This window comes from Sus scrofa, chromosome 5, assembly GCF_054392235.1.
Source record: "Sus scrofa isolate SSC_HxYL_T2T_F1_AM1 chromosome 5, Sscrofa_HxYL_maternal_Yorkshire_Landrace_v2.0, whole genome shotgun sequence".
NCBI lineage: Eukaryota > Metazoa > Chordata > Mammalia > Artiodactyla > Suidae > Sus > Sus scrofa.
The window spans coordinates 26,320,565-26,832,513 of NC_139387.1; the positions used below are offsets into that span (position 1 = coordinate 26,320,565).

The 511,949-nt window shown below is 48.3% G+C and overlaps 21 protein-coding genes and 2 long non-coding RNA genes across 209 annotated transcripts; 14 read left to right on the plus strand and 9 right to left on the minus strand.

Annotated features, from left to right (window-relative positions):
* Nucleotides 1–9,412: 9,412 nt before the first annotated feature.
* LRP1 (LDL receptor related protein 1) lies at nt 9,413–92,196 on the plus strand. Its single transcript, XM_084956113.1, has 89 exons — nt 9,413–9,811; nt 18,234–18,356; nt 21,110–21,247; nt 23,260–23,379; nt 26,008–26,136; nt 26,245–26,508; nt 35,857–36,019; nt 36,111–36,333; nt 37,322–37,511; nt 37,948–38,091; nt 39,282–39,518; nt 40,723–40,903; nt 41,735–41,957; nt 43,033–43,234; nt 43,585–43,710; nt 46,497–46,637; nt 46,737–46,862; nt 47,252–47,368; nt 47,807–47,887; nt 49,519–49,686; nt 53,580–53,762; nt 54,172–54,372; nt 55,733–55,978; nt 56,187–56,384; nt 57,778–57,982; nt 58,156–58,320; nt 58,774–59,018; nt 59,245–59,376; nt 59,872–60,099; nt 60,330–60,504; nt 60,590–60,684; nt 60,944–61,093; nt 61,217–61,357; nt 61,631–61,765; nt 63,546–63,677; nt 63,921–64,055; nt 64,243–64,372; nt 64,498–64,624; nt 65,239–65,390; nt 65,474–65,598; nt 65,888–66,265; nt 67,564–67,753; nt 71,101–71,305; nt 71,671–71,863; nt 72,520–72,645; nt 72,852–72,980; nt 73,239–73,358; nt 73,568–73,681; nt 73,980–74,129; nt 74,207–74,329; nt 74,660–74,776; nt 74,918–75,046; nt 75,299–75,421; nt 75,503–75,643; nt 75,750–75,940; nt 76,738–76,921; nt 77,073–77,158; nt 77,329–77,448; nt 77,865–78,052; nt 78,179–78,384; nt 78,900–79,088; nt 79,672–79,820; nt 80,241–80,334; nt 80,456–80,572; nt 80,797–80,916; nt 81,278–81,400; nt 81,534–81,659; nt 82,286–82,402; nt 83,103–83,209; nt 83,314–83,446; nt 84,108–84,227; nt 84,340–84,462; nt 84,799–84,939; nt 85,024–85,158; nt 85,236–85,355; nt 86,336–86,604; nt 87,040–87,218; nt 87,723–87,829; nt 88,019–88,135; nt 89,169–89,345; nt 89,489–89,629; nt 89,743–89,916; nt 90,123–90,284; nt 90,699–90,873; nt 90,981–91,082; nt 91,234–91,298; nt 91,402–91,492; nt 91,591–91,735; nt 91,899–92,196. The coding sequence occupies exons 1-89, from the start codon at nt 9,745–9,747 to the stop codon at nt 92,037–92,039; spliced, it is 13,635 nt and encodes a 4,544-aa protein (XP_084812239.1). The 5' UTR covers nt 9,413–9,744; the 3' UTR covers nt 92,040–92,196.
* A 4,345-nt stretch (nt 92,197–96,541) lies between these two features.
* Nucleotides 96,542–106,890, plus strand: NXPH4 (neurexophilin 4). 3 transcript variants are annotated; one of them, XR_014803424.1, is made up of 5 exons: nt 96,542–96,768; nt 104,417–104,735; nt 105,208–105,431; nt 106,025–106,115; nt 106,795–106,890. XR_014803424.1 is itself a non-coding variant. In XM_003355482.4 (2 exons), exons 1-2 carry the CDS (start codon nt 96,709–96,711, stop codon nt 105,278–105,280), a joined length of 924 nt encoding a protein of 307 aa, XP_003355530.2. In that variant the 5' UTR covers nt 96,542–96,708; the 3' UTR covers nt 105,281–105,966. The 3 variants fall into 3 exon arrangements, 1 of the variants encoding a protein (XP_003355530.2); XR_014803423.1 differs by having other exon boundaries at nt 104,417–105,431; XM_003355482.4 differs by lacking the exons at nt 106,025–106,115; nt 106,795–106,890 and having other exon boundaries at nt 104,417–105,966.
* Nucleotides 106,891–108,331: 1,441 nt separating this feature from the next.
* SHMT2 (serine hydroxymethyltransferase 2) lies at nt 108,332–113,949 on the plus strand. Of its 12 annotated transcripts, none has more exons than XM_084956180.1 (13): nt 108,332–108,440; nt 109,056–109,304; nt 109,404–109,601; nt 110,843–110,922; nt 111,100–111,300; nt 111,581–111,662; nt 111,754–111,876; nt 112,004–112,143; nt 112,453–112,618; nt 112,824–112,923; nt 113,006–113,161; nt 113,242–113,349; nt 113,462–113,949. In XM_084956180.1, exons 3-13 carry the CDS (start codon nt 109,434–109,436, stop codon nt 113,587–113,589), a joined length of 1,452 nt encoding a protein of 483 aa, XP_084812306.1. In that variant the 5' UTR covers nt 108,332–108,440; nt 109,056–109,304; nt 109,404–109,433; the 3' UTR covers nt 113,590–113,949. The 12 variants fall into 12 exon arrangements, with proteins under 12 accessions (XP_084812306.1, XP_084812307.1, XP_020947486.2 ...); XM_084956181.1 differs by having other exon boundaries at nt 113,242–113,333; XM_021091827.2 differs by lacking the exon at nt 109,056–109,304 and having other exon boundaries at nt 108,332–108,479.
* Nucleotides 113,950–114,111: 162 nt separating this feature from the next.
* On the minus strand, nt 114,112–122,525 carry NDUFA4L2 (NDUFA4 mitochondrial complex associated like 2). 4 transcript variants are annotated; one of them, XM_085024492.1, is made up of 5 exons: nt 122,401–122,525; nt 116,413–116,554; nt 115,793–115,881; nt 114,963–115,023; nt 114,112–114,845 (listed from the first exon to the last, which is right to left on the minus strand). In XM_085024492.1, the coding sequence occupies exons 2-5, from the start codon at nt 116,533–116,535 to the stop codon at nt 114,789–114,791; spliced, it is 330 nt and encodes a 109-aa protein (XP_084880618.1). In that variant the 5' UTR covers nt 116,536–116,554; nt 122,401–122,525; the 3' UTR covers nt 114,112–114,788. The 4 variants fall into 4 exon arrangements, with proteins under 4 accessions (XP_084880618.1, XP_084880620.1, XP_084880619.1 ...); XM_085024494.1 differs by lacking the exon at nt 122,401–122,525 and adding an exon at nt 122,091–122,171; XM_085024493.1 differs by lacking the exon at nt 122,401–122,525 and adding an exon at nt 116,633–116,741.
* Nucleotides 122,526–122,635: 110 nt separating this feature from the next.
* Nucleotides 122,636–129,828, minus strand: STAC3 (SH3 and cysteine rich domain 3). 3 transcript variants are annotated; one of them, XM_021091828.2, is made up of 12 exons: nt 129,631–129,828; nt 128,577–128,643; nt 128,031–128,298; nt 127,691–127,788; nt 127,404–127,476; nt 126,022–126,119; nt 124,335–124,401; nt 124,097–124,146; nt 123,720–123,805; nt 123,483–123,534; nt 123,257–123,394; nt 122,636–123,084 (listed from the first exon to the last, which is right to left on the minus strand). In XM_021091828.2, exons 2-12 carry the CDS (start codon nt 128,640–128,642, stop codon nt 122,986–122,988), a joined length of 1,095 nt encoding a protein of 364 aa, XP_020947487.2. In that variant the 5' UTR covers nt 128,643; nt 129,631–129,828; the 3' UTR covers nt 122,636–122,985. The 3 variants fall into 3 exon arrangements, with proteins under 3 accessions (XP_020947487.2, XP_020947488.2, XP_013853105.3); XM_021091829.2 differs by having other exon boundaries at nt 128,577–128,741; XM_013997651.3 differs by lacking the exon at nt 128,577–128,643.
* A 2,438-nt stretch (nt 129,829–132,266) lies between these two features.
* Nucleotides 132,267–286,961, minus strand: R3HDM2 (R3H domain containing 2). 50 transcript variants are annotated; one of them, XM_021091836.2, is made up of 29 exons: nt 286,635–286,660; nt 261,391–261,508; nt 245,697–245,754; nt 227,641–227,769; nt 178,511–178,710; nt 175,939–175,962; nt 173,119–173,160; nt 171,024–171,110; nt 170,386–170,512; nt 168,890–168,968; nt 168,167–168,226; nt 167,446–167,586; nt 166,915–167,023; nt 164,103–164,198; nt 161,173–161,204; nt 161,022–161,075; nt 156,202–156,434; nt 153,856–154,022; nt 149,175–149,276; nt 146,390–146,632; nt 145,915–146,041; nt 145,517–145,677; nt 144,605–144,759; nt 143,399–143,499; nt 137,897–138,066; nt 136,004–136,151; nt 134,622–134,719; nt 134,188–134,272; nt 132,267–133,301 (listed from the first exon to the last, which is right to left on the minus strand). In XM_021091836.2, the coding sequence occupies exons 5-29, from the start codon at nt 178,673–178,675 to the stop codon at nt 132,961–132,963; spliced, it is 3,147 nt and encodes a 1,048-aa protein (XP_020947495.2). In that variant the 5' UTR covers nt 178,676–178,710; nt 227,641–227,769; nt 245,697–245,754; nt 261,391–261,508; nt 286,635–286,660; the 3' UTR covers nt 132,267–132,960. The 50 variants fall into 50 exon arrangements, with proteins under 50 accessions (XP_020947495.2, XP_020947492.2, XP_020947493.2 ...); XM_021091833.2 differs by lacking the exon at nt 261,391–261,508; XM_021091834.2 differs by lacking the exon at nt 227,641–227,769.
* On the plus strand, nt 272,072–282,797 carry LOC146403288 (uncharacterized). 3 transcript variants are annotated; one of them, XR_014803427.1, is made up of 3 exons: nt 274,557–276,181; nt 276,486–277,910; nt 280,091–282,797. It is a non-coding gene; the product is annotated as an uncharacterized LOC146403288 (long non-coding RNA). The 3 variants fall into 3 exon arrangements; XR_014803426.1 differs by having other exon boundaries at nt 276,486–279,621; nt 280,230–282,226; XR_014803425.1 differs by lacking the exon at nt 280,091–282,797 and having other exon boundaries at nt 272,072–276,181; nt 276,486–279,673.
* Nucleotides 286,962–291,038: 4,077 nt separating the features above from the next.
* INHBC (inhibin subunit beta C) lies at nt 291,039–301,470 on the plus strand. The gene is made up of 2 exons (XM_003355493.6): nt 291,039–291,640; nt 299,609–301,470. Exons 1-2 carry the CDS (start codon nt 291,322–291,324, stop codon nt 300,352–300,354), a joined length of 1,065 nt encoding a protein of 354 aa, XP_003355541.3. The 5' UTR covers nt 291,039–291,321; the 3' UTR covers nt 300,355–301,470.
* ARHGAP9 (Rho GTPase activating protein 9) lies at nt 300,320–384,243 on the minus strand. Of its 13 annotated transcripts, none has more exons than XM_084956169.1 (19): nt 332,770–333,814; nt 327,362–327,695; nt 326,868–327,088; nt 325,703–325,927; nt 325,398–325,511; nt 325,096–325,200; nt 324,800–324,861; nt 324,573–324,663; nt 324,267–324,362; nt 324,031–324,129; nt 323,644–323,788; nt 323,442–323,549; nt 323,007–323,105; nt 322,751–322,828; nt 322,570–322,623; nt 322,184–322,318; nt 321,729–321,834; nt 320,392–320,585; nt 300,320–300,413 (listed from the first exon to the last, which is right to left on the minus strand). In XM_084956169.1, the coding sequence occupies exons 1-18, from the start codon at nt 332,965–332,967 to the stop codon at nt 320,414–320,416; spliced, it is 2,442 nt and encodes an 813-aa protein (XP_084812295.1). In that variant the 5' UTR covers nt 332,968–333,814; the 3' UTR covers nt 300,320–300,413; nt 320,392–320,413. The 13 variants fall into 13 exon arrangements, with proteins under 13 accessions (XP_084812295.1, XP_084812302.1, XP_084812303.1 ...); XM_084956176.1 differs by lacking the exons at nt 300,320–300,413; nt 332,770–333,814 and adding exons at nt 317,276–317,611; nt 334,540–334,732; XM_084956177.1 differs by lacking the exons at nt 300,320–300,413; nt 332,770–333,814 and adding exons at nt 317,276–317,611; nt 328,781–328,956 and having other exon boundaries at nt 327,362–327,562.
* INHBE (inhibin subunit beta E) lies at nt 303,852–307,047 on the plus strand. Its single transcript, XM_003126320.5, has 2 exons — nt 303,852–305,812; nt 306,044–307,047. The coding sequence occupies exons 1-2, from the start codon at nt 305,515–305,517 to the stop codon at nt 306,799–306,801; spliced, it is 1,056 nt and encodes a 351-aa protein (XP_003126368.3). The 5' UTR covers nt 303,852–305,514; the 3' UTR covers nt 306,802–307,047.
* Nucleotides 309,048–320,142, plus strand: GLI1 (GLI family zinc finger 1). Of its 31 annotated transcripts, none has more exons than XM_085024690.1 (14): nt 309,215–309,455; nt 309,675–309,824; nt 311,898–312,312; nt 312,642–312,768; nt 313,000–313,092; nt 313,353–313,548; nt 313,785–313,929; nt 314,253–314,342; nt 314,434–314,571; nt 314,884–315,033; nt 315,910–316,074; nt 316,554–316,784; nt 317,518–317,785; nt 318,200–320,142. In XM_085024690.1, the coding sequence occupies exons 4-14, from the start codon at nt 312,669–312,671 to the stop codon at nt 319,942–319,944; spliced, it is 3,321 nt and encodes a 1,106-aa protein (XP_084880816.1). In that variant the 5' UTR covers nt 309,215–309,455; nt 309,675–309,824; nt 311,898–312,312; nt 312,642–312,668; the 3' UTR covers nt 319,945–320,142.
* Nucleotides 333,958–358,229, plus strand: MARS1 (methionyl-tRNA synthetase 1). Of its 2 annotated transcripts, XM_021091866.2 has the most exons (22): nt 333,958–334,107; nt 334,940–335,030; nt 335,177–335,255; nt 335,339–335,473; nt 336,078–336,153; nt 336,663–336,835; nt 337,018–337,124; nt 342,592–342,708; nt 342,849–343,052; nt 344,344–344,545; nt 348,080–348,154; nt 354,013–354,183; nt 354,481–354,576; nt 354,707–354,824; nt 355,479–355,692; nt 356,361–356,492; nt 356,601–356,705; nt 356,794–356,980; nt 357,509–357,580; nt 357,709–357,732; nt 357,822–357,914; nt 358,006–358,229. In XM_021091866.2, exons 1-22 carry the CDS (start codon nt 333,999–334,001, stop codon nt 358,150–358,152), a joined length of 2,727 nt encoding a protein of 908 aa, XP_020947525.2. In that variant the 5' UTR covers nt 333,958–333,998; the 3' UTR covers nt 358,153–358,229. The 2 variants fall into 2 exon arrangements, with proteins under 2 accessions (XP_020947525.2, XP_020947526.2); XM_021091867.2 differs by lacking the exon at nt 357,709–357,732.
* LOC146403289 (DDIT3 upstream open reading frame protein) lies at nt 358,163–362,547 on the minus strand. Its single transcript, XM_084956189.1, has 4 exons — nt 362,454–362,547; nt 359,729–359,776; nt 358,855–359,009; nt 358,163–358,752 (listed from the first exon to the last, which is right to left on the minus strand). Exons 1-2 carry the CDS (start codon nt 362,514–362,516, stop codon nt 359,735–359,737), a joined length of 105 nt encoding a protein of 34 aa, XP_084812315.1. The 5' UTR covers nt 362,517–362,547; the 3' UTR covers nt 358,163–358,752; nt 358,855–359,009; nt 359,729–359,734.
* DDIT3 (DNA damage inducible transcript 3) lies at nt 358,304–359,739 on the minus strand. Its single transcript, NM_001144845.1, has 3 exons — nt 359,729–359,739; nt 358,855–359,009; nt 358,304–358,752 (listed from the first exon to the last, which is right to left on the minus strand). Exons 2-3 carry the CDS (start codon nt 358,987–358,989, stop codon nt 358,384–358,386), a joined length of 504 nt encoding a protein of 167 aa, NP_001138317.1. The 5' UTR covers nt 358,990–359,009; nt 359,729–359,739; the 3' UTR covers nt 358,304–358,383.
* Nucleotides 362,749–371,856, plus strand: MBD6 (methyl-CpG binding domain protein 6). 44 transcript variants are annotated; one of them, XR_014803415.1, is made up of 15 exons: nt 362,749–362,778; nt 365,820–365,883; nt 366,064–366,200; nt 366,494–366,596; nt 366,721–366,883; nt 367,111–368,160; nt 368,336–368,997; nt 369,279–369,432; nt 369,608–369,777; nt 369,885–370,298; nt 370,404–370,456; nt 370,677–370,740; nt 370,885–371,054; nt 371,320–371,383; nt 371,642–371,856. XR_014803415.1 is itself a non-coding variant. In XM_084956151.1 (13 exons), exons 3-13 carry the CDS (start codon nt 366,088–366,090, stop codon nt 370,957–370,959), a joined length of 3,039 nt encoding a protein of 1,012 aa, XP_084812277.1. In that variant the 5' UTR covers nt 362,749–362,778; nt 365,820–365,892; nt 366,064–366,087; the 3' UTR covers nt 370,960–371,856. The 44 variants fall into 44 exon arrangements, 24 of the variants coding, with proteins under 24 accessions (XP_084812277.1, XP_084812289.1, XP_084812271.1 ...); XR_014803398.1 differs by lacking the exon at nt 362,749–362,778 and adding an exon at nt 364,500–364,799 and having other exon boundaries at nt 369,605–369,777; nt 370,389–370,456; XR_014803406.1 differs by lacking the exon at nt 362,749–362,778 and adding an exon at nt 364,500–364,799 and having other exon boundaries at nt 369,605–369,777.
* On the minus strand, nt 372,011–387,046 carry DCTN2 (dynactin subunit 2). 2 transcript variants are annotated; one of them, NM_001444492.1, is made up of 15 exons: nt 386,873–387,046; nt 385,919–385,987; nt 379,945–379,950; nt 377,051–377,147; nt 376,827–376,888; nt 376,388–376,486; nt 375,957–376,117; nt 375,615–375,765; nt 375,226–375,291; nt 374,671–374,709; nt 374,414–374,491; nt 374,252–374,323; nt 373,939–374,041; nt 373,731–373,822; nt 372,011–372,467 (listed from the first exon to the last, which is right to left on the minus strand). In NM_001444492.1, exons 1-15 carry the CDS (start codon nt 386,906–386,908, stop codon nt 372,381–372,383), a joined length of 1,218 nt encoding a protein of 405 aa, NP_001431421.1. In that variant the 5' UTR covers nt 386,909–387,046; the 3' UTR covers nt 372,011–372,380. The 2 variants fall into 2 exon arrangements, with proteins under 2 accessions (NP_001431421.1, NP_001431420.1); NM_001444491.1 differs by lacking the exon at nt 379,945–379,950.
* Nucleotides 387,047–389,627: 2,581 nt separating this feature from the next.
* Nucleotides 389,628–424,715, plus strand: KIF5A (kinesin family member 5A). 5 transcript variants are annotated; one of them, XM_021091860.2, is made up of 30 exons: nt 389,628–389,991; nt 404,655–404,742; nt 404,837–404,910; nt 405,531–405,635; nt 405,886–405,934; nt 406,352–406,407; nt 406,625–406,712; nt 407,123–407,247; nt 407,735–407,839; nt 408,019–408,167; nt 408,489–408,637; nt 408,892–409,067; nt 410,679–410,747; nt 411,099–411,305; nt 411,605–411,751; nt 412,836–413,024; nt 413,377–413,494; nt 413,863–413,927; nt 414,036–414,145; nt 414,537–414,638; nt 415,134–415,194; nt 415,465–415,536; nt 415,706–415,810; nt 416,352–416,372; nt 419,303–419,519; nt 419,754–419,907; nt 420,225–420,307; nt 420,717–420,744; nt 421,252–421,366; nt 422,468–424,715. In XM_021091860.2, the coding sequence occupies exons 1-29, from the start codon at nt 389,863–389,865 to the stop codon at nt 421,328–421,330; spliced, it is 3,120 nt and encodes a 1,039-aa protein (XP_020947519.1). In that variant the 5' UTR covers nt 389,628–389,862; the 3' UTR covers nt 421,331–421,366; nt 422,468–424,715. The 5 variants fall into 5 exon arrangements, 4 of the variants coding, with proteins under 4 accessions (XP_020947519.1, XP_020947520.1, XP_020947523.1 ...); XM_021091861.2 differs by having other exon boundaries at nt 414,039–414,145; XM_021091864.2 differs by lacking the exon at nt 416,352–416,372.
* Nucleotides 424,716–427,070: 2,355 nt separating this feature from the next.
* Nucleotides 427,071–439,774, plus strand: PIP4K2C (phosphatidylinositol-5-phosphate 4-kinase type 2 gamma). Of its 2 annotated transcripts, XM_021091878.2 has the most exons (11): nt 427,071–427,323; nt 430,026–430,123; nt 431,071–431,167; nt 431,727–431,870; nt 435,422–435,568; nt 435,764–435,802; nt 436,680–436,793; nt 437,155–437,422; nt 437,616–437,719; nt 437,896–437,995; nt 438,299–439,774. In XM_021091878.2, the coding sequence occupies exons 1-10, from the start codon at nt 427,150–427,152 to the stop codon at nt 437,974–437,976; spliced, it is 1,266 nt and encodes a 421-aa protein (XP_020947537.1). In that variant the 5' UTR covers nt 427,071–427,149; the 3' UTR covers nt 437,977–437,995; nt 438,299–439,774. The 2 variants fall into 2 exon arrangements, with proteins under 2 accessions (XP_020947537.1, XP_020947536.1); XM_021091877.2 differs by having other exon boundaries at nt 437,896–439,774.
* Nucleotides 439,775–441,160: 1,386 nt separating this feature from the next.
* On the plus strand, nt 441,161–446,156 carry DTX3 (deltex E3 ubiquitin ligase 3). 7 transcript variants are annotated; one of them, XM_084956214.1, is made up of 6 exons: nt 441,161–442,153; nt 442,543–442,603; nt 442,794–442,872; nt 443,222–443,970; nt 444,889–445,106; nt 445,442–446,156. In XM_084956214.1, coding segments are annotated over exons 3-6 (1,044 nt in total). In that variant the 5' UTR covers nt 441,161–442,153; nt 442,543–442,603; nt 442,794–442,871; the 3' UTR covers nt 445,518–446,156. The 7 variants fall into 7 exon arrangements, with proteins under 7 accessions (XP_084812340.1, XP_084812342.1, XP_084812339.1 ...); XM_084956216.1 differs by having other exon boundaries at nt 441,161–441,195; nt 442,543–442,699; XM_084956213.1 differs by having other exon boundaries at nt 441,161–441,195; nt 442,543–442,699; nt 443,241–443,970.
* Nucleotides 446,157–446,542: 386 nt separating this feature from the next.
* On the plus strand, nt 446,543–453,572 carry ARHGEF25 (Rho guanine nucleotide exchange factor 25). Of its 8 annotated transcripts, XM_003126313.6 has the most exons (16): nt 446,543–446,678; nt 446,965–447,088; nt 449,337–449,551; nt 449,674–449,769; nt 449,849–449,925; nt 450,091–450,157; nt 450,347–450,450; nt 450,629–450,698; nt 450,817–450,906; nt 451,004–451,096; nt 451,267–451,317; nt 451,507–451,584; nt 451,745–451,945; nt 452,085–452,265; nt 452,593–452,804; nt 453,114–453,572. In XM_003126313.6, the coding sequence occupies exons 1-16, from the start codon at nt 446,580–446,582 to the stop codon at nt 453,222–453,224; spliced, it is 1,869 nt and encodes a 622-aa protein (XP_003126361.1). In that variant the 5' UTR covers nt 446,543–446,579; the 3' UTR covers nt 453,225–453,572. The 8 variants fall into 8 exon arrangements, with proteins under 8 accessions (XP_003126361.1, XP_084812335.1, XP_005663989.1 ...); XM_084956209.1 differs by lacking the exon at nt 449,674–449,769 and having other exon boundaries at nt 449,832–449,925; XM_005663932.4 differs by lacking the exon at nt 449,674–449,769.
* Nucleotides 453,065–455,626, minus strand: LOC146403290 (uncharacterized). The gene is made up of 2 exons (XR_014803436.1): nt 455,520–455,626; nt 453,065–454,143 (listed from the first exon to the last, which is right to left on the minus strand). It is a non-coding gene; the product is annotated as an uncharacterized LOC146403290 (long non-coding RNA).
* SLC26A10 (solute carrier family 26 member 10) lies at nt 455,416–462,309 on the plus strand. Of its 11 annotated transcripts, none has more exons than XR_014803431.1 (18): nt 455,416–455,770; nt 456,255–456,365; nt 457,103–457,260; nt 457,451–457,615; nt 457,867–458,019; nt 458,728–458,810; nt 458,954–459,101; nt 459,216–459,329; nt 460,013–460,090; nt 460,159–460,274; nt 460,660–460,766; nt 460,877–460,946; nt 461,020–461,136; nt 461,277–461,310; nt 461,390–461,472; nt 461,564–461,618; nt 461,734–461,840; nt 462,150–462,296. XR_014803431.1 is itself a non-coding variant. In XM_084956195.1 (18 exons), the coding sequence occupies exons 1-18, from the start codon at nt 455,425–455,427 to the stop codon at nt 462,186–462,188; spliced, it is 2,055 nt and encodes a 684-aa protein (XP_084812321.1). In that variant the 5' UTR covers nt 455,416–455,424; the 3' UTR covers nt 462,189–462,308. The 11 variants fall into 11 exon arrangements, 9 of the variants coding, with proteins under 9 accessions (XP_084812321.1, XP_084812320.1, XP_084812322.1 ...); XM_084956195.1 differs by having other exon boundaries at nt 460,179–460,274; nt 461,029–461,136; nt 462,150–462,308; XM_084956194.1 differs by having other exon boundaries at nt 460,179–460,274; nt 462,150–462,307.
* Nucleotides 462,310–462,397: 88 nt separating this feature from the next.
* On the minus strand, nt 462,398–469,760 carry B4GALNT1 (beta-1,4-N-acetyl-galactosaminyltransferase 1). 3 transcript variants are annotated; one of them, XM_021091871.2, is made up of 12 exons: nt 469,612–469,760; nt 469,349–469,442; nt 468,525–468,743; nt 467,831–467,995; nt 467,594–467,700; nt 467,099–467,139; nt 466,767–466,947; nt 465,140–465,238; nt 464,812–465,002; nt 464,199–464,339; nt 463,705–463,945; nt 462,398–463,114 (listed from the first exon to the last, which is right to left on the minus strand). In XM_021091871.2, exons 3-12 carry the CDS (start codon nt 468,740–468,742, stop codon nt 462,897–462,899), a joined length of 1,602 nt encoding a protein of 533 aa, XP_020947530.2. In that variant the 5' UTR covers nt 468,743; nt 469,349–469,442; nt 469,612–469,760; the 3' UTR covers nt 462,398–462,896. The 3 variants fall into 3 exon arrangements, with proteins under 3 accessions (XP_020947530.2, XP_084812329.1, XP_084812330.1); XM_084956203.1 differs by having other exon boundaries at nt 469,185–469,442; XM_084956204.1 differs by lacking the exons at nt 469,349–469,442; nt 469,612–469,760 and adding an exon at nt 469,130–469,261.
* Nucleotides 469,761–511,949: the final 42,189 nt, after the last annotated feature.

Genomic DNA, 511,949 nt, shown 5'->3' on the forward strand with positions numbered 1-511,949 from the left:
GCCAATTATGGTATTTCCATTGTCTTGGACAGTAGGACTTGAGGGGGATCTTGAGGAAGATCTTTTTTTTCCCCCAATGTCAAGCCCATATGTGATGACTGTTGCAACTGTAAGGAAAGAGACCATCAACCACTGAGGATAGAGGGGTGGGGGGATGTGTTGAGGGTTTGAGATGCTATAAAATTGGGTTATAATGATTGTTGTATAACTATAAATGTAATAGCATTCATTGAGTAATAAAAAAACAAAACAAAACACTATGGATAGAGCAGTGTATAAACAGGTAGAAAACTCTTGATGAATCAACCAGCCCTGGATCTGTTCCAGAACTCTTTGTTCGATCTACTATTTTATTTTATTTTATTTTTGCTTTTTAGGGCTGCACCTGTGGCATATGGAAGTTCCCAGGCAAGGGGTCGAACCAGAGCTGTAGCTGCCAGCCTATGCCACAGCCACAGCAACTCAGGATCCTAGCCTCCTATGTGACCTAAACCACAGCTCACGGCAACACTGGATCCTTAACCCACTGAGAAAGGGCAGGGATCGAACCCGAATCCTCATGGATACTAGTCGGGTTTGTTAACCACTGAGCCACGACAGGAACTCCCTCGATCTACTTTAATTGGGTCTTCTGTTACTTGCTGCCAGATGCATCCCTAACTGAGACCAATGGAGCCACATTGGCTGTGAGAAATGGAGAGCACAGATCAGGCCGATCCATGTTCTACCACCACCTGACTTGTCCATTGGGAGAATAAGTGATAATCTGTTTTTTAAAAAAGAGTGTCCTCAGGGAAGAGCCAGGTTTCAGACAAGTGAAAGGGGCAAGGATAATCTGAGCCGAGCGTGGCTCGGGGCTTTGTGCAAAAAGGGGCATGGGAAGAGAGTGCAAGGGTGGTCAGGAAGAGGAAGCACTAGACCGAGTGGAGAAGGGTGGACGCCCATTGAGGCCTGCCAAGGATGACAGGATGTGAGCAATAGCAGAGTCAGCTGATCTCAAGATTCCAAAAGAACCTCTGTGGCTGTCAGGGGCTTACTGTGGCCAACAGACCTTCACCTCATAGAAGGACAAGTAGCAGCCCTGGTGGGTGGGCAAAATCAGGCATCTCTGCATGGAAACAGCTGTAGTCAGCATTGAGCCTCTGCAAGGAAATTCCAGCCCTCTAACCAGCACTCTAATTGCTGTCTTCCCTCTCTCTCTCTCTCTCTGTCTCTCTTCCCCTTCCCTAGTGCAGCCAAGCTCCTTGGGAACATCGTTCACATTCAGTGTCTTTCGTTCCACATCAACTCAGTACACGACCAGCTGGCTACTGCCCGCACCAGTCCAATGAGACTGTTCTGGCCTATGTCACACATGCTCTCCTAGAATGATGGCCTGTCCCTGTCCTTTTCTTGCTGGACTGCTCAGCAGTATTCAACACTGTTAGCCACTCTTGAATAAGCTCTTCCCCCATTGGTTTCCATGGCCCCTCTCTCCTGATCTTCCTCGTATCTGTTTTCTCCGTCTTCTGTCTTCACAGAAGATTCCCCTTTCCCATGTGATCTCATCCACACCCCAAACTGCAGCATCCCAGGGGCAAAGCAATATAATAATAGTGGTTAAAACCATGGCCTCTGGGGCACCTGGGTTCAAATCCTTACCCTACAACCTGGATGCAGTATGATATCCAGACCTTTATCAAGGTATAGTCCATTATCCTAGAATATAAGGTATAGGTCATTAACCTCATCCTTTGGGGGAGCCACTGTTTGTACTTGTTTTGTTTGTTCTGGAATTCGTATGACTGGAATAAAACAGGGTGTGCTGGGTGTGCTTTTACGCGTGGCTTCTTTTGCTCACCATGTTTTGAGATTGTGTTGTGTGTATCCATAGTGTGTCTATTTTTATTACTCAGCAGTATCTCATCATACAGATATACCACAGTTTATCTTTTTTTTTTTTTCTTTTTAGGGCCATACCTGAGGCATATGGAAGTTCCCAAGCCAGGGTTCAAATCAGAGCTGCAGCTGTTGCCCTACACCACAGCAACACTGGATCTTTAGCCCACTGAGTGAGGCCAGGATTGAAACCACATCCTCATGGATAATGGTGGGTTCGTAATCTGCTGAGCCACAATGGGAACTGCCTGTGTGTGTGTGTGTGTGTGTGTGTGTGTGTGTGTGTGTGTGATAGATATCTGGGCCATAGCCAATTTTTGGCAATTATGAAGAAAACTGCTATGAACGTTCTTCAAGTGTTTGTGTGACCACGTGTTTTCATTTCTATTGAATAAACAACTAGGGGTATAATTGCTGGGTCGTAGGATAGATATGTGCTTAGCTGTATAAGAACTGCAACAGGGAGTTCCCACTGTGGTGCAGTGGGATCGGTGGCATCTCTGGAGCCCTGGGATGTAGGTTTGATCCTGAGCACAGCAGGTTAAGGATCTGGCGTTGTGGTGTCCTGGCTTGTAGGGCAGCCAAAAAAAAAAAGGAGTTCCCACTGTGACTTGGTGGGTTAAGAATCTGACTAGTATCCAGGACGATGTGTGTTTGATCTCTGGCCTTGCTCAGTGGGTTAAGGATCTGGTGTTGGTGTGAGCTGCAACGTAGGTCACAGATGTAGCATAGGCTGACAGCTGCAGCTCCAATTCCAACCCTAGCTTGGTAACTTCCATATGCCTTGGGTGTGGCCCTAAAAAGACAAAAAAAAAGAAGAAAAGAAACTGCTACATATTGTTCCAAATCGATAGTACATTTTACACTCTGAACACTGTATGAGGGTTCCAGCAGCTCTACATTTTCACTAGCATTTGGTATTATCAGTTTTTAAAAGTTTAACCGTTTTGGCAAGTGTGGGGTTTTAATTTGCATTTTCTTGGTGACTAAAGATATTGAGCACTTTTCATATGTTTATTGGCCATTCATATATGTTCTTTTGTGAACTATCTCTTCAAATCTTTTGTCCATTTTTAAAAGTGGGTGTCTTTTGTTTTTGTTTTTGTTTTTGTCTTTTTTTTTGCTATTTCTTGGGCCGCTCCCGCGGCATATGGAGGTTCCCAGGCTAGGGGATGAATTGAAGCTACAGCTGCCAGCCTACACCACAGCCATAGCAACTTGGGATCCGAGCCGTCTTTGACCTACACCACAGCTCAGGGCAATGCCAGATCCTTAACCCACTAGTGAGGCCAGGGATCAAACCTGCATTCTCATGGATACTAGTTGGATTTGTTAACCACTGAGCCACAATGGGAAGTCCTTTTGCTGTTTTTTTTTGTTTTGTTTTTTTTTTTGCCGCCCTGTAGCATATAGAGTTCCTAGGCCAGGGATCAGATCCCAGTCACAGCTGTGACCCACGCCACAGCTGTAGCCTCACCAGATCCTTTAACTCACTGTGCCAAGCCAAGGATCAAACCTGCATCCTGGAGCTTCAGAGATACATCTGATCCCTGTTGTGTCACATGGGCAAGAAACTCTTTAATGGTGTCTTTTGATGAGCCAAAGTTTTCAATTTTGATGGTTTTTTGTTTTTTGTTTGTTTTTTGCCATACCTGCAGCATGCAGAAGTTCCCAAGGCAAGGTTCAAACCCTTGATATAGTAGCAACCCAAGCCAGAACAGTGACAATGCCATCTGCTGAGCCACTAGGGAACTCTTAACTTTGGTGTTTCTTTTATCATTTTTTTCCTTTTATGGTTATCATTTTCTATGACATAAGAAATTTTTACCTATTTCCAATTCATGAAGATATTCTGTGTTTTCACCTAAAAGCTTTATCATTTTACTTTTTTGTTGTTGTTGTTGTTGCTATTTCTTGGGCCTCGGCTCCCGTGGCATATGGAGGTTCCCAGGCTAGGGGTTGAATCGGAGCTGTAGCCACCGGCCACCGGCCTACGCCAGAGCCACAGCAACGCGGGATCCGAGCCGCGTCTGCAACCTAGACCACAGCTCACGGCAACGCCGGATCGTTAACCCACTGAGCAAGGGCAGGGACCGAACCCGCAACCTCATGGTTCCTAGTCGGATTCGTTAACCACTGCGCCACGACGGGAACTCCTATCATTTTACTTTTATAGCTAGGTCTATGAGCCACCTTGAATTAATTTTTGCACATGGTGTGAGGTAGCGATCACTCTCACTCACTTCTCTCATATGGACATTCAGTTGTTTGAGCACCATTTGTTGAAAAGATATTCCTTTCCCTAATAGATTGCTTTAAATTTTTTTTTCTTTTTAAGGCTGCACCTGTGGCATATATAAATTCCTATGACCTACACCACAGCTCATGGCCATAGCCATAGCAACACTGGATCCAAGCCGCACCTGTGACCTACCACACAGCTTGCAGCAACTTAACCCACCGAGCAAGGCCAGGGAATGAATCTGCATCCTCATGGACACTATGTCAGGTCCTTAACCTGCTGAGCCACAACAGGAACTCCCCCAGTGTATTGCTTTGACATCTTTGTCAAAATTAACTGACCTTTAAGTGTGAGTCTATTTCTGGCTCTCTATTCTACTCCATGGATCTGTCAATCCTTATGCCAGTACCATAGTGTCTTTCTTGATTACAGTAGCTTACAAGCCTATTGTTTTTTGTTTTTTGGGGTTTTTTTGGTCTTTTTAGGGCTGAACCCATGGCATATGCAAGTTTCCAGACTAGGAGTTGAACTGGAGCTATAGCTGCTGGTGTATACCGCAGCCACAGCAACGCCAGATCCAAACTGCATCTATGACCTACACCACAGCTCATGGCCACACCAGATCTTTAACCCACTGAACAAGGCCAGGGATTGAACCCATGTCGAATTCATTACCGCTGAGCCATAATGGGAACTCCTATAGCTTATAAGTCTTGAAGTCAAGCAGTATGAGTCCTCTGGCACTGGGAATTTGTTATTGTTGTTAGCAGTGGGATTGTAAAACCTCCCCAGGTGATTCCAATGTGCGGCCAAACTCTGAGCACTTGAGAACATTCTAATGTGAGCCACCGTTTCTATATCTAGCTTTCCCCATCACTATCCTCTAGGCCAACATGATTAATTAGTATACTTGATCCTACTTTCTTAGTCTGGAATCCTCTCCCTCTTCAGCTCTATGGCTAATGCATTTATCAATTCCTCATCTGGCTCCCCACTACTTCTAGAAAAAATTCTAAGTCCTTAGTGTGACTAAAATCACGCTTTGTGGTTAGGCTCTCTGAAACTTCATCCATTATCTTCCCCTGTAAGTACCTTAAATTTCAGTCATTCCATTTTTGCCATTCCTCAAATGTTTTAAACATCTTCATGCCTCCATGCCTTTGCCTGTCCTCCAGCCTAAAACACACTTTCCTTCTGTCATTGTTTGTCATCTCCTTCCTCTCTTTCAACGCTGTAGACTTGTATCATCTATCCTGCCCTGCTTTGACCCTCTTATCTAGAATTCGTATCCTGCCCTGGTTCCCATAGCCCTCTGTGCCATGTGCCTTTATCATAGGCATTAAGGTACTTCGTTGTAATTGTCAGTGATCTAGTCGCACAATCCCACTAACCTGTATGCTTCTTGAAGGCTGAGACTGTGTGCTTCCATCTCTTGTCCCTAGTGCCTACCAATGTAACAGACACACATGAGGTACCTAACAAATGTTTGCTAAGTGAACCAGGCTCCTACCTGCACTGTGAAGTGGGGCAGATCCCTTAATTTTTCTGAGCCTGTATTTCTGTACCTACAAACTGGAAATAACATCTTTGCCACCAAGTGGTTGTAAGACTTAAGTGAGCTAATCCATGTCAAATCCACTGCATGGACTTGGTACGTGGTAAATACTCAATAAATCTTAGTTCCAGGAGTTCCCATCATGGCTCAGCAGTAATGAATCCCACTAGTATCCATGAGGACGTGGGTTCGATCCCTGACCTCGCTCAGTAGGATCTGGCGTTGCCGTGACCTCTGGTATAGGTCACAGATGTGGCTCAGATCCTGGTTTGCTGTGGCTGTAGTGTAGGCCGGCAGCTACAGCTCTGATTTGACCCCTAGCCTGGGAACGTCCCTATGCCATGGGTGAGGCCTTAAAAAAAAAAAAAAAAAAAGGTCTTGATTTTCTCCCTAACTTCCACCAGACAGCTCAGATACCTTTCCTATTTATACTTCTTTAGATGACCACTAGGTGGTGTCAGTCTCTGGCCCAACATTCAACCCCAGAGCTGGCCTCTTCAATACCCCATCTCAAGGCCTAGTAACAGTCTGATAGGAAAGGAAGATATTTAATAATTTGCTGGGAGATCCAAAAAAAGGAGATATCCTATCCACCAACCTCTTTGCCCACTGTCATCATTCTTGAAAGCCCAATCACGGATTGCACAGAATTGCTCCCAGATTTCTCATATTTGATTATAATCCCAACCTAAGCATTTAAAGGTAGAAAAATCTTCTTAAGAAGTGGGAAGAGAAGAAGCTGAAGCATAGAGGAACTGCATAATGGGTGCTGTAGGAGAAATATGGAGAAGATGCTTATAGTCACATGCTGTTCAACAGTAATTATCATTGTCTCCTCTATCAGTGTGGACACCTCTGTCCTAACACTCTTGTCACCTTACCCATCAAACAATCCAGAGTCCTGACACTGGGTGGATACAGAGAAGTAAGAGACATGATCCCTGCACTTAGGGAGTTTATAGTCTGATGGTGGACGTAGAACCCACAAAATTAAGTGCTAAATTCTAGCTACTGAGCCTATCAGGAGATGGCCAGGGGAGAGGGCAGAGTAAGAATAACAGGAGAGCCTTGCTGATGAGGGCAGGAAGGAACTGAGAGAAAAGTATAATTAAAGGCTCAGGTGGAAAAATGCATTCTCTCATCTTACAGAGACAACCTCAGCACTTCACACATTGGAAATAGCCCAAGTGCCCAACAATCCTAGGAGACTGTGGAGTATCCAAGAAAGGAGATTCCAAGTAGCCCAAATAACGAGTGAGCTAGATGTGTGTGTACAACATGGAAAGGAATCAGTATGAATTAACTGAAGAAAGCAAGTTACAGAACAGTATATACCGTATGAGTTCATCTGTATTTTCAAAAGGTGTTTATTTATATTTGTTTATCATTTTTTAAAAAAGCCTCTTGGAAGGAGACCTGAGGAACTCTTAGTTGTGGTTATTCTGAGGGTGGGACTGAAGAATGGGAGTGTGGAGAGTGGCAAGTTGACCTTTCACCTTGTACCTGCCTCGTACTCTTTTTTTTGCCATTTTTTTACAATATAAAGTTAACACAAATAAATACACATTTGCATTCAAGAGACAGTAGGGCTTGGGAGGTAGCAAGTGAGAAGTGATCATGATTTGCTAGCTGAGGCCAGATATTGGAAGGTCAGGACCGAGAGAAGAGTTCACGTTGGATTCCGTTGCCTAGAGACGCCCAGTAGAGGTTCACCAGCCAGGAAGAGACACAGGGAAAGCAATTTTAGCAAGGTTCACCTGCAGACAATAGGCAGCAGGAACAGGAATGGGACTACCCCTCACAACCCTCTCAGGCTATGCATGGTCACTCCAGCTAGCTTTTTCCTTTCAAAGCTGCCCGAAGTCTTTTTCAATCTGACTTCACTTGGATGACAATATGAGGAGGGGATTCCAGGGAGAAGAAGCAACCTAGTAGGCATTCATTAAAAACATATAGTGAGTCCCTGCAATGTGACCACCTCTGTTACCCCATGAGTCCTGGAATGAAAGGCTAAGACCCCACCCCTCCCCAGAGAAACCCTCAGGGGCAGTGGAAATGGAAGAACTCTGAGCTCCATTTCAAAGGGGAAAAAAATGACAAATCTCAAGCACAGGCTTTGCAGGACTGGCTATAGGAAAGGCCCAGCTGGCAAAAAGTCTGAGGTTTCCAGCCTGGGAGAGTCTACAGGCAGGTGGCCTTGGCCCTGAGCAAAGCCAGCCTGGTGGAAGTTGTAGTTTGGAGGAAAGGTCTAGCTTCTTCTGGATTCCTCTCTTGCTCTCACTGCCATCAACAAACACTCCACGCTGCTCTGCTTTCTGCCAAGGCCAGACTGGAGTGAGGATTTGGGGCCTTTTCTTGAATTTTAAAAGGGAGAAGGGTGGTGCAACCCTCCCTCATTTCAAACGTCAGTTTCCGGCAGCCGACGTTGCCTGCCTTCTCCCTGAACTCTGACTTCGTCGACACCAGAAAGTCAGACATCCATGGTACAGCCTCAAAACACCACCCAGAAGGGGGCAGTGGCCAGAGGCACATTCGCCGGGCTCTGGGAACCGCCCGGCGCTCAGTGGACTCAAAGCAGCATTCCCATAGGGACTTAGGCCAGGACAAAGGTCTGGCACTCTGCAGACACCTCCTTAGAACTCAAGGCCTGGAGACAGAGGTCTAGAGTCCCTCATCTTATTCCAAATCCCTGCTGCTTGGAATCTAAAACCCCGACTTGGTAGGAAGCCAGTCAGAAGGTATAAAAAACAAAACACCAAACAAAAAAATAAATGAGCCCAGACCTCTTGGGGCTAAGAGGGGTGGCCCTTCCTCAACCCCACCCGCTAGTGACTCACCTCCCTCCAAACCAGGGACTGCCCCTCCCGCGCCCGGTGCCAGGAGAGCAGGGCGGGGCGGGTACTAAGGTGGGCTCCATCCCCAAGCCCTAGGCGAGCGGACAAGCTCCGGCGTGTCCCCGCGGGTGTCCCTGTTTACTCCAAGCCCTAGAGCGAGGTGAGGGCGGGACTTCTCGGCCCCTCCCCCAACCCGCCCCCCTCCGCCGCAGGCCCCAATCCTGGTCCCGGTCTTACAAAGTCTCCAAATCAAAGCTCAGCCTCTCCCCGTATCTTCCCAGCGGACTGGCGGCCCCCGCCCCCACCCCGGGCAGCGGAGGCACAGTCGGGCTTTCTCGTGGAGCTCGGGCCTCGACCCAGACCTCTGGGTCTTGGATCCCCAGACCGGGCCTGATCCTAGGGCAAGACACCGAGTTTCAAAGAGAAGCCGCTCAGGGCTCCTCGCCCCCTGTTCAACCCCCCTCGCCTCTTCAGTTCTGCAGCGCAAGGGACCAAGCCCCAGTCAAGGAAAAAGGCGCTCCAGGCCCAAAACTAGCCAGCAGGGCCGGGACCCCCGCTCTAGGACCGCTAGCCAGAGATCCAAATCTGGTCGCCTCTCTGACTCCCCCTCCCCAGGGCAGCGCGCCAAATCAGCGCATGCGCACTCACAGGACTGCCGCGTAGCTCTTCCCCCCCCCCCTTTTTCTTTCCCCGCCCCTTCTCTCCCTCCCTCCTCTCCTGGTCCCCTCCCTCTCCCCCCTCAGCCCGCCCCGCGACACCTCAGTCCGGGTAACAGTGGTGCGAGCTCCAGGCCCGTGCACTGAGGAGGCGGAAACCAGGGGAGCCCCCAGAGCTCCATCAGGCCCCTTCCAAAGGCTCCCCCACCCGGTCCACGCCCCCCACCCCCCTACCCCGCCTCCTCCCAATTGTGCATTTTTGCAGCCGGAGGCGGCTCGGAGATGGGGCTGTGAGCTTCGCCCGGGGAGAGGGGGAAAAGAGGAACGAGGAGAACAGCAGGGGGTGAAGGGTTTGGATTGGGGGGCTGGGGGTGCAGCTGGTCTGCAAGCCCTTCCCAAGGGGGCTCCGAACTTACCTCGTCACCCACGCCCCTGGTGCGCTGTGCTGAAGGATAGGATAAGAATAGAGGAGGAGAAGGGAGGAAGGAGGAAAAAGGGGGACCCCCCAATTGGGGGGGGCGACGGCGAGAAGTAACAGGACCAGAGGGGAGAGGGCTGCTGCTTGCATCAGCCCACACCATGCTGACCCCGCCGCCGCTGCTGTTGCTGCCCCTGCTCTCAGCTCTGGTCGCTGCCGCTATCGATGGTGAGTGAGATCCCGCGGCCCCCTTGGACCCCTGGGGACACCCACTCCCCAGCCCCCACTCCAGCGTTCGGAGGGGAAGGGAGACGCGGGAGGGGGTGCCTTTTGTTATCCTAGTCCAGCTGACACAGCAGCGGCCCAACTGGGGGTGGGGATGGGGGGGTCCAATTTGGAGAATGGGGGCCCTGAACAAATGATGCTTCAGGGACCCCCCAGCCCAAACAAAGACCAGAGGCCTAGGAAGGGAGAAGAGGGATCCCCTTTTTCTGATCCTGGGATCTAGAGGCCTTCTCTTCCTATCTCTGGTCGGGGAGGGCCTGCGCCTCTTCTACGTCCTCCACCCCCCAACCCCCCATCTGAATTGTAAAGGAATCCGGATTTACAATGTACTGGTTGCAAAAGGGGGCGGGGGTCCTTTTGCAGTGCCCTCTGAATCTGAAAGGGGGAGCCAGGTCAGGGGTGCCCTGCTGAGAGCAGACAGGCCCTGGAGAAGGCTGTGGGTGGGGAGAGGGAGGGCCAAGAGAAGGCCCCCTGCTTGGGTGTGGAATCTGGGCCCTTGGAGACCAGGCTAGGAGGCCTGGGTCCAGGATCCAGCAGGCTGCCAGCCTGGGTTCCGCGGAAATGGGCACTTCCCCTTCTCAGGGCCTCTGTCAGTAGCCTGGCAAGGGCCGTGTTGGGGGGCATAGGGTGGGGGCAGACGAAGCTGTATGACTTTGAATTTCTCAATTCCTGGGAGCTTTGAGATGAAAAATGTCAGATGTCATCCTTGGGGAAGGGGGCTGGAGAATGGCCTGGAATGCTGAGGTGGGAGGGTAGAGGAAGGTTGCCTGCTCCCTGACTTCTGGCTTGATCACATTTTGGAATGGAAGGAGAGTTGGAGGTTGGAGGGGGGTTATGTCTATGCCTATGCCCCCACCCCCTCACCCCCTCATTCTCTGCTCCTTTGGTAAATGTGTTTATTTCTCTCCACTATTTTCCCTCCTACACACACAGACACACACACACAGACACACACACACACACACACACACACACACCACTTTGTATACTGCAGTTAGGCTTGGGCCAGAACTGTGTCCTTTCGGTGAAGTGGGGTGCCCCCTTCCCTCTTTCTGTGTCAGCTATTTTCCCGCTTACTTGTGAGTCACTGGTTCAAGTCTTGCTCAAGCTTTGAGCTGGGGTCATGGAGTTGAGTTGGGCTGGGTCCCTGATTTGAGAAGGGGTGGGATCCCATCCCTTCCCGACATTTAGTCCTCTCATCCCGGGGAAAATCTGGGCCCAATATCACCCTGCACCCCTCCTCCATCTTCTAAATTTTGCCAGGTTGGGATTGGGAAAGTTTTTCTCTGAAACCAGATTATCTCTCTCTCTTCCCCACCCCCCAGCTTGCTTCAGCTAGGGGAGGGAGGTTAGGGGGTCAGGTAGTAGCTGTGCCCAGAAAGACACTATATTCAGTGGCCCTCAATCATGCCATCTTGGGGACCCTGTCCACTTGTCCCCACACACCTCAGTTATCTGCCCAAGAGGAGGAAGGAGGCTCTGCCCCGAATATCCTTCAGATCAGCCCTTGCCCATGACTTCCTCCGTTATTCAGGTTGTTTCCTCTTGTTCTCAGCCCTGTGAAGTGGGAGAGGGAACTGAGGCAGAGATTTGGGTGCAGCAGCTTCTGGGAGAGATAGTGAAAAAATTTTAAGAGTGAAAGTGTGAGCCATCAAACGTTGGAGGTAAATGGAGTTAGAAGGGAGAGGAGGTCTCTGAAAGCAGAAGAGGTCCCCAGCCCTGTCAGGAATGGCCCAGGGAGCTTCATCCCTAGGGCTGTAAAGTGGGGTTTACCCACCAAGTTGGGGGGCAGGCGGTGAGTGGAAGAGAGAGACTGGGCATGTTCTCCTTAACTGTCTCCCAGCCTTCCTTAAGTTTGCACCCAGTCCACAGCTGTAACCCCAAGTCAAACCAAACTCTACCCAAAGTCCCAGGGAGAGGACCCCTCCCCCCAAACACATCAATGTTCTCCCCTTAGCAATGGGAATGGGAATCGGTGGTTCTACCCTATTCTAGGGGGTGGAAAAGGGCACCTGCCCAGACCTGTATGGCCAGTGTTGTCCAGGACAGCCTAGGGATTCCTGTATCCCCACCCTTGCCCTCATGGCCAGGCCCCACAGACACAGAACTTTCTCCTCCGCTTTCCAGAGAAGGACACTTCCTGGCTCCAGCTTCCCTGACTCAGTGTCTAACCTTCTGCAGACCTTGCTGCTTTCCCTCCAAGGGAGCAACCCTGGGGTCCTCCTCCACCACCCCTGCCTTCTCTGCTAAGCCCGAACCCAACCCGCAGCATGCCCTGCTCTTTGGGGAGCATTGTCACTCCCTGCTAGTAAACAGAACAGGGTATGCTTGCTACCTGGGAGGATGGAGGAACAGATGGAACGGGGGACGGGAAGAGGGGTTACGGAGGTCCCTGCTGAGACGAGGGACATTTTGTAGTAGAGAGGGCTGGCTGCCTCCCTCTCTCTTACCCATCTCCACATACCCGCCCAAGCCATGTATCACCAGTGATCAGACAAACTGGACAGCTGAAATGAGTTCTGAGGCTGAGTTGTTTGCCTCCTGGCTCTCCAAGGGGTGGTTCCAAACTCCTTTCTCCTCTGGTCAGACTCAGACCCTGAACATCTCCCCTTACCCTCATCTTTCAAAGCAGGACATGCAGGACATTGATTTAGGGATTGGAGGGGTATTTTGATGTTTGTGGCTGCTTCTCAAGACTTCCTTTTCTCCCAATCCTGCTCTCTCTTCCTCCATTTCCTCTACTTTTTTTCTTTTTTTTTTTTGCCCCCCAGCCACTCCCCATCACTGGGCCTCTTTAAGGATGTCAGCTGGGGCCCTGGTCAGAGCCAGATCCTGTCCAAATTCTCTCAACTCTTCCAAACTCTTTACTTTCCTTTGGGAAGCCCTTCCTTACCAAGTCTAACTTTCTTTCCTCCTGCTGTTGTCTTGGCCTTTGCATATCAAACCCCCAAGCCTCAGGTTATTCCCCTCATTAGTCTCCTCTTGGGATCCCCCCACCCCATCACCCCATGAACTCTCCAGCATTCGAGTCCTCCAGCTCTGGATGGGGGCGCGTTGCCCTTGGGGAATCTGGTTGCAGTTGAATGGGACCCTGCAAGGGTCCCTGACCTGGTAGAGCTGGGTGCTGAGTGCTAGTGTTTGGAGAACCTAGGGCCCTGTGTTCAGTCCCACATTTCAGCCCAGTGAGCAGGATCCTGCATTGTTTGGAGAAGGAAGCAGTTAGCTCCGGATTGCTTCCGGTACATTGGCCCCAGGCCCCAGTGTAAAATCTGCCTGGGAAAGAGGTGAGGGACCATGAGAGCAGGCATTTGTCCCTCTTGCATCCCCACAGGAGGTGAGAATCTTTCTGATGCCTGGACTTGGCCAGTTGAAGAGCTCCAGTCTTCCCTCCTCCCACCCTCCCAATTCCGTGGGAGGCAGTGACCCCTATTCTGAGTCTCCCTTGGGTCAGACTCTGCTAGGGCAGGGACTCTGTCTGCCCAAGTCAAGATATATGCTTCTCCCACCCTGAGTCTCAGGGATATTATTCTTTGGGTTCATCCCAAGACAGCTGTGTCATAATCTTGGCAACCTCTGGGCTCAAACCCCTTCCTGGTTTTTTGCCTGTCTGTCTGTAATGGGTGCGTGCTGTCTTGGCCTAGCAGAACCTCCGTCTCTCCTCCTGGTTCATCTGTCTTATCTCATCCTTCTGCGGCATCCTCTGTCCTGTCTCTCTCAGTCTCTGTCTCTTGCTTTGCCTCTGTCTGTCTCCATTCACCTCCACCCAGGCCTCTGTGTATCCTGGAAGCTACCTGGGAGCAGAGGTCTCTCTTCTGCACTTTCCCATGTGCTTGCTCTGTTGGAGTTACTCTTCCCCTCCCTGGCCAGACTCAGAATATCCAGTTCGGCTGTGGAAGTTCTCTCCCCACTTTTCTCCAAGTTCCTCCCTCTCCTTTCCCCTCCACTAATTTTGGGGATGGATTTTTGGAGAGAATGTTTCTGGAAGAAAGGGAACTTGATACCCTTTGTGGGTTGAGTAAGAAGGGGAATGCAGAAATTTCAGAAAGAAGGAGGGAGGTTAGACTCCTAGCAGAACTTCCTCATAACCTGAGAACTGGAGAAAGCTGTGGGGAATGGATCAGGAGCTTAGAGCTTTTACTTCTGCTGTGCCTAAGCCCTGTGTGTGTGTTGAGGGGTAGGTGGAGAGGGCTTCTGAAGGCCTGGTGAGAGATATGCCGACCTCTGGAGGCATTGGAGGGGTCTGAATTTTACTTGCGGGGGAAGGAAAAAATGATAGGGAGGTCACCAGTCAGGCTAATGTCCTGCTGAGTCAATATTGACTCAGGACAGAGCGGGAGACCCTTCCCCTCCCCTGGCAATCCAAGCCATCCCGTCTGTCTGTCCAGGCCGCAAAGCAGAGGCCCAGACTCAGGAATGACAAAAATGTGTCTGAGCCTCACTGAGCTGCGGGAAGGAGCCACCGGGTAACACCCAAAATACATAAAATTCAGTGAAAAGCTCTCGGTTTGGGTCTGGGAGGCCCCTGCTGCCCCACCCCCGTATGTTTGAAAGTTTAGATTCCTGCAGGCTCTGCCCCCTACCCCCTGGCCACCCCCTGGCTCCTCTGTTCCCTGAGATATATCATGTGGTTCCTTTTAGAAAACATCCCCCGGTATATAGCCCATCATCTCTCCCACTGCTGAGTCTGCTCTTGAAAAGGACCTAGTTGGGGGGGCGATTCTCTTTCATGCTTCCCCTGCCTCAGGTCTCCTGGGTCTTTAGAAGTCTCACCTCTCCTCCTCTCCCTCTCTGCTCCCAGGGGGATCAGTGGATGGGTTTTACTCCTCCAGAAGACCCCTCAAGGTCTGTCACCCTCTCTTCGCAGGTCAGGCACTCTTGCTGCCCTTCCCTACCCCACCCCCAAGTCCCAGAATGGGACAGGACGACAGCCAAGGCTCAAGCAGGGCAGTGGGGTCCTTGTTGTGTCTGGATGCGCAACCAACCCTACACCTCCTGTTCTGGCTCCAGCTTGGTGGCCCTGGGGGCCATGGCTGGGCCGGGTGCCTGGGTTTGAGGGGGGGCAGGGGTGTTGGCCAGAGTTAGCATGGCGGTCACATTCATCTCCAGGCAAAGCTGAGAACAGACGGCCCCTGTGTCCTGGCCTTCTCTCTGCAACCTCGCTCACTCTCCCTCTATAGTCCTCTCCTCCTTCTTCTCCCTCCTCGCTTCCCTCTTCTGTCCTGTCCCTTTCCGGCTCATCTCCTCCGCCCTCTCTCCTCCTCTCTGGGGAGCCCTGAAGGCCACTACCACCTCCTGCAACCCGTCTCCCCACTCCCAGCTCAAGGACCAAATATCCTCCCTTGCCGTTTTCCTTCTTCATCCTTCTTCATCTGGCTCCATCATCGTGGTCAGTGAGAAACCACCTGTTCAGTTACTAATCTCTCTGTGCCTCAGTTTTCTCATCTGTATGATGGGGATTGCAACTGTACCCATGTCACAGGGTTTGAGCATCTAAGGGGGTTAATATGTCCGAAGCGTTTCAGCCCAGTGGCTGACACAGAGTGGCCATGTGGAAAAGCATTAGCTCATATCCTTGGGCAGCCCCAAGTCTCACAACAGGCAGGAGGCAGAGGAGGCCATTCGTCGCCCCTGAACTTAGGGCCACTTTGTCTCCTCGTCTAAGGCCACAAAGGTGGGTTTTCTGGGTACTGGCATCTGGCATGGAAGCCTCCGCTGAGGGGAGTGGGGTTGGCTGCCGGCTCTAAGCGGATTACAACTTTCCTACCCCACGCCTGCTGCAGCTCCGCCACCTCAGATGAGGCTGCCCTTGGCTGTGTAGACTGCCCCAAAGTAGGTTATTTGTTTCTTCCCTCCTCTCTCCTCCTGCAGGCAATTGAAGACAGCCTAGGGCTTTCTCCACTTGGCAGAAGGGACGTTCTTTCTGATCCTTGTGCTGCCCTGGCCCGTGGGAGGGGTGCACCCCTGCCTCTCTGCCCTGGGCCCAAAAGGATGCTGCTGTGGGACAGGGTCCCTGAGGGCTCCTCTTCCTTTTGCTCCCATCCCCCACTCCCTCCCTCTGCAAGAGCACATCTGGTTTGTGAATCTCTCTCATTCCAGCTTTCGGAGTTTGCCAGCTGCTGTTTCCTCTGCCGAGAGTTCAGGCCAAAAATGGGGGTGGGGGACAGCAGGGGTTTGGGGAGGGGACAACATGAGGGCCAAAGGAAGAGGGGATCGTGGCTGGGACACGGAATGGAGGAGAGGTCGGAGTGACCAACCAGTGACCTTGGCCACGGCTGTGAGCTCAACCCCGGGGAGGAGTGGGGGTGTGGACTAAGTCCAGGTGGGGGTGGCGGTGACATGGGGGCCTTTCTGGGCTCCAAACAGCCCATCTGCCTCTGAGTCCTATTCCAGTCTCCTCTACTCCCCCCCCCCAGCCGGTCTCGGCTGGCCAGGGGAAGAGGACCGGTCTCCGGCATGCTAACTAGGCTGGCGGGCTGTTTCCCCGGGAAGACCTCACAGCTGGCCCAGTGGGGCAATGAACTCAGCATTATCCACCTCCTCAAGGGGCCTTTATTCCCTGCTCAGGGTGGGGGGTAGGGGAGGGAGACTCGGGGCTGGGGGGCCCAGCCAGGCCATCCTTGATGTGTTTCCTGAACTCAGCTCTCATCCTGGCCAGGGGCCTGAGTGCAGTCCCGTCTGCCAGAGATGGGGGTTAGGGGGGAGGCTGTCTTCTCCGTGTGGCTCCCCTCCGACTCCGTCCCTCCCAGCTCAGAGCCCTGACACACTTTCCTTCTGCTCTGTCCCAGCTCTGAGCTCACTCTGCCCTGCATTCACGGTGGTTGTGCACAGCTGCCTTCCCAGGCTGGCTCCTGAGGGACCCTCTCGCTCCCCCCTGGCACCCTAGTGCCCAGTGCAGTGCCTGGCACAGAGCTGCTCTCCCCTGCACGACGGCTGAGAGAAATGGGAAGAGGGCTGGGAGACTGGGTGAGGGTGAAGAAGGGGGCCTTTTCTTCCCCTGGAAGACATGCTGATGGGACGTGGAGGAACAACCCCTGAGAACTTTTCCGTGGGAATGGGGAGACTGGTGGGGACTGGCTGGTTAGAAGCTGAGAGTCAGCTCAACCGGTGTGAGCACTGGTTGTGTCACTTGCCTGCTGGGCGACCGCACCCTCTCGGAGGCTCGGTTTCCTCATCTAGGAAATGGTGGTATTAGTAGCACCTACTTTGTCGTATTGTGGAGAGGATTAAGTGATACATGGAAAGAACTGGTTTACCACATTTCCCGGCCCACTCTGAGGTAACGAGGAGAGTTAGTGTTACCGTCATAATTCCTCCTTGGAGGATGATGTAAGAGAATAGGGTGGGAGCCAAGGGAAGTTGCTGGGGCAAAGGAAAGAGGTCCTGGATATAGGAACTTTGCCAGTCTGCTGGGCTCAACCAGCTCCTATAGGGAGTTCCCACTGTGGCAGAGAGGGTTAAGAACCAGACTAGTATCCATGAGGTTGTAGGTTCAACCCCTGGCCTCACTCAGTGGGTTAAGGATCCAGCATTGCCATGAGCTGTGGTGTAGGCCTCAGATGCAGCTCCAGTCTGATGTTGCTGTGAGTGTGGTGTCGGCCGGCAGCTGCAGCTCTGATTCAGTCCCCAGCCTGGAAACTTCCATATGCAGTGGGTGCAGCCAAAAAAAGACCCAGCTCCTATAGGTCACCCCAGCCATCCCCCTGCCTCATACCAACTCCATCATCCTGAGCAATCTTAGGTGCCTCTTCCCTCCGAGGGCATGAGCTGAAAGTCTAACCAAAGGGAGGCTGTGTCTTTATAGAGAACGGAGGTAGAGACGGGGCTCCTCTGTGGACACCACCTCCAGACCACCACTGGGCCAAGGGCACCCCAAACATCCTTGGTTGTTGGGAGTTGGAGATGATAAGTTCCAGGACCAGGAGTGTCCCAGAGATTAGAAAAGACCAGCTTTGGACTTCTAGTGGGATGGAGAGGCAGATAAAGACAAAACATGTCACAGGCCTAAACACCCCATCACTCTCAGCCAGCAAAGTGAGGGGTGCTGTTGTTTGACCAGAGTAACAGAACAGCAAGGGCTTTGACCCCGAGGATCAGGCAGGGGCACGCTGAACAAGCAGCCTTTGGGACTGAGGGGTGGGGGGGGGCAGTAAAATGTGCTCTCTGCATCTGCCTCCCCCATCACAGGTACGCAGGAACGTTCCAGGAGTGACCCTCAGCCACCTGCTCCGCAGCACGTGGACTGTGGCTCAGAGTCTGAGCCAGATGGGGACTGATACTGGGGAAAGAGGAGTCCCTAGAAGGCTTTATGGCATCAAGCTGGCCTCCATCCTCCCTTCACGCCCCTGTTTTCTTCCCTTGCCTCTAGTCCCTAAGACCTGCAGCCCTAAGCAGTTTGCCTGCAGAGACCAGATCACCTGTATCTCGAAAGGCTGGCGGTGTGATGGTGAGAGGGACTGCCCGGATGGATCTGATGAGGCTCCTGAGATTTGTAAGTACCTTTTCTGGATCCCTTCTCACACCCCTGATTGACCGCTTTCCCTTTTGGCCCAGGCAGTTTGCGTTGAGGACGGCTGAGCTCCAGCCTGGGGTGGACCTTGCTCTGTGACTGTTTGTCCATGACACAGCTAAACCGTCCTCTCGCACTCTTCAAAGAGCCCGGCATGGTGCTTGGTGTGCCCAGAAATGGGCTCCCTCAGCTGCTCTACCCTCAAGTCTGCCTGAGACTGTTCTCTGGGCTGACAGCTTTGCTGGAAGGGGAGGGTCCAACCTCTCTTTCCTCTGGGCTCAGCTCGTCCCCCTTCTTCCCACCTCTGAGCCTCCTGATCCTTGATGAGGGCCCCTAGGTCTCGCTGGGTCCCCTTCCTGTCCTCAGGGTCCCAGGCCAAAGGCCACTGGTTCTTGCTCAGTCTCTGTACCAGAAGCCCCGCCCCTGCGCATCCCCCCCCAGTAAGTGGCGTAATCAGAGGCAGCTGTTTAAACTGGGAGAAAGGTCCCCACCCAGCCTTTACCCTGCCAGCAGGGGGTGGAGGACTTGCTGGCGGGATCCTCGAGTCCTGGGCAGCTGGCCGTCTCTACCTTCAGCATCTCCTTTGCTGGGCTAATCTGGGCCGGGGTCCGGGGGACCCTGCCTTCCCAAGTCTGTATCTGTTCCCTCTCTGGGTTTATTCCGTCCCAGCCCCAGCCCCACACCCTCACCCATAATTATCAGGGATAATTTTAGGGCTGGAAAGGGAGCCACCAGTTCTCTCTGCCTCACCCCCATACCCTGCCCTGGAGGTGTGGAGGCGAGGGATATTCCCTAAGTGTCTCTACGGTGGGGTTGCTCAGCCTCGAGTGTCTTCTTGTCTGATGCCATCTTTACGCCCCACATTTCTGACCCTGATGCTTTGAAGTTTTCTTGTAGCCACATTCAAAAAAGTAAATACAATCAGGTGAAAATAATTTTAACTTTATTTTACCCAATGTATGCAGAATATTATCATTCCACTGTATTATTCATATACATTATTAATGAAATTTTTTTGCATTCTTTTTTTGTGGCCATGACATTAAGTCTTCAAAAGTCAGGTGACGAAAGCCAGGCACAAAGGCCAGCTCTGGCTCTTTGCACCCATCCTTCCTTTACTTTGATGCACACTCCACCTTATACACATCCCCACGCTGTCCCCACTCATATACACTCCTGGACCCATCAATCTCACACTCAGCCACTCCGGGGCACTGACTCACTCCCCCCAGCCCTCCTGGACATACACAGACAAGGGCAGATGCTAGCACAGACACGTCCTCACAACAGCACAGAGTCAACACTCTGAAACGGGGATGCAGAAACACCACCTGCCCTTGGACCCTCACACACCAACCCGGACTCGCCCCCCAAAGGACATGGAAATGCACATACTGAGGCCAGAAGCACCAGCACACGTGGAGACTCATAGATTCACCCTCACTCCACACCGCTCCACGGTGAACACTGCCCTCCCCTGTGCACGTGGACTCCTCCCAGGCGGAGGCGGGCAGGTGCATTCACACACAGACACTCGCTCACGCCCTGTCCCGGCTTGGGAGCCAATGGGCATTGGTCTGTCTCCCAACCTACAGGTCAGCCGGCGCCCTAGCTCACCTGGCCTCCTTAGAATCCCCTGAGGAGCTCTACCCTGCCCTCCCCCTAGCCCATCCTCTTGAGCAAGAATGGAATTACCAGAGATAACACCAACAGGCCACAACCTTTGACCCTTCCCAAACCCGTCCATCAGGCAGGCGGTTCTGGGGCTGGGGGTTGAGAATAGCACATCCAATAGAAATATAATGCAAGGCATGTATACAATTTTGAAGTTTTCTTGTAGCCACATTCAAAAAAGTAAATACAATCAGGTGAAAATAATTTTAACTTTATTTTACCCAATGTATGCAAAATATTATCATTTCACTATATTATTCATATACAAGCATTAATGAAATTTTTTTGCATTCTTTTTTTGTGGCCATGGCATTAAGTCTAAAAGACAGTGTGCATTTTATGCTTAGAGTTGGAACTGGTCACACTTCAAGTGCTCCATAGCCACATACGGCTTGTGCTGCACATGGGATTGTGCAGTTCTAAAATCCTTGGTCCCCCTCTCACCCTCAGGCTCTGTGATCTGGGGAGCTTTGGGAAGGAAGGGTCCTTTGTCTCCTGAATGTAGAATGTAGAGGCGATGGGGTCCACAGCATGGAGCATTTGGGGAGTGGACCCTGCTGAAACCTCGTTCTCCCCTCCACCTGGCGGCTCCCAGGTGGCTCCTGTTGGGGATGGTATAGAAGAGCTTGATGGAGTTCCCATTGCAGTGCAGCAGAAACGAATCCGACTAGGAACCATGAGGTTGCGGGTTCGATCCCTGCCCTTGCTCAGTGGGTTAAGGATCCAGCATTGCCGTGAGATGTGGTACAGGTTGCAGACATGGCTTGGATCCTGTGTTGCTGTGGCTGTGGCATAGGCCGGCAGCTGTAGCTCCGATTCAACCCCTAGCCTGAGAACCTACATGTGCTGCAGGCGTGGCCCTAAAAAGCAAAAAAAAAAAAAAAAAAGAAAGAAAGAAAAGCTTGAGGTGAAGCGTCTAACCAGCCCTGACGTCTCCTGAGACTAAAAAGTACAGTAGCCTGAAACCCCAGTCTCAGTTCCTCAGCACCCCCCTGCAGTGAACAGCTGGTCACATGGTCTCTGTGGCCAGTGTGGTCACCATGGCCTTCATCTGTCTGCAGGTCCACAGAGTAAGACCCAGCGGTGTCAGCCGAATGAGCACAATTGCCTGGGCACCGAGCTATGTATTCTCATGTCCCGCCTCTGCAACGGGATCCAGGACTGCGCTGATGGGTCAGATGAGGGGCCCCACTGCCGAGGTAAGGCCTTTTCTATCGCTCCTATCTCAGCCCGGACGCAGAGAGTTCTCAGCAGGGCAGCTGACGGAGGGTGTTCCGGGCTGAGGCCTTGTCCTGCTCCCCCGTGGCCCAGGCACTTCTCTGGCTGTGTGTGTGCTTGGACGAGTTACTAGCCCTCTCCAGACCCTACCTTCCCACCTGTGAAATGAGAGTTTTATCGTAGATCAATGTTTTCATGCTTTTTATCTTTATAAATAGCAAGGCCCCTTTTTCAAATGGTGTCTTCCATGGAATCAGCATATGAAGAGCAGATACTGTGATTGAAGTGGGGGCTGGGGGTCTGGAGTTTCAATCCCCTGCCTCCCCGGCCAGGGCCCTGAGGGCATCCCCCAACAGTGCAGATCTTTGAGATTCTCTGAAGCTTCTTGATGGGAAGATGGTGCAGGATAAGGCGGGAACTTTAGGATGATGGCTCAGACTTCCTTCCCACCTGCAGCTCAGGTCATCAGCTCTGCACTTCTTCTCCCGAGAGCCCGCATGGTCCAGGGAAAGTCTGGATCACACATGAGCGATGGAGGAGATGCTGTGGGGGGGCGTCAGGAAATAGTAGCCTCTACCTTCTACTGCCCTCCAGCTCTGGCCTGGAGCAGGAGGCTGGCCTTGTGAGGCCCTGAGCAAGCCCCTGGGGGCGGGGCAGTCTTCTGGGGGTGGGGACTGCATCCTGTGCTTGTAACGCGTGTCAGAAAACATCTGCCTGTGAGAGGAGACACATCTGGATCCTGTTCACTGAGGGCAGGGAGTGTGGAGCAAGGGAGTTTGTGGAAGATTTTTATCCTTTCCTTTGGTTGATTCCACATGTTTTTGTCTGAAGCTCCTGGAATGGGATGCAGAGTGTGGGCCTAGGGGCTGACTTCAATTACCAGGCACGTCCCATCTTATCGGGTGGTGCATGCTCAAGTCTGCTAGCTTTTGAATAGCTGGTCAGTAGCAAAAACAACCAAGAACCTCAAAAACCTAGGGTTTGAACTTCCTCCTCTGATGTTACAGAAGTTGGACCTCGCCATCCTCCTACTGCATATCCAGGAGAGAAATTCCTTTCTAGATTTTCCAGGACAAACACCATATCCCCCCCTTTGTGGGGGCTGGATGGGCAGCACATTTGGGCTCTCGGGCGGAGGTGGGGAGGAGAAGGAATAACCAGGGCCTCGCCCCCCCATCCCAGCTCCTCCTGGCAGGCTTAGTGCCTATAAACGTCTTAGCATCTCAGGCAGCGCTCCCTCCTGGGGGGGGCAGGGGGAGCAGGGGTGTGAGGCAGCTGGACAAAGGGGTCTTTGTGGCCAGGCCGCCTGGCCCCACGCAAGGCCATTAATTGGGTCGCTGATCTGGGGGGGCAGCTGCTCTCCCACCTCTTCCCCCTCCCATCTCATTCCCTTCTGTCTCCCCTGTGGAAGTGGGTCAGTGGCAGGAGGAAGATTAGAGAAGGATCCTGGGGGAGCCAGTTTTGCTCCTCCTCCTCCTCTCCTGTACCTGGACCTTGGGCCTTCTCTCTGAGGCCTTTAGGGCTCGAGGCGTGGGTGGCAGGGGTGCTTCCAGATCAGAGCTGGGGTCCTGTACAAAAGACTTAATTCCATGCCCACTCCTCACCCTCAGCGCCAAAGCCAGCATTGCAATCCCCAGGTAGTGCAGGCAAGGGGCATATGAAGGGGATAAGAATCGCTGTCCCCTCTCCCTGTTGACTCCAACAAACTACCAGAGCTCCTCTCCATGGGGACAGAGGGAGTCCAGGGCAGCTAGAGCAGGGAGATGTAGGTTCTAAGCCATAACTGGTAATGTGACCTTGGACCTGTCTTATACCTTCCCTTGGTCTGTTTCTTCACTTGCAAAATATAACAGATGCTTCCTAAGTCCCTTCATCTCCAACACTGCAGGCCTCGTAAATGCTTTCTGAAGGGGTGGCAGAAATTGGGGGAGGGTTGCAGCCTTAGTATGGCTGCCAGGTCTCAGGGTCTGAGTGTGTATCTGCCGCTACACAGAGCAACGAGGACAGTGTTCTCATCTGGGCTGCCAGCACCACTGTGTTCCCACACTCAACGGGCCCACCTGCTATTGCAACAATAGCTTTCAACTGCAGGCGGATGGCAAGACCTGTAAAGGTAAATGCACACGTGCGCGCACTGGGGGTGAGCGGGTGGCCCTGGCTGGGAAGGAGAAAACAATGGAAGGAGCAGGACGGGAGGTGGGGCCACGTGCCTGACAGCCTCAGGGCTTGACTGTGTGCTCTAACCACTCGCTTCCACCAGACTTTTAAAAATTCAGGAGTTCCCGTTGTGGTACAGTGGTTAACGAATCCGACTAGGAACCATGAGGTTGCGGGTTCGATCCCTGTCCTTGCTCAGTGGGTTAACGATCCGACATTGCTGTGAGCTGTGGTGTAGGTTACAGACGTGGCTTGGATCCTGCATTGCTATGTCTCTGGCATAGGCTGGCAGCTACAGCTCCGATTAGACCCCTAGCCTGGGAACCTCCATATGCAGCGGGAGCGGCCCAAGAAATGGCAAAATGACAAAAACAAACAAAACAAAACAAAACCAAAAAACCCACATTTATTTAAAAAAAAAATTCATTTTGGCAGTTCCCGCTATGGCGCAGTGGGTTAAGAATCCAACTTCAGCAGCTGAGGTTGCAGGTTCAATCCCTGGTCCCGTGCAGTGGCTTAAAGGATCTGGTGTTGGAGTTCCCGTCATGGCTCAGCAGAAACGAACTGGACTAGTATCCATGACGATGCAGGTTCGATCCCTGGCCTTGCTCAGTGGGTTAAGGATCCAGTGTTGCCGCATGCCGTGGTGTAGATTATAGACACGGCTCAGGTCTGGCGTTGCTGTGGCTGTGGTGTAGGCCAGTGGCCACAGCTCGGATTCAACCCCTAACCTGGAAACCTCTATATGCCGCAGGTGAGGCCCTAAAAAGACAAAATAATAATAATGATAAAGGATCTGGTGTTGCCACAGCTGCAGTGTAGGTCACAGCTGTGACTTGGATTCAATCCCTGGCCTGGAAACTTCCACATGCCTCGGATGCAGCCATAAAGTGTTTGTGTGTGTGTGTGTGTATGTGTGTGTGTGTGTGTCATATGTGAGTTTTCCTATAAAGAAAAGTAAAGCATTATAGTTAAAACAAAAGTCTCCTTTGACAAATCCTCTTCAATTCTGATCCTTTTCCCATCTCTCTGGAGGTCAACTCTGTTGCGAGTTTGCCATCTCTGTGCAGGCCTTTTTCCGTCCATGTATACACGTACTCACAAAGAATCTAATTGAAAGTACTGTTAATGTGCTTGTGCCTTTTTTTTTTTTTGGCCAAGCCTGCGGCATGTGGAAGTTCCTGGGCCAGGGATCAAACCTATGCCACAACAGTGACCCAAGTTGCTGCAGTGACAACACTGGGAACTCCCATATGGGCTTTTTTTTTTTTTTTGCATAAATATTACACTATACTTTTTTTTTTTTTCTCAATTTTTTCACCCTGTATGTTCTGGAAATTTTTCCAAGTTACTGTGTAAAAGATCTACCTCATTCTTTTAAAAACCACTGTGAAGTGTGACTATTACCAGAGTTTACTTGGCCATCTCTGTTTTGATGAGTAAGATATTCCCAGTTTCTCTCTGTTACAAACAATACAAACTTTTCTGTTTTAAATTTACCTCCTTTGGGTCTTTGCACAAATGTCACCTTCTCAAGGAGGCCACCCCCACTGCCTGCATTCTCTGTCCCCTTTCTCTGCTTAATTTTTTTCCATAGCATCAGCCACTTTCTATTGCACTATCACCTCAAACACATAATGTACCTTTTTGTTTTCTTTATTTTTGTAATAATTATATTTCATTTATTATCAGAATTTAAGTTTCATGAACGTAGTAATTTGAATCTGATATATCTCCTTAGCCTAGGACAGTACCTGGCACATGGTGGATACTCAAGAAATCTTTTTTTTTTTTTTTTTGGCCTTTTTAGGGTCATACCCACAGCTAGGGAAGTTCCCAGGCTAGGGGTCAAATCAGAGCTGCAAGTGCTGGCCTATACCCCAGCCACAGCAATGCAGCATTCAAACTACATCTGTGACCTACACCAGAGCTCATGGCAATACAGGATCCTTAACCCACTGAGCGAGGCCAGGGATGAAACCTACATCCTCATGGATACTAGTTGGGTTGTTACTGCTGAGCCACGATGGGAACTCCAGATATTCAAGAAATCTTTTCTGAATGAATGGATGATATGCACATGTATGACTATTTCTTTAGGGTAGATTCCAAGTCTGGACTAGCTAGGTGACTAAGTTTGCAGAATTCTTTTTTTTTTTTTTTTTTTTTTTTTTTTGTCTTTTTAGGGCCGTACCTGCGGCATATGGCAGTTCCCAGGCTAGGGGTAGAATTAGAACTGTAGCCGCCAGCCTACACCACAGCCATAGCAACGCCGGGTCTGAGCTGAATCTGTGACCTACGCCACAGCTTAACACCAACCCATTAAGCGAGGCCAGGGATCAATCCTTAACCCATTAAGCGAGGCCAGGGATCAAACCTGCATCCTCATGGATGCTAGTCAGATTTGGTTCCACTGAACCACGACAGGAACACCCTACGTTTGCACAATTCTTGTAATAGATTCTGCCAAATTGTCCTCCAAAGTAGCTGTCGGGATGGACATACTCCTGGTGGTGTCTGAGGGCGCTCCCTGCCCTGCCCTCGGCGTGCTGGAAATGACCACGCTTTCACCTTTTCCCGGCAGACTTTGACGAGTGCTCGGTGTATGGCACCTGCAGCCAGCTGTGCACAAACACAGACGGGTCCTTCACGTGCGGCTGTGTGGAAGGGTACCTGCTGCAGCCAGACAACCGCTCCTGCAAGGCCAAGAATGGTAGGCCCACCTACAGCTAGGCACCCTCAGTGTTGTTCCCTGATGGGGAGTGGCTGGAGAGGTCCCAGGGCCACTTACTGCGTTGACCCTTCTCTCCTCCATCTCCAGAGCCAGTAGACCGGCCCCCCGTGCTGCTGATTGCCAATTCCCAGAATATCCTGGCTACGTACCTGAGTGGGGCCCAGGTCTCTACCATCACGCCCACCAGCACTCGGCAGACCACGGCCATGGACTTCAGCTATGCCAACGAGACTGTGTGCTGGGTGCACGTTGGGGACAGTGCTGCCCAGACACAGCTCAAGTGTGCCCGCATGCCCGGCCTGAAGGGCTTCGTGGATGAGCACACCATCAACATTTCCCTCAGCCTGCACCGTGAGTCACCTGCCCCAGCTCGAAGAGCAGGGGAGGGCAGGGGAGATGGGCAAGACGGAGCCTGTCTGGGACAGAGACAGGGGGATAGACGGGAAGACCCCTGACCAGGGCAGGAACCTATACAGAAGCCCCTGGCTGAGGCCGAGGCAGGGGGCTGCACGTGATGACACTTGTTTGGAGCCGGGGCCGAGTCACAGCTGTGCTTCCTCCCCTCTCTCTGGGCTGAGTCTCTTACGGCTCCTGCAATTTTAGCCCAGGGCAGAGGAAGGCCTCCCAGGAGAAGCGCCCAAGGGGGCAATGACTGGTCAACCTCCAGAGGCCAGGGACTGTCCCTTTTCAGAGAGAGGAGTGTTGATTAGTCTGCAGAGGGGCTTTCCCACACAGCTAAGTTGTGGCTGAGCGCAAAGGAGCTGGGCTGGGTCCCTCTCCACGTCCATCATTTCCCTTGGGGGCATCGCCAGGATGGCCTCCCTGCTGCAGCATGGCTGTGGGGTCCTGAGGCTGTTTCTAGGGGGCTCTGTGGCAGGAATGAGCCCGGAGGCAGGGCCATGAGTGCTGGGGCCATGTTCTAAGGCATCCCGGATGTTCCCCTTCAGGCTCCCTTCCCAGGCAGCACTGTGCCGTCTCGGGTGGAAGATGGGGTGTCATTGAAGAAGGGGCCACCAGGGCATAGATCCAGTGCCTGGAGCAGTCCTGCTCATCTCATATACTACATAAACAAACGAAACATCCAGCATCATCACATTTCCAGGAAATGCACCACAGGGCTGAGGGGGAAGATTTGGCCTGTGGTTGATCTGACCCTTGGGAGAGAGGGTAACTTGATCTGTGACCTTGAGTAAACCATAACGCCCCCGTCTCTGCTTGGGTTTCCTAATCTGCCTAATGGGTTTGAGCTTGTCAGGTCAGTCGAGATCAGATAAATTGAAGTCAAAGCCAGAAGTAACTAGAGGACCGTGCACACGAAGTTTAGGGTGTGAACCTGGAGCCCATTTAGAAGATCTCTAAGTTCCTTCACTAGGTCCCTCTATGGTCTTCCCCACAGGAGACAAAAATCCCAGGAGGACACAAGTGGAGCAGGGGTTCCTCGGAGAGCCCCCGCCCTCTACATCCTCCTCATGTGGTCCACACCTCAGCTGCAGCCCCTCCAGTGCATCCCGGTGGGGTCCTTGGGCTGTTGGTGACCAAGGCTCAAGATCTGTGTTAGACCCGGCCTCCTTGGAGGGCTGGGCTGGGAGCTGCCACCCCTGGCTGGCTGAGCTCTTGAGGGGCAGGCAGCTCAGGGAACCTCATGTCAGGTAGGGTAGGATCCGGGCAAGACCCCAAGAAACAGCTGCCCTCTCTCTGTGCCTTGTCGACAGCCCCACCCAACAGGCCTATCTGGGCAAATAGCTCTAGCCAGTCCCTCCCTGGCCCTGCCTCAGGGCCAGATGGGCTGATGGGCTTGTGGGTAGGCGGTTGATGGGGTGCCCTGATGGGAACCTTCTCCACTTTTGCTCTGCCCTGGCCCCTTTCCTGCCTCCCTCCCTAGGAGAAGCAGGAAATAACCTCAGGCGGGTACCCCTCCCTTGGCAAACAGAGCCTTGCCTTCCAGTCTGCTAGATTCTCTGGGCCCCTCTGGGGCAGAGTCCAGGAGGCCAGGAGAGACCAGAAGATTCTGGGGAGAAATGCTGGTGGGGTGAATGAATGAGTTCCTCTTGCTCCAGCCTCTGTCCTTTCCTCCTGCCCTGCCCCCACCCCACACCCCATGCCGCCTGAATGTCTGGCTGTCACCCTGAGGATGGTTGTTTTGCTCTCATCCCACAAACTAATTATGGGCCCTGAGCTGAGGACATCGGATGTGTCTCTCCCTAGCACCCTCCCCCATCCCCAGTTCATCCCCCTTCCCAGGAGAGGCTGAATGGTGTGAAGCATGGCTGGTCCCAGGCGCTCACCTGAGCAGTGGGCTGCCGGCCTGTAATTAGCTCCCCCAGGGGCACCGAGAAGAAAGGCTGCTGCTTCTTCTGCTTTCTCTCTGCCCTCTGGGGGAGCCCTGCCTTCAGTCATGCCACTCTTGGCTGACCCTGACCTCCATCGGACCCCTGGGCTGAGCCCCACTCAGGAGGGCAGGGTCTGACAAGGGGGAGGTGCTGGAGTCCCCAGCCGAGAGGCTGAGAGAAGCCCGCCTGCTGGTGTGGGAAGAAGGGGGAGCCTGCCCTGGAGAAAACTCTGGCAACAGAAATAGAATAGAAAGAAGGAAGGCGGCCAGGAAATGAGCCTGTTTCACATGGGTCCTGAGGCACATGTGAGTAGACCTGCCCTGAGTCCTGAGCCCCCAGAGGGCCCCTCCCAGGCCCCGAGGTGGTCAGTGCAGCTTCAAGGAAAGGCTCTGGGGAACAGGATCGAAGTCCTCCCTTTTCCTGTCTTGGGCCCAGTGCCTTCCTTCTGTCTCTACTGCAGAGTTGGGGGATACTCCTTAACCAGCATTTGTATTCACAGATAGGTATATTTGCGCCCGTGCGCGCCTGCTTTCCTCTCGTAACCAGGCTGAGGCTGCCAGTCCTTCCTCCCCCAGCCTTGTCTCTCATTGGCCTGATTGGGGAGTGGTCCTGGAACTCATCCTCACCTCTACGCCCTCCTGCGTTGTAAGCACAGTGTAATTTGAGGATGCCTTCCCCTCTGCCGTGGTCCAGCGGGACGGGAGGTCACTGAGGACTCTGATCCCATGACTGGAGAACATGACGGGGAGAGACCCACCCCTCAGGGTTTGCTTCTGCTTTCCCAGAGCAGGGAGGTCTTGATTTTAGGTCCTAGGTGGACGTGTATGTTTTATTTTGTTTTCTCTTTTTAGGGCTGCACCCATGGCATATGGAGGTTCCCAGGCTAGGGGTGGAATCAGAGCTGTAGCTACTGGCCTACACTGCAGCCCACAGCAATGCCAGATCCGAGCCGTGTCTGCAACCTACACTGCAGTTCATGGCAACACCAGACCCTTAACCCACTGAGCAAGGCCAGGGATGGACCCTGTATCCTCATGGATGCTAGTCAGATTCGTTTCTGCTGAGCCAGATGGGAACTCCATGGACGTGCTTTTTTTTTTTTTTTTTTATTATCATAGGTATGTTTTTATTTAATACCCATTAGGAAACTCCTGTAGCTAGCATATCAAATCTATGATTTCATAGATTGTCTAAGATGCAATAAAATAAGAAAAGTGGATTGAAAGAAATAGACTAATGATAGAGCAAGCTGCGCTCGAACGACATGGCGCGTGTTTTGAAAGTGATAGAAGACCAAAGTCCTAGAAACTGAGGCCCAGAGGGGTCGACAGGCCTGGCCTGCCCAGCCCACCCCCTTCCTCTGACCACCCTTTCAAGGAACCTCAGGCCCTATCCAACCCCCTGCAACCCCACCCCACCCCGGCAGGACTGGAGGTCAAGTCTGTGAACCCCAGCCCAGCCCAGGCCAGCCCTGCCTTGCCCAGGTTTCACTCCTTGGACGAGTCCTCCCTGATCTTTGAGGAGGTTTCCCCTACAGGGAAAGAATGAGCACAGATTGTAGGAGTGGGACCCTGGGAAGGTGTGTGTGGTGTGTGTGTGTGTGTGTGTGTGTGTGTGTGTGTGTGTGTGTGTGTGTGTGTGTGTGGTGAGGGGAGGGTCTGAGGTTGCAAATAGAGGCCTTGAAGGAAATGATGTTTGCTGAAGTCACTTCATTCTGGCTTATGTAGGAGGGGATGCTGTGGAGGGCTTGTGGGGGTTCTGGGGGTCCTCCCCTGTACCATGCTGCATGGGCACGGAGGATGTGGGCGAGAAGGCCCAGACAAGGCCACCGAGGCTGCAGGCAGCAAGGTTGCGAAATGGGTCCCTAAGTCCAGCTGGCCAGCTTCACTTTTCCCTCCCTCTTTGTGTGTGTGTGTGTGTGTGTGTGTGTGTGTGTTTAAAATCACAACAGGAAACAGGGCAGTGATTTGTGTAGAGAAGGGGCAGAGAGAGGGAGTAGCTCCTGGATCCAATGAACAAGCTTCCACGCTGGAGGGGAGCTGGCCTCCCTCTGAGCTGGGCACCCAGGCCCTCTCAGCTTCCACCCCAGCCGAGGGAGCACTTCCAGTGTCACATATGAAAACCAGCACCCGCCACCCCCTGCTTCTTGGGCCTTTCTCATCTGCTGGGGGTCAGAATATTGGGGGCTCCCCCCAGCCCACTCTTCCACTTTGCGCCCCGCCCCCCCCCGGGCCCATCCTGGTGCTTTTGCTTCCCTTTCCCAGTCCGGGTTTCCTAATCATTTAACAGCCCTTCTCTCCTCTTCCTGGCCAGGCCAGCCCTGTGTCTCCCGGCACAGCTCCAGCCCAGTCCTCTCCTCCCCCGCTGTCTCCTTGAAGTTGCCTCTCCACCCAGCCTGCTCCCAGCAACCCCCTCCCTGTTTTCAAGCCAAAGGAAGTAACTGAAGCAAGAGAGATGTGTTTTAGAGCCCAGCACGGATTTCTCAATAGTGGGAAGACCCTGGTTCTGATTCTGAATCAGAACTGCAGAGTCCAAGCATTCCATCCCCGGGACCCAGGACTGAAAGCCCGTGTGGACCTGGGCCAGGCAGGGGAGGGGAGCAGGGCAGGAAGGGGGCCCTGGGACAGAGTGACGCGATGTGGCTGAGCCCTGGACCTGCTGGTGGAATAAGAGGAGCTGAAGTCAGGACCCAGTGGGAAACAGGAGTGTGAGGACATGCCATTTTAGCAGAGCTTCTGCAGGCCTACCCGGTGGTCTCCTCCCTACCTGTGGAGGCTCCGGGCTCCCAAGCATCTCCCCTGGCCCTTGGGTGACGTCCCAAAGCAGCTTTGACAAGCGGGAAGATTGCCTGAGACATCTTGTCCCACTGTCTTGGGTGTCCCCAGGCCAGAGAAGGAGGATCCTGGCAGTAGAAGGGAAGGGAAAAAGTGATGTCCCAGCCCTAGGACAACAGAGCGGGCACTCGGTGCTCACCAAATATTTGTTGAATGAATCAGTACGTGTATGTCGGCGCTGGGGACAAAAATGAAAGACCGTGCCCTGCCTTCAAAATATTCGTAGTCAGGTCAGCAGGCTGTGATAAAAGGAACTACTGGGGCTTATGGAAGCCTGTAATATAGAAATCTTCCTTCTGGGGACCTGAACAGAGTCTTGAAGAGTAGTAGGTGTTAGCCCTGAACTGCTTACCTGGAGGGCCCGCCTTTAGTCGGGAGGCCACAGGCTGCAGGGAAGGATGGGGATGAGCGGAGGGAGGCGCCCTTGAAGGTGTGAGCAACAGCTCCCATTGCGGAGTGTTTGTTTTGTGCCGTGTCCTGTGCTCAGTGCTGTCAATGCACCAGCCCACTTTACAGATAAGCAAACGGACACTCAGACATTAACTTGCCCATAACGCCACCGTTGGAGGGTGGCAGAAGCAGGATTCAAACCCAGGCTGTCAGTGTCTGAGGCCGGTTGGGCCCTGGGCAGAGCTGAGTGATGGGAGAGGCAGGGGAATTTTCTGGAACAAGGGCAAGAGCTTGGTGTGTTCGCTGGGGATGTGGGTAAGGTAGAAATGGGATTCTCCTTCCTCCTCCGGGGCCCTTCTACCCTATCTTGTCTTCTTGGGGTATGTGGACGAATATTTCCTCAAAGCATAGCAACTCTCTTCCTGCCCCAGAATTATTTTAGGAAGAGCGGCCAGAGTCCTGCGGCTAAAACTAGGGTCTTCTTAAGAATGGGGTGGGGGCTGTTTTTGGAAAAGCAGCCACTATTTAGGGAAATGCTTCTTGAATGATGTGAAAGATGGAGAAGTTGAGAAAAGCTGGAGCTGTGGGGAGGTCAGAGTGCTGAGCCTCGGGTGGGGGTGCAGGGAGGGCTCAGCAGTTACAGACACACACCCCAGGTCTATTCTGGGGCCTGGAACTGAAAGTCCCTTTGCGACATCACAGACAGGCTGTGGTCTATCCCCTGTCTCATTGCCCTCCCAGCGTCCTAGCCTCCTCCTCTGTGCTGAGAGTCCCCCGTCTTCAGGATTCACCTCTGCAGGGTGCCGTGATGGGGGTCAGTCCTAAGAAGACTGGGCCACAAGGGGACACCTCTGGGTGTGTGGGATCAGAAGGCTCAGGTCCTCTGGGCTGAAGCCCAGGACATCACTTTACCCCACTCCATGCCCTGGGACAGAGGGCAGTGGCCCAGGCGCCAGGAGGGAGCTGCCCTCGCCCAGTCTGAGCCCGTCTCACTCCACTCGGAGTGGTGAAAGTAGCCAAGCGTGTGTGTGCGTGTGTTTGTGTGTGCGCGCGCGTGCACGCACGCACGCGTGTCTGTGGTGGGGCGAGCAGAGGAATCTGGACCTTAGGAGGGAGGAGAATAATGTGGTGGAGGGGGTTGGATAACAAAGGATTTTTGCTTTTGCAACTAATAGTCTCCAGCTGCAAAAATACCAAAGGGGAGGCCAGGCCGGGCTGGGGACTCCAGTTCTTGCCAACTCCTCACCGGCCTGCTGAGTGGGGCCCTGCCTGGCCTTTGGGAGGTGGAAGGGGAGACCAGCCAAGGGTAAATGTCTGAAAGCGGGGATGGGTCCCTCTGCCTTTCTTCCTGGAACTGGCAGGGAACCCAGGCCACGGGGGAGGCTCAAAGGTGCTGAGGCTGGAGGGGAGGCTGTGGAGCTGCACCTGGGATGGGGCCACGGCGTCCCCTCGGGTTTCTTCTTCCTCCCCTCCGGCTGAGGGAAGGGTGGATGGGGGAGCAGGGGCAGGGTGTTACCAGCCTGGGGCTGGGCAATGACTCAGGAAAAAGCCTCGGGAGGTTGGCTAGAAGGATGCAGCTGCACCAGCTGGTGCTGGGAAGACAGCTCCAAATGATGAGGTTCACCTACATGCCAGCAGCCCCCAGACCCCCACCGTGCCCCCCGAGTCAAGGGCACGCAGCCCTGTTTGCCTTTCAACCACCCTGCCGGCTGCCTGGGCCCGAGCAGTTTCCGCACCCCCCATCCCCCACCTTGGGACTTTGGTTTCCTCTGGACGCGGGCCCAGCAGCATTCATTTTCCTCTGTTTTCTCTGTGGTAACTGTGGGGTAATTTGCTCACCCGACCCCTGCCCTGGGCCCTCTTCTTCCCCGGGCCTGGGCCCCATGCTCTCAGGCCACTCCACCCCCCTCTCTGACCCTGTCAGGGCAGGACGGTACCAGGGCCCAGAGGAAAGAGTGGCTGGGTTTGGAGGATGCACCCCCAAACCTCTCAGGGGGAACACCTCATCCCTGTGACCCCTTTCTCCAGTCATCTTGGGGTGGGGTTCCACAGGAGGGACCTGAAGAGGAAACTAGTCTGATGAGAGCCTCAAATTGGCTCTTTCCCTTCCTCCCGCAGCCTAAGTCCTGTGACTGTGAGTCAGTGTCAGGGCCTGGCCAAGTTCCTTGGGAACGACATTCCTGTTCCCTTTGCCCCCTGCCCCCACCCATTGTTAGGGAACAGCCCTGGTATCCCTTTGGGGAAAGGGGAGGGGAAGGAAGGGTTGAGCAGAACGACTCGTCATTATACCTGTAGCTGTGTGGGGGTAGAAGAATCCTTTCCAGGTTGAGTGTGGTGGGGGTGGGGAGAGGTTCGGTAAGAAGGAAAAAAAAAAAAAAGGTTTCAGCCAAAGGCAGGTGGTCCAAAGATTCCTTCACCTGTTGGGGAAATCGGTGGAAGTGATGTGTAAGGCAGGGGTTCCAGGGAGTCCCTGTCTTGGAAATTTCCCAGCTTACGAGAGGCCTCCCCTCTGAGGGTGGTTGGAGCCTGAGGGTGGTAGTTGGAGCGGGCAGTGGGTCCTGGAGAGGAGTGCCCCACCCACCCCAGGAGGCCCACAGGGGTCTGGTCCCAGACTGCTTCCTGTGCCTCCTAGACTTCCTGCTGCTCTTGCTTCCCACCTCCCCACCCCCGACACACATCTTTTTGCCCTCTCCCATCTCCTCCAGCGACGGTGTCGACCAAGTGTGGGTGCCTTGTCTACATCTTCCTCCCCCCCCCCACCCTTCTAGAAGGTCCCCCTCTTTCTAAGCCCTGCCTCCTTTTCCTTCAGCCCTCCTCCCATGCGCTCTCTCCTCTAGCCCCATAGCTGCTTCTCTGCTTCTGGGACAGGAGGAAATTGAGCAATAGAGACATTGAAGAAAAGGGAATGAGAGTGAGTCCAGGAAGTTTGACCCCTGTCACTGGTTCCAACCTTTTGCTACCATGAACCTTCCCTTTTCCATCCCTATGGGCCCCCTATTTGGACCTTCTTTTCTTTCAGATTGAGCTCATTGATCGATGCCCTGCTTTTCCATTTTTAAAAGTCATGCAACACGTACAGCTTCCAATCATTGCACCTGGCTAGCATGAGATAACTCGACTTACCATACAAAGCTGATGAAAGTCCAGCTGAAAGAAGAAATGTGTGATGTTTTATTAGCTTGAGTACTCTTATCACAAGTAAAAGCAGATTAAAAAGGAGTTCCTGTTGTGGCTCTGTGGTTAACGAATCTGGCTAGCATCCATGAGGATGAAGGTTGGATCCCTGGCCTCACTCAGTGGGTTAAGGATCCAGCGCTGCCATGAGCTGTGGTGTAGGTCGCAGACGCAGCTCGGATCCCATGTTGCTGTGGCTGCGGCTGTGGCTGTGACCAGCAGCTACAGCTCCCATTCGACCCCTAGCCTGGGAACCTCCATAAGCCATGGGTGCAGGCCTAAAAAGATAGAAAATAGGAGTTCCCGTCGCGGCGCAGTGGTTAACGAATCCAACTAGGAATCATGAGGTTGCGGGTTCGATCCCTGTCCTTGCTCAGTGGGTTAAGGATCCGGCGTTGCTGTGAGCTGTGGTGTAGGTTGCAGACTCGGCTCGGATCTGGCGTTGCTGTGGCTCTGGCGTAGACCGGTGACTACAGCTCCGATTCGACCCCTAGCCTGGGAACCTCCATATGCCGCGGGAAGCAGCCCTCGAAAAGGCAAAAAGACAAAAAAAAAAAAAAAAAGACAAAAAATAAAAAGAAGCAGATTTAAAAAATTCTGGAATGAGCTATCAGACCTGTCCCTGCTGCGTTTTGGAACCCCAGGAAGATGGTCCCAACCAGCCAATGCTTACCCAATACCCCTGTGTCCCCCCGCCTGAGCTCAGCATGGGGAGCAGGGCTGGGTGGGAGAACACTCAGGGCTTCTCTTTGGGGAGACCACATTGATGAGAGGTGGCCAAGAGCACAAGGCAAAATGTGCCACTGCCAGTTGCTCCTGGGGGAGCTCAGGGAGGAGAGACAGCTGTGGCCTGGGGGGTGAAGGAGGGCACCCTGGAGGAGGTGGGTATCCCGCGGTGGGCTCTGCACCAGCAGAGTGGGAGTGTCTGTGGGAGGACCTCCACCTACAGCTCTTTCATGTGCACTCTCCAGACGTGGAGCAGATGGCCATCGACTGGCTGACGGGCAACTTCTACTTTGTGGATGACATCGATGATAGGATTTTTGTCTGCAACCGAAACGGGGACACGTGTGTCACTTTGCTAGACCTGGAGCTCTACAACCCCAAGGGCATTGCCCTGGACCCTGCCATGGGGTGAGAGGGGTTGGCAGGGAGAGGCAGAGGCTGTGGTAGAAGGAAGGGTGCCCCGTGTCCAGCCTTCACGTGACCTGCCATCTGCCCACAGGAAGGTGTTCTTCACTGACTATGGGCAGATCCCAAAGGTGGAGCGCTGCGACATGGATGGGCAGAACCGCACCAAGCTGGTCGACAGCAAGATTGTGTTTCCTCATGGCATCACGCTGGACCTGGTCAGCCGCCTCGTCTACTGGGCCGATGCCTACCTGGACTACATTGAGGTGGTGGACTACGAGGGCAAGGGCCGGCAGACCATCATCCAGGGCATCCTGGTGAGGAGGAAGTCTTGGCAGGGGAACCTCCAGGCCCCCCAGTAGGGGCGGGACAATGTGGAAGTGTGGTCACCCCAACCCTCTGGCGGGGAGGGGGTGAATGCGAGTGCTTGGGGGGGAAGGACAGGATATGACATCCACTCTGATGGCCACAGTCATTTTAGAGGCATCTTTTACTTCCCTTTTCTCATTTGATCCTGACAGCAGCCTCCAGAAATGAGCAGGAAGGTGGCTCAGTTTCCTTTTGGCCAGTGAAAATGGCAGGGTTCAGGAGGTTAAGTGGTTTGCCTGAGATTACACAGCTGAGAAATAGCACTCTAACCTAGCCTAGCAGCCCTTCCCGCTCAGAGGTGGCATTTCTGTTCTGGGATAACTGGGGTGACCATCCATCCTGGTTTGCCTGGGACTGTCCTAGTGTCAGCCCTTACAGTCCCTTGGCAGATCCCTTAGTCCTGGACAAACTGGGAGGGTTGGTTACCTTAGCTACATTATTCAGGTAGTAGGAGATGTTACAGGGCTTGCTCGGGGCCAGTCTGCCCTCTCAACCCTCCCAAAAGCTGGGAGCTGGAGGTGGGCTAAGAATGTTCTCTGTGGACAGAGGGTAGGCCCTAACGCCAGTTCAGTGCAGAATTATCCCATCACCTCCTGTGTGCCTGATTCTGGGAGGGACGTAGATCCTGCCCTCGAGGGGTTTGGGCAGAATGGGCATCACGAGGGGTTTGGGCAGAATGGGCATCACCAGACACTGGCTAACAGCCAGAAATGGAATGTGGACATTGAGACCGTTGTCGTCGTCTCCCGTTAGAAGAGCCCGGAAGCCCTTCAAGGAGGTGCTCTGTGAAGGATGGGTGGGATTTGACAGGGGAGTCCAGGCGGAGGAGATGGGAGGGAGGCTGTGGAATGAGTCTGGGCGAGAGGCTGGGGGGCTCTCCCGGGGCAGAGGGAGGATTCCTTTCTCCTCTCACGCTCTCCTGCCCACCCACGTCAGATCGAGCATCTCTACGGCCTGACCGTGTTTGAGAACTACCTCTACGCCACCAACTCGGACAACGCCAACGCCCAGCAGAAGACGAGCGTGATCCGTGTGAACCGCTTCAACAGCACCGACTACCAGGTCGTCACGCGTGTGGACAAGGGAGGGGCTCTGCACATCTACCACCAGCGGCGTCAGCCCCGAGGTGAACGGGGCCCCGGGGACTCTCCTGTGGGAACCCCCGATTCTCTCCTGTCATGACGGCGTCTCCCAGCGACCTACTCCAGGCTGCTTCCCCTGACGACTCCTTCCTACCCCTTAACCTCCAGATCCCACCCCCAGGGAGCCCCTTACTCGGGGCTCGATCACCCCTTCCAGTGCCCTGGCTGCTCTAGAGTAGAAGCACCTGGCTGTGGGCAACAGCGTGACTTTCCCCTGACCACAGAAGTCCCCACCCAAGAGTCTGAAGCACAGTGGTGTTGGTGGCAGAGGACTCCTCCATCCTGTGGCTTTCAAATCCTCAAAAGGGACATCAGACCCAAAGACCGCAGCTGGGGGAGTGTGGGCAGACTTCAGGAAGCCTTCTTAAGGCCTGCACGGGGGCTTCGAGGGGTCCTGACCTGCTCTCCACTCTGCCCCAGTGAGGAGCCATGCCTGCGAGAATGACCAGTATGGGAAGCCCGGCGGCTGCTCTGACATCTGCCTGCTGGCCAACAGCCACAAGGCTCGGACCTGCCGTTGCCGCTCCGGCTTCAGCCTGGGCAGTGATGGGAAGTCGTGCAAGAGTGAGTGACAGGGATGGGCTGCTGTGCCTGTTGGGCTGAGTGGGCGGGGGTCCAGGTCTGCCTCCCATAGCCTGGCTACTTCTGTCTGAGATGCAGGAAGATGGAGGAATTTAGCCAAAGGTCTCCGCTAGTGAGGAGCAGGTGACTGGAACTCACATCCAAGAGCAGGGCTTTGCCACTACCCACTCAGGCTCCATAGAAGACTGTCAGCTGGTGCCTTTGTTCCTTCATCCCTCCATTCACTCAGCAAGTGTCTACTGCATGCACTGTGTGTCCGCATTGTCTTGCGGTGAGAATTCAGCAGTGAATAAGATAAATGTTATCTCTGGCCTCATGGAGCTTAGAGTCTGGCAGGGGAGGCAGACAGACCCATAAAAATAACTTTGGGTGGTGGTAGCTGTTAGGAAGAAAATAAAGTAGAGCAGAGGGTTAACGAGGACCATGAGGGCTCCCGTCTAGACAGCGGACAGGTGAAATTAGAGCCAAGCACTCTGTGAAGTGAGGAAGTGAATCAGGTGTCATGTACCTGAAGAAAGAGCATTCTGGCAGAGGGCATCTTCAGTGCCAAGGCGCAGCGGCCGGTGTGAGCTTGCTGCTGGAGAACCGTGCGGATGCGGGAGGCTGAGCCGTGTGAGGGGAGATAAGGAAGGAGGCTGGGTTGTATTCTAACTGGGATGAGAAGCCCTTGGTGACTTTACAGATTCAATTCACCTTTGTACAGAAGCTTATGCTGGCTGCTGGCTGGAGGATGGGCCATGGGGAAGTGGCAGGAGGCTATTTCTGCGGCGTAGGCAAGAAGTGATGTGGCTTAGACTAGGATGATAGCAGAGGAAGTGGTCAAAAGTGATCAGATTCCAACATATTTCGGCCACGAACTTTTACTCAACAGTGGGCACTTACTGAAAACATGCTACTTGCTGCTTTTGTCCCATTTCCCACCCCTAGAGTGCGTAGGGAAGCCCCTCAGGGTGTTGTTCCCTGGACCTTACGTGTTCATGTGTCTGTCCATGTGATTCAGACCCTCTTCCCCCACATCCCCTGACCCAGTACTGCCAGGGCATTGGCTAGGTGGTGGTGATGTGTGTGTGTGTGTGTGTGTGTGTGTGTGTGTGTGCGCGTGAGCACTCTCTCCTTCTCACACACACATGTGTCTGACATCGTGCCCCCCTTCTTGTGCCTGCCCTACCTAGAGCCGGAGCACGAGCTATTCCTCGTGTACGGCAAGGGCCGGCCAGGCATCATCCGGGGCATGGACATGGGGGCCAAGGTCCCAGATGAGCACATGATCCCCATCGAGAACCTCATGAACCCCCGAGCCCTGGACTTCCATGCTGAGACTGGCTTCATCTACTTCGCCGACACCACCAGCTACCTCATTGGCCGCCAGAAGATCGATGGCACTGAGCGGGAGACCATCCTGAAGGATGGTGAGGACCCCACAGTGAGATGTGTGCGGACTGGGCACCAGAGGGATGTGCCCACCTGGGGTGGGAAGAGATCCGGGGCCTGGACATCTTTCTCTCAGTGCCCTCCCAGCATGGAGAGCCACTTGCTGACTGGCTGGCTGGGCTGGTTGGCATGGAGATGAGGGGATAGACAGATTGACCCCTGGGTGACCCCCTTCTTGGCTGAGCCGAAAAGAGGCAGGAGGATGGATGGGTTAGGCAGCGTGGGCTGTCCTTGCCAGCCCTTGGGAAAATGCAGGGTCTCTCTGCCATTGGCTCCGAGCCCTGGAGCTGCACACAGCACACAGCCAGGGAGAGGCCTGAGGCTCTGAATCAAGCCGGCGCACCGGCACATGTGCCGCCAGACCTCACGGCCGCCAAGAGCTGCATGGGTACACGTCCTGAGAAAACTGTCTTGTGCACTGAAACCAGTTTTTCCCTCTGAGCTGCCCAGGCAGGTCAACAGTGTATTGTCTTCGGAATATCCACCAGTGTGGAGGCCGTGAGCCCCTGGGTGTTGCACCACCCATGTGGCGTGTTAGGAACTCCCAACCTGCACTCTAGCCCCCATAATCAGGCTTCCCAACCAATCAGTCTGGCTGATGCTGGTTACCACCCCTTGTCCTGCTCCCCATCCACCACCGTGGCTTAGAGAACCCCAGCAGTCAGCAATCATGAGACTTTAGGGAAATCAAAAGTAACTCCTCATCAGGAAAATATTGGGGTTCCCTATACCAGGAAATTGCTATTTAAGCTCAGGATGAAGCCTCTGGCTAAGTGAAAAATCACTTCCTAATTTACTCATTTTGTTAACTCAGGATTTTCAAGCCTGGGATGTGGCGTCACACTTGGACACAGAGCCACACGCTATTACTTCAGCTCCCCCATCCTCAGCTCAGGCCCCAACGTGCCCTTTTTAGGAGCTCACGTGTGTCACTTAGGTTTACTTGCTGCCATGTGCAGTTTTGAGAGATTGTGCCTCAACACAGATGTGGCAACACAAACCACCTCCCTGGCTCCTTCCTCCAACTTCCCGTCCCATTCCACCCACCATCCAGGGCCCAGGAGGCTCCCTCTACTCCCCACTGGCCAAGTGCCCCAGGGTGCAGGTATCCCAACGGTCAGAGGCAAGTAGTTTTGAGCCTCCTTAGGGGCTCTCTCTCATTACCCCCTTCGCTCCCCGCAGGCATCCACAATGTGGAGGGCGTGGCTGTGGACTGGATGGGGGACAATTTGTACTGGACGGATGATGGGCCCAAGAAGACCATCAGCGTGGCCAGGCTGGAGAAAGCTGCTCAGACCCGCAAGACCTTAATCGAGGGCAAAATGACACACCCCAGGGCCATTGTGGTAGATCCGCTCAATGGGTGAGTCTTCCCAGGACCTTGGGGTGGGAGGAGCTGGGGACTGTGTGGCCCCAGGACTGAGGAGTTGAGACCAAGAGTGGACAGGGGAGGAAAGCTGAAGTGGGAGGCTCGGGCAAGGATCCAGCTGGGAAGGGGAAAGGGGCCCCCATCTTCAGGGCAGTGGGAGCTATGCCCTCAGAGCACTCTGGTCCTGTTAGCCCCATCTCAGAGCCCTCCCCTGAGTTACCTTGCCTTATCAGCCCTGAGGTCCTGCGGGGTCTGCCTGCAGCCCGTTTGACCTCACCCTCTGTACTTGGAAGTTCTGTCCCCACTGCCTGATGTCCTTTCCGCAAACCAGCACCCCAGCTCTTCCCGCCTCAGGGCTTTTTCTCTTGGCATTTTTCTGCCTGGGACTCCCAAGGATTTGCGTGGCTCCTTCTCAGCATTCACAGCTCAGCTCAGATGCCACCTCTTCGAAGAGGCCTTCCCCACTGGCTGCCCACTCACTTTCCATCCCTTCCTCCAGCTCCAGGTCCTTCCTGACCTTTACCGCTCTCTGATGGGTGTGACCCTCTTGATGGACGTGTTTCTGCCTGTCTACCTGGCTGGGGATGTGAGACAGACAAAAGAGCGAGGCCGTGGCTGCCTTGTTCAGAATGTGCCCAGCTCTGTAGGGACTCAACAAGAGTCAAATAGAGGAATGAGTGGCTGGATGAAATGTGCGGGTCAGAGTGAGCAGGGCAGGAAGACCCCCCGTGAGGGGCTCTAGAACAGCCCACCTGGATGGGGTTATAGGGGAGGATGCTGGTGGCAGGGGTGGCCCAGGGGGTGCTGACCAGCCGCTGTCCACAGGTGGATGTACTGGACTGACTGGGAGGAGGACCCCAAGGACAGTCGGCGAGGGCGGCTGGAGAGGGCCTGGATGGACGGCTCACACCGAGACATCTTTGTCACCTCCAAGACAGTGCTTTGGCCCAATGGGCTGAGCCTGGACATCCCAGCGGGGCGCCTCTACTGGGTGGATGCCTTCTATGACCGCATCGAGACCATCCTGCTTAATGGCACAGACCGGAAGGTGGGCAGGCGTGCTGGTGTTCCCGTGTGCATTGCTGGACCATGTTTGTGTGCAGATGAGGCTCTGTGTGTCTGAATGTGTGGGCATCTGTGTGCATCCAGGCCTTTGTGCTTCGTGTGTGTTTACCTGTGAGCCTGTGGGTGTGTCCCCCTGTGTGCCCGTCTTGCCTTGTTTGAGGATTGCTCCTATCAGAGCATCTCTGTTGACTGCATGTGGTCTGCAGGCGTCACCGCCCATGTGCACACCTGAGCATACACATGGTTGTGCACATGCACACAGCACACGCCGGCGTGTGCCTCCACCATGTGCTTCTGTATAGGTGCGAGGTGCCTAGAGATGGTACGTGTATGCACGCTTATCTTTTGGGTGGCTTCGTGCTTCATTCCTGAACCATGTGTGTGTCTAGGCCTTTATGGTGTGGCCTCTGACCATCTCTATAGTCGTCTTTCTTCCCCTGTTGCATCCCAGCCCTTGTACAGCAACACTAGACAGCTTTTAAGTCCAGTACACATCACAGGGGCTGCCCTCTGCGCTGCTGCTCATGCAGATCTTTCTGCCTCCACCCAGTTCCTCACCTGTCACACTGCTCAGGGGCCACTTCCTCTGGGATGTCGTCTCCAGACCCCTCTGCTTCCCTGGATGACTGTGTGTGCCTTTCCTGAGGCAGTGGGCATCTCCTGTGCAGGGACCATGTCTTCCATTTCTTAGTGCTACCTTAGTAGATCCTGGCAAATGTTTGTTGGATGAAGAAACAAATGGATGGATTCTGGCTGTTTGCTCCCTGCTCTGGGTGTGCGCATGCATGCACACATGCCTATGTTGGAGGGATATGAATGAACATGAATCAACCTAGGAGAGAAGTGTGGGCAAGCTCCCCATCAGCATCCTGTTGGGTTCAGGGTCTGGCACTTCACTATGTGCCAGGCTTTTACCCTCAGGGTTTCCCAGGATGATGGGGGAGAGAAGTCCTATAGCCGAGCCATGGATATGAGTGTACAAAAGAGTGACCCCCTGGGCTCCCCTGAGGCACCCCACTTGTCTCCCGGCTGCTTAGTAACCTCCCCTCCATTCCTAGATTGTGTACGAGGGTCCTGAGCTGAACCACGCCTTTGGCCTGTGTCACCATGGCAACTACCTCTTCTGGACTGAGTACCGGAGTGGTAGTGTCTACCGCTTGGAACGGGGCACAGGAGGTGCGCCCCCCATCGTGACCCTTCTGCGCAGCGAGCGACCCCCCATCTTTGAGATCCGCATGTATGATGCCCAGCAGCAGCAAGGTACCCTTGGGGCTGGGGCTGAAGTTGGGGTGGGACCTGGAAGGGGGGCTGAGGCTCCTGCAGAGGCTGAAGGCACTCCTCAGGGATCCTAGGCACTGACTTTTGAGGCTCTCAAAAAGGGAGGCTCTCACCCCAATTTGACCTTCTGTGTTTCCCATTTCCCCTTCCCACACCATGCCTGCATCTACTTTTCTTCAACTTCTGCATATTTCCTCTTTCTGTCTCCTCCTTTTAATGCATCTCCTCCCCTGGCCGCTCATCTGCCCTCTCTGGCCTTTCCTGACCCTGCTATAACCCATCCCCTGTCCTCCCCCTCTTTCCTCCTCCCACTTGTGGTCCCTGCTTCACAGTGGGTACCAACAAATGCCGGGTGAACAATGGCGGCTGCAGCAGCCTGTGCTTGGCCACCCCTGGAAGCCGCCAGTGTGCCTGCGCCGAGGACCAGGTGTTGGACAAAGACGGTGTCACTTGCTTGGGTACGAGGGGCCCAGCTGGGGTGGGAGGTGGGGGAGCAGACCCCAGCAGGAGGGAGCCACAGGGTCCCCATCGGAGATGAAGGAGGCAAAGAGAGCCCTGTGGGGACAATGGGAGGTGAGGGATGACAGACGGCTTGGAGGCTGGCAGGTGTTTAGGGATGACTGGGGGGGCGGGAGGTTTGGAAGGGCATGATGACTGGGGAAACTGAGTGACAAGCAGAACAGCTATGGAAAGAGAAAAATATTAACTTGTTATGTTTAATTAATTAATAAACATTACATTTATTTTCCCATTATTAAAGTAATGCAAAAATAGTTCAAAATATTGGAAATTACAGGAGAGGAAAAAAGGCCCATCTCACCAACAAGCATGACTATATTGTTAGCATTGTGGTAAACAAACACCATCCTTTTTTCCTTAGGTGGGTTTTTACACGGCTGGAATCATACTGTATATAAATGTTTTCTGCCCCTTTTGGCTCATATACACCACAGATTTTCTGCGTGTTGGTATTTCATTATTTTAAATAGCCCTTTTCTTTTTTTGGTTGTGCCCAAGGCATGCAAAATTTCCTAGACTAAGGATTGAACCTGAGCCATAGCAGTGACCCATGCCAAAGCAGTGCAATACCAAGTCCTTAACCATTAGGCCACCAGGGAACTCCAAGTAACCACATTTTTTAATAAAAATGGGTCATGCTCATTGTAAATATAAACAAACAGTGTAGAAAACTACAAAGGGATAAAAGAGAAAAATACAAAGGACAAAGGACAAATCACCCCATATTCCACAGGTACTATTGTTACCATTTTGGGGAACAGTCTCACAATTTCTCTGTATGTTTACTTGTATTAAGTGGAATCATGCTGCACATGCTGTTCTGTTCTGTGCTTTTGTCACTGGACAGTGTGTCATTACTACATAAGCAGTCTTTCTAATTGTGAAAAAAATATATTTCATTTGGTCAACATCCCATAATTTACTCAACCATTTCTCTACTGTTGCGTGTTTGTGTTATTTCCAGTTTTTTGTTATAATCACTGTCAGCATTTATTGAGCACAGACTATGTCCTAGGCATGGTTATACGCACTCCCCTTGCAGTAACTTATTTTCTCCTTAGAGTATTGAATCCTGTAGGGAAGGTATTTTTATTATCCCCAATTTAGAGATGAAGAAACTGGAACCTGAAGTTAAAGCAGAGGTTTGAACCCACAAAGTCAGACCCAGGGTCTGTTTCTTAATCACCTGCTGTGCTGTTTCCCATATTTTCATGCCTTCCTGTATTCTGGATGGTTTCCTTGGGATAGAATCCCAGAAGTGAAAATGGGTCAGTGGGCCATAGCATATAGCTAAGAGTGAGGGACTGAGGCCAGGTGCAGGGCAGGAGCGTTGGTGGAGAGGAGCTTATGGAGCTGTGGGCCCAGTGTAATGCAAAGGGTCATTGACACGGATGTGGAAATCACCAAGAATTGAAGAGGGAATGATTTTGGAGAAAGTGACAGTGAAACAGGAGCTGAAAACCTTTAAGGAAGATGAGGGAGTTCTCTTGCGGCTCAGCAGGTTAAGGATCCGGCATTGTCACAGCAGTGGCCCAGGTCACTGTTATGAGGCAAGTTCGATCCCTGTCCTGGGAACTTCCGCATGCCACCAGTGCAACCAAAAAAAAAAAAAAAAAAAAAAGAGAGAGAGAATGATGAGGAGTGGTCTGGGGCTGGTAGAAATAGAGGTTCACGTGGTCTAGTAATGTGAAAGTCACAGATTTTTCAGAGGACAGAGGGAGAATGATCTGGAAGCAGAGATGAGGAGCAAGGTGGACACATACAGTCTCCAGGTCCAGTGTTCCTTGGGACCCACAGGATTAGGGGGTGAGAGATGGGTCAGAAAGGTGGTGCTCAGAGCTGTGGTCCAAGGCCAGGGATTGACATGGGCATCTTGGGCTTCCGGAGCTCACCCTGTGCAAAGACAGACAAGGGATGCAGTGATTGTACTGCTGATAGCCGAAGGCAGATAGTCACGGTGAGATGTGGAGTCATGGTGAGATGTGGTGAGATGTGGAGTCACGGTGAGATGTGGTGAGATGTGGAGTCATGGTGAGATGTGGTGAGATGTGGAGTCATGGTGAGATGTGGTGAGATGTGGAGTCATGGTGAGATGTGGTGAGATGTGGAGTCATGGTGAGATGTGGTGAGATGTGGAGTCATGGTGAGATGTGGTGAGATGTGGAGTCATGGTGAGATGTGGTGAGATGTGGAGTCATGGTGAGATGTGGTGAGATGTGGAGTCATGGTGAGATGTGGTGAGATGTGGAGTCATGGTGAGATGTGGAGTTCGTGGAGCCTGCAGAGTTCTGGCACCTGTTTCCCTCCTGTTAGTAGAGTTGATGCATAAAAAGTCCAGGGACCAGGGCAAGACCCAGAGGCCCTGGAGACAACTTCCACGGGGCACTTCATGGAGATGGCAGGGAGGGGCAAGGGGCATTCTGCTTGGTGGGGACAAAAGGATAGTGGGGCTCTAGGCTCTCTTTATTCTCACACCACATCGAAGTCCTGGAAGCAGGAGAGCAAACATCATCCTTGTGGCTTGAGAGAGACTTGCAGTTTCCATCCAGATAATTTGTTCACGAAGAACAGTGCACTAGAAAAAATTATTTTATGTATATTATTTTAAAATCATGAAAAATAAAACTAAATAAAATCATAAACCAAGCAAACAAAGGACAGGGGGCTCCGCACCTGTCCATGACCTGCGTCTGACCTTCCCCTCACACCCCTGTGGTGCCCACAGCAAACCCATCCTACGTGCCCCCACCCCAGTGCCAGCCGGGCGAGTTCGCCTGCTCTAACAGCCGCTGCATCCAGGAGCGCTGGAAGTGCGACGGGGATAACGACTGCCTGGACAACAGCGATGAGGCCCCCGCTCTCTGCCGTGAGTCCCCACCACATGGGGTGGGACAGCTGGCCTGGGGGTAGCGGCCCGGGAGCTGGGGGCCCCTCCCTCCGGCTGACCATGACCTGTCCCTCCCAGATCAGCACACCTGCCCCTCTGACCGCTTCAAGTGTGAGAACAACCGTTGCATCCCCAACCGCTGGCTCTGTGATGGGGACAACGACTGTGGGAACAGTGAAGATGAGTCCAATGCCACGTGTTCAGGTGTGGAGGGTGTGGCCAGGGGACCCCCCAGTTACTGGGGCAGAGGAGACAGAGGGGCCCCAGGGAGAGAAGGGAGCTCGAGGTACCCAGGGCAGAGGGGAGGGGCCTGAGCAGATTGGACAGGAGGACAGGGGTGACTGGGAGGCCCATTGTCCACAGGGGACAGAGCACAGCCCAGGGTTGGGGATGACAAACGAACGAGTGGATCCTCTGCTTGGAGGACACCAGAAGCCCCTTGAGAGATGGGGTGAAGTGTCCCGTGTGAGACCGCTAAGAGAAATGGCTTTGAGACTCTTGGGAGGACTTCAGAAAGGCAGAGAATAATAGGGAAGAAAACAGTTTAAAGTGGGGACTAGACTGTGAACACTCACTCACATCCCTGTCCCCAGCTCGCACCTGCCCACCCAACCAGTTCTCCTGTGCCAGTGGTCGCTGCATCCCCATCTCCTGGACGTGCGATCTGGATGACGACTGTGGGGATCGCTCTGATGAGTCAGCCTCGTGTGGTGAGCGGGACAGCGGGAAGGCCAAGCTGGCCCGGGAAGGGAGGGCTCACGAGGACACGCCCGGAGTCAGGGATGCTGGAGAGACCCTGCAACTTAGTACCTGGGTGGCCTTGAGCCAGTCACTTCATCTCTGTGGGCCCCTGTGAGTTTCATCTGCAAAGTGGGGATAATAGTACCCACATCACACCACTGATGTGGGGGGGCGGTCAGTGAGATCATGAACAGAAAGCACTCAGCACGTTCGGTAACCAGTTGCTCGAAAAGGGTGTTTCGAGGGGTGGGGGTGATTCAGGTCAAGGCACCTCCACTTAGCCTTCCCTCCGCCATCTGGCTGGGCTGAGGGCTGCTGGTTTGGGGAGGAACCCTTTCCCACCTGCTCGGTGCTATGATGCTGTGTAATCTGGAGGACCCTGCTTGACTACCCTTTCTCCCTGACAGCTTATCCCACCTGCTTCCCCCTGACTCAGTTTACCTGCAACAATGGCAGATGTATCAACATCAACTGGAGATGTGACAATGGTAAGAGGCGATTTCCCTTTACCTGCCCCAATTCCTAGGAAAGCTAGAAGCTGCAGCCAGACTCTGGGGGGAGGGGGTGAAGGGGTTTTAGAATCAAGCCAGGGCCTCCCTCCAGTTCACTGAAGCCCCGCTGGGGTGGCTGGGAGAAATGAGGATGAGCCAGAAATGCCGTGGGGGAACCAGGATGGACCGAGGGGAGACCCCACCCATCTCCCGCAAGCGCCATTCCTCCCCAGGCAGGGCCTGAGCTACCCATCCTCTGGCAGGGGCTCAGGGGCCGCGGAGAGAGGAGCCAGAGGGGCCAGAGGGGCAGAGCCCGGAGCGCCCCTGCCCAGCTCCCTTCTCTCTGCACACCCCATCTCCTGGGGTCCTTGCTGCACCCTCTAGGCTCCGGCTCCAGGCTCCAGAGCCCCCCTGGAGGTCAGCCCCGGACCAGGTGATGCCAGCCCAGAACCACGAGGGCTGGTGGACCTTTGTGTGTGTGCCGTCTTGGGGCTCTGGTTGTGTCCAGTGTGGTGTTGTGACGTGTTGCAGCAGGGGGCTCGAGCCCTGGCTAACGTGTGTGAAGATGTATTGGGTCAGCGCCAGGTTGCCCCTCATCTTTGCCGTGTCTCGTGTGCCAATGGTTGCTCTGGCGGTTTCTGTGTTTCAGAGAAGGATTGTGGGGACGGCTCTGATGAAAAGACCTGTCCTGAGCCTGCCGGTCAGTGCATAGAAGCACATGCACCATCACCCCTAGAGCCCTGGCTGGCCTCGGGCCGCCTCCCAGGACCCCCAGGCAGCTCCCCTCCCCAAAGCTCCTAGGATGTGAGGGAAAAGCAAAAGAGAAAAGAGAGAGAGGAGATGACAGAGGGAGAAAGAGAACAACGGAAGGGAAAGCAGAGAGGGCAGAGGGCGCCTCTCCCAGGAGGGATGACAGAGAGGCGGGGACAGGAAGACCAGGACATGGGGGGAGGAGAGCCTTAGAGAAGCAAAGCCAGCTGGAAAAGGCAAGAACACAGCCCAAAGGGGACAGCCAGACCCGTCTTCTCCAAAAGGGTCCAGAACGTGTAAAGTCTGGTAGCCCCGACCCACCTGGCCTAGAAAGCAGGACTTTCACTCAGTCACCCTCCAAGACCTTCCAGAAGTGGTCCCTGGCCTTCCTGGTTGTAGGCAGTGCCCCACGTGAGCCAGGCACTGAGATGCTCAGAGTGGGGCCTGATTAAGCCATTCCCCGCCCCCCGCCTGCCCCCGCCAGCAGAAGGGCCTCACCTCCACTCCAGCCACCCCTGTTCCTCCAAAACCAGAGGAATCCCGCCTTTACCCCAAAGCAAGCAGACCCCTCTCCCCAGACCCTGCCAAAAGAGGAAAGGAATGAGTCCTGTCCCTGCCCTCCCCCCCCACTTCCGGGACTCAGGGAAGGGCCCTCCCGGTGCCGCCTGCCTCTCCCTGCCCACCCCCGCCCGTGGGCCATGGTGCATGCTGCAGTCTATGCAGTTTCTGTGTCTTTTCTGTTTGTTATTTTCTCAGTGGGGGGTTGGGGTGGGTCAAGAGTGGGAATGGGGTGGTGGGAGCGGGGGCCCCGTGCTGGGGTCACAGAGAAGGCTGCTTGCTGACTCCCTGCTCGCCTCTTCCCTCTTGCCTCCCCCTAGACAATGACTGTGGGGACAATAGCGACGAGGCTGGCTGCAGCCACTCTTGCTCTAGCACCCAGTTCAAGTGCAACAGCGGGCGCTGCATCCCCGAGCACTGGACCTGCGACGGGGACAACGACTGTGGGGACTACAGCGATGAAACACACGCCAACTGCACCAACCAGGGTGGGTGCCTGGGGACCAGCGGGGTGGGGGCCAGACCATCCACCATCCATCCATCCTCCCCGCTATGTGTTGCCGCCATCTGGGAACCAGAGATAACCCAGACGTGGCTCTTATCCTTCAGGAGTTTCCAGTCCTGTGGGAGAGGGAGGTTGTCGACATATCACTGTCACACACTGTTAAGATCTTGGGCTTCGCCATTGGGTGGCCTTGAGTTTGAGCTCCAGCTCTGCAACTTACTATCTGGGTGGCCTTGAGCAAGTTACTCAATCTCTGTGGGTCCCTGTGAGTTTCATCTGCAGGTGGAGATAATAACAGCAGCGGCAGCGTCACAGTGAGGTGATCATGTTGAGGTGGGGGCTCGGTGAGATGCACGGAAGGCACGCAGCCTGTGTTTCACAGCTGGTAGCTTGAAAAAGGGATGCTCAGAGGGGTTGGGGTGACTGAGCGCAGTGGAGGCCAAAGGACAGAGGGGCTGGCTCTGTGGCATTGCCAGTGCCCAGGGCTCTGGGACCTAGAGAGGGGCCCCCAGAGGCTGGGCTTACTGGGAAGCACAGACCCTCTCGAGAGATGCTGGTTTCTCAGCCCTGGCCGATGGTTACCATGGGAGAATGCAGACCGGGGACTGGCCAATCAGAAATGCAGATTTTTTTTTTTTTTTTTTTTTTTTTTTGTCTTTTTGCTATTTCTTTGGGCCGCTCACCACGGCATATGGAGGTTCCCAGGCTAGGGGTCCAATCAGAGCTGTAGCCACCAGCCTACGCCAGAGCCACAGCAACGCGGGATCCGAGCCGCATCTGCAACCTACACCACAGCTCACAGCAACGCCGGATCGTTAACCCACTGAGCAAGGGCAGGGACCGAACCCGAAACCTCATGTCATGGTTCCTAGTCGGATTCGTTAACCACTGCGCTACGACGGGAACTCCCAGAAATGCAGATTTTTATGTGAAATCTCCAGGGTTTTTTTGTTTTGTTTTGTTTTTGTTTTGCTCTTTAGGGCCACACCTGTGGCATATGGAGGTTCCCAGGCTAGGGGTTGAATAGGAGCTACAGCTGCCGGCCTACACCATAGCAACATCAGATCTGAGCCATGTCTGCCACCTATACCACAGCTCATGGCAACGCAGGATCCTTAACCCACTGAGCAAGGCCAGGGATCAAACCCACTACCTCATGGTTCCTAGTTGGATTTGTTTCCAATGGGCCATGACGGGAACTCTGAAATCTCCGTTTTAAAGCATTGGTATATTAGTTTCCTGGAAATGCTGTAACAAAGTACCACAAATGAAGTGGATTAAATAGCAGAAATGTTCACGGTTCTGGAGGCTAGAAGTCCAAGACCAAAATGTCGGCAGGGTTGGTTCCTTTTGAGGGTTATGAGGGAGAATCTAGTCCAGGCCTCTCCCCGAGCTTCTGGTGTCTGCTGGCAGTCTTTGGCATTCCTTGGCCTGTACCCGCTTCACCCCAATCTCTGTCTTCATCTTCACATGAAGACATTCTTGCTGGGTGCCTGTCTGTCACTGTGTCCACATTTCCTATTTATTTTATTTTATTGTCTTTTATTGTCCTTTTGTCTTTTCTAGGGCCGCACCCACGGCATATGGAGGTTCCCAGGCTAGGAGTCGAATCAGAGCTGCAGCCGCCAGCCTGTGCCACAGCCACAACGTCAGATCTGAGCCACATCTGCGACATACACCACAGCTCACGGCAACACCGGATCCTTAACCCACTGAGCAAGGCCAGGAATCGAATCCACAACCTCCACAACCTCATGGTTCCTAGTCCGATTTGTTAACCACTGAGCCACAATGGAAACTCCCAGATTTCCTCTTTATATAAGCACGCTCCTGTTGGATCAGGGCCCACCCTAATGACCTCATCTTAAATTGATCATCTGCAAAGAAAGACCTATTTCCAAATAAAGTGGTGGTCGCAGGTACCATGAGGTAGGACTTCAGCATCTTGGTGAGCACAAATCAACCCATAACAACTGGCAGATGATTTGAAAAGTATAAAAACAACACAGACCAAAATCTCTGTGCAGGCCTCATCTGGCCCCTGACCAAGCTTTTAGAATTAAGGTTCATGTAATGGGAACAGTACTCAAAGCATGGAGTACCCACTGTGGGCCCAGCACTGAGAGGGAGGGTGGGGAGGGTCACCCAAGGCCCAGGAAATAGGAACCGAGTCTCAGGGGCTGGGGGAGTGGGACAAGTGCTAGTGCCTTGGGATTCTGAGAAGGGGACTTCTGGAGGCTTGTGGTGGGAAGAGCTGTCTGCCCCTCATGGGCGCAGTGAACTTGAACACGTTCAAGTTGCTTCCTCCTCTGAGCCTGGGCTTCCTCCTCTGTGAAGCGAGAGGAGGTGCGTCCGGGCCCGGCACGTGGGAGCAGGGATGTTATGATGGGTGACAGTGGTTAACTATGCTTGGGAGCTGGAATGGTCTGGAACCATTCAGGAGGAGGTGGGATTTGAATCCCTGATGAGGGATTAGGCTGTGGTTTAATGGACAAGGGAGAGGATCTTCAGACGGGGGTGGGAGTGTGGCCTGAAGAACCCAGCAGTAAGACCTAGAGGGTGAAACCAAGCACTCCTGCTGGGGCCAGCAGGGCCGGGTGAGAACCTTCCAACTGAAGGGGAGAGCGGGAAGGAGGCAGGGCCTCCGGGTCAGGGGGTGGGGGGCAGATTGCAATAGCAACTGAAAGCAGGTTAGGCACTGGGACCCTTAGATCTCAAAGCTGGAAGGTGATAAGATGTAGGAAATGTTTTCAGAAGACAGTCTTGGAAGGAGATTAGATTGGAAAGAAGTTTAGGGGCCCTGAGGGAGGAGAATCAGCTTGGTGGCTGCTGCTGAATTCCAGGCACTAGACAAGAGCATGGACCATGTCAATGGCAGGGCTCGTGGGGGAGCAGGGCATGCAGGGGAGTGTGGGTATACAGGGGGGCTTGTGCACAGTCATCTGTGTCTCCCAGGTGCGGCTCCTGCTTCTTCCCCAGCCTCCTGAGTCAGATCTCAGCACAGCAGCCAGAGTGATGCTGCAGAATATAAGTCAAATCCCTCCCTGGCCCTGCCCTCAAGCCTGCCCTGGCTCCCTGTGTGCTTAGAATCGACGCCAAGCCCTGCTCCATGGCCTGCAGGGCTCCCACAACCTCTCTGACCTGCATTCCTGCCACTCATCTCCTCCTTCACTCTACTCCAGCTATGCAGCCCTAAATATGCCCTGGACATTTTTTTTGAACATGCCCTGCATGGTCCCATCTCTGAGACTTTGCACTAGCAGTTCCCTCTGCCAGGTAATCTCACAGCTCATGTCATTCAGGCCTCTGCTCAACATCGGCTTAGGGGCCTTCCCTGGCTGTCTTAGCTAAGTGGCATCCCATCTTCCCTGGCCTTGATCTGGCTTTGTCTGCATGTACTTGAGTGCTACCTGCAGTTCTATTCTGGATTTTTATGTCATGTCTTCATTGTTTCTCTTCCCCACTAGAACTTCAGCTCCATAAGGGTAAGGACTTTTTCTTGTTCATACTGGCACCCAGAGCAGTGCCTGGCACACAGTAGGTGCACAGTAAGTGTTTGTGGAGTGAATGGAACGGAGGCTAGGCCAAGGTGGGGACATTTGAACTTTGGTCTAGCAAACTGCTTCTCTAACGGAGCTCTTGTGTGTAAAATAATATTAGACAAGCTGATTTCCGGAATCCTGGGAGGTGTAATTGCCCTGATTCTGAGTTAGTGCTTTCGAGGAGGTCAGCAGGACTCAGAGAACTCTCCAGCCCTGGCTCAGCTCCTAGCCCCAGGCTAGGCTTAGCAGGAGGGGGCTAGGAAGGTAGAGATGAGAGTGGCTGACCTGGAGCCCTTAACGACCCCCCCCATGACCCCTACCTTTCCCCCCCCAGCCACAAGGCCTCCTGGCGGCTGCCACAATGATGAGTTCCAGTGCCGGCTGGATGGTCTGTGCATCCCCCTGCGGTGGCGCTGCGATGGGGACACTGATTGCATGGACTCCAGTGATGAGAAGAGCTGTGAGGGAGTGACCCACGTCTGTGACCCTAATGTCAAGTTTGGCTGCAAGGACTCCGGTAAAGAAAAGGAAAGGGAAACAACATGGACAGGAGGAGACTGTACTGAGAGCAGAGCCGGGGCGAGGGAGTCACTGTCCCGTGAGGGGTGGGGTGGGGACACTGAGGCAGAAGGCTGCACAGAAAAAGCCTGTGCCTGACGCCTGGGGGGAGAAGGTATTGAAGGGGCCAGGCCTGCAGGAAGGGCCCTGGGAGCCCAAACACTCATCAGCGTTGAGCTTTAGCACCTCCTGCAGATTCCTGCCTCCTTTGTTGTCCAAGTGAGTTTGATAGAAAAAGCCTCAAGGTTCCTAGCGGACCCTAAGGCATTGTAGTCGTGACCCCTATTAGAGAAGCCCCATGGGGCTGGGAAGGACACAGAGAGCCCCATGACCCGGGCCTGGCCCCTGATACCCTGCCCGTCCCCCAGCTCGGTGCATCAGCAAAGCATGGGTGTGTGACGGTGACAGCGACTGTGAGGATAACTCGGACGAGGAGAACTGTGAGTCTCTGGCCTGCCGGCCACCCTCGCACCCCTGCGCCAACAACACCTCAGTCTGCCTGCCCCCTGACAAGCTGTGTGACGGCAACGACGACTGTGGAGACGGCTCGGATGAGGGCGAGCTCTGCGGTGAGGCCCCCGCCAGGGAGCGGGCTGGGGGGCTGGATGAGGAGTCCGAGCCGGGCTAGGGCGGTAGAACAGGACATGCTCCGAGGGGAGAGACTAGGAAATAGGACAGGGCAGCTCTGGGTTGCGGGGAGGTCTGTGTGGTCAGTGCAGGCTCCTTATCCTTCGAGGGAGCAAGGAGGCGGGGGGAGGGGTGTGCATGCAAGATCAAAAGAATAGGGGTCAGGGAGGGCCACATGGTGTGACTTGGGGATGAGGAGCAGAGCAGAGCCACCTTATCTCCCCTGAGCCAGGCAGAGCGTCATTGGCTTCTTTGGAGGAGAGGAGTGGGAGATAAGGGCCTGCCCTGGGAAAGGCTGACGGGTCATCGGTCAGGGCTGGCAGGTCCCAGGGTGTGTCAGGGGCAGGACATTCCCTACTACACCCCAACCCACATCACCCACATCAGGAGAGACTGAGGGAAGAGGACCCTCCCAGAGAGAGACAAAAAGCTGGGGCTCAAGGGGCAGGAAGGGAGTTCCCATGTGGCTCAGTGGGTTACAAACCTGACTAGGATCCCTGAGGTTTCGGGTGCGATCCCTGGCCTCGCTCAGTGGGTTAAGGATCCGACATTGCCTTGAGCTGTGGTGTAAGTCACAGATGTGGCTTGGATCCCACATTGCTGTGGCTGTGATGTAGGCCAACAGCTGCAGCTCCAATTCAATCCCTAGCCTAGGAACTTCCATATGCTGCAGATGTGGCCCTAAAAAAGGAAAGGAAAGAAAGAAAACAAAAACAAAAACAAAAAATGAAGGGGCAGAGGGAGTTCCTGTTGTGACTCAGCAGGTTAGGAATCTGACTAGTATCCATGAGGATGCAGGTTAGATCCCTAGCCTCCTCGCTCAGTGGGTTACGGATCCTGTGTTGCCTTAAGCTGTGGTATGGGTCTCAGACATGGCTCAGATCCCATGTTGCTGCGGCTGTGGCATAGGCCAGAAGCTGCAGCTCCAATTCAACCCCTGGCCTGGAACTTCCATATGCTGCAGGTTCAGCCCTAAAAAGCAAAAAATAAAATAAAATAAAATAAAATAAAAATAAAGAAGAAGGGGCAGGGAAATAGAGGCCAGAGAGAGATTGGGCCGTGATGTGGGTGTGCTCCTCGGGGGAAGGAGAGGGTTGATCCCACGTGGTGCGTGCTGGGATCCCAACTCTGGTCCCGAGGGAACCTGGGAAGCAGTAGGGCAGAGGAATGGAAAGAAGGATGCCACAGGCAGGGTGCCAGGGTTCTGTCTCTGCTGCTGGGGACTGGGGCCCAGCCAGGCCGTGTGGTCTGCCTCCTTCCGGATCCTGACCCCGAAACTGTCCACTGCTCTCCACCCCCCAGACCAGTGCTCCCTGAATAACGGTGGCTGCAGCCACAACTGCTCGGTGGCACCTGGCGAAGGCATTGTGTGCTCGTGCCCTCTGGGCATGGAGCTGGGGCCTGACAACCATACCTGCCAGATCCAGAGCTACTGTGCCAAGCACCTCAAGTGCAGCCAGAAGTGCGACCAGAACAAGTTTAGCGTGAAGTGCTCCTGCTACGAGGGCTGGGTGCTGGAGCCTGATGGCGAGAGCTGCCGCAGCCTGGGTGAGATGCGGGTCAGGGGTGGCCGGGCAGCCAGGCAGGCTGGGGCAGGCCCCTGAGCAGCAGCGAGCTGGGCTTGGGTGGCCAAATGCCAGAGGCTGAGATTTCCATCCAGGCCCAGTGCCAGGGCCCACAGAGACCCTGCCTGCCCCCGGGCAGGGCGGCTCCAATGCAACGGGCCCCTTGTGACTCCTGTCACACCCCTCCCCAGACCCCTTCAAGCCGTTTATCATCTTCTCCAACCGCCATGAGATCCGTCGCATTGACCTTCACAAAGGGGACTACAGCGTCCTGGTGCCGGGGCTGCGCAACACCATCGCCCTGGACTTCCACCTCAGCCAGAGCGCCCTCTACTGGACCGACGTGGTGGAGGACAAGATCTACCGCGGGAAGCTGCTGGACAACGGAGGTGACTGCCCCCTGCCTGGGACTGACGCCAGGCGCAGCGCACCCAGACGGGGCCCTTGGGCGCTCCGAACCAGGGGACCAGATGCAGGCTGCCCAGAGCAGAGGCCCTTAGCTCCCCTATCCCCCACACTCTCGTTAATTGGGTTAGATTTTGCTGTGGGTCTCGGTGCCTGACGCCCCATAATTATCGTCAGCAGAGCTGCCAGCCTGATAATTAACAAAATGATCAGCCTTTCTTTGGAACGGCCAGAATTGCAGGCTTGCAAGAAAAAAGCCATTTAGGGGTGGGGTACCTGAATCCTGCCTTCTGTCCCAAGGCTGCCTCACCCATCACAGACTTCCTTGGATTAATAATAACACACGCTCCTGAGTGTGCACCTGCCACACACACTGGACCTGGGAGATGGCAGGGAGCTAGGCCAAATATCTGCCCTCATGGAGCTTACACACCAGTGGGAACTTCAGATATAAATACAGGACAGACTGTGATGAGGGGAGTGCCGTGGATAAAGAGAAAGGGGTCAGGAGTTCCTGTTGTGGCAGCGGAAACGAATCCGACTAGGAACCGTAAGGTTTCAGGTTCGATCCCTGGCCTCACTCAGTAGGTTAAGGATCTGGCATTGCTGTGAGCTGTGGTGTGGGTCGCAGACGCGGCTTGGATGCTGTATTGCTGTTGCTGTGGTGTAGGCCAGCAGCTGTAGCTCCGATTCAACACCTAGCCTGGGAACTTCCATGTGTTGCGGGTACAGCCCTAAAAAGCAAAAAAAAAAAAAAAAAAAAGAGAGAGAGAGAGAGAAAGGGGTCAGTCAGGAGAATGAGGGTAACATTTAATTTGAATGGTCAAGGAAGGCTCCCTGAGAAGCCAACATCTGAGCAAAGACTTGAAAAAAGCACATTTGACTAAAGGAGTTGGTATTTGTAGTAGAGAAAATCTGAAACTATCTCAAATGTCTATTAACAGGGAAGGCCAAGTAGACTGATAATATTCACACCACCTAACAGTTTCTAAAGTAATTTTATACGTATGCATATATATAGAGAGAGTGAGGGAGTGTTACAGTAGAAAAGGCTCTGGGACTGTCTGTGGAATGACTGTCTATCTGCCTCATATTGAGTCTAGGTCTGCCTCCCAAGACTCTCACCCTCTGCTATGACCTACTCCCGGGGGTTACTCTCAGAGAGTTGCAGGCAAAAACCCCTTCCTCTGGGGTTCTGGAAGCCAGGCTTCAGCTTGATCTCCTGGGGCAGGGGGCCTGGGTAAGGAGAGTGGGGGTTCTCTGGACACACCAGAGATATTGGTAGAGGGTTGAGGGTGAGTTATCCAGGGTTCCTAGAATAGCGTGAGGACACCCCACCCCAGGTGATTCTAATCTCCTGTGACCTCTCGTCTCCAGCCCTGACCAGTTTTGAGGTGGTGATTCAGTACGGCCTGGCCACACCCGAGGGCCTGGCTGTAGACTGGATTGCAGGCAACATCTACTGGGTGGAGAGTAACCTGGACCAGATCGAGGTAGCCAAGCTGGATGGGACCCTTAGGACCACCCTGCTGGCCGGTGACATTGAGCACCCAAGGGCAATCGCACTGGATCCCCGGGATGGGTGAGGACCCCACCCAGCCCTCTTCTGGCCCCACCAGCCCCCTGAAGCCTCGTTCACCCAGCCCAGGCATACCTTTCTCCTCCATGCTCTCTGCACCCTTCACCAAGGATCCTACCGCAACCTCTCCCCCAGACCCCCAATTTGGCCCTCCTGACCCCCTCCCTACTCCCCAGGATCCTGTTTTGGACGGACTGGGATGCCAGCCTGCCCCGCATCGAGGCGGCCTCCATGAGTGGGGCCGGGCGCCGCACCATCCACCGGGAGACGGGCTCCGGGGGCTGGCCCAACGGGCTCACCGTGGACTACCTGGAGAAGCGCATCCTCTGGATCGACGCCAGGTCAGTGCCTTGCATCCCACCTGGGAGGCCACCACCCTCCTCTCCCCCTCAGGGATGGAAGGCAAGGGTCCCAGGACTTGGCAGCCATGAGGGGGAGTGGAGCCAGAACCATGGGCCAAGGAGTGCCGGCCGAGGGCTGGAGCACAGTGCCGTCCTTGCTCACACATCTGGGGGCCCAGGGGAAGGGGAGGCTTTTTCTAGCTGATCTCCTCAAAGCAGTGCCTTTTTCTAACTTTTACCGCAGCCCTGGGTGCTGACAGGGTCCCTGGGGAGACACGAGCTGGAAGACTCTGGGAATTGGGGGCAGAGTTGGGATCCCGCATGGTTCTTGCACTGCGGGCACCACGCCGTGGGCTGGGGGGTGGGGGGCATGGAGGGTGGGAGCCCCAGGGCACACGCCCCAAGGGCTGAGACGCCCGTCAGCTCCTCACTCTGCCCCGACTCCGCTCTCAGGTCAGACGCCATTTACTCAGCCCGTTACGACGGCTCCGGTCACATGGAGGTGCTTCGGGGACACGAGTTCCTGTCACACCCGTTTGCAGTGACACTGTATGGCGGCGAGGTGTACTGGACGGACTGGCGGACAAACACGCTGGCCAAGGCCAACAAGTGGACCGGCCACAATGTCACCGTGGTACAGAGGACCAACACCCAGCCCTTTGACCTGCAGGTGTACCACCCCTCTCGCCAGCCCATGGGTAAGGGGCCAGGACTCAGCCCACAGCCTCTGTAGAAGCCCCCGAGGGGGCAGGGGTCTGTGCTGGGACGGCAGGTGGCCAGCCTGCTGACAGAGGCGGGTCTGGCAGCAGACATAGCAGGCGGCGCTGGAACGGGGTTGGGGGGGTGGCGAGGGGGTGGGCTGGGTGAGCAAGGCCAGGTAGGGCGGGTCACCAATGGTCTTGCTTTTCCTCTCTCCCCGCCCAGCTCCCAATCCCTGTGAGGCCAATGGAGGCCGGGGCCCCTGCTCCCACCTGTGTCTCATCAACTATAACCGGACCGTCTCCTGCGCCTGCCCGCACCTCATGAAGCTCCACAAGGACAACACCACCTGCTATGGTAGGAGGCCCCGCCCAGCGCCAGGGGGAAACCGAGGCTGAAGGGGACCCAGTCAGGTACCCAAGCTCTGGGTTGTAAGTGAAGGTAGACAGTCCCAGGTGTTCCCGTCGTGGCTCAGTGTGTCGAGAACCTGACTAGTATCCGTGAGGTTGCAGGTTCGATCCCTGGCCTCGCTCAGTGGGTTAAGGATCTGGTGTTGCCGGGAGCTGTGGTGGAGGTCGCAGACGCAGCTCGGATCCCGCGTGGTTGTGGCTGTGGCGTAGGCCAGCAGCTGTAGCTCTAATTGGACTCCTAGCCTGGGAACTTCCATATGCCACAGGTGTGGCCCTAAAAAGAAAAAAAAAAAAAGGTAGACTGTCCCCCACGGGAGGGGCCTAACAGGAGAGGTTCCAGCAGGAAAGTGCCAGAAGCACACGGAAGGAACCAGGGGAATCTGGGTAGGGGGGACACATGGAGGCAGGGGGCTGCCCTCAATGACCTGCCCCGTGCCCGCAGAGTTTAAGAAGTTCCTGCTGTACGCACGTCAGATGGAGATCCGGGGTGTGGACCTGGACGCCCCCTACTACAACTACATCATCTCCTTCACGGTGCCCGATATTGACAACGTCACCGTGCTGGACTACGACGCCCGCGAGCAGCGCGTTTACTGGTCCGACGTGCGGACACAGGCCATCAAGCGGGCCTTCATCAACGGCACGGGCGTGGAGACAGTCGTCTCTGCAGGTTCTGTCCTGGCCCTGGCCCTCCCCCTCCACTGGGCGTGGGTACCGCCCACTCAGCCCTGGTTGCAGCCCACATGCCCTGGTCCCCTCGGTCCTGCTCTCCCTTCTCCAAATCCTTTTCCTGGTGTCCTGTCCCCTGTTCCCCCAGAAATCCAGCCAGCCCCCTCCCCTCAAGCCCCCTGATCTATGTCCTGCAAACACCCAACCGCAACTCCCCACCGTGTCCCCCAGACTTGCCAAATGCCCACGGGCTGGCTGTCGATTGGGTGTCCCGAAACCTGTACTGGACGAGCTACGACACCAACAAGAAGCAGATCAACGTGGCCCGGCTGGATGGCTCTTTCAAGAACGCTGTGGTGCAGGGCCTGGAGCAGCCCCACGGCCTGGTGGTCCACCCCCTGCGCGGGTCCGTCCAGGGCTCTGGGTGGGGAGCATGGGGCATGGGGCGGGGGAAGAAGAGGACTTCCTGACACCCACCCACCGCCCCATAGGAAGCTCTACTGGACAGACGGTGACAACATCAGCATGGCCAACATGGACGGCAGCAACCGCACCCTGCTCTTCAGTGGCCAGAGGGGCCCCGTGGGTACGAACTTGCCCTGCTGCCCTGCCTCCCTTCCTTCCCTAATTCCTCCACCGGGAGATGCTCTCAGGGTTCCCACAGTTGCCCCGCTGTCTCCCCAAACTTCCAGCTTCGTACATGTTCTCCCCACCCTCCTCCCAGGCTACACAGCCCTCACACACACTCTGTGTCCATCCCCGGAGATGAGAGGCCCAGCTGGGTCAGGTCCCTGGCCCCCAGCCCCGGGGCCAGGCTCTCTGGCCATGACACTACCCTCTTCCAGGCCTGGCTATCGACTTCCCGGAAAGCAAACTCTACTGGATCAGCTCCAAGAATCACACCATCAACCGCTGCAACCTGGACGGGAGTGGGCTGGAGGTCATCGATGCCATGTGGAGCCAGCTGGGCAAGGCCACCGCCCTGGCCATCATGGGTGAGGGCCACCGGATGGGAACAGGGGTGGGAGCGGAGCGGGCAGGGGCCCAACTGGCAGGGGAGACAGGGCTGGCCTAGGGAGGGGCCTCGCCCAGGCTCTCATCCCCTCCTTCCAACCCAGGGGACAAGCTGTGGTGGGCAGATCAGGTGTCGGAGAAGATGGGCACCTGCAACAAGGCTGACGGCTCAGGGTCCGTGGTCCTGAGGAACAGCACCACCCTGGTCATGCACATGAAGGTCTATGATGAGAGCATCCAGCTGGGTGAGCAGGGCTGAGGGCCAGGGACGGTGGGCCAGGGTGACAGGGGTCGGGGCTGTGGCCAGGAGGGGCTGCAGGAGCCATGGGCAATTGAGCGGGAGTGGACACAGGTGAGGCTCTGCCCACCACCCTGCAAGACAGAAGACCTGAGAGCTGGGTTGGGTGGTCCAGGTGAAGGGGTGACCATCCTGTCCCCAGGCAGCACAAGCCTGACCCCGAGGCCCTGAGGAGGACCACTAACCCTTCCCCTCGGCCTTCCCCCACCCCCGCCCCCAGACCACGAGGGCACCAACCCCTGCAGTGTCAATAACGGCGACTGCTCCCAGCTCTGCCTGCCCACGTCGGAGACCACCCGCTCCTGCATGTGCACCGCCGGCTACAGCCTCCGGAGTGGCCAGCAGGCCTGCGAGGGTCAGTGCCCCTGCCTCTCCTCCCCGCCTTGGCCCCAGCCCCCAACCCCAACCCATGCTTCTCTACGGCCCACTTTCCTCCTCTCACCTTGGGGGCGGGACTGCACTCCTGGTGTGTTAAATGCCTCCAGTTAGATGCGTAACAGTGCCTGCCGCTGGTTGCTGTGGGGAAGCCAGGGGCAGAAGTCCCTGTCCCTGTATCTGCAGCCTTAACCAGAGGGGAGGAGGGCCAACATGAAGCGGCTCTGACTTCAGTAACATTTTGGAGAAAGAGACATCGGAGCTGGGTTTTCTACGGCATGTAGGGTGTGAGTGTGGTTCAAAGGAGTTAAGGGGCAGATGATCTGCAAGGCGAGGGGTCCAGAGCCCCAGGAGGGGGCCAACCAGGTGGTGGGCAGGGCGTGGGAGTCAGGGGTGAAGGTGTGGGGTGGGCGGGGCTCCCCCAGTTCTCAGCCCGGAGAGTCTGGAAAGTGGTGTTTGGGGCAGATTAACCTGGCGGCAGAGAGCCGGCTGGCGAGGAAGAAGAGAAACCAAGGCAGTTAGACCAGTCAGGAGACTATTAGCGTAATCCCAGTGTTAGGAGATGGGGCCGAGGCTGGGGCTTAGCAGCTGGATTGGAGAGAAGGGATGAAACTCAGAGACATTTCACAAGAACTTGCTGACTGATTTACAAGCTTGCCCCAGGACAGCATTTCCCAAAGTGCACTCCTGGGAACCTCCCTCTTTGATGTGGTAGATGTTACAGAAAGAAACGCTGGGTTGAGCAAAGTTTAAGTGGTTTTTTGCGGCAGAACTTCTCAGAGCCTTGAATATGCTCATCTGCCCTGGAATTTTTCAAGGGAAGACTTCAGAGTTTGGGGTCTGCCCAGACCCACTCAACCAAGAATCCCTTTTATCAGGGAACCTGAGCAACCAGGAGCTATTTAGGGATTCATTTGGGGGCATGCTATATGAAAGCATAGAGGCAAGGGAGGATTCTGGGGTGCGTGGATAGTGATGCTGCCTAAGAAATGGGACACCTGGGTAGGAGGTTGGCTCAGGAGAGGGATGTTGGAGACAGGGTATGGCACAGACCAGACGGACAAGAACCAAGAGGAAACTAAGGTGGAAATCTAGATTTGGGAGTCATCTAGTCCTATTGTTTGGTCTGAACCTCCCCCAGATTCTTCTTTTGGGGGGTACAGTGTTGTGTGGAGTGAGGCCAAACTGGACAGCAGAATGGAGAGAAAGCCAGGTCTCTGCTGCCCTCTTGTGGCCATTAGAGGTCTCTCAAGTGGTTTCCCAGAGCTGTGGTCTCCTTTCCTCTCTTCCAGACTGGTGAGCTTGCCCAGGCTCCAGCCCCTAGGTCCCACACTAGGGTGTGTACATGTGTTGGGGGGGAGGTTATTCTGTCTGGGGGAAGATACCAAAAGGAAAGCAGAGGAGTTCCCACTGTGGCTTAAGAGCCCAACATAATGTCTGTGAGGACATGGGTTCAATCCCTGGCCCAGCTCAGTGGGCTAAGGATACAGTGTTGCCGCAAGTTGCAGCATAGGTTGCAGATGCAGCTCAGATCTGGTGTGGCTGTGACTGTGGCTGTGACGTAGGCGGGCAGCTGCAGCTCTGATTCTACCCCTAGCCTGGGAACTTCCATATGCCAAAGGTATGGCCGTAAAAAGAAAAGAAAAGGAAAAAAAAAAAAAAAAAGAGAGAGAAGCAGAGGAAAATGGGTTTGAAGGTAACAGAAGCCAAGCTTAAGGGGTGTCATTGAGGCCCATGCTGGAAGTGTCTTTGTGTTTCAGGTGTGGGCTCCTTTCTCCTGTACTCTGTGCACGAGGGAATCCGGGGGATACCCCTGGATCCCAATGACAAGTCTGATGCCCTGGTCCCAGTGTCGGGGACCTCCCTGGCTGTCGGCATTGACTTCCATGCTGGTGAGCTCTTTGGTAGCAGGAGGGAGTGGGACGTGACCTGGGGGTGGGGGTGCTCTGGGGGTCCAGTTAGAGGCTGCTTGACCACAGCTGGAGGGGCTGGCACTTAGCTCCTCCCCACTCCCCTTCCAAGCCCCTGGTCCCCCCAGCTCTCAGTCACCTCTATCCTGACCACCTCGGGATTTTGACCCCCCACCTTGCCCCCTGCCTTGTTGAGCGTCCTTATGTTGGCTGCTCCACCTCCAGAAAATGACACCATTTACTGGGTGGACATGGGCCTAAGCACCATCAGCCGGGCTAAGCGAGACCAGACATGGCGTGAGGACGTGGTGACCAATGGCATTGGCCGAGTGGAGGGCATCGCAGTGGACTGGATCGCAGGTGAGCCGTGGGGAGGGGGTCAGGGCTGAGGTGAGGCAGAAGATGGGGACGCAGGGTCTCAGAAGGAGGGGTCTGAGAAGGGGCAGGAACAGATCGGCGAGAAGCAGGGGTATTGGGGAGCCGGAGGGAACCAGGTACACACGTTCCTCCCTACCTGAACCCTGAGCCCCGCCTATTCCCTCCTCAGGCAACATCTACTGGACGGACCAGGGCTTTGACGTCATCGAGGTTGCCCGGCTCAATGGCTCTTTCCGCTATGTGGTCATCTCCCAGGGTCTGGATAAGCCCCGGGCTATCACCGTCCACCCGGAGAAGGGGTGAGGAACTGGGCAGGCTGGCCAGTCCCCACTCCTGGCTCTGGTCTGGCCCTGTGGCTCTGGCCACAGGTCCTCTCTCCTCCATGTTCTAGAGACTGACCCCCCTCTTCCACCTGCACCCGCAGGTACTTGTTCTGGACTGAGTGGGGCCAGTATCCGCGTATAGAGAGGTCTCGGCTTGATGGCACCGAGCGAGTTGTGCTGGTTAACGTCAGCATCAGCTGGCCCAACGGCATCTCGGTGGACTATGAGGTTTGAACTCGGGCTTGGCCCTGGGGCTGAGGGGGTGGACCCGTGCTCTGGGGGGCAACTCCCCTTACCCTGTGCCCTGCTCCCTATGCTGAGCCCCTGATGGTGGGAAGATATGGAACCAAGCAGTCATGCCCAGTCACCAACCCAGAGTAGGATTCCACCACCCAGAGATGGAGTGGTGGGGGGCGGTCACTCAGAAGTGGAGGGAGGAATTCCTGTCGTGGCTCCGCGGGAACAAATCTGATTAGCATCCATGACGACACTGGTTCGCCTGGCCTCGCTCAGTGGGTTAAGGATCCGGCGTTGCCGTGAGCTGTGGTGTAGGTCGCAGACACGGCTTGGATCCTGCGCTGCTGCGCCTGAGGTATAGGCCAGCAGCTACAGCTCTGACTTGACCCCTAGCCTGGGAACCTCCATATGCAGCAGGTATGGCTGCAAACTCCCCCACCCCCAAAAAAAGTGAAGTGGAGGGAAGCCTAGAGGTCAGCAGATCAGGTCAGAGGGCGGGAGGATATGGAGGAAGGAGGGGAAACAGCAAGAGGCAGGAGTGAGCGGGACACGCCTGCTGTCCAAACTTGGGGGCCAGCGGTGAGACGGGTACCTCTGGCCCGCAGGATGGGAAGCTGTACTGGTGCGACGCCCGAACAGACAAGATTGAGCGGATTGACCTGGAGACGGGAGAGGACCGCGAGGTGGTTCTGTCCAGCAACAACATGGACATGTTCTCGGTGTCTGTGTTTGAAGAGTTCATCTACTGGAGTGACAGGTGGGCCTGGTCCTGGCCTTCTCCTGGGCTGTCTGTCCCCGTCCCCGCCTTCCGGCTGACGCCAGGCCCTTCTCTTCCCCCAGGACGCACGCCAATGGCTCCATCAAGCGTGGGAGCAAGGACAATGCCACCGACTCCGTGCCCCTGCGGACTGGCATCGGCGTCCAACTCAAAGACATCAAAGTCTTCAACCGGGACCGGCAGAAAGGTGAGGCCGGGGCGCTGGGCAGGGCTGGAGAGGCCAGAGGGCCCCCGTGGGAGCCCAGAGTGAGGGGACAGGGCGAGAAGTTAGACCCCGGGGCACCATCCTGGGTCCCAGAAGCCCAAGGGTGGCAAGGAGGGGCTGAGGAGTTGAGCGCAGGGGCCTGGAGGGTTGTCTGAACTGGGGGTACCAAGACGGGGCAGGGCACCAAGCAGTTTCCACCTCAGCGGAGGTGACAGAGACACCAAGGTGGGCCTGCCCTCCTTAACCTCCACCTTCCCCGTGCCCCCTGCAGGCACCAACGTGTGTGCAGTGGCCAATGGCGGGTGCCAGCAGCTGTGCCTGTACCGGGGCGGCGGGCAGCGGGCCTGCGCCTGCGCCCACGGGATGCTGGCTGAAGACGGGGCCACGTGCCGCGAGTATGCGGGCTACCTGCTCTACTCGGAGCGCACCATCCTCAAGAGCATCCACCTGTCGGACGAGCGCAACCTCAACGCTCCGGTGCAGCCCTTCGAGGACCCCGAGCACATGAAGAACGTCATCGCTCTGGCCTTCGACTACCGAGCAGGCACCTCCCCGGGCACCCCCAACCGCATCTTCTTCAGCGACATCCACTTTGGGAACATCCAGCAGATCAATGACGATGGCTCGAGCAGGACCACCATTGTGGAGAGTGAGCCCAGACTCCGACTCCTCCGAGGAAGCGGGGGTCGGGGTGGGGATGGTCACATTCAGGGTGGAGGAGCCTCAGACACCCGCCACCCACCCCTGCCCCAGATCTGAATCCCGCCTGCCTCGGTGTCCCTGACAGATGGCTGGTGACTCACACTGCAGCCATTGTAGTTGCTTGAAAGTTTCTCCTCCTTTGGAGCCAGAGGTATCCCCTCTACTCTTAGTTCTGCTCCCAGGCTGCACAAAATGAGCCGAAGCTCTCTGCGTGTCTGGTGCTCACAGAACAGGCTGCAGAGATGGGGCAGGTTCAAGCCCAGGATTTCGGTCACTTGGGCACGTTTTCTCTGCTCTCTAAGCCTCAGATTCCTTATCTGCATAAAGGGACAGGATCACCTGAGATGGTGGTGGGAAAATTTAGTTCAGCCCAGGACACATCACTCACTGTCCATGAAGGGTGGTGGGTGTTTGAGCTGTCATCCTGGGACAGTTGTTTGGCTCTTGGAAAACGGCTGTTTTGTTGCAGTAGTTTGCTCTTCTCAGGGCTGGATGCCCTGGGTCCTTTGGTTCATTTGTTTATGCGTTCATCACTCCTGTCCTTAAAGACCTGCCAGGCATGGAACTAGGTGCTGGGCATACAGTGCTTCTAAAACCAGACCTGTCCTTTCCACCTCCTTGGCCATTTTCTGCTCCACGGAATCCAGTCCACATGTCTGTCTAAAAATGCAGAGTCCAGAGCTACACTTGACACCCTGTAATTGTAGCCTGATCAGGAGAGGCTGCCAGAAAGGTCTCTTCCTTCGGGCTATTGTTCAGGCCACAATACTTCTGTTAACGCAGGCTTCTGGCAACCACATCGCCAGACAGCTTGAAGCCACTGAAACACCTGAGTCTGTTCTATTAAACTAAGTTCTGCTGCGTCTCTTTCATCGTGCACTTAGTTCTTTAACCTGAGCTTAAGATCTCTACCCAACAATCTGGTTCAAGGTCTTTTTGCGTTGGAAGCTCCCCAGTATAGCCCACGTGGGATCTGATTTACTGAAATCCAGTTTGCACCCAACTTGGCAGAACTCTAGCTCCAGAGAAGTGTGGCCACAGCATAAAGCCAACCTCCTGTGGTGGGGAGACACAGGCACAGGAGTTAGGGGAACGGACTATGGATCGTTTGGGTGGGAAACTGAAGTCTAGGAGGGATTGGGCACCAGCCCCACATATGCGGGAAGAATTGGGTGACCCAGGCCATCCCCCTGGCTCTGTCCTCTGGCCCTGTCCTAACGGGTCATTGCTCCTGTTTGCTTGCAGATGTGGGCTCCGTGGAAGGCTTGGCCTATCACCGCGGCTGGGACACTCTCTACTGGACAAGCTACACGACATCCACCATCACCCGCCACACAGTGGACCAGACCCGCCCAGGGGCCTTCGAGCGAGAGACGGTCATCACCATGTCTGGAGACGACCACCCCCGGGCCTTTGTGTTGGACGAGTGCCAGAAGTGAGCTGCGGGCTCGGGGCATGGGGAGGAATGGGCCACAGGGTGCTAGAAACCACCTCCTGGGAGACTGGGCCAGGGGTTCCAGGAGCACGAGAGCCTGGCTCTAATCCAAGCTCAGTCAGTTCCTTGCTGTGTGACCTTGGACCAGCTGCATGACCTCTCTGAGTTTCAGTTTCCTCATCAGTCATATGAGGACACTCACATTTCAGGTGGCTCATCAAGGGGAGGATGAGGGGGCTATGGAGGACCCTCTGGCTTGATGGTTAATTGACTCATTCATTGGCGAGCCATGTTCAAGGCACCTAGTAGGTCCTCTGTATTTCTGGGACTCCAAGCTTCAGGCAAAGATTGTTCCACCTGCCTAGGAAGAGAAAGGACTGGTGGAAAACACCGACGACCCACACAGGGCTGGACCAGGAGGTGTCACGAGGGTGGTGGGTTGGCATGGGGTCTGGAAGTGGAAAGGCCAGGGAAGGGCAGCCCGGACTGGGCTGAGCAAGCGCCAGCGGGGGAGGACTCCAGATGGGAAAGGACGGTGAGGGGCCTCCCCAACACCCAGGCCAGTCGAAGTTTCCATGGGCGGGGCAGGCTGAGGACGCCCAGGAGGCTGGGCTGAGGTTGCAAAGGGAGAATTTGGGAGGAAACCCCCTGAAGGGGTGCACATCCCTGACCTCCACGCTCTGCTCTTCTGCTGGGGCAGCACCTGTCCCCACCGTGAGGTCTCCCACCCTCACCTTAGCACTCCCAGCCCACATGCAAGTAAAACTTTTTTCCCCTGGATTCAGCAGCGCTTGGAATGTTTTCCCAAAGCTTTACTAGGAAACTAAGGGGCAAACAAAACCCAAAAACGGGAATTCCTATTGTGGCTCAGCAGAAACGAATCTGACTGGCATCCATGAGGACGCAGGTTTGATCCCTGGCCTCACTTAGTGGGTTAAGGATCTGGCATTGCTGTGAGCTGTGCTGTAGGTCACAGACACGGCTCGGATCCTTTGTGGCTGTGGCGCAGGGTGACAGCTGCAGCTCCGATTTGACCCCTAGCCTGGGAACCTCCATATGCTGCAGGTGCGGCCCTAAAAGGACAAAAGACAAAAACAAAAAAAACAAAAAAACAAAAAAAAACGAAAGCAGCTACTTGGAAACTGTGAGTGTACTAAACCTAGATTCCTCCCCTGATGCAACCCACATCCGGCCCCAGCTCAGCCTGCCTGGCCCACTGACCACTGAAGGGCCCTTCCTGCCCCAGTCCTGTCCTACATGTACTCAGCTCATGCTAGAGATCCCTCTGTGACCCTCAGTGACTTCACCTGCCTGGGGCTGGCCAGAGGCTCATGTGGAGGGGCTGGGCCTGGGGCTCTGGAAGGGCCACGTTCTGAGCCCCCCTGCCTGCCTCCCACTGTTGATCCAGAGGTGACCGGGCAATGCAGCTTCAGAAGCTCCACCAGGTTCCTTTTGCTCTGAGCCCAGGGGATTCAGTCCCTCTCTCAGCAAAGGACTTTTGATAACCAGCCGTGTGCTGAGCATCCAGTAGGGCTCGGGGTGGACGTCGGCCCTGTGTTGGCATATTTGATTCTTGCCCTGACGAGGCTGCAGGCAGCTCCATGAGTGGGTGACGGGGACCTGATCTGGGGGCTGGAAGTCGGGGAGCATGTCCTCAAGGAGTCTGGAGGAGGACTGGGGAACCGAAGCCAGGCAGGGCACAGGAGAAAGAGCTGAGCTGTCTGGGAGAGGCTGTCCCTTGGCCAGAAGGAGTGAGCGCTTTGGAGAAACTGGAGGGAACCAGTGTGGACCCAGAGGGGTCGGGGCCTTCCGCTGGCCCAGCTAGAAGATCACTGCCTGCCCCTCAGGAAAGCCTCCCCTCCCCACCCTTCCCCACAGCCTCTTCCTGGGGAGCAGTTTTACCCAGCTTGGGATCCGCTTTGCACAGTGACAGCACAGATCGTTCTGCCACGTGTAGCAGTTTGTCATGATAGGAGGAGAGTCGTGACAGCCTCCCCACCCGCCCAAAGTGTGCTGGGCTGTACCTGAGGGTGTGGGCGTCCCTGGTGGGAAGGAAGATAACTCTGGCAACGGCCCTAGGACACCCAGTTTCTCTGTGGAGGCCGGAGGGAGGCGGCTCCATCCACTCCCATCCTGATTCCAGGGCCCCCAGAACCCCGTCCCTCCCCCATGAGGCCCTTAGCACCAGAGCCTTCTGCTCAGGGGCACAGGAGCAGCCAGCACCTCACTGAGCTTAGAGGCAGGATGGAGAGACTGGGGGAGGGGGTGTTAAAAATGAGGCCTGGAGGAGTGTGAGGAGACACGTCCAGCTGCTGAGCACAGCCACGTGGCCAGAGCAGCAGAGGGAGGAGGGGCACAGAGGCTGGGAGGCTGAGAGCAGGTCCTGTGAGGGAACTGAAAAGGGGTCTGGCTTTGGTGTGGCTCGGTGCTTCTCAAACTCCAGGGCGCGAGGGTGGCCTGGGGAGCACTGGAAAGTCGGATTCCCCAGCCTCACCCCTACCCTAACGGCGGGTGACTCTTCAGGGTGGAAGCCCCAGAGATTGCCATCCAATGGGGGTGTCTGAGGACCGCACTGTCAGCCCAGTGTAGGGCTTGAGCAGCCCTGCGGTCTACCACACTCGTCTCTGGGGCCTCACCACCCCCCAGGAAGCACTGTGTTGGGGGGGGTGCCACTTCCGCCACGTCCTTTAGCGAGAGGCAGCCAAGGCTCAGAGGCCGAGAGGCTCCTTCAGTGTCAGAGCTAGTGAGGGGCAGCAGAGCAGGGGCTCAGATCCCAATATACGAAGGCCTTAAACCACGGAGAGGGTGACTCTTGGGAACTCGATGATAGAATCCACGCATCCCCAGGACCTAGGACACACTGGACTCTCAACATCAGTTTCCTGGATGTCAGAAGGGAGCAGTTAAGAAAAAAATAACAGAAATCCCCACATAGCACTACAGCTGTCCTTTAATCCTAAGCTCCTCTAGTGTCATCCTGCCTTCAAAGAGCAGGAAACAGGCCCAGGGGGGTTAAGTAACTTGCTAAGGTTCCTGGCTAATAAATGCTGGAGCCCTAGAGCCTGAGTCACCCGGCTACACTGTCTCAGAAAACTCAGGTGGCCATTTCACAGGCACTGAGAAACGCTTGTGTGTGCACATGCGTGTGGGCACACACATGCACACACACACAGAGGCAGTCCTGTGTGGCAGCGGTTCCCAGTCACCAGGGCCGTGTTGGCCTTGGTGGCTCTGAGGTTGCCTGCAGTGCTGGGTTCTGGTTCGCAGCCTGGCCGACCCCTGTGCACGTCCTCGTGGCAGGCTCCCTGGCTTTGGGTCCTGACCTCCGCGGCCCTGTCTTCCCCCAGCCTGATGTTCTGGACCAACTGGAATGAGCAGCACCCCAGCATCATGCGGGCAGCCCTGTCGGGAGCTAATGTCCTGACTCTCATCGAGAAGGACATCCGCACCCCCAACGGCCTGGCCATCGACCACCGGGCAGAGAAGCTCTACTTCTCCGATGCCACCCTGGACAAGATCGAGCGGTGCGAGTATGACGGCTCCCATCGCTACGTGAGTCTCCGGGCCAGACGGGATGGGAGGCACCAGGGGGCCAGCGTCAGGGGACGGCCAGGCAGTCGGGTCAGGGCTGCCCAGGCACAGGGAGGAGAAAGGGAGGCCGCCTGGCGTGGTGGGAAGAGCCAGGAGGACAATGAGGAGTCCTAGCCAGGCCCTGACGTCACCGCTCCACCATCCTCGGCCTTCCGTGCTTGGCTCCCTCAGTAGTTAAATGAGGGAGGTGATGAGAGGCCTTTGCAGATCCTATCCCTTTGGTGACTGTGCTGAGGGAGCCGGCCCGGCCCCTGGAGCCAGGTGCGGGGGGGGGGTGGAGGCAGGCGAGGGCGAGCGCCTTGACAGGGCTGATGCTGCCTCCTCAGGTGATCCTGAAGTCAGAGCCGGTGCACCCCTTCGGGCTGGCAGTGTACGGGGAGCACATCTTCTGGACTGACTGGGTGCGGCGGGCCGTGCAGCGGGCCAACAAGTACGTGGGCAGCGACATGAAGCTGCTGCGTGTGGACATCCCCCAGCAGCCCATGGGCATCATCGCCGTGGCCAATGACACCAACAGCTGTGAGTGGGGCCACTGCCACCAGCCTTGCTCCCCTGCCCATCATGCCAGCATGAACACACACACACAAGACCCTGGGCCTGCTCCCCCAGGGCCTCCATGTGCACAGACACACACTTGTACACACCAGCACCCTCAAGAAACTCCTTCCAAAACAGCTCACACTCCTCTACTCCAGCTCCCCCAAGACATCTGCATGCTGGCACACAAACACACACATCCAACTGGCTTCATCCACATCTTTGAATGCTCCCAGCACATGCTCCAATCATTCCTCCCACCCAGAACCGCACATACCCAGCGGAACCTGATCTCACACCCATTCCAGGCTGTGCCCCCTCCACCCTCTGTGTGCACAGTACAGACACACTCCCACCCCGGGTCTGGTGACCAGGGGTCCCCCCCACAGATCTGCAGCTTTCCCAGCCTCCCACACCCTCCTCACACACACCTGGGGCCCCCAAGCCTCCCACTTAAGAGCACACACATCCTCGACCCCAGATCCACCCCAAACGCTCCCACCAGGCCCTCCCACAGCAGCCCCCACCCCAGCCATGAGCCACCGTGTCACAGCTGGTGCCAGGAAGCTCGGGGGTGGGCATTGTGCGTGTGCCCAGCAGAGAACGCTCTTAGCCATGGCCTTGCCTCCCTGCTGCAGGCGAACTCTCCCCTTGCCGCATCAACAATGGGGGCTGCCAGGACCTGTGTCTGCTCACCCACCAAGGCCATGTCAACTGCTCCTGCCGAGGGGGCCGCATCCTTCAGGAGGACCTCACCTGCCAGGGTGAGAGAGAGAGGAGGGAGGAGGGCACCAGCGGGGGACCCCAGGCACAGACGGGCACCGTCTCTTCCCAGACTTTCCAACAGCCCCATCCCCGAAGCCTTTCATTGAGCAGAAATAGGATGACCTCAGTTCCTGCAGGGAGAGGGATCTGGGTGCTTGAGGCCCCAGCACCCTGGCTCCTGCAGCACCTCCACCTTCCTCCCCAGCGGTGAATTCCTCGTGCCGAGCACAAGATGAGTTTGAGTGTGCCAACGGCGAGTGCATCAATTTCAGCCTGACATGTGACGGCGTCTCCCACTGCAAGGACAAGTCTGACGAGAAGCCGTCCTACTGCAGTAAGGACCACCCCCCCAGGCTCCCACCTCCTGAGTCACCAGTCTCAGCCCCCAGCAGGGTGGGGCATGGGAGTGAGGAGCAAAAGCCGGGGCCTGGAGGAGTTTGGGGAACTTATGAAGGGTGGAGCCATCTTAAGCCCGGTGCCAGGCCTGTAGCAGGGGCTCAGTTGTGTCGAGGGAGCGAAGGCACGAGGTCTCATCAGAGGCAGCCCCTCCCCTGTAGCTGCTGCTGACTGTGGCCTGCTCCCCGATCCACAGACACACGCCGCTGCAAGAAGACCTTCCGCCAGTGCAACAACGGGCGCTGTGTGTCCAACATGCTGTGGTGCAACGGGGCAGATGACTGCGGGGATGGCTCTGATGAGATTCCCTGCAACAGTGAGTGGGACTGGTGTAGGGCCTCAGACCCCCCATACCACCCCCACCCTGGCTCTAAGCTTTGGTCCCCAGACCCCGGGGAGTCTGGTTCAGGGTACGTTATGATGGGCCCAGGCAGACAATTTGGGCCAGGAGCTCTGGCCTGGGCCCATCTGGCCCCACGGGAAGGACCCCACCTGATGGCCCCCGGCGGGGGGGTGCTGTTCTAGAGACGGCCTGCAGTGTGGGCGAATTCCGCTGCCGGGACGGCACCTGCATCGGGAACTCCAGCCGCTGCAACCAGTTTGTGGACTGTGAGGATGCCTCGGACGAGATGAACTGCAGTGAGCGATGCCCTATCCTGGTGCCTTGTCGTCTCGGCTCCCCTCCCCTCCACCCACGGTCCTCACTGCCTTCCCCCTGGCTCACAAGCAGCCTCAGTCCCCTCCCAGCCTGCCTCAGACCTGGGCTCCCCTGGGACTCGGAGGGGGCAGGGAGTAGAAGATGTGGACAGAGCCCCCCAGCAAAGGACACGGTTCAACTTTCTAAAACCCAAGGGTCCATGTGAGCCAGCAGCTCCGAGGGAGGGTGTTTAATGGGAAGCGGGTATCACCCCTCATCCCTGCCCCCGTCCCTCACCAGGCGCCACCGACTGCAGCAGCTACTTCCGCCTGGGGGTGAAGGGTGTGCGCTTCCAGCCCTGTGAGCGGACGTCCCTCTGCTACGCGCCCAGCTGGGTTTGTGATGGCGCCAACGACTGTGGGGACTACAGCGACGAGCGCGACTGCCCAGGTCTGGTCAGCAGGCAGGTGTGCAGTGGGCAGTGGACCCCCGAGGTGGCTGTGCCCTCACGCCTCCCTCTCCCCCAGGTGTGAAGCGTCCCAGGTGCCCCCTCAACTACTTTGCCTGCCCCAGTGGGCGCTGCATCCCCATGAGCTGGACGTGTGACAAGGAGGATGACTGTGAACATGGCGAGGATGAGACCCACTGCAGTGAGTGATCCCAGCCCCGCTCACCCAAGCTGTGGGGGGTGAGGGTACCTGTGGAGGGGTGGGGGCTTCATCAAGACCCTGTCCAGACCCCACTGCTTGGTTCCCTCCCAGGAAATGCCCTCCTGGAAGAAAGGATCCTAGGGCCTCATTCTTTGCCCCCCTCTCAGACCTGCAGGCTCAGAGAGAGGGCCATCTTTCTAGCTCCTGCTGAGCTCCCCCTCACATACATGTGCCATGGGTGTCTCTCCCATTTGTCTTGTGGCATCTACCTGCCAAGCTGCATGACCCATCTTCCCTCCCCCACCTAACTGTGGCTTCCCACCGCCCCAGACAAGTTCTGCTCAGAGGCCCAGTTTGAGTGCCAGAACCATCGTTGCATCTCCAAGCAGTGGCTGTGTGATGGCAGTGATGACTGCGGAGACGGCTCAGACGAGGCAGCTCACTGCGGTGAGGGGTCCCCAGCATCAGGTTGGGGAGATGGCCCCGGGAGGGACAGTACCCCCCCAACCCAGGGACAGCACAGCAGTGGGGACATCACCCAGCGGCCAGGCCCTGCATCTCTCAGTGGCTCCCTGTTGCCCCCTACAGAAGGCAAGACCTGTGGCCCCAACTCCTTCTCCTGCCCGGGCACCCACATGTGTGTCCCTGAGCGCTGGCTCTGTGACGGTGACAAGGACTGTGCTGACGGCGCAGATGAGAGCATCACAGCCGGCTGCTGTGAGCATCAGGGACCCCGAGGAGCGGGGTGGGCAGCACCTGGTCACAGTCTCACGTTGCAGAAGGGGAAACCAAGGTCAAGGAGAGGAAGTGTGTCCATGGGGGCCGCTCTGGTGGTCGGTAGCAGATCCCTACCTACAGCTCAGGGCTCCAGAGATCTGCCAGTTCCACCACTCAGACCCCAGGAAGGTCGGGGATAACAGTCAGCAGCCTGTTGGCGGGGCTGAGGGCCGTGTCCGCCTCTGTCCACAGTGTACAACAACACCTGTGATGACCGCGAGTTCATGTGTCAGAACCGCCAGTGCATCCCCAAGCATTTCATGTGTGACCACGACCGTGACTGCGCCGACGGTTCTGACGAGTCCCCCGAGTGTGGTGAGCCCGGGACCGTGGTGGGAGGCGGACCCTGCCCTCCGTTCACAGGCCGCCAGCCTTACCTGCCCCCTCCAACCTCAGAGTACCCGACCTGCGGCCCCAATGAGTTCCGATGCGCCAACGGCCGCTGCTTGAGCTCCCGCCAGTGGGAGTGTGATGGTGAAAATGACTGCCATGACCAGAGTGACGAGGCCCCCAAGAACCCGCATTGCACCAGCCCAGGTAGATCCCACGGATGGCACCCCTCCCCTCCCTTGGCCCCTGTCTCCGTCCCCCAGCCCCCAGACTGCCTGGGACCGACTGACCTGCCACCTCCTCCCCTCCCTAGAGCACAAGTGCAACGCCTCCTCGCAGTTCCTGTGCAGCAGCGGGCGCTGTGTGGCCGAGGCACTGCTGTGCAACGGCCAGGATGACTGCGGTGATGGCTCAGATGAGCGCGGCTGCCACGTCAATGAGTGTCTCAGCCACAAGCTCAGCGGCTGCAGCCAGGACTGCGAGGACCTCAAGATCGGCTTTAAGGTATGCCGTGCCCTGGGTGGGCGCCTCCACACCCCCAAACCTGGCAGGGGCCCTACCTATTTATTCTTTCCTCCAACAAGGGCTAATTGCTCTCCTGCTCTGCCAGACAGTGTTCTGGACACTGGGGACACAGCTTTGGACGCAACAGAAATCTCTGCTCGGTTGGTTCGGCGGGTAGAGCCAGCCGGCAGATGAGGTCAGGGGCCTAAGAGAAGGAGGGGCGTGCAGATGTGCAGCGGGCAGCAGATGCACAGGTCTTCAGTTCAAGGGAGAGGCCAGACGGGGGAGAGGGCCTGGAGCCATCACCATAGAGACGGCATTTAAGCCATGAGCCTGGATAAGATGCCCCAGCAGGCGAGTGTAGATGGAAAAGAGGACTGTGTGAGGCCCGAGCCCTGGGCTCAGTCACACCGAGGACAGGGAGGTGAGGGGGAAGCAGCAGAGGAGCCTGAGCAGGGCCCGCCGCAGGGACGGGAGGACAGCCAAGTGAAGAGGAGAGCGTGTTGGAGGAGGAGGAGGCGATCAACTCTCAAGTCATGCTCACGGTCACATAAGAGGAGGCCTGAGCATTGACTCGAGATGCAGAGACGTGGAGATCGCTGGGGTCTCACGATAGTGGCGGGGTGAGGACCTGTTTGCTGCCTACCTCCCCTGGCAAGGCTGGGCCTCCGCGTCAGAGCCAGCCACCCCGGGTGGAGGGAGCCAGAGCCCCAAGACAGCTTCTGACCCCAAGTCTCGAGGGTGGGAGGCCTGCAGACCCCTGCCTGGTGCCCACCCAAGGCTCCCTGTGCCCACAGTGCCGCTGCCGCCCTGGCTTCCGCCTGAAGGACGACGGCCGGACATGCGCCGACGTGGACGAGTGCAGCACCACCTTCCCCTGCAGCCAGCGCTGCATCAACACCCACGGCAGCTACAAGTGTCTGTGTGTGGAGGGCTACGCCCCCCGCGGCGGCGACCCCCACAGCTGCAAGGCTGTGACTGGTGAGACGGGTGCTTGGAGGGTGTGCAATTGGCCGAGGCAGCCGGCGGCTGTGGTGGGAGGGCCGGGAGAGCAGAGCCGAAAATAGGCTGGGGACCGAGGGTGCCAGAGGGTGCCCCAGCCAGCAGCTCAGCCAGCACCCTCTGTCTCCAGATGAGGAGCCATTTCTGATCTTCGCCAACCGCTACTACCTGCGCAAGCTCAACCTGGACGGCTCCAACTACACGCTGCTTAAGCAGGTGCAGTGCTGGCCCTCCCCACCAGCACCCCCAGGCCCACAGCTGCTTCCCTCACCCAGTTTGGCCCCTTGCTCTCCACTCTCAGGCCCATGCCATCACCCCCCACTGACGTCTCCAGCCATCCACAACCTGACTCTTTGGTCACCCCTGTGCTCACCCCCCAAATCCAGGGCCTAAACAACGCTGTCGCCTTGGACTTTGACTACCGAGAGCAGATGATTTACTGGACAGATGTGACAACCCAGGGCAGCATGATCCGCAGGATGCACCTTAACGGGAGCAACGTGCAGGTGAGGCTGGGGCAGCGTCCCTCCCAGAAGCCCCCTCTGTTTCGAGGCCGTCTGGCCGTCTCCCCACCCACCCCACTGAATTATGCCTTCTCCCCCTTCCCCCCTGAGTCACTGCACGACTCTGCTCGTCCTCGCTTCTCTCTCCCCGAAACCCAGGGAGGGCTAATGTCTAGGAGATTCCTCTCGCTCTTTCTCTAATTAGCAGCGAGTCCCCCTTATGTCTGACCGCCCTTAGACCTGAGCTTCTGGGCACTGTGGGGTTTGGGGTGTGGTCTCTCTCCTCTAGAGACCCCTTTCCTCGAGCCTGGGCTGACAGCACGACTGGGGCTGGGCCTTTTCCCTCCACTGTCCTCCCAGAGAGGTGACAGTCCTGTCCCAGGTCACCCAGGACCCTTTCTCCCTGCCCCCGTCCTCAGGTGCTGCACCGGACGGGCCTCAGCAACCCCGACGGGCTGGCTGTGGACTGGGTTGGTGGCAACCTGTACTGGTGTGACAAAGGCCGGGACACCATCGAAGTGTCCAAACTCAACGGGGCCTATCGCACAGTGCTGGTCAGCTCCGGCCTCCGTGAGCCCAGGGCTCTGGTTGTGGATGTGCAGAATGGGTATGTGGGCCTGGAGGGTTGGGGGAGCCCCTAAAGCAGCTGGTACACTCGGGTGTCCAGGCCCAGCCTTCCTGAAGGCTCCTGGTGGGACCTGTCACTGGATCTCCCTGCCCACCCACCTGCCAGGTACCTGTACTGGACAGACTGGGGGGACCACTCACTGATCGGCCGGATCGGCATGGATGGGTCTGGCCGCAGTGTCATCGTGGACACCAAGATCACGTGGCCCAACGGCCTGACACTGGACTATGTCACCGAGCGCATCTACTGGGCTGACGCCCGTGAGGACTACATTGAGTTTGCCAGCCTGGATGGCTCCAACCGTCACGTCGGTCAGTGCGCCAGTGAAGCTGCCTGGGCACAGCAGACCTGGTGGGGTTGGGGGTCTGAGGCTACAGGGGATCAGGCCTTTGGGGCAAGAGTGGGGTTAAAAGCCAGAGGGCTTGATCTGAGGACCCCACCCGCCCGCCAAGGGTCAAGGGGTCTAGGGACCTGCCCAGGCATGAGGCCACCCCATGCGGCCTCAGGAAAGAGAGAGGGGCACCTTCTCATGCCCAGATCCCAGTGACTGGCCCCGAGGAGGGTGGGAGGGGGAGGACAGGCTGGTACCCAGCACTCCCTCATTTCCTGACAGCAGTGGGTATTTTGGAGGAAGAACCTGCTGTCCAACAGGCCTGGGTTTGAGTTCCAGCTCTGCCACTTACCAGCTGTGTGGCCCGGGGCTGGGGTGCGGCTAGTGCCCACCTCACAGGGTTGCTGTGGAGTTAAGGAGACTTAGCAAAGGAGGTGCCCGGTACACCACTGGGTGCTAACTGGCTGCTGGGTCTGTCCCCACCCCCGGCCACAGTGCTGAGCCAGGATATCCCACACATCTTCGCCCTGACCCTGTTTGAGGACTATGTCTACTGGACCGACTGGGAGACCAAGTCCATCAACCGAGCCCACAAGACCACGGGCACCAACAAGACTCTCCTCATCAGCACGCTGCACCGGCCCATGGACCTGCACGTCTTCCACGCCCTGCGCCAGCCCGATGGTAAGCAGCTGAGGAGTGAGAGTGGCCATTGGTGAGCCAGGCACGAGGGACCCCTGGGCTGGGCTGGGGCCCCACAGTCTCAGCGGGGATTCCTGCCCACCTCTTCTGCAGCACTGACCGGGCAGTGTTATAGATGCCAGGAGATTCAGGAGGCTGTAGACAGGCTATGATCTGGCTCTCAGGAGCCCAGCTGGGGTCCAGCCCTGGGGTCTTGTAGCAGGGAAGCCCTGAGGCTGGTCCAGCAGGGCAGGTCTGGGTAGAGACCACCGAGGCCAGACCCCGAAGGCAAGCAGACCAGAGCTGAGGGAAGGCTCAGGGGAAGCTGTGCGTGGGCTTCAGGCAGGGCCTGATCCTGGGACCTTGAGAAAGTCCTCTCCCGTCTCCAGCTTCAGCTCCCTCCCGAAAGAGCAGGGTTTGGATCCATCCCACTTCCATTCAAGATCGATGGGCTAGGCAGCCTTTGAAAGGCCAGAAAACGTATTTCCAGCGAGGGCTGCCCTTGCTCCGGACCCTGGCAGCTCAGGGGGCAGTGGTCCATAAACTGAGCCAGTCAGCCGCCGTTTAACCGCTTTTCCCCTGGCAGTACCCAATCACCCCTGCAAGGTCAACAACGGCGGCTGCAGCAACCTGTGCCTGCTGTCTCCTGGGGGTGGCCACAAGTGTGCCTGTCCCACCAACTTCTACCTGGGCGGTGATGGGCGCAACTGTGTGTCCAACTGCACAGCCAGCCAGGTGAGGCTCTTCCCCTAGACCCCGTTCACCACGCCTCGTTCCCCGACCCCCGCACACCAGTACCCCCACTCCTCCTCTAATGTCCTCATGCATCTGGTTTTCCCACGCTAACACCCCCACATTTCTTGCCTACCTCTTGTCTCCCCACAGCAATACTTTTACACCCGTCACCTCACACAAACACCCCCACACCCTAACCCTGAGCCCTCCCCCACCAATCCCTCCAATCCCAACCTCCGCACAGATACCCCCTGGCCTGGCCTTCCTACACTCGCCACATCCCAACCTTCCATCCAGCCCATCCTCCCCCCAAGACACCCGACCCCACTGCTTCTTTGAAACATCCCAGCCCCCTCAAAAGAAAACCTCCTGAGTTCCCCGGACCCCCACCAACCCCTCTTGCCCCCACCTGCCCTCCAGTTTGTGTGCAAGAACGACAAGTGCATCCCCTTCTGGTGGAAGTGTGACACGGAGGACGACTGCGGGGACCACTCGGACGAGCCCCCGGACTGTCGTGAGTGCCCCAGCAGGGTGGCCAGAGGGTCCTGCATCAGGTCCGAGCCTCCTGACTCCCAGGCCCCGCATGGGCGTGCCCACCCCCAGCCCTGCTGACCCTGAGCCTCCCCTCCCGGCAGCCGAGTTCAAGTGCCGCCCCGGACAGTTCCAGTGCTCGACAGGCATCTGCACGAACCCTGCCTTCATCTGCGACGGGGACAATGACTGCCAGGACAACAGTGACGAGGCCAACTGCGGTAAACGGCTGCCTTCCCACCCCGCCTTGTCCCTCCCTAGGATTTGGGGGTTTGGTAACTGCTCCAAGGGCAAGGGAACTCAGCTGTGGCCGCCACCGCCTCTCCAGGCTGGACCCCTGCTGCTCCAGCCCTGAGCCCGCCCTCTCCCACTGAGGAGGTGGCCCGCCCTGCCTGAGTCCTCCATCCACCATAACTTACCCCCCCTCCTCCTCCCACTCCCACAGACATCCACGTCTGCTTGCCCAGTCAGTTCAAGTGCACCAACACCAACCGCTGTATTCCTGGCATCTTCCGCTGCAACGGGCAGGACAACTGCGGAGACGGGGAGGATGAGAGGGACTGCCGTGAGTGCCTGGGGTGGTGGTGGGGAATGGGGTGGTGGGAAAACGGGCACAGAAACACAATTCACATTGAAATCTACCCCCGCTTCTTCGAGGGGCCATGCTGCTCTCAAGTAATGTTATTAGATGAGCCACATAAATTATATGGGGTGTGACTTGGTTTGCTCATAAAATCATCATGCACATCATAGAGTTGTGCGGATCCAGAAGACTAAAAGCACCAACATTAAACTGTCCCTTCCAAGAAATTGCTGGCAGGACCAAGACCAGGGCCAGGGCATAGACGAGAGGGGAAAAATGATGACCTTCCCCCTATGGTGGGAGGCAAAATGGGCAGGTCTTCATTCTCTCCCCAACCCTGCAGCCGAGGTGACCTGTGCCCCCAACCAGTTCCAGTGCTCCATTACCAAGCGCTGCATCCCCCGAGTCTGGGTCTGTGACCGAGACAACGACTGCGTGGACGGCAGTGATGAGCCTGCCAACTGCAGTGAGTCACCCGGAGCCCACCCTCCCTGCAGTGTCTGCTACTCCCACCTCCCCAACGTGTGGCGGCTCCCACCCAGACCCCACCCTCACCGCTCATTCCTCCCCATCGTCACCACTGGGCCACCCCCTTGCAGCCCAGATGACCTGCGGAGTGGATGAGTTCCGATGCAAGGACTCGGGCCGCTGTATCCCGGCACGCTGGAAGTGTGACGGAGAGGACGACTGTGGGGACGGCTCGGATGAGCCTAAAGAGGAGTGTGGTGAGCTCCCAGCCCCGCTCCAGGGAACAGCACCTGGTGGGGAGGGCCAGCCTGCACCCAGCACCTCCAATCTAGTTCCTGTCCCTGTCCCTGCCTCCACCCTCACCTGTACCCGTGCAGACTCTTCTCCCCACACCTGATGGGATCTGTGATCCCCTCCAAAAAGCAGCTCTCCCAGTCTCCTGTCCTTCCTGCCCCAATAGCTCCATAGACGCCACATCTCAGAACACAGCCTGGGGAGTCCCATTGTGGCTCAGCAGGTTACCCAACATGGTGTCACTGAGGATGTGGGTTCAATCCCTGGCCTCAGTCAGAGGGTTAAGGATCGGGCCTTGCCACAAAATGGGCATAGGTCGCAGATGTGGCTCAGATCCCATCTGGGGCTGTGGCATGAGCTGGCAGCTGCAGCTCCCACTCAACCCCTAGCCTGGGAACTTCCATATGCCGCGGGTGTGGCCATTAAAAAAAAAAAAAGAAAAAAGAACACAGCCCAGCCTCCCACTGCAACCTCTGTCAGGCAAGAATGCCCACTGTTCTGCTCCTGGCCATACTGACCACACCTGTCCGAGACTTTGATGTGTGTCCCCTCCCTGTCCCTGACCACCCCTCAACCTGGCCTCTTCTAGATGAGCGCACCTGTGAGCCCTACCAGTTCCGCTGCAAGAACAACCGCTGTGTGCCCGGCCGCTGGCAGTGCGATTACGACAATGACTGTGGGGACAACTCTGATGAGGAGAGCTGCAGTATGTCCCCTACCCTGCCCCATTCGGCCCAACAGGCGCCCTTCCCCGGGAGACCTTGGACACCTCCCTGCTCAGCGCCCCTGCCCCTCCCGCCACCAGGCTGCACTAGGGCAGGTGGCCATCTCCCAGGACTGGGGGTCAGGAGGCCCCTCCCTCCTCACCCCACCCCACCCCACTCCATGTTGTGTATTTGAGTTTGTGCCATTTCACCTCATCTCATGTTTCTCTCCATTTTCACACTGTCCTCTCGGGGTTGCAGAGGTAGGTGTCTCTGATGTGCCCGTGCTCCTACCACATTCCCCTGCCGCTGCCCCAGAGCCCACCTGTCCCCGTGCGGTGCCAGCCCATCGTCCTTTACTGGCCTCTCCCTAAATCCTGGTGCTTGTCTTAATGGTCTTGTCCCTCCCCTGCCCTCCCCACACACAGTCTGCCCTGAGGGCAGGGCCAGGGACCATGCCCTCTCTTGTGTGTCTGCCCCAGAGGGATAAGTGGGAGCACCCTCTGTGACCAGCTGGTCCCATGAGGGCAGCCAGTTGGCTTGCCTGGGATTGGTGAAGCTTCTTGGTCATTATGCCAGTCACCTGTGGCCTTCAGGGACACAGGGAAGGGTGACATTGCTCTGCAAGGACTAGAGATGCCCTGAAGGGCAGAGTCCCTAAGCCCACCCTCCTGGGCCTGTCTCTCCCCTATCTTCCCCCAGCCCCTCGGCCCTGCTCTGAGAGTGAGTTCTCCTGTGCCAATGGTCGCTGCATCGCCGGGCGCTGGAAATGCGATGGGGATCATGACTGCGCAGACGGCTCAGATGAGGTGGGCGGGGAGACCAGAAGGAGGGAGAGATGGCATCCAAAGAGTTGGGGCAGAGCCACAGGGGCCCTCAGATCTGACCAGGATGCCTGCTTCTGTGCCCACAGAAAGACTGCACCCCCCGCTGTGACATGGACCAGTTCCAGTGCAAGAGCGGCCACTGCATCCCCCTGCGCTGGCGCTGTGATGCAGATGCTGACTGCATGGACGGCAGTGATGAGGAAGCCTGCAGCACTGGTGGTGAGCCCCTCCACTTTGGCTCCTCAGCCCTCCCACCGTGTCCCACAGTAGCACTTAGTCAAGGTGCCACTTGCATTGAAATCCAGCAGAAACCTGTGGACTATGTGCATCCAGGCCTCACCCCACAAGTTCCCATAGCTGTCAGCTGCTCTGAGAGGCAAAGTCCCTGCCCACTTTCCTTTCCTGAGACAAGGAGGCAGCACCTACCGCTGGCCTGGGCTCAACAGCCCAGAGGGGGCAGTGGGAAACCCAAGTGAGAGAAGGTTGGGGCTTGGAGCAGAGACCCCAACAGTGAGGGCAGACATCCTGGCTCTGCGCAAGTGGCTGAGGCCAGGGCCTGCAGCCTAGGTCTCCTGACTCCCAGCCCAGTGCTCCTCCTCTGTCCCTGCCACTGAACTACAGCAGACGGGGGAGCCCTGCCACACCACCCGATAAAGAAGGCCTACTGGACCACTCTGGACACTTCCCCCAGAAAGGCCTCTTCTCCCCTAAATACCAAAGGATCAGTTTCTGCCCAGCTACCGGCCAGTAGCAAGTTAGGAAACCTGGGTTCAGTCTGGTGGGACCTCTGCCCATGGAGGGAGGGATCTGGGCAAGAGCCCACCCCCAGCAGCCTGGGGCCGAGGGCTGATCCTTTACTCTCTGCTCCCCCTGCGCCCAGTGCGGACCTGCCCCCTGGACGAATTCCAGTGCAACAACACCCTGTGCAAGCCGCTGGCATGGAAGTGCGATGGAGAGGATGACTGCGGGGACAACTCAGATGAGAACCCAGAGGAATGCGGTGAGGCTCCGGTCAGGGCGGGCCGGGGGCGGGGCTCTCACGATCCAGGGTGGGCGGTGGGCCGCCGCCCCGCCCCCTAAGCGGATTCTCTCTCCTCCTCCCTCCCCCGCAGCCCGTTTTGTATGCCCTCCAAACCGGCCCTTCCGTTGCAAGAACGACCGCGTCTGCCTGTGGATCGGGCGCCAGTGCGATGGCACCGACAACTGCGGAGATGGGACTGATGAGGAGGACTGTGGTGAGCAGGGGCCCAGTGGAGGGGAGCCTAGGGCGCCTCCAGGCGGGGTGCTCTACACGGGGTGGGGCAATTAGGTGCGGTGTCTGGTGAGCAGATTCACCTGGGAAAGGGGAGGAGCCACTGCCAGGAGCCTGGCGGCCCTGCCTGGGAGGGAGAGAAGCCCGCTGCGGAAGGCCTGGAGGTGGAAACTGAGAATGAGAATGTGTAATCAGCTTCCCCTGAAGCTTAACAGCCAGGCTTGTGACCCCGTCTACCCATGGCTGACTGGAGGGTCCCAGTGGGAAGAAGGGGCAGAGTGGTAAATAACTCAGGACCTGAAGCCCCGCCCTCCCCCAGAGCCGCCCACGGCCCAGAGCCCCCACTGCAAAGACAAGAAGGAGTTTCTGTGCCGGAACCAGCGCTGCCTCTCCTCCTCGCTGCGCTGCAACATGTTCGATGACTGCGGCGACGGCTCTGACGAGGAGGACTGCAGCATCGGTGAGATGACGTTGGGGGGTGGGGGGCAGGGCTCGACCGGGAGGGCGGGGAGCGGAAGCCCAGGCTTAGACTCAGTCCTCGCAGACCCCAAGCTGACCAGCTGCGCCACCAATGCCAGCATCTGTGGGGATGAGGCACGCTGCGTGCGCACGGAGAAAGCCGCATACTGTGCCTGCCGCTCCGGCTTCCACACGGTGCCCGGCCAGCCCGGATGCCAAGGTAGGACGGCAGGCCCAGCGGGGCGGGCAGAAACCCCAGCCTCGAGACCCGCCATGACCCATCCATGTCACCCCCAGACATCAACGAGTGCCTGCGCTTCGGCACCTGCTCTCAGCTCTGCAACAACACCAAGGGCGGCCACCTGTGCAGCTGCGCTCGGAACTTCATGAAGACGCACAACACCTGCAAGGCAGAAGGTAGGAGGAGGGGGCGGGCTTATAACGGCGGGATATGAAACCAGGACCTGGAACGCGGGGGTATTCCTCCATGCAGCCTTGCCCAAGCCTGAAATCCTAGACCCGCAGTACACAGTGCTGGCAGTCGTGCGGGGGCTGCAGGTCCCAGGGCTGAGGCAGTTTGGGGAGGGGGAAGCACGCAGATGCGCATCCCTACACTTCCCCTGATATGTACCCCACCTGCACAGTCCCATTATTTTTTCAGCTTTTCTGAGATACAGAACTGTCAGGTAGTTAAATGCATACCAGGTGATGACTTGATGTAAGTACACTTTATGAAAGGATCCCCCCATCGAATTAATTAACACATCCATCACTTCACATATTTACTTTTTTTTTTTTTTTTTGGTGTGAACATGTATACATTCTGCTCCCTCGTATGCTTTGACATACAGTTGCACCTTCCTTGTGCCTGCATACACACCCCCCACACACACATCCATGCACACACAGGAACATGTATATACACACACAAGCCCACCACGCATGCCCAAGTGCACTGAGATGCCCACGCACATCTGCACCCTCCATGGCCGTGTTCACACACACCCACATGTGTGTGCGCCCATATCAGATGATTTGGAGCAGAGCACATGGTGATGCCCGCCAGAGGCCACAAGGAGGCAGAAGTCCTGAGGCTGAAAGAGAAGAGACTGCTTTCTAGAGTAGCAGCTTAGATCAGATCAGCTCCGGAGAGAGGGAAGTTTTGAGGGCTGAGGCTGGAGCCCTCAAGACCGGCTAGGGGCAGGATGAGCAAAGGCTTCTGGCTAGGGCAGATGGTTCCATAGGAGAGAAGACACTGTCAGTGTGAAAGGGACTGGCCTGGGTGGGAGCACATCTCTGGGTGGCTCCTCCCAGCACTGGGCCCAACAACCCCAGCCCCGCCTTTCACACACACCCCCGCCCCCACCCCGCCAACATCCGGTCTCTTATCCCTCCAGGCTCTGAGTATCAGGTCCTGTACATCGCTGACGACAATGAGATCCGCAGCCTGTTCCCCAGTCACCCCCATTCAGCGTACGAGCAGGCCTTCCAGGGTGACGAGAGCGTCCGCATCGATGCCATGGATGTCCACGTCAAGGCTGGCCGCGTCTACTGGACCAACTGGCACACAGGCACCATCTCCTTCCGCAGCCTGCCACCTGCTGCGCCTCCTACCACTTCCAATCGGCATCGGCGACAGATTGACCGGGGTGTCACCCACCTCAATGTGAGCACCTGGCATGGGGTGGGGTCCACACACAGGCACCGATTGGGCAGGAAGAGCAGACGGTTCAGAGCAGAGTTGGCTGAGGACAGTGGAAGGGCAGAGAGTAAGACTGGAGGATTACATCACAAGGCACAGACTGCAGATAGACAGTAGCACCGTCGTCAGTAGGTGGCTCTGTCACATCACAGCCAAGGCTGCAGGGCATGGTGAATACCGGGCCTTCAGCTTCAGAGCCATGTTCAGTGCCTGATTGTCACTGCTGGCCCACTGTGTCCATCTTTTCAGCCTCTTTAGCCTCTTTGGGCCTCACTTTATTCCTCAGTAAAGCAGGGCAGTGATATCTGGCAGGGACAGGCTGGCGAGTGTGGGGGGCTGGATAATGGGCAGGAAGACGAAAGGTGGTAGCCTCTGAAACTGTGACGCCCCCCCATTCAGATTTCAGGGCTCAAGATGCCAAGAGGCATCGCCATTGACTGGGTGGCTGGGAACGTGTACTGGACTGACTCGGGCCGAGATGTGATCGAGGTGGCACAGATGAAGGGCGAGAACCGCAAGACACTCATCTCCGGCATGATTGACGAACCCCACGCCATTGTGGTGGATCCGCTGAGGGGGTGGGCAGGGGTCCTGGGGGGAGGTGTCTGGGCCAGGGCTGTGAATCTCCTGGGATTGGGGGCAGGTGCCCAGCATCTTCCATTAGCATCTTCCATTAGCATCTTCCAGCATGTCCTTCCCCTCTCAGACCAGCCTGAGATCAGAGTCCTCCAAAGGCCTCCAGGTCTTCCAAGCCGCACCCAGCGCTGGCCCTCCCTGACGCTGCCTGGAGTCCCACGGGCCTGCTCGGGTGGGGCCTGACCTCCGCTTGGCTGGCTGTCATGGGGAGCCAGGTTCTGGGCTTCTCCTTTGCTCCAGGGGGCAGCTCTGCTACTTAAATGACTCCAGATCAGCACATTGTGGTTTTAGAGTAAAAGCTCTTTAACCTGGGCAGGGAGCTGAGTCCCCCTGATTCTCTCTGGTGGGAGTGGACAGGATACTCTCTTCTCAATACCCAGCAGTCCCCCTGTGCCCACCTTTGGGAGCCCAGGCCCTACCCACACTCACTCCTTCTCTCTCCCCAGCACCATGTACTGGTCAGATTGGGGGAACCACCCCAAGATTGAAACAGCAGCGATGGATGGGACCCTTCGGGAGACACTGGTACAGGACAACATCCAGTGGCCCACAGGTCCGTGCAGCAGGGGATGGGGGTGTGGGAGGGGAAGGGGCTTGGACTGGGATGGGACAGATGGTTGGGGAGGCTTTTCCCAGAAGAGGTGATTGGGAGCAGTCATGGGAACAATGGTGGCTGCCCCAAATGCGGAGATTGCCCTGGGGCAGGCAGGCTGGGCCCTCACAGTGCTGTTTGCTCCCCCAGGCCTGGCCGTGGATTACCACAATGAACGACTGTACTGGGCAGATGCCAAGCTCTCGGTCATCGGCAGCATCCGGCTCAACGGCACAGACCCCATCGTGGCTGCTGACAGCAAACGAGGTCAGCATCCACCAGCAGCCTCAGCTAGCCCTGACCTTACCCCGGTCTCTGTCTTCCCCTCTGAGCCCCAGGCCTCCCTCAGCACCTGCCAGCCTCCTCAGCCTGGCCCCCAACAATCTTTTTTGTTTTGTTTTTTGTTTTTTCGTCCTTTTAGGGCCGCACCTGCAGCATGTGGGGGTTCCCAGGCCAGGAGTCGAATCAGAGCTGTAGCCGCCGGCCTACACCACAGCCACAGCAATGCCAGATCTGAGCCTGGTCTGCAACCTGCACCACAGCTCACGGCAACGCTAGATCCTTAACCCACTGAGCAAGGCCAGGGATCGAACCTGCAACCTCATGGTTCCTGGTCAGATTCATTTCTGCTGCGCCATGAAGGGAACTCCTATGACCCCCAACAATCTTGCAGTGCCCTTCAGGCCTCTCCCAGCACCAGCCCTGCAGGCCTGAGGCCCACTCTGACCTTCTGGGCCACTTTTCCATTCATTCCATGTTTTTTTGTATTTTTTTTTTTGGTCTTTTGGTCTTAGGGCTAGGCATGGCACATGGAGGTTCCCAGGCTAGGGGTCCAATCAGTTATAGCCACCGGCCTGCGTCAGAGCCACAGCAATGTGGGACCTGAGCCGCATCTGTGACCTACACCACAGCTCACAGCAACACCAGATCCTTAACCCACTGAGCGAGGCCAGGGATCAAACCTGCGTCCTCATGGATACTAGTCAGGTTCACTAACCGCTGAGCCATGACAGGAACTCCCTCCATTCATTCATTCTGACAATGAGTATTGAGCTGCATGGAGGCAACACAGGTGATAATAGGAACTTATTAGCAAATATGGGGAAAGGGGGCAGAAGTTGATCCTGACCCCAGAAGTCCAGGGCTGATGGGACGTTCTGCCAGCAGCGGCCACTGGAGGAGGAACAGGTTGAGGAGCGTTTGCTTTGGAACATGTTGAGTTAGAGGTACCTGGGAGCCATGTGGCCCAGTGTCCTGGAGACTGTGACCAGGGCCTGAGTCCCCTCTGACTCCTCCCCAGGCCTCAGTCACCCCTTCAGCATCGATGTCTTTGAGGATTACATCTATGGCGTCACCTACATCAATAATCGTGTCTTCAAGATCCATAAGTTTGGACACAGCCCCTTGATCAACCTGACAGGGGGCCTGAGCCATGCCTCCGACGTGGTGCTGTACCACCAACACAAGCAGCCGGAAGGTGGGCGGAAATGGAGCACCCAGGCTGGGCCAGGGAAGGCCCGGGGCTCTGTGTCTCCAAGCTGCTGCCTCAAGTCCTGGCGGGCAGGGGAAGTTCTGGGTCCATGAGTCTCAGCATCCTCCCACCCCTGCCCTCACCTGCAGTGACCAATCCCTGTGACCGCAAGAAGTGCGAGTGGCTCTGCCTGCTGAGCCCCAGTGGGCCTGTCTGCACCTGTCCCAATGGGAAGCGACTGGACAATGGCACCTGTGTGGCTGTGCCCTCGCCAACACTCCCACCAGATGGTATGCCCATGCCCCTCCCTGGTCCCCCATCCCGTGTCCAGAGCCCTCTTTCCTGCAGCCCCTGAATTCCCCCCCACCCCCTTGGCTCTGCCCCCTGATAATCCTTCCTGCAGCTCCGCGGCCTGGAACCTGTAACCTGCAGTGCTTCAATGGTGGCAGCTGCTTCCTCAACGCGCGGAGGCAGCCCAAGTGCCGCTGCCAGCCCCGCTACACAGGCGACAAGTGTGAGCTGGACCAGTGCTGGGAATACTGTCGCAACGGGGGCACTTGCGCTGCCTCCCCCTCCGGTATGGCCTTCAGTTCTCCTGCCAGGACTATTCCTGGCTCCTGGACCCCAGCCCCTGCCCTGCCTTACTTCACCTCTGCCCGCCCCCGTGCCTCTTGCCCACAACCCCATTCTCTGCCAACTGCCTCCCACCCTGTCCTATCCCCCTGCAGTAGGGCCGGGCGGCTCAGTGGGCCACAGTCCCGCTCACACATCCTCTCCCACCAGGCATGCCCACGTGCCGGTGCCCCACGGGCTTTACGGGCCCCAAATGCACCCAGCAGGTGTGTGCGGGCCACTGTGCCAACAACAGCACCTGCACCGTCAACCAGGGCAACCAGCCCCAGTGCCGATGCCTCCCTGGCTTCCTGGGTGACCGCTGCCAGTACCGTGAGTGAGCCATCCCTGGGCCCTGGGGGAGGGGATGATGGAGCTGGGGGACCTGAGAACCTAGGGTGGTGGTCACAGGGGTGAGTTCTAGGGAGAGAGGCCATTCACAGCTCAGCCAGGCCTAGGTTACTGGAGCTGGGCCGTGGAGTAGTGAGGTAGTGCCCCCGCCGCCGCCCCAGGTAGTGAGCCCTCTGGCATCAGGGCTATTCAAGCAAAAGCAGTGCGCTGTCAGGATGCTCAGACACATCTTTGTACCCTGGAGCCTATGACGTGGGGGGGCAGCGGGCTTAGGAGGTAGGAGTCACCCAAAAGTCCCAGGGGTTCCCCAGGTGTCTAGCCACACCAGCAACCTCTGGAGGACACTCATGAAGGTGGGGCCTAACACACCTCCTCTCCTGCCTCCCGCAACCACAGGGCAGTGCTCTGGCTACTGTGAGAACTTTGGCACGTGCCAAATGGCTGCTGACGGCTCCCGGCAGTGCCGCTGCACCGCCTACTTCGAGGGGGCCAGGTGCGAGGTGAACAAGTGTAGCCGCTGTCTCGACGGGGCCTGTGTGGTCAACAAGCAGAGTGGGGACGTCACCTGCAAGTGAGTGGGGCCCACCCCGCCAGGCCCTGCCCTGCCCCACCCGCCCCTTCCCCAGCACCTCAGACACCCTCCTCGAGCCCTGCCCAGCCTCTCACTCCCTCCTGCAGCTGCTCTGATGGCCGGGTGGCCCCCAGCTGTCTGACCTGTGTTGGCCACTGCAGCAATGGCGGATCCTGCACCATGAACAGCAAAATGATGCCTGAGTGCCAGTGAGTTGGGCCTGTGCCTCCATGAGGCCTAGACCTTCCCTCCCTCCCCCCCCAGTCTGACCAGACCATTAGGATCCTGTGGTCCCTCCTGGTTTCCCTGCCAGCCACGGCTGTGGTCCCACCTATTCAGCTCTGCCCCTCCTGTCTGCAGGTGCCCACCCCACATGGCAGGACCTCGGTGTGAAGAACAAGTAGTCAGCCCACAGCAGCCTGGACGTAGGTGGCAGGGGGTGGGGACGCAGGGCTGCTGGGACCCGGGACAGAGGGCCTTGTGTTTCCCAGGCTCTCGGGACTGAGCTTCCCACCTCCTTCCCTCTAGATATGGCCTCCATCCTAATCCCTCTGCTGTTGCTGCTACTAATGCTGCTGGTAGCCGGAGTGGTATTCTGGTACAAGCGGCGAGTCCGAGGGTGAGTTATGGGCAGTCTGGGAGATTGTGGCCATGATTTTACTGCCCTAGCCTTACCCCCCTAGAATCCCTGCCCCCAATGGTCCCGCCTCTCCCCAGGGCTAAAGGCTTCCAGCACCAGCGGATGACCAATGGGGCCATGAACGTGGAGATTGGGAACCCCACCTACAAGATGTACGAAGGCGGGGAGCCTGATGATGTAGGGGGCCTACTGGATCCTGAATTTGCCCTGGACCCTGACAAGGTGGGCTGAGAGGACAGAGGAGGAGGCTTCCAGGACAAGGGACCAGGGGCCGTGGGTGGGCTGACCGAGCGTATTGGGTTGGATGATGGAATGTAGGTGGGGATGGGGTGGGGTGCCCGGGCCGCAGGTGCCAGCCCCACCTGAACCCTCTGTCACCTTGCAGCCCACCAACTTCACCAACCCCGTGTACGCCACACTCTACATGGGTGGTCACGGTAGCCGCCACTCCCTGGCCAGCACGGACGAGAAGCGAGAACTCCTGGGCCGGGGCCCTGAGGACGAGATAGGGGACCCCTTGGCATAGGGTTCTGCGCAATCGGACTTCCCCAGAGAGCCTCCTGCCTGCCCTGCCAGAGAAGTCCTTCAACGAACCCTCTCCTGCCCAGCCAACCCCTCCCCGGCCCCGCCGGGATGTATAAATGTAAAAATGAAGGAATTACTTTTTATATGTGAGCAAGCGAGCAAGCGAGCACAGTATTATCTCTTTCCGTTCTCCTTCCTGCCTGCTCCTCAGCAACCCCCCCCCATGCTGCCTTCCAGGAGGGGGGGCAGGGAGGGAGTTCTGCAACTTACAGGTACGAGGGGCCCCGCCTCCCACCTTCCCACCAAAACTGCACCCCCACTGGGAGAGCTGGTGGTGCTGCTTCCCCCACCCCTGTACAAGACACTTTGTCAAGGCTCTCCCCTCTCATCCCCCCACCCCTGCCTCCAGCTCCCTAAGGGCTGATTCTGGGATTCTGGGGGGGATGAGCCCTTTGCTGCCCCTGTCTGGAAAATTTGGCTCTGGCTGAGGTAGGAAGAAAAGGATGGAGATTTTTAGTTCCCTGTCGGGGAAGCCATCCCATGCCCCTGCCCCTACTCTAGGGGCACCTCTGAGATGGCCAGGCTCAGTATCCCAGACAGGCCCTCCCCCTCCCCAGTGCCCCCACCATGGCTCCCAGGACTGGAGACTTTCTTTGGTAAAACAGTCCCCCAGGCTCCCCTCCCCTGGGGACTAGGAGGAAGTGGGGCACACCAAGGAAGGGCAAGCAAGCGGGCAGCCCCGTTTTGGGGATGTGAACGTTTTAATAATTTTTGCTGAATTCCTTTACAACTAAATAACACAGATATTGTTATAAATAAAATTAAAAAAAAAAAAAAAGAAAAAAGAAAGAAAAAAAAAAGCCACTTGTGTCTACCTATGAGTGTGAGACTCTGGGAGCTGGGCTGTGCTTGCCCGCTCTAACCACCAGAGGGAGCCGTGCTCTGGGCTGGAGGCAAGCTTGAGCATCTGGTCTTTAGTACCCTTCTGGAGCTCCCTCCCCCTTCATTCTGCTGTGGCAGGGAAGGGGTAGCACTGGACTTGACCAGGAAGACCTGCTTCTCCTGGCTGTGTGAACTTGAACCAGTGACTTCATCTCTCTGGGTCATATGTTCTCTGGCTCTAAGACACTACAAGATCTATTTGTCACCTTTATGGGACAACACCGCCACCCCTTCCCAAAAATGATCTCCCACAGTGAGAAATCTCACAACCCTGGGGGTGTGAAAGCCTTTCTGATCCTTCAGGGTGGTCCCATACAGCCCTGTCTACACTTGGTTTTCTCTCAAAGCACTAACACCTCGTATGTCCTGGAGACTAATCAATCAGATGCCAGCAGTAAGAACGCTAGATTTGGGAAAAGGGAGACCCAATGGGGTGAAGGAAAGCTGGGAAGACCAGTCTGCCAGGCCCCTAGGGCCACCCGCAGACCTAGCTCACATCCCATGGGTTGACTGGAAAGGACTGCTACGCCAAAGGGTCTCCCTGGGTCTACTTCAACCCTGCCCAGAGGGGAACTTCTTAAGGTCACACCGCTTTCCACTGCCCAAGAGTGAGAGAGGGTTAGAGCCCCACTCTCCCCACAATAGCAAATATGCTCAGAGAGGGTGACTCTAAATGTCTGAAGAACCCCCTTCCCAGGAGTTCCCATTGGAGCTCAGCAGTAATGGACATGACTAGTATCCATGAGGACTCGGGTTCGACCCCTGGTCCCACTCAGTGGGTTAAGGGTCCCGCATTAAGTGGGTTAAGGAGCTGCAGTGTAGGTCACACATGTGGCTTGGATCCCTCATTGCTGTGGCTGTGGTGTAGATGGGCAGCTGCAGCTCCAATTCCACCCTTAGCCTGGGGAACCTCCATAAGCCGCGGGTTCAGCCCTAAAAAGACAAGAAAAGAACCCCTTTCCAAATCCCAAAGGGGGAGCACTGCCTTTTATTCCTCCTCCCTCCCTGGTTCAACTTCCTCAATCTATATTCCTCCTTTCTTGAGGAAGCTATGGGTCTCAGCACGTCTATAAACAAGAACCCTCTCCTTCACTCATAGTGCTGAGAGCCCACCTCCAGTCTCAGCTTCCAAGCCAGTTCTGTGATTCTCCACTGCCTCTTGGGCTCCCTAGGGCCCCAGGGCACAACGACCCCCGGCTGGGGAAAGAGGGCGTCCTTGTTGATCGCTTAGAGGGAGGATTGTGTCTTCATCTGTCCACCAGGTGGCGCAGGCACTCCTGCAGCTCAGTTCATCCTGAAACCCAGCACAGCCCCCTCCCCAATGCACACTAATTATGCACCTGCGGGCGGACCCCAACCCAGCCTTTCACTTCCTTCCCTTGGGCTATTCTACCACACCCCCTCTACCCTCCGCCAGCCGGCTCCTCTCCCTCCCCCAGCGCCTGCCTGCTCCCCACCACCAGCAGCCCCACCCCCTCACTCTCTCCCTCTGCCAGCCGTGCATCTGGCGCCCCCGGGGAGCCACTGATTCTCTGCCTGTCGCCTCAAGATCCTGGGCAGAGCGAGAGGGGCCCCCAGCTGCAGCTTGGAACACACACCCCTCCAGTCAGTATCTTCCTTCTGCCCGCTAGGATGGCCGGGAGAGGGTCTACCCGGAGACAATCCTCAAAAACTCTCCACCTGGCAAGGATGGCAGAGAGTCCTAAGACAGAGATGGGGAAGAAAGAGGGGGCAGAACCAGAGGCTGATACAGACAGAATGAGAGACAGACACAGAGATGGAAACAGGGAGGGGTAGGGGTGTGTGTGTAGAGGGAGAGAGCTGTGACCTGACACTAGCAAGAGGAGGAGAAATGGGGTGGGTCAGGACTCCAGAAGATCCAGACTCTTGATGAGCTTCTGTCCTGGGTCCCCTGTGTCTGAGTGTGCCCACCCACTACCACTTCAGCAACCCCTGTGCTCAGCGCCCAGACTCAGGATTCTGGATGGAGCCCTGAGGCCTTGAGCCTAGCCGTTCCTGCCCCTTCCTGCCTTCCTCTCTGCCCCACCTACACCAAGGTTCCTGCCTACCGACTTCTGTCTATCTTTCTGGGTGTCTCTGTATCCACCTCATCTTCTCAGCATTCCTGATCCTTGTTTTTGTGTCTGTAACATCCCTCTATTTGTCTGTTTGTATGTGCCTGGGCTTGTCTCTTGGACTGCCAGTGCCAGCGACCACCTACATGTGTGTCCATCTCTGTGGATGCTTACCTCTCTGCCAAGGCAAGAAAGGTGGGGTTGGCTCTGAGTACCTGGCTGGGCATGCTTGTCTCTTGGTGCAAGTGTGCATTAGTCTCACACTGAGTGTGTCCATCTGCGTGAATCAGCTCTCTAGGCATGTGTGTGTGTGTGTGTGCACGTGTGTATGGATCCGGTCTCTATGTGACTGTGTTTCACTCCCCCTGAAGGCTCACCTCTATGGTGTGGCCTGCCCCTCTGAATGCACCTGCATGCATGCCTGGGGGTGTGTGTCGGTGTCTCCAGATACGCGGATATGCGTCTGTCTCTCTATCTCTTTGCTTGTCCCTATCTCTCGCTGTCTAAGTGTCGGTCATACCACAACCTCAGCCACAGCCTCAGTGCATAGCAACAGCTGACAGCTGAAGACTCCCCGGGCAGGAGAGAGAGACTAGGGGGAGGAGGGAGCCTATGAAGACACAGCCAAGAAGATAGGGACAGAGACAAGGACAGAGACAGAGAAGGAAGGGGACAGGGATGGAGAGGAGCTGATGATGAAAGATGGGACACCAGGAGGAAAGGGATGGAGATTGCACCAAGGGGCCGGCGCTGAGGGGGACTTCCTGCCCAATGTCTCCCACGTAGGAATGCTCTGGGATGTGCCCGGAGTCAGCTGTCGGGGGCGAGGGGCAAAGGTGAACAGCCTGGTCTAGCGGAGGGGTCCTGAGACTGCGGAGGTGCCTCGAGGGCGGGGGTGGGGGCGGCGGGCGCCGTTTGTCAGCCCTATTGACAGACGTGATGGGGTTTCCGTCCGTGATCAATGATTCTCATCTCCGGGCCGAATGAGCCGCGGGGCGCCCATCCATCCCCGTCAGCGCTGCGCGCCGGCAGTCGCCCGAGGCCCCGCCCGCCCTCACCTTGGCCCCTGCCCTGCTCCTGCCCCGCTCCTGCCCCGGGACCCTCCTGGGCCCGAGCATCGAAAGGACTCGGGGCTCTGAGAGACCCTGGTCTTGTTGGGCCGCTGAGACTCGCCAGGCTCCTGCTTCGCCGTGCCCGGCTTCGGGGACACGGTGCTGGAGCCCCGAGCCCCACGCCAGGCCCTATTCCTCCGCGGTGCACAGACCCAGCCTCTCGGGTACACTGTTCCTGAGCCCCTCGATCCTCTCCTCTTCGCACCTGGGCGGGGGCGTGTCTGGGGCGTGTCGGGGTGAAAGTCACCTTCGGTGCCCCCAGCTGGGCGGGAGGGGGCGCGCGGGGCGCGGTCGGGATTGGAGCGCCGCGGAGCCCCGCCCCCCCGCCCGCCCGAGTCCGACCCAACTTTCTCCCCCGCCCGCGCCCCGCCCCCAGCGCGGCGCTCCGCTCCTCTCCCCGCTCAGTCCGCGGGCCGTGCCGCCTGCTCCCGCCGCTCCGGCAGCCACCCCGCGGCGCGCCCGCCGGGGTCCCCTTGCTCTCAGGTCTGGCTCCTGCCTGCCCGGGACCCGCCCCGCCCGCCCTGCCCGGCCGCTCGGGAAGATGCGGCTGCTGCTGCCGGAATGGCTCTTCTTGCTCTTTGGCCCGTGGCTCCTGAGGAAGGTAAGGGCAGCCCGGCGGTAGCTCGAGTGCGGGGGTCCAGGACACAGAGGTCCCGGCGTGCTAGGGGCTCTGCGTGCCCGCCCCGTCCCCCGCGCGGAGCATCCCAACTTTGCCCGGCGTGGGGAACGCGGACAGACAGACTCCCGATTCAGGACAGGCGCTCTCCCAGCTCAAGTTGGCTGAGGGTCGGGGAGGGTGCTAGGGTGGAGGCCCGGCTCGGATCGCGCTCCGGGAGCGGCGGGGGAGGGGACGAAGCTCGACCCGCGAGTGCGCCAGACGGAGCGGGAGTGCGAGACAGACAGACAAGCCAGCAGGGTGTCAGCCTTGCCGTCTTTCCGCGCCAACCTCGCTCTCCTTCCTCGCTGTCTGTCCTTCCACCTCTCCACCCCCACCTTCCCCTTTCAATCCTCTGCTCTTGTCACAATGCCAGGTGGGCACTGTGGTGTTGTTCTGAGCATACACGGGCCGAACACACGCGCGCACACACGGACTCACACAGATACCGCCGAACTTGGCTACAATCTCCCATCACATTTCCCGCGGAGACACCATCTCCCCTGCACAACCTCACAGACACACCCCTCTCTCGCGCCTGGCGGGAAGGGGGTGGGGGCTGTCTGGAAAGAGAGTCTTTCCTCCCGTCCTCTCCTCACCCCCTCCTCCCTAAGCTGCCTCTTTCCCTGAGGCTCCAAGGCGAAGACACAGAGGCTAAGGGGGCCCAGACTTCATCTGCCTCCCTCCCGACTTGCAGGCTTCAACTCCTGTACACTGTGTGCTCATATGTGCTGCTGTGGAGTGTGTGGGTCAAAGCGTGCACCTGTGTGTGCCTGTGACCGGGGCAGCCAGGCCTGTGTGTCTAGTGCTGGGGTCCAAGGTGTGGGTACACTGGTGAGGCGTGTGGTGGTGACTCAGAAGGGGTGAGTGCAAGTGCAACCATCTGTTTGTGCCCCACTGTGAGTCCCACAATGGGGGCCTGGGCCCTAGACCCTTGTCTTCTTCCACCAGGTCCCCTGCCCCTGACTTTCCTGTTTCCAACATCCCAACTGTGACCTACCCAGTTTTGAGGCAGACAGGTGGCTCCCTAAACCCCTACTCCCTGAACCCCCAGCCCCAGCGCCTGCAGAGTCTAGAAGGGGTGTAGTTCTCCCCCACACACACTTGGCCCCCCACCTGCTCAGCCAGATTGCACTCAGCAGCTCCAGCAGGGCAAGGGCTGCCCTAGGGAAGCTGGCGATGGAGAGCCCTGATTCTCCCAAAGCCTCTTGGTGACCTTGAGGGGCTGGAAGGTGGGCCAAAGAGCCCCCTCCACAAAAACTGCGTCCACTGGCAGGAGCTTCTTTTGGACCTGCTGCCCATAGAGCACTGCAGGAGGGGGTCTGTGCCCCACAACCCACCCAGGTGTGAAGGCCCAGGGGAGAGGAGGTGGGGATGGATGGTACGCCCCTGCCCCTCCTTTCTCATTCCTCCCCACCCTCCTCTCCATTCTCCCCATCAAATAAACTCCCCTGTGGACAGATCTGGTTTAATTTCCTTTGCCCCCTGAAGGGGAATGAAACATCTGGTGGAGACTTGAGGGAGAGTAAGCGTGAGGATGTGAATGATGGGGACCTATCTGAGTGTGCCAGACCTGCAGCTGTGGGCCTCCGCGTTGGCGTCCGTGGGGGAGAGGGTATCTGCCATTCGGTCCAGCTTGTGTGCATTTGAGCAGGTGTGTTTATGTGTCTGTACAGACTATGTGTGTGTGAATATGTGTAATTGTGTGGGAGAGCATGTGTCTGAGTACCTGTCTGTGCTTGTGTGCACACGTGAGTATGGTGTGTGCCATATGTGTACACCTTTCGGTGTGTCTCTGGTGCACATCTGTGTGTTGCGTTGCATGTGTTGTCTGTATGTGGGTCTCTGGAGCTTGTGAGTGGATATCTGCATTCCTGTCATTCTGAGCGCATTCGAGTGTGGATATGGGATTGTGAGCCTTAGGATGTGTTCGTGTATGTGTATCTGAGGGTGGCTTGTGTGTGCTCAGGGCTGTCTCAGTGCCAGAGCTGGCACTGGGTTGACACTGGGTAAAGAGGCTGGTGGGGGACAGTTTACAGAGAAACCCTAATCGTCCAGCGCTAACAACCCTGCCTTCTCCCATCCTGCTAACCTGCCCCTCATCCAGGAGCTCTCTCCCTCTTTGCACCAGCTCCCTGCCTGCTATGGGGCCTGGGGCTCCTGGCTTCCGTTGCCCCTGGGACTCTGGTCCAGGACTTCTTCAGGATCTTTCGGGATCTTTCTAACACCGTCTCTGACTCTTCTTCCCCACCCCTTGCCAAAGCAGCTGCCTACTGGGAGAAGCAGCAGGCGATCAATAGTCACTAATCACTAATCACTAATTACTAATTAGCTGGGGGAGGGCAGGGGCGGGGCCCTCTGGGGCCTTCCAGCTCTCTCCTGCCTCGGGGAAGGATTAGGCCAAATCGAGTCTCTCTGGGCTGGCTAGCCACCTCCTTGCCTCCCTATCCACCTCTAGCCCCCTAGCTAATCTCTGGCTGGGCCACTTAGACACGTGCAGGCTGGGCCAGGGCCCAGAGCTGTCTGCGGGGATTTGGGGGTAATCAGGGGCTGCAGCTGGGCCAAGGGCAACGGGCTGGCTGGACGAGGTGGGGGTGGGCGCGATGTGATAGCTCCCTTGGCCAGATCCCATGAGTATGGGAGGGGTACCTAATGGAAAGAATTTAGATGGTCTTGGGTTTGGGGGGGGGGGTGGCGGCGGAGCTGGAGGTCCCGGACAGGGTGACTGGGGAAGAGAGGAAGTAACTGGGGGACAGAAACAAGGTAAAGAAGGGTCACTGGGGTCAGAGACAGAGTCATTGGAAAGGGGTGAAATATATGTTCAGAAAGACCAGGTAAATGGAGGGGGCATCAGGGGTCAGAGATGAAGACACTGAGGAGGAGGTGCGGAACTTGGGCCGAGCCCTAGAACTCCACATGGACGGGGTCCTGGGTGGGGGGACCGGGTAACCGAGAGAGGGCAGGGTCGGTCCTGGGGGATGGGTCCCAGGGCTCAAGGGTGGCTGGGCGCAGTGGGGTTTCGCGGGGCTTGGGGTGGGAACAAGCTGCGGGGCCGGGGATGGGGAGCAGGGAGCGCTGCCTTGAGCTCTGGAAATTGGCGAGTCTCCCCTTCTCCCTCGCCTACCCCTCCTCCACCTCCACCCCGCCCACTCCCCCTCCGGCTCCGGCTTCGGGAAATTACATCCCAGCTCCGCGGCTCCCACCCACCCCCCCACCGCGCCCCGGAGCCCGCGCCTTTATAGGCACATTTATTGCAATAATAAAGTGAGGCGCGGGGCGGGGGGCGGGGGGTGGCCGTTCCCGGGGGGACCGCGCCGGCTCTAGGAAGCAGGGAAATAAAATAAAATAAAATAAAATCAAAATTCAGATAACGGTGAGCCTTGCGCTGCAGGCCACAAGCAGGGGGGCAGGCGGGACTGAGGGGGGAGGGGGCGCCCGGCCCAAGGGCAGAGCCCGCCCCACCAGCGGTCCCCGCCCCCTCACGCTATGGCTCTGGTAGGGTCTAGAAGGAGGTATCTTTGCCTCCACCTGCCTGGGTCCCTCCTGTAGCCTCATCGTGCCGGTCTTCTGCCTTTTCCTGACTTGTCTCCCATACCTGCCCTCAGCTCCAGTCTCTCTATCCCTGTCTCTCATCTCCTACCTTGTCCCCCATTTCCTGTTCCAATTCTCCATCCCCATCCCCCGGGCCTCTGCATCCCTCAGCATCCCTGTTTCTGCCCAATAATCATTTCCCATCCTCCATTTCTGTTCCCACCCTCATCTGGCTCCCATCCCCATCTCCCAGTCCCTATCCCACTCTCATTCTTGACTCTCCCCAGTACCCATCCACCATCCACCATCCCTGACCTCCCCCTCCCTATTTTAATTCCCATCCTCTTCCGTTTTCTCATCTTCATTCTCCTGGCCCCTGGCCCATCTGCATCCCAGTCTCTGTCCAATGCCTGTCCACCATTTCTGATTTCCTCTTCATCTCGGTTCCCGTGCCCATCCTTCTTCCATCCCTATCTCTGCACCATATACCTGTCTGCTGAGTCCCCAGTCCCAGTCCCCCTCCATCTCTGTCCCAGTCCTCACCCCAGCCTGTCCTGTCCACTTCATTTCTATCCCTGGTTCTCAGCCAGATCCTGGCTATTCCACCCACCCTGACTGCGGTACCCCCGCCTCTTTCTAGGTGCAAGGGCTCAGTATGCTATTGCCTCCCCTTCCCCAAACCAGGCCTGGAACACCCCTCCATTCCCAACCTCAGGGCGCCTTCCCCTCCCCCGGTTGGTCAGAATCCCAAGCGGCCCCGCCTGACCCACACAGCAGGAGAGAAGCCACCGACAGGTCCGGAGGCCTGGGGGAGGTGCGCCCTGCAATGCGGCTGGGGGGGCCAACAGCCTGATCTTCCCCCCATTCCCAGCGGTTCCATCCCAAAAGACCCCCCCACCCCACCCCCAGTGGAGTTCAGCAGCAAAAGGCAGCCTCAACTCCCCTCCAATGCGTGGGCTTGCTGCCTTGGGGGCAAAGCACTCCTGGCTCAGCTCCCGCCCTGCTAGGGCCTGGAGGCGCCTGGTGAAGCGCACCCCCCACCCTCACCCCCCCACGTCTTCCTGCTGCCGCCACCGCACCTCCACCCCCCCAGCCGACAGCCAGGCTAGCCTCTCCCCTCCGCAAATGTCACTGCGCCCAATTAGCTTAATTAAACCGACTCTGGAGGGAAGGGGACCCCTCCTCGGACAACACCCTGCTCCCACTCTCATTCGTAGAGGGGGAGGGACAGCACCAGAGATTCTGGGCAAAGAGGGGCTCCCTTATCACCTTGTTTTCCCCTCCCTCCCACCCCCACCCACTGGGGGTGGAGACAGAAGATCTGAAGGGTAGAGGGAAAGAGACACAGAAAGACAAACAGAAACAAGGAGAAAACCAGCATCACAGAGAAAATTAGAGTGAGGAAGAGACAGAGACAAAAAGAGAGAGGGAGAGGGAGAGATGGAAAAACAGTGAGAGGGAGAGCGAGAGAGGGAGAGCAGGCGTGCGAGCAAGGAAGCCAGAGGGAGGATTTTATTTTATTTTATTCCATGTTCCCATTTCTCGGCTCGTTTCCTCGCAGACTCTGGCCCCTCCCTGACCGAGATCCCCCGCCAAGGTCGCTTCGACTGCCCCCCCAACTCTTCCCTTTTATCTTGGCTGTCTCCAGCGGCAGTTGGGGGGTGCAGGTGCCCAAAGCCCAGGGATTTGCCAGGATCAGAGAAGCGCAGACAGCAATTTGTCTGGGATCAGAGGGGGGGCACCCGGCACCCCTCACCACCCAGCCAAACCTCCTTCCCTCTCCCAGCCCCTGCCTTGGAGGAGTTGCAAGACTGAAGCCATTCTTGAGTCTTGGGCTGAGTGCTGGACCTGGGGTGCGGCTGGGGTGTGCTGGGAGGGGGTGGCTCAGAGGGACTGATGGATGTCCCTAGAAGGAGCTAGTTGTTAGGCCCAGAGGGATGAGAAGATTAGGTGTCAGAGTTCAAATGACTCCCCCCAACCATTCTTCAACTTGCCCTGGAAGCTTCACACCCTCCACCCTCCCATGCCCTCTCTAGGGCTCAGGCCCTGCCCTCTCTAAGCCCACCTCCTGGGGCCTTGATCCTCCCTCCTGAGAGGCCCTTTCCTCATCCCCTAGTGGCCTAGGACCCTTCCCCTCAGCCCTTCTCAGGCCCAGCCTCTGAGTGTTAGCTGCCAGCTCCAGCTTGTCTGTCTGAGTCAATCACTCTTGCCGCCCCCGCCCCCCTCACCTGAGCTGGGAGGAGAGATGGACGGGGGGAGGAATGAGGGGGGCAATAAATATGTATGATGAGCGGGTGGCGGCAGCATTAATAACTCGAGATCTCAGTGCTTCGGGGATGGGGACCTGGCAGTGGAGATTCTAGCCCAGCTGCTTGACTCTGCTGTTCCTGTCCCCCTGTGGACACATGGTATATGCAAACAGAGGGGGACCCCATACCACCTGGCCTCCTTACCTACCCAAAGCTCATCCTGCAGGCCAGCGTGGGGCTCCCCACTGGGGACCATTCATACACAACTCACACATAGGCATCCCCCAGGGGAACACAATGACACCACACTTGTTATATCATTGTGGACACACTGACAGACAACTTTGAGAAAGAGCTTGGTACATGGACAGAGGATGACAGGAGCTCACACAGGAAAATTGTCACCCTCAGAGAATCACACACAGCTACCCTCAGATATACAGCCAGCCCAGGTATACAACAACACCAGCCCCAGAGGCAACTACCACGAACCAAAATACAGTCTCACCTCAGATCAATACACACAGACAGAGCCAGCCCTGGCTCATCTACAACCCAGGCACTTATTCATAGCCACCACCGACTGATACAACAGACATTCAGCCACCAGAAGCAGGCAGACACACGTACGTGCACAGCCTCCTTGTACTGATACACAGGGGCATGTAAATACACACAGACAGGCACACACACACAGCCAGCACATACACAACACCATGCACAGCCACCCCAGGCTGACGCATACACAACCCATCATCATCGGTTGAGACTTGGGTGTGGGTGTGCACACACACATACACATAGTCATCACTCCAGGCAGAAAGACACACACATACAGGCTAACAGAAACCCAACCACCCCAGACTGATACGTGCAGTATGCACAGAACTCCCTCTCCCCAGTCCGAACCCACATGCAGTAAGGGCCACACTGAACCTCACGGCTAGCACAGTCTGACTGACACACTCTGACACGCACGGCTCCTCTCCCTCCCTCTCCACTCGCTGGAGCGGCATCTCCATATTTCTTCCGCTGCTCTCGCACGCGTCTCCTTCACTCCTGGCCACCCCCCCGCAACCCCCGCCCCGGATAATTGATGGCCCGGGCCTGGCCCGGCCGCTCCAGCCTCTCGATCCATCTTGTACTCGCGCCCGCGCTGTCTCCCAGATCGGCTGCCACCTGAGACACACGCAGACGGGTGGGGGCAGGCGGGGGCCATCCTCTGGCCCCCTCCCAGCCCAGGGAAGGGCCACCAGGCAGCCTCCCCCACAGCAGGAGCGCTGGAGGCGGAGAGGGGTGCCCAGTAGCCCACAAGACTCAACCCAGGGCCCAGACTCTCCATTGCTCTCCTTAGCTCCATGGGTTCGGTCTGCCTTGCTTCTCCAGCAAGGGAGTAGAGGCTGAGACCCGAGTCGGAGGTCTCACTCTTTCTTGATACTGGACATTGGCAGTGGTCACCGCCTCCCTTGCCTGAGCCCAGCTTCTCCCTGGTCCATTGCTCCCAACCAAGCGTGAAGTCCTCAGCTCCACTCTCTATTCATAACCATGTTGGCTTTGGCCGTTTTGGCTTTCTCAGCCCTCAGTGGAGTTCTGTGAGAACACAAGGAATCTAAGCGTCATTTCCTAGATGTAGAAACTGAGACTGAGACCATACAGCTTGAAAGGGCTGCAGTCTCACTCCAGTGCTCAGTCCCTGAGGCACTGCCGCAGACAGCCGGATTCTATTTGGTCTCCTAGCGGCTGTGGATGGGGACCTGCGTGGCCTTGGTGGGGTGAGACAACCCCAGCGTCTCTTCCTCTTTCTTCGTCCACAGGCCGCCAGTGTCCAGCTACCAGAGTCCAGGAGGCCGCAGTACCTGGAACTTCGCCCTGCCGAGGCCGCAGGGGGCGCCCCTGGCCATCAGCTCCCGGCACCGCCGCGGTCCACCGATGGCCTGGGAACCGCCCGCGCCTGGAGCTGGGCCTGGCCGGCTAATCACACTGGGGTACTAGCCCGGGTGGGGACGGCAGGGGCGCCCGCGCAGCGCACCAAGAGAAAGCCGTCTATCAAAGCGGCCCGCGCCAAAAAGATCTTTGGCTGGGGAGACTTCTACTTCCGGGTGCACACTCTCAAGTTCTCCCTGCTGGTGACCGGTAAGATCGTGGACCATGTGAACGGTACCTTCAGCGTGTATTTCCGCCACAACTCGTCCAGCCTGGGCAATCTCAGCGTCAGTATCGTGCCGCCCTCCAAGCGTGTCGAGTTCGGGGGTGTCTGGCTTCCAGGGCCCGCCCCCCACCCTCTGCAGTCTACACTGGCCCTGGAGGGGGTGCTCCCTGGGCTGGGGCCCCCGCTGGGGATAACGGCCGCAGGGCCTGGGCTAGGCGGCACCCTCGGGGGCGCGCTGGCGGGTCCGCTTGGGGGCGCTCTGGGAGTACCCGGGGCCAAAGAGTCACGCGCTTTCAATTGCCACGTGGAGTATGAGAAGACAAACCGCGCGCGCAAGCATCGCCCGTGCCTGTACGACCCATCGCAGGTGTGCTTCACCGAGCATACGCAGAGCCAGGCCGCCTGGCTCTGTGCCAAGCCCTTCAAAGTCATCTGTATTTTCGTCTCCTTCCTCAGCTTTGACTACAAACTGGTGCAGAAGGTGTGCCCAGACTATAACTTCCAGAGCGAGCACCCTTACTTTGGATAGCGCGCCCCGCCCTCGCCAGGGTCTTGAACTTCCCGCGAAATCCCGGACTCCCTAAGTGGGACCCTTCCCAGTGCCCCGCAGCTCCTGTGGCCGCGTCCACCCCTTCCACTCTGGGACGGAGAGGAACAGCCCTCCTGGGGACTATCAGCCGGTATGGGTCCCCTTTTCCTCAAGGGGAGTGCCCACAGGGCTGGGTATAGCCCATGCCTACAGCCTGAAGTGGAGGAGCAAGAGCGCAGCCCTAGAATAGGCGGGGCTTGGAGGCGGTCCCAGCGTCCGCAATAGGTTCCTTACTACGCCCCTGGCGCTGGGCTGGATACTCCCTTTGCCCGCGGCTTTAATAACGCCTGGCCTGGCATCCTCATCCCATACTGACTTCCTTATCCGCAGACGCTTGTCCTCCACCCTGTGCCCACGTAAAGACCGTAAAGGTCTAGAAACCTCGGGCTGTTCTATCCCCTTCTGCCTGCCATATGCCTGGCCCCCTTTCCCGCAAACCTCAGTAAGTAGAGCAGCGGATGCAGAACTCCTGGGCATAGACTAGGGCCCCAGCCCTCTGCCCACCTCTCTCTGGTCCCTGCTGTCCTGCTCCACCTTTCTGGCTGCTTCCTCTCTGTGATTTTTTTTTTTTTTTTCTACACCAAAACAGACGGGAAAGGGAACAAAATAAAGTGAAATCCAATACACATCTGTGTGAGACTTTTGTTGGGAAGGGTAATAGTGGTGCGGGTTTATGTTTGGCAGAGACCTGGCCAGGACCACCTCCCTTGGCGGCTCTGGGGACACTGAGGCAAATATTGTGGAAGCTAGCACGTCGGAGGTCATCCAAGGCCAGGTCAGATACAGAAGAGGGCGACGCCTGGGGTAGGAGCCCTGCTTGAGATGGGGATTTTCCTTCCAGAGCTGGGCTACGTGAATCTGCCGGAAATGGGATGGAGATTAGACCTGAAAGGGGACCACCTGCGGACTATTTGGGATTATTTGGGGGAGGAGATATAGGGCCTTGATTGGGATGGTAAAGCAGGGACGACGTAGGCAGAGCGCTGACAACCTGCTAAGGTCTGCGGGGCTGGGGGGAGGCGGCAGGTGTTGGGGGGGGGAGGGGAAACCGTGTTTGCGGCATCTGGAGTCATCGATCTTCCTTTTCCTTCCTAATTTCGTGGGCGCTGAGTTTGCATACGGGTGGGGGAGGGAGGGAGGCCTGAGACTAGGGAGTGGGGGAAGGGACGGGCGCGAGTTTGGAGAGCCGGGCCGCTTCGCTGCTGCCTGCCGCCAGCAAACGCAAACAAGGCCCCCTTCAGCCAGCTGCCCACCCTCCCCACCCCCGCCGCCAGCTCCCTCCTGTAGACGCGGCTGCTAATTTTATCCGCCCCCAACCCTGGCCCGGGCGTTAATTGGCTGAGGCTTCATTAGCAGTTCTCAAGCTCAGCCGCTCCCCTCCCCTCGGGACCCCTGACGGGGGCGAGGGAGGAGGTACCGACAAGCTGAGGCACGGAACGACACCTCTTCTTCAGCCTTCCTTCGTCTTGAGTCCTGGGTCAAGGTATGACTAGGAGAGAGCGGTTCTCCAGAGGATTGCCCACTGGCTCCAGCGGGAAACTGAGTCAGAGGTGAGTCTCGCGCAGACATGCCTGGGAGTGAAAAGTCAGTAAAGGGAAAATAACTATGTGATGGACGGATGGATGAATGGATGGATGAATAAAAGGATCAAGTTAGCCCATCTGGGCCTCAGTTTCCTCATTTGAAAAGCAAAAATAAAATAGCGTGTTCTGGAGATTAAATGAGACTTTGCAAGTGAACACGCTTTGTGATGGCTTGTCCTCCCCCTCTTCCTCTGACTCACAAACCTGCCTCCTTCACTGTCATCCACTCCTCCCCCTTTCATTGGACATCTGCACATCTGGGAGCAGAGTGAGGTGCCCCTGCCTGTAATTGCACTTGTTGTTCTCCTCTTGATGTCCCAGGAGTCAGTGGTCTATTTTGATATCTCCAGAGCTATGGCATGCCTAGCATGGGGAAGGAGCTCAATATGTCTGCCGAATGAATGAATGTGTAATATTGCTATGTAAGGCAATGATTCTCAAAGTCACTGCTTATTAGAATCACTAAGGAGAGGTTTTGTTGTGTGTCAGCGTGAGTGGGCACCACTTTTTAAGATCTGTTGACTTAGAACCTCTGAGGAAAGGCTCCGCACTCATCTGTTTCTGTCAGTTTCCCAGCCAGTTCTCTGAAAATAACTCCCAGAGGGATAGATGAGTTCTCCTGCCCCCAAAGGATGAGTCCAGGTGAGGTCAGGCAAAAAGGAAGATCCCTTCCAGCTCCAAGGATCTATGGCCCCAGGATACAAAGAGAGGTCACTGATTGCTGGAGTATAAAGAGTGAACAGGTTACAAAATTCAACAAGTGCAAAGACAGGAGGGGGCAACTTATTCAGCTTCTGGATGTCTCAGGAAAGGAGGAGATGGCCGCAGAGGAGGCAGGTTTGAGTTTGAGGGGGGATGATCCATCCCAGAGCGTGTTTACAAACAAAGTCTTATTTAATCTCTGCCACATGTTATCTTATTATTGATTTACATGTGAGGAAACTGAGGCTCAAATAGGCTAATTTTCTAGTTAATCCCAGAGCTGGAACTTGAACTCAGGTCTCTCATCCTTCCAAACCAGGGTGCTTTCCAGTGCACCAGGGCTCTCTAGCTTGTGTAGGTGTCTTTGTATTTCAGAGAGAGCCTAATAACACTAGGTACACTCAGTGGACACCCAATAAATTGTTGCCGTCTCTCTCGAACAAGAGACAGAAAAACAAAACAAAAAAACAAACAAAAAAAAAACAACCCTGAAGAGCTTCAGGACAATGAGGAGATGGGGCGGCACTGGATCACTTTTCTTTCAGGCAAGAGGCTCTGACGCTGGAGCTGCAGACGGGTAATGAAACTGAAGAAGAGGGGAGAAAACTACAATTCCCGAAAGACCATAAGGGACTACATTACGCATGCGCAGACCCCGCCCTAACTCTGGCATCCTGGTAACTTCTCGCGCTTGCGCTCTCGGACTAGTCTGCTCCGGAACCCTTGTTCTCCTTCGCTAGAGTTGGTGCCGGGACCTCTTGCGACCCTCGTCTCGTGTTATGATGCTGCCCTTCCCTTTTCTTTGGGCGACTAGGGTAAGAATGGGGGCCCGGAGACTGCGTGATCAGTAGAAAGTAAGCTTCCCTCCTATCCTTGTTCCCAATCACAAACTTGATGTTCTCTTGGCTTTTAAATGCACGTGGTCTGGGTTCTTGGGGAGCAGAGAGCAGACGTGCAACTAGGGGGTCCCTGGGACGCTCCGTGGGAGCAGGGTGATTGGACCCCTTCCCCATTCCAGGAACCAGAGGCCCCAGGGCCTCGCGACCGCCCATTTGACGTGGCATTAGGGAGAACCGCGCCAGATGTCCCCGGGACCCGGTGCTGGCCAACGAGCAGGGTTCCTGGCTTGGACTGGCGAGCTGAGTCTTTCCTAACAGTTCTGGGTGTGCAGATGATGCAACTGGGATCCCATGCTTGCATCAGGGGTCCTACAGCTCTGTGGGTTGGAAGGAGGTGGAAAGAATGGGAAGTGCAAAAGACAAAATCATGGATTTTGGCTTCCCTGCCAGCTGTCTCCCCCAGCCCTCATATACACCTGATAAAGGTCTGCTCCTCCACCTCCATTGCTCCGGAAACCACCTGTACAGTCTGTTGCCGTAACCTTGCCAGCTTAGTGGTCTCCTCACTGACTGGGGTATCACTTTATAAAGGCTCTGCAGGAAGACTGCATTCCTGTGGGTGGGGACTGCCCCTGAGTTCCAGAGGCTTCTAGAGGAAGAACTTTGCCCTGAGGCTTTGCAGAGTGGCTCCTGAGCAGAGGTGGAGGGAGATTCTGAGGTGAAGTGAATGGACCGAATCAGAACCACACTTTGGACATTGATCTCTACCTTGGCTCTGGAACTGGCTTTTGAGAAGGTGGAGGTGGTGAGAGCTGGAACAGACAGACAGCTGGCTGCTGGGTATGGATGGCGCCTGAGAGCCTGATAATCATGGCCGAGGGCTGTTGACCGTTTTTTGTCTGGGCACTTTTTATTTGACCCTGGCTTTTCCTCCCCTAGCCTCTGTGGAGATGTGGTCAGCTGGTCAAGATGGCCATAAGGAGCCAGCACAGCGAGGCGGCCCAGACCCAGACTGGAGAAGCAACCAAGGGCTGGTCAGGCCAGGAGAGTCTATCAGACAGTGACCCTGAGATGTGGGAGCTGCTGCGGAGAGAGAAGGACAGGCAGTGTCGTGGCCTGGAGCTCATTGCCTCAGAGGTGGGGCCTGGGGAGAGGGGCCAGGGCTTGGGCCACCATGGATGCTGGAAGTAACAGATCATCTTCTTGCCATTTCTCCAGATCTCCCTTTCAGACTTAGGGCCTTCCTGCTGGGTATTGTCTCCCTCTGTTGCTAACCTCTGAAGTAAAGACAGGGCCAATCTAGGTTATGGGATGGGGGCATTAGAAAGCTTCTAGAGTGGAGCTCCCACTGTGGTGCAGCAGGATTGGGGAGGTCTTGGAAACTCCTGGGATGCGGGTTCGAGTGACGGTCCAGCACAGTGGGTTAGGGATCCAATGTTGCTGCAGCTGCGGCTTAGGTCTCGACTGTGGCTCTGATCCCTGGTCCTGGAGCTCCATATACCAGCGGCGTAGCCAAAAATGACTAAAAAAAGAGAAAGCTGGAGTTCTTATCGTGGCACAGCAGAAAGGAATCCGACTAGGAACCATGTGGTTTCGGGTTTGATCCCTGGCCTTACTCAATGGGTTAAACATCCGGCATTGTCGTGAGCTGTGGTATAAGTCGCAGGTGCGGCTCGGATCCTGAGTTGCTGTGGCTATGTGTAGGCCAGCAGCTGTAGCTCCTATTGAACCCCTAGCCTGGGAACCTCCATATGCCACAGGTGTGGGCCTAAAAAGAAAAAAAAAAAAAGAGAGAGAGAAAGCTTCCAGAGCTTGAGTTCCTGTTCTGGCTCAGTGGTTACAGAACTGACTAGCCTCCATGAGGATGTGGGTTCAATTCCTGGCTTCACTCAGTGTGTTAAGGATCCAGTGTTGCCATGAGCTACAGAGAGGGTTGTAGACGCGTCTTGGACCCCGTATTGCTGTGGCTGTGGCGTAGTAGGCTGGCAGCCACAGCTGATTCAACTCCTAGCCTGGGAACTCCCATATGCTTCTTGTGAGACCCTAAAAAGAAAAACAAAACACAACAAAACCCTCCAGAGCCTTCTGGGGCTCCTACAGTTTAGTCTGGTCCCTCTTCCATCTCAAGAGGAACGAGAAGCCTGGAAGCACAGGTTCAAGGACACAGATGGCTTTACCGGGGACACCTATCACAGCAGCTGGGTTTCTGAGGATGTTGCTGTGATCCTACCCCAGGCCTGGCAAGGAACCCTAAATGAACAGAGATTTCTATAGAACCTGGCTCTTCCCTGCAGCCTGGGGCTTTGGCAGGATGGGGCTGTGGGGGTCCAGGGAAGGGGGCTCAGTACCTCCTGACATTGCCCCCTCCCCTACCCCAGAACTTCTGCAGCCGAGCTGCGCTGGAGGCCCTGGGGTCCTGTCTGAACAACAAGTACTCGGAGGGTTATCCTGGCAAGAGGTGAGGGCTGGGCACCAGAAGACTGGAGGACAGCCTCAGGGATGGTGCCCCCAGCGGGGGACACCTGCCTGTACCCTCCCAGTGTGTATAGAGGAGTGGCCTTCCCAGTCCTTTGCTGCTGGTCCAGGGGGATGGTGGAACCCTTTCTCTGTGCCCTGATAAACTCCTCCATTGCAGATACTATGGAGGAGCCGAGGTAGTGGATGAAATCGAGCTGCTGTGCCAGCGCCGGGCCTTGGAGGCCTTTGACCTGGATCCTGCTCAGTGGGGAGTCAATGTGCAGCCCTACTCGGGGTCCCCAGCCAATCTGGCTGCCTACACAGCCCTTCTGCAGCCTCACGACCGAATCATGGGGCTGGACCTGCCCGATGGGGGCCAGTGAGTGTGGATGGGGTGGTGATGGGCCTGTGGGAGAAGAGTAATTTATGGAGCACCTATCATGGGTTAAAAGCCAAAGAAAGAAACTGCAGGTTACAGTGGACGAGGATGTTAGGTCCCCAGGAACTGGTGCCCAGCACAGTAGACAGAGCAGTGAGGGTGGAGCCTGCTGGGAGCAGGGCTCCCTGGCCCCATGCCTTTCAAGCAGGTCAGGAACGGGATGGTTAAGTCTGGGAATTATTCTAGTCTGAACCTGCTGCTTCCTCTCCTCTCCGCCCAGTCTCACCCATGGCTACATGACCGATGTCAAGCGGATCTCAGCCACATCCATCTTCTTTGAGTCTATGCCCTATAAGCTGAATGTGAGTGAGCACTCTCGGGTGCAGGGAGGGTGCTGTGAGAAGTTGCCCTGCTTTCTTCTTAGGCCTTTAACCTTTTTGTCTGTCTGCGTAGCCCAAAACTGGCCTCATTGACTATGACCAGCTGGCACTCACTGCTCGGCTCTTCCGGCCGCGACTCATCATAGCTGGAACGAGTGCCTATGCACGCCTCATCGACTATGCCCGCATGAGAGAGGTTGGTGGAGGGCTGGGGTCCTGGCCCCTCCCTGGGGGGAGGCGGGGAGATTTTGGAGGAGGGGCGGCCTTGGGGGGGGCCTGTCTGGGCCCTCTCCAGACGGAGGTTTGTCTCTGTACCTGCCCAGGTGTGTGATGAGGTCAAGGCACACCTGCTGGCAGACATGGCCCACATTAGTGGCCTCGTGGCTGCCAAGGTGATCCCCTCACCTTTTGAGCATGCGGATGTTGTCACCACCACCACTCACAAGACCCTTCGAGGGGCCAGGTCAGGCTTCCCTGTCAGGCCTTGCCTCTCCCTGCCTTCATACCCCATTCTCTGGCACTGTTGGGCTAGATCTGAGGGGAATTCATTCCTACTGGAAGTTTCCTGTCTATGACAGTTTTCCTTCTCTTGGCCATGGTGGCAGTTCCTCAACAGGGGGTTTGAGGGTGGAGGCGAAGACTGCTTCCCTTGACCCCACAAGTGTGCTGGGCTCTGAGAGCCTGTAGGGGTGGGCCCCCAGCCTCCTCTGCTCTCCCTATCCCCTTGTCCTTTCTTTTCAGCTTAGTTTCTGACCACCTATGTCCTGCACAGGTCAGGACTCATCTTCTACCGGAAGGGTGTGCGGACTGTGGACCCCAAGACTGGCCGGGAGATCCCTTACACGTTTGAGGACCGAATCAACTTTGCTGTGTTCCCATCCCTGCAGGGGGGCCCCCACAACCATGCCATCGCTGCAGTGGCTGTGGCCTTAAAGCAGGTTGGGAGCCTATGCCTACTCTGGTGGGGTGGAGGGGGACAGGGCCTGGCACCTCAGACCTGGTGCCTTGCTGACTGAAGTTGGAGCTTGATGGGAGGGAGGTGCTGGGATGGGTGGGGCGGGGAGGAAGTCACAACTCAGCTGGGGGGCAGAGGGGCAGAAGGGGCAGAGCTGAAGGTGACATTGTCGCCCATCTCATCTTCAGGCCTGCACCCCCATGTTCCGGGAGTACTCCCTGCAGGTTCTGAAGAACGCTCGGGCCATGGCTGATGCCCTGCTAGAGCGAGGCTACTCGCTGGTGTCTGGTGAGCCAGGGGATGGTTGAATCTCTGTCGCCTCAGGCAGAGGCCCAGGACTCACCACCTCCTGCATCCTGTCTCCCCTTAGGCGGCACTGACAACCACTTAGTGCTGGTAGACCTGCGGCCCAAGGGCCTGGATGGAGCTCGAGTTGAGCGGGTGCTAGAACTTGTGTCCATCACGGCCAACAAGAACACCTGTCCTGGAGATCGAAGTGCCATCACTCCTGGGGGCCTGCGGCTGGGTGAGACCTGGCCTTCCAGGAGGGAAGGGTGACTGCTAGGTAGGCTCGGGCTGGGCTGATCCTCTCTGCCTCTCTCCCAGGGACCCCAGCCTTGACGTCACGCCAGTTCCGTGAGGATGACTTCCGAAAAGTTGTGGCCTTTATAGACGAAGGCGTCAGCATCGGCTTGGAGGTGAAGAGCAAGACCAGTGAGTGGGCCAGACCTCCCCTGCCCCCAGCCAGCTGCCATGCCCAACCCCAGCTGATCTAATGGTCTTCTCCGGGGCTCTAACCACGTTTTTCCCCCTCACCCATCTCTAGCTAAACTCCAGGATTTCAAATCCTTCCTGCTCAAAGACCCAGAAACGTGCCGTCGGCTGGCTGACCTCAGGCAACGGGTGGAGCAGTTTGCCAGGGCCTTCCCCATGCCTGGCTTTGAGGAACACTGAAGGCACCTGAGAAATGAGCCCCACAGAGTGACATTCATTCCTCCTCCCCCTACCTGGATAAGGGTGGGGGTTTTACTGCTTATCTTCCAATTTTTTGCTGGAGGAGGGGAAGGCCTCCCACCTCGGGAAAGGGCCAAGTGTAGTTCTCTGTCCCAGAATCTGTAGCTGAGAAGCTTTCTTCTTGTAACAAGACTTAGAAGGAAAAGGCTGGGAAGCTTTCTGCCCTAACCTCTCCCACTATTTCAGTGTTACAGACTCCCTGCCCTTTCTTGGGGAGGGGGGAGTCCCCCTTCGTGAGCCAGAGGAAGGGGTGGGTATACCACCTCCTTTCTGTTTTTATCTAATAAAATGTTAACCTACCCTGAGCTTCTGTTACTGTGGGAGGGGTACCCTGGGCCAGGGGGTGATTTCCTCGCTCCCCTCCCACCACCACCACCACCACCAGGACCCCCCGGGGCTGCAGCCTCCTCTCTCTGTCTCTGATCAGAGCCGACACCAGACGTGATTAGCAGGCGCAGCAAATTCAATTTGTTAAATGAAATTGTATTTTGCCCACGGCTGCTTCTGTTTGATCCCGGGGGACAGAGGGGAGCAGGGGAGGGGTGGGGAAGGCAGAGAGAAGCCCAGGTGTGTGGCGGGAGCGGGGGCTGGTGGGGGGGACACTGGCATGGGAGGCAGTGGGCTGGGGCACTGGGAGGAGGGAGCCGTACCTTCCTGGGTGTCTCATCCCAAGCTGGCGGGGCTGTCAACAACCAGCAAGCCAGGGCAGCACCGCCCCTGGGCTGGCACCCAGAGCCTGGGCTAATGTGGGGCCTGCCACGTCATTTGGCACTCAGGCCCCCACTTGCTCGCGGCTCTCACGTAGGCCACGCTCAACACGTAGCATGTACCACACCCTGTGAGGCCCGGGTAGCGGGGACTGGCTGGCATGGGACTTTTGGGTCGACTAGGCTGCTGCCTGCCCTCCGAACTCCCCCTCCCCCTCCTGAGACTCAGCTGAGGGTCAGAGGCCCTTCCGGTGCTGGGAACAGGGGAAGAGGAGGGGGGTGGAGCTACTCCCCTCCTCGTGGGAACCCGGCCTGTGTAAGCAGAGGTTGGACAGGGTGGCTGGAGTGGCGCTCTGGGGTTGGGAGTGGGGAGTGGAAGAAATGAGTAGACTGGCTGGTGGTGGTTTACATCGACTTGCACTGCAGCCAGGCTTAGAAGTCTGGCCGGTCCTTCTTCAGCTTCTTATAGTCAGTGGAAACTGCAAGGAACTATGGGAGAGAAAGGGGGAATTGCACTCAAAGCCCCAGGCCGCCCTTTGCTGGGCCGGGATTAGGAGATGAGTGATGAGTGGATGGAGGTGCAACCCTAAAGCCACCTGGAGGTACCTTGTATTGGTCGTTGGGGCTCAGGCGGTTCCAGGGCTCTGGGTTGTTCTTTCTGTCCCAGCTGCAGAGAGGGAGGGAGAGGGTTAGGGTTTCCTCTTTGGGAGCTAGGACTCTGGAGCCTGAGGGGACATAAGGGTCTGTGCGTCCCCCCTACCCCCTTCCTCCCAGGGGTGGGGCCCATTAGCAGGCACTGACAAGACAAGAAGGCTGTCACCATTGTCAGGCGTGGGGCCAGATGACAGACTCGACAACCCAGCCCAGGGACTCCTGCCTGCTCCGTGCCACCCTAGGTTAGCCCTGCAGAGCAGAGAGGTGGGAATCTGAAATCCTGAGGCACTGGGGTTTCAGTGATGCCAGACAATGCCCTGGGTGCTCCTGCCTGTGCACTGGAGGGCCCTCCATCTCGCTGCCGGCGCCTTTAGCGGGGCTTGGGGTCTCCTGCTGCCCTGACCCCAAAGGCGTCCCCAGCAGCTCATGGGGCCACACACCCCCCCCCAACGCTTGGGCGACAAGAGAGGTACCCTAAGGCCACCAGCAGCCGACTGATCGGCGTCGCCATGGCAACAAGGCCGGGGATCCGTGGAGTTCCAAAGCGGGGCCAGTCTCGACTCACTGAGGAGCAAACGATCAGTCGGGCGGCCCGAGGGGAAGCCGGGCCCTGCCAGGTCAGGAGTGAGCTCCAGTCCCAAGATGCCACTTGTGGCCTGGGGACCCCTGCCAGAATCACTCATTCCCACCGTTCCTGAGAGGCCTGTGTGTTGCTATCCCATCTTAACCCCCCATCCCCACCCCCCCAGGACCTCACTGCAAGGTCCAAGCCCGGCCTTTACCAGACGTCGGGGCTGCGTAGGGCGAGTCGCAGCAAGTAGAGCGCAGCGCTGCCCATGCCCAGGCCAATGAAGCCAATCATCGGGATGAGCTGCAGGAAGACAGAGGCAACTTTCAGGGGCAGCTCCCTCCCAATCGCCCTGTGAAAGCTTTTCTGCTGGGGCTGGCGCTCCTGCTCCCTCCCTTTTGGGAGAGGGGACTTGCAACCTCCCACATCACATTTCCTGCCACAGCCTCCCTCATCCAGTCTGTCTGAGGTGGATTCAAGAGACACAGGGCATATTGCAGAGGTGGACTGAGGGGCACGTTGAAGAGAGAATAGGACATAGGGGCAACTGGGCAAGAGGCAGGATACTGGGAGATTTGGGGGCCGCTGGGGCAGCCAGAGAGTTAGAAGGTAGAATCATGGCTCCTGGGACAAAAACTCACCCCGGGATGTCTCTTGATCTGCCGATAGAAGCGGGCTCCAAGGGTCGTTCCTGCCATTTCTCCTCTCCAGTGTCTGGTCCTCTCCAGCTCTCCAGAGGCCCTGCTCCCTTTTTCCTCCTGGGGTCCCGCCCTACTCTGGGGAGGGGTCAGCCCAGCCCAGCTTTGCCCAACCCAGCAGCTTCATCATACTTACCACGCCCCCCACCTCTACCGCAGTTCCAGGCTTCTCCAGGAGGAGAATTATTTGGGAGCTGAGGGATTTCTGCTCATCCACTCTCCACTCCAGGGGGTTGAACCCTGGCCCGTGGGACACCATTATCCTTTGGGCTTTGGACCTGTCCAAGGGAGAGGCCTCTCAGACTCTGACTCAGGGACAAATTTAGGGGCATCCAAAAGTGGGAGAAGGGACTCACCATGGGACAATCTGCAGACAGACCTCCAACAAAGTGCAGGTGTGGGTGTGGCATGTTCACAGGTCGGACCAGAAGGGGCCAGGGATGAGTGACGGCATCTGTAATGCTTCCCTGACATCCTTTGAGCCTCCCAGGAAGCAAGTCTTAGGGGCCCTGGTTCTGTCTCCCTCAACCGTATACTAGGGAAAGGAGGGGAACAGAGGTGCCAACAGCACTAAAGCTGCTCAGCCTCTCTAGTCCTGGATGATTTCTCCCAGTTGTGTTGTTGTTAGCTTTTAAAAGTGTTTGGCGGCCAGGAGAACCGGGCATTATTCTAAACCTGGCTCAGGAAAGAATAAGTCAGTTGGCCAAGTTTGGGGACTTGAGAGACTTTCTTGCCTACCTCGGGTAGCCATCCAAGGAGGTCACTTGATGCCTGTGGCTGAGATGGAGAGAAAGAGAATGGAGTGAAGGAAATAGGAAAAGATAGAGAAGATGTTGAAAGAGGAAAGAGAACAAGACACAGAGTGACTGCCTCCCTTTGCTGGACAACTTGGGTGTATGCTAGGTTGTCAGCGTAAGAAAGTACACTGCCACCATCTTTGGGGACCTGGGGCCCTAGGGATCCAGCAGCTGTGCCCTAACCACCTCTCACTAACCTCCACCTTCACCTTCACACTCACTCTCTCTCACACACACACACACACACACCCTGCCACTGCCCTGGCAGCCCATCCTATAGAGCAGAGTCTCCCACTTCTCACAGACAGAGCCCCAGGCAGGGGCAAGCGGTGCACCCATTGCTGGGCCCATCAGAGTACAGGGAAGGAGGGGTCCCTTCCTGGGGGCCCTCTTCCTTTCCTTTTCTCTGATACCTCCCCGCCTCCTGAGCTGACAAGCATGGCTGTAATTAGGCTGCGGGGTCCTGAGCTCTCCGAGCTCTCCGCCTCCCTCCGGCGGATAATGAGATAAAGTGTCAGAGACACAGTGAGAACAAAGAGACAGAGACTCAGTGCTTACGTGTATAGGGGGCGGGGGACGGGGACTGATGGGATGTCAGAACCTGGAGCCAAGCAGAGCCCGGCCCTCCCTGAGCAACTGCACCTCAGGGCCGGGTCAGGGACTGGGGTGTCCTGTCACTTATGTCCCCTAGCCCTCCAGTCTCTGGGACTAAAAATCAGTCTTGAGGGGCTGCACAGCTGGGCTGCAAGCTGGCTCTTGAGGCACAGCTGGGGTGTCAGGATGCCAACGGGAAGTCTGGCCCTTTTGCTTCTTGGGCTCTTGCTATCCTTCTGGTGCCCTTTCCTGTGAGTTCCAGGGACCTGGGCCTAGGGCATTCCAGACCCCTCCACCCCACTTCTTTTCTAGAGCCTGCCTTGGGCCTCCACCCCTGCTTTTCTACTTTCTTATACATTATTGCTTCTGCTCTTGCCTCTCCAGGGCTCCCTGACCCCCTCACTTGCTTCTGGAACATGTCTCTGACCCCCTTGACTGTGACCCTATTTCTAAACGCCCTCCCATCTCTGGATAGTGGTCTCTGGGGCACAGAACTCCTTGGGTTCCAGATTCCATTTCTTCCCACCTCCCTACACTTTCCCATGAGAAGGACTCAGGCCACGCTGATCAAGCCGGCAGAAGTCATTAGCTGCGGATTAGGCGTGGCCTGGGGCGGGCTGGGGGTCCCGCTGGGAATCGTACTCTGAACCGAAACAGCATAGGGCACTAATCCTCAGTCTGAGAGCTGAACGTCAAAAGCAGCTGGACTCGAGCAGAGGAGCTTGCCGCGGGGCCGCTGGGCGGCGGGGGGCCGCGGGCGCCCCCTGGGGGCGGAGCTACTCTCAAGCACTTAGGGGCGATGCCTCCAGCGCCCCCTATCGGGAAGCGCCGGCCCCGCGCCCTGCGGCTTTTGCAAAGGTAAGTTAGCTCCAGGAGCGCGGGACCCGCCCGCCTGCCGCTCCAGCCACTCCCCTCGCCAAGGCAGTGGGTTCCAAAGCCTCCACTCTACTGAAGTGAGGTGGGGCAGAGTGGAGGGAAGGAGAGGGGACGCGGAAGCTCCCACTTCTCCAGCTATGAGCATCCCAGGTTCAAGCGGGTTCCTGTCTCCGGCTGTGAGGCCCCAGACGCAGTGGGGCTCGGTCTCCGCTCTGAGACTGCTCTCTGCCCTCTGACTCTGCCTGCCCCTGCCTCTGACTGCCTTTTTTACTGCCTCTTCTTCAGGCCCTGTTTATCACTGTATCTTTGTGTCTTTATCTCTGTGTCTCTCTGTTCTTTCTCATTTTGTCTGTCTCTCCCTCTGCAGCTCTCTTTATCTGGCTTTGTCTCCCTAAGTATGTTTCTCTGTGCCTCCTTGCATTTGTCTCTCCTTACCTCTACCTCTCTCTACCTCGCTGAGTCTCTCTTTACAAACGCCTCTGTCACTGTCTTTATCTCTGGCTCCCCCCTCCCATTCCCTGGTTCTATTCCAATTCTCTGGCTTACTGTCCCTGGGGGTCTGCAGCAGTCCAACAGGACAGCCTTGGGGACATCTCAGGGCACAGCCTAGAGTCCCCTCCCCGTCACCTCCACATGCCCATCACCTTGGCGCGGCCTCTGTCTTCCCCCTGCAGCAGTGGGGCGCGGAGGGGGCACCCGGGAGGGAAGACACAGTGCCCAGAATCTGCTCGGGAGCCCCAGGGCCCCTGACCCCCTCTGCAGCTATTAAGGGCGCCGGGTCCCGAGGCTCCGAGATGATCAAGATTGCATCAGCCAGACAGTTTTGGAGCTGAGAGCCGCGCGGCGAGCGAACCAGCGAGACAAAGACGCCCGCGCCATCTGTTTATGCAAAGCGCTCTCCGCTTGGGACCCCGGCGTCCCCGCGCCTGGCCCGGTTCGGGGCACAGGGTCATGAGTCCGCTACTGCTGGGCGCTCCCGCCGCGCTGTGCCCCCCCTCCCTACTTCCTAGCACCCAGAGGGGCCGCAGGGCCAGGAGAACGGAGGAGGGCGGGGTGGGGGGGTGTTGATGTGATTGGAGCGGACGCGGCTGTTTCTTCAATAATGGATGGAGATGATGCGGACGGCGGAGCCAAGCCCGCCCGGAGAGGAGAGAGGAATAGAAATGGGGAGAGGAAGGGGTGGGGGCGGGAGACTCACCCTGGCGAGCGCGCATTTGTGAGAGCGCGTGTATATACACACACACACACACACACACGAGCGTGCGTGCGTCACACTGTCATTCAAATACACGCCGCCGCGCGGCTCACACCCAGGCACACACCCACGCACTGTCACCGAGACACACACCTGCAGGCAGAGACGCCAGAGCAACACACACTCACCAGAGGCTTTTCCTGATTCTTACACATACACAGTCTTGCAGGAAGAGGCACACGGAAATGCCCACACTCGGGGCACACAGAGGGGTGAAGAATGCACAGACACGTAAACACATCAAAGCACATATGTACATCTGACACCCAGGGACTAAGACAGAAAAACAAAAATCTTAGAGGTTGGGGGTGGGGGCAGAATGGGGACAAGATACATACATACTTACTGGCACAGACATACACCAACACACACACCGCACTTGGGATTCTGACAGATACACCTTACACATTCAGGGCACAGGCATAGACACAGACACACACACACACTACACACAAAGGGCATAGACACCCATAATCAGCAGAGACCTCCCTCCTACCCTTGCACATTCAGAGGATTGCACACATATGCTGGAGAAGAGTGGCAGAAAGAACTCTGGGATCCTGAAGCAGGCCTTGTTAATCTAGCCATATAATGAGGTCCTGATGATAGGAGAAGCCTGGGGCTGTGGATACTACAAATTTCCTTCCTTGGCCCCCAGGGCTGGTGGTGTGTACCTTGGGCCACTCTGGCCACAGCGGACCCTGCCAGCCTCAACCTGGGTAGCTGGGGAAGAGGTGGGAGAGCCGTAGATATTGGCAGTTGCACAGGGAGACTCCCAGAATCCCCAACACAGCTAGAAGGCAGGTTCACCCCTGGTGCTGCCCAATCTTCTGACTCTAAGGAAGGAGCACTTTCTTTGCTAAGAGCCCAGTAGGCACTGGGGGAAGGATATGATGCAGGTTGCATCCTGGACCCTAGTAATCTGGCCCCTCCTTCAGACTGTTTTCAATTCAGTCAGCTCTTTGGCCCAGACTTATGACCTTTGCAGCATGAGGCAGCATCATCCATCACCCAGGCGGCTGCTGGCAGGAGTAGGGGGCGTTGGGGGCTCACACGGGGTGGCTGTCCCTCCTGCCTCCCTCTCTGGAGACCTGCTCTCTGCTGGTGGGCCAGGACTCAACCAGACAGCAAGTATTGGGGGGAACGTGTGACCCAGGGGCTCATTCTCTTACTGGGCCTCGTGTCCCACGCCTGGCACCCCAGTACCCGTCCTTCGATCTCAGCACAGCCAGCCTCTGCGCTCCTCCCGCCCTCCTTCTCTCGGGCCCTTTGCTTAATTTCCTATTAACTGCTGATAAATCCAATTAAACCGCCGCTCTAATTAGGGACAGCTGCCGGCTCCGCAAGGCGGGGGAGGAGGGTGCCCCCCGAGTGTAGGGGGAGAGAACAACCGCTCTGCTTCCCGGTACCCCCACACTAGCATCACCGCCCAATGAGCCAGTAAATTGGTTTTGCTTCAGCATTGTTGGGGGGGGGCCTCTCGAGGATCTTGGGGGGGCTCTGGTTTAGAGTCCCTCAGACCGCTTGATGAAGAGTTGCGAGTGGAGCCCTACGTCCCTACCCCTGCTCCATTGGTAGAAGGCGGATCCTGAGGAGAGAGGGGGGCAAAAGCTTTGATTTGTGTGCGGTGGTGGGGTGGGCCTGTGATCTGCTCCTATTCCAGACCAAGTGTGATTCAAAGGGGGCTGCCTGAGTCTTCCATTATGACCCTGTCGCTGTCCCTAGACGTCTGGGACAGTCAAGGGCAAAGAGAACAGGAAACCTAACCAGGTTCTGAGACAAGTCTTCTTATGTGCTTCCCTACCCCCAACACACCTCAGCCTTCTGGAAGGAAGGGGGGCTCGCCCGTCCCGGGCCCTCCTCTTCCCCAGCCCAGCTGAGCCTCTGCCCTCCCCCCCGCCAGCAGCAGATGGTGCCCGGGCTCCCGCTGCCAACCTTGCTAGGCGGTGCCAACCTCAGGCCTGGCAGACAACCGGCGGAAGAGGAGAGGATCTCCTGGCTGCCCAAGCTGACCCTCCCCCACCCGCCATCGAGCTCAAGACCCTCCGCCAGCCCCACTCCAGCGGCCACCTCAGGATGCCTCTCACTGTTTTGCTCCCAGGTCCCTAAACTCCTCGTCTCCTTCAGCTCCCTTTCCCACACCTTCCCGCTGCCGGCCACCTGCTACCCTGACCGGGGCCTGTACATTTGCATATTTACATATGCAAATAATAACATTTGCATACGGCGCGCCACAGGGGGGGCTCCGCTTGAGCCGGTTAGCTGTCTGCCCCGCGCCCTCTCACTCGGTACCTGTCGCAAAGGGCTGGGGCTGGGGGCCGCGTAGGAGGGGTTAGACCCCCGGCCTCGCTCGCTCAGTTCCCGGAGGACAAGAGGAAGTGTTGCCATGGAGACGGCACGCACCCCACCCCCTCCCAGGCCCAGGGTCTCTGGCTTGGTGTCTCCAGTTCTCGCTTCTCCCCCCGCCCCTCCCGTCCCTCGCACTCCAACCGAGATCTTGTATCGCCCCCTGGCGGCCCAGCTCGGAACTGCGCCAGGTTCGGAAATGAAAGGGGCTGCCAGAGGCTTAAATCGCTCGTTAAGAGCTAGGGGGGGCACCTACCTTGCTACAGGATCCTGCTCCTCGCGGCTCAGAAGCAGTGACACCAGTCCGGCACCGTTTTCTTCACTGACCGAGGCCTTGCCTGGCGGACGCACCCGTCTCCCCACCTCGCACCAGCCTCAGCCCAGGCGGGTCTAATTACCCAATGGTAATTAGCTGAGACGGCTGGAGAAGATTCTCCGCCCCTTTGTGGGCCCTCTCCTTTCTCCCCTCGGCTCCCAGTTAAACAGCAAACTTTTCTAACTTCTGTCAAAACTTTAATAAATTCGCAACATTGGACACTTCGCCTCAACCCCCCTCTCCTCGGGACGCCTCCGAGTGGAGATGCCTTCTTTTTCCAGCTCTCAAAGGCTGGGCTTGAGGGGTTGCGGGTGAGGCTGCTCCAGGCACCAAGTCTGCGACGCCCTCCGAGGGGGAGGGGGGCGGGAACCAGTCCCTTCCCAGAAGCCCCGTCACGTTCCGGCGGGCCTTCCCACCTCTCCCCCACCCAGCGGTAAAGTTGCTTTCGCCCCTTCTCTTCCCAACCTCCACTGGGCCTGCCCATAGTGGGGTTTGGGTATCTCCCGCCAGCAGGCGTCTGCAAGCCTAAATCTCCTCTAGAAAGTCGGTGGGGAACAGCCCCATCTTGCGGCCGGTGTAGACCTTGACGTAGCCGCCGGCTTCATCTCCTTTCTGCACCACAATCTAAAGGATGAAAGGATGAGAAGGGAGGAATCAAGAGAAAACAGAAGAGCTGAGGGGGGAGTTCTGAGTTTTGGAGGCCCGATCTAGTCCCATTAATGGGTGAAGATCTGCAAAGAAGATGGTTTGCAGAGAAGCCTCTGCGCCTGGGGTTGAGTTGGGGCACCAGAGCTACCTGGTCCTTCTTGAGAGTGATCTGCCCTATCTCGCGGTTCCCCACGAAGGATCTTGTTACACGGTGCACTCGCTCTCCAGACCGGACCCGAATGATGAAATTTGGAGGGAAAAATCCAACCTTCTCCCCTATCTTCCCCTAGAGGACATGGTAAGCAGAATCAATCTCACAATCTCAAGTCCTAACTTAACCCATGTCCCACCTGAGACTCAGCCACTTCTCTTACCCGCCACCACTCCTCATTGGAGTCATCAATGACGGTGATCTTCTCTCCAGGCCTGGGAGAGGAAGGAAGAAGCCTCTGAGATTTAGGGGCCTTATACATCTAGTCCCTTGGCTGTGCCCAGGTCCAGCCCCAAATAGGCTCCAAACCCTGAATCCCCCCTTTTCCTTTCCCATAGGGAGCTGGGCTCTCCCCTCTCCACTCCCAGTACACCCCCACCCCGATCCTAAGGCCTCTCACGGGAAATCCAGATCGTCCTTCTCCAGGGCTTTGAACCGATAGAGAGCCACAAAGTAATGAGACTGCTGGAAGCCAGGCTGCTTGTGCTGGGGGTGAAAGGGGGTGATGAGTCTCAGAGCTCCTCTGTCCCACACTGAGGGGCAGGAGGCCAAGACAAGGGCATTTGCTAGACACACTACATTCCAACTCTCCTCCATGTCCCTGAACTAAGAGGAATTTATTGGTTTGCGTGTGTGAGGTGGTGGAGAAGGCAGGTTAAGGGTGATTGGGAACCCATGGAATAAATGTGAGCTTCTGCTAAGGCCATGAGTGGTGTCAGACCTGGGTTGGGGAGAGGACTGGGGTCCACATAGGGAGAAAGATTCTCAGATTCTCACTTTGTCATCAGGTGTCTTCTTTTCAGCTTTCTTATCTCCTTCAGGGTTTCCTGGAATGGGAAACACCAACAAATTGTCTCTGGCTCCTGGAGGTGGCCCTCAATCTCTTATCCTTCTATTCCAGGGACTCTTTTCTCAAACCTGAGATGCCCTTTGCCCGCCCCCCGCCCCCAATCCCTTGTGGCACAGCTGAGCCTCAACACTCCTCCATCTCTGGATGGAGGCAGGTGTCACTCACCATCCTGGGGTTTGCCTTCCTCTGGTCTGGCAGACTCTGGCTCCTCTTCCATCATAGCTGCTAGAGGCTGGAGGGGGCACCAGAGTTAGGAAGATGCTGTCTTGGAAACCCATGCTTGCTCTGACTCTACAGTCAGGCCAGAGAACTACAGAATAGTATCTTAGGGTTGGAAGAAGCCTTAGGGGAAATATCTAGTCAACCATCTGCCAAATGCAGGGACTTCCTCTGAAACATCCGGGCAGTTGGCCACCCACATCATGCTTCAATATAGTTGACAGGACGCTCACTACCTTGCAAAATCCATGTCTGCCTTTAAAAATACTACAATGTGTAAAAGAAATATGAGCAGCACAGTTTTCATAATTCCCTTAAGAGAATAGAACCTGAGGAGGCTAGCTTTTCTGGGGATAGTTAAATCACATTGATAGTGCCTTGTAAGTCATAGCTCACTCCACAGAAATCCCTTATTTGCACCCAATCTCCATGTGAACTACTTTGAGGCCAGATCTCTAGTTCGGTTTTTGTGCAGTTGATTTTCTTTTTTTGATCCAAGAACAGTTAGGTATTTTGCTTACAAAGCTTTGGGTTTTGTTTTTTTGTGTTTTTTTTTTTTTTAAGGCCACACCCATGGCATACAGAAGTTCCCAGCTTAGGGGTCTAATCAGAGCTACAGCAGCTGCTGACCTACACCAGAGCCACAGCAACTTGGAATCCAAGCCATGTCTGTGACCTACACCACAGCTCACGCAACGCCAGATCCTTAACCCACTGAGCAAGGCCAGGGATCAAAACCGCAGCCTCATCATTCCTAGTTGGATTCGTTTCTGCTGCACAATGACGGGAACTCCATTTGCCTTCCCCAAATTTTTGAATTATTAGTTCTTGGTCTTCTGATCTGTAAGATTTTTTAATATATTATTCAGTGTATAAGTTTTTCCTCCTAGGTTTCCCAGAAACTTAATAGAATACACCATTTATGTCTTCATTTTATCATGGAAAAATGTCCACAGGTGAGGACCAAGGACTAAATCATGTCATAAAGCATCAGAAATATCCCTCTAGCTGGACACTCCCTAGAGGACCAGGATCCTTTGGGTGCTATCATTCAGCCACTTTTAGGAATCTTGCTAACCATGACCATTATCCACATTAGTCTGTCCTGGTTGTCCAGAAAAATAAAAGGATATGCTAACGAATTCCTTGCTGAACTGAATACAAGTCTATTGTATTACCAATCTAGTAATCCTGTTACAAAAGGAAATGAAAGTCCTCTTGGCCACAAGCTTTGTGCCTCAGTTTCCTCATCTCTAGGATAAATGGGTCAGACCAGATGATCTTCATGGATCCTTATGTGGCTCTAGAATTCTCTGATTACGTGGCATGACAAGTTCTCCTCCCCAAATCCAAATGCATTGCTCTTGCCTCTGTTGCCTGGCAATGTCAGGGGCCTGGGGCTGGGCCTTTAGTTAGTTATGGTGGTTAATCTGACAATTTCAGAAGGGAGTTCCTGGAGAAGATACGCTGTGGCACCTGAGGACCTTGAAAATAGCATGCAAAGTTTGTCTGTTGAGTAATGAGCAATTTTAGGGGAGGAGGACCCCTACTTCTGTCAGCTTTCCAGAGAGAAGACAGGACCTGCTCCATGGGGTTTCCGAAAAGGACCTCAGTAGGAAACTTGGGTGCTCACATTTTTCTTATCTGCCTGTCCCTTCTTCCGTTCCTTGTTTGCCATGATCACCCCAGTGCGCAGGGTTTCAAACACAGGGTCATTGCGATTGGCAGCAGCTATAGTTGGAATATGGGAGAAGAAAGAAGACATTACTGGGGAGGCAGAAAATGTTTGGAGGAGAGAGACTAAGGGAGAGATGGGACTGAATAGATAGATACCCGTGTGTGTGTATTTAGGATTAGGAAAGTGTCAGCTGGATATACCTAGGTCATCAATCTATAAAGAGCTCTGAAAACATCACTGGAAAAATATTTACCAGCCCTCCTTGCAGGCAGAGTGTTACATGATGTTGGAAAGTCAACTCTGCTAATAAGTTGCTTAGGAGTTGGGGAATGCTCAGAATCACTAATTTCCTTTTAAGGAGAGTGGTTTAACTGCTGGCTTTTGTTCCACTGAGTGTAAGCTGGGGGACTACCACAAGTGGGTTCCTTTTTTTCTACCCAAGCTCCTCACAGAGTTCAGCCTCTCCTCCAAACAAATGTTCAGCAGATTGTCAATGAACATTCTTTTTAAAGGAGTAAGGTATTTATTTTTGTTTTCTTAGGGCCACACTCATGGCATATGGAGGTTCCCAGGCTAGGGGTCAAATTGGAGCTGTAGCTACCGACCTATGCCACAGCCACAGCAACGCCAGATAAGTACAACACCACCACAGCTGCATCTACACTACAGCTCATGGCAACGCTGGATCCTTAACACACCGAGCAAGGCCAGGGATTGAACCTGTGTCCTCATGGGTGATAGTCAGATTCGTTTCTGTTGAGCCACAAAGGGGAACTCCATAAGGAGAAAGGTTTTTAAATTTTTATTTTTATTTATTTTTTGGGCTATGCCTACAGCATGTGGAAATTTATGGACCAGGGATCGAACCCATGCCACAGGAGCCACTGGGGCTGCTGCAGTGATAGCCCTGGATCCTCAACCTGCTGCACCAACATGGAAGTCCACGGGTATGTTTTTTAGGGTTGCCAAATTATGAACCTACCCAGGATGCCCACAGCTCTTGGTCTGGCCCTGACTCTGGCATTATTCTGTAACAGGGATGAGGACAGTCTAGTTCGTGCTTAGAAATGATTTTGTACATGAAGAGCAGAGTTTGAGGTTAGGCGGGTGAAGGTTTCAGTTTTGGTTCTGTCTCTTCCTGAGTAGAGCCCCAGCTAAACCTTATTTCCCTCAGCTATAAAACAGAGGAATACTGACTCTGCATCCAAGATGGCCAAGATACTAGGTTGAGCGAGAACCACAGGATATAGAATCTTTCTGTTTCAGAATTTTGTTTCCACATCTGGAAACCACCTCTAGGCTTGCCCATTCCCTCAGGTCCTGTATGGGGCACTTACAGAGATCTTTGACACAAGCGTACTGCTGGTTGCTGTAGAGTGGGGAGCTATAGGCCCGACGGAAACCAGGGGGCTGTAGGATGGGATGGGAGAAAGCATTAGAGATAACAAGGTAGAGCCCCAAACCCCACCTCTCCCATGAACGTCCACCCTTTCTTGGAGTAAAAGATAGGCTGAGGAAGAAAAAGCAGGGAAATGGATGGGATGCCTTGAGGAGGGACCGGCAAGGAGGTAGCGGGCAACATGTCCCCTCCCTTCTACTTTCTTGCTCCCCAGAGCCTACTCACGATCTTGCCGAAGCATCTCTGCATCTCCACGTAGGACTGACAGTGTTCGTGGATGTTAGTTTTGCAGTTCTTACAGCGAAGCCCAAATTTGTTGTTGACTTGGGAGATGGGGAGAACATTTGCGTGAGGTTCCTGATTGCCCTTTCCCTTCCTAACACTGCTGCTACTCTAGTTCTCAGGTTCCTTTTCAGTATAGGACCTGACACTCTCCATCTCTGCAGTAGTTTCTTAAAGCTAAATCTTGCCACAGCCTATCTGATGTACAAATACTCCTCTCCTAAATCCTTTCCCCTGCCCCCTGCCTTTGGCATCACACTCTCCACTTCCCTCTGTGACTCACGCACAATCATCCGGGCGCAGACGTCACAGAACTTGGGCTTCTTGAAGAAGTGATCTTTGAATTTGTGGGGCTTATCATTGACAAGCTTGGGAGGTTCTGGGGGTGGTTCTTCTTCCTCTTCCTCCTCTTCTTCCTCTTCCTCATAGATGTAGTAGATGGGCCCACCCCCAGCTCCCACTGCCTCCCCATTGGCCTGGGGCTCTGGGGGAAGCTCCATCTCCTTTGTCCCTGTAGACTCCTTCCTAAATAACTGCTTCAGCCGCTGTAGCTGAGGGAGGGAAGGAAGGAAGGAGGGAAGGAAGGAAACCCAGTGTTAAAGGAACTGTCTTGCTTTTTAGAGTAGGTCAGGCTGAAGCTAACTAGACATTCTTCAAGCTTGGGGCAAGGGGCACACCCCAGGATTAGGGGGTCCTGGGGCCTGTAGGTGCTAGCTAGCATTTGAACAATACATGAATCGTATACAAGTGAGATCAATTCAAGCAATTTTCTTCAAGACTGCAGTGGCTTCCCAGCTCCCCATACCCCATGGTCAAGGCCCAGACTCACCCCACTTTGCCGAGTCTCTCCTGGGAAGGAGGGCTTATGGGACTCCAGCACCTCCTTTTCTGTCATCCTGCAAGAGGTTGACCTCACTATGAAATCTAATCTCTGAATGACATTCTTCCCCCCTTGTTCCTGTCCCTTGCAGTAGGGTGGTCCTTGAAGGGGAGGCTTTGGGAGAAATTTGGTTAAACAGAGATTCTTTCACAGACAGGGGCAAGGAGCAGAAAGATTCCAGAAAGGCCCAGAGAAAAGCCCAACAGACAAAAGAACTTCCCTACCAACTCCTTAAACCAATGACCATCCTTCTATCCTGATGGGCAACCCCAGAGTTTACTGCCCTGAGACAGTGCACAAGGCTGTGTGGTTTAGGCATTTTCCTACAAGCACTTTGTTTCTCTTGGGAATCTGTGGGCTTTGGTTTTTATTTATTTATTTTTGTCTTTTTCTAGGGCTGCACTCGTGGCATAGGGAGGTTCCCAGGCTAGCGGTCTAATTAGAGCTACAGCTGCCGGCCTACACCACAGCCACAGCAATGCCGGCTCCTTACCCCACTGAGCAAGGCCAGGGATCAAACCCGCAACCTCATGGTTCCTAGTCGGATTCGTTAACCACTGAGCCATGATGGCAACTCCAAGGGAATCTGTGGGCTTTAGAAATGTGACACACACCTTCCCAGATCCCCTTTCAAGAGGTTTAATGTGCATGTCCACAAGTGCGCATAGAGGGATGGGCTGGGGACATTTGTTCTCTCCTACCTTTCTTGAGCTCAGGGGCCCGGTGCCTAGTTCCCTAGTTCCCAGCCTGCCTCAGGCTTCAGCTATTTTAAGTTTTCAGAGTAATATGAGACTTTCCTTCCCTTACTACTCTACTCCCCTGACCCCACCCCCACCCTACCCTTCAATCCTAACTCTTGTCCTGGAGTAGCTTAATAATTTCACTCCTAAAACCCAAACTACTCACAGACAATGAGAGAAATGAAGAAGCTGAATAGACTACGGATTGGGGAAGCTGGGGTGAGAAGTCCTGGAAACGCAAAGAGGATGAAGAGGCAACTTACGTTTGGGATTCCCTAAGTCAGTCCACAGTCTGTGGAGAAAAGAGGGAGCCCCTGGGGTCTTGATGGTGGTGCTGGGGGAGGACTGGTCCTCTTCCTTGGGGGCTAAGCCCCCCCAGTACCCTCTGTACTCACACCAGCTACCCAGACGGTATTTGTAGACCTCCTAGCCTCTCGCCTTGGTGTCAGAGCTGAAATGACAGGGCTGGAGGAAAGTGGACAGCTGAGCGACACAGCTGACACAGAGAAATTGGACACGAGGAGGTCTGGGCAGGGCTGGACCCTAACTCCTCCCATCCCCCCACACTGCTGTTGCTTGGTTTTTCATCCACGGTGTGCAGTTCAGCATTGGCTAAACTCAGGAGGGGACAGTGTCCATGCTGGACACTTGCGTGGCTGATTTTAGATGACTTACAAACAGCCTTATCCATCCCCTTTCCCCCAAGGTCTCAATACCTCCCCGATTCTCCCCTCCTTGAACCTGTTTTAGGAACTAGCCTTTGACTTCTTAGCCATTGTCTTCTTGTGGTCCCTGTCTTGTTTTTATACCCTCAAGCATCGATCTAGGCTCCAACCGTAAGAAAGCTTGGAAACTGGTCAAGAAAGGATAATTTGAATTTCCAGAGCTCAGCCAAACTAGATTGCTTTTTTTTTTTTGGCCGTGCTCACGGCATGCATAAATTAATTCCCGGACCAGGAATTGAACCCATGTCACAGCAGCAACCAGAGCCATAGAAGTGATAATGCCGGGTCTTTAAACCACTGAGCCACTAGGGATCTCCTAGATGGCCTTCCTGCCCATGAGCAGTGGCTGCTATCTGGTAAGGCAGTGACGACACGCAGTATTGCTTTGTTCCCTCCAGCTGCCCCCAGAGATCTTTTCCCTATTTCTCTAAAGTCTTGTCCTCAGGGTGAAAGGAATTCTAAGAGCTATTTTAAAAAGTCAGGCTGGGACTTCCACCTGAGGGTCTCTGAGGGAGTGAGGGTCCAATGATCACAGAGATGGTTTCATTAACATTGCACAGAAGGCAAGAGTTGTCACATTGGGAGTTTTTATCATCTGTAAGTAAGTCTCCTTCCTCATGGGAGCTGCAAACTCTTGGAGATAGGATGGCCAAGCCTCACATTTCCTTCATCATTCTGACTCCCTGATTCCTTCTCTTTCTGATGATGTCCTGGCATATGAACTGATGGGTCAATGAGATAGTTGGCATTCTTTTTTTTGGAGGGGGGTCTTTTTAGGGCTGCACCTTCGGCATATGGAAATTCCCAGGCTAGAGTCAAATTGGAGCTGCAGCTGCCAGCCTATACCACACCACAGTCACAGCAACGTGGGATCCAAGCCTTGTCTGTGACCTACACCACAGCTTACAGCAACACCGGATCCTTTGACTCAATGAGTGGGGCCAGGGATAGAACCTGCATCCTCAGGGACATTAGCTGGGTTCATTACTGCTGAGCCACAACAGGAACTCTGATATCTGGCATTCTTTTTTTTTTTTTTTTTTTTTTTTTTGTCTTTTTGCTATTTCTTGGGCCCCTCCCGCGGCATATGGAGGTTCCCAGGCTAGGGGTCGAATCGGAGCTGTAGCCACCGGCCTACACCAGAGCCCCAGCAACGCGGGATCCGAGCCGCGTCTGTAACCTACACCACAGCTCCCGGCAACGCTGGATCGTTAACCCACTGAGCAAGGGCAGGGACTGAACCTGCAACCTCATGGTTCCTAGTTGGATTCTTTAACCACTGCGTCACGACGGGAACTCCATATCTGGCATTCTTATCTCCCAGGCAAGCAGGCTTTTCCTAGTCTGGGCTTGACATGGCTGAAAGAGGAGATACTCCCATCTTGGAGAGCGATTAGAAGGTGGTAACTCGGGGTGGGTGATATTGAAAAGGGGCTGCTGTGTGGTTCTGGTCAACGGGCTCTGTAGCGGCCCTGGTTTGACTGGCTGAACAACAAGGCTAGCTTTGTGAAGACAGGAGAGCTCTGTCTTGTGGGTGACTGACTTTTGCTCTTTACCTTTCTTCAGCTGCCCGGGTCAGGGACTGCTGAACACACCTGGATGGTATGGCATCTTGGCACAGCAAGTTCAATTGATACAGCTTTTATTGTAAGAAACATCCACTTCTGTTCCTGCCATGTAGAACCTAATCCTCTGGCTTTGCGATTAAAGAAAGGCCCATGTCCTACATCCCTGAAGAATTTTCAGAAGATGAGATGGATAAATATAAGGCCAGCAACTCAACCCCATTTCAGACCTCACTCATACCCTTCTGGATTAGCTACCACGTCAATAAATGAATATCACAGAGTTAACAGGGTAGAAGGAAACTTGGAGGTCACTTAGTCCAAGTCTCTTATATTACCGCTAAGAACTCAGAGGTCCACAGTTGAGAACGCTATGCTTGATAAACCACAGTTAGTGGCAGACCCAGTCATCCATCTATTTGTAAGGAGGAGGATGGGATTCAGGGAAATCGTGTTAGGAAGACATGTGTGCCTATGCCAGAGAAAGCCATTCCAGCCCATGTCAAATCCCTCCAACAGCTGTGGGCTGTATTTACCCAGGACCTCCATCTCCCCCGCCCCCTGCCCCCCCCACCCACTAGAGCGGCAACAGAAAAACAGGGACTGATGTCCAGTGACAGATTTTTTTTTTTTTATATTTAAAAACAAAATCAACCTCCCCCCAAGCCCCCCCAAACAAACAAAAAAATCAGATTAAATAAAATTTACAGTGAATATACCCAGCAAACATCTGTATGTGCAATTAAATACTGTGTCTGTTACTGCGGCACAAACCTCAAACAAACAATATACAAGTGTTCTGAGGGGTGGAGGGAGGCCCAAGTTTTAACTCTGTGGGATCTGGGGAGACGAGATGGGGTGAGAGAAAGGGGAAATCAATTTTGTTTTTCTTAATTCTGTCCATATAAATATATTCATAAAGACCAAAAAAGAAAAGGGAGCTTGGGATGGTAAGGAAATAGGAGAACTGGGGAGTATGGGACCCTCCCAATTCTACCTGACCAAAAAATATGAAGGAAATTAATTTCATGGTGAGAGAAGAGATTAAAAAATGATAGACGAGGATGGGAAGGGGAGGAAAACAGACATGGAGCCAACCAAGGAAAAAGAGGGACCCTTGGCAGGGGAGTGAGAAAGAGTCCAGTGCCAGTGTGAGTGTCTATTTCTGTTTCCATCTTCATCCCTACTGTCTTAGGCTCCAGTTTAGTCACCTTACTTTCTGCCCCTGCTTGTGGTCTGACAGGACCCTTTGACCCCCTCTACCTGGCCCCCACCCCTGCCATGCTGGTCCCTTCTCCTCCATTTACTGGGAGCTGGCTCGCTCCAGGATCCTCAAGTCATAGTTCTTTTTGGCCACTCGAAGTTTGAAGCGACTCACGGAGTTGTTGAGGCGAAGGGAGGCATTCTGGGCAGCCAGGGGGCTGGGGAACACAGCCACGATGGTGTACAAGGCAGCGAGGTCCGCGTGGCGGCCGTTCTCAGCAGTCCCACCGTTGTCCCCCCCACCCCCGCCAGGCAGCCCCTGAGCATCCTTGAGCCACTGGATCTTGGCACCAGACATGGCAAGCTGAGTGAAGAGTTTGTCCGCCTCGGTACGGGTGATGCCCTCTGGGAGATCTGTCACCTCCAGCACCCGCCCCAGGACTGGAAGGAGGGAGAGAGGACATGGTTGTGAGAGGTGCAGAGTAGGAAGGACTGGGCAGTAGCCCAGCAGAGCAGCATCCAGCTGACCAAGTCTGTATACAATGTCCTCAAAAGCCCAGCCTTTCTCACTTAGCCCTTCACCCACCCCCAAATCGACCCAACTTCCCACCATCCAGACTCTTATCAGGGCAACTTGGAGACACAAAGGAATCTTTTTCTTCTCTTAGCCCAGAGGTGGAGGAAATGAGAATCCCAGATTTAAGATCTGGAAACCTATACCTCAGTTCTCTCACAGGGTGCCATTATAGTAAGGAAGTGTGCTTTTGGTGATTTTTTTTTTCACAAAGTTAATGGTTCAATCTGAAATATGTTCCATAGTTTCCATCTAAGAGGTTGGCCCAAGTAGATTCTGTTTTCTTGTCATCTGGGGAAGTCAGTTTCCCTTCCTTTCCCTGTTTAGCAAACTGCTTGAAAGAGGGGACAGAGATACTGTGTGTGCCTAGTATGGGAGGCCTGCAGGAGGGGACTACTCCCCCATATTCCCTTCTTGAGCCTCTCCTAAACCAGGGCTAGGCCTATGACTACCAAAGGCAGACATCCTAGATAGGGGCAGGACCGCTTCCACAAGGTTCTCTGTTAACAGCAGGCTCAACAACCCCCATCACTGCCTTGTTGCCAAATTTCACCCTCATCTTCCCCAGGTCCCGGAATGGCTTGGTAAGGAGGACTGAGACACTTCACTTCTCCAGCTTCTCTTTGCTCTTGAGTACAAAAAGGTCCTCTTTCAACTCTCTACCCTAAGCTGGCCTTTGTCATTATCCTGGGCTGGTAATGCAGGGGTGGAGGGTAAACACCTTCTCCGGGGATTTAGCATCCTGTCACTCACCAACATCTGTCGTCCCCAGGTCAGTGGAGGCAGATTTGAGTGCTTGTCTCTTGCTCCGGTTCCCATGCTTCAATCCACTCTGTCCCTTCAACATTCGAAAGATATGTCTCATCCCAGGTAAATACTGACTGCCTTGAATCCCCGTCTGTCTAAGTGATTAAGGAGCAGTACCCAACCCTGAGGACCCCAACCCATCAGCCAATCAGCCTGGCCAGAGAATGGTCACTGAGAAACAAAGAGCCCCTCTTTCTTGGCACCAGGGAAGGGGTGAGAGAAATGAGTACAGGAGTGAGGTAAGACCCTTGCCACTTGGTCCATTTTTTCTGCATTGTCTCCCTTGTCCACCTAACTGGTGGAGGTGGATGGTTCAGAAGGAGGGGCCTGGATGAGAAGGGCACTCTGATGGCCCTAAGGCTGATGGGAGACACCCTTACCTGGTGTACCGTGTAAGTTGACTGGCCATGGAGCAAGGGAGGGCAGATGGATAGATTGTACTGTAATGGCTGGCCCAAGAGGGAGTAGCGCCCATCACCTAGGGAGGAAGAACGGATGGTTGTCTAGGAGTTTGAGCTTTGTGGTATGACTTTTAAAGGACTTTGGGGGTCTTTGGACATGGACAGCAAGGATGCATACTATTCCTGCTTTTTCTGTGATAAGAGCGCCCTTGTCTCTTCCTAAACCCTTTATACGTCTCAGCTGTATCACTGACAAATGGGGTTATTAGGTTCCCTCATCTCAGAAGAAGGGCTCTGTCCATTGTAGACAAAAGGCCCTGGAGGAAATCTACAGACCTTTGTGACTGACTTTTATTTCTCATACAGTTTCTTCCTGCCCCAAACCCAGGGCTCAAGTTTCCAACTCACATGAGAGGCAATACAATGTAATGGACAAGAACACAGACTTGGAGCTAGACTGCTTAGGTTCAAATCCTGGCTCTGTTACTGAAAAAGGGATACCGGTTATGTTTTCTTCTCATTAGCACTGCTGATTGGCCTCAGGAACACTTATGGCACCTATAAAGTACTTATAAGTAAGGCACTTACAGCAATTCTTGATACATATTAAGTACCATGTATTACCTATTATTGGTGATAAATACTGTATTTCAGAGCACTGTGAAGTTTTAAAACCATATTGTCATCTTTTTTTCATACTGCTTTTGACAGCCCAGGCAGAAAGAAGATACGATTATTTACATCTTATGTATGATTAATATTTTTTTTGGTTGCGCCTACAGCTTATAGAAGTTCTGGGGCCAGGGATCGAACCCGTGCCACAGCAGTGACAACCCTGGGTTCTTAACCTACTGGGCCACCAGGGAACTCCTAACCTCATTTTACAGTTTAGGAAACTGAAGTCTGGTTCTAAGTTTAAGTCATTTGTTCAACAGCACAAAGCTAGTTAGTGGTAGAACTAGAATTCAAACCTGTTTTTTAATCCAAATTCAGCATTCCCTCTTCTAAAACCAAACTGTTTCTGACACAGCCTCAGCTTTCAAACGTAGTACTGACAGGCTATACTCTGTTGTTCATTAGAAAGTCCAGTGAAATTCTTTTTTCTGGCTCATAGTCACCAGGGACTTGGTGATAAATACTAAATATGTAAAGGAGTTCTGGAGTAAGTTAACTATGTGCAGCATTAAAGAGGAGCAGGTGTCTTTGGGCTAAACAGGGACATTAGAGGAAGTGCTGGCTCCTAGAGTTGGATGACCAGCCACAGTGGTTCCCTGCCTGATGTGACCCTCTCAATCTCCCCACCTGGGAATGGGATGCGAAAGGTGAATTTGACAGCAGCTAGCCCCTATCTAACCCCTTACCCTGTGCTGGACCCCCAGGCCGGGGGAACTGTGTGAGGACAGGAAGGGGACTGAGTCCTGTGCAGACATTGCTGAGGCTGGTGACAGGAGAGGGTGCTGGAGACTGGGTAGGAGATGTGACAGGGCTGTTGCTTATCTGTGTGTTGGCCTGTGGGAGAGAGAGGAGTATGCATTATACATATACCAAACATTAACCCCTGTATATGCCTACGGCTTGGCTTAAAAGTCACCTCTCTTAGAAAACTTCTCTTGGAGTTCCCGTTGTGGCTCAGTGGTTAACGAATCCGACTAGGAACCATGAGGTTGTGGGTTTGATCCCTGGCCTTGCTCAGTGGGTTAAGGATCTGGTGTTGCTGTGAGCTGGGATGTAGGTCACAGATGCAGCTCAGATCCCATGTTGCTGTGGCTCTGGTGTAGGCTGGCAGCTACAGCTCCAATTCGACCCCTAGCTTGGGAAGCTCCATATGCCGCATGGGTGAGGCCCTAGCAAAGGCAAAAAGACAAAAAAAGAAAAAAAACTTCTTTTTTTTTTAAAAATATTTTCACGTTATTATACAGTTCTTTTTTTTTTTTTTTTTTTTTTTTGTCTTTTTGCCATTTCTTGGGCCGCTCCTGTGGCATATGGATCTTGTTGAATTCTAAGTCAAACTGCTCCTTCAAACTTGGTCCCTAATTAGTTTGAATTATTTGTTTATTTATTTATTTATTTAGGCTGCCCTGCAGCATATGGAGTTCCTAGACTAGGGATCAGATCCCAGCCACAGTTGCAACCTATCCTACAGCTGCAGCAAGGCCGGATCCTTTAACTCACTGTCCTGGCCCAGGGATCAAACCTGCGTCCTGGTGCTGCAGAGATGCTGTCAATCCTGCTGTACCACAGTGGGAACTCCTACTATTATTTGGCAGTGCTCACAGCATGCAGAAGTTCCAGGGCCAGTGATCAAACCCATACCACAGCAGTGACAATGCCAGATCTTTAACCCGCTGAGTTACCAGGGAGCTCCTAGTTTGTATTATTTTATTTTTGAAATTTTATTTTATGGCTGCACCCACGGCATATGGAAGTTTCTGAGCCAGGGATCGAATCCAAGTCATAGCTGTGACTTATGCCACAGCTGTGGCAATGCTAGATCCTTAAACTGCTGCACCTCAGCTTGTACTCCTAATACGCAATTTTTCAGCTAGGAGTTGAATCAGAGCTGTAGCTGCCGGCCTATGCCACAGCCATAGCAATGCAGGATCCTAGCTGCATCTTTGACCTACACCACAGCTCACAGCAACGCTGGATCCCTGACTCACTGAGTGGGGCCAGGGATCGAACCCACATCCTCATGTATAATAGTCGGATTCGTTTCCACTGTGCCACAACGGGAACTCCCCTAATACCCATTTTTTTTTTTGGTCTTTTTGCTATTTCTTGGGCCGCTCCTGCGGCATATGGAGATTCCCAGGCTAGGGGTCCAACTGGAGCTGTAGCCACTGGCCTACACCAGAGCCACAGCAATGCGGGATCCGAGCTGCGTCTGCAACCTACACCACAGCTCACGGCAATGCAGGATCGTTAACCCACTGAGCAAGGGCAGGGACCGAACCCGCAACCTCATGGTTCCTAGTCAGACTCGTTAACCACTGTGCCACGACAGGAACTCCCCTAATACCCATTTTTTGATGTAATGTTTTAAGTATTCCCTTAGCATTTTCAAGCATGTGTTGCACCTGCTACCTTAGATCTTAGGTTCCTTGAAAGAAGTTACTCTCCTCTATTTTTTGTGTTTCTTCCCAAAAGATGTCCAGGGAAAAACAAGTAAAAGAGGCTACTCGATGGCAAGGACTACTTCCTGAGAAGAATCTGGTTATCTCCTTGCCAAGAAAAAGCTGGGTTGCGAGACTCACCTGGGAGCTAGTGTCAGGGCTGTATAGCTCTCCAGGTTTCTGCCCTCGTTGGTCCATGCTGTAATATTTACAGTGACTCCACTGGACCATGGATGGGTTCTGAGGGGGCTGGGGTCCATTAGGGACATTCAGCTGCATGACCACCACACCTGGTCCAGAAGGTGACACTCCTGGGTGACAGGAAGAAAGCAGATGTTTGTGAATTCAAACTATATTTTAGCCTGTTAGCTAACCCTGAGTGGGAAAGCCAATATGCAAATCTACCTATTGGCTTCAGGGTCCCCTCATATCCCAGGATTATGAGATAGTTGCTGATTTGGTCTCTGACTCTCCCCAAACCAGTGGGAGTTTGAGTAGAAGATGCCAATGCTCTGCTAGCATTCACCTGGTAAGGGGTACTTTGGCATGCTTGGCAGAAAACTACTCCATTCTGAGTTGGGATTTACCAAATGCCCAGGTCAGACTGCTCTGGGCATGGTACAGGTGACAGGCTGGGGCTTGGGCCTGGGCTGCAGGCATACGCAGGCTTTTCCAGTAATGGCCACGGGTCAGTTAATGACCTCTGGTTGTTCCAGAAAAGATAAATGCACATAGTTTCACTAAGCCAGAACCGGGGAATAATTCTTGGGCAACAGTGGGGTGAATTGGGAACATCTCAAGTGGAAGGAATGGCACAGAGATATGTCATATTTAGGAAATGACAGATAACTCAAGGTACTAAGGCATAGGGGCTATGCAGGGGAAGTAGTAGGAGAGGAGACACATTTATTCATTTATTCAATAAAGATTTATTGAACATTTACCTATGTGCCAGTTTCCACGCTGGCTACTGGGTGTGCAACAAAAAAAACCTTTCTGCCCCCCGTAGAATGGACAGTCTATTAGGGAACCAGACATTAAACGATACCTGGTGTCAGGGTCTGAGATACTTTCTGGTAAGGGTATGATCCTGCAGGTGTTGAGAAAAGGACTTGTGCTTCACAGAGCTAACCTAAGTGGTGGAATGTAAGATGGATGAAGGGAGGAAGAGACTGGTGGCAGGAAGACTAGTTGGGAAGCTACTGAAGTAGAAGAGGTGGTTCTGAATTAGAGCAGTGACAGCAGGAATGGAACGGGAGGGTCAGACCCTCTGAAGGTGTTACTGACAGGTTCAGGTAACTGACTGTGTGCCTGAGGTTTTCGCACAGGCAACATGGATACAGCCTTACTCTCTCACAGGCTCGGGGAAGGAGAGGGCTCAGTGAGGAGGAACATTAAGTCCTGAATCTTCCTCATGGTGAAAAGCAAGGTAAGGGGTCAGGGATAAGCAGTTGATGGACAGTCCCTGCTGGGAGAAATGGGCAGGAGTTCTGCTTGCCCCTAGGGGACTGTCCAGCATGAGGGTTTGCTCTCAACATCTCCAGACTACATTTCTGTGGTGGGACAGGCTGAGTTCGTGTGTGGGGGGTGGGGGTGGGGGTGGGGGTGGTAGAAATGGGAGTGGGGGTTGCTAGACAGAAAACCTGCTGCAATGCTGCTGTCTTCATGGCTCAGTGCTCTGGGGCTGCCACTGCTGCTGCCATCACATTGCTTCCTGTGACGGGAAATGTTGCAGCCTCTGCCCTGGGCACCAGTCATGCTGGGAAGTGAACGTGATTGCTTTTCTCAGGTAGCATCGGTCAAAGGAAAGGAAAAGAAACAGTGGGAGGCCGAGAGGACAGTTCAGGAGACACATCATCTGCTGTATCCTATTTCCCAGTCAATTTGTGCTCCCCACCCCATTCTCTAGGGTTCTTCTAATCAGAGAGCACATATACTCAGAGCGACAGGCTCGACAGGCTCCCATTCCCCCTTCTCCTGCCAAAGGGACAGGGTATTCATCAGCATGGCCTGTAAAAGGGCCACAGGAAAATTGTACAGTTGTGATGTGTCATGCATTTAACAATTCCCCCTTCACTATAGTTGCTCTGGGCATTTTATTTCCCCCTCCTAAGAGCCCCACTTGCTCCAACATCCTCTACCCATGAAACCAAAATTGGCCTTATTCAAACATCTCATTGCTACCTGAGGGGGGCAACACAAAAATAATCACATCTACAGGGTTTCTGGAAGGCAGCTTATAACCTGAGCCTAATGCCCTGGGCCAGGAAAGGACATAGGATGTGTGAGTGTGTAGGGTGTGGGCATAAGTAAGGCAGTAGAAGCCCCTTCCAGTACCAACACGTAGCCATAGGGAGTTATTAGGGGGCTCAAGGGGAGGAGGAAAGAGAACGAAGTCCTCATATTATTTTCTCTGATACCAAAGAAAACAAAGCCAGGGTTCTTGGCGCAGCCTCTTTCCTGAGCTCCTCCCCACACTGTCCTCCCCTGTTGGCCGGGAGCGTTGTTCCTTCACTCAGCCAACAACAAAGAGCACTACGCTGCTGATGAGGTGATTTTTATGCTTCTCTTCCTCAAGCCAGAAGCAGGTGGCATCCATTAGCAGTTGAACTGTGGCTACTTCTTAATGGACATGGCAAAAAAAACCCCAAACCCCAAAACAAAACAAAACAAACCCCATGCCACTGCCCAGTGACAGCACTTTCATATAATCAGGTTGGGGGAAGGAGTCTGGCTTGAGTGGGAAAGAGGAGAAGGGAGTTGAATAAGGAAATCAATTTCAGCTTGAAGGCTCTGAAAGGAGAGGGGACGTGTGAATGGCTTTTTAAGTGGCATCATTAAACCGGGCAGAAAGGTCGATTGGGCAGAGCAAACCACATAAATACAAACAGATGACATTTATGTCTGGCAGAATTGGTTTTTGTTTATTTATTTATTTATTTAAAATCACTGAGGTAGAAGACTGATAAGGCTTCTTCCTTACCATCTGGAATCAAATCTATGGAAAGGACTGTCCAGAGAAATAAAACCCCACAGGCATCTTTCCCAAATTACAGGACAGAATTCTGTATTACCTTATTTTTTTTTTTTCTCTTTTTTGTGGGGGAGAGGGATATCTTCAGGGAGTGAGGAGGGAAAGGAGTTAGTCTCAGTTTTGGAAAGCTCTCAGCTACAAAATGAGCCAGTAAGTATGTGAGAAGCTATTTCTGTATGTACCTCACTCTGGCTGTGCTGTGTCACTGTGAGTTGAAAGTCTGTGCATAGGTTTCACTGCCATTTCATGTCTATGTGCATCTTCCACAGACAAGCATCCCTGAAGAAACCTCAAGAGACCTGCAAGCCATTATTTTAGTGGGAATAAAAGTGTTTCCTGGGGTTATGGTTATATCTAATATCACAGTGGAGGAATTAAGGTCTAGGCCTGGGGGTTAGCTGGGAAAATACAAAAATGTATTAATAAACCAGAACAGTTGCTCCAGGAACAGCCAATCCTAATCCCTGCTTTTATTTTTGGAAAAGTGACCATGTTGCTACATGAGAGAAGGGCGGGTGACTGTCCTCTCAAGGTGACATAGCAGCCCTTGTGGGCTACACTGGCCTTCTACCTTTCTAGTACTGGGCAAACTGGAAAAGAAGGCAGAAGAAGCACATTTTCCTTTCTTCCCCTTCCTCTTAGATTCCCATGAACAGGGACTGAAGGCTTTTAAAATCAATGGGGTCGTGAATATGGTCTCTTAGTTGGTATGAGTGGAAGAGAGGGTCCCATCATTTTGGAAAATGAGTCAGTCAGAAGCCTAGGGTCAATCAGGGTAGCCAGAAAGAAAGGTATTATAACAAAAAACTCCAAAGAAGCAAGGAAACTAGATGATTAAGGGGGTTTTGTTTATTTCTATTGATTTGGGAAAAGCCTAGATTATTCCTTTCCAATCCCAGCCCAGCTCTCTAGTGCTGCCAACTTTCAGAACAACAGCTGTTTCAGTTTACTTAACCCAGCACTAGGTCTAGAGTAGGTAATGAAAAATTATTTTCGCTTGGTTTGCTTCTAATTCAAACACTTCATATTTGCACATGAAGAGACTTAACTCTAGAGACCCAGTAGATATACTGATATACCGCTAAGGATAGACACAAAAATTCGCATAAAGTATACCTGTATGAACATGCACACACTTAACAAACAGGAGAGAAAATGCCCTGCGGTACCAAGCACCACCACAGGCTACAGTGGTTCCTGGAACAGGTTTCCATAATTTCCATACCCCTTGGGAATTTCAAGGTCAAGTGCCCCTGGCAGACACTAGAAGAAACAGCTAGAGAGACCAAAAATGTAATAAAGGGTAAGGGTTGCTGAATTTTAAAATCTCTCAGCCTCAGAAGTCATTGCTCCTCAACAGTAAGAACTGATGTCTTATGAGAAAGATTAATTCTGGGATCCATTCCATAGCATCTACCATACAGTGCAAAAAAGCTTACGTAAAAAATATTCCATTTCTAAAATGGGAAAAATTGGCAAAATACCTCCTTCTCACCAGAAGAGGGCACCGTGACATTCCCACAATAGAGCAGAATGGGGATGGCTGGATGCTACAGTAAGACTGCCTCCTCTCCAGAACACCTGAAGTCTATTTAATTGCAGTGTAATGATACCTCCCGGTGGGGTGAGAGGGAAACAAACAAGAGTACATGAATAGACCTAATGACAGAGATCCAGTAGATATACATGGTGTAAAGGGGGAGTTCTTGGCAAAGGCAGTACGGGGCTGCATGGCATAAGCCTATTCACATGGCCCCTCCAAAGAAGGCCTTTAGCTATTTATTGTGATATCCATTTATTTCCCACTGGAGGGAAAGGAATAGAGTACAGAAACTTGTTGAACATGTGTTACTGAGGATGCAGCATGGGTTATGGAAAGTGAAAACACCCTAAGTTCAACCTTTGGGATTGTGACCTTAGGCAAGTCATTTATCTTTTTTTTTTTTTTTTTTTGGCCTCATAGGAAGTTCCTGAGCCAGGGATCAAATCTGTGCTATCACACTGACAACAGCAGATCCTTAACCTGCTGCGCCACCAGGGAACTCTCATTTATCTTCTTTGAGTCTTAAATTTCCTCTTCACAATGTGTAGTGAGAATTAAATGATACAATGTACGTGACCACATATGAAAACCTGCTAAACAAATCTACGATTTAATTTTAAAACCATTTTATTAGCCTCCCTCACACTCCCAGGAGAAAAGAAAAGCTGTTTACAGAAAGAACGAGCACAGGAGACAGAGGTAAGCACTTTGTGTCTCAAAGGCATGTGAGTGGTGAATAGAACACTGGACTCAGGGGTGGGGGGAGGAGGGGGGAAAGAGAGTGAGAGGGAGAAAAGGAGAAAGTAAAAGTAAACAGGGAACCTAATCAAGATTTGGCTGCCCAGGGATGGGGACAGGGCAACCAACCTCACCTCTTGAGGGGTCAATTTCAGCACCTGTGGAAAACATCAGCCAGCCAGGATTTTGATCTTTCCTGTGATGGGGTCACAGCTGGGGACAGAGCCAATCCCTGAACTCTTTGCCCTTCCCAGCTCTAGGGCCCAAGTTCTTCAGCAGTGTTTGCTCTCACTGGTACCCAAGACCCCTCAATTCTTTATCCTCTTACCTGAGTACTGTTGTGGCATCTGTGGTGGACTGCAGGGAGAGGGAGACTGAGGCATCTGGTACTGCTCAGAGCCAGGAGGCTGCAGAAACCCCACAGAAGGGCTGGGACATGGAGAAGAGAGGAGTGGTTAAGCAGTAGAGGGAGGAACCCAGCTCCTGGAAAACAGCTGTTGCTTCCTGGGCCTCCCCTGTGGGAAGCAGAAGCAGCTCCAAGCCATTCCCAGACCAATTTGCCATGCAATTTCTAAAATCACTCATCAGTTCAAAGTTAATTATATATATTTGTACTTGATCATTTTTCAATTAGGAAGCTGCTAATCAGTACTACAGATGGGATGCTGGTGACACATGTTCTTCCCAACCGTGCAGAAATACCAAATACATACATGTGCACACACACGTTCTGAGAAACACAACAGAAACACAGACAAAAAGAGTGCCAGAGACAGACACACAGGGCTAGAGTGCTAGAGAGAAATGGGTAAAAAAATAACTAAAGAGACTTAGGTTATTTTCTTAATGGCAAACACAGATAGTGACCTAAAGACAAATGGGGGAAAATCCCACAAAACTCAAGGCAACATACATATAAAAAGAGAGAAACATATACACACTGAGACACAGAAATACATCCAGGTAGGACCAGAATTCAGTTCCAGTTCCAGATCTGCTTTTATTAACTACTTGTGCGACTTTGGATAAGTTTCTTAGCGTCCCTAGCTAGAATTTCCTCATTTATAAAAGAAGGGAAATAGACTAGATATTTCTAAGATAACTTCTACCTCTGAAATTCTATTTGCTATGACCTATACTAAGACATACGTAAATAGATACATGGAAATACACCGTCTCAGATTCATCCATGGATAGAGGTACACAGAAATCTTTACACATATATACTCCAAACCACTTTTTTTAGTGATAAGCAGTCTCTCACTAGCGAATCCCACTAGTTAGAAAAACAAAAAAATGGGGGAAATGATAAAGTCTCTGTCTCTGAAGCAGGAATTTTTTTTCCTGCAGAATTATTATGCAAATATCAAATCAACCAGGGGAAAGGAATGAAGTCCTTCATGTTCTACCTATTTTAGGGTACCACTGGGATCTTTACCCCTGCCTTTCTTTTCTTGGGCCAGTGGAAACCAAATCATGGTGTGCAGTTGCTAAAGGTCTGTGAGAGATGCACCCCAACTCTGGGAGTTCTCACCTCGTACCGTTCTGCTGAGCTGGCGGGATCACGCTGTAGTACACTGGCACGCCCCCTGCTGGGAGGCCCCCCTGCACAGACTGGCTTGCAGGGACCAGCATGGGTTGCTGGAAAGGCGGCTGGACCACATTTTGCGAGTCATTGCCCACTGGAACCTAGGTGGAGACGAGAAGAAAACGGCCACTCGTACTCCCAACGAGTTCATCCAGAGAAGAGCCTAGTCATCACTAGTGCAGGACACTCTAATCTCCTTCCCTACCTTTAGAAACTCCTATTCTCCTCACCTATCTAAAGGAAATGCTTACAGAGCCACCTCCATTCTCCTTTTCACCAAACCTCACCCTCGGGCATCTGACATATAGGAAGGAGCCTCATGTCCTTTGGGCCCTACTTTTCTGGGCATATATATATTCATCATAGCTGTATCAAGACTGAACAATTTAAATAAAGACCCTTCTCAGACTCTCTGAGCTTTCTTTCAGAGGAAGAAAACCTAAAAATTCTAGGGGTAAAATAAACAATGTTTTTAGTGTTAGAGTTGTCAGACTGGGTGATGTGGGAAACTGTCCTCCTTTTCCTCCTCTCAAGGACTGGGTGATCTTTCTTTTTTCTTTTTTTTTTTTTTTTTTTGTCTTTTTGCTATTTCTTGGGCCGCTCCCGCGGCATATGGAGGTTCCCAGGCTAGAGGTCCAATCGGAGCCGTGGCCACCGGCCTACACCAGAGCCACAGCAATGCAGGATCCGAGCCGCGTCTGCAACCTACACCACAGCTCACGGCAACACCGGATCGTTAACCCACTGAGCAAGGGCAGGGATCGAACCCGCAACCTCATGGTTCCTAGTCGGATTCGTTAACCACTGCGCCACGACGGGAACTCCTGGGTGATCTTTCTCAATGCAGAATGCACCCACCTGGTAAGAAGGCAGCGGAGTGTACTGAACCACCAGGCCTTGCATCTGGCCCCCCATGCTGCTCCTCTGGCTGCTGAGTAGGCCCTGGTTCTGTGGCTGCTGGACCCCAATCATGCCTTGGTAAGCCGCCTGCTGCTGATTAGGCATCATGGGCTGTAAACCTAGGGATGGGCAAGGCAGAGAAGACATTAGGATAGTCTCAACAATGTTTGGGATGTCACACTCTCAGGAATTTTCTTTCTGTCTATTTTACCTTTCTTTTTCTGGAGATCATGTGTTCTTCTTTAGGACCCTAATCATTCCTGCCCTCCCACCCCCCTTAAATGGGGAAGGTAATTCTTTCCCAGTTTCTTCCCTTCCCTTATTAACTGCCTTTTGATATCAGCAGTTCCTCTTACCAGGCTGCTGGGATGGCTGAGGCAGCTGCTGACCACGTTGGGGGCTGTAGGCCACCGGGTGAGAAAGAGGTCGATATTGCTGGTTGGAGTTAGGATACTGTCCAGGGGGATAGTAAGAAACCTGGATCTACGGTGGGAGGAAGCAGATATATGAGAAGGTCCCTCAAATTCAGCCCCAGCATCCCTGAACTATTAAAAACATCAAGGTCAATTACCAGAAGTCTGTAAATGGAGATATTCTGGGCCTGAAACTGCAGCATTAGTATACAAGTTTGAAACAGAACAGGAAGGGCTTATATTATATAGAAAGATAACCTTCTGACTAGAAAGACTATTCTCAAGTGCAAGGTGGGGAAATGCAGGTGGGAGACAGGTATTCCCTCCAGTTTGGCTAAACCAGAGGAGCAAGAAAAAAAGGATTATAATACTGGACAAACTCAATTAGTGATTTAAACTGGGAACCCGAGCCACTCACCTGTTGAGGGGGCTGCATGTAGCCCTGGGGTGGCAGGACTTGCTGAGTAGGTGGTGCATGGCTAGAAGTGGAATAGTTGGAAGTAGGGAGAGGCTGTCCTGTAGAAGCCATGATGAAGCTAGTCTGCTGCGGGTGCTGAGAGATAAGTGGGGTCTGGAACAGAGCTGAAGATGGGTCAGCTGCTTCAGTAGAACCTTGGCGGCTAAGGCTCATTTGTCCAAAGGGGTTGTTGAGGTCGTCTGCCTATTGAGAGTAGGAGAGACCCAAGGACTGAGGTCATATCAAGCCCTATGTCTTTGACCTCAACACAGTCAGACAGATAGACAGAAATAGTATTCCTCTCTACAGCCTTCCTTACTTATACCCATTGGGGACACTCCTGCCTCTGTGCCCTGGGAGGCACGTTTCAGCCCTAAGCATCAGTCATATGGTATTTCATTTATTTATTTATTTGTCTTTTTGCTATTTCTTGGGCCTCTCCCGAGGCATATGGAGGTTCCCAGGCTAGGGGTCGAATCAGAGCTGTAGCCACCAGCCTACACCAGAGCCACAGCCAATGCGGGATCCGAGCCGCGTCTGCAAACTACACCACAGCTCACGGCAACACAGGATCGTTAACCCACTGAGCAAGGCCAGGGACCGAACCCGCAACCTCATGGTTCCTAGTCGGATTCGTTAACCACTGTGCCACGACGGGAACTCCTCATTTATTTATTTATTTGGCCATGCCCGTGGCATGCATAAGTTCCTGGGCCAGGGATTGAAGCCCCCCTCACCAGCAGTGACAGCACTGGATCCTTCACCTGCTAGGTCACCAGGGAACTCCTGTCATATGATGTTTTAAATTGCTATACGTTAACGGAGTTCCCATTGTGGCTCTGTGGGTTAAGAACCTGAGTAGTATCATGAGGATATGCATTCGATCCTGGCCGCTCTCAGTGGGTTAAAGGATCCAGCATTGCTGCAAGCTAAAGTGCAGGTTGCAGACATGGCTTGGATCTGGTGTGGCTGTGACTGTGGCACAGGCCAGCAGCTGCAGGTCCAAATCAACACCTAGCCTAGGAACTTCCATATGTTGTAGGTGTGGCCCTAAAAAGAAGAAAAAAAATTTTTTTTTTTTTAAATTTTTAAAAATTGCTATGAGTTGGGAATTCCCTGATGGCTCAGTGGGTTAAGGATCTGGAACTGTCACTGCTGTGGCTCTGGTTACAGCTGTGGCAGAGGTTTGATCCTGGACTGGGAACTTCCACATGCAAGGGGTATGGCCAAAAAAAAACTGCTATGAATTGAACACCTGTTTGAAGCCCAATTCCAGAGCCAGTTTCCCTACCACATAGGACCACTCTGATTACGATCTTTATTAGAAATAGTCCTGGGGAGGTGGGAGCAATGATACAACTTCTATACATAAAAAAAAACAGGACAAATTAGCGGGAGAAAAAAAGACTACAAGTCATTCTATTTCCTGTCTTCCTCATGCCTCCAAACCATACAGAGGGCCCCTAGGTTGCCATAAATCTTGTTTTTATAATAAAGGACCCAGATAACACCTTGCATGGATTATGGGTGGGTTCATGTGGCTCCCCAGCTCTGCCTGTGCAGTGGAAAGACTGGTGGGCTCTCAACTCCTGCTGCTATTCTCCTTTCTTCCTCTTGAAGTCATTTCCACCTCTGTTCTCTGACACTTGCTTAGAGTTCTCCTGCCCTTCAGAAACCACTTCCAATTCTCACCTCTGAAAGGAGGTCAGGGTGAGTGGCCAAGCTGGAGGGCGAGACTGACTGGCTAGTCTGTAATTGCCTTCTCTCCCAGCCCTCTTCTCTAAGCAGCAAGAGTGATGGTGTTCTATCTCTCACTTGTATAGTGATAGGTTAGTTTGTTAGCTTCCTCATCCTTCTGCTCCCTGGACAGTAATTAACATACACATATACATATAATACAGAGCAGAAGTTCTTTTGCAAAAGAAACTAGTAGAAACAAAAGACAATGCTTCCTTGTGGTTTCATTCAATTTTAAGGGATTTTGATCTTAGCTCTTTTGCTACCTTAGAGGGTAGGAATAGATGCCAAGAGGACTGGACTGCACATTATTATGAGGTTCATAGTCTAGGACTTTTCAGAATGGAGATAAGAGATGACAGAAAGAAGGGATTCTAGTGAAAAAGCAGACAGGTGTGATTAACATAAAACTTAAAAAAAAATCAGGTCTCCTATAACCATGATAGAAGGTATTAACTTAGAGACAAATTAGATCTTCAAAGGATTTGTAGTCAGGGTACAAACAATTTAAACAGCATGTGCTATCCAAAAGAGGAGGATATTTTTTATGTAAAAAGACATGGTAAAATAGGGGAACATTTTAAGTTTTTACCAGTGGTACCAGAGAAATCTGCAGCTGTGTTTTTAGTTTTAAAGAAAATTATTCTATACAGAATAAACTGGGCTCCTCAGACCTGTTTGGGGAGCAGACGAGATGAAGAATGCACATGGTGGAGAGGATGGGGAGCCCAGGTTTGGACAACATCCGATTTTGTTTCCCCTCTTGAAACTTAGGAGAACTCGGTGTTCTTTTCTGTCTAACATTTAGGCATCTTTTGAAAGTGCTGTGATGAGGTCACTAGAATGAAGTATAGCTCAGCCTGGGCTGGCCCCTCAAGAAGAAATATCTTCTAACAATGGTCCTTTCAAAAAGCACAACTGCTTTTCAAGGTTGTCACAGACTGTCCAGACACACCCACAGATACAGGCCACACGTGGACAAGACAAAAAAGGGGAATGGAGTTTATACCATGTTGTACTGCTGGGGCGGAGAGACTGGCAGAAGGACTTGGGGACAGGAGCCTGGAGAGAACTGAACAGGCTGCGGAGCGGGCTGCAGAGCTGGGACTGGCTGTGGACCAGCGAGAGACATGTGGGAAGGGAAGAGAAAAGGGAGGCAAAGGGAGAGGCAAGGGTGGTAGGGGCAGAGATGGGGAGGGAAAGGGAAGGAACAACAAGGTTAATCATAAAAGAAACTTCATGTGAAGAGTACGGCTGCTGAGCAGGCTGGAGACCAAGCTTGGGACAGCTTGTGGCTTTCACATCCCTAACAAAGAGGCAATCTCTCCTATCAGGACAGACCCACTGCACACTCTGCCCCACTGGCCACTAGGAACTTTGCAGCTGTTGTAAGCAATCTTAGGACTTTCAGAGCCAGAGTCTGCTGCCTGATTCCAAATGCAGTTTTTTCCCCAAGCATTTTCCCTAAGCACATGATTCCTAGGGAGCACAACCCTCCTTGAATGCCCACTTGAGAAGGGATTCCTGCTTCTGTAGAAAGGGTCATGCAAGGTCTGGTTCAGCTCTCCCAGGCACGGTCCTGATTTCACACCACAGCTCTCTTGGAGGAATTGCTCATTCGCAAGGATCATCTCTCTCTCCCGAGGGCAGAGAAGGAAAAAACAGCCAGTTCACGCCTGGTTCCTCTACTTCCTCCTGCTCCGTGATTGTTCTGTGTGCCTCCAGGCTGTGAGGGCAGTATGAAAAATGCCCCCATAAGCAAACAGGGAGGGATTTAGGAATAAAATATAAATAGCCTCGTTTTAGCTTTTGTTCCTTGGGTCCCTTCACTGGCCTCAAGCAGGAGGACTTGTTTATTAGGAATGCGATGTGTTCTACACCAACTAATGGGGAGTTATTTTTTTCTCTCCTTTCTTCCCCTCCAGCCATTTCACGCACCTTATCAGTTCTCCAGTCATAGCCCCTGATGGTAGGAGGGGTAGGAGAAAGGAGAGAGGCCAGGAAGAGAAGGGGAAATAATGCCAATATACATTGTCTCATTTACATGCATTATCTCATTACAACCTCACAATAATCCTATTGGGAGATATGATATCTTATATTTGCAGTTAAGACAGTAGGGCTCAGAGAGATTAAATCACACAGCTAATGCGGCAGAGCAGGGATGGGAACCTAGCTTTGCCTGATGTATGTTCCTTCTGCTCCACTCTAGCAGCAGCGAGGAGGGGAGGAGGAAGGAAGTCAGGTGGAATTACATAAACGTCTTTTTGTTTGTAAAACTCTCCTTCTTCCTTCCAAGTTTAGAGTATTAAGAGTTGTAGGGGACCAAGGTATCTATATCATCCCCTGCCATATATCTCCTGGGAGGCACTTTCACAGAGAACAGTTCCAAGAGGCAGAGTCCAGGAATTAGAGGATACCCACAATGGAGAATACTCCTGATATCTACACTAGGTAAAATGTAAATCATCTTGGTCAGGAAAAAGTTACTGAGAATCCACTGTGTGACCTGGGAGAGATGCTACTACAGCCTTGAAAATAAGCTCTCAGCTCTCCTGGCACACCTACTTTCTGTAAGCCAGCAGCATTCCAAATATAACTGCTGGCAAGCTATTCAGAATGAGCTACCAGTGCTGGTAGCTTTTAAACGCATTTTCTATTATCCTAATCCTCTTCTTTCTCTTGCGGGAGGGCCTGTCATACTCAGGCCTCACATTCTCAGGGGGACAAGGGGAGGCCTTAAGGACAGAGAAGTGGTAAAACAGCTCTGCCTGTTCTCTTCACATTTTTAAGTTTTGAGTAAAAAGTGAAGAGGGAAGAAATGATGCTCTTCTATTAGGTCTCTCCTGGCTGAGGAAGGGTAGTGGTAAAGGAAGGCATTTCTGTGCTTTTTTTTTTGCTGTTTTGAAGTGCTTTATTTTTTACGCATATATACATTCTTTTTTTATATTATTTTCCATCATGGTCTATTCCAGGAAATTGGATATAGTTCCCTATGCTATACAGTAGGACCTTGTTGTTTTTCCATTCTAAATGTAATAGTTTGCATCTACTAACCTCAAACTCCAGAGCTAGGGAACTTCCAAAAAAACATGGGAGAAGCTAAAGACTGGCCTGAGGGATGTGACTGCCACCTACTGGTGACTTCTGGGTTGGATCATTGACTCCTGGATCCTGACTGGACTCTACAGAGAGGCTCAGAGGACTCTGGGCAAAAGGTAGCCACTGGCTCTTTAACACTCAGCCTTACCCCTTGGTTTCACATGTTCTGCTGATACATGATATGGAAGCCTGCTTTGACAGCAGGGGTCTGCCAAGAAGGGAAAAAGCATAGTTTAGCCAGCACTGTCCTGAGGCCTGGGGCAAATGCTTTTTGCTACGGAGGTAAAGGTAACTACCTTTTCTAAGTTTTTCTTCAAAAGGAAAACCTTTAAAGTAAGCACAGTGGTGTGTGTGTGGGGGGGGGGCGTGTTTACTTCCTTCATCCCTGCACCATTTGAGAAACTAAACAGTAAGTACTCTGAGGTTCAGCAACTTGAGTTGAGAGACAAGGAAAAAGAAAAAGAAGAAAGAAAGAAGCAGTAGGTATATTAGCAGCTACCATAAGTGCTTCAGACACAGCAAAACTTAACCAGCATAAAGATATTTTAGTTTGGAGTTTGTGATTGCAATTAACTGTAAGAATAAATTTTTGATATCTCTGTACCAAATAATGTTCCCTTGTTCCCAATCTATAGGGCCTCGCCTAACAATGTACTCCCTGTAGGAGACCAGTGAATACCAACAACTGACTCTCATGATTCAGATGGAGGGACAGATTCGGAGTAAAAGTTTGAGATTTAAGGCCGGTCACCTGAACATTCTATCTAAAATTTTTTCAGTCCCAAATGGTTTTTCTCTTTACTTATCTCTTTATTCCCTTCCCACTTTTGCTGTCTGTTTCTAGATATGGATGGAAGGAGGAGGCAGATGGAAAATTAAGAGGCAGAAAAGGGAACAGAATTGTATTAACATACATACATTTTAGAAAACTCAAAAAAATAGTGGGACCCTAAAAAAGTGAGACACACACAGAAAGAGGGGTCAGCCAGAGGGAGAAGTTCAGGTTTATCCAATTACAGGTCTGAATTAAGACACAGACAGGGAAAAGCACAAACACACATGCCGTGTTTCAGTATGGAGGGAGGTAAGCTGATGTGAATGAGACTTGATGAGGTGGTAGGTATATGGTGGTAAAATAAGAAAGTCAGGACTATAGAGAAACTGATCTAGGGACTGAGATGAAGGACTTGGAATGACATGCACGTGGGTTACATTAAGCCACAAAGCAGAGGTTCCTAGATCCTCAATGTTCTATTTTAGCTTCATTTCACAATATATGAATGGGGTCGTACTGGGCCGTTCCGGGGTGTTTCCACTCTAGTTTCCAGTTCCTAGGGTATGAGTGCTTAGGACTTACTTCTTGTACCTATGGAAGAGATATATCTGAGGTTAAGCTGGACTAACTGAGCAGGGAAATGAGGGAATCTGGGAGGTGAAACGAGAACTTGAATTCTAATATAGACGTATTGGCTTCCTGACTATCAAAGAATATTCCAGGATAAAGTGCAGGCTTTATTCTATTCATGAAGGGCTCTATTCATGGAAGAAAAGAGTAAGTAAAGATAAACTAACACAACACTGTAAATCAACTATACTTCAATAAAAAATGAAAACCAATTTATCAAAAAAAAAAAGAGTAAGTAAAGATCTCAGCACAACTTGCCTCAGAGTATTAAGGAGACTTTAAACCTAGAACACTGAGGTTCCAGTTTAGAACAGGATCTGATTGTTAGGCTGATGACTTGCATGGTCTCTCCACTGAAGCAAAACTTCTAGTTAGTTTTCAAACCCTAGTTAGTATCAACATCCAACAGTCCAGAACAGAAGGAGAAAGAGCTCTTCTGGAGTTCCTGTGTGGCTCAGTGGGTTAAAGATCTGGCACTGTCACTGCAGTGGCTCAGGTTGCTGCTGTAGTATGGGTTCAATCCCTGGCCTAGAACTTGTGCATGCTGTGGGCATGCGCTCCCCCCCCCAAAAAAAAGGCAGAACTCTTTTATGGCACAGGAAAGAAAGACGCTGGAGGGTTTTGTGCTTTTTTTTGGCCATGCCCATAGCATGCAGATGTTCTAGGGCTTACATCTGTACCACAGCAGTGCCCCAAGTCACAGCAGTGACGGTGTATGGCAGGGATCTTGATGAGTGTGGTTTCCTTTCCGTTCTTCCAAATCCCAACACATAAATATTTGTTTAGGGATCAACAGCCGTATGAACACATTCAGCTAGACTATGGTGGGAACTGTAATCTTTTCGAGCTCCATGTATGGATACAGGGAGGAAAATCACCTTGCTAATTACACAGGATGGGGGGAGAAACGTGGATTAGGGTTAAAGATCCCGCTGACATTTTTCAAGAGGAAAAGAAAGAAATATAAAGCAGAAAAACTCCCAGGCTGACTTTACTAAGAGCACTTTGGCCAACCCTTTGCCCTTAGTCTTTTCTCCCCACAACTAACAAGAAATGGGGGAGGGAGTGGCATGTCTCCAAAAACAGATCTTTCCTGCCACCCACTGCACAAGAGACATGACTGTACTTCCAGAGCTTGTTTGAATCAGAGCAGAGGGGGCTCTGGCACTGAGTGGTGACTCACCTGTGAGATCATGTGATTATTCAAGGGTGGCTGTTGCTGAGGCGTGGGTGGGAGAGCAGGAAGTTGCTGCTGCTGCTGCTGTTGCTGGGCAGTACAAGGGAGAAGGCCCCGGACAGACTGGGATGAGGTGACCTGGTTGCACACTTCTGGGGCACCTAGCGCCATACCTAAGGCAAAGGGGAGACCCAGCAAGAGTTGTAAGCACAAGTCATGAACATACCACCCCTGGAGGGCACAGTTGCCAGGCTTTACTCTTTCCTTACTGTTTTCCTTATCATTCCCCTTCTGTCCATTCCCACATTGTCTTGGGGAGATCCAAGCACAAGCACAGATGCACTTCAGTTATCCTACTGGTGGGAGTCCTCATCTTAGCAGGTTTCTGCTCCTCAGGGACAGTAACCACCTTGACTGTCACTGTTTGGTTTTGGAAATGAACAAAATGTGAGGCTGCTGAAGCATCTTCCCTGGGGTACCTAGAATCTGCCCATCATGATTAGACAGCTGAAAACATGAACGTCTGCTTCCTGGGAAGCTATAGATTCCTAGTCCCTTTAAAGACCTATCTTCTCTTTGATTTCTTCTCAACTTGTAGCATCTCATGAAAGTTGCGGAGAAGGCAAATTCCAAGTACATGCCCTTGGACACACATACACACAACCTTCATCTAACTATTTCCCCCATTTCCAGGCTCTCCAAGTGATGCACGCATTTACATAAAATGCTATTACTGAATATTTACTATGCATAGGCATCGTACAATAAACTGAAGACATAAAGGTAAAGGGAACACAGTCCTTGCCCTTAAGTGGCACAGGCTCTTCCAACAGGAGATGGACATCCACACAATGATTACAATCTGATAAGGATAAGGGATCCATTAGTGATACAACAAAATTGTGTGAAAGCAAAGATGAGGAAGTATAACTCTTGGGAGGGTTAGAGGGAAGGATTTAAAGAAGTGGCGAGAGAAATGGGTTTTAAGGATGAATAGAAGGTCTATCAGACCAAGAGGGGACAAAGTTAATGCCATATTCAAGAAATGGTCAGAGGGCCAGAGAAGGATGGTCATCAAGAAATGAGACTGAGTTGGCAATCTGGAGTCAGGACCTTATGTTATATTAAGAAACTTGAGTTTTATTATGCAGGGAATGCAGAAACATGAATATTTTTAAGACAGGACCGATGTGATTAGATCTACGTTTTAGATTAGTGAACTGGCTCCAAAAAGGATGAGGATAGAGCAGGGAAACCAGCTTGAATAAAGGCCTGGATAAAGGCAGAGGCAGTGGGATTAGAAAGGAGGTAACAGGGAGTTCCCCTACGGCTCAGTGGGTTACAGATCCAGTGAGGTCACTACTGTGGCTCAGGTCACTGCTGTGGTACAAGTTCGATCTGCCTCAGAATTTCCTTCCACAAGTGACAGGTGCGGCCAAAAAAAGGTCAACGGAAAAGGGCAACAGAGACCCAACAGAGGCAAAATTTTCACCACTACTGATGTCTTTTGAAGGGAAGACCTGCAGAACTTCTGCGATGAAAATGAAGTAATTCTTCAGAGGCAGGAGGATGGTGAAATAGAGGCTCCATGAGCAAAAAGAGGTAAATAACCCTGTGCTAAGAGTGCAGGGACAGATGAAGGTTATAAAGCAGCTCAGGAGAGCTGAAGAATGGTTACCAGGCTGGCAGGTGGAACACATACTCCTCAGTGACTGGGCTCCACAGAAGCAGCCACAGTAGTACTTCTTCAAGTTCTAGCCTACTGGCTGCTACCAATTAATTACAAAATTACAAACGATTCTGTCTGCTCTATAAACACTCTATAATCTCAAGGGCCAAAGAATGAAAGTAGTTATCACCCTCATTTTAGTACATAACCAGAACCTGGGCTGATAGGGATGTCCTATCTCGGTCAAAAATCAGATAAAATAACCTAATTCCAATTGGTGTTTTTCAATTAGGAAAGAAGGTTTGAAAGACTATCAGAGAAAAGGACTCAAAAGGACAACAGATCCAAGAAATCAAATTTCCCCTCATCTGGCTGTGTTAGGTTTCCCAATGGCCAAGTGTTTTGTTAAAAGTAAACATCAGTGGAGTTCCGGCTGTGGTATAGTGGGTTAATGAGCCAGCTTCTCTCTGTGGCAGCTCTGGTTGGATCCCCGGCCCAGAGCAGTGGGTTAAGAATCCAGTGTTGCTGCAGCTGTAGTGCAGGCCAAAGCTGCAGCTCGGATTTGATCCCTGGCCTGGGAACTTCCAGATGCCATGGGTATGGCCGAAAAAGAAGAAAAGAAGTAAATACCAGTGATGTTTTGCAGAAGATAAGAAATGACGGAAGGAGAGAAGCTATGGTACCTGGCCTGGAGATCCTTCCAGCACTGCCACCTTTACTGCTCCCAATGCTGTCACCCCGGGTGAGGATAGAGATTCCACTGAAGCTGCTGGCCTTGGTGACGGGGGGCCGCATGCTCCGGACAGAGCCGTCAGAGTCTGTGCTGCTCCAAGGCCGTGGCTCCAGGGATTTGAGTTCGCTGTCTGTGCTGCTCTGGCGGCTGCTTGAGGTACGGCTCAGCCCCTCACGGTTTCCCCTGTGGAGACCACAGTGGTCAGAGCATCCCTCACCTACCATTTCAGAAGAAGGGCTAGAGAAAGTTCATTTCTATTCTTTCAGTAACAAATAAGGGGTGAGGGTTGGGGGAGGATGGACACTGACTTCTTGTTAGTTAGCTGGCCAACCAAGACTTCATGGGAGCAAACAGAACAGATCCAGTACAGTAACAAAGAGCACAGAGGCAAATCTGGAAGACAGTGCACTGGCAACTAATTCAATACATCAGACCAGAGGTGGATGGGAAACCACACACATGATGCTGAGATTGGCTGTGAATTCTTTCCCCCCCTGGCCCTGCAAGGATCCCACACATGCAGGAAATAGTGGGGAGCAGAGGGGTACCAGTTCCTTCTGGGAGTTCTTAAAATAAAAGGACTCTTAGAAGTTACTGTTTCTAGAAGGCAGGAGTAGCCAACGTCATGGATAAATCCTACAACACATCTTCCACAAAACACATGTTTAAACCAGCAGAGGAGCTGCTTATGGCTACTTTTCCAGGTTTGGAAAGAAAAATGTAGTGGACTAAAGGGGCATTCTGGAAAACTTAGTCTGATAGTCTGGAATCAACCCAACTTGTTTTGTGGAAGTTTTGTGTTGATATCTGGGAACAAATGGTTCCAGGGTCTCTAAAGGCTGACCCTCTCAGCATGATCAAGCAAATATGCCCTCAAGATTTGGGCAAAGAGCATAGGCTTGCTTCTATATTAATAAACCTATTGCCGTAGGCAAGGCACAAGTCTATTGAGAAAAGGGATTCATCTCTTTATTTTGCTCTGGAAATACCAGGGTTATCCTGATGCCATAATCACTGTCTGTACTTATCAAGAGCTGTACCCCTCAAGATAGATGAGGTTATCAGCCTGAGGAAAACCCTAAGTCTTGTTGAACTCTTAATTAATAAGCAACCAAGAACCAGGAATTTGCCTTTCATATCCCCTACCTCCCAGCAACTGATGACCTAAGGATACCAAATGACAACAATTATAAAGATTTTGGTATGTATAGTGCAGAGCTACTGAGCAAAAATCATAGTTTCTTGGGTTCCCTCATTTCATCACTATCTGACCCAGCAAAACAAAACAAAACACCCCCCCAAAAAAACCCTATCCCAATCCCTTTTGCTTCAAAGACTTTAGGCTCAGAGTTATTCTAATAAAGAAAGGTATTTTCCTTAAGGGGATAATATTAAAGAAAATACCTATCTTTATTAGAATATCTATTCCAAAGGTACTGTAGGAAAAACAGGCAAAATATATGCTAGGGTCACTATATTAGTTTTTAGTCAAGCCAATCATGGTGGGCTAAGAACACAGTGGCATAGCTGGTTAGGGACATGCTAATTCTATGAATCCTCAGGAGATGTATATACAACCTCAATGCTTCTCTCTATACAGTTAGAACAGAGGACTGGAAAATATTCCTTTTTCCCCAAGACTATCTCTTTCTCTTTGGAATGCCAAAAGTAGAATGGGAAACAAGAAATGAGCATAAATCAGGGACTCTCTGGGAATAGAACCAGACCAGAAGTGAGAGCCAACAGCCCTCATGGACAAAACAAGTCAACTGAAAGGACTCAATAAAGACGTATGTGTTTGTAAGATATGGGGATACAGAAGTAGCAAGGGATAAGGCTGTTCATCAGAACTTGAATTTTGCAAGACAAGCCCTAATGGCATTTTATACTTAAATCAAATACTGCACTATCAGGACAATTTCGTCATACTTTCCTTTTTTTTTTTAGGGATAGACAGTGAATGAGTCAACTTTAAACCAAACACCCTAGGAAACTTGAACCAAAATGGTAGCACTTTTGTACTTATCCAGATCTCAAGACAGTGATGGCCAAGTGCTCAAATGTGGATTGTCTGATGATCTTCTGACTAACCTTGGTTAGCACACTACACCACTGAGAGAGTTGAGTCTGGGCTAGGAAAGAGATTAGTTTTCCTTCTCTAGTCATGTCTTTATACCCTAAAAATAAGGCAATTACAGAAAGTTACCAGATTTAATTATGAGCGATAGATTGGGTTGTGTGTGTTAGACAGTGAAGGACAGAGGACATTCATACTGCATAGTCTTATGCAATCAGGAGCTAACTTAGGTTTACAAGCAAATTTAGTGCTGGTGAGAAGTCCAGTTTGTTGGCTCTGGGGAAAGAGGCCCATGGAATATAGGTGGCAATATATATCAGTAAGCCTCAGTGTGGCTTATTCATCCACAGAATAGAATCATCCAAAGAATTAGGAAGTTGCCATGGTTATTGCCAATGTAAATGATGAAATCTGGTATATCAGTATTTGTTTCACACACCTGGGAAGAAAGGCTTAAAGCAGTTAGAGAAGATCTGTTTCTAATCACTATAGTTCTGGACTACTCAAATAGAGGAAGAAGTTACCCCCTTAAGAATCCATGGAGCTGTATTTTAGATGACCTGGATCTTTAATCAAAACTCAGTATGGAAAGCAGCCAGCTTAAAAGGTCTGGATAGGAGAGGGTTGCACCTGCTTGCTAGATTCTTCAAGCTATTATCCGCACAGTTTGATATAGTCTGATGCTCCACAGCACTAACAAGGGCATCACTCTTAGCAATGAATCAATTAGGCTCTGAATGGAACAATACTCAGAGGGGAAGGGGTGATGTTTGTAGAGAGCTGGTGTGGTGTGGTAAAAAGAGCACTGGCCAAAGAGCCCCAGTTTTGCCACTAACAGCCATGTAAACTTGGGTCAACTACTTAGTCTCTCTGCTTTTATTTATTTGTTTGTTTCTTTTTTTTTTTTTTGGTCTTTTTTGTCGTTTTAGGGCCACACTGGTGGCATATGGAGGTTCCCAGGCTAGGGGTCTAATCGGAGCTGTAGCTGCCGGCCTACACCACAGCTTATGGCAACACCAGATCCTTAATCCACTGAGTGAGGCCAGGAATCAAAACCATAACCTCATGGTTCCCAGTAAGATTTGTTTCCACTGAGCCACAACGGGAACTCCTGCTTTTGTTTCTTATATAAAAACCAGATTATCAAATCAGGACACTGAGAGAATTCAATCAGATATAGTGTACTTTGGCAACTGTAAAGCACTGTGTATTACAAAGTCACACACAGGAATTAGTTTAAAACTTCTGTTTATTATAGGTATTCTGGAATGTCTTATGGAACACAATTTTTCTTAAGGTGGACTCTATCTCAACCACTACCCATAATGCAAAGCTGTCTCTGCCCGGGGCTTTCAGACAGACCTCAGGGCAGGCTGATCTAGGAAAAAGAGCTCAGAGATGTGGAAGGGGAGACAGATCCTCTATCCCAAGAAGGGGAAATCTTGCTATCCTAATTCCCAATGGTCTGACTAGCTTTAGAGAGGAAATAGGGAAGGGACAACTAAAGTACTGAGAATGAGAGCTCTAAAATGTGTTAGTTCCCATCAAGCCTAGTACCGAAAAAGAGAGAAGACCTTTGAAAAGTCTAAGACCTGAATCCTAGTATTAAATATTCAGGTTTTCTGTTCTCTATAGTTTTTCTATTGGTAAAATGAAAAGAATATACTCAAAATGAGTTGGTGCCAGGATACAGTCCTAAAGTGCTTCTCTCACCACTGCCTTGTGTAACTGTCTGGGGTGAGACTAAGACTGAAATGAAAAGGAGATTCTCACGACCACCTTGTGGAAAATGGCGAGTATTAGGCACTTGAGAAATTAACACAGCAGCTTTCCCCAACATTCAGAGTAACTCATGGACAATCATATAAAGGACATGCTCTAAGCCCATTCTAAAGCAGAACAAGTTCTTTCTGAGATCATCTTATATATTATATAGTCCCAAAGAGAAAACTACATAAACAGAGGTGTTTGAGTATTTTTTCATATGTGTGTATGTAGTATTCTTTCTTTTTTCCATCCTTCCTCCCTCTCTTTCTTTCTTCCTTTCTTTCTGGCCACACCTGCAGTATATAGAAGTTCCTGGGCCAGGGATCAAATCCAAGCCACAGTTGCAAGCTATGCCATAGTCGTGGTAATGTTGGTTCCTTAATCCACTGCTCATGGCTGGGGGTTGAACCTGTGCCACCACAGAGACAATGCCAGATCCTTAACCTTCTGTGCCATAGTGGGAACACCTGTATTATTCTTTCTTAAGGATACAAAATATTCTCTATACTGGTCAAGGATAAGCTCTTCATGTCTTCCCACATATTTGAAAAGGTAGCCAAAAGACATCCATTCTTTTACCTTAATATAAATCTATGTTGAAATCCTCCAAAAATGCCCAATTCCAGCAAGCTTTTGGGATAGAGCAGTACCTATCCCAGACATATTTATTTGGTCCCCTTCACGACCTATCCAGGACTTAAATCAGCAACTTTAATAAAAATAAAGTCATTGAACAGGAGCCTTTTTTTTTTTTTTTAAATGGGGAAAAATATCCAATGTTGCAAAAACCACAAATTGAATTATTCCACAAGCAGCCATGCATGGAGCAAACTCACTCTGCTGAAAAGATTACAGCGAAACAAAATAAAATTAAAAAAAAAAAAACAAACAAAAAACAAGGAGAGATATAGATCACACAGAGGTACCTAAAAATCTGCCTTCTCTTGTGAGAGCTAGAAGAAAAGGCTTCTTTGGAGAGTCTGTTGGTTAACATCAAAGAAAACATCATTACAGGATTATATTAACCTCACTGACAAAGCTCAATGAGAAGCGGGGAACATGCTAAGTGATACTAACCTGATGTCATTTAGATATCCGTTCTGGCCAGTCTAGGTGAGGGGGAGAAAACGGAAAATAACTTATAAGAAAACAGCATGGCATAACCAAAAGGGTGTCCATGATGCTATGAATACCCAAGGTCCTCAAACCACGCTCACCCCCCAACAGGAAGAGAGGGAGCACAGACAGGATGACCCACACCCACACACCCGATCTGACTTCTCACCTTTAATGAGAAAGAGCATTCGGCGTTTTTAGCCTCCCCACAGAGTGTTTAAAAAGAGAGGTTGATAAAGGTAGGAGTATGGAAAGGAAAAAGAGGAAAGTATTAACCTAACTATTATTTCCTTTTTAGCTCTAAATTTGTTCTCTCTAGAGATAAGCTGAGCATAATAACTGGTGTGCTTGGTCCTAAAGAGTGTGTTCAAAGGAAGGGAAAAGGGAGACCAGAGAAAGAAATTTAGTTTTTTTTGGGAAATCATCCTCAATGGCTATCCCATTTCTGTCCTCTACACTGGCCAAAATGAAAGACATTCTGACCTGAGACCCAAGGAGAGTAAGAAATTGGGGAAGCAGGTACTTTTCAGAGCCTAGAAAAAATGAGAAAATTACAATTCTGAAACATTCCTTTCGGGATCGTTTCCTGACAAAGCCACTGAGCTGAGTGAAGTAAGCATTATGGTGGACTTCCAAGCCTTAGAAAAAGGTACCAAGAGTGTTCAGCTGCTGAGCACCGTGGGCTCTATGCAGAGCAGAGCCTATAAGGGGCAGCTTTTCCAATACACAACTCAGGCTCCAGAGAAGGCTGCAGCAGCAGCATTTCCATCCAAACACCCTTCTTGCAAATTCCCTTTCTTTTTGGACTGTCTCTTCATTTCTTCCACCCCAACCTACAACTCTGCTCTTAATCAGCTCCCTCTGACTGGCCAGGTTTCTTCCTCTCCGCATGGGAATCTTTGGCATATGGTGGGCTTTGGCCATTTTTTCTTCTCATCTAGACCTTTTGAGACTCCTGATGCCTCTACCACAACAAACGAGGGTTAGGAAGTGCTGAAATGAAAGTGATAAATCCATAGGATTTAACAAAGAATACATATATTAGTAGAGGCTTGAGAAAAAAGGAGCGAAGAACTTGACTTTGTTACAGTTGTAGATAGATACAGTCTGTCTATAGTTATAGTTCATAATATGCCCTAATACCCTATTAAAAGTTGCTTGTGCTTTAAGAATGACTTTGCTAATAGCTGGCATGGTGGGACAGTCACTGTCCATGTGTCAGTGAAGCAGAGGAGCACAACACAGATAGCTACACTATGATGTCACTGAAACTTCATAACCTAAAGAGCTCAGAACAGAGCAAGTTATTGAGAGGTGGTTTACTTCAGGAGTTAAGATCATGGACTCTGGAGCCAGACCGCCTGAATTCAAATACCAGTGCTTTCACTAACTATGTTATGATCTTAGGTTACTTAACCTCTCTATGCCTCAGTCTCTCTGAGGAAAATAATGTAACCCATTTCACAGCCTTAGTGTAAAGATTAAACAAATTAATGTATATGAAGTGCTAAGAGCAGGGTCTGAAAGATAATAAGCACTATATACATGTTTGTTACTAATAGCCACCATCCTGCTCTGTCCACAATTTAAGGTCATCACTGGCCACAGCCATGCACAAATGACCTCTCTCTACTCATTCCACTCAACTGGTTTGCAGATAAAGTTAGAAAACCCTCTTTAGGCTATGGCTGGATAATCTAGAGGACAGATGTTTCTGATTCAGAACGGAAGTCTACATAACATATAAGATTAGAATATTCCTTCTTCTTGGACTGTGGGTCAGAAGGTTTGCTGTATATCTGTCTGAAGTGAGGATCCTTGGAACACTTGGGTCTCCTGAGATAATGGAACAGGTTTGTAGAGGGGTTTAGTTTCCTAGAAGCCAGAGACAGTGTTTTTCTGAACTAGGTGATGATGAGAAGATATATATCTCTATATCTACATAGAGATATATATCTTGATAAGGGAGGGGAGAGTGAGGAAATGGGAGGAGAATGGTGTCCATTTAAGTACACTGATTAAAACTGGCCATCTTTTGATAACAAAGGGAGGCAGTCTCTTCCTTTGTTTACTAATTTGGCTATAAGATGGTGCTGCTATCTGAATCGGACATTTTCTGGAGATAAATTTCTCTCTTGCCCTTCCTGAATTTCTCCTATATTTCTGTTCTGTCTGGTTGGCAAAGCCCACCAGATATAGGGGTACCAAGTATATCAGATATGGCCCAAAATTCTTAAGAATAAAGTTGTCTACTATAATTCATGTTGCCTTTTGGCCCATGGAGCAGTCCTATTATAAGAAGCAAAGTAAGAAATATAGGGAGAAAGAGACTTCCTATTCAGGTAGAGATTGTAGGGAATAGTGAGTGGTACCCTCTGTGCATGTGGAACATGGAGCTCAGAGAATGGATGCCACATCTGTGCTCTAACCACCACCAACGTAACCTAAAAATGAGCCTGGCCAAACAAGATGAATGTACAGGCTGTGCAGACATTAAGTCTTCCACTTAAAAGCAAAGATGCCTAAAATGCGTAGTGGAAGTGAAAGAGGGTAAGTGGGAGAAGGGTTTGACAGGCAAGATTCAGGGCCCTTCTGTAAACCCTACCAAAACCATTTCTATTTTCAGTCTAATCATATCTACCAAATTCAGCCACTCCATTTGTTCTCTTTATATGCCATGCATGTTAAAAATGATACAAATAAAAACCTGCAGGTTCTTAATAAGCCACACTTAATTTGAGAGATCAAATTTGGGGCTGGCTGATGTTGGTTAAAAACAAAACCAGAAAAAAAAAAAAAAACAAACATTTACGGAGGGTTCATTCCATTCACAGTTCCAAAGATTAAGAGCTAAAAGCTAGGGGCTGACAACTCTCAGAAGCTACACTTACCTCTCGGGCAAATATTCTCTCTCGGACCCTTTGATATTCCTCCTCTCTCTCTTCTATTGACTTGCTCCTCCTTCCATCCTGCAATGGAACTCTGATCTAGATCGATGAGCAGAATTAAGCTAGTTAAGTTCTCCTCGTACTGCAAGCTCACTGCACACCAGCAAGGAAGAGAAACCGGGAGAGTTTATAGTTGCCATCAAAAAAATGGAAAAAAAAAAAAGAAATAAAATTTCCAGTGTTGGACAGGTTTCACTGGGTACATCTGACCATGCAGTTTGGGAGATCAGGTTTTCTGGATACTTGGGGCCTCTCCATTTCCCTCCCCTTCCCAGAGTATCAAGAACAATAACTATTAGGATTGGGTTGCTTCCTTGTATAATCAGGTACTCTCCAGTCAATAAGCATCAAGAGAATAGCCCAGGGAATAAACACTACTTTGGAGGGAAAACAAGGGATAGGAGGAAGCTAGAGAGGAGAAGAAATACGTACTTAACAGAGCTGAATGTGGAGAAGAGTTTTTACAGAATTAGCACCTGATACTATCCCTTTTTAGTCACTAATGCCATGGCCTGTAGACCCAAGTCACACACAGCTCAGCAAAGAGGGCCTTGGAATTGAAATCCCAAGGGCGAAGCTAAATTCAGAACTCAAGCATTTTTTTCTCATCTTAGCTATAGTTACTGGAGGGAGGGAAAGAAAGAGAAGTTATAGAAATAGAGAAGAAAGAGAACAGAGCAACACAAAGAGGAAAAGAGAGAGAAAAGGAGAATAGAACAGAAAGGATGAACAGAGAAAGGAATAGACAAATGAGGTATGGCTAGGAAAAGATAGGGTGATAGAAGGGGATCAGAAGGAAATGGAGGATAGAGAACCTACATTCTCTGAAAAATGTAGTGAGGTGGCTAGAGGGCATGGCTGGGTAGACCACCACCTCTGGCTAGCCTACCACCCAACTCTCCATCACTGTCTTTTCTTCTCTTAGCCTGTGAGTTGTGAGCACTGCCCTGGGGAGAGTATTATAAAGTGTCTCTGTCCATATTGCTCTTGAAGGCAAGGTGCTCTGAGGGAGATAAGTCATCAAGTGCATGTCATCAGGTTATAAAAGATTCTGATCCTCAATCCAGAGGCTCTGAAAGTTTCAGATGAAGCAACCTAGGAGATTGCTGCTCTAGGCTGATCTTCACCAATTTTCAGAGGTTAAGCATAGCTTCAGGGATATCAACTTTTGACTAGATGTAGTTCTCACTATCCTAAAGAACCTAAATTCTACTAAATATCCTTTTACAAATCCCTTTCTAAAAAGACACAGGACCTCAAGTTGCTATACTGTCCTTATCCCCCAGCACCGGTAAACCAGCAGCAGAACAGAAAGAGCATAATGGGCTTTGAGGTCAGGCAGAATCTCCGCTCTGCTATCTCTGAGTAATGTCATTTCAGGCAAGTAACTTAACATCTCCTAGGTCAGTTTTCTTATATTTAAAGTGGTGCTAATAACCCTGTCTAGACTGGGTTGTGGAGAGGATTAAATGAGATAAAGCAAATAATGTTTTTAGAACAAAGTTTAGTTCAGGGAAAAGCCTCAATAAAATAGCAATTACTGTGTTTATTATTAATATCACAAAAAGTACATAAAGCCTATACTATTATGGATCAAGCCTGAAGCTGAGAGATGAAAAGTTCGTAATAAGGAGAGATTCCATTCCACCCCAATGTGCCTCTAGGCCTGAATAATTCCTGATCCACAGAAAAGGGGTTTTGGGAAAATGGAGAGAAGGGCATCAGGATGGAAAGGCTCTTTCTTGTTTTTTAAATTTTGTCTTTTTGCATCTTTCATTGTTTTCAATCAGACCCAGCATGTTTGTCCACAATAGATAATGGCACTTTTCTCAAAAGAACTCCCTCAAATACTCAAGACCATATAGTATCCAAAGAAAACTAATTTTGACTCTAGAGGTAAGATATTATATAATAATGTTTACATATTAATTAGCAATACTAATTATTGGCTTTACCCAACCATGTTCTTCAAATCTTAATCCTGGTTCTCCACCTAACTTCCTTTGGAGGCCAAGCAGACACAAGCTGGATCTTAATCCCATATGAGGCTAGGAAAGCTAACCCTCAAACTATCACTACCTAAAGGATGGGGTAGATGTCAGGGCAAAAGCCAGGCCCATAAATGAAGGGATGGGGCAGATTTTTCACTTCTTATTCCCACAGGAGTGGATCAAAAAGGGGCTACTGCTTGAGGTTCCCAGCATCAAAAGCCAAATCAACTCACTCACCTTGGTGGAAGAAATTGGGAAAGAATAAAAGAGTTTGTAGAAAGGGATCAGGAACACCTTTATAAGTGGGTAAGTAGGTAACAATTTTGCCAGTTCACAGCTAGCCCTGAGACAGGAAGAGTGGAAGTAGGATAAAGTAGCTTTTGGTGGTTCCCCAAGAAATCCCTAACTATTAAAGAAAAAAAGAATGGAGCCATCAGCTGAATCAAGGCTGAAGCAGGGAGGGACCTTGCTTTGTCCCCAAATGAAGTGGAATTAGAAGTCAATGGCAGAACCAGGGAGTTCCAGGCCAAATGAGAAAACCCAGCAAACCTCAGCACCATGTCTCTCTGGGCTAAGAGGGTGGCATTCAGCTCAACGAATGTAGTTAGTCCTCAATATTAAGCCAAAGCCAACTCAGTATAGCTCAGTACATTTTTTCATATGAAGGTATTTTGAGTTTTCTCCATCCCACAAAAATTCTTCTCCCCTCCCAGTTTCTCTTACTGCAATCTTTCTGCATAGACCCACCCCTTTCCATTCTTCACCTGGTTATCATCTCGGTCCATACTGGCATCATCTCTCTTGAGAATGAATCTCTGTTGAAATTCTGTGTTCTTCTCATCCTTTATATGTTCTGAGAATCTCTGTTCAGGGCTGGGATTGGGAGAGAAATGTGGAAGGAAGGGAAGAAAGAAAGACTCTTATTAGACCTCCCAGTACAGCTCTCTTAAATTCCACAACTCCCACCCAGGGGATTTCTGAAGTCAGGCACCCAAAAAAGTCACATGAAAGTTTTAATGAAATCTTCAGGGACTGTTCTTTATACATCTATAATTTATCTTCCTCCTAAGTTATATCTGAACTCTTACTAAGGGAGAAGAGAGGCCATGGGCCAGTCTTCACAAAACACTGTGCCTCTAGAATATAACTTCATGGCTTCACAAAGAGTAGGAACTGATAAATAACCTCCTACACTATCCCCTCTCCAGAAAGAGAAATCTTAGTCCTACGCCTTCCTCTTCCACCCAAGAGGTTATCCCAGGGACGTCTTCTCAATCTGTGGTTTCCTCTCTTACATTCTTGTGTTACTGGTTTTGTTGATGATAACAGCCTTTCCAGTTTGATCAACGTTGTGGTCCATCCCAAAATAGGCAGCTACCCGGTGTAATAGCATCCGGTGATATGAGGTCATCTGAGGGAACTTCTTGAACTGGTTGCTGAGGGGAAACCCAGGGGAGAAAAGTGGAATAAGGACAAATAACAACAACAATAGCCAATTGTAATTTTTCTTACAAGTGTCTAAAGTGGGAAATTTCTTAGGAGAAAGAGGCATATTATAAGGAAAATAGATATTTACTCAGTGGTAACCAGAAAGGTTTTCTCAGCTTTATCTACAGTATTTTGTAGATCCCTCTGACCACTGTCCTCATCAAGACTACTCCTTAAGCCCTAGTTCTCACCCACCTGGATAATATTTTACAAAAAAAAAAAAAAAAAAAAAAAAGAAAGAGAAACTTAAGAAGAGTGAGATATGGGACAAGGGCTAGCTGCTAAAAAGATATAAATTCTTCTCAACTCAAGTCTATGCAATAACTTTAAAACTTCATTTAGTTCCCACACATATGCTTTGTAATCTATTCTGATTACTTTCCCCCAACTCCTTTTGGTTCCCGACAAGTTATTACTTCAAAATTCAGACTTTAAGGGAAAGAGGGATATCCTAAAATGGTACCCAAATTTCTTTTCAGTGCTCCCTCCCACCTCTAAATGTGTATGTATTTCATTCAAGTAACTTACTTGTTGTCATTAATAAATTCCAGAATCTCCTGTTCTAATTTTAGCAGCATCATTCTGTCCCTGTTTAAAAAAGATTAAAACAAAACAAAACAAAAAGGCAGCCCTCCCATAGACACTGAAAACAAGGATTGAAGATACAACCTGCTCACTACAGAAGCTGAAGGGAGGGATAGATCCAAACCCTAAGAGTGGAACAAAAATGCAAATGCAAAGGCTGCTGAGCCTCAATGCCCTGTCTTATGTTACTTAAAAAAAAGAAAAACAATCAAGCCTTCTAATCATGTACTTTGTTTTCCTTATCAGGAAACTAATTTTGTTGGCAATCCTATTCATATAAACACATACTTTATACCTATAAACCTAATTATTATTCTGTATTTCATATTCCATCTGGCTATTTATAGAATTTTTAAACAAGTATGATGTAGCTTAGGTACAAATCAATTATTTTTAGTTCTGAACTTTTTAATTGTATTCCCAAGCCTTCATATTTCTGTCTGCACTCTTCTTCCACAGAATTTTTCTCAACTCTTCTGAAAGCAGAAAGCTCAATATGAGGGTATTCTGAATCCTTCACAGAATATAAAACTACTTTGGAGAGAAATGGTGGGGGGATGGGCATCCTAGATTCTAATAATGGAAAAATTCTGAGAAACTACTTCGCCTCTTGGGAATTCTGCTGGTCTTGGCCCCTTTCCCCCAGTCATGAAATCATGTTATTACCTTGGGTTCTTTTTCAGTGTATTTACAAGAAATTCATGTAGGTCTATTCCAGTGGAGTCCGTATATTCTTGGCTGGAGTCTAGAACCACCACAATGAAATAAATTTAAAATAAATGAAACTGCCTTGTATGATATCTAACCCCAAGCAGAAGCCTACAACCTGATCAGAAGAGATGAAAACAGGAAAGTAGAATCAAACTTCAGGGATTTTAGCTTAAAAATCAGAATGACCTTGATTTGCCAGCCCCTCAAAATTCTCCATGACAGGAGTTCCCGTCATGGCGCAGTGGTTAACGAATCCGACTAGGAACCATGAGGTTGCGGGTTCGGTCCCTGCCCTAGCTCAGTGGGTTAACGATCCGGCGTTGCCGTGAGCTGTGGTGTAGGTTGCAGACGCGGCTCGGATCCTGCGTTGCTGTGCCTCTGGCATAGGCCGGGGGCTACAGCTCCGATTCAACCCCTAGCCTGGGAACCTCCATATGCCGCGGGAGCGGCCCAAGAAATAGCAACAACAACAACAACAACAAAAGACAAAAAGACAAAAAAAAAAAAAAAAAAAATTCTCCATGACAGTGATAGAAGGTAGAATCTGGGTCACAGTGTTACATTTGTATTACAATGAAGAGCCACCTTGTCGTCAATAAGCATTTACTGAATGTCCTGACCAAAACAAAGGTTTTATTCTAGTTAAAATAAATTCTAGGTAAGGACAGACAGGGCTGAATTTTTCAGAATCTCAGCAAATATGCTCAAATGTTGATTATTTCTATTTAGCTGTAAAATTTTAAACTTAAGGTTGCCTTTTTCCTCTTAATTATCATTTTTATGGATCATGTATGTCTTTTGCTACTAGCCCAAGAGTTTAGAACCAATTACATGCAAATCTACATTATTTAAAAAAAAAAAAAATCACTCCAAGCATTCCCAAACCAAAATATAAATGGTATCTAGAGAATGTGCTACCAGTGATGATCCGCCACTATTTTTTTTTTATTTTATTACTATTTTTTTGGCCACACCCATGGCATATGGAAATCCCTAGGTTCACACTGAATCTGAGTTGCAGCTGTGACCTGTGCCACAGTTGCAGCAATGCCAGATCCTTAACCCATTGCGCCAGGCTGGGGATCAAACCCTCACCTCTGCAGTGACCTGAGCTGCTGCTGTAGGATTCTTAACCCGCTGTGCTACAGTGGGAACACCAATCCATCACTATTTATTCCAGAGCAAAAATAAAATCAAAATTGACTGATGTCCTCCTATAGGTAGCCCAGTGTTAATGGAGCAGCTCTCTGTGAGCCCCTAAAGCAGGGCTTGATAAAGCAGCAAAGAGAGTAACCTAGTGAGGCATCTCTCCAAACAACAACGAAGTTAGAAGGACACTGCATATGAACTGTTGGGCCAATAAGGCCAGTGGGTACCAGACTTCAAGATGGAAGGAAAGGGCACTGCAGAGCCAGGCCCCAGGACAGATGTGAAAAGGGGAAAGTCTTCACCTCTAGACAGCATCTTCCTTGGGACTTTTTCTTTGTTTTTGTCCTTGTCTTCCTTCTCAGAGACATCCTTTGTGGACTTTTCTTCCTCCTTGTCAGAGGGGCAGCTGATGTGCAACTGAATTATATCCTTAGATGAGGGTAAAGAGAAATATAATCAAAGGGGAAAATGATTAACTCTCCTGCAGCTCCCTTGAAGTTTCGAAGAAGGCAAGTCTTGGGGTGGCAGCATTCTCTTAGAGAAAAGAGTATTTTGTTCATTACATTGTTTTAGCTTTTGTTCTACCAAAAGGGTAGAGGCTAAGCCTTTTCTGCCAACAATCACAGCCTACTGTATGGAGAGCTCAAGTTATGTTGGCTGTTCACGGCTAAGAATTGAAATGGAAATGATTCTAACAGCCAGAGGGAAAGGGTGTGGGTGGGAAAACAAGATCCAGCCCTGGAATCTCCTTGTCTGCATCATCCTGGGTGGTCCAGGTGTGATCTATATTTCATGCTCTTACCCATGCCCTATTTTACTGCAAAAGCTTGTTTTGAATCCCTCTATTGCAAGGCTAATGTTGATGCCATGGTTGCTATACCACAGTTCATCAAGCAACTACCAAACTCAAAAGCTATGCTAACTCTTAAAAAGGACCTACCTGGGTTTCTAGTGGCCCATCAGTAAATGGGGCAGAAGATTCCTCACACACTGCAAGGCTGCGCACCAACTTCAGCTTGGAATTAGACTGAAAAACATAAATGCACATACATATTTTCTTGGTGGACATTCAGAAAACGTTTGGCTAAATGATAGGTATCCTCTTTGACTCTGTTAGTTGCTGCTTTCATTAAATAGGTTTTGGGTTTTTTTAAATTTTTTTCCCAAACAGGTCCTACTCATCAGTTCCTGACTCGAAAGAAAATTCTTCTACTTACAACAGCAGGTATATAAAAACAAAATGGCTACTTTGGAGAGATGATAGGAAAACCACTTTAAATAGCTCTCCTCTCTCTAGCTCAGTGCTCCAATATCAGATTCATAAGTTTACTGAGAATACACAGCAGCAGAACTTAGTAGAAAGACTGGATTTAAGAGCCAGAAGTCCTAGCTTCAATTCTTGGTTTTGTGCTTATGAGCTATGAGACCCTGAGCGACTTACTTGATCTTTTTGAGTCCCTCTTTTTTTGGCAGGGGGGCATGCCCATGGCTTGAGAAAATTCCCTGGCTAGGAATCAAATTCAAGCCGTGACAATGCCAGATCCTTAATTCACTTAGCCACCAGGAAACTTCTGGGTCTCTTTTTTCCTCAATAAATGCAGGATAAAAATGCTTAAAGGGTTGCTGTGAGAATTAAGATTATGTAAGATATATAAATATATGTGTCATAAACAGTGCCAAGCATATAGTAGACAATGCATGCTAAGTGACTCTAAACCTGAGGTGGCAAGGGTATGAAAAGAGGTCTCTAGGAAAAAAGTAAAAAGAAAGACAGAAAACTTTCTAACTCTTGGGATTCAGTGTGATAAAGAATTAATCCACTTGGTTTACTTCTTCTGGTTGGCGAATACCCAAAAGATCTGAAATCCACTTTGTAAATCACTGCTCTCCTAGGGATCTCCAAAGTCAAAAATTATAGCGACTCATTAGAAACCTACCTATTAACATTTACTGAGCATTCTTACAATAAAATCAAGTTTTACAATAAACACAAAAGCACAAAATATGGTATGTGTGTTCCACGTAGTGCAGTATGGTGAAAAGAATTCGTAAGTCTAAAGAACTGACTTCAAGCTTAATTCTGCCACTTATTAGTAAATATCCTCTGACAAACTTATTCAAACTCTATAAGCCCAAGTTATCTCATCTTTAAAATGGAGATAATAACTGTTACTTATTTCAAAAAGTTTGGGAGGAAGTGAAGTAGCAGAGAACACCCTCTGTTGTAAACTTTAACGTCAAGCTCATCACTGTGGATCAGACCACGTGAGGTGAGTCGCAGAGCCAGTTTATCATACATCATGGTCTTCTTCAAACCCAAGCCACATACCAGCTGGAACATTCTCACATTCTGCCATTATTTTTCTGGGGGAAAGGGGTGGACACCCTTAATTTATTTCTGATAATAATTCTTTGCAATGCAAGAAAAGTTTAATATTTTACTGTTCCCCAATTAAAATTTAAAAAAAGCTATCACACACTAACACTGATAGTCTTCTTCCCTGATAACACCACTTCAAATAATCTGTGATGACAATTTTACCATACAATGATTTAAAAAAAAAAAAACCTCTCTTCGCTGCCTCAACCTAAAAAGTAAAACAAACCAAACCAAAACAATACAAAGCTTACACTTTAAGAATGTCCAAAAATATTGAATCATTTTACTAATGGGGCAGGATTTAAAGAATGTTTACATGGCAAACCCCAAAAAACCAAAAAACCAAACAGACAAAACTATTAGGGGAAAAAAGTAAGAGACCCAGAGGTTAGCAGAGAATTAGAGCAATACAAGTGTGCTCTGGTTTGTTTGTAGGAGGCTCTAGCTGGGTATCGTTTCAGGTATGGGAAACACACTGTGACTGAACTAAAGATAATGGAGGACAATAAAGCCAGACCTTCCAGTAGGATACAAAGTGCCGGCAAAAAACTTTGCCTATATATAATCCAAATAAACTGGTTATTAGTGAAAAGTCCATTTGTATAATATACTACTAATAGTACTACAAAAGAAGCTATAGATAAAGGGCTCTCACCTTGGCTCTTTTCCTGGCATGACCATGGTTGGATGTCCGCCTCTGTTACAAGGGGATTAGAAAATATTAAAGGTGGGGGAAATAAACACAAGTTAAAAGCAACATAATTTACAGAGAAAAAGTACTAACTGTAAAACTGTTATAATAGACAAACTATGATGAGACCCAGTTGTTGTGGTTGTCCCCTATGCTGCAACTCTAGTAACTGTGACACGGAAGGGACCAAGGCTACTTTATAGACAAATCACCACTCACCATGAAGATAAAGAATAGGAAGATACTGACTGGTTGGCCAATTTCACAGGTTGATAAAAATTACTTTTAGGTAATCCATGAAATCCTCTCCTATTTAGGATGTTTCTGGAAATGCTACTACCATAGCATGACAGAGTATTTTTTTCCTAAGCTTGCTCATGGGAGTTAATTATTTAGCCCATAACAGATATGAAATATGACCCCCCATCATCACTTAAAACAACATCTTAATAGGACAACGCATTCAGAGTTCTAACTTGAGATACTCAAAAGACCTTTCCCTATGGCTCCAGAAATGGAATGAAAGCTCTTCTTGCCAATTTCCTACCTCCTTGAATATGAGAATTCTCCCAGTTCTAAGCTCCTGGTGATGGTCCTTATAGACCTTATAGATGGTCTGGGTCAGGGATATACAATGGGACAGGACATAAAGAAGGGAGCATGGAGAATATGGACAAGACCCCCAGAGCAGAGGGGCAGGTGAGGAAAGTGTAAAGGAGAAGGGTAAAAGCTGAAGGTGAAGAATGAGGGCCTGAGGAGGGATGAGGGAAAGACTGACTACTTAATTGATAAGGTTTCTAAATAGCTGAGAAGTCTAAACTGGGGCTTCTGGGACCAGTTTGGGTAGGGTTATGAGTGGTACATAGGGCTTCTAAGACGTTTGGAATGGAACCCGTTGCCACTGGGGTCTGGAGAGAACTGAGGCTGGTGGGTGGAGGAGGGGAAACAAATGGAAGGAAGAGCACCAGCTTCTTTTTCCTTTGTCCTCTTCACAAACGACACTGCCTCAGTGCAAAATGGAGAACTAGAAAGGTAGGTGTAAAGAGTAAGAAATGATGGTGGATCTGGTCAGCAAGATCTGTTACAGTAAGGGAAGAGTCATAGTCCAGGAATATGAAGCAGTATTTGTCACTATTTTTTCAAATAAGCAATAACATACATACGTCACAAACATTCAAGAGTTACAGTGAAGGTATAGAGAATAGTAAGTCTTGGAGTTCCCACGGTGACTCAGTGGTAATGAACCTGATTAGTATCCACGAGGATGCAGGTTCCATCCCTGGCCTTGCTCAGTGGGTTAAGGATCAAGCATTGCCATGACCTGTGGTGTAGGTCACAGACGCAGCTCGAATTTGGCATTGCTGTGGCTGTGGCGTAGGCTGGCAGCTGCAGCTCTGATTCTACCCTTAGCCTGGGAACATTCTCATGCTGCGCGTGCAGCCCTTAAAAAAAAAAAAAAAAGTTTTCACATCTGTCCCCCAGCTGGAGGAATCCAGCTGGATCCTTCCTAATGGATCAACTAGTACTGAATTTCTTGTAATTCTTCCAGAAAACTTTTTTTTTTTTTTTAAATAGTCACACCCAAAATATATAGAAGTTCCTGGGCTACGGGTCAAATCAGAGCAGCAGCTGAGGCCACAGCCACAGCATCATCAGATCCAAGCTATCTGCAACCTGTGCCACAGCCTGCAGCAGCTCCAGATCCTTAAACCACTGTGGGAGGCCAGAGATCGAACCCACATCTTCACAAAGACAGCATCAGATTCCTTTTTTTTTTTTTAATTAAAGTATAGTTGATCCACAGTTTCTTCAATTTCTGTTGTACAGAAAAGTACATCAGGTTCTAAACCTGCTGAGCCACAATGGGAACTCCCTTCTAGAGATCTTTTATGCATCTATAAGCTTATTGTACATGTGTACACTTTATTTTTTGTCTTTTATCTTTTTAGGGCTGCACCCGTGGCATATGGAGGTTCCCAGGCTAGGGGTCAAACTGGAGCTGTAGTCACCGGCCTACACCACAGCCATAGCAACGTGGGATCCAAGTAGTGTCTGCGACCTACACCACAGATCACAGCAACACTAGATCCTTAATCCACTGAGCGGGACCAGGGATCAAACCCACATCCTCATGGATGCTGGTCAGGTTTGTTAACCACTGAGCCATGACAGGAACTCCTGTACATGTGCACACTTTAGAAAAAAACGAACAGAAATATACTGTACACACTGCCCTAAACCTTGCTTTTAAACTTTTTTTAATGGACACCATTCTATAGAAGAGATGCTGTGTTTTTTTATCGCTGTGCCTGCAGCATGTGGAATTTCCTGGGCCAGGGATCAAACCCACGTCACAACAGCAACCCAAACTGCTGCAGTAACAACACTGGATCCTTAACCCTCTGTGCCACAAGGGAACTCCAAGATACTGTTTTTGTTAATGGCTACATGGTATTTCATCAAGTGGCCATACTAAAACTTATTTTCTAAGTCCCTTGAACTGTACCATTTAGGACGGTCTGATCTTTTGTTAGTATAAACAATACTCCCATGAGCACATCATTGAGTAAATCTACAAATGCTGTAGAGCCCATTTAAAAATTTTATAAAGTATTGCCAAATTGCCCTTCAAAGAAGTTATATCAATTTATAACCCTACAAGCAATATATAAACCTGCTTATTTCCTAGAACATCTAATTTTGATTTCAAACACATACAGAAAGCCTAATGTGTATCAGGCACCAGGCTAACTACTGGGGGATATGGAGATAAAAGACACAAACCTTGTCAAAAAGAAACTCATAATCCTGTTGGAGAAGACAGACAAATAGACAATTACAATACAATACATTTAAGTGCACTACAGATGTACTCATGGAGTGCTACAGGAGCACAAGTGTCTAACTCAGACCTAAGAATTCACAAATTCCCATGTTCACAAACATTGAGTGCCTCCAAGGAACTGTGTTGGGCCCTAGAGTTATAATGATGAGCTCAAACTGACCTAATCCTGGGTCTCATTGAGTTCTGTGAAGGAGACAGACATTAATCAACGAATTATACAATATAGACTGGAATGGGTGAGTAAGGTTGTCAAGGAAGGCTTCCTGGAGAAAGACACACTGGACTGTGTTTTGAAAGATAAATAGTTATTATATTAGACAAATTCTGGCAGGAGGGTTCAAGGGTTGGAGGAGGTTAGGGAAAGAAAACCAAGGAGGGCATTCTAGGCAGCAAAAGCATGTACAAAAGCATTCTTTCCCCAAACTTTTCAGCTCTTATTTATACCAGGAACCAGGGAATCAGTTAATGCTGAAGTAAAGGATACCAGAGGTACATGGATGGCAGGCAAGGGACTAGGTCACAATATGCTATGCTGACAAATCTGGGACTTATCCTAGGACAATGAGACACACAGGAAGTTGAAGAGAATTAACACAATCAGATCTTTATTTCACAGCTATCTTTCTAAAGCAGTACGGAAGGTGAATCAGGAGGGATTACAAGTATAAAGGTAGAAAGTCCAGCTAGGAGCCAATACCTAGCTGGCTATTTAAAGGACCCACCAAAGTTGAGTGTGTGTTAAGACTTGCCCATTCTAAACCGAATCTCAGAGCCTGCCTGTTTCCATGCAAAGGATGTTCCGAGTTCCAACTGCTGATTCCAAGAAAACGTCTCACACAGTACAAGTAATCAAAGTCCCCTTTCCTCAAACTTTTGAATTCCAATTCATAACAGGCACTCCTTTTCAGCATCAGTAAGATTTTTTTGAGAGAATTCCCAGGTGTGAGTTACCCTGTATGAGGCACCATGCTCACTACTGGAGAGGGGCAAGGTGAGAGAAAGAGCAGAATTTTTAGTACTATTGAAGAGGAAGATTGGTAGAGGAGAGAGGGTTTCTGAAGGGTGGCCAAGAATGAAGACGTTGTAGAAGGAGCAAGAACTCTAATAGTTGGCAGCAGCAACTCCACCTGCTCTAGCAGTAGCAAAAGGAGTCAGAGGGGAGGCAGGTTCCCCTCCCAAGCTCCCACACAATCTATTTGTATATCCAGATGAAGACATTTTTTAAACCAAGTGAGCATTCACAAGGCATATAAAACATACAGTCATCCTTTTTTTTCTGCTTATCATCCAGAAGTACACACAACAGGAATTCAAGACACCATTTAAAATAATTTCCTGAGAATAGAATGACTTGTACCCAAAAGTCTAACTATTATCTTCCATGTAACATGACAGTGCAAAATTAAACATTCAATACTTATCTGTCCTGAGGATTTTAAATGCTTTTGGTATCAGTGGAAGCTACAAGTATAGTTGGAACAGTGGCAGACCTGTCTCCACAAACTCTAGAAGGATGGGTGGGGAATGATAATTCACATGCAAAAGATAATGGAAAGAAAAGCAACCAGGATAGAGATCTGGCTAACTGCAAGGGGAAAAATGGTAGAAAAGCAGGCATCTAGAGAACAAAATATTTCAGAGGTGTCTGATTTTAATTCATCCCTATATGTTGTTGCTGTCTTAATCTTGAAGTAAGACAAGACCTAGGTGAACTGGGTCACAAAAGAAATCATGTTTCAAGTTTCTAGACCCTTCAGTATGTTACTGCTACTGCTCTTTAACTTACTACAATTAACAGCCTATTTCCTGAGCATGCAATAAAGACCAGCCTCACCCCTGGGCAGGAAAGAAAGGATTTATATAATTCGGGCTTGAGTAACAGAGGAAACTAGCAGTGACCACACGGAAGAGAAGAATTGGAATAGGTAAGCTAGAGTAGGCTCAGTCCAGCCTGGCTGGGTACCAAAGAGGAGCCCTGGAAGAAGCTCGGCTGGCCATCACATCTGCACTGCAGTATGAATTTGGATGGAAAACAACATGGCAACCAAAGAGCAAAATTCCTCTCACTCACATTTACCAAGTGGCAAGTTCAGAGACTATTTCTGACCTAGAAAATGCTGACTGCTTTAACACAACCAGGATATTAATTTAACACTGTGTGGCCACACAGCTCTAGTTTTCAGAGTTTATTGTATAAGCCATATTATGACTTGTTAAATATGAGTTCGTATATAGTTTATTTTTTGATAGTTAAAAAATATCAAAATGTAGAAGAACCAGTATAACTCGGGTCCTGATGGATGAGGGATTGCATTCTGTTTTCTTTAGACTTTATTGTGGACTCTGTGGCAAAAAGGGAAGGAGATATTTCTTGAGAGCTGAAGCTGGATTTTTAGGGAGAATCAAATATTTGTGTAAGTGACTGGCTTCCTATAGATTCCCAATGCCACCTATGATGACATTTCTATTTTGCTATAAAGACTGCACATACGATGCACTCCTAATCCTTACCTGTGTCTCCTGACGCAAACTGGTGTCTTCACTCTCTTTCTCAATTTCTTCCTTGCTTGGAGTCTTTGATATAAACTTGTTTTTGTTTACGGATTCTTCTACCAGTTTTTTTTCTGATTCTTTCATTATTTCCAGCGTCTCTTGAGTAGTGTTACTGTTAGACATCTTCTTTAATAGAATATAGTAGCCTCTATGGACTCCTAAAGAAACATTAAATGTATTAAACAGAAGTTGTGTATCTATACTTAAATATACCTACAAGACTTGGATTTCACAGAGAAGTCTGGCTTACAGACTACCTGTCATCCAGTATAGGGGTTCTTTGACAAACGTTGCCCCTAGATTAATTTCATTTCTTTTTTTTTTTAAACTTTATAATTGACATAAACTGCCTATATTTAAAATGCACAATTTGATGAGTGAAACATGCATACACCTATGAAACTTCATCACAATCAAGACAGTGAACACATTCATGATCTCCAAAGGTTTCCTTCTGCTTCTTCGTTAAGTCCTTCTTCCTGTTCTCCATGCCCCCTCCCCAGCCAACCACTGTTACTACAGATTAGTCTCCATTTTCTAGAATTTGATATCATACATTATCTGGATTATTTTACTCACCATAATTATTTTGAGATTCACCAGAATTCAGTTCTAAAGCAATGCACTATAAAGTGCCCTTGGCACTTTAATTGCCCTCTCTTGTTCCCTATAGAAATTTGCTCATGTTTCCGGCTTGAGCGCTCCACAGTTAGCTCATTAGACTCTCTCCAGAAAGAAGGAAAATATAAAGCTTTATTCAGTACCAGAGAGGATCATTCTCCTTTCCCAAGGGAGAACTTCCACAGCTACCACAAACTACAACATTATTATCAACGTCAAGTGTCTCCCCCATCAAAAAGCAGCAATATTAGACAATGGTTATAGAATCTTAAATTATTTCCTTTATCTTAAGCAAGCTGAAAAGGCAGGAAGAGAGCTTTGTAGTCATCTGTCCTTCAGAAAGACTGGGTCTCTCCCTGGAGGAAGAGAGAATCTTTGCTTTGCTATTTACTATTTGTTTTCAGTCACTTTACTGCCTCCCAAAGATGCAGAAATTTGTAGTGAAAGGGTGGCTAACTATTTATCACTCGCTACTGGTACCTGTGAAATGCTGTAATGAGGTCAACAAAGTAGTTCAAACACACTCAAACAGAAGTTGATGCTACAGAGATTCATGTCCTCAACAACTGTTTGAAGTCAAACATGCTAGCTCCAACAATGTTTTGGATTTTTTGTTTCCATTTTTGGAAACACCGTCACACCCAGGGCATATCCAAGGAGTCAAATTGGAGCAGTAGCTGCCAGCCTAAGCCACAGCCACAGCAATACCAGATCCAAGCCTCGTCTGTGACCTACACCATAGCTCACTGCAACTTGTGATCCTTAACCCACTAAGTGAGGTCGGGGATTGAACCCGAGTCTTCATGGATTATTAGCTGGGTTCATTACTGGTGAGCCACAATGGGAACAGCCCAACAATGGTTTTTAATAGAGGTTTCTCCTTACATGGATTACAGATTGGACTTGAATCATGAATTCTTTTCTTTCTTTAAAAAGGTAAGATTGGGAGTTCCCCTCGTCGCGCAGTGGTTAACGAATCCGACTAGGAACCATGAGGTTGAGGGTTCGATCCCTGCCCTTGCTCAGTGGGTTAACGATCCGGCGTTGCCGTGAGCTGTGGTGTAGGTTACAGACATGGCTCGGATTCCGCGTTGCTGTGGCTCTGGCGTAGGCTGGCAGCTACAGCTCTGATTCGACCCCTAGCCTGGGAACCTCCATATGCCGTGGGAGCGGCCCAAAGAAATAGCAAAAAAAAAAAAAAAAAAGACAAAAAAAAAGGTAAGATTGGATACCTTTCCAGATGTCATGTCTATTTCATGTGACCCAAGAAACCAAGCTACAGAAACAGCAATGCTTCAAATAAATTGTTATGCCACACATTTTTTTCGTCCTTCAAATCAGTTTAACAGATAAGACTCAGAAGGCTCTTAGGAAACAAGGGTAACCTCATCCTGGCCTAAGTTAGTCTGCAAGATTACTGCTTTATTCACCTTGTGGTGGCTCCTGAGCAGCTTTCTGGAGACTTGGTTTCAAAAGCCAGAGAGTCATTCATACAATTTCAGTGATGCAGTTAAATTTAAAGATAAGAAATACTGCAAGAAACTGACTACAAAAGAAAATGATTGATATTTTATTTTATTTTAGTCTTTTTGCCATTTCTTGGGCCGCTCCCGTGGCATATGGAGGTTCCCAGGCTAGGGGTCGAATCCGAGCTGTAGCTGCCAGCCTACACCAGAGCCACAGCAACGCAGGATCCGAGCCGCGTCTGCAACCTACACCACAGCTCACGGCAACGCCGGATCGTTAACCCACTGAGCAAGGGCAGGGACCGAACCCGCAACCTCATGGTTCCTAGTCAGATTCGTTAACCACTGCGCCACGACGGGAACTCCTGATATTTTATTTTTTTAATTGATTTGGTACCTGGAGGCTTCAATAAAAAGTTAATAGCCTATAAAGATTTATGGATCAGTGGCTGTACATGGGAACTGCATATACATATATGTTTGTTTTTTTCCCCCATGGGTAAATCAAGCCTCCATTCTCTTCAGTTTGAATTATAGCAAAACCCAGGAGTTCCCTTGTGATGCAGTCGGTTAAGGACTTGGCTTTGTCACTGGAGTGGCTTGGGTCATTGCTGTGGTGTGGGTCTGATCGTTGGTCTAGGAACTTCCACATGCTGCAGGCATGTACAACCAAACCAAGCCAAAAACTCAGCAAATGCCTTCTCTATATCTCTTAGCTGGGAAACATCAGTAAAGATCACAATTGCTAGCGTTCTTAGATACAACCTCATGCAATCTCCCCCATTCTCCCCAAAGAAGAGCTCCTTTTTATAAGTTCCTGAGACAGGCCTGCGTATCTCTCCGAGAAAACTCCTGGGACAGGATCATCTCATTATTTCTTAAATAGTCTGAACTGTTATATTGTTGCTTCCTATTATAATCTATGGACTGTTTCAATCTTGATCCTAAATCTGCCTTAGAGTCACACAAAATTAAGTTTACTTCTTTTACCACGATAGACCTTCAATATTTTTCTTTTTCAGGCTCAAATAGCCTTAAACAGATTACTCTGTCAGAAAGAAAAGGCAATGAGTGGGGAGTTAGTGTATTGGATGAAGGTGGTCAAAAGATATGAACTTCTACTTATCAGATAAATAAGCAGTGGAGATGTAATGTAATGACTCCAGTTAAATGTGTGATATATTTGAAAGTTGCTAATACAATAGTTCTCATCACAAGAAAAAAATTTTTTTTTGCCTGGGATTTTCTTTAACTGATTTTTTTTTTTTGTCTTTTTGCCATTTCTTGGGCCGCTCCCACGGCATATGGAGGTTCCCAGGCTAGGGGTCTAATCGGAGATGTAGCTGCAGCTGCCAGCCTACACCAGAGCCACAGCAACGCGGGATCCGAGCCGCGTCTGCGACCCACACCACAGCTCACGGCAACGCTGGATCCTTAACCCACTGAGCAAGGGCAGGGATCAAACCCGCAACCTCATGGTTCCTAGTCGGATTCGTTAACCACTGCGCCATGACGGGAACTCCTTTAACTGAATTTTTAAGATTCACATAACATAGTTAATTATTTTAAAGTGAACAATTTAGTAGATTTAATAAATTCACAATGTTATGTAGCCATCACCTCTTTCTAGTCCCAAAACATTTTCATCACCCCAGAAGGAAACCTTCTATGAGGAAATGGCTGTTAACAAAACTTACTGTGATAATTTCATAGTATATGTATGTCAAGTCATTAAGCAATACACCTTAAACTTATACAGAGCTGTATGTCAATTGGTTTTTTATTGAAAAACCAAAAGAAGAGAGAGAAAGAGGGAAGGTGAAATGGAAAAATATAAAGCAGCTGGTTGTTTCTTTCTCCAGGACAGGCCTCAATTACCAAATAAGTATATTTGCCAAATCAGAATGATAAATTTGCAGCTCCTCTTGACGTGTAAGTCAGAAAGAGCTTAACTATCTGGACACCTGGACTAACTTCACAGCGTTCAAGCACTGTAACTCAGCTAAAGCACTAATGACAATAACCAGCTAAACAGAAAAATCTTTTACATCAGCCACCTGTGGAACATGGTCGTATATTCCAACTTAAGTTGTAGAGAGCCACATGGTTTCCTTCATTCACTGGGAAAAAGAATAACAGGCTTTAGATTCTTCAAGACATCCATAAAACATGAGTAATGCATCCACTTTTAGAATTCTTTTTTTTTTTTCTTTTTAGGGCTGCACCTGCAGCACATGGAGGTTCCCAGGCTAAGGGGGTCTAATCAGAGCTACAGCTGCCAGCCTGTGCCACAGCAATGCCAGATCTGAGCTGAGTCTGCGACCTACTCCACAGCTCACGGCAACACTGGATCTTTAACCCACTGAGCAAGGCCAGGGGTCAAACCCGCAACCTCATGGTTCCTAACCACTGAGCCATGATGGGAACTCCCGCTTTTAGAATTCTGACAGTCATTTCCACTGAGACTACTGGCCTCTTAGAGAGCTGTGTAAACAAAGTAATTCTTACTCTGAGGAAAAAGGAAATAGCAGAGGGAAAGAAAGTTACGATAGATACTATACTAGCTGCCTATCCAAATCTTCCTTCTCTCACACTCAGTCTAGCTCAGATTTTCTTCTGGTGTTTGCCCTCCTCTGAGGACACATGAACAGGGAAGGTAATCCTATCCCTGAGCCCTAGGAGGTGGATCTTAATTAGCAAGACTAATTGTGGTAATTCTGTTTCCTTTTTGTGACTAGGTGGGGAAGGGACAAGTGACTCAGTCATCACCAGCGAGAAATGAGAGAACTTTGCTGGGTGGGTGGCTTTAAAGAAAGGCTTCCCACTGTATTTTCTTTAAAAGCCTCTAGAAAAAGGGCTACCTTCTGCTGAAGGGTGTCTTTTGCGCAGATGATGACGGGGCTACAACAACCTGCCAACACATGGAGAATGATGGAGCAGAGAGAATAAGCTAGTAACAAGGGGTCAGGGTGTTACTATTCTAGAGTTGAGATCCATCAGAAGATATACTGAGCTCAAAACTGTGTTTCTTGAGCTGAAATAATCTTCAACTACAGTCAATTCTAGCCCTGTAATCCTGTGCAGAAGGTGCTCCTTAAGGAACATAAAGATTCCTGGAAACAATTTTTTTTTGGGCCAAACAAAAGCAAAAATTGCAGCCAAAGGACAAGTTAATTTATTAGCAAAAAAGAAAAAAAAAAAAAAAGCTTTAAGAACAGGAATAAAGCAAGTAGAAGGGTTAAAAGGCAGAGAAATAATTTCCACTCTAGATGGTTTATTTGACAAAGAAAGGAAGTATTTCATATGTAACTTGACTAAAACAAAGCAAGACATTAAGCTCCCAAAAGATCCCAGATGTGTGCTTCCCTACAACTTATTTGTGCATGTTGTACATTTCATCCAGGGAAACAGCACAATTTTAAGGCAGAGTATCTCCTGAGGACACTCAGTGGCTTAAAGCTGCACAGAGGGGACTTTCAGAAGTTGGGGCAAGGAGAGGGAGTGGGGAAATAGGATGATACAGAGGAGGCTGAGGGGAGCCAAGATTGGGCAATATTTTCAGGGAGAATACTGCATATTCCCCATAAAATTTTTGACTGCCAAGGTAAGAAACAAGTGCTCCAGAGCAGAGTGAGATTATATATCCTTCCATCAACTCTATAAACAATCTTCTAGGCATTGTGCCAAGAAGAATATATTATATAGGGGACACTCAGAGACACAAGGATAGTTTCATTTTCTTCCTTTTAATCCACGGTCAAGTAGAGAGAATGCAAGAAAGAAAGAAGACAAAAGCTAGAGGCTAAAAAATCTGACTTACCCTGCGGCAAAATCCCTGTAAACTTTACAGTCCTTTTCTAACTTATGTAGCAAGAGTAAATTATTTTCAATTGATACTCATATTGAAAATATTTAAGGTCTAAAGGCTCAGGAGAATCGATAAACTGTGATATATTCATATAACAGAATACTATTCAAGGATTTAAAAAATGAACTTTTGGTGTTTGCTTTCCTTTGAAAACACCTGATCAGGGAAGGTGACCCTATCCCTAAGCCCTGGAAGGTGGATCTTAGCTAGACCAATCGTGGTAATTCCATTTCTTTTTTGTGACTTGCTTAAGAAACAAGTGATTCGGGAGTTCCCATCGTGGCGCAGTGGTTAATGAACCCGACTAGGAACCATGAGGTTGTGGGTTCGATCCTGACCTTGCTCAGTGGGTTAAGGATCCGGCATTGCCGTGAGCTGTAGTGTAGGTCGCAGATGCGGCTCGGATCCCGCGTTGCTGTGGCTCTGGTGTAGGCTGGCAGCTGCAGCTACATCTCCGATTCGACCCCTAGCCTGGGAACCTCCACATGCCACGGGTGCAGTCCTAGAAAAGACAAAATAAATAAATAAATAAAATTTGATTAAGAAAAGAAAGAAAGAAAGAAACAAGTGCTTCAATGATTACCAGTGAGACAGGAAGATACATTACTGGGTATATACTGACATATGCAAAAACAAAGAAGAAGAAAGTAGAAGAAAGTGGATTTCCTTAAAAAATATGTATATCCTATATAAGCCCATCCATATGAAATTCAAGAACAGGTGAAACTAACCTACAGTGGTTTAAATCAGAAAGTTGTTGGTTAAGTTTTGAGGGTAACATATTCATTGGAAAGAGACACAGAAACAATGTCTTGTTTGGGGTAGTGGTTACATGGGTGTATGACTATCAAAATTTATGAACTGAATCCTTAAGATTTGTGCATTTTATTGTAGGTTATTTAAACACAGAGAGAGAAACAGAAAGAGAGAGGGGGGAGAGAGAAATGCCCTTAGGAGTCAAGACAGTGGGGCAAAACACACAGTTAAAATAGCGGGTTTAAAACAAAACAAACTGTTGAGATGCTTATAATGGCAAGCCTATTCTTACACTCTTTGGCACTGAAGTTAGGAGAAAAGGAAAAACCATTCATGTTTACCGAGCAAGATTATGAACCTGGTGCTTTAATGCACTTCAACTCATATCCACCAAGAGTAGCTAAGGAATTTCCCCCAAGGTCATACAGCACTACTAAATGACAGAATCAGACCCAAACTCGAGTGCTGATTCAGCCAAAGTCTACATTCTTTTATGACTCACTCTGATTATTCTTTCTATATATTACTTTAATCCTAACAAAATTCTTTGTTAGGGCATTTTCAGATGAAGAAACCAAAGCCCAGAGAAATTAAATAACTTTCCCAAGTTAAATACAAAATGGGTAAGAGCAAGACTCTAGCCTAGCTGTGTCTGATCTCAAGCCAAAGTTCTAGGTGTCCCAAGGTAGACATTCAAGAGTGTTCGGGATGTGATTTATGGGATGGGAGGGATGCCTAGACCTGAGGTCTCTCTTGAGAAAGTATCAGTGGGGGGAACATATTTTAGTGCTTGTAAACTTCCCCATATGTCTCTTCAGTCTGGGTCACCCCTCATGACTTTACTTTTTTTTTTTTTTGCTATTTCTTGGGCCGCTCCCAGGGCATATGGAGGTTCCCAGGCTAGGGGTCGAATCGGAGCTGTAGCCACCGGCCTACGCCAGAGCCACAGCAACGCGGGATCCGAGCCGTGTCTGCAACCTACACCACAGCTCACGGCAACGCCGGATAGTTAACCCACTGAGCAAGGGCAGGGACCGAACCCGAAACCTCATGGTTCCTAGTCGGATTCGTTAACCACTGCGCCATGGCAGGAACTCCTACATTTTTTATAGTTTATAGAGAGTATCTTATTTGATCTTCTCAAGATACAAAATATCACCATTTTATAAATGAAACATACTGTTCAGGGCCATACAATCTGTATAAGGAACCAGACTTCAAACACAGGTCTTATTGATTCTAAAATCCCATGTTCTTTCTACTATAGTGCCCAGAGGACAAAAACAAAACAAAACAAAACAAAACAAAAAACAATAACTGCATGCCTAAAAAGGTAAATGGCCCAACTGCCCTTGGGTGAGGACAAGAAGGAAGGCCCTACTGAGTTGGAAGAGATATGGGTCCAATACTCCCTTCTCTTCAAAGAAAGCAGAATATGAGAGTATAAAGTACTTAGGGAACATGTAAAGCTATAGTTATGTGACAGTCACCAAGACCTTTAAGGATTTCTGAAGTCAATTGTCATAGATTTCATCAGTACTAGGCCAAAAAAAATAACAACAGAAATAATAACAATTGTGTCAATCTTCTAAATCAGGGAAGCATGAGAAAATCATTCTGCTCTATATATGCAAAAGGATTCAATGGTGTGTAAGGGAGGCCACAGGACTTGGCTGATGTCCAGAGAAATTCCTCGGGCAAAGTAAAGAGAGAAACAAGATTAAAGTGTTCTGGACATGTACCTTCTTTCTTTGCCCAGTATCCCTTATGGCTGTATTGCCCTGAAATGAGAACTGCAGGTGCTACGATCAATGGACTGAAGTGTTAGCTGGGCTTCGTTGTAGTTTCTATTGGCTTTTCTACATTCTCGTCCAAAAAAAAAATGCCCATTTTACTTTCTTGATCAAAACAGAATAAATCAAATATCCTCCCTTTCAAACAAAAAGAACACTTCTTTAGCTTTAAGTTTTCTTTTCTTTCTTTTTTTTTTTTTAATCTTTTTAGGGCCGCACTCAAGGCATAAGGAGGTTCCCAGGCTAGGGGTCTAACCAGAGCTATTGCCACCAGCCTACACCACAGCCACAGCAATGCCAGATCTGAGCTGTGTCTGCGACCTACACCACAGCTCATCACAACACAGGATCCTCAACCCACTGAACGAGGCCGGGGATTGAACCCTCAACCTCATGGTTCCTAGTTGGATTAGTTTCCACTGCGCCACGATGGGAACTCCAGCTTTACGTTTTCTTAATGAAACATTTAATTTTTTTTGTGTGTGTGTGTCTTTCTAGGGCCACATCTGCGGCATATGGAGGTTCCCAGGCTAGGAGTCTAATTGGAGCTACAGCTGCCAGCCTACACCAGAGCCACAGCAATGTGGGATCTGAGCCGCATCTGCAACCTACACCACAGCTCATGGCAATGCTGAATTCTTAACCCACTGAGCGAGGCCAGGGATGCACCCACAACCTCATGGTTCCTGGTCGGATTCATTAACCACTGAGCCATGACGGGAACTCCCTGAAACATTTTCTTTAGCTTTATCATAATAACACCACTATGTATAAAATGCCATGGAATCTCAGGGGTGGAAAGGACCTGGAAAGTTTACACTGTCTTTTCCCATGCCCCGGCAAAACTTCTCCCAACTAAACCCAGACAAGACATTCTGGAAAAGAAAAAAAAAATTACAATTTACCTACTCTTCATGGCATTTCAAGATGCCCTCCATTGCTAACTTAAATGCTATGCAGCTAGGTCTGTACTGCTCTATGATGAACTTACAAGTCAATGTTACCACCTGTTAGGTGGAAAGGACACCTATACCAACAACTTAGTATTAAAAGTATCTTTCAAAACCTTAAACTGCATGTGAGTTTGGCAGAGAAATATGAACAATCTAATTTCACAGAAGCCTTTAAAAATCATAATTCCTTAAGCCTCTGCTGCAAAGGAAAGCCTGCTATTTATTTCCAAATATCCATACACCTCTTCCTCAATATAAGTACTGATTTTTAGTTGGGGACATGGCTGTCTGTAAAAAAGCTATACATATCCCAAATGCCTTTGTAGCTAAAAATGAGTATGTGACTAGGTTCTAGTCCATGGGATGTAAGTAGAAGTAGCGTTACAGATTGAATTGTGTCCCCTCAAAATTCTTATGGTAAAGCTCTAACACAACCCCCTTGTACTTCAGAATGTGACTGTATTTGGAAATAGTGCCTGTAAAGAGATGATCAAGTTAAAACAAGGTCTAATCTTACTGATATCTTCATAAGAAGAGGAATGTGAGACACACAAAAGGATACCAGAGAGGTATGGGCACAGAAAAAAGACCATGTGAGGACACAATGAAAAGGAGCCCATTTGGAAATCCAGAGAGAGGCTTCAGTAAAATTCAAATCTGCTGACACTTTGATCTTAGGACTTCTAGCCTCCAGAACTGTGATAAAATAAATTTCTCTTGTTTACACCATCCAGTTTGTGGTATTCTGTTACAGCAGCCCTAGGAAAATAATACAAGTAGTAAATACAACTTTAATGACATATCCTTAAAGGAAGTGGGTAGTCCTTCTTTACTCATCCCTAATTCTTGCTGGCTTGGATGTAGAAGTAAACGCTGGCACTTCAGCAGCCAACTATGGGATGATACTAGGATTGAAAACCATAGACAGTGGGACAACAAAAGAAACCTGGGTCCTTGAGTACACCAGCCCTGGACTGGACTGGGTATCTCTAGATTTCCTGAATGTGAGAGAAAAATACACTCTGACTTATTTAAGATACTACTTGTTTTGCTGTATATATATTAAAAGTACACACACACTCTAAATAATAATGATGAAAATAATAACAATTTCTCAATTGCTAATAGCAAGGAATCCTATAAGCAACACACCCTGGAATTCATATGTACTTGGGAGGGAAGAGGTAAAATAAGGGAAAGTTGGTACTTTTATGGAGGATATAAAAGCATTATCTTCGTGCTCTAATACTACCTCTACTGCTAGGAAAAGGCTGAGCATAATTAAATGGTGAGTTAGGGGCGGTATGCATCGAAATAAAGAACATTCACTCTCTAGAGTGTAAGAGGCAAAAAGCATGTTATAGCAGATAAGTTTATGGACTTTGTATTTGGACATGTAGTTTGCAGCTAAGCTTTGGCCTCCTCATCTGTAAGATTAGATGTGATACGTATCTAAGAGAGTCATTAGAAAATCATATGAGATAATGAATGCAATGTGCCTGCACACACTAGATGCTCAAGTAAATGTTAGTTCCTCCTAATCCTATTCTACAGTAACAAGCGAAAGAAAGATATTTGAGAGACCCCTTTTCCTGGCTGTTTATGGTACTATTTCTCTCTTATGAACAAACACATTTCCACTCAGACTTGGCATCTTGTTTTTTTTTTTTTGTTTTTGTTTTTTTTGTCTTTTCTAGGCCCGCACATGCGGCATATGGAGATTCCCAGGCTAGGGGTCTAATCAGAGCTACAGCTGCCAGTCTATGCAGAGCCACAGCAACACCAGATCCGAGCCACATCTGGGACCTACACCACAGCTCATGGCAACGCCGGATTCTTAACCTGCTGAGCAAGGCCAGGGATTGAACCTGCAACCTCATGGTTTCTAGATGGATTTGTTTCCACTGTGCCACGACGGGAACTCCTCCTTGTCTATTTTAATGAAAATTAGATAGTAAAAGACTACCAAGTAAGAAAAAAAGGTAAGAATTCTATCTACCCTTTCCTGTACTTGGCTTCTTATTTTTTCTTGAAACTTTGGTATTTTAAGAATTGTTTTTTAAAAGTCAATTTAGGTAAATGCTTCTTTCCAAAAGAAGAACTCAAATGTTTGATACAGCTATAAGCATATGCCTAAGGGAAAAAAGATGAATCAATAAAGAATAGCTGGTTCCTTCAGACATGTTCCTTTATGATGGCTGTTTAAAGAACACACAAGGTATGATGGCTCAAATCCTAAGGAGGCCTCACTTCTAAAGCATTTATCATTGATCACTCTGTTGTACATACGGACTATGTATTTTACAAGAAGATACTACCATTTCCTTTTTTATAGAGGAGTAAACTAAAGACCAAATGATCAGGGAACAAATCTTGTTGACTCTAATTTCAAAATACGACCAAAATCTGATGACTTCCTACACCTCCACTGCTATCACCCTGGCCCAAGCCACCATCTCTCTTGGCTGATAGCCTTCTAACTGGTCTCCTGCTTCCGATCTTGCTCCCCTACTTATCTCCTAAATATAGCAGCCATAGTAACTGTGTAATAACATTTTCAGATCATGTTATGGCTATCCTCAAAACGTTCCAATGGGAGTTCTCTTGTGGCACTGTGGGTTAAGGATCTGGCATTGTCACTGCAGTAGCTTGGATCACTGCTGTGGTATGGGTTCAATCCCTGGCCCAGATACTTCTACATGCCACACATGTGGCCAGGAAAAAAACAACAAAACACAACGTTCCAATGGTTTCCTATCTCATGCAGAGCAAAATCCAAGTTCTTAAAATCACCTATAAGACTTTAAATAATCAGGAGTTCCTGTTGTGGCTCAGCAGGTTACAAACCCAATTAGTATCCATAAGGATGCGGGTTTGATCCCTGGCTTCACTTAGTGGGTTAAGGACCTGGCACTGCCATGAGCTGCGGGGTAGGTCTCATACACGGCTCAGATCCTGAGTTGCTGTAGCTGTGGGGTAGGCCAAAGGCCAGAAGGTATAGCTCTGATTTGACCCCCACCCTGGGAACTTATATATGCCGAGGGTGTCATCCTTTAAAAAAAAAAAAAAAGACCTTAATAATTGGACCATTAGTTTGCCCTCTTACCCCCTGTCTTACTATTTACCCAACATATGCAGCTCCTATCACACTGGTTCCTCCTTGTGCCCTAAACCCACTTTAGAGTGATTGCTTTTATTGTTCTCTCCTTTAGCCTGGAATAATCTTCTCCCAGATAACAGCATGGCTTGCTTACTCAGTCTTTTCAGGTCTTTACTGAGATGCCATCTCTGGGAGCCTTCTTCTAGTCACAATAACTAAAATTACAAATCCCCAAATACTTCCTATCTACTTTCCTAAGGCCTCTCTCACAAAAAGTTAGTAAGATATCAAGCAGACTTTTTTGCTTAAGAAATGAATTTGAAGTCTGGTTTTATTCCCCTGAGACAAAAGGCAACAGTATAATGAGAAGTTTGCATCTCATTCATAGAGATTTGAGTAGTTCAAAAGAGGGAACATGACCTCATGACCGCTTGAGGTCTCTTTCAATCCTCCAAATATGTACATAGCCAAGCATGGGAACACTGCAAAAGAGAACAAGACCTACCATAATTTCTCAAGTATTCTTGACATAAAATGTAAGAAAAACACAAACACTTGACTTCTTTCATTTACGAAATCCAGAAGGGATATTTTCTTTGTCTGAATGAAGCATTCTCAGTCTCTAAAGCAGTAAGGTATAGGAGAAGATACGTGCCATGATCTGCTATGGGAAGGAACTAACACTAAACATAGTGCAATCTCCCAGACATCTGTCAGCAACTATAAACAAGCTAGAGAAGTGAAGGTACAGAATACAGAAGCTACTTCCAGCTAATCTTCTAACTCCAGACCAAATAGTATACAAATATAACACTGACAGGGAATACCACATCAGAGTGGAAGAGAAAGAAGGAAAAACAAGTAAGAAAAAAGCTGCCAATTTCTGACTCAGCTCTAAAACTACCAAAATAAGTAAGGCAGCTTTAGATATAAAGACAAATCTCCTCCGGTATAGAAGGCCAGAGTTTGACTTAGACTTGGCATAAGCCCAAATGACTGCAGCAGCAGCTCACTTCAGACAGGTGATAGGTATTTCCCACCGTATCTTCTCCCAATCAAATCAAAGTAAGAAGATAATGTATTATTACATTATTTTTATTAAATAGCAAATTTTGAAAGAGAAAACCACCTTATATCATTCTTGAAACATTTTATTTCACAGCTCTAAATATATTTATGGTATTGATGTCATATATCACTGAGTAAATGAATTCTGCAAGGTTAAATGATGATGTGTTTATGTTCTAACTGCTCATTGGCCCCTGGGTCAGCCAATCTGATCTAGGACTCCATGGCAACAGGCTCTATCACTAAGAGCTACAAGATGACATTCCCCTTGCCTCCTTTTTTTTTTTTTTTAATAAAACATTTTCCACAGAAACTGCAGCAAACACTGCTAAAGAATAGTCTCTATAGACAAATAAGATATGCTGCCATTTTGATATACTAAAAATGAATAGTAGAGCGAAAAACTGAATAGCAATGACAGTGAATCTATGCAAATAACAACAGATTCCCCCAAACTCCAGAAATCCTTCCTAGTTTAATTTCAAAGGACAAATACAGGAATTCTTGACCTCCAAAAAACTGTCACTAGAGTAAATTGTGAAGTTAGTATAAGGAAAGAGCTGCCCAGCTGAAATCCCAAATTTAAGTTTCCCATGCCACAATATATGGAGAAAGCTAAATGTTTTAATTTAAGACTGGTAACCTTTTTAAGTTTCCCATAACTTTACTTGAAATGTTAAAATGATCATCAAAACTTACAGATCTCAGGCTCTTACTCTCCATATTCTCAAATCAGTCATCTCAGACAGTTCCTGTAATTCTGTAATATCTGTCCTCTTTTCTACAATCCCTTTCCTCATCACATTTCACTATGCTTAAAGAAAAAAATGGCTATGTCCAAATGAGGAAATATAATAGTTCCCTCATCCTTAGCTTTGCATTCTACGGTTCAGTTTAGAGCAACTATGGTCCAAAAATATTAAATGGATGAGTTCCTGCTGTGGCACAGTGGGTTAAGGATCACGTACTGTCTCCGAAGCAGCTTAGGTAGCTGCTAAGGCACGGGTCCAATCCCTGGCCCAGCACAGTGGGTTAAGGATTCAGCATAGATCCCTGGCCTGGGAACTTTCACATGCCATGGGTGTGGCCAAAAAAATAAATAAAGTGAAAATTCCAGAAATAAACAATTCATAAGTTCTGAATTGCATGCTGCTCTGAATAGCATGATGAAATTTCATGCCATCCCGCTCAGTCCTGCCCATGACAGGTATCATCCCTTTGTCCTGTCACTGGTATTACAAGTGGTTAAGCAAAGCCACATTTTATTTCATAATGGCCCCAAGGCTCAAGTACTGAGGCTGGCAGTTTGGATGTGCTGAGGAGAAGCCATAAAGTGCTTCAAGTGAAAAGGTGAAAGTTCTCAATCAGAAAAAAAATCATATACTGAGGTGGCTAAAAATGAATCTTCTATCTGTGAAATTGCGGGGAAAGAAAAAGAAATCTGTGCTAATTTTGCTGTCACACCTCAAACTGTAAAAGTTATGGCCACAGTGCATGATAACTGCTTAGTTAAGTTAAAAAAGGGATTAAACATATACAATAAGATATTTTGAGAAAGACCATCTTCACAAAATTTTTTAATACACTGTTATAATTGTTCTATTTTATTATTAGTTATTGTTGTTAATCTCTTATTGTGCCTAACTTATAAATTAAACTTTATTATAGGTATGTATGAATGGAAAAAAGCTTAGTATATACAAGGTTTGATACTATCTAGGTTTCAGACATCTACTGGGGGTCTTGGAACCTAACCCCTCTAGACACTACTGTTATACATTTGCTCTTCACATTCCATATGCCCCATTCCTTCTTCCTCAGCTGCAGATCTCCTTGAAACAAAGAGGAAACAAGATAAATATAAACTAGATGAGAAGACCAGACCAAAAACTCATCCCTTTCCCCAGTGGTGCTCATTAACATTCTAAAATCCATCTGATGTATTACAAGCTATTCCACTTTCCTTGTATGCTTTCAGCCAATAATTGATGTAAAATCTTTGACTGCAACAAGCAGCTTTGGTCCTTATATCCCGGTCTATGCTGGTAAGTGAATGCTGAGAAGTACACAGAATCTGAGGTGTCAGGTTAAAATTAGCTTGAAAACTGTACAGTTTCATCTAGTTCACACTGCTCTGTGTGCGTGCATTTTTTTTTTTTTTTTAATGGCTGCACCCACAGCATATCAAGTTCCGGGCCAAGTACTGAACTAGAGCCAAAGCTGCCAAGTATGCCACAGTTACAGCAACACCCAATCATTTAACCCACAGGGTGGGGCCAGGGATCAAACCTGGACCTCTACAGCAACCTGATGCTTTTTTTTTTTTTGCCATTTCTTGGGCCGCTCCCATGGCATATGGAGGTTCCCAGGCTAGGGGTCTAATCGGAGCTGTAGCCACCCGCCTACACCACAGCTATAGCAACGCCGGATCCTTAACCCACTGAGCAAGGCCAGGGATCAAACCCGCAACCTCATGGTTCCTAGTGGGATTCGTTAACCACTGAGCCACGACGGGAACTCCAGCAACCTGATTCCTAACCCACTGTGCCACAGCAAGAACTCTTTGGGTTTTGTTTTGTTTTGTATTTTCTTTATCTTTATTTATTTTTTTTTTTTTTCTTTTTAGGGCTACACCCACAGCATATGGAAGTTCCCAGGCTAGGGGTTGAATTGGAGCTGTAGCGGTCAGCCTGATCTATAGCCACAGCAATACCAGATCTGTGTCACACCTGGAACCTAGGCTGCAGCTTGTGCCAACACCTAAGTTCACTGAGCAAGGCCAGGGATTGAACCCACATCCTCATGGATACTAGTCGGGTTCTTAACCCACTGAGCCACAACTGGAACTCATTTTTGTATTTTTTTAAATTATACTTGATCCATGTTTTGTTTTAATAAAATACACATAACATAAAAACTATCATTTCACATTGTAAACCAGCTATAATGGAAAAAAATAAAAATCATTAAATAAAAAATTATCATTTCAATCATTTCAATTAAGTACATTCACATTATTGTGCATTATAGAAGAGAAAATGGAAGAGTTCCCTTATCCAGCAGGTTAAGGATCCAATGTTTTCACTGCAGTGGCTCAGGTCACTGTAGTGGCAGGGTTCAATCCCTGGCTGGGGAACTTCTACATGCCTCAGGTACGGCTAAAAGAAAAAAAAAAAGGAAAAATATAGTTTATTTTTTAAAATATTTATTGAAGTATAGTTGATTTACAATCTTAATTTCTGTTGTACAGCAAAGTGATTCAGTTATACACACACACACACACACACACACACACACATTCTTTTTCATATTCTTCTCCACTGTGGTTTATCACAGGATATTGAATATAGTTCCTCGGGCTATACAGCAGGACCTTGTTATTTATCCATTCTGTATATAATAATTTGCATCTGTTAATCCCAAACTCCAATTTATCCCTCTAAAACCCAGTTTCCCCCTTGGCAACCAAAATTCTGTTCTCCATATCTGTGAGTCTGTTTCTGTTTCGAAAGTAGTTTCTTATATGCACATCTCAGTTCCCAAGCAAGTCAAAAGTAGATGGAAGTCTACATTTCTTTTTTTTTTTTCCCTCTCTTTTTCTTTTTTGGCCACTCTGCAGCATATAGTGTTCCTGGGCTAGGGATCACATCCAAGTTGCAGTTGCAACCTACACCACGAATATAGTGATGATGGATATTTTAACCCATTGTGCCAGGCCGGGGATTGTCCTGGTGCTGCAGAGATCCTGTTATGCCACAGTGGGAACTCCTACATTTCTTTTTTATCAGCACTGAGTCCAAAAAGGCCCTCAAGGGCAGACTAACATGAGAAACAACAGAGTTTCAGAAATTCCTTGAACAGAGAAAACCTTTTCTGTTATACTGTTTCAAATTTCCTAAAAATTCTTAAGGAGACAGCACAGAAAAGCAACTTGTAGTAGGAGTCATAAATCATATCAAAGCTAAACAAATTTTAAAAAGTCACCACAGGAGCTCCCTGGTGGATTTGGCATTGTCATTCCTGCAGCTGGGGTTCGATCCTTGGCCCAGGAACTTTTGCATGCTGTGGGTGTGGCCAAAAAAACTTAAAAAAAAAAAAAAAAAAAAAAAAGTCACTGCAGAAAATCACCACCAAGCCTCTCTCTATATCAGTTTCCTTTATACCTTCATAAGAGACTAAAACATACATTTCATGCTGGTCCTACAACCTTTAAAAAAATTTATTTATTTATTTATTTATTTAAATATTCTGGGCCCCTAAATATAGAAGGATAATATATTTACAGACCTCAGAAGGACAAGAAGCTGTATGAATAGGGTATTTTCTCAGTGATGTTGTCTCCCAACATGAAAGGGCTCTAATCACACGTAGTGATCTTCCTCAGTACGCAGGAGCTATCATTTATTTAGTCTTTTTAGGGCTGCACTCACAGCATGTAGGTTCCCAGGCTAGGGGTCAAATGGGAACTGTAGCTGCTGGCCTACACCACAGCAACACCAGATCTGAGTCATGTCTGCGACCTATACCTCAACGCTGGATCCTTAACCCACTCAGTGAGGCCAGGGGTCAAACCCATGTCCTCATGGATACTAGTCAGGTTGGTTACCTCTGAGCCACAACAGGAACTCCTAATAAGCATTTATTATGTTGCAAACACTATGCTTAGGAATTTATGTTGTCACATTCATCTTCACTTTAATATATTCTGAAATTTTACTTTCAAATACTAACATTAAGTATTTTATGATTAGAAAACCATTATTGGCTTCTTTATACTTATAGAAAACATACAAGTAGAAAAGAAAACTCACCCATAATCTGTAACTCAGAGATAACTACTTTAATTACACCAACGTTTTGAGATATGTTTTTCTTTTTCTTTTTTGTCTTTTTAGGGCTGTACTTGCGGCATATGGAAGTTCCCAAGCTAGGGGTCAAATCCGAGCTGTAGCTGCCAGCCTATACCACAGCCGTAGCTGCCAGCCTATACCACAGCCATAGCGACGTCAGATCTGAGCTACATCTGTGACCTACACTGCAGCTCATGGAAATGCTGGATCCTTAACCCACTGAGTGAGGCCAGGGATCAAACCCGCATCCTCATGGATACCACTCAGGTTAGTTACCGCTGAGCCACAATGGGAACTCCTTGAGATATGTTTTTCTAAATTTTGTTCCCATATTTGTATGGAATTTGTATCCCTTTGGATATATTTTCATATCCAATAATTTTTATGTAACCCAAAGTATACAGAAAATTTTGAGGGGACCATGCTCACATCATGCAAAAGTTCTCAAACTAGGGATCGAACCCATGCCACAGCAGTGAAAAATGCCAGTTCCTTAACCAGGTAGGCAACCAGGGAAACTCCCCATTTCCTCCATCATCAATTACTCTTACCAAAGTCATTAAAATATTCTGCTACATACATGTACCACAATTTATTTAATCATTTCCATCTTACTGGGTATTTGGGAAGTTGTTAATTTTTATAATAAAATAATGCTGTGAAGAGTATCTTTGTACCTAAATTTTTATTCACATTTTTTCATCAACTCCCTAGGATAAATATAACAGTTTTAGAGATTAAAAAATTTCCCACTTAGCTCATGCCAATTAATAGAAGCAAGGTAAGTCACATTACCTAATTATGGTGTTTCTCAAATATTCCCCCAGCAACATATAATGTCCACTTAGCACATCCCATGGCAGTACCTGGACTTTAAGGACATTCACATTGGCAGCGCTTTTCACTTTCAACTTTTTTTTAAAGGGCTGCACCTGCAGCATATGTAGCTGCTGGCTTACACCACAGCCAAAACACCAACAGATCTGAGCCGCGTCTGCAACCTACATTGTAGCTCACAACAATGCCAGATCCTTTACCCACTGAGAGAGGCCAAGGATCAAAACTGCATCCTCACGGACACTAGTGGGGTTCATTACCACTGGGCCACAGTGGGAACTCCCTCACTTTTAACTTTTCAACTCATGCCCTTCTTTTTAATATTAACTCTCCATCCCCACATATTCCACTGGAAAAGATATGTACCTTGTACTCCTTAAAACTCACTGTCCTAAGAAAATTAATAGGGAGGAAAAAAATAAAACTTTACACAAGAAGGTATTTTTTGGAGTTCCCTCGTGGCTCAGTGGATTAAGGAGGATCTGGCTTTGTCACTGTTGTGGCTCTGGTTGCTACTGTGGCATGGGTTTGGTCCCTGGCCTGGGAACTTCTGCATGCCACCAATCTCGTCAAAAAAAAAAAGTTTTTTTTAAATAAAAAAAAGATTTTAAAGAAAGCTTTTCTCTTTACTATTAATGTTACACACATTACTTGTTAGTGTATCTTGGTAGTTTAGAGAGCATTCTAAAAGAGGAAGCCTCAAAAAACACAAAAGAGTAATAATACTCTTTAATATAAAATTAAAATAAGATAAAAGGGCATGGAGATATTGGATATTTTAGTATTTGTGATTTGATATTTGGTCCATTAAAGATTTCAGATTTTTTTTACGCTAGTGAATTCGAGTCTTTTTTTTTTTTTTTTTTTTCTTTTCTTCTTTTTTTTTTTTTGCTTCATCCATGGCATATGGAAGTTCCAGGTCCAGAGATCAAATCCAAGTTGCAGCTGTGACCTATGCCAGGGGTCTAGGCCAGGGATTGAACCCTTTCCTCTGCAGAGAAAATACCAGATCCTTAATCTATTGTGCCACAGCAGGAAATCTCTTAAGGAATACTGATACAGAGGACTTCACATAAATCACACCCTCACAAATATATGGAGAAAGAACACCACTGCATCAACTCACATAGAGAAAAGCAGAGGATACAAAGTTTCAGAGGTAGACACCAACAGCAAGTGTCCTAAGATTTTAATGTAGATCAGAACAGAAGTAAAAAACAAAATAAAACAAAAACCAACCAACCATCAGGTGTAGAAGTCAAAAGATCAATGACTGCCAAAGAAAGAAAAAGAGCTGTTAATCTGAGAGAAGGTGTTTACAATTTGTCCTATAAGCATTAAAATAGAAAAGATACCTCCTAAGAGGATCAATAATATCAATTTTAATCTTAAAAAAAAAATTTTTTTTGTTTTTTGGTCATGCTGGTGACATGCAGAAGTTGCTGGGTCAGGGATCAAACCTAAGCCACAGCAGTGACATCACCAGATCCTTAACCCAATGAACCACCAGGGAACTCCCACGCTTAAATATTTAGATTATACATTTATTTTATTTTATTTTATTCTTATTTTATTTGGCTGCACCCATGACATGTGGAAGTTTCTGGGTCAGGGATCAAACCCATGCCACAGCAATGACCCAAGCCACTGCAGTGACAAAGCCAAATCCTTAACCCAATGTGCTACAAGAGAAGTCATATTTATTTTAAAAACTCAACATCCCATATGGCTTGAAATTTTCTTCTAGCTTCCTCAAAAATTACAGGTGACCTGAAGATATAAATGGTATATTCATTCCAATTTAATTTCTAAATATCAATAATAATAATGGCTAATGTTAAGCAAGCCTTTTAGATGACCGGGAACTATCTTAAAGGCTTTACATGTATTAACTCTTTTCAGCCTCGAAATAGACCTAGAGGGTGGATACTATTATTATCTTCATTTCATATATTTTATATATGAAGAACTGGAGAATTTAAGCAATTTGTCCAAGGTCAGAGAACCAACAACCTACATAGCTAGGATTTGAACTCAGGCAGCTTAAATCCACAGTCCAAGCATTTAGATACCATCTGTGCTTTTTCCAAAAAAGAAGCTCCACATAGGCTATATAACAGTGGCTGTAGGTGGGCTAGGAGAGGAGAACATTGGAGAGAAGTACTTATGGCAACTTTTAGGCACAGAAATAGTCCCTATCAATTTTTCCAGAAAAATTTTCCAACATATATCACATTTTTAATTATCCCAGACAAGGTGATGCTAAACACCTTTTGCAAAAACAGTTCTTGATGTTTTCCTTCTCCTTAAAAAAAAAAAAAAAAAAAAAAAAAGTGAAAAAAAAAAAAGGATTAAAAAAAAAATCTTTCTTCTCCAACATCTTTCAACAGCTTTTCTTTCCTTGACCTTTTTTAAAACCCTGATGGTTAGAAGACAAAGATTAAAAAATAAGGCACTTTCAGTTGAAACAAAAAGACCTTAGTAATTTTTCCAGTGCTAATGACTGAAACATTTAAGGAAGACTTTAGGTCTATCCCACCCACTCCCAAATGGAAGGAAAAACCAAGTTAACAAAACCGTCATCTTTTAACTTCACAGCAGTTATCTTCCCCCTCAAAGGCTATTCCTGTCCTCCTTGCAGACGGGGAAATGCTCCCAGTGACGTCAGAGCAGTCTCCCAGCAACGATTAATGAGGGTTGTCCACCACAGGGGTTTCCTGAAAAGCTAACAAGAAATTATCCATATATCTGCTGCAATAATAAGATGCTAGGATGTGGTGGAATTTTCTTAACCCGTATAGCTCCGTTCTCTGGCTAGCTTCTAAGTAGGTTATTCTTCTGGAATGCTGTTGTCTTACCCTAGGATTGTCTTTCTCCCCCCCCCAACCCCCACCCCCCGCCCCAACCCCAACCACTGCTCTCCAAATGAAATTAGAATTTTGTTGTTTGAAATATTTATAGCTATAATAAATATTAATATAACTGAACTACCATAAAAATAGGACTGCATAATTTAAGTTCACACATAAGAGTTTAGACTAAATGAAAGAAAAGAGTAGAAAAGAATACCAGGATAGAAAATAAACCAGCAAGTTCTTAGAGGCACTTTTCAACACAAGCTTTCCAAACATATCCACAGGCAAACCTAAAATATTCCTAGGCTTTAGTCTAGTGAATTTTTCACACTGGCCTCTGCAGGCAGCTCTCCAGAGATCAGTATTATTAAAATGGAGTTGCATAAAAAGGAACTGGAAGTCCAAACACTTAATCCAAAAAAAAAAAAAAAAAGGTAAGTTAGGGTCACATCTAAGAGCATAACAATTTCTTCCTAAAGCTTTGCTTTAGCTCCATACATTCAAAGTGAGAGTTTTACTCTAACTACAGTGGCAAGGAATTTTATATAACTACCTATTTTTGAAGTCTGAGAAATACTGTACAAACCAGACCAGTGCAAATAAGGTAGAAAAATTCCAAATTCCAAAACCCAACCTAGAATTACCCATGTTTGCTAGGTTCCAGACACCTGCTTATGAGCCCTTTTTCATTCCAAATTTAGAAAAAGCAATTAGGTAAAATTCATTGGCAGCAGGACATAAAGGGTTAATTAAGGCACTCTGCTTCAGCAATCCTGACTTTGGTCTCAGCCTATTCTAAAAAGAAACAAACAAAATAGCATTCCTATCCTTAACAGCATCCCACTTTGGCTTCAGCTCTGTTCAATGGTACCGGGTTATCATCAAGGCATAGATAGAACGCACCGCTTCAGATGGATTTTTCGTCTTCCTTCTCTCTGTCCCCTCCCTCTCAGAAGAAAAAGACTGCAAACAAAATCACTACGTCACTGGAGGTAGAGGGAATCCCATCTCTGCACTCTTTAGAAACCATGGCCAGCAAACAAAAACAAGCCAATTATAAGAAACAAACAAGTAATCCAAAAGAAGAAGCGTAAGTCCACAGGAAATTCTTATGACAACCTCAACATATCAAAAGGCATGTTTCAGTAAAAAAGCTGAATAAATTCTTCCTAAGATGTTCATAATCAAAAGAGCTTCCTAGACACAGCAAAGGCGACATGTTTCTTCTTATCACAGTTAAAGACTAGGGGACAGTTATGTAAAGACAAGGACAGAGAGACATATTCACTAACCGGGTGTGGATAGCTGTGGAATGACACAGTGAAGGATATTTATAGGGGATTCCCTGCTTCCTGCAATGTGCGTCAACAGCATCACCAAAAAGAACAGAAATCACCACTATTCTCATAAGCTAAATCTGAATGAAGCATCACTTGAAATCGCCACAGAAGAGGTAGAATCTGACTTGAGCAAAAGTTCTAGCAAACCTCATTTTAAAAATATTTTAAAGATAAAAAACAAACAAAAATGCCCACAAAACCCTCACAAACTTAACACTTGAAAATTATCTAATTTCTCTAATGTGTATCTTATAGTTAAACTGGCCAAGATACAAGATACCTATTTTTCTAGCTTTTTTCCTACCCAGTCTATGGAGTTCAAGGACTTTTATATAAAGAAAGAAAATTATCCAAAACTTACCCCGGATGGATCTGCACTTAACACCAACAGCGAGCTCACATTGTTAATGGAGACCTCATTGTAAGAATCTTTTCTGCCGGAATTTTGCCGGAAGAAATTCCTTCTGGGAAACCTGTGCCTCTTCCCCCGCCCACTGTCCCCTCCCGCCCCCTTCACCCTTGAATGAAACGCTACTGATCCTCGCTGCTGCGTCTCCAGCAAGCTAATTGCTCTGACAAGCAGCTCTGAAGCAGACCATGGCCCAGCTGTTCAGAGGGATGTCACCTAGAGCTCTGCCAACAGTCATACTCACATGCGCGCGCATGCACACACACACACATTCTCACTTTCTCTCTCTCTCTCTCTCTCTCTCTCTCTCTCTCTCACACACACACACACACACACACACACACACACACGCTCAAAAGCACCCCCTCCCACCTTCTCTTCCAGCTCTCATTCAAGCATTTCAGTGACATGCCTGCCTCCACACTGCTCTGAGGATAGTTTTTAAAGACACAGCACCAGCTCTTTTCTGCTACATATGTTGAAATGCCAAAATAGAGCCTTATTAGAATTGTGGATGTAAACTGAATTAAAAGTTCACTTTTAAATTTACTTTTGCCTTTTTCTCATCTGCAAAATTATTGATGCCAGAGAAAGAGTCTTTACATAAAAGCTACTGGGCTGGACTTAAGAAATAAAGGACATCAAACACAACTAAGATATAAAATACAGCATAAAATGAAAAAAAAAAAAAGAAATAAAGGACAAATCTAGTTAAAAAGAATTTTCTTTCCAGCAAGGTATATTTAATAAAAATCATTTTTCATTTTGGGGAAGAAAGTAAGCAACACAGGATACTAGGAGCTATCTGTTCCTCCTCCCATAACTGCCCCCAAAAGTATGGGGAGAAGTAATGAAGGTACCTTACTGAAAGAAATGATAAAAAAGAATGAGAACAGAGTATACAAATGGGGATAAGGAAAAACACATTAAAATAAAGTGGTACAAAGGACACCAGGAAAGATGAATAGTTCTTGAAAGTATGCACAGCTCTGGGACAGAAGACTTAGAAACGACTTTCAGGTCTTAATTTTTAAGAGCCTAAGGAAAGGTAGTAATAATCTCTACTGCTATAGCAAGTATTAGACATTATAGGTGGTGCAAGGTCTGCAATAACACAAAATAACATACAGGCGGGAAAACAATAAAACCTGTTACAAAGACACAACTAGTCATTCATTCAAACACGTATTTGTTGTGTGCTTGTGTTCTTACCATAGGCCAAACATTACAGTAAGTACCAGGGAGAGGAGATAAATAAATTAAGGGTCACACAGAAGAAGAAGGAAAAAAAAAAAAAAAGATTCTGGCTTTTATGATGAATGAGCTAGGAAGCCATCGGGGGTGAGAAGGCTGATCCTGAAGGGCTAAACAGACTAATGGGTATCTGGCCTTTACACTTAGTGAGATGAGAGGCCACTGAGAGTCTTTAAGCAGAGGAATGGCATGTTTTTGATCTATATATTTTTTCGGTCTCCAAATTTTTGTTTGAGAAATTTCTAACACAGAAAATTTGCAAAAATAGTACAACAGTCACCTAGATTCACATACAGATTTAGTACATATATATACATGTATGCATCTATGTATAAAATTTCTTCAGAACTAATTGAAATGTTCTCATGTGACCTTTCACACTTAAAATAATTCAGCATGTATATCCTAACAGAAAGGTCACTTTGAACTATAAGAATAGCCATCAGTCAAGTTCCATATGAGTTAATGGGTAGTGTATATGCACTGTACATTAAATAGCACTGCAAAGCTTAGAAAACTGAAATAAATTTGGAATCACCATCCACTGAAAACTGGACAGAATTTGCAAGCTGAATCCAACCAGGTCAAATGTCTACTAAAATAAAGGTCAGGCCCTTGTAATTCAGTATTCACAAATTTTCAGGATATAATCCAAAATTTTAGAACCAAGATAATTATAATCGGAATGGGAAAAGAAAGGAACAGGTACAATGTGGAATTGACATAGATGCAGAAATTATCTGACAGCTATTATTAAAAAAAAATGCTCCAAAATCTACAGAAAACATTTCTGAAACTAACAGAAAGATAGAATGTCTCAGGAAAGAAATAGATGCTTTAAAGAAGAACCAAATGGAACATTTAGCAAATTTAGTAAAAAATACAGCAACAAAAACATAAACACTTGATTGATTCAATAGCAGAAAAGAAATGACAAGAGAGTCAGTCAATCTGAAAACAAATCAAATTCAAATAGAAGACAAATCAAATTTCAATAGAAATATCAAGTATGAATCAACCTCAAATCCAAAAGATTTGGGGGTAGGGTGGGAAAGAACATATTATCATGTACCTGTAGGACAATATCAAAAAGTCTAATATTTGGGCCATTAGCATCCTACAAGGTAGGGAGAAAGTGTGATGAGATATTTTAAGAAATAATAGCTGAAACTTTCATAAACTTGACAAAAGACATAAACCTCTAGAGTTAAGAAGGTTAGCAATGCCCAAACAGGATAAACACAACAAAATCCACCCTGGATTCATCATAATCTAACAGGTAAAAACTAAAGAAAAAGGGGAGTTCCCATTGTGGTTCAGTGGTTATGAACCCAACTAGTATCCAAGAAGATGTCGGTTTGATCCATGGCCTCACTCAGTGGGATAAGGATCCAGTGTTGCTGTGAGCTGTGGTGTAGGTTGCAGACCTGTGCCACAGGCCGGCAGCTACAGCTCCAATATGACCCTTAACCTGGAAACTTCCATATGCTGTAGGTATGATCCTATAAAGCAAAAACAAAACAAGCAAACAAAAAACTAAAGACAAAGGACAAATCTTGAAAGTAATAAGACAAAAATGATGCAGGACATATTAAGGGAATAATGATTTGAATGACTTCATATTTCTCATCAGAAACTATTAAAACTAAAAGGATGTCAAATAACATGTTTAGGAGTTCCCGTCGTGGCGCAGTGGTTAACGAATCCGACTAGGAACCATGAGGTTGCGGGTTTGGTCCCTGCCCTTGCTCAGTGGGTTAACGATCCGGCGTTGCTGTGAGCTGTGGTGTAGGTTGCAGACGCAGCTCGGATCCCGCGTTGCTGTGGCTCTGGTGTAGGCCGGTGGCTACAGCTCCGATTGGACCTCTAGCCTGGGAACCTCCATATGCCGCGGGAGCGGCCCAAGAAATAGCAACAACAACAACAACAACAACAACAGCAACAAAAGACAAAAGACAAAAAAAAAAAAAAAAATATATATATATATATATATATATATATATATATATATATATATTCTATAAAAACACTAGCCAAAAAAGGCTGGACTGGCTAAATTAATATTAGACAAAGCAGATTTCAGAGCAAAAAAATTATCAGGCATAAAGATGAACATTATATAATGATAAAAAGGACAATTCATCAAAAGACAACAATTCTTTTTTTTTTTTTTTAAGATTTTTTTTTTTGTCTTTTTTTTTTTTTTTTTGTCTTTTGTCTTTTGTTGTTGTTGTTGCTATTTCTTGGGCCACTCCCGCGGCATATGGAGGTTCCCAGGCTAGGGGTCTAGTCGGAGCTGTAGCCACCGGCCTACGCCAGAGCCACAGCAACGCGGGATCCGAGCCGCGTCTGCAACCTACACCACAGCTCACGGCAACGCCAGATCGTTAACCCACTGAGCAAGGGCAGGGACCGAACCCGCAACCTCATGGTTCCTAGTCGGATTCGTTAACCACTGCGCCACGACGGGAACTCCAAGACAACAATTCTAAATGTCTATTGACCTAACAACAGAGCTTCATAACACATAAAACAAAAACTAAGAACTGAAAGAAAAAATAGACATGCACAATTTCAACTGGATATTTCAATATCCCTCTTTTAGGAAGAAACAGAACCATTAGATCAAATATTAGCACTGATATATAATTCCATCAAACAACAGGATCTAGTTGATAGCTGTAGAACACTTCAACTAAAAACAACACACATTCTTTTCAAGTGCTCATGGAACATTCACCAAGACAGGCTATATTTGCTAAACCATAAAACAATCTTAACAAATTTAAAAGAATTGAAATGGGAGTTCCCCATCCTGCCTCAGCGGAAACGAATCTGACGAGCATCCATAAGGTCACAGATTCGATCCCTGGCCTTGCTCAGTGGGTTAAGGACCCAGCATTGCCACGAACTGTGGTGTAGGCCGCAGACGCAGCTCGGATCCTGCATTGCTATGGCTGTGGTGCAGGCCAGCAGCTACAGCTCCATTTCAACCCCTAGCCTGGGAATCTCCATATGCCATGGATGTAGCTCTAAAAAAAAGACAATAAATAAATGAATAACCTGAAATCATACAAAGTAGCTTCTCTGACCATCATGGAATTAAATTAAAAATCAACAACAGATTTATAACAGGTGCATCTCCAAACACTTGAGAACCAAACAACACACTAAATAATCCATGGGTCAAAGAGGCAGTCTCAAGGGAAACTGGAAAATATTCTGAACTGAACAAAAATGTAAATAAAATGTATTAAAATGTGGGGGGGGGGAGTTCCCATTGTGGCATAAGCAGTAATGAACCCAACTAGTATCCATGAGGGCGCAGGTTCGATCCCTGGCCTTGCTCAGTGGTTTAAAGGACCCCCAGTCGCTGTGGGTGTGGCACAGGTCAGCAGCTACAGCTCCAACCCCTAGCCTAGGAACTCCGTCTGTCATGGGTGTGGCCCTAAAAAGACAAAAAAAAAAAAAGTGTGGGATGCAAATTAAGAAGTATTTAGTGGGAGGATTAGGACTTGGCACTTTCACTGCTGCAATCTGGGTTCTGGTTCCCTGGTTGGGAACTGAGATCCCACATCAAGCTGCAGCACACTGTGGCCAAAAAAGGGAAAAAAAATAGTATTTAGAGGGTAATATATATATTATATACATATATATAATATATATATTATGTATATAACACTGTTACATTCTAATTGTTAGAGAAGTATTGTCGTGTACTAAATATTTGTGTCCCTCCAAAATTCATATGTTAAAACCCTAACCCAGTGTGCTATGTATGGAATGAGGCCTCTAAGAAAGGAATCAGGGTTAAATAAGATCACACAGATAGGGCCCTTATAAGAAGAGATACCAGAGAGTTTGTTCTTCCTCTCTCCCCTGGCATGCACAAGAAGAAGTTATGAGAGCACACAGCTAGTGGGCAGCTGCCCACAAACCAAAAGTAGAGATCCCAGAATGAAACCTACCTTACTAGTACACTGATCTTTGACTTTCCAACCTCCAGAACTGTGAGAAATACTTTTTTATTGTTTAAACCACCCAATCTGTGGCATTCTGTTACGGAAGTCTGAGCTGACCAATACAAGTAGAAAAGCTTCATATCAGTAATCTAACTTTCTCCCCTAAGAAACTAAAAAAAGAAGAGCAAATTAAACTTAAAGTAATCATAATAAAGTTAATAATAAAAAGCACAAATCAAAGTTCCCTCTGTGACACAGCGGGTTAAGAATTTGACTGCATTGGCTCAGGTGGTCGAGGAAGTGAGTTCAATCTCCAGCCCGGTGTAGTAGGTTAAAAAGGATCAGATGTTGTCATAGATGCAGTGTAGGGCACAGCTGTGGCTCGAATTCAATCCTGGCCCAGGAATTTCCATACGATGTACGTATGGCCATAAAAAAAAAGGCACAAATCAATGACATGGAAAATGGGGGGGGGAAACCAATGAAACCAAAAGTTGGTTCTTTGAAAAGATCAATAAAATTGACAAATCTCTAGCAAGACGGACAAAGAAGAAAAGAGAGAAAACATAATAATAGGAATGGGAATTCCCTGGTAGCTTAGCAGTAAAGAACTGGCATTGTCACTGCTGCAGCTTGGGTGGCTGCTATGGCATGGGTTCAGTCCGTGGCTCTGAAGCTTCTGCTTGCCATGGGTGCAGCCAAAATAATAATAAGAATTAAAAAAAAAAAAGATATTACTACAGATCCTGCAGACATTAAAAAGAAAAAAAGAAATACACACACTATTCTAAACACATAAATTCAATCATTAGTTGCAATAGACCACTTCCTTGAAAACTACAAATTATCAAAAAGTCCCCTGAAATGCATTAGATAACCTGAATAATCCTATGACTATTAAGGAAATTTACAGGTCCAGATATTTTCCCTGGTAAATTTTAGCACACTTGCAGAAGAAACAGTACTGATTCTATAAAATCTCTCCAGAAAATAGAAGGAAACACCTCCCAACTCACTTTATGAGGCTACTGTTAGCCTGATTACAAGAAAACTATAGACCAATATCTTCACAAAGATGCTAAATATCTCAACAAAATATCAGCAAATTAAATCTAATGATACATAAAAAGGACAAACCAAGTGGGTTTGTTCTGAGAATGCAAAGCTGTTTCAGTTTTTGAAAAGCAGTCAATACTCAACAGCAAAAAAGTCAACAACCCAACTGAAAAATGGGCAAAAGGCCTGAATAGACATTTCTCCAAGGAAGATTTACAGATAACCAACAAACACACGAAAAAATGCTCAACATCCCTGATAATTAGAGAAATGCAAATCAAAACTACCATGAGGTACCACCTCACACCAGTCAGAATGGCCATCATGAATAAGTCCACAATTAACAAATGCTGGAGGGGGTATGGAGAAAAGGGAACCCTCCTTTGCTGTTGGTGGGAATGTAAGCTGATACAAACACTATGGAGAACAGTATGGAGATACCTTAGAAAACTATACATAGAACTACCATATGACCCAGCAATCCCACTCTTGGGCATATAACCAGACAAAACTTTCCCTGAAAAAGACACATGCACCCACATGTTCATTGCAGCACTATTCACAACAGCCAAGATATGTAATCAACCCAGATGTCCATCGACAGATGATTGGATTAGGAAGATATGGTATATATACACAATGGAATACTACTCAGCCATAAAAAAGAACAAAATTATGCCATTTGCAGCAATATGGACAGACTCTAGAAACTCTCATACTGAGTGAAGTAGGTCAGAAAGAGAAAGACAAATACCATATGACATCACTTATATCTGGGATCTAATATATGACACAAATGAACCTTTCCACAGAAAAGAAAATCATGGGCTTGGAGAAGAGATTTGTCGTCCAAGGGAAAGGGGGAGGGAGTGGGATGGATTGGAAGCTTGGGGTTAATAGATGCAGACTGTTGCCTCTGGAATGGATTAGCAATGAGATCTTGCTGTGTAGCACTGGGAACTATGTCTAGTCTTTTATAATGGAGCATGATAATACCAGAAAAAAGAACATATACATGTATGTGTAACTAAGTCACCATGCCGTACAGTAGAAAAATAAATAAAAGCTATAAAAGGTAAAAACGTAAATAAAGAAAAAAGAAAAGCGGTCAATGTAATCTACTATATTGGGTCAAAAGAAGAAAAAATATGATAATTTCAACCAATGCAGAAAAAAATTGACAAAATTTAACACCAATTCATAATAAAAACTCTCAATAGGGTGTTCCCTGGTGGCCTAGAGGGTTAAGAATCTGGTGCTGTCACTGCTGTGGCTCGAGTTTGATCCCTGGCCCAGGAATTTCTGCATGCCATGGGCGAGGCCAAAAATAAAAACCAAAACAAAACTCAACAAACTAGGAATATCTGTGATAATCTATATGGAAAGAAAATCTAAAAAAGAATGTATGTGTATAACTGAATCACTTTGTTGTATAGCAGAAATTATCACAACACTGTAAATCAACTATATTTCAATACAACTTTTAAAAATGAAAAAAATAACCAGGAATAGGAGTTTTCCTCAGTCTGTTAAAGGGCATCTACGATAAAACCTACAGACTGATGCCTTCTCCCTAAGATCAGAAAAAAAAAGCAAGGTTGTCTGCTATCACCACTATGCAGCATCTTACTTAAAAGTCCCAGGTAGTGCAATAAGCCAAGAAAAAAGAAATAAAAGGCATATAGATTGGCAAGGAAGAAAAAAAAAAACTGTTTCTCTTCACAGACAACATAATTGGGTACATATAAAATACCAAGGTATTCACCAACCGCCCCCCCCCAAAAAAACCCCTAGAACTAGTAAATATGTTTAGCAAGATCACAGGACATAAAGTTACCACCATCCAATCAATGAAATCTCCAGAGTTCCCGTCGTGGCTCAGTGGTTAACAAACCTGACTAGCATCCATGATGACACGGGTTCCATCCCTGGCCTTGCTCAGTGGGTTAAGGATCTGGCATTCCCGTGAGCTGTGGTGTAGGTTGCAGATATGGCTCAGATCCTCTGCTGCTGTGGCTAAGGCACAGGCCAGCAGCTATAGCTCCAATTCGACCCTTGGCCTTGGAACCTCCATAAGCTGTGGGTGCGGCTCTAAAAAGACAAAAGACAAAAAAAAAAGAAAGAAAGAAATTTCCATACACTAGCAATGAATAATTGAAAACCAAAATTTAAAAAAAACAATATAATTTATAATTGCAGCTCCCAAAAATTAAATATTTAGGTATATACTTAACAAGATATGTATAGCGTCTATATACTGAAAACTATAAAATACAGAATAAGACCTAAACAAATGGGGGCGATATATATACACCATTTTCACACACTGGAAGACAATATAACACAGATAGATGTCAACTGTCCCAAAACTGATCTATGAATTTGATACAAGTCTACTCAAAATTCCAGAAGTTTTTTTGGTAGATATAGACAAACTAATTCTAATATTTATACAGAAAGGCAAAGGAGCAAAATAGCCAAAACAATTCTGAAGAACAAAGTTGCAGAAATTATATTATCAATTTATAGTAAGTTACAATAAAGTTACAATAATCATATAGTATCAAATTAGTGAAAGGAAGAACACATAGATCAAAAGAATAGAAAAAGAGAGTCCAGAGTAAATCCATATATACCAACTTTTTACAAATGTGCAAAAGCAATTTAATAGAGAAAAGACAGTCTTTTCAAAAAGTGGTATAGAAGCCACTTGATATCCATATGCAAAAATAAGCGAATATCGACCCAAAAATTACACTTACACAAAAATGAACTCAAAATGGATTGGTGATCTAAATGTAGAATGCAAAACTTTAAATGTTTAGAAGAAAACACAGGAGTAGTAAATCTTTGTGACCTAAGATTAGGCAAAGAGTCCTTAAACAAGATACTAAGCACAATCCATAAAAGAAAAAAATTGACAAGTTAGACTTTATCAAAATTAAAAACTTTTTTTTCTGTAAAAGACACTGCTTAGATAAAAAGACAAGCAACCAAATGGAAGAAGATATATGCAAAATATGTATCCAACAATGATTTGTATCCAGAATACATAAGGAACTCTCAAAATGCAACAACAAAAAAAACCCAATTTAAAAATGGGCAAAGGGGAGTTCCCATCGTGGTGCCACGGAAATAAGTCCAACCAGGAACCATGAGGTTTTGGGTTCAATCTCTGGCTTTGCTCAGTGGGTTAAGGATCAGGCGTTGCCATGAGAGGTGGTGCAGGTTGCAGACGTGGCTCACATCTGGCATTGCTGTGGCTGTGGTGTTGGCCAGCAGCTGTAGCTCCAATTAGTCCCCCAGCCTGAGAACCTCCATATGCCATAAGTGCAGTCCTAAAAAGCAAAACAAGAAACACCCCCCCCAAAAAAATGGGCAAAGGTCTTAAATACAAAATACTGATGTTAATAAAGATATAGGGTAATTGGAACTCCCATACACTGGTACAGCCACTCTGGATAACCGTTTGGTAGTTTCTCATGCAGTTAAAATACACTTACCAGGAGTTCCCGCTGTGGTGCAGTGGGTTAAGGATCCAGCATTGTTTCTTTGGGGGCATGGGTTCAATTCCTGGCCCAGCACAGTGGATTAAGTATCCGGTGTTGCTTCAGCAGTGACACAGCTCACCACTGCAGCACAGATTCGATCCCTAGCCCGGAAATTTCTACATGCCAGGGGCACAGCCAAAAAAAAAATTAGATAAATAAATAAAATAAAAATATGTAACAAAAACATAACAAGCATCTGTCTCCTAGGAGTGAGATTACAAGTGATACTTGCTTTCTTCTTTATATAGTTTTACTCAATTGCATTTTCTAAAGTGTCTTTAATAACTATGGCTAAATTACATAATCAGGTATTTTAAAAAACGTTTTTGGGGGAGTTCCCATCGTGGCCTAACAGAAACAAATCTGGCTAAGAACCATGAGGTTGAGGGTTCGATCCCTGGCCTTGCTCAGTGGGTTAAGGATCCAGCATTGCTGTGAGCTGTGGTTTTAGGTCACAGACCGGATCAAATCCTGTGTTGCTGTGGCTGTGGCTAGGCCAGCAGCTGTAGCTCCAATTAGACCCATAGCCTGGGAATGGGAACCTCCCTATGCCACGGGTGCGGCCCTAAAAAGCAAAAACAAAACAAAACAAGACAAAACAAAAACTTTTTTTTCTTCTTTTTACAGCTACACATGCAGCACATGGAAGTTCCTGGCCTAGGGGTTGAATTGGAGCTGCAGCTGCAGGCCTATGTCACAGCCACAGCAACACCAGATTTGAGCTGCATCTATGACCTATGTCACAGCTTGCTGCTTGTGGATCCTTAATCCACCGAGCAAGGCCATGGATCAAATCCTCATCCTCACGGATACTGCATCAGGTCCTTAACTCACTGAGTCACAATAGGAACTCCCTTCTAGAGATCTTTTATCCATCTATAAGCTTATTGTACATGTGTACTCCAAAAACATTCTTGTAGTGAACTACATGAACTAACATGACAATGAAAAGGAAAATAGGCAACTGGGAATGTTTTGGTCTCTCTATGCTTAGTACTTGAAGGCTTAAATGTGAGCTTTATAAAAACAAAGTCTCCAAAACTGAATTTAGGGTTAACTAAGAATCTTAGCTGGGCCAAAGTATTAGGATGTGTTCAGACACTCATAACAGTGAACAAAGCAAATCAGCAAGTTTTTAAATGACAGTATAACAAATCCACCAAAAGTCCTCTAGTTCTACATTGCATCATAAACTATTCAATAGCAGCAGCTTCAAATATAAACTAAGGAACTCACTGGTTCCAACAATTCATTCAACTAAAAACAAGTTTAGGGAGTTCCTGTCATGGCTCTGTGGTGACAAACCTGACTGGGATCCATGAGGACGAAGGTTTGATCCCTGGCCTTGCTAAGTGGGTTAAGGATCTGGCGTTGCCATGAGCTGTGGTGTAGGTTGCAGAGGTTGCTCAGATCTGACATTGCTGTGGCTGTGGTATAGGCCAGTGGCTACAGCTCCGATTCTCCCCTTAGCCTAGGAACCTCCATATGCTGCAGGTGTAGCCCTAAAAAAAACAAAAAACCAAAAAAAACAAACAAGAAGTATAAGAATTACAAAAACAAAATTTCCCTAAATTTGACAATGTGACTATGTAGAACCCAAGAAAATCTAAGAACTAACCATTTAGCATTTAAAAGAGCTCAGCTGAAATGAAGATCAATGTATCAAAATAAACAATGTATCTATATTCTAACTACAATAGAAAAAGAGAACCCATACATAATAATAACCATACTACCTAGGGATAAATCTAACAAAAAAGAAGATCTTTAATGAAAAAGTTATAAAACATTATTATGGAAGGATATAAAGAACCCAAACAAATGTAATCATAGAAACCATACCTCTGGCTGGAAAGATTCAACACTGCAAAGAAGCCAGTTCTTGCCATGTTAATTTATAAATTCAATGCAATTCCAACAAAACGTCAGTGGGCTTCAAATAAGATCAACGACATGCAGAGATCTGTCCTACCAGCTGTAGGCTTCATATATAATAATTAAAACATGCGTAAATAGAGCAAACCAACGGAAAAGAATAGAGATCCAAAAAGAGATCAGCATACATCCAAAAACTTGGATTATATTAGAGGATGCATAATTAAAATTCAATAACAAATGGTTTGGGGGAACTAGTTATCCATATAGGAGAAAATCAGAGCCCTATTGACACCACACACAAATATGAATTCCAGGTGCTACACATGAAAAGCAAATGTTTAAAACCTTTAGAAACAAATACACAATATTTTTAAAACCTCAGCAGAAGAAGGATTTCTTAAATAAGATTCTGAAGCACAAACCAGGAAGATAACAATTGCAATGTTTGATGAATTTAACTTCTTTACAATTAAAAAATGAAGTATATGGGGGAAGATTAAATTAGGAGTTTGGGATTAACATATACAGACCACTCTATATAAAACAGATAACTAATAAGGATCTGCTATATAGCACAGGACACTCTACTCAATATTCTGTAATAATCTATATGGGAAAAGAATCTGAAAAAGAATGGGTATAAGTATACTTATAGCTGATTCAGTTTGCTGTATACCTGAAACTAACACAACATTGTAAAACAAGTATACTCCAATACAAAAAATTTTTTAAACCATAATAAAAAAGTAAAAAATAAACTGGAGAAAAGTTTTACATACATACATGACAAATAATTTGTACTGAGTATACACAAAGAATTACAAATCCAAAAGAAAACTCAGTAGGAAAGTTGGCAAAAGACATGGAAACAACCTAAAAGTCTATCAATGGATGAGTGGATTAAGAAGACGTGCACATCTACATATACACAGTGGAATACCACTCAGCCATTAAAATGAACAAAGTAATGCCATTTGCAACAACAGGGATGCAACCAGATATTCTCATATTAAGTGAAGTAAGTCAGAAAAAGAAAGACAAATACATATGTCACTTACATGTGGAATCTAAAGTATGGAATCTAAAATGATCTATCCACAGAGCAGAAATAGACTCACAGATATGGAGAACAAACTTGTGGTTACCAAGGAGGAAGGGGAGGGAGTAAGATGGACTGGGAAGTTTGGGATTAGTAGATGCAAACTATTACATTCAGAGTAGATAAGCAATGAGGTCCTGCTGTATAGCACAGGAAACTATATCCAATCACTTGTGACAGAACATGATAGAAGATAATATGAGAAAAAGAATATATATATGTATGACTGGGTCACTTTACTGTACAGCAGAAATTGACAGAACATTGTAAATCAACTACAGTAAAAAAAATTTTTTTATAGTTGGCAAAAAATAAAAAGCAGAAACCCAAAAGGTCAGTATTAAAAGAAGCTCATCTATTAGTAATTAGGAAAATGCAAACAAAGACAAGGAAATACCGTATCACACCCAACAAACTGTCAAAAAATTTTAATCAACAGTTTTACAACACCATGTACTGGTATGTCAAAGCACTGTTCATTTTTATTGCTGAGCAGAACCTCATTGTATAGATAAACCACAATTTGTTCATCTACTTACCTGTTGAGTATTGACTTTTCCCAATTTTTAACTATTACAAATAGAGCTAGTACAAACATTCATGTACAAGTCTTTTTTTTTTTCAGGGCCGCACCTGTGGCATAAGGAAGTTCCCAGGCTAGGGGTCAAATCAGAGCTACAACTGCTGTCCTATGCCACAGCCACAGCAACACCAGATCTGCGCCAAGTCTGTGACCTACACCACAGCTCACAGCAACGGCGGATCCTTAACCCACTGAGCGAGGCCAGGGATCAAACCTGCATCTTCATGGATACTAGTTGGGTCCTTAACCTCCTGAGCCACAATGGAACTCCCATTCATGTAGAAGTCTTAATGTGGACATACGTATTTCAGTGGTGGAATGGCTGCGTCATTGAGATAAATACACATTTTTTTTGTAAAAAAGTCAAACTATTTCAAAGTGGTTGTAGCATCTTACATCCTTATTGCTAACATAAAAGAGTTTGAGGTGCTCCCCATCCTCACCAACATTTGATATGGTCATTCTTTATTTATTTATTTTTTTGGCCGCACCTGTGGTCTGTGGTACGTCCCGGGCTAGGGATCAAACCCAAGCCACAGTTGCAACCTGTGCCACCCATGCAGCAATGCTGGATCCTTAACCTGCTGCATCACAAGGAAACTTCCTGATAAGGTCATACTTTTAAGATCTATCATGCTAATAATACTTGTGTAGTGATAGCTTGTGATTTTAATTTGCATTTCCCTAATGACTAACTTTGAACATTTCTTCATGGGCTTATTTGCCAACTCAATATCTTCTAAGGCAAAATATCCACATCTCTTGCCCATTTTTCAATTGGATTATGTTCTTTTTTTTTTTTTTGTCTTTTTGTCATTTCTTGGGCCGCTCCCGCAGCATATGGAGGTTCCCAGGCTAGGGGTCGAATCAGAGCTATAGCCGCCAGCCTATGCCAGAGCCACAGCAACGTGGGATCCAAGCCACGTCTGTAACCTACACCACAGCTCACGGCAACGCCGGATCGTTAACCCACTGAGCAAGGGCAGGGATCGAACCCGCAACTTCATGGTTCCTAGTTGGATTCATTAACCACTGCGCCACGACAGGAACTCCTGGATTATCTTCTTAATGTTGAATTATGAGAGTTCTTCATATATTGTACATACAAGTATTTTCTTAAACTTATATTTTCTGCCAGTCTGTGACTTGTCTTTTCATTTCCTCTATCACTTTTTTTTTTTTTTTTGTCTTTTGTCTTTTTAGGGCTACACCTGTGGCAGCATATGGAGGTTCCCAGGCTAAAGGTCAAACTGGAGCTTTAGCCGCCAGCCTATGCCACAGCCACAGCAACGAGGGATCCGAGCCGCGTCTGCGACCTACACCACAGCTCACGGCAAGGCCAGATCCTTAACCCACTGAGTGAGGCCAGGGATTGAACCTGCATCCTCATGGACACTAGTCCGGTTCATTAACCACTGAGCCATGACAGGAACTCCTTTTTTTTTTTTTTTTTTTTTTTTTTTTGTCTTTTTGCCTTTTCTAGGGCCACTCCCACGGCATATGGAGGTTCCCAGGCTAGGGGTCTAACTGGAGCTGCAGCCACTGGCCTACACCATGGGCCACAGCAACTCGGGATCTGAGCCACATCTGCAACCTACACCACAGCTCACAGCAACGCCGGATCCTTAACCCACTGAGCAAGGCCAGGGATCGAACCCGCAACCTCAGAATCGTTGACCACTGCGCCACGACGGGAACTCCATGGAACTCCTGTCTTTAAAACAGAAATTTTATTTTGATGAAATAAAACTCACCGAATTTTTTTTTGGTCACACCCACAGCACGCTAAAGTTCCCAGACCAGGTATCCAACCCGAGCCACAGCAGTAACAATGCCAAATCCTTAATGGCTAGACCACCAGAGAACTCCGTCCAGATTTCTTACTTTGTGCTTTTTCTGTTCAACTTATGAAATCTTTGCTCCATCTATGATAATGATTTGCTCAGATGTTTTCTTCTAGAATTTAATAGTTTTTACCCTTACATGTAAGTCTGTGATCCATTCTGAGTTAACTTTTTGATGGTGTCAATTAAGGTTGGATTTTGTGTGTGTTTAATGTGGTGAATGAATGGTAACAAAATTTGCCATCCCCAAATACGCCACTTTTAAGATTATTTTTAGGAGAAGGCAGTTGTGAATAGATGCAAGAAAAGCTCTCTGCCTCCCTGCATTTGCCTAAAAGCAAGAGTTAAATTTACAAAGGTGTCCTCCTCCCCTCTCCACCAGGAAGGACAAGTTAATCGCAGGAGACAACACTTACCAGCCTGGAGATGGCACCAGAGGACTCTACATAACCATCTTCACTAACGCAATTTGCTTTCCTAAAATTTGCCACCCCTAGAGACCAAGGTCCACTTCCTTTGTCTTCTCATGTGTAAAAGTTTATTGTTCTTTTGGCCATGGGTCAAATCGGAGCTGCAGCTGCCAGCCTGTGCCACAGCAACACTGGATCCGAGGGGTGTCTGCAACCTAGCCCGCAGCTCAGGGAAATGCCAGATCCTTCACCCAGTGAGGGAGGCCAGAGATAGAACCCACAGCCTCATGGATACTAGTTGGATTAGTAACCCACTGAGCCACAATAGGAACTCACTACTGTTCTTTTGTTAAGCTATATAAAGCTAAGTTCTAAACAAACTCATCTAAGAGTTTCCTCCATGTTTATATGAGATATAACATTAATAAACATATTTTTCTCTTGTTGATGTATTCTGTTAAAGAGAACTAGCTGAGAACCTAGTGGAGTAGAAGGAAAAGAGACTTTTCCTTCCTTACAATGGTTATCCATTTAAGGACTCCTTACTAAAAAGATACCCTTTCCCCATGGAAATGCTTTAGGAACTGTCAAAACTCAATTGACCATAAATATGTGGATCTATTTCAAGACTTCTATTCTCTTCCATTGATCTATATGTTTACTTCCACACCGATATCTGACTTACTCTATCTTAACTACTCAACCTTAATATTAAGTCTTGGAAGCAAGGAGTGTAAGTCCTCCAATTTGTATCTTTGTTATTAAATTTGTTTTGTATATTCTAGACCCTTTGTGTTTCCTGATAAATTTCAGAGTCAACCTGTCAATTGATTGAGCTTGTATTGAATCTACAGATCTGGGAAGAAGTAAAATCTTAATATTGAGTCTTCTGATCCATAAGCAATATTTTGCAGTTTTCAGTATATAGCTACCACAAGTGTCTTGTCAAACTCAGCCCTAAGAATTTCATTTTTATGTTATTTGTAAATGTTTTATCCACTTCAATTTCATACTGCTCTTCCTAATATATAAACACATGATTTGTGTGTGTGTGTGCTTTTTAGGGCCAAACCTGTGGCATATGAAAGTTCCCAGGCTAGGGATCAAATCAGAGCTGTAGCTGCTGGCCTATGACACAGCGATAGCAATGCCAGATCTGAGCTGCATCTGAGACCTACGCCACAGCTCATGGCAACCCAGGATCCTTAACCTGCATCCTCATGGATGCTAGTCTTATTTGTTACCTCTGTGCCACGATGGGAACTCCCACAATTGATTTTTATATCTTGACTTTGTATCTTGCAATCATCCTAAATGTAATTATTCTAGTTTTGTGAATTCCTTATAACTTCCTATATACATGATGCTGTCCTCTGAAGTCGGAAGCTTTTATTGAACTAGCAAGAATCATCAGTACTATGTTTAAAAGAAGTGATGGAAGCAAACATTCATACCTTGCTCTTTCTCTTAGGAGCAAGGACTTCAGCATTTCATTATTAAGTATTAACTGATTCTTCAAAGATGCCTTCTATAATAGTGAGGAAGTTCCCTTCTAATTTGTGGAATTTTTTTTTTTTTTTTTTGGTCTTTTTGTCTTTCTGCTGCTGTTGTTGTTGTTGCTATTTCTTGGGCCGCTCCCGCGGCATATGGAGGTTCCCAGGCTAGGGGTTGAATCGGAGCTGTAGCCACCAGCCTACGCCAGAGCCACAGCAACGCGGGATCCGAGCCGCGTCTGCAACCTACACCACAGCTCACGGCAACGCCGGATCGTTAACCCACTGAGCAAGGGCAGGGACCGAACCCGCAACCTCATGGTTCCTAGTCGGATTCGTTAACCACTGCGCCATGACGGGAACTCCCTAATTTGTGGAATTTTTAACACAGATGCAACATGACTCAAAATGCTTTTTCTGCTTCTTTTGAGATAAGCACATGTTATTTTCTTACTTCAGCAGTGAAGCCCTGACTCTGGAGTATCCTTTGTGGAAAAGTTTTAAACTACAATTTCTCTGATATAGACCTATTCAGGTTATCAGTTTCTTTTCGATTGAGCCTTAGTAATCTGTGTCTTTTAAGGACCTTGTCCATTTAATGTAAACTCACATTTATTGGCATAGAATGAATTACGGTATTCATTATTATCTTCATAATGGCTGTAAAAATATCAGTATTGTCCCATCTCTCATTTGTGATAATGGTAATGTGCTCTCTTCGTTTTTAAAGTCTGGCTAAAAGTTTTTCAGTTTTGTTTATTGTTTTAAATAATCTCTTTTGAATTCATTGATATTCTCCTTTTGTTTTCTGATTGTTCCTCTGATCTTCACAATTTCCTTTCCTCTGCTTACTTGAAATTAAGTTTGCTTTTGTTTTTCCAATTTCTTTCCTTTTTTTTTTTGTCTTTTTGCTATTTCTTGGGCCACTCCTGCGGCATATGGAGGTTCCCAGGCTAGGGGTCTAATCGGAGCTGTAGCCACCAGCCTACACCAGAGCCACAACAACGCGGGATCCCAGCCGCGTCTGCGACCTACACCACAGCTCACGGCAATGCAGGATCGTTAACCCACTGAGCAAGGGCAGGGACAGAACCCGCAACCTCATGGTTCCTAGTCGGATTCGTTAACCACTGCGCCACGATGGGAACTCCTGTTTTTCCAATTTCTTAAGGTGGAAGTTTAGGTCAGTGATTTTAGATCTCCCTACCTCCTAAAATAAGCATTTAATGGTATAAATTTCCTTTTAAGTACTGTATCCCACAAACTTTGCCATTTCATGTCCTCGTTTTCATTCTTTAAAAGCATTTTCCAATTTCTTTTATTCTTCTTTGAACTATATTCAAGTCAGTGTGTCTAATTTCCAAATATTTGGGAATTTTCCAGATATTTTTCTATTACTGTCCTTTATGACAAAAAGAACATACTTTGTATAATTCAAATCATGAATTTATTGAAACTAATTTTATGGCCCAGAATACGGTCTACCTTTGCAAACACTGTGTGAATGCTAAAAAAATATATATGTATCATGATGTTGGGTGGAGTGTTGTGTAAAGGTCAAGTTACTTACTGATTTTTTTGGGGGGAGGTCTAATTGTTCTCTCAATATTTTGAGAGAGTAGTGTTGAAATACCCAACTATACCAGTGAACTATTTCTCCTTTCAGTTTTATTACTTTTGCTTCATGTATTTTAAAGTTCTATACCCACTCTGTCGAATATTAACATAGTAACTTCTGCTTTCTTCTGATTAGTGACTGCATAGTATATCTTCTCCCATCCCTGTACTTTTAGCCTGTCTTAAAATATATTTAAGTGGGTTTCTTGTACATAACACCCAATCAGTTCTTACTTTTAAATGAAATTGATAATTTCCACCTATTAATTGTAGTGTTTAGATCATTTGCATTTAATGAGATTATTTATATTGTTAGATTAAAATCATCTTGCTGCAGACTACTGTCTTGGAATGGATTAGCAATGAGATCCTGCTGTGTAGCACTAGGAACTATGTCTAGTCACTTATGATGGAGCATGAATGTGAGAAAAAATAATCTATACATGTGGAATTCCTGTCATGGCGCAATGGAAATGAATCCGACTAGGAACCATGAGGTTGCAGGTTCGATCCCTAACCATGAGCTATAGTGTAGGTCGCAGATGCAGCTCGGATCTGGTGTTGCTGTGGCTGTGGCATAGGCTGGCAGTTACAGCTCCGATTAGACCCCTAGCCTGGCAATCTCCATATAGCGTGGGTGCAGCCCTCAAAAAGACAAAAAACAAAAAAACAGTAATAAAAAAATTAAATAAAAAAAAGAATGTATATATGTAAGTGTAACTGGGTCACCATGCTGTATAGTAGAAAATTGACAGAACACTGTAAACCAGCTATAATGGAAAAAAATAAAAATCATTATACTTAAAAAAAAAAAAATCATCTTGCTTTTTGTTTTCCATTTGTCCAATCTATTCATCTTCTCTTTTTGGACATATTTTATATTAATTAAGCATTTTTATGATTCAATTTTATCTCCTTTATTGGTTTACTAACTATACGTCTTTGCTTTTTTTTTTTTTTGCCATTTCTTGGGCTGCTCCTGCGGCATATGGAGGTTCCCAGGCTAGGGGTCTAATCGGAGCTGTAGCCTCTGGCCTACACCAGAGCCAGAGCAATGTGGGATCCGAGCCGCGTCTGCGACCTACACCACAGCTCACGGCTACGCCGGATCCTTAACCCACTGAGCGAGGCCAAGGATCGTCGAACCCACAACCTCATGGCTCCTAGTTGGATTCGTTAACCCCTGCACCATGATGGGAACTCCACTATATGTCTTTGCTTTTTAAAAGTGGTTTAGGATTTAGGGTATACATCTTTAACTTATCACAATCTGCCTTCAAGTAATATACCACTTTGCATGCTATAAGAACCTTAGAATAGCATAATTCTATTTTTCTTTTCCCAATCTTTTGGGCAACTGCTGTCATATGTTTTATTTTTCCATGTCATAAATCCCACAATACAGTTTTATTATTTGTTCTAAACAGTCACTTATCTTTTAAATGGCTTTATTCAAATATAAGAATTCTACTATCTTCTATACATATTTCTGATTCTCTTCATTCTTTTACACAGATCTAAATATCCATCTGGCATATTTTTCTCCTGCCTTTGACATTTCTTGTAGTAGTGATTTGATTTGATGGTGATTAATTCTGTCAGCTCTTGTGGTTTTTTTAAAACGTTTTATTTCATCTTTTTTTTTTTTTTCTTTGCTTGTTTAGAGCTGCACCGCGGCATATGGAGATTCCCAGGCTAGGGTTCTAATCAGAGCTACAGCTGCCAGCCTACACCACAGCCACAGCAATGCCAGATCTGAGCCGCCTCTGCGACCTATACCATAGCTGATGGCAATGCTGGATCCTTAACCCACTAAGCAAGGCCGGGGATCAAACCCACAACCCCACAGTTCCTAGTCAGATTCGGTTCTGTTGCACCACAACGTGAACTCCCCTCATCTTCACTATTTTTACTGTGTATAATTTATATACCATATAATTCACCCACTTACAGTGCACAATTAATGGTTTTTAGTATAGTTTCCTTTACCATAATCAATTTTAGAACATTTTCATTACTCCAAAAAGAAACCCTTATGTCCATCAGCAATAACTTCCCATTTTCTCCCAATCCTCAGCCCTAAGCAACCATGAATGTACTTTCTGCCTTTATATATTCTTTTTTTTTTTTTTTTGTCTTTTGTCTTTTTTGTTGTTGTTGTTGTTGTTGTTATTGTTGCTATTTCTTGGGCTGCTCCCACGGCATATGGAGGTTCCCAGGCTAGGGGTTGAATCGGAGCTGTAGCCACCGGCCTACGCCAGAGCCACAGCACCGCGGGATCCGAGCAGCGTCTGCAACCTACACCACAGCTCACGGCAACGCCGGATCGTTAACCCACTGAGCAAGGGCAGGGACCGAACCCGCAACCTCATGGTTCCTAGTCGGATTCGTTAACCACTGCGCCACGACGGGAACTCCAGCCTTTATATATTCTATAACCATTATGCACATATTTCTCTTCAATTCTGAAAGGTATTATCATTGCATATACAATTTAAGCTATACAGGTTGTTTTTTTTTTTTCATTTAGCACTTTAATGTTATCCCTCTGATATCTTATGGCTTGCAGTGGTTCTGATGCAAAGTTTGCTGTATTTCTTGCCTAATAGGGCTGCCATAACCAAGTAAGACAGGCTGGGTGGCTTTTTAAGGCCGCACTTAATGGCATATGGAAGTTCCTGGGCTAGGGGTTCAATCAGAGCTGCAGCTGCTGGCCTACGCCACAGCCACAGCAACTCAGGATCTGAACCGTGTCTGTGACCTATACCACAGCTCATGGCAACAGCCAGATCCTTAACCCATTTGATCAAGACCAGGGATCGAACCTGAGTCCTCATGGATATTAGTCAGGTTCATTAATCTTGAACCACAACAGGAACTCCTTAAACAACAAAAATTTATTTTCCCACAGTTCTGGAGGCTCAAACTCCAAGATCAAGGTGTCAATAGTTTGGTTTCTCCCGAGACCTCTCTCTCCTTCGCCTGCAGATGGCCACCTTTCCACTGTGTCCTCTGATGGTCTTTCCTCTGAGCATCCACATCCCTGGTGTCCCTTTGAGTGCCCAAATTTCCTTGTCCTATAAGGACACCAGTTGGATTGGATTAGGGCCTTCAAAGCTCCTTTCTCCAAGTACAGTCACATTCTGAGGTGCTATGGTAGGACTTCAACATACAAATTTGGGGGCATACAATTCAGCCCATGACACCTCTTATATAGTTGTTTTGAGGGGTTCTTTTCCTGTCTGCTTTAAAGACTTTCTTTTTACTAGTTCTGAGCAATTTAATTAAGACATGCCTTGGTACAGCTCGATTCATGATTTTTCTCTTTTGGGTTCTCATAGATTCAAGCAGCTCAAGGAGCCCAAAACATAAAAATCATGAAGAGAGCTACACCTAATCAAATTGTTTAAAATCATTGATGAAGAGGAAATCTTAAATGAGCTTTCTGGATCTGTGAGTTTATAGTTTTCATTAAATTTAGAAAATAAACAACAGTTATTTTTCAAGTATTTTTTTCTGTCTCCACTCCCACATTTTGGAGACTCTAATTATGTATTCTAGACTCTCTAATGTTGTCCCACCACTCACTTATTCATTATTCACTTATCATTGTACATTTATACTTTCAAACCTTTTTCTTTCTTTCTTTCTTTTTTTTTTAGGGCCGCATCCATGGCATATAGAAATTCCCAGACTAAGGGTCAAATCAGAGCTGCATCTGCCGGCCTGTGCCACATCCACAGCAACGATGGATTCAAGCATCTGCAACCTATGCTGCAACTTGCAGCAACGCTGGATCCTTAGCCCACTGAGCAAGGCCAGGGATTGAACCCGCATCCTTATGGATATTAGTCAGATTCTTAACCTGCTGAGCCACAATGGAAACTCTCTTTTTCTTATATTTTACTTTGGATGCTTCTATTGCTATGTCTTCAAGTTCACTAATTTTTTCTTCTGCACTGCCTATCTGCTGTTAACCTTGTCCACTGTATTGTTCATTTCAGCCACTGTAATTTTCATCTTCAGGAGTTTTATTTGAGTTATTTTACTTAAGAGGCCCAATCTTTGTTCTAGTTTTTTTAACATATGGTAGCTATAACTGCTACAATATCCTTGGCTAGTAGGTCTATCACCTGTTACTTCTACTGACTAGCATTTCTCCTCAATATGAACTATACTCTCTGCTTCTTTTATGTCATGATAATTTGTGATTGGATGCCAAACATTGTAAATTTTGCATTGTTAGCTGCTAGATTCTTTAAATTTAACTTTGAGCTTTGAGGAATCAGTGACTTGAAAACAATTCAAAACTTATGAAGCTTGCTTTTCTACTTTGTTAAGCAAACCCTTTTATACCTGGGTTAATTTGGCACCAATACTGAGGCAATATCCTTTAAAGGACTCTACTCAATGTCCCAGGTGTCAGAGCTGCTTCTCCACTGGCTAGTGGAAACAAAATAGTCATGGCCCTGTACTCCAGTTCTGCCTAATGCTTTCTAGTGATCTTCTTCTGGCCTTGAGTTAGTTTCCTCACTAATCATGAACTGACTGGCACTCAGCTAAAGAGTCTAAGGTGGAGTTCCCGTCGTGGTGCAGTGGTTAACGAATCCGACTAGGAACCATGAGGCTGCGGGTTCGGTCCCTGCCCTTGCTCAGTGGGTTAACGATCCGGCGTTGCCGTGAGCTGTGGTGTAGGTTGCAGACGCGGCTCGGATCCCGCGGTGCTGTGGCTCTGGCGTAGGCCGGTGGCTACAGCTCCGATTCGACCCCTAGCCTGGGAACCTCCATATGCCGCGGGAGCGGCCCAAGAAATAGCAACAACAACAACAACAACAACAAAAAGACAAAAAAGACAAAAAAAAAAAAAAAAAAAGAGTCTAAGGTAGTAAAAATCCAATAGAACTTTCTGTGGTGGTGAAATTGTGGCTACTGAGCAGAGAAATGTGATTAATGCATCTGAGGAACTGAACTTTCATTTAAATATCCACATGTGGTTAGTAGCTACTGTACTAGACCATGAAGGTTTAGCAGAAACCTCTGTAAATCTCTGGAGCTCTTTCATGGAAGCCCTCTGCCCAGAACTTCTATCTGCCTTGGCTTCCCTGAACTTCTACCTCTGTCTCAATTCAGGGAGACGGCCAGCTGTTTGGTTATCTTTCCCATCCTAGTGTTGTAGCCTGGAAACTTTCTTCAGGTGGAAAGGTGGGGCCATGATAGGGCTCGACTTGTTTTGTTTTTCCCTTTTCTCAGGTATCACTGTGCTATGCTACCCTTTGTCCAATATCTGAAAACAGTTTTTAAAATATATTTTGTACAGTTAACCTGTCTAAGGCAAGAGCATAAATCAACCTCTTGTTACTTCACAATGATCAGAAATATAAGCTCTCTTCCATTGAGTTTTTAAGGTAGAATTATTATATTTTTTACTTCTAAAATATTTAATTGCTTCTTTTAAAAACCAACCAGTGTTGCTTTATTCTCTTGTTATTCATGGTTTTCCTTCACACTCCTATTTCATTAAATATACTTATTTTATGTTCTATATCAAATAATCCCAATATCGGAAGTTTCTGTGGGTATGGATCAGCTGTTTCTGCTGAGGCTTGTTCATAGTGATTTATTTACTTGTGATATTATTAGTATTAGCTCAAGTTTATTGGCAGTCTAGTCTATCTCCGGGAATTCTTTGAAGCTAAGGTTGAGGTATGTTCCACCAGGAATGATCTGAGTTTGCTTATTTCAGGTACCTGGGAGCTCTCTCAACTTGGATCTACTTTTTAAAAATTTTTGGAGTTCCCGTCGTAGCTCAGTGGTTACAAACCCGACTAGTATCCATGAGCACAAGGGTTCGATCCCTGGCCTTGCTCAGTGGGTTAACAATCCAGCATTGCCATGAGCTATGGTGTAAGTAAGCTATGGTGTAAGATATGGCAGATACAGCTAGGATCTGGTGTTGCTATGCCTGTGGTGTAGGCTGGCAGCCTGCCTGGGAACTTCCATGTGTGCTGTGGGTGCGGCCCTAGAAAGACAAAAAAAATTTTTTAATAAAAACAAAATTTAAAAATTCTCACTTTATATGTATGTAGCTTTTCGACCAGAAAATAAATGTATGTGGTTCAAAACTTTTAAACTAGTTACTTTTCACCTTTTTTTTGGTTGAGCCTAAAGACTGAACTTGCCTGGTATGTCATAAAGAATTTAATCTTGCCCCTAAAGAGGTCTGGTCTTTTGCCTTTGGATCCCTGGAAATAATCCTAAATTGCTGGAATGTCCTGCTTCATAAAAGCCTTTGTTTACTGGAGGAGCTTGAGCTGTGCTAGACAGCCTAACAATGTGATCTTCGGCTGGGACTTTAGGTCACACAGTATTAACTCAACCTGAGGAAGAGCTGGAGACAGGCTGGCTACATAGGCGGTCAACCATACCTGTGGGATGATAGAGTCCCAATAAAATCTCTGGACACCACGGCGTGGGTGAGCTTCTTGGATTGGCAATGGTCCATGTGTATTACCACGCATCACTGCCAGGAAGAGTTAATGCTGCCCATAACTCCCCTGGAAGAGGACAATCAGAAGCTCAACATTGGAAACCTCCCAGACTCCCTCCCACGTGTCTCTTCCATTGTTTTTTTGTTTTGTTTTTTTTCTTTTCTTTTTTTTCCCCCCGCTTTTTATGGCTGCACCTGCAGCATATGAACTTCCCAGGCTACGGGGGCAAATTGGAGCTGCAGCTGCCAGCCTACGCCACAGTCACAGCAACACAGGATCCAAGCTGTATCTTTGACCAACACCACAGCTCACTGCAACTCTGGATCGTTAACCCACTGAGCAAGGCCAGGAATTGAACCTGCATCCTCATGGATACTAGTCAGGTTCATTACCCTTGAGCCACGATGGGAACTCCTCACTCCACTTCTTAAAATGTCAGGGACCCTAGCTATGAATTAATATCTCTAAGGTAAACTCAGCTCTCATGCAGTGTCATGGGGGGTTGGAAATGAGGTTAATAGCCTCTGCAGATAATATGAAATTCTGGTTTTGAATGTCACCTAAAAGACTTTCACAGTAAACTAATGTAAACACAAATCTATTAAGAATGTATGACTACATCATCAGGCTGTCAGGAATAAACATGCTCAGGTAAGCCATTCTTCTAGTATATCAGTAATAAATATACTCTAGCTCTGTTATGCAGACAAAACTTGAATGGCTATTTCAGAAACCAAGAATGTCTTTTGGACTTTTTTTTTTAATAGCTGCACCTGTGGCATATGGAGGTTCCCAGGCTAGGGGTTGAACTGGAGCTGCAGCTGCAGACCTAGACCTGCCATAGCCACAGCCACTCCAGATCTGAGCTTTATCTGCAACTATGCAGCAGCTTCATGGCAACGCTGGATCCTTAACCCACTGAGCGAGGTCAGGGATTGAACCCACATCCTCAACGGACAATATGTTGAGTTCTTAACCCACTGAGACACAACAGGAACTCCTGGACTTTCAATCTGTAGTCTGTGTCATTTTAGACTCCAAAGTATAATTCCAAGTAAAACTATGAAGTTTTAGTATTTTTACCATTCTAAAAGATACAAAATAGAACATATCCATTACTTAGGATCCCTCTTTCCCTACAGTGATATCTATTATCCAGTGAGACTCCCCTATGTTAAGGCAGATGGCTGCCTCCCGTATGCTGAGAGCAGTAGGAACAGTTCATCAGATTTCTTGTGAAAGAAGAAAACAAGATACTTGCCCTTACAAGTGAAATCTGAAATTTTAAAAAATACATATGAAATTTAAAATCAAAACAAGTTTGAAACTAGAAAAATAAGTCTATTTATCTCTAATTTCCCCTAAGATTAGACCTCCTAGAATACAGGGACTATACTTTTAATCATCAGCAACTTGAAAATAGAAACCCCAATAAATAAAAAACACTCAGAGTACATACAAATTAGTTTGAATCATGGAAATATCCCTAAAGAACATAATTTTGCACTGGGTTTTTCAAGGAGTCATGGAAATGTATTGGCAAAGAGAGAGTCCAGATAACTTGAAGGAGAGCAAAAATACAAGGGAAAAGACAGTAAATTTAGTTTAGTTCAACCTGGCTGACACAGTCCAAAGAAAGGAGTTTAATGAAATGTCAGAAGGGTCAGTGAGTGGGGCTGTCCTTAGGTCCTGGTGAGATGTGTGGGATTTATGCAACTGAGAACCACTATCATACGGTAGTGAAATAGTAATGATCAATACTGGAAACACTGAGCAGGGAGATACCAGTTTCTCAGACAGTGGCACTGACCAAAAGCAGCCACAGAAGGCCAAAAAGCTTGTTCTGGTTCAAAATACAAAAGCATTTCATCATTATTCCAAGAATGAGAGCCAAATCTATACCATTACTTTTTTAAAAAAAGTATGAGCAACTATATTCAATATCCTGTAATAAACCATAATGAAAAAGGATATGAAAAAGAAACCGAATAACTTTACACTAGAAACTAACACAACATTGTAAAATCAAGTATACTTCCCACCCCCACCCCACCCCCCAAAAAAGTATGAGCAAGTTCAGGGATGGCGAACAGGACAGTGGGAACAAACAATGTTTCTCTTCTGCCCAAGCGACTGATGGCTACTCACTTTCTGCCTACAGTGATATGAAAGGGGAAAATATTTTAAAAGGCAAAGAATATGCAGGTAGTAGTGTGCCCACACATTAAAGAAAAAAAAAGGATGCATGAAAAAACACAAGATGGAGACAAAAGAGAAACATCAGTTGTGGTATGATGGAAAATAGAAAAGAGAAGAAATAAATTGCCTCACTCTTAGATCCTGCTATCCTTCTTCCAAGCCTACAATCTGTAAGAGGTGGGAGAATAGGAAATGAGAAGAAATACTCTCAAACAAAATTAATTAATTCCCTACAACTCATACCCTAAGACTAGAGAATTTCAAAGTGCCCCCAAGTATCTGGGTCATATTTATAGCTAAACTGAATCTTGATTTAATGCTGTGCTTTTCAAAGGGATTCCTCCCTCATCTCTCCTAAAAATACAACTATAAAAACATAAGCTTCACCACAAAAATCAGCATAACAATTTCTATCTCTGAGCAGAGATTAAGAGAAGAACACTGCATAGCTTCTATCTTTCTCACTGCTGCCAAAACAAAATAACAATAATCTAAAAATCTAAATTATTTTACAATGTTTCACAGATTGTGGACTGTTTCTACACTGCCTTGCAGCCTTCCAAGGATGGACCAGTGGGATTTAACATGAACCAAATCTGTCAACCAAGTTGAAGACAGACACGTGGGTTCTAATGAGCAATGGTGAAAAAACGCTGCTCCATTCAGCTCCAAACAATGATAAATAATTCAGGAAAAGAACTGCCGCAATACAGAGCACAGCAGCAAGATTTAAAAATAGACCTTAGCGCCTAGGTGGAGGAATCAGGAGTCAGAGAAAAAGGATTTATGTCAACAAATTCCCAAGCCCTTTAAATTTAGGATGCTGCTGAAACTGTCACTCAAAACAGATGCCAGAATTTCAATGCACTTTTTCAAAAAAAAAAAAAACAAAAACAAAACAAGTATTTTTCAGGAACTTGGCAAATTTGGTAACAAAAGAGCTAATAAACAACAGTATTATATAGCAATAGTAGGTAGTATAAAAAAAGCAAATGCAAATGACATAGAAAAGATACGTTTTTAAGAAAAAAATTAAAAGGGGGTTTAAAATCCACTATTTTTCATACCACTACATTCTAGGTCTAATATCAATTTAAACTTATTGACTATGCTCTAGAATTGAGGGTACATAGCACTCAAGATCTTTCTATGAAGTTTTCTACCTCTAACAGATCTAATCTATATAACACGCAAAACAAAGATCCTCACCTGTTAATAAAAAGGGTATCTTGAAAACTGAACAGAAGTCATGATTATGTTCTTACCATATTTAAAGTCCAAGTCTGATAAATCTGACAAACTTATAATTAGATGAGGAGAGTCCAAGATGATGGGTTCATGTGGATTGTGCAGGTTTGAACCTACTCAAGAATGCTTCAAGTATAGGGTATGATGAATACTGTGGCTGAACAGTCATTCTTAAGACTGGTGTCCTGAAGACTATAAGAATGATCAGAATCCAGATGTATTCTATGAACTCAACAATGTGTATGATGAAAAAATAACATTTTACATCCAAACTACACTTCCCCACAGCCCCAAAATATACACCGCACTCCTTTTCCTAATTCTGAGATCAATTTCAGACAACTGAAAATTTTAAGATTACATAATGATGTCTAATCTACTTTTAATGTATGGTATAAAATACAACAGTAAACCATCACTCCCTTTCTCTGTAAATCTTACTGTTGACAAAGGACAGTATGATCAAATGCACCTAGGTTTGAGCCTTGGTGCCAGCACCACTGTTGGCTGTGGTGAAGAAACCCTATTCTGGGTCTTGCATTTTTTAGACAGATCCACTCTGATCCGCTTCTGACCTGTCTACTCTCAGGACAAGATGGGACCAAGGCACCATACCTACCTGAAGCCCCTGACTCTACTGCTCACAACTATATGCTCTGGATCCTAGAATTCCCCGCCCTAACAGTCCCAAGCCCACTTCCAGGGCCTTCAGTGCATCTCTTCTCAAACTCTGTCCTCCCATAGATAATACTCATTTTTGCCGGGGTGGTGTTGGCTACACCTGCAGCATGTGAAATTCCCAGGCCAGGGATTGACCCAGCACCACAGCAGCGACCTGAGCTGCTGCAGTGACAACACCTGTTCCTTAACCTGATATGCCACAAGGGAACTCCAGACAATACTCATTGTTGACACATTCCATGGTCTGAATGGTGGGGCAAGGGATAGATGATGAGAGGGATGCAGATGGAGATCAGACCTAGAGGATATCTCTGCACTATTCCATCCTGTCTCAGAACTTTGAGGAGTCCAAGAATTCTGGCCTTCTAGGTCATTATAAAAACATATCTAAGTAGGAGGAAAACATTTTTTCTAACTTTTTTTAAAAATCCTGACTTATAACTTAAATGTATAGACATATGGAATATGTGCTTCCATTCATGTTCTTAAAATTGTTAGGAGCAGGCCTACCTAGCCATATCACACAACAGCTATGTGATCTCAGAGTAGTTACCACTTCTGTAAGCCTCACTTTACTGACTTGTAAAATAAGCAAGTGAAAATGTCCTTCAGGGACAGAGCCTCCCTGTCGTGGCTCAGCGGTAATGAACCCAACTGGATCCATGAGGATGTGGGTTTGACCCCTGGCCTCACTCAGTGAGTCGGGGATCCAGCGTTGCCGTGAGCTGTGGTGTAGGTTGCAGATGCTGCTCGGATCTGGCACTGCTGTGACTGTGGCATAGGCTGGCAGCTATGGCTCCAATTTGACCCCTAGCCTGGTAACCTCCATATGTTGTGGGTGTGGCCCTAAAAAAAATGTCCTTCAGAAGATTTTAATGCAATTAAATAATTTTCAAAGTTATCCTGCAGGGTGCCTAGTGCATAGCAAATCTGTGACAACTGAACCTGTTAATTATTATATGCTCTGCCATCACTCTTCTTCCTAGCATGGGCAAAAAAAGACCAAAAGGACAAAAAAAGTAGAGCCAACTTCAGCGAAACTACAACCAAAACACAGCCATTTGTCCTCAGGAAACCAAAAATAGAATTACCATATGATCCACCAATCCCAATCCTGGGCATATACCCAGACAAAGCAATGATTCAAAGGGATACATGCACCCCCAATGTTCACAGCAGCACTATTTACAATAGCCAAGACATGGAAACAACCTAAATGTCCACTGACAGATGAACAGATTAAGAAGATGTGGTACATACATACAATGGAACACTCAGCCATAAAAAAAGAACAAAATAATGCCATTCCCAACAACATGGATGCAACTAGAAATTATCATACTAAATGAAGTAAGTCAGAAAGAGAAGGACAGGCATTCCCACTGTGGCTAAGTGGGTCAAGGACCCAGTGTTGTCTCTATGAGGATGCAGGTTCAATCCCTGGCCTGGCTCAGTGGGTTACAGATCTGGCATTGCTGCAAGCTGCAGTGTAGGTCAAGGATGCAACTTGGATCTGGCGTTGCCATGGTTGTGGCATAAGCCCACAGCTGAAGCTCCAAATTCAACCCCTGGCCTGGGAACTTCCATATGCCATGTGGCCATAAAAAGAGGGGGGAAAAAAAAGAAATAGGACAAATACCACATGATATCACTTATATGTGGAATCTAAAATATGGCACAAAACAGAACCATACTCACAGATTTAGAGAACAGACTTGTGGTTGCCAAGGAGGAGAGGGGAAGGAGAGAGATACACTGGGAGTTTGAGGATAGTAGATATAAATTATTACATTTAGAATGGATAGACAATGAGGTCCTACTGCATAGCACAGGAAATTATATCCAACCTCCTAGTATAAACCATAATGGAAAGAAGCTTTTTTTAAAGAATGTATATATGTGTATAACAAAGTCACTCTGCTTGTGTAGAAATTAGCATAACAGTGTAAATCAACTATAGTTTAATTTAAAAAAACAGCCATTTATAGTTCTCATTTTAAGGAATTATTTTTCTTAACAACCATTTCTCCCACTAACATATAAGTGCCATTTTTTTCTAACCACGCAAGGAGATGAATGTTAAAAAAAACTTACTGTGGCAATCATTTCTCAATATATATATGTCAAGTCATTGTGCGGTACACCTTAAACTTATATAGAGTGGTCTGTCAACTGTATCTCAAACAAACTGGGAAAAAAAAGCTCTACAAGGGCAGGGATTTTTCCTTTTCTTCACTGCTATATCCCTTAGTCTCAAGTTTCTGGCGAGACAAGTATTTGTTAATAAACCATTAACTAGAACAAGCAAGTATGGAGTGGTTATCTGACAACCCAACATCAATCTCATATGGAAGCAAGCCCGGCATAACCAGAAAATGAAGTATTTATATACAACTACTTCACTTAGCTGCTGCTTCTAATTTCAGAAGTTTCCTTAAAAATAAAATTAATGAAAACATTAGAGTATGTCTTTTTTTTTTTTTTTTTTTGTCTTTTTGTCTTTTGTCGTTGTTGTTTGTTGTTGTTGCTATCTCTTGGGCCGCTTCCGCGGCATATGGAAATTCCCAGGCTAGGGGTTGAATCGGAGCTGTAGCCACCGGCCTACGCCAGAGCCACAGCAACTCGGGATCCGAGCCGCGTCTGCAACCTACAACACAGCTCACGGCAACGCCGGATCGTTAACCCACTGAGCAAGGGCAGGGACCGAACCCGCAACCTCATGGTTCCTAGTCGGATTCGTTAACCACTGCGCCACGACGGGAACTCCCTAGAGTATGTCTTATTTCTGCTCTCTTCAAATTTGAATCCTCACCTGCCTGCACAGGGATGCTAATACTGCTCAATAATTTCATACATAATCCTACCAGGGAGAATAATTCAATTAACTAAATTAAACTGAAGCTCTTGTTTTAAGCTCCAAATATGATGGGATATAGTAGAAAAAGAGCAGGTTAGGAAAAAGGCACATTTCTACACGTCTCTCACACTTTTATGTCCCACCCTCCTTGAATCTTGCTAGGTCAATCCCATCAACTCCTAAGAGTTCTCAAAGCCAAGTCTACAAACTATGTACTGCACTCTATCACATTCTCAAAACATATTACGGTTTTCAAATTTCCTTAATCAATCCATTTATCTCTCTGATGAATGCTCATTTCCAAACTAAAGGTTAGAATATTGTGGCAGAAGTAGAAAAAAAAAAATTGTTTTTGTTTTTTTAGGGCCACAGTGGTGGCATACAGAGGTTCCTAGGCTAGGGATGGAACGGGAGGTGTAGCCACCGGCCTACACCACAGCTACAGCAACGCAAGATCCAAGCCACGTCTTCAACCTATACCACACTCACGGCAACAGTGGATCCTTAACCCACTGTGTGAGGCCAGGGATCGAACCCATGGATGCTAGTTGGGTTCATTAACTGCTGAACCACAAAAGGAACTCTGGAAGTGGGTAATTTGAAACCAAATCTATTCTAAAACAGATTGAAACAACTTTGACAACATAAATACTTTCAGACAGAATGATGGCTGGCAAAGATAGCTTAGCAGCCTGTCCTGCACAAATGAGAATTAAAAGTGTGTAGACATGGGGGATATGTTGTGGATATACTTTCTGATTCACACAAATCCCAAAACCCCCAAAACATGGGGGACATGTTGTGGATATACTTTCTGATTCACACAAATCCCAAAACCCCCAAAACATGGGGGACATGTTGTGGATATACTTTCTGATTCACACAAATCCCAAAATATAATAAAATTATATCCTTCATATTAGTCTGGTTTTGAAACCCATCTACAACAGAAGTAATCTTTTTTTTTTTGCTTTTTAGGGCCACTTATGCAGCATATAGAAGTTCCCTGGCCAGGAGTCGAAAAGGAGCTGCAGCCACCGGCCTATACCACAGCCACAGCAACTCGGGATCCAAGCCATGTCCATGACCTACACCACAGCTCACAGCAATGCCACATCTTTAACTCACTAAGCAGGGCCAGAGATCAAACCCGCATCCTCATGGATATTAGTTGGGCTCGCAACCCACTGAGCCACAATGGGAACTCCAGAAGGCATCACCTTAAAGAAAAATTACTTTTGGTGACTTGAAAATACTATTAGCCAAAGACAAGTATGATGTTCCTGGGTCCTGGCTAAATAAGCTCACAATCGCCCTAAATTCCAAGACTTAGCTTAATATATAACTCCTTCCTAAGTTAATTCAAAGCCTTCTTAAAAGAAAAAAATACACAAAAGCCAAAAAGTTCCAACACATCCTATTCCAGGCCAAAAATACAAAGCTATAAATGTCTAGACATGCCTCAAAGGTGTGTAATTACTGAACTAATTAGCATTCTCAAAATTAAACATCTACTGCACTACTTAAAGGATGGGAAGAAGGGCAAAAGGAGGTACAGGCTAAATCCCACCAAAAAGATAAAGTTCAGATGTAACTCTAATAAATAAAGAAAACACGATCCTGGAATTAAACAATACAACTTGAAGAAAAATAATTATCAGCTTCCTAAGTCTCAACTAAAATGTGAAACTTTTTGTTGCTGTTATTCACTGGGCAAGTGCGAATTAACTGGACAGAAAGCTCAGAAGAACTATGATATTAATTCTGTAATAAAGATAACACAAAAGATCCTTTCATTTTTACTAAAAAGATGTTTTAGGAAATTCTCTTGTGGCGCAGCAGGTTAAGGAGCCAGCATTGCTACAGCTGTGGCACAGGCTGCAACTGCAGTTCAGGTTTGACCCCTGGCCTGAGAACTTCCATATGCTGCAGATGCAACCAAAAAAAAAAAAATTTTTTTTAAAGAAAATACATTTGTAGTTCCTGCTGTGGCAGAGGGGTAAGGATCCAGTGATGTCTCTGTGGTGGCGGGTTTGATCCCCAGCCTGGCACAGTGGATAAAAAGGTTCCCACATTACCACAGCTGTGGCATAGATTGCAGTTGCTGCTCAAACTTGATCCCTGACCAAGGAATTTCCATGTTCTGTGAGTGTGGCCATAAAAGAAAAAGAAAAAAGAAAACACATTTTTGTTGTTGTTGTTTTGTCTTTTTTTTGTATTTTCTAGGGCTGCACCCAGGGCATATGGAGATTCCCAGGCTAGGAGTCTAATCAGAGCTACAGCTGCCGGCCTACACGATAGCCACAGCAACTCAGGATCTGAGCTGTGTCTGCGACCTACACCACAGCTCATGGCAACGCCCGATTCTTAACCCCCTCAGCAAGGCCAGGGATCGAACCCGCAGCCTCATGGTTCCTAGTTGGATTTGTTAACCACTGAGCCACGATGAGAACTCCAGAAGACACATTTTAAAAAATCTTTAGTGAATGATCTTTTTGTATAAGATCAGAACACTAGAATTGCCCCATGTTATTCTACCTCTATGCCTCACTTATCTTTATCCTAACAAAGAATATAACTATGAGACCCTGCATAAAGAAGATTCAGCATTCTGCTTGGTATAGTTTTTAGAGATTTAATTTCCACATCTGCCATTTACAAGCTGTGTGACCTTGGATAAAGTACTTAACTCTTGGCGTCTCAGTTTCCCTAACTATAAAACAAAGGTTAACAGTAACTATCTCATGAGGCTATAAATATTAAGTGAGTTAATGTATAGGTAAAATGCTTAGACACATGGGAAATATTTAAATAAATGTTAGCTATTATTTTGTTGTTGTTATTTAGTATCCTATAAACCCATACAAAATCAGGGACACTATCTTTTTTTCTTTTCCCACTTGCAGTATGTGGAAGTTACCAGGCCAGGGATCAAATCCAGGATGCAGCTGTGACCTACACCTCTGCTGAGGCAATGCCAGATCCTTACTGCACCTGGCCAGGGATCAAATCAGCACCTCAGCAGCAACTGCAGCCACTGCAGAGACAACTGTGGTGCAGATCCTTAACCTGCTGCACCACAGCAAGAACTCCAAGGACACTACTTTTTAATTTGTATTTATTTATTTTTATGGCCACACCCATAGCACATGGAAGTTTCTGGTTCAGGGACTGGGATAAAACCCACGTCACAGCAGCAACTTGAGCCACAGCAGTGACAGAGCTGCATCCTCAACCTGCTAAACCACCAGGGAACTCTGAAAACCTGGATTTTGTCTGTTTTTTTTTTAAGGGCCACACCTGCAGCATATGGAGGTTCCAGGCTAGAGGTCAAATCAGAGCTGTAGCTGCTGCCAGCCTAAGCTGCAGCCACAGCAATGTAGGATCCGAGCCGTGTCTGCTGCAACCTACATCACAGCTCACAGTAGCACCAGATCCTTAACCCGCTGAGCAAGGCCAAGGATCAAACCTGCGTCCTCATGGATACTAGTCAGGTTCATTAACTGAGCCACAACGGGAACTCCCGAAAACCTGGATTTTGAAAGTAGAGTGTATGGTGAGAACAGTGATAGATTAGCAGCAGAAAAGACTAGAGAGGTGAGCAGAGGCCTCAGGACACACCGATATTTAAGGTATAAAGAAGAGGAAGAGAACTCTTCATAGAGGAAAAGTTATAGAAATTAAAAATAACAATGAAAACTGAAAGAGTATTATCACTAGCTACAAACTAAAGAGAAAAGAAAGTCATTCAGGACTTTGAAGAAAAGCAAAACACCAATCCATCATTAGTGATGGCAGAGAAAAACAGAAAAGATAAATGAAATTTGCTATTAATTTAAAAACCTCATTTTAGACAATAGTTTCCATTTCTTTTCACATAATATTTTTTTCTTATCCAAGTTACTCATAAGCAATAGAACAATTTCAGGTTCATCTTCTTTGCCTTCTTCACCCTCTAGAGGAAATGCAAACAAGAAAATGGCCAAAAGGATAGAGATGGAAAGAAAAGGAAAGATCCTGGATGAAATATATGAAGGGAATTAATTTAAGCAGTGACTCAATGAAGAGGCACTGAGTAGCCAACAAATACTCAATGAGTAGCCATTCTGTGCAATGCATTGTGACAGACACTGCAATAATATACCAAGCTTTGCCCTTTTGCTCATCAGCTGAAGCAACAGACTGGGAAGAGAAATAAAACTTTCCCTTTGAAACCAGCAAGCAGAGGCAGCTCTATTGCAAAGGTGGCTCTAGCAGATTCCTAGAGCTAAAAGTCACCTAATTACTGAAATGTGTGGTGATTCCACAAAATAACTCCAAAGAAATATATTCATCAAGTGTTTGACAGCTGTGTGATCCTGTACTAATCCTTATCTCTCTGAAATTTTATACAGATAGTAGTACAGCTTTGAAAGCAGAGAGAAATCTTTAGAAACCCTTGTATATATATTCAATCATCATAAACTCCAATGAATGCTCCAAAACTAGTATTAAAGGTCAAAAGAGAATTACCTAGCTAGATAGACTGGAAACGGCTGTTTTAACTGATCAACTCTACCCTTTAAATAAAGGAACATGTGATTTTTAAAATATGGTCATTCTTTCAAGAAAAGGACTATAAGGCTAAAAATAGAGAAAAAGCATATGAAAACACCCAGAATCTCGCATTACATCCAAAGAGAACCCTGAACAAGAGAGGATATATTATCACACACTAGCTGTCACAAAAATCTTTTCACACCATCATTTTGTGCTATGGTAGCTGACCTATTTCTAGCTCTAAGCCTGCATCTGATGGATTTGCAAACTTCTGAAAGTAGCTGGGCTTCAAGAGACACTGAACAACATCAGAAGTATCTTTTTGTCTGAGTTATATATATACCCATTCCCACCTCACCCCTGCCCATTTTTTAAACAACTTAAAAAAGGAAGGAATTTTAGACAGTAGCAATGGATGTTCCTAATGTTATTGAGAACTTTTGGGGGTGGATTTTATTTCTGACTAATTTGGTATCATAAGGATCATATTTATCTTCCTGGTAGAAACAATAAAAAACCAGATGAATGTGTGAAATAATGGTGTTTAAGACACTGGACATCAAGAAGTGAAGAACAATGATTCCTGAGATAGGGAACAAATAAAGTAAGCCTTATGATTACCCAAGCTTAATGCCTAGAGAGAGTTCCCAAGAAACGTAAAAAGGAACAGGGAGTCAGGCGTCTAAGGGGACCTAGGCAGAGTCCAACATGGTCCCTAAATGGAGACACAGGAGTGAGAGTCTGGGAGGGCAAAGGAGTTCAGAGTTCATCGAAGAAAGTAAGCCACAGACTGGAGAAAATATTTGCAAACCACATACCCGACAAAAGACTTCTAAGTAGAATATACAGAGAATTTTCAAAACTCAACAGTAATGAAACAAATAACCTAAACAGAAAATGCGCAAAAGACACGAACAGATATATTCAAAGTCATTAGCCATTAGGGAAATACAAATGAAAAGCACAGCGATATATCACTACACATCTAAAAAAATGGTTAAATAGGGAGTTACTGCTGTGGCACAGTGGGTTAAGAATCAGACTCAGCAGCTTGGGTCACTGGGGAGTGCAGGTTGCTGAGGAGGTACGGGTTTGATCCCTGGTCCAGTGCAGTGGATTAAAGGATCCAGCGTTGCCACAGCTGTGGTTCAGATTCAATCCCTAGCCTGGGAACTTTCATATGCCATGGGTGCAGCCGTAAAAAAAAAAAATAAAGTAAAATAAAATAATACTGGAGTTTCCATTGTGGCACAACAGGATCAGTGGTGTCTCTGTAGCACCATGATGTAGGTTCAATCCCCAGCCAGGCACAGCAGATTAAAGGATCCAGTGTTGCCACAACTATGACATAGGTCACAACTGGGGCTTGGATCTGATCCCTGGCCTGGGAACTCCACATGCCAAAAAAGAAAAAAACTAAAAATATAAAAAATTTTAAAAATAAAATGTCAATAACAAATGCTGGCAAGGATGCAGAAAAACTGGATCACTCATACATGACTTGTAGGAATGTAAAATGGTACAACCACTCTGAAATAAAGTCTTGCAGTTTCTTATAAGACAAAATATGCAATTACCATGCCACTCAGCAACTGTACCTCTTGGACCTTTATTCCAGAAAAATAAAAATTTCTGTTTTATACAAAAACCTGTACATGAATGTTCATAGTAGCTTTATTCATAATAGCCTAAAACTGGAACCAACACAGAAGTCCTTCCACAGGTGAATGTTTAAACAGACTTGGGATAGCCATACTGTGGAACACTACTCAGCAATAAAAGGGTACAAACTATTAATATATACAATGACTTACACGGATCTCAGGGGAATTATGCTAAATTGGGAAAGAAGTCAATCTTAAAAGATTATGTATTGTATGACTCCATTTAAATAACATTTTGAAATGACATTATTATAAAGAGATGGAAAACAGATTAATGGCTGCCAGTGTTACAGGTTTAGAGTGGAGAAGGAGGTAGGACAGGAGTGCTTATAAAAGGGCAACAGGAAAAATTCTTGTGGGAATGGAGCTATTCAGTCAGTACTTTGCTTGTGGTTATAGATACACAAAATAACACATGATGAAAATTCCGTAGAACTACACACACTCTCATGTGCACGCACGCGCGCACACACACACACACACACACACACACGGAGTAGATATAAAACTGGTCAGATATGAAAAACTTTATAGGTTGTACCAACATTAATTTCCTGGTTTTGATATGGTCCTATAACACAAGCTGTTATCATTGGAAGAAAATGGGTGAAAGGCACATGGACTGCTGTGTACATTTTTTGCAACTTCTTATAAGTTATACTTTTTTAATAATGAAAATCTAAATGACTGAAAATGATAAAGATGATACAATAAGTAAAGAAAGACATTTAGAAAGTTATTATAACTGTATTCCATATATTCAAAAAACTAAAGGAAAAAGCATAGGTAGAAGTGAAAAATCTGGAGTTCCCGTCGTGGCACAGTGGCTAACGAATCCGACTAGGAACCATGAGGTTGCGGGTTCGGTCCCTGCCCTTGCTCAGTGGGTTAACGATCCGGCGTTGCCGTGAGCTGTGTTGTAGGTTGCAGACGCGGCTCGGATCCCGAGTTGCTGTGGCTCTGGCGTAGGCCGGTGGCTACAGCTCCGATTCAACCCCTAGCCTGGGAACCTCCATATGCCGCGGGAGGGGCCCAAGAAATAGCAACAACAACAACAACAAAAAAAGGGAGTTCCCGTCGTGGTCGTGGCGCAGTGGCTAACAAATCCAACTAGGAACCATGAGGTTGCGGGTTCGGTCCCTGCCCTTGCTCAGTGGGTTAAGGATCCGGCGTTGCCGTGAGCTGTGGTGTAGGTCGCAGACACGGCTCGGATCCTGCCTTGCTGTGGCTCTGGCGTAGGCTGGCGGCCACAGCTCCGATTAGACCCCTAGCCTGGGAACCTCCATATGCCGCAGGAGCGGCCCAAGAAATAGCAAAAAAAAAAAAAAAAAAAAAAAGACAAAAAGAAGTAAAAAATCTGATATGTTCAAAATAAAAATACACTATATAAGAAATTCCTGCTGTGGCACAGTGGATTAAGAGTACAACTGCAGCACTCAAGTTACTACAGAGGTGTAGGTTTGATCTCTGGCAGTAGAGTAAAAGGATTCGGCATTGCCACAGCCACTATATAAGACTAAAAGCAGATTAAAATTGCAACAGAATAAATCAGGGGAAAAAACTTGAGACCACAGCAACAGAAACTAACCAAAACAGAAGCTTCTGTGTGGCTCAGTGGGTTAAACCTAACATGGTGTCCATGAAGATGCAGGTTTGATCCCTGGCCAAACTCAGTGGGTTAAGGATCTGGTGTTGTTGCTATGGTGTAGGCAGATGGGGCTCAGATCTGGTGTTGCTGTGGCTGGGGCCTGCAGCTGCTGCTCAAATTCAATACCTAGTTTGGGAGCTTCCATATGCCACAGGTACGGCCAATTAAAAAAAAAAAAGAAAGAAAGAAACTAATTAAAACAAAATGAGCAAATTATCAGTGAATTGTGGAATAATTTCAAATTGCCTAATATAGATGTCAGTGGCATTTCCAAAGGAGACAAGGAAAAAATATTTTAAAATATAGTAACTTAGTTTCCAAACTGGAATAAAATTATAAATACACAAATCCAAGAAGTTCAAAGAACAAAACCAAGACACATCATTATCAGATTACCTAAAATAAGTAATAAAGAGCAAATCTTTAAAGTAGCCACAGAAAAAGGACTTATTACCCAGAGAGGAACAAAGATGAAGATAACAACAGAATTCTCACTGGAAACTATTCAAGTTGGAAGACATGGAGTAGTATCTTAAAGAACTGCAGTAGTATCTTAAAGAACTGGAAGAAAAAAAAATCTGTTAACCAAGAATTCTATACTCACAGAAAATATCTTTTAAAAATGAAGTCAAAATAAAGACTTTTCCAGGCATACAAAAACTGAAAGAATTCATCACCAGCAGACCTTTACTAGTGCTTCAAGGCTGAATGAGTATGATAAACACATGAAAATCTGGATCTACAAAAGGACTGAAGAGCACCATAAATGGTAACAATATGAGTAAATATAAAAATCTTTTTTATTATTTAAATATCTTTTAAAAATAATCAACTGATAAAAGCAAGAATAATTTAAAATATACTGTACAATTTATTTTTTAATGTATTTATTATTTTTGTTTTGTTTTGTTTTTGTTTTTTCGGGCTGCACCTGCGGCATATGGAGGTTTCCAGGCTAAGGGCTGAATCAGAGATACAGCTGCCAGCCTGCACCACAGCCACAGCAACGCAGGATCCTCAACCCGCTGGGCGAGGCCAGGGATCAAACCAGCAACCTCATGGTTCCTAGTCAGATTTGTTTCCGCCGCACCACGACAGGAACTCCTACATAGTACAATTTACATATACAAGTAAATACACAACCAGAATGGGGCAATGGCCAAGAAGGAAGAAACAGAAGTAAAGTTCTCATACCACACCAGGAGCGGTATAAAATAACTTTAAAGCAGAATGTATGTCCCTTAAGGAAAAATGGCAATACGAGAGTATACACTTTATGATTCCACTTACATAAAATGCTAGACAATGCAAACTATTCTATGGTAACATAAACCTGACCAGTGGTTGCCCAGAGACCACAAAGGCTGGGAGAAGGATTACAAATGGGGATAAAAAAACTTGTAGGGGTGATAAATATGTTCATTATGTCTTTTACTTATTTGCTTATTTTTTTTGCTTTTTAGAGCCACACCCGTGGCATATCAAAGTTCCGGGGCTAGAGGGTGAATCGTAGCTACAGCTGCCAGCCTATGCCACAGCCACAGCAATGCCAGGTCCAAGCCTTGCCTGCGACCTACACCACAGCTCACCACAACGCTGGATCCTTAATCCACTGAGTGAGGCCAGGGATCAGACCCAAACCCTCATGGATAAGAGTCAGGTTGGTTACCGCTGAGCCACCATGATGGGAACGCCCCATCATGTCTTGATTGTGGTGACAGTTTCACAGTGAACATATATGTCAAAACTTAACAAACTGCACATTTTATTAAGTACAGTTTGCTATATATCAATTTTTAAAAACCTCAATTAAGCTCTTTTTTGAAAACTATGACAGAACAATGTACTCACACTGGCCACTCAGTAACTGATAAGGAAATAATAAAGCAGCCTTCCTTTACCTTGCTGTGTGTACAGACAATGCTTGGCAAAATTTAACATGGAGAACCAAAGCGGCATATAAATTTTAATTTTTATAAACATAAAAATACTTCCACTGGTTAGCATAATTTCAGAAATGCTCAATCTTCACTTTTGACTGATCTTCAGTCAGCAGTGCTGGAAACCCTGCCAGTTTTGGCAAGTGTTATGATTAATGTGATCTGGGAATAAGCATTGAGATACACCAAGAAAGCTCCTACAAGAAACCCTAATAAGGTTTCTTAAACTTGAATACCTGTGAATAGTATCTCAAGTGTGATGAAAACAACACAAAAAGACTCCTATTATCTATATTAATTATCTCTTAAGAATTCCCCAATTATAGATATTTACTTTTTTTTTTTTTTTTTTTTGTCTTTTTGTCTTTTTGCCATTTCTTGGGCCGCTCCCGCAGCATATGGAGGTTCCCAGGCTAGGGGTCCAATCGGAGCTGTAGCCACCAGCCTATGCCAGAGCCACAGCAACGCAGGATCCGAGCCACGTCTGCAACCTACACCACAGCTCACGGCAACGCTGGATCACTAACCCACTGAGCAAGGGCAGGGATCGAACCCGCAACCTCATGGTTCCTAGTCGGATTCGTTAACCACTGCGCCACGATAGGAACTCCGATATTTACCTTTTTTAGATATTTACTCAAAAAATATAAACTATTTAAAAACTTTTAATCTACTTGCTAAAAAGTTAAAAAAGCTTTAAGGTGGGTTTTTCTCTACCAAAAGATGTGTGCATTGTTTTAAAGACAAACAAAAAGTATGAAGTATTCAGCAATGGGGAAAAATTATGAAAATGAGGGTGAAATTCAGCCAACTAAACCATTTTACATTCGTTGATATTTATGCCAGATGAGGAATAACATCATCTAACCTAAGCTATTATCATCTCTCATTTTGATTACTGCAGTAGCCTTTTTTCATTTTTTAATTCAGATGAATTCAATTTTGATATGCTCTGAATCTCAATTTCTTCATCTATTAAATGGGCACAGCAACACTCCCAACCTAATGAGGTTGTGTGAGGATTAAATGAGATTATGGGTACTGTACTTTGTTGCCTGGCACATAAAAAGTGCTCCAAAAATGGTACCTTTTTTTTTTTGGCTGTGCCCATGGCATGAGAATCCAGGGTCAGGGATCGAATCCTCGCTACAGCAGTGACAATATCAGATCCTTAACGGCTACGCCACCAGAGAATTCCAAATGTTACCTATTATTACCTGAATAAATGTTCAGCCTCCATGAGTCCAGTGCTGGAATGGCATAGCATGTAAGTACCTCAAAAACAAAAACAAACAAACAAAAAGTTAGTCAAAAGCAATTTCTGTCTTAATGTATTGAGACTTTCAAAGAAAATAAAATGAAGTAGTTCCCATCGTGGCTCAGCGGAAACAAATCTGACTAGTATTCATGAGGGCACGGGTTTGATCCGGTTAAGTGGGTTAAGGATCCGGTGTTGCCATGAGCTGTGCTATAGGTTGTAGACAGGCTCGAATCTGGTGTTGCAGTGGTGCAGGCTGGCAGCAACAGCTCCAATTCACCCCCTAGCCTGGGAACCTCCATATGCCGAGGGTGCAGCCCTAAAAAGATAAAATGAGGAGTTCCCGTCGTGGCGCAGTGGTTAACGAATCTGACTAGGAACCATGAGGTTGCAGGTTCCATCCCTGCCCTTGCTCAGTGGGTTAAGGATCCAGTGCTGCCGTGAGCTATGGTGTAGGTCGCAGACTCGGCTTGAATCTCACGTTGCTGTGGTTCTGGTGTAGGCCAGCGGCTACAGCTCCAATTAGACCCCTAGCCTGGGAACCTCCATATGCCGCTAGAGCAGCCCAAGAAACAGCAAAAAAAGACAAATAAATAAATAAATAAATAAAATAAAATGAGATCCATTTAAAAATCCATGGCAGCTTCTTATTTTTCTTTCCCAATTCCTTTTGCTCAGAATACTTCTTATACTCCTGATGAAGTTATAAAAACCCTCTATCTCCATCCTTACTCTCAATTCACAATAAAACACTGTTCATTTGACTCTTTCCCTTCTATTACTCCCCTGTACTTATAAGCAGTTCCTGGTCTACTTTCTAATATATATAAAAAAAAAAAATCATCCAGTCTTACTCCTTGAACTTCTTCAGCTGTTTTTTTACCCATTATTCTTCCACACAAGATAAGTCTAGAAACTGAGCTAGCAGATCTAGAATTTCTCTTGGTAGGTGAGAAGCAAAGGTAGAGAGGCTAGGGACATAATTTTCTTCTGTGAATAGAAGTACTGCAAACACATAATTTAAAACTCCTCACCCCAGCTGCAGTATTTATTATTTTTGCTATTATAGGACGCTGAGGGCTGGTGCTGCTTAATCCACTTTAGAACCTGGAGTGCTGAGTGCCCAAACCAGAGTGTGTTCTTGGAAGCCCTCAAAATATCTAAGCCTCACTGCATTCTACACAGTGAGGAGTATCCCTAACTCATCATTCTGTTTTATAACACTGTTCTGTGAATATCACATCAAGTCTGCCTTCCTGATATCTTACAAAGATTTCTATTAAAAAAAGCTCTTCCAGTTTCTTTATAGCCCCTTCTCCTCAGGGTTTTGGTAAAAGAGTTCTGTGAAGCACTCCCAATGCCTTAAAGATAACCTCACAGGAGTAGAAAGATTTAGTTCAGTCATCTGACTAGTGGCACATTCTGTAAAGCCTTAATTATGACTCTGGCACCAGAAAAACAAATACTTTGTCCTAGTCTTCTAATCAGCTGCACTTAGCAACCAACATCCTTTTTTTTGGCAATAAAATGCCACCTCAGAGTTCCTATTCCTATCAAATTATCACTAGTTGAGGCAATAGATAAATCAGAAACCACAGTTAACAAATTTACTTGTCTGGGACCCAAGACAATTAATTAAACTTACTGACAGAAGCAGAACAGCCTCTAGTCACCTAGAGACAAGCTTTAAAGATCCTAACAAATGTAACACATGGGCACACCAAAATGGCTGTAAAACGGCCACATGTCACTTCCAATGGTGCACCTATACTGAAAGTGATCTTCCCCCTCCAAAATAAATAATGTTTAAAGTCAGCTGAATCTTCAACAATGACTCTGACTCTTAATGAGAGGCCCAACAAACTCAAGGCAAGGGGTTCATTGTGCTGACATTGTCACCTCATCCAGGACTTCAGGTGATTCATCCTGATGGGCTGACAGGTCACTGACATCTGCACCTTGACCAGAATTCTCATTTATTTCACATATAAAAACACTGTTTACTCAAGACAACTACAATCCAGACACCTTCTCCTGATAGGGAGTCTTTCCCTTTCTGACTTCGCTGAGCACTTTGGGGAAAAAAAAAGTTGTCATTTCAGGCCCACATTAGTAACTCTGGATGACTAACATGGTACGGAAAGGCGGGAAGAAAGCTACCATAAAAAGACCAGAATGTTAACCTTCTGCAATTACAAAAAAGAAAAAAAGAATTTTAAAAAAAGATCAAAATCACCTGGAGAAGAAACTAAGCTGTTCAGCATCAACAGATGTTTGGTATCATTAGGGTAATTTGAAAAGCAGTCATAAAATCAAGGCCTGAAAATACCTAGTCTTTAGCCACATCAAGAAATCACAGAAGACATCCTTTGTTCTAACATGAACTTCAAAAAGAATGACAAGGCAAGGAAATTTTTAAAAAATACCACAAACTATCTACTTAATTTAAAAGGGACCCCTTGCCTGGGAACTTCCATATGCTGCACCTGCGGCATATGGAGGGAAAGGAAAAACGGAGAAAGAAAAGAGAAACAAGGAAGAGTAATGCCCAGTGTTTTAGATTAAACATGGCCACAGATTATTTGTAGCAACTTCCATCAAGGAGCTCATTTCCTCTCACTGTCTCAAAGACAATGCTGAGCAAGAAAAAGACACAAAACATATACTATGATTCTAAATATGAAATTCAAAAACATATTTTAAAAAACCTACAGGAACAGAAGTTAGAATAGCGATTATCTTTAGAAGTCATATTTGCAAAAGACATTCTAGAGCATTTTACGTGTTTCCAGAGAAAACTGTTTACACAAGAGTTGACTGCAGCACTATGTACAATAGCCAAGACATGGAAGCAACCTAAATGTCCACTGACAGAGGAGTGAATAAAGATGTGGTACACAATGGAATATTACTCAGCCACGAAAAGGAATGAGATAATGGCATTAGCAGTAACATGGATGGACCTGGAAACTATTATGCTAGTGAAGTGACAGAAAACATCATATGCTATCACTTACATGAGGAATCTTTAAAAAAAAAAAAAAAAAAGATACAATGAACTTATTTGCAGAATAGAAAATGACTCACAAACTTTGAAAAACTTATGGTTACCAAAGGAGACATGTTGGGGAGGGTGTGTGATGCACTGGGGGTTTGGGATGGAAATGTTGTAAAATAAAGTTGTGATGATGGTTGTACAACTATAAATATAATAAAATTTAATGAGTTTTGGGGAGTTCCCGTCGTGGCGCAGCGGTTAACGAATCCGACTGGGAACCATGAGGTTGCGGGTTCGGTCCCTGCCCTTGCTCAGTGGGTTAACGATCCGGCGTTGCTGTGAGCTGTGGTGTAGGTTGCAGACGCGGCTCGGATCCCGAGTTGCTGTGGCTCTGGCGTAGGCTGGTGGCTACAGCTCCGATTCGACCTCTAGCCTGGGAACCTCCATATGCCGCGGGAGCGGCCCAAAGAAATAGCAAAAAGACTAAAAAAAATTAAAAAAATAATGAGTTTTAAAAATACTGTAATAAGTTTACTCGGCATCCATTATCTCATTCAGTACAATAAAAAGGAAAAAAGAAAAAAGACTATTTGAGAAGACAGCTAATAACTGACATGGTGATGGAAGTAGCTGATTGTGCTCCAGCCAAACAGATGCTGCTAGGCTTAGTTCTACTTATTAGTAAAGACATGTTATAACCTGCCTATACAGCCTGGCCCTTTGTGACTCCATGACCAAGTCGGTACCTTAGTTCAGGACCTCATCATTTTCCACTGGCCACAAGATATACTGTGATAAGAGTGATTTTTATTTTTTTTGTTTGTTTTTTGTCTTTTTTTTTTTTTTTTTTTTTTTTTTTTGCTATTCCTTTGGGCCGCACCACGGCATATGGAGGTTTCCAGGCTAGGGCTCGAATCAGAGATGTAGCTGCAGCTGCCATCCTACACCAGAGCCACAGCAACGCGGGATCCGAGCCGAGTCTGCAACCTACTCCACAGCTCACAGCAACACCGGATCGTTAACCCACTGAGCAAGGGCAGGGACTGAACCCACAACCTCATGGTTCCTAGTCAGATTCGTTAACCACTGCGCCACAATGGGAACTCCCCCAAGAGTGATCTTTGAAGTATACAAATGTGATGGCATCACCCACCCAAACCCCTACCATACATACACACCCCTTCTTAAACTCCTTCAAAGACTCCTCACTGCCTACAGAATAAATTCTATACTCCTTGGCAAGGTACTTAAGTTCCTTTATGATCTAGTAGCTGACTCTATCTCCCTATCTATCTATCCTATCTATCTATCTATCTACCTATCTATCTACCTACCTGTATCCCAAGTTCCATAACAAATTAGTAATAGTCGACCTAGAAAGCTATTCTTTTTCCTCAACTCAGAATCTCTGGGTATACAGTTAACCCTTGAACAACGTGGAGGTTAGGGGCACCAACCCTCCCCACAGTTGAAAAATCTGAGTATAACTTTTAATCAGGCCTTAGTATTTGCAGTTCCTCCTGTACCTGGGATTCCATCCACAGATTCAACCAACCGCAGATTCTATAGTACTGTAGTTTTTACTTATGTCTATCCTTGATAAAGCAGTAAAAATTGATAATTTTATTAAATTCCAAATTCTGAGTACATGTTTTTAATATACTAAGTGTCAAAATGGGAAGTAAGTATAAAGCACTTCTCCTGCATATCAAAGTATAAATAATGGTCTTGAGGAAAAGAAACTGAGCTACAAGCTGAACTAGCTGATTTTTTCATGGAACATTTTTATTTCTTAAACAACTGAAGGTAAACTATGGTTATTCAGACTTGGGTATGTGGCAATATTTCTCACAAAAATGAACAAAATGAGCCGATTATATCAAAGAAAACAAATGATAGTATTTGTTGCCAATGATTAAATTCAAACTTTTAAGTTAAAAGCAGAATTTTTAAAACATATTATCTGCCATGAGCTAGATGTCTCAACATTTAAGACTTTCTTGATGAAATGGCGATAACATTAATGAGCATGACTTTTTTTAATTGTACGAAGAAATGTGTCAAACATTTGGAAGATCTGGATGTGAACCAGTATTTTCCAGTGGACTAAATCATGATGTTTCAAAATCATACCTGAGTAAAAGATGTACAAGATAGGCAAATGAATTTTTAATCCCATCAAGTACAACAGTTCATTAATATGATTCCAGATTCTACATTGCAACTAACCTTTAAGAAACCACCACTTGTTGAATTTTGGTATAATATCAAAGAATATCCATATTTACCCCAAAATATACTAAAATACTCCTCTCTCTTTCATCTATGTATCTCTGAGGTTAGACTTATACTTCAACCAAAATGATGTAATAATATAACAGACTGCATTAAGACAGAGATATGAGAATCCAGCTATCTTCTAATAAGCCAGATATAAAAGAGACCTGCAGAGTTCCTGCTTTGGTAAAGTTGGTTAAGAATCTGCCTTCAGGGAGTTCCCGTCGTGGCGCAGTGGTTAACGAATCCGACTAGGAACCATGAGGTTGCGGGTTCGGTCCCTGCCCTTGCTCAGTGGGTTAACGATCCGGCGTTGCCGTGAGCTGTGGTGTAGGTTGCAGACGCGGCTCGGATCCCGCGTTGCTGTGGCTCTGGCGTAGGCCAGTGGCTACAGCTCCGTTTCAACCCCTAGCCTGGGAACCTCCATATGCCGCGGGAGCGGCCCAAGAAATAGCAACAACAACAAAACAACAACAAAAAAGACAAAAGACAAAAGACAAAAAAAAAAAAAAAAAAAAGAATCTGCCTTCAGTGGCTCAGGTTGCTACAGAGGTATGGGTTCAATCCCCAGCCCAGAGCAGTGGGTAAAAGGAGCCAGCGTTACCACAGCTGTGGCAAAGGTCACCACCGGGGCTTGGATTCAATCCCTGGCCTGGGAACTTCCATATGCTGTGGGTATGACCATTAAAAAAAGAGAAAGAGACTTGCAAAAATACAAAACAATAAACCTCCTTCTCACTAAATCTTTTGTTTTAAAAATTAGTTTTTTTATTAAAAAGGCTGATATAGGGAGTTCCCGTCATGGAGCAGTGGAAACGAATCTGACTAGGAACCATAAAGTTCCGGGTTCGATTCCCAGCCTCAGTCAGTGTGTTAGGGACCCGGTGTTGCTGCGAGCTGTGGTGTAGGTTGCAGACACTGCTCGGATGGTACGTTGCTGTGGCACAGGCTGGCATCTGTAGCTCTGATTCTGTCCCTAGCCTGGGAACCTCCCTATGCCGTGCGTGCGGCCCTAAAAAGAAAAAAAAAAAAAAAGTGTGATATAAAAAAAGAAATGGTCAGGAGTTCTGTTGTGGCTCAGCAGGTTAAGAACCCGACTAGTATCCGTGAGGATGTGGGTTCAATCCCTGGCCTCACTCAGTGGGTTAAGGAACTGCTGTTGCCACAAGCTGCAGCATAGGTCACAGATGTGGTTCAGGTCTGGTATTGCTGTGGCTGAGGTGTAGGCCAACAGCTGCAGCATCAATTCAACCCCTAGCCTGGGAACTCCCATATGCCGAGGGGTGAGGCCCCAAAAAGAAAAAATAAATAAATAATAAAAAATTTTTAAATGGGCAGAGACACCGACTAGACATTTTTCCAAAAAGGAAAAGCAGATCATCAATAGGCATGTGAAAAGATTCTTAGAATCACTAACCATCAGAGAAATGCAAATCAAAACCACTAAGAGTAGTTCCTGCTGTAGTGGTGGGTTAAGGATCCAACACCGCCACAGCTGCAGCACAGTTTGCGGCGATGGCTTGGATTTGATCCCTGGCCTTGGAACTACAATATGCCACAGTTGCAAGCAAAAAAGAAAACAGACAAAACGAAACAAAACCACAATGAGGTATCACCTCACACCAGTCAGAATGGTACAGCCGCTGCAGAAAACAGTATGAAGATTTCTCAAAAAACTAAAAACAGGAATTCCACTCCTGGGTATATATCCAAAAAAACCAAAAACACAAATTTGAAAAGATACATGCACTTCAATGTTCACAGCAGCTTTATTTACAATTGCCAACATATGGAAGCAACCTAAGTGTCCATCAACAGATGAACGGATAAAGAAGATGCAATAGATAGGCAGATAGATATCACACAATGGAATACTACTTCGCCATAAAAAGGAACAAAATTTTGCCATTTGCAGCAACATGGATGGACTGGGAGGGTATTATGCTGAGTGAAATAAGTCAGAGAGAGAAAGATAAATACTATATGATATCACTTGTATGTTGAATCTAAAAAAAAATACAACAGGAGTTCCCATCATGGCGCAGCAGAAATGAATCTGACTAGGAACAATGAGGTTGTGGGTTCGATCCCTAGCCTTGCTCAGTGGGTTAAGGAGCCGGCGTTGCCCTAAGCTGTGGTGTAGCTCGCAGATGCAGCTCGGATCTGACGTTGCTATGGCTGTGGTGTAGGGTGGTGGCTATAGCTCCCATTAGACCCCTAGCCTGGGAACCTCCATATGCCACGGGTGCGGCCCTAAAAAGACAAAAATAAATACATAAATAAAATTTAAAAATACAACAAACTAGTGAATATAAAAAGATGCAGACTCACAAATATAGAGAACAAACCAGCAGCTATGGGGGGAAGGGGATAGAGCAGGCAGTACAGGGGTGGTGGACTGGGAGGTACAAAACTATTGAGTATAAGATAGGCTACAAGGATATGTTGTACAATACAGGGCATACAGCCAATTTTTTTTTCTTTTTTAGCTGCCCTGTAGCATAAAGAGTTCCCAGGCTAGGTATCAGATCCGAGTCAGTTGACAACCTGTGCAGCAGCTGTGGCAACACCAGATCTTTAATCCACTATGGTAGGTGAAGGATCAAACCTTCGTCCCAGCACTCCCAAGACACTCTCAATCCTGTTGTGCCATAGTAGGAACTCCCAGCCAATATTTTGTAATAGCTGTAAACAGAGTGTAACCTTTTAATATTGTATAAAAAAAATTTAGGGAGTTCCCGTTGTGGCGCAGTGGTTAACGAATCTGACTAGGAACCATGAGGTTGCGGGTTTGGTCCCTGCCCTTGCTCAGTGGGTTAATGATCCGGCGTTGCCGTGAGCTGTGGTGTAGGTTGCAGATGTGGCCCGGATCCCCCGTTGCTGTGGCTCTGGCGTAGGCTGGCGGCTACAGCTCCTATTAGACCCCTAGCCTGGGAACCTCCATATGCCGAGGGAGTGGCCCAAAGAAATAGCAAAAAGACAAAAAAAAAAAAAAAAAAAAAAAATTGTATAAAAAAATTTAAAAGTGTGTTAGATATACTATGTAGGGAGCTTATTATTTTTAATGAGTTAATATATATTTAAATATTTTCATAGTTTTAATTTCCAAAACAGTAAATACTGTCAAATATAACCCATATAAAATAAAGTTCTTTGGGGTCTGTAATAATTTTTTAAAGAGTTAAGAGGTCAAAGACCAAAAATTTGAGAACATCTAATTTAGAAATTTCCCCTACCCCACCTGTCTTTCAAGGCTCTGCTCCTCCAGAAAGCCTTCCTTCATAGCTTAAGTATATCTGACATATTTATTTACAGTGGGGAGCAAAGACTACATTCATTCATAGGCACTCAGTTAACAGTGTTGAATGAACAGGGCTAAAATTCCAATGCTGAGTACTCCACTATAAATATGGATGAAAACATCTCAAAGTGATTATTTTGTATATATCCACCATGACTAAATTTTCGTTCTCAAATCTTGACTCAATTGCTGGTGGAAATATAAACTTCATATATATTTCTTTGGCCATGCTCACATAACATGGAAGTTCCCAGCCAGGGATCCACGCCACAGCAGCATCCTTAACCCACTACGCCACAAGGGAACTCCTGAAAGAAAATTTTACAATGCCTATAAGAATTACAAAATAAACGCCTTTAGAAAATTATTTAATAATTATTACAAATATACAAAATGACATATTACAAGGTTATTCCTGCAGCATTGTTTGTAGTTGCAAAAGACAGAAATTAACAAAATGCCCTTTAATAAACAATACATACATAGCCCAAAATACTGTGCAGACATAAACAAGAATAAGGAAATTCTTGATATACGTTATAAATTTCACTTAGTTATATAAATGGTTATAAATACACAGGAGTTCCCTAGTGGCTCAGTAGGATAAGGATCTGACATTGTCACTGCTGTAGCTTGGGTCACTGCTATGGTACAAGATCAATCCCTGGCCCTGGAACTGCCACATGCTGCAGATGCAGCCAAAAAACACATACACACACAAAAAAAAACACAGGATGCACAAAAACAGGTAATATTAGTTGCCTCTGGAAAAAGGAATTGACTGGTTCTCGTTGTAGGAATAAGAAGAAAACCTCACTCTAATTTTCCTATCCTTAGAATTTTGTATAATGTAAATGTGTTATCTAAAAAGTAAACCTAAAAGTATGTAAGAATCTTCATTTCACATACGGAATTACTTCTCATCTTTTTCCCTAGCCTCAAAAACTGTCAATCCCTAATGTTTACCTCTATGTTCAGTGCTATCTAAACCAAGTAGGTATAGCTGATATAAGAATAAGATACCACATCAAAATAACAAGATTGCCTCACACCTGTCATCAGAATGGTTATCAAATAAGAAATGTTGGAGATAATGCAGAGAAAAGGAATCTTTGTTCACTCTTAGTGGGAATGTGCACTGGAGCAGCCACTATGGAAAACTTTATGAAGGTTTCTCAAAAAATTAAAAGTAGAACTACCAGATGATCCAGCAATTCCACTCCTGGGTATATATCTGAAGAAAATGAAAATATGAATTCCAAAAGACATATGTACCTCAATGTTCAGAGCAGCACTATTCACAATAGCCAAGACATGAAAGCAACCCAAATGCCCATCAAAAGATGAATGAACAAAGACGTAAGATTGAGAGACAAACATACACCACCACACACACAATGGAATATTATTCAGCCATAAAAGAACAAAATCCTGCCACTTGCAGCAACACGGACCATGAGAATACTAAGTGAAATAAATCAAAGACAAATGATGTATGATATCACTTTTATGTGGAATCTAAAAAACAATATGAATGAATGCAAATGTAAAACAGAAAGACTCACAGATACAGGAAAACAAACTAGTTGATTTGTTTCTAGTGGTTACCAAAGGGCAAACTAGTGGTTACCAAAGGGTGGAGGAAAGGGCATGGGATTCAGAGACACAAACTACTATGTATAAAATAGATACCAACAAGGACATACTGTAAAGCACAGGGAATTAAAACCATTATCTTGTAAAAACTTCTAATGGAGTATAATTTGTAAAAACACTGCATCATTGATATACACCTGAAATTAATATAAGTTGTAATCAACTATAATTCAATTTAAAAAAAAAAGAAAAAAATATACCCACTAGGAAGCCTTTAAATTAACTGTGTTAAGTGATGAACTAGTGATTCTGGGATAGGGTCAGGATCTTTACCTTTTACAAGTATTATACACTTTTCTTTTTTAATGGCCTCACCGGCAGCATATGGAAGTTCCCAGGCCAGGGACTGAATCCGAGCCACAGCTGTGACTTACGCCACAACTGCAGCAATGCCAGATCTTTTAACTCACTGTGCTGGGCAAGGGGATTGAACCTGCACCTCCACAGTGACCCAAGCCACTGCAGTCTGATTCTTAACCCACTGCACCACAGCAGGAACTCCACTTTTTACCTTATACAATCTTGAATTATTTAAATTTCTTGGAGTTCCCGTCGTGGCGCAGTGGTTAACGAATCCGACTAGGAACCATGAGGTTGCGGGTTCGATCCCTGGCCTCGCTCAGTGGGTTAAGGAACCGGCGTTGCCATGAGCTGTGGTGTAGGTTGCAGATGAGGCTCAGATCTGGCATTGCTGTGGCTGTGGTGTAGGCTGGCAGCTTCAGCTCTGATTAGACCCCTAGCCTGGGAACCTCCATATGCTGCAGATGTGGCCCTAGGAAAAAAAAAAAAAAAAAAAAAAAAAAAAAAATTCTTAACAATGATTACACATTACTTTCCATAAAATGCTAATTTCTGAAAAATGCAAATCTGTAAGATTAAAGATGCTGAATTTAAAAATCTATAGTCCTAGATTTGAATTGAAGTACTGATATGAACTTGCACTTTCTTTAAAAGGGGGGGGGCACCTTATTTCCTAGTCTTGTGTATTAGAAACAGCAAAAAATAATGAACAACCCACTAAGGAATGAGTACCTGTTGTACCCGAACTGCAGCTTCTAAACATCATTTCTCCATAAAGAGGCAACGGTTGTTATATGCCCAGGAATGGAAATGTAAGAGGATCTCAGAACATCATAAGCTATCAAAAACTAAGAGGATCAGAACAAAAGGACATTAGAGCCAACCTGAAGAGGTTTCCATTTGCCATTATGAGTTAATCAATGAGACATCAATAGGAATAAAAAAGAAATTGACCGAAACACAAATATATAAATTGATGAGTTCAAGGAGTTTCCTGGTGGCTTGGTAGGTTAAGGATCTGATGTCACTGCTGTTGGTTGGGTTACTGCTGTGGTATGGGTTCAGTCCCTGGCCTGGGAACTTATACATGCCACGAGAGTGGACAAAGATAAATAAGTGAATTCATAATGACAGTTAAAAAAAAATCAGTCAGGGGCGTTCCCGTCGTGGCGCAGTGGTTAACGAATCCGACTAGGAACCATGAGGTTGCGGGTTCGGTCCCTGCCCTTGCTCAGTGGGTTAACGATCCGGCGTTGCCGTGAGCTGTGGTGTAGGTCGCAGACGCGGCTCGGATCCTGCGTTGCTGTGGCTCTGGCGTAGGCCGGTGGCTGCAGCTCCAATTCAACCCCTAGCCTGGGAACCTCCATATGCCGCGGGAGCGGCCCAAGAAATAGCAACAACAAAAAAAGACAAAAAAAAAAAAAAAAAAAAAAAAAAAAAAAAAAAAAATCAGTCACAGGATGTTAGTGAACAAACTCATTATTTTGAAAAGGACAATAACTGTTAATTAAAATAAGGCCTCAAAGCATCTGTCTCACCTTTCCTGTACAAGATATGCCTGAAAGTAACCAAAGAGGTGATAAGGGGAGTATCTCTATAAAAGTATTCCAGCAAAAATAAATCTTAAAATAATACAATTTGAATATCACGATTTTGTAACCCTTAATGAAATTCATAAAGGATGTAGATAATGATCCTCAGTGGCTGCTAACATCATGAAAATCAGACTAACAGGCATCATACACTTCCTCCTAACGGAAATACACTATAAAGTATTCTAGCCAAAAACACTGAATCGGAATCTAATCAAGTCTAAAGACGTAAATGTCAATTTGAAGGAAATACAAGGGACAGAGAAATATGTTAAATGACACTACTTGTGATGTTGAACACCAAATCCACCTGTGAGAAACTACTTGACAGAAGACCCAGTTTCTTTAACAAATAAACTGGTGGGAAAAAAGGAGAGAGAGGAAAATTTTCAGATTAAGTGTTTTTTTAAAGATATATTGACATACTATAAGGTATAGATTTTATTTGGATCCTATTTTAAACATACAGGCTGTTTTTTTTAAAAAATAATACAATCAGGGAATTATGAACATATTTAATATTAAGGAATTATTTTTAATTATTTAAAAGTGCAAATGGTATTGGTACTATGTTTTTAAAGTCATTATTTAGGGATATATACTGAAATATTTAGGGATGAAATAATACAGCATATTTGCTTCAAAGTAGTCAGAAAAGGAGGTAGGATTATAGATGAAATAAGATTAGCCATAAACTAATAACTGTATATGGAGGTTCATTTTACTGCTTTGGAATGTTTGAAATTTTCCATAATAGAGTCTTTTAAAAAAGCAAATCTCAAAAAAGGAAAATAAACATATTTGAAATATGGCCACTGAAATGAATTTTATATACTAGTCTTTTATTGAAGCCCAGTTCAATTCCTACCTCATCCCTAATCTTTTTTACACTGATTTCTCTCTTTTACATTTGTTTGTACTGCACAACTAGACTCAACTAAATTCTACTGCATTCTGTCTATACTACAGAATCTAATCCATTACATCTATTGCTGTTTTATTAATTGTTCATGTTTTATCTCCACAGCTAGCCAGTAAGGTCTTTGAACACAGAAATTTTTTTTTTTTTTTTTTTTTTTGGTCTTTTTTGCTATTTTTTGGGCCGCTCCCACGGCATGTGGACGTTCCCAGGCTAGGGGTCGAATTGGAGCTGTAGCCGCTGGCCTACACCACAGCCACAGCAACTCGGGATCCGAGCCGCGTCTGCAACCTACACCACAGCTCACGGCAATGCCGGATCGTTAACCCACTGAGCAAGGGCAGGGACCGAACCCGCAACCTCATGGTTCCTAGTCGGATTCGTTAACCACTGTGCCACGACAGGAACTCCTGAACACAGAAATTTTTGATCCCACAGCCCTAGAATGGTCCTACACCTTCTAATGGTCCCAAGTACTTTATCTGACACTCAAGGAGTCTCTGAAAAACCCTGGGACCAATAGAAATGTGCAATAAATTTAAGCTTTTACTGTAGTAAAAGCATATAATATTGTCTTATTTAAATTTTACATTAAAATGCTGAATTTCCAACAAGTTAGGACAAGCTAATAAACAAGCCACAGTAATACCAGATCCGAGCTGCATCTATGACCTATGCCACAGCTTGTGGCAAGGCTGGATCCTTAACTCAGTGAGTGAGGCCTGGGATAGAACTCACATCCTCATGGATACTATGATGGGTTCTTAACCCGCTGATTCACAATGGGAACTCCCCCTTTATCCTTTTAAAAAATGTCTTGGAGTTGCTGTTGTGGCGCAGTGGTTAACGAATCCGACTAGGAACCATGAGGTTGCGGGTTCGGTCCCTGCCCTTGCTCAGTGGGTTAACGATCCGGCGCTGCCGTGAGCTGTGGTGTAGGTTGCAGACGCGGCTGGGATCCCGTGTTGCTGTGGCTCTGGCGTAGGCTGGTGGCTACAGCTCCGATTCAACCCCTAGCCTGGGAACGTCCACATGCCGCGGGAGCGCCCCAAGAAATGGCAAAAAGACAAAAAAAAAAAAAAAGAAAAAAAGAAACTAGCATCCCAACCCAGGCAAGATAGTTCTTTGGGACACTAGTCCACCATCTTCTCCGTATGCCAGCTTTCTGAAAAAAGTTATTATTCCCTGCCCCCCCCCAAAAAATTTAAAAATTTAAAAATTAAAGTCTTTAAATAATGGATTTTTTGGAGTTCCCTGGTGGCTCAGCAAGTTAAGGATCCAGCATCACCACTGCCATGGCAGTTTTGATCCCTAGCCTTGGTACTTCCCACATGTAACATGACATAGATGAAAACAAAAAAACCCTGATTTTCTTTCCTCTAATCATAAAGGAAATCAGTGCTATTTTGGAGTTCCTGTCATGGCTCAGTGGTTAACGAACCCAACTAGCATCCATGAGGACAAGGGTTTGATCCCTGGCCTTGCTCAGTGGGTGAAGGATCTGGGATTGCCATGAGCTGTGGGGTAGGTCACAGATGCGGCTGGGATCCCAAGTTGCTATGGCTGTAGCATAGGCCAGCAGCTAGAGCTCTGATTCAGCCCCTAGCCTGGGAACCTCCATATGCCATGGGTGTGGCCCTAAAAGGACAAAAAAAGAAAAATAAAAAAAAGAAAACCACATTCTTTATAAATAGGGATAAGCAAAATGAAAAAAATCATCATGCTACATTCTTCACAACATTTTGTCCCACTAAACAGTGAGTCCTTCAACCAAAGCTTATTTCCCCAAGGAACACAGGGAACTTGTGTTCTATAATTCCTTTTCTTTTTTTTTTTTTTTTTTTTTCTATTTCTTGGGCCGCTTCCGTGGCAATATGGAGGTTCCCAGGCACCATCGGAGTTGCAGCCACCGGCCTACGCCAGAGCCACAACAATGCGGGATCCGAGCCGCGTCTGCAACCTACACCACAGCTCACGGCAACGCCGGATCGTTAACCCACTGAGCAAGGGCAGGGACCGAACCCGCAACCTCATGGTTCCTAGTCGGATTCGTTAACCACTGCGCCACGACAGGAACTCCATATAATTCTCTACAGAAGTTCTAACAGGAAGGAGAGGAGAAACAAAGCATGTGGGCTTAATTCAATGAGTAATACATAGATAGTTTTTTAAATTTTTATATATTTCACCATCTGTATAAATCCAGGGTCAGAAAAAAACATACATTCCATTTTAACAGAATTTGCTTGGTTTCATAATAATGGGGGGGGGGCATTTTTTCCAGTGTCCTTACAATTTCTTATTACAGTGGCACCAAAGTCTTACATTTCCAATTGCCAAATAGAGTAGTAATAAACACATCATATTCACTCTATGTAAAATCCTACTCTGTTTTAACCCATATTTCAATTAAACTACCATTCCTTTTATTTGCTATTTCTTATGCTGAGGTCCTGCTTAATGTCATCAACAGATTTTCATATTTCATGCACAATTAAGTGTAAAATAACTTTTCCTCAAAATATCCTACACTAGTATGAATCCACACATATGCAAAAACAATTCTAGTGTTATAAAATTCACCCACAAGGACCCAAGTGTAATGCTCACCTGATCTCTAACTCAAATGGACTGCCTCTTCCATCCAGGTGAAGTGTAAGAATTGCACTTATCAAGCATAATTTGAGGAGACACTGGATAAAAGAGTAGAGAGCCACCAGCAATTCACCTAAGAAGGTAAAAAAATGATCCCTTTCACTGCCCAGGAGCCTAGGCTCTACCAAGTTTGCAGCAACAATCAAATAAAATTCTGAGAAGAGTTTTGACTTTTCACTGGACTCTGTCATAATTAAGTAGTCTGGGTGACAGTGCAAAAATTAATTTGAAGCTACCTTTCCTCTTCTTTACTCTGAAAAGCTGAATATTGTCTGTCTTGACTATTAATAATCCCCAGAGATTTCAATTCTGCAGGAGCTCTACATGGTTCTAAATTTAGCCAAGTAATAGAAATAGTTGGAAGGCATGCAATTCATTTTAATATCTGTACTTTTACACTGCCAGGCAGCTAATTTTTAAAGTACTCAGAGCAATCCACATAAAAGAACAAACATATGAGCCATATATCAATCAATAGGTTAGTAATTGTGTTAATTAAAATATTACCTATAACTTCTGGAAGTAACCAACACTGCCCCCTCAAAAACATATTTTATATTTCTTCCACAGGGATAATAGGCAGGATTTTAAATATTTCAATAACACATGTTAATAGTAAACCACTTTCCTTACAGCTTATGTTTCCACATCAAGGAAATACATGAGAGGTTTAAGAAGTTTCACTTTCAATGAAAAATGTTTTTATAGGTGGAACTCATATGTCTTGTTTCAGGTAGAGTCCCAGAGCAGGATATTTTCAAGCTGTTAGACCATAAGTGACTGGGATAAACCAGATCCAATTCTAAAATAATTCTATTCTATTCTGGATTTTCTTTTCCTTTTTTTTTCTTTTTTAGGGCCGCATATGGAGGTTCCCAGGCTAGGGGTCGAATAGGGGCTACAGCTGCCAGCCACAGCCACAGCCACAACCTGAGCCATGCCAGATCCGAGCCATGTCTGCGACCTACACCACAGCTCAAGCCAAGGCCAGATCCTTAACACACTGAGCGAGGCCAGGTATTGAACCCGCAACCTCATGGTTCCTGGTCGAATTCGCTTCCGCTGCGCCACGACAGGAATTCCTATTCTGGATTTTCTAAAACATCAGAGCTCATAAGGAGGCATGAGACCATATGCTGGCATAAACATTCAATACAATAAACACCCTAGATTGTATTCACAGACCAATGTGTAAAATATATGTGTAGATGAAGATACAGGTTCAAAGCACAAAGTATAAAAGACCTGGTTTAGAAGTTTATCTAAGGAGATTTTAATTCAAAGAGCAGAAAATAACAAAGAGGGAAACAACTCTTAAGTGACTACACCACAGGAAGAAAAAGCGTGGATTACATAAAAAGTAAGAAAGATACGGATACTTATTTTCACCTTCACATGTCACCAAGTTAGGGGGAAAAAATACAACAGCAATTTTCTGTCCAATGCCCCATCTCCACGGCAAATCATCAGTGCTGCCTATAACTCACTTCATTCTGAGAAATAATTCAATTTAGACACTTTACTATCAAAGTACTTCTGGGAAGACACTGAAGGTCTTTAATGTGGTATCCACTCTTATTTTTTGTACTGGAAATAATTGATCTCATAAAGATAGCAGAAGATAGATAATTAAGAATGAGAAGTAGTTTCCCTTTAAAGGAACCATTCCCAGAGTTCCCATTGTGCCTCAGCAGAAATGAACCTAACTAGGCGTTCCTGTTGTGGCTCAGTGGGTTAAGAATCTGACTGGTGTCCAGGAGGATGTGGGTTCAATCTCTGGCCCTGCTCAGTGGGATAAGGATCTGGCACAAGCTGCAGCGTAAGTTGTAGATGTGGCTGGTCTGGTGTTGCTGTGGTGTGGGCCAGAAGCTGCAACCCCTAGCCTGGAAAATTCCACGTGCGGCCAGTGTGGCCCTAAAAAGGAAAAAAAAAAAAAAAAAAACAGAAATGAACCCAACTAGTATCATGAAGATTTGGGTTTGATCCCTGGCCTTGCTCAGTGGGTTAAGGATCCAGCGTTGCCATGAGCTGTGGTGTAGGTTACAGACACGGTTCAAATCCCATGTTGATGAAGGCTGTGGTGTAGGCAAGCAGTTGTAGCTCTGATTCGACCCCTAGCCTGGGAAATTCCATATGCTGCAGGTGTGCCCTAAAAATAAAAATAAAGAAAACATTCTTTGTGGAAATTATTGGTTCCAGGTTTGGGGCAAGTAAAGTACAAAGTGAGCCCAAAATACTTTGTTGTGCCAGAAGGTAAGGAAGTCCTCAAAACCTGACCAGGATAAGTCAAAAAGACACAGGAATCAGGGGAGTTCCCATCGTGGCGCAGTGGTTAACGAATCCGACTAGGAACCATGAGGTTGCGGGTTCGGTCCCTGCCCTTGCTCAGTGGGTTAATGATCCGGCGTTGCCGTGAGCTGTGGTGTAGGTTGCAGACGCGGCTCGGATCCCGCGTTGCTGTGGCTCTGGCGTAGGCTGGTGGCTACAGCTCCGATTCAACCCCTAGCCTGGGAACCTCCATATGCCGCGGGAGCGGCCCAAGAAATAGCAACAACAACAAAAAAAGACAAAAAAAAAAAAGACACAGGAGTCAGTTTGAAGGGACTCCCACTGACCAAATTATAATTGTTGTACATTTAATACTAAGTATTTTGAGTATTTTTTTTTGGCCATGCCCACGGCACATGAGAGTTCCCAGGCAAGGAATCCAACCTGCACATCAGCAACCCAAGCTGTGCAAATAACACCACTTCCTTAACCCACTGCACTACAATATTAGTCCCTATTAAGAGTATTCTTAATATCGATAATAGATTGTAACTAATTTTTTAATACCAAATCTGTAGTGATTCTTAAAAACAAAAAAACAGGAGAAATAAAATTCCTCCTGGGGTTTTTTTGTTTTTTGGTTTTTTTTTTTGGCTGAACCCTCTGGCAGCCACCAATGTGTTCTCTGTAGCTATAAAGTTTGCTTTTTCATTTTTTTAGACTCCACTTAATATATTTTGGAAATTTAACTCTTTCAAATATGATTTAAGTAAGCTCATACAGTACTCATCTTTCTCTGACTTAATTTCACTTAGCATAATGCCCTCAAGGTCCATCTATACTGTCACAAATAGCAGTTCCTGCTTTTTCACTGCTGCACATTTCCTTACATTTTTAGTATATATGTGTGTATGTATATATACACACATCATCTTTATCCATTCATTTGTTGCTGGACACTGAGATTGCTTCCATGTCTTAACTATGAGAACAATGATGCAATGAACAAATACCTCTTCAAAATAATGATTTCATTTCCTTCAAATACATACCCAGAAGTGGGATTGCTGGGTCACCTGGTAGTTCTACTTTTTGGCTGAGCTTATGGCATGTGGAAGTTCCTGGGCCAGGGATCCAACCCACACCATAGCAGCAACCTGAGGCCTGCACTGACAATGCCGGATCCTTAACCTGCTGCACCACAAGGGAAATCCATGGTGGTTCTATTTTTAATTTCTTTTTTTTTTTTTTTTGTCTTTTTGTCTTTTTTTGTTGTTGTTGTTGCTATTTCTTGGGCCGCTCTCGCGGCATATGGAGGTTCCCAGGCTAGGGGTTGAAACGGAGCTGTAGCCACTGGCCTACGCCAGAGCCACAGCAACGCGGGATCCGAGCCGCGTCTGCAACCTACACCACAGCTCACGGCAACGCCGGATCGTTAACCCACTGAGCAAGAGCAGGGACCGAACCCGCAACCTCATGGTTCCTAGTCGGATTCGTTAACCACTGCGCCACGACGGGAACTCCTATTTTTAATTTCTTGAGGAACCTCCATACCGCTTTCCAAAGAGGCTATCCCAACTTACATCCTCACCAACAGTGCAACAGTATTTATTCCCTTTTCTCCACATTATCACCAACACTTGTTTCTCTCTTCTTTTTGATAACAGCCATTCTAACAGATATAAGCTAATCTCACTGAGGTTTTGATTTGCATTTCCCTTATTAGCAATGTTAAGCACCTTTCCATGTACCTGTTGGCCATCTGTATTCATGTCTTCTTTGCAAAGATGTCTATTCAGTTCCTCTGCCAGTTTTTTAATCAGATTGGTTTCTCTTTTTTCCCCATTGAGTTGCATGAGTTCTTTATATATTTTGGATATTTAACTCTTTCAAATATGATTTTTTGTAGTGATATACAATATTATGTAAGTTATGAATGTATAATACAGTGATTCATAATTTTTTGGCTGTGCCCATGGCACGTGGAAATTCCCAGGCCAGGGATCAAATCTGCACCACAGCAGCCACAATGCTGGATCCTTAACCTACTGTACCATAAGGGAACTCCCAGTGAGTCAGAATTTTTAAAGGTTATGCTCCATTTAGTTATTACAAAATACCGACTATATTTCCTTGTTGTACAATATATTCTTGTAGCTTCTTTTATACATAATAGTTTGTACCTCTTTCAAATATATGATTCGTAAATATTTTCTCCCATACAAAAGGCTTTTTCATTTTGTTGATGGTTTTCTTTGCTGTGCAAAAGATTTTTAGTTTGATGTAGTCCCACTTATTCATTTTTGCTTTTGGTGTCAAATCCAAAGAATCATCCACAACATAGATGTCAAGGAACTTACCATGTTTCCTTCTACAAGTTTTATGATTTCAGGTTTTACTTTCAAGTTTTTAATCCACCATTATTTTTTGTGTTTGATGTCATATAGTAGTCATTTCCTTCTGCATGTGGCTGACTAGTTTTCTCAACACCATTTAGTGAAGAGACTATCCTTTGCCCAGTATCTATTTCTTGGCTCCTTTGACATAAATTGACTGTAGGTACATGAGTTTTTCTGGATTCTATTCTGTTCCATTAATCTATGGGCCTGTCCTTACGCCAATACCATACTATTCTAATATCTATGACTTTGTAATATAATTTGAAGTCATGAAATATGAGAGCTTCAGTTTTGTTCTTCTTTCTCAAAATTTCTTTGGCTTTTGGTATCTTTTGCAGTTCCACACAAACTTTAGGATTGTCTTCTGTAAAAAAACAGCACTGGAATTTTGATAGGGATTATACTGAATCTGCATATTGCTTTCAGTACTATGTACATTTTAACAATATTAATTATTCCAATACATGAGCAGAGAATATCTTTCCATTTGTGTCTTCTTTTCACCAATGTCTTACAGTTTCAATGTACATGTCCTTCACCTCCTTGGTTAAACTTACTCATAGGTATTTTATTCTTTATGCAGCAATTGAAAATGAGAGTTTTTAAATTTTTCTGATAGTTATTGATGTATAGAAATGCAACTGATTTTTGCATATCAATTCTGTATCCTTCAACTTTACTGAATTTTTTCATTAGTTCTAACGGTTTTTGGTGTAGTGTTTAGGATATTCTATATAGAATTATCATGTCATCTGCAAATAGCTTTACTTCTTCTCTTCTGATTTGAATGACTCTTATTTGTTTTTGCCCAACTGCACTGGCCAGGACTACCTATACAATGTTGACAAGGAAAACTTTCAGCTTCAATTCAGTATAACGTTAGCTGTGGGCTTGTAATATATGGGTTTTATGCTATTGAGGTGTACCACCTCTTCGCCCAGTCTGCTGGGAGTTTATATCATAAATGAGTGTTATTTTTGTTTTTGTCTTTTGAGGGCCGCCCAAATGGCATATGGAGGTTCCCAGGCTAGGGATCTAATCAGAGCTGTTGCTGATATGCAAGAGCCACAGCAACACCAGATCTGAGCTGTGTCTGCGACCTACACCACAGCTCAATGTACAACGTATCCTTAACCCACTGAGCAAGGCCAGGGATCGAACCCGAAACTTCATCGTTCCTAATTCGTTTCCGCTGCTCCATGACAGGAGCTCCTCCAATGTTTTTTCTGCACCATTGAGATGACCATATGATTTTTGATTTTGTTAATGTGGTGTACCACTGATTGACCTGTACATGCTGAACCACCCATGTATCCCTGGAATAAATCCCACTTGATTGTGGTGTATGATCCTTTTAATTTATTGAATTCAGTTTAACATTTTGTTGAGGATTTTTGCATCATCAGGTATGTTGGCTTGTACTTTTCTTTTTTGTAATGTCCTTGTCTGATTCTGGCATCAGGGTTTTGCTGGCCTCATAAAATAAGTTTGAAAGTGTTCCCTCTTCTTCTATTTTTTGGAGGAGTTTGAGAAAGATTGGTATTAATTCTTCTTTAAATGTTCGATAGAATTTAACAGTGAAGCCATCTGGTCTTGGACTTTTGTTTGTTGGGAGGTTTTTGATTACTGATTCAATCTTTTACTAGTACAGGCATACCTTGGAGATATTGCAGGTTCAGTTCCAGACCACTGTAATACAGCAAGTTAAAAATTTTCTGGACTTCCCAGAAAATACTAAAGTTATATTTACACTATATTGTAGTCTATTAAGTGTGCAATAGCATTATGACTAAAAAACAATGTACATACCTTAATTTCAAAATATTTTATTGCTAAAAATGCTAAAACAATACAACAGTAACATGGACAATCACTGATCATAGATCATGATAAGAAATAATAATGAAAAAGTTTAAAATATTACAAGAATTACCAAAATGTGACAGACACATGAAATGAGCAAATGCTGTTGCAAAAATAGGGCCAAAAGACTTGCTCAATGCAGAGTTGCCACAAACCTTCAATTTGTAAAAAGTACAGTATCTATGAAGTGCAATAAAGCTAAACTCAATAAAATGAGGTATGCCTACAATAGTCTGTTCCGATTTTTCTATTTCTTCATGAATTAGTCTTGGTAGGTTATATGTTTGTAGGAGTTTATCCACTTCTTCAAGGTTGTCCAATTTGTTGGCATAAAATTTTTCAAAGTAGTCTCTTGAGGTACCAGGCGTTAATATCTCTTTGATTCTGAGTCCTCTTTTTTCCTTGGTGAGTTTGTCTCTTTAGCTTATTTTTTAAAAAAATAAACAAATTAAAAAAGGAGTTCCAGTTGTGGCTCAGTGGCTAACGAATCCAACTAGGAACCGTGAGGTTGAGGGTTCGATCCCCGGCCTCATTCAGTGGGTTGAGGGACCTGATGCTGCCGTGAGCTATGGTGTAGGTCGCAAATGCAGCTAGGATCTGGTGTTGCTATGGCTCTGGCATAGGCTGGTGGCTACAGCTCCAATTTGTCCCCTAGCCTGGGAACCTCCATATGCCATGGGGGCAGCCCTCAAAACACAAAAGACAATAAATAAAAAAATAAAAAGCTCTTAGTTTCACTGATCTTTTCTATTGCTTCTCTATTTCACTTATTTCTACTCTAATATTTGTTACTTCCTTCCTTCTACTAACCATTGATTTGTTCTTCTTTTTCTTGTTCTTGGAAGTGTAAAGTTAATTTGAGATCTTTCTTATTTCTTAATGTAGGCATTTGTCAATAGGAACTTCCCTTTGGAAGTGCTTTTGCTGGATTCCATAGATTTTATATTTCGTATATTTCCATTTTCATTTGTCTCTGGGTATTTTTTAATTTTTTATTTCTTCTTTGACCAATTGATTATTCAGTAACTTGTTGCTTAAGCTCTACATGTTTTGTGAATTTTCCAGTTTTCTTCTTGCAATTGATTTTCTAGTTTCATACCACTGTGATCAGAAGATTCTTGATGAGTTCCCTTCGTGGTTTAGCAGTTAACGAACCTGACTAGTATCCATGAGGATGTGGGTTTGATCCCTGGTCTCGCTCAGTGGGTTGAGGATCCAGTGTTGCCTTGAGCTGTGGTGTAGGTCAAAGACATGGCTCGGACCCAGTGTTGCTGTGGCTGTGTGTAGGCCAGTGGCTGCAGCTCCAATTCAACCCCTGGCCTGGGAACTTCTATATGCCAGTGGTGTGGCCCTAAAAAGCCAAAAAAAGAAAAAGAAAGAAAAGATTCTTGATGTGATTCAATTTTCTTAAATCTATTGTTTTGTGGCCTAACACCTGATCTAGCTTAAAGACTGGTGTGTTATATGGAAGAATGTGTATTATCTTCGGGGGGGGGGGGGGGGCGTGTTTTGTTTTGGGCCACGCCTGCAGCATATGGCAGTTCCCAGGCCAGAGATCAAATCCAAGCCATGACTACGACCTATGCCACAGCTACAGCAACACCAGATCCTTAACCTACTGCACCAGACCAGGGATCAAACCCACACCTCAGCAGAAACCCAAGTCACCACAGAGACACCAGATCCTTAGTCGACTGTGCCACAGCAGGAACTCCCTATTATGTTGTTTTTGATGGAGTGCTCTATATGTGCCTGTTAAGTTTAACCTGTCATTTTAAGGCCAGTGTTTCCTTACTGATCTTCTGTCTGATTTATCCACTAATGAAAGCAGGGTATTAAGGTCCCCTACTATTATACTGCTATTTTTCCCTTTAGATCTGTTAGTAAGTATACTTACATATCCCTAAAACCTGCCCCCTTTCTTATCTCAGTTAGCAACACAACCCAGTCACCCAAGACAGAAACTTAATAATCATCTATTAACAATCCCTTCCCTCTCTTCTCATAGTCAACCAGTCTCCAAACCCCAGCACCATCTCCTGGATCCATTTGATCTTCTCAGTTCCTGTCCCCTCTTCTCCACTCCCATCATTTATAGGAAGAGAATTTAGTTAATGGAACAAGACTTCCAGAGTTCTTTTTTGCCTCCAGCAGAGCAATCTATGTTCCCATGGTGGTTGCTCTACTGGCGTCTGTCAGTCTTTATCCCTGAATAACTAAAATCTCTAAGCTATCCTTGATGAACATGTAGTGTGAGTGAGAAATAAACTGTTGTCTTAAGCTACTGAGATTTGGGGGTTGTTTCTTACCATCATACCCAGCCCTTTCCTGATTTCAAAATCTTCTGCATAGACTACTAGAACAATCTCCTAACAAGTGTCTCTCCCCCTCTACTCTAAATCCCCAGTATTTTTCCAAATAAACTGCTACTAGAGTTACCTTTATAAAACAATCATTCCATTTCTCTGACTAAAATCTTCAGAGGTTCCTCTTTGCCTCAAAGTATTCCAAACTCCTTAATATAGCTCTTAAAGCCTAAAGTTAGGCTCTATATACATTCTCTCCAGCCATTCAAAATAATGCTACCTCTCCATATATACTTAGTCTTTAATACTCCTGGCTTTGCTTAAGCTATTCTATCTGCTTGATATGCATCCCCCACCCTTATACCACCCTGACCCTACCTTTGCCTGCCTAGCAAAACAAACCTCTTGTCAATGATCCCTCCCATTCTCTCAACAGCTATTCAAATCTGGCTCTATTCTCAAGGCCCCTATTTTACCAAACCTCTTTACTGTAACACACCAGCCCCTTAATCCAAAAGGATAAGTCTCCTATATCACATGAATATCAAGGCCCTAAGGCAGGAGCTCCCTCAAATTCCTTTCTTTAGTTACCAAACATCTGTCCCCATGCCCATGCCATTCTTGGCCTTTTCTTTTATCTTAATGAAGGTGATAATAACTCTACTTCTGTTCTGGATTTCTTCTTCTCTTCATTCTCAAGAACTTCATTCCATTATCATATCACTCTCTATTGTCTTGCTTATTCCCCAAACATAAATATATGCTCAAGTCTCTCATTTTAAAAAACTATTCCTTGAGAGAGTTCCCTTCATGGCTCAGCAGTTAATGAACCCAACTAGGATCCATGAGGATGCAGGTTCGATCCCTGGCCTTGCTCAGTGGGTTAAGGATCCGGCATTGCCATGAGCTATGGTGTAGGTTACAGACTAGGCTCAGACCCTGCATCGCTATTGCTGTGGTACAGGCCAGCAGCTGCAGTTGCAATTCAACCCCTAGCCTGGGAACTTCCATATGCTGCAGGTGAAGTCCTAAAAAGCAAAACAAACAAAAAGAAAACAAAACCTCTTCCTTAAACCCCACTTATCTTCACAACTCTCCTCTCTCTCCATCTCTTTGTAATCATCTTGAAAAACAGGATTTATTTGCCTTTTCTTTCCCACTTTCTATTTATTTCTCAACCCAATGCAATTTGGCCTCTTCTCTCCTCACTCCAGTGACCTTGTTCTCACTGACGTCACCAATGACCTGAGTGCCAAATCCAGTAAATTCTGTCCTTCTGACTATTCTGAGCCTGATGAACTCTGAGCTAGAATGCACAAGATGTTCTGGAGGCACAATGGAGATCTAGAAAGACTTCTTGTCAGGGGCTTATGAATCTTGAAGAGGTGACAGGAGTTATCCAGGTAGAGAAGTATGGGGAAGAGAGTTCTAGAGGAAGAACTGCCTATATAAAGGGTAGAAGTATAGAGCAGAACAGCACGATGCTTTTGACAAACTGCAAGAACAGGATGTGCCTACTCATAGGATGTCTGTGGGGATTAGTTAAGGAAAAGGCTAGAGTGGTAGGTAGGAGCCTGATCTAAAAGACCTTATTTCAAAGACTAAAAAATATGAATTTTGTCTTAAAGTATGAAAACTATTGAAGGATTATGTTTAAATTTTTATTTATTAAAAAAAATTTTTTTGGCTGCACCCACAGCATGCAGAAGTTCCCAGGCCAGGGATCAAATCTGCACCACAGCAGTGACCCAAGCCATATCCAGATCCTTAATTGCTAGGCCATCAGGGAACTCCAAAGGATTTCTTTTTTTTTTTTAAAGATCATGTGTATCAACTTAGGAACTGGATTGAAAAGTAAACTAAAATCAGAGTGTCCAATTTAGGGGCAGTCAAAATAATCCAAATTAAAAAAGAGAGGATAGGCGTTCCCGTCCTGGTGGAAGAGAAATTAATCTGACCAGAAGCCATGAGGTTGCGGGTTTGATCTCTGGCCTTGGTCAGTGCGTTAAGGATCTGGTGTTGCCATGAGCTATGGTGTAGGTCGAAGATGCGGCTCAGATCTGATGTTGCTGTGGCTGCGCTGTAGGCTGGGAGCTGTAGCTCCGATTCGACCCCTAGCCTGGGAACCTCCATATGCCACAGGTGCAGCCCTAAAAATCAAAAAGAAAAAAAAAGAGAGAGAGAGAGAGGATCTAAAGTGGCCCTGCAGGTGCACAGGGATGAACAGATTCAAGAGATATTTAGGAGGTAAAATCTGTCAGATTTGGAAGTATCTGTGTTGTGTATGTATGTGAGTATAGCTGTGAGAGGGATGAGCTCTTGGAAAGTGCCAAGGTGGATGCTGACATCATTTATGAGTTAGGGAATACAGGAAGATGTATATTTGGGAATAAAGGTGAAGTATTTGGTTTTAAACTGGTTGAAATTTGAGATACCTGTGGAAATGCCTAATAGGAAGTTAGATGTTCCAGTCTGGAGCTGGAGAGAGAAATCAGGGCTGGGGAGATGTTTGGGAGTCAACAATGTGTATATATATATATACTGAAGTTGAAGTGATGGGTTTGGTTCATCCGAGGATGATGTTGAGACTGAAGAGCTGAAGACTGAGGAAAGAACCCTACAGAACACTGACAGCTAAAGATGATGGCACAGGGTCCTAGAAGAAAATTGAAGAAGCCAGGAAGGTAGCTGAAAAACCAATAAAGTAGATGTGACAGGATCTTAGAGGAGAAAAACTTTCAAGGAGGGGGAAAGTAATCATGTCAAGGTGTAGTGGAATGTGACTGACTTGTCTAAGCTCTTTGAAAGTAAGGACTTGTCTTGTTCTTTTACACCCTTAGCATCTAATAATGTAGCTATTCATATGCTGGTTGAATTAATGAATCCATTGAGATTCAATTTAAAATTTACCTTCTCTGAAAAGTTGAATCTAATCCTGCCATTTAGAGTTAAGCATTCTTCCTCTTTGCGCTCATATTACATTTTAGCACCACCTTGTAACACTTATGACCTTGTGGTTTATTTACTTTTTTTGTAATCTATAATAAAACAAGAGCTCCTTAAGGATAGGAACATCATGTCTATCTTGGTATCTTTAACATATAATATCTAACCAGTAACAGGCACTTATTAAAAGTTTGAGTAAATGAATGAGTAAATGAATTTTCTTAAGGTACTACTTTGGAAGCAGTGCTGTAAACCTGACTTGAAGATTACTCTTTGTATTGTAAAAATACAGAAGAACCAGAAACTAAGAGAAGATTCTATAACAAAAAACTGTCTGGAAAGAAAACATATAGGTAGTGTTTATTCTAACAAGGACTAAAAATAAACTGAGTTTCTCTAATTTCTAAGCTAATACTATACAATAGGCTCATAGTGCACAAGAAATTAAGTAATAGGACTGCATCTGTGTTAAGTGAAAAAACCCAGGCTGATAAAATGAAACCATGGCAAGTGAATGCCTATAATTCTTAATCAAAAATCCATAATCTTTCCAGAGACCCTCAGGTGGTAGATTGTGCATATATGTGTGTATAGCTAAATTTGCGTCCCCTATTGTGGGAAACGAGCAAAGCACAAATCAACAATAACGGGCAGGATAGAACAGAGAAAACAGAAGAGACTCGTGGCCTAAAACACATTATGGATCTGAATAGATCCTTTGGCTAGATCCAGCCAGTCTGCTAAATTGAAAACAGTTTCTATTTCCTAACCTATAAGAAACTAATAGACAAATAGGTATGAAGAGAAAAAGGAGAAAAAGAGAGCACATAGAAATAAAGCACCTTTTTATCTCTGCCAATATTAATATCAATGCTATTTTGTTATTTAATAGCACTGGAGAATATTATTTAGAGACCAGTAATTTGACCATGTTTATTATAGACTATCCTGTGAGGGAGGCTATGCTTGCTGACTGTGGGCACCAAACAGATGTAATATATCCCAGCAGCATGAAACTGGGCAAAGAGGTGTAGATACCTCTTTGTCTCTCTTCTGAATAAAAGTAAAATACTAAAGTTAGCCTAAGATTTCATTAAGTTCATTAAGTGCAGCTGTGATCTCGAGTGGCGCACATTTTAAATCAGTAGATGTATCACAGAGCATTACTGTACTTAACTTTGAGATACCTCCTAAAGTCAGTTTTCCTATACCCCAAAAGGAAACAGACCATCAACTCCATTTTACATATAGACACTGATTCAGCAGAGTTAATCAGGGTAAATTCTGGAAAGTCTCAGAGAACTTCAAAAAGGCTTAAAAATTCAAGTGTGAAGCACTGACTTTTTTTTTTTTTTTGTGTGTGTGTGTGCTTTTTAGGGCCACACCAGCAGCATGGGGTAGGATCAGAGCTAACAACTGCCAGCCTACAGCGCAGCCACAGCAACACTGGATCCGAGGCACAACTTCGACCTACACCATAGCTCACGACAACGCCGGATCCTTAACCCACTGAGTGAGGCCAAGGATGGAAGCCATGTCCTCATGGATACTAGTGGGGTTCATTAACCACTGAGCCACGACGGGAATTCCCTGAAGCACCAGCTCTTGATTTGACTCCTTCACAAAGCCTATACAGAAACCAAACAGGCTTGATTTCCTTCAGTAGTCTTCCTGCCTTACTGGTCAACTATACTTAATTAATCAGCCATCATACACATTCAGTTAAAAAGAAAAAAATACCTATTTCTACACTATCATAGAGGGAAAACACTCCAAGTGCAAACACTTTCTCTTCCCATTTCTTCACAGTCAAAAATACTGCTAGGATGGAGAATAAAACAGAAAGAACAAATTTTAAACCAAGTAGCTCCGAAGTGAAAACAAAGAGAACTGGAAAGGGGGATAGCTAATATAAGGCTGAACATAACACAATGACGGGAAATGTACAGGCACCAAGGGCAAAAACTTAGTTCAGGATTTCAGTTGCTGGCTTTATTAATATAACTCTGGCCCAAATCAAAACTTTAACAGTGATCTCTCTTGGGTATAGTGTTAGCTAGGAAAGGCAAAACAACTGTCAAAACACAATCTACAACACGGACCTCTAGAACATATGCTTCAAATCATCTAATTTTTTTTCTTTCCTTCTCTTTTTGTTACAGCTAGTAGAGGAATAAGACAGAAATTACATGATCTAGAGAGCTCTTTTGGCACTGCAGAGATCACGATCCTAGCAAATTTAACTTCAGTGTGAGCAGAAACCTCATACAGAGGGAAATATGGTACAGTAAGTAAATAAGGACAAAGACGAACCTAGCTTTATGGAAACCGGCTCAAAGAGGCAGACAAAATGAGAGGTTTGGAATGCCCTGAAAGGGTTCCAGAATATTACAAGAAAGGTTTTTGTTGTTGTTTTGGGGTGGAAGGCACCCAGTTGAAACAATGGTGTAACCCAAGGCAGCAAAATGTGAGGACAGGCAAGGTGAAATGTAAATAATTCATCTATAGCTAAAGCCTGACCCTCAAAGCAAAGGAAAAACAGCAAAATATAAGGTAGATGAGATAAAGCAGCCATATTTTTTTTCTTTTTGGGGGGGCACACTGAGGGCATATGAAGTTCCCAGGCTAGAGATAGAAGAGGAGCTGCAGTTGCCAGCCTACACCACAGCCAGAGCAAAGCCAGATCCAAGCTGCATCTGTGACCTACACCTCAGCTCACAGCGATGCCAGATCCTTAACCCACTGAGCAGGACCAGGGATCAAACCCGCATCCTCATGGATACAAGTTGAGTTCGTTACCACTGAGCCACAACAGGAACTCCTTTTTTTTTTCTTTTTGGCTACACCCGCGGCATGCAGGAGTCCCCTGGCCAAAGATTAAACCTGCTCCACACAGCAACCCAAACCACTGCCATTAGAATGCTGGATGCTCAACCTGCTGCACCATAAGAGAACTCCCCAACAGCCATATTTTTTTTTTTTTTTTTTTTGCTTTTGTCTTTTTGCTGCTGTTGTTGTTGTTGCTATTTCTTGGGCCGCTCCCGCGGCATATGGAGGTTCCCAGGCTAGGGGTCCAATCGGAGCTGTAGCCACCGGCCTACGCCAGAGCCACAGCAACTCGGGATCCGAGCCGCGTCTGCAACCTACACCACAGCTCACGGCAACGCCGGATCGTTAACCCACTGAGCAAGGGCAGGGACCGAACCCGCGACCTCATGGTTCCTAGTCGGATTCGTCAACCACTGCGCCACGACGGGAACTCCAACAGCCATATTTTTTAAAGACATCTTTTGCCCAGCCTTTGTACTGGGAGCAAGAAGACATTTAAAACCTGGAGAAAATGACAGATTTTAGTTTTCTTTAGCAGAAGGGTAAAAACTAAATGAAAGACTAGAAGATTAGGGCAAGGAGGAGAGTTAAAGGCCATCACAGTCACTCAAATGAGAGATGATGGTCTCTCAAACTAAAGAAGTGGAGAGAAATGAAAAGATTCAAGAGAATTGAGGAGATAAATAGGCTACATAACTTGATGATTACAGGACATTAAAGAGTAAGAACGACTCAAGTATGACATCTAGGATTCAGGCTTACACAACTAAGTAGTATGATTCAAAGAAAAAAGAACTCAGAAAAGAACAGATTTCCATGGAAAAATTATTTCTGCTTCGGTCATGCTGAATCTACAGTGCTGTGTTAGTCAAATGGACATGCTCAAGAAACTACTGAATAAACGAGTCTAAAGCTCAGGTACGAGATCAGAACTAGAGACAGCAAATTGCCAGCTTATAACAGATGCCAAGTGAAGCCAGCAGGGTGAATGGGTGAATGAGATTGACAGACTTATATAGAACAATGTTCTTCGTCTTCTTTTTTTCTGTCTTTTTAGGGCCACACCCTTAGCATATGGAGATTCCCAGGCTAGGGGTCAAGTTGGAGCTATAGCTGCTGGCCTACACCACAGCAACACCAGATTCGAGCCACGTCTGCGACCTATACCACAGCTCATGGCAACGCCAGATCCTTAACCCACCTAGTGAAGCCAGGGATCGAACCTGTGTCCTCATGGATACTAGTCAGATTCGTTTCTGCTGAGCCATGACAGGAACTCCAACAATGTTCTTCTAAATGTCATCCAAGACAACTGACCAGAAATATCAGAAACACCTGGTATGTTTGTTAAAATACAGATTCCTGGAGTTCCCTTATGACACTGCTGGTTAAGGATCAAGTGTTGTCACTACAGTGGCTTGGGTCACTGCTGTGGTGTAGGTTTGATCCTTGGTCTACGAACTTCCATAAGCTCTGGGCACATACAAAATAAAAAAAAAGAAGAAGAAAATTCCTGGGCTCCATTCCAAGGCTGCTAAATCAAAAATCTCTGGGGATAAGCCCAGGAACCCATATTTCATTCACTCGTTCCATAAATGCGTACTGAGGGGCTATTCTAGGCACTAGAAATACAGCAGTTATAAAATAAACAAGGTCCCTACACTATTAGGTTTTACATTCCAGGTATGAGTCAGACCACAGACAAGAAAACAGTGACAAGATAGTGGCAAGTGCTATGGAGAAAATAAAAGAAAAATGCAATGAAGTAAGAATAGGAAAGTGTGGGAGTTCCCATCAGGGCTCAGTGGTTAACAAATCCGACTAGGAACCATGAGGTCACGGGTTCAATCCCTGGCCTTGCTTAGTGGGTTAAGGATCTGGCGTTGCTGTGAGCTGTGGTGTAGGTTGCAGATGCAGCTCGGATCCCGAGTTGCTGTGGCTGTGGCATCAGCCGGCGGCTACAGCTCCGATGCGACCCCTAGCCTGGGAACCTCCATATGCTGTGGGTGCGGCCCTAGAAAAGACAAAAAAAAAAGAATAGGAAAGTGTGGTAAAAAGTAAGTCAGAGCGCCTAGCAGGGGCGAGATCATGAAAGCTCCTTTATGATCTTAAATTCTCCAAGAAATGCTTATGCCATTAAAGTTCAAGTCAGAGGTAAAGAGGGAGAATACAAGAGTAACCTTAAGGAAAACACGATTTAACGGATGAGCAAGAGAAAAAGAGCCAGTAAGGCAAGTGGAAAAGAAAAAAGTGTCACTGAAACATTTCAAGAAAGAGAAGGGTCAACAATGATAAACCCCAGAAGAATTCCCTGGTGCCTAGTGGCTAAGGATTTGACATTGTCACTGGTGTGGCGTGGCCCTGGCCTGGGAAGTTCGACATGCTGTAGGAGCTGCCAGAAACAAGAAAACAAAACAAACTTCCATAAAACTTGAAGAAGATAAAGATAAAATGGAATCCATTAGATTTAACAAGGGCTCCCATGTTCTTCACATTGATTTTGATGGCTACTGAAAGCTGCTCCAGCAATATTAAACACTAAGTGACGACTTCTTGTACTGGTATACATTCACCTGCTCCCCATCCACAGCGTATTGTTTCTTGGAAGCTATCAGCTGGTTTCTGGCCTAGCTCTTCTTCCCTTTTCCCATGGAAACACAAAATAAGAGTAAAGAGAAAGCCTGTTTGTGAGTAGAGGGAGAAAATGATATTTCAAATGTATTCCTTATTAAGTTTGGATTGTCACTGCTTTCCTCCTAGTTTGGATTGATTACTTTCCTCTTAGTTCTCTGTTATGAAGCTTATACAAGTCTGAACCACCACGGCACAAAGAAAGCGCACATGCCAAAACCATGCACGAAATCTTTAACAACAGACAAAAATTCTTACAACTGACACCTGCAATAAAACACTGCCCCCTAAAATATGAACGGCATACTTGAAAAATCTAGTCTTTTGTTACGAATTGTTGGTATGCCACTTTAAGGTCTGATGGAGCTTTTAAGAAACAGAAAAAGTGCTTTGCTGATATGGAATATGGTCTTGATCACTGTTTATAATAAACACTGCAGCATAAATGTTGTTATCAACATGAAATATACCAAACGCAATCATACAAGGAAGATAATGAATCAAGTGGCAAAGGAAACTAGCTAATGTAGTTAAAAACATATCTCTGTTCTGTACACTAGACACGAACTGCACAGAAGACTAATGGTGGGAACAAAATTACCTCCAAAAAAATCAAGGCAGGAGTTCCCGCTGTGGTGCAGTGGGTTAAGAATCCAGCGTTGCCAAAGCTATGGCAAAGGTCACAACTGCATCTCCAATCAATCCCTGGCCCGGGAACTTCCACACGCCTCAGGTGCAGCAAAAAAAGAAGATCAAGACAGAACTTGACTAGACTGTGGTGCAGACCAAATTTTTCTTTCTTTTCCCACTACAGACTCACAACCAACAAATACCAATTAGAAATAAACTGTTTTTTTTGTTGTTGTTTGTTTGTTTTGTTTTTGTCTTTTTGTCTTTTGTTGTTGTTGTTGCTATTTCTTGGGCCGCTCCTGTGGCATATGGAGGTTCCCAGGCTAGGGGTTGAATCGGAGCTGTAGCCACTGGCCTACGCCAGAGCCACAGCAACTCGGGATCCGAGCCACGTCTGCAACCTACACCACAGCTCACGGCAACGCCGGATCGTTAACCCACTGAGCAAGGGCAGGGACCGAACCCGCAACCTCATGGTTCCTAGTCAGATTCGTTAACCACTGCGCCACGACGGGAACTCCTAAACTGAGTTATTTTAAACGCTGCTGATTACCTCACTTCTCTTTACACTTCCAGCTCTATAGGATATGGACTTAAGCTGAGATCTTTTGGGACCTCATAAGATACAAACTGTACGGATGCAAAACTATAGTTTTTACTTGCTTGCAAAAGATCTTGAGGTCTTCAGTTTAAAAAAATCTGGGCGTTCCCATTGTGGCTTAGCAGTTAGTGAACCCGACTAGGATCCATGAGGATGCGGGTTCGATCCCTGGCCTTGCTCAGTGGGTTAAGGACCTGGCGTTGCCATGAGCTGTGGTGTAGGTCAGACAAGGCTTGGATCCCAAGTTGCTGTGGCTCTGGCGCAGGCCGGTGGCTACAGTTTCTATTAGACCCCTGGCCTGGGAACCTCCATATGCTGCAGGTGCAGCCCTAAAAAAAAGGACAAAAAGACAAAAAAAAAATCTGTAAAGCATGCTATTAATGCTTTTAGAGAAATGGAAGAATGAGAGCATTGGTCTATGTCAGGGAAGAGATCTTACAAGAGCATTTAACAACTGGCTTCATTGTTTCCCCCAAGAAAATACCTGGAAAGATCTGAAAATTATCTCCCAAGAAAAATCAAAGTCTTTGACAATTTAGAAAAGTTGCAGTGTGATAAGCAAGCAAACAATTAAAAAGGACCTGAAAAGATATTTTTATTTTCTTGTGGTAAACAAAAGAACAGAATGAGTCCTTAAAATACCAAAAGTGGAGAAAGTGGGATATCTGGCTTGAGAACAGCAACCTCTCTGTCACAGGTGGCAAAAGAATGATTTTTAAATGGGTGAGTGACACTGAGAAGGGCAAGAATATTTTTGTTCGGAAGTGTGCCCAATATAGACTACCAGCAGGCACATGAAAAAATGCTCAGCATCACCAATTATTAGAGAAATGCAAATCAAAATAACAATGAGGTACCACCTCACACTAGTTGGAGTAGCCATCATTAACAAGTCAACAAACAACAAATGCTGGAGAGGATGTGGAGAAAAGGACACCCTCCTTCACTGTTGGTGGGCATGTAAATTGGTATAACCACTGTGGAAAACAGTATGGAGATTCCTCAGAAAACTAAAAATAGAACTACCATTTGATCCAGCAATCCCACTCCTGGGCATCTATCCAAAGAAAACCATGACTCAAAGACACATGTACTCCAATGTTCATTGCGGCACTCTTTGATAGCCAAGACATGGAAACAACCTAAATGTCCACCAACGGAGGAGTGGATAAAGACGATGTGGTACACATATACACAATGGAATATTACTCAGCCATTAAAAGGAATGAAATAACAGCATTTTTAGCAATATGGATGGACCTAGAAATTATCATGCTAAGTGAAGTCAGTCAGACAATGAGACACCAGCATCAAATGCTATCACTTACATGCGGAATCTGAAAAAAGGTCAAAATGAATTTCTGTGCAGAATAGATACTGACTTACAGACTTTGAAAAACTTATGGTTTCCAAAGGAGAGAGGTTGGGGGGTGGGGGGGAGGCTGGAGGTTTGGAATGGAATATAAAATTAGGTTGTGATGATCATGGTACAACTATAAATGTCATAAATTCACTGAGTAATATAAAAATAAATAGATAAAAATTCACTATCAAAAAACAAATAAATAAATAATAAATTGGTACAACCACTATGGAAAACAGTATTGAAATACCTCAGAAAACTAAATACAGAACTACCGTATGACCCAGCGATCCCACTCCTGGGCAGATATCCAGACAAGTTTTTTCCCTGAAAAAGACACATGCACCTGTATGTTCACTGCAGCACTATTCACAACAGCCAAGACATGGAAACAACCTAAATGCCCAGTGACAGATGAATGTCTTAGGAAGATATGGTACATATATAAAATGGAATACTACTCAGCCATAAAAAAGAACAAAATAATGCCATTTGCAGCAACATGGATGGAACTAGAGATTCTCATACTGAGTAGTCAGAAAGAGAAATTCAAACTCCATACATCACTTACATGTGGAATCTAAAATATGGCACAAATGATCTGTCTACAAAACAGAAAAGATCATGGACACGGAGGACAGACTTGTGTTTGCCAGGAGGGAGGGGAAGTGAGTGGAATGGATTGGGTGTCTGGTGTTAGATGAAAACTGTTGCATTTGGAGCAGATGGGCAATGGAATTCTACTGTATAGCACAAGGAACTATGTATCTATTCACTAGTGATAAAACACGATGGAGGATAATGTGAGAAAAAGAATATATATATATATGACTGGGTCACTTTGCTGTACAGTAGAAATTGACAGAACATGATAAATCAACTATAATAAAAAAAAATTTTTTTTTAAAGTGTGCCCAGTGACATACTGTGGAAAAAGGGAGATAAGCACAAGAGCGGGCCAAATCTCCACGGTCTGTTTGGGCAAAAGACAGGTCAGGCTGGGATTCTCTTACACAGATGCCAACAAGAACAAAGACATCACCTGGGCAGAGGAGATGCTGACAAAGTATCTGGAGAATCCCAAGTAATACATCCCTGGAACAAAAATGATCTCTGCTGGCCTCAGAAAGGGAGAAAGGGCAGACTACACAAGAATTCAGCTCATGAATGGCTGACTGAACTCCAACACCAATTTTTTCTTAAGTGCTGGAGAAAAAGAGATAAATGTTAAGGAAATCTAAAGGAACTCAAAGAGGAGTTAAAACAGATCAAGGTGGAGTTCCCATTGTGGCTCAGTGATTAGGAACCATGAGGTTTCAGGTTCAATCCCTGGCCTTGCTCAGTGGGTTAAGGATCTGGCGTTGCCGTGAGCTGTGGTGTAGGTCACAGACACGGCTCAGATCCCACGTTGCTGTGGCTCTGGTGTATGCCGGAGGCTGTAGCTCCTATTAGACCCCTAGCCTGGTAACCTCCTGCGAGTGCGGCCCTAGAAAAGACAAAAAAAAAAAAAAAAAAAAAAAAAAAAAGATCAAGGTTAAGAAATCTTTGCTAGAGAAAAAAAAGAAAGAAATCTTTCCTGGAGATCCCCCATGGCTCAGTGGGTTAAGGATCCAGCATTGCCACTGCAGTGGCTCTGGTTACACCTGTGGCATGGGTCCAATTCCTGGCCCAGGAACTTCCATATGCGAAGGGCGCAGCCAAAAAAAAAGAAAAAAGAAACATTTCTTATCTATATATCAGTTTTCAGAAATAAACTCAAGAAGGAATGGAGAGAGTAACTTCACTGGAGGGACGAAATAAGTGCTACACTGCTAAAGTGGCAACCATGGTAAAACAAAAGGTAACCACTAAAAGAATATTAAATGGAATGTTCTCTACAGAGGGTGAGAAGTATACAGTTGGAGGAAAATACTAAGGCCACTGTGTATGAAGAAAGTCTCTAAAATTAGACCCATCAACTGTATTCATGCACATATTCAAGCCATGAGTCCAGTTATTTTTCCTACTTGTAAACTGGCAGAACATTCCACAGAGGGACACTCAGAGTCCTTTATCCTATCTTACAAGTAGGCATGGGGGGAAAAAAAAAAAAAAAAAAAGCCAACATACACACATACACACAGTTTCGCAAAATTCTCTCCTCCATACTTTCTACAATCATATAATTAAATTCAATACTTTTTCTCCCTTTCTAAAAATCTGCTTTTTCCTAAAAGCTTTCCTTGAGTTCATGAGGACATCTGGCACAGGAATAAGCACTGCATCATTCAGAAACCATTACCTACACTGAAACGTTGCCAGTATTCAGCATTTATCTCTAAGAGGTGAGAACATGATATAGAGATGTATGCCTATATCTAGGGCCTGAGAAAGACTTCCTAGAAACTTTGTGAAAGGATGTTAAAAGGGACAAGAGAAGTGTGGTAGAAGCTTTTACCAATCTGCCAAAATTATGCTATAAATTATTCACAAAGTGAGAACTAATATATTTCTGGCGCTATAACTTCTTTACACTAATAATGACAGAAACAGATCCAGTCCAATAGATACAAGATCTCAATCCTCCCACACTCTTAACCCCCTACTCAAACTGTTCTCTCAGAGGCCTGGCAACTTTCAAAGTCCTAGCAAAAGTTTAAGCAAAAACCAAATTTTGCAAACAGTGTTCCTACAAAGTGTTAAATAAAAGCACTACCTCACTCCCTCTGTCTTCCTAAACTGGAAAACACTGGCCAGGACTGCCCCAAAGAGAAATCTCATCCAGGCCGCTGTAGCCAGAAGGTCAATGAAGGTAACAAATGCACCAATCAGGAACCAAGATAAGGAAAAAATAAATGAGGGATAACCCACAGAACTCAGGGGGCCTGCTCCCTTTATCCTCAGACTTAATATAATTTAGTTGCTAAAAACGACCCCAAATATGGATATGTGGAAAAAAGGGTCTGAAGTTCCCCAGAACAGAACACTTCACCATTGCTAGAGAAAGCTGTTCTTACAAGTTTTCAAGCTCAATTGTCTCCACATGAATATGGGGGGAAAAACCTAACCCATTCAGCCCAGACCAGAAATATTAACATCTTCAGTCTACTGAAAAATTCAACGTGGAACCAGCCTGCTGAGCTCTCTGGGGCCAAAGAGGTAAGAATGGCGGTATCTGCCTCGACAAGGATGTAAACAAACCTCACAAGAGCCTGAAGCAGTAAAAATTCTAGCCACCTGAGATTGGAGATAATATCCCTCTAAGACCGCCTACACCAAAGATATCCACACTCCATCCTCTCTGCCTTCAAAGTGCTTTCATTCAGTGACCTGAAAGCACAAGACTTGTCAAAACAGAAATGTGACAGGAATTGACAGAAAAAAAAAAAAAACCCTCAAATTCTTCCGATGAGTACCTTACAAAATCACAGTGAAAATCCATTCCACACTTCCAAGAACAACCCCCATCATAATCAGAAATTCAAAATAGTAAGGGTTCAAGAAAAAAAATTCTTTACCTATTCAATCAACAAGTTTGTTGAGCACCTATTGCATGTCAAATGATATGCTAAGTGCTGAAGATACAGCAATTAATAAAACAAGACTATTTAAAACTCATGAAGCTTACTTTTTAATGGAGGATACGAAATATATAGTATGTTACAGGTTAAGAGTAAGGAGGAATGTTAAGCAAAGAAGAGGGATAGGGAATTACTTAAATATCTGTGCAGGAGGGTCTTTGTAATTTAGACAGGTAAGAAATGTCACTGTTAGTGTGATACTTCAGTGAAGACCAGAAGGAGGTGAAGGGAAAGGCTATACAAATTTATAAGGAAAAGGTGATCTAGAAGAACACAACTGCTGTGCCTAATGTGCTCAGGGAACCGCCAAGAAGCCAGTGAATATACCGAGGCTTTAAAGGCGATTGGAAAGTCTTTGGTTTTTATTCTCATTGAGGAAGGAAGTCATCTCCTCTTCTGACTGCTTTCAATTAACACAAACAAACAGACAAAACCAGGCACTCTATTTTTATATGTGCAAAGTTTGAGGGGTTTGTTTGGCCACATCAGGGGCATACAAAAGTTCCAGGGATCAAATCCGAGCTGCAGAGACAATGCCAGAACCCCTAACCCGCAGCACCACACAGAAACTCCTATACGTCCAAGTTTTTAAAATTCTGTTTTAAATTGAAGACCTACAGCATAGGTCATATAGTGAACACAAAGCTAAACTTAAACTCTGAAATTAAACTTCTGCTGACAGTTCATCAGACCTTCAAGAAAGGTTCTCTATTCTCTCAACCACGTGGAGAACTGCAACAGGGGGAGAAAAATACAAATCAAAGTGAACTGAATTGACTACTTCCACTTCCTATCACTATTTACGCCGTTTTAGTTTTGATGCTTCAGACTCAACAAAAGGACAAAAAAAGATAATATAGTAGAATGAAAACGAGAGGGCGGAAAAAAAGCACTAGGAAGAAAAAGTAGCCATAAACAACTGATTCAGGTGCCAATCTGACTATACAAAAATACGATAAAACTACTAGGAATCTGTGACATTCCCGAAGTAGAACGGGTCACCTCCCTCCTCCCCAGTCTCCATGTTCCCCACCAACACTAAGACTCGGGCTTCTCAATATTAGTTAAGCCCATTTGAAAATAACATATACAAGGACATTCATCCAACTAAGATCTAAATTTAAAATTTCCCACACCTCTCTGGTTTCATGAACCTCTGGGGCTGTTATTCGGTCATTTCTCACATTATCCAAGAACGCTTTGAGGGAATAAATATGCTATGGAGCTATTAGATCACAAATGTTGACATTTTTGGCTCTATAGCAAACCGAAATTAAGAAAGAGTTTTCAGAGCCTCAAGAGTTAGTTACGAGCTTAGCATAGGCCCACTTTTAAGCTCCTGAAACATCTTCCTGCACGTTCCAACTCAAATCTCTGCCCTGCAATAAACTCGGACACCTGCATGATTTGAAACACACCAACACCTTCCCCTCCCATTTTCCCAAGGCTCGAAAAAACGCGGAGACCCAAGAAACACATGGAGCTAGTCACCCCTGAGCACCACAAGGCGCAACAGTTTTTAGGTCCCACCGTACAGGCCACAGGTGGCACCTGTCCCCGCCCTCCGCCCCGCGCCCCTCGCTTCTCGCCTGCGCTCTCCGAGCACATTCGGGGTATCTCTGGCCTCAAGGCAATCCTTCCCGAAAGGCTCAGGCCCTGACCCCCGCCCCGGGTCCCGGCAGTGCCAACGCGGGGAACCCAAGCCCAGGGGCCTCCGCCCGCCTAGCCGCCCGCAAGGCCGCCACGCCCCCTCCCCACGGGCCGCCCGCGCCGCCCGCCCCCTAGGCCGGGAGGTGGCCTCACCTCACGCGGGCCGTAGCGGGGAGGGCGCCCGCGTCTCCGCCCGCCGCCCGGGCCCACGGCCGCTCGGCTGCAGCTCGGCCCCGACGGCCGGCGGCGGCGCGCTTCTGGGGGCGGGCTCTTCTCCGCGGGGGTTTCCCCAGGGCTCAGGGCGGGGGAGCAGGGGGGACTGGGGCGGGGGAGGGGAAAGGGGCTTGGGAAGGAGGGGGGAGAGGGGGAGAAAAGGGGGGAACCAAACCCGGAAAGGGAGAAAAGGGGGGAGGGGGAAAATCAGAAGGGGAAGAAAGGCCCAGAGTCCGCCCCCCGCTGCGGCCTGCGCGCTACGTCACCACGTTCAACGTAGTCGTCACCGCGTCCGGCGCTCCGCGTGTCCCTGCGTCCTGTCTGCTTCTCAGCGCCTGCAGACGCCCCCTGCTTCCTCCCGCCCACCCAGCCCTCACTCTCCCCCTGCGTATGCGCTCAGTTTGTCGTTTCCTCGCGTTGCTTATGTGCCCAGCCACTGATCCAGATCCACGGCAATCCTCGGTCCACCTGAAACCCGTCAAGCCTGTCCTGTTCACCCTCTATTTAAGCATAATGCTAATAACTCTAATTTAAGTTTCCAGAGCACTTTCAAAATAGCCTTTCACTTAGGACAGTAAGTCCTGCGCTGAAAACAGCATATATGCTGTAAATATTTGCAGTATAAGTGAATAAAAATAATGTAGGGAAATGTCAGCTTTTTTCTAGGTGTAAAAATTAAATCAGGTTTAAGTCCATTCAATTTAAAATAACTTATTCACCAGCATCCCCTAACATAAAGTTCTTTTTTTGGGTCATCTTAAATTTGCAACTTGCCCCATTTTGTCCGTTCCAGGCAGAATCAGTTTACTTATTGATTACATGCGTTTGTGTCATTTATTGACAGATTCCCTCAAAGAAGCGTTGTAGTCTTACATTGATAGAATTCGATCATTAAATATTTACTATGTGACAAGAACTGCAGGAGGCAGAAAAAAAAAGTATAGTACAATAAAAGAGCTACAATGTGCTGTGGAAACACAAGAAGCAACTAGTTCTTAGACGTAAGAGAGATTAAGTCACAGAGAAACTACAGGTGAAATTTCACCTCTCCTTGAAGGCTTTAAGTAGGAGTTTATCAGATAGGCAAGAATGGAGATTCCAGCAAAGTCATAGAGATAAGTTCTCCTTTCCTTCAAGGTTCAGCAAGTTCCAGATTTTCAAGTTGGAGTCAGGGAGCAGTGATGGCCAGGAAGAAATAATAGCTAATATTTGTAATAGATATGGGTGTATATATCTAGAATATGTGGCATTCTACATCTATTATTTCAGTTTAATCCTCAAAAACAATGTATTGTTGTTATACTCATAAGACATGGAACCCTGAGGCAGCAAAGTCCCAAATATTGAACTGAGGCAGTATCTTCGGAGCCTGCTCTTAATCACTACACCATTAGAAATGTAACCAGAGGGGAGTTCCCGTTGTGGTGCAGTGGGAACAAATCTGACTAGGAACCATGAGGTTGTGGGTTCGATCCTTGGCCTCACTCAGTGGGTTAAGGATCTGGCGTTGCCGTGAACTGTGGTGCAGATTGCAGATGTGGCTTGGATCTGGCGTTGCTGTGGCTGTGGTGTAGGCCGGCGGCAACAGCTCTGATTGGACCCCTAGCGTGGGAACCTCCATATGCCATGGGGGCAGCCCTTAAAAAGACAAAAAAAAAATGTAACCAGAAAGGGCAGGTTACAAAGGATCTCTGTGTCATAATGCAGAGTGGGTCTCTTGGGGCAAGTGCAGTAACTGAAGAACAACTAAGGCAAAACCTGAGGCATCCACCCCTGAGAGAAACCCTCCTGTGTTTCTCTTGCTTTTGCTCCCCTCATTCCCAAACTATTTGCCAGAGAGAAGGGGAGCAGCTGAAGTCATCTTAGGATGTGAGGGGGTCTGGGAACCACATCCTGTAGTTAAGACATGAAACAAATAGCAATATAACTACCTCCACCAACCTCAAGATAAGGTTATATCCAAGAATGAAGTTAGGAATAGTAAAATAAAATGTTAGAGGTAAGATCAGTCCCTGTAGGCTGGGGTAAGAAAGTGGGGAGTGACTGCTAATGGGTACAGGGTTTCTTGTGGGGGTGATGAAAATATTCTTAAATTAGATAGTGATGGTGGTTGCACAACTTTGTGAAAGTCCTAAAAATCACTGAATTATATGCTCTGAAGGGTGAATTTTATGTTATGTAAATTCTATCTCAATAAAACTCTTATTTTATAAACTTATACAAGAAACTAAATAATAAATCTATTTCTATCACAGCCCTTAAAAAAAAAAAAAAATCAACCCCTGTTGAAGAGAGCTGAGAATATGTGACATACAAAAATTCAAGCAAGGTGACTCGAGTGTAACTTCTGAGAACCAGTCTGTTTTCTAGCATTTATTCATTCAATAAATATGTTTTAAGCACCTATATTATGGGCCCTGCGTGCAATACTAGGAAAATAATGGTAAGCAGCAGAGAAGACTTGCTTAGTGACTGCACTGGAGGTGGTGATCGGGGGCACAGCATCTAAGAGTACAGAAGGGCAAATATTGGCAGAATTTCTTCAGCACATCTAGAGGTGAGGGTGCTCCCATCCACAAACAAACCCCTATAGCCAGTATCATAATAAACTTTTATTGAGCACTTACCCTGTGCCAGCACTGTAAGTGCTTTATTAAGTTATTTAAATCTCAAAACTCTCAGATAATCATTACAGAGCTGTAATTCCATATTCAAAATCCATAAGGCCATGGAGTTCCCTCATGGCTCAGCAGGTTAAGGATCTGGAGCTTTCACTGTTGTGGCTCTGGTTACAGCTGTGGAGCGCAATTCCTGGCCTGGGAACTTCTTGCACGTCGTGGGGCATAGCTTAAAAAAAGAAGGAAAAAATGCACAGGGACAGACATGTTTCAGAATTCAGAAAATCTCAAGTTTTAGAAAGGTAAAATGGTACATATACTGTATGCTGTGTAACACCCCCTAGGGGTAGCATTCTATATCAAATAATTAATATTTCTAGGGTGTTTCCTGTAGTGGCTCAGTGGTTAACAAACCCAACTAGTATCCATGAGGACACGGGTTCAATCCCTGGCCTTGCCTAGTGGGTTAAAGATTTGGCATTGACATGAGTTGTGGTGTAGTTCACAGACGAAGCTGAAGTCTGGCTTTGTTGTGGCTGTGGTGTAGGCCTGCAGCTACAGCTCCGATTTGACCACTAGCCTGGGAACTTCCATAGCTGCAATGCAGCCCCCCACCCTGCAAAGAAAAAAAGACAAAAAAATAAATAGATAATATTTTTGGAGTAAGGATGTATAAATACTCTCCAGTAGATTTTTTAAAAGATCAAAGATGGGGAGTTTCCACTGTGGCACAGCAGGTTAAGGACCTGGTGTTGTCTCTGCGGAGGCAAGGGTTCAATCCCTGGCCTAGCACAATGGGTTAAGGATCCACTGTTGCCACACTTGTGGCATAGGTCACAGCTGCAGCTCAGATTCCATCCTGGGAACTTCCATATACCCTCAGGTGTGGTCTAAAAAGAAAAAGGAAGAAAAAAATATATAAATAATGTTACTTCTCATCAGGTCAGGTTTAGCCACCATATGAACTACCCAAAAAAGTAGGCATTACAAGGTTTTTTGGATTTTAGAATCTTGGGTAATCATTTTTCTCATCCCGATGAAGTAAGAGAGGTTAAGTAACTTGCCCACAGACACACCACTAATAAGAGACAGGTGTTCCCTTGTGGTATAGTGGGTTAAGGATCACTGCACCTGCTCAGGTGGCTGCTGTGACATGAGTTTGATCCCTGGCCCAGGAAACTCCACCATCCCACTCCCACCAGGTAAATCGCAGATGTGGATGCAGAGGCCTTTCCTAAAAGATCCATTACTCAGGACCTTTGGGGAACGCTAGAAATTCTCAAAATGTATTTTCCTATACAGAAGAAACCCCCAAGGGTGAGGAAATCTAGCTTGCAAGTTCCTTCCCCACATTCAGACTTCCCTCTGCGGATCCAGACGCCTCCCTTTCCCTTCTTTAACCTTCTGATGGGATGATTTTGAGCCCCACTGGGCAAAACCCAACCTAGAGCTAACAAAGGAGTTTGGACTATGAACCTCTGGGAGGGAGGAAAGGGGGGTAGGGCTTTGAGAAGGACCAGGCAGAGGAAAATGCAACTCTCAACAACCTGCATGACAATGACCTGAAGTGTCCTGCCAATGACCCCCTCCTGTTTGAAAGTCACCCTTTAACATTCAATCTTGAAACCTCTGATGTCTCCCTCCCCCACCCATGGCTTCCGAGCAAGGCCGTTGATCTGAAGAGGAATTTCATCTCTAACCTTTGTCCCCAGGCCTGGCAGCTCACATGGGTAACCCACTCTCTCCCAAAGTTGGCCCAGGGACATTTCTTTCCCCACATCCCCCTCTCTGTATTTTCATTGACTAGGAGGCTTCTGCCAAATTCTACCTGTAACTGGTAAGCTGGATGTGTGACTGCTCTATCCCCTTGCAACCAGGGGTCATGCCAGCTGGACACACTCTCCTTCCGGGGCCCCTGGCGCCAGGAGGGCACTGAGACCACAGCTTTTGAGACCCTGAACCCAGGTTTGAGTCTGTGTCTCAACGGTGCTGCTCAAGGACGACCTCCCATGGCAATGATCTCCTCATTGCTCCTGGCCTTTCTATTCCTGGCTCCAGCCACGGTAGCCACTCCCCAAGCTGACAGTCAGTGTCTGGCATGTGGGGGGCCTACCTTGGACCTGGAAAGCCAGCGGGACCTTCTTCTTAACCTGGCCAAGAGAAGCATCTTGGACAAACTGCACCTCACCCAGCGCCCAACACTGAGCCGGCCTGTGTCCAGAGCTGCTCTGAGGACTGCGCTGCAGGGCCTCCACGGGCCCCCACAGGGGGTTCTTCCAGAGGCTGACAGGGCACAGGAGTATGAGATCATCAGCTTTGCTGAAACAGGTGGGTTCTTAGTCTGTAGATCTTCCCCCAAACCTGATCCCTTAAGGAAAGGAAAAACTTCCTCCCCAATCTAACCCCTGACTTTCTCCCCCAAACCTTCCCATCTCTTGCCTCCCATGGTTTATAATTGCCTAATCCCAGGCTCCCACCCCCCAGGCTCTCTTGTAGTTTAGACTTGACCAATGGGCAGCTGGGAAGTGGGTAAGTTTCATGTCTTTTGAGACTGCCTACCTCTGTCTCCTCTGGCTCTCTCTCTGAGGTCCCACAAACTTCCACAGGATATGATGTGAGCCCATCCATTTCCTGGGCCTGGACCCATGATCTGGGAGCTGGAGAATCTGTCCTTCCTCTGGCCTCAGGATCCAGCCTCTCTGAATCCCCCTTCCCCAGATGCCTCATTTCGGTAAGGGGAAAAAGTAGAACACAGGATTACAGTATCTCTCCATCCTATTCCTGTCCCTCGTGCCTTGATACTTCAGAGCTCCACATCGGAACAGGGCCAAAACGGAACTCAGAAAGGTAGGTGAAGGATAGATGATAGAAAAGAGAGTTCCTTCCATGGAGGCGAGAAGAGTTAGAGAATTTAGCAGGCAGCTGGAGAGAAGATCAAGAATTCACATGGGGAGTTCCCGCCGTGGCGCAGTGGTTAACGAATCCAACTAGGAACCCTGAGGTTGCGGGTTCGGTCCCTGCCCTTGCTCAGTGGGTTAACGATCCGGCGTTGCCGTGAGCTGTGGTGTAGGTTGCAGACGCGGCTCGGATCCCACGTTGCTGTGGAATTGGCGTAGGCCGGCGGCTACAGCTTCGATTCGACCCCTAGCCTGGGAACCTCCATATGCCTCGGGAGAGGCCCAAGAAATAGCAAAAAGACAAAAAAAAAAAAAAAAAAAAAAAAAAAAGAATTCACATGGAATCCCTGTCGTGGCACAGCAGAAACTAATCTGACTAGGAACCATGAGGTTGCAGGTTTGATCCCTTGCCTCGCTCAGTGGGTTGAGGATCTGGTGTTGCCGTGAGCTGTGGTGTAGGTCACAGACACAGCTCGGATCTGGTGTTGCTGTGGCTGTGGTATAGGCCGGCAGCTGTAGCTTCGATTCAACCCCTAGCCTGGGAAACTCTATATGCTGTGGGGGTGGCCCTAAAAAAAAAAAAAAAAATCACTCTGGTTGAAGAATGGTTTGGGGCGTTGCCATGAGCTGTGGTGTAGGTCACAGGTGTGGCTCAGATCCTGCATTGCTGTGGCTCTGGTGGAGGCCAGCAGCCACAGCTCTTATTAGACCCCTAGCCTGGGAACCTCCATATGCCGCGGGTGCGGCCCTAGAAAAGACAAAAAGACCAAAAAAAAAAAAAAAATTTCACAGATAGGATCCGAGAAACAGAATGCAAGGTGATCTCTCTGGCCTCTGAGCTTGCAAGCTCTGTCTTAAGTCTAGGAGGTCTTTCTCAACCCTGGTGCCTTTCCCCTGATCAGCATCTACTCAAGACCCAGCACTCCACTCCCATCCTGAAAAAACCCACCCTTACCTGAGGGTGAGGAGTTCGTCTCTGGTGGCTCCCCCACATCCTCACCCTGAACCTGGACCTTCCTTGTGGAATCCCACCTTGTGGAATTCCTTGTGGAATCCCAGCTTTTCTATGAGGTCTGCCTTCCCATAGAATGCAACCCCTTTAAACCTCTGTGAACCTTCTAAATAATAAATTATAGTCTACTCCAACAAAAAACAAGTCCACTCTACCAAAACAGATACCCCCTCTAGAGTACAAGTCAGGGTGTTGTGGGATAACACTCTTAAGATTCTTAAAAGCCCTTACGTCTAGATGAGAAGGTCTGCAGAAAAACACCTTAAATTTTACTTTATTTATTTTTTTCTTTTTACCAATGGCATATATGGAAGTTCCCAGGCTAGAGGTCTAATTGAAGCTGCAGCTGCCAGCCTACACCACAGCCAGGGGCAACGTCAGATCCAAGCCACATCTGTGACCTATCCCACAGCTGTGGCAATGCTGGATCTTTAACCCACTGAATGGGGACATGGATCCAACCCATGCCCTCATGGAGACTACATTGGGTTCCTTTGCCACAATGGGAACTCTAGAAGGGCATCTTAAATTTAGATCTTAACAAAGGTGTTAGATCTTGACAAAGGGGCTTAGAGTTCACCCTTACTGTTCTGATCTTTATTCTGAGTCCGTGTTTTACTGGCAATGCCCTGGATTTGCTTTTTGCCCTGAGACCATTTCTTAGTTTGAGAACCTTTTGCCAGACAGAGAGTTGAGGAATGAAAAAAATACTTTATTGTTCAATCTAACAAGTCCTGTTGGAAATGTTTGCTCTAAATTCTCCTTGAAAATTGAACAGTTCCTTTTTTAGTTCATCTCACTCCTGAAATGCCTTATCATAAGCCGCTAAAATAAGCCAATTGGCACTTTGAGCATTCTGCCTGGAAATATCTTTAGCTAAATTCACAACTTTGTTAGATACCATTTCTAGCTTCCAAGTTACCAGAGACGATAGCCGGTACATAACACAGGTTCCCCTTTCTCCAGCTTCCAACAGCAATTTCCTCACTGCTCTTCCTGCCTTCCTTAACAGCCTCCCCACCATCCTTCCAACCTCTGCCTGCCACCCAGCCCCAAAGCCAATGCTGCATATTTTAGGTCTTTGCTATGAAGTACCCCACTTCTTTTTTTGGCCACACCCATAGCATGAAGAAGTTCCCAGGCCATGCATTGAACCCAAGACACAGGAGTGACATAGACTTCTGCAGTGACAATGCCAGATCCCCAGCCCATTGCACTACAAGAGAACTCCCTGGAGGACCCCACTTCTGATACTAGTTTCTGTTTCAGTTATCCATTCACATAACAAAGCAGCTCAAACACTGAGGCTTGAAACAAAAAAAAATTTGATAATTTTCATGATTTTGTGGTTTTGCTGGGCTTATGTGGACAGTTCCCTTTTTCCATGTGATGAAGCTGAGGTTACTTGAGCAACTGCATTCAGCTTGGAGCTCAAATGGAGCTAGAACACATAAGATGGTTTCTGATCCTCCAAAGTCTCTCTCCACTTGCTTCTTATCATTCAATAGTATAGACCAAACATTTAAAGGTTTCCTTCTGGAGTTCCCTGGTGGCTCAGCAGCTTGGGTTGCTGCTGTGGTGTGGGTTCAATCCCTGGTCCAGAAACTTCCACATGCCATGGGCATGGCCAAAAACAAAAAAGCAAAACAATCAAATAAAAACCATGAATACTGGGAGGTCTTGTTGTTCACTCAGGGCCAATATTGTAATAGTCTACCATGGCCCCTACTGGTCATGTGTCTGCCTGCCATGACTGGGATGACTTATGAGGTTCTAAAAGTAGGGTGCTTAGTGACCTAGCAAGAAAAGATTAGCTGGGCCAATCAGACTCTTAGGATTTTGGAATTGGGACACTGAAATATCAGCTCACTTAGCTAGTAGGAACTAAATTAAATGTTCTACAGACTCTAGGGGTTCTCTTGTGGCACAGCAGATTAAGAATCCCATGTTGCCATTGCAAGGCTTGGATCCCTGGCCCAGGAACTTCCATGTGCCAAGGGCATAGCCAAAAAAAAAAAAAAAAAAAAAAAAAAAGGTTCTGTAGACCCAGGAGCTGGGGCCACCATTTGGAGACCCGAGGAAGCTGACAAGATGCTAGAAGAGCTAGACTCGGGTGTTCCCGTTGTGACACAGTGGAAACAAATCCAACTAGGAACCATGAGGTTTTGGGTTCGATCCCTGGCCTTGCTCAGTGGGTTAAGGATCCAGCATTGCCATGAGCTGTGGTGTAGGTTGAAGATACAGCTTGGATTCTGCGTTGCTGTGGCTGTGGTGTAGGCCGGCAGCTGTAGCTCCCATTAGACCCCTAGCCTGGGAACCTCCATATCTCCATATGCCATGGGTGGGGCCCTGAAAAGCAAAAAAAATAAAAAATAAAAAAATAAAGAAAAGAAAAAAGGAAGAGTTAGATCCACAGAAAGAGAAGAATGGAGTTGACTTACATTGGGAGGCAGAGATGAGTGAGCTCTTGAGATCTTGTTGGCTCTGAGAGTTGTCAAGGGCAACCTTATTCCAAACTTCACAATCCACATTAAGTCTAGTTGAATTTATTTTCTGTTGTTTTATGCCCATGAGAGTATCAGTGGCATTCCCACAATAAAGCATCCTTTACTTAAAATAAATAAATAAGGGTAGCTAAGGCCAAATCATTTTTTTACGTTTAATTTTATTGAAGTATGGTTGATTTATCATCTTGTGGTAAAAAGCCAAATCATAATGGCATTTAACTGCCCCCTAAAAGAGTTTGAATTTTATTCATCAATAAGGTTTTTGAGACCAAGAATTTAGCCTTTTTGGAAAATAATTCTGGTGCCAGTGTAAAATGAGAATTGAAGAATGAAAGACTCATCACTCAAATGTTTATTGAGTGCCTACTCTGTGTTAGGCACTAGGGATACAATGATGAGCCATACAATCACAATCTCTACCTTCATGGAGTTTACATTCTAGCTGGGGCTGGGGAGGGGGCAGAGGAGGGGAGGAGAAGCATATAGTAAATAAATGAACAAAAAATAAAAATGATTGCAGAGAGTGATAGTGGCTCTAAAGGCATTATGCAGGATGACATACTAAAGAGATGGGGTAAGAGTTCCATTGTGAATCAGCAGGTTGCAAACCCAACTAGTATCCAAGAGGATGCAGGTTTGATCCCTGGCCTCACTCAGTGGGTTAAGGATCCAGCGTTGCTGTGAGCTGTGGTGTAGGTCAGAGATGTGCCTCGGATCCAGTGTTGCTGTGGTTGCGGCATAGGCCAGCAGCTGCAGCTATGATTCTACTCCTAGCCTGGGAACTTCCATATGCCTCAGGTGTGGCCCTGAAAAGCAAAAATAAATAAATAAATAAATAAATAAATAAATGAGAGAGAGGCGGGATAGAGTTGAAGTCTGCTTTACATAGGTTAAGAAAGCATTTCTGAAGAGGTGAATTTGAGCTGAATGCCAAAAAGAAGCCAATCTTTCAAAGATCTTGGAAAGACATTCCAGGCAGGGGAAATAGCAAGTGCAAAGACCATGAGGTAGGTGCATGTTTGGTGAGTTCAAGGACCAGAAAAAAGCCATTGTAGGTAGAATATAATCATTAAATGGCAGAATACCTAATCATACAAGTTTTCTATATTGAGAGGTTTAGATTTTATTCAAATACAATGTGAAGGAAGACTTTGTAGGATTTTAAGATGAGAGGATTAGACTGGTCAGATTTATGTTATAAAAAAATCACCCTGGGAGTTCCCATCATGGTGCAGCAGAAACAAATCCGACTAGGAACCATGAGGTTGCAGGTTTGATCCCTGGCCTTGTTCAGTGGGTTAAGGATCTGGTGTTACCATGAGCTGTGGTGTAGGTCACAGACACAGCTTGGATCTGGTGTTGCTGTGGCTGTGGCATAGGCCAGCAGCTGTAGCTCCGATTCAACCCCTCGCCTGGGAACCTCCATATGCTGTGGGGGTGGCCCTAAAAAAAAAAAAAAAAAAAAAAAAAAAGGCAAAAAAAAAAATCACTCTAGTTGAAGAATGGTCTGGGGGGCAAGAGTGGACTACTTGGCAAGCTCTTGACATAATTCAGGAAAAAGATGACTTCGGGTTGAACTAATGCATAGTTAGAGGAGATGGGAATAAGTGAAACTATATTACAAACTGGGGAGGTAAAGTTGACAGATCTGCAGATAATCTCAAGGTAGAGGATAAGGGCAAACAAAGCTCTGACATAATCAGTGTGTTTCGGGGAAGGGGAAGACTGGAGAAGGAACGTTTGGGTAGGAGGGATAAATTTAAAGTTCTTCTTTGAACATGAAAACTTGAGATAGCGGAGTTCCCGTCATGGCTCAGTGGTAATGAACTCGACTAGTATCCATGAGGATGAAGATTCCATTCCTGGCCTCACTCAGTGGGTTAAGCATCCGGCGTTGCTGTGAGCTGTGGTGTAGGTCGAAGACGCAGCTTGGATCCTGTGTTGCTGTGCCTGTAGCATAGGCCAGCTCCTGCAGCTCTGATTCAGTCCCTACCCTGGGAACCTCCATATGTTGCAGGTACAGCCCTACAAAGAAAAAAAAAGTTTGAGATAGCATTGGCTCTCCAAGTAGAATATTAGATTAGCAGATGGATATAAAAGCCTGGGGCACATGGAGAGATCAGGGCACTGGATATATATCTGGGAGTCATCAGCATATAAATGGAATTGAAAGCCAAGGGAATTGATGGGATCTTTCTAGGAGAGAGGATAGATAGAGCAGAGAATGGAGCTCAGGACCTCCAACATTAAGAGGTCAGGCAAGAGAAGAGGAGCTGCCTGCAAGAGACCAAGATGGAGTGGCCAGAGTCGTGAAAGCCAAGAGAAGGAAATATTTCAAGAAGGAGGGAATAGTTAACTGTGTCAAACAGTGTTTAAAGTTCAGATAAAATGACTATAAAGAGATAAAGCCATTGGATTTGGCAACGTGGAAGGTGTTAGTGGCAAGACCAGGAGTGGAGGGAACAGAAACCCAATTAAGGAATTCTGTGGTGCAATGCATTAAGGATCCAGCATTGTCCCTGCAGCAGCTTGGGTCACTGCTGTGGCGTGGGTTCAGTCCCTGGCCTGGGAACTTCCATATGCTGCGGGCACAACCAAAAAAAGAGAAACAAAATTAATGTGTTTCAATAGAGCAGGTGAGGGATGAAAAGGGGAAATTGGGCAACAGTAATAGGTCTGGGAAGACATGCATAGCCATTAGAACCACTGTGTTGAGGGACTGGATATAGGGAGTGAGGGAGATGATCATAGGGTTTCTAGAGGTGATAGGGAGGGTAGTGGTGCCAACAATTCTAAGAATAGGAAGAGAGGGAGTTCCCGTCATGGCTCAGTGGAAACAAATCTGACTAGGATCCATGAGGACGCAGGTTTGATCCCTGGCCTCGCTCAGTGGGTTAAGGATCCAGCATTGCTGTGAGCTGTGGTGTAGGTCACAGATCCCAAGGTACTGTGACTGTGGTGTAGGCTGGTGGCTATAGCTCCGATTCAACTCCTAGCCTGGGAACCTCCATATGCTGTGGGTGCAGCCCTAAAAAGACCGAAAAAAAAGAAAAAAAGAAAAAGAAAGAAAGAATAGAAAGAGAGGCATATAGGGGGGAAAATAATGATTTCCATGATTTCCACTGGGGGTAAATTGTTTTTAATGTGCTGGCAGGATATTCATGTGGCCAAATGAAGCAGTTAGAAATTTAGGCATGAAGCTTGGTGATTCTCAAGGTGCAAAATTGTCTGGACTGGATATAGAGATTTGGGAATCACCAGCCTAAAAATTGTGTTGGCTGACCATGAGTGTGGGTCAGAGCCCCCCGGCTCTGCCCCCACCCAAATGTAAAGGAAAGGGAAATGAAGGTCAAAAACAGGCTCTGGAGAACGCTTGAAGGGATGGTCAAAGAAAGAAAAGCTGGCAAAGAAAATCAAGGAAGAATCATAAGAGTGTTGTATCATGGAAGCCAAGAGAGAAAAGATTTTCAAGAAGGAAAGTGCAATTAACAAAGCCAACAATATGGTCCAGAAGGAACAAAGGGAGTTCATGTGTGCTGAGAGTACATAGGTAGTTGGTTGACTTGACACTCAGAAGGCTGCAAAGGGAGTTCTCGTCATGACTCAGGGACAACGAATTTGACTAGCATCCATGAGGACGCAGATTCAATCCCAGTGCAGGGATCGCTCAGTGCATTAAGGATCTGGCGATGCTGTGAGTTGTGGTGTAGGTCGCAGACATGGCTTGGATCTGGTGTTGCCGTGGCTGTAGAGTAGGCTGGCAGCTACAGCTCTGATTTGACCCCTAGCCTGAGAACCTCCATATGCTGTGGGTGCAGCCCTAAAAAGACAAAAAAAAAAAAAAAAAGGGTGCAATGACTGGGGTTTCTTGTGTCCACAGGCCTCTCCAACATTGACCAGACTCGTCTTGATTTCCACTTCCCCTCTGATAGAACCTCTGGTAGCCTGGAGGTCCAGCAGGCCAGCCTCATGTTCTTTGTGCAGCTCCCTCCCAATGCCACCTGGACTTTGAAGGTGAGGGTCCTTGAGCTTGGCCCCCATGGTACCAATCTCACCTTGGCCACTCAGCACCCACTGGAGGTAAATAACAGTGGTTGGCACCAGCTCCTTCTGGGACCTGAAGCTGAGGCTGCCTACAGCCAGGGACACCTGATCCTGGAGCTGGTCCCTGAAGGCCAGGTAGCCTGGAACTCAGTCATCCTGGATGGGGCTGCCCACAGGCCTTTTGTGACAGCCCGGGTGAGAGTTGGAGGCAAGCACCGGGTTCGCCGGCGAGGCATCGACTGCCAGGGTAGGTCCAGGATGTGCTGTCGACAAGAGTTCTTTGTGGATTTCCGTGAGATTGGCTGGCACGACTGGATCATCCAGCCTGAGGGCTATGCGATGAACTTCTGCACAGGGCATTGCCCCCTGCACGTGGCTGGCGTGCCCGGCATTGCTGCCTCCTTTCACACGGCGGTGCTCAATCTTCTCAAGGCCAACACTGCCGCAGGCACCACCGGAGGGGGTTCATGCTGCGTGCCCACCGCCCGGCGCCCCCTGTCTCTGCTCTACTATGACAAGGACAGCAACATTGTCAAGACTGACATACCTGACATGGTGGTAGAGGCCTGTGGGTGCAGTTAGTCCACATGTGGTACAGGCAGCCCATGGTGGAGAATCGTGTCCTGACAGAGATGCTCTTCCTTGAGAAGGGGGAGTAGCCTCGTTACTGCCTCTGTCCGGAAATGGATTCCCTCTTCCTAAACAACTTATAAAAAGTATCCCAACTTGGACTTGGGGAGATCTTCATCTAAGGAAATCACTCTACCATCTTCATAACCACCAACTTCTCTCCTAGGGCAGAGTCCATCCGGCAAGCCCCTGCTCACCTCCAACCGGGAGCAGTGCCATCTGGTTCCCAGGCAGACACCCACAGCCCATCTTTAATCCAGCCTACAATCCACTATGCCTTTCTATTCAATGTCACCCATTCCAGAATGAGTTGGCCCAGCCCCTTGCTCTGCTTTTCTGGATCTCCAGAGAGTTCCTTCATAGGCTCACCAAACATTAGCTCCCCTCTATGTCTTGAGCCCTCTGCCCTCTTACATGTCCAGCAGGCTGCTATGGGCTCTCTTGGCTCACCCTCATCAGCTCTTTGGCCTTCCCTGCCCTGCTCTGTACCCTGAGGGGCCGGCTCACTTGAGTTCCTTTGGCCTCTGGCTACCTGCTGAGTTTGACTAAGAGGAGACAGAGGCAGGAGATCAAAGGATAGGAGACAGAGGTCTGGGTATTTCTTATGCCTGCTCTCTCTCTGCCTAGGTTCCATGGTTCTGTGTGACTGTGGCTGTGTCCATGTCCCTACAGCTCCTGTCTGGCTACTCCCCTCTGCCTGGGTTTTTATTAGTGTTTCCGTGCTATGGGCTTATAATGACTTTTCATTCTTGTTAGTCCCTGGGTTCTTCAGCATCTCTCTTTAGTTCTCTTAACTCTGCCCCTCTCTCTGTAAAGAAGCCCTTCATTAAGTCTTCTTAGTGATGCACATACATTCAGCTCAGTGGGTCTTTTGTCTCCTGCCAAGCCCCTGACACCCCAGTGCAGCCCTGCCCAATTTTTTCTCCTCCTTAGGGCTGAGCTATTGTGTCCACCCCATGGATCATGACTCTTCCTTCCCCAGGCTGCCTCTTCTTTCTCAGGCCCCCTCTTCCCTCCCAGAACCATCTCCGCCGGTCTTACAGAAATAAAGACCTGAGTTTTCCCTGCTCCTCTCCTCCCTCTGTCCTCCTCCAAGAGATAAGACAGATCACTGTTCAGTCAGCAAGTAGGCCAACAAACTGCGGACCCACACGTGGTGGGAGGCAGAGGCCTGGCTCAGAGCCGCCTCCTTCACGGACGCCCAGGGCTCCATCCAGGAGCCCTGCCTAGGAGCTGAGACTGGCCCGGGGCCACTTGAGTGGGACATGGAGAAGAAAAGGAAGGCCTGGGGTGGGGAGAGGGAGGCATTTGCTCTGAGACTGGGTCCTCTCTAGACCTTCGCCCTCTTCCCCCACCTTCTCCTCCCTTTGGTTGGACAGCCCTGAACCATGGGGTCGATACTGTCTGCAGCCCAAGGCCGAGATTGCACAAAACCCCTGTGTCCTTTGGGAAACGTGATGTCTGTGTTTGCTCAGCATATAACCCCCTCCTATCCGGGTCTGAGGTCCCTGGAATAGGAACCCTACAGGAGAAAGTCTGAAAGAGACTTTCTGGGTGACTGCATATCTGAACCGTGGGGCTTCGTGGGAAGACTCATGGACGTTATCCTGCCTTTGACTTGAGGAAATTGTCATCTAAGGAGAGAATCGAAGAAAGGCTCCTGGTGGCCTTCCTGTCCCCTTCCATCAGTGTCTCCCACCCTCAGCGCACCCCCTCCCTGATCTAACATTCCTCCCTTCAACTTCAGTCCCCAGGGACAAGACTAAGTTGAGGTGAAGTGAGGCACTTTTTTCACTTAAAGGGATGTGAAAAAATCCATAGGTCAAGATAAATAATATCTTAAAGCAGTATTTTTTTAAAAAAATCAAAATTAGGAGTTCCCTTGTGGTGCAGCAGGTTAAGGATCTGGCATTGTCACCCCAGTGGCTCCGATCACTGCTCTGGCGCAGGTTTGATCCCTGGCCTGCGAATGTCTGCATGCCACAGACATGGCTCCCCCTCCAAAAAAAAATCAAAATTAATGCAAAAAAAAAAAAATCCATGATAAACAAAATAGCAAAAAAATTTTTTTGTCATTTTAGGGCCTCACCCATAGCATATGGAGGTTCCCAGGATAGGGGTCTAATTGGAGCTAAGCTGCCAGCCTATGCCACAGCCACAGCCACGCCAGATCAGAGCCACATCTGCGACCTACACCCCAGCTCACAGCAACGCCGCATCTTAGCCAAGCCAGGGATCAAAACTGCAACCTCATGGTTCCTAGTCAGATTTGTTTCCACTGCACCACTAAGGGAACTCCAAAATAGCAAATTTTAAAATAATTTAAATTTTAAAGGGATCAATATTATTTCTTTTCTTTTTTTTGGTTTTGCCTTTGATAAAATGGGGAGAATGGAATTATCTTCTTCTGAACCTTTCTTCCCAGAGTCCCCCTTTTCTCTTTTGGGGCAAGAGAATCACTCAGACTCCTTCTCCTTCCTTACCCACCCCCAAGCCTATCGCTACCTCCCAGCCCCCAACCAGGTTGGTGGTAGGGCGGGACTGTGAGGCAGATGGCTGGGGTATTTATAACCCCGGAGCACTTCTTGGGAAAAGTGACTAAGATGCTAAGCACATATTTATAGCTGGGTTCTGACGTAAGTGTCAGTGGGGAGGTAGGGGCAGGCCAGGCACCACAGCAAGAGGGTAGGAAGAGATGGAAATTGGGGGCACCTGACAGAGAAGGGAGGGGAGAGGTGGGGTTGCGGTGACTCCTGCAGCCACTTCTTGCTGCTTCCCTTGACTCAGGCTCACCAACAGGTAAGCCCTCTGAGACACCATTATGGGCATAAACCTCTACTTTGCAGTTCTACATCCAGACCCCAGGGGTAGAGGGCTATCACTCACCAGCTTGACCAATAGAGAGGGAGCTGGGAGCTGGGAAGAGTCCTGGACAAAGGGGCTTAAATATGACTGGGGACCTAGGGAGAAAGGCAGGGTGGAGTGGAGCATCTAAAGATCTCATTATCCCCCTCCCTCACCACCACAGATGCCCTGAGTTTCTAGGAAGAGTCTGGCACCCATCACCACGCTCCATTGCCACCTGTCAGTGATGAGGTCCCAAACCAAAGGTAGCAATGTGGTCCTGGTGACAGCCTCTGTTCTCTGGCAGTGGCGAGGGGAGAGACCTGACCGACCAGCTTCTCTGAATCCTGTTGTAGAGGCAGGGTCCCCAAAGTGAGAGGTTGGAGAGTGCTCCACCTCCCAGAGAAGCCCCCCTCTCTGGGAAGCTGTTGCTGTCCAGTGACACAGCACTGCCACATGGTGGACACTGGCGGTACTGCGGCCCAGCCTCCAAAGAGCCACCTCTTCCCCTGTGCGGGATCTAGTTAGTAGTCAGTCCCTCTCTATAGCCGGGAGATCACAAATTGAAATAGTGGCACATTTCCAAATCATACTCACTTCTGGTCTTTTTTTTTTTTTTTTTTTTTGTCTTTTTTCTAGGGCCACACCCACGGCATACGGAGGTTCCCAAGCTAGGGGTCTAATCGGAGCTGTAGCTGCTGTCCCACGCCACAGCCACAGCAACTCAGGATCCGAACCAAGTCTTCGATCTACACCACAGTTCACGGCAACGCCGGATCCTTAACCCGCTGAGTGAGGCCAGGAATCGAACCTGCAACCTCATGGATTAGTTAACCACTGAGCCACGACGGGAACTCCCTTGGTGTTTTTTGTTTTGTTTTGTTTTGTTTTTCTTTTTCTCTTTATTTTAAGGCTGCACCCACAGCATATGGAAGGTCCCGGGCCAGGGGTAGAATTGGAACTGCAGCCGGCAGCCTATGCCACAGCCATAGCAACGCCAGATCCGAGCCGCATCTGCAACCTAACTGCACCTTGCGGCAATGCCAAATCCACTGAGCGAGGCCAAGAATTGAACCCGAATCCTCATGGATACTAGCCGGTTCTCAACCTGCTGAGCCACATAGGGAACTCCTGGCCATGCTTGTTCTTAAAAAGTCCTTAAAACTTCCATTTCCTACCACCATGAACAGAGGCTGGCACCACTTCTAGGATACCCCAAATCTAGGCAGCTTTTACAGTCCCCTGAAAGAGAACCAGCAGCTGGGTACAGGCCCTTCCATGTCCCATGCCCTTCTGCCATCCTTGATGGACTCTGTCCTGCTGTAAGATTGCATCACCACCACCCCCACCTCTCTAGGTTTTCCCAGACATCACAGTAACATGCCACTCCCCCCCCACCCCATGCTCCAGCCTTCGTCCACGTTGTGCTCCAGTCCAACTGGACTCTGGGCAGTCAGCACAGGAAAGGTCAGGGGGTGACTTCTGTGCCTCGTGGCACTGCCACCTTGGCCTGGGCAACAGGACTCCGTTCCTCCCGCCCCCTACCCCCCCCCCAGCCTCTCACTCCTGTCCCAGTCCCATTGCTAGAAATAAAAAGACCTGAGTTCTCCTTCCAGGTCAGAGAAATAACCACTGGAGCTCCTAGCTGCCTCATGGAAACTGCTGCAGCAATGGTGGCTGGGCAACTAGACAGACTAGGGGTATGGAGGGGAACTGCCCTTCCCACCTTGCTCATATGGAGTTCCCTCCCCCGAGCCCCAGGCCTTGGGGACTGAGCATGTGAAATCATCCTCCTTCTTGCATCATGCGTGTCCACATAGCCCCCCCACCCCCCTACCCCTACCTCAGGCTCCGTGACCAGGGCCAGATGGTGAAACCCGAGCTCCAGGGGGGGACCTCCACCCCCTGCAGGGACCTGATGGGCAGCACAGCCGGCCAATCCTGGGTCTCAGAGGGTAGGTCTGCCTGCTGACCACTAGGCGAGGGATCCCTAGGCTGCTGGCTCTAGAGAGGTCCCAGTCAGTAGCCAGACATGAGCTGTGAGGGTCAAACTGACAGACTGCACTAAACACAGCTACCCATTGGATCATCCACTGTCCTGAGTCCCAGGCAACAGAAGACAGGTGGCTCTACCCTTGGCCAAGGGTAGGTGTGGCACTGGTGTCGGCTGCTGCTGAGCCCTCATTGGCCTCCACGCACCCAGACTCAACAGAAGGAGCAGTTGCCACCCGAGGCTACCGACCTGACCCAGGGCCATTCACCAGAAGGATGGGGCTGCCTGATGTCCAGCTCTGGCTGGTGCTGCTGTGGGCACTGGTGTGGGCACAGGGGGAAGGGTCTGTGTGTCCCTCCTGCGGGGGCCCCACACTGGCACCCCAAGCAGAACGAGCTCTGGTCCTCGAGCTAGCCAAGCAGCAAATCCTCCAGGGGCTACACTTGAGCAGTCGTCCCAGAATAACTCATCCTCCACCCCAGGCAGCGCTGACCAGAGCCCTCCGGAGACTACATCGGGGAAGTGTGGGTCCAGCGCATGGGGAGGAGGTCATCAGCTTTGCTGCCATCACAGGTGGGTGAGGGAGAGACAGGCAGAGAGTGGGAAAGGGAGGCAGCAGGGGAGAAGGATGGCAGAAGCAGAGGGAGCGGGTGTGGGAGGAAGGGGAGGAGTCGGGACTGGCTGCGGAGTCCCCGTTTCTTCTAAAGGTGGAAGCCCCCACAGCAGCGGGCAGGGCTTGCAGGAGTCTGGGGAGGGGGTCCTCTCTGCTCACACCCCTCAATCTCTTCTCCATCTTTCTGGCAGACTCCTCCACCTCCACCTGCGGTTCCACGCTCACCTTCCACCTGTCTACTCCTCGGTCCCACCACCTGTACCACGCTCGCCTCTGGGTGCACGCTCTCCCCACCCTTCCTGGCACTCTTTCCTTGAGGATTTTCCGACGGGGCCCTAGGCGGAGACGCCGAGGGTCCCGCGTCCTCCTGGCTGAGCACCAAATGACAACGCCAGGCTGGCACGCCCTGACTCTGCCCTCTAGTGGCTTGAGACGTGAGGAGTCTGGTGTCTTGAAACTCCAGCTGGACTGCAGAGCCCTGGAAGGCAATGGAACGGCTGCCCTGCAACCTTGCCAGCTCCTGGACACAGGGGGAGAGCAGCGGCCCTTTCTAGAGCTTAAGACTCGGCCCAAAGAGCCTGGAGCAGGCCGGGCCAGGAGGAGGACCCCCACCTGTGAGCCTGAGACTCCCTTATGTTGTAGGCGAGACCATTATGTAGACTTCCAGGAACTGGGGTGGCGGGACTGGATCCTGCAGCCCGAAGGGTACCAGCTGAATTACTGCAGTGGGCAGTGCCCCCCACACCTGGCTGGCAGCCCAGGCATTGCTGCCTCCTTCCATTCTGCTGTTCTCAGCCTCCTCAAGGCCAACAACCCTTGGCCCTTGGGTACTTCTTGCTGTGTCCCTACTGCCCGAAGGTCTCTCTCTCTCCTCTACCTTGACCGTGATGGCAATGTGGTGAAGACAGATGTGCCAGATATGGTGGTAGAGGCCTGTGGCTGCAGCTAGCAAGAGGACTTGGGGGTCTGATGTGAAGACATCAAGCTAGGGGATCCCAGGCAAAGGGCGTCTGTGGATGGAGTCATCAGATTCCTGATCCATACCTTCACCCAATGGGTCACCTGGCAATATGACTGGGTCGACCCCCCTGGGATCCAAATGGGCACTTTCTTGTCCAGACTCTGGCCCATTCCAGGTTGGCTGATGTATGGGAAAATGGAGAAAGTGTGTCCTCATAAGGAGTCTACCCAGAAAGCATGATTTCCTACCCTAAGCTGTCTGAGAAGATGGCAGAGGTGAGGGAGGGAGGGTGGGAAGGAGAAGGCAGAGAAAAATTTCTTAGTTTCTCCCAAGAAGAGAAGGTCCTCAAGTGAGGGAAGGAAGAAGCAGACCAAGGGCCCAGTGGGCTTGGGATGGGGAAACAGGCTGGTCAAGGGTAGGGGCTGTTGATGTGCTTTAAGGGAGGCTCAGGAGGGAGCTGGTCGAGGGGTTGAGGGAGGTGTTTAGGAGAGCCCCAGCAATGGGAGTCCAGAGAAAGGGGTGCTGAGCAGGAAAAGTTCTCTGGTTTTTCGGAGGGGGGGCAGAACTCAGTGAGGAGGTCGACGTTTATACTTTCCTAATAAAAATGAGGGGAAAAAAAAATCAACGAGTGTGAGTCATGAAGAAGGGCTGGGATGATGGCCCAGACAAATGCTTCTCAGAGTGTGGCCTGGGAACCCCCTGGGCAGGGGGGTGTCCCTGAGACCCTTTCACATGATCAAGACTATTTTCAGGATAATACTAAGATGTTATTTGCCTTTTTAATTTTCAATATCTCAAAGCCTACAATGGAGATTTCCAGAGGCCGTAGGACATGTGATTACATCATCTTTCTGACATCTTTGTTAATGGGATGTGTACTTGTGTATTCTTGTGTTACAAACTTTTTCGTCAGTTTTAATTTCTAATATGGTAAATTGATATAAATCAGATAAACAAAACTCAATAATTTTTAAGAGCATAAAGGGGTAATTGGAGCCAAGTTGTTTGAGAGTCGCTGATCTAGAGTCTTGGTTGGGGAGAGGCAAGCAGTGCATGTGTAGGATCCCTTCTTTTCTAGTCATCATTAGTCTTGTCTGACCATATGGGTATAGCTGATGTCTGGGTCAAAGTCATGTGGGGGAGGGAGGCTCAAATAGGGCTTCTTATCTGTCCTCCCACAGTTACTACATATATTTGTCAGGCCTCAGACCTCTTCCTAGCTTCACCTTTCCCCTTGACCCTCAGACCCAACAGTTAACTCCCTGACCCTCCAGACCCAAGGAGGGGTGGTTCTTGGAAACTGAACTAGGATGTGGGAGTTCTAACTGAGGGGTGGCAGAAAAGTGAAGGACTCCTTCCCCCCACCGTGCCTTCTCCTCTTTCTCATAAAGGTCTGAGAGACTAAAATAGCTGCCCCTTCCCCTGCATCCGGTAACCATGGCAACACAAACCCAGAAGGACAAGGGCACTCCCCTACCAGACACTACTGCTCTGCGGTAGCTGCCTCGGCCACTGTGCTTCTCTGTTTCTTTGGGTTTATGCAACCCCTCCATGGGCTCCCAGCTCGGCTTTGGTGGGGGGAACCTATTAAGCTTTACTCCTTAGCTCCCCCAAGTCTCCTCTGCCTCCAGACTCAAAGAGGGTGTCATGTGCCAGAAAGACCAGCAGAGGGAGCAGACAGCCATGACGAGCAGAAAGAGAGCGGGCAGCGTAGAGAGGTGCAGAGGTGGCCCCAGTTTCCAGAACTTCGGAGATGGAGAGGTGCGGTTCTTGGGGAAACAGTGCTTCGGTCTCAGGGCTCCTTAGCAACCTTTTGAACACGTGCCCTGCACCCAGAGCCTCAGCCGCTGCTCCTGCCTTTTATGCTCCGTGGACCCCCTCACCTTCCGCCCAGGGTCCCCAATCCAACTCTGTCCCAAACCTGTTTCCACCAAACCCCGAATCTGCCCTAATCCCTCCATGTTTCATCTAGAGGATGAGGCTGGCAGAAAAACTACAGGATGGCGGAATGCTCAGTTAGCACTAACTAAAGTCTACTTCCAATATTATCTTTCTCCGACGAGGTTTTTTTTCCTCGAGTTCCCCCCTCCCCTCCCCAATATATTTCTCAATTTGTTTTTTTCTGGTTCCTATTCAGGGCCTCTTCGTGGGCAGCCCATCCAGAGATCCATGCCGGGATTTACTGCCCACCACCAGCAGCGTGTTCAGCGGGGGGGGGGGGGGGGGTGCTAGGCAGTATAGGGTCCCTCTAGGGAGGGGGAGGATCCTGGGGGTCCTGGGGGTGCAATAAGCCCGGCACCCCCTCTCTCGCTTCCAGCTACCCCGCCTTATCCTTCAGAACTGCAAGGAGGGAAATAGGAGGGAGGTGAGGGGCGAGCGGGAAGAGCGGCGGCGCGCCAGTGGCTAGAGCGAGAAAAAGTTTTTGCAAAAGGGGGAAAAAAACTTTGCGCTTCTCGCGGGTGGTCCCGGCTCGCGGCCCGGCGGGCTGGGCCGGCGGGAGGGCTGGGGGCCAGGTTGGGGGGGCGGGGTGGCACTGACGCTGCGCTGCTGTAGCCCTGTCCGCCCCCCCCTCCCCACCGCACACCCCCCAGCCCAGACTCCAGCCCTGGACCGCGCATCCCGAGCCCTGCGCCCAGACAGAGGTGAGAAGGGGGGTAGGCGGGGGGGACCACCTGGGAGCGGTGGGGGAAGGGGCCTGAGGGGATGCTTTGCTTGCGAGGGACTCTGCCCAGCCGACAGAGAGACCCCGGGCACAGAGGCAAAATAGGGGTGGGAGAGCCTGGGGTAAGATGTTAGAAAGTTTGGAGATTTTTTTCAAATGTATCTTCCTTTCTCTCTATCTTTTTTTTTTCTTCTGACAGTCTGTGTGTCTCTGTCTCAGGCAACCGTGGATCTCTTTGTCTGTCTCCGCCTCTCCCATGTATTAGAAACATCGCACTTTAATGAGGTTGGGATGAAGAGGCTGGAAGGATGGCTAGCTGGAGGTCTGCGTGGTAGAGAGGGTACTCCAGGTGGGAGCTAGGGACTGGAAGACATCAGTGTTTCTGAAAGGAGGGAACAGTTAAGGAGAGAGTCCTAGATGGGGTGGGGATGGGTGTGTGTGAGGCGACAAAACCACCGGGAGGCGGCTGGGCTTGAACCTCTGACCTGTCTTGTGACAGATGTGCTTGCTGGTGCATGTGTTTTGGGTTAAAGGAATTGTCTTCTGGACTATGAAGGGGGCCTCTGGAGACAGTCTCCGGTTTAGGCCCTAGAAAGACTCCTCAAGGAATTTGGACTCTTGGGTCCCAAGGGGCTGTGAGCAGGGTGCTAAGGAGGAGCGGAGGAGACCTTGTCTTGACCCTCTGACCTCAAGACCACCAGAGCAGCTGGGGCCAGCCACAGGGAGACCCCTACTGGGATGGGGCGGGACCACTGGCCACTGCCAGCCTGTGCGTCGCTGTTGGCCCCCCTCCCAAACGGGAGCTGGGGACCGAGGCCCCTCCTCTGTCTCAGACCACCCTGCCTGCCCTTGCTCCCCGCTTTGAAGCCTCTTTCAGGCCCTGTGACCCCGAAACAATCCGCCCTGGGCAGCTAGCTTTGGGGACAGGATTAGGGAAAGGGTATCCCATAGACGCTGGGGACTGAAGGGTTTAGGGACTTGGGGAACTGGGGTCTTCATGGATAGGTTTTTGCAGTCCGGTAGAGGGAGAAGGCAGGGCGATTTTCCGGTGGTGGGGGTCCGGGGGCAGTTGTAAGGGCAGAAATAAGGGTGGTTTTACCTTGGGGGGCGGGGTCCAGAGACACCCCCCCCCTTATCTACCAGGCATCCCCTGCCGGGCGGCACAGACCCCGCCCTTGACGTCACTAGGGGGTTCCCGGGGGTCTCCAGACGTTAACCCTTAGGAAGCCAGTTGGAATACCCAGGAACCTAAGGTGTCCTGGCCCCTCCCCCTCCCCAGACACACCTTATTTTATTTACCCTAATCACTTTCTCTCGCTACAGTTTCTGGATTCTTCTTTTCCATCCCACCGAGGGGACTCCCACTATCCAACAGTGCCCCCCCACCTCCACGGGCCAATGCCAGCTCTCTGGATGCACTGAGGGGAGGAGGGAAGAATGTGTCCCGCCTCTCAATCCACCCCCCCCCCCATTCCGCTGCGGCTCGCTCGACTAGGCTCCCGGGGCGGGCGGGGGAAGCGGAGCCGTCTGCAGCCAGAGCCTGCGGCGGCGACTTGGGTGGGCCGAGGAGGCACGGGGGCGGGGAAGGCGGGACCCGGAGAAGGGGGCGGGGCCGACTCTTGGGAGTTGGGGAGCGGGGGTGCGAGGGGGGACTCTGGAAAGTTGGGAGAGACAGAAGATGATTCAGGGCTCTAGCGAGGGAACCCTTAAGCTCCCTGCCCCGTCCTGCTCGCTCATCCACACCCCAGAAAAACTTAATTTTCTGAAGCTGGAAAAGTTGCCGAAATTTTCCTTTCAGCAGTGTGAAGGGGAGACATGGGTGGGCTGCGGCACGCTTGGGTGGGAAGGGGTATCTCCCTGTTTCCATCTCGGGCTCCCCTGTGGCTGGGTAGTGGGCAGGAAGGTGACTGAGTAGGCATGTTTGGGGGAGTCTCTTTAGTTTTGGGGGGTCGTTTGCTAGCTCCCGCCTCCTTCGCCTAGGTGAGTCATAGAGGAAGGAGGCGGGAGAAGTGTCCCCCCGTCCAGCTGCCAGCCAGCTGTGCCCCCGCAACGTAGTGCCCAAGGTCGAGTTGGGAGGTCTTGGTTGCGGGATCTGGATCTGGGTCTCCGCTGGGAAAGGAGGTGTTAGGTAGGGTACAGCCTAGGATGGGGCTCGGGCTGGGTCATGGGGTCCGGGCTCAGCTCCCCATCTTACCCCGCCCTCACCCTAAATCCCAGCATCCCGGGATCACCCACCGCGCCGGCCGGCCCGCTCCCGGTCGTTCTCCACCCTACCCCGCCCCACCCCACCCTCAATCCTGGGAGGCCGGAAAACCCGGGATGGAACTAAACTGGAGTTTGAGGAGGAAAGCGGACAGCGGCACCTACTTATTCCTCACTACTCCTCTGATGGATGATGACTTTTTGTTTTTAATTCTCCCAGAGCGTTCCCTCACAGTCCCGTTCCTGTTACCCCAAAACAGACCAAAAAGGTTAGGCGGCTGCCCAGCTTCAAACTATTCCTGAATAACACCAGCTTCCAACCTGTGTACTCGAGAGACCCCGGAGACTCCGTTCAGAAATCTTACGCCTTTCCACACAGTTTTCTGCCTTAGAGAAGGGCAGATCCTCCGCGCTCTCTCCAGGCCCCACCAGCCTCCCTGCCTGGGCTGTGGCGAGGGCTCCCTCTGCTGGACACTGGAGAGGTTGTAGACGGCAAGCAACAACTCGGAAAGGCAAAGGGGGCCCAGGCAGCAAGTCAGCCCAACGCTTGAAGTCACTTCTCCTCATGAGTTTCCTCATCCCACCCCCTCAAAGCTGGCCCATGGTGTCACAGCAAGAAGAAACAGAGGTCCATGGTATAAAATCACTTGAAACTCGAGGGAAGACTAGTCCACAACACTCCCCCTACTCTCTCTCTCTCTCTCTCACACACACACACACACACACACACACACACTACCCAAGGCAAAGCTCCCACCCAGTTCCTGCAAAGATCCCCAAGACTGGCCCTACCTCTATAGGACTTCTCTCCTTACCCTTCCCCAGGCTGAGTGATGCTCATTTCAACTTGATTTCCCACAGCAGATGTCTTAGAGGTGCTCTGCCCAGGGTTCTGTTCCTGAGTTAGTTATCTGACCTTCCCTTCTGCCTTTATAACTTTCAGATCTCCTGTCCCCTTCTGCAGTGTCCCCACACTGTCCTCTGAGACACCATGTTCAACTCGATGACCCCACCGCCAGTCAGTAGCTATGGCGATCCCTGCTGTCTCCGGCCCCTCCCCAGTCAGGGGGCTCCCAGCATGGGGACAGAAGGTCAGTGCATATAGCCATCCCTGGGCCTTGATGACTGGCAGATGTCTTATCCAGCCCCAGGGATCCCTCTTCTATCTCCCACTCCATGCCATTTTCCCATATACAAAAAGATTTGAGGCCCCGTGTCACATGGGTTTGGACTGTGGGATCAGGCCTTATCTGGGGTTTCAAGGTGAGGCTTTATGTATCCTCCATTCCCATCCCCCATTCTCAGCTGTATCTCTTTTCTAGGACTGCCTGGTGTGCCCTTCTGCCACCAGGCCACCCTCATGTCTGGTCCCCACAGTTATGGGCCAGCTAGAGAGACCAACAGCTGCACCGAGGGTGAGACCTCAGGCAACATCTCTTTCCTTTCTGCCCCTTTGGTAATTTGGGAGAAAGTTGGAGGGCAGGGGATCTACCTTGGAAAAGGAAATGCTTGGAAATGGGATCAAGGAGTCAGTGTATGATCAGGAGCTCACAGATGGGGGGTCAATAGGGCAGGGCCCAGTGTCACTTTGTTGTTGTTGAGAGTCAGGACCCATGGGCTGGATGCATGGGGGACATGCCCCCTCACCATATCTATGTCCCGTTTCCTGCCGTAGCCCCACTGTTTCCTCCTCCCCGGAGTGCAGTCAAGTTAACCAAGAAGCGGGCCCTCTCCATCTCACCTCTGTCGGACGCCAGCCTGGACCTACAGACAGTTATCCGAACCTCCCCCAGCTCCCTCGTGGCCTTCATCAACTCACGTTGTGCATCTCCAGGGGGCTCCTATGGTCACCTCTCCATCGGCACCATGAGGTGCAGACAGCCTCAGGCTAAGAGGCCCCTAGAGACCCTACCAAACCCCAGTAAAAGCCTCAAGCCTCCAAACCACTTGACCCTATTTGAATCATTATCATTTCAGAGGCATAGAAGCCCTCCTCAGTACTTCCCTGGGACTCCCCATACCGTCTTCCAGAAACCCTCCAGATAGCTTAAGAACTCCTGAGACCGAGATGACAGTCCTAAGTAATGCCTCCCCTCCTCTTCCTCAGCCCATCTTTGGGATTCTCACCTCAGATGAATCAGCAAAAAGGGGCCACGCCTTCCTTCGGGGTCCAGCCCTGTGGTCCCCATGACCCCACCCCAGGGGGGATGATGCTGCATCCTCAGTCCCGGGGACCCCTCCCAACTTGCCAGGTGAGAGTCCTCATATTGTCACCTGATTTCCCTCAGCTCGGAATGGGTGTGTGTTGGGGGGGTTAGAATAAAGGCAAAGAACAGGGGAATATAGAAGGGCTGGAAAAACAAAGAGGTGTGGGGGCTGGGGTTCACTCCTGGGGTTGAGTCAGACTCTTCCAAAAGAGATCCCACCATTCACCAGTCTAAGGAGGAAACTTCCAAACCCCAGGGTTCCAGCTGCTTGGGTGGGGGCACTTGGGGCAGGAAGACCTGGCTGGGCCCCCTCTTCCTCCTCGTGCCCACTTGTCCCTTCATCATCCTCACCTCTTTCCTTGGAGAAGCTGAAGTCTGAGCTGGATGTGCTGGTGAGCAAGTGCCCCGAGGAGCCCTTGGAAGGTGATATGTCCAGCCCCAACTCCACGGGCACACAGGTAATGGGGAGGTGGGCAATTTTACCTCTGGAAACTGAGCGAAACACAAACCGTCACCCAGGTGACCCTAAGATTTTCTCTCCTGCCCTAGGATCCCCTGTTGGGGATGCTAGATGGGCGCGAAGATCCAGAGAGAGAGGAGAAGCCTGAACCTGACTCTGTGTATGAGACCGATTGCCGCTGGGACGGCTGCAGTCAGGAATTTGACTCCCAGGAGCAGCTGGTGCACGTAAGCCCCAAGGGGTACCAGGAATGCTGGCTGGAGCCTGGAGGACCTTCTGGGTGTGAGGTGGTGGAATCACCCTAAGGGCAGGAGGTCAGAGGTTGAGTGCCCAGTGGGTGAGCAGAAACTCAGAAGCTGCAGCTTTGTCTTAAAACTTGGAAGAACAGAGATATGGGCTATGCTGTTCTTCCTGCCTCTTCCTCCCCCCTGACGGGGAGCCATGGAGGGATATGGTGGGGTGGGGAGGTCAAGAGAAGGTCTGTTCTGGATCTCAGGGGCATAGGGAACCTCGGAGAGCCTTTGCATCTTCTCCTTCAGCACATCAACAGCGAACACATCCATGGAGAACGGAAGGAATTCGTGTGCCATTGGGGGGGCTGCTCCAGGGAGCTGAGGCCCTTCAAAGCCCAGTACATGCTGGTGGTGCACATGCGCAGGCACACGGGCGAGAAGCCACACAAGTGCACGGTGAGGCACCCCCTCCCCAAGCTCAGGGTCCCTCCCTAAATCAGAGCTCCCCACCACCGCAGGGCCCAACAGGACATTTGCCTTCATTGCCCCTTCCTCCACAAACACTTATTTAAAAATTGTATTTTTTGACTGTGTTGGTATAAAGATGAACATATGGATGTATTAGAACACTTTCTTGGACCTGAAAGCTGATTTTCCATTGCTTTGAAAAGAAATTTAAAAACTTGTGGAGTTTCTGTTGTGGCACAGCTGAAACGAATCTGACTAGGGTCCATGAGGATGTGGGTTCCATCCCTGGCCTTGCATAGTAGGTTGGGGAACCAGCATTGCCTGAACTGTGGTGTAAGTGGCAGACGCAGCTCAGATCCCGTGTTGCTGTTGCTGTGGTGTAGGCCAGCAGCTGTAGCTCCTATTTGACCCCTAGCCTGGGAACTTCTGTATGCCACCGGTGAGGCCCTAAAAACCAAAAAGAAAAATAATTTTTCTTGGGTCCCGGAAAGTAGGGCTGGCCCTAGACACTGTGCCTGCAGCTCTGCCTAATGGAGAGGTCCTGCCTAATGGGGACACGCTCTTCCAGGATGACCCCATCTTAAAACCAGCTGGGCTCACCAGGTGGGCAGATATGCTTTGGCTTGACCAGGAGCTGCTTACTGCCTCATCTCCATGTCCCTGCAGACAGAGCGCCTCCAGCTACTTCCGTTCTCCCAGCTCTCACCTGCCCTTGTTCCCGAATTTTGGGAATCCTGAAGCCCCAGTCCTCTCTCCTCTTGAGTTATATTCTGATAGATGTCCCTTTTGAGATTCAGGGTTCCACTAATGTCCATGTCCTTCTGTCTGAGAGTGATATTTTGACCGCCCCCCCATTTCCCCCAGTTTGAGGGGTGCCGGAAATCATACTCACGCCTGGAAAATCTGAAGACACACCTGCGGTCACACACGGGTGAGAAGCCATACATGTGTGAGCATGAGGGCTGCAGTAAAGCCTTCAGCAACGCCAGTGACCGAGCCAAGCACCAGAATCGGACCCACTCCAATGAGGTGAATGCCCCACCCAAGAGACCCTTCCCACTTAAAGAAGCCACCTACTGGGAGAATCCCCCATAAGAAATCCCTTAGCCCAGCACCCACTCCATTGAGGTGAGTTCCTCCCCACCCATACAATTCACCTGGAGGTCTCTCTGAAACCAAGAATTTCCACTTGCCACCCTTCCCCCTACCCTCAAGCAGCTAAAGACCCATTCTAACAAAGGAGACCCTGGTGCCTTCAACACCTGAGTTTATGAGGCCTCACAGACCTGGGTTCACCCCCTCATCTTGCCCAGGCCTGGGCTGTCAGTTTTTCATAATCTTCCCCTTGATCTTCTCGTCTTTTACTGCAGGGCCCTACTCTTCCTTAGGTGCTATGCGTTCCTCCCTGACTCCCCTCGACCTCACTTAACGCCAACCCTTTTTCCCATTTCTTCTGCAATCTCCTGCTTTGATCTTTTTGCCCGCTGTCTTCACTCTCCACGCAACAGAAGCCGTATGTGTGTAAGCTCCCTGGCTGCACCAAACGCTACACAGATCCCAGCTCGCTCCGGAAACATGTCAAGACAGTGCACGGTCCTGATGCCCACGTGACCAAGCGGCACCGAGGAGATGGCCCCCTGCCTCGGGCCTCGGCTCTTTCCACGGTGGAGCCTAAGAGGGAGCGGGATGGAGGCCCCGTCAGGGAGGAGAGCAGACTGACTGTGCCAGAGGGTGCCATGGTGAGGCGGCCCCCTGCCTCCGACCCCCTGCCTGCCTTGCCGACATCTTTCTAGACCCCATCTAACTGGTCCACCCCCTCCAACGTAAATCTCTTCTGTGGCCAGACCCCTAGTCTCTTATCTGAGTGTTGCTCCTTGGGGTACCTTAAACCTAGGGGATGAATTATTTAATTGGTTCAACGAACTTTTATTTATTTTTTAAACAGGTAATTTTTTTTTTTTTTGGTCTTTTTGTCTTTTTGCCATTTCTTGGGCCACTCCCATGGCATATGGAGGTTCCCAGGCTAGGGGTCGAATCAGAGCTGTAGCTGCCGGCCTACACCAGAGCCACAGCAACACGGGATCCGAGCTACGTCTGTGACCTACACCACAGCTCATGGCAACCCTGGATCCTTAACCCACTGAGCAAGGCCAGGGATCGAACTCGAAACCTCATGGTTCTTAGTCGGATTCCTTAACCACTGCGCCACGACGGAAACTCCTCAACAAACTTTTATATGAAACTTAGTATGTTATTCTAGACCTTGTACCTATATAATTTCACATACTCTTCACAACAACTTCGTGAGAAAGGAACTTACTCTCCCCACTTGCAGATGAGGAAACTCAGGCATAGAGAAACTGTCTAAGGTCATAAGCAGTCACTGGGACACAGGCTGTAGCCACTCACCAAGTTCAGGGAGCTATGGGGAAGGGAGGTAGGTGCCAGCCTTAGCCCTCATCTTCCCCACAGAAGCCACAGCCGAGTCCTGGAGCCCAGTCCTCCTGCAGCAGTGACCACTCCCCAGCAGGCAGCGCGGCCAATACAGACAGCGGTGTGGAAATGACTGGAAATGCAGGAGGCAGCACTGAGGACCTGTCCAGCTTGGACGAGGGACCTTGTATTGCTGGCACTGGTCTGTCTACTCTTCGCCGCCTTGAGAATCTCAGGCTGGACCAACTACATCAGTTCCGGCCAGTGGGGCCCCGGGGCCTCAAACTGCCCAGCTTGACCCACACTGGTAAGAGCTGGCTGTGAGGGGTGGTTGCTGAGCTGAGATTTGGACCTTCCCTGGGGTTGGAAAGAGGACTTCACCCTTCAGGGCTGCTATCTAGCACCTTTGTACAATTAGAAAAAGGTCCCCTTTCTGTAAGATATTTTCCTTCCATCTATTAGAAAATTGTTGTGATATACAAAATCTATAGTGTGAATGCTGTCCCCTAGGATTGTGCAGTGTACAACCTGTAGGACTGTTCATAGCAGTTCTGAATTCCCAGTGATCCAAGAGCGGAAAGGGAATGGGAGGAGACAGAACCTAATGCTTAGAGTTAAGGAGCCTTCCCTGGGATTCCAGGACAAGGCTGTCCTGTGGGAGAGGCAGGGTGAAGTTCAGAGGGCTCCTTAGCCACCCTGCCTTTTCTACCTCTCACTGCAGGCACTCCCGTGTCCCGCCGGCTGGGCCCCCCAGTTTCTCTTGACCGCCGCAGCAGCAGCTCCAGCAGTGTCAGCTCAGCCTATACTGTCAGTCGCCGCTCCTCCTTGGCCTCTCCTTTCCCCCCTGGCTCCCCACCAGAGAATGGGGCATCCTCTCTGCCTGGCCTCACGCCTGCCCAGCACTACCTGCTCCGGGCAAGATATGCTTCAGCCAGGGGAGGTGGTACCCCACCCACAGCAGCACCCAGCCTGGATCGGATGGGGGGTCTCCCTGCACCTCCCTGGAGAAGCCGAGCCGAGTATCCAGGATACAACCCCAACGTAGGGGTCACCCGGAGGGCCAGTGACCCAGCCCGGGCTGCTGACCGCCCTGCCCCAGCTAGAGTCCAGCGGTTCAAGAGCTTGGGTTGTGTCCACACATCCCCTACAGTGGCAGGAGGAGGACAGAACTTCGATCCCCATCTCCCAACCTCTGTCTACTCACCACAGCCCCCCAGCATCACTGAGAATGTCACCATGGATACCAGAGGGCTACGGGAGAAGCCAGAGGTTGGGACCTCCATGATGGGCAGTGGTCTGAACCCTTATATGGATTTCCCACCTGCTGATACTCTGGGATACGGGGGACCTGAGGGGGCAGCAACTGAGCCTTACGGAGTTAGAGGCCCGGGCTCCCTGCCTCTTGGGCCTGGTCCACCCACCAACTATGGCCCCAACCCTTGCCCTCAGCAGGTCGCCTATCCTGAACCCACCCCAGAAACATGGGGTGAATTCCCTTCCCACTCTGGACTGTACCCAGGCCCCAAGGCGCCTGCTGGAACCTACAGCCAGTGTCCTCGTCTTGAACACTATGGACAAGTGCAGGTGAAGCCAGAACAGGGGTGTCCAGTGGGTTCTGACTCCACAGGACTGGCACCCTGCCTCAATGCCCACCCCAATGAGGGGCCTACCTGCCCACAGCCTCTATACTCCCACTACCCCCAGCCTCCCCCTCCCCAGTACCCCCAGTCAGGCACCTATACCCAGCCACCTCCTGACTATCTTCCTTCAGAGCCCAGGCACGGCCTGGAGTTTGAGTCCCCTACTCATTCTACAGGACAGCTCAAGGCTCAGCTTGTGTGTAATTATGTTCAGTCTCAACAGGAACTGCTGTGGGAGGGCGGTGGAAGGGGAGATCCCCCAGTCCAGGAACCTCTCTACCAGAGTTCCAAGTTTCTGGGGGGTTCCCAGGTTAGCCCGAGCCCTGCCAGAGCCCCAGTGGCCACATACGGACCTGGCTTTGCACCTAACCTGCCCAGTCACAAGTCAGGCTCCTATCCTACCCCTTCACCATGCCATGAAAATTTTGCAGTCGGGGCAAACAAGGCTTCCCACAGGGCAGCAGCACTACCCCGACTTCTGCCCCCGCTACCCACTTGCTACGGGCCCCTCAAGGCAGGGGGCACCAACCCCAGCTGTGGCCATCCCGAGGTGGGCAGGCTGGGAGGGGGCCCTGCCTTGTACCCTCCTCCTGAAGGGCAGGTGTGTAACCCTCTGGACTCTCTCGATCTCGACAACACTCAGCTGGACTTTGTGGCTATTCTGGATGAGCCCCAGGGGCTGAGTCCTCTGCCTTCTCATGATCAGAGGGACAGCTCTGAACACACCCCACCTCCCTCGGGGCCCCCCAACATGGCTGTGGGCAACATGAGTGTCTTACTGGGATCCCTACCTGGAGAGACACAATTTCTCAATTCCAGTGCCTGAAGAGTGGGGAAATCACAGATCTACATTTCCTAAGGGGTTTCCACCCCCACAAAGAAGTCAGGAGGAAGAGACGTAGCCCTGTGGGTTTGTTCCACGGATGGCAGGTATAGGCTGGGGCTGTACACAGTCTATATATATATTTGAGGAGGAATTTGATAATGACACTGTTTCCTGATAATAAAGGAACTGCATCAGAAAGAACCCTGCTTCATATGTTATTATCCTGGGAGAGGGCTAAGGACAGGGACCTAGAGAAGCAAGTGTTAATCCATCCACTGCCCTCTTTAGTGGTGCTTCCTCACCCTATCCCAACCCCTTGGGTCCAACTCACAAAGATGGAGACAGTCATCGGAAAGACACAGGATTTAAAGGGATGTCCTAGAAACAGAACACCCTCCACCCTCACCCCCACCAAAGGCTATCCCACAGAGATCACTGGAAACGCACTTTCTTTTCTTCCTTGCCCCCATCAGGGGAAGAGGCGGGTGAAGTCGGTGAGCATCAGCTGGACTAACTGCCCGGGGTAGAGGGCATGGGCTGCTGGGTCAGACGTCTCCTGCTCCGGCCGAAATAGGGTTGGTCCAAACACAATTCCCAGGTTGTGGGGGGTCATGCGGTTCTTATCTGAGTGTGCTATCACCCTGCGGGCAAAGGCCGAGAGACAGCAGCAGCTATAGGGCAGCTGAAGGCTATGGGGTAGTAGCTTTGCTGATTCAAATAAATCGAACTCTTCAAAGGTCTGAGGAAAAGTTCACTTGGGAATCGGTCCATCTATGTGGTAAAGAGGAGTTCCCGTCGTGGCTCAGTGGTTAATGAATCTGAGTAGGAACCATGAGGTCGCGGGTTTGATCCCTGGCCTTGCTCAGTGGGTTAAGGATCCATTGTTGCCATGAGCTGTGGTGTAGGTCGCAGATGTGGCTTGGATCCCGCGTTGCTGTGGCTCTGGCGTAGGCTGGAGGCTCCAGCTCCAATTTGACCCCTAGCCTGGGAACCTCCATATGCTGCGAGTGTGGCCCTAGAAAAGGCAAAAAGACAAAAAAAAAAAAAAAAAAAAAAAAGAGAGAGAAGAAAATCACGAAGAGAGCCTCCAGAGGAACGGAGATGGGACTGGTGGAGAAATCTTCAGGATACAACTTGAAAACACAACCTAAGATGTGCCCACCTCTTTTCAGCTTGAGAGTCCTCTTGGCTCATAGTCTGGGAGGTTTTTTTGTTTTGTTTTCTTTTCTGGCCACCCCAAAGGCACATAGCATATGGAGTTCCCAGGCCAGGGATCAGATCCGAGCTGCAGTTGCAACCTAAACAGCAGCTGTGGCAATGCTAGAGTCTTTACCATGGTGCCAGGACCAGGGATTGAACCCGCGTCCCAGCATTCCCAAGATGCCACTTATCCCATTGCACCACAGCAGGAACTCCTGGGAGGCTTTAATTCAAAGGGCTATTCTCTCTCAGAGGGCACTGCCCAGGCCAGCTCCACCAAATAAGTCAACCCCAGTGTTCCAGTGAATGACTAAGAGGCAGCGGGAAGGGAGAAGTTAGATTTTCCTTATTTCTCTCACGGCATCCCTGGGCTTTCTTGGTCCCTGGTTCCCCATTTGATGCTGACCCAGCAAGAACGCTTTGACCCTGGTACTATGTCCCCTGCACAGAGGTTCCCTGTTTCCTCAATCGTCCCACTAAATTTAGGTGTTTCTCTATCTTCACCCCATCTCAATACAGGGTCTCAGCTGCAGGCCCCAGCCCACCCTCCCCCAACACAAACAAAGATGTTCAGTTGTCCTGACCTGCATAAATGCTCCAGCAGATACCGTAGAGTGTCATGGTTGGGTTTTGGCATTGAGCTTATTAATTCCTGTATTTGAGAGAGACGCTGTTCTGATTCGGCGAGTGCTAGAGAGAAAGAGTGATGGGAAGGGCATGGGAGTGAGGTTAGGGGAGGTTCGAGGGAAGGGCGGGCAAACTTGCTACTCTTTCCCTTGCCCATGGAAGACATCGTTAGCCTTCCTTTCTTTTCCGCTAAGTCGAACTGCAACCTTTTTAACCAGTCCTCTAAATATTGACCAAAAAAAACCAAAAACAAACTAGAATTGGCACATGAGTTGAAAGTTATTTCCATCTCTGTGCTCAGCATGGGACAGAAGAGTTTAAGAGAACCTCGACTCTATTTTTTATCACTCATGCCTCCCCCACTACCCTCCACCCCATACCAAGGGCATTGCTCAAAGCTCCCATCCTTTACCAAGGGCAGCACGAAAATGGGGCAGCAGCAGTGGGGGCACCAGAGGCTGGGGCAGCTCCCTGAGGAAAAGCTTCAAGGCTCCAGTGATCACATGAATGTCATCCCACTCTGCACTGTCCAAGTCTAATCGGCCTTCTGGAAGGAAAAGGAGGTGCAGAAGGGCTCAGGGCTCACAAAGGGCTCAAGGGACCCACAGGCTGAGAGATCAGGAGTTTGGGAAAAGATCCAGTTTAGGCAGATCACAGGTATGCCTACGGGGTCCCTAGTGCGGCAAGACCACAGGCATCAGGATGGGGACAACCCCCCAGGAGCAGGCCATGAGGAAGCCACAGGGAACAGGGATGTGAGAAACGTTTAAGGATCTGAGAGGCCTGCCATATAAGTACCTTGTCCTTGCTGTTCTGGGAACATGTACCTCCCATCAGAGGTGATCGCCCGCTCTGCAACATGGATGGGAAGAGATCAAGAGCTAAGACTTCCCTCTTCTGCCAGCTCCCTCACTCAGAACAGCCTATGGTTCTGAGGCATGAAGATCTTAGCACCAACACCTGCCCATGGCCTTCTCACCTCTGTCCACCAAGAAACGAAGCTTCTGGACCACTGCCAAGTTCCCACTCACCCGGTAAATGCCATCCACATCTAGACCTAGAAGATGAGGCAAGGAGCAAATAAGGATTCCTGCTCTAATGTGTGTGTTCCAAGCTGGTAAGGGATCAGAGGGTGGAGAGAAAAAGGGCAGAAGCAAGACTAGGCTGGGGGAAGTGGGAGGTTCTGGGCCTTGGCCCGTTGGAAGAGGAGATTATGGGGTCTCTGGGAAAGTAACCTCTTTTATCCACTGCAGCAATGCAGAGCCGCACAAAGCTGGGCACAGTGTCTCCTTCCCGCTGGCATAGAGATTCCAACTGGCAGCCAAACACCTGATCTGGGGAGGCACAGAGTGAGATGGGAAGCCAGTGGCAGCATCACCCATGCAAGCTCTTTCAGACACAGGTCTTCACCCCAAGGAACACCCTGCTTGCTTGTTCCAGGCCTGGGCAAGGAGGTATACCCCCTCCCCACAAAAGGGGAAAGCAGTACAGGGGAAAGCAGGGGTCTCAGACGACGACAGCTGATCTAGTTCTCCGAAGCTCTACTGTGAGCTTGGATACCGAGTTTTCTCATCCATGAAATGGGCTGAAGCCCAGATCAGGAATGCAAATAAAATGCTTGCAAAAACACCAAAGCAGGCACAAAGGAGAACCGGCCCAGCCCACCTCACCTCGGAGCAGACCCCGCTCCTGCAGGGTTTGCAAGGGCGGTCTCTTTGCGATAAGCCGTTTTAGTTTGTTCCGCACGCGGCTCTGCTCGGCTCCCTCAGGACACCGACCTGCGGAGGCAGTTCGAATCAGAGCAGGAGAGCAGCCGCAGCGCTGAGTAGCCGGAGACGCCCCCAGGCCCCGCCCGCCAGGCCCGCCCCTCACTGGAGTTCCGACGGCTGCCGCCAAGCCGCAGCAGGGGCTTGGACACCGGTTCTGACTCCTCTTCTTCGTCCTCCCCGGCACTCAGCTCCCCCAGCTCCGCTGGTCCAGAGCCTGACAGACGTAGCTCCAGGGGATTCTCTCGATCCTAGCTCCGCACCGCAAGATGGACCGAATGGGAGGTTGGAAGAGAGGGTCAAGAAATGTACACTCCCTAACCGGCTGCTGGGGTCCCACGTTCTAGGCCCACCCCAGGGCTCTACATGGAGACCACCACCCCGAAACCTACATTTGCTTCTCCACTCCTTTCCCCCCCCACCACCACCTCGCCACCGTGCTGCGCCCCGGCCTCTTCCCAGTCTCTGTCCCACCACCTCCCACCCATCTCACCAGGCGCTCGATGACCTCCCGCAGCGCGCGGTGCCAGGCTCGCAACTCGGTCTCCTGGTCTGACTGCAGCAGGAACTCGTGTCCAGGGACCGTGCGGATCTGATGGGCCGGAGGGGGAAAAGGCTTGGGTCAGTGGGGAGGAGCATAAAAAGCAGGGAGCCCGAGAGGGAGACTGGGAAATTGGGGGCGCATTCTCGGTTGGGTGGGGCTTTGGGGATGCGCGGGAGGGCACTCACGTGCAGGACGTTGCGGCGGCTGGACAGGTGGCGGCCGTGGGCCAGGGCTGCTCCGCGAAGGTCCACGCTGCTTTCTGGTCGGCTCCCGGCTGGGCCCTGGCAATTAGAGCAGAAACTGAGGCCAAAGCGCTGTTTTCCCTCACTGCCTCCCTCCCACCTGAGAACTGCGAGAACACCGGAGGCTGTGCTCCTTCCTTGCTACATCACCCTCCCCACCTGCGCCCCCACAGTTGGCCTGAGGCCGGTAGTTGCAGCGGAACCCCTCCTGCACCCCGGGGCACCCCACCTCTCCTCCCTCACACTCACCCAGAGGGTGGAGGGGGCGGTCGGCGGTGGCTCTCGGTAGAACACCAGGCTGTTACCCGCTAATACTACCCAAGATGGGGCCCAGTTCTTCCTGCAGGGGCAAAGGGGGGCAGCGGCAGTCGTGCAAAGGTCATTTACAGTCACATGGGGAGGGTTTCTCCCAGCACCTCCCTAACCTCCGGCTCCAACGGGGTGGGGGGGCGCCCTGCTGTGTTCCCACTTCTCACCTGAGCTTGCGACCGCCCTGGGCGATCTTGGTCATATTGAGCAGGCCTGACTTTTCCACCTCCTGGGAAGTAAGTGGAAGGAAAGGTATCAATAAGTCACGCAGCACCCCTCACAGCCACACAGCTCTCCCCAGGAAATGTTCTGGGAGTGAAATCCTTTAAAGTTGTTCCGGGTGTGCTCCGTAAGAGAGGATACCCAGAGAACACTCAGAAAGAGGAAGACCTTTCTGAAGGAGCAAGAACTGGGGGCTGGGACAGGGAGGATCTTGGCGATCACAAGAAAACGGGAGACTTACGTGAGGGTCATCCAGGACCTGGGGCAGAGGCCGAGCAAACTGCAAAGCTGAAGGCTGGTCTGAGGGGTCAAGCTGGGAGGTGCGTCTGCGGAGGCAGGGTGAAGCCTGGGGGAGGGGATTGGAGAAGCAGGTGGAGGAACCTTTAAATTTGGAGTCCCCAGCTGGAGGGGGAAGAGGGGTGCGGATGTGGGTGAGAGGCAGGGGGTGTGGTGGGGTACAGGAGAAAAATGTCTTGCATAAAAGGGAAAGTCTAAAATGATGGCTTTTTCCTGCATGTGGTCAGGAGGAGAGGGTGATCTCACCTGGGAGTCGAAAAGTTCTGGGGTCCCTGGGCCAGATTCTGAGCCCTTTGCCTGAGGCTGCAGGACACCATTGTCCCTATTCAGGGTCTGGGTCCTCTCCATGGAGCCAGGGTTCTGGAGGCAGAGGGAAAGGTAAAGCTAGAGTCAGATGCCACCTCCACTGGCTCTGAACACTCTGCTCACAATTTTTTGATTCTTCTGACCTTCTGAGAGCCCCAGCAAGAAAACATACTACTTGGGGGATCAGTCAGGGGGGAAGGAGGAGACAGAAGGGACAAAGGGACAAGCCAGATGGCAGGTCTTACCATCTCTCGGGTGCGGGTGTGGCGTGGGGGCTTCCAAGATTTGCAGCCAGTCAGCGAATTTATGTAGAAGCAGCGTCCGGAGCTGTGGTCCAAGTGCTGCTCCCAGGCGTCCAGCCTCTGCAGCGGCGGGCATGCAGGGTTTGGGGGCGGAGAGCGGGGGCAGCGGCGGAGGTCCACCAGATTGCAGTACACAGGGGGCTCTGACATGAGGGGCTGGGGTCTTGCCTGCAAGGAAAGGGGGAAGAAAAGGGTCGTTATTCTGCCCGTAGCCCTCCCCAAACTTCTCTCCTCTAACCACCTCCTCCTTTCTCCCCCACCATTTTCTCACCACCAGCTCCTGGTTGGGGTAACCCAGGTACTGAGGAAGAAACCCTAGCTAGTCCCCAGCCGTAGTGTGTGTGTGTGTGTGTTTTTGACTCCCTCCCTCACAGTCACTCTTTGCTTTTCTCCTCACTTCCTGTTGCCAACTTCCCTCCTCCCCCACCCCACCCCCCACCGGAGGACCTCAGGAAAGGGGAACAGTCTTTTTGTGCATGGAGGGAGGGGTGGAGGGGAGCGCCCCACCCTCACATCCTCCAGAATAAAAGGAGACAGAGAGGGGTCAGAGACCCCAGCTAGCGGAGTATGAGAGAGGAGGGGCCACTTTTCACTCACTAGTAAGTAAGAGAGAGGGGAGGGGCTGAATCTTCTGGAAGATCAAGAGTTACATCTCTAGAAGGGACTTGCTGGTGACCTGAGCTGGCAAGACAAGACACAGCAAAAACCCTGCCCTGGGCCAGGGGTCAGGAGAAGGAGAGAGAAAAGCATAGACAGGGCGGTCTTTCAGTCTCTCTGTCATTTGACAGGTTCCCTGTACCCTCAGGAGCTTTGCTCCTTACTGTCCCTCAGGTAGAATTTCTTCTAGTTTGCTCCAGGCCTTCTCATTCAGATTTGACTAAAGGTCATTTCCTTAGTGATGCCTTCCTAGACCACTTCAGTCATCCTGTACCACACTTAGCTTCTTGGTAGTGCTAATCAGTACCAAGGGTTATCTTATTTATGTGTCTGTCACCCCCATGGGAATCCTTTGAGGGCAGAAACTCTGTCTGTCCTCTTTACCATTGTGCCTAGATCTGAGCCCAGAGTAGATATTTGTTGACTGCTCTGAAAAAGCGCTATGACTCACCTTGTCATTGGCTTCCGTCAGCAAGTCTTCCTGGGAAAAGGATCTCCCACTTGGTCCTTCCTGGAAGGGCTTTTGGAGGGTGCCCTTCAAGTTGGTAACACTGACACTTCTACACATTTTGGGGGGAAGAGGAGGAGGATGTTCAGATGTCAACTGGGCTCTGTCTGGGGGTTCCTGACACAGGTGCAGCTCCTCCAAGGAGCCAGAAAATAACTTTGGCCCTGGAAACAGAGAAATGGGAAGAGATAGGGGCAGGGTGACCCCATGGCTCCCGGCTGGGTTCCCCATGCTGGGGACTCACAGGGAAGACAAGAGCAGGTGGAAAATTACAGGAGATCTAGAAGGCTTGAGACTGGGAAGAAAGGTGATGGGGACACCATGATGGGGGTGAGAGGAAGGAGTAAGGCATCAGCAGAGGTGTGGGGGAAGGGGATCTTTCCAGTAATTCCTGGAAGCCAGGCAGGTAAGAAGGAGGGCGAGGAAGGCTAACTCACCAGGAGTCCAGAGGGATCGGCTGGGGGTGCCAGTGGTAGGGCTCTGGGAAGGGCTGGATTCCTCTGTCATGTAGGCAGCTGGGACGAAGATGGGCCGAGAGGTGGAGGGTGCTCCCAGGCGCCTTGCCAACCACCAATCTGAGTTGGTCTTTCGAAGCAGTAGGAATCTCTCTCCTTCAGCAAGAGACACTTGCCGGCCATCTGCCCCAGTGTAAGTGAAGGCATAGAGGGCACGGAGCTGGGATCCCTGAGAAGGGCTTCGGGGCCCCAGCCTTAGGCTCCCCCAGGGACTTGGCCACCACCGGCCCGATAGCATTGTTGTCAGTACCGTCACCTATGGGAAAAGGGGGTGTTGGAGGTCCAGAAAAGGACAGGACTGGCTGCTTGCAGGCTGAGAGACATGGTTCTAGGAGCAGCGAGGGCCAGAAGGTAAGAACAGAAATCCTGGGGTGAGAGGAAAGGGTAAGGCAGAGGACCTAGGTGGGGGTCAGTAGCAGGTTTCAGGGTCTGAGAAGTTCTGGGTGATGTGACTAATGAGGAAGTATCTCAGTAGGTGAGAGAGGATGTGGTCAGCAGGGCTGTGAGACCAGCAAGGCAGGAAATCAGAGGAGAGGGTCTAGCTTGGCGACTTTCCTTCAAGTCCCTTCTGGGGCCCCTCAGAAGGTCCAGGGGCAGGAGGAGCTGGTCCTGAGTGGTGGTGGGATTGGAGCTGGACACAGGAAGATGAGGAGAAAGAATCAGGTCTGAGACAGAACTCAGGCAAAGAGAGCGGAGTTTATGAATGACAACGATGCAAATACTTGTGACCCTTTATTAAATTTACAGGAACACCAGTGTTTGCATCATCGGTCTCTTCAGACCCAAAGCTGTGTACTTCCTGTGCAGATTCAGAAAAACATAAAGACAGAAACAGAGAGCCAGAGAAATAGTAAGAGCCAATTGGAGAGAAAGGAGAAAGTGGCTGGGAGAAACATAGGTTTAGAGTTTGAGGAAGAGGTGAAAACACCATCCTCTCAATTTAGGGTATGTTTTTGGGAGCCGAGAAGCCTTGAAGTGATTGTAAGCTTCTTGGGTGGGACCCAACTTTAGTGTGTGGGTTGATTCATTCATGCTCTTAATAAGGATTGTCTGAGCACTTCCTGTGTGAAAAGAACAGTGTCAGCTACTGGAGATAAGGGAGGACGATGGACAGAGCCCTTGCCCTCTTGAAGCCTAAAGATAGAGCTTAACTAATAACATAATAAATTTATTAATTGCAATTGAATCGGGGACTATGAATAAGCAGTATAGAATACTCTGACAGCTTATGGGGATGGACAGGGGAATGAATGTCAGCTTCTCCCTGGTGAAAGGTGGGAACGGACCTTCAGAGTCTACTGCCGGGAGCTTTAAACCCCACCCCCTGTGCTCTCTCCTTACCTGACCACTCCTCTTTTCCCTTCTCAGTTTCTCCACTGCACGATGTGGGGCTTTCTGTCTGGCTTTGGAGACGTGGGGTAGGGAGTGCACCACCCCCTTGCTGACATCAGAGAGCCACCTCTCCTCCCCTGACACATGATCTGAGGCCTGGGTTGCCAGTACTGAGATTCTGCCTCAGAGATCTCTTTAGTTTGCGCCACTTTTTCTTTTCTTTCTGCCCCACCCCAGCAGCACCTGTGACATTTGGAAGTTCCTGGGCCAGGGATTGAATCTGAGCTGCAGCTGTGACCTATGCCACAGCTGTGGCAACACCAATGCTAGATCCCTAATCCACTGCCCTGGGCCAGGGATCAAACCCTAGCAGCCACAAAGACAATGCCAGATTCTTAATCCGCTATGCCACAGAGGGAATTCCTATAGTTTGCTCCACTTTCAGCAGCCTTATCCCCCAACTCTTCCTTCCCACTTCCAAAAATAGTGACCAAACTTATTTGTTTATTAACTCACCTGGTGGGTTTTGTTTTCGTTTTTGCTTTTTAGTGCCGCACTCATGGCATATGGAAGTTCCCTGACAAGGGGTCGAATTGGAGCTATAGCTGCCAGCCTACACCACAGCCACAGGAATGTGGGATACAAGCCTTGTCTGAGATCTACACCCTAGCTCACGGCAACAGTGGATTCTTTAATCCACTAAGCAAGGCCAGGGATCGAACTGGCATCCTCATGGATACAAGTTGGGCTCGTTACCTGCTGAGCCACAATGGGAACTTCCTGGTGGTTGTTAATTGCTTATATCTCATCCTCTTCTGCCTTCTCTGCCCTCTCTCCCGTACTTTATCCTTTTCCTCTTTATTGACTTCTCACCATTAGCTTTTTTTTTTTTTTTTTGTCTTTTTGCTATTTCTTTGGGCCGCTCCCTTGGCATATGGAGGTTCCCAGACTAGGGGTCGAATCGGAGCTGTAGCCACTGGCCTATGCCAGAGCCACAGCAACGGGGGGATCCGAGCCGCGTCTGCAACCTACACCACAGCTCAACCCACTGAGCAAGGGCAGGGACCGAACCCGCAACCTCATGGTTCCTAGTCAGATTCGTTAACCACTGTGCCATGACAGGAACTCCTCGCCATTAGTTTTTAAACATATCCAAGCCTCTCTCATCTTTAGGCAAACCTCCCTTTACAGTTGCCACTCTATCTCTCTCTTCCTTTGTACAAACTTCTTGAAAGAGTTGCCTACACGTGGTGGGGGGGGTGTCTTCATGTCCTCTCCCCTCACTTCCTCACCTTTGCAAGCTCACTCTTCATAGGGTCAGCCCGACCTGGCAGGGACATTCTGCTATCCCAGCTTTGCTTGACATCTCAGCAGGAGCCAACATAGTTGACCTTTCTCTTCTTATGCAAACACTGCTGGTGTCCCTCTTACCTTTTTAGCAGTTCCTCCTCTGTTGCATAAAGAAGGACTTTGCCTGTTTCTTTTTTCTTTTCTTTCTTTCTTTTTTTTTTTTTTTTTTTTTTGTCTTTTTGCCTTTTCTAGGGCCGCTCCCACAGCATATGGAGATTCCCAGGCTAGGGGTCAAATTGGAGCTATAGCCACAGGCCTACACCACAGCCACAGTGACATCAGATCTGAGCTGAATCTAACCTACATCACAGCTCGAGGCAATGCTGGATCCTTAACCCACTGAGCAAGGCCAGGGATTGAACCTGCAACCATCATGGTTCCTAGTCGGATTCGTTAACCACTTCGCCACAACGGGAACTCCCGGACTTAGCTTGTTTCTTAAACCCCAGAAGTCTTGTCTGAGATCCTGTGCCCTTCGCCTTCTATACACCACAGGTGGTCTTGTCCCCTCTCCAATGTAAATGATTGCTACCCATTGCTGATACCATATCTCCAGTCCAGATCTTTCTCTGGAGCTCCAGTATAATCAATTATCCTAAATATCAATTACTGAAAAACTCCACTTGGGTTTACATAGGTACCACAAACACAGTATGTTCTGAACAGAACTTCACAAACCCATTTCTCTTCTAGTACCACTAATAAATTTATATTTACTGAATGTTTACTACCATATGTGCCAGGCAAGAACTGTGTGCTAGGCATTGTCAATTAAGATGCCCTCTCATAACTATTAAACTTAGTGTGATAATCACTAATGATAGGAGAAATACTATCACCTGTTGGGGCACACAGAGGATGTATCCAATTGCCCAGGCCAGAAACCCGGCAGCCAACTTTAATTTCTCTTGTAGCCTCACCACTCACATTTAATTGATTATTAAATCTTTCCAATCTACCTACTTCCTTTAATCCCTACAACTACCACCTTTTTAGCCCAGATGATATAATCTCTGAACCAGTCTTCTTGCATATAGTTCTCCCTTCCAGTCCATTTCTGGCACAGAAGCCAGAGTGATGCTTCTAAAACATACAAATGCCCTGCCACTCCCATGACTTAACCTTTCAAAGGCTTCTCATTTTCCTCAGAGTAAAGTCCAAATTTTACAATACAGTATACAGAGATTTTCTTTCTTTTTTTTTTGTGGCCACACCCATGGCATGTGGAAGTTCCCAGACCAGGGATGGAACCCTCACTATAGCAGTAGCCCAAGCTGCTGCAGTGATACCAGATCCTTAACCAGCTGCACCACCAAGAGAACTCCGAGACCTCCTTCTTTTTTTTTTTTAGTCTTTTTAGGGCCACACCTGAGGCGTATGGAGGTTCCCAGGCTAGGGGTCGAATTGGAGCTACAGCTGCCTGCCTATTCCACAACCACAGCAACTCGGGATCTGAGCCACGTTTTCGACCTACATCACAGCTCACGGCAACAATGGATTCTTAACCCACTGGGTGAGGCCAGGGATTGAACCCTCATCCTCACGGATACTAGTTGGGTTCGTTAGCCACTGAGCCATGATGGGAACTCTGAGACTTTCTTCTTTTAGCCTAGTGTTTTCACACTCCCACCACAAACTCCATAATTGAGCTACACACCAATTCCTCACTTTTTTAAAGTGCAATGAGATCTCTGGTTCTTTTTTTTTTTTTTTTTTTGCCTTTTCTAGGGCCGCACCCGTGGCATATGGAGGTTCCCAGGCTAGGGGTCTAATCGGAGCTGTAGCCATCGGCCTACACTAGAGCCACAGCAACGTGGGATCCAAGCCGAATCTGCAACTTACACCACAGCTCCCGACATTGCAGGATCCTTAACCCGCTGAGCAAGGCCAGGGATCGAACTCGCAACCTCATGGTTCTTAGTCGGATTTGTTAACCACTGCGCCATGACGGGAACTCCTCTGGTGCTTCGCATAAGTTTTCTCTGCCTGAAACACTTCCTCTCCCCACTCCAACCAATCTTCACCAGCTTAACTTTTACTCTTCAGTCAGATCTTAGTTGAGAGGTCATTTGCACCAGAAGGCCTCACTTAACTCCTTAGAGTCAGGTAGGGGAGATCCTGCTGCAAGCTTTACATTTCCCCATTATAACTTCCATGACATTTTAAAGGTTATTTGACTTCTTGCCAGGAAGTATGTGAGCTCTGCCAAGGCGGAAGCCTATATCTATTTTATGAAAAATCAGGGCATTCCCATGGTAGTGCAGTGGAAACAAATCCGACTAGTATCCATGAGGACATGGGTTTGATCCCTGACCTCAATCAGTGGGTTGGGGATCTGGCCTTGCTGTGAGCTGTGATGTAGGTCACAGGCATGGCTCGGATCCCTCGTTGCTGTGGCTGTGGTGTAGGCCAGCTACTGTAGCTCCGATTCCACCCCCAGCCTGTGAAGCTCCATATACCATGGGCGTGGCCCTAAAAAAAACCAAAAAAATAAAGTAGAAATATTTTATGAATAATCATATCTTAAATGCCTGGTATAGAACAAAGTAACCTCTCTGTGCTTCAGTTTCCTCATCTGAAAAATAAGAATGAGAGAAGCTATCTTATTGTTTGTAATTTAAAAAAATAACTGTTTTCTTATAACCCACCATTTTATGGAGAGAAATTTGGGCAGGGCTCAACTGGGTGATTCTCCTGTCCCACGTGGCACTGACGAGGGTCACTTTGTGGTATTCAGCAGGCAGATAGATGGGTTGTTCTGGAGAGCTCCATTCAGATATCTGACTCCGTGATGAGGATGACTGGAATGCTGGGATCAGCTGGCCTGTCAGCCAGAATGTCAACATGATACCTCTCCAGCATGGCAATCTCAGGGTAGTAAGATTTCTTACAAGGCAGCTCACAGCTTCTTGGAGTGTTCCAAGAAGCCTGGGCCTAAATTGCAAGGCTTCTTATGGCTTAGTTTCAAATGAGGCCCAGAAACTCCATAGTTTTTTGAGAATTAAATGTATACCTGCACATATTTTTTGCCACATCTGTAGTACTCGGAATTTCCTGGGCCAGGGATCCAACTGCACAGCAGCTATAACCAGAGCCACAGTAATGACAATGTTGGATCCTTAACCTCCTGAGCCACCAGGGAACTCCTATATATATATTTAGAAGTGTCCAGCTCATAAGTACTCTAAGATATCAATTATTCTTAAAGGGGTACAAAGACGATAAAGAAGGGTCCCTTTCTCAATTACTGACATGCGCTTCCTTGAGTAGTGTATACTTACTGCCAAACTCTGCTTTCTTACTCCCCAGCAATCTGAACTTTTTCCTACACAGACTCATTTCCCTTTAATGTTAGCACCTGGCTGTATACGCGCTTCAGACTGGTATGAAATAAATATATAATTGTCACATTCTTTTTTACTAATAGGATACCTACACTAATTTTCATTATGTCACTAAAATACGCTTATCTATCAATTCCAGAACTCTCTTATGAGCTCGAATCGAGAGTGGGCCATTGCGAGTAGCCGCAGTCTTGACGTCGCCACTTCAGCGAGATAACTGTACCCCTCGGTATCCTTCACCGCTCTCGGGAGGCGTTAGAGGATTACAAGCCGGATCCCACACATAAAGGTCCTTTCTGGCCCTCCCATCAAAAAGATGCCACTCTGGCACTGCGTTTACGGCCTCTTCGTCTCTATGGCACTCTTTTCCTGTTTCCTAGTGTTGTATGATGGGAGAAATAGTCTACTTCCGGAACCCAGGCCCGGGGAACAGCTTTAGTCGGAACTCCATTTCCCGGCGTGCCGCGCGGCAATCGCTTATCCCTCTGGCGGGAGACCGGTTCCGGTTGCATCAGCGTGGGACCCACGGCGAAATGAGATTGTTCGTGAGCGAGGGCGCCCCGGGGAGCCTGCCTGTGCTAGCTGCGGCCGGGAGGGCCCAGGGCAGAGTGGAGCTGCTCATCAGCACTGTAGGCCCCGAAGGTAGACGGGCTGGTGCTGGTGGGCGGTGGATGAGGAGGGCGGGACGCGAACACGCCCGACACCCACCCTACAGTTGTCTTTTACCACCCCCCATCCCCCCACCATGCACTCCCGTCAGATTTCTCCCGCAATGTCCTTGGGCACCCCATCCCGTTTCCCTCCCAGTCACATCTTTCATCGGTTACCTAATTCTCCTCAGTGTCCCCTTCCCTCATCTTTTGCCTCCCCTTCTTCGTTTCCCAGGACCTCGCCTTACTTCAGTGAAACTCTTTCCCTTTATTAACCTCCCACACCTACCCGGCACTCCCCCCCGACCCCACACACACTCGCTAGTCACTCACATGACAATTCCCCAGGCACCCCTTTCCTTTGTTCTTAGGAAACCCCACTCGCCTCTCCTAAACCCAGACACACATATTCCCTTCGGTTTACCTCTTCTCATTCCCAGCCATCTGTTTGACTCTTAAGAGGTTCTCTTGTCCATCCTCCCAGTTCTCTTAATTTTGTTCTTCCAGTGTAGCTCAGATCTCTCAGATATCCTAGTTACTTTCAGTTGTTTCAGTTCTTGGCTGCAGCACTACCCCAATACCACCGCCTCCCGTCTGCAACTCCCATCTGTTGTTTCCAGCTGGCAGTCTCAGCTGAACACCTGCTGGTCTCTCCAGCGTATTCTGGACCCACCCCCTTTCAGTGGTCCTATCCTGGAACCTCTCCTTGAGACGGCCCATCTTTCTTCCCCCAGGCCCCCAACACTGTGAAGTTGTCCTTCTAAGTTGACAGAGTATTTGTTTTCTTTTCCCTGTATTTCACCCATTTTCCTGTTCTGCATCAGAGTGTGTGGTTCCATTCCTGACTCGGCCTAAGGTCCCTGTCTTGCAACTGGATAGTGGCAACTACCTCTTCTCCGCCAGTGCAATCTGTCGGTCAGTATTGGTCCTTGATTCAGGGAGGTGGCTGAATAAAATCAGGGATTATTGTCCTCTGTGGCCTTATTTACAATCACTGTTTCACTAGGGGGTGAGAAACAGGCCCCTCTCATTCTACCTTCTGTTGCTCTCTCCCTGGTTAGATACTTCTTTCTGTTGTCTGGGTGGGAGCAAGATGACCTCACCAACCAGTGGCTGGAATGGGAAGCAACAGAGCTGCAGGTAAGACTGAGATGTGGGGGAATCACAGGCAGGCAGGCCATTGCTTTGCATGGCCATCCTGACTTGTGTCTCCCGCATTTTAGCCAGCTTTGTCCGCTGCCCTGTACTATTTAGTGGTCCAGGGGAAGAAGGGGGAAGATGTTCTTGGCCCAGTCCGGAGAGCCCTGACTCATATTGACCACAGCCTGAGTCGTCGGAGCTGTCCTTTCCTGGCTGGGGTGAGTTGGGCCTTGAGATGGGGATTGGGGAAAGCTGTGTGGTATGAGAGTTAGGAAAGAACACTGTATTCAGAGTTCCGACCCCCAAACTGCCTCTCAACTAGCAGTGTAACCTTTAAAACTCACTACACTTGGAAGTTCCCGTTGTGGCTCAGTGATAGCAAGCCCGACTAGTATCAATGAGGATGCAAGTTTGATCCCTGGTCCCGCTCAGTAGGTTAAGGACCCGGCGTTGCCAGGAGCTGTGGTGTAGGGCACAGATGCTGCTCAGATCCCACATTGCTGTGGCTGTGGCGTAGGCTGGCGGATATAGTTCTAACTTGGGATCTTCTACATGCTGCAGGAGTGGCCCTAAAAGACAAAAAAAACAAAAAAAAGAGCAGCAACAAAGAGACCTCAATAAATTCAAACCTTCAGTTTTTCATCTTTGAAAGGGGGTAATATTAGCATTCACTTCAGTGGGTTGTGAAGACTGAGATAATTAAAATATGCTTAATACGGTGCTTGATACCTTGTAAGTGTGTAGCAAATGTATGAAATGTGACATTCATTGGGAAGAAACTGAGTGCCTCACCTGCCTCTTTCTTTGCTTTTCTCAACAAAGGAGACAGAATCTTTAGCTGACATTGTTTTGTGGGGAGCGCTGTACCCGTTACTCCAAGACCCAGCCTACCTTCCTGGTGAGAACTGCCCATTGCTTCACCCCTAGCTCCAACACCAGGAGCTTGGTGTAGGGGTAACAGAGTGGGTAGGTGAATAATGAGGAACCAGTTTGAGGTGTAGCTTGATGGGGCAGCTATAGCAGAAAGAGGGCTGAGGGAACTGGGAAAGCCAGCTGGAGAAACTTCATGAAGAAGAGGCTGGAGTTCTCATTGTGGCTTAGTGGTAACAAACTGGACTAGTATCTATAAGGACGAGGGTTTGATCCCCTGCCCCACTCAGTGGGTTAAGGATCTGGCGTTGCCGCCAGCTGCCATGTAGCTCAAAGACTAGGCTTGGATCTGGTGTTGTTGTGGCTGTGGTGTAGCCCGGCTGATTCGATCCCTAGCCTGGGAACTTCCATATGCCTTGGGTGTGGCCCTAAAAAACCAAAAAAAAAAAAAAAAAAAAAAAAAAGAAGGGGTTGGGCCACCCTCCCATCTTCCCATGTTAGGTCTTGCTGATTGCCTCTTTTCTCCCCTGCCCACAGAGGAGCTGGGTGCCCTGCACAGCTGGTTCCAGACGCTGAGTTCTCAGGAGCCATGTCAGCGAGCTGTGGAGACTGTGCTGAAGCAGCAGGGTGTGCTGGCCCTCCGGCCCTACCTCCAAAAGCAGCCCCAGCCCAGCTTCCTTGAGGGGAGAGCTGTCAGCAATGAGCCTGAGGTTTGGAACAAAGCAGAGGGGTTCCCACAGAGCCTCAGTGCTTCAGGTGGGCGGTGACTTGAAGAGCGCTTTTGAGCGAGGCTACTAACTTTTTCCGTTGTTGGAAAGCAAAGAGAGAATTTCTTTATGGGCTCCTCCCCCCCGGCCGTCACCCAGTGAGGGATACTCTCTACTCTTCATAGGAGGAGGAGCTGGCTACCCTATCTGAGGAGGAGATTGCCATGGCTGTAGCTGCTTGGGAGAAGGGCCTGGGAAGCTTGCCCCCACTTCGGCCGCAACAGAATCCAGTGTGAGTTGGCACAGATGAGTGGGGCTTGGTTTCTTATGTGGAAATTATTGATAGAGCCAGTATCTGCCTATCAAGTCCCCTTTGCTGATCTTTCTTTAATTTTCTGTCCTCTTCACCTAATAGTTGGCTAATATTTTGGACATACTGTCCATCAGTTCTCTCTGCACCCATGTTTTCAGCTACTTTCTACCTCTTGATTGCACCTAAATCTACTTCTCCAGTTCAGATCTCTATTCTGAGCTCTGGACATATTTGTCAGACTGTGTCCTAGATTCCTCAGCCTCCATTGGCATTTCAAACTCAACGTGTCCAAAACCAAACCTATTACTGTCCCTGCCAGCTTCTCTTTCTCCTTTGTACATTTGTCTTAGTGAATGACTCCCACGTTCCACCTAAAAATTCAGGCCAGAAATCTTCCTGTTATCTGTACCCTTCTCTCATCGCCTCCTGTGTCATTAGTCCATTACCAGGTCATTGATTCTAACTCCTAAGGAGTCCTTGTACCCATTCCTTCTGCTGCTTCTCCTCACCGCTGCTACCTTAGACCAGGCCTTATCATCTCCTTCCCTGCTGCCCTGTGCTCCATACTGCCACCAGAATGGCTACTTAAAACTGCCCATGTGGAGTTCCTGTCGTGGCACAGCAGAAACGAATCTGATAGGATCCATGAGGTTTCGGAGTCAGTCCCTGGCCTCAGTAGGTTAAGAATCTGGCATTGCTGTGAGCTGTGGTGTAGGTTGCAGACACAGCTCGGATCTGGCGTTGCTGTGGCTGTGGCATAGGCTAGCAGCTGCAGCTCCAATTAGACCCCTAGCCTGGGAACCTCCATATGCCGTGGGTGCAGCCCTAAAAAGACAAAAGACAAAAAAACAAGCAAAAACTGCACATGTGGGAGTTCCAGTTGTGGCTCAGTGGTTAACGAATCTGACTAGGAACCATGAGGTTGCGGGTTCGGTCCCTGTCCTTGCTCAGTGGGTTAACGATCTGGTGTTGCCGTGAGCTATGGTGTAGGTTGCAGACGCGACTCGGATCCCGCATTGCTGTGGCTCTGGCGTAGGCCGGTGGCTACAGCTCCGATTCAACCCCTAGCCTGGGAACCTCCATATGCCGCAGGAGCAGCCCAAGAAATAGCAACAACAACAACAACAACAAAAAGACAAAAAAAAAAAAAAAAAAAGAATCTGGCATTGCTGTGAGCTGTGGTGTAGGTTGCAGACACAGCTCAGATCTGGCATTGCTGTGGCTGTGGCATAGGCTGGCAGCTGCAGCTCCAATTAGACCCCTAGCCTGGGAACCTCCATATGCCGTGGGTGCAGCCCTAAAAAGACAAAAGACGAAAAAACAAGCAAAAACTGCACATGTGGGAGTTTCACTTGTGGCTCAGTGGTTAACGAATCTGACTAGGAACCATGAGGTTGCGGGTTCGATCCCTGGTCTTGCTCATTGGGTTAAGGATCTGGCATTGCTGTGAGCTGTGGTGTAGGTCGCAGATGTGGCTCGGATCCCGCATTGCTGTGGCTCTGGTGTAGGCCGGTGGCTATAGCTCCAATTCGACCCCTTGTCTGGGAATCTCCATATGCCGCAGCAGCGGCTCAAGAAATGGCAAAAAGACAAAAAAAAACAACCCAAAACTGCACATGTTGTCATCGCACTATCCTTTTCAAGATTCTGTAGATGATTTCTTTGGTAGCTCACAAGGCTTTTCATGATCTGACCCCTGTCTGCATGCTCAGCATCAGATTCTGTCACTCTCCTGCTATGCTAAGATAATATTCACACATATATTTAGATTATTCCATCAAAATGAAATATTAGAGGAGCTCCCGTTGTGGCACAGCAGGTTGAGAGCCCGACATATCCTTGAGGATTCTGGTTTGATCCCTGGTCTTGCTCAGTGGGTTACGGTTCCACTGTTGCAACAAGCTGCAGCATAGGTCTCAGATGTGGCTTGGATCCTGCATTGCTATGGTCATAGCATAGGCTGGCAGCTGCAGCTCCAATTCAACCCCTACCCTGGGAACTTCTATATGCTGCACGTGTGGCCCTAAAAAAAAAAAAAAAAAAAGAATATTTTTGTAGTTCTGAACATGGTATTCAGTAAAGGTTTGAATGTCTACTCCTTGTCAGGCCCTGTGTGCTGGAATTTGGGTGTACAGAGGGAAGCAAAACATATAAGCCCTCTGCTCTCAGGCCACTTTGAGTCTAGTGGAATAGTCAGGTTTAAGAAACTGTCACACAGGAGTTCCTGTCGTGGCTCAGTGGTTAATGAATCCGACTAGGAACCATGAGGTTTCGGGTTCGATCCCTGGCCTTGCTCAGTGGGTTAAGGATCCGGTGTTGCTGTGAGCTGTGGTGTAGATCACAGATGCGGCTCAGATCCTGTGTTGCTCTGGCTCTGGCGTAGGCCGGCTGGCAGCTGCAGCTCCGATTAGACCCCTAGCTTGGGAACCTCCATGTGCCGTGGGAGCAGCCCTGGAAAAGATAAGAAGACCAAAAAAAAAAAAAAAAAAAAAAAAAATTGTCATACAAAGGTATGATTATGAAATTTGGTAAGTCCTATGAAGGGTTCCATGAAAAAATATCGTAGATTAACTTAGTGACATTCGAGGAGTTCCCATTGTGGCTCAGTGGGTTACTAACCTGACTAGTATCCATGGGCATGTGGATTTGATCCCTGGCCTTGCTCAGAGGGTTAAGGATCCGGCATTGCTGTGAGCTGTGGTGTAGGTCGCAAATGCGTCTCAGATCCCGAGTTGCTGTGGCGTAGGCCGATGGCTACAGCTCCGATTTGACCCCTAGCCTGGGAACTTCCATGTGCCACATCTGAGGCCCTAAAAAGAAAAAAAAAAAAAGAGTGACATTTGCACTAAGACTTGTAAAATGAGTAGAAGTTAGGCAAGAGTAAGTCTAGGGGAAGGGTGTCTCAGATAGAGGAAGTATCATGATTTGGCTCTTTTTAAGGAATTGATGAAAAGGCCAGTGGCTGAAGGCTGGTCAGTCAAGAGACAGATGGGTCAAGATGAGTTTGAAGTGGAAGTCAGGCTGAGATCACATTCTCTCACACCTTGGTGTCCTTGCTCACACTGTACCTTCTCCCTGGAATGTCTGCATCTTTCCTACCTGATGTTTAGTGGAGAGCCCAGTTCTACCATTTCTTTTCTGTAAAGCTTGAGAGTGTTAAGTACTTCATCTCGTGGGAGCTCCTACTGTGGTATTACGGTATAATCGTCTCTTTACATCTCTGTCTTGTCATTACTCTGTAAGCTTATTCAAGGTAGGGGCTCTCTCTTTTCTACCTTGGTAATTTCTTTTTTTTTTTGTTTTTTGTCTTTTTTTTTTGTTTTTTCCTAGGGCTGAACCTGTGGCATATGGAGGTTCCCAGGCTAGGGGTCTAATCGGAGCTATAGCTGCCGGCCTACACCACAGCTCATGGCAATGCTGGATTCTTAACCCATTGAGCAAGGCCAGGGATTGAACCTGCAACCTCATGGTTCCTAGTCAGATTTGTTAACCACTGAGCCACGATGAGAACTCATCTCTTTTCTTTTATGTGGCCTCTTTTCTAGCACAAGGCCAAGTGTTCAGTAGATGAAATTTGAATGAATTAATGAAAACCCACTGTATGTTCCATCACTCATTTTTGAGTATTCAGTGAGTATCTGTTGTGGGTTCAGTTTAGGGCTAAATGCTTTGGAGGTAATAAAGAATAGGACTAGACTTTCTCAAGTGTTTACTCAGGATAATAGTTTATTTTAAATTTTTTTTAAGTTTTTTTTTGTCTTTTTAGGGCCACAGCTGTGGCATATGGAGGTTCTCAGGCTAGGGGTCAAATTGGAGCTGTAGCTGCTGGCCTATGCCACAGGCATAGCAAAGTCATATCTGAGCCGCATCTGCGACCAATACCACAGCTCACGGCAATGCGGGATCCTTAGCCCACTGAGCAGGGCTAGGAATCGAACCTGTGTCCTCATGAATGCTAGTCAGATTGTTTCCACTGAGCCACAATGGGAACTCCTGGGCTAACATGTTGAAATGCATGTGTAGAGCGGGGAGACAGTTGGCATTAAAAACCCTAGAGCCAAACCGAGCTGTCTTTTGTGCTTTTCCTTCTGACTGAAGCACATCCCCAGTGTCTTAGTGTGTTAGGGTAGAGATGCTTGCCTTCTTTGACCTCCTTTGGCACTTTGTACCTCTCATGGCCCTGATCCCAGTCGTGATAGGATGTAACCCCCTTGAGGGCAGAACCCCAGGCGTACTCACCTTTATATCTGCCACCTTAGTAAGCACACTCAAGATGAGAGAGACGTTACGGGGTAACACAAAAAGGCTACCACAGAATGTGCAGTACAGGATGCTTAGGGGCTCCAGATACAAGGGTGACTGGGTGGAAGGCTGGTCAGTGAAGGAAGGCTTTTCTGCAGGAGCTGGTTTCTAAACTAGACTTCAGAGAGCATTATGGTATTTATTTGTGGGGAGGAAAGTCAATGCATGCAGGAGAAGTCAGATCTTTCTCAAGGAAATGAGCTGTAAAATGTTTGAGAAAGTAGATGGACCATCTAACCAGATAGCATGCAGCCAGGAATAAGGGTGAGGTTAACAAGAGGGAATCCTTTTGAGTTTCTCTTAGTAGAAGAGATTATGGGACTTGAGAAGCTCACAAGAAGCCTGGGGTGAGTAAGTTGATGGGAGCCAGCAATTATAGGTTAGAAAGATGAAAGGAATCCTGGTGAGGTGTCAGTGCTGGGCAGGGGGGTGGATACAGGGTGTGTGCCGCTGTGCTGTCATGGGTGATGAAGCATGAAAAAAGAATAGCAGGTTAAATTCTGACGGCAGATTGAGTGGCTTGCCTGGGATCGATCCTGGAAAGGTGGCAAGGAGAGAGTGGCTGTGCAGGCAGTGGCTGGTGCTTGCTGTTTTGAGTCAGGCCATGGGGCAGTGACTGTCATGGGTTAGGGAGAGAAGAGTCAAGGGGTATGAAGGGCCTTGGAAAGACTTATATACGGGCTGGCGAGCTGTAAGCATTTCCAGTGGTGACTAGTGATGTTAATGGCACTGGGAGGAAGGGGCGGGATCAGCGCTGGGAAAGCTTTCTTGGGTGGCATCAGAGTCTGGGGAGTTGCGAATGATGGTGGTTGGACAGAGGCTTGGGAGAGTTGTCAATACCTGGGAGGTTGGAGCCTGAGGACAAGCTAATGGAAGAGAAGTCGATCATGTCAGTAAAGAGGGAGAGAGCCAGTGCTGGAACAAGGCTCCTTAGGAGGCTTGCTTGCTGTGGGCGGGGCCCTGCACTTGGACCTTAAGGCCTTTGGGGAGTTTATGCTCCAGTGGATTCATGTGGTGAAAGATGTCACATGAACATGACTCTGTGACAGTAAAACAGATCTGCGTCTGGGTGTTCTGTGCACTCTGGGTTCCTCTCAACCTTCTTGACTCCTCCTTGCACTGACTGTTCTTTCTTCTCTGCCAGGTTGCCTGTGGCTGGGGAGAGGAATGTGCTCATCACCAGCGCCCTCCCTTATGTCAACAATGTCCCCCACCTTGGGAACATCATCGGTTGCGTTCTCAGTGCTGACGTCTTTGCCAGGTGGAGCCAGCTGCTGGGGAGAGTCCTGAGGGATCAGTGGGCCGCAAGGAAATAGGATGCCCCGAGGGGGGAGGCTGGAGGGACCTTGGGCACGTGGAGGGGCTGAGATAGGGCCCCCATATCACCACTTTCCCTTCCAGGTACTCCCGACTCCGCCAGTGGAACACCCTCTATCTGTGTGGGACGGATGAGTATGGTACAGCGACAGAGACCAAGGCTATGGAGGAGGGTCTAACCCCTCAGGAGATCTGTGACAAGTACCATGCCGTCCATGCTGACATCTACCGCTGGTTTAATATCTCATTTGATATTTTTGGTCGGACTACCACTCCGCAGCAGACCAAGTAGGTTTCCTCTAATCAGGCAGAAGTGGAGGATGAAGGCTGGGTCTGGAGCAGTGGGTGTATCCAGGGGGACAAAAAGACAGAAGGAACTAGATCGTCGGTTCCCCCACCCCCAAACTTAGGGTGTGGATATTTGTCTTGAAATGTGTCCCAGGCATTATTAAGGGGATTCAGTGTGTGCAGAAGCCTGACCAGGGGCTGAAGGAGCAGCGAGGGAGGGACGAGACAGGGCTTAGGCTCATGAGAAGGATCTGCCTTCCCTCTACTGCTTCCCTTCTCTTCCCTGGCTGCCCGTGTCTCAGGACAGCTCTTCCTACTCCTGTGTGTTTATAACACATACAGTTATTTTCCTCTGCCTGGTTATCATCTTGTAAAAAACTACATAGTAGACAGGCTGCCAGCTGAGAGTACTGTGCAGTTGAGCAGTTGAACGGAGTTATTTACTTGTTTTTGGCCATGCTTGTGGCATGGAAAGTACCTAGGCCAGGGTTTGAATCCATGCCACAGTAGTAACCAGAGCACAGCAGTGGCAACACTGGATCCTTCTTAACCCACTTAGCCATCAGGGAACTCTTAAACAATTCTTTTGTTTGTTTGTTTTGTTTTTTTTAGGGCCACACCTGAGGCATATGGAGGTTCCCAGGCTAGTGGTTGAATTGGAGCTGTGGCTGCCAGGCTACACTACTGCCACAGCAGCTCAGGATCCGAGTCGAGTCTTCAACCTATGTCACAGCTCACGGCAATGCCAAATCCTTAACTTATTGAGCAGGGCAAGGGATCAAACCCACATCCCCTTGGTTACTAGTCGAGTTCATTAGCTGCTGAGCCATGATGGGAACTCGTAAACAGTCCAGTTCTTTTGAAGATTTTTGTTACGAAGAATATGAAACAGGAGTTCCCTGGTGGTACAGCGGGTTAAGCATCCGATGGTGTCACTGCAGTGACTTGGATTGCTGTTGTGGTGTGAGTTTGATCTCTGGCACGGGAATTTCTGCATGCCACAGGCATGGCCAAAAGAGATACATATACATGAAACAGATAAGGCTATATTTGACAAAAGTCAGTTTTAAGGTAATGAGGAAAAAGATTGTGTGGGGACTTAGAGTATTTATGTGGGGGAGTCTAGGCTCACAGTAAAACTCCCTAAAGATGACTAGATGGCCCGTGCCTGATTTCTTTGGCACTTGGACCAAATTTCGATCCCTCTATGGAGTGGCAGGAGGGAGGTGTGCACTGCTCCCTCTGACTTCCTTTGACCTGTCCCTCCCCTGTCCCTTGCTCACCTCACCAGAATTACCCAGGATATCTTCCAGCGGTTGTTCACTCGAGGTTTTGTGCTGCAAGATACTGTGGAGCAACTGCGGTGTGAACACTGTGCCCGCTTCCTGGCTGACCGCTTTGTGGAGGGCGTGTGTCCCTTCTGTGGCTACGAGGAGGCCCGGGGTGACCAATGTGACAAGTGTGGCAAGCTCATCAATGCCATTGAGCTCAAGGTGAGAGGAGGGTGTCCTGGGAGCCTGGCAGGAGACAATCTAGTGTGGTTTTGTTTTTTTTTTGGCCACACCTGCAGAATGTAGAAGTTGCCAGGCCAGGGATCAAGCCCCCACTGCAAATGCAACCTGCACCACAGCAGTGGTAACACCAGATCCTTAACCCACTATGCCACAAGGGAACTTCCTTTTTTTTTTTTTTTTTTTTTTTTTTGAGCAGTCTCTAGTCTAAAGGGACTCCCAGTCTCATCCCACTCAGGCTTCTTGTTTTGGCATTCAAGACCTTTCTCCAGTGGCTCTTCCTGCTCTGTCTCAGCAACTCATTGCTCAGGAATAAATACTTATTGAGCATTAACTCAGCACTTAGTTGTTTGTTTGTTTTTTTTTCTCTTTTGTCCTTTTGCCTTTTCTAGGGCTGCTCCCGTGGCATATGTAGGGTTCCCAGGCTAGGGGTCTAGTCGGAGCTGAGGCACTGGCCCACGCCAGAGTCACAGCAATGCCAGATCCGAGCCGTGTCTGCAACCTACACCACAGCTCACGGCAATGCCAGATCCTTAACCCACTGAGCAAGGCCAGGGATCAAACCCGCAACCTCATGGTTCCTCTTCGGATTTGTTAACCACTGAACCACGACAGGAATTCCATTTAGCATTGTGCTGGGAAATAGACAAGTTGAGTTCATCCTTCCCTACCTTTGCTCTTGCTTCTCACCACCTGACCTGCATTTGTTTAGTTTCCTCCCCTCTTCCATAAATACCTTTTCTTCTACTCCATGCTTGTTCATTTGTTAGTTCATTCATTCATTCAGCAAACTTTTTTGAGTCTTTACAATAGTGTAGTCACAGTTCTAGGTATTAAGGGTGTAGCAGTCAACAAGACAGATTTTTATCTGGTGCAGAGAGGAGACCAACACTAAAAATAGAATTTGATTACTATAGAGCAAACTGCTGGAAAGATAGAGGGTGACTTGTTGGGGAAGAGTTAAGCTAAGGTGAGAGGGAAGGCCTTTCAGGAGGTAACATTTGAACTGAGAGTTTTTTTTCAAACAGAACTTTTATTATTATTATTATTATTGTTGTTTGCTTTTTAGGGCTGCACCTGTGGCATACGGAAGTTCCCAGGCCAGGGGCTGAATTGGAGCTACAGCTGCCGGCCTGCGCCATAGCCATAGCAATGCCAGTTCTGATCTGTGTCTGCAACCTACGCCATTACCTCATGGCAATGCTGTATCCTTAACCCACTGAGCAAGGCCAGGGATCGAACCTGCATCCTCATGGATTCTAGTTGAGTTCTTAACCCGCTGAGCCACAATGGGAACTACAGGATTTTTTTTTTTTTTTTCTTTTTTTTTTTTTTGGTCCTTTTCCCTTTTCTAGGGCCGCTCCCTTGGCATATGGAGGTTCCCAGGCTAGGGGTCTAATTGGAGCTGTGGCCGCTGGCCTACACCAGAGCCACAGCAACACGGGATCTGAGCCGCATCTGCAGCCTACACCACAGCTCACGGCAATGCCAGATCCTTCACCCACTGAGCAAGGCCAGGGATCAAACCTAGGACTTTTATTTTTTTATTTTTTTATTTTTTTGTCTTTTTGCTATTTCTTTGGGCCGCTTCCGCGGCATATGGAGGTTCCCAGGCTAGGGGTCCAATCGGAGCTGTAGCCACCGGCCTATGCCAGAGCCACAGCAACGCAGGATCCGAGCCGCGTCTGCAACCTACACCACAGCTCACGGCAACGCCAGATCGTTAACCCCCTGAGCAAGGGCAGGGACCGAACCCGCAACCTCATGGTTCCTAGTCGAATTCGTTAACCACTGTGCCACGACGGGAACTCCGGACTTTTATTTTTTTAATTTGAGCTAAGAGTTTAACTGAAGAATGAGAAGGAGCCAGGAGGTGATAAGTGAAGTTAAGAGTGTTCCAAGCTGAAAGCCTAGGAAATGCAAAGGCAGCAAAGAGCTGAAAAGGGGAATTGAAAGGGCCAGTGTAGTGTGTAGTGAGTGGGGGATGGGCATGGGTGAGGGTGGATTGAGATGAGGTCAGAGGGGTGGGCAGTGACCAGATATCCAGGGCCCAGTCAGCTGTGGCAGAGTGGAATAGCAGGCTGCTCTAATGGGTGGGAGGGAAGCAAGAGAAAGCGGGGAGACCAGTTTGGAGGCCAGAGTAGTAGCTCAGAAATGGGACGATGGTATCCTGGATTCAGTTAATAACAGTAGAAATGGAAAAATAAAAAGGATTTGAGATATTTTTTAGAGGCATACTCTGGAGAACTGGATAGATTGGAGTCCGGGGTGATAGGGGAGTCAAGAGAACAACGACTTGGACGTTTTTGGCTTGACTAGAGTAGGTGGATGGTACTGCCGTCTACACATGTGGGCAGGATTGGGTGAAGAAGAGCTTTCTGGGGGAATGCAGTGATACTGTTTGCGTTTGTTAAGTTTGAGATGCCTGTTAGACATCCAAGGAGGGATGTTAGGTAGGCAGTGGGTATAGGCGTGTGGAATTCAGGAGAGAGAGCCTGAGAACATTGCAACTTCTTGCCTTCAAAGACCCAGATCAAAACTCCCTCAGGTAGTTCCCGTTGTGGCTTAGGGGGTTGCGAACCCGACTAGTATCCATGAGAATGTGGGTTTGATCCCGGGCCTCACTCAGTGAGTTAAGGATCTGGCGTTGCCGCAAGTTTCTGTGAAGGTCTCAGATGCGGCTCGGATCTGGCGTTGCTGTGGCTGCAGCTCCAATTTGACCCCTAGCCTGTGGACTTCCATATGCTGCAGGAGCAGCCCTGAAAAAAAAAAAAGAAACTCCCTTGGAAGCTTTCATTGATTAGCCCCACCTAGCTGCTTACTCCTTTAGCCATCATCCTTCAATGTTTGTACAGTCAGGGTGTGCCATGGAAACGTGTTTGTTGACATTTTGCATGTAAAGGGCCTGTGCTTGTTTCTCATGCAACCCTGTCTCCCTGATTGATTGTAACTTGCTCAAGGAGAGGAGCCATGTGTCTTCTCTTCTGTTGCTCCTGCTCCTCATGTCGAGTACAGCACAGGGCTCTGTATCTAGCCTATTCTTTTTTTTTTTTTTTTTTTTTTTCAATTTTATGGCCACACCTGTGGCTTATGGAAGTTTCTGAGCCAGGCCTTGACTTTGAACTGCGGCTGTGGCAACACCAGATCCTCTAACCCCCTGTGCTAGGCCAGGGATTGAACCTGAACCTCCTCAGCGACTTGAGCCACTGCCGTCTTAACATGCTGTGCCACAGTGGGAACTCCTAGCCTGTACGTTTTCCTATTCTTTGAGGTGAACGGACACAGGTGTGAAGCTCTGAGTAACAAATGTGCTTTGCAGACCTGAGTCTTCAAGTTCAGAGAAGGCTCAAGTAAACAGTTGAATGGTGGGGTATGAGCATGAGGCTAAGCTCGGTGGCAGACTAGGGGACCTCATCTTTCTGTGCCTGGCCCCTTTTCTGGACAGCTCCTCGGCCTGTAGCCTGATCCCAACTGTCCTGCCCTGGGTCACCCCTTCTCTTGAATTTCCCTTCACAGAAACCCCAGTGTAAAGTCTGTCGGTCGTGCCCTGTGGTGAAATCCTCTCGGCACCTGTTTCTGGACTTGCCTAAGGTAAGTGGACCTTTCCCTCAAGCCAGTCTGCATGGCCCCTCTTCTACTCTCTCTGCCTCAGCCACAGGCAGAGGCAAACTTGTACGACATCACTCTCAAATGTTTTTAATTTCCATCTAAAAATTATATATGCTTAATGTAAAAAGATGTAACAGGAGGGATTTCCCTTGTGGTGCATCGGGTTAAGGGTTGTCACTGCAGCGTCTTGGGTTGCTGCTGTGGTGCAGGTTTGATCCCTGGCCTGGGAACTTCCACTTGTCATGGGCGTGGTCAAAAAAAAAAAAAAAGATAAAACAGGAAAAGGACACAAAGTGAAAGGCCCAAGCCGATCTGCCAGAGGGTTGACTTGTCAGCAGAGAGGTGGGCATTTATTTCAGGTTCACACTGATACCTGCAATTTCTGTCCGTCCTCACGGGGTTCTTCCCCCACTTTCCATCATTTTTTTTTCTTTTGGTCTTTTTGGCTTTTCTAGGGCTGCTCCCACAGCATTTGGAGATTCCCAGGCTAGGGGTCGAATCAGAGCTATAGCCACCAGCCTACACCAGAGCCACAGCAACTCAGAATCCAAGCCGCATCTGCAACCTACACCACAGCTCACGGCAATGCGGGATCCCTAAACCACTGAGCAAGGCCAGGGATTGAACCCGCAACCTCATGGTTCCTAGTTGGATTCGCTAACCATTGCGCCACGATGGGAACTCCATCATTTCATATTTTTATTTCCTTTCTTCCACACAGTTAGTACCCAGGATCCCAATGTTATTCACTCATTTGCTTGCTCTTGCAGTATACCTACAAATAATTTCAGAATTGCCTCAACCTTGTCACTCTCAGAAAGCTTACTAAAAAGATGGATTTCCTTGGAGTTCCCGTCCTGGCACAGTGGTTAACGAATCTGACTAGGAACCATGAGGGTGAGGGTTCCATCCCTGGCCTCTCAGTGGGTTAAGGATCCGGCATTGCCGTGAGCTGTGGTGTAGGTTGCAGATGCGGCTTGGATTCTGAGTTGCTGTGGCTCTGGTGTAGGCTGGTGGCTATAGCTCTGATTCGACCCCTAGCCTGGGAATCTCCATATGCTGTGGGAGCGGCCCTAGAAAAGCCACAAAGACCAAAAAAAAAAAAAGACGGATTTCCCATTCTGGCACAGTGGAAACGAATCCGACCAGGAGCCATGAGGTTGCGGGTTCCATCCCTGGCCTTGCTCAGCAGGTTAAGGATCTGGCGTTGCCATGAGCTGTGGTGTAGGTCGAAGACACAGCTCAAATCTGGCATTGCCATGGTTGTGGCATAGGCTGGTGGCTGTAGCTCTGATTTGACCCCTAGCCTGGGAACCTCCATATGCTGAGAGTGAGGCCCTAAAAAGACAAAAGACAAAGATTACTAAAAAGAGTTTAGGGTTTGTTGACAGTCCTGCTCCTTCTCTGCTGAGGGTATGTAATTAAATGTGTTCAAAATTGTCTTAGCTTAGTCTTTTTCCCCTTTAGTGTGGTTATGTTACTCAAATAAGCTGGTAAGTGTGGTTCGTTTGTTTGTTTGTTTGTCTTTTTGCTGTTTCTTTGGGCCGCTCCTGCGGCATATGGAGGTTCCCAGGCTAGGGGTCTATTCGGAGCTGTAGCCACTGGCCTACGCCAGAGCCACAGCAACTCGGGATCCGAGCCGCGTCTGCGACCTACACCACAGCTCACGGCAACGCCGGATCGTTAACCCACTGAGCAAGGCCAGGGACCGAACCCGCAACCTCATGGTTCCTAGTTGGATTCGTTAACCACTGTGCCATGACGGGAACTCCAGTGTGGTTCATTTGCTTTTTGTTCTTTTTTCTCTCCTCATATTTGTTAATTTAACTTAAATATTTTTTTTGATTTTTAGAATTTAAAATTTTTACATTTTTATTTTTTATTAATCAATGAATTTATTACATTTACATTTGTACAGTGATCATCACAATCCAATTTTATAGGATTTCCATCCCACAACCCCAGCGCATCCCCCCACCCCCTGAACTGTCTCCTATGGAAATCATAAGTTTTTCAAAGTCTGTGAGTCAGTATCTGTTCTGCAGAGAAGTTCATTATGTCTTTTTTTTCAGATTCCACATGTCAGTGAAAGCATTTGATGTTGGTGTCTCATTGTCTGACTTACTTCACTTAGCATGATAATTTCTAGGTCCATCCATGTTGCTGAAAATGCCGGTATCTCGTTCCTTTTAATGGCTGAGTAATATTCCATTGTGTATATGTACCACATTTTCTTGATCCGCTCTCTGTCGATGGGCATTTAGGTTGTTACCATGTCTTGGCTATTGAAAATAAATTGTTTTAATTTTTTAAAAGTTTTTTTGCAAAAAGACAAAAAAAAATTTTTTTTGAAATATAGTTAATTTACAAGGCTGTGATAATTTCTGCTGTACAACAAAGTGACCCAGTCATACATATACACATATCCATTCTCTCTTAGATTCTTTTCCCCCATAGATCATCATGGAATATTGGGTAGAGTTCTCTGCACTATACAAGCAGGTCCCTTTTGGCCATTTGTTCCACATACCTCAGTGTGCATATGCCAGTCCCAAACCCTTTAACTTATGTTTTTTGAATATCGTAGAACATCATGCTTTTAAAAAAATCAAAACCATGCAAAAGGTATACTCAGAGAAGTGTCATTCCCTCATTCCCTTTCCTGTCTATGCTGCCTTGATCAGCTGTTTTCTGATCTATTTTTTGTGTTTTTTTGTAAAGATAAGCTTATATACATGTATCTACATATAAAGATAACTATATATGTATACATGCATGTTTTTTGCTTTTTGTGAAAAATATAGCATACTGTATACCTGTATATACTCTTCAGCATTTTATCTTTTTCACCTAACAGTATGTTCTAGAAATCACTCCTTATCAGGATCTCTTCATTACAGTTCAGAGAGATCATCCTTACTCAATTTTTGTTTTTTTTAGGGCCACATCTGTGGCATATGGAAGTTCCCAGGCTTGGGGTCAAATAGAAGCTGCAGCTGCCAGCCTATGCCACGGCCACAGTAATTCAGGATCTGAGCCATGTCTGCCACCTACACCACAGCTCACGGCAATGCTGGATCCGAAACCCGCTGAGCGAGGCCAGGGATGGAACCCACATCCTCATGGATACTAGTTGGATTCATTTCTGCTGCACTACAATGGGAACTCCTGTTTTTGTTGTTGTTGTTGTTTCTTAAAGGGCTGCATTGTACTCCATCCTGTGTGGGTACCCTAGTTTAGCCATTTTCCTATGTTTGCCATTTAGGTAGTTTCCAGTATTTTTGCAATTAAAAATAGTGTTGCAGTGAATATGTAATTTTGTATTGTGGGGCAGTATATCTTAAGGATAAATTCCTTTAAAGGGATCACTTGCTGTGTTCAGGATAAATGTGTATGGAGTTTATTACCATATTTTCCTTAGCGGTGGTGGTCCATTTGACATTCCTCCCAGCAATGTGTGTGTGCATGATCCCCTATGGCCTTACCAGTAGAGTGTATTGTCAGGCTTTCGGCGCTATGGTATTTATGTGGATGAATCATGAGATCCGCCCCTTAAAAAAGATACATGTTCGTTTTTCTGCTTACAAAAATGATACACTCTTTTTAAAATTTCAGAATGAAATACATGGTGTAAAAGTGGATGGTTCCCTTAATCTCATGAGAATAAAGCACTGAGATAAAGCACTGAGAGAGGCGTTCTTGCTGTGGTACAGTGGGTTAATGATTCAGCTCGTTTCTGTGGCGTTGCCAGTTCGATCTCTGGCCTGGCACAGTGGGTTAAGGATCTGGTGCTGCCACAGCTGTGGTTTGGGTCGCAGATGTGGCTCAGATTCGATCCTTGGCCTGGGAACTTCCACATGCTGCAGGTGTGACTGAAAAAGAAAAAAACGGCACTGAGATATGTTTTTTCCTCAAAATTTTTTTGGGCTTATGTTGATCTATGTATTGTTATTTATTTTAGAATAAATAATAGGATCGTATTCCATATTACTGTTTTGCAGATTGCTTTAATTAATTAATTAATTTTTTTTTTTTTTTTTGGCTGTGCTTGTGGCATGTGAAAGTTCCCACCCCAGGGACTGAACCTGCACCACAGCAGGGCCCCAAGCTGCTGCAGTGACAACGACACTGGATCCTTAATCCTCTGCACTGCAAGAGAACTAATTAATATATTTCTGAGGGCTTTACCTCAGAGCTGTACAGGTCTAGGTGCAGCTCATTCTGTGAGCTCCCCCGTGTGCTCTTCCACATGCACTGTGCTTCTAATAAATTCTGTATTTGTTTCACACACACACATAAATATATATATATATCTATGTGACTTTTTTTTTTTTTTTTTTTTTTGTCTTTTTGCTATTTCTTTGGGCTGCTCCCGCGGCATATGGAGGTTGCCAGGCTAGGGGTCGAATCGGAGCTGTAGCCACCGGCCTACGCCAGAGCCACAGCAACGCGGGATCCGAGCCGCGTCTGCGACCTACACCACAGCTCACAGCAACGCTGGATCGTTAACCCACTAGAGCAAGGCCAGGGACTGAACCCGCAGCCTCATGGTTCCTAGTTGGATTCGTTAACCACTGCGCCACGACGGGAACTCCTGTGACTTTTTTTTTTATTGTGGCTGTGCCTGCAGCATGTGGAAGTTCTTGGGCCAGGGATCAAACCTAAGCCACAGCAGTGACCCAAGTTACAACAGTGACAACACTAGGTCCTTAACCTGCTGAGCTACTGGGGAATCCTACCTCACTCCTTTTAATAGCTTTTATAAGTGTTTCCTTGTGTTGATATGCCATATTTCCTTTTTTTTTTTTTTTTTTTTTTTTGTCTTTTTTGTCTTTTGTTGTTGTTGTTGTTGTTGTTGCTATTTCTTGGGCCGCTCCCGCGGCATATGGAGGTTCCCAGGCCAGGGGTTGAATCGGAGCTGTAGCCACCGGCCTACGCCAGAGCCACAGCAATGCGGGATCCGAGCCACGTCTGCAACCTACACCACAGCTCACAGCAACGCTGGATCGTTAACCCACTGAGCAAGGGCAGGGACCGAACCCGCAACCTCATGGTTCCTAGTCGGATTCGTTAACCACTGCGCCACGACGGGAACTCCGATATGCCATATTTCTTTAAACTCTGCTCAACCAAGGAGATTAGCTTTAATTTTTGGTGTAATTAACAGTGCACTTTTTTTTCCTTTTTGGATCCCCTTGCAGCATATGGAAGCTCCCGGGCCAGGGATCAATTCTGAGCCAGAGCTGCGACCTACAGCATAGCTACAGCAATGCCAGATCCTTAACCTGCTGTGCCAGGCCAGGGATCCAGCTGGTGCCTCCACAAAGACAAGCCAGATTCTTAACCCACTACATCACAGTGGGAACTCCAGCCCTTCACTTTTTTATATACACATCTGTGCATACTTGTGTGAATATTTCTGTTGAAAAAATCCTTAGAAGTGGAATTGCCATGGCAAAGTCATAGATCTTTTTTTTTTTTTTTTTTTTAACCAGTGGCATGTGGAGGTTCCCAGGCTAGGGGTCTAATTGGAGCTGTTGCTGCTGGCGTATGCCAGAGCCACAGCAATGCTAGATCTGAGCCACATCTTCAACCTACACCACAGCGCACAGTAACGCCAGATCCTTAACCCACTGAGCGAGGCCAGGGATCGAACCTGAAACCTCATGGATCCTAGTCAGATTCGTTTCCGCTGTGCCACAACGGGAACTCCCATCTTTTAATTTTAATTATATATATAGTGCAAAACTACGCCAAAAAGTTTGTATGTATTTAATCCTTATGCAGAGCATACATGTGAGTGTCCTAAATCAGCTCTCTATGCTTCTCTGCCATCTCAGCTGGAAAAGCGGCTGGAGGAGTGGTTGGAGAAGACATTGCCTGGCAGTGACTGGACACCCAACGCCCGGTTCATCATTCGTTCTTGGCTTCGGGACGGCCTCAAGCCACGTTGCATAACTCGAGACCTCAAATGGGGAACCCCTGTCCCCTTAGAAGGTTTTGAGGACAAGGTAAAAGCCCTGTGTTTTATTCATATATTAGTGAGCCTTGGGGTTGAGACCCTGGGCTATCAGAACAGACATTTTATTGTATCTTTTTTTTTTTTTTTGCCATGCCCATGGCTTGCAAAAGTGCCCAGACCAGGAACTGAACCCGTGCCACAGCAGTGACAATGCCTGATCCTTAATTGCTAGGCCATCATGGAATTCACTGTCAATTATTTCTTTTATCTGTCTGAGACTTTGGACTGGTGACATTTTCCCAGTGTTCCTGCATCTTACCGTGTCTCTTCCCTCCTGAACTTCCAGGTATTCTATGTCTGGTTTGATGCCACTATTGGCTACTTGTCCATCACAGCCAACTACACAGACCAATGGGAGAGATGGTGGAAGAACCCAGAGCAAGTAAGCACTTCTTGGTTAGCCTGCCCATGGGGAGGGTGTGTCAAGGGTGGTAGTTAGGGTTGGATGGCTGATTTTTCTTGGGCCTTTGAAGCAGATCTCAGGAACTCTGTCTCTCAATTATATTCCATAGGTGAGCCTGTATCAGTTCATGGCCAAAGACAATGTTCCCTTCCATGGCTTAGTCTTTCCTTGTTCAGCCCTAGGAACTGAGGACAACTATACTTTGGTCAGCCACCTCATTGCTACAGGTACCTTGGAAGACTGGAGATGGGGGTGTTCCTTGGGAATGAGGGTTGAGGCAATACTTGGAAGAAGTTTTGGAGAAGTGCTAGGTCTTGGGTTAGAAGTTGAGATGAGGAGTTCCTGTCGTGGCGCAGTGGTTAACGAATCCGACTAGGAACCATGAGGTTGCGGGTTCGGTCCCTGGCCTTGCTCAGTGGGTTAACGATCCGGCGTTGCCGTGAGCTGTGGTGTAGGTCGCAGATGCGGCTCGGATCCCACGTTGCTGTGGCTCTGGTGTAGGCCAGCGACTACAGCTCCAATTAGACCCCTAGCCTGGGGACCTCCATATGCCGCGGAAGCGGCCCAAAGAAATAGCAAAAAAAAAAGACAAAAAAAAAAAAAAAAAAAGAAGTTGAGATGAAATAGGAAATAATTAGAACATGGAAGCTCAACCCAGAAAAAGGAAACAAGAACCCAAAGAGGGCAAAATTCCAAAGCTAAATTTTGTAATGAGTAGAGGTAAAGGGGAGAAGACCAGAATGCGGGGGGAAGGGTCTCCCAAGTTCTGTGCAGGTCAGCTACTCAAGGAGAAGTGTTGAGGGAGAGGAAAGAAGAGTTAGTGGGTCAGAGAGGAAGGATGTGATTTGAGCAGATGGTTCTCATTCTCCTTCTTTGACCAGAGTACCTGAATTATGAGGATGGGAAGTTCTCTAAGAGCCGCGGCGTGGGAGTATTTGGGGACATGGCCCAGAACACAGGGATTCCTGCTGACATCTGGCGCTTCTATCTGCTATACATTCGGCCTGAGGGCCAGGACACTGCCTTCTCCTGGACAGACATGTTGCTCAAGAATAATTCTGAGCTACTTAACAACCTGGGCAACTTCATCAACAGGTGGGACCTGGTGAAGGGGGGAGAGTCAGCAGATGAACTGGGGTGGGGCTGGCAGGCTATGTATGCTTGAGGGAAGTTAGAGAGATGTGATTTGGCAGACTTGGTTTGCAAAGTGAATTTTTGCCAGTTGTTTTCTAAGTAATGTTCTGTGTATATGTGGCAGTGTGTTCTTTCCTAGCAAAAAGGTTCACTTGCAGACCATTGGGGCATAGCATGTACTCTTTGGGAGTTTTGTTACTTTAGGCTCGCGTTCCATTATTAGATCCCTGTCTGCAATCTCAAGAAATATCCTCCGTGGCTACCTACCCTTTCAAGTTTGATCATTAACCACATTGAACAGATCGTCCCTACTAGAAGATTTGTTTGATAGCAGTTAATGTATATTTCAACTTAAACATCTGAGTATTGACTTCTTACAAGTAACATAGTTGCCTAACTTTATCAGGTTTCTTTATATGGGGATATTTGTATGGTCTGTTACATGCAGGGTCATATTCTTAGGGGAGAGAGAGAATAAGGAATTTTAAGTTTTGCCTTCTAGCTTGAGAAAGCCAGGTGGTTTCAGTTCTGAGAAAAGGTAGAATTATGAAAATAGTGTCAAATTGCTGTCAGGGAACTGAGCAGTAACTCCTCTTTTCTCTCCCCTCTCCTTCCCCACTCCCATCAAGAGCTGGGATGTTTGTGTCTAAGTTTTTTGGGTGTTTTGTGCCCGAGATGGTGCTTACCTCTGATGATCGGCGCCTGCTGGCCCATGTCACCCTGGAGCTCCAGCACTATCACCAGCTGCTAGAGAAGGCTCGGTAAGTAATCTACACCTCTGTCTCAGCTCAGTGATCTGGCATAAGGAGAGCGCCCCATACTGGTCTCTCTAGGACCTTACACCTTGGCCTTCCATCCTTATTTCCCAGGATCCGGGATGCCTTACGCAGTATCCTCACCATCTCTCGCCATGGCAACCAGTACATCCAGGTGAACGAGCCCTGGAAGCGGATTAAAGGCAGCGAGGCTGACAGGTAAGGAGGTAGGGCTGGCTATAGGGGTAGAGTGGCTGGCGGGCTGTGTCCTCCTGGAGGTCTTGACTGATTATCTTTTCTTCCCCAGGCAGCGGGCAGGGACAGTGACAGGCTTGGCAGTGAACATAGCTGCCTTGCTGTCTGTCATGCTCCAGCCTTACATGCCCACGGTTAGCGCCACCATCCAGGCCCAGCTGCAGTTGTCGCCTCCAGCCTGCAGCATCTTGCCCACAAACTTCCTTTGCACCTTACCAGCAGGACACCAGATTGGCACAGTAGGTCTGAGAGTCGGGAGACTCTCTCAAAATTCCTGCCTCTGCCATGCAGCTTTTGGGGTCAGGAAGGAACTTTGGCCTTAGATTCTCATAGGCATTCTCTGAACGCCTTCCCTACTTGTCCCTACTCTGCACTTGGGCTTGTTTCTGATATACAGTCCTTGGTGTTGGTTTACAAGCCCAGTGTTATCTTCAGCCCACTTAGCCTCACTGTTCATGTCAGAACCCCTTGGGCAGGGAGAATACAGGGTGACCACTTTCTCTTTGATACAAGGTGATAAAAATATGTATGCCTCTAAGCTCTTGCATCAATCTAGTGTCATCAGTTTATATCATCTTTGACCCTCACAAAGGCCAGTGCTTTTTCTGGATTCTTGACTGAAATCAGCAGGTATTTGGTCAGTGTTAAACTCAACATTTCTTCTAAAACATTTAAACTTGCTTAATGTTATGGAGTGGAGAGGCCTCTCTGTATAGCCTGGTGTTTATACCTAATCAGTGAGTGACTGTGTAATTCTTTTTTCACAGGTCAGTCCTTTGTTCCAAAAATTGGAAAATGACCAGATTGAAAGTCTGAGGCAGCGCTTTGGCGGGGGCCAGGTGAGAAAGCTAAAGACTGTGCCTGACCTGGCAACAGTCCTTAGTGTCCCTCAGTAGCCCTTAGTTCATCTCTCTCTGCATCTTTTGGACCTACTGCTTCCTCATTTAGTTTTTCTTTCCTGTCTTAGCTAGAAGAGTCCTTGGCATTAAAGGTAATTACTTTCCCTGTGAGATGTTGTATAAAACCTGAGTTTGGGAATTATTTATGGTAGTGGGTGCTAACTCCGTTGTTGTTCTCCAGGCAAAAGTATCCCCCAAGCCAGCAGTTGTAGAGACTGTGACAACAGCTGGACCACAGCAGGTACAAGTGTTGATGGATGAAGTGACGAAGCAGGTATGGAGCCCTATGGGAGGCTGGAAAAGCTTAATCCTAAGTAGGTCCTTTCTGGTCTCACTGTTGTTATTCTCCCTACCCCTTCTCTTAGGGCAACATTGTCCGAGAATTGAAAGCACAAAAGGCAGACAAGAACCAGGTTGCTGCGGAGGTGGCTAAACTTTTGGATCTGAAGAAACAGTTGGCTCTAGCTGAGGGGAAACCCTTTGAGACCCCTAAAGGCAAGAAGAAAAGGTGAAAGTGAAAACTTGGCTCAAAGAAAGTCACTTTAATGGATTTGGGCAGTAATAAATAAACATACAATCTCTCTATATACATACTGAGACCCTTTCCTGTCATCTACCCTAAGCTTTCCCTCATGAATAGAGGGGGTTGAGGGTACACTGTTGGCACTGGTAAGAAGGTGGTTGGTAGCCACTTCCAGGAAAGGTCAGCAGTAGCCCAAGGCGGGAGTGCTGGTCCCAAAAGTTCATGCTTGGTGCAGATTAACCATCCGGTCAATCAGAGCTCGGCGAGTCGCCTCCACTTCCCTGGTCAGGCGCTCGATTTCCTGCTTGAGCCGTTCGTTCTCTTCAGCTAGCTGTGCCACTTTCCTTTCATTCTCTTGTTCTTTCTCCTTCATGCGTTGCTTTCCAGCCCGGGCTGGGGAATGGCCACTTTGTTTCCGTTTCCTGGGTCTTCTTTGGTCTTCCTCCTCTTCCTCCTGAGCCAGGGAGCTCTGACTGGAATCAGGCGAGTGTGGGCTCTGGGAGGTGTGTGTGACCTCTGCTGGTCCTGGCTCCTCAGTCAGCCAAGCCAGAGAGGCAGGGTCAAGAGTGGTGAAGGTTTTTGACTCCTCCTTCAAGGGAATGAAGAAAGACAGAGAAGGTATTAATTGCTTGAGAAAGGAAGGGAAGTAACCCCTACCCGCCCCCTGCAACATTCAGCCTTGCATTCTCACCTCATTTCCAGGGGGTGAGACATAGTTACCCCCATTTTCATCTGAGGACAGCACCTCCTGCAGGTCCTCATACCAGGCCTCCAGCTCCCAGCTGGACAGTGTCCCGAAGGAGAAAGGCAATGACTCAGCTGCCATCTCTGCGGCTGGATTAGGCTCTGGAAAAGGACATACTCAGGATAGTGGGGGGTGGGGACAGAAGCTCCACGAAGCAGTCTATAGGCTGGCAAACTGGCCTGCTGCCGCCTGTCTGTTTTGGTAGATAAAGGTTTATTGGGACACAGCCACATCCATTTATTTACATGTTCATGGCTGCTTTCATGCTATAACAGTGGAGATGAGTTGTGACAGAGACTGTGTGGCCTTCAACATCTAAAACATTTACTATCTGGGCCTTTAAAATCTTACCAACCTCTGACCTAGAATGATCCTCCCTCCATGCTTTTGCCCAGCACTGGAAGAAGCAAGTGTCTAGACATACATTCTTATGGCTTCCTGATAAAAGTCTTCAGTCCCCCTTGAGGAAGTCCACTGGTTGTTTCTAGGGGCAGTTACCAGACCATTTGTGCTCCTTTTTCCTCCTGTGTGGGGATCCTTTGGGTCAGTCTAACCTTGATGGGGACTGAGGTGTGTGGTGAGACCTCACCTGACTGCACTCACACAGCAAGCTTTCAATTAGGACATATTCTAAAAATGGTAATTTGGTCACCTTGTTAGGGACAGGCCAGCAGACAGATGTGCCCTGATAGTACAAGCCTGCTCAGATTCAAACCCTCCTCTCCCATCTTCTCTGAGTATCCTTTCTTAGGGTCCTCTTACAGGGAGCCTGAGCAGCAATTCATAGGAGCTGGTTCTGGGACAGAGTTATTAAGTTTACCTGCTTTCAGGTGTGATGATGTATGAAGATACACTTCCTTCTGGAACACTGTGGGGATCAAGGACAAACATTAGCCATTTTTAGCAGGAGAGGCAGGTTCTTTTATCTCCAATTTTCTACTGGTCCTTCCCTTACTTCCTGACTTACAGAGCATGGATAATTATTGGTCCCTGTAGCCACTTCCAAGGACAGAGAAGAGCCCTGACTTCCTTTATTTTTAGTTGCTGACATTTGTAGTCCTGATTACATAACAGCAAAATCCTGGCCAACTCAGCTTTCTCTAAATTCAAGGCAGACCTCAAACCTTCCAGAGTAAGGAATGGACTACAAAAGAGAGAACAAATCAGGTGGTATTCTAATTCCATTCCCACACTGACATCCTCCAAATGTCTATTTCCAGTCTAGACCTCTCCTGGGACCTCCAGCTCTTAACTGCTTACTTGCCATTCTCCTTTTGGGTAGCTGATAGGCATCTCTGACTTATTATGTCCCAAAACAAACTCCTACTAATCTTCCCCTTGCAAGGTCTCTCCCACCTCAGCATATGGCAACTCTAGTTGCTTGAGCCAAAAATCTTGCTATCATCCTTGGTTCCTCTCCTCTCATATCCCACAATCCAATCCAAACCACCAGGAAACACCACCCCCCTTTTTTTTGGCCGTGCCCTTGACCCAAGCCGCTTCAGTGACAATGTCAGATCCTTAACCCTCTGTGCCACAAGAGAACTCCAAAACTTACCTGATGCTTCAAAACCCCAGAATCAACACTTCTCACCAATTCCATTGTTTCTAATCAAGTTACTGTCATCTCTCTTGGGTGACTGCAGAAGCCTCTTGACTAAAAGGTCTCCCAGTTTTTGTTCCAGCCACCCCTCTCAGAGTTTATTTACAACAGCAGGCAAGGTGAGCCATTTAAAACTTATGTCAAGGAATTCCCATAGTGGCTCAGTGGTTAATGAACCTGACCAGTATCCATGAGTACGTGGGTTCCATCCCTGGCCTTGCTCAGTGGGTTAAGGATCCAGCATTGCCGTGAGCTGTGGTGTAGGCCGCAGACTCGGCTTGGATCCTGCCTTGCTGTGGCTGTGGTGTAGGCTGGCAGCTACAGCTCCAATTGGACCCCTAGCCTAGGAACCTCCATATGCCACAGGTGTCGCCCTAAAAGGACAAAAAGACCAAAAAAACCCAAAACACCTTATGTCAAGCCATGTCACTCCTCTGTTCAAAATCTTCCAGTTTCACACATAATAAAGGCTGAAGTCCTTAAAATGGCTTAGAAGGCCCTCCATAATCTGCTCCTCCCTCGCCTTGTTTTTCTCATTGACCACTCTCCCTCTTGCTCACTTCAGTCCAGCCAACTGGCCTCCTGTTCCCTAAAGATACTACACACGCTTCCACGTTAAGACCTGTGCTCTTGCTGTTCTTCACCTGGAGTGCTCTCCACATACTGCATGCCTTACTGCTTTGCCTCTATTTAGGTCTCTCATTTAAATGTCACCTCCGAAAGGGAATCCCTGACCACTCAGGTAAACTGTATTCTCCTCTCTGAGCATTCTCTACCCCTCCATGCCTTAGCTTTTCCCGTGGCACTTACATATTTGCTTACTGTATGCCTTTTCCTACTGCAATGGAAGCTCTGGGAGAGCAGAGAATTTTTTTTTTTTTCTTTTGTCCATGGATGTATGCTGAGCCTCACACTGCATGGCACATAGGAGGTGCTGGTTAAATATTTGTTAGGAATGAATGGTGCATTCTCCCCTGTCCCTCATAGGGATAAGGAGGATGAAGCCCAGAGGCAGAGCAGCAGCTGCCTATCCCTGGGGACTGTAGACGCAATACCGTCCTGAGTGTTTCTCTGCAGGGCTGTCCTCCCTGGGGAACCCTCCTTGCCTTCCAGTGTGTGGGACATAGCTTTCATCAGCAGTGGAGCCGCAGGCCAGAGGGCTGCAGAGCCGAGCAGGGGGCTAGCTAGCCTGATGCAATGGTTACACAGAGATTAGTTGGAGACAGGACACGGGGAAGGAGGCATAGACCAATCCCAGGGGAAGGACAATTCATTGGGGAGACCCCAAATGGCTTTCCTCACTTAAAAGATCCGGGATGCTCTCTTGTGCAGGAGACCCAGGGAGCTCTGAGGAAAGGGAAAACCCATCTCCGCTCCCGGTTCATGGGCACCCCTCTTCCCAAAGGCTTGTGTCAGCCTCTTTAAGATTCTGTCCTCTGCAAGGGCGCGGAAAAAATGTCCTGTGGAGGGTCCAGAAGCCCCAGCTACTGACGTGGCTATGCTGGCCCCGAGACGCTGCGGCTGAGACAGGATTGGGGGTGGGGAAGGGGCAGGGCCGATGGTGGCAAAGCCGGTTAGCTACGGTCACCAGGCTTCTCGGCGCGGGGGTGTGTCCTGTTGCTCGGCCTCATACCGGACAGGCCTAACGAGGAGGCTTGGGGTCAGCAACCGGAGAAAATACATCTCCCGAGGGCCCCTTCACCGACCAACAGAGAGCACGGTCTGTGCTCCGGACATAGGTGGGATAATACTGTCTTGCCAAGGAAGAGAGTCCGTAAGCACCATTTCCGAATAAAAGATTCCCCTCACTCCACCGGACAGTCACCTCACCGCTTTGCAGAGGGGGTGGGGCCACATCCCAAAGAGCGGATGCCCTAACCTGGAGAGGACAACTGGTGTTCGCGAGGATGGGAGAGTAAAAAAATAGGGAATCAGTACTCGCCTCTCTCCTCAGGTTCCGGCTCTGATTTTGGCTCTGTCGCTGCCACCGGCTCATCTTCAACATGATATTCTCTAAGCCTTAGACTCAAGCCTCTGACCTCCGCAGCGCAGAGCTGGGATCTTTTAACAGGGCCTTGCCCTCCCCTCTGGGGCGGATCCAGAAGCCTACCAATCAGAAAGCGGCACGCTGGCGTTGGCCCCGCCTCATCCCCTACATCCGCCACTCAGGAGCTCCTCGGCCCCGCCCCCATCACCTCCTCCCGCTTGGGGGTCGACTTCGTGTTGGACCCGGAAGTGGCTTTGGGTCACGAGGCTTCGCGGAGGAGGTGAGTGAGTCATGCGCGCGCGCGGAGGGGAGAGCTGGAGGGGGGAGGGGAGGAAAGGGGGGCGGGGATGATGCAATGTTTGGCAACCGGTGTCTGCGCGCGCACGCGCGCAAGGGACTGAGAGGGTAGTGGGAGGTGCGGGGGGTGGGGGTGCGGGGAAGAGGCGAGAGGGCGGGGCGCCAGCTCCCGGCACCCAACGGCCCCAACGGTTTTCAACCCGTCACCCCTAAGCTGCGGTGTGAAATCTCTCTGCAGCTTGTCTCTCTCTAGAGCTCATGTTCCACCCACCTGACATTAGCCCCCGTTCTATTTCCTCCATAAGGGACTCCCATTTTCCTCGCTTACCACCCTCTCCCAGCTAATGGACAGAAGGTCTTTTAAACATCCTTCCTTTGAAAATTTGCATCCATCAAGATTGTTTGCATCCTCTCCAGTTTTCTTAAAGGGGTCTTTTCTTTTAGCCCCCTGATTTCTTCCAAAGAGGCTGAAGAACTTGAATCCCCTTGGTGGTCATTTTCAGTTCCTCCCCTCTGAAGAGCACCCTTAGACGTTTATCTTTGCAAAGTTTCTGATGAGCCCTCAGCAAGCCAGAATTCATGTTCATTGCCGGGTGGACCGGATTCTGTCCCCCCCCCCCCCCACGTGGTGCTCTGGTGCCCTTCACCCAAGCCTGGGCCCGCCCTTTTCAGTGTACCACACCTGCAAGTCCTGTGACTCCCTGCTGTGAGGAGCCGGGCCCAGGCCTCCTGACTTCTAGGTGGGCTACAGTAGAGCCTTGTTGCCTGGAACACTGCTTGCACGTGAGCACACTACTGCTATGGAGTGGATTGTCAGGAGCCCAGATTCTAGCTTCAGCGGTCCTTCACTTGTCCATGAATCCTAGGGCAGCCACCTAATCTCTCTGTGCCTCGCCGTTCTGGTTCTCAAATACAAGATAATGAATTGTGAAAGTAAAATGAAAGACTTACGAACTTGGAGGCAGCTTGAACAAAAATGAAAAGCACCATGCAAAATTCAAAGTATTTTTCCAGTGCCATTAGGTAGAAAACATAGGCCATGTGGTGTCCTGTTACATATCCTCATACCCTCATGGGGGCAGCCAGAGTTTGTCCTAAGTAGAAACTGTCATAAGACCGCTTGTCGCTAGATAGCAGGTATAGGTGGTAGCGTGACGGTGACAAGTCCTTGGCCAGGCCTGCACCATTGCTCTAGACCTCCATTTCTCCTTCTGTAAGTGGAGGCGGGGGTGGATTGGACCAGATGGTCTCTCCTGGTCCAAAGACATGACCAGGTCGTCAGTGACAGGCAGAGGTCATGTGACTTGACAGGCCGGGGTCGTGTTGTGACATGTTGACCTGGGGAGGCGGGTCAAGTCTCAGCACACTACCCGGGAAGCCTTTGGGGCGGGGCAGGGCAAGTCGCGACTTTCATCTTTTGGGGCCAGCTCCTCCCGGACCTGGCATTCCTGGTTCCCCTAACAGATTGCGGCTTCGGAAGGGGCCCCTCCCCGAGGAGGGCTGGGATTGGCCACCAGTGGCCTGGGAAGAGGCTCGGATCCTTCCGCGGAGGGCGGGGGGGCCGCGTGGGGTGTTTGTTCTCTTGGGGATTAATGGGGGGTTGTGGGGGAGGGGTAGGCGCGCTCCCGCATGCGCACTGCGACCCCTCCTGTTGGCTCGTCGTTGTCCGCTGGGCGGGGGCCCGGCCCCGCCCCTCTCCCGTCCGGGCAGCGGCGGCGGTGGCGGCGGCGGCGGCGGCGGCGGCAGCGGCGGCAGCGACGGCGGCGGCGGTAGCAGCCTGCGCAGTGCCTTCTGGGAACGGAATCCCCAGGGCTGCCCCTGGCCCCCATGGCGCATGCGCGGGAGGCCGCTCGGTGATCCGCGGCGGCGGCGGCGGCGCTTCCTGCTAGGACCGGCCAGGGCCGTACCGGAGGCTCGGGCTCCACCGACCCTCCTCCCACTCCCTCCCACTTACCCTCTGGGCCGCGACTGCGCAGGGCGGGGCCGGCCGAACCATGGGCCGCGGTGAGTGCAGGGCCCGGCCCCCCCACCTCGCCCCTCCCCCTCCCCTCCCCTCCTGTCCCTACCCTCTGCCCCCGCGTCCTCTCGGCCTCTTTTCCCTGGCCCCATCCCCACTCCCCCGCCCTCACCTGCCCCCACCGTTTTTCCCTCTCACTGCTTGACTTTTGCCTTCTTCACCTCCTTCCCCTCAGTGCTTTGCCCACCCTCTACCCGCCCTCTCCCCAAGTTCCTTCCTACTTCATACGCCTTCCCCTCCTCCCCAAGCTGAGGGAAGCAGGCTGGGTGACAGGGCGCCTTGTTATGAGAGGGAAAGTTTAGAAGCCGCCAGTGTGGGGTGGGAGCGATGGTAAGGTTGGGGAGGATACTTGCAGGTTTGGAGGGCGTCCCCGTATATCAGAAGAGAATCCCTCTTGGAGCTAATTTGAAGCCAGTGGGACAGGAGGTGCTGAATCTCCTTGCCTTAGGCTTGGGGGGAAATCAGGAGCTTCTGAGGATCGTGGGAGAAGACAGAGCTGTGAGTCCAGCGTTTTAAGAAGACCCAGACGAAGTAGATCAGTGATTGTCTGATGGTGCCAGGCATGGGGGGAGTTGTGCTGGTACCACCCAAGCGGGCACTTGGGCAACTGCCTGGTGACCTCTGGGGCAGTCTGTACTTTTGTATGGTCTTCCTGAAGGGGAAGGAACAGCAGGAGCTAGAGTCTCTGGGAAACTTCCTACTGGCTTGGTATTGGGGGAATTAGCTCACACTTCTGGATGAAGGCTTTTTTCCTTGATGGGACAAAGGGTTCTCACCTATATATCTAGGGATTGAACTGCGATTCCTTGATCCCTCAGAGTTGAGGCTTTGACCCTCTGGTCCCCAGGGACTGGACATGGACGGGATGGTGGTAGACTCAGCAGATCCCTGAGATCTTTATGGATACTTAATCTATAGAAGATCTTTCCCTCGAGAGTATCCTGGGCTGTGGTGCTCTCCTAGGTTAGGCAGTTTCCTCACGGTCCCTTCTCTCTCCTGTGTTGCAGGTGTGGGCTAAATCGGCGGTCCCGGCTTTAGACTGGACCCCACAATGTTTGCAGAGATGTTCAGGTAGCCATGGTAGGGAGGCAGAGGGTTCCCCCTCATTCTCTCCCCCAGCTCTCTGAGGGTTTCCTCTTGCTGGCAAGTTCTCTTGAGTCTCCCCACAGCCTTTGCCTTTCTGGTGTACTCTCTCAGGTATCCAGCCCAGTTTAATCCTCCTAATGCTCACATGGATGTCTGTGTTATCAGGCACGTGGGAGCTGATTACACACAATGAATGGGGGCAATGAGAGCAGTGGAGCAGACAGAGCTGGGGGCCCTGTGGCCACATCTGTCCCCATCGGCTGGCAGCGCTGTGTTCGAGAGGGTGCTGTGCTCTATATCAGGTATGCCTTCCCAGAGTTCCCCAGTTTCTATCCCCAGGCCCTTTAGTTGCCTGAGTTTTCTGTCTCCCATCTCTCAAAGTCTAGATCTCTGGTGCTCTCTTGCTCATCTCTGTTCTGTCTTCCTTTCTCAGCTTTTTTGCTCTCTGTGCTCTGGCCCTTTGAATCCATTCTCCTTGTCTCTTCCCTGCTTTCTACCCTTCCTAGGAAGGTCTTTAATTAATCAACTGTTCTTTAAGAGTGTCTCCAGTTCACTGTCAACTAACCCCATACTCTCTGACCCTGTCCTCTTCCAGCCCAAGTGGCACAGAGCTGTCTTCCTTGGAGCAAACCCGGAGCTACCTCCTCAGCGATGGGACCTGCAAGTGCGGTCTGGAGTGTCCACTCAATGTCCCCAAGGTCAGAGTGGTGAGGGCTGCCAGAGAGCATAGGGACAAGCTGAGAGACTTAATGCAGATCACTGACTGTGGTAGCTCTTTTCACAGATTCCACCCCCTCGGGGTCGCTTTTTTCTACCTTACAGGTTTTCAACTTTGACCCTTTGGCCCCGGTGACCCTGGGTGGGGCTGGGGTGGGGCCAGCGTCAGAGGAGGACATGACCAAGCTGTGCAACCACCGGCGGAAAGCCGTTGCTATGGCAACTCTGTACCGCAGTATGGAGACCACCTGCTCACACTCTTCTCCTGGTGAGTCTTCTTCACTTTATGGAAGACTGAGGAAGACTTATGAGCCTGGAAGAGGGATGGTGGGAGGAGCTCTGTGAGAGGGAGCAAGGGGAAGGGTGGAGTGGGGAGCTGTTTGGTCAGAGGGGGGCACAGGGAGGCTGGGAGTTTATAGGAAAAGGGATGGGGAAGACAAAAGAAAATTCTCGGAAGGGGAGCCACAGGTTGATCCTTCATTTCTTTTATTGCAGGAGAGGGAGCGAGCCCCCAATTGTTCCACACTGTGTCCCCAGGGCCTCCCTCTGCCCGCCCTCCTTGTCGAGTCCCTCCTACAACTCCACTTAATGGGGGTCCTGGCTCCCTTCCCCCAGAAACACCCTCAGTTCCACAGGCCTTCCCCCCTCTAGCAGGCCCTGGGGGGCTCTTCCCACAGCCAAGGCTTCCTGACCCAGTCCCCTCTGGAGGCAGCAGCAGCCCTTGTTTCCTCCCAAGGGGTAATGCCCCCTCTCCAGCTCCACCTCCTCCCCCTGCTATTAGCCTCAATGCCCCCTCATACAACTGGGGAGCTGCTCTCCGGTCCAGCCTGGTGCCCCCTGACCTGGGCTCTCCTCCAGCCCCCCATGCCTCCTCCTCACCACCTTCTGACCCTCCTCTCTTCCATTGTAGTGATGCCTTAACACCCCCCGCCCTGCCCCCAAGCAATAATCTCCCTGGTCCCCCTGGCCCTCCTGGTCCTGCCACACAGCCACCAGTGTCTTCAGCCACTATGCACCTGCCCCTGGTCCTGGGGCCTCTGGGAGGGGCCCCCACAGTGGAGGGGCCTGGGGCACCCCCCTTCCTTGCTAGCAGCCTACTCTCTGCAGCGGCCAAGGCACAGCATCCCCCACTTCCCCCTCCCAGCACTTTACAGGGCCGAAGGCCCCGTGCCCAGGCACCCTCAGCTTCCCACTCATCACCCCGTCCCTCTCAGCGTCGTCCCCGAAGACCCCCAACTGTATTGCGATTGCTAGAGGGGGGAGGCCCTCAAGCCCCTAGACGGAGCCGTCCTAGGGCCCCTGCTCCTACTCCCCAACCCTTTCCTCTCCCTGAGCCGTCCCAACCGATCCTCCCTTCCGTGCTGTCCCTGCTGGGACTCCCCACCCCTGGCCCTTCCCACTCTGATGGAAGCTTTAACCTTTTGGGGTCAGATGCACACCTTCCTCCTCCTCCTACCCTCTCCTCAGGGAGCCCTCCCCAGCCCAGGCACCCCATCCCACCCTCCCTGCCTGGGACCACCAGTGGCAGCCTCAGCAGTGTGCCAGGTATGTGAGTGTGGTGGAGACTTTCCTCCCTTCAGGCAGAGAGACAGCCAAGGTGTTTAGAGGAGAATTTAGAGGGCTCTGTGGTGGTTTTTTGGGCTGGAGGCAGGGAGGTTGAATTCTTTGGGCGCTGGGAGAAAGGGCCTCCCTTGAGCTGAACCTCTCTTTTCCTTTGCAGGTGCCCCTGCCCCACCAGCTGCCTCCAAAGCCCCCCTAGTCCCCAGCCCTGTGCTTCACAGCCCATCTGAAGCGCTGGGGCTGGGGGCGGGCCCAGCCTGCCCTCTGCCTCCCCTGGCTGGTGGGGAGGCTTTCCCTTTCCCCAGCCCTGAGCAGGGCCTGGCGCTGAGTGGAGCAGGTTTCCCGGGGATGCTAGGGGCCTTGCCTCTCCCTCTGAGTCTGGGGCAGCCTCCACCTTCTCCACTGCTTAGCCACAGTTTATTTGGTGTGCTGGCTGGGGGAGGGGGACAACCTCCCCCTGAGCCCTTGCTGGCCCCACCAGGGGGACCTGGCCCGCCTCTGGCCCCAGGCGAGCCTGAAGGGCCTTCACTTTTGGTGGCTTCCCTGCTTCCACCGCCCCCCTCAGACCTTCTTCCACCTCCTTCCGCCCCTCCTAGCAACCTCCTTGCCTCTTTCCTGCCCCTGTTGGCCCTGGGCCCCACAGCTGGGGATGGGGAGGGATCTGCAGAGGGAGCCGGGGGTCCAAGTGGGGAGACATTTTCAGGTTTGGGAGACCTGCCCCCCCTACTGTTCCCCCCACTCTCAGCCCCCCCTACCCTCATAGCTTTAAATTCTGCGCTGCTGGCTGCCAGCCTGGATCCCCCCTCGGGGACACACCCCCAGGTGAGGATAGGGGGTGAGTGGGTGGGACAGAACAAGAGTAGAATCAGAGATGGGAACTGGGAATCAAAGGCTTTCAGTTTCATGTTTGAGCTCTTCCTCAGGGCCTTTGGGGAGGGCTTAGTTCTTGGCTGGGGGTAGGATGCCTGCAAGAACTGGGTCTGTATTTAATAAGCATGGCCTACTTCATGTGAGGCTTCAGTGAGATCGTGTATGTGAAAGTGCTATATACATTTACTGAATACTTTACACATGTAAATGCTATAACCAGTCTCTCTCCTTAGCCCTGTGTCCTCAGTGCCCCCCAACCTGGACCACCTACCTCCAGTGTCACCACGGCAACTACTGACCCGGGGGCCTCCTCTCTGGGCAAGGCCCCCTCCAACTCAGGGAGACCCCCCCAACTCCTTAGCCCTCTGCTGAGTGCCAGCCTGCTGGGTGAGTCTGAGGGAAGACTGATGCTGGAGAGAAGAAAGGAAGCAGAAATTGGGAGTAGAGGCTGGATGAATTAGGGAAGAAAGTCTGACCACGAGGATAAAGCCTAGAACAATAGGGTCTGCTCAGCCTAATTGGTTTGCCTGGGGAGACCCTTGACTTTGTAATTCCTCAGCAGGTGACCTGTCTTCGCTGACCAGCAGCCCTGGGACCCTCCCCAGTCTGTTGCAGCCTCCTGGTCCTCTTCTCTCTGGCCAGTTGGGGCTGCAGCTCCTCCCTGGGGGGGGAGCTCCTCCACCCCTCTCAGAGGCTTCTAGTCCCCTAGCCTGCCTGCTACAGAGTCTCCAGGTGAGGGTGTGAGTGTGTGTACAGTTAGAGAATGAAATATAGACGTTTTAAGTTACAGTAGCAAAAGGGAACGGTATTTTGAAACTGAGATGTTGTTTTGCCTGCAGATCCCTCCAGAGCAGCCAGAAGCCCCCTGTCTGCCCCCTGAGAGCCCCACCTCAGCCCTTGAACCAGAGCCTGCCGGGCCTCCCCTCAGTGCCTTAGCCCCACCCCACAGTTCTCCCGACCCCCCAGTCCCTGAGCTGCTCACTGGGAGGGGGTCAGGGAAACGGGGCCGGAGGGGAGGAGGGGGACTTAGGGGCATTAACGGTGAGGCCAGGCCAGGCCGGGGTCGAAAGCCTGGCAGCCGGCGGGAGCCTGGCCGACTGGCCCTCAAGTGGGGGGCACGTGGTGGCTTCAATGGACAAATGGAACGGTCCCCAAGAAGGACCCACCACTGGCAGCATAATGGGGAGCTGGCTGAAGGGGATGCTGAGCCCAAGGATCCATCCCCTCCTGGGCCCCATTCTGAGGACCTTAAGGTGAGTACAGAGTGTTGATGGTCTGGGCACAGGGCTCTGAGGAAAGGCTAAGGCCACAGTGCCTTGTCCTAACTTTTCCGACACACACAGTGCATCTTTTCTCAGGTGCCCCCGGGGGTAGTCAGAAAGTCTCGTCGTGGCCGGAGGAGAAAATACAAGTGAGTTTTGGGCCCACCACAGTTACTGGCCTTTCCCCATTTTTTGTTGGGTTTGTAGAAATATCTAACGAGTGACTTAGCTTTTAAAAAGGCAGATACTTCCATATGAATAAGGATATCGTGCCTTTATTATCCAAATGTAGAAAGTCTCCCACCCACACCCTGAAATTCACCTGGTGCTTGGGAAGGTGTTCCTGATCACCTGTGCCCCTCATTGCAGCCCTACCCGGAACAGCAACAGCTCCCGCCAGGACGTCACCTTGGACCCCAGCCCCACGACCCGCGTAAGTGTGCCTCACAGTGTGGGTGGGAGGGAGTGTATTTGAGGGATGAAGCAGGGGAAAAAGGTTAGAGGGAGTGGGGAGAAATAAAGGACATCCTGATACCTAGCTGTTCGATCACTTCTTTCAACTTGCCCTCTTGTATAGGCGGCTGTCCCTCTGCCTCCCCGGGCCCGCCCTGGCCGTCCTGCCAAAAACAAGAGGAGGAAACTGGCCCCATAGCAGCCATACCCGGAGCTGGATCTGACCCTGATTGGGGAGAGCTGAGTGCTGAGCCTTGGGAGCCCCTGCCAGCCACCTGCACCTGTGGACAGTGGGTGGGGGCACTACTCCCCACTCAGAGCACAAATGCAACCCCTTCCCCCACAATCCCATCCTGAGCCATTGCAGGGGGTAGGGAAGCTCACCCCCCTCCCCCCCAAAGCCATGTCACTGAAAAGGCCTGGGGGGGTGGTATATGGCCCTCTCCCCACCAGGCTAAGGGGAACACCCCCTTCCCCAGGTCTTTTATTTGTTTTAAGTTATTTTTGCACAAATGACTCTTTTATATTTAATTCGACTTCATTGCCTCCCTTCTTGAAGCCAGCAGGCTCAGTTTACAAACCTGTGAGCTACTGTTGGCTGCTGCCCTCCTTCCCAGTGAAAGGTACAAAGCAATAAGCATCATGCATCCTCCCCTCACCCCTCAACACCCCTCTGCCTCTGGCTCAGGTTGCTCAAAGCACAGATCCCCTCTTACCCCTGTCCCCAAGTTTGAAACACATAGCCTCGTTTCAAGGTGTAGCCAGCTTCCCTCTACTTTCCTCTGGGATATAAAAAGGGGGTAAGGGGGCAAAGAGAGCCCTCTGGGTCTCTCCTCCCATACACACTACACTGCCCCTTCTCCCCCCATCAAAATGCTCAGAGACGTTGTGATGATGCGACTGAGGATTATGCAACGTGGTCCAACCGGAGCGGCCAGCATGACCAGCTGTCCAGGGGCTGCCTCCTGCCTTTTCTTTTGTAAAGACAAGACCCTTGGGAGTTTTAATTCTGTTTTGTACTTGCCCTGTGGGGCCTCCACTGCTTTTCTATGGGAGACACTCTTAATTTAACAGATGAGAATATTTTGAAACTCTGGCTCTGACTCTGTCCTCATTTTTTCCTTAGCTCTTTAGTAAGAACAGGTTACAATTTAAATCCTTCTCTTGTAGTAAAAGGTGCCTTAGACTGCCTGTTATGCTGTCATTGTCTCTCAGTGCTGCCTCTTCCCCAGGAAACAGCAGAGGCCACATAGAGTACAACAGCATTTAATGGTCAGAAACAGTTGTACAGTATTATAACCAGCCATAGAAGCTGTGCTGGAGGACAGGACCCATCCCTTCCCCACACCAGGCAAAGCAGTACTGGACAGAAGCTGGCACGTGGCTGGGCCCAGGTCCTCATCCTCATGGCCTGAGGGGAGACCACCATCTAATATCCCCCAGCTACCACTCTACTCTTCAGAGGAGGGGTGTAAGCCCCACATGCAAGAAGAACCCCTTGCCCCCAGTGTCAAATGGGATGGGGATGCGAGAGTTATGGTTAAGGGGAAACCCTGTGTAAGGTGTTAACGGAGTTCAAAGGGGTAGGGATTACCCCTGTTCTCCATCTCCCAAAGGTGCTCACTTTCCCAGCTTCTTCATCCGTTCATCAATGTTGGCAAAATTCCCCTCAACTGTGGACAGGTTTTCACGCATCGTTGTCTGCACCTAAAAAGTGAGAGAGATGTCTTACTCTTTGTCAGGTTCAAGTGCTTACCTGGGTAAGGACCTGAAGAAATTCTCTTAGAGGAGACAAAAAAGAAATGGGGAGTTCCCGTTGTGGCTCAGTGGTTAATGAATCTGACTAGAAACCATGAGGTTGCAGGTTCGATCCCTGGCCTTGCTCAGTGGGTTAAGGATCCAGTGTTGCTGTGGGCTGTGGCGTAAGCTGGTAGCCACGGCTCTGATTAGATCCCTAGCCTGGGAACCTCCATATACCGCGGGTGTGGCCCCAGAAAAAAAAAAAAAAGAAACGGAAACATACGGAGTTTCTGTGTGGCTCAGTGAGTGGGTTAAGGATCTGGCATTGTCACTGCAGATGCTCGGGTCTCAGCTGTGGTGTGGGTTCAATCCCTGGCCCAGCAACTTCTACATGCCGCAAAAAAGAAAGTGAAATACAGCTTATGGATCCCAGAGTAGAAATGTTAGCATACCAATTTCCAGGCTACTTTGGGTACCAAAGACCCAGCTCAGGGCCTGTCAAATAGGAAGGACTTTTAAGAATTCTCATCCTGCCTTTAACCAGAAGAGTTCTTTTTATCAGTTTTATGTAATGAGGGCCAAGTAAGACATTGCTGAAATGAGTTTCACTGGTTCAAAATTATAGAAAACTTCTCTAGAGGAAGAACATACTATACTAAGCACTTTATTTATCTTGATGGTCCTGTGATAGCAGACTCTCAACTTTAGTGCTTCCCCCAGCACTAAGAACAGTGCCTCCAACACAGACCAAGGACTATGTGCTGGGCGCTGCTGGGACAATGAAGGCAAAGGTGAGGCTCACTGCCCGGCCTCAGGAAGTGGTGGAATCAGGTTGGAGCCAAGCTCCTAATTTCAAACTCATGTTCCTTCCAATGTGATGTGCTCAGGAACATCTGGATGAGGACCCAGGGTGGGTAAAACCAAGCTGAGACTACAGAGGGAAGGGGTAAAAACTAAGGTTTATTGAACTAACACATCACTTGTACTATTACAGCTAATCCATATAACTCAGGTAGGTATAATTTTCCGGACAGTAAGATGAGATTCATAGGTTAAATAAATTGTCAAAAGTCCCACAACCATTGAGAAACAGTTTGGAGACAAACCAGGCCCCTGCCACGCCACCATGCCACCAAAGAGGCCAAGGCAGAGCCCTGAGGGAAAAAGAGGCAGAACCTAGCCTGAGTGTGCTGGAGCAGGGAGGTAGCCAACTGATAAAGGGGCACACACCTGGGTTAAGAGAGTGGCGTTGTCCTTAAGGGAACAAGCGATCATCTGCTGTGTGGTATCCAAGTGTGTCAGAAGCTGACCAAACTGCATGGCTACGAAAGAAGGTCAGAACAGTATGCGTGGAGATGGGATCCGTAACCAGAGAGAAGGGAGGAGAAACTGCCCACTTTCCAGTTCCTCTTCGCACCCCTGGCAGCTGGCGTCCCACCTTGTTCATGCAGCTGCTTGATGGTGACGAGTCTCTGCACCAGCTCAGGAAGGGTGGAGGCAATGGGGCTCCAGCGCTGTATGGTTTCATACAGCTGGTGCACCTGGAGGACAAGACAGTAGTTCACACCACCAGGGTGAGGCAAGGTCAACTTGGTGGGGCAAGAGTGAAGCAAGCCTTTTCTCAGCTGCTAAGAGTTTATGAAGAGAGGGACCTGACGAATCAGTGCTCTCATGCTTCGCTCTCACCACCAGGAAGGGTACATGAGGAAGCAGGAAAGGGTATGAAAGTGGAGGAAAGGTCTCTTCCTGACCTTGCTTTGTGTATCTGCATCTTCTACAGAAGCTTTATGCTTGGCAATCTCATTCACTTTTCCCAGGACACTCTGAAAGCACAGATTTTAAGGATAGGAGTGAGGGCATCTGGCTTCCAAAGTCACGAGCTACTAGTAATCCAATTTGACCCCACCAAATACCTGTAGCCGAGCCTCCACTTGGTCCAAAACTGCGAGGTCCAGGGCACTCACCTTCGCCTGCAACAGCTCTACAGTCTCCTGGGAGTGGAGATTGGGACAAGCTTCATGAAGGGGAAAGAATCAGACTAGAAGAGGCCACCCCATACTCCACTGGAGGTAATTAACAAATAGCTACAGGCCCAAGAACAATCCTTCAAGCAAACTCAATCCCAGTATCGCCTCCGTAATCCAAACACTCCAGTTTCTTTCACACTTACCATAAGGCAGGCTCCCTGCAGACCTGCAGAAAGGGGATTCTGATAGGAAAAAGGAGGAAGGAAGTGTCAGTGGTTTTTTTTTTTTTTTTTTTTTTGTCTTTTGTTGTTGTTGCTATCTCTTGGGCCGCTCCCGCGGCATATGGAGGTTCCCAGGCTAGGGGTTGAATCGGAGTTGTAGCCACTGGCCTACGCCAGAGCCACAGCAATGCGGGATCCGAGCTGCGTCTGCAACCTACACCACAGCTCACGGCAACGCCGGATCGTTAACCCACTGAGCAAGGGCAGGGACCGAACCCACGACCTCATGGTTCCTAGTCGGATTCGTTAACCACTGCGCCACGACGGGAACTCCATTTTTTTTTTTTTTTAGTGGTTCTTATATCTCCATGTAATTACCACTGTCTCCCATCCTTTCCTCTTCCAGCAGCCAACTACTGGCTGATCCTGCAACTGGAGCCCTTTCCTGACGGCTCCCAGGATTCTGTGGAATGCTGCGATCTTAGGGTTCAAGGTGCAGGATGTGAGGGTCTGGCTAAGTACAGGAGAGCACCTGACCTGAGCATCCTGATCACAGCGTACAGTTGCTTCCAGCTCTGTCAGACGCTTCTCGAGTTCTGCCACCTAGGGGGGAGGAAGGAGGGGAGAACTGCCATCCATCTCCCTGCTGCTGCGGCAGGAGGTAGGATCCTGCTCCTTGCTTCTCTGCTCACTACTCCCCTCCCCCTTCCCCACCACTCTGCCAAAGGACTTCTTTCCCTGAAACACACCCCTAGTCACAATCTTAAAATCTTAATCCAGAGTAGTCAGGGAGACACGGAGAATGAGGAAATCATCAAAAGGAAATCAAGTGTTTCCAGCACCCTCTCCTCGGATGTGGTCCCTTGGAAGGAGGCGGGAAATTTTCCAGGGCCACATCTCCCAGCCAGCACTACCTACATACTTACTTTGGCAGCTTGGGAGAACTTGTCCTGCTCAGGCCGAGAATGTAGTTCGTAAGTGACAAGGCTGCTATCTGGGGGGCTCCCACTGGTGGTCTTTCCCCCTGAACCAGCCCCCTTGGTGTTCTTTGTTGCTTCCAGCTGCAGCAGTAGGCGCCTGGGTCAGGAAACCAGTAATAACATCATGACTTGAAGGATGAGGGTCAGCACAGTCACTCAATCCTCCCACACAGTCAGCTTTAAGGAACAGCCAGGCCACTGCTCCCCTGTCAGTGTCCCTGTCGGTGCCTGGCTGAGTCCCTCTACACCCTGATCAGCAATGATTTCCCAATGAAGTCTGGAACCCACTTAGCCAGAGCTCCATCGGGGTCAGTAAGGTTGATTGCGGCATCTGGTCCCAGCAGCTTCTCCAGATGGGAAGCAACCAGCTGCTGCTTCAGGGCTGCCAGCTGTTTAGCCAGCACCACGGGGGTCAGCTTCTCCTCGGTGGCTGACTCCTTCACTGTCATCTGGTATGAAAACAAAGAGACAGTGAGGGGCAAGAATGAATCAGGGTGGAGGAAAACAGATCAAGACCCTTAAAGATGACTGTGGTTGGAAGTTACTGGAACGGTCCTTGCCCACCCATGGCACTGAATGTAAATTCATGCGCATTCCTAAACTCTGCAAACTGCAGCCTTCTTTATCCAGGAGCTTAGGGAATCCTCCTCCTCCTGCTGGGAGGTCTTCCTCTGCTGTGTAAGTCAGAACAGAGAGGGGAGAAGAGAGCTTATAGTTACCTTGATCTTCTCGACTTCAGTTGTCAGCTCTTGGACCTCATGCAGTAGTCTCTGGTACTTTTGCTGAGGTGTCTCCTTCACTCCCAGACCCTCTCCAAGCTAGAGAACAAGCACAGATGGGTTCCCTGTACTGAGACGCTACATTTCCCAGGACCGGGAACCTCAAGAATTTATCCAAACCCAAGCCTAGTCTGTAAAGGTATCATATCCAACTCAGAATCCATAACACCCCAGTAAAGAACTAGAGATAGGTGGAGGCCTGGAGAAGCTCCAAAGCAAACAAATGGTGGGGGGGGGGCACGAAGCACTCTCAACTGCATCTTGCTGGGTTCCTCAGGGCCCCCAACCAGAGAGAAGCTTGGAATTCCAACCATGTCCCTTGATCGCTGTCCTAAATGCCCACTGGATACATCACTACCCCATTCCCATCAACACAAACCATCTCATATTCTCCAGATTCATATCCTGTTCTCTTGGTTTTGCCAATTCGATCTGAGAAATCTGCCAAGAAAAGAAGATGGAATTGAGGGCCTGGTCTAGACCCAGGGCAAGTCATGGTCTCAGGTAATTGTGAGGGCTTCCATGAGAGAGCTCTTTTCCCAAAACAAGAGTCAGTGAGGTCTGAGGTCAGGCTTCCCCACCCAATTTCCAACCCAGTCTCACCAAGGCCCTTTGTTCCCACTCTCTTGTCTTTGAACTTGTCATAGGCAGCATTGGGATTGACAATGATGTGCTCCACACTTGTACTCGTCAGCTCCTCCTGCAGGAACAGGTAATTCAGACCAAGGACAGACTCAGTCCCACCCTAGAACCTCCCTGACCCCACAAAATCTCCAAACCATTAGGAGACTGGGCCCTACTTTCCGAAGGGGAAAGAAGGGTGGCTCCATTCCAGGCTGCTGAACCAGGTTCACCCTAGGAAATGGAAGCTTCCTGATAAATTTGGAGTCTCAGTTGTATAAATATTAACACCCTAATTCAATCGGGAACAGAGGCAGCATAACCTCCCCACCCATTCTGTACATAAGCCTCCCCATCCCCTCCCTCTCCCCGATCCAACTGGGCCCTCCCAGTTATCTGGCACACACCATGCACTCAGGGCAAGAAACCAACCTGACCTCTTTTGACCTCCCCCTCCCAAAAGTAAATTTCTTTGCTGCCGAGGAAATCCATTTTCTAGCTAACCTCCCATCCTTGCTGGAGGGAAAGAGGAGACACCTAACTCTGAGGGTGAACATCTGGACTTTAACTTGCTGCTGAGGGGAGGACACCAACTCTTAGATCCAAGAGGAAAGTTGGAGAGGGCCTGACCAGAAGCCCTGTCTCCAGGCTGCCACAAGGCCAGGGAATTCAGGGGGTAGAGAGAAGAGGCAAAGGCTTACTGCATTATTTCTTAAGGAACATCTTAGAAGCAATGAGCATAAGCTGCATCGGTTTGCCAAGAGAGTACTAATGGGCAAAGGCCACGTGTAAGTGCTGAAATGGAGAGAGTCCAGCATTTTTTTCAAAGAGAAGCTGCAGAACCTGCCTTTTCTCTCTGACCCCTCTGCTGGTTCTCAAGCCCTGAAGTGCTTCCAGAAACAGGGGACATGGTAAAGAAAGTGAAAGAGATTTCACTCTAGAAACTGAAGCAGAGAGGGTCCCTCCTTCCTAGACATCTATTAGGTGTTCAGACTCTTAATAACCACACTGAGACCAGGCCCTCCAGACTGCAGGTCTCCCCTTCAGTTGTCAGCAGTCCAACAGGTCCCACTACGTTACTGAAGGAAGCGGAGGAGACCTCAGAATCCTTTTCTGTTGGGGTGGACGTCTCCGCCTTCTACAAAAGGAAGGCCAAGTTGAGTCTTCTTTCTTTTAGCTAGAACTACGGTTCTCAAACTTGGCTGCACCACAGAATCATTTAGAAAAGGGAAAAACAAAAACAAACAAGAAACCCAAAGAGGCCTGGGCTCACCTCTGTAGACGGATTTAATTGTTCTGGTGTAGGGCCAGGGTAGTAGGCCAGTTTAAAAGCTGCCCAGTCATGGTAACACATAGCTAGGAGGGAGAAGCTCTATCTGCATGTGAGTCCTAGGGGTTTGAGGGGGGCAGTGAGGATGAAGAGACATGGAGAAAGAGCAGCAGACACAATCTGTCCTTCATCCCTGGTCTGCTGTTATACAAGGAATCAGTGTGACCGGCAGCTTTACAAATAAGGGAGGAGGGGGGTGAGGAGAAAAGGGCAAGGCTGATCTTTACCTCTTCTTCAGAGAATTGCTGGGCAGAGGGGTGAGAGCCCAAGATTACAGGAAAATAACAGGGTTCAGTGTCCTACATGTAAGAGCCTAAAGGGAGAAAGGACTGAGTCTCAAATTATTCTCTCTTTCATCTTCTCTGAAATGTGATGGCCAGAGCACTCACCGGCCAAAGAATCGTGTGGTCTCTGGCCTCTAAAAAGTGTTTGTCTGAGAAGGACTTAGGTCCAGGAAAGAACATCACCTTCTCTCAAGTTCACCCTCAAGAATAGGCCACTCCACCCTGTCAGTGCCCTGACCAAGGACAATGAGGTAGGGAAAAAAAACCCAAAAAATTTATTTAAAAAACAAAACAAAAAAACAACACTTCTTTGGGAGGCAGTCTACAGCCCAAGAAATCAGTCATAGCGATAATTTGTTAAGCCCTTATTATGGGCCAGGCACTATGCAGATGAGAACCTATTTTGTTTCTTTTTTTCTTTTTTTGGCCGTGCCTTTGGCACACGGAAGTTCCCAGGCCAGGGGCTGAACCCATGCCACAGCAGTGACCAGAGCCACAGCAGAGACAACACAGGATCCTTAATCCACTGAGATACGAGGGAACTCCCCTACTTTATCTTCCCTTTTTTCAATAGGGAAGATGAGAGTGAAAAAGGGTCAACAGGAGTTCCCGTCGGGGCGCAGTGGTTAACGAATCCGACTAGGAACCATGAGGTTGTGGGTTCGATCCCTGCCCTTGCTCAGTGGGTTAATGATCCGACATTGCCATGAGCTGTGGTGTAGGTTGCAGATGCGGCTCGGATCCCGAGTTGCTGTGGCTCTGGCATAGGCTGGCAGCTACAGCTCCGATTCGACCTCTAGCCTGGGAACCTCCATATGCCACTGGAGCGGCCCAACAAATGGCAAAAAAGACCAAAAAAAAAAAAAAAAAAAAGGGTCAACAAACAGTGAGATTCAGGGGTTCTGGACAGTAGCAGGGATGGCCAGTGCTCTCATCTCACTATTGCTGCTGTAGGAGCATGTCCGGGGCTGGAAGGGCTGCCGACGCTGGTATCCTCTCAGAGCCTTTCCGAGGGTGTGGCCCCAGAGACTCAGGTGGACAGCATACTTTAGTCCTCTGGTGGCACCTACTCCGCCATGTCTCAGAGATCTGGGGGCATGGGTCAAAGGCAGTGTCATTACAGTGATTTGTGAGATGGGAAAAGGTTGTTGGCTGGGGCTGTATAGAGGGACGAAAGATTTAGTAGAGACAAAAGGACAGAGAAACAATTGCCCATCACAGCACACCCCGTTAAAAAGCAGATGAAAGGTCAGGCTTCTTACCAGCTCCTTGTGGTTTCCCCAGAGGTGAGAAAATCAAAAGAGTTAAAAGGTAAGGGAGTGGGGAAATGGGGGTAAGGGAGGGAAAAAAAAGACAAAATTGTTATTAGCAAATTGTCACATGCACTACATGACAGTCTTCAAACATACTGCACCACAGGGCCCAGGGATCCTAGCAAAATTTGGGGGCCAAGAAATTTTAGCTGGGGTCACCACATACCCCAAGAGAAAGAAGAGTTTGGACCCTTTCCTCTCTGGTGGTGAGGATGTCATGAAGCTTTGCTGTTAACAGCAGCAATTCGGGATCATCTGAGAACTAGCAGTTAGATGCTGCAAGCTAGTGGCATGGAAGAGGAAAGGGGGAAGAGAAGGCTGAGGTGGAGGGGAAGCTGTAGAAATGGCAGAATATGAAGCAGAGGCTGTGAAGATAGATTCTGAGGACCTGAAGCTGATTGAGGGTCCCTGATTCTCAATGCAGTGGGCAGGGGGTGGTTCATGGCTCAAGTCTTCCTGTCTCTCCGTTTCTTTAGTTCTGACGACTTAGGTGTTAGATGGCAGAATCAGTCACAATGAGGGTGTTCACATGGGTAGTTTGATATGATTTTAGGTTAAGCAGAACAAAATATGTCGGGTACACATGCTGAGTTTAAGGAAATGCGAAGTACCTAATTGCAGCCCTCTTCTCACTCTGCTCTAAGAGGAGAAGCAGGGCAAATCCCGGTCCCTTGTGTAGTCTGATGTTTGTATCCATCTTGAGTGGCTGGTAACTCATCCTACAGCTCTGAGGGATCCAGAGCGATTCTGCATGATGTGCTAACACGATGAGTCCAGAAGACACCAAGACACCAAGATTCACAGCTACCAAGAAACATGTGCGGGGAGTTCCCGTCGGGGCTCAGTGGAAACGAATCTGAGTAGCATCCATGAGGACGCAGGTTCAATCCTGGCCTTGCTCAGTGGGTTAAGGATCCGGTGTTGCCGTGAGCTATGTTACAGGTTGCAGCTCGGCTAGGATCTGGTGTTGCCGTGGCTGTGGTATAGGCCGGTGGCTACAGCTCCAATTCAACCCCTAACCCGGGAACCTCCATATGCTGCGAGTGAGGTCCTAACAAGACCAAAAAAAAAAAAAAAAAAAAAAAAAAAGAAAGAAAAAAAAAAACATGTGCAGAACACATTTCTTCAACCCTCTGTTTCCATGGTTCATAGGAGTTGGAGGGTAGACACTGGGGAAAGGTGAGAGTATTTCAAGGAGACCTTATTTTAGTCCAGGCCACTTAGATAAGGCTCCATTTCTAGGCAAGACCGGTAAAGGACTGCCAGGAGGGGAAACCTAGCTATATGCACTGCCTCTCCAGGAGCTCTGCTCAGGAAGTGTTGGGGGGTCGAGGATGGTTATATGTACACGAAAACACTTAATGGTATAAAGGCAACTGCATCCTGCCCCAGAGATTTCAGCTAGATTCTTCTGAACTTCAATCTCTTCAGCCTCTGTCTCATGCCAGGGTCCAGGTATGGTCAAGACTCCCCTTTCAGCTCAGGGTAGAGGTGGATCCAGGTCCTATGGTCTAAGTCGGGGATGTCACTGCAGAGACGGTGTAGGCACTCACAGGTGCACACATGCAAACACACGGGGGGAGGCACACACACCGTATCCTTCTCTGACTTGCCAAGCTAAAACCACCTTGAGAGAAACTCAAGAAAAAAGGGGACAATGGCCCCTAAATTCAAGTTCAAATCATGAGGAAGAGGCAGAATGGGGGAGGACAGAAAATCAAAAAAAAAAAAAAAAAAAAAAGGAAAAGTGGTATATTACTTTGTAAATAGTATATACCACCTCCAGGTCTGACCAATGGGTAGGTTGGGAAATGAGATTTTAGGGATAATTCCTGTAACCTGAAGTGGTAACAGTCACCATGGGAACCTAATACACCCAGCCAACTTGGTTAGAAAATTCTAAGCGCCCTGATCCCAGCTACCAGTTTACCTGGCACATAACTCCCAGTCCCTCTCACTAATAATCTCTCAGACTGGCCAGGGCTGTTTGGCTAAGTGGCTGTGTCTTAGAGATAAGACCTGAAGTTCTAGATCAGACAGGGGAAGAGGTCACTGCCATTCTCTGAGGCTGTTCAGACTCTCTGTCAACAGTGCAGCCAGGGGGACTTCAGAACCATGATGACCATGACAAGAAGATGAAAAGTACTGCAGAATGAAACTGTCCAGGATGGTCAGCATAGTGCTGGCCATCCGACCACTTCTAAAGGAGGGACACAGAAACAGAAAGACTTTGTGAAAGCACAAAGAACCCAAGTTAGTAACCAAAAAAAATGCAGAAAACACCCTTTCCTACCCATTTACCTTCCTCTAAAGGTTTAGCATAGGGGAATATTAAAATGAAGTTTTTACCAGGGATAAACCACATACAGCTAGGAAGTGAGGACTGTGACTGTCCCCCCTCTTCTCCACCCTTGTGTAGAATGGCTAAACATCATTCCTTTCTCTTAACTCCATTTGAGTCTGAGGAGGAGAAAGGCAACCCCACTTGTAACTCCAGCTCTCAAATGCCTCATGTCCAGAAGCATTCCTAGCCTCCATGTTTCTATCCCATCCTCCATTGGACAGTTTTATTCTGCAGATCTCACAAGGGGAAGAGACAATGATTCATGAATTATAGTTGTGCTTCTAAACCTTGATTAATGATCTTAAACCATGAGGCCAGCAGGTCCCGAAGTGACCCAGCTAGGGATGCATCAGAATTTAAAACAATTAACTGCAACAACAGCACAGTGACAGAGCATTGCATGCGAGATGGCAGATGATGAAAACATGCAAAGAAGAAGCATCGAATGGTCTTACTTGTGCAAACTAGTGTCCAGGCAAGGTGGTGAGGAGGGAGGATGGGGGAAGCATTAGGAAAAACTCAGGTAAGTTCAAGTGCGCCAACAGTCAATGAACACAATCAAGCATACTCTGTGATATCCCAAACTCTAAGGAAGAGAACTTGCTATTTCTCATCTCAGGTGGTGGAGTGTCCAGCATTACCTACCCTTTGGAGAACGGAAGCCTCTGCCAGAGCCCCACCAAACTATGGCTGGGTCATTTTTCCCCCTTCCGCATGGCACCAGGGGTAGTTATGGCACAAAGGGAGACACTAAATTTTATTTCTAATGAGGTTTTCTAAATTTACTCTCCTTGCTCCAGCAGTTCAAAAGACATGAGCAGAATGTCTCACAGACCCAAAGGCAGGCCCTGGGCTCGGGCTGGGTGGGGGAGATTCCAGTCGGGACCTAGCTTCCCTGACAAGACATTTTAAGAAAAGTTTCCAATAAGCCCATCACTCCTATCAACCCAGGAGTGTCTGAAATGCAGAGAGGGGAATCTTCCTAGATTTTGGAAGAAAGGGCTAGCCTGTGCAGTTTTCTGGCTCATTCACTTTAGAATATTTTACTTGCTGTTAAAATTGTTTTAAAGGGATAGCAGGAAAATCAGGGTCCTCTTTACCAAAAATAAAACCTTCTATTACTTTCCTCCCCACTATGGCAAAAGTTAAACTAGCAATTATAATCTTGAGGGGCTATTAGAAGATATTGTTTCCTTCAGCAGCCCAATTTCTTCCACAGTGGAGCAATCCGAGGAAGGAGGTGAAAAGACATCAGAGTCAACACCATTTATTTCTTTAAATAAAAATCTGGAGACTGCCTGGAAAGGTTCCAAAAGTAGCTGGTCAGATGGGTTGTCTCCAGGGAAGGGAACGGAGCAGGGGCAGGGAGGGGTGGTGGGAAGAGACACTTTACGTTCTATGTGCATATTTTACCTATTTGAAAAACTAATAAAATTAAAGTTGAAAATAATCTGGAGACCAAGGCAGAGCATGCCATTGCCAGGGGTTAAGAAGGCAACTGAAACCTTATGGTTCAGCCACAATAGTGGGGATATGCACTGTTGCCTGGACTAGGTCTTGGGTGAGAAGGTGAGAAGGGGATAGGTTGCTAGTGAGAATCCAGGCCTCACGGAAATGAGGTCTGACTGTCAAGTACTGCCCACGGCTCCTCAAGTTGCACATTTACGTCAGTATCAAGAGCAGTGACAGAACCATTATTCAGCTGACTTCCTGAAAGCTGCTCTCCTAAGGCCCCCAGGGACATGCAGGGGCCAGAGACATTAGCTGACATAAGGAAACATCTCAGGCCTCCCCCAACCCTGCCAGGGCTCCTGAAGTGGCTGAAGGTCTGCCCACCCCACTCCTTCCTCCCTAGTGGTGGACAGTCATTTAGCTGAGCCTTAGGTGATGGAGCAACTCAGCCCCTCTTGTATTTACCATCCGGTTCCTATATACTTCTATGCTGGCATCCTGAGCAACATGCCACAGGAAATGAACACTTACGTTGTCCTCTCCCCATCAGCCACCCCATTAGATGCTACTAAAATAGGCTGCTCAGGCTCAGCAGGGAAAAACAGCCAATCAGGGCTGCACATTCAGCTTCTTCCATGCCTGGGATGAGTGTCATGTTCAGTTTATTAAGAGATGTCCCAGTAACTTCAAAAGGAAAATTACAATGTATTCTTGGTTTGGAAAGGGGACTGCTATAATACTGTTTGTAGAATAGTCAGTGACAAAGGGACAAAGTTCCACTCATTAAGTCACCATGAAGGCTTTATATTCTACAGGCAGAAGCCTAGGCCATAGTTGACCAGTCTTTGGACTACGGTAGTGGAATGAAGTCCTCGGTATACACATTCCGGCCCTTATCCTAATAAGATACCTCGCGAGTGACTGGTGCATACCCAGGTCCTTGAGCAACAACATTTGCATTATCTCCAATACTCAAGCTTGGAGGACAGACTGACATGCCAGCAAGTACAGAAGCCACAAGGAACACACCACCAAGAGAGGGGACAGGGAAGGTGTTCCACACAAAGTAGGAACCACTTCCACATCGGGGAAATCAAATAAGGAATAAGTGAGTACGCCAAGCCATACATTATAAGCCAGCAACCAGCATTCTCCAGAACTACCCAGCCCCACAGACATAGCCACAGGACTTACAGACACACATACTGAGCCTATTCCCACTGACTCTTGGTGACAACTTAATTGAGATCTCACCCCATCGATGTAAACCTAGCCCAGATCTCCGTGGAAATAACAGAACCTCAAACACATCCTATGAGACGTTGTAAGAGATCTTTGCTCCCCTTGGCACTTACATATAGAGTTTTTACTATGTTGATTTCATTCAATTTTTTCTTCCATGTTTCCTAACTCTCCCATTAGTCTGGGGGATTTTTGAGGGCAGGGACATTTTTTCCTTGGCTGTGCACAAAAATCAACATAGAATGAACACATGCAATAAAAAATGCCAAGTGGTTTCCCTAATGGTTAATATTGCCCATAGGTAATTCCTTCCTGCTCAGGGTTCCTGGATCTTAAACTGCTACCAGGGTCTCTCCTCGGCTGATACAACAGATTTATGTTCCTCCTCAAATGTCTTTTGCTCTGACCAGGTCCCTTATCTTCCTAAAATCTCCAATTCATTTTCTTGCTCTTTGCCCAATGGCTACTGGATATTCTCATGAAAGAGTATTCCTCCATACTTCAAGGTCTAGCTCTTGGTAGGATACTAATGAACATATACCGAGTGATATATTGTATGAAACAGAAGACCTAGGTCTTAACCTCAAGAAGTTTCTAAGTACTCAGGCTTCATGATTCACTACTATGGCCGAGCACCAGCCCCCAACCTGTTTTGAGACATATAAATTTTATTTAAAAAGCCAAAGTAGCAGGTCTTTTACCTTTAATTCCACTGACCTGACCCTTCTTCCAGGCATTGCTCAATTATAAGCCCTGCAACCTAAATACCACCCGGACTGGGTTGGCATACCCGCTTATTGCTGGTTGTTCGCCAGAAAAGGGAAAGGGCCTGCCTAGGGAGGAGAAGTCAGTCCAGAGGAGTCCTGAGGCAGCACATGGTCTTACCGCATCAAACTCCGCTTGGTCATCCTCAGGCAGGTCGCTGGTTTCATAAACATCTGGCTCGTTCCTGGCCTGCAGGTAGAAGCAAGGACCACCCAACCTCACTACCCAGCACCCACCAACACCCCTGACCCCACAACACTTGAACAAGTTAACACAGAAGGCAGACTGTGAGGGCAGGATTCTGCCCCCCTTCTTTTTCACCTGCCCGATGAACTGCAGGTCAGTTCCCATGTCTTAGAGGGATCTGAGGGTAAATGGTGAGTGTAGGTGATGACAGAGATGTTACCCTGAATCTGAAGGGGGGCGGGTCCTCCGCAATCATTATGTCAGAAGCAGAAATGCTATGCTCAAATCAGGCCCTGTACACCATTACCTTAGCACAAGGGTTCAGAGTGACTCAGGACCTTAGTACCCAAGGTCTTATCCCAACCCCCACCCCGAGTGCCAGCAGGGCAGCACAAAGGGAGGGTATGTGTTGGCACGTGCGGGCGTTAGGGTGGAGGTTCTCAGAGGACAGAGTTCTCCATCTGGCACAAGAGGGGTTCTGTCATGGTACCCTCTTCACTCTCGCCGGGTGAAGGCCATCACCAAATGGCCTGGTATGTGTGTCCAGGGTGGGGAATGGCGGGGGCTCATGGGAAGATGTGGGGAGGTACGGGTGGTGCTGACACGGATGGCAGAAACATTCGGGCACAGCGCTAAGTGCCCGGAGACCATTTCTGGGTGGAGACACCGGCGACTGCCAGAAAGGGGCCTTGTAGGCCCTCCCATGGCCCGACCCAGTCGGGTCGGAGGAGTCCGGAGGGCGCTGAGGACGGTCGGGGAGAGAGCGGCGGGAGCCCTTGGGGCGGAAGAAGGGTTGCAGGCGGGAAGGGTCACGGGTTGGTGTCTGTTGGGGGTCCTTAGGAGGTCGGAGGCGGGGTCCTGGGGAGCCGGGGCCGGCCGTGTACTCACAATGCCGGGAAGGTCGGCGTATTTAGGGTCCGCCATGGCGGCGGCGAGGCGGGGTTGGGGGACCGGGGCCTCGGTGGAGCCGGGGCCGGTGTTCGGGTAAGGGAGAGGCTGGGTCCGGGTCCAGGTTAAGGCGGCCGCAAAGGGAGCGGCGGAGGAGGCGGAGGAGTAGGAAGTCTCGCGACAGGGGTAATACAGAGGGAGGGTAAAGCAAAAGTCGCGAGAACAGCCCGCTACCCCACCCCTGGAAAAGCAGGGATTGGCGAGAACAAGGCCAGGGAATGAGGTAATGGCGGGGAAACGCCTCCTAGGATTGTGGGATGTGTAGTCTTGGCTGACCTGGCTTGGGTGGGGACCGACAATAACGCGCCTTGAGAGTTACTTCATACAACTTATTTTCTTTCATTTTTACATAAATTCTGTAAAAACGCTTTTATAATATTTTCTTTTCAGTTGAATAAATGTGGACTCCTAGAAATTAAGTGACTAGATAAAAATAACTAGGCATGCTGTGGCACAGCCAGGGCTTCAAAACAAGAAGTAAAATTTGGTAAAGGTTTAGTCATATTAGGACCGAAAAAGTTAAGTAAACTTCTCAGGTTAGGGATGTCAGATAAAATACAGGACGCCTAGTTAAGTTAGAATTTCAGATACACAACTAATAGTTTTTTCAATATAAATTATGTCCCATATGATATTTTGGACATACTAACACACACAGACAAATTATTAGTGTTTTATCTGAAATTCAGATTTGATTGGGCATCCTATTTATGTTTTTCAAATCTGGCTATTCAATCTCAAGTTCATAAATAAGCACTTAGTAGCCCTATGTCTGCGGGCACTCTGTGCTTTTAGTCCCTTCATGAACAGTTTTCAGACTTTTGGATTTCACAGTATGATACAATTAAAAAACACCAAGCCATTTTGAGGATAAGCATGGTGTTGCTACCTTTTTATTTTTCCAAATAAGCACATTGAAAAAGGAAAACCTACTCTCTACTATTACCATCATTACTTAGTAAAAGTGTGGAAGGACATACAGTACTCTCAGAATAAACGATAGTCCTTTGAAACAACAAATCTAGCTTTACGGAAAAACTTAGTGCATTCTGTGTGTGTATGTTCAGTTTGGGGCGGGGGGGGGGCGGTGCACAACGAATTTTGTCTCTGACCAGCGACCCTCCATGGACTAGCATTTTGAAACCCCTTCACTAAGGATGCCATCCTGGAGCCCCTGGGGGCCTGAGGTTGGGATATTTCCTGAGCTTGCAGGATGCTGCAATAATGAGAAACAGTGCCAGACCAAGTAACTGGAGAGATGCCTATTTTCCTGAGTTTAGAACTCACTGTCATTCTATGTATAGTCCCCTGGCTCTTCCCCAAGCCTCTTTCTCCATAGTCCTACTGCCTTCCTATCCAGTTTCTTATGCAGAACCCCTTTTCTTCAATTTCCTTAAGATTCAAGGTGGGTTAGGGGCATATGTTCAACTCAGGAAACACCCTCGGTTGCATTCTGAGTGATTAGGTCTTATCTGGCCAGGCCATCATTCTCTCATCCTTTCCTCATGGTGTCTAAGTGACCTTAAAAACTTACCAGACAATTGCTAGGCAGAACCTCCATCCCCTCCTCCCTTCTCCCATCACCCTGCTCCTCCCCTTGGCCTAGAGCCTCAATTCCTGCAGTCTAACTCTGTTGGCCAGCAGAGGCCCTGTGACGTGGAGAAAAATCAATCCAGCCAGCTTCTAGGTGGTTCTGCCCAGGGTCTGCAGCACGAGTCTGATCCAAAGGGAGGAAGGACAAGAAAGGCTTGGCATTTTTTTTTTTTTTTTTTTTTTGGCCAGGGAAAGAGAAGAAACAGAGGGAAAAAAAAAAAAAAGCCTGAAAAGGGGCTTGGGGTGTTGGGACTCTGTCCAACAGTTCTGGGACAGGAAACACACTCACGTAGGTGCCTAAACCTGCCTGAAGCCCAAATGCAGATGTCTGCCCTAGAAATCCTTTCTCAAAGCCCCTCTGGCCTTACCCACTCCTAAAGTCCTCCTCCATCACTGCTTTGTTCCTCACTTCTTGCAAAAGTTACTCTTGGCCCACCTCCTTCTCAGCCCCAACCTAGGAAGAAAAAATGAGAGTCTTATCTGCTTTTGAATTCTGATAACAGAATGGGAGTTTGTCTTCCTTCCAATTGGGGTCCTGGTGTGTATGTTGGGGAGAGAGTAGAGTGCATCTTTGCACGCAGAAGGGGAAAGGGGAGAACTCCCCTGACACCCTGAAAAATGGGACTTGAACACGCACTTCCTTCCATAGGGGTACAGGCAGCTGCCCTTGAAGGTTCAGTGGGTTGGGAATCTTTGCGAGGGTTTTTGTGCTCCCAGTTTGGAGCGAGGACTGTGATGAGGGTGAAGGATGCCTTGGAATGAAGGAGATGGAAGCACAGTTGACTCTTCCTGGGACAGAAGACAGGCCCACCTCAGACTCCTTAGCCCTTCCAGGGGGTGGAGGCCGGGGTGAGGGACAGACGGGTCAGGCATGTGGGGGGTGGAAGGCAGAGAGTGACTTGGGTGGGGAAGGGGTGAGGACAGGGTAATCGAGCAAGCGTTAGGGGTGGGGCGAGGAGGCGCGATGACAGCGCAGGTGCCTCGCTTGGGTGGTGGGCGCCGCGGAGCAGCACCCCCCAGCGAAGGAAGCCCCGCCCCGCTCCTCCATCGCCGCCCCGCCCAGGCCCGCAGCGCAGCGCTGCAGCGCGAGGGACCGAGAGGCAGAGCGCCCAGAGAGGACCAGACCTCCAGGTCGCCCGCATCCCCCGTGCAGCAGGAGAGAGGAAGCGTGGCCCAGCCCTGCTCCTTAGCGTTAGCCTGGTCACCCGCCACAGCTCCCTGAGCCTCAGAGACCGAGCACCTGTCCTCCGCCTCGGCCTCAGCTGAGCCCCTCTCCGCCGGAGCACTCGCGACCCCTGCAGCCGAAGAAGTGCCCCAGCCTCACGCCGGCGACCACCATGGCGGAGACCAACAACGAATGTAGCATCAAGGTGCTCTGCCGATTTCGGCCCCTGAACCAGGCCGAGATTCTGCGGGGGGACAAGTTCATCCCCATTTTCCAAGGGGACGACAGCGTCGTTATTGGGGTGAGTGCCGCCCCCGGAGGGAATTTCGGAGAGGGGACGGGGAGGCTGAATCTTTTACTCCGCAGAGCCCTAGCTCCTGCCTGTCTCTGCGCCCCCTCTCCGCTGCTCATCCTCCATCCTTTTCGCCGCAGCCCCTCCTCTCCCTGCATCAGGATGGCTGGGTGTGGCCTGGCCAGGCCGGCGGCCGAGTCTCCGCAGAGTGGGAGGGGGCTGCCTTCCCACGATCAATGCACCCAACGCCCCTTTGCTGCTCTCTGCAGCGTCCCCACCCCTAGAGCCAGTCCCGTGTTTTTCTGATGTTTTCCCTCTTCCCTAGGGAAAGAGCATCTTCCCTTTGTTATTGGCTCAGATCTCTACCCTCCAACACCCAGGGAGGGAGGGGAAGACTAGTGGGTGGGCTAGGTGGGGGATGGGCAGTCCAAGGTCTCTGCGGAGGTGTAAATGAAAGTGGACTCCAGGACCCCGGCCTCCATCATCCCTTGAAGTAGTTACAGCCTGGACTTGGGGGGAGGGCAGGGATCTGAGAAAAGGTTTTCGGAGAAAGAAATACATTGATGCCACACCCAGCTTGATGGAGGAGCCTCTGAGTCCTAAGGAAATGTCTGCCTTTCCCTCCCAGGTACAGTAGGAGGAGGATTTCAGACGCGCCGATTCACCCTAACAAATAAAAATAACCAAACCTGTTATCCTAACAAGTAGTTGCTTATTCATCCTATCTCTTGATAATCCAATAAAAAGTGGCAAGCCACCTCCTCTACCTCATCATGACAACCCCTATCCACAGAAGAGACGTTATTAAGAAGGAGCAATAGTGTTTTCTGTGGGCTCATTATGCTGCATATATTGTTTAATCCTTAAAACAACGCTCTGAAGAAGGTATTAATATTTCCATTTTACAGATGAGGCAATTGAGGCCCAAAGAAGTCAACTGACTTTCTCAAGGTCACACTGCTAATTCATGGATATGAACCTAAATCTGTAATTCCAAAGCTTATGTCTCTCCTTCTGTATATCACATTGCCTCCACAGATTTCCATTCTGGACTTTTATCTGGGATGACTCCAAAGGAATTCCTAGGGAGTTCCTCACCTTCCCCTCCTCTCCTAAGTTGGTAGGGACTGTCAGGCTATGGGATGAAAGGGTCTGGGGTCAAGTCTAGTAGGGCTTGAGGGGTGCTGGGCCAGGAAACTGTAGCCAGTTTGAGAAGGGCCCATATAAGGGCCGTCCTCAAGGTCAGGGGCACATCTTATGTATTTTTGATCCACAGTGCTGGGCGCAGGGAATGCTTGTGAAAAGGATGAAGGAAAAAAGGGAAGGGAGTCTGGGCCTTCTGAACCAGTGAGAATGGGACTTCGAGTAAACAGGCTGTAGGAAGAGATTTGCTTACATGTCTTGTCCCCAGGGGCTCTAGTTTGTCACCAGGCTCTCTCACCCACACTGTGAACTCAAATGAGTGCTTTTGCCTTGTGCATGTGCTGTGTATGTGTGTTTTTTTTCACATAGAGAGGGCCCCTGTCTCTCTTTGTCTCAAGGGCCATAGACCTTGCAGTCTGGTCTGTCTAGCCAGGCTAAAAGAATGCCTGGATCAACCCCTGGGGCCTCTTCTCTGAAGAGTCTGGACAGCAGGCATTAGCTGTGAAAGTAAGAGCTTGAGGGCCCCCCATAAAGCTTGAGAAAATAGAAGCAAGGTGGTTATGGAGGAGCAAATCCACAAAAGGCTTCCACTTTTAAGTCTATCTTCCTTGACTTAAATCTGGGTAAATCTGAACCATCTCCTTTAGGCTCTCTGGGCCATCCCTCTCTGGGTGTTGTTGGGAGTTGTGTTGATCTGTCTAATTTGCTCAGTTAAATAGGAGAGACTTGGTGAAAGCAGGAGGGAAGAGAGATGAAGAGAGACCCAGGGCCCCTGCCAACTCAGATCCTATCTTACGCCACAGCTGGTCCTTCTTGATCCGTTTTGCCTGATATTTGCAGGGCTGTACCTTTGTCTCACTCTGTATCTTCCCTTACCCTAGTCCCTCCTGTCAATCTCTCACACCAAGGTAAGTGCTTATGGGGGGCCATTTTGTCTCAGGCAGCATCCTGGGAGCTCGTCTGCCCAGCCTTTCTATTCATTTCTCATTCAGGAGGATGAGGGCTAGAGGAGAAGTGATTTTGAGGAGCGCCTTGAGGGTCCCCACAAGGGAAAGAAATCCCCCACTCTTTTCTCTTCCTCTAGCTCCCTTTGGAGCCCAGGGTATGGGAAACTGACTGAGGAATTAGTGGAGGAAGCCGCTTCGGGATGTCTGGGAAGGTGAGGAAAGAATGAGGGTGGGAGAGGCTAATCTCTGCAAGCCCAACCCCTGCTCCCTTCTCTGACGGCTCTCCTCTCTGCTGCAGCACTGCGGCTAGCTCTGGGCTACAGAGTCTCTAATGTTTGTGGGCTTTTTCTGCTTGGCAAAGTGGAAAAGAATAAGCTGAAGACAGCCCTGTGAGCCTTATCCCTCCCCTGTCCCCTGACTTCTCTCGGGAATCTGGGAAATGGGGCTTAGCCCAAGTTAATGGTCTGAGTCATAGCAGAAGGGTGTCTGGGTCACTGTCTGTGTGTGCCATGTGCTTTGTTTTTTGCTCTTTGCGTCGCTCAGAATCCACTGTGACTTTTTTTCTTTTTTTTGTCTTTTGTCATTTTAGGGCTGCACCTGCAGCATATGGAGGTTCCCAGGCTAGGGGGTCTCATCAGAGCTGCAGGTGTCGGCCTACACCACAGCCACAGCAACGCAGGATCTGAACTGCATCTGCAGCCTACACCACAACTCACGGCAACGCTGGATCCTTAACTCGTTGAATGAGGCCAGGGATCAAACCCGCAACCTCATGTTTCCTAGTCATATTTGTTTCCACTGTGCCATGATGGAAACTCCTCCACTGTGACTATTTAAGTGGACCTGTTTAAGTGTCTCTGCCTTGGTCTTGGTGGGCAGAGTGTCTGCTGTCTGAGCTGCACATCTTTACAGGCACAGGAGGTGTCTGACAGTAAAGAAACGCAGCATCTCTGCCTCTCTCTTGCCTTTCCTCTCTCCCTCCCCCCTCCCCTCATTCAGTATCTACCACATTCTGCCTCCCTTAGATCTCCTGATGGTTAAGGAGACAAAAAGCCAGGGCCATCAAATACCTCATTTGGACAAGCCAGGTTGGGGCCTGCAGAATTATCAGAGCCGAATAGGTATTATTTTGGGAGGGTCCAGGATTCCTTTGATATTTGATATTCCCCCCCCCCCCCCCCCCCCCGCCCCCTTAGCCTTGGGGAAGTTTCGTGAAAGAAGGTGGAGAGGGGAGGTAATGTTAGCTGTGGCCAGTGTCGCTCTAGCATTACCATGGCAACAATCCCCAGGGGTGTCACTATGGAAATCAAGCCTGGTGCTCAGAAGTTCAGCCTCTACCCAGTGCTTTAGTGAAGGCTGAAAAGGTTGGTCATCTTTGGACCCCTGATCTTATGCTCTCCTACTAGCTTTAGTGGAAAGCTACCATAGTGGAAAACTCCAGAAAGTGCTGGGAGACAGAATTGGACAGGAGACAACAGGGAGGCTTGGAGTGAGTCAGAGGAGAACATAGGCCTGAGTTGCAGGACTCCGAAGAGAAGTCCTCTGGAGGAGGCACGGAGGCGTGCTTAGACTGCTATGAGTGGAGAGAGAGCGCATCTCCGAGACATTCCTCAAAGACGGAGGGTCTCTCTGAGCCTGTCTCCCTTAACAGTCTTTCAGTTCTGATGTTGCACTAACTCACAGGGTCTTGGATTACCTGGAGGTAGAGACGGGGAGGGAGGCTCCTCAGGGAGGGTGGGGGGCAGAAAACTGCATTCTTCTGAAAAAGGGGTTCAGGTTGGAAAAAGGGAGTGATGAAGGGCTTTCATTCTGTCCAGAAACACTTGGAGAAAATCCCAACAGGAGAGGGAAGATGGGGGAGGGGAAGGAAAAGCCAGGATAAGGCTCTGACGCAGTGTTGGCTCATCAGTTCTGGAATCACTTTGGCAATGTGGGTCTGAAATCAGACGGCTTGGGTTTGAAACCTTGCTCTGCTATTTCTCAGCTGTGTGACGGCGAAAGCTGCCTTACCTCTCTGAACCTGTTTTCACATCTATAAAATGTAGTAATCACAGTACCTACCTCCTAGGATTGCTATGAGCATTAAATGAGATGACGTGTATAAACTGCTTAGCACAATGACAGGCATAATAATAAACTCCTGATAAGAGTTAGATGATATTGTTTTATATATGCCTTCTCCCTGCAAGCTAGCCTTTGACACAACTGGGAAGTGGTTAACATTTTCCCCTTTACCGGTTGTTTCATCCAAACATCCAGGTCCCTAGGATCTTCTTGCTCCCTTCTTCCATCAATAACTGTGTTTATTCAACAAATATTTATGAAGAGCATCCTGTGGGCCAGGGACTGTGCTCGATGTTGGGATTTAGAGAGAATCCCTGCCTTCAGGAAACTCTTGGTCTGCATGGTGATCCAGGCTGTAGAGTGGCCTGGGAAGAGTCCTGGGAGGGGACATCAGAAATGGCTTTTGCTGGAGTTCCCACTGTGGGGGTTAAGGATCCAGCACTGTCGCTGTGGTGGTGCCAGTTGGATCCCTGGCCCAGCACATTTGGGTTAAAGATCCAGTGCTGCCTCAGCTGTGGTTTAGGTTGCAGCTGTGACTTAGATTCAATCCCTGGCCTGGGAACTTCCACATGCCGTGGGTGCACCCCCCCCAAATGGCTTTTGCTAACTGTACATACACTTCCCCAGATTCTGATAAGAAATCCCCCACAACATACTACAGTCTGACTCAGAGTAATTATGTGTCATGAGAGATGTAAATAATCGTGATGTTTCCCCTGTGAGTAGTTGAGAGGCAAAAAAAGTGGAAAACCATGGGTCTAGTTTTTCTCGTGAAAAGATCTGACCCATGCATTCATCTTCAATATAATCAATAGAAAATTAAAAGACATTTCTCCTTGAACAGATAGAAAAATCTTAGCAAAAAGAAATGAACTGGATTTGAAATTTAAGGGCTCAATCCAGAGAAGGGAGGTGGTAGCAAGCCTTCCCAGAACCCTAGAATTATGCCTATGGCTTCCTCCGCTCACAAGATTACTAAGTGCACCCATTTTTAGCTCTTGGATGTTTTTTATCCTCATGGTACTGAGAACATTACCCTTCCTCCCTCTCTGGTCTCTTCTTTCCTCCCAGCCTAGGCTGAGGAAAAGGGGTTCCTCAGGCAATAATTGCCTTCAGCACTTGGAGAGCGCCCTCCATTTTAATGCCTCCAGAGCACTCTCTGGAATCCTGTAACTGGGAGTATTAAAGAGAGAGAGTCTATCCCCAGATTCCCAGAAGGGAAGAAGGGAGGGGCAAGGTTGGCTCAAGAGTTATATTTAATCCCCTTTGGCTGCATGCCCGGCTTCAAGAAGCATGGGTAGACATCATTGTTGGAGAAGAGGTGAGAGTCACTGGCCTGAGATGGACATGTTTCATTTGTTTCTGTTTCTTGGCCACCACTGGCTGGGAGAAATACTGAGTTAGATTACAATTCAAGAAACAAATTTCAATTAAAAAATAAAATAAAAACAGGAGTTCCCATTGTGGTGCAGTGGAAACGAATCTGACTAGGAACCACGAGGTTGCGGGTTTGATCCCTGGCCTTGCTCAGTGGTTAAAAATCTCTCGTTACCATGAGCTGTGGAGTAGTTCGTGGAGGTGGCTTGGATCCTGTGTTGCTGTGGCTGTGGTGTAGGCTGGCAGCTGTAGCTCCAATTGGACCCCTAGCCTAGGAACCTCCATATACTGTGGATGTGGCCCTAAAAAGCAAAAATAAATAAGTAAATAAAATAAAAACAAGATGGAAGAAAGGTCTTACCACTGGGAGGAAGAGGCACCAAGGCCACTTTAAGTCTGTTTATTATTTCGGAGTTCCTGTTGTGGCTCAGCAGTAGCAAACCTGACTGTTATCCATGAGGACTCAGATTTGATCCCTGGCCTTGTTCAGTGGGTTAAAGATCTGGTGCTGCTGTGAGCTGTGGTGTAGGCCTTTAGAGTGTGCTGCACCTTTGGCCCTAAAAAGCAAAAAATAAAAAATTAAAAAAAATTAAATCTGTTTATTGTTACAATGTATGATTTTATTCTATGAAATAAGAATTTTAGTCTTTGTATTTTGGCATTTCAGAATATGCACTTGACAAGACTGTTAGGAGATCCGATTTCTAGTATCAGCTCTCTGCTGGCTCCTTGTTGATTCACAAATCACTTCCATGATTTGTGAAGGAGGATAACAGAGCAGAGCAGTGATTCTCAAACTTGTAAGTGCATGTGAATCACCTTGTGATTTGGCGAAGCTGCAACTTCTGCTTCAGGATGTCTGGGTTAGGTCTGAGATTCTGCATTTCTCACAGGCCCCCAGGTGAAATCCCTTTTACTTCAGGGACCACCCTCAGAATAGCAAAGGACAGGACAACCTCTGAGGTCCCTTCAAGCTCTAACACTATCACAGCAGATGGTTCTTTCCCCCTCTGACCTTAGCACCTTTGCGCCAAGTGGAAATATTGAAGGATAGGAGAGTGAGTAAAGTTAAGATTTCTATCAGAAGAGAACAAAATAAAAATTAAAAAATTTTATTCTTTGTAATGAAGTGTAATATGAACTGTATAAATAAAAAGGGTGAAAAAGTCACAAAAGTCCTGGAGTTCCCATTGTGGCACAGGGGAAATGAATCTGACTAGGAACCATGAGGTTGTGGGTTTGGTCCTTGGCCTCACTCAGTGGGTTAAGGATCTGGTGTTGCTGTGAGCCGTGGTGTAGATTGCAGACACAGCTCAGATCTGGCGTTGCTGTGGCTCTGGTATAGGCCAGCAGCTACAGCTCCGATTAGACCCCTAGCCTGGGAACCTCCATATGCCGAGGGTACAGACCTAGAAAGACAAAAATAAATAAATAAATAAATAAAAAATAAAAAATCACTAAAGTCCTATGAATAATTCATAAACTCACTCTAACCTTAAAAAAGAATCAAGGTACGTTTTTTTCTTCAATAATGCTAAACATAATCTGATTACAACAATAATAACTTTAATTGCTGGTAAAGTTAAAAACAGAAAAGCACATAGAAGAAACTAAAAATCACTCAAAATCCCACCTCTCCAAAATTGTTAACAATTTGATGTATTTGTTCACAGTGGGCGTTGTTGGTTTTTTGTTGTTGTTGTTGTTTTTGACTTTTTAGGGCTGCACCTGTGGCGTAAGGAAGTTCCCAGGCTAGGGGTAGAATCGGAGCTACAGTTGCCAGCCACAGCCACAGCCACAACAATGCCAGATCCAAGCTGTGTCTGTAAACTACACCACGGCTCACGGCAATGCTGGATCCTTAACCCACTGAGCGAGGCCAGGGATCAAACCCATATCTTCATGGATACCAGTCGGGTTCATTTCTGTTGAGATGCAATGGGAACTCCCTCCAGTGGTTTTTAATTGCATATATACATACAGTAATTTTAATAAAAGTATATCATAAACTCTATATTATTTGTTATCTAATTTTTTTCACTAACAAAATATCATGACTATTTCACCATCATTAAATATTTTACATAATTTTTTTTTTCTTTTTAGGGCTGCACTTGTGGCTTATGGAGGTTCCCAGGCTAGGGGTCGAATCAGAGCTACAGCTGCCAGTCTACACCACAGCCACAACAATGCAGGGTCAGAGCCATGTTTTCGACCTTTACCACAACTCATTGCAATACCAGATCCTTAACCCACTGATTGAGGCTGAGGCTCGAACCTGCAAGCCCGTGGTCCCTAGTCAAATTCATTTCCACTGCCCCACAATGGGAATTCCTTCATAATTTTTTTTCTTGTCTTTTTGCCATAATTATTTTTTTTAATGACTGCACTTGCAGCATATGGAAGTTTTCCATCCAGGAATTGAACCTATGCCTCCAACAGCGACGCGAACTGCTGGATTCTTAACCCACTACACCACAGCAGAAACTCCTACATAATTTTATTTCTTTAAAAAAGTGCTTAATTTTTGAATGTCTTACATGCATGTGACAAAATTCAAATGATATAAAAAGATATACAATGAAAAGTAATCCTCCTTCCTACTCCTCGTTCCTAGCCACCCAGTTCCCCTTTCAGAAGGCAGCCTTGGAGTTCACCCTGTGGTGCAGTGGGTCGAGTCTTTTTTTTTTTTTTTTTTCTGTCTTTTTGTCTTTTTAGGGCTGAACCTATGGCATATGGAGGTTCCCAGGCTAGGGGTCTAATCGGAGCTGTAGCCGACAATCTACGCCAGAGCCACAGCAATGCCAGATCCGAGCTACACTTGCAACCCTACCCCACAGCTCATGGCAACGGCAGATCCTTAACCCACTGATTAAGGCCAGGGATCAAACCCCAACCTCATGGTTCCTAGTCGGATTTGTTTCCGCCAGGCCACAACTCGAACTCCCGAACTGTGATGCAGTGAGTTAAGAGTCAATACAGTGGCTCCAGTCACTGCAGAGGCACGAGTTAAAGGATCTGGCATTGCTGCAGCTGTGGTGTATTTTGCAGCTGCAGCTCGGATTCAGTCCCTGGCCCTGGAATTTGCACATACTGTGGGCATGGCCATAAAAAAATTAAAATTCAAAAAAAGAGGAGTTCCCGTTGTGGCTCCAGTGGGTTAAGAAACCAACTAGTATCCATGAGGATGCAGGTTTGATCCTTAGCCTCGCTCAGTTGGTTAAGGATCTGACATTGCGGTGAGCTGTGGTGTGGGTCAGAGACCTGGCTTGGATCCTAAATTGCTGTGGCTGTGGCATAGGCCAGCGGGCAGCTGTAGCTCCAATTCGACCCAGCCCCTGGTCTGGGAACTTCCATATGCTGCAGATGTGTCCCTAAAAAAAAAAACAAAAATAAATAAAAAAATGAAAACTGCCTTACTACCAGTTTCTTAATGTATCCTTCTAAAAGAATATCATATATTTACAAGCAAATACATATATACATATACTTTATGTATATATGCATAAAAGTATATATGCATATACTTTTTTTAACACAAATGTTAGCATACTGTAATACTGTTCTGTGACTTGCTTTTTCTTACTTAACAATATGCCTTGGAGATCCTTCTATATCATGGGAGTTCCCATTGTGGTGCATGAAGATCCAGTGTTGCCGTGAGCTGTGCTGTAGGTCGTAGACGCGGCTAGGAGCTGGTGTTGCTGTGGCTGTGATGTAGGCCTGCGGCTGTAGCTCCGATTAGACCCCTAGCCTAGGAACCTCTATATGCCTCAAATGCAGCCCTAAAAAAGACAAAAGATTAAAAAAAAGTCTATCTCATTCTTTTTAACGACTGTATAATTTGTTGTAGGGATATGCCATCATTTATTTAGCCAGACCTTATTGATGGATATGGATATTTAGGGTTGTTCTAATCACTTGCTATTACAAACAATTGAATGACCTTATCCATATTTAAGGGCCCAGCCAATGCAATGCATTGTCAAACTATTTTATTTTGGCCACTTTGAAATGTTAAAATGATATTTCATGGTCTTAATATTCATTTTTCTTATTAACAATAAAGTTGTGCATAATTCATATTTTAAGAGCCATTATCGTATCATTTTATGATATATTTTATGATAGCACTTACTGAGGTATGATTTACATACAGTGAGTGCACAAATCTTATGCAAACAGCTGGATGAATTTTTAAACATTTTAACACCCATGTGACCACTACCCAGATTGAGATCGAGAGCATTTTTCTTTTAATTTTTTTTATGGCTGCACCCATGGCATATGGAAGTTCCTGGGCCAGGGACTGAATCCCAGCCGCAGCTGCAACCTTCGCTGCAGCTGTAGCAACACCCGACCCTTTAACCTGCTGCGCCAGGCTGGGGATTGAATTTACACCTCTGCAGCCACCCAAGCCACTGCAGTTGGATTCTTAACCCACCGCACCACGTCGGGAAATCCAAGGGCATTATTATTGTCTCTGAAAGTTCCCTTTTGCCCCCTTACTGTCAGTATCACCCCTGAGGCAACTGCTACTTTGACTTCTATCACTGCAAATAAGTGTTGTTTATTCCTAAACTTTATATAAAGGGAATAATACAATATGTGCTCTTTGAGTTTGAGATTTTTTCACTTGACACACTTTTAAGATTTATTGGTGTTCTATTATAACATCATTTTAAATAGCAGTAAAGAATAAAATATATCAGAGTTCCCATTGTGGCTTAGCAGTAAGAACCTGATTAGCATCCATGAGGATGCAGCTTTGATCCCTGGCCTTGCTCAGTGGGTTAAGGATTCATCGTTGCTGTGAGCTACCACGTAGGTTGCAGATGCAGCTCAGATCTGATGTTGTTGTGGCTGTGGCGTAGGCCAGCAGCTGCAGCTCTGATTCAACCCCTAGCCTGGGAACTTATGCCGTAGGTGCGGCCCTAAAAAAGAAAAAAAAAAGAAAAAAATATATGTACATGCCATAGTTTAATCAATTCCTTATATAACTGTTCTCCTAAATATAACTCCTTTCAGTTGTTTTCAATTTCTCATTATTATAAGCAGTATTGATAACAAACATTCTGGTAGCTAAATATTTGCTACAAATATTTCTGTAATAGGCATTCTTGAGTAGAATATCTGGATCAAAGGATATGTACAATTCAGGGCTTTCGATCATGTATTTCGGAATTGCCTTCTTAAAAGTATGGATGTACTGACCTACCAGAAAAGAATGAGGGTGCTCATTTCAAGGAAATTAATACCTCCTTGAACCCTCATCTACACTGGGTATTACAGCTAAGTTTTTGCTTTCCAGTTTGATAGGTGAAAAATGATGTTACCACTTTTGTCCTAAAAAATGTTGAACATTGGAGTTCCCATCATGGCTCAGTGGTTAATGAATCCGACTAAGAACCACGAGGTTGCGGGTTCCATCCCTGGCCTTGCTCAGTGGGTTAAGGATCCGGCGTTGCCGTGAGCTGTGGTGTAGGTTGCAGACGCGGCTTGGATCCCGTGTTGCTGTGGCTCTGGCGTAGGCCAGCGGCTACAGCTCCGATTAGACCCCTAGCCTGGGAACCTACATATGCTTTGGGAGCGGCCCTAGAAAAGGCAAAAAGACAAAAAAAAAAAAATGTTGAACATCTTTATGTTCATTGAACATATTTAGTTCTTCTATTGTTAGTACCTAACTTGTGTCCATATTTTTCTGGTTAGATTTGTCTTTTTGTTATTAAATTATGAGAGTTCTTTATGTAGTCAGAATATTAGTATCTTTGTTTTTAAAACAAATTTTTCTTATTTAAAAATAATTTCATTTTAGAATAGTTTTATTTTTTATAATGATTTTTATTTTTTCCATTATAGCTGGTTTACAGTGTTCTGTCAATTTTCTACTGCACAGCAAGGTGACCCAGTTACACATACATGTATATATTCTTTTTTCTCACATTATCATGCTCCATCATAAGTGACTAGACATAGTTCCCAGTGCTATACAGCAGAATTGCGTTGCTTATCCATTCCAAAGGCAATAGTTTCCATCTATTAACCCCAAATTCCCAATCCATCCCACTCCCTCCCCCTCCCCCTTGGCAACCCCAAGTCTGTTCTCCATGTCCATGATTTTCTTTTCTGTGGGAAGGTTTCATATATTAGATTCCAGATATAAGTGATATCATATGGTATTTGTCTTTCTCTTTCTGACTTACTTCACTTAGTATGAGAGTCTCTAATTCCATTCATGTTGCTGCAAATGGCATTACTTTGTTCTTTTTTATGGATGAGTAGAATTCCATTGTGTATATATGCCACATCTTCTTAATCCATTCATCTGTTGATGGACATTTAGTTTGTTTCCATGTCTTGGCTGTCGTGAATAGTGCTGCAGTGAACATGTGGGTGCATGTGTCTTTTTCAAGGAAAGTTTTGTCCGGTTATATGCCCAAGAGTGAGATTGCTGGGTCATATGGTAGTTTTCTAAGGTACCTCCATACTGTTCTCCATAGTGGTTGTACCAGCTTACATTCCCATCAGCTGTGCAGGAGGGTTCCTTTTTCTCCATACACCCCCCAGCATTTGTTATTTGTGGACCATTTTAGAATAGTTTTAAATCTAAATCAAAAAGAACAAAAATAACAAAGCAGTCTCCTAAAATCCCACTGTCCAACAGTAACCACTATTAACATGTTTTTCTGTAAAATGTGTGTACATATATATAATTTTTTACAGAAATGGAATAATCCTAAAAAATTGGAATAATCCTTTTTTTTTTTTTTGTCTTTTTTTCTAGGGCCGCACCAGCGGCATATGGAGGTTCCCAAGATAGGGGTTTAATAGGAGCTGTAGCCACCAGCCTATGCCACAGCCACAGCAACACCAGATCCAAGCCGCGTCTGCAACCTACACCACAGCTCACGTCAATGCCAGATCCGTAACCCACTGAACAAGGCCAGGGATCGAACCTGCAACCTCATGGTTCCTAGTCGGATTCGTTAACCACTAAGCTATGACGGGAACTCCTTTTTTTTTTTTTTTTTTTTGCTTTTTGCCATTTCTTGGGCCGCTCCCGAAGCATATGGGAGGTTCCCAGGATAGGGGTCTAATCGGAGCTGTAGCCGCTGGCCTACGCCAGAGCCACAGCAATTCGGGATCCGAGCCGCATCTGCGACCTACACCACAGCTCACGGCAACGCTGGATCCTTAACCCACTGAGCAAGGGCAGGGATGGGACCTGCAACATCGTGGTTCCTAGTCGGATTCGTTAACCACTGCGCCACGATGGGAACTCCCAGAATAATCCTTTATAGACTTTTTGGTGTGTTTTTACACTGCATACTATTTCAAAAAACCACCTTTTTCTTAAAATTATTTTGTGCATTCCTTATTGTGTCATTATGCATTATTCTATAACATCATCTATACTATTTTATTTTTTAATTTAAAAGCAATATGTTGTCATTGTAAAACATTTACATAGCACAGAAAAAAATGTAGTAAATATAAGTTCCTGTCATTCTGCTATCGAGGGATAACCAGCATTAACGGATCTGTACAAAGTCTTCCATGTTTTTTTGCTAAGTCTAGTCTACCAGTATGCTTATGAAAAATATATAATCACACTATACACATTGTTTCTTCACATAATTGATCTTGGACATGTCAATATATGTAAAGCAGCCTCGCTCTGTAATGGAGGTAGATTGTGGAGGTATCGTAACCAACATCTTGATGGATGTTTGAATTGTTTCCAGTTTTTCTTTAATAGAAACTATTGCAGTGAACATCCTTCTACACACATCTTCAAGTGCTTAAGTAAGTGTTGTAAAGTGAATTCCTAGCACAGGAACTGCTGCGGCAGAGTATGACTGGTATGGATGCTTAAATATTTAGTAGAATTGTCTTCTGGAAAGGCTCTATCAGTTTACAGTACTCCCTTCCCTGTGGAAGTAGCTTCACAACTTCTTTCTCTTTGTGAATTCTGTTTTGGGGGGCTTCAGAGTCTTTCATCAAAGAGAGACCAGATAAGTATTCCAGGTAGATGTTTATCATAAGTCAGATTTTTTAGAAGTTTTTTTGGCTGCCTCTGCGGCATGCAAAAGTTCCAGGGTCAGGGATTGAACTCATGCCACTGCAGTGACAATAGCGAATCCTTAATCACTAGGCCACCAGGGAACTCCCTCACTTAATACATCTTGAAGATCTTTCTATATTAGGACATATGGATCTATTGAGGAAGTGGTTTTTTTTTGTTTGTTTGTTTGTTTTTTGCTATTTCTTGGGCCGCTCCCGCGGCATATGGAGGTTCCCAGGCTAGGGGTTGAATCGGAGCTGTAGCCGCTGGCCTACGCCAGAGCCACAGCAACTCGGGATCCAAGCCGTGTCTGCAACCTACACCACAGCTCACCACAACGCCGGATCGTTAACCCACTGAGCAAGGCCAGGGACCGAACCCGCAACCTCATGGTTCCTAGTCGGATTTGTTAACCACTGCGCCACGACGGGAACTCCCTTGAGGAAGATTTTTTTTAACTTCGCAGTAAAATTTTAATGTTAATAAATTGCTCTTCGCTCTCCACAGCCTATGGCCTTATTGTTTTTGCCTGTTTAGCTCTCCAGGAAGGGTGTCTGGGATGGTGAGTGTTAAATCATCACACCAAGATTGAGATCCCCTCATGCAGTCTCACCATGACACTTCTCAGCGACACTCTACCCCATGGACACACCTCCTGGTGTCGGTCCTAAATTTTACTTCTCCAAAGTTCCCGTCTTGGCGCAGTGGTTAACGAATCTGACTAGGAACCATGAGGTTGCGGGTTCGATCCCTGCCCTTGCTCATGTGGGTTAACGATCCGGCGTTGCCACGAGCTGTGGTGTAAGTTGCAGACGAGGCTCGGATCCCACGTTGACGTGGCTCTGGCGTAGGCCAGTGGCTACAGCTCCGATTCAACCCCTAGCCTGGGAACCTCCATATGCCGCGGGAGCGGCCCAAGAAATAGCTAAAAAGACAAAAAAAAAAAAAAGTAACCTAAATTTTACTTCCCCATAATCACCCATGCATACAGAGGCTTGAGAAGGGGTGCCTTCTCAGGTATGTCTGCTCCTTCACATGTGCCTGCTCATGTCTGCCATCCTCTGTTTCCACTCCAGGGGAAGCCGTATGTCTTTGACCGTGTGTTCCCCCCAAACACGACTCAGGAGCAAGTTTATCATGCATGTGCCATGCAGATTGTCAAAGGTAAGGGGTGTATTTTTAGAATGTATTTTTTTAGGCTCCCCATTCCCTACCCCACTTCTCTCTACCACTGCTCTTTCTCTGCCATCTCTTCCAGATGTCCTTGCTGGCTACAATGGCACCATTTTTGCTTATGGACAGACATCCTCAGGGAAAACACATACTATGGAGGTGAGGGTTCTGACGTGTATGGCAGTGAGGAGCTGGGACTGTTAACAGGAGGCCAAGGAATGTCAGTGGGGGAAGATCTAGGAATCGAGGGTTGCCTGGTACGGCAACATTATAGTGGAAGTTTAAGAGAAGCCCTTCAGCCTTCTGCAGTTCACCCTCCTTTTCACTACTCCAGTCTTTTTCTTTTCACATGGAAAAGCAGCAGCAATGGAAGTCCAAAGGGGGTGTTCCTGCTGTGGCTCAGTGGGTTACGAACCTGACTAGTATCCACGAGGAGGTGGGTTCGATCACTGTCCTCACTCAGTGGGTTAAGGATCCAGGATTCCTTGAGCTGTAGCGCAGGCCGGCTTCTGCAGGCTCCAATTCTACCCCTAGCCTGTGAACTTCCATATGCTGCAGATGCGCCCCCCCCCAAAAAAAAAGAAAGAAAGAAAAGAAAGGAAAAAAGTCCAAAGGGCTGCTCCGTTCCCTCCTCCGTCCTCCGTCACCTCAGCGGGGTGACCGTCCGCTGAGTTAGGATGGTCTTCTTAACATCTATTACGTCTGTGTTCATCTGCATGCTTGAGCTGTCTGATTCTTCCTGAGCCGCAGCCTCATTCTGGAATACCCTTCCTCCCCAGGGAAAGCTGCATGACCCCCAGCTGATGGGGATCATTCCTCGAATTGCCCGAGACATCTTCAACCACATCTACTCCATGGACGAGAACCTTGAGTTCCACATCAAGGTGATCAGGGCGTGATCACTGGGCATCCACTTAATGGGACTGGGAGGGGAGGATCTCGGATGCACCCACCGAGATCTGGGGTGCCCCAACTTATTCTCCCCGCTAGTTACCTAAGTTCTCTGCCAACAGAGTCTCTTCTGCCCTTTCCCTCCCAGAACCATTATTCGATCAAGTCACATTAGCCTGAGACCCCTTATCAGATTCAAGATAGTCCCTCTTCAGTTCATACTCCTCCTTTTTCCCTAACCAGGTGTCTTACTTTGAGATTTACCTGGACAAAATTCGTGACCTTCTGGATGGTGAGTGGGCAGGTGGGAGTGTGGAGGGCAGGGAAGAGAAAGATCACAGTGTTCTTGGGCCCTTGGGCTTAGGTACTGTTGGGTGAGCAATGCAGCAGGCCTACAAGGGCAGACACGCTTGTATTTATGTCCCAGGCCTCCACTCACCAAGGATTTCCAAAAACTGAAAGAATCAGAAGCTGAGCTTAGATGCTCAGGCCCACATATAAACAACCTGAGACTAGGTGGAGCCCTGGGGCTGGAATCCTGGGGGAGGAGAAACCGTCTTCAGCATGTACAAGGAGTTTAGGCTTCACAGGGGAGTCCTCCTTTTGCACATAGAAGAATCCACCATCTGAGCAGACTGCAGGTCCCAGGGATTGGGGAGGTGGGGGGTGGAAGTGCCAGCCTTGCTCACCTTGTATTGTCTTGATTCAGTGACCAAGACAAATCTGTCTGTGCACGAGGACAAGAACCGGGTGCCGTTTGTCAAGGTGAGAGCTTGTGTGTTGAGAGTGTGGGTATAAGAGGAGGGTAAACCAGCGACCCAGAAGTTGGAGGGTGGATATCCTGGAGGGGTAAGACATGCCAAGGGGCTAGGGAAAGTCTGTGGCCTGGGAAAAGATCCTGTCTTGCAAGGTCATTACACTGTGCAGGTAGTTTAATTTGCAGATCAAAGTTCATGGGTCACTGTCCATTTGCCCCCTGCAGGGTTGTACCGAACGCTTTGTGTCCAGCCCAGAGGAGATTTTAGATGTGATTGATGAAGGGAAATCAAATCGTCATGTGGCTGTCACTAGTGAGTGGGGATATAAGGGGCTCTTGAATTTGGGGGCCTGCCTCTCCTCTGTGCCTTCTGGGGATGAGGGCCTCAAAAACAAGAAAGGGGGAGTTCCTGTTGTGGTGCAGTGGGTGAAGAATCCGACAGCAGCGGCTCCGGTCACTGCAGAGGTGCAAGTTCGATCCCCAGCCTGGGAACTTTCATATGCTGCAGGCGTGGCCAAAAAAAAAGAGCAAAGGTAGACTGTCCTCCAGAGGAGGAGGGATGCTTATCTGCTGCCTGAGAGACGTAGGGTCTGAGCTAGTCCTGGCGGATACCCTCTCTCTCAGTGGGTGGGGGCGGTGGTCAGTGGAAGCAGGGCAGGGGGGGCTGAGGGCTTCAGTTCCGCAAAGGTTGATACAGGGACTATTCCGCCCTCCCTCCTACAGACATGAATGAACACAGCTCTCGAAGCCATAGCATCTTCCTCATCAACATCAAGCAGGAGAATATGGAGACTGAGCAGAAGCTCAGCGGGAAGCTGTATCTCGTGGACCTGGCAGGGAGCGAGAAGGTTGAGGGTCCTGTGGCGGTGGGGTGGGGCAGGGAAGGAAGCCTTGGGGGTTGGCCTTTTTTTTTGGATCAAAATCACTTTCTTATTGACATAGAATTCACATGCCATAAAGTTCACCATTTTTACATTATATGTACAATTCCATGTACAATTCAGTGGTTTTGGTATGTTTGCATGGTTGTGCAACCACCATCACTAATTCAGGAATGTTTTCATCCCCTGTTAACAATAGGGGATGCCCTATTTTTCCCCCTCCAATCCCCTGGCCGCCATGAATCTACTTTCTGATTCTGGATTTGTCTTTTCTGGACATTTCATGTAAATGGAATCAAATCATATAATATGTGGGTGAGGGAGTGGCCCCTGGCAGGATCGTTTCCATATCCCCTCCTCTCTTTGGACTGAGCCCCCCGCCAAGAAGAGGTGCTGAGAACCCCCTCCCTCTGCTGATGCTCATGGCACACTCACCCCTTCTGTGCCCTGGTAGGTCAGCAAGACTGGAGCTGAGGGAGCCGTGCTGGACGAGGCCAAGAATATCAACAAATCGCTGTCAGCCCTGGGGAATGTGATCTCGGCACTGGCGGAGGGCACTGTGAGTGCTCCTTTGGGGGCCTCACCCCTCAAGCTCCACCCCATCCTCTGCCTTCTCCTTGGGTCCCCACTTCATCATGCCCGATGCTTGGATTGCTCCATCCCTAGTTAGCACTACCATCCTTTCTGATGACCTTGTTGAATTTATTTTTCTGATTCATGGCTTCCTCTTCTCCCCAGAAAAGCTACGTTCCATATCGCGACAGCAAAATGACACGAATTCTCCAGGACTCCTTGGGAGGAAACTGCCGTACAACTATGTTCATCTGCTGCTCACCGTCCAGCTACAACGATGCGGAGACCAAGTCCACCCTGATGTTCGGGCAGCGGTCAGTGGCAGGGTTCCCTACTCTCTGCTCTGGCCCCTGCTGTTCCCTCTTTGGGATCTCAGCAGCCTTTTTTTTTTTGCTTTTTAGGGCTGCACCCGAGGCAAATGGGGGTTCCCAGGCTAGGGGCTGAATTGAAGCTGTAGCTGCTGGCCTGTGCCGCAGCTCACCACAATGCTGGATCCTTAACCCACCGAGCAAGGACAGGGATCGAATCTGCATCCTCATGGATGCTAGTCAGATCCATTAACCACTGAGCCACGATGGGAACTCCGGGTCTTGCCAGCCTTAATGAAGGTCTCATCTTTTTGTTCTCCTCTCCAGGGCAAAGACCATTAAGAACACTGCTTCAGTGAACCTGGAGTTGACCGCCGAGCAGTGGAAGAAGAAATATGAGAAGGAGAAGGAGAAGACAAAGGCTCAGAAAGAGACGATTGCAAAGCTGGAGGCTGAGCTGAGCCGGTGGCGCAATGGTTAGAGAGGTCCCGTGGGCACAGGGAGCCACACAGGGTTCCTGCAATCTCCAAGGAGGGCTGCAGTAGGAAGGTCATGAGAGAAAGGGGGAGGAGGCTCACTGCCTTTATCCCTCATCCCCCAAAAGGTTGATGGTCCACTTGGCAGGAGAGGTGGCAGCCTGGAGGTCTGGGGTTGAGCAGTAAGGGAGGAAGGACCGGCAGATGCAGCTTTCCTCTGTCCCAGCCCTCACCTTGCTCTGCCCCTTTGCCAGGAGAGAACGTGCCTGAGACGGAGCGCTTGGCTGGGGAGGATGCCGCGCTGGGCGCTGAGCTCTGTGAGGAGACCCCCGTGAACGACAACTCATCCATCGTGGTGCGCATCGCCCCTGAGGAGCGGCAGAAGTACGAGGAAGAGATCCGCCGCCTCTACAAGCAGCTGGATGACAAGGTGAGGGCCGTCGGGCAGGGCACAGAGGGGATTAGAGAATTGGCAAGTGAGGGATTAGAGAATTGGCTGATACTGCCTTTTTCTGATTTTAGAAGGGATGACTTTCATTATTGAAAATGTGGAAGATAAATAAAAATATGTAGAAGAATATTTAAATCATCCATCCTTCCACCATTCAGAAATAAAGCTGCACAATTGAGATTTTTACTATATGTGTAACTTTGCATCTGATGATTTTTTTTTTTTTTCATTCTGCATGATATAATGAATGATTTCTTCTGCTTTTTCTTGGCTGCACCTGTGGCATGTGGAAGTTCCTGGGCCAGGGATTGAACACGCACCACAGCAGTGACCATGCTGGATCCTTAGCACATTGTGCCACAAAGGAACTCTGCTACTTCTCCTTCTTTTTTTTTTTTCTTCTGCTCTTTAGGGCTGCACGGGCGGTATAGGAATGTTCCCAGGCTAGGGGTCAAATTGGAGCTGCAGCTGCTGGCCTACACCACAGCCACAGCGGTGGGTTCATTGCCGCTGAGCCACGATGGGGACTCCCCACAAGGGAACTCCATAATGAGCAATTTCTTACTCTGTTAACAAATCTTCACAAAAGAATTTCAAAATGTCTGCCTAATAGTCCATTTATCAAAATGTATTTAATCATTTATTTATTATAGGCCTTCTAGGTTTTTTTTTTTTTTTTTTTTTTTGGTTTTGTTGATTCATTTGTTTTTGCTACTATAAATAGCCCTAAAATGACTGTCTTTGTTTCTTGTGCATAAGGTTTTGCTTTTGAATGGTTTGATTAGAACAAAGTGCTAGAGTGGTATTTATTTATTTATTTATTTATTTATTTATTTATTTATTTATTTTCTTTTTAGGGTGGCACCCATGGCATATGGAGTTTCCCAGGCTAGGGGTTGAATTGGAGCTACAGCTGCCGGCCTACGCCACAGCTCACAACATCACCAGATTCTTAACGCACTGAGCGAGGCCAGGGATCGAACCTGCAACCTCATGGTTCCTGGTCAGATTCATTTCTGCTGCGCCATGACAAGAACTCCTGGAGTGGTATTTCTTAGTTAAAAGATATGAACATTTGAAGGCTTCTGCTGTGTACTGTCAAGGTTGTGTCAACTTCCAGGAGGAAAGGAATTAAAAAGTGAGAGCAGGAGTCAAGGAAAGAAGCTGAGGAAAAAAACTCTACTAAAGGAAAAAAAAAAAAAGCCAGAGTTCTTGTGGTGCAGTGGAAACAAGTCCAACTGGGAACCATGAGGTTGCGGGTTCGATCCCTGGCCTTGCTTAGTGGGTTAAGGATCTGGCATTGCCGTGAGCTGTGGTGTAGGTTGCAGGTGCAACTCTGATCCTGCGTTGCTGTGGTTGTGCTGTAGGCTGACAGTTGTAGCTCTGATTGGACCCCCTAGCCTGGGAACCTTCATATGCCTCAGGTGCAGCCCTAAAAAAAAAGACCTCTTTCTTTTAGGATATGGGTTTTCTAAGTCAAAGCCTGAAGTAGCTGGAGTTTTATCAGAACTGACCTCTACCCAACCCCATAAGTCTAAACTGGAAAGAGTAGTTTCCCTTCACTCCGTCTTTTCCCCTTGTCTCTAACAGGATGATGAGATCAACCAACAGAGCCAACTCATAGAGAAGCTCAAGCAGCAAATGCTGGACCAAGAAGAGGTAATGGGAAGGAGGGCAAGACATGAGAGGAGAGGATTGTGGGTCTTTTCCCAATAAGATGGAAGAAGGGGCATTCTGCTTAGAGGGTGGTCACCCCCCAAGACTGTAGACATCTGGGCATTAATTAGGGTTTTGCTTAAAGCACAGATGATGGGGTCTAGCTGCTGCTTCATTCTGTTGCCCAGTCTCTATGAAGCCAAAAGCCCACGTCCTCTTGACTCTTGCTTTGGCCCTTGCCTCTCTCCTAGAGCTGTACCTGGGGAAGGGGGGGCTCAGCCGCCCCAGACCAAGGGGCCATCAAAATGGTCACTGGCAGTGGACTCCCTCACATGGCTCGCCCCTCCCTTGCAGCTGCTGGTGTCCACTCGAGGAGACAATGAGAAGGTCCAGCGGGAGCTGAGCCACCTGCAGTCAGAGAACGATGCTGCGAAGGATGAGGTGAAGGAAGTACTGCAGGCACTGGAGGAGCTGGCCATGAACTACGACCAGAAGTCCCAGGAGGTGGAGGAGAAGAGCCAACAGAACCAGCTTCTGGTGGATGAGCTGTCTCAGAAGGTGGTGAGTGGCCAGATAGGAGCTCCCTGGCTTCAGAACATCCTCCACGTCCAAAGGGACCTCTGCTTTCTTTGAGGTAGCACTGCATTTGCACCCTTGAGCTGCCATTCAGTGTCGTGGGACTCCCCCCACCCTGTCCCTGCAGTTTGTCCTCCTGACCCCTCTCTCTTCCGGACCCTTCTGCAGGGCCTGTGTTCTCTTTGTAGCAGCCGTCAGGGTCATGCATGAAGGGAGGAACCTCCACCTGGCTGGGGAGGGGAGCAGGAGGGTGGCGATAAGATGACCTGAGGGGCTGTCTCCAGGCCACCATGCTGTCCCTGGAGTCTGAATTGCAGCGGCTACAGGAGGTCAGTGGACACCAACGAAAACGAATTGCTGAGGTGCTGAACGGGCTGATGAAGGACCTGAGTGAGTTCAGCGTCATCGTGGGCAACGGGGAGATTAAGCTGGTGAGTGGAGAAAGAGGCGGCAGCCTTGTTCAGGTTGTTCTTGTTCTGGGCTCTGGTGGGAAATGCAGGTGAGACCATCCAGGCCCTCAGGGATACTGGGAAGGGCGGGCCAAAGATCTAGGAATCATGGCCACAAACTAGATACAGGAAGACAGAAGTTTGCATAGACTCAACTGAAATATATGTTTTAAATACACATACTCAAGCTCTCACTGTGGTGCAATGGGATTGGCAGTGTCTTGGGAGCGCTGGGACAAGGGTTTGATTCCCAGCCCAGCACAGTGCGTGAAAGATCTGGCATTGCTGCAGCTGTGGCTTAGGTTGAGACTGAGGCTCGAATCTGATCGCTGGCCTGGAAACTCCACATGCCTTGGGGTGGCCAAAAATGAAAAAAAAAAAAAAAAAAAAAGAAAAGAAATACACATACCAATTGAAATTCATATAGCTGAATAAAGACGCAGTGGAGATGTGCTTATAGCAGAATTGAGAGAAGGGGGCACAAAATTAAGAATGATATATACAGATCTGTGTCAGTGACCATGACCCACATCGGTGATGAAGTGGATCAGTCTGACTACAGAAGAATATCCCATTGCTCTTTATTTTTATTTTATTTTTTTGTCTTTTCTAGGGCCACACCCGCAGCATATGGAGATTCCCAGGCTAGGGGTCCAATGGGAGCTGTAGCTGCCGGCCTACACCACAGCCACAGCAACTCGGGATCCGAGCCGCGTCTGCCACCCACACCACAGCTCACGGCAATGCCAGATCCTTAACCCACTGAGCGAGGCCAGGGATCGAACCCGCAACCTCATGGTTCCTAGTTGGATTCGTTAACCACTGCACCACGACGGGAACTCCTCCCATTGCCGTTTAAGAAGGTGACAGTTGGAATTGGATCTTTAAGTGGAGAGAGGACTTAGTGTGAAATGCCTGCTGATAGAGAGTTGCTGAAATTTGTTTGGAACATACCTGCCCCACCTGAGTCTGAAAGTGTGTGCGGAGATAGGCCAAGAGAAAGAGAATGGATAAAAGGCTTCTTGGCAGCAAAGAGGCACCTCTTCCCTCCCCTGTTCCCCGACAGCCAGTGGAGATCAGTGGGGCCATCGAGGAGGAGTTCACTGTGGCCCGACTCTATATCAGCAAAATCAAATCCGAAGTCAAGTCTGTGGTCAAACGGTGCCGGCAGCTAGAGAACCTCCAGGTCGAGTGTCACCGCAAGATGGAAGTGACTGGGCGGGAGCTCTCATCCTGCCAGCTCCTTATCTCCCAGGTGAGTGCCGGAGGTTGAGAGCCTTTGAGTGCCATGGGAGGTGCAGGCAATGCTGTGGTTGTAGCACCCACATTTATGTTAAGAGCCTAAGGTCAACTGAAGTTAACAACAGAAGAGCTGGGAGAAGCCAGAGAGGGTCCGGCTAGAGACTCAAAGGCTCTGGGGGATGCTGCCCTCTGAGCCAAGACGGTCTAAAGAAAGGGTCTCCAGAGGAAGGGCCCCCGATCCTGCATCCTCGTGGAGGATGTGGCAGGAAGGGAGGCGAGCTAGAGCTTATGCAAGTCTATGCTGCCTGGAGTTGGATCCTTTGCTTTATCCAACTGCTTCCTCTCACCATCCCTCACCCCACCAGCACGAGGCCAAGATCCGCTCTCTCACGGAATACATGCAGAGTGTGGAGCTCAAGAAGCGGCACCTGGAAGAGTCCTATGACTCCCTGAGTGACGAGCTGGCCAAGCTCCAGGCCCAGGGTGAGCCCCTCTTAAACCTCCAGCCCATCCACCTTGGGTCCTGAGATGGCAGAGGCGACAGGGAGGGACAGTGACAAACATCCAAAGAAACCACCTGAAATCACACTCACCCACGCATTAGACCGAAATCGTGGAGTTCTGCTCACATGCTATTTATTTAGCAAGCTTTTGCATGTTGCTCCTTTTGTGTGAACCACAAGCGCTCCATTGTTCTCTGTCCCTGCTGTATGAAATTGGACTCTCCTCACCCGGAAGAACATCCCCGTGGGCTCATTCTGGGTAGATGTGCCCTGCTCTGCCTGGAGCGCTGGTCACACTGTGAAGTTCTGTCTGGAGGAGGTAGGTGTGATGTAAGCTCTTTCCTGCAGAGACTGTGAATGAAGTGGCCCTGAAGGACAAGGAGCCAGACACACAGGACGCAGATGAGGCGAAGGCAAGTGGGGATGGCTTGGGGGCAACGGGGCCTGGTGGGGCTGTGCTGGCCCTCACCAAGCTGGGGTCGGGGAGTTTGACTCTGAGCCTGAGGTGGGGTTGTTCGCAGAAGGCCCTGGAGCTGCAGATGGAGAGCCACCGGGAGGCCCATCACCGGCAGCTGGCCCGGCTCCGGGACGAGATCAATGAGAAGCAGAAGACCATCGATGAGCTCAAAGAGTAAGAGTTCCCCAGGGTGGCTCCAGTCTCTACCCTGTCCTCGTCCTCCAGCCTTGCTGTGCCCCCTCAAATGTTTCCTCTTGCAGGAGAATCTGGTTCTTTAACTTCCATGTGTCATTCCCTGACAATGACACAATGTTGCAGCCTAACTCTAGGACGTACAGGAGTTAAGGGCTAGTATCTCTCAGCAAGGCTCTTCTGATGAGATAGCTCAGGGCTCTCTATGGTCAGGGAAGCAGTGGCCTGAGTCTGTCTCTGACATACAAAGGTAGATGTGTCAGCCTCACCTGGACCCACATGTACAAGAAGGAAAGTGTTTAAGAAGCTAGGCTTCCCTTTGGCCCCCTCTGACATCTTTTTGGTCTTCCCGATACCTCCTTGCCCTCCACAGCCTAAATCAGAAGCTCCAGTTAGAGCTGGAGAAGCTTCAGGCTGACTATGAGAAGCTGAAGAATGAAGAACACGAGAAAAGTACCAAACTCCAGGAGCTGACGTGAGTGACGGGTCTGCCTGCAGATCTGTGGTCCCACAGGCTCAGACGTCTACTCAGACATCAGGCAGAGACAGGACACAATCCTGGTGTGAATTTGGTGACCACCCAATTTAATGGGGGGGTGGGGAGACTTCCAGGAATGACTCTGGTCAATGTCAGCTGACATGGAAAGATGTGGGTGATGTTCCATGAAGTATAAAGAGCAGGTTACAGCAGTATGAATGCTCTGACCCCATAACATGTGTATGGGATACACGTGCATCGAAGAGAGTCTGGAAAGATGGACACCAGCATGTTCATGGTGGTTTGATCTGTAAGTGGTAGAATCATGGGCTTTTTACAGAACTCATCTTGCTTACCCCTTTTTTCTTTTCTAACTTCCGCGCCATGAACATGGGTAACTTGGGTAATAAATAATAATAAATATAGATTAAAGAAATGGAAGAGGGAGGCAGCATGGTCCTGAGGGAGGCTTCCGTTTCCCTCTTCCTCCAGATTTCTGTACGAGCGACACGAGCAGTCCAAACAGGACCTCAAGGGTCTGGAGGAGACAGTTGTGAGTGGATCTCTTCTGTGCCAAGTTAACAGGGTGGGGGTGGGGGGTGGGGTGGGGGCTTCAGATCTCCCCCTCCCTGATTTCTTTCTAATCACATTCCACCTGCCTTCCTGTAAAGTCAGTCTGTGGCATAATCAGGACACACCTTTTCCTAAAGGATGGGTGACTCGTTTGACTAGAGAGACTGAAGGTTCCAGTAATTTCCAAGGGGAAATGGTGACTTGGTATTTGGCTGCCCCCGATTTATTTGTTTTTTATCATTCTTTCCAGGCCCGGGAACTCCAGACCCTCCACAACCTTCGCAAGCTGTTCGTTCAAGACGTCACGACTCGAGTCAAGAAAGTGAGTGCCACCTCGGGGTCTTTCCAGCCCCCCGATTCTCCTCCTGTCCTCAGGTTTCCCCAGCCCCTGTGGCCTCTGGTGGGGCTGGCTTGGCCTGGCCTGGATGGGACCTGGACTGGCCTTGGGACAGTCACATCTTCCCTCCCCCTGCCCCCCTGTCTCTCATCAGAGTGCAGAAATGGAGCCCGAGGACAGTGGGGGGATTCACTCCCAAAAACAGAAGATTTCCTTTCTTGAGAACAACCTGGAACAGCTTACAAAGGTTCACAAACAGGTAAGGGGGCCAGGGGGCTGGGGTGGAGAGAACTCCTGAGGCCTAGGATGCCTAAATCCTTGGGGGCCCTTGGATTTCGGAAAATCTATTTGCATGCTTTCCTGACATTCCCCCTTTTGCCTTTCCAACTAACCCCTTCTTTATACCGGATTGGGTTCCACTTTTATCTTGTTTTGTTCTATGCCTGTTTTCCCTTCTCGAAGCTCCCAACCTGCCTCTGCTCAAAGTGGACTTTCCCAAGCCTACGTTGCTGGAAGGAGAGGTTGAAACTGATGGGGGTTTCAGGGGCGTGGGGCTGTAACCATACACGGGGGATGCTGGTCAGACATGAGCCAGAGGTGAAGAGCAGTGAGACGAGAAGAAGCCAGGGAAGCCGGCCTTTCTCTGGTGGCAGGGTCTCCAGCTGCCTAGGCCTGGGGCAGGCATGCAGGGAAATTACTTGACATCCTCCAGGTGGCCCAGCCTGGTCAGGGCCAATGATAACGCCAGTGTATTAAGTTGCTGCCTCTCTGTCCTCCTCCCTGCTGCTGCGGTTCCCTAGGTGGATGACTGGGTTTCAAAGGTATGGGGTGGGAAGGTAGAAGGGGCAGGCAGTCCAAAGGAGTCAGGACAGGAAATGTTTGGTGCATTCAGAGCAGAAGCACCCTTGCTAGTGCCACATAGCTGAGCCTTGAGGACAGATGTAGCAGACTGTCACCTGGCTCTTTTAACTGATTCATAAAATAAACCCTAATCTATACTTATTCCCTTCCTTTCAAATCCACCTTAAAATTCCTTTTAAACTTATGTGCTCATTAAACTAGAGCTTAAACATCTTTTCTTCCCAGTGCGGTGCCTAGCATGTATAGTAAATACCTAGTACACCTTTTCTTTTTTTAATAATGGAAAAAAAAAATCCCAGAACTGTGGGCCACTAATCCTCTGCCGGGCTTATTTATTAATTTTATTTTATTTATTTTTTTGGCCACATCTGTGGCATGCAGAAGTTCTGGGACCAAGGATCGAACCCATGCCACAGCAGTGACAATGCTGGATCCTTAACTCACTAGGCCACCAGGGAATTTCTGTTTCTTTTATTTGGACCTGCAGAGGGCTTTGCTATCATCTCTTCCTCTTTGCATATTACAAAACAGTGTGATAACACTGTTTATAGAAAAGTTGAAAGAGAAGAAACATAATCAATTCTGCCATTCTTTTTAATTTCTCTGTGTTCATTTTTCATCTCTATCCAAATGCATATTATATTGTTTTTTTCCTCTTTTTTTTTTTTTTTTTTTTTTTTTGCTTTTTAGGGCTACACCCGTGGTATATGGAAGTTCTGGGCTAGGGGTTGAATTGGAGCTACAGCTATTGGCGTACGTCACAGCCACAGCCACATGGGATTCCCCAAACCCACTAAGTGAAGCCAGCGATTGAACCTACATCTTCATGGATACTAGTCGGATTTGTTTCCACTGAGCCATGATGGGAATTCCCTCAATTTTTAATTGTGATAAAGTACATGTAATAAGATTTACCACCTTTAATCATTTTCAGAGAACTGTTCAGTGGTATTAAATCCATTCATAATGTTGTCCAACCTCTACTACCACCCCGCTCCACAAGTCTTTTCATCTTGTAGAACTGAAACTCCTTTCCCATGAAATAAAACCCCCCCATCCCCCACTTCCCTCCAGCCCCTGGTCACCCCACTCTACTTTCTGTCTCCATAATTTTGACTACTCTAAGAATCTAACCTAAATGGACTCATCCGGGACCTGTCCTTCTGTGAGCGGTTCATTTCACTTAGCATAATATCCTCCAGGTTCATCCACATTGTGGCACATTTCAGAAAATCACAGGCTAGGGGAGTTCCCACCGTGGCTCAGCAGTCAACGAACCTGACTAGGATCCATGAGGATGGGGGTCTTCTCCCCGGCCTCGCTCAGTGGGTTAAGGATGCAGCGTTGCCGTGAGCTGTGGTGTAGGTGGCAGACTTGGTTTGGATCCCGTGTTGCTGTGGCTGTGGTGTAGGCTGGTGGCTACAGCTCTGGTTCGATCCCTAGCTTGGGAACTTTCATACGCTGTGAGTGCATCCCAAGAAAGAAAGAAACAAATAAAGAAACAAAGAAAGAAAAGGGCTTCCTTTTCCCCCATGAAGCCCCTGCCTCTGTTCTAAGTGTCCAAGACCAAAAACTGCTCACCTGTAGGAGAGAGGATCCCTCCTAATCTCCTACCTCAGCAGACACGAGACTAGAAAGGCAAACATGAGAGATGGAGAAACTGCTCATTTAACAGAATCTCATTTAATAGCCAAGGCCATAGCCCTATTCCAAATTAAACTAGTTATTGTCACACCAAAACATTATTTATCATCTGTAAACTGTCCAAAATTAAATGGACACTTCTCCCCGTGTTCCCTGCTGCACTGATTTACCTACTGTCTTCCAAGGCCGGCTCCTTTGCAATCTGCAGGGCCCCCAGTGGTTGGGTGAAACCTTGTAAAAAGATTAGGAAGACTTTTCTGGCTGCAAGGTGGTTGCTACGGTGCTCTAACTTAATTTAAATGGGGGGGAGGGAGAGCCCAGAAAATCCTTGAATGTGAAGGTGATGAGCACAAATGTTTGTGAGACCTCAAACATTTTCTTTCCTTCCTATGGGGCAGCCGTGTGTATGTGTGTAGGGGTGGGGGGGCTCCTGTCTTCTAGCTTCCGCTCCTGCTCTGCACTGCACCTAACCCGTGCTCAACACCATATCCACCCTCCAAACTGCTGCTGTGCTCTTGCTGCCTCGCCCTGTGCATGCCCACAAAGCCATCTCTGGGTGAGGGGTGCACCTCATCCCCATGTTCCCTGGGGCTGTTGTCTGGCACCAGCTGTGAGATATTGGGGGGTCGGTGGTGTCGAGGCCCGGAAGAGACTGGAACAGGGTACTGTCACAAGAGTTCTGGGCTACAGAGGAGTTCCTGTCGCTGCTCAGTGGTTAACGAATCCAACTAGGAACCATGAGGTTGTGGGTTTGATCCCTGGCCTTGCTCAGTGGGTTAAGGATCCGGCGTTGCCGTGAGCTGTGGTGTAGGTCGCAGATTCGGCTCGGATCCTGTGTGGCTGTGGCTCTGGCGTAGGCTGGAAGCAACAGCTCTGATTCGACCCCTAGCCTGGGAACCTCCATATGCTGTGGGATCGGCCCTAGAAAAGGCAGAAACCAAAACCAAAAAAAAAAAAAAGAGTTCTGGCCTACAGAGGCATTGGCACGTTTTCAATGCCCGGAGAATGATGTAACTTTTTAATGCCTGACCACCGTTTGCTAAAGGGAGAAGGAAAGAACTGGCCAGAACAGCAATTAGATAAAGGGAATGAGGCCTTTGGAAGGGACAGCATGGTCTCCACCTTCCCTGACTTGACTTTTTTTACTCTCTCTCCCCACCCGTACCCCACACTCCTGCCTGCCGGCTCTCTTTCCGGGTTGGTCACCTTTCTCCTGGCCTCTTCCCTGGGGCTCCCCTCCGCATAGCTGGTACGTGACAATGCAGATCTGCGTTGTGAGCTTCCTAAATTGGAAAAACGACTTAGGGCTACGGCTGAGAGAGTTAAGGCCCTGGAGGGTGCACTGAAGGAGGCCAAGGAGGGCGCCATGAAGGACAAGCGCCGGTACCAGCAGGAGGTGGACCGCATCAAGGAGGCCGTTCGGTACAAGAGCTCCGGCAAGCGGGGTCATTCTGCCCAGATTGGTGAGTGGGGTGCGGCCGTCCGTAATCGAGGGGAATAACCACCTGGGGAGACTCAGCAAATTCCTAAGTGTCCAGCAGCCCCACCCCGGCCTCACCCACCACCACCCAGAAAAGTATAAAAGTGAATTCTCTTATAAGCACCTCAATTCAACTCGAGCAAAGTGACCTCAAGGACCTGAGCCACAGAAGTGAACAATTAGCCTCATCTCGGTCATTTTCCTTTCTTTGCCACAGCCAAACCTGTCCGGCCTGGCCACTACCCAGCATCTTCACCCACCAACCCCTACGGCACCCGGAGCCCTGAGTGCATCAGTTACACTAACAGCCTCTTCCAGAACTACCAGAATCTGTACCTGCAGGCCGCACCCAGCTCCACCTCAGATATGTAGTGAGTGACCACGGGCGGGGGCTGGAGTCCCAACCCAAGGCTGTCTGCCCCCTCTAAGGCATAAGACTGGGTTAATTATTGGGTGCAACTTAATTCTTTTCCTAAGTAGCTTCATTTCCAATCCTTTCTCAACTTCGCACCTTTGATTAGAAGATGGGCATCAGCCCTCCCAGCCTGCGGCCATGTTTGTTGTCCTCTAGTCTCTGGGGAGGAGGGGGGGAACCGCTCCATCCCTGAGGGTGAGTGTGGATTAGTGAGCCTCAGAGCAGTGGAAGGTGGGTGCCAGAGGTGGCGTCTCTCTCCCCTGCTCCACCCAGCTTTGCAAACTCCTGTAGCAGCAGTGGGGCCACATCTTCTGGCGGCCCCTTGACTTCCTACCAGAAGGTCAACATGGACAATGGTGAGTGAAAAAGACAGGTAAGCAGCCTGTGGGATCCCCAGGGAAGGTTGAAAAGTACCAGAAAAATAAGTGACCCTGTACCTACAGCTCAAACGCTGGGTAGCCCTTCAGGGTCTTGGACTCTTAGAAGTGGATTCCTCCAGTCACCTGCCTGTCCCCACCCTTCCCCTCCCTTCCCCTTCTCTCCTCAGTGACAGCTCTGGAGGCTTTTTTTCCAACCGAATAAGGAGGCAGCATGGGGTAGTTGAAGACAGTGCCACAGACCCAGATGACACCTATGATCCCAAGACTCTTAGCTTTTTCGCCAAGGGATCAGGAGGAGAGAGGGTTTGGGGTGACTGGTTATAACACCCAGTCTCTTTTTTTCCTTCTTTCAATCCTGTGTTCTCCATGACGATCATCTCTTCAGGAAACACCACAGATATTAATGACAATAGGTACACCAGTCCCCATTTCTCTTGGGTTCTCTGGGTGGGACCAGAAGAAAGGGTTAAATTTCACTCGTGCCTACGTAGAGGTTCCCTGGAGCCTTTGAGGGAAGGAGGAGGAAGTGAGAACCATCGGTCCCTCTTGCCATCACCCTGCTGTCCAGGAGGTCTGGTCATTCTGCTGCCTCAGTGCAGAGCACTGTCCCCTCCTCCAGTCCCCCCATAGCTCCTCCCCATCCTCCCCATAGCTTCTCCCCCCATAGCTCCTCCCCATCCCAGCCATGGAGGCTGCGGGAAGTGCCATGGGCATCTGATGACCTGGGTTTATCTCTGCCTTTGGGGACTTTGTCACCTTGGGCAAGTTGGCTCCATCTCTCTGGCCTTGATTTCTCCCCCTGCCCCCCATATTGCTGCCCTTCGTTATCTCACAGGGATGCTGAGAGAGCAAAGTGACAGGAATGCTATGGTTGATACAGAGCTGACAATGCTGTGATTGTGCTGGGTCTCTTCTTCCAGGAGTGACCTGCCATGCGGCTATGAGGCTGAGGACCAGGCCAAGCTGTTCCCTCTCCACCAAGAGACGGCAGCCAGCTAATCTCCCACATGGACTGCTGCGTACCTGCACTTTCAGGTAGTTTCAGGCCCCTTCTCTGACCAGCCTCGGGTTGCCTCCTTTCTTGCCCACAGCTTCTGTTTCTCTCGCTTTTTAAAATCATCTCAAATTTTTTACTATATAGTTGTCCCTCAACTCCTGCTGTCCCTTCCCGGGGGGGTTCCATCAGAGCCACCCCATGTCCTTTGCACGCTGGCTTCCTTCCCCTCCCCCCTTAGCTTGACCACTGTTGTAGTCACAGTACTGCCTTTGGCCACTAGGGGTCACTGCAACATGTCAAAAGAAGTGGGCAAGGGCAGGGTCCATCTAGAGCCCCAAACACAGATCACAGCAGGATGTAGGAGCTATTAGGAGACCTTGGGAGATCATCTCAACCATCCCTCTGCCTCCACCCTAAAATGATTTTGGATGGCAAGTACTTTCTGAATTAAGACATCTCCAGTAAAGGTGATGTTTGACTTACTCCTACCCCTGTGTCCTATATTCCTCATGTCTGTATATGTCACCAATAAGCATTAGAAAATGCCCCAGGAAGTCTAACTTTTTGTCCCTCTAACTGCAGGGTCAGCACTCCCCTCCCATCTTGCCAGTGGAGGTAGAAAAGAGCTGTGTGCCCACCTCCAAGCCCCCTTCTCTGCCTCTGTCCCAGGTCCTATCCCCCATCCTCTGTGCTCTCCCTGCAGTGTATACCTTCCTTCCTGGTTCTCCTGTGTCACCAGGCTTCTCACCAGGGTTGCTTTAGGGCTCAGAATCCCAGAATCCTGGGCAATGGGATCCTGTTTATTGTCCACTGTGGATCCTTGGCGAATGAGAAACAAGAGAACACAGCCAGTCTCCCCCTGGACTGCATCCCAAGCCCAGCCCTCTCCAGGGGTTTCCCAGAATAATAGGCCAGGCACACATGGGCAGAAAGGCATGAGAAGCAATCAGTAGGAGTGGGGGAGGAAGAGTTCAGGAAGGCCTGGGGGTGGAGGAGCAGGGGCTGGGAGGGTGGCGTCTGGTTTTGGGTATCAAAGGGACAGGACTGTAAGCCGAAGTTGGTACAGATGCCACACTGTTCCCGTTCAGCAGCTGGGCTGCAAGGTGGTTCCTCACAATGTCTTTCTCTTTCTTCCCCAGTTTCTAAGAGGGACTGAGGCCTCTTCTCTCAGCATGCTGCAAACCTGTGGTCTCTGATACTAACTCCCTCCTCAACCCTTGTTGTTTGACTGTACTACGTTTGATGTCTTCTCTTACTCTGTATCTCTTTGTACTCTGTATCTATATATCAAAAGCTGCTGCTATGTCTCTCCCTTCTCTCTGTCTTACTCTCTAGTATCTAATGATGTATTTAGCAATTTCTAAGCATAGTATACCCTCCTCATTTGGGGCCATAGGGAGGAGGGTCAATGTTTCTTTCTCTCATATATGCGTCTCTCACACTGAGTGGTGTTAGTCAAAGAGATGATAAAAGGAAAATGGGAGCTAGAGGGCTGTGATCCTTCACACACACACACACACACACACACACACACACACACACACACACACACACATGCACACACAAAGCCTTAAGCAGAAGAATGTCTTGGCGTCATAAGAAGATACAGAAATAGATTCTTCCTCCCTTCTCTCTCACATTTAGCACAGGGGAGGGTAAAATGGAAGGACTGCTAAATATATGGAGAATTGTCTTCAGACGTCCCTCACCCGAATGGAGGGATTCCGGGTGTGCACCTCTGCCCTCCGAAGTCTGCCTTTTGCCTCCCTCCTCCCGTTCCCCCTGGACAACCCAGAACATGGATTACTTAAGGGACCACTTCCCTTTCTCCTCAAAACTCCTTTTAATATTTTCTACTGCAGTGCTCATGACCAGAACCCAGAGCTGCTTAAAATTATTTTGAAAAATTGAGGAGGCTGACCCATGTCTGGCAAAATGGTTGCTCATCTGTCCACAGTGATAGTTATAGCTAAGTATAAGCAAAATGATTGCTTCTTTGGCTTTGGGGGGTAAACAGGCTGGAAAATTCCTAAGTATTTTTTGCCACAGGGATGAGCTGGATTCCTTTCTCTGTTCCACACTGGGCTGCATGTCCTTCCCACTTCCAGCTTTTGGTTTGGGGGCTTCCAGTTCATTGGCAAAACAGGTATTTTGAAACACCTTCCTTTCAAGCTGAGCCTGACTTTTCCCCAATCTACACATTTTCCCCCACAAAGAATTCCTTCTATAATATCTCCATCTGGCATTAAGTGCACTTTAAAGGAAGGGGCAGGGCAGATTTTCCAGAGGTGGAGGAGCCCAAGGGCTTGAGTTGGGTGGCTCCCTGCCTCCCATGTAATTTATAGGACTATTGTTTTGGTTTCATATCCTTTCTTACCACATGGTGCTAAGGTGGCTTTCCAGGTAACTGCAGGGATGGAGAGTGGAGGTCACAAGCCAGCCCCAATGAAGAAGGAAAGTCTGGTGTCCAGAGAGTCAGCTTTATCCAGGATGGAAGAACAGGGCGGCAGGGCAACCTGTCACTTAGTTTCTAAGTCAGGAAAGAAAGCTCAGTGTGAGTGGCCAGCTGGTGAATACCGGCTGTATTGGCCCGTGATTCCTCCAAGAGAAAAAGTCCCCTCTCCCTTTACCTGTTGGGCCCCCGTCTTATATAAAAACTTGGTATTCTTATTCTTGAATAACTAAAAGTGATGCAGGCCTGGGCAGTTTGCATTTTTGTTATTTGGTGGAAAATGCTTCACTAGTTGAGGAGCCCTTGAACAGCCCTAAGAGGCCCCCAGGGGTCTGTAGAGTGGTTTGAAAACCACTGCTCCAAGGAAAAGGGTTCAAGCTGGCTCTCCTGCCCCAAGCCCACAACTCATATAGCAAAGGGAAAGGGTGGGGTAGGTGAGCCATGCTGTCTCCAGACCCAGGTGGAGAGGCAGGAAGACACTGGTGTACCTGCTGACTTGTGTTAATATTAGCCAGCAGGGCACCCAAGAATCCAACGGGCTTTCTGTAATCTTGCCACCAAATGATTCTTTTAAAACACATAAGAAAATGTGAAGGGTGTCGGACAGATGAGGAGAGAGGTGACAGTGGGAACAGCTTTCTCTTTAGCAAGATGTAAGGGAAATAGAATTCACTTACCGAAATAAGAAACAACACACACACAAAGCCTTCCCCAGAAGCTTCACTCTACATCCTCCTCCTCCCCTCCCTCCACCCCTCACCACATTCCTTTCGAAGAGCCAGGGTCACCAGAAGCAGTACCTGGCCTGCCCACTCACATCTGCCAAAATGTTGCATGCCAGCGTGGAAGACAAACCAAACCGCACAAACCCCAGTGTGTATTTACTTGATGTACATAGATACCTTTAAAATAAAATAAATTCAATGATGACTCTACGTTGTTGTAAATCTTTATCCCTTCCCTCCGTAATGGCATTATGACAGTGTGGTATATATCCTTTCTAGGTGTTCTTCCATATATTTACATGCAGGTTTTTCCCCACTTGACAATATATCCTAGAGATCTTTTCAGGTCAGTGTACACATTTACATCATGAAAAAAATATATACATATAATTTTTCATAAACTTATCCTATAATGTATTCAACCATTCCACTATTGGTGGACATTGATCTAGACTGTTTGTAATTTTTGACACAAAATGGTATCCTGTTCTCTTCGTTTCCCCCCAAGACTATCCCAAGTCCCTGCATCAGGTCCATCCCCCCTCTATAGTGCATCTCCATCCATTCCTTGCCAAGGGCTCAGTTCTCTTATCCCAAGATCTTTTACTGTAATCACCCTTCTAATCCCCAATTTAGAGCATACCCCTACCTGTCTTCTCTGCTCTTACCTCAAAGCTTCTGAGATGAGTGGAGAAAACCACACAACCCAAACATCAGGGCAATTAAGAACAAAGAGCCACAGAGCTTAACTGGATCCTCCGATCTGGTATAATGTTCCTTCTGTGTATACCTGCTGTTTCCTCCCCACCCCTCAGAGCAACTGGTCTAAACCCTCACTCCTCAAGATCCCTTCTCACACACTTCTCTTAGGCAACAATTCTCTTCTTTACAGGAGAAATGAAGATGATTGAGCATAAGATTCCTCATCCCCCCGCTACACACACACCTACACACTTACCTCTGTCTGCACAGATCCTTTCCTTTCTCCCTTCTGACAAGTGATAAATCTCCCTTTCCTGGACTAAATCAAGTCCCTTCTAGATCCTTCATTTTTGAGATACTTACACATATATATTCACCAATATATAAAACAACTAAAAGTGATGCCGACTTGGGCAGTTTGCATCTTCTTTGTTAACTTCTGTATCAACGATTTCTCCCTACCCCTTGGTAAGGTCTCCCTTAAAAGTGTGTTTTACAGCATGTTTCTCTATAAGCCACTCACTACCCACCTTGTTTTCTCACAACCCAACTTCCTAAAAAAGTCCCAAGCGCCTCCTCCCCACTTCTTTATCTCCCATTCATCCCTCAGCCCGCCTTGATCTGGCTCTGGCTCTACTGAAAATGTGTTCCAAAGGTCACTAGTTGCCAAAGACACTGGGCAGTTCTCCATCCTCGTCTTGCCTCACCTCTCCATGACATCTGACACTGCTCTCCATTCCTTCCTCTCTTGAAACTCAACTTCCTTAGCTTTTGTGACCCTGCTCTCCTGGCCCTTTTACTTCTCTGGCCACCCCTTTGCAGTCTTCTCCCTGGTTTATACCAGGGTTCAGCTCTTGGTCTCTCCTTGCTCTCCCTTGGGAGTTGTCATCCACACAGATTCGTGGACAATAATTAAGTCTGTATCTCCAGCCTAGACCATTCTGCTGAACACTAGGCCCATATGTCCAGCTGCCCTCAGGCACCTCAAACACATTCCAAATTGAACTAATGTTTTCACTAAAACTGCTCCTTTTCTTCACTGCCATCATTCTTCGCCTTTGCCAAAAGTCAGATTTCTTCTCAACATCTCCCTTTCCTGCAAATCCCAATCCACTAGGAATTTTCCAAATTGACATCAAACTATATACCTTTATATGCCATCCCCTTTTTCCCAACCCAATAGCCATTGTTTGTTTTATTTATTTAATGATTTTTATTTTTTCCATTATAGTTGGATCACAGTGTTGTGTCAATTTTCTACTGTACAGCAAAGTGACCCAGTTACACATACATATATACATTCGTTTTCTCACATTTTCCTCCATCATGCTCCATCATAAATGACTAGATATAGTTCCCAGTGCTATATAGCAAGATCTCATTGCTTATCCATTGCAAAGGCAATAGTTTGCATCCCAATAGCCACTGTTTTAGTTCCTCATCTGGTGCCTACACTGTTGCAATACTCTGGTCACCCTCCAGAGCGATGCTTGAGTGGTCCTTCTAAAAGCACAAAAACCACTTAGGGGATTCTCTTCGTAAAGTAATCCTTTCGGGTTAGCCTCAGGCGGTAGGTTATTCCCAGAAACTGGGCAAAACCGGAAGGCGGCGACTTTGCAGCAAAGAAGCCCTCGACTGGGCGGTTAATCAGGCTGGCCCAGACGGCATCCCCATCGCCTGGGTGACCGGCCTGGGCCTCCGCACTGCTAACAGCGATCAGGGTACCAGGTTTCCGCGCGCCTTCCCCGGCGCCAGGTGAGCCCACCTTCTGCGCAGGCGGGCGGGCGCCAGGAGGGCGGAGTCGGCCCGCCCCGCCCGGCTCGCGCGCCTGCGGGCCAGCCTCCGGTCACATGACAGAGGCGCAGGTGAGCGCCGCTTCCGGGGTCGGGCGCTCGCATCGCGACCGGCTCCGGCTTTCACTCGGTAGAGTGCGCCGGAGACTATGGCGTCCTCTTCAGTCCCGCCGGCCACTATACCGGCGGCGACAGCGGCCCCCGGCACGGGCTTTGGCTTCGCCTCCAAAACCAAGAAGAAACATTTCGTGCAGCAGAAGGTGAAGGTGTTCCGGGCGGCCGACCCGCTGGTGGGCGTGTTCCTGTGGGGTGTAGCCCACTCGGTGAGACTCGGCCCTGGCCCCACCGCTGCCCAGTCCGAACCCCTTAGCTCCTGCTCCTCCGGGCGTACCTGTTTCCTGGCTCCCGCCTCCGGAGCCCCTCGCGCTGCACGTTTTCCTCGGGCTGTTCTGGTCCTTGCCCACCTACCCTGAGGTGTTCTCCCAGCGTACCATTTCGCTCTAGACTTTTTTTTTTTCTTTTCCTGAACGTAGACTTTTGTCTCTCCCTGCGCCCTTTACTCCTCCGTTGAGGTTCTATCTTCCCCACCTGAAATCCAGCTCCCTGCCTTTTTCCTGCCAGTTACAGCCTCAGCCCCAGGTCAGGGCGACCGGCCTGGACCCGGCTGCATCCGGAAGGACTTTAGGGGGAGTAGCTCTTCTGGGTTGGTGGTGGTGAGGACGCCGGTGAGAGTGTGAATATAGAAGGGGAGCGGGGAGGGGAGCTGGTCGTGAGGGAGCTGGTCGTCACTCTCCTTTGCACCTTGCTTTCTGGGTCGCTGTCCTGGACTTTGGAACTTTGGCTTTGAGGAGAAGCCCCAGGCTTCCTGGACGTTCTAATCCTGCATGTCCCATACCTTCCCTTACAGAGGTACAGGCATTTCAGAAAAGCTACTGCCCTGAACCCAGGGGTGGCATTGACTGGGGACTTAATATATATTTGCTTTTAAGGCTTTGGTCTTAAAGGCAATCCATTGCGGGCTGGAGTAATGGTATTTGGTGTAAGTGGGGGTCATCTTTGACCAAAGAGATGGCTCAGGAGCTCTGGTCCTGGGGATACTATGGTGGTAAAACTTTAGAAGCAGGAAACTGCTGTAGATGGTATGGCCTGGGAATCAGGAGGAGGCCCAAGAGGCCAGTGCATCTTCTTTCCTGACTATACCTCAGGTGAGGCAAGCACAGCTATTGCCCCCCCCCCCTTCCCCCAGATCTAGAGTTCAAGAGATGCGGTGACTTTGAATGTGACAGGCGATATTTTAAAAATTCAACTTCATTGAAATGTCATAGTCATGGAGGTGGAAGAGGATGAGGAAGAATACAGTTTTTGTCCCGTTCTTAATTTGTGGTTTAGAAAGCCATTTGGGGTCTGCCAGCTCCCTTTTGGATTTGTGGCTCTGTGGACTGCTCCCAGCTCTCCAGGTGGTAATGTCTTATCAGGGAAGATTCAGCCTAAGATTCTTGGTAAGGGCAAGGCTGATGGAAGCAGGGCTGCCTCTCTTCCATACCTTTCAGGTGACTCATCCATCCATCCCTTTAGGAAGCTTAAGAGGAGGATTTTCTTTCCTTTGGTAAGAATTGGGGAATTATGGATAAGACCTGCCTCATCTTCCCTAGGTATATATACTTTAGCCCCAACACCCCACCCTCCAGCCAGCACACATTTCCTTGAACATATGTCTTAGTGATGATTCAGCCTGCTTAACAGCAGGTGGCGAGGAGGGGGCATGAAGAACTGTAGCTGAATTTCATGCTGGGAATCTCTAGTGGCATTTTCTTTTCTTTTTTTTTTTTTTTTTTTCCTGGAGGAAAATGTTCTGTCCTCCTTTTCTGCTGAAAATGAGAGGAGCTGGATTTCACTGCAGTGTATGGGATTGAGGCTAGACCACATTTCATAACCTCTGTCGAATGATCAACTAGAGATAAAAATAAGTAACAACAACAACAAAAGCAGCCCCCCCCAAACAAAAACAAAAACAAAAAATGATCAAGTAAGGACAGGCAAGGAATCAATTTATTCAGTTACTAAACACTTCAGGACCGCTCTGTGCCAAACATGGTGCTAGCTAGGCACCTGAGAGATGCAGACCACCAGAAATGGTCCTTGCCTTGGAAGGGCTCACAGCCCAGGTGGGGAACTTATGTAAACTAGTGGTTAGCGTCATGTGATAAGTGGACTGTTAAGGGTGCAAGAAAGATGCTGCAGCAACACTGGGGAGAAAGCACATCTCTGGATTTCTCAGTGCAGGAACTCCCTTTCCACCCTGAATTAGCAGACTGCTGATTCTGGGGGCTGAGGAGAGCATGTGATGTTCGCATCCTTTGGGCTGTGGGTTGTCTTGACTTTAGTGAACAGACACGTAATGAGCTCATATCCTCCACCGGCCTGCATTCCCTCTGAAATTAGCTGCTTTTTTTCTTTTCTTTTTTTTTAAACTTACACTTAGGCAGGCGAGGACCCACTGCAGAAAACTGGGTCAGAGTGCTCTGGAAGGACTGCTCCTGTTTGTAAGAGATGCCTCCTTCAGGATATGGACCTCTCATTCTTGCCGCTGTTGACCCCTCAGAGTCCCATCAGCTCTCTTTGTACTTTGAAAACACCTTTTGTTTTGTTTCCAGTGGAGCATGGAACTGTTTGCCTTGAATGTCTTGAGTCTGCTGAGGGTATTTTTTTCTCTAGAATTTCTCACAGCTTTAAAAATAGTGCTGAGCTTACAGAGTTTGACTAATATAAAAGGATTGTTGTGAGCATGAAGTTCCATGGGGGCAGGAGTGTGAGGGACCGTGTGCGAGGGTTGCTAACTGCAGGCCTCGTTGGACTGCAGAAGAGATCAAACACAAACTCTCACCTCCATCAAACATATGCATAACCAGCGTTTTTAAAGGAATGAGGTTTGAGTTGTCCTTTTCTGACTCTTGCTCAGATGCAGTGTATAAGTAGCTCTCCAAACCCCTCTCACTGCCTTCTTGTTCTTGTTTTGGCTTCTCAGATCAATGAGCTCAGTCAGGTGCCTCCCCCGGTGATGCTGCTGCCAGATGACTTTAAGGCCAGCTCTAAGATCAAGGTCAACAATCACCTTTTCCACAGGTATGTGGGAATCCCTGCCCTTTTCATGTCAACCTTCCTAGAAGAAAGAAGAAATAATTGTAACAGTTAAGATTGAAAGAGTTGAAGTTTTTAGATAAAGAAGGCAACTTGCAGGCTGTATGGTCTAACCTTCTTCCCAATGCAGAAATTCAGTATTTTGCAAAGAAACCACTAAAATAATTTCCAGTGTTCCTTTTGCCCTATCTATACTTCCTAGTTTATCTCTCCTCTAGCCTGGCAATTCTATAGAGTAAATACTTTGAGATGCCATTGCCATTAACTTCTGAGAAGGACTCCCTGAAAGAAATACCTAAGTCCTCTAAGCCCTCCTTATCAGAAGATGCCGTTCAATACAGTGGAAGCTTGGAGTTCCCCTTGTGGCTCAGTGGGTTAAGAATCCAACTAGTATCCATGAGGATGTAGGTTTGATCCCTGGCCTTGCTCAGTGGGTTAAGGATCTCGCATCGCCACAGGGTGCAGTGTAGGTCATAGATGTGGCTCAGATCCTTTGTTGCTGTGGCTGTGGTGTAGGCTGGCAGCCGCAGCCCCAATTTGACCCCTAGCCTGGGAACTTCCATATGCTGGCCCTAAAAAAACAAACAAAAAACCACAGTGGAAGCTGTTGCTGGTATGGATTTGTGGCTCTGTCGGCTGCTCCCCACAGGATGTCTCTGACTTGCTTGGGTTTTGGGAAATGCTGCTGTTTGGATAGGCAGTAGATCCTGGTTCCACTTAAGTCATGCAGCTTAAGCAGGTCACTCAGCCACCCTGAGCCAGTCTTCTCTTCTATAAAATGGGAGTAATATATCTTTAAAGGACCTTACAAGGGTTTTATGAAACTCAAATAAGGTAATATGTGTGAAGGTGCTTTATAAACTGTCAAGCTGTTTATATATGTAAGGTATTATTGTTACTTTGTTTTCTTATCTTGAAAACCCTTATTGCAGGGAAAATCTGCCCAGTCATTTCAAGTTCAAGGAGTATTGTCCACAGGTCTTCAGAAACCTCCGTGATCGATTTGGTATTGATGACCAGGATTACTTGGTGAGAGTCCACTATTGGGCGAGGATAGTTCTTTCTCCCTCATAACTGCAGAATCCTTGAAACAGCCATGTGTGGAGAAACGAGGGCCTTGGCAAGTGATTCTTTACCTTTTTTGTGGTCACAGGCATCTTCAAAAATGTGATGAAAGCTATAAACCCTGTCCTTGGGGGAAAAAATGTAGGTACATTAAAAAAAAAAAATTTTTGTTTTCGGAGTTCCCACTGTGGTGAAGCGGGTTGGGGATCCAGCGTTGTCTCTGTGGTGACATGGGTTTGATTCCCGGCCCAGCACAGTGGGCTAAGGATCTGGTGTGGCCAGAGCTGTGGCAGAGGTTTTGACCCCTGGCCCAGGAACTTCCATATGCTGCAGGTGGAACCCCCCCCCCCAATTTTTTTTTTTTTTGCTTCAAATTTAATTCAGTCCATATATGGACACCTCCTCGTTCTCTTATGCCAGGGTTTTATCCACTTTCAGATATGTTCAGTTGACCACTATCCTAGACTTGCATGTCCATACAAAGGGAGAAGAAAAGAGCCTCTAGCCTGTTCTGTACCCCCAGGTGTCCCTTACCCGAAGTCCCCCGACTGAAAGTGAAGGCAGTGATGGTCGCTTCCTTATCTCCTATGATCGGACTCTGGTCATCAAAGAAGTATCCAGTGAAGACATTGCTGACATGCATAGCAACCTCTCCAACTACCACCAGGTCAGGCCACTCTCTAACTTCTTCTTCCCCGCCTCTCTCTGCTCATAGCTCAGCTGTCAAAGCACATGGGGAGACTTCCTATCCCCCTTCCTCACTACCACCCATTTTGTTCCCCAAGAAGCACTTGACATCATGTTTTTGAAAACAAGCCATTTCAAAAAGATCCTCTGGAGTTCCCTGGGGGAGAAGTGGGTTAAGGATCCAGCATTGTCACTGCAGTGTCTCAGGTTGCTGCTGTGGCACAGATTCGAGCCCTGGTCTGGTGACTTCTACATGCCCAAGGCGTGGCCAAAAAGAAAAAAAAAAGAGGGAACCTGCATGTACGTTTTTGTGCTTGACTAAATAGAAGAATTGAGGTGGGTTACTTCTCTTTTGGTGCTTACCAAAACTGCTGTGGATTGACAAAAGCCACATGTATAGCAAAGTATAAACTATAGACCAAGTCAGAATTAGATGAAGTGTTAACATCATATGCACTCTCAGGAATAAGTGCAGTTTGGGGAGAAAACCAGGATAAGTGCATAATTGGGATAAATTGGAGAGGAAAAGCCATGATCATTTCCAGCCTTAAGTGGAATTAGGGAACTGTTCTATCTGATCAGATGAATTTGAAATATGAAGTTTCTAGAATATTTTGGGAATAAGAACATGCATGAATATCTTCCTGCTGAAGAAAAATCTCACCAAAATCAATGAGCAAGAGATAAGTGAAAGACTCTAAAAGAGTTTTTGGTTATTTAGCAAATATTGAATGTCTGTTATTAGTAGGCCCTATGTTAGGCAGTAGAGAAAGAGGTGAATGAAATGGCCATGGCCTTTGAGGATCCCTTGGTCTAACGGCAGAGACCAGTAAGCTAGCACTAGCACACGGCAAGACACGTGCAAGGAGTAGAGCTTTCTAGGATTCTCTGGGGTGGCAGAGGAAGAGCATCCCAAATCATCTGGAGCAAGAGGTGCACCTGGGAGGCTCAAAGAGAGTTGTTGTTGGTGGTGGTGGTGGTGTTAGTTTTTGGCCACACGGGAGGTATGTAGAAGTTCCAGGGCCAGGGATCGAACCCATGCCACAGCAGCAACCCAAGCCACAGCAGTGACAATGCTGGACCCTTAATCTGCTGAGTCACCAGGGAACTCCTCAAAGAGAGTTTTTTTAGAGGGAGTATCCTAGGAGTTGATTCTTGCATGACTAGTAGGGAGCAGCCATTAGACAGGGTGGAAGAGAGCATTTTAGACAAAGGAAAACAGCACCTGTAAATGCACAGAGCCATGAGAGAGCTGGTGTTGCAGAGCTGCAAGATATTCAACATGGCTGGGGTAAGGTATTGTCAGAAAATAGGTAGGCAGAAGCCAGACTGTGAAGGGTTTTATAAGCCATACAAAGAGTTTGGGCTTTATCCTAAAGATGGTTTGCAGGGGAGTGATACATATATATGTAGGTGTGTGTATACATATGTAATTTACAAATAACATGTTAGACAGCATTTTAGAGAATGGACTGCAGGGGGTACCTACGGAGTGGAGATATCAGAAGATAAATATAATAGTCCAGGTGAGAAATGACAAGAGCCTGGAGGAGTGACAGCAGTGGAAATGGAAAGAAAGACATTTGCGAGAATTGTGGGAATTCAGGAAAAGGCACTCCAAATTCCTGGCTAGGGATAATTAGGTGCCCATTCACTAACAGCTGGGAAGCAGAAAAAGAGATTTTTGAAGGAAGATAGTTCAGATTTGGGCCGGTTGAGTTTGAGGTTTCTGCAGATCATCCAGTCAGTGGTTGGGGTATGGAGATCAGGAAAGGGGATTAGATTAGAAATATGGATTTCAGAGTTTTAGGTGAATAGGTGGTAATTATCACCATGAATACCAATAAGATTATTAGAGGGATGTGTCAACTGAAGTGAAAAGGTTGAGAACAGAACCTTAAGGAGCAAGTAGAGAAAAGAGCCCATAAAGGAGACTGAGTCGATGGACAGGTTTAAAGGTTTATGTCCTATCTCATTGCATACAGGATCTGAGAGAGGAGGCAAATTAGGAGAGTGGTATGTTGGGAGATGGGCGCTCAGGGTGAAAGAGAGTTTTTTTGTTTTTTTTTTTTTTTTGGTCTTTTGTCTTTTTGTTGTTGTTGTTGTTGTTGTTGCTATTTCTTGGGCCGCTCCCGCGGCATATGGAGGTTCCCAGGCTAGGGGTCGAATCGGAGCTGTAGCCACCTGCCTACGCCAGAGCCACAGCAACGCGGGATCCGAGCCGCGTCTGCAACCTACACCACAGCTCACGGCAACGCCGGATCGTTAACCCACTAAGCAAGGGCAGGGACCGAACCCGCAACCTCATGGTTCCTAGTCGGATTCGTTAACCACTGCGCCACGACGGGAACTCCGAAAGAGAGTTTGAAGGAGCAACCAGTTAGTAGTATCAAGTGCCAACAAGTTGAACTATGACCGTGATTAGATACACTTGAGATTTGGCAACTGAGGGATTTGAGGCAGTGAGGAGAGAGAAATTTCAGAGGAGGAATGAGGGTAAAAATCTGATTTCACTGGTCTGAGGTGTGAATGAGAGAGAAAGTGGATTGATTGCTGAGTGATTTTCTGAGAAGGTTGGTTATGAAGAGAAGTAGGCAGCAATACTGAGAGAGATTGTAGTACTGATTTTTTTTTTTTTTTTTTTGAAAGAATCCAAATTATAGGGAGTTCCCATTGTGGTTCAGTAGTGATGAACCCGACTAGTAACCATGAGGATGCCAGTTCGATCCCTGGCCTCGCCCAGTGGGTTAAGGATCCACGTTTGCCATGAGCTGCAGTATAGGTCGCAGATGTGGCTTGGATTCCAAGTTGCTGTGGCTGTGGTGTAGGCTGGCAGCTGCAGCTCCAATTCAGCCCCTAGCCTTGGAACTTCCATATGCCACACATTTGGCCCTAAAAAAAAAAGAAAGAAAGAAAGAAAAAAGAAAAAGGATCTAAATTCCAAATTATAGGTCATCATGCAAACCGGTTTTACTATGGGTATCTAGTCCATCAAGAAACATTGGTCTAGATAAAATCATTCTGTTGATAAACAGATGTAATTTCTAATTCCTGGTTCTGTGACCACATACACATAAAGAGGATCTAAAACAAGGATACTAACACCCACCTTTCGCATCTCAAAGAATAAGATGAAACGAGACACTGAAATTTAAATTTTAAAATTCAGAGAATTCAGAGTTCCTGGTGGCCCAGCAGTTAAGGATTCCATGTTGTCCCTGCTGTAGCTTGGATTCAGCCCCTGGCCTAAGAACTTCCGCATGCCTCAGGCACTGCCAAAAAAAAAAAAAGTAGCCAAAAAAAATTAAGAGCTGTTATACAAAAGGAATAAATCCGAAGAGATGTGGATTCAGAAACTGTGTGGATAACCTGGGGCATCCTGAGAAAACCCGCACTGCCTTAGACCATCTGTAGCCACTCTACTTCTCCCCCCCCCCCCCTCTGGAATGGTAGCATTTGAATTCCCACCCCTGGGGTGTTTGTGTATCTGCCGATCAGCCTCTCCCCCTCCCTTCCTCTCTCTCACCCCAGTACATTGTCAAGTGCCATGGCAACACGCTGCTGCCCCAGTTCCTGGGGATGTACCGCGTGAGCGTGGACAGCGAAGACAGCTACATGCTTGTGATGCGCAACATGTTCAGCCACCGGCTTCCCGTGCACCGGAAGTATGACCTCAAGGTAAGGAGAACATGGTGAGGGCTGAAGTGGAGGCTCCTGATGGCCTGAGAGTGGGGATGGGCCGGGGGTGGGGAGCACTGGCTGATTTCTTTTAAAAGCAAGAAGACTGTGGGTTTGAGGCCTTGTCTTAGGAGCTGGATCCTGACTGTTCTATTGGCCTCTTCTGCTGACTTGGTCTTTTGGGTCTCTCCACAGGGCTCCTTAGTGTCCCGGGAAGCCAGCGATAAGGAGAAGGTGATGTAATTTTAGGTGACAGTGTGAGGGATGGGGGAGGGCAGGTGAAAGGGATCTTCTTGGGATAAAGAGGTAGGGATCATCAGCTATTTATTCTTACCTTAAACCACCAAAAAGAAGAGAGATGTAGACTTTTACTGATCCAGGGATTGTTGGGAAGAGGCAGTGGGAAGAGCTGCTTTGTCGATGACATGGGTTATTCCATGTGGAAGGTTTGGGGATGGGTGAAAATGCCAGATTTCTTTTCTTTTCTTTCTTTTTTTTTTTCTTTTGGTCTTTTTAGGGCCACAGCTGCAGCATATGGAGGTTCCCAGGCTAGGGGTCAAATCAGAGCTACAGCTGCCGGCCTGCGTCACAGCCACAGCAATGCCAGATATGAGCCACGTCTGCGACCTACACCATAGCTTATGGCAACACCAGATCCTTAACCCACTGGGCGAGGCCAGGGATCAAACCTGTGTCCTCATGGATACTAGTCGGCTTCATTAATTGCTGAGCCACGACAGGAACTCTGAAAATGCCAAATTTCAAGAGTGAAATACTTTCCAGCCACCTCCCATTCTGAGTGCTCATATTCAGGCAGCTATTTTTGCTTAAGAAAAAGAAAGAAAAGTCAGCATGGCGGGTCTGGACTGAAAACCATAGGCATCAAGCAATGGGATGTGATTTGAGATACCGCTGCAGTGACTCAGTCTGAGGAAGCCACTGCAGGTTAGAAGACTAGGCAGCATCCCAGTCTGGGCCAGTTCAGAGGGGCTGTAAGATCCCTCTTCCCTGGGGGCCCCTGAGTTAGAGACAGAACCCTACCTAGAGCAGGGTTCCCTGAGACTCTCGGGGAAGGGCCCTCTTCCCAAGGTGTCCCTTTACCTGTTCTCAGGTTAAAGAATTGCCCACCCTTAAGGATATGGACTTTCTCAACAAGAACCAGAAGGTTTACATTGGTGAAGAGGAGAAGAAAATCTTTCTAGAGAAGCTAAAGAGAGATGTGGAGGTGATGGTTGGGGTGCTCTGCGAAATGGTGGCTTTGTTTCCCTTTTTGCTCCCTGCAGGGCAGTTGTCTTTCCTGTCTGCAGGATGAGGGAATTTCTCCCCTTCCCCTTGGGTTCTCTGTGTGTAGGGGCATTGGGTGTACATCATGAGAGCCCTACGGAGGGGGCAGCTGGCATGAGCTCAAAGGGTGGTCTTAGAACCTGGGACTTTTAGGTAATAAATGGCAGTTGTATACACCCCACCCTCAGTTTTTATACTTCCTTTCCCCTGGAGGGCCCTGGAAATTCAGGAGGGGAGATATAAGGGTGGTACCTGGGAGGAGAGGGAGATCTGGGGCATCTGATTTGTCAGTGGGGTCTCAGTTCCTAGTGCAGCTGAAGATCATGGACTACAGCCTTCTGCTGGGCATCCACGACATCGTCCGGGGCTCCGAACCTGAGGAGGAGGGGCCTGTGCGGGAGGAGGAGTCCGAGGGGGATGGGGACTGTGCCCTGACCGGCCCTCCTGCTCTGGTGGGCTCCTATGGCACTTCCCCTGAGGGTATCGGCGGCTACATCCATTCACACCGGCCCCTGGGCCCTGGAGAGTTTGAATCCTTCATTGACGTCTATGCCATCCGGAGTGCTGAGGGTGAGAGAGATGCTGGAAGTTTTAAGGCTGGGGGAGGGTAGTTCCTGGGGCCAGAGATCAGGCTGGTGGGTGAAGAGGCTGGTTAGCTTGGTTGGCTTTTCAAAACAGACCTGACTGGTTGCGGGGGTGGGGGTGGGTAGGGGGCAGGGAACTGGGATTATACTTGCTCTTCATTGCCGGTCTCTTCCCCCAGGAGCCCCCCAGAAGGAGGTGTACTTCATGGGCCTCATCGACATCCTGACGCAGTATGATGCCAAGAAGAAGGCAGCTCACGCAGCCAAAACCGTTAAGCATGGGGTAAGGGTTCCCTACAGCCTTTTCTTTCCTTTCTTGACTATTCAAGAGCCTCTCGTGCCAGAGTGGTGGGGTGGCAGAAGGATGAAGGGTTGGGGGTGGAAATGGTCTGGAGTGGTGTGGAGGGCGGGGAATGGGGAAGGGGGCGCTGAGACCACATTCCCTACCTCCTCTCACAGGCAGGGGCAGAGATCTCTACTGTCCATCCTGAGCAGTATGCTAAGCGATTCCTGGATTTTATTACCAACATCTTTGCCTAAGAGACTGCCAGACTCCATGGTGACTGCTGCTGTGTGTTCCAGGTGGTGGGGTTCTGAGAGGCTTGGGGCAATTGTGCATACTCTGGCCCCCACTTCTTCTCTTCCTCCTTGGCTAACTTCAGGCTACAGGCTCCTTCCACCCAAATAATTCCATCTTGTTGAGTAGGCTCTTCCTGGCCCTCAGAGTTACATTGTCCTCTCTCTCCTTCTTTCCCTCTCCCTCTCCCTCCAACACGCCTGCTTGCTTCATTAGCATGTTACTGTCGACTCTCTCCCAAGTGCCTTGATCTTTGTAAAATGTCCTGTTGTTTCCACAACATAGGAGGAGCTGGGGGAAGGGGGTTGTTTGCCATCTTCAGGACCCGACTGGACAGATGGATCTGGCTCAAGCGACTCCTCTGGATGCACTTTGCTCTGTGGGATGAACGCAGAGTGTCTGAATTTTGCTGATAACTTTATAGAACTCATTGTAGCATGTTTGCTCCCTGGTAGACCCTGGGATGGAAGCATCTCAAGATACTACAGATATGGGTGCAGGCATGCACACATGTGATGGGATATGGCCAGTCTTACACAGGTGGGGTGGAAAATGGTCAGCAGGCTGGTACCTCATGGAGGTGGGACCGATGAGGACTCTTGTGATTATGCAGGGAGTTGGAGAAGGACTCTGTCAAGGGTTGACTGCTCTCCAGTCTCTTCCCTCACCTCACCCGCCCCCCCCAAAGATGGCCACAGTGTTGAATCCTGGGTAAAAGTGTTTAACTGTTGCTGTTCTTCAGGACCTCACACCCCTCCTGGGGCTGGAACCCTTCATTGAGGGTATGGCCAATTCTAGAGGCTGGGAGGATGGGCCAGGGGTGACCCATTGCTAAATTTCCTTTTTTCATGCCTAGCCAATTCCTGAGGTTTTAGTCCCAGCAGAAGGGAGTATCTTTACCTGGGTCAACCCTGGTCATTTCAAGAGAATGGATGTCTCATGTGTGGAAACCTCCTCTATTCCCTGGAAGTGTGCCCCTAGGATACTTCCCCCACCCTTTCTCAAGTCCTTTTCCCAGTTGGATTTGTTATTCTGTTTTTTCCTGTCCTGTCTTATACTGCTACTGTGTCTCCCAGGGGACAGATGGCCTTCTTTGTCATCTTCACTCCACCCCCAGAGAGGAGTCAGACCCATAACTCAATCACCCAGCCCCCTCCAAAGATAGCTGAGTTGATGTGTGATATTCTCAGAATGTAGCAGACCCTGATGAGTTGAGAGATTGTCCTCCCTTCCCCCCAGTTCCTTTGGGGCTAAGGCGGCCATTCTTTTTGCATCCTGCATTCGCCCTGAGGCGTCTGCATTTCTCTGAGACATAAAGATGGGCACCAGCAAGTGGCCTTGGGGATGCAAAGACTCTTTGTTCTATCTGGCTGGACTGATCTGTCTCACAAGAAGTCATGAGGTCATAAAGGAGAATTTCTCCTGCCCCTCCATCCTCTCCAAAGGAAGTACAAGAGGAGTCCCCAGTTAAGGATTGGAGCCCCTATAATATCTTCCTGTCAGGAGCCTGATGGATCTTTTTCATTTCAACCATCTACCCTTCCCCTGTTGAATGCAATAAAACTCCATGACACCAGCAACTGTTGTTCTTTAGAAATGGGTTTCCTGACCATGTGGCTGATGTGTCATAAGCATTATGGTCTTTTTCATTTGTTGCTTCTGTTTTTCATCTCTTTTTGTTTTATTAATTAATAAAAAAAAGATCTTATGTATTTACTCCCATTGCTGTCACTATATAGAAAATAAATTATTGAATCCAAATTCCTTCACAGAAATGTCTCTTCCCCCCCACCCTTTCCCTTTTTTGGAAGCCTGTACTTAGGGTGCAGGGACCAGATGAAGAATACTGGTCTCCAAGGCATTGGGCCCCTAAGAATGTAGGTTTCAAGATAGGTGCTGTGAACTTGAAAGGTGGAAGGGGATGTGCGTGGGACTGGAAAACATTCCCCAGTTTTGTAGGAGTTTAGCTATAGGTGTGCCCAGGACAGCTGAGATGATGTGACCCTCCCTCCCCAGGGTGAGATCACACTCCCATCTCTCTAAAGGTGAGTGAGCCTATCAGCACCACTGACACACACATGAGCTAAAAGAGAAGGAATTTGGTGTTCCCTCAGGCTTCCTGGGAAAGATGTTCTCCATCTGGAGGGCAGGAAGAGTACAGTAGGGTCCTGGGAAAGTAAAGAAGAAAGCGACCAACCTTCCAGCCTGGACGGGGAGTAAAGAAAAGAGAGTGGATGAAGAGGTCATTGACAGTCTGGGAGATCCATCCAGTACTGCTTGGCCCAGGAGGTCTTTGGCTGGTGGAAAAACCTGGCTTGATGTGGCCCCAGGGAATTGCGTTGGACTGGGGGCGGAGATTGCTCTGATGTGGGAAGCAGAAGAGAGGAGGTTTTTTTTTTCCTTGAGAGCTTTTAACTCTATTTCACCCGTAGACTTGACACCACCATCACTCTAAGGTATTCTGTAAAAAACATTCGCTTCTCATTCTGCACGGGTTTCAGTACGCGTGATAGCGGAAAGAGAAAAATCAGGGGCACTCACAGATACCCACCTGGGGGCAAGTTTTGCGGAGTCACAGAAGGTAACAATCTAGAAAAAGGTGAGAGATGAGGGAGGGGATTGAAACGATTTAGTCACGGGTTTATTTTTTAGAACCAGTGCTTTTTATTATGACTCCTCTCTTCCATATTCCTCAAAGGCCCCCTAGAAGAAAAGATCACAGAAAAATTGCTCCCCTTCCCCATCTACCTAAAGAGACGCTCCTCAACCACCCACCCCCCACCAGCTCCCAGGAGCTGCCACGCAGCTGGCTGGGAAAGAATAGGGAGGGGGCCCCTCCCGGGAGCGGGGAGCGAGAAGGGTGGCGTCTCTAAGGGATTTAACCTCCTACCCTCGGTTCCGCGACACCACCCTCTCCCTCCAAAGACTTGTACGGAGCCTCCATTTTTGTTTTGGCGCGGAAGGGCAGCGGCTTGTGGATAGATGGGGTCAAAGGAAACGTGATTGTCACCTGTGAAGGGGAAGGGGGTGCCATCCTCTCTCCTTCCCTTTCCTCAGTCTGCACCCCTGCAAACTCCCCCCCCCACCTTCTCAGGGTCTCCCCCCCCTTGTTGCTAAGGCCCAGACCGTCATCCCAGCAACAGCCTCAGTCATGTGACCGGCAATGGCGGCGCTGACGAGAGGTAGGTGAGCCCGGCGGCCCCCACACCCACCGCGCGCCCCCCGGACCCTACTCGCACCCCCCGCGCGCCCTCCCGATCCCCCTGCGCCCCCTCCTCCGCCTCCTTCCCCCGCGCGCGGCGCCGGGGGGCCCCCTCCCTCTAGGCCCGGCCGATCTTCTTTCTGTCATCCTCCAGCCTTGGCCTCCATTTGGGGGTTCAGGGGCCCACGGTCGGGCAGACATGCACCCACCCCCAGTGGTGGGGCTTCGGGGGCTCTTAAGAGAGGGGGATTGGGGGAGCTGGTTCCGGGTTGGGTCTTGCAGAGGTTGTGGGGGGAGGGGTGGAGATGCCTCAGTTGATGCCCCCAAGGGACCCTGGCCCTTCCTGGCTGCCCCTGTCGCTGCTCTCTGTCTCAGGGGAGGGACTGGCCCCGTGTCCGGCCTGGGTTGCCCCAGAGGAATCAGAGACCCAGCCTAAACTGAGGCCCCGCCTCCCTTTTCTGTGCCAGCAGGACTCCTAGCAAAGGACACCTAGGTCCCGGCTTCCCTCTGATGGGGAGGGGGTGTTCCACCTGGAGAGACAGTATGAACCGAGGCTCTGGGGTTCCAGTTGCACTTTCTGAATCTTGAGGTGCATCTGGCCTTCAGGGGACTATGATAAAGGCACAAACAGAGAGCTGCTCCCCTTTGGATCAGTCAGAGAATTGAGGTCACACTAACAGCTCTTCTTTCTACTTGGGCTGCATCTGGAGGTGTTGTAGGGACAGCTCTGTAGCTGAACGCGGCCAGACTCAGGGGAAACATCAGGCTCCTCCAGCCCGTGCCCTGCATGAGCCCCACCCCTTCCTGAATGCAGCCTAGGTTGCCGCAGGTTTGGACTTCGGGTGCTGGGTTTAAACGGCGACAGTGAGAACTTTGTAATTGCAGGGCCTGCTGCCACTGTGTTCAAATTCCAAACAGACTTCAGCAGAAGGGATGGGGTAGGCTCTCAAGGAAGGCTCCCTGGCAATAGGGACTGAATTATTTGGGCATGTGGAGCAGGGTGTGGAGCTGGGGAGAAAAGGAAATACCCTTGTAAATGGGGTCTGAGGGAGATGGCAAAAAAAGGCCTGTGTGTGGACTTTTCCCTTCCTGACTTCTCTTATCTGTGCCCCTAGGCTTTCTTAAGAGACCCACAGCTGGGGAAGAAAAGAGGAAAGTTAGCACGTGGAAGTTCCTTCTTTAGCGACTTGGGGAGAGGCTGGGGATAGAATTCTGCAGGGGCAGAGGAGAGGAAATGAAAGAAGAGTTTTGGTTTTGTTTCTGGGCAGACTGGGGAAAAGCTAACATTTGTCATCCTAACCCTTTACCTCACCCCACCCCCTCCCAGTCCCGATCAGCTGACTGTGGAAACGGATTTCTGCTGCTATCATCGTCCATGGGCTTTCCAGGTATCTGACTTCCATGAGAACCTCAGCTTTCAGCTTTAAATTGGTTTCCTCCATGCCGTGTTCCAAGAAATCCTGTTCCCAGTAACGTACACCTAGGTCCTGTCTCTGTTACGTGGGCTGCTGGGTTGGGGCACGTGGGAATGGAGGCAGGGGTGTCTCACTTTCCCTCCTTTCCCTTTCCACCTACCAGGTCACACAACCTACAAGTAGGGAGCAGGGACAGAGAGCGAGCGAGCCTGCATGCCAATTCTAAGCTCTTCAGGATCAAAGTGAGCAAAAAGGAGGGTCAAAAAGTCTCCCTTCCTTTTACGGAACCCAGTTTTCACCTGGAGGCGGGAGGGGCGGGTTGTTTCTGAGATCTGGGGAGGAGGGGAGGAGAACCAAGACTGATGCTTGGCATAGATGGTAATAGTAAAATTATAGATGCTTTCTTGCTCTTCAGTGGGTGCTGGAGTTTAAAAGATAAGAGGAAACAGAAAATGAACTTGGGGGAGGAGGGGAGTTGGACTCTGAGACAGCGGAGGGGTGGAAAGGAACGTGAAGTAGGAGTAGGAAATAGGCCCCGATATTTATCAAATGGGAACCCCCCACCCTGAGTCCCTTTCACCCTGGGGGCAGTGTCGTTCGTCCTGTCCAGAATGGCAGCCTGTGGAGGCACCTGCAAGAACAAAGTGACTGTCTCCAAGCCTGTGTGGGACTTCCTGAGCAAGGAGACCCCAGCCCGGCTGGCCCGGCTTCGGGAGGAGCACCGTGTGTCCATTCTCATAGACGGCGAGACCTCTGACATCTATGTGCTCCAGCTTTCCCCTCAGGGCCCTCCCCCAGCCCCTCCCAATGGGCTCTACCTGGCCCGCAAGGCTCTCAAGGGGCTGCTGAAGGAGGCAGAGAAAGAGCTGAAGAAAGCTCAGAGGCAGGGGGAGCTTATGGGCTGCCTGGCTTTGGGGGGTGGAGGGGAGCACCCTGAGCTGCACCGCCCAGGCCCACCCCCTCTCCGGGCAGCCCCACTCCTGCCCCCGGGGGCCCGGGGGCTCCCCCCGCCTCCTCCTCCCCTGCCCCCTCCTCTTCCTCCTCGCCTTCGGGAGGAGCCGGAAGAGCAGGAGAGCACCTGCCCCATCTGTTTGGGGGAGATCCAGAATGCCAAGACATTGGAGAAGTGCCGGCACTCATTCTGCGAGGGCTGCATCACCCGGGCCCTGCAGGTGAAAAAGGCCTGCCCCATGTGTGGCCGCTTCTATGGGCAGCTGGTGGGCAACCAGCCCCAGAATGGGCGGATGCTGGTCTCTAAGGACGCCACACTCCTGCTACCCAGCTATGAGAAGTACGGCACCATCGTCATCCAGTACGTCTTCCCGCCCGGTGTCCAGGGGGTAAGAAGACTGTGGCCTGCCCTTGCCCTTTGGTTTTCCCCCACGCTTGTTTTCTTCCTGAGGAAAACTAGATAAGGGTGACTGTGTTTGTTAGATGTGATACAGTCTGGCTCTCTCCCACTGTGCCTGCCCACTCAGTTTCCAGAGCTGGAGGTGCCCCCTTGAGGCCTAGCTTTTTCCATCCCCATGACCCCAAGGCACCTGTGAAAGTCAGGTATGAGAGAAAGGAATCAAATTCTGTGTCCTTGATGAACTTGGACGTTGGCAGTTGTCGGCAGAGGTATAGCCTGTGGAGATGGTGGCTCAGGTGCAGACAGGCACAGCGGGAAGGGTCTGACTCGCCCTAGCAGTGCTGGAGGGTTACTCCATTCCAGATTTATGAGAAGGAAAACTTTGATCAGTGGAAGGTTAAAACAGGAGTGGTCAAGAGCCTACAGGTGTCTTTCTGCTTGACAAAGAGTAATGTCCTGTTCTGGTTTGCAGAGGGATGAGGAAGCTCTGAAGGAGAATAATAGAAAAGTAGAACAGGTTAGGCAGTGGAAGATGCATTGGGAGTGTTTTCAGGTGGAGGAGGGAAGGCTGAAAGATAAATTATTCTCAGTCTGCACATTTTTGCTGAGTTATCTGGAGAGTAAAGCCCAGCTACCTTCCATCACTTTTGAGAGTCTGTTCGTTGCTGAATCGAGACTTGAGGGATTGGGACAGCAGGGAAAAACCTCTTAATGATGAGATTTTGTCTGGAAAAGAGGCTCCAGTTCCTAGCGTTGCTCCTTCCCTGGAAAGCTGCAGCTTGTTGCTGCCCCATCAAGCATTAGCTGGGGATGCCCAACCAGAAGGTTCGCCAGGATGATCCTCCACCGACATCATGGGCCTTAAGATGCCCAGCTGCTCACTGCCCACTCTGTCTCCCAACCCCAGGCTGAACACCCAAACCCAGGAGTTCGGTATCCTGGCACCACACGGGTGGCCTACCTCCCGGACTGCCCTGAGGGCAACAAGGTGCTGACCCTGTTCCGCAAGGCATTTGACCAGCGTCTCACCTTCACTATTGGCACGTCCATGACCACAGGGAGACCGAATGTCATCACCTGGAACGACATCCACCACAAGACCAGCTGCACAGGGGGACCCCAGCTGTGCGACACTCCTTCTTCCCTTCTCTTGGCTCCTCCCCTTTTCTCCATTTCCAACCTGGGGAAGCCCCTCTCTTTGGGAACCTCCTAAACTGGAGAGGACCACACCCAAACTATTCAACCATCTCTTCCATCCCAGTTTCTCCTCTCTTCAGCCTGATCCTGATGTGCCCCGCTTAGCCTACAAAAATAAGCAGAATTAGGCTCAGTTATCTTGGGTTTGGGTAACCTTATGGGAGGAGGGCAGGGGCTAGGATGGGGCACCAGGAGGAAGGTGAGCTTGGGGTTATGAAAAGCCTGAACAGCTAACCCTGACCCTCGTTTCTCTTTGCTCCCAGGTTTGGGTACCCGGACCCCACTTACCTGACCCGGGTGCAAGAGGAGCTGAGAGCCAAGGGCATCACCGATGACTGAAGGACATCCCCCTTGTGAGGCCCCTGCTGTTCTCCTCCAGTAGGACCCAACGGAAGCCTCTGTTCTCTCTCCCTCTGCCCCCCTCACCACGCTAGTAGGGGATGGTCCTGCTGGGGAAGGCGGTCTGAGAGGGAGGGGCCATCCCTTCCCCAGCCCCCCACAGGCCGAGTGCTTCAGTGCAGTGTGAGCCACTCCTTTCTGGCAGAGGCTGACATCCTAGGCTCTGCTCCCCTCCTCCCGGTGTACATACTCCCAGTCTCCCTGCCCCCTCCACTGCCCTTGGCTTTTTCTGGTATGTGCTGTGCTCCAGTGACTAAGCTGAGAGAGGACCTGGGTGGGGAGGGAAGGGTCTCTTGAACCCCCGCCCCAACTCCCACATACTGCTCCACTGCTGAACTTCTGTGCAGGGGAGGGGAACCGGGCTGCTGTGAGCCCCCAAGGAGCCGGCCCTGTGTGTTCTTCAGAAACAGTTCCCCTTCTACCTTAACCTTGTCCTTTCTCTCCTGTGTCTCTGTCTCTGTTGGTCTTTCTCTCCCGCTTTTCTCTGCCCCCTATAAGGAGCCTCCTTACCCTGTTCTGGAATCGCCGCCAGACTGTAGCTTTTAATTTAATAAAAATAAAGTAAAATATGCAACTCTCTATGCCACACCCGTTCTGCTCTGTGGGGCGGGTCAGGAATGGGGAGGGGAGCCGGACCCTGCTGAGAAGGAGTAGGGAGTGGTGATCGGGAACTCCCTGTGTGTCCACCCAAGCTCTCTGCTTCCAGAGGGCCTGGGAAAACGGCATGTACTTAGTGGGCTCCAAGATAACACTGCGAAGCCCTGGATCGTGCTTCGACGTTGGAGTCACGATTAAGAGGGTTTGTTTGTTGTGGAATTACAGTTGTAGAGAAAAGAACAACCCTACCCCTTTTGAAAAGTTTGGCTGGGGTGGGAGTGGGGGCGGAGCCGGGCGGGGGGCGGATTCGGCAGCGGCAACTCCCCGGACGCACGCAGGCCTCAGAGCCCCCCCAGCTTCCGCGCCCCCTCGGCTCTGAAACTTGGAGGAGGGTAGGGGTCCAGCATGAAGCCCCCGGACCGCCCCGCCCCTGGCCGCACTGACCGGATACTGGGGGTTATGGGGGGCATGCTGCGCGCATGCGCCCTACCCGGGCAGGAGTGGGTAAGAAAGGGGGACCATGGTGGGCTCGGGGGTCTCTTTAAGGGGCTTCAGGATGGCTGCACCCCACAACTCAATTTACCCGCAAGCAAGAATTCTGCGGGACAGTCGCAGGAATCCAAGAGTTCCATTAAGAAGACCATAGGCACGTTCCGGGTGAACTGCTTCCTCCACCCTAGCCTTGGCGACCCTTTTATAACAAAGTGGATTTTGACAGGAGGGAGAAGGGGAGGCGGGAGGTCCAGGCCGGGCTTGGAGGGCGGTTTCCTTACCATCATTGTCCCCGCAGCCCCCCAAGAGAAGCCCCCTAGGGCCAGGAGCGGCCGAACCAGAGTCTATCTGTACGGAGAGGGATCAGAGGGATCAGAGAGGGGAGCGCGAACGTGAGGTCCCCGCCTGGGCTCGGCTGCCCGGTAAGAAGCTGTGGGTGGGGTGGGGCGCAGTTTGCCATCCAACGCCAAGTGGCGAATTCAAAACTATACTGCTCTTATTAGCATAAAGGTTTGCATCTAATTGGCATGAGACCCGTCTAAACACTCAGATCTCCACGCTTCTTCTCGCCCTCTAGTCCGTTGTGTGTCCCCCACCTCAGCGGGTCCCGAGCCCCCGCTGGCGTAGTGTTCCCCGCGCCCCACCCCTGGCCCCTGGCCAGCTCAGGCTCCAGGACTTCGCCTTAATTGGTGATTAGCCTCAGCTGGAGTCCCAGGGCCTGGAGGAGAGAAGGGTCCGGCGAGAGGGCGGCACCTGGGCTGTGTTCTGCACAAAAGCTCTCCATCCCCGCAACCCCTACTGGGGGGTCTTGTCCACCCCTGCGCGGCTAGGGGCAATCCCGACCCCAGGACATCTTCGCACAGGCCAAGGCCCCATTCGCTGCCCTCTTCTCCGCCGCAGAGGCCGAGGGGCGACCCTGGTAGACCCCGCCGCCGCGTTCAACCCCCACCCCCGTGCTCCGCAGCCCGAGATACAGGAGGGAGGGGGAACCCGGGACAGGGGAGCCCAGGCTGGAGAGGAGGGGCGGAGGCGCTGGGGACGTGGAGCGGGAACGTGGTGGTGCCTGGGGGAGGGGGAATTGGGGCGGGAACCGGGCACAGGCTGAAGGGGGAACGCGAGGGAGAGGGCGGAGCTGGGCCGCAGAGGCCCCTCCCCGCGGCGGCCGGGCGGCGGGGCCTGTTATTCGGCTCGCAGCTCTGCCGGGACCCGCGCAGCGCCAGTGACTCGGGGAGTCGGCCCCCACCTACTCCCCTGCCCGGGCCTAGAACCACCCCCAACTTGAGAGGCCGGAGACGGAGCTGGAGCGGCTGCCGCATCCCGGCCCAGCCTCCTCCACCATCCCTCCCCTCCCCGCTGGACATCTGGACCCCAGGCCCCGCACCGACTGGGTTCCGGAAACCCTCCCCGCCCAGCTCGGCGGCCTGGCCCCGCGCCGCCCTCTCTGCAGAGCCCCCAGCTCTCCTCCAGACCAGACTTCCGTCTACCGCTGGACCCCCCCCTCCCCGTTCCCTCCCTCCCCCCCTCCCCCAGCCTGGAGCCGGGTAGGAGGGAGGGGGGGTGTGCGCCCTGCGCCATCCCCGCCCCCCTTGATTCCCCCTGCATGGCCGGCCCGGGTGGAGGGTGCGGGGGGGCCTGGGCGCCATGCGGGGGGGGCAAAAGGGGGGTCGCTGTGCCTGTCCCCATGTGATCCGAAAAGTGCTGGCAAAATGCGGCTGCTGCTTCGCCCGGGGGGGACGTGGTGAGTGTGAGGTCGCAAGGGCCCAGTGTTGAGTCGGGGGTGGGCAGAGGGTCAGTACTCCTCTTATGCCCCAGCCCTAGGGATTTAAGAGGCTGGAGACTATATCCGTGTTTTCCAGGAAAGTGACTTGATAGGCGATCTCTAAGATCCCTTCTGCCTCCTAATTTCTGTCAGTTCAAGTTAAGGAAATTGGGGAAGGGGCAAGGGACACCTCTCAACTGACTATGAGAAAAACCCATCCACAGTCCCCTGAGGCCCAGAACCACATCTTCCCTCAAATCCTTTTGCTGAGAATCCACTTCAGATCTGAAGAGGGACAAGGGAATGGAGGAATGAGAGATGAGGGGGGTCTCCCAGGGGCTTCATCACAAATCACAGCTCCTCTGCCTCCAAGCCAGGCCAAGGATAACCCTGCCGAGAGCTCTCCTCAGTTGCCTCCTCTATCGGCTTTGTCCACGTGTTGGGGAGGTGGGCTGCAGGAATCTTTTCTTTTTATGGTGATTACTGCAATTGGTGGAGGAGGGGGCTAGGGGTGGCAGATGGGCTCCCCCTTCTCAGAGAATGGTCTGTACCCATGGGAAGGGGGAGGGTTATAGGAGAGCAGATGGCTACCCCCAGCTTCCAGTGTCTGCCCAGATGGCTGCCCCCACCCCCATATTGGTGCCATGCTCAGGATATGAGGGAACCTCCACATGTAACTGGGGATTCCAGCCATGGCGGGGGGCAGGTGTTTACTGCCCTTCCTCCCAAAGGGTGTCCTGGGGAAATTTTCTCTTTTGGCCACCCAAGATGAGGATGGCAACAGAGTGAACCCTGGGGGAGAGGAGCTGAGCATCACAGAGCGGAGACTCTGGGAGCTCCCTGGGGACCCTGAATCATGAGCTGAAGCAATATCTATCACCCCCTTTCTCCCCCCTTCCCCACCCCATTAGAATCCTATTCCATTGCTGGCAGTGAGGGGAGTATCTCGGCTTCAGCTGCTTCGGGTCTGGCTGCCCCCTCTGGCCCCAGCTCTGGCCTCAGCTCTGGCCCCTGTTCCCCGGGCCCCCCAGGGCCAGTCAGTGGCCTAAGAAGATGGTTGGATCATTCCAAACACTGTCTCAGTGTGGAAACTGAGGGAGATGGTGGCCAGGCTGGACCATACGAGGTGAGCAGGGAACACCACAGAAGCATGTAGGACATCCACAAAGGACCCTGGGAGAGAGGGCATCCAGGGGGCCACTAGTCACTGGGGAGACACAGCTACTGTCCCTGACTTCTGGCCCCCAGAACTGGATGCTGGAACCAGCTCCAGCTACAGGAGAGGAGCTGCCAGAACTGACCCTGCTGACCACCTTGTTGGGGGGGCCTCAGGATAAGACGCAGGTATGAAGAAACGAGTCTGGGCTAGCTCCTCTCTCCCAAGAGCGTCCATTTGCTTACTCTAGGTTGTTCGTCCTTCCAGCCACCTGAAGAGGAGACTTTATCCCAAGCTTCTGAGAATGAGGAGGAACAGAAGAAGAAGGCTCTGGAAAGGAGTATGTAAGTGTCCGCACACTCTCCCTTCCCGAGACCCCTCACGACTTCCAGATGTCTGTCTCTCGCATTTTAGATCTGAGACTTGAAATTTCCTCTGAGGTTGGCTGTAGGAACCAAGGGGCTTCTAGTCCAGGAGGGAGGAAGTGGCTTAACCTGTTCTCTTCCCAGGTATGTCCTGAGTGAACTGGTAGAGACAGAGAAAATGTATGTGGACGACTTGGGGCAGATTGTGGAGGTAGCTCCCTTCTTCCTTCCCAGCCCTGGCCCTGCCCTTTCCCTCTCCCCAGGGCTAATGTTAGGGGATGCCTTGGTGCTCCTCTCTCCCACTTTCGCAGGCTCCCCTACATCCTGGACTTCTTGGGGAGGGGAGGTTCCTGCCAGGGCTGGCATCACACACAGATGCTCCCACCCAACCTTCCCACAGGGTTATATGGCCACCATGGCTGCTCAGGGGGTCCCTGAGAATCTCCGAGGCCGTGACAGGATCGTGTTTGGGAACATCCAGCAAATCTACGAGTGGCATCGAGAGTGAGTGGTGGATCCCTGAGGGCGAGGGGGAAGGGCATTTGTCTGTATCCTACCCATGGACCCAGTGTTGCTTGAAGAATGTCTGGAGAGACTTGTGGGGGACACTACTAGGGCAGAGAGCTCTGGATTGCTTGGGGTGAGGGTGTTTGACCTGCCTTTTCCCTGCCTACCGGTGCAGCTATTTCCTGCAGGAGTTACAGCGGTGTTTGAAGGATCCTGATTGGCTGGCTCAGCTATTCATCAAACATGTGAGCCTTGAGAGGGTGGGGGCCCAGGAGAAGTGGGCTCTGGGAGTGGGTCAGGGCTCTCTGGCGATATGCCCTCTCGTCACTCACTCTACTCTTTCTTAAATTTCACCCCTGTTAGGAGCGCCGGCTGCATATGTATGTGGTTTACTGTCAGAATAAACCCAAGTCCGAGCATGTGGTGTCAGAATTTGGGGACAGCTACTTTGAGGTCAGTGGCCGAGATGCCTTGGGGGAAGGGGAACAGAATCATCAGCACGAGCAGGCTTTCCAGGCTGCAAAACCACTCTGTCTGTCCCTGTCCCCAGGAGCTCCGGCAGCAGTTGGGGCACCGCCTGCAGCTCAATGACCTCCTCATCAAACCAGTGCAGAGGATCATGAAATACCAGCTGCTGCTCAAGGTCAGGGCCACCTGTTCCCTGGGGGCACAGCTGGCTGGGATGGCCCTGTCCTCATTCATCTCCCCAGGGTTCCTCAGGCTCCCTGCCCAGACTTCCTGAGGGTCTGCACTTGTGTCCCCAGGGCAGGACGTCCTCATGGTCTCCCTGAGCATTTCTTTTCTGTGTCTTAGGATTTTCTCAAGTATTATAGTAGAGCTGGGATGGATACCGAAGAGCTGGAGGTGAGGACCCCAGATCTCATGGGACACATCATGCCCACCTTATCTTCTTCGTGTCCTGGATTCCTCCAGCTCCTTGGGTGGTGTAGAGCGGCCTCATTTTTAGGAGGAGGCTGATTGAGGGTCGAAACATGGTCCGATGAGGCCTCTTTCCCAACCATGACCATGTTCCTCTCTTTACCTGTGTCCCAGCAAGCTGTGGAGGTCATGTGCTTTGTACCCAAGCGCTGCAATGACATGATGACCCTGGGGAGACTTCGGGGCTTTGAGGTATGAGGCCAGAGCACTCGTGAGGTCCTTACCGGGAATTGTCCTCTCCTGGGGCTGACCCCATGGTTGGTTGGAAGTGTCAGGGGAAGGAGGGAGGAGCAGAGGGTTGCCCCTTTTCTCTTTGTGTGTTTTCTCGAAGGCCACTCTCCTTTGGTTTTAGGGCAAACTCACTGCCCAGGGGAAGCTCTTGGGCCAGGACACATTCTGGGTCACGGAACCTGAGGCGGGGGGGCTGCTCTCTTCCCGGGGTCGAGAGAGGCGCGTCTTCCTCTTTGAGCAAATTGTCATCTTCAGCGAGGCCCTGGGAGGAGGAGTGCGAGGTGGAACGCAGCCTGGATATGTGTACAAGAGCAGCATCAAGGTGGGGAGGGGAGCCCCCATATGACTGGGATGGGCGGGGAGGCCTCTCAGAGGATGTCTAGCTCTCGGGTTTTTTGGAGGGGTGAGGAACCAGAGAGAGCCTGAAGAATTTGGGGACTAACTCCTATCTGCCAATCCAGGTGAGCTGCCTGGGACTGGAGGGGAACCTCCAAGGTGACCCTTGCCGATTTGCACTGACCTCCAGAGGGCCAGAGGGTGGGATCCAGCGCTATGTCCTGCAGACTGCAGACCCTGCCGTCAGTCAGGCCTGGATCAAGCAAGTGGCTCAGATCCTGGAAAGCCAGAGGGATTTTCTCAACGGTGAAGCTCCTCCCCTCCCTCCCCCGAGATGCTCCCTCAGCCCCTCGATCTCCCAAATCCCTCACTGTTCAGTCTCCAGTGCCTGCTTCTCCCCATCCCTCTCCCCCACTTTTCTACTACTAGCTCAAGATTTGGTATCTCAGAATCCCCCAAAACCCCAAGGAACTTATATTGCTGACAGTCCTTGTGGTGCGGTGCAGGGCGGGGTGGAGTGGGGCGGGGGGGGGGGGGTGAGGGGTTGCAGAGTGGGAGGATGGCCTGAGCAGAGCCCCTGGGAAAGGGTGTGTCTCTGCTGTAACCCTCCTTCCATTCCTCTCTTTGCCCCAGCACTGCAGTCACCCATTGAGTACCAGAGACGGGAGAGCCAGACCAACAGCCTGGGGCGGCCAGGAGGGCCTAGGGTGGGGAGCCCTGGGAGAATTCGGCCTGGAGACCAGGCCCAGGTCAGCACACACACACCCATCAATGGCTCTCTCCCCTCCCTGCTGCTGTTGCCCGAAGGGGAGGTGGCCAGAGCCCCCCCGCCCCTGGACACACAGGTATGAGGACTGGAGTTCCCTGGTTGTAGGGCAGAAGGGGGGAAGGCCTCTCTTGTTCCGGGATCTCCCAACCTCCTTCCCCCATATCATTCCTTTTTTCTACCACCTTCCTTGTGTCTGCCTCTTCCTACTTCCTGTCACCTCTTGCCCTCCCTCACTCCACTTTAACCCTGGGAGAAGCTGATGGTCTCAGATAATTTAAGATGTCTGGCAAGAGGGGGTGACTTGGCCAGGGGCTTACATTGACAAGAGAAGAGTGAGGGTGGGTTCTGGAACTTTTTTAATCCTCTGATGCAAGTCTTTCCTCAGGCCCTCAGTGACATCCCCCAAGCGCCTCATGACTCTCCTCCAGTTCCACCAATTCCAAACACCCCTCCCTGCCAAGCCAGACTCGCCAAGCTGGATGAAGATGAGCTGTAACTGGTGAAGGCCATGGGGGGTGGTGCTGACTCAGCCACTCTGTTCCCCCAGGAACTTCAGGGCAATCCTTCTGGCATGGTCCCAGAATTCCTCCCTCTTGGTGTGTCTGGAGGGTGGGCAAAGCTGGGAGCGGTGTCAACCTGGAGGAGGGCACCTCGACTCAAAAGGACTTCTTTCTGCCCAAGGAAGACAGTTCCTTTGGTTCCCACCCTTATGCATGCATCACAGGTCCCCCCAAAAGGAGGATATGTGGGTGGGCGGGAGGGCTAGGGCCAGATAGAAAGTATTGGTTTTGTTTTCAATTTTGTTTTTTTTCTGTTTTCTGAGAATAAAGGTTTTGTTATATCACCAAGGCTGCTGTCTTGGCAAAGGGAAGGGGAAGCTGAAGTAGGAGTAAGTGGGGAGAAGGGGTGTGGAAGAGAGCAGTTGGCCCTTGGCATCAGTCATTTGAGGAGCGAGCGGGTGGAAGAAGAAAGGCGAGGGGTGTAAGATAAAAGATGATAACCCCATCTTTGTTCCTCACCTGCAGTTGTAGCATCTTTCAGACCGTTCCTGGGAAACCCTAGAACCCTGACGTATCCTCCCCTATACCCAGACCTGCTTTCCCTCCCATCTGGCCTCTGTTCTCAATCCCACTGGAGAGCCCACCCACCCCCACCCGGCACCCAGATTCTAAAGCACCAAATGCCCAGCGCACCTTTCCTTCTGAGGCCTCCGTGTTCAGCTGAGGGGACATGGGGAGGTGGAGAGGATGCTGGAAGCTGCGGCCCCTTCTGGCTCCACGTCTCCTTATTTTTGCTGTCTGGGAGGTCATAAGGCATATCCATGCTGAGCAGGAAAGGATTCTTCTTCAAGCCATAGATCCAAGAGTGGAAAGTCCAAAGGGGTCTTCACCCCACCCAACTTCTGGGACAGCCCCCTGGGAGAGAGAGAAAGAGCCAGGCATGCAGAGATCCATGTCCAGATGCCTTGTCCTGGGCCCTTGGGCATCCATGTGTCCACCGTGTCCATTTGTCCCCTGGGCTCAGTCACATGTACTTGAGCTTCCTCAGCAGACAATAGACTGCTGGGGTGGGAGGGTGAGGAGGAGCTGGAGCCTCCCTGTGGGCCTGAGGTCTCTCTGGCCACAATGGGGGGAGGGATCTCTAAGGGGGGGGGACAGGACGTACAGCCCAGATAAGACTTCTGGGGAACAATAGGAGGAATTGAAGAGGGGAGATCCACCCTCACTGTACCCCACCCCCAGGGCTTTGGGGTCAGGGACTGGGGACCAGAGGGTGATAGGGAGGGGTGCTAAGGATTCTTGTGAATGGAGGAGGGGATGGGGCAAATAAACAGGATTCTGGAGCTTTGTATCTCTTTAGGGACCACAGGGGTACATGAGGTGGGTGGGTGACCCTTTTGTACTTGATTTAAGCACAAATGTGTTGTTAAGCGCCTCCTTTATAAATAGCGTGGGAATATAATGAGTAGCATTTCAGTGTTTTTGGTTTCTGAGAAATAAAATCAAAATCCCCTATCAGTTCAGTATTCCCCCTGAGCCCCTGAACTGGGAATTTAGTCCCAGTCACTCCCAGTAGAGGTGTGGAGTGGCGGTTCTCTGTCCATCCTTATCCAATACATGCAGCTGCTTCCCACCTAGGTAGCTGGTGAAACCGCTGATGCCAGTGGAGCCCTTTACACTTTCTGGGCACAAGCTGTGCCCCATGAGGATCTGGGTCTGGGGGGAGGAGGGGAGGTTGGAACCCCTCTGAACTCTCTCCCGTCCTGGGGAATGCGGCAGCCCCGGGAATGATCATTAACCCTATAGGAGTCAGGGTCTGTCTCTGCCCAAGGTGCAGAATCGGAAAGGAGAGAGGAGGTGGAAGTCAAGCCTTAGAAGTGGTAAGTAGTAGGTGTTGGGGCGCGCCTGTGGGTTGGCCTGTCTCTCTGGCTCCTACGCCCTTCCAAAGTGCCCCCCACCCCCCAGCCCCAGTAGCAGACTCCAAAGAGAGCAATCTGGCCAAGGATGTCTGAGGAAACGCCTAACTTAGAGACACCCCCTTCCCCAAGGTACAGCTGTCTCTTGACTGTAGAAGGTCCCCAAGAGAGGGCACCCTCCAGGACGGGATTGGACTCTGCTTCACGGAGGCGGGACTCAGGGCCAGCCGGTTGGAGGGGTATTTAAGACTGGGTGGAGTTGGAGGTGGCCGAGGGCAAAATGAGTGGGCTACGGAGCACCAGGACCTGCCCAGGCCTGGGAGAGGCCTCTGACCTTAAGTACCCCCTGGGCTCCAAGTTCAGGGAACCTCTTACCCAGGCCCGGTTCCAGCAGCTCTTCGGGGACGCAGAGCAGGATTCGGAGCTGCGCGCAGAGCCTCGCTGGTCCCGGCTGCGCCGGCAGTGGAGGCGGCGGCGGGCCAGCGCCTGTTCCGGACCGGGGGCGTGGCGCCTGCTGCTGGCGCGGCTGCCCCCGCTGCGGTGGCTGCCCCACTACCGCTGGCGGGCTTGGCTGCTCGGGGATGCGGTGGCCGGAGTGACCGTGGGCATTGTGCACGTACCCCAGGGTAAGCGGCCTCAACACCAACCTGTCAGGGGCCCAAGCCCTAGAGGGCTTCGGGTTGGCACCGGGCCTGGGAACCAGGAGCGAAGTAGTGGGTTAGTGCGGCTGAAGGTTCAGCAACAGGGCCCTGAGGCCAAGTTCTGGGTAAGGACTGTGGAGCTCCATCAGATCCCCCCACCCCTAGCTCCCCTCATCTGTGCTCTCCTCTGAGAAGTCTTGGACACGTTCCGGCTCAGGGAACAGGAGAGAGGCCGGACAGACAGGTCGCCTGCTCCCCAGGACTCCACCGACACGGATCTCTGACCTTGTCCGTCCCACGACCTCCCACCGAGGCCCATTAACCCCTCAGTTCCCTTGTGTGGTGTGACTTAGCATCCCTGTGCCAGCCTCCAAGAGTGCAAGGAAGCAAATGCCAGTTCTGGGGGCTGGGCACCCTGCCCCCTGCCCCCCACCCCCACCGAAGAACTTTTCTTCTACTGCTCCCCCAGGCATGGCTTTTGCCCTCCTGACCTCTGTGCCCCCAGTGTTCGGGCTCTACACTTCTTTCTTCCCCGTCCTCATCTACACCTTGTTGGGTACTGGGAGACACCTGTCTACAGGTGAGTGACCCAGTGACTTTTCGGTAGGGTGACAGGGATAGGGTTTTGAGGTTTCCGTTCCCTCCCTAGCTCTTATTCCCCTCTTCAAGTCCTCCACCTTCCCTTCCGCCTCTGTCGCTACCCTGCTATCAACTGCTGACCTAGGCATTGCTTGCTGGGGGTGCTGAGTGGGTGCAAAGAGGCCGGAATTTACTCAGACTTTTCCTCCTCATGAAATATGTATAAAATAAACGTCTCTAGGAGCAATGGGATCAGTGCATCTTGGAAGCACTGGAACAAGGTTCGATCCCCAACCTGGCACAGTGGGTTAAGGATCCAGCATTGCCTCAGCTTCGGCTAAGGTCGAGACTGCAGCTGGGATCTGATCCCTGACTGGGAGTTCCATATGCTGTGGGGCGGCCAAAAATGGGGGAAAAAAAAAAGAACGTCTCTAGGACTTAGAAGCGGGAGAGGAGAGCTCACCCAAAAGAGCATGCAGTCTGCAGCGTGTCTGCAGAAGGAGGCAGCAATGCAGTCTGGGGGCAGTTTTTGCAGAGGGGAGTTCCCTCCTTTCCTCCCTCACCCTCAGTTTCTGGCTGCTGCACCAAGCTCTTGGCCCGTGGCCTTCATATGAGCTGCAGCCTTCTAGGAGCGGGGGTCTGAGGGCAGCATCCTGGTGTTAAGAGCACAGAACCTGGGCTCTCGCTGAGCCCCAGGCGTCACAGCTGGTGATCTCTGCGCTTGTCCCTCGGCCCTAGGAACTTTCGCTGTGCTCAGTCTCATGACAGGCTCTGCCGTGGAGCGGCTGGTGCCCGAACCTCTCGAGAGGAACCTGAGTGCAATTGAGAGGGAACAGTTGGATGCTCAGCGGGTTGGTGCGGCTGCCGCCATGGCCTTCGGGAGCGGGGCACTAATGGTGAGGGAGGACCTTGGGGGAGGACCCTGGGGGATTCACGCTGGGGGCCTCGGGAATTGGGCCAGGGCAGAGGGAGGGACAAGTCTCCAGAGGCAGTTTAGGCGGGAGAGGTGCGCGGAGAAGCTGGCGCACTGCGCTGGGGCTGGTCTGCTTCTCCTTCAGTGGCGATGGCGCATCCTCTCCCCTGCAGCTGGGGATGTTCGCGCTGCAGCTCGGCGTCCTGGCCACCTTTTTGTCGGAGCCTGTGGTCAAAGCGCTGACCAGCGGAGCTGCCCTGCACGTGCTCGTGTCCCAGCTGCCTAGCCTATTGGGGTTGCCGCTCCCGCGTCAGATCGGCTGCTTCGCTCTCTTCAAGGTGGGGGGTGAGAGAACAGCAAAGAAGCTTCTAGTGGTCTCAGGAAGAGGGAAACCCGAAAGGGAAAGAAGGAGGGAGAGTGGAGGGATAGTGTATGCCTGGGGCGGAGAAAAAGTCTGGACCACGTGGCTGAATGAGGGCTGTTGCGAAGGTAGAAGGATAGAAGAGAGGGCCTCTCTCGGTCTGGTGGGTCCGCGCTGAGGGCACTCGACCCTGGCCCCAGATCCTTTGCTTAATGCTCCTGCCTGCAGACGCTGGCCGCTGTACTGACGGAGCTGCCCCGGAGCAGCCCCGCCGAACTGACCATCTCCGCACTCAGTCTGGCGCTGCTCGTGCCAGTCAAGGAATTGAACGTGAGATTCCGGGACAGGCTACCCACCCCGATCCCAGGGGAAATCGTCATGGTGAGGATGACTCCCAGGTGCCAGCCCGGTGCATTGCACAGACCCTGCCCATTCGGTAGGAACCTGGCCGCTGCCGCCCCCTCGTGGAGTGCGGAGAGGTCACAGACTAGAGGTCCTGTTCACACGGGTACTTTTCCAGGCCTCTTTCCAGAACACTTTGGCCCTCAGAAATCCCCCACCCACACGGTTGTCCCTTCTCTCAAAGCCGGCTCTAGACCGTCTTCCTCCTTACAGCGCCCCCTTGCGGTGTCGCTCGCCACAACACCTGTACTCCCATCTCTCCCCTCACCGGGTCCTTCACTGCTTAATTCCACGGTTTATCTCTCTTCCCACGTCCACCTACATTTCTTTCCCTCCCCAACTAAGCAAGTACTCCTTGTCTCCAAAGACACCCAATATATTCCTAGCTATAACCCAGCTCTCCTGCTTCGAATGGCTCTGCAGTACCTCTTGATATCTACCATCCCTCATAGCAGCTCCCTTTTACTTCCTGGTCCATCTCTCTTTATAGCTCCAGGCATATATCATTCCTCTTTCCCATCCCCACTCTCCTTCACGCTAAATCAGCCGTCAGGCACCCGTCCTAATCACATCCCAGCTCCCCTGGTTACTGGGCTCCTGCAACCACCTAATCCTGCATCGTAATCCTCTCTCTTGTTGAGCCCTGTCTAGCCTCCATCGAGGGCCCTAATTTGCTCTCTTTCCCAGGTGCTTCTGGCCTCCGTGCTCTGCTTCACCTCTTCCCTGGACACAAGATACAATGTCCAGATAGTGGGATTGCTGCCTGGAGGGTAAGAGAACGAAAAGGCACCAGCTTTCTTTTCTCACAACTCTCCCACCCAACACCTCCTCTTGTCCCTCCCGATGCTATTTTCTTTCTCCTATATCCTTGTTATAGTCAGCCCGTCCTCACCATGGATCCCTCTCTCTCCAGATTTCCCCAACCTCTCCTCCCCAGCCTGGCTGAGCTGCCCAGGATTCTGGTTGACTCGCTTCCCATGGCAATGGTTACCTTTGCAGTGTCTGCCTCCCTGGCCTCCATCTATGCAGACAAGTACAGCTACACGATTGACTCCAACCAGGTGTGACTTTGAGAGCCGACCTCAGCCGCATTCAGGAGGCAACCCCATTATGTGAGGCCCCACTCCCCACCATGCCTTTGTCTCTCTCTCCTTCATCTCACGACATCCTTCCAGGAGCTCTTGGCCCATGGTGTCTCCAACCTCATCTCCTCCTTCTTCTCTTGCTTTCCCAACTCGGCCACCTTGGCCACGACCAGCCTACTAGTGGATGCCGGTGGGAACACACAGGTAAGGGCGTGTCCTTGGGTGAGGAGAAGGGGGGAGGGGCATCCAGGTCTGATGGGGGTGGAACAGGTGGTAGATACCCGGGTGGCAGCTCTAGAGTGGAGGATGGGAACCCGTGCGAGAAGTGAGGAGGTGGAATTATCTGGGAGGGAGATAGAGAAGGTGCATTAAGCTCTTTGTAGACCCTAGGCCCTGAAAAAGTTTACGATGCCCTCTGTCTAGTTCAAAATAAGAATAATTCTAATCTTGAAAATGTATTTAAGAGACAAAATTCTGTTTTTTTTTCTTTGTGAGCACATTTTCTTTTAAAAAGAAATATCATATATCAAAGTCTCTTCTTAATACTTTTAGTTTCCTGTACTTTGCTGGTGCCCTAAGCATGTGGTTAGCCTGCTTTTAGGGTCAGCCAACAGTGGCTTTTAGGAGGAAGGTAGGCTACAAAAATAAGGATGCTGTACTCCATCCTGGGGGAGACCAGCAAATGGCAGGCATCTAATTGGTGGAGGCGAAAGGTAGGTGTGAGCAGCAGAAGATCAAGAAGGGGGTTGAGGAGTAAGGAAGGGGACTGGGGAGGAGGGAGCCTTCCAAGGAGAATGAGGCAGAGTGGGCAGGGAGACCAGCTGTCACGCAGGGGCTGGTGAGGTTCTTTTTTTTTTTTTTTTCCTTCTGTCCCTTCTTCCCTCTAGCTGGCAGGCCTCTTCTCCTGCATGGTTGTCCTGTCTGTGCTGCTGTGGCTGGGGCCCTTCTTCTATTATCTGCCCAAGGTAAGCAGCAGGGGAGGAGGAGGGTGGCTGGCAGGGGTGGCTGTATCCCAGCTCATTGGGGTGGTCAGCTTACCTCCTCTGCCCCAAGGCTGTCTTGGCCTGCATCAACATCTCCAGCATGCGCCAGATGTTCTTCCAGATGCGGGAACTCCCACAACTATGGCGCATCAGCCGCGTGGACTTTGTGAGACATGGCAGCATTACCCTCAGATGCCCCCTCCCATTTTCCCAGCATCCCCAGCCTCTGTCCTGGGTCCAAGCTAATCGTCCCTGTCCCAAGCTCTGCAACTCCCGCCCCCACCCCTTTACTCAGAGACAAGGTGGAGGGTGGAACTTGAACCTCTTCAGACCTGAATATTTGTAACTTCAGGTGGTTCAAGGTCTGGGGTCATTATGTTTGGTGTGTATCCCCTGTTTGATACTTCCCACCCCTTCCTTCTGTCACTCTTTTCTCCTGGGCCATCCCTCCCCATGGCTTGCCCAGGCAGTCACTGCCCCAGGACCCCTTTCCCTGGCAGTGATGGTCTGGCATTTCTTCTGGGCATTTCACTCTTGTCCATGTCCCGCAGGCCGTATGGATGGTCACATGGGTGGCTGTCGTGACCCTGAGTGTGGACCTGGGCCTGGCTGTAGGTGTGGTCTTCTCCATGATGACTGTGGTCTGCCGCACCCAGAGGTGGGAGCAGAGATGCAGGGAGTCGAGATCAGAGGAGGGCAGAGAACAGAGGGCTTGGGGTGACTCTCCTGCTGGGTCCAGTGGGAATCTGACCCCAGCTTCCTGCCTAGGATACAGTGCCTGGCACTTGGACTGGCCGAGGGGACAGAGCTCTACAGGCCACTCAGAGAGAGCCACAAGGTGGGTGGGCTATAGCTGAAGAAGGAAGGGGGAAATTAGACTTGGATGTTTCCCTAATTTTCTGACCCCTTAGCTCCTCCAGGTCCCGGGGCTCCTCGTCCTGAGCTATCCAACACCGCTCTACTTTGGGACCCGTGGGCAGTTTCGCCGTATCCTGGAGTGGCATCTGAGGCTTGGAGAAGGCGGCCAGGTGAGGAACTTGGTTAAAGGGGAGTGCGGCTTCTTTGGGGGTGGGAGGCAGGTGGGTGTTCTGAGGGGGATCACTGGGCTCCAGGGTTGCATGTTTGTGCTTGTGTCTCAGAGGAGGTGACTACCCTTCTCTACCCACAGGAGGCTCCAAAGACAGATGACCCACCTGATGCAGGTGAGATAGGAGGACAAGGAGGGAGATGTGGACGTGACCTTTGGAGGCATCTGGGTACTCCTGCCTTCTCCCTTCCTAGTTGCTGAGCCTGTCAGAGTGGTGGTCCTAGACTGCAGTGGTGTTCCCTTTGTAGATGCTGCAGGGGCTAGAGACGTGGTTCAGGTGAGGAAGAGGGTAGGTTAAGGAGAAATTCCCCCATCACGCTGTGCATACACGTTCATGTCAGATTTAAGCCCCTGTCCCCCCTCCACAGCTAGCCAGCCGGTGCCGAGATGCTGGAATCCACCTGCTTCTGGCTCAGTGTAATGGTGAGAGATGTGGTGGATGGAGGGACCAGGGGACTGGAGAATGACACACTTGGGCAGAGGTAAGAGGACACCGTGTGGACTTAGGATCTGAGAGTCTGACCCCTTCTCCACACAGCTTCAGTGCTGGGGACACTGACCCAGGCAGGACTCCTGGACAGAGTGTCCCCAGAACAACTGTTTGTGAGTGTCCAGGATGCAGCTGCATATGCCCTGGAGACACTGGTGAGGAGGCGATAGCTACAGGAGTGGAAGCCAGGAGAGGTGCTGAGCTATGCCAAGGGAGAGGTGTCAGTGGCTGAAGATACAGGCAGTGGGATTTGGGGAGGGGGCTGAGGAGGAGGATGAAGGAAGGGGGTGGGCATGAAATAATTAGCTGACATAGTAAGCCAGGGAGACTGGGCCCAGCCGAGGGTGAGGAACTGAGGAACTAAGGTCCCAAAGCAGGTGGTGTGCCCCTCAGAGGACTGCCAAGTCTTGGGTGAGGAAGGGGGGCACCTAAACTGTTTCTGACATGTCCCTTCCCTTTTCTAGGAGCTCAGTGGTCCAAAGACTTGCACAGTGTGGGTCTGACCTGGTCGCTTGGAGTGGAAGGGCCCCAACAATATGTATGTGAGGAGGGCCATGGCCCATAAGCCCCCTTACTTAGTTTCCTAATAAAGTGAAGCTGGAAAAAATGAAGCTGAGAGCCTCTGGGGTTCACGAAGTGAGTCTGGGTGTCTGCACATGGACCCCTGGTGCCCCTTCCTCCATGCCCACAGCATTGCAGAGACACACTACAATTGGCTTTCACCTATGTGTTCACCAGCCCCCATACCAGCTCCAGAGTCACCAGGTCTCTCCATGGGGGTGCAGTTGTAGCTGCTGCACAGAGTCCCGTATCCAGAGATGGAAGGCGGGGCAACCCTGGGAATATATGTTGGGGGCTTCCCCATCTCCGTAGTCCCAAGGAGACGAGAGGAGAGTGTTTCCGCTTTAGGGTCTTAGAGTCCCCATGGACTCTTTGGCACTTGGAAAGCAACCCCCCACTTCCTGCCCCATGAGAAGGGGGTGGGGGGAGGACTTGGCACTGGCTGTGGGATGAGTTATGGCTCCATCATGCCCCTGGGCACTCACAGAAAGGACGAGCATCAGCAGGACAAGCCCCTGTTTTAGGATCCAGTTCTGAGGGGGATTGGGCACAGTCAGCAGAGTGGTCAGTGGCCAGTGGGGTTTGCTAGAAATTCTGGCAAGGACAAGGAGGCAGGCCCAGCCTGACAGTTGGAAGGCCCTGAGTGACCATCACTCCGAGGTCATGCACTGGAGCCGGTGTTTGAAGAAGAGCAGGCGGTGTTTGGCCACCTGAGTTTCGTCCAATGATCCCGGGTAACGGTACCGGGCATAAGTCTCTGCCCCAGCATCCCTTGATGTCCAAGGCAACTTCAGCTTGGAGGCATGATCCACAACGACATCTGAGCAGGAGCCCACCTGAAGAGAACCAAGTCCATCCAGGAAGAATTCTGGGAGTGGAGGGAAGGGGAGTACACAGTGAATAGTCTTGAGGATGCAGAGGGCCAGCCCTTGAGGGAGGACTGAAATTTAGGACATGGAGGGTGCTTTTGCAAAGACTCCCTTTCTAAGGACCTTGGGCATGTAAGTCAGCACTTTTGGGTTGTAGTTTTACTCTCGGTACAAAATGGAGTCAATATACTTAGCTTGTGCTTTGAAAACGGACGCTCTCCCCCAACACACACACCCAGAGGTTTAATAAATACTGAATGGGCTGCTGCGAGGTGGTCTGAACCAGGGGCTATGGCAGGGAGTGGGACAGAGCTGGAGGTGACAGTGGTGGGGCACTTGAATGTAGACCCAGCGCCTGTACTGGCCCTGGAGGTTTAAATGATGTTCAGGGCCGGGAGGGTGGAAGCTCTCTCTCTTACCCCGGCGCAGGTCTCGGTAAATCTTCACGAATTGCTCTAGGGGCCTCCATGGCAGCCGTGGGTTCCGTGGGGGTGGCCGGGGAGTAGTACCGAGGCCTCAGTCGCATCGTACCTGGCCCAGCGCCCCGCAAGGTCCCTGCCGGGCCCAGCCAGGAGGGGGCGCCACTTACCCAAGTGCGCTACGCGGCTGAGGCGCGGGTCAAAGCCGACCTCGCGGACCTTGTCCGTGCGCGCCAGGAAGAAATTGACCACGCCGTCGGTGACCACGCAGCCTGGGAAGCCGACGAGCTCGTGGTGGAAGCCTCGCCTCTGCCGGAGACAGTTTCCGCGGCCTGGCGCGCCGCGCTCCACGCTCAGCAGCTGCCGGTAGGTGGTGGAGAAGCCGGAGATCTCGCGCACGGCGCCCCCCACCTGCCGGGTGGAAGGATGGCTCCAGGCGGGGCTCGGAGTGGAAGGGGATAGGTCTGGGCTCCCTCTCCCACTGGGCGGTTCCCCTGCCCCGTCCTTTTCAGCTTCACCCCTGCAACTCCCAGACAGTCCCCCAGGCTCCGCTTCGTCGTTCTCTCCCATCCCAGGGCTCGCTGCTCTCGGTCGGGTCTCCACGCCGCGGCCTTAGCCCGCCCGAGGCCTTCTCCCATCCCACATCCCGCGGCCCCTTCCCTACCAGGTCCAGCGGCGTCCGCTCCAGCACGTCCACAAGCCTCTCTAGGCGCGTACGCGCCGTAAAGACGAAGTCGTCGTCCACCCACAGCACGTACTTGGTGGTTACTTGGGATACAGCCAGGTTCCGGCCGGCGAACCAGCCCTGGAGAAGGGTAAGTACAATTGGTGATGCCGTCGAGAGAGGCCACAGCCCTCTGCTACTTTTCCTCCTAATTCCCAATCCTTTTCAACGCCTGTGTCCCTCTGCAGACTTTTGGGTGCTTACGAATGGCCAGGAGCTAGTTAACAAATGCAGTTCTCCACTCTCATCAGAGACTCTGAGTCGGTGTTCTGGGGGAGGGTCTTGGAATGCCTTTAATTCATGAGTTCAATCATTCTGTCAACTGTTTATTGGCGCCCACCAGGTGCTAAGCACCATTCTAAGAATGCAGCGCGAATAAGACAGCACGATTTCTGTTCCCATGGAGCTTACTTTCCAGAAATCCTCTTGCTTAACAGGCACCCCAATGATTCCGAGGCAGATAACCCTGGAATCGCTACTCTAGATTGCAGACTGAGGGTGCGCCCCCTCCCGGTGCCCTGTGGCGCGAGGTTCAGCCTCGCTGGCTGCGCACCTTGCCAAAAGGCATGAGATAGTGCTCGATGTGGGGGCCGCTAATGCGCTCTGGCTTGTCGCTGTCATCGGCGATGACCACTGTGACCGTCGGGTAGAAGCGGCGAATGCTGGCGATGAGTGCCCGTAGCCGATTGTAACGAAGGAAGGTCTTAGTGGCTATGGTGACCAGAGCGCTGATGTTGTACTGGGCTGGGACAAAGGGCAGGGTTAGGTGCAGAGAGAGAGGGTTAGGGAGTGAGGAGCAGGGAGATATCTCCCAGGGCTGCCCTCTCCCAACTTGCTCCCCATCAGGGCTGGATCTATGTCCCTAAGCACACCAGTCTCACCTCCCTGGGGTAGAGGCCCAGGTGGGTACAGCCTAGGGCTGGGGGGGTGTCTTATGCGGATGGTGAAGGCAGCTTCATGTCCCTCGGTGGAGAATCGGACTGGAAAGAAAGGACATTAGATATGGTCCCTAGGGCTTAGGCAACATTCTCTTTTCAGTAAATCAATATGTAAATGCAGGGAGTTCCCATCATGGCTCAGCGGTAAGGAACCTGACTAGTACCCATGAGGATCCAGGTTCATCCCTGGCCCAGCTCAATGGGCTAAGAATCCAGTCTTGTGGTGAGCTGTGGTGTAGGTCGAGGGCGAGGCTGGGATCCCTTGCTGTGGCTGTGGTGTAGGCTGGCAGCTACAGCCCTGATTCAGCCAGCCCCTAGCCTGGGAACTTCCATATGCTGTGGGTGCGGCCCTAAAAAGAAAAAAAAATTTTAATGCCTATTCTGTGAATCACCTTTCTAGGCCCTATTAGACAAAAACACAAGGTTCTTATCCCCATGGAACTTACATTCTAGTGGGTGGTAGAAAGATGATAAAAGATTTAATTAAAAGCTAACCTTTATTGAGCATTTATTATGTGTCAGGCACTTTTAAAGTACCTTAAATATATGAACCCATTTAATCATCCCCATAGCCCGATTAAGTAGATTCCTACTACAGACAAAGAAAGCACAGATAAATTAACTTGTCCATAATTACCCAATTGTTAAGCAGCAAAGCTGGGATAGGAACCTAGTTAGTCTGGTTCCAGGATAAGTGAAAAAAGAAAATTCAGGAGTTCCTGTCGTGGCTCAGTGGTTAACGAATCCGACTAGGAACCATGAGGTTGTGGGTTTGATCCCTGGCCTTGCTCAGTGGGTTAAGGATCTGGTGTTGCCGTGAGCTGTGGTGTAGGTCACAGATGTGGCTCGGATCCCGAGTTGCTGTGGCTCTGGCATAGGCCGGCAGCTACAGCTCCGATTCGACCCCTAGCCTGGGAACCTCCATATGCCGTGGGAGTGGCCCTCAAAAGGCAAAAAGAAAAAAAAAAAAAAAAGAAAATTCCCAATACTGATAAGTACTGAATAGAAAATAAGACACGTAATGTGCTAGTGAAGAGGAGCCACTTGAGCTGAGATCCAAATGACAAGAAGGAGCCAGCTGTGCAAAAATCTGGGGGAAGAGCATTCTAGGCAGAAGGAATAGCAAGTGCAAAGGCCCAAAAGTGAGAGCAGGTTTGGTGTAGAAGCCTTGGAGAGAAGCAGGAGGGCTGTGTTATGCCTCTTTTGCTAGAAGAAAAATGGGGGCTCTGGAAGGTAAAGCCCTTTGCCCTCTAGTAAGTGGTGGGCTGGGAACCAAACTTGAGTCTTCTGGCTCCTGGGGCAGGTCACTTCCTGGGGCCTCCATGATTGGCCTGAAGGGGGGACATACCCAAGCTCAGGTTTCCCTCTGGCCTGTTCCAGCTCCAGATGAACAAAGGCCTCTTCTCTCCCTCCTTGGCCCTGCTGGCCCAGCTGAAATGCCCATTGTGTGGCTGGGCAGCTCTGGCCATTGCCCTAGTGTCTCCCACACCCTCTGCCCTTTGTCCACTCCTGCCTTTCTGGGTTCCCTGTGTTCTCCCAGCCTGTTACTACCTGTACCCAGGCCTCGCACCTGTGTCTGCTGTGTTTGCCAGGTAGCTTCGGCTGCTGTAGGTGATCAGTTGTAACTGCCGATTGAGTTGGTCCAGCCCTGGGCTGGCGAGGGTGAGATCCGGCTGCCCCTCTCCAGTGAGAGTCACTCCTGTCACTTCCCCTGCCACGTCCCAGGTGCCCAAGGAGGCAGTGAGATTCACCTGGGGGAGGGAATTGGAGAGTGCAGGGTGAGACCCCAGACCCACTCTTTGCCTTCCTGGTTCCTTCCTCCCTCCCTCCTTTGGCAGCCTTGTTGCCCTCCCAGCATCCTTAATGTTCACCTGACCTCCCCTCCTTCCTGACTCTTCTCACCTGATAGACCTCCTGACTGGAAGTGGCCTGCAGGCTTAGCCCTGGGAGGAAAGAGAGGGGGCCGAATCACAGACAACCTGGAAATCCTTGCTTTCTCTTCCCTCTTTCACCACACACAGCACAGAATGTCTCCCCCATCCCTCTTGTTGAGGCCACAGCAGGCACACATATCCTAGAGTGACTGATTTTCCACTCTTCTCTCAATGTAGTAGCTCTTCTGTGGCCTGCCCTACCTGTCCACCGAACTTTGGTCAGTCAGCAAAAGAATAGATCCTTCTCCTCAAACCTCTCTAGTCACTGTCTTTGGCCATTCTGGATAATCCTAGAATCCCTTCTGTCCCCACCTTCCACCTCATGAGCCCTCCCTGAGCTCAAGTCTCCCTTCATCAGAGGTCCCCCACCTCCCATTCCAATCTGGGCTCAGTCTTCCCCACCCAACCTGGGCTCTGCCACCCCAGAATGGCTTGGGTCACCCCCTAGAGCCATTCTCCCCACCTGGCACCAAGATGCTCCTGAGGGGCTGGACCTCCACACCCTGCAGGGGGTATTGGAGCGGGGAGTTGGCAGCGGCTATGAGCAGCTGGTCAGCAGCAGACTGGCTCCTGGAGGTGAAGGAGTGGGAGGTCAGAGGAGGAGTCAGGGGGAGGCAGGCTCTTCCTCCTGCCACTGCCCCCCACAAGGCCTCCCGCTGCTCTCCACCTGCAGGGCCATGCCCTACTTTCCTGCTGGTACCTTGAAAGGAAGGCCTGGAACTCCTGTTCCCTTGAGGCAGAGGCAACCCTTAGCTCCTCAGGGTCAAAGGCCTTGGTGAAGTCAATGGCTCGAACCTGCCTCTGGAAGGGGAAGTGAAGGCTCCCCCCACTGGACTCACAACTGCAGTTATTTGAAGATAGCAGCCTGGAACAGGGAGGAAGTGTCCTCAGGACCCAGCCGTGTAGTTCCACTCATTCCACAAAACATTTACACCACACCCCACACCTTGGCCCTTCAACCCTGCCCATCCAAAATCTGTCCCCGTAAACACTGCTCTTCAAAGAGCCCCCAGGAGAGACCACCAATGGGAAGACTTATACCCCAAATCTGGATTTTTACAGAGGTGTAGAATAGGGCCAAATGCTAGGTTTTCAGAGTTACCAACCCACAGTCAGGATCCCATCTGGACTCTCTCCTTTTGTAGGGAATCACCAGGACCCACAAATCAGGGCCCTCTCTTGACTGCACACTCTCTCTTCCCCATACCATGACAAGGTTCAGGGAGGACAGATTTTCCTCCCTCTCAGCACATGACTCAGTAGCCCCCTCCACCTCCCACTTCGCCCCCCCCCCAACCAGTCAGGAGAACCCAGGCATCAAGAGCACAGCAGTACAAGAAACAAAAGCTTCCCACACCTCCCGCCAGCGAGTGCCACCCACTCCTTGCACTCACCCCACCACTTGCTCCTTGATCCTGACCGGGATATGTGCGTACCGGGGCTCGGGGGCAAGACCTGGTAGTTCTGGCCTGGGGTTGCCCTGCAGGGGCGTCCACAGCGCAAGAGGTGCCTGGAGGCCCGGCGCGACCCGGGTGCTCGCATACAGGAGCCCCAGCGAGGCGCAGGCGAGCAGCAGGACCAGCATACAGAGGGCCCGGCGGCCCAGCCGCATCCTGGGTGGGCGGTAGGGTGGGAGGGTGATAATGGGGGGAAAGGGAAGGGGTGGGCTGGGACCCTCGGCTTCCGCGGTTTTGGAGGCACCCGCCGGCCCCCCGGGGCGCTCTCCACAGCTCGCGCGCCAGGATTTGCATAGCGAATCGGTACCCGCGTCCCCCTCCCCTCACTCCCCGGGCCTCGGGTCTCCCGGCCTCCTTTCTTCTCGCCCTCTCCCGCATCTCGCTTTCCTCTCACGCCTGAGGCCCGGCATCTTGAAGCCAGAGACCTTTGGATGTAGTGGTCTCGACGCGGAGGCTCATGAGTAGAAGAGCATCGCTTTATTAGAACAGCGGCTGTCCCCGAACCCGTCGCCTCCCCTGGCCCGCTCATCCCCCACCCCAACCCTTCAGTTCGAGCATCACCTGGCCCCGAGTGGGCTGCAGAGGGCAGCGCCATACCTTGCCTGTCATGAAAAATGCAGAATCACGCCCAAGCTATTAGGTGGCTCTGGCGGAGGTGACCCGGTGAATGGAATGGGGAAGCTGGGCGGGGGACAAGGTGGACCAGCGTGCGCGCCTCCTCCCGCCTCCAGCTCGGCCCCTCATCCCGCCCCGGCACTGACCTGTCTAACGCTCTAAGGCCGCCGCAAGATTTCGGTCCAGGCTGCTCCAGGCTCTCAGACCCCGCCTGGGCGTCCTCATGAGGCTGGAGGCGGCCTGATGGGGGAGTCGGGCGTGAGCCTGAGATTGAGGGGGATCCTCCTGCCTCCCGAGTGCGCCCGACCCCTCCCGCCTTCGGACTTTCCCGGCTTTGTAGACCGCGGCGCTGGGGTGGCTCTGGGCGTTTCCTGCGGGGGGTGGGGTCGGAGCCGAGAAACCGCTGTACCCCAGGCCCGGGAACAGAGCTTGGGCTCCTCGGCACCCTGTCCCACTTGCTGGGCCAGGAGGGCTCGGGCCGCCGCCCGGCTCTTCCGATCGCGGCGCCGCGCGGCTGGGCTCCCAGGCTGGTTGCGGCGGAGGATCCGGCTACGAGAGGAGAAGGCGAGCGCCGGGGCGCCTTCTGTTGGGCGCCGAGGACATTGCGGGGGCGCGAAGCCGGCGCGGCGCGGCGCGAAGATTCTTCTCTCCACGCCCTCCCACTCCCAGCTCTTCGCTTCCGAACCCTGGCACCTCATCCGTCTGCCCCAAATCCCAGTCACTCCCATTCCCTCTTCCTTCCGAGCCGCCCCCTCCTTGAGACTGTGACCAAGGACAAGAGATAAGGGCTTTGGGAAGAGGTGGGGCGGAGACGCCCTGTAACCCCATTTCAAGGAAGATTTGGGTAGTTAGAGAAGGAAGCCAGAGAAGACCTTGGAAAATAGACTCTGGCTAACAAAGACAGGTTCACAGCCTTCCTCCCATCCTCACCTCCCCCGGCCCTCCCTCACCGCCCCGCCCCCCCATTATCTAAAAACACTCAATGATCTAACAAACACTCAGTTCAAGGGCCTGCCTGCTTCTTCTGACTGCTCACTGTTGCCAGAGGAAGGAAATCCCAAGCAGTGGCTTGTAGTTGTAGTTTTGTGTGCAAGCTGCAGACCATAGACTCCCTTTCTTGCATCTGGATTCCTGATGCTGCCCTGAGTTCTGTGGTTCCATGGTTCTAATAAAAGATTTGTCACTGTTTAATAGAGAAAAAGATATAGGAAATGTACAACATAATGAAAATGTGGGGGCCGGGGGAGGGAAGGATGAATTATTGGATGAATTGTGTACAAAGAAGTGACAAATCAGCTGGGGGGAAAGTGGGATTCTCAGCCTCTTTACACCAAAATAAATTCCCAATTTATCAAATACTTTAGTTTTAAAAATGAAACCACAAAAAATAGTAAAATCGTGGAGTCTGCTTTTTATAATCTTGGAGTGGGGAAGAGATCTCTAAGCAAGATATAAAAGGAAGTATTAATATATTTGCCTGTAGGAGTTCCCATCGTGGCCCAGCAGAACCGAACCCAACTAGGAACCATGAAGTTGTGGGTTCTATCCTTGGCCTCACTCAGTGGATTAAGGATCTGGCTTTGGGATGAGCTGTGGTTGTAGGTCGAAGATGCTGCTCGGATCCTGCGTTGCTGTGGCTGTGGCATAGGCCTGCAGCTGTAGCTCCCATTGGACCCCTAGCCTGGAAATCTCTATATGCTGTGGGTGAGGCCCTAAAAAGCAAAAAATTAAAAAAAATTTGCCTGTATAAAAAACTTGGATGAAGGAATTTCTATAAGAAATTGAGAGAGAAGTGGCAAACTGAAAAAATATTTGCAATATGTACAACAGATGAAGATTGCTTTTCTTAAGAGCTCTAAAACATTTTGATAAACCACCCTGAAATGGACAAAAATCATGATTAGGCAGTTGACAGAAAAAGTGAAAATGGCTTTTGAATATATGAAAATGTACTTAACCTTATTCATAATAAATAAAATGCAAATTAGAATAACAGTGAAATGTTTTTTGATTACCAAATTAGTAAGGACCAAAGACTTTGCTATCCAACGGATTGGCCAAGTGTTTGGAGAAAGAGCCACTGTCATACATATGTTGTTGTGAGTGTAAATTGGTACAACTTAGAGCAATTGGCAATTGGCCAATCTAGTAACATTTAAAATGCTGATCTTTAAAAATTTTGGCCATTCCCTCTGCCCTTGGTTATTTTGGAGCATTTCTTTTTTTCCCTATTTTTTTTTCTTTTGTCTTTTTAGGGCCATACCCACTACATATGGGGGTTCCCAGGCTAGGGGGTCAAATCGGAGCTGTAGCAGCTGACCTACAACATCACAGCCGTGTCTGCGACCTACACCACAGCTCACGGCAATGCCGGATCCTTAACCCACTGAGCAAGGCCAGGGATTGAACCCGTGTCCTCATGGATACCAGTTGGGTTCATTAACCACTGAGCCACGATAAGAACTCCCTTTTTTTTTCCTCATTCTTAAAAAAAAGTATAGTTGGTTTACAGTGTTGTGCCAGTTTCTGCTGTACAGCAAAATGACCCAGTCATACATATATATACATTCTTTTTCTCATACTATCTTCCATCATGTCCTATCTCAAGAGATTGGATATAGCTCCTCCAATCTCTTGAGGACCTCATTGCTTATCCATTCTAAATGTAATAGTTTTAAAATGCTAATCATTTAGATTTTAAATATTAGTCGTTAAAATTTAAAGATATGATTCAACCAGACAATGGAACACTGGGTTAATCTATATATACTGATATAGGATGCTTTCCAAAGCTGTTAAGCAAAATAAAGTACAGAATAGCATATATAGCTGGCTCCCATGTATGGTTGTAGCTTCTGGGTTTAGCCAAAATCTGGAAATGTGAGGTACTGCCATGATAAAACCTAAAAATGTGGGAATGGCTTTGGAACGGAGTCTTGCGGAGAAGCTGGAAGGAATCTGAGGAGTGGATCAAAGAATGTAAAAGAATGTGTTAATAGAAGGCTGATGTCCTTTAAGGAGTTTGCTGATGAAGGGAAATGAGGAAAGTAGGGAAAATGAAGGAAAGGGGAGATCCTTGTTACATTTAGCAAAACCATAACCTGCAGTCGGGGAGAAAGTAGAAACTATACCTAATGACCTGGGGATCTCATTGAGGAGATTTCCAAACACAATGTTGAAGGTGCCATCTGGTTTCTTCTTGTTGCTTATGGTAAAACATGAAAAGAAAGAGATAAGCTAAAGGAAAGAACGCTAAATAAAAAGAATCCGGGGATTGTTGAGTTTAAAAATTCCTAGCTTCTCCAAGGACCAATGAAGCTAAAATTTAAAAACATGGCTTCCAGGCAAAGATTATATGTAAGGAACACTCAAGAAAACATGGTCTGAAAATGAAACCAAGGACCTGAATGTGAATCCCTTGTTAAGAAAGATCTAAGATGGTGCCTCAGAGGAAGGTTCAGTCTAACAACAAGACTCTCAGTGGTCAAAGAAGAAGTTCAAGGAAGAGAAGTGCCTATCCCAGTAATATTTGTGAATATGGCTTTCATTTGATGTAGTTAACCTCAATAAGGTTTACGGGGACCTATAAAGATTTTAAGAGAACTGTATTTGCAGAATTTTATTGGTGATACAGTAATTCTTTCGTATCATTCTGTTTGAATAAATGTTTGCTGTTTTAAGTTCCCCAAGTTTGGAGTAATATATTACCTAGCAATAGATAACTAATACAGAATATTAAACAGTTGACCTTGAACAATGAGAGGTTAGGTGCACCAGCCCTCCGCATAGATGAAAATAGAAAATATAACTTTATAGTCTACCTCCACTTCTGGGGATCTGCATTCATGGATTCAACCAGCCATGGATCCTGTAGTACTGTAGTATGTATTTCGTGAAAAAATAATCTGTGTGTAAGTAAACCCACACAGTTCAAACTTGCGTTGCTCAGGGGTCTACTGTATAGACCAAGAAGAAATGGTCTGCAACGTGACACAGTAACTCCTGGTGCAGAAAGAAATAAAGCCAAACAGAAGATTACATTCTGTGTGATTCTTTTGGTTAAAGTAGAATACAGGCCAAACTAATCTATGATGTTTGTAGTCAGGATTGTGATTATCTTTGAGGGGGGGAATAATAACTAGAAGTGGGGGGGTCAAAGGGAATCTGGGTGTTAGTAAAGTTGCATTTCTACATTGGAGTGCTTACTACACAAGTGTGTTTAATTTGTAAAAATACACAAATTGTACACTTATAATCTGTATACTTTTCTGTATGTGTATTATACATGAATACACAGTTTAAAAATATGTGAGAACAACGATTGTAATCTGCTTTCCAAAATAGTTGGAAGCTTTTTTCTTCAAGCAGTCCACCCAGTTGCAGTTGGGTGGTCCTTCTGATAGTCACCTTGCGTCAATCACGTAGCTGCAGCCATCCGGCAGCTCAGCTGGGGCTGGATGGTAAAAGTTGCGTTTACTCACATGACGGGAGTTTGGTGCTGGTGCTTATCTGAACCTCCCTCTTCATGTGGTCTTTCATCCTTGGAGAGGCTAACCTGGGTTTTATTACATGGCAGTCTCAGGGTAGCAAATGGGTGAAAGTGGAAGCTGCAAGGTTTCTTGAAGCCTTACTTGTAATTCACGCAGCGTTATTTCTCTCTTTTTTATCTCTGTCTCCTGTGTGTGTGTATATATTTTTTAAAAATATATTTATATGCCAAAGCAAATTATCAGACTATCCCAGATTGAAGGAGTGACTACACTCCACCTCTTGATGGTTATGGCTACAGGGAATTTTTTTTTTTTTTTTGGTTTTTTTTTGGCCTTTTCTAGGGCTGCTTCCCTCAGCATATGGAGGTTCCCAGGTTAGGGGTCGAATCGGAGCTGTAGCCGCTGGCCTACGCCAGAGACACGGCAACGCAGGATCCGAGCCTCGTCTGTGACCCACACCACAGTTCATGGCAACGCTAGATCCTTAACCCACTGAGCAAGGCCAGGGATCAAACCCGAAACCTCAGGGTTTCTAGTTGGATTCGTTAACCGCTGTGCCACACGGGAACTCTGCTACAAGGAATTTTTGACCATTTTTAATCCACTGTTATCATCAATGGCCAAATCTTTAAGTCCAGGAACTGTTGCTTTTTACCCCCTCCCCCTTTTTTTGTCTTTTTAGGGCTGCACTTGTGGCATATGGAAGTTCCCAGGCTAGGGACTGAATCAGAGCTGTAGCCGCCAGCTTATACCACAGCCATAGCAACGCTAGATCTGAGCCGCATCTGTGACCTACACCAGAGCTCACCGAAATGCCAGATCCTTAACCCACTGAGCAAGGCCAGGGATCGAACCTGTGTCCTCATGGATACTAGTCAGATTTGTTTCTGCTGAGCCACAATGGGAACTCCCCAGGAACTAATGCTTAATTAGATACTTTTAGAAAAGAAGAGTCTTAATAACTTGGTGTCAACATTACAAGGAGTAATGCTCTGAAATTGCAGAGTTATTTACATGAAGGTGCCTAGACATAAATATACCCAGTAACAATCAACAAAAGACCCAGATCTTCTTTAAAAATTTTTTCTTGTTATAATTGATTTACAATGTTCTGTCAATGTCTGCTGTACAGCAGTGACTCAGTTATATATATGTGTGTGTGTATATATATGTGTGTGTGTGTGTATACACCACACACATTCTTTTTCTCAAAATATCCTCCATCATGTTCCATAATAAGTGATTAGACATAGTTCCCTGTGCTATACAGCAGGATCTCATTGCTTATCTACTCCAAATGCAATGTTTGCCTCTACTAACCCAAACTTCCAGTCCATCCCATTCCCTCGCCTTCCCCTTTGGCAACCACAAGTCTGTTCTCCATGTTCATGAGCTTATTTCTTTTCTGTAGATAGGTTCATTTGTGCCATATATTAGATTCCAGATATAAGGTGCTATTTGTCTTTCTCTTTCTGACTTACTTCACTTAGTATGAGAGTCTCTAGTTCCCTCCATGTTGCTGCAACTGGCATTATTTTGCTCTTTTTTATGGCTGAGTAGTATTCCATTGTGTATATATATCACATCTTCTTAATTCATGCATCTATCAATGGACATTTAGGCTGTTTCCATGTCTTGGCTATTGTGAATAGTGCTGCAATGAACACATGGCTGCATGTATCTTTTTCAGTGAAGGTTTTGTCTGGATACATGCCCAGGAGTGGGATTGCTGGGTCATATGGTAGTTCTACATTTCGTTTTCTGAAGTACCTCCATACTGTTTTCCACAGTGGTCATACCAATTTACATTCCCACCAACAGCAAAGGAGGGGTCCCTTTTCTCCACACCCTCTCCAGCATTTGTTACTTGTTGACTTGTTAATGATGGCCATTCTGACTGGTGTGAGGTGGTACCTCATGGCAGTTTTTTTTTTTTTTTTTTTCTGGTAGTTTTGATTTGCATTTCCCTAATAATTAGTGATGCTGAGCATTTTTTCATGTGCCTGTTGGCCATCCCTATGCCTCCTTTGGAGAAATGTCTATTCCGGTCTTCTGCCCATTTTTCAATTGGCTTGTTGGTTTTTTGGCTATTGAGTTGTATAAGTTGTTTGTATATTTTAGAGATTAAGCCCTTGTTGGTTGCATCATTGAAACTATTTTCTCCCATTCTGTAGATTGTGTTTATTTTTTATGGTTTCCTTTGCTATGTAAAAGCTTGTAAGTTTGATTAGGTCCCATTGGTTTTTTTGGTTTTGTTTTTATTTCTGTTGACTTGGGAGACTGACTTAAGAAAACATTTGTCAGGTCGATATCAGAAAATGTTTTGCCTATGTTCTCTTTTAGGAATTTTATGGTGTCTTGTCTCATGTTTAAGTCTTTAAGTCATTTTCTGTTTATTTTTGTGTGTGATGTGAGGGTGTGTTCTAGTTTCACTGATTTACATGCAGCTGTCCAGTGTTCTCAGCACCACTTGCTGAAGAGACTTTTTCCCATTTTATATTCTTGCCTCCTTTGTCAAAGATTAATTGACCATAGGTATCTGGGTTTATTTCTAGGTTCTCTATTCTATTCCATTGGTCTGTATGTCTGTTTTTGCACCAGTACCACACTGTCTTGATTACTGTAGCTTTATAGTATTGAACAAAAGACCCAGATCTTCTAATACCCTTTTCCAATACAGAAACTGAGCTCCTCAGACTCATTCCAAGTCCTATTCCAGAGTTGGGACAGGAAAAGTTAAAGTTGAACCTGGAATATCAAAAAGCAATGAAATATATGTTTTTTTAAAGAAAGATGAGAGCAAGTTAAAAGGATACACACAGGAGGCAGCTTGAAGGGGCTTTCACTGGCTGAATCTTAGAAAATTGGAGCACCAAAATAATTTAGGATAGGAATGAATTATAAACCATTGAAAAAATAGGAATCCACGAATCCACACCGATAATAAATACATAATTAAGTAAGTGAATGTAGGAGAAGGATGAATGCTGATTGATAAATATGGGGGAAATGAAGTGGAAAATAATTCTGCAACGATCATGGTAAAAACTGGTCTGGACAAGAATTATCAATGAATGGTAATTCTAAGGGAGATGGTTTGATGAGGAGTAAGGTGTTTACATCGCTTAAAGTGTCTTCCCACAGTCTGCTTGTTAGTTGTAAGAGGAAAAATTACAGCTGCAAAGTGGAAAACCCAGACAGCAACTTGACTAAGTGGTCAAAGTGGACATTACTGATGATGCCTCCAGGTGTGCCACCCGGAGAAAGACACAGCATCGCTCATGCCGTGTTCTGGCCACAGGTATGTAACTTGATTCTAAGTATGGGAAAACACACAAGCCTCAACTGAAGAATATTTTATATATTTGAAAGAAACTGGCCAGTATTTTATTTTTCTTTTTTTTTTCTTTTTTTTTTTGTCTTTTGTCTTTTTGTTGTTGTTGTTGCTATTTCTTGGGCCGCTCCGGAGGCATATGGAGATTCCCAGGCTAGGGGTTGAATCAGAGCTGTAGCCACCAGCTTACGGCAGAGCCACAGCAACGCGGGATCCGAGCCGCGTCTGCAACCTACACCACAGCTCATGGCAACGCCGGATGGTTAACCCACTGAGCAAGGGCAGGGACCGAACCCGCAACCTCATGGTTCCTAGTCGGATTCGTTAACCACTGCGCCACGACGGGAACTCCCAGTATTTTATTTTTCAATGTTAATATTATGAAAGACAAAAACAGACTAACCATTCCAAAGAAAAGTTGACTAAAGAAACAACCGGATGCCGTTTGTGAACCTAGATTGGATCCTGTCCTTGAGGGGAAAAAAAATGCTACAACAGATATTTTGGGGACAAGTGACAAAATTGGAATATGAGTGATAGCTTAAAGTCAATGTTTTATCTTTGTTAAGAGATAAGTGGTAAATGTTAAATTTCCCAACATTGATAACTGTGATTACCTAGGAAAAGATCCTCATTCTTTGAAAACATACTCTGAAATGTTAAGGGATAAAATGTCATGGTGTCTGCAATCTACTTTCAAATTGCTCAGGAAAAATAAATAATACAATGTGTGTGTGTTGTACATATATATGTGGATGTGGTATATATAATATATAATTCATTTTTATTAATTTAATAATTACTAATACACTATTATAAACTGTATAACATATCTATATAGAGAGAATAAAACATGTGTGACAAAATATTAAAAATTGGTGAAGTTAGATGAAAGATATGTGGGATTTGGAGTTCCTGTTGTGCTCAACGGGTTAAGGATCCCACGTTGCCACTGCAGTGGATCAGGTTGCTGCTGTGATGTGTGTTTGATCCCTGGCCTGGGAACTTCTGCATGCCACAGGCACAGTAAAACAAAAACAAAAACAAAAACATACATGGGATTGGATTGGATGAATGTGGTCAAGCAAGTTTTTTAAAAGAGAAAAAAAGATATGTGGGAATACTCTGCATGTATTCTCCAAATTTCTTTTTCTTTCTTTCTTTCTTTCTTTCTTTTTTTTTTAAGGCCCGCACCCACAGCATATGGAGGTTCCCAGGCTAGGGGTTGAATGGGAGCTGTAGCTGCCAGCCTACACCACAGCTCCATCAAATCAGAGCCGTCTGTTACCTACACCATAGCTCACGGCAACACCAGATCCTTAACCCGCTGAACAAGGCCAGAGATCAAACCCGCAACCACATGGTTCCTAGTCGGATTCATTTCCACTGTGCCACAATGGGAACTGTTCTCCAAATTTCCAAGTTTGGAATTACTTCAAAGCAAAAATAAAAATAAAAAAGAATTAGGAGTTCCCGTCGTGGCACAGTGGTTAACAAATCCGACTAGAAACCATGAGGTGGCGGGTTCGATCCCTGGCCTTGCTCAGTAGGTTGGGGATCTGGCATTGCCGTGAGCTGTGGTGTGGGTCGCAGACATGGCTTGGATCCCGCGTTGCTGTGGCCGTGGTGTAGGCTGGCGGCTGCAGCTCCAATTTGACCCCTAGCCTGGGAATCTCCATATGCCGTGGGAGCGGCCCTAGAAAAGGCAAAAAGACAAAACAAATAAATAAATAAATAAAAATAAAAAAATTAAAATAAATAAATAAATAAATAAATAAAATAAAAAAGAATTGGAATTGTGTTGTGGCTCAGCAGTAATGAACCCAACTAGTATCCATGAGGATGCTGGTTCAATCCCTGGCCTTGCTCAGTGGGTTAAGGATCTGCCATTACCGTGAACTGTGGTATAGGCTGCAGTTGTGGTTCGGATCTGGCATCAATGTGGCTGTGGTGTAAGCCTGCAACTGCAGCTCCAATTTGACCCCCAGCCTGAGAACTTCCATATGTTGCAGGTTCGGCCCTAAAAACAATAAATAAATAAAAAGAAAAAAAATCACCTGTACTGCTTTAGTTGAAAGTAAGTATCTCCCAAGTCAACAGAAATAAAAACAAAACCAAAAAAACCAATGGGACCTAATCAAACTTACAAGCTTTTACATAGCAAAGGAAACCATAAAAAATAAACACAATCTACAGAATGGGAGAAAATAGTTTCAATGATGCAACCAACAAGGGCTTAATCTCTAAAATATACAAACAACTTATACAACTCAATAGCCAAAAAACCAACAAGCCAATTGAAAAATGGGCAGAAGACCGGAATAGACATTTCTCCAAAGGAGGCATAGGGATGGCCAACAGGCACATGAAAAAATGCTCAGCATCACTAATTATTAGGGAAATGCAAATCAAAACTACCAGAAAAAAAAAAAAAAAAAAAACTGCCATGAGGTACCACCTCACACCAGTCAGAATGGCCATCATTAACAAGTCAACAAGTAACAAATGCTGGAGAGGGTGTGGAGAAAAGGGACCCCTCCTTTGCTGTTGGTGGGAATGTAAATTGGTATGACCACTGTGGAAAACAGTATGGAGGTACTTCAGAAAACGAAATGTAGAACTACCATATGACCCAGCAATCCCACTCCTGGGCATGTATCCAGACAAAACCTTCACTGAAAAAGATACATGCAGCCATGTGTTCATTGCAGCACTATTCACAATAGCCAAGACATGGAAACAGCCTAAATGTCCATTGATAGATGCATGAATTAAGAAGATGTGATATATATACACAATGGAATACTACTCAGCCATAAAAAAGAGCAAAATAATGCCAGTTGCAGCAACATGGAGGGAACTAGAGACTCTCATACTAAGTGAAGTAAGTCAGAAAGAGAAAGACAAATAGCACCTTATATCTGGAATCTAATATATGGCACAAATGAACCTATCTACAGAAAAGAAATAAGCTCATGAACATGGAGAACAGACTTGTGGTTGCCAAAGGGGAAGGCGAGGGAATGGGATGGACTGGAAGTTTGGGTTAGTAGAGGCAAACATTGCATTTGGAGTAGATAAGCAATGAGATCCTGCTGTATAGCCCAGGGAATTATATCTAGTTACTTGTGATGGAGCATGATGGAGGATAAAGTTAGAAAAATAATATATATACACACTTACGCATATGTATGACTAAGTCATTTTGCTGTACAGCAGACATTGACAGAACATTGTAAATCAACTATAACAAGAAATAAAAAAAGAAAATATTTATTAGTGATGGTGCTGAGAAATTGTTTCAGCACATTATATCACACTTATAGAAACCGACAAGAAAAAACTTTAATAATTTAAAAATTCTATTGTAACTTCATATTAATTTTTATAGTTTAGCATTTCATTCTTTTTTTTTTTTTGCCTTTTCTAGGGCCGCTCCCATGGCATATGGAGGTTCCCAGGCTAGGGGTCTAATCAGAGCTGTAGCTACCAGCCTACACCAGAGCCACAGTAACTCGGGATCCACGCCACGTCTGCAACCTACACCACAGCTCACGGCAACGCCGGATCTGGATCGTTAACCTCTGAGCAAGGGCAGGGATGGAACCCGAAACCTCATGGTTCCTAGTCAGATTCGTTAACCACTGCGCCACGACGGGAACTCCTAGCATTTTATTCTTTGATGGTGATATTTAGTCTCAGCTGAATACTGATTTTATTGTGCTCTCTCTCTCTGTATGCACACACACACACACACACACACACCCATTGTTTTTGCTGAACCATTTGAATTAGTTGTGACTTTTTACTCCTAAATACCTAACTACTTCTCAGTATCTATCTCCTAACAACAAGGGTATTCTCCTAAATAAACAATGTAATTGTCAAACTCAGGAGATTTATCACTGATACAAAACTGTTATCTAATATACAGTTCATATTAAAATTTCTCCAGTTGTCTCAGTGATGTCCTTTATAGCTTTTGAAAGAATTTCAGTCAAGGAGTGTTTATTGTATGTGTTTATTGTGTCCCTTTAGTTTCCTTATCTTTGAGGATATTAAACTTACTCAAAACATTTTTTCTAGTTGCTCTATTTCCATTTTCTGTAGAGTAAATTCTCCTGCTTACTGAGCTTGTTGACTGTCATGATGTTACTTTTCATGATGAGCTTTGAAATTCTAGTTTGCAAGCCTATCTATTGTGAGCATTTCATTCTCACATGGGTGTCTTGGTTTAGAGTTTATGTAGATGAGGTATTTATTGTTCGGCATCAGGTGGCTTCTGAGGTACTTCTGGCATTGGTTTTTGCATGGGTGATGGATGGTGCCTTCTGTAGGCTTTTGGAAATATGTGGGAGCATTTCTGGTGCTGGCAATGACTGGTGAAGCTACTGGCAGTCAATGGGCAGGTGTCAGCTAAGCTAAAAGAATAGTAGAGCAAGCCAACCCAACAAAGACTTATCCTTCCCTAGATGCTAAAAGGAACTCATTGAAAACTCTGCTTTAGGCAGAACATTTAAGAACAGCTCTCAGCCTTCAGAATCACACAGCTCTTGCTGTCAGCAAAACTGAAGTCATAACTGCAACTAGCTTCCGAAAACAGGAAGCTGCTTAATTGCAGGACCCCTTGGCCTCTACCATAATTTGTATCCTGCAAGGTGGATGCCTTCCACTTGGGGTTATCCCTTCTCCCCCAGTTTAAGGCCTATCTCAAATCAGCTTTCTTAGGTGTGCATTTAATCGATAAAGGAATGTCTAGCTGCAAGTGATTTAGGGAAATGTAGGTTTTAGTACTCCAACGTCTGCTGCAGAGCCTTTAGAAAAAGTTGCTAAGTATGCTAGTCCACTTCCCAGCTGAGGGTTTCCCTCTCTCCCTCTACATCCCTCCTGACTAAGTGGTTTTGTGACAGTCTCTTCAGTTCAGAATCAGAGTCTACATTGAACACGCAGGGATCTGACCAAGGCTGATGGAACTGACCTGTCCCCAGCCAGCTCTGGGTGTAGTCTTCTCAGCATGGTAGCCTAGAGGACTGGCTAGCCTAGTCCTCTCTGCTCTTTGCAGGCACTGCAAGTAAGCAGTCAGAGTCACAGCATGACAGCCACATGTGCAGCGGAACATCTAGGGAACTCTCCAAAGGAGCTAATTCTAGGTAGTTAAGATTGCCCCCAAGGTTTCAGCCCCCAGCCATCATATTTCCACTTCCAGTTCAAGGAGATGCTTATTTTGTTTTTTGTTTTTTGTTTTTTGTTTGTTTTTGTTTTATCATGGGTTGCCTTTTAAATATACATTCGGAGTATATTATCTGTCTGTTATTTTATCTGTTTGGAGTGAAGGGAGGGTTTTCTCTAGAATTCACTCAATTCTTTTGATGGGAAGTGACTCTATAAAATTTGTCTTATAAACTTTTAATTTTTTTAGCAGAAAAGGGATTATGCTATACTCACTGCACCTCTTACTGCTTTTTTGCCCATGACACATTTATCTTGCCAGTTTCTTTTTCAAGAGCACATGGAAATAAATCTCATTTAAAAATTGTGTATTTTATTATGTTATATGAACATAATTATTTATTATGTTGTGCAAAATATTATTTAGAAAGTCCTGGTTGATTGACACCTTGTTTCCTTTGCAAACCATAATGCAATGAACATATTTGGTTAACTTTTTTATTTAAACCAAATGCCAGTTATATGTGAGAGTGCGCTTTAATTTAGACTTTTCACTTGGGTTGTGGCAAAGAGACAATCCAAAATATGTCAGTCTGAAGAAGCAGCCAAGAAAATTGTGAGCCACCTGCTGTTCGCCACACACACATTTATGCTCATTCAACAAGTTATCAATTTGATGAACAATCAGCGAATTGGTCAATTAACCAGCAAGGAGAGTTAGCAAAAGCCCTGTGCTACCCTATTTCCAAGATTTACTCAGTCTCTATTGGCCTTTAGGCACTGTTTGCTCCCAACTGATGCATCAAAGCAGTCCTTTGCTCATGAGTGTTCTTTACACTGAGCAGCGCAAGGGAGTTGTGGTGAACTTGGGCTACATGAAATGATCCAGTGCACTTGAGAAACACTCAGAGAGACTAAAACTGTTTTTTTCCAGTGTTTGGTGCCAGGCAACTGTAAGCCACGCTAGCTTGGCTTATCTTTGAGTGCGGTGGCTTAGTGGACTTGTAAATGTGTTTATAGGTTTACGGTAACATACACAAATGGCTCCTTTTTCCTTCATCCAGCACATCATAGCAAATAATTCAGGGTGAGAAAATATATCACTTCACTCTGAATTTATATATCAAATCACCTGTATTTGTAAAATTATACTTATCACATTATCCCTTGGATAAATTCCTAGCCATAGAATTTTTAAGTGAAAGGATTATGTACATATTAAATTTGGATAGTTAGTGACAAATTGTTCTCTTGTAAGGTCATACCAATTTATTTTTATTTTATTTTATTTTAATTTTTATTTATTTTTATTTTTTGTCTTTTTTTTTTTTTTTTAAGGGCCTCACCCACGGCATATGGAGGTTCCTAGGCTAGGGGTCTAATTGGAGCTACATCTGCCAGCCTACACCACAGCCACAGCAACGCCAGATCCTTAACCCAATGAGCAAGGCCAGGGATCGAACCCTCAACTTTATGGTTCCTAGTCAGATTTGTTTCCAATGAGCCAAGATGGGAACTCCCAAGTCATACCAATTTTAACTCCCTCCAGTTACTACATCATAGTCTTTGAGGCTGCCTAGTATTCCATCTTATGGGTGTACTATAATTAAAACGCTTTGAAGAATGACTGGTACAGGCAGTATTAGCTGTTGTGATTGCTACTGTTACTGGACATTTTCACTTTTTTGTGCTAATATTATGATACTGTATTTTTTTTTTCTTTTTGCCATTACAAAATGATCACTGCAGTAAGTCTAGTTACCATCTAGATATTCTAGTTACAATACAGATATTCATTATTTTTATTATATTCCCCACACCGCACATTTCACACCCGTTACTCATTTATTTTGTAACTAGAAGTTTATACCTCTTAATCTTTTCTCATCTATTTTTCTAATCCCCTCCACTTCAGCAACCACCTGTTTATTCTCTGTATCTATGACTCTGTTTCTTTTTTGTTATGTTTGTTCCTTTGTTTTCTTTTTCTAGATTCCACATATAAGTGAAAGCATACAGTATTTGTCTTTATCACTTATTTCACTTAGCATAATGTTCTCTAGGTCCATACATGTTGTTGCAAATGGCAAGATTTCATTCTTTTTGTGGCTGAATAATATTCCATTGTATATATATCCCATATCTTCTTTATCCATCCATCCAATTTTTTTAGGTCCACACCCATGGCATATGGAGGTTCCCAGGCTTGGGGTCAAATTGGAGCTACAGCTCCCGGCCTATGCCACAGCCACAACAACACCAGATCCAAGCTGTGTCTGTGACCTACACTACAGCTCACAGCAATACCAGATCCTTGACCCACTGAGTGAGGCCAGGGATTGAACCCACATCCTCATGGATACTAGTCGGGTTTGTTACCACAGAGCCTCATCAGGAACTTTGATCTATCCATCCATCGATGGGCACTTAGGTTGCTTCCATTTCTTGGCTATTGTAAATAATGCTGCAGTGAACATAGGGGTACTGCATCTTTTTGAATTAGTGTTTCTATTTTCTTTGTATAAATACCCAGTGTGGAATTGCTAGATCATATGGTGGTTCTATTTTTAACTTTTTGAGGGACATCTACACTGTTTTCCATATTAGCGGCACTAATTTACATTCCCATCAACAGTGCACCAGGCTTGCCTCTTTCCCACATCCTCACCAACACTTATTATTTCTGGACTATTTTTTGGCTGCACCTGGAGCTTGCGGAAGTCCCTGGGCCAGGGATCAAACCTGAGCCACAGCAGTGACAATGCCAAGTTCTTAACAACTAGGCCACCAGGGAACTCCCTATTTCTTGTCTTTTGATGATAGCCATTGTGATGGGTGTGAAGTGATACCTCGTTTTGATTTGCATTTCTCTGATGATTAGTGATGCTGAGCATCTTTTCATGTGACTGTTGGCCATCTGTGTATCTTCCTTGGAAATGTCTATTCAGGTCCTCGTCTTTCAGTTGGGTTGGCTTTTTTTTGCTGTTGGATTGTATGAGTTCTTTGTATGTTGTGGATATTAATCCCTTATCAGGTCAGTTGTTTACCAATATCTTCTCCCATTCAGTAAGTGGTCTTTTCATTTATTGATAGTTTTCTTTTTCTTTTTCTTTTCTTTTTTTTTTTTTTTTTTTTGGTGAAATGAATGTACTTTTAATGACAACACTGAAGATGTGTATGCATCATTTAAAAATTCCCAGCTGGCTTTTTTGTTTTCAATTACTGCCACCTACCTATCTTAACCATAAAAAGGTATGGTTAAGCTTGAAAGGTATGGTGAGAACGGGGGACATATGATAAAAGATCTCATCTGGGCCCACATTACCAAATAGGTCTCAGCTTGAGTCTTTCAGTTCAGAAGTCTCACATTAGGACGCAACACCAGGAACCTCTGAGGTCTCAGGTTCCCACTTTACTGGTTGATTTTCTGAGTATGGCTGGGTAGGGGTCAGAAGGAGTAGTTTCTCTTAACCCTTTCATTCCCAAAGGCCACTGCTCCCCAAGAATAAGGCCAGGTTTCTGTGTGTGTGTGTTGAGGTTGCCAGAAGGTAGTCGTGGAGAGGAGGAGGGGAGGCCTGGGAAGGAAACGTTTCTCTTCTCCTCCATTTCACAGGCAGTCTAGAAGGCTCCGAACTGGGGTCAGAGAACAAAAAGTTGCTGCACTTGGGGCAATGAGCCTCAGAGAGCAGGCGAATCTTTATTCTCCCCTCTCCGAGGGCGTCCCAACCCTGCTTTCCCCTCCTCCCCACACACCCACTACCCTCCCCACACACCCACTACCCTCCCCCACTTACAACAGGGAACCGAAAAGTCCAGAAGAGAAAGGAGAGAGATCCGGGCAATTTCGAACCCAGAATTCTCCTCCGCCTAGCGCGGGGATGGGACTCCAGAAGTCGGAGATCGTACACGGGCTGGGAGGGGAAGTCGAAAGGGCTGGGGGATCACTCACCGCTGTCAGGCCCCGGGCGGCGGCTCCCAGCCTCGCACCATGGGCCGGGGGAGAAAGGGGGAGTAAGGGCAGGGGGCCTCCGGAGTGAGAATAGGGTTGCTGCCCGGTGCGGGGCCTGCTCCGAGCCCACCCGTGCCGCCGAGGGCCGGGACCGGGACTTGCCCTCCTCCTGCCCCTGGGAGCGCGCCGGTCAAGCCCTTCTTTTTCTTTTTTATGGACCTCACCCGGGGCATGCACAATATCACCGCAGCAGCTCGCACCACAGCTTTGACCTGAGCTGCTGCAGTGATATTGCTGGATCCTTAACTTGTTGCACCACAAAAAGATGCCTGTTGATAGTTTTCTATGCAAAAGATTTTTAGTTTAATGTAGTTTCATTTGTTTACTTTTGCTTTTGTCGCCCTTGCCTGAGGAGACCTGTTCAAAGAAATATTGCTAAGACTGATGTCAAAGAGTGTACTGCCGGTTTTCCTCTTGGAATTTTATGGTTTCAGGCCTTACATTTAAGTCTTTAATCCATTTTGAATTTATTTTTGTATATGATATGATAAAGTAGACCAGTTTGATTCTTTTGCATGTAACTATCCAGTTTTTCTAACATTTATTTATTTATTTATTGTCTTTTTGCCTTTCCTAGGGCCACTCCCACGGCATATGGAGGGGTCGAATCGGAGCTGTAGCCAACAGCCTACGCCAGGGCCACAGCCACACCAGATCCGAGCCGCGTGTGTAACGTACACCACAGCTCACGGCAATGGTGGCTCCTTAACCCACTGAGCAAGTCCAGGGACCGAACCCACAACCTCATGGTTCCTAGTCAGATTCATTAACCACCTCTCCACAACGGGAACTCCCAGTTCCCATTTGAATGCCATTTTCCCACTGTGTATTCTTGCCTTTTTTTGTCATAAATTAATTGACCATATAAGAATATGTCCATTGCTGGGCTCTCTGTTCTGTTCCATTGATCTATGTGTCTCTTTTTGTGCCAGTATTATACTGTTTTGATTATTGTAGCTTTGTAGTATAGTCTGAAGTCAGGAAGCATGATACCTTTAGCTTTGTTCTTTTTTCTCAAGATTGTTTTCACTGTTCAGGGTCTTTTGTGTTTCAATACAAATTGGTATTTTGATGGTGGTTGCATTAAATCTGTAGTTTGCCTCGGGTAGTATGGTCATTTTAATAATAATATTAATTTTTCCAACCCATGAGCACAGTATATCTTTCCATGAGTTTGTGTCATTTTCAGTTTCTTTCATCAGTGTCATATAGTTTTCTGAGTACAGGTCTTTTACCTCCTTAGATTTATTCCTAGATAGTTTTTTGATGCAATCGTAAATGGGATTGTTTTCTTAATTTTCTTTCTGATAGTTTATTGATAGTGTGTAGAAATACAACAGATTTATCTATATTAATTTTGTATCCTGTAACTTTACAAATTTATTGATGAGTTCTAATAGTTTTTGGTGGTGTGTTTAAGATTTTCTAAAACAGTCTAGCATGTCATCTGCACTGTTACAATTTTATTTCTTCCTTTCCAATTTGGATTTTTATTTCTTTTTCTTGTCCAATTGCCTTGGTTAAGACTCCTAATACTACACTGAATAAAAGTGGCAAGAGTGGGCCTCTTTGTCTTGTTCTTGATCTTAGAGGAAATACTTTCAGCGTTTTACCATTGAGTATGATGTTAACTGTGGGCTTCTTACATCAAGCCTTTATGTTGAGGTATGTTCTCTATAAACCCGTTATACACTTACATATATTCACACTATAGTTTAAAGAAGAACTATAAAAGTAACCCCTATGTACCTACCATTTGATTTAAAAAATAAAACATGACTTATTCCTTTAAAGTAGCTCTTCTCAAAGTATGGTCTCTACCCAGAGGGTCCCCAAGAACATTTCTGGGGGGTCCTTGAGGTCGAGGCTCTTTTCATGATATATTAAGATATTATTTGTCTTTTTTGCTGGATTGACAGTTGCACTGAGGTGCAAAAGCAAGAGTGGGTAAAACTGCTGGCCCTTTAACGATATTATGGCAGTGACACCAAACTGTACTATTCATTGTGTATCTCACTGCCACATGCTTGCAGTAAATAATGCCAGTTTCATTTAAGAATGTCTTTGATGAAGCAATGAAAACTATTAGTTTTGAAATCTTGACCTTTGAGTACATATATTTTTTAAATTCATGGGGTTCCCATTGTGGCTCAGGAGGTAAGGACCCCACGGTCTCTGTGAGGATGTGGGTTCAATCTCTGCCTTGCTCAATAGGTTAAGGATCCAATGTTGCCATGTCTGTGGCCTAGGCTTAAGCTGTGGCTCTGATTCAACCTCTAGCCTGGGAACTTCCATATGCTGCAGGGAGGAAATATATGTATTACAAAATGGGAAGTACCAATAAAGTACTTCTGCTGTATACCAAAGTACAGTCTTTTTTTTTTTTTTTTTTTTTTGTCCTTTTGTTTTCTCTAGGGCCACACCCTGAGCATATGGAGGTTCCCAGGCTAGGGGTCTAATCGGAGCTGTAGCTGCCCATCTACGCCACAGCCACAGCAATGCCAGATCCGAGCTGAGTCTGCGACCTATACCACAGCTCACGGGAATGCCAGATCCTTAACCCACTGAGTGAGGCCAAGGATCGAACCCACAACCTCATGGTTCCTAGTCAGATTTGTTAACCACTGAGCCATGACGGGAACTCCAGAGTACAGTCATTTAGAAGAAAAGCATTTGCCTTATTTAGATGCAAAATGAACTAGTCTCCCCTCTCCCCCATGGAACACTATTTTTACCTGAAAGCATATGTACTATGTTTACTGAAATTTGGGAATTTGGCAGACATTTTTACAAAAATGAACAAAGTGAGCCTGTCACTTCAGGGAAAATTACTTGGCAGTATTTTTTGCCAGTGATGAAATTGTAGTTTTCAAGCCAAAACTAAAATTTTGGAAAACTTCTACCTGTCATTTAAGTTTGATAGTTTTCTGATACTTAAAAGACCTTTCTGATGAGATTGGTGGTTATATTAATTTATATGATTTTTTTTGATGCTGCACAAAAAAAAGTGGTAACATTTGAAGATTTGTATAACTGTGTGAACCAATTTCATTATATTACAAAATTGTTTGGGGGCAAAAGATCCAGTCAAAATACAAGATGGATTTTAATATAACAGAGTAGAAAAAATTTATCCATAGGGTTCCACAGTCCACACTGGAACTAATCCTTTAAAAAAAATTTTTTTTTTGGTCTTTTTAGCTATTTCTTGGGCCACTCCCGCGGCATATGGAGGTTCCCAGGCTAGGGGTCCAATCGGAGCTGTAGCCAACAGCCTGCGCCAGAGCCACAGCAACGCGGGATCTGAGCCGCGTCTGCAACCTACACCACAGCTCACGGCAAGGCCGGATCCTTAACTCACTGAGCAAGGGCAGGGACCGAACCTGCAACCTCATGGTTCCTAGTCGGATTCGTTAACCACTGTGCCACGACGGGAACTCCCTAAAAGTTTTTTTAAATTTAAATTTATTTTTTATTTTATGGCTGCACCTGAGACATATGGAAGTTCGTAGCCAGGGATTGAATTAGAGCCACATCTGTGACCTACATGCAGCTGTGGCAATGCCAGATCCTTAACCCACTGCCCAGGCCAGGGATCGAACATGCACCTCTGCAGCGACCTGAGCTGCTGCAGTTGGATTCTTAACCTACTGCACCACAGTGGGAACTCCTGCAGCTAGTCTTTAACAAACTACTCCTGTGGTGGTGGTGGTGGTGTATAAAATCAAAGAAGAATATCCATGGTTATCTGAAGACTGTTAAGATACCCCTCCTTTTTCCAGCTGCACAACCAGACTTAATCATATAATCTAACCAAACAACCTATCACCATAGAGAAACAGAGAAGCAGATTTAAGAGTCTTTTGTTATTGTCACACACTAAAAATATTTGCAAAATGTAAAACAGCACCTCTCTTTTCACCTTTTCTTTAAATTTTAGAAAATACAGTTATTTGTTTAAATGCTATTTTTGTTTAAAGTGGTGCCTTTATTATTGTTAAAGTGACTTCTACATATATACTTAAAATTTCTCAGTTTCAATTTCTAATTCAGTAAATATCAAAAGATACAACCCATATACACTACAGCTGTTTGGAGGACTCAAGTTTTAAAAGTGTAAAGGAGTCTTGGAACCAAAAATTTGGAGAATTATTGCTGTAAAATTCCGAAAGGACCTTCCCTATTAAACCTCTTTTCTGCCCCTGAGTCACTACTATTCAGAGTTTCAGTTATTCCCTTTCTCTTTCTTACGGTTTACCTGATATACTCCCCTTCTTGATCACATCCCCTGCTCACATTCTATTGCTGGAGGGAATTGAGTTGTTTCAAGTTCTTGGCTCTTTTGAACTATGCTTCTAGAATAGTATTATACTGGTCTCTTGGTGCACAGATGCAAGTGTTTCTTAGTGTATATACACAAGAGTGGAATTACTGGATCATTGGTCAAAAATTTTTCAACTTTATTAGGTAGTGCCAGACTGTTTGACAAAGTAGTTGCACAAATTTACACTCCCACCAGCAGTATATTGAAGTTCCAACTGTTTCGTACCCTTGCCAGCCCTCTGTATAGTAAAGCCACTAAACTTGTGCTGATCTGTTAGCTGAGCAATATCTCATTTTGATTTTTAGTTTCAGTTTCGTCCTTCCTCATGAGGTTAAGGTTTATAGGTTATTTGTATTCCTTCACTTCAAGAAATGCATTTTGGAGTCTTTTGCCAGTTTTCTATCATCTGTATTTTCCATTTGGTTAATGAGAGGTCATTGTGTATCATGTATACGTATTCTTTGAAGACCATTTCTTGAAAACATCTTCCCTTAAGTTGAAGGCTTGTCTGTTTACTTTTTGTGGTAGCTTTTGCTGAAGCAAAGTTCTTGATTTTAATGCAGAAAACATCTTTTCCCTTACAGATACTACTTTTGATTTAGAGTTCATAAAGAGATTCTCTCTTACTATTTTCCAAAAAAGTTCTGGAGTTTTGCCTTGAACATTTGGGCTTATAATACTCCTGGATTTGATTTTTGTGGGTGGTATGAGCAGGGGATTCAATTTTTTTTCTTTATAATCTTTTTAATTGTCCCATGGTCAATTACTGAAAACCCTTTCTGCAGTGCTCCTCTGACATGTGGTGTCCATACGCGTGGTCTCTTTCTGGGGTTTCCCATGCTCTTCTCTTCATCCATTTATTTTTCTCTGCAAGAGGATTACAACTGTTATTTTGTTTTGTTTTGCTTTGTTTTTGTCTTTTTTAGGGCCACACCCATGGCACCTGGAGATTCCCAGGTCAGATTCCGCTGGCCTACACCACAGCCACAGCAACAAGGAATCTGAACCACGTCTTTGACCTACACCACAGCTCATGGCAACGCCAGACCCTTAGCCCACCAAGCAAGGCCAGGGAGCGAACCTGCCTCCTCATGGTTTCTAGTCAGATTTGTTTCCACTGAGCCATGATGGGAACTCCAATATTACACTGTTTTCATTACTATGGCTTTATAAGGTGTCTCAGTACCCGATGAGGTAAGTTCTCCCATCTTATCCTTCTTCATGGCTACTTTTAGCCATATACATTTTACAATTAGTTTGTCAGGAGCAACAAAGATAACTTAGGATTTGACTAAGATTTCATTTTTTGTTCTGTTTCGACTTTGATTTCACTTAGAATACATCATGTGTATCTTTCCATGTATATCTTACCTCATTTAACTTTGTCTGTGGTGTGTTTTTCTGTAGATGATCTACATTTCTAGGTAGTCACATCACTTAGGTTTGGGATCATGCTGAGGCAAAGGTTTCCCAGTCCAAGTTAAAAAAAATTTTTTTTGTATTTTCTTCAAGTTTTTGAACATAGCTATTTGTGTGTGTGTGTGTGTGTGTGTGTGTGTGTGTGTGTGTGTGTGTGTGTGTGTGTGTGGTTTAATCCTCCTGGTAAATACTTTTGTGCCTAGAACAAAGTAGAGACATAACTGAGATTTCATTTTAATCTATGGATCCACTTGAGGACAACTAATATATTTTCAGTATTTACTCTTCCAATCCGTGGACAAAGGCAAATAATTAGTATCATAGAAGCCGAGTTCTCTAACCAGCAACAGTTGTTATAAATCAATAACAAAAAAGAGGCCCATAAACACCATACCTTTGGAAATTAAAGAAATAGTTGCTTGTAACTCAAAGTCAAAGAAGGAGTGAGTATCTTTTTTCTTTTAGTAGGTCTGGTGAATGGCTGGAAAGTGAGATTTTGTAGTTCTTTCTCCAGAGATCTTGTACAATTTTGTTAGATTTCCTAGGCACTTTATATTTTTGTGCCTTTGTAAATAGCATCCTTTTAGACATTTAATTGTATAATTTTTTAATGGTAAATGGAAATTTGAGTTTTTGTACATCAGTTTTGTTTTAGTGGCTTCTTTAAATTCTCCTTTAATTTGCTATGAAATACAATATAAATACAAAAATCTCCACAAAACAGAGGTACAATTTCATAAGTTATTCTAAAGTGAAAGTCTTTGTAAATACCACCCAAGTAAAGAAATAGAAGTTTACTGCTATTCCATAATTCCCTCCATGTGCCCTGTCCCAGTCCTTGTTCTCCACTAAAAGAAATCATTATCTTGGGGAGTTCCCACTGTGGCTCAGCAGAAATGAATCTGACTGGCATCCATGAGGACCCAGGTTTGACTCCCGGCCTCACTCAGTGGGTGAAGGATCCGGCCCTGCAGTAACCTATGGTGTAGGTCACAGACATGGCTTGGAACTGGCACGTTGCTGTGGCTGTGGTGTAGGCCAGCAGCTACAGCTCCAATTCGACCCCTAGCCTCCATATGCTGCAGGTGCAACCCTAAAAAGCACACACACAAAAAAAGAACGAACTAACAAACTAACTAACGAACGAACGAAAGAAAGATCATTATCTTGACTTTTGCACTAATCACTTCCTCTCGTCTCTCTATGGTTTAAGTTTCCGTATGTGACTCTCTGGATATGATACACTTGCCTGATCCAGTCTTAGCCTTCTGCTTTTCTTCGCTTTTAAATAGGCAAACATTTTAAAATAGTTACACTGAGATATAATTTACAGGCCATAAAATTCATCCATGATATGTGCACAGTTTTACAATTTTTATTTAATTATAGTTGTGCAACCATCGGGGCAATCCAGTTTTAGAACATTTCCATCAACCCCAAGAGTTGCCACGTGCCCATTTACAGTCAGCCCACGCTCCCATCCCCAGCCCAGGTACACCCTGATCTTCTTTTTCTAAGTGAAATAATGAAATATCTAATCTTTTGCATTTGATTTCTTTTATTTCACATAATATTTGGGAGAGTCCTTCATGTTGTAGCATGTATCAGCACTTTCCTTTTTAGTGCTGAGTGATATTCACTGTAGGAATAGATCACATTTTGTTTATCCATTCATGAGCTGAGGCACCTTTGAATTGTTTCCAGTTTTTTGGTCATTATGAATAATGCTGCTGTGAACACTCCTTCTTGTCTTTGTGTGAACATGTTTTTCCATCTCTACTAGCTAGATACCTAAAAAGGAATTGGGATTTGCAGAATAAGTTTATGTGTACTTTTTTTTGGGAGGGCTGATCCCTGGCCTGGGAGCTCTAACATGCCACAGGTGTGGCCAAAAACCAAAAATAAAACAAAACGAAAAACAGTTATACAACTTTTTAGGTTTGCTACAGCATGGAGTTTTGATAAATCACAATTTCTTAAGCCATCATTCTGTTGTCTGAGTTTTCAAACACATTAACATGAAGATACTTGTGGTTTTTTTTTTTTAGGTCTGCACCAGCAGCATATGGAAATTTCCAGGCTGGGGGTGGAATCAGAGCTACAGCTGCCGGCCTACACCATGGCCACAGCAATGCAGGATCCTTAACCCACTGAGTAAGGCCGGGTTTGGTTTTGTTTACCTTCTCTATTGTCTGTCTACTGTTTCATTAACGTCATTTCCTTTTCCTTTCTCTCTTTTCTAAATTCTTGCGGTTCTTTTTAGGACTAAAAAAATCTGTATTTAACTTTTTGAATAGGTGTTACATTCATAAACATCATAAAAGATATACAGAGAAAATTCTTTTTTTATTTTTAATTTTTATTGTTTGCTCTCATGCAGAAGTTCCTGGGCCAGGGATCCAACCTGTGCCATAGCAGGAATCCAAGCCGCTACGGTGACAATGCTGGATCCTTAATCTGCTGTGCCACAAGACAAGTCCGGGGTGTGATTTTTTTCCCCCTATCTTTAGGGCTGCGCCTGCATCATATGGAGGTTCCCGGACTAGGGGTTGAATCGGAGCTGTAGTTGCTGGCCTACACCAGAGCCACAGCAATGCAGGATCCGAGCCTTGTCTGCAGCCTATACTGCGGCTCATGGCAACGCTGGACCCTTAACCCACTAAGCAAGGCCAGGAATCAAACCTTCGTCCTCATGGATGCTAGTCAGATTCGTTAACCGCTGAGCCACAACAGGAACTCCCTGGGTGTGATTTTTTTTAAATTAAAAAATAATAAAAAGGAGATATAATTGACATATAACACTGTGTAAGTTTAAGGTGTGTAACATGTTGATTTGATATGTTTATGTATTGGCCTGTAATTAACACCATAGCATTAGCTAACACCTCTATCATTTCACATAATTAAAATTTCTTTTTTTTGCGGTGAGAACAATTAAGATCTAGTCTCCTAGCAACTTTATAGTTTCTAACACAGTATTGTTGGATATATGATTTTTAAAATTATAGCCATCCTAGTGTGTGTGAAGTGGTATATCATTGCGGTTTTCATTGGCATTTCCCTAATGATTAATTATATTAAGCATCTTTTCATGTGTATGTTCACCACTTGTATCTCTCTTTTGAGAAATGTCTATTTAGGTTTTTGCCCATTAAAAAATTCCGGGGGGGGGGGTCATTGTTGTAGGAGTTCTTTGTGTATTTTGCATCTTAATCTGTAATCCAATATGTAATTTCCAAGTATTTTCTTCCATTCCATTGGTCGTCTTTTCATTTTCTTGATAATATCCTTTGATGCACAAAAGTTTTTAATTTTTTTTTGTCTTTTTTTTTCTTTTTTTTTTTAGGGCCGCACCTGTGGCATATGGAGATTCCCAGGCTAGGGTTTGAATTGGAGTTGTAGCTACTGGCCTATGCCACAGCCACAGCAACATGGGATCTAAGCCGCCTCTGCAATCTACACCACAGCCCATGGCACTGCCAGATTCTTAACCCACTGAGCAAGGCCAGGGATAGAACCTACGTCCTCATGGATACTAGTCGGGTTCGTTAACCACTGAGCCACAACGGGATCTCCAAAAGTTTTTAATTTTTTTCTTCTGGCCACACCCAAGGCATGTGGAAGCCCCCAGGCCATGGATCAAACATATGCCACAGAGTGACCCCGACTCCTGCAGTGACAACATCAGATCCTCAACCTGCTATGCCACAAGAGAATTCCAAAAGTTTTCATTTTAATTAAGTCCAGGAGTTCCCATCGTGGCGCAGGGGAAACAAATCCGACTAGGAACCACGAGGTTGCGGGTTTGATCCCTAGCCTTGCTCAGTAGGTTAAGGATCTGGCATTGCTACGAGCTGTGGTGTAGGTCACAGAACTAGTCTTGGATCTGTCGTTGCTGTGGCTCTGGCATAGGCTGGCAGCAGGAGCTCCGATTTGACCCCTAGCCTGGGAACCTCCATATGCCATGGGTGTGGCTCTGAAAAGACCAAAAAAAAAAAAAAAAAAAAAAAATTAAGTCCAGTTTATCTACTTTTTCCCTTTTGTTACTGTACTTTTTTTTTTTTATTTATTTTTATTTTTTTTTTAGGCCATACCTGTGACATATGGCAGTATGGAAGTTCCCAGGCTAGGGACTGAATCAGAGCTGCAGCTGCTTGCTGGCCTACACCACAGCCACAGCAACGTCAGATCCAAGGTTCGTCTGCAACCTATATCATAGCTCTGGATCCTTAACCCACTGACTTGGGCCAGGAATCCAAAGTCATGAAGATTTTCTCTTGTTTTCTTCTGAGTTTCTAGTTTTTAGCTCTTATATTTAGGTTGTAGATCCATTTCTCTCTCTTTTTTTTTTTGGCCACATCCGCAGTGTGTAGAAGTTCCCAGGCCAGGGATTGAACCTGAGCTGCAGCTGCAACCTATGCCACAGCTGCAGCAACACCACATTCTTAATGCACAGCACCACATAGGGAACTCATGTTGATCCATTTCTTATTCTTTTTTATGGCTGCATTTATTCTATTATATATATTCTATTACATATCTGTACCATCATTTATCAAAAGAGTTCCCTGTTGACATTTAGGTTATTTAAAATATTTTATTAAAACAAAAGTACTACAGTGAATAATCTCATATCTATAGAATATATGTAAATTAAGTTCCTAAAAATTTGCTTATGTAATTTTGATATGGGTACTGCCACATTGTCCCAGGCAGGTAACTTATTCTCTGTGGTGGTTAATTTTATGTGTCACCTTGACTGGCCAGGGACTACTCACATTTGGCTAAACATTATTTCTGGATGCATCTGTGAAGATGTTTCTAGATGAGATTAACATTTAAAGCAGTAGACTAAGTAAAGCAGATTGCCCTCTCCAAAGTGGGTAGGGATTAGCCAAACTGTTGAAGGTCTGAATAGAACAAAAAGATGGAACAAGGGAGACTTTGATTTCTCTCTGCCTTTCTGCTTGTGCTGATGCATCAGTCTTCTCCTTCCATTTGGCTGAAACTTAACACCATTGGCTCGCTTGGTCCTCAGACTTTCAGACTTGGACTGAACCCCTGGCTCTCAGGGTCTCTGACTTATTGACTGCAGATCATGGGACTTAGGCTTCATAATCACATAAACTAATATCTTATAATAAATATAAATATATATACGTAAACACACATATATACACACTATTCATTCTGTTTCTTAGGAACCTAACACACTCCCTCCAGAAATGTATTAGAATGCTGGTTTCCCTACAGCCATGCCAACTTAGTATATTTTTAAACTTTTGCATTTGGGCCAATCATGAGATAGGTATCTGATAAAGGATGATGTTTCAACCGGGTTTTAATTTGCATTTCTTTTAGGAAAAGATATGCTATCTCGGTCATGTTTAGGAGTTGTCTTTTTCTCCTTCTTTACTCTTTTCTTCCAACCATTCAATTCTTTACTCATTTTCCTAAGGGGCTATTGATTTTTTTCCCTCTCAATTTATAAGAGCTTTTCAAAATAGACTTTCCCTTCATCCATGATAGAAGTTACAGCTGTTCCTCCGACTTCTTGTGCAGGATGTTTGCCTCACTTTCTCCTTTCCTAAAATCAGGCATTTTAAGCTACCTACTTCACTCTGAGGACTATGTTGGTTGCATCCTTCAGGTCTTGATATGTGATGTTTCCATTTTCATTATGATTTATACCTTGCTTCAGAACTTATTTAGAATTACGCTTATATCTCTAAACAAATGTATTTTATTCTGTTGCTTTTATATGATTGCTACCGATTTCTAATTTTGTGCCATTGTGTCAATGACTTTTTTTGGTGATTGTTGAGACTTTCTTTGTGGTAAACTTTGAAAAATAGTTTGAGTGCGCTTGAAAGCAGATGTTTTACTGTCCAAGACTCTTAATTGTATTTCTTTTTTTTTCCCTCTTTTAGGGCTGCACCCACGGCATATGGAGGTTTCCAGGCTAGAGGTCTAAACGGAGCTACAGCTGCCGGCCTACGCCACAGCCACAGCAACGCCAGATCTGAGCTGTGTCTGCAATGACGGATCCTTAACCCACTGAGCAAGGCCAAGGATAGAACCCACAACCTCATGGTTCCTAGTTGGATTTGTCTCTGCTGCACCATGACGGGAACTCCTCTTAATTGTATTTCAAATTTTCTGCTAATTTTTTGTCTAGGTATCAATCAATTATTAAAAGGCTGTGTTAAAACTATGACTGTGATGGTGACTTTAGCAATTTTGTTAATTTTTCCTTTATAAAATTGGAGGCTGTTAGGTGCATAGACATTCAGAATATGATACACATATTATAATAAGGAATGTATAGAATAAAGTGAAGACTAATAAAGGAAACATTGATCTAATCACCTCAGTTTATGGAGGAACACTGACAGGACTTTTACACCTCCTCTGCCCTGCACACCCATCCCTCTCTCACTCTTACCCTAGAAGTTACCACTTTCCTGACTTTGTGAGCTTAATTCCTTTGCTTTTCTCTAGAGTTTTACCATCTAGGTATGCATCTCATTGAATTTAGGCTTTGTCTGAACTTTATACAAACGGCATCATACTTTGTGAAAACACCCAGAGTACATACACAGAAGTCTTCTGGCACTTGTTTCTTTACTATGCTGATGAGATCTGTACACGTTGATGGCTACAATAGTGGGGCATTCATTTACATGCTCTTTGTATAGCTCATTGTCATTTCTTCATCCAGATTACCTAATGGACATTTGGATTGTTTCCATTTTTCTGCTTCTTACAAAAAATTGCTGCTATCAACATTATTTTAAAGTACCTCTTAGGGAGTTCCCATCCTGCCGCAGCGGAAACGAATCCGACTAGAAACCATGAGGTTGAGGGTTCGATCCCTGGCCTCACTCAGTGGGTTAAGGATCCGGTGTTGCCATGAGCTACGGTGTAGGTTGCAGATGTGGCTTGGATCTGGCATTGCTGTGGCTGTGGTGTAGGCCAGCAGCAATAGCTCCGATTCGACCCCTAGCCTGGGAACTTCCATATGCCGCAGGTATGGCCCTCAAAAAGACAAAAGACAAATAAATAAATAAATAAATAAAATAAAATACCTCTTAGTATTATGTATAAGAATTTCTTTAGAAAGAATTTCATCCAGTAGTACATTGCTGGGTGTAAGCTATGAAGGTGAGCCCATATCCTGTTTTAGTATACTGCCCACTTTATTTGACAATGCCAATTATTTTCCAAAGTTGTATTTCATGTACAGTGTATAAGAGTTCCAATGTTTCTTTTTGGCGGTGCCTGCAGCATGCAGAAGTTCTGGGGCCAGGGGTCTAACCTGCACCACAGCAGTGATGATGCTGGATCCTTAACCCACTTCACCCCCAGGAGTTCCCAGTGTTTCATATCCTGGCCAGTACCTGGTATTGACAGACTCTCAATTTTTTAATTAATTTATTGGGTGTTTAATACTATCTCATTATGAATTTAATTTGAATTTCACTGATTCCTAATAATTGATCATATTTCAAGTTTTTATTAACATGTAACTGATTAATGTACTTAATTGACAGCCTATTATGAAGCCAAACTTTCGTGTGAAATTAAATGATTTGTTTTAATGTCAAACCAATTTTGCATTCCAGAAATAAACCCAATTTGGTCATTATGTTTTTTTCTTTTTTCCTCTTTTTTTTTTTTTTAGGTTTTGATAGATGTTATTTATTCTAATTTTCTAGAAAAGCATTTTTTTAAATAATTTTTAAAAATTTTCCCACTGTACAGCAAGGGGGTCAAGTTATCCTTACATGTATACATTACAATTACATTTTTTCCCCCACCCTTTCTTCTGTCGCAACATGAGTATCTAGACAAAGTTCTCAATGCTATTCAGCAGGATCTCCTTGTAAATCTATTCTAAGTTGTGTCTGATAAGCTCAAGCTCCCGATCCCTCCCACTCCCATCAGGCAACCACAAGTCTCTTCTCCAAGTCCATGATTTTCTTTTCTGAGGAGATGTTCATTTGTGCTAGATATTAGATTCCAGTTATAAGTGATATCATATGGTATTTGTCTTTGTCTTTCTGGCTCATTTTACTCAGGATGAGATTCTCTAGTTCCATCCATGTTGCTGCAAATGGCATTATGTCATTCTTTTTTATGGCTGAGTAGTATTCCATTGTGTATATATACCACATCTTCCGAATCCAGTCATCTGTCGATGGACATTTGGGTTGTTTCCATGTCCTGGCTATTGTGAATAGTGCTGCAATGAACATGCGGGTGCACGTGTCTCTTTTAAGTAGAGTTTTGTCCGGATAGATGCCCAAGAGTGGGATTGCAGGGTCATATGGAAGTTCTATGTATAGATTTCTAAGGTATCTCCAAACTGTTCTCCATAGTGGCTGTACCAGTTTACATTCCCACCAACAGTGCAGGAGGGTTCCCTTCTCTCCACAACCCCTCCAGCACTTGTTATTTGTGGATTTATTAATGATGGCCATTCTGACTGGTGTGAGGTGATATCTCATGGTAGTTTTGATTTGCATTTCTCTTATAATCAGCGATGTTGAGCATTTTTTCATGTGTTTGTTGGCCATCTCTTTTTTCCTCTTTTTTGGGCTTACCCAAGGCACACGAAAGTTCCCAGGCCAGGGATCCAACCTGAGCCACTGCAGTGACAATGCCAGGTCCTTAACCCACTGAGCCAAGAGGAAGTGCCTAGTCATTATGTATTATCCTTGACTATCCTTTTTTTTTAGGACTGCACCTGTGCCATATGGAAGTTCCCAGGCTAGGGGTTGAATCAGAGCTGCAGCTGCCAGCCTATGCCACAGTCACAGCAATGCCAGATCCCAACCACGTCTGCAACCTATACCAGAGCTCACAGCAATGCCGGATCCTTAACCCACTGAGTGAGGCCAGAGATCAAACCTGCAATCTCATGGATACTAGTCAGACTTGTTAACTGCTAAGCCGCAATGGGAACTTCCGACTATCCTTTTTATATCTTACTGGATTCAGTTTGGTAACTCATGTGTGTGTTTGTGTGTGCTATTTTTAAAATTGAGGTATGGTTGACATACACTATTAGTTTCAGGTGTACAATATAATGATTTGCTATTTGCATATATTGTAAAATGATCACCATAATAAGTCTAGTTAACATCTGTTACCCTACATAGCTGCATAACCTTTTCTCGTGAGAACTTTTAAGATTACTCTCCTGGTAAGTTTCAAATTTACAATAGAGTATTATTAACTATACTCACTAGGCTGTACATTTCATCCCCATGACTTATTTTATAACTGCAAGTTTTGACCTCCTTCACCTATTTTGCCCACACCTCACCCCCAACCTCTGCACCCACCGATCTAGTCTCTGTATCTGAGTTCAGCTGTCTTTAATTTTTAGATTTTGCATATAAGTGAGATCGTACAGTATTTGCCCTTCAGTGAGTTTTTTCACGTAGCATAATGCCCTTAAGTTCCATCCATTCTCCTTTATAGCTGAATAATATTTCATTGTGTATTCATACCACATTTTCTTTATCCTTTCATCCACTGATGAACAAACGCTTAGGTTGTTTCCATCTCTTGGCCATTGTAGGTAATACTGCAGTGAACATCAGAATGCATATATCCTTGAATTAGTATTTTAATTTTCTTCTGATAAATATCCAGTAGTGAAATTGCTGGATCATACAGTGGTTCTAATTTTATTTTATTTTATTTTTTTATTTTTTTAAATTTTAGATTATTAAGGAGACTCCATTCTGTTTTCCACAGTGGCTGCACCAATTTACAGTCCCACCAATAGTGCACAAGGAGTCTGTTTTCTCCACTTCTTCCACATTTATTATTTCTTGTCTTTTTGATAACAGCTATTCTAATAGGTGTGAGGTTGTATCTCTTTGTGGTTTTGACTTCATCTCCCTGATGATTAGTGATGGCAAGCATCTGATTTTCATGTGCCTGCTGGCCACGTCTTCTTTGGAAAAATTTGTATTCGGGTCTTCTGCCCATTTAAAAATCTGTACTTTTTTTTTTTTTTTTTTGCTACTTAGTTATATGAGTTTTTTACAGATTTTGAATATTAACCCTTCATCAAATGCAGGATTGGTAAATATTTTCTCCCACTTGGTTATTTGGCTTTTCATTTTGTTGATGGTTTCCTTTGCTGTGCATGAGGTGTTTTTTGCTTTTTTGTTGTTGTTAGTTTGACGTAGTCTCACTTGTTTATTTTGCTTTTGTTGCCTTGGTTTGGTGTCAAATCCAAAAACTCATCGCCAAGGAGTTCCTGTCATGACTCAGTGGTTAACGAATCTGACTAGGAACCACGAGGTTGTGGGTTCAATCCCTGGCCTTGCTCAGTGGGTTAAGGATCCGGCGTTGCCGTGAGCTGTGGTGTAGGTTGCAGATGCGGCTTGGATCCCGCGTTGCTGTGTCTCTGGCGTAGGCTGGCAGCTACAGCTCTGATTCGACCCCTAGCCTGGGAACCTCCATATGCTGAAGGAGCGGCCCTAGAAAAGGCAAAAAGACAAAAAACAAACAAACAAACAAAACTCATCGCTAAGAGTGTCAGTGAGCCTACTGCCCATGTTTTCCAGTTTGTTAATTTTTTAACAAACCGATCCTGAGAGATACCAACCTGTAGTTTTTCTGCCTAGGACTGTTCCTGTCCTTATGTTTTGGTAATAAGCCTCAAAAAATAAGTTCACCTCCTACACTGTTAGTAGGAAAGTAATCGGGTACAACCACTATGGAAAACAGTATGGAGGTACCTCAGAAAACTAAATATAGAACTACCATATGACCCAGCAATAAATGCCACTCTTGGCATATATCTGGATAAAACTTTCCTTGAGAAAGACACATGCACCCGCATGTTCATTGCAGCACTATTCACAATAGCCAAGACATGGAAACAACATAAATGTCCCTAGACAGATGAATGGATTAAGAAGATGTGGTATATATACACAATGGAGTACTACTCAGCTATAAAAAAGAACAAAATAATGCCATTTGCAGCAACATGGATGGAACTAGAGACTTTCATACTAAGTGAAGTAAGTCAGAAAGAGAAAGGCAAATACCATATGATATCACTTATATCTGTAATCTAATATATGGCACAAATGAACCTTTCCACAGAAAAGAAACTTATGGGCTTTTAGAACAGACATGTGTTTGTCAAGGGGGAGGGGGAGGGAGTGGAACAGACTGGGAATCTGGGTTAATAGAGGCAAACTATTGCATTTGGAATGGATAAGCAATGAGATCCTGCTGTATAGTAAAATGGGAACTATATCTAGTCACTTGTGATGGAGCATGATGGAGGATAATGTGAGAAAAAGAATGTATATATATATGTGTGTGTGTGTGACTGGGTCACTTTGCTGTACAGTAGAAAATTGATGGAACACTGTAAGCCACCTATAATGGAAAAAAATAAAAATCGTTAAAAAAATAAGTTCAAAATGTTCTCACTTTTTCTATACTCTGAAAAGTATACAAGACTATAATCATTTATTCAATTTTTTAATAGAATTCACTTATAAAACTATCTTGATCTAGGTTTTCTTTTGGGGAAGATTTTAAGCTATGATTCATTTTCTTTAGTAATTTAGGAATATTCAAAATTTTCTAACAGGGTCAGTTTTAGGAAGTTATGTTTTTTTGAGATTTGTCTAGTTTATTGGATTTTTATATTTATTGTCACAAAATGTTCATAATATCCTTCTATTATCTTTTTAATTTCTGTAGTATCTGTATTTAGGTACCTCTTTTCATTCTTTGTGGATAATTTGTGCCTCTCTCTTTTGTTATTGGCCATTCTCTCCAGGGATGATAAGTTTTATTAGTCTTTTCCAAAACCAATTTTTGAATTTACTGAGTTTCTGTATTGTTTTTTGTTTGTCTTTTTAGGGCCACACCCACGACATGTGGAAGTTTCCAGGCTGGGGAGGAATCGGAGCTACAGCCACAGCAATGTCAGATTCCAGCCACGTCTGTGACCTACATCACAGCTCACAGCAACACCAGATCCTTAACCCACTGAGTGAAGCCAGGGATCTAACCCTTGTCCTCATGGATACTAGTCAGGTTCATTACTTTTGAACCACAGCAGGAACTCTGAACTTCTATATTGTATTTATTTTCTGTTTTATTCATTTCCACTCACTATTTTCCTTCTACTTTTTTTGGAGGAGGGGGTTAATTTGCTGTTTTTTTACAGCTTCTTTCTTTAAAAATTGAGATACAATTGACATACAACATTATATTAGTTTCAAGTGTTACAGTGCAATGATGGGATATTTATATATATTGCAAAATGATCACAATTAAGCTTAGCTAACATCCATCACTGCACATAATTACAATATTTTTCTTGTGATAATAACCTTTAAGATCTATTCTCTTAGCCACTTTCAAGTACATAATACAGTATTACTAACTCTATGCATTATGCTGTGCATTATATTCCCAGGACTTTTTTTTTTTTTAATTGAAGGAGTTCTCTTGTGGTGTAGCATGTTAAGGATCCAGTGTTGTCACTGTGGTGGCTTGGGTCCCAACTGTGGCGTGGTTTTGATCCCTGGCCCAGGAATTTCCACATGCCATGGGTGCAGCCAAAAAAAACAAATGACTTTTTTTTTGTGTGCTTTTTAAGGCCACATCTTCAGCATATGGAGGTTCCCAGGCTAGGGGTTGAATCAGAACTGCAGCTGTTGACCTGTACCACAGCCACAGCAATCCCGGATCCGGATCCGAGCTGAGTCTGCAAATCTATGCCACAGGTCAAGGCAACGCCAGATCCTTAACCCAGTGAGCTAAGTCAGGGATCAAACCTGCATCCTCACTGATACTAGTTGTGTAAATGACCACTGAGCCAGGACAGGAACGCCAAAAAAATTTTTTTCTAATTAAGAAAAATAAAATAAAATTGAAATCAACTTTTTAAAATGATTTTTATTTTTCCATTATAGTTGGTTTACAGTGTTCTGTCAATTTTCTACTGCATAGTAAATTGACCCAGTCTCACACACGCGCGCGCACACACACACACACACACACACATATATTCTTTTTCTCACATCATCCTATATCGTGCTCCATCGTAAGTGCCTAGATATAGTTCCCAGTGCTCCACAGCAGGATGTCATTGCTTATCCATTCCAAATGCAATAGGTTGTATCTATTAACCCCACTGAATCAACTTCTTGAATGCTTAGCTCATTAATATCCAGCTTTTCCTCTTTTATAATATCAATATCTCTTATAAGTCTCTCACCAAGTACAATTTTAAGTATCTCTCATAGTGTTTATGGCTATTTTAATTTTCGTATATGATTTTTAAATAAATAACACTCTCCTATGATTCAAAACCCAGCAAGTATAAAAAAATTTATAGTATATTCACTTCCCAGTCTTATCTCCCATCTGCTCATTTCGCATCATTCGCTCCCCAAACCCCCAGCCCCAAGGTAACCCTGTGCTTAGTTTTTCCTCTGTCCTTCCAGCCTTTCTTTGTGCATTTATAAGCAATTATGACTAGAGATTCTCATTTCCTGTTCCCTTTATTCACACACAAATATAGGATATTAAATACACTGCTCTGCAGCTTTTTTTATTCCCTTTAATAAAAGGGAATTGTGTTTCCCTTAGAGACTTTTCAATGCAATACCTATAGAGCTGCCTCCTTTGTTTTTATGATTGCATATTATTTCATTTAGGAATGTTCCATCATTTTGTCACCATTACTATCCTGATTAAAATTGTTTCCTCTAATATTTTGTTATTACAAAAATTATTACATTGTATATATGTACAAAAGTATAATTACTGGGCAGAAAGTATGTTTATTTAGAGACTGTATTTTAAAAATATTTTATTATGGAAAATTCAAAACAAACATAAAATTATAATAGTATAAGGACTTCTGTGGCACCCAGCTTTGACAGTTATGGCCAGACTTACTTCATTTACCCCCTGCCCATATCTCCCTCCCCACCACTCACAGGTTACTGTGAAGCAAATCCCAGACATCATATCATTTCATGCATATATGAAATATATTTCCATATTATCTATAGAAATAAAACCTCTTTTTCAAACATAACCATATACTATATCACATTAAAAAATTAACAGCTATTCTTTGATGTAATCAAATATTCAGTATTTCCAAATTTTCCTCTTATCTCAATTTTTTGTTTGTTTGTTTGTTTTGGCTGCACCTGCAGCATGTGGAAGTTCCTGGAGAGGGGGCCAGAGATTGAAGCCAGGCCACCACAGTGACAGTGCTAGATCTTTAACCTGCTGAGCCACCAGGGAAGTCCTCAATTTTTTAATGAGAAAAATATGCTTGGCTTGTTTGAATCACAATCCAAATAAGGTCCATATACCCCATTATAGTGTTATGGATCTTTAAATTTCCTTTAATCCATGGATAGCCCCACCATCATTTTTTATTTCCTGCCATTTCTTTGCTAAAGGAACTAGGTGTTGTTTCTCTCTTGTTTTCCATAGCCTGCTTTTGCGGATTACATCCCCTGATGTCTTTATTTATTTATTTATTTATTTTTAGGGCTGCACCTGTGGCATATGGAGCTTTCCAGGCTAGGGGTTGAATCAGAGCTGCAGCTGCTGGTCTACACCACAGCCATAGCAATGAGGGATCCTAGCCGTGTCCACAACCTACACCACAGCTCACGGCAAGGCAATGCCGGATCCTTAACCCAGTAAGCAAGGCCAGCGATCAAACCTGCATCCTCATGGATGCTAGTCAGTTTCATTATTGCTGAGCCACAATGAAACTCCCCCCTGGTATCTTTTAATGTTTTCCCTCATTCTCACTGTGTTTTCTGTAAATTGGTAGTTAAATACTGATCAGATTCAGATTTGTTTTTTTTTTTTTGACCTCACAGGTTTTGATATAACAATATTTTCATTATTCATCAATTATAAATGTTTTCTAGTTACATTATGCTTTCTACTTTAAACCATGGACTTCCATAAACAAATCAGAGAGAAGAACATGAATATTTATAGGGCCCAGCCTAAAAGTACTTACATCACTTCACCCACCATTGGACAAAACTTAGTCACACAGTTCCTTCTAACTTCAGCAGAGCAGCAAATGTAATTTAGCTGTAGGATCAGGAGGAAAATGAAATAGGTTTGGTGAACACATGACCTGGCTTTTACCAGAGTCTATCCTTTTAGTTACCAAATATCTGTTTTGTTTTCACTCACACAAGTAAGTGAGAGAAACCCAGATTCTCATTTAGTTCTTGTATTATGTCCAACCCAAAATTTCAGAGTGGTTTGAAATCCTCTTCCTCAGTTCCAGAATTGGCTCCTCTCCGCCTTCTCCCATTCCACCCTGCCCCCCTTCAGATAGAGAATAGCTGCAAATAAACAGTCACAGTCAGAGTTCCCCTCGTGGCACAGTGGAAACAATCTGACTAAGAACCATAAGGTTTTGGTTTTGATCCCTGGCTCTTGTTCAGTGGGTTAAGGATCCAGCATTGAGGTGAGCTGTGGTGTAGGTTGCAGATGTGCCTGGGATCTGGCATTGCTGTGACTGTGGTGCAGGCCGACAGCTGTAGCTCTCCTTTGACCCCTAGCCTGGGAACCTCCATATGTCTGGGGTGCAGCCCTAAAAAAAGGGAGGGGGAAAAAAAAGTCACAGTCAAAAAAGGAAAAGATGAAAGGAAGATCAGCTGCATTTGATGGCCCGTAGTGATATAGGCATCCTATAGGTCAGGTGTAATGAAGTTTCCTGCTGTGCAGCGGAACATCTCTCCCATTAGACTCTGGTTCTATTTGATTAAACCTTGTTGTCTATATTCTCCATGACCCGTGCATCCTCCTTTGGCCTGGGTGGGGGCTTACTTATTCCCTATCCTTATGACATCTCAAGTGGGCTTTGGAGAATATCCCCACTTTGGGGCTGTACAAATTTTAGAGCCCCTTTCCTATATGTAGGAATTTGGAAGCCATGTAGTGGTTGACATTTGAGCTGTCAGAGAGTTTGTGATTTCTTTGCAGTGCAACGCTTTAAAAATTTAGAGATTTTTTTTGCTCTCTCGTCATTTAAGAGAGGACACATTCTATTTACTTATTTATGTATTTATTTATTTATCTTTTGTCTTTCTAGGGCCACACCCTTTGGCATATGGAGGTTCCCAGGCTAGGGGTCTAATCGGAGCTGTAGCTGCCCACCTACGCCACAGCCGCAGCAATGCCAGATCCAAGCTGAGTCTGTGACCTATACCACAGCTCATGGCAACGCCGGATCCTTAATGCACTGAGCAAGGCCAGGGATCGAACCGGAAACCTCATGGTTCCTAGTCGGATTTGTTTCTGCTGTGGCATGACAGGAACTCCACATTTTTTTTTTAAGTAAAAGTAATATTTTTATTGTTAAGACGTTTAACAAATTCTAATAACTCTACCATCTTATAAACGTTCATTTTTGTTGACCTTTCAATCCTTGTACACATTAAACAGATTCAATCACAGGGTTACAGACCGTAGTGGGTGCTCAATGCAGTGACAGAGTCCCACAATATGTAATACCCCCCCCCAAGAACTGCTCCAAGTTTTAAGTCCAGAAGACAAGGAAACCCAGAAACTTAGCAAGATAAATATTTACAAATGTAGGAAAAAGCAAAACATCTTGATAGTTTTGTTAAAAGCCTTCTTTCAAGAGTAACAGAGGCTACAGAAGTGGGAACAGCTGGTATTTTCTGGATCAGAAAAGAGAACTTGACCAATAACAAAAAAACTATGCTTCCCCAAGCTTTTCACAACCCCAAGTGAGATTACATAAGCAACTAAACATAATTCAGAAGTCTTAAATTCTTGGTAGTTGACTTTCAGTAATCAGTGTTGGTACTTTGCTGCTGAATTAAATCACTAATGCAAACATTGCTTCTTTTGTATTCCTGCAATGTTTTCATTTGTGAGAAAACCTGCAGACAGAACTCTGCTTCCACCAAAGGAAAATAGCAAGGAAAGCAATTACGGTGAAATAATAAGGCCCTAAGAGAGAGGACACATTCTTAATCTGTGTTTTGCCACAAGATTGGATATTAGTGAGACTCTTTGATCCAGGACTTCTCAATTTTATTTCCTGCTATTTTGAGTCTTAAAGCAAGAGAGTGTTCCAATACTTTATGGCCTATGTTTCTGAACATGTAATTCTCTTTAGTATTGGCTTGCAAAAAAAAAAAAAAAACAAAAGAGCAGTTTTCCCCTGAGCTGATTTTTTTTTCTTTTTCTTTTTTGTAATGCATCCAGAAATTTCCAGTGCACGCTGGCTATGTGATTCTTTCCAAACCCTTCCCTTTGAGCTCAATAGCATATAGTGTGCTTTCCAAATTATTACAGGTATCATTTACCAAGTATCCTGTCATTGTATAACATGATGTTCCAGATAGACTCTTTGGTCTTTCGGTGCCGTTTTAGCACATCTTTTCCAATGTCAAGTAAGCATACTTTCCTAATCGTGTGGTTTCCTGTTAGGTTCTGACAACAATGATGGGAATTGCAGCATTGATATTGGCAGCAATGGGATCCTGGCTTCCAGGTCAGGCAGCTGGGATCCAGCAGCAGGAGCCTCAGTGCTCAGCAGTGGTAGTAATGCCACTTCCCCTTTTGCTCCACTGGCCCTAGAGTTAGTGACGTCCTGCTTTTACCAGTCATTCTTATCTTCCCCTTTTTTCTACTTTGTCCCTTGTGACACTTTGTAAATTATTATTTGTATTTAAATTTTATTTGAAATACCCAGAATTGCTTCTGTTTTCTGAACAGAACAGTGTTTAGTGTCTTCTTTATTGCCAACACAAATAGATGGCCATCCTTTGAGTCGCCAGTATAATTTTCTCATGGCCTGCTACCTGATTGCTATGTCGATGCCATATATTTTGGGTTTTGTTACAGCAGCACTCCACTTCCACTATCATAACCCTGATCCCAAAGCCAGACGAAGAACTATAATAAAAGAAAACTGCAGATAAGTATCCTGTAGGAACATAACGCAAACATCTTCAATAAAATATTAGCAAATAGAATTCAGTGGCATATTAAAAGGACTGAACACCATTACCACATGGGATTTATTCCTGGAATATGAGGAGGATTCAACATACAACAAAATCAATCAATGCAATATCCCACATTAACAAAACGAAGGGAAAAGACCACATGATCATCTCAATTGATATAGAATAAGCCTTTTGACAAAATTCAATATCCTTCCTTGATAAAAACTCAACACAATAAGAATAGAGGAAAACTACCTTAGAGTTCGCTGGTGGCTCAGTGGATAAAAGGATCTTGTGTTGTCACTGCTGTGGTGAGGATTTGATCCCCAGCCCAGGAACTTCTGCATGTCATAGAGGAGGCCAAAAAAAGAAAAGAGCTACCAAGCCATGAAAAAACATGAAGGAACCTTAAGTGAATGTTATTAGATAAAAGAAGCCAATATGAAAAGGCTGCAGACTGTATGATTTCAACTACGTGACACTGTGGGAAAGGTGAACTATGGAAACTCCAAAAAGATCAGTATTTGCCAGAGGATGGTGTCAAGGAAGAGAGGACTAGTCAGGTCACAGAGGATTTTTAGGGCAGTGAATCTATTCTCAAGAGCATAGGTCACAGCTGTGGTTCAGATTTGATCCCTGGGCCAGGAACTTCTATATGCTGCAGTTGTATTTTATAAAAAATAAAGTATAGGAGTTCCCGTCGTGGCGCAGTGGTTAACGAATCTGACTAGGAACCATGAGGTTGCAGGTTCGGTCCCTGCCATTGCTCAGTGGGTTAATGATGTGGCGTTGCCATGAGCTGTGGTGTAGGTTGCAGACGCGGCTCTGATCTGGCGTTGCTGTGGCTGTGGCGTAGGCCGGTGGCTACAGCTCCGATTGGACCCCTAGCCTGGGAACCTCCATATGCCGCAGGAGTGGCCCTAGAAATGGCAAAAAGACAAAAAAAAAAAAAAAAAAAAAAAAGTATAATGGACCTCCATGCACTTATCATGCTGCTTCAACTAAAAATATGGTCAATTTTATTTCATCTATAGTCCCATCATTTCTCCTGGACTCCCACAGAATTATTTTAGTGCAAAGGCCAGTTATTATACGGTTTCATTGGTAAATACAGTAGTATACAGACTATGTACCTCTAAGAGATAGATTATTTAACATAGCATAATACCACTATTATATCCAGCAAAATCAACAATGATATCTTAATAACATTTAACATCCAGTCAGTGTGGAAATCTCCCCAGTTGACTTGCAAAAGTCTTTTTATGGAGATTTTGATTCAGGATCCAAACAAGAACCATAGATTGAATTTGACTGATAGTTTTCTTAAACTTCTTTTAACTTATAACAGTTCTTCCCCCCCCCCCTTTTTTTTGCAATATACTTGTTGAAGGAACTGGAGCATTGATCCTCTTTTTTTTTTTTTTTTAATTTATTTATTCCTCCCTCTCTCCCTTCCTTCCTTTTTCTTTTTATGGCTGCACTTGTGGCATATGGAAGCTCCTGGGCTAGGGGTCCCATTGGAGCTGCAGCTGCTGGCCTACACCACAGACATAGCAATTTCAGATTCCAGCTGCATCTATGACCTATACCGCACCGAGGCCAAGGCTCGAAACTGCATCCTCATGGACACTATGTTGGGTTCTTAACCCGCTGAACCACAACGGGAACTCCTGCTTCCTCTTCTTCTTCCTCTGTTTTTGTTTGTTTTGTCTATGCCTGCAGCATGCAGAAGTTCCCAGTCCAGGAATCCAACCTGTGCCGCAGCAGCGACCCAAGCCACAGCAGTGACTATGTAGAATCCTTAACCCGCTGAGTCACAAGGGATCTCCCAATCCTCTATTCTTGTTTACATTCTATTGGTGTTGTTAAACATATTCTCCTATTTCTCATATTTCCTGTAAGCTGGTAGTTATATTTAGAGTCTTAGCCTTTTTTTTGGCAAGAATCCCTTGCAGACAATG

Excerpts from the sequence above, each read along its gene's own strand:
- STAC3 (XM_021091828.2), bottom strand. The coding sequence starts at position 128,642 with ATGACAGAAAAGGAGGTGCTGGAGTCCCATAAGCCCTCCTTCCCAGGA. Across the intron at positions 127,789-128,030 it reads CTGCGCCCGGATGATTGTGC|TCAACAACAAATTTGGGCTT; the intron begins GTGAGTCACAGA and ends CCATCTCCCAAG. Across the intron at positions 123,395-123,482 it reads CCAATGAGGAGTGGTGGCGG|GGGAAGATAGGGGAGAAGGT; the intron begins GTAAGAGAAGTG and ends CATGTCCTCTAG.
- LRP1 (XM_084956113.1), top strand. The coding sequence starts at position 9,745 with ATGCTGACCCCGCCGCCGCTGCTGTTGCTGCCCCTGCTCTCAGCTCTG. Across the intron at positions 84,940-85,023 it reads CGAGGAGGACTGCAGCATCG|ACCCCAAGCTGACCAGCTGC; the intron begins GTGAGATGACGT and ends CAGTCCTCGCAG. Across the intron at positions 90,285-90,698 it reads GGGTGACCGCTGCCAGTACC|GGCAGTGCTCTGGCTACTGT; the intron begins GTGAGTGAGCCA and ends CCGCAACCACAG.
- MBD6 (XM_084956151.1), top strand. The coding sequence starts at position 366,088 with ATGAATGGGGGCAATGAGAGCAGTGGAGCAGACAGAGCTGGGGGCCCT. Across the intron at positions 366,597-366,720 it reads GTCCACTCAATGTCCCCAAG|GTTTTCAACTTTGACCCTTT; the intron begins GTCAGAGTGGTG and ends TCTACCTTACAG. Across the intron at positions 370,741-370,884 it reads ACCCCAGCCCCACGACCCGC|GCGGCTGTCCCTCTGCCTCC; the intron begins GTAAGTGTGCCT and ends CCTCTTGTATAG.
- SHMT2 (XM_084956178.1), top strand. The coding sequence starts at position 108,405 with ATGATGCTGCCCTTCCCTTTTCTTTGGGCGACTAGG. Across the intron at positions 112,924-113,005 it reads AGGCTACTCGCTGGTGTCTG|GCGGCACTGACAACCACTTA; the intron begins GTGAGCCAGGGG and ends GTCTCCCCTTAG. Across the intron at positions 113,162-113,241 it reads TCCTGGGGGCCTGCGGCTGG|GGACCCCAGCCTTGACGTCA; the intron begins GTGAGACCTGGC and ends CCTCTCTCCCAG.
- MARS1 (XM_021091866.2), top strand. The coding sequence starts at position 333,999 with ATGAGATTGTTCGTGAGCGAGGGCGCCCCGGGGAGCCTGCCTGTGCTA. Across the intron at positions 354,577-354,706 it reads GGTGGAAGAACCCAGAGCAA|GTGAGCCTGTATCAGTTCAT; the intron begins GTAAGCACTTCT and ends TATATTCCATAG. Across the intron at positions 357,581-357,708 it reads AGCGCTTTGGCGGGGGCCAG|CTAGAAGAGTCCTTGGCATT; the intron begins GTGAGAAAGCTA and ends TTCCTGTCTTAG.
- DTX3 (XM_021091882.2), top strand. The coding sequence starts at position 442,844 with ATGCCAATTCTAAGCTCTTCAGGATCAAA. Across the intron at positions 443,971-444,888 it reads TCCCGCCCGGTGTCCAGGGG|GCTGAACACCCAAACCCAGG; the intron begins GTAAGAAGACTG and ends TCCCAACCCCAG. Across the intron at positions 445,107-445,441 it reads TGCACAGGGGGACCCCAGCT|GTTTGGGTACCCGGACCCCA; the intron begins GTGCGACACTCC and ends CTTTGCTCCCAG.
- INHBE (XM_003126320.5), top strand. The coding sequence starts at position 305,515 with ATGGGGCTGCCTGATGTCCAGCTCTGGCTGGTGCTGCTGTGGGCACTG. Across the intron at positions 305,813-306,043 it reads CAGCTTTGCTGCCATCACAG|ACTCCTCCACCTCCACCTGC; the intron begins GTGGGTGAGGGA and ends TCTTTCTGGCAG.
- NXPH4 (XM_003355482.4), top strand. The coding sequence starts at position 96,709 with ATGCGGCTGCTGCTGCCGGAATGGCTCTTCTTGCTCTTTGGCCCGTGG. Across the intron at positions 96,769-104,416 it reads GCCCGTGGCTCCTGAGGAAG|GCCGCCAGTGTCCAGCTACC; the intron begins GTAAGGGCAGCC and ends CTTCGTCCACAG.
- B4GALNT1 (XM_084956204.1), bottom strand. The coding sequence starts at position 469,182 with ATGGCGCTGCCCTCTGCAGCCCACTCGGGGCCAGGTGATGCTCGAACT. Across the intron at positions 463,946-464,198 it reads AGCGGACGCCGCTGGACCTG|GTGGGGGGCGCCGTGCGCGA; the intron begins GTAGGGAAGGGG and ends TCCACCCGGCAG. Across the intron at positions 463,115-463,704 it reads CAGCCGCGTAGCGCACTTGG|AATTCTTCCTGGATGGACTT; the intron begins GTAAGTGGCGCC and ends CTCCACTCCCAG.
- R3HDM2 (XM_021091832.2), bottom strand. The coding sequence starts at position 178,675 with ATGTCTAACAGTAACACTACTCAAGAGACGCTGGAAATAATGAAAGAA. Across the intron at positions 164,199-166,914 it reads TGGACCGAGATGATAACCAG|ATCAGAGTTCCATTGCAGGA; the intron begins GTGAAGAATGGA and ends TCATCGATCTAG. Across the intron at positions 133,302-134,187 it reads CCTGGGGACGACAGATGTTG|TCCTGGGGCGGGTGCTGGAG; the intron begins GTGAGTGACAGG and ends CCCTCCTTCCAG.
- SLC26A10 (XM_084956194.1), top strand. The coding sequence starts at position 455,425 with ATGAGTGGGCTACGGAGCACCAGGACCTGCCCAGGCCTGGGAGAGGCC. Across the intron at positions 455,771-456,254 it reads CATTGTGCACGTACCCCAGG|GCATGGCTTTTGCCCTCCTG; the intron begins GTAAGCGGCCTC and ends CTGCTCCCCCAG. Across the intron at positions 458,811-458,953 it reads GTGGGATTGCTGCCTGGAGG|ATTTCCCCAACCTCTCCTCC; the intron begins GTAAGAGAACGA and ends CTCTCTCTCCAG.
- INHBC (XM_003355493.6), top strand. The coding sequence starts at position 291,322 with ATGGCAATGATCTCCTCATTGCTCCTGGCCTTTCTATTCCTGGCTCCA. Across the intron at positions 291,641-299,608 it reads CATCAGCTTTGCTGAAACAG|GCCTCTCCAACATTGACCAG; the intron begins GTGGGTTCTTAG and ends TTGTGTCCACAG.
- DCTN2 (NM_001444492.1), bottom strand. The coding sequence starts at position 386,908 with ATGGCGGACCCTAAATACGCCGACCTTCCCGGCATT. Across the intron at positions 374,710-375,225 it reads GCTGTGATCAGGATGCTCAG|AATCCCCTTTCTGCAGGTCT; the intron begins GTCAGGTGCTCT and ends TTTTCCTATCAG. Across the intron at positions 374,042-374,251 it reads ATGCAGATACACAAAGCAAG|GTGCACCAGCTGTATGAAAC; the intron begins GTCAGGAAGAGA and ends CTTGTCCTCCAG.
- KIF5A (XM_021091860.2), top strand. The coding sequence starts at position 389,863 with ATGGCGGAGACCAACAACGAATGTAGCATCAAGGTGCTCTGCCGATTT. Across the intron at positions 407,840-408,018 it reads CGGCACTGGCGGAGGGCACT|AAAAGCTACGTTCCATATCG; the intron begins GTGAGTGCTCCT and ends TCTTCTCCCCAG. Across the intron at positions 409,068-410,678 it reads ACAAGCAGCTGGATGACAAG|GATGATGAGATCAACCAACA; the intron begins GTGAGGGCCGTC and ends TGTCTCTAACAG.
- ARHGAP9 (XM_084956169.1), bottom strand. The coding sequence starts at position 332,967 with ATGTTGACATTCTGGCTGACAGGCCAGCTGATCCCAGCATTCCAGTCA. Across the intron at positions 324,862-325,095 it reads AGGTCCTGGATGACCCTCAC|GAGGTGGAAAAGTCAGGCCT; the intron begins GTAAGTCTCCCG and ends CTTACTTCCCAG. Across the intron at positions 323,106-323,441 it reads GGAGCGGGGTCTGCTCCGAG|ATCAGGTGTTTGGCTGCCAG; the intron begins GTGAGGTGGGCT and ends GTGCCTCCCCAG.
- DDIT3 (NM_001144845.1), bottom strand. The coding sequence starts at position 358,989 with ATGGCAGCTGAGTCATTGCCTTTCTCCTTCGGGACACTGTCCAGCTGG. Across the intron at positions 358,753-358,854 it reads TCTCACCCCCTGGAAATGAG|GAGGAGTCAAAAACCTTCAC; the intron begins GTGAGAATGCAA and ends ATTCCCTTGAAG.
- PIP4K2C (XM_021091877.2), top strand. The coding sequence starts at position 427,150 with ATGGCGTCCTCTTCAGTCCCGCCGGCCACTATACCGGCGGCGACAGCG. Across the intron at positions 427,324-430,025 it reads TGTGGGGTGTAGCCCACTCG|ATCAATGAGCTCAGTCAGGT; the intron begins GTGAGACTCGGC and ends TTGGCTTCTCAG. Across the intron at positions 437,720-437,895 it reads CCAAAACCGTTAAGCATGGG|GCAGGGGCAGAGATCTCTAC; the intron begins GTAAGGGTTCCC and ends CTCCTCTCACAG.
- LOC146403289 (XM_084956189.1), bottom strand. The coding sequence starts at position 362,516 with ATGTTGAAGATGAGCCGGTGGCAGCGACAGAGCCAAAATCAGAGCCGG. Across the intron at positions 359,777-362,453 it reads GCCGGAACCTGAGGAGAGAG|TGTTCCAGAAGGAAGTGTAT; the intron begins GCGAGTACTGAT and ends TGATCCCCACAG.
- GLI1 (XM_013997666.3), top strand. The coding sequence starts at position 312,669 with ATGTTCAACTCGATGACCCCACCGCCAGTCAGTAGCTATGGCGATCCC. Across the intron at positions 313,093-313,352 it reads GACCAACAGCTGCACCGAGG|CCCCACTGTTTCCTCCTCCC; the intron begins GTGAGACCTCAG and ends TTCCTGCCGTAG. Across the intron at positions 314,572-314,883 it reads CCCAGGAGCAGCTGGTGCAC|CACATCAACAGCGAACACAT; the intron begins GTAAGCCCCAAG and ends CTTCTCCTTCAG.
- NDUFA4L2 (XM_085024492.1), bottom strand. The coding sequence starts at position 116,535 with ATGGTGTCCCACGGGCCAGGGTTCAACCCCCTGGAGTGGAGAGTGGAT. Across the intron at positions 115,024-115,792 it reads CTACGCAGCCCCGACGTCTG|CTGGGACAGAAAGAACAACC; the intron begins GTAAAGGCCGGG and ends CCCTCTCTGCAG. Across the intron at positions 114,846-114,962 it reads GCCCCAACGACCAATACAAG|TTCCTTGCAGTTTCCACTGA; the intron begins GTACCTCCAGGT and ends TCTCTCCCATAG.
- ARHGEF25 (XM_003126313.6), top strand. The coding sequence starts at position 446,580 with ATGAAGCCCCCGGACCGCCCCGCCCCTGGCCGCACTGACCGGATACTG. Across the intron at positions 449,926-450,090 it reads AAGGCTCTGGAAAGGAGTAT|GTATGTCCTGAGTGAACTGG; the intron begins GTAAGTGTCCGC and ends TTCTCTTCCCAG. Across the intron at positions 450,158-450,346 it reads ACTTGGGGCAGATTGTGGAG|GGTTATATGGCCACCATGGC; the intron begins GTAGCTCCCTTC and ends ACCTTCCCACAG.